A 489,558-nucleotide genomic window follows, 5' to 3' on the forward strand; every position below is an offset into this window, starting at 1 on the left:
TAGTAACGATAAACAAGAAACACAGAATAATTGTCCAGAAATTTGTTATCATAGATCTCAATTCTTTCCACTATTTAATAGCTAATCACCTGCTCGTATTCCATTCGCTGTATTCAGAAATTACTGCTAAGTCATTTATAAGAAATTATCAAATTAGGTTTGCAGAATTTATGCACATGACTTAATGAGGATACCAATGTTAAATTTACGTCATTGGAACATTAGACCATAAAGTACAGTACTGTGTGTTTTTGAAAAATATTTTGTTCAAAGGAAAGACTGAAAAAAAAAGCTTCACTGTATTTTCTTTGTTTCTGTATAATCTTCTTCGGAAGAAATTAAAAGATAAGACATAAATAATATCCTCTGTGAACTCTTGCTAGTTCTCTTTATTTGCTATCAAATATTTAAACATACTGTATGATTCAACCTGCGTGTTGAAACAACTATAATTCATTTATATTTTTCACAATTGCTTGGCTTTATAGTCATATTTCAGAGAGGTCGCTTTTAATTGAAAATACGTTTGCTTGTGAGAATTATTCTGTGGCGTCTGCTCGTATTTTTATTGTGAGCCATTTAATATGATTGATTTATGTAAGTATAATATTTAAGGGTTAAGATCACGTATTTTATCTTCTTAACTGAAAATACGATTACATTAATGTGATTAAAATACATAAGTATACTTAAAAAAAGTTGATCAGTGTTGTCACCTAATTGTACATGAATTGCACTAATTTAAGATGCAGTATGTTAGTTGAGATGACTTAATTAGTTATTAATTATATTATTTTAACTTGTAGTCGAAAAACATGAACAAAAGGCGTTCATTGTCATATCCACTAATGTCTAGTAAAGATAGTAAACGAGAAATAATTCACGGTGACCAAACGTTTGCGCGTCTTCTTGAATTCGTCTATTAATAATAATGTTCACTGTATTTAATCTTTTTTGTTGTTGTTGCTGTTGAAAGTAAAAATTTAAGTACAAATTGATTAGGGTGGAAGTGTTGGAAATTACTAATTTCGGTGGCACAGTTGTGCTTTCAGTTAGGCATTGGGAAGCTTTAGATGATTCATTTTATTTCGTCCCCTCACCCGTAATAATAGCTTTCAATGAGGTATTTGGAAAGTGAACCATGCAAACAGTATTCCCCTTCCAGCATTTCCCCCTCATCCCTTCACTGCGTGTGGTTTCGCATTAGTTACTACTGATTAATCTCTTAAAATATTAACTATATTAATGATTTTTTAAAGATAGCAAAATATATACACAATGTTTGTTATTAATGGATCAAAAGTTCAATATACAGGAAAGGCAAAGTTCATATATTTTGAATTAACAAAAACATATACAGTAACAGACATTAAATGCTAATAATAAATGCTGATTTTTATAGCAACTTGAAATGGAAAATTCGTTGAAGTAATTTAATTCAATTTTAAATTGAATTAAATTAAAATTAAACAAATTAAATTAAAATGGTAATATATGACTTGACATTGCCATTTGATGCCAGAGGACCGAAGAAAGGTTGCATGAAATTTTGTATCGCAGTTCCTGTAATTTCATGAGACTGAGGAAAGGCAGGAGTGTTTAACAAAAACAATATGAAGCCATGGATCATCATACTTAGCGACAGCAATACAAGGGATCCTAAGAAATATATTGTACGAGTATGTTGCATCCTATTTAAACATCTTGGACACTTTTAGCAGAATATTGCACCTGTCCGGGAATGGTTACAAGAGCGTGATAGTGAATTTAATGGATTTTCTCCTCTCCGCTTTAGTCACCGAATCCTAATCCAGATGATCATCTTCGAGATGTAGTGAAATGGGAACTCAAATCCAGAGAGCAAATAAAAATAATTTTGGACATGCAGCGAAATTCTTCACACCTCTGATGCCGTTGGGTCCAAGGTCAGCTCAGACAAGAAGGCACTATTGCTGACATCAAAAGGCGTTTGAAAATAATTCATACGGATGAATGAATTCTAAAAAAAAAAACATTTTTTTAAATGCCACCTCTTCTGAACTAAAACTCCCTTAATCACATAAACTTTAGAAGCACATCTCGGCTATTAAACTTTTCGTATGTGTCTTCTCACCCACGAAAAGCTGTAAACCTAGAATACTTTGGTACTGTGGGTGAAGTAAGGATTTTTTTATAGTTTTTTTTTTTACTTTTTTATTTAATTTATTTTTACGTATTTATCATTTATTTTTACATAGTCTGAAAACTTTGCTCTTGAGACCAAATACTGAACTTTTTCAAGCTACTTCAAGCCTCCAATAAGCGGATCTGTGGTCTCCCATAGACAATGAAATTCATCTCCCACTTAAATACAACCACAGCTGTTCATAGCTACGGGTTTGAGTCTCGCCCTGGGCTTACCAGGCCAGCGAGTTGTTTTCTGCTATTTAATATTACGATGATGTCAGAAATTATTATGCCATAATACATATCATATGTCATTTGCGTGGATAAAGGGACAGGAAACTATTTATAAATAATAATGCATTCATAATAACAATAAAATAAAAAAACAGATTAGTTTCTTTTATTGAGTGAAAAACTCGAAATTAGAGGAAGAAAGCATCTGCTACCATTACCTCCGTATGAGAGTAGGATAATTGACTTTTAGCTTTTATAAAGTTCCTTGCATTCCTGAAAAGGATTCGAACCGAGTATTTCCTACCAGAAGACATGTATCGGTCCTTTTGATTTCGCTATGGAAAACATGGTTGGAAAACAAATGAAAGTGGTTTTCCAACCATGTTCTCAAATTCGAATTATCCTCTGGACTAAGAACGATCCCAATTTGTGCAACAAGTAAGCGGAATTTTAGTACAGAAAGTTCTGGTCGAATGCCGAGGATAGATTTGAATAGTGAAAATATAGATTCAGTTTGCTTTTGCAAGAAAACATGCAATTTTTTTTCAGCATTTATGAAAATTTATGAGATTAATTTGTGATTGGAGTAAATTGTTTTACTCATTGCTGGAACGGACCGGAACGCACCTCAAGCTGATGACATTCCGTTGGATACTAGATAAATTTAGAAGCATTCTGGTTCTTCAAATATTAATAATTTTAGTATCTGTATCATACTTATGGTTGTAGAGCTCTCCTATTATGGAATTCTCCATTAGCTCAATCTATATAGTGATAGCCTTTAGCTGGAAAGGACTTGGTTCGAATTAAGGGACCTTTCAATTGAGCATGCATTAATCAGGCACATATGAAAGCAGCAGGGTTATTCCTCCCAAAAATTCACGTTTTTCATCCGTGAAAACAGACAAACCAGCTAGAAGAATACAAGCAATTAAGGCATAACACACCAGCCTCACAACCTTAGTTTCTTCGTTGTAAGTCCAAACAACCTTTTATTTCCCAAAAGGAGTAGGTGAAGTAGTTTGACCTTAATCAACTTTTGAAGATCGCAGAGGAGGAAAGCTAACTTCCACTGTTGCTAAGAGCTGGCCCAAGGCTATATGATTTCATTGACATTGGATAGGGGGAAGTGTGGAAGACAACTGCCACTATCTTCTGATCTCTTAACCCAACACTTGTATTATCATCTGTAATAGTGCGAGTCCCGATGTTGATTTTCTGAAGTTGCTGAGTTAAAACAGTTTCCGAGAGAGAAAAACTAATCGCATTTTACCAAAGATCGAATAATTCGAGAACCGACTGAAGAAAAGCCTAGAAAAATTTCCTCTGGCCGGCAACTGGAATTGAACTTGCAATGGTCTTTCTTCTGATAGTCTAGCTATATGCATGCAAACGCCATTTCCATAGGGCTATACTCTAAATTATAATTCATAAAAATAAATATATAATAATAGGTTACTATCTAGTGAGTCCTAAGACTAATATTGTGGGAAGCCAATCTATATGGCTAGTCCAACAACTCCATCTCACCAATTAAGTGCATTTTTGCCTGTTAAATATACGTGTTCTCCAGCCGGTGTTTGCATGTTTTGCGGAATGTAAAAAGTTTCTCTGTTTCTGGAAAGAAGAAAGTGCCTGAAATATTCCATTATTAGTATTTTTTAAGTTATTATTTTAAAAATAAAATAAATCAGCTTCCTAGGACTCCGGTTCGCTTAACATAATCTACCTGTTAAAGTTAGTGAAAGTAACCAATCTGTGGTTGAATTCAAAGAACCCATTTTTTCAAAACATTTTCTCTATTCGCGCCCGCTGTAAAATGACAGACCATTTCTGTGCGGTAGGAAAGTCAATCACACATTCACACAAAAATTAAAGTTTTGTGAGTGAAAATAGTTTTCGTATGACAGTTGTTTCAAAATTATTCGATAAGAAAATAGAATACTAACACAATAACACAATAAACCATCTCAGTGAAGCATGGCTTGGTTTTATTGGAGCAACCGAAAGTAAGTAAAGTTGTTGGATCAGTAAGTACTGTATATTGTTTGGTAATTGCATATGTTCATTAGCGTTTGCTAGTTTTGTGGGATGGAGAACTAGAGTTTCAGAAAAGAAAAATCCTACCACCTACCCATAAGACCCGCTAAATTACCTTCGGTTTAAAAACCTTATATAAAAGTTACTTAGTGTCCTAGATGAATTAGAACCTGGATCTTTCCAACCAGAGGACATCCTGAAACCGGCTTAGCTGCGGAGGCTTTCAAAGTATCACAGACGCTATTACAAATATCTCAGTAATATAAGTAAAAGATTTTTCTGTTTTTTTTTTAATTATATATACTACTACTACTCCTTGGCATTACAGTCAATTTAGGACCTGGGCCTGTCTCAGGATAGCCTTCCATTCTTCACGATTCTGTGCCTTGCTCCTCCAGTTTTTTACTCTCATTTTCTTTAAATTATCCTCCATATCGTCAAGCCATCTCCTTTTTGGTCGTCCTCTGGGCCTAGATCCACCTGGTCCAGACATGAAGACCTTTTTTACGGCTCTATCATCCCCCATTCGCTGAACATGTCCTAGCCATCTCAGTCTTCTCACCTTTATTTCAGTAATAATATCCACTTCATTGAATTTCTCCATTATTTCTTTGTTATTCCTCACTCTCCAAAGTCCATTCTCATTAAATGGGCCAAAGATCTTTCTTAATACCTTTCGTTCCCAAATTTGTAATCGGTTTGATCTCCCTGAATCATTGTCCATGTTTCGCAGCTGTACAAAAGCACAGATTTGAGGATTACTTTATATAGCTGGATTTTACTTTTTATCAAATCAAATTAGATTTTAATAATGGCTGAATACTATAATAAGTTCTATTTGCAACAGCTATTCTATAAGTAATGTCAACTGACATATCATTACTTTCTGTTATTACTGAACCCAAATATTTGAACTGCTGGACTCATTCAAAGATTTCTTCATCCACTGTGAAACTTGGGCTGTTTCCCAATTTTTCTTTATCTCTGGCAACAATTAAGTATTTAGTTTTAGTTTCGTTTGTTTGTTTGTAGTCCCATTTTCCTTACCTCCTCTCTCATTTGTCTATAACCTTCTCTAAGGCTTCTCTCAGTCCTTGCAATACAGTCCACATCGTTCGCAAAAGCCAAAAGCTGTAGACTTCTATTCATAATAGTTCCACCTCTGTTTCTAATTACATTTCTTATTACTCTTTCAAGGCATAAGTTGAAAAGCATTGTTGATAGTTGATCTCCTTGTCGTAATCCTTTGGTAATCCTGAACTCAGGTGTGAGTTCGCCCTGTATTTGCACTCTACCCATGGTATTTCTGAGTGTCATTTTAACTAATCTTATCAGTTTTGGTGTAATTTGGAATTCCTTCATGACTTTAAATAGCTTATCTCTATTGATGTTATCATAGGCTTGTTTAAAGTCCACAAACAAATGGTGCAGATTGATATTGAGCTTGTAGCATTTCTCCATTATTGTTCGTACTGTAAAGATCTGGTCTGTTGTTGATCTATCGTACCTAAAGCCACATTGGTAGTCACCCAGTGTTTTTTCTATAAAGGGTTCCAATCTAGTTGCCAGTATCCTTGCAAATATTTTGTAAATTACTGCTAACAGTGATATTCCTCTATAATTTTGGCACAGAGACTTGTCATTTTTCTTATGTATAGGAACGATAAAAGCAGTGTCCCATTCAGTAGGCATAGATTCAGTTTCCCATACCTCTGACAAACACTTATGTATTTTGATTAATAGTGATTGCCCACCGTTTTTAATAGCTCGAGTGGTATTCCATCTTTACCAGGTGCTTTATTATTTTTCATTCTCTTTAGGGCTAATTCCACCTCGTTTAATTCTGGTGCTTCCTCTCTCTCAGCTTATCCCATACTTACCAGAGGTTCGTTAAACTCGTCTTCTTCTGGAACGTTATTTTCCGAGCTTGTTTTGTCCTGAAGGAGATCTTGAAAATATTCTGCCCACCTTTTCAAAATGTCCTTCTTTCCACTGAGCAAGTTTCCCTCATGGTCTCTTCAGAAAGTTGTTCTGGGTTGAAATCCGCCTTTAATTTCCTTTATTTTATTATACATTTTCTTAATTTATCCTGTATTCTTCAAAATCTCAATTACATTTAGCCTTGCCTTTTTCCATTCACGTTTCTTCTATATGATTTCATTGACATTGGATGGGGGGAAGTGTGGAAGACAACTGCCACTATCTTCTGATCTCTTAACCCAACACTTGTATTATCATCTGTAATAGTGCGAGTCCCGATGTTGATTTTCTGAAGTTGCTGAGTTAAAACAGTTTCCGAGAGAGAAAAACTAATCGCATTTTACCAAAGATCGAATAATTCGAGAACCGACTGAAGAAAAGCCTAGAAAAATTTCCTCTGGCCGGCAACTGGAATTGAACTTGCAATGGTCTTTCTTCTGATAGTCTAGCTATATGCATGCAAACGCCATTTCCATAGGGCTATACTCTAAATTATAATTCATAAAAATAAATATATAATAATAGGTTACTATCTAGTGAGTCCTAAGACTAATATTGTGGGAAGCCAATCTATATGGCTAGTCCAACAACTCCATCTCACCAATTAAGTGCATTTTTGCCTGTTAAATATACGTGTTCTCCAGCCGGTGTTTGCATGTTTTGCGGAATGTAAAAAGTTTCTCTGTTTCTGGAAAGAAGAAAGTGCCTGAAATATTCCATTATTAGTATTTTTTAAGTTATTATTTTAAAAATAAAATAAATCAGCTTCCTAGGACTCCGGTTCGCTTAACATAATCTACCTGTTAAAGTTAGTGAAAGTAACCAATCTGTGGTTGAATTCAAAGAACCCATTTTTTCAAAACATTTTCTCTATTCGCGCCAGCTGTAAAATGACAGACCATTTCTGTGCGGTAGGAAAGTCAATCACACATTCACACAAAAATTAAAGTTTTGTGAGTGAAAATAGTTTTCGTATGACAGTTGTTTCAAAATTATTCGATAAGAAAATAGAATACTAACACATTAATAACACAATAAACCATCTCAGTGAAGCATGACTTGGTTTTATTGGAGCAACCGAAGTAAGTAAAGTTGTTGGATCAGTAAGTACTGTATATTGTTTGGTAATTGCATATGTTCATTAGCGTTTGCTAGTTTTGTGGGATGGAGAACTAGAGTTTCAGAAAAGAAAAATCCTACCGCCTACTCATAAGACCCGCTAAATTATCTTCGGTTTAAAAACCTTATATAAAAGTTACTTAGTGTCCTAGATGAATTTGAACCTAGATCTTTCCAACCAGAGGACATCCTGATACCGGCTAAGCTGCGGAGGCTCTCAAAGTATCACAGAAGCTATTACAAATATCTCAGTAATATAAGTAAAAAGATTTTTCTGTTTTTTTATTAATTATATATATATATATAGTCCGCGCGGTTAGCCTAGTGGGTTTGCGCTTCACAACCATATGCCTAGGGAAGGAGTGTCCTAGGTTCGATTCCCGTCGGTGACGTGAGGAGCTTAAGGATCTTCCTCAGCCATAGCCAAGTTAGCCGGTCTTGGGCAGCAAGGTTTTTTCCGCCAGTTTATCAGGGGAAAAAAGCACGGCAAGGAAGGCAACGGGAAACCACCTTGCTCATAATCATCTCTCCCTAGAATGGTAGCATTTAGCTACCCTCCCGCGGCCGTATGACAGATGGCAACCAGAAGAAGATATATATATATATATTAAAAAAAAGTGAAACGAAAATGTGCTTGTTATCAAGGTTTTCTTTATTTCTACTCTACAAAAGAATGAAAGCAGTAGCATTCATTCTTTTGGATTTCATTTCTGTGAGAAATATTGATATTGTGTTTGCTTGAGACAATAGGTTACGCAACCATTTTGTTCTCTTATTTAAATATGCATTAGTTGTCAATTTTTATATCTCCAAGTGGCCGTTGCTGGGTTCGCTTAATTGATGAACATCGTTAAGTTTTTTTTATTAATTTGCATATCACTAGATTAATTTCTTATTTGCATCATTGTAATGTTATCACAATCATGTTACTACCTAAAAAAATCAATGTAGTGATATGAGCAGTAGCAGTCGTATAACAGTGTGACAAATTGTGATATTAGCCCATAGGATGGTATTGTAAGCTGAATTCCCAGAATATTAGCAAGTACATTTCGTCTTGCATGCAGAGATAGACTGGCACAAAAGGCAAGGCGAAGAGGATGACTGATATTCCTAAAGGAACCAGCATCTTTCTTTGGTTGAACGTTTGGTTGAACTTTGGTTGAAATGGAATAGTAAAACACTATTCCATTTGAATATAATATTGACTATATATTTTTTTTTTCATTTATTTATTTTATTTATTTTTTGTGAATCCTCAAAATATAGAGATTAACTTCGGATGAATAGTCCAGAAGGAAAAAAGAAAATAGTGGATCGAATTTAAAAAAACTTTGACCAGTTTTAGAAAATAGTAAAGTGGTTTAATTACCAAACTATTTCCAGCAACGTCTTTTCATAAATATAAACAATATATTGCGGCGTGAGCTTGAAAATTCGGTTATTAAACTCACATTTTATATTATATCCTGAAATATCTCGGAGCAATTATCCAAGAAAACAAGGAGAAAAGAAACAAGGAAAACAAGACATCAAGGAAATAGATGGAGATTAAGATACCAGGAAAATGGAACATCACCACTGGGTGTTATGTATCAAATGACTCAGTGACGAAAAAGTAAAAATGACCTTTGTGGGAGGAATCAAATAAAATACCAGTGTGACTTTCAAAATTGATATATCTAAATTATGACAACTGACCAATTAAAACTGAAACAACTTGTGGACTTTTTATTTAAGTGTTACTAATTTTAAATATTATATATCAAAGATGTGTACAAGTATATAATTTTCATACAAGGTGCAGTAAGTAACAAATCAAATTATTTGATTTGTTTCTTTTCAAGTAACCACCATATAGTCTTAGTTGATGGAAGATCTTCTGTGCTGCGTTTACCATTTCTATTTACACGTCTGTCAATATGTCTAGATTAAGCCTAATTTGAATATTTTTAAAATATTGAGAAAAAAATTGAAATGTGTGACTAATGTGTATAATTTATTAAGCTTAAAAGATACAGCGTGATATTTATAATTTTCAGCAAAATCATTCTAGAAAATGACTGACTCAAGTAGTATGATGGAAGGAGCAGGAGATGCAGACACAGAAACCGTGACGAGTTTTATGCGATCGTCATCTGGAAGTTTACAACAAAAAGGGTAAAACTTATATTCAGTGGCTTTTTTTTTTTTTTTTCCAAAAGAGAGGTTTCTAAATTGTTTGGAGGGAATCTGTAAGATCGGGAGCTAAATGAATTGGTAAAAAATTATACATCGCCATTTGCGTTATTTAAACATTTCATTTCATTTCCCCAGAAAATGAAGTCAGATGAAAACTAAAAAATACGTTGAAACGTTTTTTTTTTTTTTTTTTTGGTTTCACATGTAGTGACTGGAGATAAGAAACAATCACGTTATGTGATATGTCTCGATACTTTGTATCTGAAATCCATAAGACTTAACAAAGTTGAGCCTTATGGATTTCCTTTTCGAAAAAAAAAAAAAATCGTTTTCATACCAAACATTTTGAAATTAAAATTAAACTCGTAAATTTTTCGGAGAAAGCTCGCAATCGTGTTTAGTAGGATATTAACCATATCCAAATTTCGCCAGTTGTTCATGACATTCATGTCGAAAGTTTTCGAGAAAAACTTGTAGGCTGCGGGTTTGAATCCCACCGCGGGCATGGATATTTGTGATTGTCTGTGAAAATACTAGTGGTGATGGGCAGTTGATGACGTTGGTGTAGATGATGCGATTCGCTGTAGTTGGTGGATTGAGTGATAGAGAGCTGTAGATAGGTGTCCTCCCTCGATGAGTCTTTAAACTCCCTGGAGGTGTCACGTAATAATAATAATAATAATAATAATAATAATATAATTACTGAACCAAATAATTACATGCTAACATTTTGCTATCATTATTCAGAACTCAAACTACGAACTCAAGTACACAAAATCGAAATGATGTAAAGAAAGCCAGGTGTTTGATGTTATATGTCTGAACATTCAACGAGATCGTTAGCAGAGGAAGGAAAACGTGTTGAAAAAATAAATTTCAGTAATTCCTCTCTTGCTGGATGAAATCTAATAAAATTTGCGATTTAGGAGGTACACAAGAAGATAATCATGTGGTTATTTTTATTGGCAAAATGATTAGAATGATATTAATAATTCCGCATTGGGGTGGAATTTAATGAGATTTGTGATATCTCTTAGAAATTATAGATTGTTTTAGTTCTAATTTCAATCAGGCCATTTGTTGTTTGTCAGATATAGACCGAAAAAAAAAATCCGTTGACGTATCATAAAGAAGAATGTGAGCAAGTGCAAACCATTCTCTTTAGGTTTGAGAATTTATGCAGCTAATTTACATGTTTCGGTTGTTGCCGCAGTAGTGTGTTACCCTGTATATGGCTCACTTGTTGATTATGCAGGCCTGTTGACCTAGTGGATAGCGTATCAATTCTCCAACCACTAGGTTATAGATTTGAATCGCACTTTGGGGATGGACGATGGTGTTTTTAGGTGGGAGATGAATTTCATCACCTAGTTAGACCATCATCATTCTTATTAGGGGCTCAAGTGGCTTGAAAAACTTCGCCAATCGCATACGAAAGTAGCGGGGATTCCCCCCTCCCACAAAAAAAAAAAAAAAAAAAATACAGGCTCTAGTACACACGCATTTACAGACACAGTGTACTAATATCAGTGGCGGGTACATTTGTGTAGTTAATAGATTGTGTGTAAATAATGAATTAAGTAGTGTAGAAGATGGGTTGTTGGAGGTGGAGTATCCTCCTATGATGAATCTTGGATTCCTAGGATGGAATTCGAATGCATTCCCTCTAGGACACGAAAAACTTTATAAAAACTTTTCAGATGACGCTGATTTAGTTGGTCTTGCACGGCATTAGCAGGGTTTTCCCCTCTAGGAAACTCAAAGAGTTGTTCATCCTGTAAAACAGGAAAACCGGCCAGGACATCGCACTTAATGGACATATGCTGGTCTCATAGCATTATTTGCTAAAGCCGTAATCCCTTGGCTAAATTCCTTGTATATGTTCTATTATATAAAGTACGCTTGAATGTTGGGTCATTTAAATATATCTTAATTGTGAAAGCTCTAATCAAAGAGCTTATTACATCCATAAATGCGTGAATTTGATAGATTAATATTATTATTATTATAGTTAGCCGGTCTTGGTCGCGGGCAGTAGGGTTTTTTCTGCCAGTTTATCTGGCGTTTTTCATCCATCCCGCAAGCAGGCAAACCGGCCCCGTGAACATACGCTTCTACAGCCAAAAATATACCCCCCACCCTCCAGCGGCAGACTAGGCGACAGGTCGGTTGGGAGTGGTACTAACAAGTAGTCGTATCTAAGTAACACGCGGACCCTGCATAGGAAACGGAAATAACGCGTAGTGAAAGAAGAGAAAAGATTATTATTATTATTATGTGACACCTCCATGGAGTCCAAAGACTCATCGAGGGAGAGTGTGCCAACACCATCGAACGATTGATTCCCTCTAACTGCTAACGGCGCTCAAACTTGCTTAAGTTTTTGCGAGTGATTAACAGCAGAGGCTCTACTAATTGACCAACCTCGCTGTTTAGTAGATTTTGTTGCTAATTTCCATTCTGTAAAACTGCATGAATAACTGATAGGAAAATTTTATAGACTATGAGTTTCCTTTACATTGGTAAACACAACTTTCTTACAGTATTTGAAGGATCATCCAACAAATAAAATTATTTTATAAGTTACTAATAATTTGATAATTACAAGTTACTAATAACTAATTACTTGATAACGCTGACCATTATTATCATGACATTACGTTTACAATTCAGTATATCATATATTCTATATACAGTATATTCCATGTGTTGATGAATTTCATCGCCTGACAAACCAATTAATGATTATCTTGGAAAAAGTACTATGCTTGGTGTGTCAAAAGGATTTTCGGATCCCTTAAGCCCACGTGTGGTACTAATACTAATCTGCTGTGCTAATGTGCTGGAGTAATAAAATTTTGGTAGGGGAGCAATAGGCAACAGTTAGCTTGCATTATAAATTACCATCCTGCAGAGATGTTAATTTATTACAAGCATATTACAAGTGCTTGTAATGTGGTCACACTACAAGCACTTGATATTGTCTTTCCTTCCAAGGTCCATTCCAGAAGCAGGACGTTTCCGTTCATTTTCTTTTCATGGAAGAAATTCTTCTCTTGCAGCCGCTTTATTAGCTGCAGGGCCATATGGCTTTACTTCTGGTGAACATCAGCAGAAGTAAAGTATAGGGGAGACTTTTCGTGATTAGTCTCTGGTCTTTTGTAATATTTGTTTAATTCTTATATGATGTACAGTAAAGAACAAATTAATCCAAACACTCGCAGTTTACCTAATATATATATATATATATATAAGCGTTTTTATGTCACGTTTTTTGTCAAGTTATTTGAAACGGTTTGAAACTCAGGGGCTACCCTGAGTGTCGAGTCTTCAAAATTCGAGTCATCGGCATTCAAGGAGAACCGGCTTGCCAGTGAGGAACTCGGATGGGGGGGGGGAACCCTTTCGAGTTTTCAAAATTCGAGTCATCAGAATTCAAGGAGAACCGGCCTACCAGTCCGGAACACGGGGGGGGGGGAGCCGTAGGCGCCAGGGGGAGGATCCCCTAGTATGTATATATATATATATATATATATATATATGCTCCTCTGTTCCTAATAACTTCATTAATTCACTTAGGCATGGATGACTCTACCAACGAAGAACACATTTTTATAATTTCTACATCTCGAAACCATGCTTTTATAATGGATTGTATTAAGTTATCTTTCCTCATATTTTAATTTTCCAAGTCTCTTTTTCACTATGGTCCACAAAGTTTCTATTGGGTTAATGTCAGGAGAGTCACCTTGCCACTGAAGCAATTAGATGTTGTGATTTTTGAGGAACTCTTTCACTGCTTTTTTTTTTTTTTTTGAAGTGTGGCATGGAGCGAAAGCCTGTTGAAAAATGAGTTCTCTATCTTTCTGGCTCTGTGGAACCATTCTTTTCAACAATATTTTTATGTATTGATCACTTTTCATCTTGTCAACAGACACAAGTGAACCTGGGCCGTCATGTGTAAAACAACCCCCGAACATCTTGTTAGCTGGGTGTTTAGGAGTTTGTTGAAGGTGAGCGGGACGTCTTCTCAACTGCTGATTTGTAAACATAGGATACTTGCTGTCCTTGGACAAAGAAATCGCTTCATCTGAGAATATGACTTTCCACTTCTCAACAGTCCAATCTTTCTACACCTTTGCCCACTGGAGCCTCTTTTTCTACATAGCATTCGTCAACAGTTGTTTCTTTTTTGGTCTGTGGGCAGTCCTCCCTGCTTCCAACAATCTGCGACGGACTGTCATGTTAGAAACATTGATCCCACTAGCTGCTAACTCCCTATTTAAGTCTACAGTACACAACTTGTATTCATTTTTAATGAACAATCTTAAGTAAGTGTATTTTCCTTTTCTGTCAGGAGAAAAGGTACCTGTCTCTCTAAATCTCTTTAAAATCTCATCAACAGTACTCAAACCTCACTCGTTGGCAATTTCTTTATGACTCATGAATGTCTGCTGAGAAAGAGTACATATTTTTGAATGCTTTCTTGGAGCTGTATCCATTTTATTGCTACACAGATTGAATAAGACACCACGAATGTCAACTTGTTTACATTACACTATTAAAGTATAGAATCCTTGGAATTTCCCTGGGGGACACATCTCTCTGTGACATCACATTGTGTGCTTTGGTTCGTGTATGGAATTCTGACAAGATTGAGATGTAGATAAGATAAGAATTAGAGAAGTGACGTCACGTTGTGTGTTTGGTTCGAGTGTGGACTTGTGGGTAATGGTCAGAGTATGGAATTCTGGGATGTGGTTGTGTTTGTCATTGACATGAGATGAATTATTTGTTTGCATGTGGCATTATGGGTAAGGATTAGAGATTGGAATTCTGGGAGGATATTTGGTCAAGTGTTGGGGTCTTTGGGGCGATTGTGGAAATGGGAGAGTATTTGTCAATATACCAGTAGACATTTTCTAAAATAATTAGTTACTGGATATCACTGCTGTCTTCCTCATCCCCCCTCAAACACACAAATATTTTTTTTCTTTCATATTTACATTTTCTAAAATAATTAATTACTGGACATCACTGGTATCCCCTCACTCCCCCCATCAAACACACACACACACATTTTTTTTTTCCTTTCATGTTCACATTTTCTAAAATAATCAACTACTGGAATCTCAGTTTTACTGCTTTTTTTTCTTTCACATTTTTCTTGTCAATAGGTTGTAGTTGACATATTCTATAATTAATTACAGGCTATTAGTGGTGTCCCCCAAACACACACATGCACACATTTTTTTTTTCTTTCATGTTCACATTTTCTAAAATAATTAGTTACTGGAATCTCAGTTTAACTGCTTCTATGTCATGTTTAAGATCTCGAAAACTTCATTACTTTTCTAATTAAATGTTACCTTAGAATAAATATTCTTAAATATGGAGAACACATGAACAACACCTTAATTGTTTACGAATACACATTTATTTGACTGAAATATCATTTACAAACAGGGCTTTTTTTCAGCCGGAACGGTCCAGAACGTGTTCTGGTAAACTTTTCTGAACCATTCCGGCTAAAAAAAAGCCTTGTATATATATATATGGAATATATTTTTTTTTCAGCCGAAAAGTGTTCCGTTAAACTTTTCCGGCCCATTCTGGCTGAAAAAAAGCCTTGTTTTCGAATATATTCACAATAAAAAATTCAAACATGTAATTACCTAGAAATATTTCACAAGATTTGTCTCTATTGCTATTTTCCTGAAGAAAGAAAAATTCCAAAGAGTTTTGGGTTTGCTCATTTTTTTTACAACACAATGCACACATAACGATCTGCAGCCTGAAAGAACTAATTGAAGTAAATGAACTGAAAATGCACTCGATTATTGTTCCTTAGAAGTTTCTCTCCAATGTGACATCATTGTGTTGAAGTGGAGATCGACGTTATTGTCATGGGTATGTGTGACTTCCTGGGTGTAGAACTCTGAGTGATGGTTAGAATATGGAATTCTGACAAGTGAGATGAGTTTTTTTTTTTGTTCGCGTGTGGCATTATGCTTTTTTTTCCATTCCCAGCATTAATTTCAAAGTAGTGATTTTTTTTAAAACTCATTTATTATGTTACGTATTTTTTCCAACACAAATAAATAATTATTTATTAATGAAATAAAGAGCCAAAAGGCTTCATACTAAGAATAGTGATACTCGCTTTATCCACCTTTACTACAAGTTTCCCAGTATTGTACTACTGCATTTCCCAGTATTTGCTTATGCTTGGACTCGCCGAACTTTTATAGCTTGCAATACTCGGCATAAAACTCTTTGATTTCTATCTTAGTTTCTTATTCGGCTTTGAAATAATGTGGACCATCATCATCAAACATCAATGTCGACCATCACAAAAAAATTGTAAAGAAAAAATTTTTACCTTCGAATAAATATTTATGATCATGGCAAACAAGAAATTCATCAGCATTTCAAAGTTTTGACATTCGCACCCATATTCTTTTCATCATTTGGAATACTGCAACCTGAAAATGCACATCACTCGATGCAGACTTTTGATATTTATTATTTTAGATTATTACTAGGAGACTCCATCCCCTGGCGCCTACAGTGCCCAATCCCCCGTGTTCTGGACCGGTAGGCCGGTTCTCCTTGAATTCTGATGACTCGAATTTCGAAGACTCGACACTCAGGGTAGCCCCTAAGTGTCGAGTCTTCAAAAGGGGGGGGGTTCTGGCGCCTATGGCGCCCAACCAACGATGGACTGGTAGGCAGGTTCTCCTTGAATTCTGATGACTCAAATTTTGAAAACTCGAAAGGGGTGTTCTGGCCCCCCCCCAGCACCTACGGCGCCCAACTCCTCCGAGTTCTGGACTGGTAAGCTGGTCTCCTTGAATTCTGATGACTCCAATTTTGAAAACTTGAAAGGGGGTTCTTTCCCCCCCCCCTGGCACGGCACCTACAGCCTCCTGCGAGTTCCAGACAGGTAGGCTGGTTCTCCTTGAATTCTGATTACTCGAATTTTGAAAACTCGAAAGGGGGTTCTGCCCCTGGTGCCTACGCCCCTCCCACCCCTGAGTTCCGGACTGGTAGGCTGGTTCTTGAATTCTGATGACTCGACACTCAGGGTAGCCCCTGAGTATCAAAACATTTCAAATAACTTGACAAAAAATGTGACACAAAAACATTACATAAAAAGGCTTATCATTTTATGTATATAGGGTAGATTTTAGAAGATACATATGTTGTGTTGTGGTTATTGAGAAGCACATGGGAGAATCTGCATCACCAGTGGAGTGATATCTTAGGATACTTGCAAAAAAGAGTAGAGTACGAATTGGACATTGGAGACTATTATATTATCAAATGCCAAGATGGTGAACTAATGATAGAGGAAACAGGAAACGGTATAAGTAAACTTCTCTCTATTACCTGCAAAGATGCTGAACGATTTTCACCAAAAATGTATGACATTGATAATAATTTACTATTTTTGGAAACTGAATTACCACCTATTCATATCATGGGAAGAATTATCACAACTCATTTAAATTCACTGATGATTAAATTAGACCATCAAGACTTTATTCAATTCGATAAAGATTCTTTATTTTGGGACATTTATGAACATTATGCAAAGACTACTTGTGTATATCTGGTGACAAAAGAATGCATGGAAAGTTTAAGGAGGCACGGTAGTCTTTGGACTCCCTGGAGGTGTCACATAATAATAATAATAATAATAATAATAATAATAATATCCAGGCTAACACATTATCAGATGTATGGAGCTGTGCTTCCTATGGTGTTCATTCTTAAGACTCTTTTGTGTGACCAGCTATTTTGATGCAATGTAAACAAGAAACAGTGAGTAATGAACGTATTCTTTATTGAACTCATTGTTTTTAGTGTTACACTAAATGTTAAGAGTGTAACATTCCAATGTAACATTTTCCAATGAGTTCAATAGAAAATGTTAAGAGAGTGTAAACTAAATCTTGTGAAATATTTCTAGGTAATTACATGTTCGAATTTTTCTTTGTGAATATACTTCAGCAAATAATATTTCAGCAAAATAAAATATACATTCGTAAACTTAAATGAACAAAGATTTGTGTTGCTGGTGTTTTTCCACAGAAATTTTTACTCAGTTATTCTGTTTCGAAGTTGATATTAGAAATTAAATCCATAACTTTATACCTTAATGTAATTCTGTTTAATTATTGTAAAAAAATGTTAACATTTCATTAGGAAAAAGTAATGAACTTTTAAAATCTGAAGATCTGGAAAATTACATCTATATGAAGACAATATGTGTAAAAATTGGTGATAAGCAGAGGAGGGGAGATATGATTGAGACATTCAAATTACTGAAGGGTTTCTATAAAATTAATTCAGAAGATATTTTTGAGAACAGGGCTGGTTGTGGGAGGTCTAGGGGACATCCATGGAAACTGGGCAAAAGTGTGGTTAGTAAGGGTGTTAGAGCTGGGTTCTTTACTTTTAGTGGTGAATGAGTGGAATGGGCTGCCAGAGTCTGTGGTGGATGCTGTGACAGTGAATGAGTTTAAGGCGAGGTATGATAGATACTGAATGAATGTCGAATAGTTGCGATGAATATGATTTGGGGCCTCCCTCGATGAGTCTAAGGACTCCCTGGAGTTGCCCGTAATAATAATAATAATAATAATAATAATAATGTGCTATACAGGTTTTTATCTTTCAGTACTGGGTTGTCATCCAAGTGTAAAATAAGTGGAAGAGAAAGTGCGACCAATGATTTCAATAAGATGCCAGTGACTATGATTATATTTAGGCACAAGGCTAGCGTTTCAGTATTACTTGTAACACAGCATCATGAACCAGGCTGACTTCTACATGGAACATTGTCATTTGAAGTATGATGTTTAGATGGATTTTGATTAAACTGGTAATGGCAACATTCACTAAAATTCATTTATTTCTAGCATAATTAACTAACGTTACTTTTCATATTTTTAGACTATTCATTTCCATTACAAGCTGTCATATATTGTACAGTAGTGAGTGGCCAGTTTATTAAAAATGCCTAAGTAGCAGCACATTGATCTCCGTGCCCTTCAGAAGAGTCTTGATATATTTCAAAAAATAGACGCAAAGTTCCAGAAATAATTCTCAAATATCCTGCTACAGACCAACATAGATTCTTGCAGTTTCATCGAATTTGCTGGTGGGCAGTCCCTGCTGTGAATATCTCATCCCACCACATGCTCTATGGAATTGATATCCAATGACTATAAGACCCAATCCATTATAGATAAGTCACTTCATGTTCCTGTGCCATTCCTGAATGACACATTTTGTGACATGATGCATTAAACTGTTGGAAGTGTCCATCACATGCAAGAAAAAGAGACAACTCAAGTGGATATATTTGGTCAAGAACGATGTTCAAGTAGCCCACATCATTCAGCTCTTTCTGTATTAGTATCAAGGGGGAGAGGTAAAGAGCATCAAGCAGATATTTCCCTGGCCAGTCGCTCCACAACTATTACTTTGCATTGATGTGATGTATTTTGACCAAGAATGATGGATTTATTATTATTATTATTATTATTCAGGCCTCCGTGGAGTCAAAAGACTCATCATTGGAGATCCTTACTAAAAAACACATCTATCAAGACTCATCGAGGGAGATCCCTCCTAGGAAACACAAAGTCTATCATACCACTCCTTAAATGCATTGACCTTTCTCACTCTCACCACTCCGTCAGCAATGTATTCCATTGTTCAACCACCCTCCATGCAAAGAAACCACTCCTCACCCTTTTCTCACAGTTTCCTTTCGTAACTTCCAGGGATGGCCCCTTGTCATGACTCCTTCCCGCTGTTCAACTAAGTGAAAGAACTCCCCAGTGTCAATCCTGTAACCACCTCTCAACAGTTTAAAAGTCTCAATCATTTCACCCCTCCTTCTTCTATCCACCAAACTCTGCAGTCCACACTCCCTCATAACTAACATTGTACAGTCCCAACACCATCTTTGTTATCTGCCTTTGTACCCTTTCCACAGTTAATTTATCCCCTTCAAATCCTGGAGACCAGATCTGAGAACAATAATCCAAGTGTGATCTGATCAGAGTCTTATACAACGGAATGATAACCATTTTATCTCTGCAGGTCAGTGTCCTTCTCATTATTGCAGCAATCCTTTGCGTTACCTTCACTACCTTTGCAATATATCCCCTAAATTTCAGGCTTCTATCAATCATCAAACCCAGATCTCTTGTCTCTCCTACTTCCTCCAGTTTAACTCCTCCCATAGAGTATGCAGTGTCCTATCGATGTGTCCCAAACCTCAAGACCTTACATTTTGCTGTATTAAAATGATATCCCCATTCATTTGCCCATCTATCTAGCTTATACAAATCCTCTTGCAGGGCTACCACATCTGCACTATTACTAATAACCTTTCCCAGCTTCGCATCATCCGCAAACAACCGAATATCCCCTTGCAATCCACTGACAATGTCATTGATATAAAGGTTAAACAATATAGGTCCAAGTACTGAGCCCTGTGGAACCCCACTTGTAACCTTCTGCCCCTTTGATATTGCTCCACCATACACAACTCTCTGATACTATCGGACAGCCAATCCTGAATCCAGTTGACCAATCTGACATCCAGACCCATGTGCTGCAACTTGAATATCAACTTATCATGTGGCACCCTGTCAAATGCCTTTGCTAAGTCTAGGAAAATGGCAGTATATGCCTTTCCCTTATCTAATGCTCTTGTAACTTTATCATAAAAGGCTAGCATATTGCTAAAACAAGAGCGCCCCTTCACAAATCCATGTTGACTCTCACTGATAACATTACCCTCATCTGACCAATGCTGTATATGGTCCCTCACTACTTTCCTCCAAGATCTTACAAACTACTGATGACAAACAAACTGGCCTATAATTAGACGCTTCTAGTCTGCTACCACCCTTATGCAATGGCATTTAATTGCCTTCTGTTGTTCTTATTGTTGACAATGAAATAACTGGAACTGGGATTTGTCACTCCATGCACTCTCCCTTTAGTTTTCTAGTGTACAATGCTGATGTTCCAGCCCCTCTGCTTTTTTTTTTTTTCTTGGACAAGTATATCCTTCTGTGAACATCTAATTTTACATCCTATTCAAGACATCGCATTTGATTGGAATAAAATTCAACTTCAGTTGTTTCAAGCTACACCTTTGACATTGACACATTTTCTGTTTATTTTCTACCTGAGATACTGTTGTACACGCAGCCATGCTAGTTGAAAAAAAAAAAAAGTTAGAGATACTGTTATTAACTGCCTGGCTCTCACTGTCATCTGTAATTTGAAGTCACCTAGATTGTGACCTTTACCACGCAAAAGACAAGTATGTGCTACCTTCCAGAGGTGCGCTATCTCCAATTATATATAGCCTTTGCATGTGTCGTAATCACATGTTACTTGTGGTGGACACCATTAGCTTAGGGAAGTCTCTAATAAAGAAGGATAAAGAATAAGGAAGTCTCAAAAAAAGACCAAAACTGGTGAGATCTTTCTGAGCAATAAATACAAAATGTTATATTCAGGCAATGACAATCAAGGAAAAGAAGGAGTAGCCATAGTATTCAACACAAAATACGAGGCTAATCTTCTTGAATGGCAGTCAGTCTCAAGTAGAGTAATGTGGGCAAATATGAGAATGGGGAACTGGACAATGAGACTTATTTGTGCCTATGGTCCCACAGAAGGTTCTACTAAGGTAGAAGTGGAGGAATTTTTTGAGGCTTTAGAAAAAGCAACTGACACAATGAAAAATAAAAGGTTGGTCCTTGTTGGGGATCTAAATAGTAGAGTAGGAAGTGATTGTCAGACATACAAAAATATTTTGGGAAAATTTGGAGAAAAGAGCAAAGCTAATAATAATGGCAAATATCTGTTGGATTTCTGCTCAGGACATGGACTGGTTATTACTAACACCATGTTCCAACATAAAAATGTGCACAAATTCACATGGAGAGAAGAGGCTAGGAATAAGAAAAGTCTCATTGACTATGTTATTGTTGATAGTGATGTTTTCTCCCTGGTGCAGGACACCAGAGTGTACAGAGGATTTGAAATTGGAAGTGATCACTATTTAGTCTTGAGCAGGATAAAATTGAATTTCATATTGAAAAGAATAACATGTAAGAAAGTTTTAAAGCGAATAAAAGTTGAGCAGCTCTCAGATGTGAACTGTAGACTAAAATACAGAAATATTATTGAAAAGAAAATGAAAGAGTTTGAGAACAGGAATCAAACCTTGGAGATTCAGTGGCAAACTCTGAAGGAAACATTGATTGATTCTGCCAGAGAGGCATGTGGTGAGGTTGTGTGCAAGGATAAAAAAATCAGAACTTCCTGGTGGACACAGGAAGTTAAAGAGGCAGTGAAGGAAAAGAAGAAAGCATATCAAAAGTTCCTGGCAAATAAGTCAGCTTTTACTCTTACAGAATACAGAGACAAATGTAAGAAAGCTAAACAGTGTGTAAAACTAGCTAAACAAAAGTCATGGTAGGACTTTAGCAAGAATATAGAAAATAAATATCAAGAAGGTGGCAAAATATTCTGGAGGTTGTTGAAGAAGCTTAGGAATGGAGGAAAGAGTGCAGTAAAAGGAATTAGAGATGATAAAGGTGAAATGAAAACAGGAGAAAAAGATATCCTTGAAGTATGGAGTAATTACTTTGAAAAACTGCTAAATGAAAAGCAGTGATGACAGCACAGTGATAAAAAACACTGACCTGGCATGCAGTCAAGAATACATATCCATACTTGAAGTAGAAAAAGCCATCAAAGGCTTGAAATGTGGAAAGGCAGCAGGAGAAGATGATATTCGACCAGAAATGCTGAAGTATGGTGGTATAAGAGTCTTACAGTGGCTGCACTGCATAGTTCAGAAAGCCTGGTCAGAGGGACGAATTCCCGATGATTGGAGTAGAGCTCTCATAGTACCCACATATAAAAAGGGAAATAAAACTGAATGTGAGAATTACAGAGGTATTTCCCTACTGAGTGTTCCTGGCAAGATCTATGCAAGTATACTTGAGAAACGGTTGAGAAGAATTGTGGAAGAAAAGCTTGGTGAAGAACAAGCTGGATTCAGGCCAAATAGAGGCTGTCAGGATCAGATCTTCACTTTACGACAAATAGTCGAGAAAACATGGGAATATAACAAAGATCTGTATTTAAGTTTTGTCGATTTGGAAAAGGCATATGACAAGGTGCCAAGAGAGAAGCTATTCAATACGCTGCAGTTATATGGTGTCAGTGGGGCATTATATCAAGCAATACTTAGTCTTTATTTGAGTTGTGAGTCAGCAGTTAGAATTGAAGGAAGTACAGGAAGATGGTTTAATGTTAAATCTGGTGTGAGACAAGGATGTACATTATCTCCTCTGTTATTCATTATCTATATGGATCACATTATGAAGGAATGTGCTATTAAACCTGATATCAAAATTGGAGATGTTAATGTCAGCTCTTTGCTTTATGCGGATGATGTTATACTTCTAAATAAATCCGCTACAAGTCTGCAAGATTCTCTGACTAAATTGAATAGCTGTTGTAATAGATATGGTATGAAGGTCAGCAATAAAAAGACAAAGACAATGAAAATAGGCAGAATCATTGAAAATGTCAACTGTGTTGTGAATGGAGAACCTGTGGAACAAGTAAACCATTTCAGCTACTTAGGCACAATTTTTACTGAAGATGGTAAACTAAATATAGAAATAGACAACAGAATCAGCAAAGCTGGTATGGTGGGAAGTCAATTGAATAAATTCATATGGAATAAGAAAGAAATTAGTCGGAACACTAAATTAGCTGTATACAAGACTGTGTTCAAACCAATTTTAACTTATGGATTTGAGAGCTGGGTCAGAAGTAAAACACTTGACCAAAGACTAGAGACCGCAGATATGAGAGTCCTGAGAAAGATTAGAGGCGTGAAGAGATGGCATCAATGGCAATATCATATTAAAAATGAGGATATTAGGAAAGAACTTGACATTGTCAGCAGCCAGGAATGCGTTAGCAGAGCTAATCTCAGATGGTATGGTCACTTAAATAGAATGGGAGAGGAAAGATTAGCAAAACAAGTGTTCTCTGCCAGGTTGGCAGGAAAACGACCCAGAGGAAGACCAAGATATAGGTGGATTGATACGGTACAAAGTGCCTTAGACGATAGAAATATAAGATCTGATAATGTTGGAGTCTTGACAAGTAACAGACTAATTTGGAGGAAAATTGTAGATAGGAAGTTAGTAATGATGTAATTTTTTTCATGTAGTACTGTCAATCCTGTACACCCCTTGAGGGTACATGGCAGGAATTTGATGATGATGATGATGATGATGAAGTCTCTAATAATTTGGACAATTTACACACACACACACACACACACACACACACACACACACACACACACACACACACACACACAAAGAGAGAGAGAGAGTTCAACATCAACGATGCACACCTGATAACTTTATACTAACCATGTTTTCTTTATACTAAACCATTATTACATGATTTGCCAGTGAAAACTGATACTGTATTAATAAAATTTAACAAAATATCTTCAACAAAGATACATCAAAAATAAATATATGTTACATATATTCCGATTTTTGTTCAAAATTTCTATTCATGCAAAAATTATGCTACCTTGTCAGCGTATTCGCATTTTATTACCTAATCCATGAAATTAAATAAACAAAAAATAGCTTGCAGGATATTTACATATTCTACTCCTTCTGTGCTAAAATCTTGATGTTTTTCTAATATTTTGGATTTTTTTTTTTTTTTTTTGATAAACTGCTTCAAGGAAGATACTTTTCTTAAACAGATTAGGATCGAACTCAGTTTCCAGAGGTGACTCACCAGCTGAAGGCTTTAAATTTCACGGATCAGAAACAACTTCAGGGGAGCTGTCAGGTTATAAAACTAAGGAACAGTTATCACTGCAAGCCGAAGAGTTGATTGAGCAAATAAATGTGAAAAGAAAGAGAGATGCAAAACTGCTATCAGATTTTAAGAAAGGACAAGAAATACAGGTATATTACAGTTTATAACAGTCCTAATAAATTATTTTAATTTAAATATCTTATTTGTGATTTTTGTAATTAAATTAATTAAAATGGTCCACTAAAGGGCTGCTGATACCCCCACACAAAGCCTCCCCCAACAAACGAACAATACTTTTTAGCTTGACAATGGGCAGATCATTATTATGTTCATCAGATCTGTTAGATATTAGAAAATGCTAAACCTAGAATCCCCCCTCTTTTTTTATCTACTCTGGCACAAAAGTTTCTTACTGCATTTTATAGCATTCATTTGCTATCTTTATCTCTCTCAAAATCTGTAACACTAACCACTTTGATAGGCTTCTTTGTATTCCTAAAGTTCAATTTTCTGCAGTCCAAATACCTAGACACTACCGATCATCCTCGAAGGGAAGTCTAATATCTGTTGTTCTTCTTCAGCCTCTTTCTATCCACTGGTCTCTATTGACTGCTGGATATAAGCTTTCCACAAAAATTTCCAGTTATCTCTGTTCAAAGCTAATATCCATCATCTTATGTCAAACCATTATAGATGATCCTTCCATTTTGTTCTCTGTTTACCTTTCTTTATTTTCCTTCTCTTGGTATCCTACTCAGGATTTAATTATATTATTATTATTATTGCGTGAAATAGTGAAAGCCAGAGATAAGGCCTCGAAAGACATAACATCAGTCAAGCAGATAAAGGATGCCTCAGGAGTAGTATTACAAGACGAGGACAAAATCAGAGGAAGATGGAAAGAATATTTCCGAAAACTACTAAATGAGGAGAATCCAAGAGAGAGGTGCGAGGATGGAGAGGTAAATGAGAGACCGGTGCAAGACATAAGTAGAGAGGAAGTGGTTTGGGTACTGAGAAAAATGAAGAATGGAAAGGCTGTGGAAGCAGACCAGATACCTGGGGAAGTGTGGAAAAGTTTGGGCAGTGAGGGCATGGATATGTTATGGGTAAAAATAGCCCAACAGGAAAAGATACCAGAGGAATGGAGGAAAAGTATTCTCGTCCCAATGTACAAAGGAAGAGGAGATGTTCAAGACTGTGGCAACTATAGAGGAATCAAGCTAATGTCACACACATTAAAAATATGGGAAAGAGTAATTGAAGCAAGGTTACGGCAGGAAACGAAAATTGGTGAGGAGCAGTTTGGATTTATGCCAGGAAGAGGGACAACGGATGCAATATTTGCGCTAAGGCGATTGATGGAGAAATATAGAGAGATGCAAGTGGATCTGCACATGGTGTTTATAGACCTGGAAAAGGCATACAACAGAGTGGCCAGGCAGGAGGTATGGAGGTATATGAGGAAGAAGGGGGGGTGTCGGAGAAGTACGTGAGGTTGGTGAAGGAGATGTATGAGGGAACAGAAACTCAGGTCAGGTCTAGTGTCGGCATGACAGAAGGGTTCCCTATTGTCGTAGGGCTACACCAAGAGTCAACTCTGAGCCCCTACCTCTTTGACCTGGTCATGGATGTACTAGTGGAGGATGTCAAGAAGGAGGCACCATGGAGCATGCTGTTTGCCGATGACATTGTTCTATGCGAATCATCCCGAGAGAAGCTTGAAAATACCCTGGAAGAGTGGAGAAAGGCATTGGAGGAGAGTAGCATGAGAATTAACCAGGTGAAGACTGAATATATGTCAATGGGAAGTGACGAGGATATCGTCATACGACTCCAGGGTGAAAGGCTAATTTCAGGGAAGAAATTCAAGTACCTTGGGTTGGTTGTCAAGAGGAATAGTGACCTGGATGAGGAAATACAGCACCGAATAACATGCGGTTGGATGAATTGGAGGAAGATGAGCGGGGTCCTGTGCGACAAGAGAGTGAGTTGTAAGAGGAAAGGAAAGCTCTATAAGATGGTGGTGAGGCCGGCAATGCTCCATGGTGCAGAGACATGGCCTATAACCAAGGCACAGGAGAGGAAGATGGAGGTAGCGAAGATGCGGATGTTGAGATGGATGAGTGGTGTGACAAAGAAGGACAGGATAAGGAATGACTACATCAGAGGGACGGTTAAGGTGGGACCAATTGGCAAGAAGATACAAGAAAGTAGGCTGAGGTGGTTTGGACATGTTGAGAGGAAGGGTGAGGAGTATGTTAGTAAACGAGTGGAGTATATGGAGTTGGAAGGAAGGAGGAAAAGAGGCAGGCCCAAGCTCAGGTGGAGGGATAAGATGACAGAGGATCTTAGGGAGAAAAGATGGAGTCCGAAGGATGCTCTGGACCGGAGAACTTGGAAGAGGAAGGTTAAAGATTGGTGCACCGATCCCGTTTAACATGGGATAAGGCAGAGTGAAAGAAGAAGAAGAAGAAGATTATTATTATTACGTGACACCTTCAGGGAGTCTACAGACTCATCGAGGGAGGGCACCGACTCTACATCTCTCTCTCTCTCTCTGTACCTCAATCCACCAACTACAGCTAACTGCAACTACACCAACGGCATCTACCATCCACCACCAGCACTAGTATTTCCAATCACAAACATCTATGCCCACGACGGGATTCGAACCCACAGCCTTTTGGCTGGAGAGCGGATATGCTAACCACTCGGCCAACCAGGCCGGAAAAAATTACTATTATTATTACTGCTACCACCACTACAACTACTAGTATGTGACACCTCCATTGATTCAAGGATTCATCGCAGGAAGGTACTCCATATCACATATCCATCTCTTAATATGTCCCAATCCATTTCAATTTACATGTACAATATTTTTGTCATCTCTCTCTCTCTCTCACTCACTCTAATTCTATTATTTCTGATTCTGTCCCATCTGGTTATGTGGAGCATTCTTCTCTACAAGGTTCTTCAGCCATTTGCAACCTGTCTTCCCGTTTTTTAAGTTGATGTATATTCCTCACTCCCATATGTAAACATTAAAATAATGCACATATTAAATGGCTTTCTTGTTATAGATATAGGTAAATCTCCCAACAGATAATTTTTATACAACTAGCACAATTTGTGTCCTGTGTAATATTTCTATTTATCTTTTTTTTTTTTCGTATAAGCTGATTGCTCAACATAAATATAGTCATCTACAATTTCAATAATCTCCTAACTTTAGTTTTAGTTGATCTGAATTTGTCACTAATTTTGTTTTAGTTATATTTTAAATATTTTTTTATCCCTGATTACTCTGTCAAAGTCATTTAGCATTTTCTGGGCTTCTTTATTTTTTCTCTATCAAAACAGTATCATCTGCAAAATATGTAAATGATTTGGATTTCTTCTACTGCTGTTAATTCCATACTTTTTCTGTGATTTATTCTAACTTCATGCTGGTGGTGTTGACATATGATGTTAGAATAAAATGACAACCCTAACCTTTTAATTTTAACAGGAATTTTGAGCTTTGCTTTTTTTTATGTAATATATTTTTTGTCAATACACTTCCAAAGTTTTTTTTTTTTTTTTTTTTTTTTTTTTGAAACCCAGTATTTTAGCCATCAAGATTCATGTTTGAAGTGATATACGATTGGCAAAAAAAAAAAAAAAAAAAAAGTAACACTTGCTTCACCTTTAAGGAGGATAACAAAAATAAGGCAGGAAGATTGAACCCAAATCTAATTAATTCAATCTTCCTGCATTTTTGCTATTAGGCAAAGTAATTATGACCTAGTATGAGTTACAGCAATTAAGAACCAGGAAAGTCATTTAAAAAAAAAAAACTAATATTCTGTCACATATAAGCATGAGTAACATAATATGATTTATGGAAAAAATAATAGAACTGTTGATGTACTTTTGGTGTTGGAATTATGGGGGGAAGAGGAAGTTAACTTTGCAAAAGAGATTTAAAAAAAAAAAAAAGAATCATTGATGAGAATATCTTGGAGAGGCAGCTTCTTGGGCAGTTTAGAACTTTTAGTCAAATATGACCAAAACTGCCGGCATGGCTGGCCAAGTGGATAATGTCTTCAGCCAGTATGTTGTGGGTTTGATTCTCACTACAGGTGTAGATATTTTTGAATATCTTTAGGTGCGAGATGAATTTCTTCACCTGGTGTGAGACCACCACCCCTTTTCTTACTGGAATGGCTTGAAAAAGTTACAAGTTTAGTCTCTACAGCAGAGTTTCCATATCTTTTATTACTTTTTATTTTATTATTTTATTTTATTACCCTAAAAAATACTTTTTTTACATAAGTAAAAAAAGCAGTAATTGAAAGAAAACTTAGCCTGCCCAAGAGTGCTAATATGCTATAAAAGTACTGCCAAAATTATTTCATTCATATAAAAAAAAACAGGGTTTTTTATCGAAGCCTGAAAATTCAAAATGAAACATTGCATCATAAATAAATACGTAAAACAGAGAGAGAGAGAGAGAGAGATCATAACCGAAATTCAAGGAGCTGAATTTTATTTAATAATTTTGGATTCTTCTTAAGATATCACGAAACATGCAATTTACATTCCTTTCTAATTTACCAGTTCAGTTAATTGAATCTATTCGTAGTTCAGATTCTGAAGGCTTGGTATCAGAAATCACGAAATCCATAAAGAAAAAAAGGAAATGCAGGACAAACATATGACAGTGCAAGTGTTATGAGTGGCCTGTAATTAGGGTGTATGTTGTTCACTAAAGTGAATAGGAAAATTATTATTATTACAGGATATCTATAAGGAGTCATTGGGAGAGAGCCCTCTATTCCACTACGTACATCTCGTCCTCTCTCCTGCTTAATTCTCAAGTTACATACTACTACTACTGCCATGAACACACACATGCACCATCCACCACCAACAATCATATTTTTTCTCAGTAAATTGCGGATGTTGAGATGGATGCAGATTTTTTCTCAGTAAATTGCGGATGTTGAGATGGATGAGTGTGTGTGTCTGTGTGTGGTGAATTGTTTCAAAATATATCAAAGAAAGAATAGTTGCAAGAGAACTACTACTGTCTAATAGGGACGATCCTTAAGCCATGATACTACATCACTGTTCATTTTCGCTAGACTTTAAGCATTTTCTGACATCTAAAATCCATCTGTTCAATGGACATCCACAGATGCGGTATCGTCACTCATATGTTCAGTGATGTGCTGCACCAGTCCTTGCCATGTAGTGCTGTTGTATGCTTTTCTGGAGGATTCAACTCTTTGAAGATCATATCACTCTAGACACACCATCCATCAATCTCATTGATGGTCTACCCATCCTCTTTTTTCAGGACCTTTACCTTCTATTACTGTTCTGAGAAGTTCTTCTTCCATTGAAAGGACACTTTGTAATCCAAAGTATTTCAATTTTCTTCTGTTATCCTTAAGGAGCCATAAAGTTCTACTGATCCTTTCTAATACCTATCCATTTGTCTGCCTTTCAGTATATAATATCCTCAACAGCCTTCTGTAACACCACATTCGAAAGCAGCTATCTTTTTCCTGTCTTACTTCTTTAGGTTCCACGTCTCACATCCATAAGTTGCTGTTGGAAAAACAGCTGCATCCAAATTCCTCAACTTTGTTCCTCTAGAGATAGATCCATCCTTCTAGATTTTAGACGAGTTTCTGACTGTTGTTTTAGCCATTCCAAATGACCTTCTAATGTCTTCTGAACAGCAATTCTTCACATTAATAATGGATCCCAGGTACTCGAACTTGCTGACTTCCTCAATTCTTTCTCCATTAAGGTACACTTGTTTCTCAGGAGTTTCCCTGTCTGTATTTCCTTTGAGAACCATAATCTTTGTCTTGCTAGGATTGAGCCGAAGTCCTCTGTTATTTCTGATATTGCTAATTTTATCAAGAATTTGTCCTGGTTCTTTGTCATTACAAAGGAGTACTATATCATCAACATATGCCTGCTTATATAGTTCAGATTACCAATCAATCTACCACCTATCCTAATTCCTGTCTTGAGCTCATCCAATGCTTCATGCATGATGCAACACCTTTTTTTACAGTAGTTTCTTGCTCCCTGTACAAGTTAGCTATCATCATGCTATCATCTTGATAGCATGTTGAGGAAAACTCATTATTTTCATTACTTCCCACAGTTTCACATGCTAAACACAGTCAAATGCTTTAGAGTAATCTAAGAAACACATCTATGATCTAAGGCAAAGGATCTGATCTCTGGTGCCCTTACCTTTCTTAAAACCTGCTTGTTCCTCGGCCATCTTTGCCTCGACTTTGGGCCTCAATCTTATTTAGAATAATCTTTAATAAAATCTTGCTTGCATGAGATATTAGACTAATAGTTCTATAGTTCTTGCAATCCTTCATATTTCTCTTCTTATGTAGTGGCATGGAAACTGACTACTTCCAGTCTCTAGGCCATGATCCTGTCTCCCATATCCTTGTAATCAGTCTATGAAACACTCTTATCCCTCCATCCCCCTGTAGCCTTAATTATCTCTGCTGGGATTGCATTTGCATTGGGGCCTTATTGTTATTAAGCTGTTTAACTGCTCTTTCAACTTCATGCCTAAGTGGAATATGTTCCAAATCAAAATTTTCCTGGTGATAGGGCTCCAAACAGTGAGGGACTGTACAATAATATACACTCTCATTGTTTTTTTTCCATATGTTTTTGATTTCCAGTTCTTCTGTTAGTAGTGCTCCATTCCTTTCATTGATGACTTTGAATTCGGGACTTAAACTTATGCTTTAGGTCACGAACTAAACGAAACATCCTTTTATGATTGTGCCTCCTCATCTGGAACTATCTCTTCACATTTATTAGTATCTGTGGGTGATAGTGGATAAGGATCTAAAATTTAGGGGACACATTGCCAAAATTGTGAAGACAACACAATGGCTTCTGGGAATGATGCGGAGGACACTGACGTGTAGAAATAGGGAGATTCTTGTTCCGTTGTATAAGGCATTGATTAGGTCACACATGGACTACTGTGCCCAGATTTGGTCACCGGGTTTTCAGATGTTGGAAAGGGTCCAAAGGCGACTGACTAAGGTAGTTTCTGACCTCTGGAATGTCGAGTATGAGGAAAGATTGAGATTTAATTTGCAGAGTCTGGTGGACAGGAGGAAGAGGGGAGATATGATAGAGACCTACAAGTTGGTAAGGGATTGTTATAGGATCAATGGTGGAGAAGTTCTACAGAGAATAGTGGGAGATCAGGGGAGAACCAGAGGTCATCCCTGGAAACCTTATAAAGAAGATGTGAGTAGGGGAGTGAGAGGCATGTTTTTTTCGTGCAGAGTTGCGAATGCTTGAAATGCCTTGCCTGAGAGTGTGGTGTCTGCAAGGAGTTTGAGTGTGTTTAAGACATGGTATGATGAGATGTGTGTGTGATAAAAGGACCTCCCAGAAGAGTCTTTGACTCCTTGAGGTCTTGGGGTAATAATAATAATGATAAAAACTATTCTTTGTCCTGCCTGATAGCTCTTCTGACTTCTCTATGTAAGCTCTTATATTCTTTAGTCCCTTTGTCTCTTTATTTTTCCAACTACCTTTTGATTAGATCTCACATTGAATCCGATATCCACGCAGCGGCATAGCTAGGGAGGGGGGGGAGTCTGCCCTGAGGGGGCACTTTTCACCTAAGACAATTTTATTTTTCGATGATTCTTTTATTTATGTTAACTTAGTAATTTTTATTACTTAATTAATAATTAGTTTTTAACAACTATACTTACAACTAAAATAAACATAAATGTAGTGTTTTACTTTATTTCCCTATACGTCATTTTGACTTTTTGTAGTATTTTTGGTGCGTATTGAGAGTGGCAGCAGACTCACGAACCGCCCCAGGTGGAAAAAGCTGTAGCTATGCCACTGTATCCACAGGTCTCTTAGTCTTCTTATTGTGCTGAGATACTTCTTGTCTGTATCCTGTATTATAACCTTGACTCCTTTCCAAAGGATTTTTGGTGAGTTCTCACTAGTCTCCAAAAAATTGTCCAATGGAGTTAGTGTTTCGTCTGTGAACCCACCAGGAATTACTCTGACACCCAATCTAGTGGGTCGTTTCTGACTTGGAAGCTTTTGGTGTCTTATTTGGCTCTTACTAGCTGATGAGTTGCACCACAGTGTGCTCCAAGACAAGTATACACATCACAGATGCTTATCTTCTGCCTTGGAGAGCCAGAATGTAATCAATCTGGTGCATTGACCTATCATCAGAGGCGTAGCTAGGGAGGGGTGGAGGGGGACGGTCCACTCTGGGTGACACTTTGAACTTTTTTGAATTTTTGCAGTTAATTCTCAAATACAGTCTCGAGAACTCATTTCCAAACATTGTAATACTACTGCGAATTTTCCTCACAATTGCTGTAAGTGTTGCTAGTTGTGAGAAGAGTTTTTTTAAATAAAATTGATTAAGAATTACCTACATTACTATGATATAGATTTTGCAAACAGAAAAGCAAGAAAAATAACATTTTAGAATGTTGAAATTAAAGTTTTACTTCAAAAATAAACTTAGTATTTTAATTTATTTCCCTATACGTTGTTTTCACTTCTTGTAGTATTTTTGGTGTGTGTATTGAGAGGGGCAGCAAAAGCTCTAGCTACACCACTGCCTATCAATGTATGAAGCGACAATAATCAGATAAATATGGAAACGTTTGAGTTTAATACAATTATCTAGTCAACAATTCTAGATGTGCAAATGATTTACAACTAGATTTGTCCTCAGTATCCCAACATTAACTTGCTAAAAGCTACAGAAATCTTAAGAAATGTGCTAAAACATTTTGAGCTTATCTCAAACAAAAACATCTTTGAGATAAGTTGTATAAGAAACATGCAAGACTAATTCAAATTAGTGGTGTTACACCATTTTTCTACTTTATATATGGAAACATGACTTCTGCCACTGAATTAGCTATCAGTATGTCTATGGATCTGGCCCACAGTGATGAGTTCTTAATAAAAGTAGAAACTAGTTTATGATTGGGGGGGGGGGGGGGGAGTGAAACGTTCTGATAAACACCTAAAACAAAAAGGACATTAAAGTAATTGATATAACCACAAGAAAGAACATATCTTAAAACCCTTTAATCTCCATGTTTCATCAAATTGTAATAATTTGTTCTTTTTCTTTTAGGATATATATAAGAAGACATGTCAGAGCTTTTGAAGAAATTCGAAGACACAGAGGTGTGGGCCATCATCAAGTTTTTTGTGCTGCAAGAAAAGTACTCAACTGAGATTCACAAAACTTTGTGTGAGACTTTATGGGCCTGTACCAGCATATCCAGCAGTTACCAAGTTTAAAACTGGGCATCCTGAGATAACAGATGCCCCCAGATCAGGAAGATTTTCCACAGCGATCAATCTGAAAATGAAACAGTGCATGCCATGATCCTTGATTATAGATGAATATCATTGAAAAAACATTGCAAAGATTCCTGGGATATCCAGGAATTATCCACCAGCATCTGGCATGCAGAAGCTCACAGTGAAGTGAGTCCCTAAATGTTTGGATACTGACCAAAACAGAGAACGTGATCATCTCAAGGGATTTTCGGTCATTTTGCAAAATCAGGTGCAAATTTTTTGGTTCGTATTGTGACCATTGATGAAACATGGCTTACTTACTATGACCCAGAGACTAAACAACAATCAATGGAGTGGAGACACAAAGGTCCTAGCCATTGTCTTTTGGGATATGGATGGTGTAATCCTTATCAAGTACCTCAAAAAAGGTGAAACTGTTACAGCAGCAGTTTATTCAACAGCTCTGAAGGAGGTACTGAGAGAAAAATACTACAGGAAACTTAGCAGAGGGGTGTTGCTTTTGCATGACAATGCACTTGCTCACACTGCTCATGAAATCCAAGCACAGCTTGGGCTTTCAGTGTCTGCCTAACCCACCCTATTTGCCAGTTCTGGCACCATCTGACTATCATGTCTGCAGCTCAGGACAGGTTTGTGCAACAAGGGAAAGACTTTTTCCTCAGAGGATTGCAAATGATGTAGCAGCAATGTGACAAGTGGATAACACTTTGTGGGTAATATGTAGAATAATGTGTAAGTTACATGGTTCTACCTTAATGCCTTCATGGTGATTATCACACCCTCGTAGTATAGTGACTCATAGCAATGCAAGGCCGTTATACATGTCGAAGAAGGGATTGTGCCATGCATTATGGGGTACATAAATAAACAGCAACTTGATGTGAATTCAACTGTTCTCTATATTCAAAATGGCCTCTGTTGCTAGCCTTGCCATTGGCAACCTCAAGCAATCAAAAGTTCCTGTCTGCTGTCTGATGGCAGTGCATACATGCTTCTGCAGCTGATCAACATTCCCCATTAAGATGTAATACACCAATGATTTCAAATGGCCTTCCTCTTAAATAAAAATCTACAAGTTTTTAGATCAGATGACCCAGAAAGTCATTTAATCTAAAAATCTTAGGAAAGATTTTTCATGCATTTTTCAGATATTTTCCACTATAAGATAAATTGGTCAAAGTGGACCAATTCACCTCTCAGAGCCTTTGATCAGGATACAGGAACGTCGTCAATCATTCTATGGAAGATGATGTTCAAAAAAAAAAAAAAAAAAAAAATCAGCTAACACCTTTTTTATTCCCTTATAAGGAGTAGGTGAGACCGTTTTAGCCCTATCTAACTTTTGGAGACTGAGTGGGCAGTTCAATCTCCACTGGCCAATCAGAGATAGCTGACCCAAGGCTATCACTAATTAAGCAGCACGCAATGAAGACAGCTAAACAAGTGCCACCATGATGTGGTCCCTAACCCTAACACAATATATTTAATGTTTGAAATAATATGGGTTCTACGGTCGATTTTCTTGAGTTTATGGAAGGAAAAACCAGCTTTCCCATGCCAGAGGTCGACTAACTCGGGAATCAGTTGAAAAAAAAGCTTAGAAAAATTTCCTCTAGTCGCCGACTTGATTCAAAAACAATTCTTCCTTTGTGCGGTCAAGCACACGAAGCATAGTCAGTGGATGTGTGCAAATGCCACATCCACTGACTACATAGATTCTAGGAAGAAAGATGATGTTTTCTATAGATTTTACAAGTCATGCTAAAGTTTTATAAGAGTGTGGATCATATATTTTGGCAAAACATAGATACTGCCTTATATGCAAAGATATCTGCTCATATGTTAATGGAGAATTCCTGTCTCACTGAATAACTGCATGTAGATTTTAATGGATCCTCATGTGATTGTTATGGTAACTAAAAATACCCTCTCGAGTGAATACGCCTTATCTGTGAAAAGCATGCAAGATATAAATCACTGGTCTTGCGTAAGCTTTTTTTTAAAAAAAAAAACTGCCATATCAGTTGATAATGATAATCATCTGTCAAATATTGTTGAATCCTCCATAAATGAGATCAAAATTTTCATGCAGAACCATCTAATTACAACTCCTGGGGGACACTCTCTTCTTCTGCAGTTCAGCTTGTGTTAGTGGATGGATTCTGTTCCACTTAATAGTGTTTTCCTCAGTTTCCTGTATCCTTATTCTCCCTTCCCCTCATTTCATGGTGCAGAAACTGTCCACGAAAGCTGTGATGAAGATGAGTCAGTACCGTCGATAGGGTGTAGCACAGAGGCAGCCTGCCTCACGATGCAGCTTAATAATGGCACTCATTCAGCCAAGTGCTGAAAGAAGTTTCCCCAAGCTTAAAGTGATTAAAAATTATTTTAATCAGTTTAAGCTTAATTAATTCAAACAGCAATGACCCAAGAAAGATTGGTTGGTCTAGCAACTATATCGATAGAGGTGGACATAGCTTATAATTTAAATTTAGAAAAGTTTATAAACAATTTTATTGTGTGATATCCCCATAGAGCAAACATTAAATTAATATTATTATGTAATCATTTTGCATTAATGTTTCTCTTGTAATAAGAACAAAATAGCATTGGAGATTTTCTTATATTTTTGTTTTGCCTCAGGATGCGATCTAATCTGGCGACAGCCCTGAGATGAGTGAACGTTCCATGGAAATGATAAAGCCAACGTGCTTCATGTGCATTTTGATGGCACGTCCGTAATAAAAGTGTATATCAGCCAATTCAGTAAACATGAACTTGCATTGCAAATTACCTCTGTATGACTTAGAAACAAATGGAAAACTGCCAAATTGGCAGGCATGCCGCTCATGTGCTCTGATCATTTATAATCGGGCAATTCATCCAGTTGCGTCTTTGATTTGTTTTTGGCATTCATGCTGCTTCTTGAACTGGCTATATCTGACATAAAAGATTTCCAGACCCATGCTTATTGGGACCTTTTCGTTAGTTCTGAGGTGTAAAATACCCCTTTCCAATTTATTACAGAAGTGTGAAATCACTTTTAATGGGATTCATGAAGATGAAGGTGTGAATTTCACTAGTACTGAGGGAAAAGTTTGCTTTTCTCTCAAAGAATTAAGTTTCTTGGAAAGTCAAAATTACTAAACAACTTTTTTTTTTTCAGATTAATAAAGCATATACCACAATAGAGAAGTCCATGTACAGAATGTATGATAAAACAGGTCAGCAGGTGGAAGGAAAATTACAAGAGTTATTCAAAATTCTGGAAAGAATAGCAAAACTTGAGTCTGAGCTGGAAGAATTCAAAGGTGCCTTGGGTATTTTTTACCAAGATCTGACGCATCCAAGTGAAAGAGGTCATTCTGCAATCAAATAATGTTTTGCAATCAATCAATTTTTCTTTAATGAAATGGCTCACTAATCCAAACGACTTATTAATGAAGGTATTCTTTCAGTATACATTTTGCCATGTTTACTCAGCTTATTAGATATTTTTGCTAAACCGTAATGTTTAAAAAATAAAATTTAATAACTGTATTTTACATTGACCTGAAGTATGCCACTTTTGAGGTATTTTATAATTTTTTCAGTACTAATCATTCACTTTACGTTATGGATTTAATTCGTTAAAGTAATTAAAAACTGTTCAACAACATGGTGTCATAATTTCCTTGCCCTTAAATTACTCACAAATAACTAACTTCGGTAAAAGTGATAAATAAAATGTACTTTGTTTACCAAGAGCAGAACCACTCATATTCCAGGGGAAAGGCATTCGCTAACATGTCCCCAATAGAAGCCACGCTGGAAAACACCAACCCCCTGATACTCAAAATGCTCTCCTAATGTATTATTATTATTATTATGGGCAACTCCAAGGAGTCCTTAGACTCAGCGAGGGAGGCCATAAACATCATGTCAAGAACTATCCAGCATTTGCACAGTATCTATCATACTTTGGTTTGAACTCATTTACAGTCATGGCACCCAAAACAGACTCTGGCAGCTTATTCCACTCATTCACTACTCTCCAAGCAAAAAATCTAGTTCTAACTTCCTTGCTAACTATGCTCTTACTCAGTTTTCATGGATGGTCCCTAGTTCTCCCACCACCTGACCTGTTCTGAAAAAATTTCCTCTGAATTAATCTTGTAAAAACCCCTCAGTAATTTGTATATCTCAATCATATCACCCCTTTTCCGCCTATCAACCAATTTCTATAATCCACAGATCTTCAACCTGTTCTCGTAAGGTTCATTCCATAGACCAGCTACCATCTTGGTCACTCACCTCTGGATCCTCTCTACCTCCTCCCCATCAAGAAGAAACCCTGGCACCCAGATCTGCGCCAGGGTTTCTTCTCAAGGCTCGATAAAGAGGAACAATAACCTGCTTGTCTCTGCTCGTCAAAGTATTCTTCAGTAACCAAGTGATCTGATTTAGCCAATTTTGCTGTGTACCTCCTAAACTTCAACTCTCTATCCACCAACACTCCCAAAAAAACTCTGGCTTTGTCAATTTTCTGGAGTTCCATTCAGTGGCACACTCAGGATTTAATTTGGGGGGGGGGGGTTGAGCAGCAATTTGAGAATTCGCACTAGACATCGCATATGACCTATGAATGAGCATCTGCAGTGATCGCCAGTGCATGATACCCGTGATCTCCTCTGGCCTGCTCGGGCAAATGAAGTAGCGCTAGCCCAAGCACAACTTTGGATATTTCCGCCTTATGTGACTGCTAATTCATAAGTAGTATAGAAATAGAAGACACAACACAACACAACACAATAAATAAATAAAAAAATGAATTTTAACTAGGAAAAGATTTTTGGAAAATTTTCTAGTGATTTTTTCCTTTTTCTTTTTTTTTTTGGGGGGGGGGGGTGAGCTGGTAATCTTTTCATCCCAAAATGCATAACCTTACACTTTACCACATTAAAATGACATCCATTCTCCTTAGTCCAATCTGCCAATCTATCCAAATCATCCTGCAAAATGTTGACATTATGTGTATTCACTATTGCTCTACCCAACTTTGCATCATTGGCAAATAAATGGTTTCTCTCAGATCCTTTCCTATACCATTAATGAACAAATTAAATAGCAATGTATAAGTAAAGAGCTTCTCTAAAAATTAGATGATCCCCCTGACCACTCCTTATGGACTGAAGGATCGTCCAACTCAGTGTTGGTTCCACTCAGTGACAGGCTCACTTACAGAACCCTTAAAAGAATAGAAACTCACATTCAGAACTAAGGAACTTGAAATGTCAGAGAAGTGTATTTTTCGTAAGCAAGCTCTTGGTCAGTGCATAAAATAATTACTCAAAAGAGCCAAATGGTTTCAGTTCGGTGATGCAAAATTACATAAGCAAAGTGGATATTAGATCAACATTATTTCAAAGCCGAATATAGAAACTATGAAGGTTTCCTAAGTTAACCAGAGAGCTTGTGAGAATATTTATTTTATTTTAGTAATTACTTTTACGCACCAACTGAGAGTTTGCTTAGGAAAAATACATTTTTCTGACATTTTAAGTTCTTATTACTGAATGAGAGTTTGTACTCTTCTAAGGTTTCTGCCTGGTCTCTGAAGAGAACCAACCAGTTCGAAACAGCTGTTAGGCTAGTGAAACCTTATCAAACGGACTAGTAAAGAGCTTCTCTAAAAAGAGGCAAATATATAGATGCTTAGGCAGTGCCTAAGTCTTTTAAGTAGTCCACACTAAGGCAACTCGGGGATGTCGAGATATGTATTTCCGCAAGCTCTCTGGTCAACTTATGAAACTTTCATGATTTCTACATTCAGCTTTGAAATAATGCTGGATCTAATAACCACTTTGCTTATGTAATTTTGCATTGCTAATCTGAAGCCTTTTGGCTCTTTATTTTAGTAATTAAAAAAAAAATGAAGTTAGTGACTGGTAGAAATTTATTTGTTATATAACAAACTGTGGCTCAGATAAAAATAGTACACACTAAACAAACTGAATCAATTCAGAAGAAACCAACTGATACATAAAATCTAATTTTTTTTTTATAGATTGGATAAGAAATATTCATTAGCATCATCTTACAATGCCAATTGTTGCTATCGCATCCTACATTGAACATATATCAGAAAATGATGTAACATTACGAATGAAACACGCTTAGATTTACATATCTTAATTATGTATCTGTGTTTGATACAAAAAAAAAGTCTCTTTCGCAATGTGCGAGATGAAGTGATGTTACTTGCAAAAAGAATTAGTATCATTTACTAAACCCACTTGCGAAAAGAATCAGTATCATTTACTAAACCCAGTAGTTTTTGACTTTTTAAGCTGAAATTATTTCTGAATCATACGTGGTACTGCAGTCCAGAATTCGTGGAATGCTGTTCTATATCAATATATTATAATTTTTGGCTCTCCTTTAAGGCATCTATCTCCATCCAATAATGTTAGAAACATCTTATATTGCATTTTTTAAATTTATTTATTTATTTTTACTGGTGATAATTGCTGATTCATATTTAATATTTTTGAGTAAATAAAATCAAAACACAAAATAATAATAATGAAATTATCATAATCAGTTCATTAGCTTACCAAGTTATAGGTAAAGTAATAAAACTGATTTCCGATGCAAATTATCAGAAATATATCTTGTCATTAGTTTAAATTCACTAAAATATTTAAGCTTTATCTCATGATAATGAACTTATCTATTCTATTTTAAAGTCTCGCTCTCAGTTATCTAATTACCGACAGAGTTCATTATATACCAGTGTACATATATATGAATCTTAAAAACAAATAAGGATAAAATATAACAAATATAACTTTTGCCAGGCATATATGAAGATATCATAATCAGTTCATTAGCTTACCAAGTTATAGGTAAAGTAATAAAACTGATTTCCGATGCAAATTATCAGAAATATATCTTGTCATTAGTTTAAATTCACTAAAATATTTAAGCTTTATCTCATGATAATGAACTTATCTATTCTATTTTAAAGTCTCGCTCTCAGTTATCTAATTACCGACAGAGTTCATTATATACCAGTGTACATATATATGAATCTTAAAAACAAATAAGGATAAAATATAACAAATATAACTTTTGCCAGGCATATATGAAGATATATGTCTGGCAAAAATTTGGTGTTTTGTGTCTCACTCGTTTAGTATTTAATTTTAAAATAATTAAGTTTTAACCAAACTTCATTTAACCTGAACTCTATTTGTTTGTTGATCACCTTGATGAATAAAAATGCCCTTTATGACTGTGAAATGATTGCTAGATGAGACAAGAAAGAAAAAATGAGAGTGAAAGTTGTTAGTCTGTTTCTGAGGTATGACAATACTGACTTACAGAGGCTTATGATAGCCTTTTGAAAAATAAAATTTCCTAGGTGTAGACACTATATGAGTAAGTGAGAATGAAGTGAAGAAACAAAGCAGCAAAAAAAAAAAAAAATTGTATAAAGTCCTAAAATATGCTGCCTAAACAAGCTTGTGGATGCTCTTGGTCTGAAGTTGAGTGTTTCCCAGATACAGAGTTATTATATATTCAAATTTATCAACGTCAGGATAGCTTTAAAGGCAAAGATGTATTCACGGAAGAGTCTTTGATGCTTATATTTATTTTATGAATTAAGGTAACCTTTTTCCAGCATATTCTATGATAGATATCCAAAGCATGGTCTGCAAGTCTTTTGTGGTCATAGTAAATGGATGTAACATTTATGTTCAGAGATTCTGATGTTGGCTTTTTTTTTTTTTATTCCTGTAGCTCCCAACTATGCAGATTTTTTTTTTAATAAACCTACCATACATTTGTACCATGGGTGGGCTAAGGATGATTTTATCTCTTTTTAGTCATTTTAAGCTACAGAAATGCTTAAGAAAAAGAAATAGAACAAGTTGGATAGAAAAACAAACATCACAGTCAGACAAGAATTATTGTATAAAAAGACAATAGAAAAAAATTAGAAAACAACAACTGAGATGGTTTGGTCACACTGTACACATGGACGCAGACAGACTTCCTAACGTCCTAATCAATACTTTTCCAACTGAAAAAAGAAGACCCGGAAGACCAAGAATTACCTGGCTGAAATTAATAAAGAACATCTCGGGATGCAGAACATATAAGGAACTTTTTGGAACAGCAAGGAATAGAGAAGACTGGAAGATCCTACTCAAGAGAAGACTCAACCCGTCTTAGACGGAAGAGAAGAAGATTAATTTTATATATTTATTTGTATTTTTATTTATTTATTACATAGTCCCAAAACCCTGCTCTAGAGACAAACTTGTTTCAAGCTACTTCAGACTGCCAGTGAGTGGACAATGGTCTCACGCCAGGCAGTGAGGTTCATCTCCTACCTAAAAATCATAATAAGTTGGATTACAGCTACAGAATACTTGATAAATACCATAAGGATTGCAACTGATCTTTTTTAAAAATTGGAGAAAGGGATATCAATTTTGCCATCTTTTCAGAAATTCCTCAAGCTTGGGATTATTATTATATGAGGTATCTCTACTAGAGTCAGAAGGCTCATCGCAGGAGATCCAAACTAACCTTTATGCACACAGCACCTATCATGTCACTCCTTAAATTTATTCGCTGTCAGGGCACTCGCAACTAATTCTAACAAACCATTCCAACTTCACTCTCCAAACAAAAAATCTAGTCCTTGCACACTTACCTAACTTCCAAGGGTAATCAATAGTATTCTGTCCAATGTTTTTGCAAAGTCCAGCACCACGGCAGAGCCATTTCCTTTATCTAAGTCCACCATCACTCTATTGTAAAATGTGAATAAATTACTAAGGCAGGAACTACCCTTCACAAAGCCATGGCTTGTTTGGATTAATTTGTTCATTACTGTATCATCAGCAACACACCATCTCCTGTCCTATTCTCCCTAAAAATACAATACTCTTTACATTCTATCTCTGAAACGATATTTTCTGTCAACCAGGTCTCACTGAAGCCTATAATTTTTGGCCAAGTTGAGCTGACCAATGCCAAAAACTCCTCTCCTTTTTTTGATACTTTACTTCTGGCATTCATGTACATGTATTTCAACATCCTCTTCGATTCACAATTCTTCTTATGTAATATTACCAACCCATTCAGATTTGAAACCTGTGAAATTGCATTTGGCATTGCACATTCATTTCTATATGCACACTCATTTGTCTCAGTTGGCTGAAGTCACACTTGATTGCATTCCCCTTTCAATACTTCTAGGTTTCCTGATTTTGCACTTCCAACCTCTCATTGAAGAATGCTTTCTCCAAACAACTCAACTCCAAAACCATTCAAATGAAATTCATCAGGTATATGCAAATCCTTTCGTCCATCAAATTCTCTCCATGCATCTTTAAAATGTACACCATTTCTCTTGCACAATGATATATTACATATCATTATAATTAATGATATATTAATTATACTTATGATATATATATGTAATTACATATATATATATATCATAAGTTTATTATTATATACTTATGATATATACATATATTACTTATAATATATGTAATATATCATACACAATGATATATTACATATATTATCTAAATCTGGACAGGTGGACATGTGGGTACTGGATATCAGTATTTTTTCAATCCAATGGGGGAAATGTAGTCAGTGGCTAAGAAGATGGCATGTTTGTCGTTAATCTGAACTGCGAGGACTTATGAGAAAAAGTTAATTTTGCTCTGTTAGAGTTTTATATTATATTGTCATGATAAGGCAGTGTGACTCTCAGTGGACATACCTACCTGTGTGTTGGTTTTCTGCATATAGTGAAAGACAAGGATTCATCAAGTTGATGTGGTAAGCTATCTAGGAAGGCAGATTGTTATTGTTTTCTTGGCATCATTTATCTGTTCTCCTAAAGCTCAGCTGTAAAGTATAGATATGCCAAGCATTTAACATGCGTCCTGTTAGCAATGATCTAGTTTACTATTCACCATGCTTTGGATACCTGTCAGGCTGTGCTATCAACTGTACAAGGGAAGAAAAAAAAACTCATTTCATGGAAAAAGTACAAAAACTCTTCCTTAATCTACCCTAACATCAAGAAATTTAGAAGCACAAAGCTGCCTCACATCTTGGAAACTCTCATTCTCAGCTCATCAATCAAGAGTATCCAGTCAGTCAGCATTCACATATCCTTACATGTTACACATGTATTGTTCCCTATGTAACAGAATTTCATGCCAGGCTGGTGCATCCCCTTGTTAAACAAGGCCCCTGTTGTTTCTGCCAGGGTAAACAGCGAAAAGTCGGCTACTAGACAAATCTTGAAACACATTGCAACTCAACATCAGAGTTCAAGATGAGTACTATCAACATAAGAAGCCTGAATAGCAAAGAAATGAACTAGCAGAAGAATTGGATAAGTACCAGATCGGCACAATAGGGGTGACTGACACAAAAAAGACAAAAACTGGCAAAATCGTTCTAAGCAATAAATACAAAATGCTATATTCAGGCAATAACAATCAGGGCAAATAAGTTGTAGCTACAGTTCAACACTAAATATGAGGCTAATCTTGAATGGCAGGCAATATCAAGTAGTGTTGTGGGCAAATAGAATGGGAAACTTGACAATGAGGCTTATTTGTGCCTATGGTCCCACAGTTTTACTAAGGTAGAAGTAGAGGAACTTTTTGAGGCTTTAGAGAAAGCAACTGACATGATGAAAAAGGAAAAGTTGGCCCTTGTGGAGATCTAAATAGCAGAGTAGGAAATAATTGTCAGACATATCTGTTGGATTTCTGCTTAGGACATGGACTGGTTATTACTAACACAATATTCCAACATAAAAATGTGCATAAATTCACATGGAGAGAAGAAGCAAGGAATAAGAAAGGTATCATTGACTATGTTATTGTTGATAGTGTTGTTTTCTCACTTGTGCAGGACACTAGAGTGTACAGAGGATTTGAAATTGGAAGCGATTACCATTTAGTCTTGAGTAGGATAAAATTGAATTTCACGCTGAAAAGAAAGTTTTAAAGTGAATAAAAGTTGAGCAGCTCTCAGATGTGAGCTGTAGACTAAAATACACAAACTATTATTCAAGTAAAAAGGAAAGAGTTTGGGAACAGAAACCAAACCTCGGAGATTCGATGGCAAATCCTGAAGAAAACATTGATTGATTCATCCAGAAAGGTATACAGTGAGGTTGTCTGCAAGGATAGAAAAATCAGATCTCTATGGTGGACACAGGAAGTTAAAGAGGCAGTGAAGGAAAAGAAGAAAACATATCAAAAGTTCCTGGCAAATAAATCAGTTTGTGCTCTTAGATAATACAGACAAATATAAGAAAGCTAAACACTGTAAAACATGTTTAGCTAAACAAGTCATGGGAAGACTTTGATAAGAACATAAATAAATATCAAGAAGTGGCAAAATATTCTGGAGGCTGTTGAAAAAGCTCAGAAATGGAGGAAAGAGTGCTGTAAAAGGAATTAGAGATGATAAATCTGACATGAAAACTGAAGAAAAAGATATCCTTCATGTATGGAGTAATTATTTCAAAAAATTGCTAAATGAAACAAGCAGTGACAGCACAGTAGTAAAAAACACTCAAGTCTTGCAGTAGCTGCACTGTATAGTTTAGAAGACCTGGACAGAGGGACGAATTCCAGGTGATTAGAGTAGAGTTCTCATAATACCCATATTACAGAGGTATTTCCCTACTGAGTGTTCCTGGCAAGATTTATGCAAGTGTACTTGAGAAACAGGTGAGGATTGTGAAAGGAAAGCTTGGTGAAGAACAAGCTGGATTCACAGGCCAAATATGACAGCCTCGTCAGGATCAGATTTCCACTTTACAAATAGTTGAGAAATCATGGGAACATAACAAAGATCTGTTGAAAGTTTATTTTTCACTTGGTTAGAGTATAATAAAATTAGTTTAATCCTTTATCCAAGTGTGAGCAAACAAAGTTTGCGCCTGAAAGTATCTTCAGGACTGAGTTAAGGTGGTACAACACCAGGGCAACTCGTTGTAAAGGTGGAGCAAGCTACCAACACTCCTATCTCAGTATCTCCTATAATGCAAAACACATCTCCTTGCAGATATGTCTAATGTTATGCATTAAGGGAAGGGCCACTACCCAGACTAGTTTCGACCTTTATTGAGGTCTCTTCAGTGGGAGCCAGGCCCAAGTAGAGATACCTGGCAGAAGCATTAGCAGGTCATCTCTACCTATAGGAGTTGCCAAGATACTTTCAGGTGCAAACTTTGTTTGCTCACACTTGGATAAAGGATTAAACTAATTTTATTAAACAAAGACCTGTATTTAATTTTTGTAGACCTGCAAAAGGCATATGACAATGTACTAAGAGAAAAGCTATTCAAAACTTTACAGTTATATGGTGTCAGTAGGGCATTATATCAAACAATACGTATTAAGTTGTAAGTCAGCAGTTAGAATTGAAGGAGGTACAGGAAGATGGTTTGATGTTAAATCTGGTGTCAGACAAGGATGTACATTATCCCCTCGTTAATTCATTATCTGTATGGATCACATTATGAAGGAAAGTGGTATTAAACATGATATCAAAATTGGAGATGTTAATTTCAGCTGTTTTACTTTATGCAGATGATATTATACTTTTAAATAAATTGAATACAAATATGCAAGATTCCCTTACTAAACTGAATAGCTGCTGTAATAAATTTGTTATGAAAATCATCAATAACAAGACAAAGACATTGGAAATAGACAAAAAAAATTGAAAATATCAACTGCATTGTGAAGATGGTAAATTAAATATGGAAATATACAACAGAATCAACAAACCTGGCACAAATACCTTGGATAGGAGAGATGCATATACAGTAGTGTACTTGGATTTTGCAAAAGCTTTTGAGACTGCCACAGCAGCTGGTAAATAAATTGAAACAGATGGGATTGCATAAATAGCTAAAACATTTCAGCTATTTAGGCACAATTTTTAATGAAGATAAAATAAATATGGAAATAGACAACAGAATCAACAAACCTGGTATGGCAGGAAGTCAACTGAATAAATTTATATGGAATAAGAGAGAAATTAGTCAAAACACTAAATTAGCTGTATACAAGACAGTGTTCAAACCAATTTTAACTTATGGATCTGAGAGCCGGGTTAGAAATAAAACACTTCACCAAAGACTAGAGACCACAGATAAGTCCTGAGAAAGATCAATGGCAATAACATATTAAAAATGAAGATATTAGGAAAGAAGTTAACATTGTTAGCATCCAGGAATGTGTCAGCAGAGCTAATTTCAGATGGTATGGTCACTTAAACAGAATGGGAGAGGAAAAATTAGCAATACAAGTGTTCTCTGCTAGGTTTGGCAAAAGATCCAGAGGGAGTCCAAGATATAGGTGGATTGTTAAAAGTGCCTTAGAAGACAGAATAAGATCTGATAATGTTGGAGTCATGACAAATAACAGATTATTTGGAGGAAAATTGTTGATAAGAAGTTAGTAAAGATATAAGTTTTTCATGTAGTACTATTATAATACCCTGTACACACCTTGAGGATACATGTCAAGAATTTGATGATGATAAATCATTGTGTGATATGAAATAATTGTTAAATCATACTCAAAAACTAGACGTCGTTCTCGAACAATATGACAATGATAAATGATGCACAGAATTTATAATGTATTCCTGATACAAATAGAAATAAAATTATCACTAAGGAAAAAAGTATTCAGTTCTTTAGTATATTGATTGGTTCTGCTGACAAATCGATACCTTATCACCACTGCATAAAGGTTGTGATAAGGCTGTAGTTTCAAGCTATAGGCCAGTCTATATATCTGGAATTGTGGTGAAGGTACTGGAGAGATTGGTGAGAAGTAGAATACAGAAATGGGTTGATGACAGCAGAATTCTCTGTGGTTATCAGCATGGGTTTGTTAAGGGGAGATCATGTTTCACTAACTTATGTACTACACAAGGTGACAAATACCTTGGATAGGTAAGATGCATATACAGTGGTGTACTTGGATTTTGCAAATCTTTTGATAGACTGCCACACAAGCTGGTAAATAAATTGAAACAGATGGGATTGGATAACAGACTTCTGAGTTGGATCGGTGACTGGCTGTCAGATAGGTATCAGAAAGTTGTATATGGAGGTGTGGTATCCCAAAAAAAGAGAGGTCACTTGTGGTGTATCAGGGGTCAGTTTTGGGACCATTGTTGTTCAGTTTGTATGTTAATGATATTGGGATGGGTTTGACTAGTGATATGAAGCTGTTTGCAGATGATGCAAAACTGGGGAGAACAATGCAGAGTCAAACGGATATTATGGCCATAAAAGAGGACTTGAATAGATTGCATGAATGGACAGGTAAGTGGAACTGTCAGTTCAACGTGGTAAAGTGTAAGGCTTTGAAATTTGGTAAGCAACGATGGGATGCAAAGTATACACTTGGTGGGAAAACATTTAACAAAGCAAAGGAGATGAGAGATCTAGGAGTGATGGTGGACAAGAACCTGAAATTCAGGGGCCACATTGCACAAGTTGTGAAGATGTCACATCAGATAATGCCAATGATGCAGAGTACCCTGACATACAGAAATAGAGGTTATGATGCCATTATATAATGTCTCGGATTATTGTGCAGAGATTTGGTTGCTGGGTTTTCATGGTGATGAGGATATGTTAGAAAGGGTCCAGAAAAGATTCAAAGGTGATCAGTGGTCTTTGGAATGTGGAGCACGAGGACAGATTGAGAGAATGTAAGTTGCAGAGCCTTGTGAATAGGAGGAAGAGGGGGGGGGGAATAGGATTGAGACACAAGCTAGTCAGGGATTGTTATCAGGTTGAAATGGAAGAGATTTTCCATAGAATGGGAGAGGGAGGTAGAATAAGAGGCCATCACTGGAAACTGTATAAGGAGGATGTGAGCAGAGGAGTGAGGAGAAGGTTCTTTGCATGGAGAGTGGAATGCATTGCTCGAGTATGTTCTGAAGACACATTGAATCAGTTTAAAGCATGGTTGGATGAGCATTGTGTACAAAAGTATGCACTTTCCAGGATGAGTCTCTGACTCCAAGGAGATCAGATGTTAATAGTAATAATAATAAATTCTGACATGGTTAGAGCTGTTGGTAGTATTGAGAGCAGAGCTGTAAGCATGCTAGGCATTATTTCAAAAAGGACTTGCAACAAAAATGAAGTGGAAACATCTGATTTTTGTACATTGTATAGCTGATAAATTATAACTGTGTATGCTGAAATCTGTGAAAGATGTTCCTTACATATCAACTGTAAATGATACTCTTATCAGCTTTTTTTTTTATTATTATTTTACAGATGATCTCCAAAAAAAGGCAACAGGAACTTCAAAATTTTTCTAAACTTCTGTGAGTGAAACTTTTCAAATTCTAACATATTTCAAGTTTGATGGATCACTAAGCAAAACTAGAGCTCTTAAATCACTTCATGTTGACTGAAAGTCATGTGTCATCCATATCCCTAATCACTTGAAAAATTCCACTGCTTTTCCCTTCAACCTTCTAACAGACCATAGGAACATATCCCTCATGCAATCAGGAAACACAGTTGAAACTGACCAGTACAAGTTATTTCTGAAAATGTATAAAAATTTCAGGTCCTTACTGATAGTAGATTTCTTAATGGATTTCCTTCAGATTTTCAATATGTTGGCACCAATATTTTAGAGAGAAAATCTTATACCAAGACATGTCAAATTGTATGTGGAAGGTGCATTACAATAATTGGAAAATTTTAAAAATAGTGTAGGAGAGATAGAGAAATTATTTCTTGATAATACGACAATGTCTGGAAAATTTCAAGAATTTAAATTATGGAATATCAGCAGGATAGAATTAAGCTGGTATATATAAACTTTACATGACAGATTTTTAGATAAAAATAATAGCAAAGTATCTGGTGCATGCTCTATATTTGATGCTATTTCTTGGCTGTCAAGCTTTGACTTAAGAAATTATGTGAAATCAAAATGCTCTTTAGCTATTTTCATCAGCTAATATCTCTTATTCATTTGAAAATGTTTAAAAGAATGATACAAAGTAACTAAGGTACTATGCAAGCATCTGTAGCTTAATTATATTCCTAAATTAACGAATCAAATGATAATTTCTATTTTTCTTCAGATTAAATATTAATATTAGCATTTAATTCCTACCTCATAAAGAAAGAGCTGTGAACTTAGCCTATTTAATTGTTATAACCATAATAAAGAATTCTCAGAAAATCAAAATCTTTGGATTGACAGTTCATGTTAGTTTATGCTCCCAGATGGTGCAGTTCACATGAGGATGCAATGAAAAACAACAAACAACTGTGGCCACAAAATTCCGTGCAATATCCCAGTAACATATGCATTAATTGTGGATAAGGCCCGTCTCCCCCTCCCAACACGCACGCACACACACACACAGAATCTGAGGAGCCATCGCTTGCAGACTCAATTCCACCTTTTTTCATTCAATTAAAATTACAAAATTAAGGTTGCAGGGATAGCTGCAAATACTAATATAGAGGAGTTGCAAGAATTTCCAGTGAATATCAACCACACTGCAGATGAAAATTAATACATAGTGTTTTCTATTTAATTTCTTGGGCTAAAATAGATGATAAGGTAATTCAGGAAAGGAAGTTTTGTAGACAGATAAGTATCTTTTTATGTCACTTCTTAGTAATATAAAAAGATACTTATCTTTTTATCTTTATTTACGTATCTAGCAAGATGATTAGCCCTGCTTTGGGGTGATATAGTCATTTAAACAGTATATTGTTGTAGTTGTAGTGAAATAAAATATTAGTAAAACAGTATTTGGAGGAAAAAAAATAGTCATTAAAAATAGTTTGGTTTTTAATTTGATCAATCTTCCAAAATAAGGAAGACTGATCAAATTAAAAACCAAAGAAAGCAATTTTGAGAAAACTGCTAATAAAAAATAGTAGTGATTCCATCTCATTTCCCACTGTGTGTTAAGCTCAGTGGCCTGTCACTGCCAAGCAATTTGGCTTCTTTGGTTGTCAACTGCATATGTTCTGGCCAGTTTGCATGTTTTGCAGGATTAAAAAACCTCACTTTTCAGAGAGAAAAACTCTACCACCTCTGTATGAGACTGGCTAACTCACCTTCCAGGTCTTTCCACAACCAATGGACATCACCAAAACCAAATGAGCTACCAGTGCATGAACCTAAATATATCTAGTCTGATTAGTCATAATTAATCATACTGACATATCTCGCACTTCCTTGAAATACAGATATGAATGTGGAAATGACAATGATACATTTTTTTTTTTTCCAAAAATATGCATAAAATGGAGTGGGGCTATGCTGTCCTTTAGAATATTTTGAACCTGGGATAAATGGATTCTCTTAAAAATCAAAATTACACAACAATTATTGTGTAAACAACACCAAAATGAATTTTCAAAACAAATTCACAGGAAGCTAATGATAACATAAGACAAAGAACTGTGTTTTGCAGGAACATTCTGTTGTTAAAAATTGCAGATAGCTAATATCATTTAGTAATGTAACATTTTAAGAAGTGCAAAGCAAAAATGTTCCATGATATGATATGCAAGGTAAGTTAAAAAACTTAACAGTTTTAGGAAATATGATTTATAAAAATACAACAGTAATATAATTTAATAATTTTATTACAAACATGATTTCATCATGTCAAAATCTTACACATCATTTTGCAAAAGTACAGGACACACAAGTATGAGATAAATTAAGAAATATTTGAAGAGATATTCTTTTTACACACGAAAGTTTAAATTACATATATACCACAAATTGCAAACAGTTTAAAATAAACTGTAGACTAGCTAAAGAAACAGATGTGTAACTGTAACATAGCAACGTATATGCTGAAATTGTTATAATAAAATTTATGTCAATGTACATTTGTGAGTTTACATGGATAATTGTATTAAAAACAAAAACAGACTAAACAATTTGTGACTAAAATTCCTGCATAGCTTACGCTCCATTAAAACATTCCAACTCATAATTCATCTGAAAATTATTGAATTTATTAAATAAACTATTAACAATATCCATTTAATGGCACTAACAAACTTCGTTACCATGGTTTATTTTAAATTATTACATAAATATTCAGAGAAATTTATACAAAAATAAAAACAAAATACGGAGTTCTGTATATTTCAACAAGGAAACAAAAACACTTATCTGGAAAAACATCAAAATTTCAGAAGCGATTTCTATGAACAAAATAGTCATTTCAAGAGGGAAAGAAAGGACGTAAAAAATTTCATTACAGGTCCTTATGATGTATTAAATCAGAAATGGATATTTTTGCATACACATTAAAGAAAAAAAAAACGCAAATGCATACAACTTTGTGATAAATCTTTACACCGTTTTTATTTCAATGTTTTTTAGGAAATTCATTGTAGAAGATGACCATCTGGAAGTTTAGTCTGTAGCCTCTTTACATGATTATAGATTTTAAGTGCAGGTCCAAGTTTTATTGATAAGCCAGTCAATACATCACTCCGTTTCATCAATAACAGTGACTTTCCATCAATTTCCTAAAAATAAAAAGTAAATTAAAAAATTAAAACCAAAATTAAAAGTAAAATTAAAACTAAAAATTTTTCTTAATCAGAAATGAAGATCGAAATATTTGGTCTATTTTTCATTAGCAAAATCCAGCAGCAAAGCCTAAGCATGTGATATATTAATATGCACTGTGCTGATATAAGTAATGAAACAACTTCTGTTTTTGAATTGAAGGCAACAGTGCTATAGCCATCTTGCTTAATAATGCAAAGGCCATGAGTTCAATTCCCTCAACCACCAACATAAGATAGTACACAAGCCAAAATATTATAACCATCCAGCCTGTTTCTGGCCAACCAGATGGCACGACCTTCAGGAAACGGGCCAGTGGTAGTATCCTGTTATGGGGATTGTTCTCATGGACATCAATAAGTCTTCTCATCTACACTGAATACACCATGACCACAAATTCTTACCTTGGGAATGTTTTTGAACCAGGTACTGCCCTTCAGAGTGACAATGTGCCCTGATGGATCTGCACTCTTCCAGCAACACCATTCCACATCTCAGAAGTCTTGCCTTGTGCAAGCATGGTTTGAAGACCAGCAAACTCCCCTTCACCTGAAAAGCCTTGATAAAGGTCCTTTGCAACCAAAGGGCATCATTGATAATGAATAAGCTCTGGAGACTCTTAGGAGTTTTATTGCAGCACAATACAATAAAACAATGTTTTAACAAACTATTTTGAAATAACTAATAAGGGAGGTTTATTCTAAGATCTCACATCCTAATCTTCCATTCTTTTATCCCAAAAAAGAAAGGACTTTAGTTTTTAATGTATGCAAATTGAAAGAGGCTAGCAAGATGATATGATGTCTAACCCAGTGTAATAAAAACCAAGGCCTGATATTAAATAAACTCTGGACGGCATACATAAATCAACGCACTGATGAATTAGGCTATATTAGACAAAATATACTCAGATATATATCAAAATATACGATATCATGAACATGGGTCATGGCATGACCCATGTTCATGATATCGTATCCCTACATTCAATTCTGTCATGTATTAAATGAGTAAATAAAATGACTGTTTGTTATTAAGAAATATCCATGTTTATACCTGAAACATAAATGTGTTTATTTGTGTTTCAAACTGAAGAAATACACATGAAATTGTATGAAATTAGTTATTGATTTATTAATAACTAATAATAGTTATTATTAGTTATTTACATTTTTTTTTTTGTCAGTATTAAGTCAAAATTATGAATACTACAAGCCACGAGAATATTATTGTTATGTGACACCTCCAAAGACTCATCGTGGAAGGGGGCACATTATTCCACTAGAACTCACCATCTCTCTTACTTAATACAACACCACTAACATCAACACAGCATGCACCATCTGCTGCCCACCACCACTACCAGTATACACTGTCTGTAAATGGTACGTTCTCATGGCCAATTTGCCTGTATGCAGGATGAAAAACCTGAGTTTCCAAGAGAAAAAACCCTGCTACCTCCTTATCAGATCAGCTAACTCACTTTCAATTGAAAAGGCCCATATATACATATTCCTCTTGTCATGACAAGAATCAAACTCTGTTCTTTCCAATTGAAGGGTGCAATGTACCGTCGTTCTTCCAACTGTGCTATGGAGGCACTAACCAGAGAGGATAGAGTACAATGAGGTGGGGGGGGGGGTAATTCCAGCCAAAAAAAAAAAAAAAAAATAGGAGGCAATTGGGCAGATGGCAGTTCTTTTGAAGCAATCTGATGTGAGAGTAAGGCCAATAGGACGAAATGTAAAATTAGTTGCTGCTATAAGCCACGGATGACATGGAAGAAATGCATCAGCACATTAGTGCAATGAGCACAGGTTGAGTTGATAGTTGTAAGATCACATGGCAGGAAGGAGATGGAATTTGTACGCTTATTGAAAGATAATAACTTGAAGCAGCAGGTGACAGAGAGGCCTTGGGGTATGAGAGTGTTGGATCTAGTTATAGGACATTGCCTTAAATTGGAGAGGGTGATGGGCAGTAAGCGAAACGTAAAATTTTCAGTTATGAAGGAGCATGCATGGAACTACAAGGCAGGTAATTATGACAAGCTTAGGAGACAACTTGAAGTATTGCCATGGCATAAAAATCTGCAAAGGAAAGGATGTTCAAAGTGCATGGGAGGGTTAGTCAAGGGATATCTGGAGAAAGTAATATCAGACTGTATACCCAAAGGTTAAGAGGATAAACTAGGTAGGAGTTACATGGATGAGTAGTATCATTTAGCATGAGCTGAAAAGAAAATATTGTGGAGGGTATACAAGGGGAAAGGTGACCAGCTAACTAATGAACAGTAGAAGGATCAGCAAGAAAGGTGACTGTGCTGGTCACCTTCCTTTCTGATGGAAATCTCACACAGTTCTTTTGTCATGTAGCAAGTAGTAGGAAGAATGACTATGGAAGGATAACTGTAATGAGTGCTGATGGTAGAGAGGTGACAGAGGCAGATGAAATATTTGAGCTACTGTGCAACCACTGCACAAGTATATATATATCATCCAAGTGAGGATATTGCTATGGCATAGGTGGCAGGGACTGAGGTGAAAACAGAAGTTGATGAGTTGGAGATACTCAGAATACTGCAAAATCTCAATGCAAATACAGCTGTAGGATTAGATGTCATATCAGCTGGTGTGTCGCAAGAATGTGTAAAGGAACTGCCAATGCCTTTGACCAGGCTGTTTAATTTAAGTCTCAGCTCTGATAAAGTTCTAAAGGAGTGGAAGGAGGACAAAGTGATTCTTCTGCATAAAGGAGGATCTAAGTTTGTGGTAACAAATTATAGACTAATTAGTATCTCAGGAGTGGTGGTAAAAGTAATGAAAAAGTTGGTCAAAAGGATTCAGAAACGGATAGATAAGAATGTGATAGTCTATGGGGGGGGGGGGGGCAGCATGGCTCTGTGAAGGGTCGGTCATGCCTTAGTAATCTATTAACATTTTATAATAGAGTGACAGCTGAGCTGGATAAAGAAAATGGCTACATGATGATTCTGCTGAATTTCGCAAAAAACATTTGACAGAATACCACATGGAACTCTGTTATGCAATTCAGAACAAATGAGGATGGATATGACACTTATATGGATAAGAGGGGGCTGCAGGACAGATATCAAAAAGTGGTGTATGGAGGAACAGAATCCAAGAGAAAGTAAGTGACTAGTGGTGTGCTGTAAAACTCTCTGCTTAGACCACTTCTGTTTAATTTGTACATAAATGATATAGGAAATAATTTGAAGGGAGAGAGCCTGCAGGATGATTTAAACAGGCTGACAGTATGCACAAAACATAATGGATGCCAATTTAATATGGAAATGTGTAAAGCTATGCAGTTTGGGATAAAAAGATTACACACTGTGTACCACACTGAGTACTACAAGAAATTGATAAAGCTGGGGTTTTGTGGGTAGATAGAGAATTGAAGATAGAGTTTTGTAGTAGATAGAGAATTGAAGTTTAGAGGGGCATATTGCTAAGGTAGCCAGAACAGCTCACAAGACTACTTGGTTATGGTATAACACACTAACAAGCAGAGATTAGGAAATTACCATTCCTCTTTTTAAAGCCTTGATATGACCACAGCTGGATTACTGTGCTCAAATCTGGTTGCCTGGGGATGAGGAAGTGGTGGAGGAACAAGAGGTGAGTGACCAAGGTCATGAGTAATCTGTGGAATGCTCCATATGAAGACAGATTGAGGGTTTGTGGTTGCAAAAGTTAGTTGATAGCAAAAAAAGAGAGAATATGATAGACTTTGTAACTCAAGCATTTAAGTTACTTAATGGATTTTATAGGATTAATACAAAGGCAATATTTCACCACTTAAACTAGAGGGTGGAGCAAGACAAGAAGTCATCTCTGGAAATTGAGTAAGAGTGTAAGGACTAGACTTTTCACTTTGAGTGATAAATTAATGGAATGGGTTGCCAGAATCAGTTTTGAGCACTGTGTCTGTTAATGAATTCAAGGCAAGCAAGACAGATATTGTGTGGATAGTTTGTGTCTTCCATGATGAGTCTTCAGACTCAATGGAGGTGCCCATGGAATAATAATAATAATAATATAATTTTTTAAAGTCTAAACAACTCAATCTATCACACTCATAAAAAACAAGAAACAAATTAACTTATTATTAATTAAAATTTCAATAAAAAATTAATCATCTTTCTGTCTAATGCTAAACAGATATCAAATATTCTCCTCTTGTTATGCATATCAATTTTTAACATTTCTGTCAGATAATTTCACACATTTTCAGTATTTCTTATCACTAAAGTAAAACATTTCAGCTACTTAGGCACAATTTTTAGTGAAGATGGTAAACTAAATATGGAAATAGACAACAGAATCAACAAAGCTGGTATGGTAGGAAGTCAACTAAATAAATTTATATGGAATAAGAGAGAAATTAGTCAAAACACTAAATTAGCTGTATACAAGACAGTGCACAAGTCAATTTTAACTTATGGATCTGAGAGATGAGTTAGAAATAAAACATTGACCAAAGACTAGAGACCGCAGATATGAGAGTCCTGAAAAAGATTAGGGGAGTGAACAGATGGCATCAATGGCAATCTCATATTAAAAATGAGGATATTAGGAAAGAACTTGGCATTGTTAGCAGAGCTAATCTCAGTTGGTATGGTCACTTAAACAGAATGGGAGAGGAAAGATTAGCAAAACAAGTGTTCTCTGCCAGGTTGGCAGGAAAAAGACCCAAAGAAAGACCAAGATAGGTGGATTGATACAGTAAAAAGTGCCTTAGAAGACAGAAATATAAGATCTAATAATGTTGGATTCTTGATAGGTAACAGATTAATAATACTATCATATCCTGTACATCCCTTGAGAGTATACATGTCAGAATTTGATGATGATGATAAATCATTGTGTGACATGAAATAATTGTTAAATCATACTTGAAAACTGGACGTCAATGTTCTCGAGCAATATGACAATGATAAATGATGCACAGAATTTATACAATGTATTGCTGAAACAAATAGAAATAAAATGATCACTTATCCATACATGAACCTTATAAAATTTATAAGGTTCATGTATAGAAACAGTTTAACAATTTGCCATATACAATGAAAATAAGCAAGAAAATGAAGGAAAAATTAATGACTATTGTCATTTATGTAAGACAATATTTCAGTTAATAATGTAAGACAATATCTCAGTTTAGTATTAGCACTTAGTATTATCAAAGTATTAGCACTTTATTAACTGCTGACAGTTCCATTGTTGAAAACAGAAAAAAAAAATGTGTGGGTTCTTTGGGTTTATTTATTGGTCTTGTTGACTGAGTGAACCTTTGATCTCTAACCAACAGGCTGTAAGTTTCAGTCCCACTATGACATGGATATTTGTGAATATCATTAGGTAGAAGATGAGTTTCACTGCATATTGTGCAGCCACCATTCCTCTGTTATTACAAGGCTGAAGTGGCTTAAAAAGTTCCAGGTCTGGTTCAGAGACAGAGTTCCTGGATTATTTAATCCTTAGCCCAACCGTATGGCACTAATGTGCAACAGGTTTGTTTTCAACACACCCTTGTAAATAAATTAAAATAATAATAATAATAAATAGAAGACTGTATACATTTGCTAACAGTACTGCCAACAAAGCATTTGAAATCTTCTGTTATGCCAGCAAAGGCTCAAGCATTTTCTTTGAATGTTTTCAATTCTATGAAACCTTTCTTTCAGAATTTCATTTGACTTCAGTAAAAGCCACAAAATAATTTGGAACTTGACATTCCAACTTTTGAGAAAAAAAATTTTTAGAATAAAATTGATTAAACCAGATTTCTCACTTTTTTTTTCTGAAATATATCAAATCTACAAAAAGAGGTTGCGAAACCTATGATACAACAGTGCAGTGTGTGTGTGTGTGTGTGTGTGTGTGTGTGTATGTGTGTGTGTGTGTGTGTGTGTGTGTGTGTGTGTGTGGACAAGCGTTAAGAAGCCTGCTATTGCATTTCTTGAAGAGCCAGAGCTTATATTCCTTAGAGAAAAACAGTATGAAGAAGGCCCTTCCAAAGAACAAAAGTAGACAGAAAAAAAGAAGAGGATGAGAAATTGATCTGATAGCATAAAGCTGAAAATGTATTTCAATTCGTTTATTTTAACATAAATGTTGAAAGAAGCTACTTGCATTTTTAGAGACAAAACAGCATTTTTAATGTGATTCCCACACAGGAAAGGATATAATCCCATGATGCATGAGTGTTATGAATGGGCTAAGGATTTTTTTGTTCATGGTTTGTACATTTTTAATGATTTTCATGGCCAAGAAACCTTGCTCTAAAGACCAAACAGGACTTTTTCAAGCCACTTCAAATCTTCAATATGCAAGGTGATGATCTCACACTGGGCAACAAAATCCATCTCTCACTTAAAGATAACACAAACATCTATGTCCATGGCAGAATTCAAACTTTCAGCTTGCTGAATGGAAAGCAGATATGCTAGCCACTTGGCCAACAAGGCCAGTCCATCCATTGGATATCCACAGATGCCATATGGTCACTCAGATACTCAGTGATGTGCCACACCAGTTCTCATCATGTGGTCCTGTTGTATGTGCTTCTGGAGGCTTCAACTCTCCAAAGATCAGTCACTCCAGACACCGTCCATCTCATTGATGGTCTACCCCCTTCCTCTTTTTCTAGGGAATTTACCTTCTATTACTGTTCTGAGAAGTCCTTCTTCTATCCTTTCAATGTGTCCAAAGTATTTCAACTTTCTTCTGTCAATATCCTTAAGGAGCCTTTAAAGTTCTACTGATCCTTTCTAGCACCATCCATTTGTCCACCTTTCAGTATAATGATATCCTCAACAGCATTCTGTAACACCACATCTCAAAAGCAGCTATCCTTTATCTATCAAACTTTTTCAGGTTCCAGGTCTCATATTCATAAGTCACTGTTGGAAAAACAGTTACATCCACAATCTTCAACTTTGCTCCCATGGAGATAGATCCATCCTTCCAGAAGTCTGAGTGTTTTTAGCCATTCTAATCTTTTTCTAATGTCTTCTGAACAGCAATTCTTCACATTAATAATGGATCCCAGGTACTCGAACTTGCCAACTTCCTCAATTCCTTCTCCATTAAGGTACACTTGTTTCTAAGGAGCTTCCCTCTATTTTCTTTGAGAACCATAATCTTGCTAGGATTGAGCTGAAGTCCTCTGTTATTACTGATCTTCGTTAATTTTGTCAAGAATTTGACATTGCAGAGGAGTACTGTATTATCAGCATCACTCAGATTACTGATCGGTCTATCAACTATCCTAATTCTTGTCTTAAGCTCATCCAATGCTACACGCATGATGTCCTCAGCATAGATACTAAACAGGTGAGGAGAAAGTAGGCATCCTTGCCAACCTGAAGCCAATCAGTGCAATACATGTTCTTACTGTGGCTTCTTCCTCCCTGTACAGGTTAGCTATCAGCCTGATAGCGTGTTGAGGAAAACTCATTCCTTTCATTACTTCCCACAGTTTCACATGCTAAACACAGTCAAAAACCTGAGAATAGTCTATGAAACATATTACCATAGGGAGTCTAAATTCTTTATACTTTTCTATAATATGTCTAAGGCAAAGGATCTGAACTCTGGTATCCTTACCTTTCCTAAAACCTGCTTGTTCCTCAGGCATTTCTGCCTCAACTTTGACAATCCTATTTAGAATACTTAATAAAATAACTCAATAAAATCTTGCTTGCATGAAATATTAAGCTAATCGTTCTATAGTTCTTGCAAGCCTTCATATCTCCCTTCTTATGTAGTGGTATGAAAACTGACTTCTTCCAGTCTCTAAACCATGATCCTGTCTCCCATATCCTTGTAATCAAGTCCATGAAGTACTCTCATCCCTCCATCCTTAATTAACTCTGCCGGGATTCCATCTGCACCCAGATCCTTATTGCTATTAAGCAGTTTAACTGCTCTTTCAATCTCATGCTTAAGTGGAGGAGGTTTCAAATCTAAACTTTCTTGGTGATAGAGCTCCTCTAAGTTTTCTTTATGCATTCTGTTGTACAGTTCCTCACAGTATTCTTTCCATCTGTTTTTGATTTCCATTTCTGTTATTAGTGTTCCATTCCTGACTTTGATGATATTCAATTTGGGCTTAAACTTGTGCTTTAGGTCACAAACTAAATGAAGCATCCCTTTATAATCATGCCTCCTCATCTGGAACTCTATCTCTTCACATTTATTAGTATAAAACTTTTCCTTGTCCTGCCTGATGGCTCTTCTGACTTCTCTATGTAATCTCTTATATTCTTCAGTCCCTGTGTCTCTTTGTTTTTCCAACCACCTTCTTTCAATGAGTTCCCACATTGAACTGATACCTATGGGTCTCTTTATCTTCTTATTGGGTCGAGGTACTTCTCAGCCGTATACTGTATTATAACTTTGAATCCTTCCCAAAGCATTTCTGGTGATTTCTCCTCAGTAGTTTCCAAAAAATCACCCAAACAAGTTGATGTTTCTGCTGTGAATCCACTTGGAATTACTCTAATATCCAGTCTAGTGAGATGTGCCTGACTTGGAAGGCCAGTGCTTATAAGAATACCTCGAGATAACAAATAATAACTAAAGATGTAAATATCTTCAATGAAAATGCTGTGTGAAGTGGCAAGTTGTCATGGCAAAGAATTCATTCAATGAACTGAAATTCTTCCCCATTTTCATGTATAGAATCTCTTAATCAGTACAGAATTTGCAAATGATAATTATCTGACCAACAAGATAATAATAATAATACCATACATTAATAATAATATAAAGTGAAGGGAATTGTGCTTTTGTTACTTGAACACTGTCTGAGTGTTATCCTAGAACCAGGCTTAAGTTTTAGGGAAGGAGAGGTGTGTAAGTTGGAGGAATTAAGACATTCTTAATTTGGTTGGTTAAATATTTCATATGCTATAATTTTTTATTTATAAAACTGCAGTTTTAACTGCTATTATAATTTTTAAAAAACTTAGTATAATATATTTACATGTATATAGAGTTTAGATATTTATATAGTTTTCATTTTTAAAATTTGCTTTTTCTTCCATTCTGCATGATTTGAAGGCAAGACTTTAGTAAATCTTAAATCCACACTACTAGGAACATCATTCTTCAATCTTCTTCCTCTGCGTGTTCTCCTGCTTCCAATGCAGGGTCTGTGTATTACGTTGATGCGACTTTTTGTTAGTACAACTGCCAACAGCCTGTCGCCGAGCTTGACGCTGTGTGTGTGTGTGTGGGGGGGTATTTTTGACTGTAACCTGTGTGTTCACGGGGCCAGTTTGCCTGCTTGCGGGATGAAAAACCCCAGATAAACTGGAAAAACCCTGCTGCCCATGTTCTAGACTTACATGGGAAGATCAATTCCAGTTTTCTTGCTGCTTTTGTTAACTTGCCACAATTTGTGGCAATGTCTTTATAAAAAACTTTCCTCACAATTCGCCCAAAGATATGAATAATATGCACCTTAAATCTAAGTGGCCATAATGTTGCCAAAACAATTTTTTTTTTAAATTTTATATTCATATACAGTTGTTTTTTTTTTTTTAAAAAGTTAACAGCTAAATACCAATAGATAAGATAGAGGATTTTCAGCATGGTATACGAACCTGCACAATACAAAATATAAATAAAACTTTACCTGATCTTTAAAGGCTGGAGCTTGTTCGGGAAACCCAATTGATGCAAAGAACTTTTCAACTTCACCAATACTCCAATTTTTAGCATCTGGAACAATTCTGGGATATCTTTCCACACTAGAATTAAATATATATAGACAAATAATAAATAAATGTTAATAAATAAACAAATAATAAATGTTAACTAACATTTATTAATTATGAATTATCATAGAAATTAATTTACCTATAGAGCCTCAGTAACTCAGTCGGTATAGACTAAGTCCTTTGGTTGGAAAGACCTGTGTACAAATATTCATGTGAGGAATTTATCTGGCCACTTTTGACTAAAGGTGAGTTAATAGTTCTCATATGGAAATAGAGAGTTTCCTCCTAACTGGAAACTCTGATTTTTTGTTTCTCAGAACAGCCAAACTGGTCCCGTGAACACACATGGATCTACAGTCCTGAATACTTGTCCTTAGGAGATGCAACAGTGAAGTGATGAGCCGGCTGCATTAATTTGTCGCAAATCCCTCATTAGGGGGACTCTATCTGTACACAATAAATAACGGAAAAAACTCACGTAGAAAGATTATTTATTGGTATAATTTTCGCCTGTGTGACACACAGGCCAAAATTATACTAATAAATAATCTTTCTACGCGAGTTTTTTCCGTTATTTATTGTGTACCGATATGTCTACTCATGGTTTACTTCTTTTAAAACTTATTGGGACTCTATCCGTCCTAAGTGACAGATGAGAAGGAATTTATCTACTTCATATGAGAAGAAGGAATTTATCTACTTCACAAGAACATACTTAACTACTTTCTTGTGAAGTAGGTAAATTTCCAGAAACAAGTTTCTTGTCAAGTACGAAACTTTAATAGTTAGAAACAAATGTTTCTGGATATGAGCACATCAATGTATATGTAACTTGATCTACTGTTACCACAAAGTTATTATTCAGTGGAATAATGTTCCATTGAAAAGATCCAATCCAATGAATTAGATTTTAGTCTTTTTTAATTAATGTTATTTTTTAATTAAAAATTAACGATTAAAATATTAAGTAAATTCAAATTTACTTAATATTTTATATTAAGTAAATAAAACAGATCTGAGAGCTGGGTCAGAAGTAAAACACTTGACCAAAGACTAGAGACCACAGATATGAGAGTCCTGAGAAAGATTATAGGCAATATCATATTAAAAACGAGGATATTAGGAAAGAACTTGACATTGTCAGCATCCAGGAATGCGTTAGCAGAGCTAATCTCGGGTGGTATGGTCACCTAAACAGAATGGGCGAAGAAAGATTAGCAAAACAAGTGTTCTCAGCCAGGTTGGCAGCAAAACGACCCAGAGGTAGACCAAGATATAGGTGGATTGATACGGTACAAAGTGCCTTAGACGATAGAAATATAAGATCTGATAATGTTGGAGTCTTGACAAGTAACAGACTGATTTGGAAGAAAATTGTAGATAGGAAGTTAGTAATAATGTAATTTTTTTCATGTAGTACTATCATATCCTGTACATGACAGGAATTTGATGATGATGAGTAAATTCAAAAAAAAAATTAAGTAAATTGATGGCCTGGTTGGCCAAGTGGATAGCATATCTACTCTCCAACCAACAGGCTGCAGATTCGAATCCCACTGTGGACATGGATGTTTGTGATTGTCTTTAGATGGGAGAACTTTATTGCTTTATCCACTGCCTTCCTTACAGGAGGCCTGAAGTGGCTAAAAAAGTTCATATTTGATCTCTAGAGCAGCATTTCTGGTCCATGTCAAAAAAAAAAAGATGAAAACAGAAAAAGAAATCCTTTGTTCATCCACAGTACTAAAATATTATAGGTTTAGAACCTTCCTAGTTGGAAATTACATTTAAAAAAAGTAACTTTAAGACTGGGGTGGAAGGGGTGGTGAAGTGCAATACATAGCCTCTCCCACTCAAATGTCAACCTCACCTTCCCGTGGTCCATCCTGTTCTAAAAGTACAAATGAGGCACTGCCGACCGAGTATGGGCGGTAAAACCTTAACACCCTAACAGAGTAAATGCTGTTAGATCTGCCTGTCCAGAGGCGTTAGGTAGCAGCCCTACCACTGGACTTACCCAGCGACAGGTTAGTAACCTGCCCTGGGGAAATTCAAAATACTTTCAAGTTTCATGCAAAGAAAAGCTGGACGGACTGTCAGGGAAAAGACCACAACCCAGGAAACGGTAAACGAAATTGGAAAAAGGAACACATAATGAAGATTGCAACATGGAATGTGAGAAGCATTGCACACAAAGAAGAAGAACTTGATAAACATCTAAACCAAGCTAACATAAAGATATGTATAGTAACAGAAACAAAGAAAAAACAAAAAGGTACAAAAGAAACAAACAACTATATACAAATCTACAGTGGGGTAAAAAAAGAAGAAAGAGCAAAAGCAGGTATAATGATTATGGTACATAAATCCCTAAAGAACAATATTGTATATTACAACTATTTGAATGAAAGACTAATAGAAATTAGACTCAAGACATTAAGAGGCCACATAACAATAATTGGTGCATATGCACCAGAAGAGGGAAAAGAAGAAGACAGTAATATATTTTATAAAGAATTTGTTTTATCTATGGCATTCTGCCATAGATAAAACAAACAAAACTGACTATTTACTGCTAGCAGGAGATTTAAATGCCAGAATAGGAAACAAAAAATACAAAACAAACATAGGTAAATTTGGCGAAGATACATGTAATCAAAATGGTCGGAGATTGCGCGATTTTGTCATTTATAATAATATGAGAATAATGAATTCAATGTTTAAACACAAGGAAATACATAAATATACTTGGTCAGCCAGAGGATACAAATCAGTAATCGACTACGTTATCACAAATTTTAAATTAGCGGAGTTAATTTTAGATGTAAGAGCATATCGAGGCTTTGAATTAAACTCTGATCTTTATATGGTATCAGCAAAAATTCGTTTTAAACCAAAGTGGCTAAAAACACATAGAATTGAAAATTCTTACCAGCCAAGCTACAAAATTTCTTCATTACAGGATCCTCAAGTTAGACTACAATATCAAAAATGCACAAACTTAAAAACAGAAACCACACATGAATCAAGGGACATAGAAGATGAATGGGAAAATTTGAAACAAATTCTCACAAAAGCAGCAACAGAAACCTTAGGAATAAAGCACAAATGGATTAGAAAAAGAGGACTACGAGACTGGAACAAAGAAATAGAAAATACAATAAAAACCAAAAAGGACAGTTACCAGAAATGGCTAAATTCCAAAACAATAGAAGCAGAAATAGAGTATAAAAGAAATAGTGCAATTGCAAAATGAGAAGTAAGGAAAAAACATAGAGAAAGATGGAACAATTTCGTAACAGAACTAGAAAAGGATTTATTTAAGCCACAACCCAAAACCTATAAAGTAATAAAATACATGAATAAAGAAATAAAAGAAAAGATAAAAATACAAACAATAGATTTAGAAAAATGGGTGACCTATTTCCAAAATCTCTGGACAGATGAGAACAATGAATTAAAATTTTATAAGACAAAGAATGACCTAATAGAAAATATCACAATGTTAGAACTGAAAAATATAATAAAGAAGATGAAAAATAGGAAAACGTCAGGAGAAGACAATATAAATATAGAACTCTACAAAAATGCAGGTGAAAAATTTAATGAAAGACTTTTGAAATTTTTTAATATGGTTTGGATGTCCGGAAAAACCCCTAACTCTTGGAAAAAAGCACTGGTCATCCCAATCTATAAAAAAGGAAATAAAGACAATTGCAATAATTATAGGGGAATTAGCCTGCTGAATACAGGATATAAAATATATGCAGGAATATTAAAAGAGAAACTAAGCAGCATTGTAGAAAACAAATTACTAGAAGAACAAAATGGCTTCCGAAAAGGACGATCCTGCATAGATCCAATTTTTACTTTAAAATTATTAATAGAAAAGAGAAGAGAATTTCAAAAAGAAACACATGTGGCGTTTATTGATTATGAAAAAGCTTTTGACAAAATTAGTCGACAAAAATTGTTTAAAATATTAACCAAACCAACTTTTACAATCTATTCAAGAAATATATACAGGAAATAAAATAGCAGTTAAATTAGAACACACCTCAGAATGGAAAGATATATCAAGAGGAGTACGGCAAGGATGTACCCTGTCACCTCTGCTTTTCAATATATATATAAATGAAATATTAACAATCTGGAAACAGCATAACCCATTTGGTATACAAATGACCCCACAAATGAAGATAGATACACTACTATTTGCAGATGATCAAATAGTATTAGCTACATCAGAAGATGACTTACAAAGATCATTAAAATCATTAAATGATATCTCAAAGCAATATAATATGACAATATCCAAAGAAAAAACAAAAATAATGGCATTCAAAGGAGAAAACCCAATAAGAAGTAAAATAGTGATAGATAATAAAATACTAGAACAAGTAAACACTTTCAGATACTTGGGATGTGATCTATCATACGAAGAAGAAAAAGACAGACACTAAAATATCAAACTTTGTCAAAGTAAATAGCATAATAAACAGTATATTTAAGCCATCCCTGGTACAAAAACACACTAGAATCAGACTATATAATGTCTTGTCAAAACCAACTCTACTATACGGGAGCGAAACATGGACCATGAAAAGGAAAGATGAAAAACGAATTCAAACAGCAGAAATGAAGTTCCTCAGAAAAACAGCTGGATATACCAAGTGTGACCACAAAACAAATGAAGAAATCTTACAATCCCTAAAAATCAAACCAATTAATTACTACATAAGACAGTATAAACAAAAATGGCTAGAACATTTAAATCGAATGGACAACAGCAGACTACCAAAAATATTATACAGATACAAAATAAGTGGAAAAAGAAGAATCGGAAGACCAAGAAAGAGATGGCATGAGACCGGAACAGGCCACATGGCCTATATTCCATGTTAGGAAGAAGAAGAAGAAGAAGAACTTTAAGACTATATGAAAGAGGACAAATATACTAAGTACTGTTCATAGACATTACTATTGTTTTTTTATATCAATCCCAGGCACACAAGAGGTAGAAGAATTTACAACACATTAGTGCAGTGTGTGTGTGGGATGCAGATCAGAGTTAATAAAAAGAAGAAATCTATTGACATTTTTCGTGAAGAGCTGGAGGATGTAGCTGTTGGGAACACTCCATGAGGAAAGCTGCTCCAGAGGACAGAGATAGAGGAAATAAAAGAGGAAGAGGAAAAGCAGGTCCAGTGTGTTTGCAGCTGTACAAAAAAGGAATGTTGACTGCCTGTTCCTATTTTAAAAAGGCTCAACAGAAAGTGAAGAAATGATATTGCTAGTTCGGTGAAGCAGTATCCACAGAAATACTTGTAGAAAAGCCACAGAGCTGAAACTCTGCATTCCAGATGTACTCTTTCAACTCTGTGTAGTGAGAGAGAGAGAGAGAAATCATCTATCAGCTGAATCATTCACCTCTGGACAGCATCAAGGCTTGTGAGGTCTAGAACAAAAAGAATGCCTAGAAGCTGAGGAAGTTATGTGATGTGTTTATTCCAGGAGAGGTTGGAGGTAAATGCCAGTCCAAAAAAGAGAGAGAAAGATCTGTTCTAGATCTCTCTCCTTGGTGATTTGTGCATTTAATGGTGGCATTAAAGGTGACCAGGTTATTCTCACCTCACTGAAGGATGGTATGAAGATCAGCATCTAAGGCACTGGTCACAGATAATCTTTCAGCACTGCATGGTTTGTCAAATGAATAGGATGGATGGAGTGCACTACTGTCAGCAAAACTGTTAGGTAGTAATGGATTTGATGACTGGGATTTGGTACTGTATGACCACAGATGTAAGATCCCTCGACGCTTCTGTGCATGACAGAAGGTGAATCCATTTCCAGAATAGGGTAATCGATGCATTTTGTAGGATGAACATTTATTATTATACATCAAAAAATTAGGTTTTCTTTTATGAAAATTCTAGTTTTTAAAGTGGTAACTATTTTGCTTGTACAACAGTTGGAAAATTTTACGTATACAGCACTTGATTACACGTGTTGGTGATGAATTCATACATCGTCTTATTCCTTTCTCCCCTTCAACATGAATTGACTCTTTCTGGCAATCACCCAGCAATGGCTCTCGCTTCTGTGGTCAGACAGTAATTAGGAGAAAGAAAGAAGGAAAGTTTGGATTGAAGTGAAGCTAAAAGAGAGACGCCATCCACCATGACATGACATGAAGTGAATTACAAGAGAGAAAGCTTAGCTTGCTATTCAATTGCAGAGGACAGCAGGTAGACTTAGAAATGGCAAATCACTGGGCGGCTTCCATGCCAGACACAATCAAATACTCTGGAAACATCAACAGCGACAGCTGCATCTTGTTTCTCTAAACCTTCCACTGGCATATGTCCAATAGTAGGTGATGTCAGCTGTGGTTCTAGATTAATGGAATCCTGCCAGTTAATCAACAAAAACTACCAGTATGAATTAGTCAACTTCACCACTAGGTAGTGGAGAAGTTGACTGCTAATGGCTTCCTCCATTCTTGTGGAGAGAGGACTGAAGTGATGGGAATAGATGGCAGTTTGACAGAACACTTTTATCTCCCTCTTTTGGAATAGGCTGGATATCAATCCATTGGGATGAGATTGTAGAGAAGATAAAAGATTGCTTGAAACTGATTTCAGGCTATTTTGAGTGAAGATGGTTTATTTTAAGCTACTCTAACACACTTTTTTTTTTTAAATGAAGCTTTTCTTAGATTAATTAGTATATTTATAAATATATTATTGTGGTGTTTACTGGATTCGTTCACTTATGTTGATGTTTAATAAAGAAAATGCATATCTAAAAATAATAACTAACTACATTATAAGCTAATATTCTGCCTATGTCACCAAGGCAGCTTCATAAGCACAAAGGAAAACTTAGCACATGCATGCATGAATGCCAACAGGAAGGCAAAATTTCAGATTTCAAAAGGTTGGCTCACCAGCTTTTTGAAACCTGTGGTTTTTATCATTGCAGTATAGTGTAAGCTAAATGAAAATGTGGAGTTTTTAATATGGGCTATTTGAATGTATGTTGAATTTTTGTCCTGGCCTACTTTGGTACATATGCTGCAAAACTAGGGCTGAGATAGGTATTTTGAATAGAGTGGGAATAAAGACACTTATTCCAGCAAAAATAATTTCAGTTATTTGATTAGACCAAATGCTCGAATCAGGAATAGAAACAATAATCAGACCTTGGAAAAGAGATATAGAAATCCCAAAAGTCAGCCCAATTAGCACCACTGTAGTGCCATGAGACTGGCTGGGAGAAGGGTTGTCGATAGGTGGGGGAAAGAAGTTATGGTCAGAACTGCAAAGAGGAGAGCTAATATGAACTGTGTATTTGGAGAGTGAACTGGTTAAGAAAAGGTCCAGGGTGTTGAAATAATGATGAGGATTATCTGGTGGGTTGATGAACAGTTTGTGTTAGATCACTGCTAATAGAAAACAATTCAGCTTCTCTTCCAGCTTGGTCTGTGAAGTTACAGAAGGTGAATTATGAACACTGAAATCTTCATGGAAAATTATCTCACTCTTTGGGTAATTTAGACTCTATATAATCAACTTTCAAAAATAAATAATCAAAAAAGCTGCATAGCCATGAGAATTACATTAAAATCTGCAAATAAAGAAACAAAATGAGGGAAGGAAATTCTTGACTCAAAACAGATCATATGGGATTCCAGGTCTCTTAATGTTTGACAAGGGATGTGTTCTATCCTTCTTAAGGAAGACATCATCATGCATGATGTAACGTGAAACTTGATCTGTTATTCATCAGTGAATCCCAACTAGGATGCTAGTTGGGATTCACTGATGAATAACAGATCAGATTTAGATATTTGTAAGAGGTGGTGCATGCTGTTGGTATCGAGCTGCAGATGTTAGTAAACAGAAAACAATTCAGCTTCTCTTCCAGCTTGGTCTATGAAGTTAGAGAAGGTGAATTATGAACTGAATATATATGATATAAAAGTGGGGTTTTTCTACATGGGATTTTGTTGTTTTGTTCCATTTTTTTGGTGTTGTAAGTTTTTCCACTTGGTTATATAAATTAAAGATGCCAAGAAATTATATTCTTGGTTTAAGCCTTTATCCAAGTGTAACTTGGATATGTGCCTTGCATTGTGGGATACTAAGGTGATGTGAAGTCATATACGAGTTGCCCTGTTCTGAAAATACTTCAGGTGCAAACTCTGTTTACTTACACTTGGATAAAGGATTAAAACCAAGAATATAATTTCTTGGCATCTTTAATTTTTTGGGTGTTGTACTAATTTTTTTGTGGGAGATTTTTTAAGCACAGTGATACACTGAGAAAATTTCTAGAGCAGAGGCAGGCAACATGGAATGAAGGACTTATTAGACATGACTCCCACAAAGAGAGTGCCAGACTCCAATCTAAGCATGATCTCAGGCTCCTTGCAAACTGCTATACTTGACTCCCACAAAGACGACCTGGCAGAGTAAGCAGCAACAGGATTATACATCAACTGACTGGAAAGCTTTCCAAAGCATTAACAACATATTCAGTCCCATGTACTATCTAGCAACTGGCCTGTGGAAGCCACTTTACTGTTGTGCCCTTGAATGGAAGAGGTGCTGGCTCTCTAATTAATTATACTATAGAGTACATACTCATCACCTGTACCCCTGTGTATGAAGAAAGGGAGGGGACAGAAACTCTGAAATGAAACATGGCACCACTTTGTAGCTTCAATAAGCAGGGCAATGTTTCATCGTGTAATATGAAGATTGTCTACTACATAGAGATCTAGCTGGCATTTCTTCTATCTAGGGAAAATATGCTTTTAAGAAGGCAATATCTGCCTTACCAGAACTTTTGGAAAGAGACAATTATGGTCTATTTAAATTCCTGTGTTATACAGGAATTTAAGGTTGACTTGCTTGGAAAAGGCTATATATTGCCTTTAATCAGCCCATTAATGAACTGAAAACGAAACCATCTAAATAGGACCATACGCATCAGTGTTGTCAAATGTTATTGTTTTTGTGCTAGTTTGTCTGTTTTGGGAGAAATGTCTCCAGGATAAAGAACCCATCTCTCTCTCTCTCTCTCTGAGAACAACTAATTCAACCTAAAAGCTTAACATGTGACCATAATGGTATTCTAACCTTTTAGAATACCGATTTAGTCTTTCATGCCAAATAGCATTCATTCATCTTAACAACTGTAGGTATCATGAAGAAAGGCATTAGAGTCATTTATAAATAAATGATGGCAAGTAAGTAATGGAATTCACTGTAAAAGTTCCTTATGACAAATCCAATCCACTAAATGGCTTTAATCTAAACCTAACAACCATATATATAGACAGACACTGACTTATACAAGAGTTATGTTCTACAAACTTTATGTAACACAAATTTTACTCAAACCACCTATTTTACTCATACCACCAATAAACAAGGTATTGCTTATGCGTTTACAGTACATGTATATAGTACATTAAACATGTTTTAAAGGTTATTTTCTGTTAGTTTCTTTCAGAGAATACACACAAATTATATTTAAATATGTAATTATTAATGCAAAGTAATATAATACAGTATAAATAGGATGAGGAAACAGAATTTAAAAAAAAAAAAAAAAAGAATTTAATTTGTCCGTTCAACCTTCCTTATGAAATTATCAAAAGGGCCAACCATTACTTGCCAAAAAGGACTGAGAACCATCTGAATATTTTGAATTTATGTCTTCCAAAAGACTAGCCTTCATCAGAATCATTATTAAACTTAAAGGAATGCCCTTTTGGATTTGGCCTTCATTCCACATAGCTAACAATACTTTTATATCGTAAATAACACCAGAATGCTTCTTTTGTCATCATTGCGAACTTTAAAGAGAAATCCTTCACAATTGTATTCACTGCTGATGCCGAAAAACAGACATATCCTATGGCCTTTAAGCTTTCTCCACCTTCATACTTCTTTAGTTTCTTTATATTTTCATCTAGATCAATTTCGGTGCATTTTCACATGGGCTCACTTTCTTCATTTCTGTCCTTTTTTCTAATCATGATTGTGCTAACATTGAACATTATTAGATTGTATGAACACAGTAAACAAAATTAGACAAAGGTTGTCTGACTTTGGATGACTGCTGTTAGATGACATGTGAGTAGCATGTTAAGTAAAATTTTATACTCAAATTTTTTCCATGGCCACTACAGGATAATTTGTGTAAGTCTAATTTACATTAGTCAGGAAGTGCCTGTAATGGAACAGATTAGCCTCCTGAAATGAGAAATTTATAAAAGGAGAGGAATAATAATAATACTAATAGAGAAAAAAAAATCAATTAGCATACCATTCTTCAAGGATTTGTGTACCATTTTCAGTTCCATCGAAATCCCTATTGATATCCTCTGAAACTGGAGAATCACATGGGGTAGGTAATCCCATCGCAGTGTCCAGTGCTAAAACATAAAAAGCAATGTGAGATAACACAGTTTATATAAGCACAAAGGCCTTACTCCTTGAACATATGTTGAATTCAATTAATAAAGAAATTAAAAAAAGAAAAATAGAGTTGTAAATGTCATCAGTAATATTCCACATGCAAAAAGCATGAACGGGTATAAAATTGATTCCAAATGTGATCATAATTGTTTTACATGAAGCACATACATAAGTGGATATGATACTCATTAAGAGTAGAGATTGAATTAATTCTGACTGTATCCTATTAAAAGTAGATCCATCTTCTCTGTTTAGATATTCTGATTATGAAGTCAGTCCCAATAATTCCAATCTATTTATTATTCAAATGTTGACAGCTGTGGTTGTCATGATGATTGCCACTGAGCAATTATAGTAGTTGCCTCCATGCGGTGCAAAGCTAAGAACAGTAAATAGTTTGGCATCCAATGCTGTACACTATTTTCAAAGATCTCTTGGAAAATATACAAAGTGAGAGTAAGGAATCACATGAAAATATGTGAAACATTAGCAGAAATTGCACTTCTCCAGGTCAAATAACAAGGTATATACGACCTACAGCAAGTAGTGTTTCATTATAAATGAAATTATATCAAATCTACAGAAGTTATGAATGAAACTCCATTTTTTAAAGCATGTATGCAATATTGTTGATTGTATCTCTTAAAAAAAAAAGAAAAAAGAACATGAAACAGTATAATACACACACAGCTTACTGGAACAACCTGGAGAGCACCACTAGAAACTCTTAACAAACCTTGAAACCGTGTGGATTCTGTCACAGAATAATATACAACAGTATGAATGAACAGCACAAATACAGCAAAAGTCAATAGACATCTAAATACAACTATGAGACTTGTAATAGGAACAGTTAAGCAGCTAAATTCAGTTTAATTATTGTTTAACTGTTCATTTAACAGGACCAGTTAAACTGACAATGGCTGGCAGTCTTGGCACTTGCTTAAATTTAGCCTCCAAAAACTATACCACCTAATAAATACCAATGATCAAACCAACAAACCCATCTAACTTTCCCCACCACATATGGTGCAAACTAAATATCATGAGATTTGTTCTGTCATGTTTCTGTCTCTCATTTTATGGAGACAAAAACATGTGTCAGAGCAGGTACTTTACTCAAAACTAAGAAAAATAACACTCAACATTCCGACCTCTATATCAAGGTCACCATCAGGAATACAAATACATATGTGAACACACATATCACAATATACATAAGCAAGCTAACATAACTGTTTTGTTAACTGTTTGCACTAGTCTGACTCTAGTGAGGGAAAGAGCAAAATTTTCGAATTAAAAAAATAATAAAATAAAATAATAACAATAATATTAAAAAGTGGAACTACACCACTGCAATGCTACTGTCTTGTTATCCTTAAGTTCCATTTATTGATTAGGTTTTCTTGTGTTGTGGTTTATTCTGCATCATGTTCTTATGCACAGTTTCCCAAAATTTTTCTATGACAGAACACCTTGGTTAGAGTCGAGTATCATTGGTCTCATATTAAATGTAAAGCTCAGCACACACACTATCGCCGAAGCAGGCTGTATCGCATCACAAAAATGCGACAGCACACACTACAGGTGTGCCAGGCCTGGCCGCATCGCATCAACTTTGCTTGTGACTGCACATTTCCTAGAATAGATACCTCCGTACTTCACTCGAGCTCGGAGGTGTTGGCAACTGCAGGCAGCTGTCAGCCAGTGGCTGAGTGAAGGTCAGCACACGCTGGCCTTAATAACACAATCCACATGCAAAATGAGGAGCACCTGATTTTCAAACGCGTTTAAACTCGTCGCAGCATTTAAAAGTATTCCAGGCTCATATTAATTTCGATAATTTTTCACGGAATACATTTTGGGAACCCCTGTTCTTATGAATGCTATGGATTGCAGATGGGTCTACCAGACTCTTGGAATTGCTAATCCATCATTCTTATTGAGATTAGGATGATGAACCAGCATCTCACAAGCTTCTTTGACTTTTCTTTCAAACTAAGTTTTGGTGTGGTGTAGGAACTTGGTACCTTTCCACTTAATTCTGTGACACATTTGGACTGCTGTGGTCATATACCAATCAGAATCTGACCACAACACATACTATACCAATTGGTTAACAACAATCCTACAAATGCATCAAAGAAGAAAACAACAGAATTAAGTCAGTGACAATGTGGCGAGTAGAAACTTAAAAAGCTGTTACTGCATTATGACTGCACTCCCAGAATTTACAGTCTGCCAAAAATACAAAAAACAAATGCACTGCTGTAACCAATAGTTGAAGGAAATGACAGCCTTAATTATCACTTGGCCAAGAAACTAGCAGCAACACTCAAGGAGCTGGTAGGTCATTCTCTGTCCTACATAAAAAAAAAATACATGACACTTCGTAACAAAATTAAAAACATCGCATTCAACAAATATCAGCTTTGATATAACTTTCCTTTTTCGTGAATGGCCTGATCAATTCTCCTACAGAACAGCCTCTACATCTACAATCTAAGCCTTCTTTGCCCACCTACTTCCCTCCAGGTATTTCGTATGGCAAAATAATTTCTACCTACAAAAAGAAGGCATGGCTGCCTAGATTCAGCAAGTCTAAAGCCCAAAGTTTGGCTCCGATATATCGACAATACATTTGTCATTTGACCCCCACAGCTGCCAAACGTTAAATACGTTCCTATGCCACCTAAATAAACAACACAAACATATTATAACATAATCATTACTTAATAACTGTTCCTTTTCTAGAGACATTTGTCACACATCTTCCCTCCATAGTCTGCCATAAACCTACACGCACACACAAAGATTCATACCACCATCCAACACCAAACCTAGGGATCATCAGCATCCTTACACATAGCGCTCTAACAATTTGCTCAATGAGCAGGTGCTGAAGAATGAATATGAAATTATTATCCAAACCTTATAAAGAATAGCTACAACAGCAAAAGCATTCCCAAATATATTTCAAAATAATACTAGGAAAGATTTAAAAAAATAAAATTAAATTAAATTAAATTTAAAAAAAAAGCCATAGCCATACATATGTAGGCTGTTCAATAAATAATAAGACTATATTTATACAGAAAACAGATTACCTTTAATCGTCATCATTTACACGGTCTTTTTCGAAGTAACTACCGTGAGATGCAATGCATTTGTCCCAACGTTGTGTCCACTTATTAAACACATGTGAGAGTTCTTTCAAAATGGTGGCCTCTTAGCAGTTTCTTGAGCTGAGGAAACAGCCAGAAATCGCACAGTGCGAGATCAGGAATGTATGGAGGGTATGGTAGGATATCTGTGTTGTTCTTCTGCAAAACGTCCACTACACAACCAGCAATATGTGGCCTTGCATTATCATGGTGCAATAAGAAGCCATTCTTCAGCAATGGATGCTTCCTTTTGACGTGTTTGATGATAATTGCTGCTGTGTTGATCATTGTCTCTGTGATGGACGTTGAAGGTCTTCCTAACGTTCAAGTACCACATTTTTCCTTCCTTCCTTAAAAGTTTTATGCCAGTGAAAAACACTTGTCCTCGACATTGCATCATCATGGAAAGCTTCGCAAATCATGTTAAAAGTGTCCGATGCCGATTTTTGCAACGCACACAAAATTTAATCGCATAACGCTGTTCCAAGGATGCTTCCATTTCAAAGACTGATCGTGCCTCGTAGGCACACCGATGAGCACTTGTGTTTAGTCACGTGACACTCTGGCACATCAGCCCGTATGCGCCATCTATCAATCTCTTTTGTTAATACAGACAGCAACATTTCTTTATTCCACAGAAATTAATATTGTGATGAATGGTTTCGCCACAGTAAAATTAGTCTTATTACTTATTGAACAGTCCACGTACATTAGGATAATATCAGAAAAACAGATAGAACACTGCATAAATACAATATTAAGGCAACATTCAAATCTCCTACAAAATTAAAAAGCATACTTAACTCATCCAATGATCCCTTTCCCTACCATGCCCACCTGGGTTTACAAAATCCAGTGCACCTGCAACTTACCCTGCATAAGGGGAAACAGGATGCACAATTCCAATAAGAAAAGATGAACACAAATGGCACATTAAATTCTTTCACTCTAGTAAAATTAGAGTTTCTGACTATGCACTCCAAATGTATCCCATAATACTGAAAAGGCAACAACAAGACACTGCATCAAAACTTTGTTCGAAGAAAATTCAAAGTGGCTTATGAGATGCTGGTTCATCATTCTCAATCTCAATAAGAATGATGAATTAGCAATTCCAATAGTCTGAAAGACCCATCGGCAACCCATATAGCATTCAGAAGAACATGATGCAGAATTCCAACACAAGTAAACTGATCAGTAGACAAAACCTAAGGGTAACAAGACTGTAGAGTTGCAAATTTATTTTATTATACTTTTCATTAAAAATAACTTTGTTATATATAATTTTTTTTATTTTATCATTTATTTTTTTAAATTTTACTCTTTCCTTCCCTAATCAGGGGGAAATGGTTGCCAAAGTAGTTATATTATACTATAGCTTACTTGTGTGTATTGTGATGTAGTTTATATTCTGTTCCTATATATGAGTTCATGATGACAATCATCTTCCAATTCTTACTTCTGTGGACAGAAGTAAGAATTGGTCATAGAAGATGTGCTAATTTTATATATTACTAGAGCTAACTGAGTCTACAACTGTGGTTCATCATGCCAAACTATCATTCATATTGTTACTGTCTGCCCATTAACAGCATAGGATTAATAAATGACATTTTAGAAGCTACATTGGGATGGCTAAATAGTCTTGATATATTACTATTAGTCATAAGATGCAAAATTATATTTGTTATATATATAGTAAGTAAATAATAATAATAATAATAATAATAGCTAACCCAAAGAACATAAATCACAGCTGCATGATGAATTTTGCTTAACCTATCTGAATAAAGATGAACAGCAAATATGAATAGCAAAGGCCTTAATTATGTCAAATGTCCTAATTCCATCATGATCTGCGATACTGAAAAAGGCATCAGATTGCATCTCATTGCCCCAAATGATAAAATTCAACTGGAAATGACCAATATTTGAAAAAAACTAAGCCTCCAACCAGCAATTCAAAGAAGAAAAACAAACAAGTTGTTGGTTTACATTCATGTTGCACTTTACTGGTATTCAGGGTGCCCCTCATAGGACTTTAGTCTTTATTTTACCTCATTTCTTCCACTTATTGTTTCTTGTGTATGTTATTACAATTTTAACATTGTATTGACTGAGATGAAATATTAAAATAGATTAAGCTTTCTCTTTGTGCTGTGAATTATTCCATTAAAGGGCAACATGAAAACAATCAAGTCTAAAGTCCACTAATGATAATCTTTATAAAAGCTGATAAAAGGAATAAAACAGTGGTCCTTGACTAAGAAAAAAATGAGGTATCTAAGCAGACACCAGCACATATTGATCCGTCAACCAGTTCTATAACACATACCCAAAGAGAAAACTAATGACTTACTTGAGAAAGATACCATCTGATCTACAGAGACTATAAAAAATATTTCTTCGACACTGATATTATTTTAAAATATATAGATTACTCAAAATACAAAAAATGATATTCCATTTCAGATGGCTGTGGACAGAGGTGACAGTACCACCTACTATTCAGCAAAAAAAAATTAGCCACTTTCATAGTTAATAAGTCTTGTTAATTAAGTATTATATACTTAAATGTATGTTTAATATAAACATTTAAGTACATTAAACATACATTTAATAATAATAATAAAAAAATCAGACAAGCAAATAAATGTATACATTCTGTATACATATAGAGAAGTAGTGTGTGTATGCTTCAATAACAAGATATCACCATTCAGTGAATGGCGTTTTGGTCAGTTTTCATCTCTGTTTTTTTTCCACTAATGTGCCAATCAGATGCTGTCATTCTTCTTCTATTGACAAAATTTTGGCATGATATCACTGTTCTCTTTGCTTGCTCATTAGTGAGGATAGCTTGTCTGACAAAATAAATTTTGCTTCAGAAAGAGAGTACGAGCTCTCCACTTCCCTGATTAATGATTGCACAATATGCTGCTGAATCTGATGTAAATGTTCCAAAGAAATGAATACAGTCAATGAATTCTTAAAGGTATTCAAACTGATTTTAGCAGTTCCATGTACAGATCTCACTAAATCTGTTCTAATATCCAAAGAAAAATGGCATAATTTGTCTCTTCTGTCTCAGTAAGACAGAAGAGACAAGTTACCTCTAAGAAAATGTAAAGAGGATGAAATTTTTCTAATAAAAGTTTGGAATTGTATTTTCTGAAACACCTGGATTTTTTTTTCTCTTTCCAAAAATTTCTTTTGATATAACAAATTTTGTGAAAAGATTTAACAAGTTCAAATGCTAAAAAGGTTTTAATAAACAGAATATTATAACCAGAGTGGTCCTCAATTATAGCATCATCATGTACACTATGAATTCAGATATAATTTGAAACATTACTCTTTGAAACACTGAGTTTTTTTAAAAAAATCTATATCTTAACAAAAAAAAAAGTTGTGTTTTTTTTTTTAAATCAGTTTTATATAAACTTAAAACATCATATTGTTTATTATTTTAACGGTATAATAGAACACAGAAACTAAGTAAATAATTAATTTATTAACTTGATGCTGATATTTCGCTGGTATTATAACCAGCATCTTCAGAGCACAAAAACACTATTTGTCACAATACGCAAGACTAAAACAACATGATGTTTTAGTCTTGCGCAAGACTAAAACAAAATTTCATGTTGTTTTAGTCTTGCGTATTGTGACAAATAGTGTTTTTGTGCTCTGAAGATGCTGGTTATAATACCAGCGAAATATCAGCATCAAGTTAATAAATTAATTATTTACTTAGTTTCTGTGTTCTATTATACCGTTAAAATAATAAACAACATGTTCGACGAACACATAAGTCTGTCCACACGTTTAAAACATCATATGCATACTGTGATATACATTCATCTTTAACAGGATGAAAAGCTTTAACTTTTTAAAAAATATTTTATAGTATTTAATATTAATTTCATGATACTTATAATGTTCTTGTAATGTTATTCCCATGCTAAAATAGACATGCAGTATTTATATATAAAATTTACAGTATTTATCTTTATTCTTATTATTATGTGACACCTCCAAGGAGTCCAAAGACTCACTGAGAGAGGGCACCTACTTCAGCAACTCTCCATCTCCACCACTTAATTCACAAACAATACCGAACCGCCACTACCATCATCATCATCTACTGCCCACTGCCAATTACTAGTATTTTTTTTTTTGTCTGTAAATTGCATGTGTTCTCAAGGCCAATTTGTCTGTATCCAGGTTGAAAAACTTGTTTTTTTCTGGGAGAAAAACCTTGCTACATCCGTATGAGATCGACTAACTCACCTTCAACTGAAAAAGCCCATATGAAGTCCATATTTATATGCTAATATTTTTTATTTATGTATGTTATGCGCAACTTCAGTATATTTATAGTTAGTGGTAACAATGTACTTTAAGTAAAAATTAAGAACTGCAAATAAAATTAGCAATTAGGCCTCTTTTCTACCATGCTGAAAGTGTTATAACAGCCATTTGCAGGTCTTCTCACACCTATACCAATAAGCAGCAACCACTGTATTATAAATTCAAGGAGTAAAATCATAAATAAGCTAACTAATTCACTCTGTTCTTTTTTCTTTTTAATTAAAAACTCCATCTGTAGCATGTTCATTTTGTATAAAATTTAAACATGAAAAATTTTTTTCATAATTCTCTAATTACGAAAATCAGACAAGCAACAACCTAGAAATTAACAAAGGAATCTACTGTTGATTATTTTTGCACATTGCCTGATATTTTTCTATATTTAATATGAATACAATTTGAAAATGCATTTTAGAACTTAGAGAAAGACAGCATAACATTAAATTACATATATATGCAGATAAATTTAAGCTAGCATTACCCATTCTTTGATGTCCAGTATGAATATCATCTGCTACACCATACTGGTAGCTATATGCACCACCATTTGTGTTAACTTTTTTATCTTGTGAACACTGCCAGCAAACCCATTTACCTGGGAAGATCAGTCATATTATCAAATAAGCAAACAGAAAAAAATTATGGCAATAAATGTTCATATATAAAAATATACATTAACTGTAAACAAAATAAAAATTGGCAACTTTGTATTCATCAGCAAAACAATTGAATATCCACTCTCAAACAAAATGAAATACTATTAAAAAATAAGATGAACCATTAATGCCCAAGAACACAACTGTGACATGCACTTGTTAGCTTCTTTTGAGTTAATTGTAATGTCTCTCAAAATTTTGCTAAAATGCTAATTACCAAGCAAGTCACAATAATATTACCGTATTATACATTACCATATTTATCAGATGTCCATTTATCTTTATTCCATCCTTCAGATCTTCCAAGGCCTCCCTTACCATCCATTCACATATAGACATTAAAAAGTAGTGGGGACATCCCACACCCTTTTCTGATCTTATTTTCTAGTTCAAGCTGAACTAGAAAATAAGATCAGCAGTATTGATACTAGACCCCTAGAAGATCTGGACTGATCTAAGAGAGAAAATCAAGGAATGTGCTAAAGGTCTTCTGGGTGAGGCAGAGAGGAGAGGAAAGAAGTCCTGGATTACTGAGGAGGTGATAGAAAAAAATGGACAAAAGAAGAAAATGGAAGAATAAGAACAGCAATGAAGCCCAAGTCAGGTATAAAGAGATCAATAAACAAGTAAAAATTCTGGCTAAAAAGGCAAAGGAAGACTGGCTCAATCAGGTTTGCAAGGAAATAGAGGAAAATGATACAGCAAAGGATATGAGAAAGATCTATGAAGGCTTGAACTTGATTTCAGGGAAGACGAGAAGGATAAAAAGCAGTGCTTTGAAGGATGAAAGAGGAAAGATTTTGATAGAAAAAAATGATAAGATGGAAGAAGTATGTTACAGACTTTATGGAGATGAAGATAATCTGGAATGTGATCAGATAGAAAATGATGATGCCCCAGAAATTAAGGAATGGAAAACTGAAGCAGCCATTAAAAGAATAAAGGATAGGAAAGTTCCAGGAGTGGATGATATTCAAGGAGAATTACTGAAGGCATTGGGAAAGGAAGGAATAAAACTTCTATCCATCATCTTTAATAGAAGTCTGGAGGAGGATAGAATACCTAAAGACTTGGTAAGATCTATTTTTATTCCTATTCACAAGACTACAGGAACGATGGATTGCAGCAAGCACAGAACTATCAGCTTGTTAGCCATGTTGCAAAAGTCCTAATCAACATAATATATAGAACAATGGAACAGATGATAGAGAGAGAATTAAAAGAAGCACAGTTTGGTTTCAGGAGAAACAGGGGAACCAGGAAAGCTATCACAACACTACGGATATTGGGGGAAAGAATGATCGAGTGCAATAAAGATTTATATCTATGCTTTGTGGACTATGAAAAAGCTTTCGATAACATTAATCACTCTGTTATATTTGATATTTTGCATAAAATAGGAATAGATAAAAATGTCATGAGAATTTTGTTCAGAATACACAAAACTCAAGAAGCCAGGGTCAAATTTGAAGAAGAGGATGCTGAATGGATCCCCATAAGAAAGGGTGTGAGGCAAGGGTGTGGGATGTCCCCACTCCTTTTTAATGTCTATAGTGAATGGATGATAAGAGAGGCCTTGGAAGAAAGGAAGGATGGAATAAAGATAAATGGACATCTGATAAATGATATAAGATATGCAGATGACATTGTACTTATGAGCAAAACAGAGGAAGGCTTGCAAAGAATTTTGAACAGACTGAACAGGATTGGAAATGAGAGATATAAAATGAAAATAAACATTCAGAAGACAAAAGTGATGAAGATTTCAAGGAAAGGAAATGATGGGATGGAAATCACTTTGAACAGACAAAGAATAGAAAATGTAAAAAGTTTTGAATACCTTGAGAGTTGGATAACAGAAGACAATAGATCTGATTATGAAATAAAGAACAGAATTAAAAGAGCAAAAGCAGCATTTTTCCAAATATACCACATATTAGGAAACATAAATCTGAACAAACAGTTAAAAGTAAGAATCTCAAGACAATGATCTGGAGCGTGGGGACATATGGATGCAAGTCCTGGATGACCAATAAGAAGATGAATGACCAATTGAATGCATTTGAAATGTGGTGCTTGAGAAAAATGGATCGTATCAGCTGGACTGAAAGAGTGAGCAATGAAGAAGTTCTTAAAAGATTCAAAATGAAAAGAGACTATATGGCTAGTATCCAAAGAAGAAAAATAGCATTTGCAAGACATCTGAGGGGGTTCTTCTGGAGAGCTTCCCAGAATAGTATTGCAGGGGATGGTGGAGGTAAGGAGAGAAAGAGGAAGACCCCCCCCCCCCCCCTAACTGCAATGGAAAGACAACATCAAAGACTGAAGAGTCTTACAGAAGCAAGAGATAGAGAGGCATGGAAGCAGACTGTTCATCGGCTGCAACCCTCTTAAAGAGGAGGCCACAGTATTAGACTAGATACATTGGGATCCTATTCTTTAAAAAAGGTTTTAAAAAAAATTTTTTTTTTTTTTTTCCACAGGGTCTTTTAAAATCAGGGCCATTGTATCACAAGCATTTTATTTAAAAAATTTTAAAAATTCTCTAGACAATATTACTACTTACTTATAATTTAGTAAGAGTGTTTTAACAGGATTTTTAACGTTATTCATTTATCCCAACTGCAATAATAATGCTTTATGAGATACTAACTGCATTTTTTTCACATTTTTCATAGCTATGTGAGAAGGTGTTGTCATTACTGTGTATGTTGAAAACCATACAATTTGCATGTACACTGGATATAATTTTCTCTTATAAACTGTTTGCTAAACAGTTTCGGTTTACACAATAATTAAATATTTGGCAAATTTATTCTAAGTGACTCTCACCCATGAAACGTTTTCGTAAAAGTTAGGTATATCATGAATGCATAAAATATATGTAGGTAATAGTCTATTTTATCATTTACTACCATAAAATATATACAAATCTATTATAAAAAATTAAAATTTATCAAAACTTATGCACACAAACACTTACAGAGTGGCACCATTCGCAGTTGAGAGAAATGTAAACAAATGTAAAGATGCAGTATTAAATCATAACTGCTTAAAATCAACTGTTATTAATTAATTAGTTAAATTTAATTAATTAGCACAAAAAAATTAAAATTTTATAATGATTCATTCATTAGTGCATAGGCTAGGCTACTGTGAAGCAATCATATCATACTACACTACCATAAAGCAGTCATATTGCTGCTGCTTCATTATCAATGCATGAATCATTTTACCTGTAAATAAATATGAATTTCTTTTTCACAAAAAAAAAAAAGTTGTGATATATTTACAACTTGCAGTTTATGGTACTTAATTTATACATTACAATTTTAGAATTAAGGTTTCAAATTCTCACTTGCATATCCTCTGGAAAATTTTAAATTTAAATATATTTAATTTTACACTGCAAATTATGAGATTACAGTACTTTGTGCCTCTTCTTCTAATCCACACTAGTATAGATTGGTCTGGCTTGATTTATATAGATTTACAGTGTATACTAGCATAAATTCATCCCTGGGAGAGTACCTTACAGTTTGGAAAACGCTGGCTAAATAATGCATACAAGGATCTAAAGTTGAATTAATTGTATAATTTTCAGAAACAAAACAATTAATCAGTTTGCATTACTTATACTGACTGCATTATAAAGTTTTGTTTGGTCAAATTAAAATTACCACTCTAATTACTTCTAATTTAATCATATATGGTCATGCATACTTAAAGTGTATAACATATTATAATATACTTTAAGTATTGAAATGCCATCCACAAATGAAGTTAAATGTATTCATTTAAAGTTAAAGCCAACCTGGCTGGCTTAGTGGACCTGCTCTCCAACAGATTATGGGTTCAAATTCTGGCATGAGCCAGAATGTTTCCAAATATCTTTAGATGTGAATGAATTTCATTATTCAACATAAGACCACCTTGCTTACTGAAATCCTTAAGTCATTTGAAAAAATTCTATATTTGGTCTCAAGAGCAGGATTTCCAGATTAACTAATCCACAGCCTGCCTACAATACTATAGGCACATAACGTTTTTGGGTGGGATTCACATAAAAATAAATAAAACTGTCAATGCTAATTATATAACAACTATATAATGCACTGGAAATTACATATAACTAAGGATGTGTATATATTCAGGGAAGAATATTCATGGTGTGCTAAGTGTGCTGTGCTCATCCACCAAATAGAACCATCACAGATATTATATTTTTGCACCCATTAAAAACTCCCCTAATTGTTTCCATACTTCGTGTGATTCCTAAAAGTAAACACAATATACTAATACTTCATGAAGAGGTTAATGATGCATAAACATTGGATCACATTTGCACTAATAGCCTAGGTGTGCGTTCAAAATATATACACCTTTGAGCACAGCAGGTCAAATTCTTAGTGTTCTAATAATTTTTAACTGCTCAGAAGGCAAGGAAGGGTGAGCTCTGAGACAATAGCACCTAGAGGCTGAGATTGGTTATATATCCAACTGAATATTGTCATCTGTCATCAGTTGCTGTTTCTGTTTTCTGAGTTTCATCTATTTTGCGTGATTGAAGTGTTAACTAACGTGGTACTCAAGTTTTTATATATAATATAGACAAGATTTTAATATATAATTATTGATAAATTTATAACTTTTTTGTCCACATTTACAATGGGAAACAGTATTGTAGTTGAAGAAGGTAAGCCTCATCCTCTTCCAAATTTTACACATTTGAGTACTAATTCAAATATGCCAATCAAATATAGCATTCTCCTTCATTATTGTTTTCTAATATACAGTATCTTAAACACATTGTCCCTCAATCTGTGCAGATCTAGTTAAAATTAATTGATAAATTAAAGTATTCAAAGCTATCTTATAATTAATTGCATTAGACCAATTAAGATGAGCAATGATAGGCTATACGCTCTTACAACTTTTGTACGTCGATAAAAATGCAATTATATGGTCAAATTGATGCGAATTTTGTCATGGATTGCATAAACTATGACAGCATACCCAACCAAAATGGGCACACGATGCCATTGATATGGTAAGTATGACAAGCTTAGGAGATTGATTGGTTCAGTGCAATGGCATGTACAACTGCAAGGGCTAGAAGTTGTTAGTGCATGGGAGGCGGTTAAGAAGTGTTTGCATGAAGCAATGGTTGACTGTATAACTAGAGTCCGAATAATAAATCAAGTAGGGGTTAAATGGATGAATAACACCATTAAGCTTGAGCTGCAAAAAAAGAAACAACTACGGAGGGAATTTAAGGAGAAAGGTGACCAACAGGGCACATGAACAGTATAAAGCGCAGGCCAGAAGGGTAACAAGTGTGGTAAGAAAAACAAAAAAGGATTACGAAAGAACATTAGCCATGCAGGCTAAAGAGAATCCTAAACAGTTTTTTCGATATGTTGCAAGTAAAAGCAAAATATATGGCAGAATGATTTTAAAGAATGCCGATGGTAGGGAGGTAACCGAATCAGTTGATATAGTTGAATTACTGAGCGAGCACTTTGCAAGAACATATCTTCCAGGTGGTGACATTGCAGAGATGAATAAACCAATAGATTATACAGGAATTGTGGTAAATGAAGTGCAGGTGAGTAGTCTATTGCAAAACCTCAATTTCAATACATCTGTGGGACTGGATGGTATACCAGCTCATGTTGTACGTGAAGCGGCTAAAGAATTGTCAGTACCCTTGACCATTTTGTTTAATTTGAGTCTCGGGTCTGGGTTAGTCCAGAAGGGGTGGAAAGAGGGGAAAATAGTTCCACTGCATAAAGGAGGTTCCAAGACTGCTGTTGTAAATTACCGACCGATTAGCATATCAGTAATCGTTGTCACGGTCTTAGAGAAATTAGTCAAGAAAAGGATACAGGATTGGATGGATGACAATGGGATACTGTATGGGGGACAACATGGTTTTGTGAAGGGTAGATCATGCCTCAGTAACTTGCTCACATTTTATAACACAGTGACGGCTGAACTGGATAGGGGTAATGGGTTTACAGTAATACTACTGGACCTTGCCAAGGCTTTTGATAGGATACCACATAGAACCCTAATCAGTAAACTGGAGCGGATGCGGATGGATATAGGGTTGGTGAGATGGATAGGAGGGTGGTTGATGGAGAGATACCAGAGAGTGGTTTATTCAGGAGTGGAATCCAAAAGAATGCTTGTGACTAGTGGTGTGCCGCAGGGTTCTGTTCTTGGACCACTACTTTTCAATTTGTTCATTAGCGTGTGGAAATACTTTTACTGGGATTATATTGATCAAGTGCATATAACAACAACTAAGTTATACCAACTAGTTTCACCAACTAAGTCTGTTGGCATCTTCAGGGTACATAACTGATGTACAGCACTAAAAAGTAAAAAAACTGTTACAAACTATAATCAACCGATTCCAATTATATTAAACAAATAACAGAGCACGTACAATACATTCATAGAGCGTGGATGATATCACTTGTTATTTAGGAACGTTCTATAGTTGGCACTGTAATTCAGTTCTGGCGAGTTGAAGGATCTGATAAGGGTCTTCCAGATCACGGGCAAGATTAGTCCTTGGTTCCTGTTAAGGTTTTGTATACAGCGGGCAACTGTTGTGGCCTCTTTAAAAATTCGGGAGCGGAGGTCCTCCTCCATGTAAGGAATTGTGCTTCTATCCCACTCTATGGTATGGTTCGTTCTTGAGAAATGAAAAGCTAATCCAGATTTTTCTTCTCTGTTATTATTGACGTCACCTATGTGTTCTTTTTGCCTAATTTCAAGGCTCCTTGAAGTTTGGCCGATGTAATTCAAGCCGCACGAGCATGGTATGTTATAAACTCCAGCATATTGAAGGAGGACTTCCGCTCCCGAATTTTTAAAGAGGCCACAACAGTTGCCCGCTGTATACAAAACCTTAACAGGAACCAAGGACTAATCTTGCCCATGATCTGGAAGACCCTTATCAGATCCTTCAACTCGCCAGAACTGAATTACAGTGCCAACTATAGAACGTTCCTAAATAACAAGTGATATCATCCACGCTCTATGAATGTATTGTACGCGCTCTGTTCTTTGTTTAATATAATTGAAATCGGTTGATTATAGTTTGTAACAGTTTTTTTACTTTTTAGTGCCGTACATCAGTTATGTACCCTGAAGATGCCAACAGACTTAGTTGGTGAAACTAGTTGGTATAACTTAGTTGTTGTTATATGCACTTGATCAATATAATCCCAATAAAAGTATTTCCAGAGCTTTTTGGTCAAGAAAATTAAATGTTTTTTTTGTTCATTAACGATATAGGAAAGGATCTGAGAGTAACTGTTCATTTGTTTGCTGATGATACAAAGTTGGGTAGAGCAATAGTGAATGCACGTGATGTCAAAATTTTGCAGGATGATTTGGATTGGAGGACTGGGCTAAGGAGAATGGATGTTGTCGCGACGACTCCTTTCTGTCGTGTTCTAATTCTATCTAGTTTCAAGTCACTTTTATGAATAATACAACTAATTACGAAATGATCACCGATCCAAAAGTAGGGAAATTTATATTTATACTGCGCCACCCTATTCTTAGATTAGTCTATATAAATAGTAGGATCAGTTCTAAATTAAGTTAACAGTCATCTCATTAGGCCGAATCATCTATTATCATTTTTACTTGGGGTTCCCGCAAGATTCGAATATTTATGAACGGTGCAATAATAAGGAATTCAGGCAAACACAATATTTAGATCAACAAAATAAAACATTTAATATATGATATGGTCAACAAATACAAGAACTCTATTTTAAAATGGAACTATACAATTAACTTAACACATCTTCTTAGGTCACTGATGCTAATTCAATGTTCTAACTTTCATATACTATTCACAGTCTCAAAAAACACAAATCTTCTTATCTCAAGTTAATATAACAATTTCACATTTTATTCAGTCTTCACAAATCTATCAGCTCAATGTTTATATTCACAGCAGGCAATAAACTACGTAAGCTATATTCCAAGCAAATATATTCCCGGACCTTGAGCATCGGAGGTATATTACAGTTAATGCTAGAATAGAGAAACTTATACAACTACTCTTACCAGACAAATTCTTCAATACATCAAATTATTGAGAGAGCACTTATGAATTAACTTAATTAACATTAGCGGAACACACATAACAAATATTCTCCATAGTTTAAACTGTATTACTGTAAGTCGCACTTCACTATTCCAAACAACAGTAATTAGGTACTAATATCTTTTCCTGTTCACTCTTCTCCAAGTAACCAATATAACCTTTTTCTAGGGCAACATAGAATTTAATCGTAATCCAGATTAACTAGAACTAATCAGAATTTTCGCATTTACTGTCCAGTTTCCTTTTATCTGATTACGGTATCAACCTTTCTTCATAACAACAGCAGATTTCGCTTATAACATTAAACTTTGTGTTTCACTACTTATAGGTTCACTTTCGAACACTATACTCATAAATCTCTGCCCTGAGGATTATATAATCTTGGTTCCGCAAAACTCTCTCCTCACTCCTTAATAATAATTCTTCTCTCTCCTTTCTTATCTAATCTATGACCTTCACTCTTCTCTATATATCTATTTATCTGACCTTCACTCCCACCTTACGTTCGAACGCCACGCTCTACTCCACTCGTGGTTGTTTACGCGTGCGTCTCCATGACAACAGACTGCACGTAAACATTTCGCTAATGTAATGTATGGTCTATTATTATTCATGAGTGATTACATAACATTAAATATTTCACAAATAAAAACAACAGAATATTTAAGCTACTTCTTTAACTTTTTGATTACGTATACAGTTAAATATAAATTAACACTTTACGTTACACCATATATATTTAGTTATACAAAATTCTAAACATATCATTATTTTATAAGTTAATAGCAGATCAGATTTTGAGTAAATATTTAATTAGTAATTCTTAATTAAGGAATAATAAACAATTTTATATGAGCCATGATTAATATTTAAATAGGCAATGTTAAATGTGAATGAAAAATAATAAATTACATAACATGGCTTCATTCACAATTTAACAATGTCAATTTAATGTGGCAAAGTATAAGGTTATGCATTTTGAGGTGAAAAGAGTAGCAGCAGTATACCACATTGGTGGAACTGTCCTCCAGGAGTCTTTTTCTTGTGTAGAGGCTTAAGTGCTGTGAGGACATTATGTTGGAGGTTTAATGGACTTTTTACAGCACTCACAAAGAATTAAAATAGAATTTAATACTTCCTATATTTCGTCCTAGTCACTAGGACATCTACGGGGATTACAAAGACAATTAATGTAACATGCACACAAAAACTTACAATACTAAGCCCAACCACGTGGGTGACAATAAAGTCCTATCTAGGTGGAGCGCCCTCTAAGGGCAGTTGTAGGTGGCCTGGAATGTAAGGTGGGACCTCTGGCGATGACTGTTTCCCAAATCTTCGGAAGCTTAATGCAACCGTATTTGTTAAGATTTGGTTGGTTTTTGAGAGCTGCTGCTGCTTCTAAGAAAAGTCTCTCTTTCTTGAATTTGCTGTGGTGGAGCATGGTGGTTTTTTTCCATGATACTCTGTGGGTGGTGTCCAAAACATGGTCAGCCAAGCCTGAATGGCCATAGTTGTGTTTAACGATGTACGACTTGTGTTCCTCTAGGCGGATGGATGCTGATCTGCCTGTCTGTCCAAAGTACGCAAGCTTACAGGAACAGGGTACTTTGTAAACTCCAGGCAGAGAGAGAGGAGGGAGCTGATCTTTCGTAGAACGGATAAGGGTAGCCAGTTTGCGGTAGGGCTTATATGCTGTGTGTAGGTTATACTTTTTTAGTATCTTAGCTATTTTTTCCGAAGTGCCACGGATGTAGGGTATGGTGATGGCATTTTTAAATTCTTGTTGATGAGAGGGACGGGGAATGGGGGAGGAATTGATTATTTTTTTGATACTGTGTTCACTGTAGCCATTGGAGAGGAAAGTTCTGTGTATGTGGTTAAGCTCAGTAGTGAGGGCGGTTCCACTGGAACAAAGATTGTGGGCTCTCTTGGTAAGGGTTTTAATGATGCCATATTGTTGTGAGGGGTGGTGGTGGGAGAGTTTGTGAATGTATCTGCCTGTGTGTGTGGGTTTTCTGTATACAGTGAAGGCAAGTGTATCATTAGGCAGGCGCGTGACTAAGGTGTCTAGGAAGGGTAAACAATTGTTCTTTTCCTTTTCCATAGTAAACTGGATTCTTGGATGTAGGCTATTGAGATGACCAAGGAAGGAATCTAACGTGTCTGGGCCATGAGGCCAAATAGAGAACACATCATCTACATATCTTAGCCAGATAGAAGGTTTGAGTGGGGCTGAGTCATAGACTCAGCGAAAAAAAACGAGCCATAGACTCAGCCCCACTCAAACCTTCTATCTGGCTAAGATATGTAGATGATGTGTTCTCTATTTGGCCTCATGGCCCAGACACGTTAGATTCCTTCCTTGGTCATCTCAATAGCCTACATCCAAGAATCCAGTTTACTATGGAAAAGGAAAAGAACAATTGTTTACCCTTCCTAGACACCTTACTCACGCGCCTGCCTAATGATACACTTGCCTTCACTGTATACAGAAAACCCACACACACAGGCAGATACATTCACAAACTCTCCCACCACCACCCCTCACAACAATATGGCATCATTAAAACCCTTACCAAGAGAGCCCACAATCTTTGTTCCAGTGGAACCGCCCTCACTACTGAGCTTAACCACATACACAGAACTTTCCTCTCCAATGGCTACAGTGAACACAGTATCAAAAAAATAATCAATTCCTCCCCCATTCCCCGTCCCTCTCATCAACAAGAATTTAAAAATGCCATCACCATACCCTACATCCGTGGCACTTCGGAAAAAATAGCTAAGATACTAAAAAAGTATAACCTACACACAGCATATAAGCCCTACCGCAAACTGGCTACCCTTATCCGTTCTACGAAAGATCAGCTCCCTCCTCTCTCTCTGCCTGGAGTTTACAAAGTACCCTGTTCCTGTAAGCTTGCGTACTTTAGACAGACAGGCAGATCAGCATCCATCCGCCTAGAGGAACACAAGTCGTACATCGTTAAACACAACTATGGCCATTCAGGCTTGGCTGACCATGTTTTGGACACCACCCACAGAGTATCATGGAAAAAAACCACCATGCTCCACCACAGCAAATTCAAGAAAGAGAGACTTTTCTTAGAAGCAGCAGCAGCTCTCAAAAACCAACCAAATCTTAACAAATACGGTTGCATTAAGCTTCCGAAGATTTGGGAAACAGTCATCGCCAGAGGTCCCACCTTACATTCCAGGCCACCTACAACTGCCCTTAGAGGGCGCTCCACCTAGATAGGACTTTATTGTCACCCACGTGGTTGGGCTTAGTATTGTAAGTTTTTGTGTGCATGTTACATTAATTGTCTTTGTAATCCCCGTAGATGTCCTAGTGACTAGGACGAAATATAGGAAGTATTAAATTCTATTTTAATTCTTTGTGAGTGCTGTAAAAAGTCCATTAAACCTCCAACATAATGTCCTCCAGGAGATTGATGAGGCCAGGGATTTAGGAGTGTTGGCGGATAGGGAGTTGAAGTTTGGGGGGGGGGGGGGCACATTGCAAAAGTGGCTAAATCAGCTCATCAAATCACTTGGTTGCTGAAAAATACTTTAACAAGCAGAGACAAACAAGTTATTGTTCCTCTATATCGAGCCTTGATAAGACCCCATCTAGACTACTGTGCCCAGATATGGGTGCCAGAGTTTCTTCTTGATTTGGAGGAAGTGGAGAGGATCCAGAGACGAGTGACCAAGATGATAGTAGGTCTGTGGAATGAACCTTATGAGAACAGGTTGGAGATTTGTGGGTTGCAAAAATTGGTTGATAGGCGGAAAAGGGGTGATATGATTGAAGCATTCAAATTACTGAAGGGTTTCTATAGGATTAATCCGGAAGATATTTTTGAGAATAGGACTGGTGGTGGGATAACTAGGGGCCATACATGGAAGCTGGGCAAGAATGTGGTTAGCAAGGGTATTATAGCTAGATTTTTTACTTGTAGAGTCGTGAATGAGTGGAATAAGCTGCCATAGTCTGTTGTGGGTGTTATGACCGTGCATGAGTTCAAGGTGAGGTATGATAGATACTGTGTCAATGTCGAATAGTTGTTCTTGACATGATGTTAGGGCCTCCCTCGATGAGTCTCTCGACTCCTTGGAGTTGCCCGAAATAATAATATAAGTAAGAAGGTGTTCATAAATGTATATACAAGGGTGGTCTGAAAATTTCTTGGTCTAACAATGAAAAAACAAATTTATAATTTCAAAATTATTTTTATTTTTCAACATAATCTCCCTTAAGACTAATACATTAATTCCAGCAATGCTCGAATGCCATTATCCCTTCCCTGTAGTGGTTCTCGGTAAGATCTGCAAAATACCCTCTACAGCTGCAATCACCTCTTGATTCGAAGAAAAATGCTGACCAGCGAGGAAGAGTTTTAGTTTTGGGAAGAGATAGAAGTCAGAGGGAACCAAACCTGGGGAATAGGATGGATGTTCCAACAATTCATAGTGCAGATCCCTTAATTTTCCCATTGCCAAAACACCTTTGTGGGCAGATGCATTGTCCTAATGAAGGATGATTTTTTTTCCTTCGGCAAACTGGGCCTTTCTCCCGAATTTTTTCATCTAGTCTGGTTAAAAGATCAGAATAATATTCCCCAGTTATTGTTTTACCCTTTTCAAGATAATTAATAAACAAAATGCCTTTAGCATCCCAAAACACCGATGCCATGACCTTTCCTGCTGATGAAACAGACTTTGCCTTCTTTGGCACGGAACAACCGGTTTTGACTGCTGTTTGGATTCTATTGTGTAATGGTGAATCCAAGTCTCATCCACAGTAATAAATCGATGCACAAAATCAGTTTTATTCTTCAAACACTTTATTCTTTACACTCCAAGCACTGTTCAGAGATTTTAATGCAAGTACGCTTTTGATCTGCTGTGAGCAAGCGTGGCACCCATCTTGCGCAAAGCTATTTCATTTGCAATTCTTCATGCAAAATATATCCTACACATTCTTTTGAAATGCTTATAGTCTCAGCAATTTCATGCACTTTGACTCACCAGTCATTCAATACCATATTGTGCACTTGATCAATGATTTCTGGTGTTGTTACACTTTTTTGGATGTCCTTCACACGGATCATCTTCAAGGCTGGTACGGTCATATTTAAACTCAACAGTCCGTTTCTTAATTGTCGAAAACGAAGGAGAAGAGTGCCCATAAACTTTTATGCACTTTGAATGAATTTCTTTTGGCGTTAAATCTTCTTTTACAAAGAATTTTATAACTACACGATAATCAATTTTATCCACTTCAAGGGATACAGACAACATTTTTGCTTCAGACAGCTGTATAAAACAAACTAGTTGATAGAATGACTTGCAATTTCACATGGATGCTCATGACAGATGTACCAACTTAGAAAAAAAAATCTTGCCAACAGTGTTGCCATCTATGGTTGAGGCTAAGAACTTTTCAGACCACCCTTGTTTACATCATGTGTATGAAAAATAAAAGATAATATGATAACAACATTCCCATTAGGTTGGTATATTAAAACATTACCTATATTATATACTATATGCATGATATTAAATATATGTAATATAGTTAATGAGACCACCACTGGCAATGACAATGAATTTGTTTTCTTCATTTATATTTTGGTGAATAAAATGAACATGCAGCATGTTAATGCTCTACATTCTCTTAATATTCCAGAATATTTAAAAAACTAAATATACAGAGTATCTGCAAGGCTGTTATAAATGGTAGTTTTTTGCTTTCATTGAAATACATTTCAACTTATTGGTTATTTTTGGAGTTAAGTTAGTTTCTTTTCATGGATAAAAGCCTTAAGTATATTCAGTAAGAATCAGAGTTGGTTTCTTTAGTTAGTGACAGCTGAAAAATAATTTCTATAATACTTGTTTAGAGGTTTTTTAAAACACACACACACACACACACACACGCATGCACGCAAAAGGAATATCTGGAATGAGATGTCTTGATTCACTGATCTGAGAAATAACAAACTGCGAATAACAAAATGTAAATGATACAGTCTATTATCATTTCTTTTCTGCATAACAAGCATAATAAAGAAAGATTGCATTATGCACTTTGCTACTGAACCGCAAAGTCTCATCCTCTAAAAGAGTGAAAATTTTGACATATGCTTCACTTGGAATGCAGTTCTTTAAGCATGGTATTACTACTACTTATTTATGTAATTTCATTGTTGTTTTTTTCCCTTTTTTGTGTTTACACAGTTATCTATACTGAGACTTGCTGCACTTGGAGTGCCTCTTTCTAAGCCATAATGCTAATTGTTGTGGAAGAGACAGTCAATCTCAGTTATAACAATTTTTTTTCTAATTTTTTATGACCATTTCTATATTATTACACAGTAACTAAATAATTCATATTTTAGTTACAGCAGAATCTGCTCAGAACAGATTTCTACACCATTCACTAATAGTAAATTTAGTTCTATGTTGTTTTTTAGATAAAATTACTACATATGGTTTCCAGCTGCTAAGGTGTGTCTGGGCTTCAAAATGAGTTGGTGATCACTTGTTTTGTATTCTTTATTATCAAGTGCTTGTATAAATATTGGGAATACTGGAATAAGCTGAAATAAACAAAACTCAATGTTCTATGCTTGCATAAATAGTGAGAGTAATGGAATGAAACAAGGTAGAAATGATACTATTACTAAAGCTAAAGTCAAATGTAAACTGCTGCTTATGAAGAAACAGTTGCCTTTCAGTTTGATATTGTGGATTCAATGTATCACATCTATTTATGAGAAAACCATACACTACCATATGTTGTTTATGTCAGTGGCATTTGTTAATGATGCAGCAAATAAAACAGAATAAGAGACAATTCAGGGCTTTTCAAGGCTCTGGAGAAAATAATATTAATGCACCTTGACACTACATTTCAATTTCCACTGAAATTAAAATTTTTTGAATATTACTTCTATTGAGCAGTCATTGAGGTCTGTACCAATCATGGCATCATAACTGACATATCTATAGTTTCGTCACATAATGAATGCAAAGTGTGTGTGTGCATGCGCACGTACAGAGTGCAAAGGCAACTACATGAATCATTTCACCTATCTGTTTATTGGACATCAACAGAGATGCTCGGTGATGTCCCATACCAGTCTTCAACATGTGGCCCTGTTGTATGCTTTTCTGGAGGCTTCAGCTCCCTGAAGATCAGTCACTCCAGACACACTATCCATCCATCTCAATGATTGTCTATCCATTCCTCTTTTTTCCAGGAACTTTACCTTCTATTACTGTTTTGAGAAGTTATCCTTCCAATATGTCCAAAGTATTTCAACTTTCTTCTGTCAATATCCTTAAGAAGTCTTAAAGTTCTACTGACCCTTTCTAGCAAACATCCATTTGTCCACCTTTCAGTCAGCTATCCTTTTCCTATCAGACTTCTTTAGGTTCCAAGTCTCACATCCATAAGTCACTGTTTGAAAAACAACTGCATCCAAAATCCTTAACTTTGTTTCCATGGAGATAGATCTATCCTTCCAGAAGTCTCTGACTGTTGTTTTAGCCATTCCTAATATTCTTCCGATGTCTTCTGAGCAGCAATTTTTCACATAGCCCAGGTACTCAAACTTGCTGACTTCCTCAATTCTTTCTCCATTAAGACACTATACAAGTTAGCTATCAGCCTGATAGATAACTTGTAATTGAGGAAAACTCATTATTTTCATTACTACCCACAGTCAAAAGCTTTAGAGTAGTCTATGAAACATATTACCATAGGAAGTCTAAATTCTTTGTACTTTTCTAAGGCAAAGGATCTGATCTCTGGTACCCTTACCTTTCCTAAAACCTGCTTGTTCCTTGGCCATCTCTGCCTCGACTTTGGGCCTCAATCTTATTTAGAATGATCTTTAATAAAATCTTGCTTGCATGAGATATTAAGCTAATAGTTCTATAGTTCTTGCAATCATTCATATCTTCCTTCTTATGTAGTGGTATGAAATCTGACTTCTTCCAGTCTCTAGGCCATGATCCTGTCTCCCATATCCTTGTAATCAGTCTATGAAACACTCTTATCCCTCCAACCCCTACAGCTTTAATTATCTCTGCTGGAATTCCATTTGTAACACGGAATAAGCTGTTTAACTGCTCTTTCAACCTCATTGCCTAAGTGGAGGAGGTTCCAAATCGAAACTTTCTTGGTGATAAATCCAAATTTTCTTTATCTACTCTGTTGTACAGTTCCTCACAGTATTCTTTCCATCTGTTTTTGATTTCCATTTCTGTTATTAGTTTCCATTCCTGACTTTGATGATATTCAATATGGGCTTAAACTTGGGCTTTAGGTCACAAACTAAATGAAGCATCCCTTTATAATTGTGCCTCCTCATCTGGAACTTTATCTCTTCACATTTATTAGTATAAAACTTTTCCTTTCAATAAGATCTCATGTTGAATCTGATATCCATGGATCTCTTGGTCTTCTTATTGGGTCAAATTACCTCTTGGCTGTATCCTGTATTATAACAGTGACTCCTTCCTAAAGCATTTCGAGTGAGTTCTCCTCCTAATCTCCAAAAAATTATCCACCAGAGTTAGTTTTCTTCTGTGAACACACTAGGAATTACTCTGACATCCAGTGTAGTGGATAGTTTCTGACTTGGAAAGTTTTGGAGTCTTAGTCTTATTCGACTCTTACTGGCTGATGGTTTGTACCACAGTGTGCTCCAGGAAAAGTATGCACATCTGCATCCTGGAGATGCCAGGATGCAGTGGCGTAGCTAGGGGGTGGGGGATCCACCCTGGGCAGCACTTTGAACCTTACCCTATACGTCATTTTGAATTTTTGTAATATTTTTGGTGTGTATTGAGAGGGGCGGCAAAAGCTCTAGCAACACTACTGCCAGGATGTAATCAATCTGATACCTTAACCTATCAATGCTAGATGTCCAAGTGTAAGTGAATCATGTTTGTTTCTGGAAGCAGGTATTGGTAATAATGGTAATAACTAATTAGAAGAAACACACGTATAAACCACAGTGAAAATTATTTAATTGTAAATATTTCATCCTAAGTATCTTAATACATCATCAGTACAGTATTTAAACAAAAATTAGGGATAACATACAGTTAGGGCGCATGATTACAATAGAGTCTCATGAAAACGTGCATAACGTGCTAAAGTAGTACAAAAAAAAAAAAAAAAAAACGTTAATTATTTAACACAGTTTTGTATGATAATTTCCCATACTTTAGGAATAGTAAGGACGTCGTTTCGGTTTAGGTTTGGTCTATGTAGTAGGGCTTCAGAACTTTCTTTGTATAAACGTTCATGTTTAAATATAAATCTATGTAAAAGTTTAGCCTTTTCCCAATGGATCCTATGGTTTGGATTTTCAATTCCGTGTTGAGAGAGGCCAGATTTCTGCGGTTTAAGAAGACGAATGTGGTCTTGATGTTCCGAGATGCGTTTCTGAACAGACCTACCTGTCTGTCCAAAGTAAGATAATTTGCATGAGCATGGAATCTCATAAACACCAGGTAACATCAAGGGTGAAAATTTGTCCTTAGGAGAAGGTAATAAGTTGTAAATTTGGTTGATAGGTTTGTAAGTAGTGGCAAAATTGTATTTCTTCATAATTTTAGAAAGACGTTCTGAGATGCCTTTAACGTAAGGTATGGGAATCCTATGCACTGCTTCCTGTCTGGTTTGATGTATGCAGAAGTGACTGATGATTTTTTGAGTTGTTTTGGGATTATATTCATTTAGGATGGCTGTATTTTTGATAACTTCTAATTCCTGGTTTAAAGATTCTTCAGAGGAGCCGAATTTGTGTGCTCTGGAAACTAGTGGTTTAATAATGCCAGATTTCTGAGATGGATGATGAGCAGAAGAATTGTGAATGTAGCGACCTGAGAATGTAGGCTTGCGAAAGACGGAAGTGGCGATGGAACCGTCTTCTTTTCTTTTGATGTGTAAATCCAAAAAAGAGATACCCTGTGGAGATTCTTTTTCTAACTTAAAATTGATGCAATGATGAAGAAGGTTAATTTTATCTAGAAACAGTTGTAATTCAGGTTTGGGATGATTCCATACTGCAAATATCATCGACATATCTTAGCCAAATTTCGATGACTTATTTGCAGTACTGTGTTAAATAATTAACTTTTTTTTTTTTTTTTTTTGTACTACTTTAGCACGTTATGCACGTTTTCATGAGATTCTATTGTAATCATGCGCCCTAACTGTATGTTATTCCTAATTTTTGTTTAAATACTGTACTGATGATGTCCTAAGATACTTAGGATGAAATATTTACAATTAAATAATTTTCACTGCGGTTCATACGTGTGTTTCTTCTAATTATGAACGCACCACAGGTTTCATTATAAAAAAAAAAAAAAAAAAAAAAACCGGTAATAACTAATCTGTTAGCATGGGAAAATCCAACAGTCTTTCATCACAGGTGTTACATTCATCTATACCAAACATGTCACACTCAGGCCTAACTCTCATACTCTTTTTCCATTTTTGCATTAAAGTCCCCTAAGATGTACCTTACATCTTAGGGGACATCCCTCCTTGTTAGGCAGTCCAAAAGAATCTGAGTTTTCAATGAATTCCTTCACTCTCTTCATCAGGCCTATCGGTGTGTGTGGTGCATAAACTATCACAACTGACATATTGGTAGGATGAGCCTTAAGTCTAATACAAAGTATCCTGTCATTAATGGGGTTATAACCAAGAAGAGTTCCTGCTTGTACTGTTTTCAGTATCGCAGCTACCCCATGATGCTTTGATTCACCTCCTGAATAACAACTAGTTTACTATCCTACCTTTCGAAGTGACCCTCTCCATTCTATCAGGTCTCTGTAATTTCCCATGATGCCAGTTTTATACCTCTCTATCTCTTTACAGACAATATCAAAGGAACCATCTGTAGACCCCACACATTCCATGTGCCTATGCAAAATTCCCCCTCTAAGATTAATCCTATACCTTCCATATTCCTCATTCAGAATATCACTGACTTTTGTTGGAGACTGTATATACTTCTGAAACAGGACCCTTTGCCTAAGTTGTGAATGTGGCTCTGATTTCTTTTGCACAACAACCAATGCAGCATGAGATGTATTATAAGGCACAAACATATTAGCATTTTGGATTGAAGTTATTGCAACCGAAAATGAAGTAGAGTTGCAGAGGCCATCTCTCCACATATCTGGGAAGTTTTGTTCCCCAATTCATCCTACTAGGGTGAATTGGGGAACAAACTAAGGCAGATTCCCACTGCATAAGGCAAAATGAAATAGCAAAACAGGAAAGATTCACCCCTAGCTCTTGAATACTCTAATAGCATTGATTGGAAGGAGCAAGAAGAAAAGAAAGAAAGGGGGGGGAACCAGTCTACAGATAATATACAGATGTATATTACATGAAGTAAGGCATGGTCCAGCATCAGGTACCTCAGGTTTGCCACTCCCATGCTCACTAAAGTGAGTCCTTGAGGGAGTCCATGAATCATTGGCAACATGATACATCTTACTCTCACTGGCAACTGGTATGAAGAAAAGAGGTCACAGCTCATAATAGCAGTTGCATGATTTCTTGTATGCTTTTGTTTCAATTCCTTGCTGCATTGAACTGTTTTAACTGACAGGAGATAAGAGACTTGACAGGAGAGATTGGCAACTGCTGAAGTGCAAGTCAGCAGTTGCCAATTTCAGATGCATCAGTCCAAGAAATGTAAAAGATGGATCTTCATTTGTTCCTTTAAATTTGGATTTTGCTACCCCCCCCCTTTTTGAATTTGCACAGCACTATTGACACAAATCTAAAAATACTGCATAACACATGGTTTACAGATGAAGCATATATTTATATGTAATGATGTCAGGAAAAAAAAAAAAATTCTGATTTTGGGTAACTGAAAAACTTCATCCAGTGCAAGGAACTTTTTCATGATGAAAAAATTACAATGTAGCTTTCTTTCTCTATCTTTTCTCATCTCCCAAATCATAAGATGATATGCAGATTTCTTGAAGAAAGTATGAACACAATGATATCTGAACATGCTGAAAAATGAAATTTCCACCTTATTTGTGGACAAAGGATTTAAACATGGATGCACAGTTGTTCATGCAAGATGGAAATCTATCATACATTGCCAGAAATATTTCTGACTTTCACTGTGAAACACTTTCAGATTGCATAATATGTTCATTCACGGTCACTTTCCAGTCCTCATTTAAACCTCCCTGATTTCTTTTATGGAGGTTTCTTAAGAACAAACTCTTCACCTACTAATCAAAATAGATGTAGCATAGAGAAAGAATTATGGAAATGTAGCATTAATGAGAACCTTTTCCACAAAATTGTTACCAATCTATATCACTTGCAAGCAGTGGAGAAACTCAAAAGCAGGCATGAAGTAAATCATAGTGTTACTGCAATTAATTAATAAAAACCTTCTTCAAATACTAACCCCAACAAAAATTATATAAGCAAACACAATATTCTAACCCAAAATATAAAAAATACCAAAAGCACTACCCAAAAAAAAAAAAAATCACTTTTACATCAGCATCTGTTGCATAAACACTAACATAAATGACATCACATACAGACACCTAGACTAGACCTTCTATTTTGGAAAGAAACCTAAACTGCAGTTACAACAACTTTAACTGTCCAAATTACATTCTGTATGATCTTTAGCACCACTAAGGTAGCACACCTATGCCTTTTTGAAATTCAATTATTCAAATAGTGCAGTCTTCTTGCTAGGTGATCTCAGTGTTGACAACACCAACTGGCTTCTCTTTTCTAATTCCACAGAGTAAGCTTGAAGAAATGTAGAAGTATCTGCTATAAAAAAAAACAACAATGCAAATCATATGTATACCAATTGTAATACCGATACTTCTCTCCCACTCCCCCTCACTCTCCCAATACCCTTGATTTTTTTTCTTAACTAGTAGTTTCTTGACTACTCTTCTCTCAGTAACTCAGACTATAATAACCTTGTGCGAGTTTCCTTTCCCACAACCCTCTCAAACTTCATGTCCTTGAATACTACAAGTGTGCTTAGTAGTATAGCATGTAGGAACTTCTTTTCTTTTCCATGGTCTGAATACTGCTTCCACTCTTCTGATCCAAACACTTGGATTTTCTGTGAGTTACAAAAATTCTGTTTTCATTGGCATAAAGGCTTTCATTCTCCACTCCAAAATTCCTACACACTTACAAAACCGCAGTTTAACAACAGGCATACCAATGCAAATCATGAAAAAAAATCAGTATACTGCAGATGGCCTAAAACAAGAATATCAGCTTCATGCTCACCCTACATCAAAGCACACAACTGATGCAAAACAACTATTTGCAAATCCAAATTAAACTTGGAAAAAAGCCAGCAGCAGTAGAAAACTCATCTCCTGTTCAAAAGGCAGTCGTCTTCTGGTCCCTTGCAGAAGCCTGTTGGCCTGTGTTTTCACTTGTTTCTCCCCTCCCCCTTTCAGCATCAATCTCCTACAACCCTATGCATAGATGACAAAGCAAATCACCCCTTATCCTACTGTTATAAAAAAAAAAGGGGGGTCAAAACTTAGTTTGAGCTGAGTAGTTAGGGAAACAGATCCGTTTCCTGTTTGATATAAAAAGGTTTTCTCTTTGGACAAATAGAAAAGCATGAGTGTAACCTTTGTTTAGACTTCAGAAAAAATTCAGTTTCTCTAAACAATACTATAATTTAATAATAACTAATATATATATGTTGCAGAAATGAATAATTATAGAATTACGATACTTAACAAAACACAACAACATTAGAAATTAGTAAATTCAACCTTAGAAAATAATAACTGTCTCAACCTTAAATTACTCGGCATTATTGACCTGGCTTTATACAACACAATATTCAGCACAGCTTCCCAGCAACTTCAGCATTCAACAATACAACATTAAGTGGTGTAGAGTGCATATGGTAATAATGTCACTGTGTTATAGATAGAGGATTAGAAAGTGTGGATGTAGAGAGCCCTCCTGCAATGAGTCTTTGGAGGTGTTACATAATAACAAGTATGATACTTGAGTAATTTAACAAGCAATGAAATTATGATTAACATGTCTTTACTGTAGCTAACAACCAAATGCTTGTCTAATGCATATGGTACATGCTTTTAAATTTTGATTACGACATAAGAATATAACCTACATCAGCATACAAAGTTTTTAATTCTGCTATACCATCTGTTCTTTTACACATGGAAAAAAAGAATAAAGAACACAAATGTATTATCACCTACCTAGTTTCAAACCTTGCATGACAAGGGAGGGAGTTCACTTAATCACTAACTGGCAAGTTCTTTGTTTCTTATGAGTTCTCAGTATCTACTTCAAATAAAAAGCAGCTGCTGGAATTAAACCAAAGGAAATTTCAATAACTGCCAGATTTTTTTTTGGCATATCCATATTAGTCACTCACGGCAATAATCATTGGGACTTTTTTGCCTGATAGAATGAGAAAAATTTCACAGTTTCTTCTTTCCATTTGATTTCTTCCCTTCTTCCAATTTTCTTCTCCCAAAGTTTCACACTCCTTTCTCCTTCCATGGTCCCTATCTTTTCCCTCTTTTCTCTTTCTCCCTTCTTTCCTTCCTCCTCTCCCTTTTAAGGTTGTGTGAAGTTAATATTTCCCTCTCTCTAACAATACACATGATAAATTGGGTACGATTTTTGTGCATGCTCCATTTGGTCCCTGTCATCATGACTGCATAAGTAGATTACTACTGCTGATTTACATATGGGTGTGCATGTTACGTGAAAGGCTGAAAGTAAGTCAATAGTTAAATATTTTGATTTATTTTCTTAATGCATTTTAAGCTTATACTCGAAACTGTAATCAGACTTTCCCTGAGATACACTTTCCAGTAGTGAACATTAATATGGGGGGGGGGGGGGGTCCACCCTTTGCTTCTATGACAGCTCTAACTCTGCCGGGGAGACATGCTACCTACCAGGTGTCAGAAAGTCTCTGGAGGAATGGCAGCCCATTTTTTCTGAAAAGTTGTAGCAAGAGCAGTTCGTGATATGGGTCGTTGGGGTCTGGAGCTTAAAGTTTTTAATTCTGCTATATGAGGTCAGCGTTCTAATTCATCCCAAAGGTGTTCTCTGGGATTCAGGTCATGGCTCTGGGCCCACCAGTCCATTTCTGATACTGTCAACAAACCATTTCCTCACAGACCTTGCTTTATGGCAGGTAGCACTGTCACATTGATACAGACAATAGTCATCACTGAATTGATCTTCTACCATAGACAGTATGCAACGGGTCAAAATGTCCTTGTATCCTTCCGCATTTAGATTTTCATGCAGTGTTACGAGAGAGCAAAGTCCATTCCATGAAAAACTTTGGAGGAGGTGGCATTACCACTGTAATGCCACCTCCTCCAAATTTAACTGCTGGCACTACACATGCTTGCAGGAATCGTTCTCCAGGCATTTGCCACACAGTAAAGCGTAATTCATCACTCAGAATCACATGTTTCCAGTTGTCATTGTAGTGGTGTCACTTAGAGTTCACAGGAGAAATGATTGGTTTATGGGCAGATGCTCGACCATGGAACCCCATTCCTCTTAACTCTCGACACACAGTCATGGTGCTGGCTGGACAGTTAGTAGCACTGTGTGTGGAACTCCCGGGCGATTGTTTCACTCGATGTCTGGCGATTTCCATGAACCACCTTCTTCGACGCTCAATGGTCCCTGTCTGTCATTAAATGTGACCTACCTGACCATGGTTTGTTGTGGTTATGTCTTCACATTTCCACTTCACAATCACGTCACCAACTGTTGACTTGGGCAACTTGAGGAGTGTTGAAATGTCTCCGACAGATTTCTTACTGATGTAACAACCAATAACTAGTCCACATTCAAAGTCACTGAGCTCCCTTAAGAATTATCAATGTGTTAGCACAAGAAGATTATTTAACATATTGCCAGATATTTCAGTTTGAAAATAAACTATCGTCAGTGGCTTGACAGGAAACAGTCTTTTACAAGGTAGAATACAAACAATTGATCATTCAAAATTAGAACGAGCCACGTGATGTAACATCGCTAATCACAATATCATTTCACTGAAGAAATGCAAACATAAAGAGTGCAGAAATAAATTACATGTATAAGTTTTACAAACAATAAAACAGCAGAAATGAAGTTCCTCGGAAAAACAGCTGGACATACCACGTGGGACCATGAAACAAATGAATAAATCTTACAATCCCTGAAAATAAAACCAATTAATTACTACGTAAGACAGTATAAACAAAAATGGCTAGAACATTTAAATCGAATGGACAACAGCAGACTACCAAAAATATTATACAGATACAAAATAAGTGGAAAAAAGAAGAATCAGAAGACCAAGAAAGAGATGGCATGAGACCGGAACAGGCCACTTGGCCTAAATTCCATGTTAGGAAGAAGAAGTTTCACAATGTCATACAAAAAGCTTAATTTATGAAATCATGTGAAAGATATAATTAGACAGATGTAGTATCTAGAAGGTATTAAAAAATATATATTAATGTGTTATTCGGATCAAACTTTCGCATATTTTTGACAAGGATATGTCATTTCAGTTCAAGTTAGGGTGCTGAAGTAAGGTCTCAGCACTCTCTTTGAATAGGTGTTCGAATTTATATTGGCATCTGCGTAGAAGACAAATTTTAGACAGTACAGAATGTTGTGGTTTGTCTCTATTCCGTGTTGGACCAATCCAGACTTATCAGATTTGTTGTGAAGAATATGAAATTGATGTTCTTGTATTCTTTTTTCTATAGAGCGTCCGGTTTGTCCAAAGTAAGAAAGATGGCAGTCACGTGGAACTTGGTATACACCAGGAAGAGACATAGTAGAGCGTTTATCTTTAGACGATGGGAAATAGGTGGATATTTTATTGATAGGAATATAAGTAGCTGTTAGATCATATTTCTTCAGAATTCTTGAAATTGGTTCTGAAATTCCAGAGATATATGTGATTGGAACTCAACGTATAGATTCTTTGTTGTTTTGGTTTGGCTTGTAGGATTCGAACAGATGTTGTGTGGTCCTTTCGGAGAAACCATTTAACTTCATGTAATTTTGATAGTAGAAAGTTCTTTCTGTAACTGCTGGGGAGTTGAACACTTAGTTCTAGCTCTCCGAATCAAATAAAAGTTGGCTAGAGCAGGGGAAAGTGGACTTCCCATGGCAGTTCCTTCTGTTTGTTTGTAGAATTTGTTTTGACACACGAAATATCCGGAGTGCATTATGAATCCGAATAATTTTACGATATCTTGTAGGAAGATGTCAGTAAGTAATTCTAAAGTCTTTTGGAGAGGTACATTTGTGAATAGAGATTCTACATCAAAGCTCACCATAAGATCAGTAGGTTGTACAGAGACATTTTTTATTTTATTTAAGAAATCGGAAGAGTTTTTCAAAATAGAGCGAGATTTGCCTATATATGATTTCAATAAGTTTGCTAGATATTTGGCTATGCAGTAAGTAGGTGAATCAATACAGTCTACAATAGGATGCAGAGGAATGCCTGTCTTGTAGATTTTTTGGTAGACCATAAAAAATAAGGAGGTCTTGCAAAATGAATTTTTAACTTTTCTATGGTGTCTGCATCTAAACTTGCAACTTCATCTAGAAGGAAATTTAATTTCTTCAGTTGCCTGTTAGTGGGGTCATGATCTAGTTCTTGATATGTTGAGCGATCTCATAGCAAAAGAGAAATTTTTCTTCTGTAATTTGAAGAATCCATAATTACTGTCGCTTTTCCCTTGTCTGCTTTAGTGATAACAAGGTGACTGTTGCTTCTTAGGGAATGTAGAGCTTTCTTTTCAGACGGAGATATGTTAGATGGGGGAAGCTTGGTTTTAAGTAGTGTGGATGCAACTTCTGGTCTACCAAAAATCCACAAGACAGACATTCCTCTGTATCCTATTGTAGACTGTATTGATTCACCTATTTACTACATAGCCAAATATCTAGCGAACTTATTGAAATCATATATAGGCAAATCTTGCTCTTTTTTTTGAAAACTCTTCCGATTTCTTAAATAAAATAAAAAATGTCTCCTTACAACCTACTGATCTTATGGTGAGCTTTGATGTAGAATCTCTATTCACAAATGTACCTCTCCAAGAGACTTTAGAATTACTTACTGACATCTTCTCACAAGATATCGTAACATCGGATTCGTAATGCACTCCAGATATTTCATGTGTCAAAACAAATTCTACAAGCAAATAGAAAACATCCTTTTTTCATCTATATATCCATCGTTCATTCTGGGTTAGATATATAGATTGCATTTTTACAGTGTGGCCTCACAACAGATTCCTTACCTTCATTTTTAGCCAAAATCGATACTTTACACCCTCATATCAAGTTCACCATGAAAATTGAAAAAGATAATAAATTATCCTTTTTAGACATCCTTCTCTTCTACTCAGCATCAGATAATTTAACTACATCTGTTTACAGAAAACCTACTTTTACTGGACATTACATTCTCAAGCAATCTGCTCATCATCCTTCTCAAAAGACAGGAATCATTAAACATTTAATTCGATGAGCAAGAACTAATTGTTCAACTCCCCAGCAGTTACAGAAAGAACTTTCTACTATCAAACATTACGTGAAGTTAAATAGTTTCTTCGAAAGGACCACATAACATCTGTTTGAATCCTACAAGCCAAACCAAAACAACAAAGAATCTATACGTCGAGTTCCAATCCCATATACCTCCGGAATTTCAGAACCAATTTCAAGAATTCTGAAGAAATATGATCTAACGGTTACTTATATTCCTATCAATAAAATATCCACCTATTTCCCATCATCTAAAGATAAATGCTTTACTATGTCTCTTCCTGATATATACCAGGTTCCACGTGACTGCCATCTTTCTTACTTTGGACAAACTGAATGCTCTATAAAAAAAAGAATACAAGAACATCAATTTCATATTCTTCACAACAAATCTGATAAGTCTGGATTGGTGCAACATGGAATAGAGACAAACCACAACATTCTCTAGTGTCTAAAACTTGCCTTCTACACAGATGCCGATATAAATTCGAACGCCTATTCTAAGAGAGTGCTGAGACCTTACTTCAATGTCCTAACTTTATTATATTAATTGTGTTATTCAGTTCAAACTTTCCCATATTTTTGACAAAGATATGCAGTCATTTCAGAAAGTTTGATCTGAATAACACATTAATATATATATTTTTTTAATACCTTCTAGATACTACATCTGTCTAATGATATCTTTAATATGATTTCATAAATTAAGTTTTTTGTATGACACTGTGCACTTATACATGTAATTTATTTCTGCACTCTTATGTTTATCATTTCACTGAAGAAATGTACCATGATTAGTGATGTAACTTCATGCAGCTCGTTCTAATTTTGAATGATCAATTGTTTGTATTCTACCTTGTAAAAGACCGTTTCCTGTCAAGCCACTGACAATAGTTTGTTATTTTCAAACTGAAATATCTGGCAATATATTAACCCTCAAACTGGCTATGACGTCTATAGACTTCCAGATAAATCTGGATACGAAGCTCTAAAACCCATTGAATAACATGGATAAGAAGTGCATTTTGGTGTCACTCTTTCATCCACATTGGCCGGTAGGGAGGTTAAATAAACTTCTTATGCTAATGTGTTGATAACTTCATGTCACAAGTTTCTTAAAAAACAGAACTGAGCTCCCTTGACCTACCTATTCTGCTCGTACTTTTTATCACTGAAAAACACACAGCTCCTTGCCTCCTTTCATACTGGTAAGCGATGTCATAGTGACATCTAGACGTCAGTTTATGAATTTCAGAGGGGTGTCTGAATACTTTTGATCAGATAGTGTACTTTTGAACACAAGAATCTTCTTATAAGAATTCGAGCATGGATAACCGAAGATGCTAAGCTTGAATTCTTACACCTACCATACATGCCATACAAGAAACAGTAAACCTGATGTCTTGAACAAACGATCAGAAGACTAGCTGCCTTTTTTTGGCAATAGATGCCAAAAAAGGCAGCTAGTCTTCTGATCGTGATGCTATCTCTCCTCTCCCCTTCCCAGTTGTACTTATAGATGTACTCCTGAACTAACACCTGTACTATACTCTTTTATACTACACTATTTTATACTTGCATTTATTCCAATACATGGAAATAAGCATGTATCTAACTTATTTCAAAAGAGAAAGATAAATTTAAGTCTGCCATCCTATACTTCAACCTTACCTCAGTCCTTTCCAAAATAATGGAGAATGTCTACAATGATCAACTTCATGATTAAGCAATGACCACCAGTCTGCCACTCTATATCAATGGCAGATCTCTCAGCTTACATTCCCCACTGGACACGTGCTATGGAAAGGTATGGAGAAACATGCTGGCTCCTGACATTTCCAGAGCATTAGATCATGTCTAGCATTGCAGAAGACTTTCAGTAAATTTCCATCCTTTGGTCTGCCCTCTGTAACTGAGCAGCCAGCTTTCTTTCTAGTTGCTCACTAATCATGATAGATGACTTTCTCTCTTTGAACTTCTCCAGTGTAGGAGAAGTTCAAAGAGAGAAAGGATTCTCCTATACATAAAGATAACTCCAAAATTTCAAACTTTACTTTGCAATTTTGGAGGGAGGTATCTTTTGTTAAACAATTTGATCTCAGCCACTTATTAACGGCATGCATATACAGTTGACTTTCAAAACAGCAAACACCATTATAACAAATTCACTCAAAGGCTACAATGGCAAACAATTAGATGCGCAAGTTGTGTAGAAAGAATGGTATATGCCTGAATGCATTTGGTATCAGAAGTCTAGAGAAGTTATTTATTAGTATGAGACCTAGTACGGAGAGTCGGGGTTAGGATGGGACGAAGGGTGAGAATGTGTGCATAAGAGAAATTGAGTCATATAACTATATTAATGATATGAATATGCTTAATAATAAAAGTGATTACAATGAAAAGATGATTGTGTGTTACTACAGTTTGGATTGGAGTGACACACAATATAAGTGAAGCATAATACAGATCTACAAACTTCTGAAAGGATCATATATGATACAAATAGATGGAATTTTTAATTTTATGGACAGTGGGAGAAGAGGATTAGAGGGCAGCATCCATGGAAGTTGTGAATGAATGCAGTCAAGAAAGAGATGAGAATTATCTCATAACTCTCATAGAGCAATCTATGATTGGAATGGATAACCTTTAGAAGTAGTGAGCACAGATAGCATGAATGAATTCAAGGAAAGGTATGACAGCTGGTGTGGGTGATGTGTGGCCTCTCCTGATGAGTCTACGATTTCTTGGAGATCTCTGGCAATATAATAATTGCCATCATTATTATTATTAGTCCTCCCTTTACTCCAAACTTTCCTGAATCACTTCTATATGACTGGGATTTATTTCCTAATCTGTTACTGTTTCCAACAAAAAATCAGCTTTTCCTTTACATTACCTGTACTCTCTAATGACCTGGAATATTTTCTAATATTTCCCTACTAGATGATCCTCCTATCTGAAGACCACTGTTCATTTTCCCAATTTGAATTGGCTCCACTCGAGACATTTTATCTTCATGTTTAATGTTGAATATATATTGCTATGTCCTTCTTGACCAATTTCTAATGATGGAATAAATCTTATATTCCACAAATTATTATTTATTATTTATAATAAATAATAAATATTTATTTATTATTTACAATTTATTATTTAGAAAATTTTGCCTGTTTTGATTATCTTAGTCTTGGTAATACATTATTTTTATTTGGCATTCTCTAATTCCCATTCCAGTAGTTGACTTTTGCTATTTACTGTGTGACCACAGATGCGAGACCCCTTGACACTTCTGCACATGGCAGAAGGCGAATCCATTCTGATAATAGGATAATCAATGCATTTTGTGGAATGAGTGTTTATTATTATACGTCAAAAAATTAGCTTTCCTTTAATGAAAATACTAGTTTATAAAGTGACAACTAATTTGCTTGTACAACAGTTGGAAAATTGTACATATAAAGCACGTGATTTTGTGTGTTGGTGACAAATTCGTACATGCCTTATTCCTTTCTTCTCCTTCAACATGAATTGACTCTTCTTGGCACATTGCCAGCCATGGGTCTCGCATCTGTGATTGGAAAGTACCTAAGATCCTTGTCAACTAGAATCATTCCTAAGTGACAAAATCTTCAATTGTGTTTTACCATCATAATATGTATGTAGTTTCAGCCAAAAAATAATATGATATAATTTGGTTGGTTCAGTCCTAAAACCAAAGTGATACCTAGTAATGGATAGTGATGAGAAGCACTGGATGCCAAGTCAGAAGCCACAATAAGGTCTCCACATTACTTACGAGCTACATGGAGGTCTCCTCCCATTATCTTTGATCCTTAAGTGAACTTCATCTAACTGTTAATTAGAATCTTTAAATACTGAATGCCTTACTTCTGGAGAGGGGAAGATTTTTCAAAGTACAGTCCCTTCACAATAATCATGATGGGTTAAATTAAAAAGTTCTTTCAAGCTATTCATAATATTAATTTTTGTGCTAGGAAATCACGATCTTTATCTGTTGAACACCCTTCTCTCCTTTCAGCTATATATTTTTGAGGTGACACAAGCAATGCTAAATTGGTAAAACAAGGCATATTTCAAAATTAATATTGCAAGAAATGTCTTACGCAAAAGCTATCATTGTGGTTGATATAATTCAGCAACAAACAAAAGTCCTTGTTTTGTATTTACTGTTTGCTATCTTGGAAAGAAATGTATTAATCAGCCATTAATACAACAGAGCATGAAGATTAAAATATCCTTCACCAATAACTCTTCGTAATGTAAAATGCACTAGAGTATCAATAAAACTTTCTCACACTTAGAAAAAAAACAAACAAAAAAAAAAACTGAGGTGTAACCATATATCTATCCATCCACGTTAATCACTGACAAATTACGACATCCTACCACTCATATATATTAAATTCCCAAAGCCAGCATATAATGCATAATAAAATCACATAAAATTTTATCTGATAAGTTTTGTTCTTGACTGAAAAGCAATCATTATGCCACCCATTTTTGTGAATTGTAAATATTAGCAAGGGCCTTCCTTGTTGGCAAGCAGTCAGCAACTAGTCAATCAACAGTTAAGTAGAATCTTATTATTTATATAAGAATGAACTTAGCTTATCACTATGAAAGAGGGATCACCTCCCTACATCATTTTCAATTTTTCAGTATTTCTATTAAATTAATATAATAAATAAAAATGAAGTTAAATGGAATTTAATTCTCTCAACAAACAATTTACCCATAACTGTATGCATAGAATTAACATATGAGAAAAAAGCAGAATTTTACCTGTTGGTTTCTTTGTTACTTGAGGAGTGTGACAACTCATGTGATATCCCTTATCACAGGCATCACAAAATAGCATGCAGTCCTAATAAAAATAAACAAAATAAGCAGTTCAGCTGATTATATGACATAGCACAATATAACATAACATGTGTATGTAATCAGTCCTTGACTTACAAGATTCTATTCTGACAATGATGTTGTAGGTTGTAAATCAGCCTTGTGGTTCATATATGAACCATAAAGCTGTTTTTGTTAACATCAGCCTTACAGCCATATGTAAACACTTAACATGCCCAAATGCAAGAATTTATTTTTTTGTTATGTTATATATTTTGTTTTGTTATATCTTTTTTTGCAATGTTTTAACTAATTTTACTCTTTATATATTGTATTATTTCACTATAAACAAATTTTTACATAAAATTATATACAGTACTGTGCTATAATAAATAATGAAACATGAATGTACAATGCTTCTGTGCACTTACCAGAGTAAAATAAAGCATGGAGCAAGAGTAATTCTTCAAAGTTGTTGCTTTATTAATTGAACAATTCATTAGAAGAGGCAGGGAAGGCTAGGTTATCAACAACAAATTCTTCAAATTCAGGAATTGTAATAAAGCATTCTGAGGATGATAAATTAAAGATACCAAGAAATTATATACTTGGTTTAATCCTTTATCCAAGTGTAAGCAAACAAAGTTTGCACCTGAATATATTTTCAGGACTGGGGCAACTCGTGAAATTATTTCAGGTGCAAACTTTGTTTGCTTACACTTGGATAAAGGATTAAACCAAGTACATAATTTCTTGATATCTTTAATTTATAGTATAACCAAGTGGAAAACCTTTCAACATCTAACCATTCCGAGGATGTTTCACCAGATGCATAAATTATGTAAGTCACATACATCACTAAAGTCTGAACTCATCTTCAAGGGATGAGGTGATATCAGGAGTGGACTTTTTAAAAGTTAGTACATTAGCAGAGTTTCTTTTCTGCATAAATTTCTCTGTGGCAAGCAATTACAGCTTGCATCATCCTGTATATGTTACTAAATTTCTCTATGTTGGGGTCCATTTACTCAAACAACCAAACTGCCTTATTAACAGAGGCAAATGCTCCTGCCAATTTTCTTCACTGTAAACTTTCTCAGGCTCGGCTTCTTGTTCTGCTGCTTTTGTCTCTCTCTCTCTCTCTCTCTCTTGCGTGTGCATGTGCACACACTTTGCTTCCCTCCCTGTTTGCAATTTTTTCTGCTTCTGGCTTTATAACATCTTCATTTAAGAGATCTGCTCCCACAGCTTTTATCAAATGCAATACATCTTCACATAAACTTCTTAGCTATCAGCAGTATCTTGTAAGACTGTTTTTGCTGAATCTTGTGAATGCATGACCATACATTTTCAACCCTTTTCAAATACACCATTCATACACTTTGTTGTTGCATTGCTTCATGCTACATCTACAATCTTTGTTCAAGATATATTCCTTACAAAGGTCTGAGAATTTTTCCATTAGCAGTAATAACAAAGGAAAAGTATTTCTTAAATAATATGTCTTGCAGGCAGCAAAATGACGCTTTGGTCCATGGGGTTACAGGAATGAGGTGGTGTTTAGTGGATGTGTTAATGGCATAGCTGTTGTAAGTGCAAGTAGTCATAAGTTGCATACATCACTAAGGATGACTGTGTGTGTGTGCGTGCGTTATAATATACATTCTGGTTTACACATAACAGAAGAGACTATTTACATTTAGAAAGAAAAAAAAAATCCTGAAAATTACTTTTTAAACAAAATTACTACTAAATGAAACAAGCAGTGACAACATGTCACTGCTTGAAAACAATGAACACCAGAGATAAAGATATTCTTAATGTATGGAGTAATTATTTCAACAGATAGTTAAATGAAACAAGCAGTGACATCATAGTGGTAGAAAAACCACTCAAGAGGCATACAATCAGGAATACATATGAATACTTGAAGTAGAAAAAAAAGCCATAAAAAAACCTAAAATGTGGAAAGGCAACGGGTGTAGATGATATTCAATCAAAAATTCTCAAGTATGGAGATATAAAAGTTTTACTGTGGCTGCACTGCATAATTCAGTTGGTCTCGACAGATGGTCGAATTCCAGATGATTGGAGTAGAGCTCCCATAGTACCCATTTATAAAAAGGGAAATAACAAATAGTTGAGAAATCATGGGAATATTACAAGGATCTGTATTTAACTTTCATAGATCTGGAAAAGGCATATGACACTAGCATCAAGTTACTAAAAAAAAAATGCTACAGTTATATGGTGTCAATGGGACATTATATCAAGCAATACTTTATTTGACTTGTAAGTCAGCAGTTAGAATTTGAAGGTGGTACAGGATTGATGTTAAATCAGATGCGAGACAAGGATGTACATTATCTCCATTTATTCATCAACTATATGGATCACATTATGAAGGAAAATGATATTAAACCCGATTTCAAAATTGGAGGTATTCAACTCAGCTTTTTATTTTATGTAGTTGATGATATCCTCCTAAATAAGTCTAGTACAAGTCTGCAGGATTCCCTGACTAAATTGAAGAACTGTTGTAATAAATTTTGTATGAAAATCAGCAATTAAAGGACAAAGACAATGAAAATAGGAAGAAGCACTGAAAACATCAATTAAAGATGCCAAGAAATTATGTTCTTGGTTTCATCCTTTATCCAAGCATAAGCAAACAAAGTTTGTGAATGAAGTCACTTCATGACTCAGCTACTTGTGTATACAGGCTAATGACTTCACATCAATTACCTTATTATCCCATAATGCATTGCACATATCCTTATGGACATGTATAATGCTTATGCATTATAGAAAGAGCCACTACCCAGACAGGTTTCAGCCTTTGAGGTCACATCAGCAGAAGCTAGACCCAGAAGTGATACCACTGTTGAAATAATGCAGAATCCCATAATGTCTCATCTCAACTTCCCTAACCACATTTTCTTTGATACCTTTTGCAAGAAGGGTGTTACCTGTGCTTTTTGTCAGGTCTGATATCCCACGCCAAAGGTTATCGAACCTTAAATCTCCTTTACATGATTTGCTCTGGCTCAAGATCTCCCTACCTCACTTTAATTGCTTTCATTTGATGCCTTTACTGTTCTCCAAACTCTGATGATTTCACTGACCTGTTTGACTACCTATCTCTGAAAGCTAATCACATACAATCTAACTAACCCAACAGTGAGATAATCATTGTTATCAGCAATGATCTAACCTAAATTGTCCATCAACCCACCAGAATTCCAGACAATCCTCTTCACTCTCCCAACATCTTGGATCTTTTCTTAATTAGCTCCTCCTCCAAATACACCACTGATGCTAATTTGGCAAGTCTGACCATAACCTTGTCCATGTCTCCTTTGCTACAGATTAGTCTTCTCCCAGTCATTCACAGTCTCATATCCTGTGACACTACAAGCCCCAAATGGGACTTTTACACATCGTTTCCATGGTCTGATTATTGCTGCTGATCTGATCTAATAATAGAATATCCCAGGATGAGTACTTTTATTCCCCACAATAATCAAAATTCTTAACCTTTATTCACACTCTGGTTTTCTCCAACAATAGTGCCAAAGCTGTACAAACAAAAAAATTCAACATATAGCCAATGGCTCCAGTGAAGAACTCCAGCCGCTCGCTAAGCCTACATTACAGATTGTAACAACTGAAAAAAAAAAAAAAATCAACAACTCCAAAGCAGACTTTGTAAGGGCCAAGTGCACTAAACTTATTTCCTGTCCTAATTGCAGTTGTGCCTTCTGGTCACTTGTCAAGGCTATGGGATGCAACTTCTGTCCTTCTGTGTTTCCACCTCTCTCACACATCTTGATGGTACAATGGCAAAATCTTCTAAAGAAAAACCTTCTGGCATCAGCTTTTTCTTCCAGCTCTCAAATAGACAACCAAGGAAGAACTCCTCCTACCATTCCACAAACTATTCACAGTATGTCTACTGTGAAGGACATCAGAAAAATTCTTGGTAGCCTTGTTACCAATAAGTGGCCCTGGTGGCATTCTTCCAGTTGTACTAAAAGCTTGTGCTCCAGAACTCACACCTATCCTGTATCATCTGGCATCTATCCCAACGAACCTGGAAGCAAGTTTTTGTTCATCATATTCCCAAAAAATAAAAACAAATAAAAAAAAAAAAGGAGATAGAATCAGCCAATAAACTATCGGCCCATTATTTTGACCTCAATATCTCAAAAAATAATAAAAAATATCAACGGCAAACTGCTTTACTAATTGGAAACCCACTAGCTATTTAATGATCATCAATTTAGATTCTGCAATTCTCATTCCACAATAGACCTCTTTGCTTATCTCACTCACCTTTGGAAGAAAGCCATGGGAAAGTTTAGAGAAACTCAAGTGGTTGCTCTTGAAATGTTCAAGGCATTTGATCAAGTCTGGCATCGTGTCCTTCCTTACGAAGCTACCATCCTATGGCATTTTTTGCTCCCTTTATGAATGGATTGCCAGTTTCTTCTCTGGCTGTTCACTATGAGTTATATTAGATAGTTTCCTTTCATCAGATTTCTTAACTAATGATGGTATACTCCAGGGTTCAGTACTGTCACCTAACATCTCCCTCCCATAGATTAATGATCTCTCCCTGACATCCTATTCATAGCTTTGCTGACAACAGTACTCTCCACTCCTCTTTTTCATTTTCAAAACCTTGTAGGGCTCAAGTAACTCATCTTCAAGATCTTCTTGATATTCTTTTTTTGTTCCAAACAGTACTTCTCTCCTGACACTTTATAAAACTCAAATCCACCCAACTTTAAAATACTGTTCCCACATTTGATGTGCTACACATAGAAGCAAACAGGTGCACTTAATTGATGACTCCTCCCTCCAGTCACTTTCCCATAATGTTCTGTCTGCATTATGTCTCTTCTACAGGTATTTTCATGGGCACTGCTCCTCTGAACTGGCCACTATAATCTCTCCATTTTCCTGTACCCATATATGAACATAAGCAGCTGCCAGCAAATACCCATTTACAGTTAAACTCCAAACTCATAACCTTCTCATCCTCTGCCTTCATTTCCTACACCTCTGCTCTTTGGAACAGTCTCTCCCACACTGTCTTCCCCAATGATTATAATCTTCAGGTTTTCAAAAACACATTTCTCTCTTCTATCTCTCACTTAATCACACATGGCACTATTATGTCAGAGGTCTTGAGACCTCTTGTGTTTGGGGATGATTATATATACAGTCATCCTTCATTATCCCCTATTTAATTTAATAAGGGATAACGAGGAGGAATTATTTAATTCCTCCTAACTGTAGACATACTGTTGGTCGCTGATGTCATTTAAAGGAAACAGAATGGGCAGAATTTCGGTGTCAGTTTTCATCCAACTGTTATGGAGATCAGAAGAGATTAAAAACTGTGAGAAAAACAACTGATTTTGAGACATTTCGAGACCTCTCAAATGAAGCCAAGCTAAGCACAAATTCATCTGAATTAGTAATACCCTATTCCTACTGCTTTCAGTCAGTACCCATTCGAGACATATGCCAGATAAGTTTTGCAAAGTGTTTGAGTCCTTCCCTATGTATATCTTCTGTTAAATAAATGTATTAATTTCATAAGTTTAATTTTATATTTTGACTAGGACAGATATTTTTTATTTTGTGTATCTACTGACCATTTTAATCTTTCAACAAATGTGATATATCCATTTTCCCTAAATTTTACTGTTTATAGTACATTTTCAAGTATTTTGTCCTATATAATCTGGCATAATCTGATTCATTCTCTCTTAAAAAAAAAAATAAAAAAAAAAAAGAAAAGATTTTTCTGCAGTCTGCAAAGTTAATGCCATTTTCTTTCATAATATAATCCATATCTGTATATGATGAATATGAGTGGAAATAATGTGACACGTGATTTTACATCAGACTATCTTCCTTCAGAGTTAACTACAGTGGGGGTCCTCGACATGCGTCATTTCGACTTTATGGCGGTAATCCCATAAATAATTTAAAAAATAAATTTTGACTTGAAGCAGCACAACGTAAAATTCAAACGTCGCGGATGAACTTGTTTGTGAGGGCGGCGGAAGAATACACCGTTACGCGCCGTTTGTTTAAGAGAGGTGGCATCCCTTGGGTCCCAGCATACACTCTTTGGGTACTGCATGCTTTGTTTACATCCGCTCTCTCACTTTTGTGTTTGTGTTTTTTTGCGAGTTTTTACCCTTCAATATGGCTCCCAAACATAAGGCAGACTCTTCCGATGGCAGTGTGTTGAAGAAAAGGAAAGCCATTACATTAGAAGTGAAATTGGACATTATTAAAAGGGCAAAAAAAAAGGGGAGAAACGGCAACAAACATTGGCCGCGCATTGAACTTAAGTCGTACCACAGTCGGGACTATTATCAAGGATAAAGTTTGCATCCTTGAACATGCGAAAGGATTGGCACCCATGAAATCGACTGTGATTACGAAAAAACGTTTAGTAGGCTCATGATTGAGATGGAAAGGCTTCTTGTTCTTTAGCTGGAAGATGGCCTAGTTCTGTTTCTTGATATATATACGTATGACTTTAGGGTGTTTTAGGTTAGGCTTACCTAAAATACCCTAAATTACTAAAATTACCATAGCCTAAGTAACTTAGGCTATGGTAATTCTGACTTGCATTGAAAATCGCCTTACGTCGGTCTGTATGAACAGATCTCCGACATAACTCGAGGAACCCCCCCCCCCCGTACTTACAACTTAAATATAGACTATGTATTGCCCTGTATAATATTCTATTTACACCATCCAACTATATTGTTTTGAAAAGCTTTTTCCTGAGCAGTGGTGAATGCAGCCCCTGGGTTGCAAAAGGTTGAAGGTCATTGCTCTAAAAGAATATAGAGAAAAATGTAAGAGCTAAATTATGAGTGAAAGTAACTAAACCAAAGTCATGGGACAACTTAGATAAATACCAGGAAGTTGGAAAAATTATTAATACCTTACCTCCATAGAATTAAAATCATCATCGGAGGCAGACACTGTTACACTCAAGCCCAGCAAACCGTGCTTTAAATACATTCAGTATATCTGCATTCACCACAATATCAGATGTTCTGGAAGCTATTTAAAGTAACTTAGAAATGGAGGAAAGAGTACTTTAAAAGGAATTAAACATGATAAAGATGACATGAAAACTGAAGATAAGGATATCCTAGATGTCTGGAGTAATTACTATGAAAGACTTAAATGAAACAAGAAGTAACAGAACTGTAGTATAAAATTTTCAAGAGAAATGCAAACAGGAGCACATTTCAATACTTGAGTTAGAAAATGCCATTAAATGCTTGAAATATGGAAGGGCAACTGGAGTAGATGATATCTGATCAGAAACATTCAAATATAGAGGTATAAAAGTTTTGCAGTAGCTACACTGCATAATTCAGAGGATCTGGTCAGAAGGTCGAATTCCAGATGATTGGAGTAGAGTCCTAATAGTTCCTTCCCATCTATAAAAAAAGGGAATGAAGCTGAATGCAAAAATTACAGAGGAATTTATCTACTAAATACTCCAGGTAAGATTTATGGAAGCATGCTTGAAAAGAGACTGAGAAAAATTGAGAAAGAGAAACTGGGAAAAGAACAAGCTGGATTCAGGCCAAATAAAGGTTGTCAGGATCAGATTTTCACTTTACAACAAATAGTTGAGAAACCATGGGAATAAGACAAGGATCTGTACTTAAGTTTTCTAGATCTGGAAAAGGCATAAGACAAGGTGCTCAGGAAAAAGCTTTTCAAAACAATACAGTTGGATGGCATAAATAGAATATTATACAGAGCAATACATCGTCTATATTTAAATTGTAAGTAGTTAACTCTGAAGGAAGATAGTCTGATGTAAAATCACGTGTCACATTATATCCACTCGTATTCATCATATATACAGTATATGGATCATATTATGAAAGAAAATTTCATTAAACTTAATATATTCTGATGATATTAGAAATGTATGTGCAAAGGCTTAAGTGCTGTGAGGACATCATATTGGAAGCTTAATGGATTGTATACAGCACTCAGAAAGGATTAAAACAGAATTCAATACTTCCTATATATTTCGTCTCAGTAAATGAGACATCTTCAGGGATTACAAAAAAATTAATGTAACATAAAAACAAATAACACACAATACTAAGCCCAACCACGTGGGTGACACTAAAGTCCTATCTAGGTGGAGGCTCTCTAAGGGCAGTTGTAGGTGGCCTGGAATGTAAAGTGGGACCTCTGGTGACAAGCGTTTCCCAAATCTTAGGAAGCTTAATGCAACCATATTTGTTGAGATTCGGTTGATTTCTGAGAGCTGCTGCTGATTCTAAGAATAGTCTCTTTCCATAAGATCCTGTGGGTTGTATCCAAGATATGGTCAGCCAGGCCTGACTGACCATAGTCATGTTTGCAGATGTATGACTTATGTTCCTCCAGGCAGATAGTGGCTGATCTGCCTGTCTGTCGAAAGTACGCCAGTTTACAGCAACAGGGTACTTTATAGACTTCAGGCACTGAGAGAGGAGGGAGCTGATCTTTTGTAGAGCAGATAAGGGTAGCAAGTTTGTGGTGGGGCTTAAATGCTGTGTGTGTGTAGGTTGTACTTTGCAATTAAATAGGCTGGCCTTTTCAAAAAGATGTCGGGATCAAGCTAAAGATCAACTTTCATTCCAAAAAAGCCCTCCGCATATATTACCACGCCAGCTTGTCACTTCTGACCGAACAAATCGACGCTACTCGTGCCACCCTCTACGCGACGAACACCGCCATTAGCTCCCTACAATCAGAGCTCTCCGCTGTACTTAACCCTGAACCTTGGTCTATTCTGTCTGGCATCTCTGAAACTTCCGCACAGAAAGAATTTCAAAAAATAAAAATATCAAGAAATTTAACAACCTGGTTAAAGCCAAACACCGCAACCGCAAATTCAACCACTCCAGACAGTAGTGAACTTATCATCCAAAAGGCTGAACGACGATGCCATCAGTTCCCTAAGTCTCTGCCACAATTTCGCGGTCGCTCCTAAAGAAGTGCCGGTGCTTGAGGTGATATACAATTTCAAACGTGGTATCTGTCGCTTAGTGCCGGAGATAGCAAATAACATCAGACTTGACATCGCCAACATCCTCGCCCAGTCTCCACCTCCAAAAAGTAATTTATCGTCTGCCCAACGCACTGCTCTCATGAAATTATGAAAAGAAAAAAGTATTGTCATCATCAGAGCAGATAAGGGTAATGCCACAGTCATTCTTAATAGGAATACAATCGGAAAATGGGGATTATCCTCCAAGATTGCTCTACCTACACCCCACTAGAACACAACCCCACAAAAACACAAGTCAAAAAATTAAAACACTTACTTAAAAAAAAGGGTCTTCCTGGCCCCTGGAAATCATGAAAAAACTCAAACCTTTCCGTTCCCGTCCCCCAAGAATATACGGTTTACCAGAAATCCACAAACCCAATTCCCCACCAAGACCTATAGTAGATGCCATTAACGCACCTTGCTACAAGTTGTCAAAACAGCTGGCCAGCTCTCTGACCCCCCCACTGGACTTTCCACGTCCTATATAAAAAACTCTACCCATTTTAAAATCCTCATAGAAAATTTAACCTTAAATAACACAGACATATTGGTAAGCTTTGACATCTCCTCATTGTTTACCAATATTCCCTTAATTGATACCTTAACACTCTTAAAAAACGTTTTTCCTTCTGACTTCTTAGAGCTCTTTTCCTTTGCCATCAATTCTGGTTATTTTTCTTGGAAGAACAAAATCTACAAAGCAGATAGAGGGAACCGCCATGGGTTCCCCCTCTCACCCCCCTCTTGCCAATTTTTATATGGAAGAATTTGAAAAACGAGCCATAGATTCAGCCCCTCTCAAACCTTCTATCTGGCTAAGATATGTAGATGATGTGTTCTCTATTTGGCCTCATGGCCCAGACACACTAGACTCTTTCCTCAGTCACCTCAACAGCCTGCATCCAAGAATCCAGTTTACAATGGAAAAGGAAAAGAACAATTGTTTACCTTTCCTAGACAGCTAGTTACACGCCTTCTCAACGGTACACTTTCCTTCACTGTATATAAAAAACCCACGCACACAGGCAGATACAGTCACAAACTCTCCCACCACCAACCCGCTCAACAATATGGCATTATTAAAACTCTTACCAAGAGAGCCCACAATCTTTGTTCCAGTGGAACTGCCCTTACAACTGAGCTTGACCACATACACAACACTTTCCTCTCCAATGGCTACAGCGATCACAGTATTAAAAAAATAATCAGGTCCTCCCCCTTTCCTTGGTCTTCTCTTCAGAAAGAGTTTAGAAATGCCATCACCATACCCTACATCCGCAAACATGACTATGGTCAGTCAGGCCTGGCTAATCATGTCTTGGATACAACCCACAGGATCTCATGGAAAAAAACCACCATGCTCCACTACAGAAAATTCAAAAAAGAGAGACTATTCTTAGAATCAGCAGCAGCTCTCAGAAATCAACCGAATCTCAACAAATATGGTTGCATTAAGCTTCCTAAGATTTCGGAAATGCTTGTCACCAGAGGTCCCACTTTACATTCCAGGCCACCTACAGCTGCCCTTAGAGGGCGCTCCACCTAGATAGGACTTTAGTGTCACCCAAGTGGTTGGGCTTAGTATTGTGTGTTATTTATTTTTATGTTACATTAGTTTTTTTTTTGTAATCCCTGAAGATGTCTCATTTACTAAGACAAAATATATAGGAAGTATTAAATTCTGTTTTAATCCTTCCTAAGTGCTGTATACAATCCATTAAGCCTCCAATATGATATTAGAAATGAAGATATCAAACTTAGCTCTTTGCAGATGATAATGTACTCCTAAGCACATCCAGTGCAAGTCTCCAAGATTCTCTGAATAAATTGAATGACAGCTGTAACATATTTGGCATGAAAATCAGCAGTAAAAAGGCTAAAATGATGAAAATTGGCAGGAACAAAGAAAATTTCAACTGCATTCTCAATGGAGATCCTACAGAACAAGTAAAATATTTAAACTATTTAGGTACAGTTTTTAATGAAGATGGCAAGTTAAATCTGAAAATAGACACCAGAATAAGCAAAGCTAGTATGGTGGGGAGTCAGCTGAATAAATTTATATAGAATAAGAGAGAGATTAGCCAAAACACTTAAACACTAAAAGTATACAAGACATCGTTCAAACCAGTTTTAAGTTATGGATCTGAAAGTTGGGTTAGAAATAAAGCACATGATCAAAGATTAGAAACCACAGATATGAAAGTTCTTAGAAAACTTAGGGGCTGAATAGATGGTATCAATGGCAGAATCATATTAAAAATGAAGACTTTAGGAAGTAACATGACAATGTTTGCATTTAAGAATGTGCAGAATGAGCAGAACAAATCTAAGATGGTATGGTCACTTTAACAGAATGGAAGAAGATAGGTTAGCAAAACTGGTGTCTCATGCCAAGATGGCAGGAAAAAGAGCCAGAGGAAGATCAAGGTCTAGATTGATTGATTGATTCAGTCAGAAGTGCCTTAGAACAAAATGTTAGATATGACAATATTGGAATGCTGACAAGTAACAGACTAATTTGGAGAAAAATTGTTAATTGGAGATTAGTAACAATGAAAACTTAATCATGAAGTGCTGTCATAGTAGCCTGAACACCTTGAGAGTACATAAGAGGAAATGGATGATGATGATAATAAATAACCACAAACAAGCAAAGCATTAAGAACAAACTGGAAAACATAAAATAAAATGGACACTATGACATACTGAAGAAATATAATCTTATCAGCAAAGAAAAGCATTTAATAAACATTTACAAGTCTAATAAGAGAAAAATAAGAAGAGTATAAAAGAAAAAGAAATGAATAAGCAAAATAAGATTTAAAATCAAAATATTGGGAAGGTTATGCCAAACAATTAGATATGACTTTTATGGAGTACAGAAACATATATGGAGGATGATGTGAAATCAATGAGATATGCAAAGACATTAAATATACCAGCTAGATAGAAAGACAATAGAAACTGAGGAAATAAAAATGTCAGAAATTTAAAAGCCAGAAAATACAAAATATAACAATTTCACAGAATCAGTATTCTCAAAAACAGGAGATCAACTGGAATTGACAGAATTTATAAATGTGCAGATAAAGAAACATGAGAAATGTAATTCAACTGTCAACAAATGGAAGATGATCATTACAACAGAATATTTATAAAGGGAATAAAATATGAACCCAAAAACTATTGAGGAATGAATTTTCTACATATTACCTTAAAAATATGCACAAAAAATTATCAAAAAAGAATTAGAATCATGACTAAATCATAATGCCAAACAACTAAGGTTCTGTAAGAGGAGATCATGTACAGAAGCAATGTTTGTTGTAATACAAATAATAAAAAACAATGGACAGAACATAACCAAACAATATTTATGCATTTCACTGATTTAGAAAAAAAAACTTTTGATAGAATTAGAATACAGGGCATTTTGAAGGCATTAGCATCAAGAAATATACCACTACAAATTACCGAAATGACTGAAGATCTCTCTTTCTCTCTCTCTCACACACACACACAATGAATGTATAATACAATATCACATAAAGACACAGAAAATCCCAATGATAAAAAGATTCAGAAAGCAATTCTTAAAGTCCATATTTACTTAATTTAATTATGGATGAAATAATAACATTATTTATTCCATTTAGGAATAAAAAATAAATTTGGTTGAATATGCAAATGATACAGTATTATTTATAGGAAACAAATATAGCCTTCCAAAGGTATTTAACTTACAAGCAGCAATTTTAAGGTTAACAAAGAAATGGAAATATTAACAAAGATAATGAAAGCAATAATTAACTGCAAAAGATCAATAAAATGTGAACTGGAACATAACAGAAAAATATTACAACAGTAATGGAATTTAAATATCTATGAATAACAATTAAAGGTGAAATTATAATAAACACACCCACACAGAAGAACAATCTCTCAAAGACAATATCAATATATTTAAATTCAGTTATATGAAAAATAAAGATCTACCACAAATAAGAATCTCTAAATTGAGGGAATGCAGTTTGCAAAGCTTTGTGAATAGGAGGAAAAAAGGGGATGTGATTGAGACATTTAAGTTGGTAAAGGATTGTTACCAGGTTAATGCGAAAGAAATTTTTCAGAGAATGAGGAAAGGAGAAAGAACAAGGGATTATACCTTGAAGTTGCATAAGGAGGGTGTAAGCAGGAGCCTAAAGAGTAGATTCATTGCATGGAGAGTGGTTGCTCAGCAGAATGCTTGGCCTGACATTGTGGTAAATACAGATAGATTAAATGAGTTTAAAGCATTATCCTGCCGAAATATGCTATCCTATCCCTGTTGAAACATTTTCCTCCTGTTAACCAAGTTTCAATGATATCAACTATCTTTGGAGCAACTGAGTAAATAAACCAATCAATGGCACATATTCATTCCCTTTATTCCTAATGCTCCTAACATTTGTATATAGAAAAACCAGTGAACTGTCAGTATTCATATAGCTATTACTCCCCACCTGGCTCTGCAATATAGCATACACCCTCATTTTTCAAGCCACTATCTCCACATGAGGCCATCCCTGCTGTATTCCACCTTTGCAATTGTAGTTTCCCTGCCCTGACACACACTCACTTGACAAGAAAGCAACAGTCTCTCTAAATACCTGCATCCTTCAGCATTCAAATGTAATACAACTCTTGCATACAGCTTTCATCTATCCTCAAATGTACTCCAGCATCCACATATTCTAAACTGCTCTTCTCCTCTACATTATCACACTGGGGCAATCCACTTACTATCATTCCTTGGACACATTTCTGCTGCACTCCCTAACATCAACCCTTAAATTTCACACTACTTTCATACCAACTATTACTATCATTTCCTCTATATTTCTGTCCCTCTTCACTGCCATTATCACACCCTCTATCATTCCATCCAGCAAGAACTCCTCTGGCACTGTACTTTGCACACCCCCAAATCATTGAATCTCCATACATGATACTCCAAACAAATGCATTCATCCTTCCCTCACCAACAATCCTCAACTCTTCCTGCTTCCAATCTCTCTTTTGACTTTCTCCAATTTCCTCTTTCCCCCCATCTCTCCTATTCTCTCTCTCAGTAGAATATTTATCTCTCCACACATTCTCCATTCAATTGACAATCTTACACACACACACACAGCGATCAGATAAACATACACAACACACTGCTGGTATTCACAAATTGGTATTCACCCCCCTTCCACACTATCAACACTACTGCTAAATCCTGAGAACAAAAATACTTGTGTCTCCAGCACTTCCCACTGTCCACATTTCATGCAGAAATTCCCATTCCTCACTTTCCAGCCACATATTTAAACTACAAGATGTATACATTCCACATATGTAGCAAGCTACGAAATCAACTATGCTTCAAATAACATAGCCTTTAAATGGTGGGGTGCTGGGCGATAACGTGTTACAAATGGCAGCTGCCATGTCAAACATGATCAATATAACTGGATACAATACTGAGAAAATAATATCCTAAGAAAAGACCACACCAATCACGAACACAAAAAAAAATGTCAATTTCAATAGTGCAAACTTAAAAACAAGTATTGGTAGCTAAATAAACACAATAAAATCCTTCCTTACTACTAACATTTATCTTTTTTTAACAGTTCATGTCTACCAACAGCATATGTCTTAATGTGGTCTGTCATACTGTCAAATATGGAAACAGACAACAGAATAAGCAAAGCTGGTACGGTGGGGAGCCAGTCAGTGGTGTAGCTAGAGCTTTTGCCACCCGGGACAGTCCCTGAGTTTGCCGCCCCTCTCAATACACACCAAAAATACTACAAAAAGTCAAAACGAGGTATAGGGAAATAAATTAAAATGTTATGTTTATTTTTTAAGTAAAACTTTAATTTCAACATTCTAAAATGTTATATTTTTTGCTTTTCTGTTAGCAAAATCATTGATGACATTGGAGAAGTCTATTTCATAGTAATATAGGTAATTCTTAATCAATTTTATTTAGAAAATCTCCTCTCACAACTAGCAACACTCACAGCAATCGTGAGGAAAATTCGCAGCAGTATTACAATATTTGGAACTGAGTTCTCGAGACTGTATTTTAGAATTAACTGCAAAAGTTCAAAAAGGTTCAAAGTGCTGCCCGGGGCAGACCGCCCTCCTATTGAATAAATTTATATAGAATAAGAGAGAAATTAGTCAAAGCACAAAACTAGCAGTACACGACAGTGTTTAAATCAGTTTCAAGTTATGGATATGAAAGTTGGGTTAGAAATAAAGCACTTGATCAAAGACTAAAATCTCACGAACTCTCGTAGCTATAGTCTCTGAACTATAGATATGAGAGTTTAGAGAAAAATTAGAGAATGAACAGATGGCATCAATTGCAGAATCATATTAAAAATGAAGATACTGGGGAGGAACTTTATCCATTAGCATTCAAGAATGTTAGCAGAGCTAATCTAAGATAGTATGGTCACTTAAACAGAAGGAGAGGAAAGGTAATATTTGATGCCAAGGTGGCAGGAAGAACAGGACCCCCCACACACACACACTTGAAAACCAAAATATTAGATATGACAATATTGGAGTGCTGACCAAGTAAAAGACTAATTTTGAGAAAAATTATTGAAGTAGTTAACTTGAAATTTCTTCAGAACTTAACATGCGCTTTTAAACTTTGCACATACTGATATGTCAAGCAGGTTAAATTTTATGTAAAGGTGCCAGACAAATTAGTAATCTTAGAATTCTGTTATTTATCCATTTAGGGGGGAGGGTGTTTCTACAGACCCAGGAGAATAGAGGGTGGGGACCAGGAAATGTTTAGACAGTTGAGTTTGGCAAGTGCAAGAAGAAAGATTGTTATGGGAGATTTTAACTACAGTATTATAAACTGGGGAGAGGAAGATGCATATAGCAATAAGGGAATGGAATTTCTAGAATTCTTGAGGGACAAATGTCTTAGGAAACATGTAATAGAGGGAACAAGAGGTTCAAGAATTTTTGATTTGGTTATAGCATCAGAAGAGTTGATAATAACTGAGATGACATCTCTCCCACCAGCTGGAGAGAGTGACCATATTGTTTTGACTTGGAAAATGAATAGTCATGCAGGAGTATCAAAGAGATGGGAACTTATGTGAAATTATAAAGCAGGTGATTATAATAGTCTAAGACGTCAACTTGGGGAAGTTTCATGGAGGGAGGAATTGGAAGGCCGGGATATCGTTAGTGCGTGGGAAATTGTGAAAGAATATTTGTTAGCAGCAATGGTAAGTTGTATACCACCAGTGAAGAAGAGGACACAATTTGGAGTAAAGTGGATGACAAACAATATTAAACAGGAATTGCATGCGAAAAAGAGGCTGTGGAAGAGATATAAGGAGACAGGAGAAGAAAAGGTGCATGAAGAGTATAAGACACAGGCCAGAAGAGTGACTAGTATGGTAAGGAAGACGAAACTGGAATATGAGAGGAGATTAGCCCTAAGATCCAAAGAAAATCCTAGGGAATTTTTTTTTTTTTAGATATGTGGCCAGTAGGAGAAGAAATGACTGTGGAAGAATGATATTGTGGGATAAAAGTGGGAATAGAGTGACTGATGCAGAGGACATAGTAGAATTGTTCAATGAATACTTTATTGGCGTGTTTAATCCTGGAGGAGTCAGTTTTAATGCTAGAGGGATAGGGCAAGTTCAAGGTTTAGAGGTACAGGAGAAGAGTGTGTTTCAAATACTGAGTATACTCCGGATGTCAGTAAAGCTGTGAGACTGGATGGTATTTCACCATGAGTTTTGAGAGAATGTGCTAGGGAACTGACAGTGCCTTTGACCTGGCTTTTCAATGAAATTCTGGCTGCTGGAAAGGTGCCCATGGAATGGAAGGTAGTGCCATTGCATAAGGGCAGTAGCAGACTGGAAGTGTCTAATTATAGACCAGTTTGTGTGTCATCAGTAGTTAGTAAGATCTTGGAGAAAGTAGTGAAGGACCGTATACAGCATTGAACAGACGAGGGTAATGTTATCTGTAGGAGTCAACATGGGTTTGTGAAGGGGGTGTTCTTGTTTTAGCAATATGCTAGCCTTTTATGATAAAGCTACAAGAGCATTAGATGAGGGAAAGGCATATACTGCCATTTTCTTAGACTTAGACAGGGTGCCACATGATAAGCTGATATTTAAGTTGCAGCACATGGGTCTGGATGTCAGATTGGTCAACTGGATTGAAGATTGGCTGTCTGATAGGTATCAGAGAGTTGTGTATGGTGGGGCAGTTTCAAAGAAGCAGAGGGTTACAAGTGGGGTCCCACAGGGCTCAGTACTGGGACCTATATTGTTTAACCTTTACATCAATGACATTATCAGTGAATTGCAAGGGGATATTCAGTTGTTTGCAGATGATGTGAAGCTGGGAAGGATTATTATAATAGTGCAGATGCGGCAGCCCTGCAAGAGGATTTGAATAAGCTAGATATATGGGCAAATGAAAGGGGATGTCGGTTTAATGCAGCAAAATGGAAGGTCTTGAGGTTTGGGAAAAATCAATGGGACACTGCATACTCTATGGAAGGAGTTATACTGGAGGAAGTAGGGGAGACAAGAGATCTGGGGTTGATGATTGATAGAAACCTGAAATTTAGGGGACATATTGCAAAGGTGGCAAAGGTAACACAGAGGATTGCTGCAATGATGAGAACACTGACCTGCAGAGATAAAACAGTTATCATTCTGTTGTATAAGACCCTGATCAGACCACACTTGGACTACTGTTCTCAGATTTGGTCGCCAGGATTTGAAGGGGATAAATTAACTGTGGAAACGGTACAAAGGCAGATAACAAAGATGGTTTCAGGACTGTACAATGACAGTTATGAGGATCGGCTGAGGAAATGTGGACTGCAGAATTTGGTGGATAGAAGGAGAGGTGATATGATTGAGACTTTTAAACTGTTGAGAGGTGGTTACATGGTTGACACTGGGGAGTTCTTTCGCTTGGTTGAACAGCTGGAAGGAGTGATGACAAGAGGCCATCCCTGGAAGTTACGAAAGGAAACTGTGAGCAAGAGGGTGAGGAGGGGTTTCTTTGCATGGAGGGTGGCTGAATCATGGAATGCATTGCCTGATGGAGTGGTGAGAGCGAGAATGGTCAATGAGCGGTATGATAGACTTTGTGTTTCTTAGGGGGAGGGGGGACCTCCCCTCGATGAGTCTTGATAGACTGTGTTTCTTAGGAAAGACCTCCCACAATGAGTCTTTTGACTCCATGGAGGCCTGAATAATAATAATAATAATAATATTATACTGCATTTTGCATACTCTATGGGAGGAGTTATACTGGAGGAAGTAGGAGAGACAAGAAAGTTGGGGTTGATGATTGATAGAAACTTGAAATTTAGGGGACATATTGCCTAAGCTTTGCTAAAAATAACATGAGTGTTTGTGCACCACTGAGTGAGAATCTAATGGGTCAAAGATCGATTGCCAGAGGCAATACATGTGCATCAGAGTTCGCGTTGACCGTGAAGGGAAGGCATGCAACTAACTCCCCACCACCACCAAAGTGATTACTAGGGGAGAATGTGGCACTAGTGAAAGGGGTTGTGCCTTGAAGTGAGCAAGGAAGGAAAAGGATATGACGTAGTTCAGAAGTGTAGGAGCACGTAATTTAAAAAGGCAACGCAGCACCGTACCGGGGCTTTTTCTGTTGTTCGTTGGATCTCCAGCCAGAGCCCCCTTGCAGGTCAGTCGTCTGCTCTTGCGGGAGCCATTCTCTCCGTGCCCCAATGTTCGTCCTGGTTTTGTGGGCGAAACGTCGAGCCACAAGCGAGGAAGGAATGCCGAGCAGTCCTTGAGAATCTGCCAATAGAAAATTCATTCAGCGGAGCTGAGGTACAGTATACAATACAGACAGTCGAGCTTTGCTTAATCCTGGTAACCAGTGAAAGGCAAGCACGTGTCTCCAGTGTCCAAGATTCATGTAACCCGAGTCTGACGAGAAGGAAACTACAGGTCGAATGGAACCAAAAATAAATCTGAAAGTGAAGCTGTATCGAGATATGCATGATTTTCCAGCAGTTCCCAACTGGGTGGTAATATAGAAACCTTTTCTTTGTTCAATGAAAGTGTGCAGAAAGAGTGAATGTAACCTTAATAGAACGTTTAAGACTAGAATATTGTGATTTCGCATAAGGACTCTAGAAACCTGGTTTAGAGAGAGACAGACTAAATTCCCAGACATGAATGTGAAAATTAGAGCATGACCTGAACGTCTGTGAGTTGCATAACCTTAGCAGTATTGTAACATTAATCTTTGTATTACCTTTGTTTGAAAGTTATGTGGACTTGATACCTATGCTTGTTTAAGATAGAAGTTAGAAAAATTGAGTGTACATATTTTATCTGAAATTAGTATTGAAGTCAAGGCATGACAGAGTTAATCTTAATAGTGTTGAGACATTAGCCTTTGTTTCACCTTTGTTTGAGTGCCATGTGGAATTGTTACCTAAGCTTGTTAAGAAAGAATTAGAAAGACTGAATGCCTATGATTTAACTGAAATTGATTTAGAAGTGAATATATGTCTGAATTATTCATGATTTGTAATTTGTCTAGTGCATAATTAAATGTTTTCTTTTGATTTAATAATTGCCTTGCCTGAAATCATCTTCTACTGCATCCCCCATTAAAATCGAACCACAGCAAGAGGTATTTTGGAAGGGAGGTCACGACTGCAGACTAAGATAGTGATAATTTTGAGACTTGAGTTATTTTATATAAGATTCATAAATTAAGGATATTGTTCAGAGCTTGGTACTGGTTCTGTGATTCTTCACTGGTTGAAAATCTAGAACTTAGGGTGGCACAGCTAAATAGAAATTTTCTCTGAGTTCGAACTAAGAACCTGCATTAGCTCAGAAACAAAGTAATTGCAATTGTCTGGTGGGAATCTCTTTGCTTTCAACCCATGAACCATATCCTTATAGTAAAATACAGCCCCAAGTTAAGAAGAAAATTTAGAATATAATAGAAGAGACGTAATTTAACCATAAAATAGACAATAACTATAGAAAGGTGGGGGGACGTAACACCAGGTAATTGATGATGATGATGACAGAAATGTAAAATATTTAATCCAAAAAAGAAGAATCATGTTACCCTTTAGAAATATCTTAAATTACCACCACCTCATAAGATAACTCAGGTCCATATTAATAATTCTCTGGTACAAAAACAATATTTTTTTTGGAAATATCAATACTTCCCAACTTCTCTTTGCATAAACATAGAACATCTATGGCTATCTCATCTGAAATACCTGACATGATTTACCAAATACAGATGTTGTTACTTGTCGACTCAAACAACTGCTTAATCTGATTTCTAAATCTGTCTAGTTATGGATTAAAATTGCTCACATTTGGGGCATCTCCTCAAGCCTCTTTCCAATAAAGAGCAATCAGAATAATTAATGACTCCTCCCAAAACTAAATTAATCCACTTACCATCGCACAAATTTTATTCATATGTTTATCTCAAGATCTAAGAGTTATGCTCCCACAAACTTTACATAACTCGAATTTTATGTAAGTCAGATTAACCCCCACCCATTAATCACAATATATTGCTTACATGTTTACAGTACATATATGAGGTAGTGCATTATTATCATGTTTTAAAGGTTATTTCTATCAGTTTCATTCACAGGATGCATACACAAATTAGATTCAGTATGCAACTATTAATGCAATTGTTGTAATTAATGTCTAATTATTAATTATATAATAAATTATAAATAGTATGATAAATAGAGGGAAAAAAAAGTTTAATTTGGCCAATTCAAACCTTCTGTGTGAAATGATCAAAAGATGACTGAAGTGTTTCTTTCTTTCTTCCTTCTCTTCATAAATCTCTTGATAGCAGGCTAAAAGAATCATTTATTTCTCTTTGGACTTAAAGTCCACAGAGGATCTATCCTCCAATTATGGAGGGCCTACTGGATCCATCCTCCCATTGCTTTGTGCACCTACATATTGATATTAAAAATATCTTTACCGGAATTATCCAGAAATCTGTCATGATAAAGAATTATGTTATGGAATCATTACATTACAAAACTGTCTCATTTAAGAGTGTGGTGGACACTCATAACAATGGGAACTTATGGTAAAGATGTTTTAAACACCTGCCACGATACAAAAATTACTACAAAAACTACTAAATAAGCAGCAGGACACATTATTTACCTGATACAGAATTTTTTAAAAGATATTTATCAGATAAGTACTAGAAATTTTTTTCCTTTAAAACTTATTTTCATATATGTTTACGCACGGGCTTACTTTTGTTCCTTTCTTCCGATCATTTTTTATACTTATCCCAGTGCATACAAACACCAAAATTTATGAAAGTATGAATTTTATTTATGAAATTTATGAATACATATACACAGAACATCCATGTTCAACAGTAAGGAAGTGCATGCATACACCCCATAGGCTGTCTACCTTGCAGACACGCTATCAGGCAGCATGTGACTAACACAATAACATTTTTATAATTAGTTTCCTTATAGCCCTTTGAAGATAATTTGCATAAGTCCAAATTTATGTAAGTCAGGGACTGTCTGTATATATAAACAAACTGCATAGTAAGATTTTCCATATCTTATTAATGCAGAATATGAAATTTTTACATTGCATCCTGATAACAACTGTTACTGGATGCACTGTATTCCATTAATTTTATAATGTAATTTTTTAAAATAATATAATGCTTACGGCTTTTAAGAATTTACTATAGCACTTCATCTTCCCCCACTCGCCTTCAATTATATATTTGAGACAATATTCACTTTAACTATGAATTATGCATATCATTTTCACGGTATGCAAGTGAGAACTATATGTTGTCTTTTGCTACTTTACATAAATACTACCAATGGTTTCAAACCCTCCCCCCCCCACACACACACCCCAACCTCTATATTTTTAGAGGCATGTGTGATCACATTAATATTTTGCTTAAAAAGACAAACAAAAATTAATTGCAGCTAAAATTAAGTTTATGAGAAAAACTGCGAAGTATACTCTATTCATTCACAAAAGAAATGAAGAAATTATGAAAGAATTAAACCAGGAATCAGTACTAGAAAAAAAATATAAACATAAATGGATGGAACATGTTGAAAGAATGAGAGTAAAAACAGAAAGATTACCAAAACAAATTTTAAATTACAAACAAGGAAAAAGAAAACCAGGACGATCTCTAAAGAGATTCAACGATAACTTCTAAAACCTTAACAGGCCACTCTAAGGCCTAAATCCTTGAAAAGCATGATGATGATGATATTATAAACATTTATTATTAATATGCAAAATAAATATTTTGCAAATATAAAATATGCAGTTTGATACAATCACCGCTGCATAAATCTCAAATAAATAACTCTGAGATTCCTTTATCCAATTTGTTTTCATTATCTTATAAAAAAATAACTAGGATGATCATATGATCATCCTAGTTATGTTTATGAACTAATTTTTTAAAACAATAACTATAAAGTGAAAAAAAAAACTTACCCCATCTCCTGAGTCTTCACAAACAGAACAGGTCTTACAGTCTATACACTGCCAAGGAGACATCCTTGAACGAGCAGCAAGTTCTGTACTATAATCCATACAGCTTGGGTGAGCTATTGAAGAGAAACAAAGTTTTTTATCATCTTATATTTTAATATATTTGCATTAGTACAGCTGATTCTTGCTACAGCAAATTCTGTTATAAAAAACTAATGAAAGTTCTGAACAAAGTCCTACAGCATAATGCAAACTGTAGAGAAAATTCACTATAGCAAACTATCCAATTATAACAAATCTAATCCTCTGGTCCCTATGATGAGATGAGTGAATACTCTACAGTGAAATCTTGATGTAATACTTATTGAAAGATGTCCAATGGTTATATATAATTATAATAGTCTAATTACTTAACATCAGACTAGTTGGGGAAACCCTATTTACTGGTTCTTTGTATTAGTGAGTCAATTTGCTCTATATGCTAGCAAGCTAGTTTTTCTAAGAGGAGCCTACCTGAACACTAAATATACTTAATAATTGAAGGTTTATTGTAAAGGCAAATAGACTCAGCTACTCAAAGAGTCCCATATCGAAATATGTGGGACTCTTTGGTTGTTATAGTATTCTTGATTTTCTTGCAATGATTGAGAGGTTTTACAACCAGAGAGCATTAATTCCCAATTATATATATTCTGGAAATGTTTTGATAAAAATGGGAAGAGTTAATTAATGTTCAACACGATATGAACTGTATAATAACTTAGGATGTACATAAATTTGACAATGTTTAACTCTTGATAGAATGATACAAATTTTCAATAACGTTTTTTTTTTTTTTTTTTCAAATTTATATCTGAGAAGGAACATTTCATTGTAATAGTCAAGAAAGATCACAGCAATCTGAATGAATAATAAATAAATCAGAATAAAATAACTTGAATTATTCTATGTTCAGCTTTTATGCCACCTTTATCATCTCTGAACAACCCTTTTTTTTTTTTTTTTTTTAAGTTGTTTCAATAGCCTCCAGAACAAATAGTTGCCTTCATGATATGATAATTATCTTCTATATTCTTCCAAAAGCATTCCCACAGCTTTGGTTAGATACAACATTTTCCAACATTTTCTTCTATTTTCTATAAGGGCATATGCTAAGTTACTTGTTAAGGATCTTCAATATATTTCTTTTTGACAGACTGCATCTTTAACTTTTTGTGTTTACCATTAAGTTCTGATTTTTCTATCCTTACAGAAACTTGTTTCTCTGAATTATTCAATACTTTCTTCAAAGTGTGCCACACTGTCAGGTTAAGGTTTTCTTTGCAGACTTTCACCCCCCCCCCCCCAACAAATGATATTTGTGTATCTGAGTCTACAGTTCAGCTGCTTGTTTTCTGTACCTTTCTTCCACATTTTTCTTTTTAATGTAATACTCATTTTTATCCTGCTCAAAACTGAATAGCAATCATTTCCTGTTTCCATTCCCTTGCATACTCTTGTATCCCAAACCAGTATGAAGATACCACTATCAAGAATAACACAATCAATAATACTTTTCTTTCTTCTCTATGTAGATGTATGCAACCCTGATGTGAAATGTACTGTTTATAATGATAAGTACATGTCCCGAACAGAAATTCAGCAGTTACTTACAACTATTAACTTTTTTTTTCCCTCCCCAGATTCAAACCTACCCAAAATATTTCCATATGTCTGGGATTTAGGTCTTCCAACAAGAATCAGCTTTATCCTTATGCCAGTTCTCCTCTCTAATTACTAAAAAAATTCCTCTACTTCTCTTTTAGAACCTTTGTGGGACATAGGCACGATTAAGATCATCAACACTGTTGAAGTTCCCATTCTGAAATATGTTCACATTACATTACATCAGCATTGTAGTGGGGCCAGGAGAGAGTTAGCACTCCAATTTTTTTTTTTTTTTAAATAATAATAGGTAAATTTCAAAATATTAACAATGCACAATTATGCTATAAAATTTAATTATAGATTTTTGTAGATCCAGATGTTGCTAAGAAAGGATAAGGAGAGGGAGTTAGCTGGGTGTGAAGCTGCATAATGCCTTGTAGTGCTCTAGCATTTTTTTATTTTGCATTACACTGCAGTTCTCCATGACCTGACATACAAGATGTTCATCTTTTGTTTAGTGTTGAACCCTATTGCTACACCTTCCTTTTTCTGATCACTATTAACTATGTTAACATGGTATTTCTGTATAGCAATCCCTCGTTTAGTGCACCTAATGTGTTCTTTAAAACAGACGCATTAATCAAAAACGCACTAATCGAATATAATAACCTATGGGAAAAAGTATATTTCGTTCCTCAAATTTCTTTTTTGAACCTTAATTTCTTTATAAAAGAATTAGGGTATGTCTCAGGGCCTAGTTAAAGGAAAACCATGAAGCTGAAAGACAATAAAACATTCAGAATATAAATTTTATAATTCTACTTCTTAACAAAGAATTGAGCTAACGTAGTTTGGAGGGCATTTTGTTTCTTTTTTTCATACAACCGACGGTATGGCCCTATTGCCTCTTCTACTCTTCTGCAAATTTTACTGTTTCTCTCTTCATCAGGGTCAGCCTCTAAGCATTGCTGCTTAAAAACTTCGATTGTATACCAATTTCAAATTGTTTCCGTGAAATCTCTTTTGGCTGGCTATTGGTTAAATTTTCTTCATATTCTTCGGGATCTTCCTGCTGTGCTTCTAAATTTAGCTGGTCAGAATCACTCAATTCTTCAGAATGAGATTTAATTAACTCTTAGATGTTATCATTGACAAAGAGAAAGAAATGAAGGGCGTACGAATTGGTTGCCAACACGTGAAATCACATGCTTTATAGATAAAATTTCCCAACTGTTATACAAGCAAAATAGTTACCACTTTAAAAACTACAATGATCATAAAAGAGAAGTTAATTTTCCGACGTGTAATATTAAACAACTCATCCCAGAAGATGGATTGATTACCCTATTATCGGAATGGATTCTCCTTTTTGTGAGATACGCAGAAGTGTCGAAAGGTCTCGAATCTGTGGGCGTACTATAGGCAGACGACATAAATTTTGGCGGTAAAAATTTGGAACATAGTATACACGGAAGTAATGTAGTATGCCATTAAAAATAACTTTGTAAAATGTTTTAAATTGGTAACTAAATTATTTCATTCTGGTGAGTGATTTTTTAAAATAGTTAGCCATAAAAATGTATAGATAGAAAATTTTTTAAATCTGTAACATTTATTTTTAAGATGTATATAGATGCACTAATCGAATTTTAGAGGCGCACTAATCAAATTTGGGTATCGAAAAAAATGACACACTAATCGGGGGTGCACTAATCGAGGGATTATTGTAATTGTTTTGCTAACTCTTCCATTCATGCTTCTAACAGTGATGATGATATCTTCAATTCTGCTGAATGTGAAATTGTTCCAGTAGATGGGTGCTGACTGTACATCCTAGTTCTCTGACAATGGGCCTTGTTTTCAGAAACACTTATTCAACAGTTAAATCAGGGTACAGGAAGTACTTGAACACTTTCTGTACCTGACTAGTCTTTTCTCCTTCCAAGATTGCTTACCCATATTCACAATTTCTACAGATATTTCAATGGGCACTGTTCAGCAGAACTAGCACATGTTCTCCATATCTGCTAAACCTACAGCAACATGAGTAACACCTGCCCAATATCTTTTTACAGTTAATCTGCTGACTCATGGAACCAACTCTCCCAATCATCTGTCATTCCATCTACCTCAGTTCTATGGATGAGCCTTTCCCATGAAATAACTCCCCAAGACTACAATACAGCCTCCAGCTCTTTTAAGTGGAATATCAAACAATTACTTTGCTCCTGGCCAAAGCCCACCCACGGCACTTATTTGCAATAGGTCTCGCAGCCTTTCATGTATGCGAGTAACATAAAAATATTAGCTGTGTGATAGGTATCAGCAGATTACCTATCCAACTAGCTAATCTGACTCCCTCTACCCCAATATGATTACAAACTTGTCATCTGGCATTCTATCAAAAAATTTTGGAAAATCTAAATATACTCCTATATATGTATCTCCAAGATCTGACAAATATGCTCACCCACTTGCCCATACGGAGTTGATTTTGCCAGCTGGCAAGTAGTTGCAAACTAAACGAAATAGAATTTTTTTTTTAAAATTTAATAAACAATAACTTTCTAAAGCAAAATCTTTTAGTGTTAAAAATCCTAGATACAGTACAATTGATAAGTTTATGGAACTCTTATTGAGGATTTGTAACATATCATTAAAAAAAATGGGGATCTTGCATACTTTGTTGAGACTTGTGCATCTCCTCTGTCCAATACATTTGGTATCCCATTGTAATATATAAGTAAACTGCTAAAATAAGACCTCCCCTAATAAATCCATGCCGAGCCTTATATAGAATCCTGATGTGATTCTATGCAAGGCAGAGAATTCTAAAAAATCAAAGATTCTCAAAAGATTTATGTGCTCTTTCTCATGTTTGTGCAGGTGTGTGTTACATACTGGCAAGAGTAGTTATCTCTCAAAAATTTGTTTGTGTTCATTTTTCTTGCTCCTACATGCCATCTCTTCATACCAATCTATATTATCATCAAATTCCTATATGTGCCCACAAGGAGATGTACAAGATATTATGATAGTACTACATGAAAAGATAGTATCATTGTTTGTTTGTCATATGGGGGTTTCCTCCCAATTTTCCTCACCCTTAGGAGCAGTTGAGATTGTGTCCTCCAATGAGGGACTTCTAAGTATATATTTTTGACTGTAGATCTGTGTGTGTTCATGGGCCAGTATGCCTGTTCTGAGGAATGAAAAATCTGAGTATCCGGGAGAAAAAAAAACAACTCTCTACCTCTGTATGAGACAGGTTTCTTCTTCTTCTAGCTTTAACAGCTCTTTATGAGTTGTAGCTTGCAAAACAATTTTTAGTAATTATTTTATTTTCTGTGCAATATTGTTCCAATTTCTTAACTTTTAACGTTGTAAGATCTTTTTATACATCCTCAATTCATATTTTTCTCGGTTTACCTTTCTTCTTTTTTCCTAATGGTTTCTATTTAAATATTTTTTAACTCCTCTATCTTTTTCCATTCTTTCTATATGCCCCAACCACACTATTCTTTGTGCCTTTATATATCTTACTATATCTTCACCATTAATTAGTTGTTCAAGTTCATTATTTGTTCTATTTCACCATATTCCATTTTCTTCTTTTATTGGTCCATATATTTCCCTTTCAAAGATTCTCAGCCTATCAATATCTTTTAGTGTTAATGGCTACATTTCATATCCATATGTTGTTACAGGTCTTATAATTGTTTTATAAAGTTCTAATTTAGAATTACGATTAGAATCTTATTACTCATTAAATTTTTTATAAATATTATAACACTTATTTCCAGCCATGATTCTACTATTAATTTCATCAGATATATTACTGTTTGTTGTTATTAATTAACATAAATATTTAAAATTATCTACAACCTCAAAACTATATTCACCTATATTACATCTTCTAATATTTTTATTTGTCTTTCCACATTGCACATATTTAATCCTCTGTTCATTAATTTGTAATCCAACTTCTTTAGAGTTTCTATTAAGTTCTTCAAATTTCTCTTCTAAATCTTTTCTCCTGCAACTTATTATTGCTATATAATCTGCATATGCATGTTTGTATTAATTTATTATTAATAAATCCTCTCATATTTAATTTTCTTATTATTGCTTCAAGTAGATCTCCTTGTCTTACTCCACAGTTTATTTCAAAGGGATCCGTTAATTCTCCTTGCATTTTAACTACTGCTTTGGATCCTTCTAATCTAATTTTAATTAATCTAATTAATTTTCCTGGTATTCCCAGTGTTTTTAAGCTATGTATCATTTCTTGTAATTTCTTTAATTTCTCAAATGCTTCATATAAGACAGGCTAACTCACATTTAGTCGAAAGAGATCAGATAAAGGTTCATCACGTGATACACGGGAATCGAACCAAGGTCTTTCCAACCAAAGGGCTTTGTCTATACTGATTACAGTATAGATTCTTATCAACAATTCCTATAAATTAACCTATTATTTGTCAGCACTCCAATACTGTCACATCTCATATATCAGTATTCTACAGCACTTCTTACTGTACCAATCCACCTAGATCTTGGTGTTGCTCTGGGTGTTTTTCTTGCAATCCTGTTGCAATCTGTTCACACATTCCTGAATGCTAACAATGTCAAGTTCCTTACTAATATATCCTCAGTTTTAATATGAGGCTACCACTTACGAGTGGTCTGAAAAGTTCTCGGCCTTGACCGTAGATGGCAACATTATCGACAAGATTTTTTTTTTTTAAAGTTGGTACATCAGTCATAAGCATCCATGTGAAATTGCAAGTGATTCTATCAAATAGTTTGTTTTATACAGCTGTTTGAAGCAAAAGTGTTGTCTATATCCCTTGAAATGGATAAAATTGAGTATCGTGCAGTTATAAAATTCTTTGTAAAAGAAGATTTAACGCCAAAAGAAATTCATTCGAAGTTCATAAAAATTTATGGGCACTCTTCTCCTTCATTTTCGACAATTAAGAAATGGGCTGCCGCGTAGAAATGTGGCCATACTAGCCTTGAAGATGATCCACATAAAGAACGTCCAAAAATGTGTAACAACACCAGAAATCATTGATCAAGTGCATGATATGGTATTGGATGATCAGCGAGTCAAAGTGCGTGAAATTGCTGAGACTATAGGCATTTCAAAAGAAAGTGTAGGATATATTTTGCATGAAGAATTGCAAATGAAAAAACTTTGTGCGAGATGGGTGGTGCACTTGCTCACAGCAGATCAAAAATGCACTCGCATGAAAATCTCTAAACAGTGTTTGGAGCATTTTAACAAGAATAAAACTGATTTTGTGCGTTGATTTATTACTATGGATGAGACATGGATTCACCATTACACATTTAATTATCTTGAAAAGGGTGAAACAATAACCAGGAAATATTATTCCGATCTTTTAACCAGACTAGACAAAAAAAAATTTGTGAGAAAAGACCCGGTTTGCAGAAGAAAAAAATCATCTTTCATCACGACAATGCATCTGCTGTTTTGGCAATGGGAAAATTAAGGGATCTGCACTATGAATTGTTGTAACATCCATCCTATTCCCCCCTAGATTTGGCTCCCTCTGACTTCTATCTCTTCCCAAAACTAAAAATCTTTCTCGCTGGTCAGTGTTTTTCCTTCGAATCAAGAGGTGATTGCAGCTGTAGAGGGGTATTTTGCAGATCTTATTGAGAACCACTACAGGGACGGGATAATGGCGTTGGAGCATCGCTGGCATAAATGTATTAGTCTTAAGGGAGATTATGTTGAAAAATAAAAATAATTTTGAAATTATAATTCGTTTTTTCATTATTAGGCCGAGACCTTTTCAGACCACCCTCATATGCCATCTGTTCACTCCCCCTAATCTTTCTAAGAACTCTCATATCTGTGGTCTCCAATCAAGTGTATTATTTTTAACCCAGCTCTCAGATCCATAAGTTAAATTGGTTTTAACATAGTCTTGTATACAACTAGTTTACAGTTTTGACTGATTTCTCTCTTATTCCTGATATATTTATTCAGTCGACTTCCTACCATACTAGCTTTGCTACTTAAGTTGTCTATATCCAACTTTAATTTGGTATTTTTACAAAAAACTGTGCCTAAATACCTGAGATTTTTACTTGTTCTATAGGTTCTCATTCTAGGATGCAGTTCATGTTTTCAATGCTCTGGCTTCCTTGCTGATTTTTATACCAAATTTATTACAATAGTTATTCAATTTAGTCAGAAAATCCTAGACTTGTAGTGGACTTATTTAGAAGTATAACATTATCTGTATAAAAGTAAAGCACTGAGTTGAAAACTTCCAATTTTGAAATCAGGTTTAATACCACTTTCCTTCATAATGTCATTCATATAATTGATGAATAAATGGAGATAATGTGCATCCTTGTCTCACACCTGATTTAACATCAAACCATCTTCCTGTACCTCTAACCACTGATTTAGTATTTTGAATGGCTTTTTTTTTTCCTTAGCTACTCCTCATATGCTTCTTTGAGCTCTACAAAATTTAACATAGATACTGGCTCTATTCCTATTATTTTTCAACTACACTGCTGTCCAAAATCTAAGGACAAACACCATCTCTGAAGATTACAACTGCAAATTGAGATGAATCAGCTTGTAGTAATTTGTATAACTGATGATTTTGAATAGAAAGCAGGTACACACATTGAAGTCTTTGAATTGCGTGCAAAGGGATCACGTGGTAGCACTTAATAGGATAAAAGGCAAAAGCTGCACTATGCGAATTGTGTTTGAAAGAAGCTCTTTTCATGAAGGAATAAAGTTGCAAACTTGGATGTCTTATAATATCTCAAAGTCACCATCTAGATTATTTCTCACATGGAGAATTATTGGAAAGATTGAAGAAGGCTACAGAATTACTGATATTGCAAGAATGGGAAATCTCATATAGCATTGTATCCAGGATCTGGGCAGCATTTCAATCAATGGAATATGTTCCAGACGTTTACTAAGAGGTCACCCTCATTCTACCATGGAGCACGAAGACAGATTTTTGGTTATAACAGCAAAACCTAATCAACGTACCATGGCAGGTCAGGTTGCAAGCAGACTCCATTCACGCACAGGCAGTGGTGAGCTATAAGGGGCTCGTGCGAGCCGGCCCCATATTCTTCTTGTTTACTTTTTTATTTTTTCAAAAAAAAAATTTTTTTTTAAACATATTAAGCGACAAACTCATATGGTAACCTAACAAAAATCAGTCTATTCGGCAGTGTATAGATTATTTGGAATTATTGTTTCAACTCCTCTATAACGAATGCGCCCATGTTTAAAAATAAAATAAGCGCATGCACTATCTTTACCCTTCTCCATTCTGGTAGCCAATCATATGGTAAAATGAGTAGCCAATCAAATGTTTTATAAAAGATTTCTAATGCTATTAGAGTATTCGAGGGGAATCTTTCCTATTTTGCTGTGTCATTTCATCTTGTGCTAAGAGGACATTATCAAACAGTGTAACATGATCAGGCCATCAAAAAATGTTCATACTGCATCGTCTGTCGCGTGGGTTACTAAGGGACGCGTTTGGGTTTTAGGCAGAGAGACCCGTTCGAAAAATATGTTACAGTCTCCCTTAGACACCACTCCTCAGCACTCTGCTAGAGGAAACTCCATCAATGGGCCCGCTACCCGTTTGGGGAGGTGTTTAGGGGCAGCGCAAAGAAAGGGTTCTGCAAAAGGACAGAAATGGCAACGACAACGGCACCAGACTATGGCTTTAGGCAACTGGAATATCTTCTCTCTGACAGGGAAGGAGTTGGAACTGGTCGAGGAAGCCAAGCACTACCGGCTAGACTTAGTCTGGCTTTCTTCAACCAAGAGGAGAGGCTCTGGAACTGTCGACCTGGATAAGGGGTGGAAGCTCTACTACTCTGGTGTGAGCCCGACAATGTCTGCTCAGGCAGGTGTGGGGATACAAACCCCCAGCTCTGTCAGACTGTGTTGCTGAGTGGATCCCACTGGAGGGGGGGGGGGGGTATGTGTGTTAAGGCTTCAGATGAAAAACTATGATTTGGCTGTGGTGCAAGCCTATGCACCTAATCTGGAGTCAGAATACTCTGCCTTCCTAGAAGAAGTGGATGTTGCTTTTGACAGGGTGGCAGACATGGAATCAGTCCTGCTAATGGGTGACTTCAATGCACATGTTGGAACATATGACCAGATATGGAGGGGTATGGTTGGGAGGAATAGCGCCCCTGACCTTAACGCAAATGGGTTGAAATTATTGGACTTCTGCTGTACTAACGGCTTGTCCATAATGAATACCTTCTTCCAGCACCGAGAAGTCCATAAGTATACCTGGTACAGGGATACACTAGAACAAAGGTCTCTGATTGACTTCTTTATAGTGTCAATCTATTTTCCTCAGTGTTGGACATTCGTGTGAGAAGAGGGGGGCAGAACTGTCAACTGACCACCACCTTGTTGTGTGCACTCTACAGCTTCAGAAAACAGATGCTACCATCAACGCTTGTAGGCCTAAGTAGCTATACCGCGTGAAATGGGAGGCATTGGAAAATGAGGCTGTGAGGAAGAATTTTGCAGATGACATGTCCTCCGGTTCAAAGAGATTCCCAAGCATACTGCAGATGTTGAGGAGGAGTGGAAGTTGTTCAGAACAGCTGTCACTGCCTCTGAACTCTCATGCTGTGGCAGAAAGCGGCTCGACATGGCAACGGGCAGTGAGAAAAGGACACCTTGGTAGAACCAAGTCCAAAAAACTGTCCAGGCAAAAAAAGGAGTCCCACCTAACATGGCTTAGGGTCAGGTCACCTGAGATGCGTTTGCGGTATGCTGAGGCACAAAAAGCTGCTATTGAGGCAGTAAACTTTCTCCAAAGGCTTGGGAATCCTTTGGAGAAAGATTAGACTCATCCTATGCAAATGCAAACAAAGTATTCTGGCAGACCATCCACCACCTTCGAGGGAGGAAATCGTGCACAGCAATGGCAATTAAGGCCTCTGATGGTGCACTTTTAACAACCGAGAAGGATATCCTCCACAGATGGAGGGAATACTTTGAGAGCCTTCTTAACCCGAGTGGCCCAGCAGTTATGGACATCCAAGAGGCGCAGATCGGGACAATGACTAGTCTCACAGCAGAAGAGGTCCATTCAGCAATAAAATCGCTAAAATCAGGCAAGGAAGCTGGCGATGATGAAATTCGGCCTGAAATGCTAAAAGCCTTAAATCGAGACGGTGTTCTCTGGCTGACTCGAGTGTGTCAAGCTGCTTGGATATCTGGGCGATCACCAAAGCAATGGCAGACAGGCATAATAATACCAGTCTTCAAGAAGGGAGACCAGAAGGATTGCAGTAACTATCGTGGGATCTCTCTGCTCAGCCTGCCTGGGAAAGTGTATGCTAGGTGCTTGGAAAGACGGTGCAGGAGCATAGTTGAGTCAAAGTTCCAAGAAGAACAATGTGGCTTTCGTCTTGGTAGAAGCACACTGACCAAATCTTCACTTTAAGGCAAGTCTTTGAGAAATCTTGGGAATATGCCAAGAATGTCTACACGTTTTATGGACTTGAAGAAGGCATATGACAGGGTTCCTCGGGATAAGCTTTGGCAAGTAGTATAGGAGTATGGAGTGGATGGCCAACTATTAGCTGCCATCAAGTCCCTGTATCGATACCCAGAGTTTTGTGTCAGGGTAAACAGCACAAAGTCTGAACCTTTCACAGTCTCCATTGGCCTCCGCCAAGGTGTTCTGTCACCCCTCCTTTTCATAATATTTATGGACTGGATTGATGGGCACAGCCGAGGCAGTGAGTGTATCAGAATTGGAAGATGAAGCATTGGACGTCTGCTTTTTGCAAATGACCTAGTTCTGCTTAGCTCTTCCACAGATTACCTCCAGCAGACCCTGGATAGGTTTGTAGCTGTCTGTGCAGACACCGGAATGAAGATCAGTGTGGCCAAAACTGAAACATTTGTGGTCTCAAGACAACCATCACAGTGCACTCTACATGTAAGTGGAGTCCCAATGAGGCAGGTGGAGAAGTTTAAATACCTTGGGTCCATATTCACGAATGATGGAAAATGGGACGTAGAGCTAGATACTCAAATTGGCTTAGCAAGCTCAATATTGTGGGAGCTTGGCCGTTCGGTAGTACTGAAGCAGGAATTAAGCCAGAAGGCAAAGCTGGCTGCCTTCAATACAGTCAATGTCCCCATCCTCACCTATGGTCATGAGAGTTGGGTAATGACCAAAAGAATGCGGACACAAATCCAAGCGGCTGAAATGAGGTTCCTTCGAGGGGTTGCGGGGCTGACAAGACTCGACAGTGTCAGAAGCTCTGCAATTCGGGAAATCCTCAATACTCAACCGCTGCTTCTCTGTGTTGAGAGATCACAGTTACGTTGGTACAAACACCTGGTCAGAATGCCACAAGAGAGGCTCCCTCAGCAGGCCCTCTTTGCCAAGCCAGAGAGTGGGAGGCCACGTGGAAGGCCAAGGACTCACTGGATAGATTATATCCAAAACCTTTTGTGGACACGTTTGGGAATCCCACCAGAACTTGGTGGCAGAGGATCGTGACCACTGGAAGTTCCTCTTGCAGCTGTTGCCCCCACAACCCAATTAGGAAAGGTGGGCCTTGAAGATGTATGTTTTTCTTATGTAAGAAAAATTAACACAGATGATTGTGTGCAAATATTTCATGTTTAGATCATGAAATATCTGTTTAACAATGATAGCCTTTAGAGGCTGATTGTCCTTTTTAATTGGAATTTCTACACAAGCTATATTAATAAAAGTTTGTGTGAAATATGGCTTTTTTTTTTTTTTTGCTCGACGATGCAAACAAAGGCGGGCCTTTTTGTTAAAATTTCCATAGCTCGCCACTGCGCACAGGTACACGGAAATCTTGACAAACTGTGGCAAGATGTCTGTGACAAATAGGTCGATATGCCTGAGTCACTTTATTAACAGCTCTTCGTAGAACAGATTTTCTGTGGTGTTGTATCCATAAAAACTGGACAAGACACCAATGGGCTAAAGTACTCTTACAGATGAGAGCCGTTTTAGTCTTTCCTTTGATTCTAGAAGACACTTGATCTGGTGTGAAAGTGGTACTAATTACCATCGTGCTTAATGGACACACTGAGCTACAAGTGCTGGAAAAAGGGACTATGACTGGTAAAAGATATTCTTCAATGTCATGTTTGTTTGCTTGTTTGTTCCGTGGTGAATTCATTCTTATGGATGACAATGCCACACCACATTGTACACAAGCAATGGAAATACTTCTGGGGACCAAGGATATTAATCGAATCGAGTGGCCAACATGTTCTCCAGATCTCAGCCTCATAGAGCACATTTGGAATGCAATAGGGAGATACATTGCTACATGAAATTTCCCTCCAGAAAACAAACAAGGCCTTAGGATTGAATCAATTGGTACTAAGCATGGTATGATGTGAAAGCTGCATCGCAGTTCGGGATGGGCATATTCCATTCTGAAATGTTTCTCCATAGTTTTCTATAAGCATACATTAATTCTTAACTATAGCCTTAGGAAATTTGTAACTATTGCCAAAAACATTACTGTATGAAATTTATAACATTTTTTGTTTTATATAAATACTTTAGTTGTAATATGTAATACTAATAAATTATGTCAACATTTTATTTGGCTGTAGTCATGAAAATCTTTTCATATTCTGGTAAAAATGTAGTTCTTCTGTAACTTTTGGACACCAGTGTATTTGTCTCAAAGTGAAAATCTGATCCTGACAACCTGCATTTGGCCTGAATGCAGTTTGTTCTCCTCCAAGTCTCCCTTCCAACTTTTATTCAACTTCAACTTTTATTAGCCTTTTCTGAAGTATGCTTGCATAAATCTTAAATGGAATAATCAGTTAAGTATATTTTTCTGTAATTATTTCATTGTGTTATTTCTCTTCTTATAGTTAAGTACTATAAGAGCAAAACTCCATCTAGGATTGAACCTTATGTTCACTCCATATGAATTATGCAGTGTAGCCACTGAAAACCTACTAGACTTCAATTTGACAATATAAGCTAGTGGATGTAATGGTTAAAATGGCATCAGGCAAGCAAAATCTTAATCAAAAGCACTAATAAAAGATGAACATAAGGTCTCATTATGTGGAGTTCATATCTCTTAACAAAAAAAACAAGGAAATTAACTGCCTTGTTAAAGATTGTATTCTCATAAGCTCTCTGATCAATTTTGAAACTTTTGTTTCAGAAGATTTTAATATCCATTCATTCATGATTGATTCAGGTACTAGGGATTCAATAAAAGCAAGGAAAGAAGTTATTGTATGCCAAACTAAAAACTAAAAACCAGAATTGACTTTCAAGTTGAACGATGTGGGAAATTTCCATGGTCCAGCAGCCTTAGTTACAGTCCCATGAAAAGTGGTATGAAAGAAGCAGAGGAATTTTTCAAGTAATTAGAAAATAAAGCTAGTTCTTTCATGATCAGCTGAGCAGGTAGAAAATCAATCATACATACAAAAATGTTTTCAAAAATTTAGAGGAAAAGATATGGCTAATAATAATGACAAGTACCTGCTAGATTTCTACTCAGAACACAGATCATTCTTTACTAAAACCATGTTCCAACATAAAAATGTCCATAATAGGGCCCGTAACACAAAATATACAGTTGGTTGTTGCAATAGACTAGGGAGTTCCACGAATGATCTGGAAGACATGGATCAACAAATTAGTACAATGAGTACAGGTCAAGTGATTATTATGGGGGAAATTCACTATGGAGATATAGACTGGAAGGAAGATCACATGGCAGGAAGGAAATGGAATTTATACACCTACTGAGGGATAATTACTTGAGACAGCATGTGATGGAGGGGAGGACTAGTGGAGTGAAAGTATTGGACCTGGTCATAGGATCAGAAGGGCTACCCATAACCAAGGTAGCCACACTGCCTCCGATTGGCAAAAGTGACCATGCAAGTCTCGACTTGAGAGATTGTAAAACATGAGGAATATTCTGTCAAGAAGGGGTATATGAGGAACTACAAGGAAGATGACTATTATAAGCTTAGGAGGAACCTTAAATCTGTGCCATGGCATAAAACACTGCAGGGCAAGGATGTTAGTACAGGGTCATCTAGATGAAGCAATATTAAATTGTTTACCTAAAGCAAGGAGGGTTAATCAGATAGGAGTTAGATGGATGAGTAATATCATTAAGCATGAGCTGCAGAAGAAGAAAACGCTGTGGAGGGTATATAAAGAAAAAGATGACCAAGCAAACTTATGAACAGTAAAAGGCTCAGGCAAAATCAGATTATTAGAAGAATCTAGCTGAGTAGGCTAAAGAAAATTCCAGAGTTCTTTCGTTACGTGGCAAGTAAGAGAAAGAATGACTAAAAGATTAATCTCAGTTATTAACATATAATAACATATAACATATAATTTAACATATGTCTTCTTCTTTCTTCGACTTGGTTGGTCCACTGCTGAACAAAGGCCTCTCCCTTTTTTGACCACTTCTTTCTATCTTTGGCAGTCTTCTTCCACTTCTTGTCAAAGTTTCCAAGGTCATCATCCCATCTAGTCCTTGGCTTTCCTATGTTTCTTCTTCTGGTTGCTATCCAATTTGTAATCTCCTTGGTCCAGCGTCCATCCTCTCTTCTCGTTACATGGCCTGCCCAATTCCAATTTTTTGTCTTAATATGAGTTAGAATGTCATTTATCTTGGTTTGCTCTCTAATCAAAAAGTTTCTTATTTAGAGTTTCTTTTAACATATGTGACAGGCATTAATGTGGGAACAGAGATGGATGAATTGGAGGTTCTTAGGATATTAAAGAAGCTCAATGTAAATACAGCTGTGGGATTAGATGGGATATCAGTTCAGGTTTTGTGAGAATGTGCAAGGGAGCTAGCAATGCCTCTGGCTTTTTAATTTAAATCTCAGCTCTGGTAGAGTTCCAAGGGGGTGGAAAGAGGACAAAATAATTCCCATAAGGGAAGTTTCTAAGATTGCAGTAGCAAATTATAGACCAATCAGTATCTCAGGTGTGGTGGTAAAAGTACTGGAAAAATTGGTCAAAAAGAGAATTCAAGAATGGGTGGATAAAAATATGATACTGTATGAGGGTCAACATGGCTTTGTACGGGATCAATCATGCCTTGGTAATTTACTAACTTTTTATAATAAAATAAGAGCTGAGTTGAATAAAGGAAATAGCTACACAATGATTCTGCTGAATTTTGCAAAAAGCATTTGACAGAATATCACATGGAACTCTGTTATGCAAATTAGAACAAATGGGGATGGATATAACACTGGTTGGATAAGATAGGATAAGAAGGCAACTGCCAGACAGATATCAAAAAGTGGCATATGGAGAGACAGAATCAAGAAAAAACAGGTGACCAGTGGTGTGCTGCAAGGTTTGGTGCTGGGACCACTACTGTTTATTTTGTATATAAATGATGTAGGAAATAATCTGAAAGGAAATATTCAGTTGTTTGCTGATCATGCAAAATTAGGTACAGTAATAGTTAATCCAGGTGATGTGGAGAGCTTGCAAAAATTTTAAATAGGCTGTTGGTATGGGCAAAAGATAATGAGTGTCAATTTAATGTGGGGAAATGTATAGTTATGCATTTCGGGATAAACAGATTACAAGCAGTGTACCACACTGATGGGACTGTACTCCAGGAAATAGATGAAGCTAGATTAAGGAGTGGTGGTAGGCAGAGCATTAAAGTTTAGAGGACATACTGCTAAGGCAGCCTGTAAGATTACTTGGCCATTGAAGAATACATTAACAAGTAGAGATAAGGAAGTTGTTATTCCTCTTTATAAGGCCTTGATATGTCCACACACCTGGTTTACTATGCTCAGATCTGATCTCCAAGGTTTCTTGGGGGATGGGGAAGCAGTGGAGAAGATTCAGAAGTGAGTGACCAAGATGGTGAGTGGTATGTTCCCTATGAGGAGAGACTGAGAGTGTGTGGATTGCAGAAGTTGGTTGATAGGAGAAAAAGAGAAGATATAATAGAAACATTTAAGTTACTTAGAGTTTTATGGGATTATTTTAACACTTGGCTAGAGGGGGGGGGGGAAGCCCGACCAAGGGTATCATCATTGGAATTGAATAAACATGTGGTTAGTAGGGTGTGAGGAATAGATTCTTTGCTTGGAGAACTGTGAATGAGTGGAAATAGGTTGCCAGAGTCAGTTGACTGCTTTGTCTATTAATGGATTCAAGGAAAGATATGATAGATTGTGTAGATAGTTTGGGTCTCCAGCAATGAGGCTTCGGACTCCATAGAGGTGCCTGCATAATTACAATAATAATAAACTTCCACGGAGAGAAAACACACACACACACACACACAAGCACAAACTGAAAAGGTGTTATTGTGCTTATTGAAACTGGTCTAAAATACAGGCGATATACTGAGGATTAAGAGAAAGCAACTATCAGCAACGACATGCTGAGCAGGATAAAAAAGGAGAATTTCTTTGAAAAGAAAAAAGCTAATAATAATGGTAGGTACCTGTTGGATTTCTACTTGGAACATGGGCTAGTTACTACTAACTATATTCCAATATAAAAAATGTGCACAAATTCACATGGAGAGAAGATGTAAGAAATAAGAAAAATCTCACTAACTATGTTATTGTTGAGAGCAATGCTTTTCCACTGGTTTAGAACACAAAAAAGTATACAGAGGATTTGAAATTGGAAGCAATCAACATTTAGTCTTGAGCAGGATAAAATTGAATTTCATATTCAAGTTGAAATTCATATAAAAGTTGGCGGAAGGTAAAATCCAACTTTTCCAGTCTGCAATTTACTTCCTCTATCTTGGAGCCACCTTTATGCAATGGTACTATCTTGCCATCTTTTCACTCCCTTGGAATACTGTCAGAGATGAGACTTAGATTAAACAATTTTGTCAGAGGCAATGCCACTTCTCTTGCACGTTCATATAGTACATGAGCTGATATGCCATTGAGTCCCACTGCTGTATTCACATTCATATTTTTTTTTATATGCTGAACATTCGTGCAGTTAGCCTAGTGGCTATGCACTTTGCAACCATATGCCTGGGGAAGGAGTGTCCTAGGTTCGATTCCTGTCGATGATGTGAGGAGCTTAAGGATCTATCTCAGCCATAGCCAAGTTAGCCGGTCTTGGGCATGGACAGCAGGATTTTTCTCCCAGATTATCTGGGATTTTTCATCCCACAAGCAGGCAAAACCAGCCCGGTGAACACACAGACTACAGTCATAAGATATAGTACTTAATCCCTCATTAGGAGGGGTCAACCAGTCTTAAGGAGTGGTCGAGAGAAGGTGGGGAGGGGGAACCCCACACGAATAAATAAATAAAAATATGCTGAACACTTCCTGTTCATCTATCTCAATGTTGATATGCATCTCTGTAACATCAGCAACTGCAAAATCACCATTTGGATGATACACCTTTACAAAATGATCACTCAGCAACTCAGCTATTTCTTTTGGTTCAGTCACCTTCCTATCATGAACATTGTTTAAAGTCATTCTAAAATAGTCATTTTTCCTCTTACTTGCTATATAATGAAAAAAACCCTCGGATTTACTTTGGCCTGTTTGGCTAATTCTCTCTCATAGTCTGCCTTGGCCTTCCTTACCATGCTAGTCACCCTTCTTGCTTGCACTTTGTACTGCTCATGAGTATGCCGATCACTTTTTTCTTTATATTTCCTCGACAATATTTTTTTATTTATTTATTATTTTTTTTTTTTGCAGCTCTTGCTTTATATCCTTACTCATCCACTTAATTCCAACTTGGTTTATCCTCCTGACCTTGGGTATGTAGCCTGATACTGCTACCCTCAAGCAGTCTCTGACCACTTTCTATGTACTACTGATTCTTTCCTTGGCTTCTCAAGCCATGGCACTGTTCCAAGATAACTCCTCCGTTTCTCATAATCACCAGCCTTATAACTGAACATAAACCCCTTAAGAGAGAACTCCACGTGTTTGGCAACTTCCAAGAATAAGACTGCATGGTCACCCCAGTTGGAGGTAGAGTGTCTAGCTTGATTGTAGATACATCTTTTGATGCTATTATCAGATCCAACACCCTCAAACCCCTTGTCCCCCTCTATAACATGTTTCATGTAATTATCTCTTAACAATTATATAAATCCCACTTCCATTTTGCTATGTCACTATCACTGATTCCAAGGCATCCAGAAAGAAGAGTATAAGCACATAACTGGTGCCATCTCACAGTCTATAGCACTGTATATTATTGGTTGAAATAGAGCAAGTTATATTAATTTTATTGAGTTGCTGAGTTAAGAACACAAATTTCCAAGCTATTCGTCCAAGCCAAAGATTGACTAACTTGGGAAAAAAAAAAAAAAAAAAAAGTTGGTGACTAGAATTGAACTTAGAATGATCTTTCTTCTAGTGGTCTAGTTCTGTGCAGCAATATATGCATGTGTATACACATATCAAAAAAATTATTTAATACAACACTTTTCCCAAACTTTTGGAATATAAAAACAGCTGTTATGATTTAAATTAGGCTGATAGAGTAAGGCTTCAGCACTTTTCTTTTTTGAAAAAAAAAAAAAAAAGTTCATATGTGTAAATGCAATTCTGCAAAATTTTGATATTTTTCAACTGGATCCAGTGGTTAGTGATGTCAATTCCATGTTGAAAAGACCAGATCAGATTATGAGGTTTGATAAGCTGGATATTACTTTGATATTCTAAAATGCAATTTTTAAATTGATCTTCCCATTTGACCAAAATAAGACAAGTTGTAAGAACATGGGAACTGGTAAACACCAGGCAGCAGCATTGATAGCAATTTGTTTTTTGGACAAGGAAAGAGATTGCAGATTTGGCTGATGGGTTTTAAGGTTGAGATGAGTTGAAATTTCTTTAAAATCTTTGTCACCCATTTCTGAATGGGTGACAAAGATTTTGACAAAGACTTTAATATAAGGAATAAGAGCTTTGCAGACAATCTCTTCCCTTAGACAATGTTGAGAGAAACTGTCAATGATTTTGTATAATTCTTTGTTTATAATGATTCATAGCATATAATTCCTGTTGAAGGAGCAAATATTATTTACACTAGATGCCAAGGATTTTATAACTCCATATTTTGAGATAGATGGTGTCCAGATGAAATATGAATCCATAAAACTTGGCTTACCATAGATTAAGTTTAAAGCAGTCCACCAGATTCTTGTTTAATTTATGGAACTAAAAAAAGAATTCCTCTTGATGATTCTTTCTCATCATCATCAAATTCCTGGCATGTACCCTCAGTGGGTGTACAAGATATTATGATAGTAGTACATGAAAAAAGTTACTTTGTTACTAACTTCCTATTAACAATTTTCCTTCAAATGAGTCTATTATCTGTCAACATTCCAATATTATTGGATATTATATTTCTGTCTTCTAAGACATTTTTTACTGTGTTGATCCACCTATATCTTGGTTTTCCTCTGGATCATTTTCCTTCCATCGTAGCAAGGAATGGTTATTTTGCTGATCTTTCCACTCCCATTTTATTTTAGTGGCCACCTGAGATTAGTTCTACCAACACATTAATGAATGCTAAAATATCCAGTTCTTTCCTAATATGCAAATTTTAAATATGATACTGAAATTGATGCCATCTATTCAGTCTCCTAATCTTTCTCAAAACTCTCATATTTGTGGTCTCCAGTCTTTGATCATGAGTTTTATTTCTAACCCAGCTCTCAGATCCATAAGTTAAAATTCGTTTTAAAACAGTCTTGTATACAGCTAGTTCACAGTTTGACTAATTTCCTTCTTATTCCTCATACATTTATTCAGCTGACATCTTACCACACCAGCTTTGCGAATTCTGTTGTCTATATCCCAATTTAATTTGCCATCTTCACTAAAAATTGTGTTTTTAGATTCACTGAGATTTTTACTTGTTCCATAGGATCTCCATTCAAAATGCAGCTGATGTTTTCAATGTTTCTGCCTATTTTCACTGTCTTTGTCATTTAATTGCTGATTTTCATACAAAATTTATTACAACAGTTATTCAATTTAGTCAGAGAATCTTGTAGACTTGTACCGGATTTATTTAGAAGTATAACATCATCTGCATAAAGTAAAGAGCTGAGATCAACATCTCTAATTTTGACATCAGGTTCAATACCACTTTCTTTTGTAATGTAATCTACAGTTGATGAACAACAGAAGAGATAATGTGCATCTTTGTCTAACACCAGATTTTTTAACATCAAACCAAATTCCTATACGTCCTTTAATTCTAACTACTGACTTACAACTCAAATAAAGAATAAAGACCGAGTATTGCTTGATATAATGCCCATTGACACCTATAACTGCAGCGTTCTGAATAACTTTTCTCTGAGCACCTTGTCATATGCCCTTTGCAGGTCTATAAAACTTAAATACAGATCTTTGTTATATTCCCATGATTTCTCAACTATTTGTCATAAAGGGAAAATCTGATCCTGACAGCCTCTATTTGGCCTGACACCAAGATTCCCTTTCAAAATTCTTTCTTAGCCATTTCTCAAGTATACCTGCATAAATCTTACCAGGAACACTCAGTAAGGCAATACCTCTATAAATCACACATTCATTGTTATTTCCCTTTTTATAGATGGGTACCATGGGAGATCTACTCCAGTCATCTGGAATTTGACCATCTGTCCAGGCTTTCCTTATGCAGTACAGCCACTGCAAAACTTTATACCTCCGTACTTGAGCATTTTTTGGTTGAATATCATCTACTCCAGCTGCCTTTCCACATTTCAGGTTTTAGATGGTTTTTAATACTTCAGGTATGAATATGTATTCCTGATTGCATGCCTATTGAGTGTTTTTTTTTTTTATCACTGTGCTGTCACTGTGATAAAAAATTTATCACAGTGACAGCACATTTAGCAATTTTTTGAAGTAATTACTCCATACATCAAGGATACCTTTTTCTTCAGTTTTCATGTCACCTTTATCATCTCTAATTCCTTTTACAGTACTATTTCCTACATTTTTAAGCGTTTTCAATAGCACCAATTTTGTCATCTTCCTGATAATTATTTTATATGTTCTTACCTGTTCTTACTGAAATTCTTTCATGACTTTTATTTAGCTAGTTACACTGCTTCACTTTCCTACATTTTTCTTTGTATTCTCAAAGAACACAAGCTGACTTATTTGCCAGGAACTTTTGATATGCTTTCTTCTTTTCCTTCACTGCCTCTTTAACTTCCTGTGTCCACCATGGAGTTCTGATTTTTCTATCTTTGCAGACAACCTCGCCACATGCCTCTTCGGCTGAATCAATCAATCAATGTTTTCTTTAGGGCTTACCAATGAATCTCCAAGGTTTTATTCCTGTTCTCAAACTCTTTCATTTTTTCTTCAATAATCTTTGTGTATTTTAGTCTACAGTTCACATCTGAGTGTTTCTAAATTTTTATTTGCTTTAAAACTGTCTTGCATTTTCGTCTTTTCAATATGAAATTCAATTTTATCCTGCTCAAGACTAAATGTGATCATTTCCAAATTCAAATTCTCTGTACACTCTAATGTCCTGCACCAGTGAGAAAACATCAGTATGAACAATAACATAGTCAGTGAGACTTTTCTTATTCTTTTCCTCTTCTCTCCATGTGAATTTGTGCACATTTTTATGTTGGAACATGGTGTTAGTAATAACCAGTCCATGTCCTGAGCAGAAATCCAACAGATATTTGCCATTATTATTAGCTTTGCTCTTTTCTCCAAATTTTCCCAAATATTTTTGTATGTCTCACAATCATTTCCTACTTTGCTATTTAGATCTCCCAATAAGGACCAACTTTTCCTTTTTCATAGTGTCAGTTGCTTTCTCTAAAGCCACAAAAAATTCCTCCACTTCTACCTTAGCAGAACCTTCTGTGGACCATAGGCACAAATAAGTCTCATTTTCCAGCTGCCCATTCTCATATTTGCCCACATCAATCTACTTGATATTGCCTGCCATTCAAGAAGATTAGCCTTGTATTTAGTTTTGAATGCTATAGCTACTTCTTCTTTTAGAATTCAAAACTAAAACCCTGAATGTAACATTTTACATTCATTGCTCAGAAAGATCTCACCAGTTTTTGTCTTTTTTTGTTTCAATTATACATATTATGTCAATCTGGTACTTAAGAAAGAAAGATGTATTCTAAAATGTTTGAACAACTGAAGTGCCTTTTTCAATCCAGCCTATTATAAAGCTAAATTCAATAAGCCATTTGCTGACTTCAAAAAATTCAGAGACCTAGTAGTAGAACAGTATCAAAATGACATGAAATGTAAAGAATTTGTCAGTTATTGCTGGTGTCATTAAAAAAATTAGTTAAAGAAATCATAGATGCCTGTAGTGAGTCTCTTCAGGCAAGGAAAAACTTATATATCATGAGATGCATACATAAAAATTGGAAGAGGCATTTTGTTTTCGTAATTCCTCTCCAAAACTCAGCTGCAGTGTATTTTGATAGATGAGAGAGTGAAATTAATAAGTTCTTGTAATGGACGACTGGTAATTGTTTAGGTAGTGGAACAAAAGTAGCATGTAGGGAAATAGACTACTGACTAGTGGCAAAATTAGAGAGACATGCCTGATCTTATGGATTCTTGCACATCATTTAAATTTGAGCGTTTTTAAATTCTGTTATACACACACACCTACCTTTTACCACAATTCATAATATGGGATGAGGAAAAAATTTTTCCTGACTAGTAGATTTAAGTGGCATTTCTGGAGATTCCTGTACATATATACAAGGGAAATCAAAATTAAACTATCCCTCTTTTAGGCATTGTGGAATACCACCTAGTGATCCAAATGCTGTGAAACTTTGCAAGAATACATTGTGCATCATGCAGAAGCGATATCTATTTGAGGAGAAAACAAATAGGTCCAGAATTCAAGTGGCATTGTAAACACCAAATGCATGAAATTTGCATATCAAGCAATTTGGCAGGTGCCAGGAGGATTTAAAAAAAGATGGACATGCGATTTTTCCCCCTTATGGTGTTAATACCATCCACAGTAATGGCACTAACTTTGTCCAAACATGCTTTCCTCATGAAGCTGTTCTACCTAAACAATTGCAATGCTGTTGCTGCACTCTGTGAATTTTGTTGCCTGAACAAATGTTGACGAGATCCACTAAGTCTCTGCGACTAATCATTAGTCGCAGAGACTTTTTGAAAAAATTAGATTGTTGGGAGTTAGACCTGGCAAATTAATGAAGTTGCTACTGCTGTTGTGCAGGCTATGAATAACTGCATTAGTTCCTGCACTGCACGTTCCATATCAAGACACATGGATATGCCTTACACAACTGTGGAAAATTCTACAGAAGATTCTACATTTTTACCCATTCAAGATAACTTTGACAGAGTAGTTGCACTCACAAGACTTTGAATATTGACTGGAATTCACTTTAACATTTCTTGCTCGAGTGTAGTAGGACACTGCATGGCCATGGATGATTTTGTGGGTAGTGAGGCTCACATTCATGTGAATGAAGCTGTGAATATCCACAATTGCCAGGTATGGGCTACACAAAACCTGCATGTAATCCAACAAATTCCTTTGCATTCACCCAAAGTTACTATCTGGTGCAGGTTTACAACTTGTTTATCATTGGACCATTCTTCTTTGAGGACATTCCCCAGTTGGGTCCTCTGTGACCTGCTCAGTCACGATCGAGAGGTATCTCAATATGATAACAATATTCTTGTGCCAGCTACAGCAACTCTTGTGCATGGATTCAGTCATTTTCATGAAGGATAGGGCCACTCCACACACACACACATGGGTCAATCCATACAAGAGATTCTTCAAGAACATTTCATGGAAACCAGAGTAATCAGCCGTGTATTTCTGACTGCATGGCCACCTCGTTCACCTGATCGGACTTCTGTGACCTTTAGCTCTTCGGATTTTTTAAAGACAAGGTTTATCTGGATTATCCTGATAACTTGCCAGTTCTGAAAGACAACACGTGCACAACATCAGTCCTTACCAACTGCATTCTGCCATTGAACACACTGTGCAAAGGATGCAATATGTGGCTACCAGGAAGGGGAGAACATAATGGAAGTAAATAAAAATGTGTTATGCTTATGTCACTGTTCTACTTCTTACACACACAAAGAAAAATTACTATCTACATTTGGCACATCATACAGCACCCCTGGTGGTAAATTTTGGAACTAACCCCCCATCAGATATCATTTCTGCATGATGCACAATGCATTACTGCAAAGTTTTGCAGCATTTGGATCACTGAGTGGCACTCCACATTGATACCTTAATTTTGAATCACCCTGTATATATTACGATAAATATAAGATTTTGCCTTTGCATTGTTGCTGGCATAATATTATTGATTCTTGTTACTGCAGTGTACACTAGCCATTGTTCTTTTCGTTTGTTTATATTCTGAGGTAGCCTCTATCTGTTCAAAATGTGAACCATTTGCAGTTAAGAATGATCCGTTCATTCACCATCTGGTTGATGCCAGTCTTGTGTGTGGTTCTTTGGTCAGATATCCTCTTTAAGACAGTTCCTCATGAAGTGATTGCAAGCCCAATGATTTTTCTAGTGACATTCAGCATCCTGAAGTTTGATAGTCATACACAGTTTTTGTAATCCTTTGATGCTTTTCTTGTTTGTTATAACCTGAAAACCAGTAAATCAGAGATTTAAAGGATTTCTGTGCATCCATTTCAGTGAAATTTAATTTTCATTCGAAACTATTATTATGGAAAACATTGTTCAATTTGCATACCAACAAAAATATATTTTGAGCACTTATCACTATGTTGAAAAGTCTTGAAAACATTTCATAGACTTTTTGCATAAGGGAGGAAGACTTGGGATTCTTTAATAGTGAGCATTGAGCATCATCTTTTCTGGGAATGAAGCCTTCTGTCTTCTCTTTTTTGGTCAATGTTTTATATAGATACTCCTTGCATGACTGTTTCATAAGCAAAGTAAACGAGTGATTTGGATGAAACTGCTCTGCATTCTAAGCAAAATTGTGATAATCTTCCAATTACTATACTTTTTTTTTTTAATGTAAATCCCAAACACGAAAAGTTACAAACCTATTGTTCATTAGATAATCTGAAAACTTTAATCTAGAGACCAAACATGAAACTTTTTCAAGCTTTCTGGCCTCTAGTAATCGGGATAGCAGTGGTCTCACACAATTCATCTACCACCTAAAGACAGCCAAATTCAAACCCGTGACCTATTAGTCAGAGCTTGTTTGCTCAGCTTGCTATTAATATTCCTTTTATTTGAGTGCCATCCTTTGGCTTAACTTCAGAGCTAATTGTGACATAGGTATCCAAGCTAATTAAGTTAACTTATGTTATCTTTTGCAATCAAATAAGGTGCTCTCAAATCCTTTGGCAAAGCTGGTTGGCTGAATGTAGAGTGCTTTTTCTACTCTCCAACCAATAATGCATAGGTTTGAATCCTGCTATGAACATGAATATTTGTGAATGCCTTTATGTGATAGATGAATTTCATCGCCTGGTGTAAAACCACAATCATTGCCCTGTTAATTGGAGGCTTGAAGTAGTCAAAAAAATTCATTGTTTAATCTTAACAGCAAGTTTTTTAGAATTAATCTTTAACTCATCTACAGTACTAATAATATGGAATTAACATAAAAAAAACATATCCTTCTATATGAGGGACATGTTGTCAAAAGTTTTCTTTATACTAGTGGAATATATTTTCAAGTATTGGAGATATTATTTCCTTTATGCAACGAAGATGGCTATTAAATTTAGACAAATCAGTAATTATATTCTGTTCATCAAGTTTGTGTACAAATCCTTATTCTTCCATTTATGTCCACACACGCAGAATCCTACATACTACAAACAGTGATTGTTTCTCGCTTCTTACCAGTTATTCATGTATCCTAAAAGGCAGCAAAGTCTGTTCTGGTCTTGATTCGAAACGTTTGACATATTTTGGACAAATTCAATTTACATGTATGTGGGTGATCTAAAAAGTTTTCAACCTAACAATGAAAAAACGAATTTATAATTTCAAATTATTTTTCAACATAATCTCCCTTAAGACTAATACATTTATTCCAGCAATGCTCCAGCACCATCATCCTGTCCCTGTAGTGGTGGTTCTCCGTAAGATCTGTAAAATACCCCTTCTACAGCTGCAATCACCTCTTGATTTGAAGAAAAAGGCTGACCAGCGAGGAAGAGTTTTAGTTTTGGAAAGAGTAGAAGTCAGAGGGAGTCAAATCTGGGGAACAGGGATGTTCCAACAATTCATTGTGCAGATGCCTTAATTTTCCCATTGCCAAAACACCTTTGTGGGCAGGTGCATTGTCCTGATGAAAGATCATTTTTTCTTTCGCAAAGCGGGTCTTTTCTCCCGAATTCATGACCTTTCCTGCTGATGGAACCGACTTTGTCTTCTTTGGTGCTGAACACTGGCTTCTGTCCACTGTTGGATTCAGGTGTGTAATAGTGAATCCAAGTCTCACCCACACTAATAAATCGATATACAAAATCAATTCTTCTTGTTAAAATGCTCCAAAAACTGTTCAGAGATTTCATGCCAGTGTGTTTTTGATCTGCGAAGCACCCATCTTGCGCAAAGCTTTTTCATTTGCAATTCTTGATGCAAAATGTATCCTACATGTTCTTTTGAAATGCCTATACTCTCAGCAATTTCAAGCATTTTGACTCACCGGTCATCCAATACCATATCGTGCACTGATCGATGATTTCTGGTGTTGTTACACTTTTTGGACATCCTTCACATGGATCATCTTCAAGGCTGGTATGGCCATGTTTATATTCATCAGCCTATTTCTTATTAGTCGAAAATGAAGGAGAAGAGTGCCCATAAACTTTTATGAACTTCAAATGAATTTTGTTTGGCATTAAACCTTCTTTTACAAAGACTTTTATAACCGGACGATACTCAATTTTATCCATTTCAAGGGATACAGACAAACTTTTGCTGTATAAAAAAAAAAAAACTACTTGATAGAATGACTTGCAATTTCACATCGATGCTTATGACAAATGTACCAACTTTAGAAAAAAAAAATCTTGCCAACTGTGTTGCCATTTATGGTTGAAGCCGAGAATTTTTCAGACCACCCATGTATGTAATTTGAATTTGAATGTTTGTATGTGTTGCTCTTGGCAAGAATGGAATTTGCAGTATTTAGTCCTTTCATTCATTACTTGTCTTTTTTTTTTTTGTCACCTTTAGGAATAGTTTTTCTTCCTGTGATGTAGTAAGAATGAAGTCTGAAGCTTTTTTTTGTGGGACACTGGCTTCATTGTAAATGGGACGTTATTCTGTTTTATTTTTGCTTTTCTTTAAATCGCTGAACAAAAGTTCAGCGATTTAAAGAAGATTGTAAGAAGGTATAATAGTCTTCAAGGTGCCTAGTGGTTCATGTCTGATTATAGGCAAACAGCATGTCCTGTTATTTAATTTATTCCATCAGATTTGCATTGCATATTATGTAGTATATGTTATTGCTCATTAAATTTCATTTTACTTTTATAAACTGGTGCTGTGATTTCACTACTATCTGCATGTGCACATAACATAAAATTGTCTGGCAAATTCACATAGCTGTGTCAGTGTCCTTACTCTACTTCACACACACACACACACACACACACACACACACACACACACACACACACACACACACACACACACACACACACACACAAAAGCAGATGAAATCATTGATTGTTTATGAATTCCAGGAGTATCATAAATAAGGGAGCTGAAATTGTTGCACTAATTGAGTTTATTCTCCTGAATTTTTTTTCTTGTATAAAGACACCAGTGGGATTTCCACATTTATATAAAACATGTAGGCCACAGTAAAGTAAATATTATTTATCATTGTTATGTGACCCCTCCATGGGGTTCAAGGACTCATCGCAGCAGGACAATCTACTTCGCTAAATACATCTCACCCCTCTCAATTATTATTTAATTCTCCTACTACCACACTACTATCATCAACTCCATCTGCCACCCTTCGTCACCAACAACAGTATTTTTTGTCTGTAAATTGCGTGTGTTCTGAAGTAAATTAGGGAAGTTCAAAAGGTAGTGAAGGAAAACAAAAAAGCACATCAAAAGTTCCTGGCAAATAAGTCAGCTTGTGCTCTTAGAGAATACAAATACAAATGTAAGGAAGCAGAGCAGTGTGTAAAACTAGCTAAACAAAAGTCCTGAAAAGAATTTCAGTAAGAACATATAAAATATTATACTGTAAAAAGGAATTAGAGATGATAAAGGTGACATGAAAACTGAAGAAAAAGATATCCTTGATGTATGGAGTAATTACTTCAAAAAATTGCTAAATGAAACAAGCAGTGACAGCACAGTGGTAAAAAACACTCAACAGGCATGCAATCAGGAATACATATCCATACTTGAAGTATTAAAAACCATCTAAAACCTGAAATGTGGAAAAGCAGCTGGAGTAGATGATATTCGATCAAAAAATGCTCAAGTATGGAGGTATAAAAGTTTTGCAGTGGCTGTACTGCATAAGGAAAGCCCGGAAAGATGGTCAAATTCCAGATGACTGGAGTAGATCTTCCACAGTATACCCATCTATAAAAAGGGAAATAACAATGAATGTGTGAATTACAGTGGTATTGCCCTACTGAGTGTTTCTAGTAAGATTTATGCAAGTATACTTGAGAAACAGCTAAGAGGATTGTCAAAGGGAAGCTTGGCGAAAAACAAACTAGATTCAGGCCAAATAGAGGCTGTCAAGATCAGATTTTAACTATACGACAAATAGTTGAGAAATCGTGGGAATATAACAAAGATCTGTATTTAAGTTTTGTAGACCTGCAAAAGGCATAAGACAAGGTGCTATATAAGACAAGAGAAAGCTATTCAAAACACTACAATTAATAGGTGTCAATGGATCATTATATCAAGCAATACTTGGTCTTTATTCTTTATTTGAGTTGTAAGTCAGCAGTTAGAACTGAAGGAAGGAAGTACAGGAAGATGGTTTGATGTTAAAAAATCTGGTATCAGACAAGAATGTACATTAGATTAGGGGTGTGAATAGATAGAATCAATGGCAATATCATATTAAAAATGAGGATATTAGGAAAGAACTTGAATTGTTAGCATCCAGGAAGGTGTTAGCAGAGCTAATTTCAGGTGGTATGGTAACTTAAACAGAATGGGAAAGGAAAAATTAGCAAAACAAGTGTTCTCTGCCAGGTTTGCAGGAAAAAGACCCAGAGGGAGAACCAAGATATAGGTGAATTGATACAGCAAAAAAAGTGCCTTAGAAGATAGACATATTTAAGATCTGATAATGTTGGAGTCATAACAAATAAAAGATTGATTTGAAGGAAAACTGTTGATAGAAAGTTAGTAATGATGCAAGTTTTTCATGTAGTACTATCATAATATCTCATACACAGCTTGAGAGTTAATGTTAGGAATTTGATGATGATCTTTCCTTGGAAAGCACCTTAAGGTGTGTTTTTTCTTGGATGATTTCTATTCAAGTCTATGCCATAGAATTTTTCATGAAACCTAAATCTCTTTCTTTAAAAAGAAAAAGTTTGTAGTAATCTAGTTGGTGTCCTACTAGGATATTTTTATGCATTATGAATGCAACTTCGTCTTTGAAGAACAATCACTTGAATTAATTCCTTAAGGTGGTCTTAAATGATGCTGTGACTGATGACATAAAAGAAGTCTTTCCTCAGTATTTCTATAATTAAATAGGAAAAACAAATAATAAAGGTGATGAAAATAACAGAAAATAGTCAACAAGAATTATGGAGCAATTTTTCATATATTGTGGGGTCAATAACACAATCCAGTTTTCAGCACATCTTTTTTTAAATAATACTATTAAAAAGCCTTTTCATCATGTATGTTCAAGTATATAATTATACTAAGCTAATTCATGTGAACTGTGAAAATAAGCTTGAACTTATATATATTACAAACTGCATACCTTCTTAAGGGTTAAAGAAGGTGTTGGGAGAATAACAATTGGCAGTTAAATAAATGAAAATTGACCTTTAAATTAATTTTAAGAATATCGCTGAATTTTAGAAGAATGGTGATGACAATGCAAGTTATGCAAAATAAAACATTTTTGAGAATACTTGCTTGTTGTAGTTATGTGCCATCCAGTCGTTTTTAACTATTGGTGATCTTGTGTGCAAAGGCTCTCCATTCCACTTAGCCTCATGTCCTTTCTTTCAGCAATTGTAAGTTCAAGTTGGTAAGTTCTTTTATGTTGTCCATCCAACTTTTTTGTAGTCTTCCTCTTCTTCTCATTCCCTCAACATAATTTTTTTTTTTTCAAATGATTCATCAGCTGGAAGTTGATGTACTTTGGACATTAACATGTCCAAAGTACATCAACTTCTGTTTAGTGACCATCGCCTCCAAGGAGCATTCTGTCTTTATACTCTCTAAAATCTTCTTAGATTTTTGCAGTCCATGGAATTCTTAATAGTCTCCTCCACACCCATAATTCAAATGAATCAATTCACCTTGTCTTTCTTCTTAATAATCCAGCTTTCACATCCATACATCACTACTGGAAATACCAACTGCTTTGACAATTTTAACTTTCATGTCTTTAACTCAGACCTCTATCTTTCATAATTTTTGTCAGGTTTAAAATAGCTTTTTTTCCCATGACTATCCTTCTTTTAATTTCATCTTCACATTTACCATCATTTCTGATTCTGGACCCCAACTTTCAACGATTTCTATTTTATCTCCCTCTATTATGTGGTAGATGGCATTGGTGTAGTTACAGTCCATTGGTGGATTGAGTGGTGGAGACAGTTGTAGAGTAAGTGCCCTCCCTCGATGAGTCTTTGGACTCCCTGGAGGTGTCAAATAATAATAATAATTATTATAAATTCACTTAAATTGCCAGAAGCCATCACTTTTGTTTTGCTGATGTTTAAATTAAGCCCAGTTTTGTTTACTTTCCCTCTTAACCAATAGAACCAACTGCTCCAGGTCTTCCTTACTTTCTGCTATGAGGGGTGTATCGTCAGCATATCTTAAATTATTTTCCTGCCACCAATCTTAATTCTAGCTGGATCTTTGTCTAAGTTAGCCATTCTCATAATACATTCACTATAAATATTAAAAAGATAGGACAGCAGTATACAACCCTGCTGCATCCCCTTTCCCCCTTGAACACCGTCTGTTTCCTCCAAAGACTTTTTTACTAAAGCTTCTTGATTGTCATACAACTCTCTTATCAAGAGGATTAGATATTCAGGCATTCCTATTGATCTCATTACAATTCACAGTCTCTTATGGCCCATGCAATCAAAAGCTTTCTTATAATCAATAAAACAGATGAATACTTCTTTCTGAAATTCTCTTGTTCTTTCCATAATCGCATCTCATGTTTGCCATTTAGTCTCTAGTTCCTCTACCTCTACTAAAGCCTGCCTGTTCTTTTGGCATTTCTCTATTCACATATGGCTCCAGCCTTTGTTGGATCACTTTCAGCATAACTTTACTTGCATATGAAATTAAAGCAATGGTTCCATAATTCTCACATTCTCTGGGATTTCCCAGATTTCCCAGATTCATCCCAATCCCCTCCCCCCCAAATGGGGGGGATTGGGATGAATACTGATGTTTTCCAATCTCTAGGCCAGTATATTTTCTTCCAAACCTGTTGACAAATTTGAGTCAATATATTCACTACTTCATCCCTAGCTGTTCTCAATAATTCCACTGACACTCCAACTCCAGGAGCTTTTCCTACTGGCAGCTATTCCATTGCTAATATCACTTTACTTTTCATTATCATGTGTTCCTCAACAAATTCTTGTCTCTCCATCAATATTATACTTACTGACTACTTATTTCAAAATTAATCTACAGATGCATGGTTTAGTTTATAACAGAAAGTGAAATATAAATAGTGAACCTATTGTCATAGATTGGAATTACTTCTCATTTCAGAAACAGAAGTAAGGTAACTTTGAGAGTATCTTCATGTAAACTAACTTTTGGCAGGAGCAAGTAGTCTATGAAGGAATTTTAACTTATTGAATTAATTACTTAAGATGCTATCTCCTGGTTGAAAATAAAACTTCTTTTTTTAGACACTATCTTTCTGAACTTTTTTCATGTTGCTCCTCTAGTACACAATCAATGTAATATAGTAAATGCTTATATTCTGAATGGATCCCAAGTATAGAAACACTGGTTTTTTCCTGTGATTTATATGAATAAAAACTAAAGCATAAATGACATTACATTTTTAAAGTATGTCTAAATATAACATAAATAAACTCATAAAGGAATAATAAATTATTCCTTTATAAGTTCCTTAATTTTTATTCCTTAAAAATGTGCCTTACGGTGCGAGTCATTTCAACTTAGGAAAGTCAAAATGTTTAATGTTCGACTTATGAAATGGCTCAAACACTGTAAGGCACATTTTTATTTGTATTTTGTTGATTCAATTTTTATGGAAGTCTGACCGAAGTATGTATTTTTCCTATATTTTTAATCTTTACTTTATTCTGGTAGAAAAAAAAAATTTCCATGCATTTTTCTTAATATCATTTATACTACAGTTTGGTTTTAAATCCCTCTTGTAATATATTATTCCTTTATGAGTTTGGTTTATGGTTCTATATTATTATTATTACGTGCCAACTCCAGGGAGTCCAAAGACTCATCGAGGGAGAGCACCTACTCCACAATTGTCCATCTCCACCACTCAAATTCACCTACTACAACAAACCACCACTACTTTCATCATCTACACCAGTGTTTCTCAACCTGTGGTTCGCAATGATGGGACAGGTGGTTCGCAGGCAGACTTAAATTAATTAAATAAATATATATTTTTTAATTATCCAAACAAAACAAATTAAAATTGATTTCAATAAAAAGTATTGAAATCAAATGACTTAAAAAAACCAACAAATAGCATCAGAATGTTCAAAGGCAGAAGCAATAAAACTATATTGTTGTTCACTTCACCCCTCTTTTATTATTCGTCATTCTGCCACTAAATTTGTAGCGGCAGAATGACGAATAATAAAAGAGAGGTGAAGTGAACAACAATATAGTTTTATTGCTTCCCCCTTCCCTTGCTGTTTTGTCAGATTTGAAGTGAACATGTGTTCCACATTTCAACCAATTGTTGTTTATTGATTATTATTATTGAAGGTTTCCCTCCTTCAACCCAGGCTCAGTATATCTTCAGAAGTGCTAAGTGATACTTGGACAAAGTGGGTTGTGAGTTAACCCCAGTATTTATATATTTTTTGGAAACGTTTTTTAATAATGAGAAAAGTGACTCAGAACTAGGACTGAAAGGAAGAACAAATGAAACATGTGATGCTAACCCTAATTGTGATACATGTGTTGTAACGGCGAGTAAATCTGATACTATTAAAGTAGAAGAAACAAGCAGTTCAAAGAAAACATATAGGAGGAAATATAACAGTTCATATTTGGAATTCAGGTTTACTTGGTGTGGAGATCAAAGTGAACAGAAACCTCAATGTGTTTGGTGGTTATGAAGTGTTGTCGAACGAGTGCATGAAACCTGCGAAACTACGACTACATTTAGAAACTAAACATTGTGATGTGAAAAATAAGCCTACTGAATTTTTTCAGCGACACTTAGGGACATTAAATCATGGGAAAGATACAGTTTCAGGCATGGGTTCCACTAATAGCAAGGCACTGGAAGCATCCTATCTCTTAAGCTTGCACATAGCAAAAACAGGGAAACCTCATTCTATCGGGGAAAATTTGCTACTTCCAGCTATAAAAGATGTGGCAAAAACTATGTTTGGCAACAAGTTACTAAAAGATGTTGATTTGATTCCTCTTTCAAATGGCACTGTCGGTCGCAGAATTAATGATATGGCAGGTAATGTAAATCTCACTTAATCGAAAGAGTTAAGAAGAGCCCTTATGCATTACAAAGAAATGAGACGACTGATATTATTATTATTATTTGACACCTCCAGGGAGTCCAAAGATTCATCGATGGAGAGTGTGCCAACAGCATTGAATGATTGATCCCTTCCAACTACTAACCACACTCAAACTTGCTTAACTTTTTGCGTGAGCCATTGCTACGTAAGATATGTGCACGATAACATTCTGTTTTGTAGAACTTTGCCATCCCGAACAACTGGAGAAGAAATATTTCACACTCTCAATAATTACATAATATACAAAGGGATCCAGTGGGAAAAATGTATAGGCTTCTGTTCAGATCGAGCTTGTGCCCTTACAGACAGGCATAGTGAGATTGTTTCTATGGTCAAAGAAGTAGCTCCTGATATGAATTGGGTACATTGTTTCATACATAGGGAAGAGTTAGTCTCCAAAGGAATGCCACCAGAATTTAAAACTGTGCTATACAACGCTGTAAAGCTAGTTAATTTTATTAAAGCTCGACTGTTAAATAACAGGTTATTTTCAGTACTTTGCAATGAAATGGGCAGTGAATATATACAACTTTTGCTTCATTTTTCAATTGTTTGTAAATTAACATAATTCTGATTTTGCATCACCCCTTGTTGACGAAGCATGGTTATCACCACTATCCTATCTTTCAGACATTTTTTCGAAATTAAATGAACTAAATCTGTCCTTTCAGGGAAATTCTTTAACTGTTCGATGCCTACAACAAAATAAAGGCATTCGAGAAAAAACTGGTTTTATGGATTAATTATGTAAAAGACAGACAATTTGCACCTTTTCCAACAATGGAATCCTTTTTAGTGGAAAATTATATTTTTATTGATTCTGAGTTTCTGGAAAGGGTTTGTGACCACCTCAAAACTCTGAAACAGAATTTTGAAACATATTTTCTGAATAAATTTTATAAGAAATTTCTGTGGGTTCGCTATCCATCTCTTACAGTCATGAGAACGACCTTTCATCATCGAAAAAAGAACAGTTAATTAACTTTCAAGTGACAGTAGTCTTGAAATACAATTCTGTGATCTTTGTTTGGCTCGATTCTCGATCTCACGTTCAATGAGAAGTGAATTTCCCGAATTATCTGAAGAAGCACTGAAAATAGTCATGCAGTTTTCTACAACCTGTCTTTGTGAGAAAGGATTTTCATTGCTCCTTCAAATAAAAACAAAATACAGAAATAGTCTTAGTGCGTGTGTGTGTGTGTGCCGATCTTCGACTGAAGTTGACCAACAGCAAGCCAGATATCCAGCAACTCTGAAAGTGCCGAGAAGCTCAACCATCTCATTAAAAGTAAGTAGTAACATAATTATATCGTATTATTTATTTGTTTAATAAAAATTAAAACTTTGTTCACTGATGATACACTTTTAGTCGTTTACTTCCAATTTAATTACTTATATTTCCATATGTATTCAAAACATGCTTTTAGATTTATTATGTTATAAATGGCACAGTTTTTCCAAAATGTTGGTAATTCCTACATAGGTTTTTAAAAAAAATTACAAAAAGTCAAAAAGACGTATAGGGAAATAAATTAAAAACACTATGTTTAATTTTGAAGTAATATTTTAATTCCAACATTCTAAAATGTTATTTTTCTTGCCTTTCTATTTGCAAAATCAATGACATTGTCGAAATCTATTTCATCACTCAGTTGCTGTTTTATAGATAGTTTGGCAAGATTTCTTAAACGGCAAAAAAAAAGTGCCACCATGGGCGGCACCCCCCCCCCCCCCCCGCAACTACACCTCTGTAACTTAGTGGTCCGTAAGATTATTTTAGGCATTTTACTGGTCCTTGGGCTTAGAAAGGTTGAGAAACGCTGATCTACACCAATGCCATCTACTGCCGACCACCACTAGTATTTTCACAGACAATCAAAAACATCCATGCCCATGGTAGGATTCGAATCCGCAGCCTATTGGCTGGAGAGTAGATACGTTAACCACTCGGCCAACCAGCCAGTTTCATCAAATTTATGTTCCAAAAATTTTAAAGTTAACAAGATAAGAACACAAAGAACTTCCCGAAAGTATGTCTAAATATATGTCATTTATGCTTTAGTCTTATTCATATAAACTAGTGTTTCTTTTTTTTTCTTGATCAAATAAATTGATAGTGGATGAGATTATGTTTTTCTTTTTTTTTTTTTAAAGTAAATTGCAAAGAGGCTGAAAATTCACTCTCCACTTTTTGATAACACATCTGTGATGAGTGGATTTCTGGGGTCCTGTATGTATATGTATATATTTTTAAGTTCACTGTGTTTAAGTAAACCAACTTATAGGTACAAGCACTCTATATACACTATGAGTATGCTAAAAGATGAAGCAGCATAATAAGATCAAGCAGTCATTTAGATAATGGATGAGGATTGCCAGCTTGATATATGGTCTAAATCTATAACATTTTCAATCCACATTAAATCCACTTTAAATTAGTAGACTTACACATAAATGAATACCTGTTATTTTGTGTTTTGAAAATGATGATTTAAAACATCGCAAAATATCAGTTGGTTTATTTAATATATCTGCTAGTTATTTTTCATCATGTGATAACATTAAGAATTTATTTGCATCAAATAAGCATTCAATTTGCTTGGGATACATGTAATTTCTTCAATCCAAAGATTGGTAATTATAGCAGCACATCACAACATCCTGTCTTGTGACCTATTTTTATCTCTTCATAACTCTTAGTGCCAGTTAGCATCATTATGTTATTTATATATGAAATTCTTGGTCTGCCTCGTGGCATCTTTCCTTCTACAATCCCCTCCATTATTTCTGCAATCATTCCCCCATGCTTCAAATGGTGTCCAATTAGGCTTTTTCTTCTCTTATTGATGTTTCATTAATGACCGCTCTTCATGAACTATATTTAGAACTTCTTAATTACTTTTCCTTTCTATCCAACTAATTTTCATCATCTTTCTCCAGCACCAAAGTTCAAATGCTTCCAACTTTTTCATGTCTTGTTAGAGTCCAGGCCTCACAACCACGTAATGCAATGCTCCATATGTATGTTTTCACTAGCCTTTTTTTGAGCTGGATGCTAAATCCTTTACTGGTAAAAATGTTTCTTCTATTATAGAATGCTTTTTTCGCTAGGATTTGTGTTTTAATATCTGATTGGTTTCTTCCATCTTCTGTGATAAGACTTCCAAGATATTTAAAAGAGGATACCTGTTGTATTAGGTTATTATTTATTTCCAGGTTTATTTTCATTGGATTTGCTTTACTTGTAATTAATAATTTTGTTTTCTTATAATTAATATTATAATGTTATTATATTAAATTTTATTCAATTAATAAAACATGTAATTTCATGATCTGTAATTTACTAATATGGCATAATAAAGAAGTGAAACAATTAAATAAATCTGCAACTACATAATAACAGTTATTACAAAATCTGTTGTAAATACAACAAATATTACAAGCTTTTTTTGAATATTCTGCTAAACAGCTGAACATTAAAAAAGTTGTGAAATTTGGGAAAGTTACAAATATGCTGAATTAAGAATGAAAGAAATGATGATTTTGTTGAGTCCAGACCTCACTTATTAAGGGGATTAAACAATGATATAAAATTTTAACATATTAATTTGTTAAAAGAAAATATTTATCCTCCCCCTCATAAGTACATCCCCTGGATTCAACACCAAATAAAAAATTATCTTAAACCATTTAATGAAAGCATGCCTTAATGCCTTACCCTTAGCATTGCAGTCCTTACACACTAATAAGTCTTCAGGTTCTCCATTACGATTAGCTTCTGATGTCAGAAGGCAGTAATCACAACGTAATCCATCCTTTGAATCAGAGGATGGAATACTTGATGTTTCAAGAAAGTCAGGTCCATGGGTCTTCTTAATTCTCTATAATGGTTGAAAATAAATGTGTTTTTTGTGGCAAATAAAATCTTCAAGTATTTGAAGATATTTACAAGCAATTTAAGCTATCAATGAAGGTAAAAATTTAAAAAAATAAAAGTTTCTTTCATTGAGTTTATTATATTTTACTTTAAAAAAATCCATGTTTTCTTTCTCATGTTCTGAAAACATCACATGCAAATAGCTTATCAATGCAATTAGCTTATCATATAAAATTTTTCAGTATAATAATCTTAACTAAATTCATGTTGGTCAATTTAAAAATTGCATACACTCGTGGTTCATAAAACATGTGAGAAAGTTATATGCAAAAAACAAATTCCACAGCAGACTCAAGAAGTTGTCTGAGAAAAGAATAAAGTATAGAGAAGTTATTGAAAATATAAAGAATATGAACAAAAATATAAGAAAGCTATGTTATCTGAAAAGAAGTTAAATGTGAGTCATTATTTTTGTTTTGTTTTCTGGGAGAGAATATGAACAAAATATTGTTATTGTTAAAGTGCCATTTTATTTGAAGGCTACTTGGGACAGGAAGAAAAAAAAAAGAAGGCATAACATTTTAACAGTGGTTTTATTACAGAATTCAAAAATCAGACGAGTCAAATCCCAGAAAGCTAAAGTAGTGATCTTATTATTCTGACCTTAAAAAAGGAAAATAAAAGAATATGAAACTTAAAAATTTCACTATTCACACTGTCTCATGTTATCTGACTTCCACCACCAGACCTCCAGAATCAAAAGACTCACTGCTTTTTTTCATAAAAAGTATACTTATGACAAAGTTTAAAAATTGATAAAAAGAATTTTTCTTATCTTTTTAACAAAGTAGCAAATAAGACAAATTTAGCGTAATTAGGGCAAGTCATATGACAACAATATTTGCTCCTGGAGATATGACATTTGATATATATATATTTAAGTTTAATCCTGAAAGAGCTTTTATAAACCCCACACGCTAAAGATTGCAAAACCTATACCACATCTGCACTGTGGGTGAACAAGATGTTAAGAAAAAGGAGAGATCTTTAGAAGTGCTTCTGAATGGCTGCAGGTTATAGTCTTTAGTAAAAAAACAATGAGAAAGCTGTTCTAAAGAACAGAAGTAAATGGATTAAAAGAGGAAGAGAAGTTCATTCAGCAAGTTTCGAAACCGGACAGTAACTAGTAGCTGCTTATGATGATAGAAACTGAATGAGTTATGGGAGAGAGAATCTGTGGGGAAAAAAATGAGGTATCAATCAGATTATCACCTCTTCTTGATAGTATCAAGTATTCTTGATGAAGTTTTAGGTCCACCATATGTGTGAACAGTAATTCAGGATTAGGTGGATCTAGGATTTTAGTGTCAGCAACTATACAGGTAAGAAATCATGTCTTCAGCACAAAGATATAGTTGGTTTTTTGGAGGCCGAAAAAGTTATGTCTAAGATGCATTTGTGCCAGAAAAGACTAGAGATGAAAGTCAGTTCAAAAGAGAGATCTGATCATGTTTGGGGATCTGGATATTATCCAAAGTAAGAAGAAAAGAAGGAAGAACTTTCATGCAAGAAATGAAGACAGGTAGCATATTTTGGTAGAATGAAGATCACGAGGTAATCCTCCCCCCCCCACTGACGAATAGAAAGGTCAGTGTTTAAGGCAATGATTTCAGACCTTGAAGTTTTAAGGTCTAAAACTTCAAGGTCTAAAGAGGCAAAATCAAGTTGGAAGTTTTAAATTAATGCACATTACAAGGTTTGTCAAATGATGAAGAGAAGTGGAGTATATTGTCATCAGTAAACTTTGTATCTCGAAGTTACAAGTTCTTGTATTTGCATATTATCTCATGCCTTATATACTAGTGGTGGTATGGTCACTTAAACAGAATGGGTGAGGAAAGATTAGCAAAACAAGTCTTCTCTGCCAAGTTAGCAGGAAAACGACGCAGAGGAAGACCAAGATATAGGTGGATTGATGCGGTACAAAGTGCCTTAGACGATAGATATATAAGATCTGGTAATGTTGGAGTCTTGACAAGTAACAGACTGATTTGGAGGAAAATTGTAGATGGGAAGTTAGTAATGATGTAAATTTTTCATGTAGTACTATCATATCCTGTACACCCCCTTGAGAGTACATGGCAGGAATTTGATAATGATAGTATATATGTATGGAAAACACTTAACTCATTTTTGTAAAACTTCTGAAGTCCTTTTTGAAAAGAGCAGTTCAAATATTGTGTAAGACAGGTAAACAGGGTATCAGTAACTGAATGGAAAAAATGTCAGCAATGCATTGGAATCTTTGAGTGCTTGAATGAGGCGGTATCTCAATGTATCCCTAGTGTTCTAAGAATAAATAGACTGGGAGTGAAATGGATGTGCAACCTTATTAAGCAAGAGATCCACAAGAAGAAGATGATGTGGAAAGAATATCATGAGAATAAGAGTGAGAGGAGTTGTGAAATATATAAAACTCAGGCCAGAAAAGTAACGAGTATTGTGAGGAAAGCTAAAACGGAGCATGAAAAGAAATTGGTCATGCAAACTAAAGACAATCCAAAAGAATTTTATCATTATGCTGCAAATAAAAGAAAGAATGAATGTGGAAGAATAACTTTATGCAATACACAAGTGTTGAAAGCTATGGAGATTGTTCAGTTAATGAGTGCTCACTTTGCTAAGATATATCAACCAGGTGTATGTAGCATAGTGCACAGTGCTACTGTTATGTTGGATGAAGAGTTAGAGGTTCATGAAAATGAGGCTGAAGAGCTCTTGCATAACCTGGATAAGAATTTGTCAATAGGGACAGATGGAATATCAGCCTGTTTGCTAAAGGAATGTTCAGCTGAATTGGCTAGGCCTTTTACACATTTGTATAACTTGAGTCTCGGATCAGGAATGATACCACAGGAATGGAAGGAATGTATGATAGTTCCATTGCACAAGGTTGGTGCAAAAACTAATGTGTCTAACTACCGACCTATTAGTATCTCTGGTGTGGTAGTGAAGATTTTAGAGAAGTTGGTAAGAACTCGCATACAGAAATGGGTAGACAGGCATTCTATACTCTGCAGAGAACAACATGGGTTTACTAAAGGAAGGTCATGTTTTAGCAATTTGCTCATATTTTATAACAATGTTATGGCTGAGTTGGATAAAAGGAATGGAGACACTATGATAATGTTGGATTTTTCTAAGGCATTTGATTGGATACCACACGAAAGGCTGTTGCGTAAACTGGAGAATATGGGATTGGAACATAATCTACCGACTTCGATCAGGGGATGGTTGACAGACAGATATCAAAAAGTGGCATACAGTGGGTGTGAATCTACCAGATTTAAGGTAACCAGTGGTATACTTCAGGGTTCAGTCCTTGGGCAATTATTGTTCAATCTATACATTAATGACATCAAGCAGGATCTATCATCAGATGGCAATTGTTTGCTAATGATGCAAAGATAGGCAGGGCAATCAGGAATGCTACTGATATTCAGCGATTACAAAATGATTTGAATAGACTGGAAATCTGGGCAAACGAAAATGGCTGTCAGTTTAATGTTAGTAAGTGTAAAGTTATGCACTTTGGTGTGATTAGAGTTCCAGCTGCGTATTATATTAGTGGGGTTATGCTACAAGAAAGTGAAAAGGTAAGGGATCTTGGTGTATTAGTGGATAAGAATTTAAAGTTCAAAGGTCACATAGCAAAAGTTGCAAATACAACTCAGAGGATAATTGCTACGTTGAAGCAAACCTTGACATGTAAGGATAAGGAAGTAATTTTGCTTCTTTAAGGCTTTGATAAGACCACACCTGGATTATTATGCACAGATTGGTCTTCCGGGTTCCAAAGAGATAAAGAAGCTATGGATATGGAATGGGTGCAAAGAAGAGTTACAAAGATTATATCCAGATTATGGGATTTAGATTATGAGGCCAGATTGCGAGTATGTAGATTGCAGACTCTGGTTAACAGGAGAAAGAGGGGGGTGATATGATTAAGGTCTATAAACTTTTGAATGGGTGTTATAGCATTTCGACGGATGAAATTTTTCGTTATATGGAAGACAGGGAGAGAACACGGGGGGGGGGGGGAGACACACAATCCATGGAAGTTAAGGTTGTTCACAGTCAAGAAAGGGGTAAGAGCTAGGTTTTTCTCACACAGAGAAGTGAGTGAGTGGAACAGTGGCGAATTCTCCATGCTTGCTGCACAAGCTCATTAATTGAGAAAGAAGTAATATTTATTTGTTAATAAATGCATGCATTTATTAGCATTCCATTTAGGCTTTTATTTTTGTAGACAGAAGACGTCTTAAGCTTGCGTGGAAATAATTGAGCTTTGCGTTGTGTAACGAAGCCGATGCTTGCTTTTCTAGTCAAAGCTACTTTGACTTGTTAGCTTGTAGGAGCTTACAGGTCTTTGCAGCGGCACTGTGATTTCATGCATGCGCATGGCCATTTCACACGTCTCACTCTGTTGCTTAAACCACAGGCCATAAGCAGTCAATGTAGCTCTAGCCAGTGAGTTTCAGCAGCCTTTACAAGTGTGCGTGTTGCTTGGGAAAATTAAGTTACAATCAACTTTTTATGACGATGTTATTGACCAGTTCATAAAGAACCGTAGGGTAGATTTTTTTTTTTTTAATTAGCAACATTTATTTGTAAGCCTCCTATAATAGTACAAAATGTTGAACAATCATATGTGTAACCTAAGAGCAACAGCTCATCCAGGTTAAGATATGCATAAAGTTACAAAAATTTATGTAATTCATTTTCATTATATACATATATAATGAAAATTATATATGTATATAAGACGTATGCATTCATATAATATACATATTACATATTATTTTAATATAATTACATAAAATCGCAGGAGACATGCTAATATGTACAGAGAAAGTTGCATAACAATTAATTAGGAACAAAATAAAGCAGTTAAATAGCATTAAAATTTTTATGATCTTTGAATGCAAATATGCTAAAAAACAATAATTTATACAATTCTTTTGAACAGAGATTTCTCATTTCTGTGGGAAAATAAATACTCTTTGATTGGAGTTTTGTATTTGTTTGGGTTAGTTTCATTTCTTATTGTTAAAGGTAGTGTGTTGAATACTTTTGACACTAAATAAGTACAATGTTTGTGTATTGCTTCTTTATTTGCTTTTGGAACTATATATTTTAGGCCTTTATGTCTACTAAGGAAAGCATCTTGTTTGATATTTACATATTCATTGTAGTTTTTTATTAATAATATTTTCCTATAGACGTATAAATATCTAAGGGATAGTATGTTTTGTATGGTGTATTTATTACACATTGCAGTATCCTTATATTTGTTTCTAGTTAAGATTTTAATTACTTTATGCTGAGTCGAGACTAAAGGTTTCAACATAGTGCGATAGATTCCTCCCCAACTTAATATACAATATTGTAGTGCACTTTGAATCCAGGCAGAATATAATATTTTTAGCATATTTAAATTTAAGAATCTGTTTAGGTAGTAAGTCTGTTTAACATAATCCTTACTTTATTTACGACATCGGTAATATGCGGTTTCCAGCTTAAACTACTATAAATTTTTAATCCCAAGTAAGTTTACACTGACTTTTTCTATTTTCTCGCAGTTGCAATTTGAATTTGTCCTGCAATTCCAATCATGCAAAATTAATTGCGCAGTGAAGTTCATTTTGCCAGTTGTATTTTGCAAGTTAAAATTTACGTATTTAGTTTTTGAAACATTCAGACCGAGTTTGTTTGACTGGAACCAATTAGTTACTTCCAAGCATTCACGATGGTTTTCATTTGTTCAGCTGTGTCTGTAGAGAAAATTAGTACTGTATCATCTGCAAAAGTATTTATTTTACTGTTTAGTTTAAGACTGCAGAAGCCACTGATATAAATATTAAATAAAATTGGTCCCAAGACAGATCCTTGTGGTACACTGCAGTCTACTGGAGCAGCCATAGCTGTTGCTTATTTTTAGAATTTGTGATCTGGCATTTCAGTAATTTTTGATCCAGTTTAGAGCAGCACCTCATATTCCTATTGTGTATATCTAGAAATAGTAAATTTGTATTCAAGTAGCTAAATTGAAAAATATAGAATATCATTTGTAAAACAAATGTTGTATTTGTATGATTAAATGTACATACATTTCTAAATATATAGTTTTAAATGGTCAGAACAGGTAACCCTCGTATAACGTGGTACTTATACAATGCGGTTTTGACAAAAACACAGTATAGAAATTGTTGTAACCCTTTATCTTTTCATATATTTTTCACTGCGCGTCTTAAAAATCAAATTTTATCTTCCTTAAATTTGTGTCTGCCCGTATCGTGCAGGTAGTTATAAGTAGTGAATTTATATTAGGGGAAACATCCTTTAGCACACATGTAAGTCAATTGTATACCGTAAAAAGTGTTTATTGTTGAAAATTATCTTCGTTTTCTGCCAGGAAAGCGCATTAAAAATCATAAGTGTGTTACCTCAAGCTGGGCACTTTATTTTCTGGTGGGTTACATACATAATAAATATGTAATGCTTTTTTACTATAAAAAAATTATTTTTGTAGTAATGGCCACAAATTGCATTGAAAGGGAAAAAAAATGAATATTGAAAACAAAAATTTATTTCGAAGAAAATTTCTCTTGAAAAAAAAAAAATTTAAATCATGGATCGGTTGAAAAATGGAGAGAAACCAGTTGTTGTAAGAACTTTGAATTTAAATGAATCAACAATTCAAACAATTAAACACAATGAACATAAAATCCAAGAAAGTGTTTATTGCTGGGTCAACAGTAAGTGCAAAGCTCGTTGCTCATGTATGCAATATTCTAAGAGAAAAATGAAGAAATCTCTAATGATTTGGAAAGAAGATACACTCAAAAGAAAATTCCTTTGGATGGAAATCTTATTAAACAAAAAAACTCTCAACGTTTATAAACATTTATAATGCAGACCAGGTGTTCAATGCTGATGAATCCGAGTTATATTGGAAATAAAAAAAAAAATGCCAAAACGCATCTATATTTCAAAAAATGAAAGATCAGCTCCTGGATTCAAAGTTTCCAAAGACAGAATTACTCTACTGTTTTGTAGTAATGCATCAGGTGATTACATGACAAAACTAATGTTTAATAACCGATCCTCAAATCCTCGTGCTATGAAAGATTAAAATATGCACTTATTTTTATTTTGCGTAAAACATTTATGCATTACGTGCAATGAAGCTTAATTACAATTTGTAATTTTTATAATTTTATACTATGTATTTGTTTCATAGTTTATATGTTTTCTTAACTTACATGAATTACCTGAATTAAATAAAAATATTTTTTGTTGGATATGTCATTGTTGTTTATATAATTTTTAAAAAAAAAACCGATTTCGGAACATAACCCTACTTTTTGTATGTGATCTGAGTCTTGCATAACGTGATCATATAACACCTGCGTTATATGAGGGTTACCTGCAATTCATTATTCCGATAATCAGATTTCAATCACATCTCTCACTCCCTGAATGATAACAAGAGCAAGCGTGAATTTCCAAGACCAGCATTCGTCCCTGGAGTGGAATAATTTGCACTGAGAGGTAGTGAGTGCATCTAGTGTAAATGAATGTAAGGGAAGGTATGATAACTGGTTTGGATGATTTATAGCCTCCCTCGATGAGTCCTCGACTCCCTGGAGGTCTCAGATAATAATAAACATTACCTACTATTATTTATATAGAGTGCATATTAAGGAGACATATATTTGATGTCAAAATAATGTTTAATTAATTCTTTATTTTATTATTATTATTATTCAGGCCTCCAAGGAGTCAAAAGACTCATCAAGGGAGATCCTTCCTAAGACATAAAGTCTGTCAAGACTCATCGAGGGGAGGTCCCCCCTGAGAAACACAAAGTCTATCATACCACTCTTTAAACTCACTGACCGTTCTCGCTCCCACCTCCCACCACTCCATCAGGCAATGCATTCCACGGCTCAACCACCCTCCACACAAAGAAACCACTCCTTACCCTCTTGCTCACAGTTTCCTTTCATAACTTCCAGGAAGTTAATGAGAAGAAAAAGAAAAAACCATAGATAACACACAAGAAGTAATCAACCTCATCAATGAAAGAAGAACATGGAAAAGAGGAGCAAATGAAGAAGAAAGATTAAGATATAAAACATTGGATAAAAGAATCAACCAATTATGCAGAAGAATGAAAGAAAACTGGATAAATAGGCAGCGCACCGAGATAGCAGAATTACAAAATTACCTGAATTAAATAAAAATATTTTTTGTTGGATAAGAACAAAACTGGAGAAGCATTCCTGAAAGTGAAAGTACTTAATGGAAAAGCAAAACATACACAGTCTAATAAAGTTAAACGTAACAACAGATACCACTCTACCGACAAGAAAGGAAATAGAACATGTAATTAAGAATCTTCTTAATAATAAATAACCTGGGTGCGATAATATCCTGATAATATAATGGAATCTATTCAGGACATCTATAAAACAATAGAATTACCTGCAGTTTTTACATCTATCTACATACCAATTCCAAAGAAAAATAATGCATAAAATTACGAGGATTACAGAACCGTGAACCTAATATCCCATGCATCTAAAATTATTTTAACCATTGTTAACAAACAAAGTGAAAGAACCTTAATCGGTGAATTGACTGAACAACAGAAAAGCTTCAGAAGAGGAACGGGAACCATTAATGCTATCCTGGAACTAAAAATACTAATAGAAAGAAATAGGAATATTTACATATGCTTCATAGGCTTTCAGAAGGCCTTTGACCAGGTAAAACATAATAAAATGTTCAATATATTAGATAAATTAGACCCAGAAGATCATGTACTTAAGATTATAAAAATGATTTATACCAAACAGGAAATGCAGCTGTTTAATCTGGGGCTTCTGTAGTGAAAATAAAAAGAGGAGTTAGACAAGGTTGTATCCTTTCATCAAATCTAATTAATATCTGTAGTGAGACAGTGATGAAAAAGATTGAAAAAGAAAAAATAGGAATTAGTATCAATGGTATAAAATACAACAATCCTAGATATGCTGATGATACCATTCTAATAGCAGAAAACAGAAACAAATTAATCAAATTACTGCAGCTACTAATAGAAGAAGGTAAAGAGTTTGGATTAGATATAAATGCAAAAAAGACCAAACTTATGAAAATCTCAAAAGAAAACAGATCCAAGCCAGAAACATTCATAAACAATATGAAAATTGAACATACAACAGAATACAAATATTTAGGCACCTACTTTACTGCAGATGGAAAGCAAGATAAAGAAATAAAAATAAGAACAGCCATAGCTAAAGATGCCTTCTGGAAAAATAAAGATCTGCTCAGAAGTTCTGTGGGTATCGAGACAAAGAAAAGAATGATAAGAACATTAGTGTGTGGCCAGTTTTCACATATGGAAGTGAGACCTGGATATTCAAGAAGAGAGTAAGGCAACAGATAATGGCCTTTGAAATGTGGTGCTATAGGACAGCTCTGAAAATCCTATGGACAGAACATATGACAAATACAAATGTCCTACAGAGAATGAGAACACAGAGATCTTTATTACAGGAAATGATCCAGAGAAAGATGAGATTGGCAGGACATGTACCGAGAGGTTCAGCAGGACAGAGGATACTAACAGTTTTAAAAGGAAAAATTATGGGAAAAGGATCAAGAGGCAAAAAACGAAGGACATGGCTTGAAGATATAAGATCATGGACAGGATCACATGGCTATGCAGAAACAAAAAGGAAAGCCACCAACAGAGAGAACTGGAAGGACATTATGCTGGACCCTCTTAATGAGGAAGCTACATGAAGAAGAAATCTCTTAAATAAATCAGTCATGTCTTCTGAACTAATATTACTATTATTATCAAATAATCAAATCTAGTTTTAACACTGAATCTTGTAACACAAGTAACATATTTTGGAAATAAAACAATCTTTAATGAAGGGGAAAAATTAAAATATGAAATATATTATTATTTATTTTCATATATAAATTATACAGAATAAAGAAAGTGGTACGACATGGAGATAATTGAATAAATTTATAATGCAAAATGAAAAAAATAGCATAAAATAAAAATCAGCAGTATCTCCTAAAATTTGTTCCATAACATGAACAAGAGCTATTTAAAAATAAATCAATGAGCAAAGACTCAAGACTACTAACATAGAATTCTGAGGAAACTTAAAGGAGTGATAAGATGGTATGAGGTAGAAGAACCATCCCAAGAATGAAACTGCATCAAAATATGAAAGAAAAATAAAAAACTGTATACACGAAGCCAGCATAATAAATCATAAGGCAATCTTATAGACCAAATGTAGAAGTGTTTTCACTTAGTTACAAAATAAATTATACTTCACAAATTCATATTTAATTCTTTAACCAAATGAAAGCAAACAAAGTTTGTGCATGAAGCAATGGCTAGGCTGCTTGTATACAGAGGCTGTTGACTTCACATCAGTTGCCTTAGTATCTCATCATAATGCAAAGATACCAATGGAATTAATATGAGTTACTAAGTCAACTGATGTGAAGTAAACAGCCTCTATATACAAGTAACCTAGTTGTGCTGAAACCTCGTGTACAAATTTTGTTTGCTTATACCACCTTGATAAAGGAATAAGCAAGAACAGACTTCTTGTTAAGTATAATTTGACTTTATGGAGGTATGGCATTATTATTAATAATAATAATTTGCTTTGTAACCAAGTGAAAATCTTTCCACAATTACATCTGATCTGGAATATTTTAATGATAAGGTGATACACCTTTTTTATTATTTGTATATGGAAAATATATGATTTCTGAATTAATCCAATAAAGGTCACAACTGATATGGATAGTGACTCTTCCCATAATTATTATTATTATTATTAAGAGAAACCTCCAGGAAGATACTACATGCACCAGCTGTCATACTTATTCTTGAATTCATTCACACTGCTTGCACTCACAACATCCAATGGCAATCCATTCCAATCACACACCACCCTATGAGAGAAAAATCTAGCCCTCACCCTCTTCTTAGCAGCATTCATTCTCAACTTCCAAGGACAATTATTTCTTGTCCTTTCCCCATCCTCCAAAAATTGAAAATGTCCATCAGTTGAAATCCTGTATGACCCTTTCAGAAGTTTATACATATCACTCCTCTTTCTCCTTTCTGCTAGTGTCTGCAGTCTACAAATTCTTAATCTGTCTTCAGAATCAGTTTTCCACACTCTTGATATCATTTTTAATACTCTCCTTTGCACTCTTTCCAATATATCAGATTCACAAAGGAAACCAGGAGACCAGACCTGTGCAGAATAGTACAAGTTAGGTCTTATCAAGGCCTTGTAAAGAAGCAAAATGACAGCCTTATCTTTACATGTGAGCATTCGTTTCAGCACTGCAACTATCTTTTGAGCTGTATTTGCAATCTTTGCTACATGGCCCCTGAACTTCAACTTCCTATCTACTAACACTCCAAGATCCCTAGCCTCATCAGTTTTTGCAAGCATAATCCCACCAATATAATACGACATTGGATATCTAATCACGCTGAAGTAAATGCCTTTACATTTACTGACATCCATTTTCCCATGCCCACAATTCCACAATTCAAATCATTCTGCAAGTACTGTATATCAGCAACATTCCTGATTACCCTATCTTTGCATCATCAGCAAATAGCTGTATGTCACTTGTCAAATCCTTCCCAATATCATTAATGTACAGATTGAATAACAGTGGACCAAGCACTGATCCTTGTGGTACATCACTTGTTACCTTAAATCTTGCAGACTCACATTCCCCATTTACCACTTTTTGATATCTGTCGGTCATCCATCCTCTTATCGACACTAATATTCTATAATCCAAACCCATATTCTCAAATTTATGCAACAGTCTACCATGCTGTATTCTGTCAAAAGCCTTAGCAAAATTCAAAAGTATCATGGTGAATCCATTCCCCTTGTCTAGTTCAATGGTAACATTGTTATAGGATGTGAACAAGTTGCTAAAACATGACCTTCCCTTAGTAAACCCATGTTGCTCATTGCATAGTAGAGATTCACTGTCAACCCATTTTTAAATGCGAGCCCTAACCACTTTATTCCAAAATCTTCACCACCACTTCTGAGATACTAACTGGTCAATAGTTGGATACATTGGTCTTTATACCACTCTTGTGGAATGGAATTATTGTACATTCTTTCCATTCCTGTGGAATCTTCCCTGTTCTGAGACTCATATTAAAAGCCTGGTCAAAGGAATAGCCATCAGCTGAACACTCTTTTAGTACGCGTGCTATATCCCATCAGTTCCTATTGCTGAATTCTTATTCAGTTTGTGCAACAGCTCTAATATCTCGTCCTCATACACACCTGAGTTTCTTCATCCAGTGAATATAATGCATAGCAATATACATGCCTGAAAGGAAGTGTGTTTTGCATTATAGGATACTAAGGCTATTAATGTGACATAAACTGCCTCTATATAAGAATTAAACAAGACTATAATTTCTTGTCAAGTATAATTTATTTGTAAATCACGTGTAAAATTACCATTAAGATTTATTAATAAAAAAAAACATGTCACAGCAACCTCAAAAACAAAAATAAACAATGAATGAAATGCAATATGTGATGTGAATATTTTTATATTTATCATCCACATCTATTTTTGTATATAATGAAATATAAATAACATAATTATATTCCAAAAACATTCATGCTGATATATACATATACTCTTTTTATTAATCACAGTAACCATATAAATAAAAAATTAATAATTATTCTTCTCTAAAGTTATTCAGTACAACATACTCACAGTCACATTCACTGTTAATTATACTGTTTTCAATATTTTTATTTGCCAAGAAATTATGTTAATTCCAGAGAAAATAAAACTATTTTATTGAAAAGCAATAATACAAGTTACATTGTTATCTATGCCTCCCAGGATTTTTAATTCCCTGAAGAATTTTAGGAGTAATGATGTCAGCAATAAATTAATGTCTGCTCCAACCATTTCCTCATTTTCAAGTTGTCTCACTCATATATGATATTGAAATGAATAAAATAGATGATAATCTATAGCCACTATATCTGAAGAATACAGAGGCTCTTCCTATCCTAAACCCCAAATCCCCTAATTTCTAATGCATCAAACATGCCATATAATGCATGCAATGTTGTGAGAAAAGTGATTCAGAAGATTTAAGTGAATCACTTCTCTCACATCCCACCAAATGCAAAGCATTATCTTCTGTGGACTCTTTTTTTTTTTTTTTTCTCAGAGGCTCACATTGGTGAGTATGGGCATGGCAAACCCGAGATAGACCCAATCTTACTTCCTACAATATACACTTGGTATGTCATATCAGTAGACTGGTCTTCTACTTTGTTTTCCTCTACTCTCTCTTACTTTTTAGCCCCAAGTGCTATTAGAGCAATTTGAGGGTGAGGGGGGGGTGACTCTTTCAAACTGTAGTTTCCACTATCTACTAAAAAAAAGGCAAGCCTAGTTGCCTTAAGGTGGCAGCCCCACCACTAGGATACCTATTGTCATGCTAGTAACTTGACATAGGGAAACACGTTACTTTCAAGTCTCAAAATCCGAGCTGGACAGAAAACATGGGAAAAGAGCACAAATTGGAAAAGGTTAAGAAACTTTAAAAAAAGAAAAAGGTGGTGAAATATGCTACATGTAACATTAGAAGCATAGCACATCAAGAAGAAGAATCAGATAAAATTTTAATGATGAAATAGAAATTGCAGTTCTTACAGAAACAAAAAAGAAACTTAAATTATATTACTAGAAAACTTAAAGGAACAAAAGAAACAACTAATTATCATATATAGTGGAGCAGACAAACAAATACATGCAAAAGCTCATGTAATGATTTGGATCCATAAGTCAATTAAAGCACAAATAACTCATTACACATATTGGAATGAAATAATATTAGAAGTGCAATTAAAATTAAATAAAGAAAGTTTAACAGTTGTTGAATTGTATGCCCCTGAAGAAGTAAAAGAAAAAGAAAATGATTATTTTTACAAACAGTTACAAGGAATATATGAAAAATTAAATAAAACAGACCATATAATTATAGCCAGAACAGGAATGAAAAAAATTAATAATAATATAGAAAAATTCGGAGCGCTAACAGTAAACAAAAATGGAAAGCAACCGATTGATTATATAATAATTTAAAAACAATTAATACATTCCACAAACATAAAAATAAATATACATGGTGTGCAAGAGGACAAAAAACAATCATAGACTACTTTATAGCAAATGAAAGCAGCAAACGTCTTCCAAGAATATTAAAGTCAGAAGCAATAGTAGAGGTCATCCTTACCTATAGGAGTTGCCAAAAGGTGTGCCACCTTATTATTAAATTATTCTGGATTTAGAGAAAGATGTTGAAAGTTTATTTTTCACTTCCTGAAGATATTTTCAGGTGCAAACTTTGTTTGCTACACTTGGATAAAGGATTAAACTAAATTTATTATAGTCTAACCAAGTGAAAAATAAACTTTCAACATCTTTCTCTAAATCCAGAGTAATTTAATAATAAGGTGGCACACCTTTTGGCAACTCCTATAGGTAAAGATGACCTCTACTATTGCTTCTGCCTTTGTATCTCCACTCTGGGCCTGGCTCCCACTGACGAGACCTCAATAAAGATCAAAACCGGTATGGGTAGTGCCTCCCCCCCCTTTAATGCATAGTAGTATACATGTCCGCAAGGAGATGTGCTGTGCATTATGGGAGATATCGAGACAAGGAGTTGAGAGCTTGATCCACTTTTGCTGCGAGTTTCCCAGTGTTGTACTACCTTACCTCAGTCCTGAAGATATTTTCAGGCATAAACTTTGTTTGTTCACACTTGGATAAAGGATTAAACTAAATTTATTATAGATAATCTTTGTTGTGAAGGGGGGGTTGTGTTTACTGGTTTTAGTATTTTTTTGATGTTTTTCTTTTTTTTTTTTTTTTTTTTTGGAGGAGGGGATCCATTGGCTGAGAAAGTGTTAAGGATGTGATTTAGTTCAGTGATTAGGGCTTTGTCATTTGAACAGATTAGTTTAGCCCTGTTGTATAGTGTCTTAATAACTCCATATTGTTGTGAGGAGGGGGGGAGATTGTTGGTGAATGTATCTGCCTGTATGGGTGAGTTTTCTATAAACTGAGAAAACCAATGTTCCATCAGGTTGGCGGGTGACTAGTGTGTCTAGGAAAGGGAGGCTATTGTTTTTCTCTTTTTTTCAGGGTGAACTTGATTCTGGGGTGTTGGTTGTTTAAGTGTGTTAAGAAAGAGAGGAGTGTATCCGAGCCATGTGGCCAAATAGGGAACACATCATCAACATAGTGAAGCCATATGGTAGGTTTTTGTGGGGCAGAGTTTAAGGCTTTCTCTTCAAAAGTCTCCATAAAGAAGTTGGCCATGGTGGGGAAAGTGGTGAACTCATTTCTACAATGGATGCAGCTTTTTGTCTAAAACTACTTATAGAAAAAAGAAGGGAATTTAATTTGGAAACTTATCTTTTGTTTATAGATTATGAAAGCATTTGACAAAGTAAAAATATATATATTGTTTGATATATTACAACGAATAAATATACCTAATATTTTACTACATGCAACATTGCATATATACAAAGATAATGAAATAAAAATAAATTTAAAAAAAATGTTTGAAAAGCAATCTATAAACCAAGGAGTAAGACAGGGATGTCCTCTGTCTCCAACACTTTTCAATATTTATATTAATGAAATATTAATACAGCAGAACACGTTAAACAATCCAGGTATAGAAGTTTCCCAGAATAACAAAATAAATATAAATACATCATTATTTGCAGATGATCAGGTAATAATATCAGATAAGGAAGATAATTTACAAAGATCAATATATAATTGAAATGTTATAGTAGAACAGTTTGGAATGAAAATATCCATAGATAAAACTAAAACAATGGCAGTTTGTGGACAAACTCCAGTTAGAAGTAAAATACTTAATAATAAAATAATAGAACAGATAAATACTTTGTTGTCTTGGTTGTGAAATATCATATGAAGGAGAAAAAGACATAAAATTAAAAACTTCAAATTTTTTTTTTTTTATAGATTATAGGCCTGATAAATATAACACTCAAACCAAATATAGTACAAAAAGAAACATGCTTGAAAATATGTAATACTTTAGCAGTGCCCACATTATTATATGGCAGTGAAATTTGAGCAATAAACAAACAAGATACACAAAGAATAAAAACAAGTCAAATGAGATTTATGAGAAGAACTACAAAATACACATTATTAGACCAAAAAAGGGACAAAGATATTTTAAACGAACTAAAAACAAAATCAACAGAAGAAAAACTAAACAATTATAAACACAAATGGACAGAGCATGTAAACTGAATGGCCAACACCCAATATCCTAAACAAGTAAAATATAAACCAACTGGAAAGAGAAGACCAGGTAGACCTCAAAAAAGGATATTAGATGGATAATATGACTAGAACAGACCAATATGGGCTATATCTGTAATTAGCATTATGATGATGATGACTGGTTTTTGTCCACTGTTACATAAAGAATCAAATTTCAATTTCCTATATCCAATTACAATTCATTCTAGAAACATTTTATGTGGATGTGGTATATATGAGGAAAGAAGAAGTAATGTGCATGTAGTTGGGATTTAGAGAAGGATTCGCATTATCTCATCAGAAATGGTCTGTTTTTGTAACTATTTCACAGATGTGTTAAGAGTAAGACTGTACAAGTATTTTTAAGATGCTGATGTCAATATATCAGTCAGAGGGTAAGGTCTCTAAGAATGAAATTTACTAGGGAAGATTTTATATGCATAAAGGCACAGATAGGCAAAAGTCAGTGTCCATTATTATTTATGTGCACATGCACATATTCCACCTAAATGGAGCCAGCATGTCATGTAATTCTTTTGATTGTGCTACATCACTGCTGATATTTGACAAGATCTGGAATATTTTCATAAATATATATTTTTAATAGAAATTTAAACAAGAATATGAACTACTTCCCAGAATGACAAACATAAATTATTCATTATACAAATGATCCACTTAACTAGTTACTCAGAGCAAATTTTAAAAGTTTAAGAGCAAAATTAAAACATTCCCAAACCTAGACAATCTGATCTATATATATATATATATCCCAAATGATGAACTATGTTAATTGAACACAATTAGAAATAATAATTATGTTTAAAAAAAAAAAAGCATTCATATTGAATCAGTTTATTATTTAATTTCTGGAAACTATAAATAAGTGAAATACTCATCAAATATCATTCCCTAACAAATAATACCTAGATGATTTTGCATTATATACACCTAAGACTTTTGTACTGCATGTATTAATCAATACATTACTCATCAGTATCAAAGTTGCTACACTTTATTCTATTAGAGTTCTATTCTTTGCTAGAACATATAACCAATAAGTATGTATGTGGCACATAACTCACAATGGACTAAAATGAAGACTAATTTTCTTCCTGTAATAATGTTTTTTTAAATAATGCTGTATATTCTATCTCTCATACTCAATTTTCTATATGAGAAAATAAATAAATGAAAATTTTCATGTAAATAAGGAAAAGAAAAGGAACTATCTAAATATTCATCTAGATAGAAGACATTCTAAAAGCACATTTAATCAGATTTTAAAGTGTCAACTATATGCTGGTATTCTTCTTATTATTAACAATACCTTATAATCAATGTAGACCCAATTCTCTGATAAATTATTTGTATGTCTGCTCTCCCCCACTCCCATATCCATTTTAATATTATAATAATGTCTATAGGTAACAAGGTATAAATGCAAGACATTTTCCTCAACATCATCTACATTTTAATCAAAATATCTCCTTTATGCCTACAATTGGAATTCTGAATCTTCACTCTTAGTCTTTATTCATATGAAGTTGGTGCTTCATAATATTAATATTTATACTATGACACCTCCGTCTCTCCACTATCCCCTCATCACTTTGAAATTAAGGAGCCAGGATCTAAGTTCCTTTTATTGAATTTCCACTTCCTCATTCATAGTGATGAGTGTCCTTCACCAGCTACAGTTACTTAAAACTATTAACACTTTTTATCATGTGGCTCCTATACTTTATCCAAAACACACCAACATCTTTTATCTCATTTGTTTTATTTAATAAAAACAAGTTATACTCTTCTAAGTCAATGGAATGGAATGTAGGATTTTTTTTTAAAAAAAATCTAATTTAAGAAATGGTTGCAAATACAGTCAGCTCTAAGTTCTGACCAAAATGCACAACTTCACACTGGACATATTAAAACCATGATGTTTGGATATTTTTCAAAGTGCTGAAGAAAGGGAGGAGATAAGTCTTCTGACTCCTTGGAGGTGTCACGAATAATAATAATAATAAGAGCAAGAGGCCACCTCTGGATGGTACTTATCTCTTCTCTTTCATTAGACTGTATAAACGTGCAAAAAGTGAGGCATATACATATATATATATATTTTTTTTTTTTTCCCCATGGAGAGTGATATAAGGTACATGAGTGGAATGCATTGCTGGATGAGTTGATGTGTGCAAATGATCAATTTTAAGACTAAGCATGACAGATACTGTGCATATCATACTACTTTTATCTCTTAGCTACATTTCATGATTTATAGTGACAAAAAAAAAAAAAAATCCTATTTCTGAGCTCTCAACCCATTTACATTCAAAGCAGTCCAAAATGCCACGAAAGTAACCTCACTTTTCACCACTTTTTGAATCTTCATCAACCTGCAAACAGATGCAGTCTTCTAACATTCCATTCATCATATCTTGCATATAGGGTTTAGATATAAATAAATTCAAAACTTCTCCTTGACAACCCACTAATCAATCTCATTCTATTAGAAATTAATAATTAAGTGAATGATTAATCAATCAACCAATCTGCCACCTCCTTCACCATTCAACAACTTCTTCAATCTAAAAATGAATTCTTTATTTGGTATCTTGTCAGGTGCCTTTTTTTAAATATGTTAAACCACATTATAACCAAATGCCATATTGAAACCATTATATTTCCATTCTAGTAAATGGATGAAACAAATCTTTATTAAGTTGTTGCATGTTCTGAAAACTGCCAATTCTAAAATGCCATGATGTTTATATTTTACATATACACACACACACACACACATATACCACCTAGGGAAAAGAAAGGTTTTTTTTTTTATTATTATTATTTGTGTTACTTCATATACATATTAGTGAAAAACCGATTCGTTCCTCCCTGAGGAACAACAAATTTCAATATCACAAAATATTCTTATTAATTTACAGCATCAAAAGATATTCTGATGTATACATAAGCATGATCATTAGCAGAAATTCTGACAGAGAAAGTGATTGCATTTATTCCAAGTAGGTAGGTCTCTCTCGTATGATCAAATGTATAGACAGTAAAGCATTTATGCTTTACTGTCAACTTAATGTAGTATTTTAACCAACTTGCAATTACATACACAACATATATATATATATACGCACACACAGATAACGAATTAATATCCTCACCGGCCACTGTTTTTTCCATCGTCATTAGTATTCTGGCTGCAGTATCAAAACCATTCATTATATATAACCTGCTAACCTGTACACATACGATATTGTGATCATCTAAAACAAATTAGCTTTCCAAATGGTGACGATTGTTATTTTCCATATATGTTACATATTAGAAATGATAGTATAACCAGCGGATGCGATTTCTCCCACTAAAGATTAATGTCGGAAAATTCAAATACACAGTCGCTAGGATACAAGTCCCCGTTTCCCACGCGCTTAAAATAAAATTTTGCGGTGGTTCATTTTTCAGAGGTCCATAAGATATGATTTTTAATATAAGTAAATTACTTTTAAACAAAACTGATACGAATAGAAATTGATGCGATTCATATTAAATATACGCATATAGCTCAAAACATAATGCGTAAAGTACACGCATGTGTGAATGAATATACACTTTCTTTGAAAATCGTATTGATAGCAGCCTTAAGTCATCTCATAAGCCTAATTCAAAAAATGCTGGTAAAGAGAATGTTTGTCATTCCAATCAAGGAAATGTGTTATGTACAACCTACTTCCTCATGCCATTGGGAATATCTGTGTTTGCAAAATAATTCCTTATTTTGCAAACATACACAAGAAAATTAACTGTTTTAGAAACCTAAAAGACTTATTGCGAATATTTTCTAATAGCGTAAATGCGATTACTCCCCATTTTCTTTTATTTCTTATTTTTTTATTTTTTTTTTATTATTCGTGTGACATACCAAACGAGAGCGGAGTCTGGTTGCTAAATAGCCTTTATCTTTCGTCGACTTCGAAACAGAAGGATGTGGCATGACGATGATGCACACGGTTTCTGAAGGTGATATATGTATATATGACAAATCACACCATTTGTTGGAGAAACCATTCAGTTGCTGCTCCAAGTATCACCTACACATTCTTCTCCATAAAATCACTTTTCCTATACATCTAAATCGAAGCTTCGTTTATAATTAAAATCCATCTAATGCTGAAATACAACTATTTGGTTCAGTGGGGAAAATATGCGAAACATTCCATTGTCGAAAATAAAAAGAAAACATGATGATCAGTATTATACATCCCATTTATATATGCTTAATATAAATATATAAATATAAAATGTTCTCTCGCTTTCTGGATGTAGATATGAACCTCACACAGTGTTAGTGCGCGCTACATTAGTAATAATTCAGTCTGCGGAGTAATACAATGACGTTCACAGATACACACCTACACAGATTGCATCAATACAATCTCTCAAACCATTACCAGCCAATAAGGATGTTATATAGCTGTTGATTATGTTTTGTTTGTGTGTGTACTCTGGATTATATTAGAAACAACATGAGGCTCTTACAACGCAATATATCAAAGCGGTAAGAATGCCAACCAAGGTTTGATAGAAATACATTCGTTAAAAGGAATTGTACAAATCGAAAGAGTTATCTGACTTGCGTGATTTGTAATCAGAATATTATCATTAATTCATTCCGCATGTATACTCACTTATGGAATACTTAATATTCAATTATTAAAAATGTCAATAATAAAACATATGATTCCAAAAAAAAAAAAAAAGTTAATTGTGATATTAAGTTTGCCGGATATTTTATAATTTTTAGTAATCTGTAAATAAACAGACATAAACAAAAACATTTTTCAGTTGTAATTTATCATCGTCACACAGTCTGTATTAATATTTAAAATAAATTCATAGAATCAAAAATTCATCATTAATTTTCTCTCTTTTTCAATTATTTTTCTATGACACCCACTCCATGAAATCCGACTGATGGAGTTTAAATGGGTACAAAAAATCGTAGGCACCACTGCCGATGTGCCAAATTTTGTAACTGAACATGACACACACACTCACGCACGCATATAGAAATTTATCATACTCAATAAATAGTGAAATATATATTACTACAATGTACAAAATCGAACTGATTCTATTATAGGCTACTGTGACAATTTTTTTTTTTTTCTATTGGGCGAAATTATGGAGTGAATAAATCAATTAATGTATCGTGCATTTTTGTCGTACAAGAACATGATTCATGTTGGCGCAAATGAATACATTGTGTAAACGTAAATGAACAAAATTTTATGCCATACGGTCAACAGTTGAGTCAAGTAATGGTGCAATACAGTAGCGCACTCAGTGTTTAATCTTGGGGGTGGGGTGGGGGGAGTTGAGTAGACGATTTGATAATACACACTACGCATCGCATATGACCTATGACCGGAAATCTGCAGTGATCGCTAATTCATAAGTAGTATAGAAATAGAAGACACGAAACAACATAAATTTTAAAAAAATGAATTTTATTAATTAGGAAAAAATTTTGGGAAATTTTTTTTTTAGAGTTTTTTCCTTTTTCTTTGGGGGGAAGAGCCCTCTCCCCCCCGGGTGCGCCACTGGTGCAATGAAAGACACGTTCGAATCCCTCGAAAGAAATTTGAACTATTTGAAGGCTATGACAGAAGCAAGTAAGGCTGTGAGGTCAGTGTATGAGAGTGGTCTGAAAAGTTCTCGGCCTCGACCATGGATGACAACACTATCGGAAAAATTTTTTTTTCTAAGTTGGTACATCTGTCATAAGCATCCATGTGAAATTGCAAGTCATTCTATCAAGTACTTTGTTTTATAGCTGTTTGAAGCAAAAGTGTTGTCTGTATCCCTTGAAATGGATAAAATTGAGTATCGCGCGGTTATAAAATTCTTTGTAAAAGGTTTAACGCCAAAAGAAATTCATTCGAAGTTTATGGGCACTCTTCTCCTTCGTTTTCGACAATTAAGAAATGGGCTGCCGATTTTAAACGTGGCCGTACCAGCCTTGAAGATGATCCACGTGAAGGACGTCCAAAAAGTGTAACACCAGAAATCACTGATCAAGTGCACGATATGGTATTGGATGACCGGCAAGTCAAAGTGCATGAAATTGCTGAGACTATAGGGATTTCAAAAGAACGTGTAGGATATATTTTGCATGAAGAATTGCCAATGAAAAAGCTTTGCGCAAGATGAGTGCCGCGCTTGCTCATAGCAGATCAAAAATGCACTTGCATGAAAATCTCTTAACAGTGTTTGGAGCATTTTAACAAGAATAAAAAACTGATTTCGTGCGTCGACTTATTACTATGGACAAGACTTGGATTCACCATTACACACCAGAATCCAAACAGTGGTCAAAACATTGGACAGAAGCCGGTTGTTCAGCGCCAAAGAAGACAAAGTCAGTTCCATCAGCAGGAAAGGTCATGGCATTGGTGTTTTGGGATGCTAAAAAAGGTATTTTGTTTATTAATTATCTTGAAAAGGATAAAATAATAACCGGTAAATATTATTCCGAACCAGACTAGACAAAAAAATTCCTGAGAAAAGACCCGGTTTGTAGAAGAAAAAAATCATCTTTTATCACGACAATGCACCTGCCCACAAAGGTGTTTTTGGCAATGGGAAAATTAAGGGATCTGCAGTATGAATTGTTGGAACATCCACCCTATTCCCCACATTTGGCTCCTTCTGACTTCTTTCTCTTCCCAAAACTAAAACTCTTCCTCGCTGGTCAGCGTTTTTCTTCGAATCAAGAGGTGATTGCAGCTGTAGAGGGGTATTTTGCAGATCTTACTGAGAACCACTACAGGGACGGGATAATGGTGCTGGAGCATCGCTGGAATAAATGTATTAGTCTTAAAGGAGATTATGTTGAAAAATAAAAATAATTTTGAAATCAAATTCGTTTTTTCATTGTTAGGCCGAGAACATTTCAGAAGCTCCTTGTTTGTCTGATTGCGCGTGTTCCTCAGGATCAAAAGCTTGTTCCGGGAGATGGAAAGGAGTTGTAGTTATGCAACTATGTTTTGTAATTTCATACAGGCCCAGTGATGAGGATAATAACAACTACTCATAAACACAGTATATTATATGTTTTCAGTCTGTGAACAACTGCTGTAAGTGAAAGCCTCCGTAGCCTAGTCGGTATAGACGATACCTTTTGGTTGGAAAGATCGGTTTCGTATCAAGTGTAGAACGCGAAGAACCTTTATAAGCAACTGAAAGTGAGCTAACCGGTCTCGTACGGAGCAGGGTTCACTCCTCTCGGAAACTGTTTTATTCCGAAGATAGGCGGAAGCCTTAGTTGCTTCGACCATAATCCCAAAACAAATGCATTAAGTTGCTCGCTTAGCGCTAATTCGATTTAACATTAAAACTGCAATCTTCGTTTCAGAGCTCATCAGCCTAGTTTAGCATCGTTGGTGGTACGACCAGAGGCGTAACTTGAGGGTGACGGTCCGCCTCGGGCAGCACTTTGAACATTTTTGAATTTTTGCAGTTAATTTTAAAATACAATCTCGAGAACTCAGTTCCAACTATCGTAATACTACTGCGAATTTTCCTCACACTTGCTGTAAGTGTTGCTAGTTGTGAGAGGAGTGTTTCTAAATAAAATTGATTAAGAATTACCTACATTACTATGAAATAGATTTCGCCAATGTCATCGACGATTTTACTAACAGAAAAACAAGAAAAATAACATTTTAGAATGTTGAAATTAAAGTTTTACTTCAAAAATAAACATAGTGTTTTAATTTATTTCCCTATACGTCGTTTTGACTTTTTATAGTATTTTTGGTGTGTATTGAGAGGGCGGCCAAAAGCTCTAGCTACACCACTGGGTACGACACTGTGTAACATTTGTTTAGATGTGTCTTATTTAGATGTGTTTCGAGATGTCAAATAACAATCATAGATTAGCGTCAATATGTATATCACGCCATTTTGACTATAAAACGTATTCTACTCATTATGCTTTATCTGCAGTAATATATTCAAGCAAGCCACGAAAACGGCCTCCAAAAGTGAAGGCGTAAAAGCCAGTTCGCATTGGGGGGGAGGGGGGGTGATACACGAACGCTAACACGAAAGAATTTAGCTTTGATCTGCTCTTAGACTTTAGACTGATGACGATCGAAGCAAATGACTGACAAACTAATTATGGAACTTGGAAGTTAAGCGAATCAATAGCTAGAACATTTAAGAATGCGGAAATGTTAAGTGTAAATTTTTCTTTAGTGCAGTTTAACCCACGAAGGATTATAAATCTATAGCACATCAGTACTACGGATGGAATAACTATTATATAACTCAGAAAGTCTGTTCAAAAGACAAACACGACTCAAGAGCCACTTCCGGCCTCCCATAAGCAATTTAATGGTCTCACACCAAACAATGAAAATTGTCTACCATCTTAACTAAGACCCCTGTAATGAAAATCCCAAATATGGGCTATATTTCAAATTTGTATGTGCGTGCGCGTTTAAGTCCGATGTAATGAACTGTCTATGTATAATGTCCGATGTAAATTAATTGATACGAACTGCAACGGGTTGCTGAATAACAAATGAAGTTGGCATGGAAGTAATTTCAACCTAGTTTACTACCCCTTAAATAGCGCTGGGCCAATCAATTTCTTGCTTTTTTCTTAGCAAAATCGTCGATGACATTGGCGAAGTCTATTTCATAGTAATGTAGGTAATTCTTAATCAATTTTTATTTAGAAAAAAACTCCTCTCACAACTAGCAACACTTACAGCAATTGTGAGGAAAATTCGCAGTAGTATTACAATATTTGGAAATGATTTCTCGAGACTGTATATTAGAATTAACTGCAAAAGTTCAAAAAGGTTCAAATTGCCGACGGGGCAGACCTTCGCCTACTCCCCCAGCTATGCCTCTGATGAGATGATAGAAACGGTGAATGGTAAGCACTTTTAAGAGGATTTTTCATAGAATTACGTCATACTGTGATCATGTGATTCGAGCCTAGAATGATGGTAGTCTTCGTGATAATTCGTGATATCATGGCAAACAACAGAATATAGGATCGAAAGTATCTTCAAACTGTTTTATCGTCAAAGTAAGCTCTGGGCAAATAAAAAAAAATTATTAATTAAATAGTACTAGTCCATATTAATTAGAAAAAGACTTTAAAAAAATGCGCCATTTTGCATCTATCCTTTATTTCCCGATTATAATATATTATCCCGATTTCTTTATTTCCCGATTATACAGATTATAATAACTGTAGTGAGTGGCTAAGAAAAAGCTAAACAAAGTGCATAATACAGCACTGCATTACTTCTACAAAAGACAGTTTGCAGTGGTAAAAAGATGTGATACGAGGCCGATGCAATATTTTAAAATAAAAAGATAATGAAATAAATAACAAGAAAATATTAGACTTTTGAAAAGAAAAGTCTAGACTTTTTTTTTTTTTTTTTAATGTCATAGTTATGCTTGCTAACTTGAACCGGCCTCAATATAATTTAATCTCTTTAAACAAAATATAAACTTTCTTAACTTGGGTAGTAGAGTAATTGTAGACTTCTTTGCTCCATTTTTATGATAAATTGCGGAAATATGTAAATAAAAAAATCCACAAAGTATAATTTCGACAGCACTACTGTACTTTCTTCTCTACCCCCCCCCCTCCCACCACCAATCAGCAGCATTACTTTAAATTGTGATATCTTTCACAATACGTGCATCATCTCTGTTCATACCAGAAATAATACACGAGGTGGGAAGGGGAAATTTTCATAGTTGTGAAAACTCCCTAATGCTAAGAAAAAAAAATGGCAGTTCACAAAACCTCTATTATAAGCATGCTTAACGCTTACACAATTCGATAGAATAAATGTTATGAGGCAGGACCTTGCTCTTGAAGCTTAAAAAGTAACTTCAAAAGTTTCTAAAAGAAAATTTAAACACTTTTGAAGTTACTTTTTTAAAAAATCGAAATTGACCACCATAAATATGCTTTTATTAGGAGTTTTATTTAAGAAAATTCCTAAAGCATATTTTGGTGTTTAATTTCGATTTTTTTTTTCTTGAGTATAACATTACGAAAATGAAGTTTATAAACTTTTACTATAAATTATTTCCTATCAATCATACTCTAAAGCAGGGACTCTCAACCTTTTCCAGTGGCGTACCACTATATTTAATTCAAGATATTAAATGTACCAGTAAGCAAATCTGTTTTCGTACCACCCGGCAGTGGCTCACGTACCACCAGTGGTGCGCGTACCATAGGTAGAGAATCCCTGCTCTTAAAGTATGAAAACTATTCGTAGCAATCACAAAAATATGCATTTTACAGCTGCATATTTTGTGAAAGTTTCATTACCATGGTGATGGTTATGAAGCTTTTAATAAAGATTGTGTGTTTGTGTGTTTTGCGCTTTCCTCCCTGCCAGGAGGTAATTTATTCCTACATGCTCCATTGCAATAGAATGCATATATTACATGTAGCCTCCAAGTACTGATTGACATTTACATTTCCAACTTTGTATCAATATTCATATTTTTTACATCTATATGTACATATCCCGACATTTACATCCATATTTATATTTTTATATATACATATTTACACTATATAATTCATACAATATCCGTAATTTATTTTTTATAAATTTGCCAATAAGATCAACTACCAGTCGGTGTAAAGTAAATCTTATTGGCAAATTTAATTAGTTCTGAGTATTGCTTTTCGATAAGCCTCTATTTTGACACTGGCCACTTGTCTCCAGAAGTAATGACGTATTGTATTAGGGGCATCCGAATGGATTCCGGTAGCTGACAGTCGTAAAGTATGTGGTCAACAGTCTGTTGAAGGTGTGAACTACAAATACATGATGGCGATTCCAGGATATGGAACCTGTGTAAGTAGTGTCTTAGTTTTCCATGTCCCATTAGTAGAGTAGTTAAACCTGGAGAAATGGCGTGTTTTTTCAACCGGAGTCTGCTTCTGATGCTAGAAAAGAATTATTTTGTTGTTGTTCCGTTTTTTGATGTTTTCCATTCTTCTTCCACAAATCTAGGCTTCTCTCTTCTGCAAGTGTTTTTATAGCAGATTTCGAGTACTTGTGGTAACCTGTTTCTAGCCAACTGATCCGCTCCCTCGTTTCCTACTACTCCCAGTATGCGCGTTCACCCAGTAGAATTTGATTTCCTATCCCGATAGAGTGAGATTCCAAACCAGCTTTCTTGTCCGTTCTATTAACGCTATATGGTTGTCCTGGTTTTTTATGCCGTCTATAGTGCTTCTACTGTCACTGTAAATTGCTGCTGTCTTTTGATGAGAGGTGTTGAGTTCTAATTCCTGGAGATATGTGAGTGACTGAACTATAGCAAGTTGTTCTGCTTGGTTGTTGGAACAGAGAGGATGCAGTCTAGAACAGCGTTCTTGTATAATGGACTGCCTGTTATATGCAACGAAAGAACAGCCGACATTCTCTCCGGTTTTACTTCCTTCAGTGTATATGTGGAAGTCTCACTTTCAGAGCTTTCCTTCTCCTTAATATTTGTTTTCTTAGCTGGGTGAGGCCACCTACTGCAGTGAAGCGGACATTCGTAGCAATTTGGATCGATGTTGGAATTTCCGTTATGTCTTCCGGAAGTGACTTCGTATATTAGAGATAATTCTTGTATTTTCAAGCAGATCGGTGTTAGAGCTGCAATAACGCAAGATGCCTCGAAAGATATTGTTCTGTATCCTTTGATTATGCGTATGGCTATAAGGCGTTGAACTCTGTTTAGTTTTTGTCGATTTTTCTTTGATTTTAGTGAATATTTCCAGGCAGGTGCAGCATAAGATATTAATGGTCGTATAGTTCCGGTATATATTGTTTTCAGCGCTCGTTGGCCTAATCCCTACCTAATCCAATCCTTGCCGACTTTGCTAGAAGGTTTACGATTTGTAAGCTTCTTTTCGGAAACATATGAGATGTGCTTGTTGAAGGTAAATCTTTCATCTATTATTACTCCTAGGTATTTTAGCTCACTAACCTCTCCGTTTAGGAAGACCGTAACAGGTTGTTCTGATTTTTTACGTGAGATGTGGAGTACTTTAGACTTGCTGCTATAGAATGTAACTTTCTTCTCGCGTGCCCACTCTGCAATTTTAAAGAGTTCTTCGTTGATCATTACTTCTAGTTGCAAGACCGTAACAGGTTGTTCTGATTTTTTACGTGAGATGTGGAGCACTTTAGACTTGCTGCTATAGAATGTAACTTTCTTCTCGCGTGCCCACTCTGCAATTTTAAAGAGTTCTTCGTTGATCATTACTTCTAGTTGCAAGTCGTCGCGTCGTGAATCCCGAATCATTATCATCGCATCATGGGCGAAAGCTATGACTTTTGTTTCAGTAGTGAAAGGAAGTCTTAACAGCGAGTCGTACTGGATGTTCCAGAAGCCTTGCAGGCAGACCCTCGTTTGACTTCTTTCGTTACAGCTGTGGTTTTAATGTCATGGTTGCTCTTTTGTCTGTAAATTAATTTTTCGTGAGATCGAGTAAGTTTTTTGGACATTTTAAATCTCTTAATTGATTGATTATAGCTGGCCACCACGCAGCAACGAAAGCTCCTTGTACGTCGAGTGAGATCAGTAGTACGTCTTTTTTTTTTTTTTTTTTTGCTGTAGACTGTCTTCTGTGAACGTTTTAAACTCCATAATTGCGTCTACTGTGCTTGATTGAGGTCTAAATGCGTATTGATTGCTGCTTAATAGGTTTCTTGAGTAGACATAGTGCATTTATTCGGTTTATCAGAAGTTTTTCTAGCACCTTACCAGCAACGTTTATGAGATTGATTGGCCTGTATTTGCTAATTTCGTCGGATGTTTCTTTTCCTGGTTTTATTATGCGTATAATTTTAGAGCGTTTCCATACTAAAGGGAATCGCCCTCTTTTTAGGCATTCGTTGTAAACTGTTGTTATGAATTCGGGGAATTCGACAAACGCACTTAAGAGTATATCGTTGGTTATGTGTGTGTCATTTACAACATACTTTTGCTTGGTAGGAACCACTGTGCCCTTAAAATGGTCTTATTTAAAACGAACGTGGAATGTGTTAGTCAAGATCCCAAATAGCGAACCAACAAAATCCACCCACAGCAGAGTTTCCGTGTGTGTGTGCGTGGAGGAGAATCAAATAGATGCTTAAGTATTTTTGCGAAACTCACTTAAAATACTCAACAAAAATTTCTAAAATATTGTCTAAAATAATATTTATCCGCCCTTTTGGAAAGAATAAATCTTGTACTGTATGTCACGTGTGTTTTGCATAACCAAGGTTATTTGATCGATTGTCTTCTCAGATGTGATTATCGAAGTAGGACTTTAAGAAGTAAGATACCCGGAAGACAGGATTCAAGACATTGCACAAGAACAGTGCGGACCAGAGTATCATTCACACGTGAATCAAGTTTGTCAATTTGGTCCTTATACTAAGCACTGGGATCGCAAATGAATTCAAGGACATTATCAAAATAAATGAGCACCTCTACTAACTTTGTCAGTGAAAAGGAAGTTATTTCAAGCTATATCGAGCATAGGAGGAACTCAATGAATTATACGAATAAGTTAAAAAAACAAATAAAAATATTCAATGTATACAATTTTTACTCACGTTTTATAGCCATCCTCGGTATGAAATGTCTAAAAACAAAAGTGCGAGCACACAACACCAGAAAATTCAAACACTGACACCAGTAGTTCAACAACAATGGTCAATAAAATTAGCAAAAAAAAAAAAAATAGCGAAAAATACCAGATAAAGTTGAAGAGATCTTTGCCACCAGAGGTATGAGAAGTTATTGGGTAAAAAAAACTTCTATGGAGACGACGCAAAGGAAAATAAGTCCCATTGAGTCATTTTATAGCCTCATCTAATTCGAAAAGAGAACCACGTGACCTTCCATTCATTTCTAGTGTAAGCAATTTGCAGAAAAATTTAAAAGTAAAACTCTGGACGGAAACCAGATTGCATACGAATTATGTCAAGAATTCCTCAAACGTCCTAAAATATAAACAATGCAGAAGAGTAAACTGCTGCAAGAAACCAAATCTAATAACCCAAGCTCAGCTCAATTCTTTCTTCGAAGTCATAACAACGTCAGAAGATGATGATGATGATTATCATGATGATAACGTTGTTTTTCTGATGAAGGTTCCTATCATTTGTATGGATTGTTAAAACAGCAAACCCACGAGCAGTATTTCAGTTAAGCCAAACACAGTTCAAAAATTAACCTGCCTTAGCAACAGATTTTGAGTATAACAAGGAACCAAACTTTCTGTATTTATCGAAAGTCAAATCGGAGTAGTAATTTTTTTTAAATATTTCTAAAAATAAGAAATATTGTTATATCTAGCAGTTGATAAAGCGCACAACACAATGCCTAGCACAACTCTGCGTTTAGTACTGTGACTTTTCAATTATATACTCGCAAGTGAATACTAATTATTAATTACATAGTAACTATTATTATTACATTATCAATTACAGACTTAGAGTATGTTTGTGAATTACATATTAAATTCGATCAAATCATCCCGGTTTTGTAACCACATTTTTATTATAAAAGACTGTTTTTTAAAACTAAACAAGTACCGTACTAAAAAACAAACCCGACAAGTTTCGTTAGTCGTCAGACTAACATCTTCAGGAGTAAAGATAACTAACAGTTTAACGCACAAACTATAAGAAATCACGAAAAAAACAAGTTCATTTATTGGTATTGAACATCAAAAAAGTTCGTTAAAAAACCGAATAACAGATCTATACAACCGTTAATACGTGTTAGCTGAACTGGGTAAATTTTTAATAAACGCCGACCAAACTTGATTTTAAATTAAGCCTTGATTTTTGTTGCATTTTGTAGGAATTTTAATCATATTTGCTGCCTCTTTGAATTTTCTTGTGAAACAGTTTTTATCAATGTACGACATGTTCGCCCAGAGTACATCATGACCGGTAGAGGTTGTGTGAAATGCCAATCCCGATTTATGTTCTCTCTTATTTTGTACGTCCTTTTGATGTTCGCTCATGCGGATTTCTCCCGATCTCCCCATCTGGCCCACATAGTAGATACCACAAGAACAGTGAATATTATAAACCCTTGGTTTTTTCATTGGGTGATGTGGAGGTTTCGGAGGATGAAGAGATTTTGATATCTTTTCAAGTGGTAGGAAAGTCACTTTTATGTTGAATTTGTAGAGAAGTTTGGCTAATTTCTCTGTTACATTCTTGATATAAGAGTGACTGCGTTCTTGAAGTCTTGTTTATTTAAGTTTCTTGTAGGTGCTGCATTGAGAATTTTCTTAATTGTCTTAGTTTTGAAACCATTCCGTTGTAGGATCTGTGTTAAGTATTGTATTTCTTCTTTCCGTTTTTCTTATGTACTGGGGATGTTGTATGCTTTATCCCTTAAGATTTTTATTAGGCCTATTTTTTTGCTTGGGGTGGTGATGTGAAGTAGATTACGATTAATACAGTGAACACCAAAAAATCAGCACACTGGGTGGGTGGGTGGGTGATTGGGGTAGCTTGCTCGTAGGCATTGAGGTTAAATGCTTATCGGTGAGGGTAGCCTCACTGCAAACCAATGAAGATGCCAAATTAACGAATTTTTGTTGTATTGCAAAATGCTATAAGATGAGTTTGGATATTAGCTGATCTTTCTTTGACATTACGTTTTTACTGAAAGAATATGAAAAACTGCATTGGCAATAAATGCCATTTATCGTCTTCCATCCACCTTTTCTTAAAATACTTCTGATATGTTTGACTCTCGGTAAAGAATCAAGAGAACTGACAGACTAGCCGAAATGCTAATGAACTTAGTATTTAACTCACTTAAACACGATTTCAAATGTAGAAAATAGCAGTAGTGCGGTATAAAGTAACATACGAGAAATGTAAATAAAATGGAACTACTATAACCGACTGCAGACTTCTTTTTTTTTTTTCAAGAACCAGTAAACTGCTAAGCAAAAAGGAAGCAGATCTGCCAAGAATACAGAACGTACAATTTAAGTGTGTAACGCTTATCAGGATCAAAAGTCGCCAACCGTTCATCACTCGTCAATAGTGTTGATCACGATAGGAAAAACAAAGGATCTGAGTTCGATAAAAGGCTTATTGTAGGTGCCCGTCTGGTTGCAGTACGATTTTGAAAACTACAGAGCTGACTAATTTCTCAAAAAGTGAAATATCCAGGATGTTTAATCAGTGGAAAAATAATCCACATTGTATGTCTAAGAAGCGGAACTGTGGTCATAAGTTTGTCAGAAACGAGATCACCGTCGTCTAACACACAGAACTCCCAGTGTGCAGAATTACGCATGCCTATACGTAAAATAAGTTTCTAAGAATACGACTGAAACCAGATCAACGAGAGGATGAACTGATTTCAATTTTGGTTTCTGTAAGTTACGAAGAACTTAAAAGACGAGGATTGTGTTGTGTGTAATTAAGCCATTATTTCATTGGCCGAGTAGCATCTGCTGTCCAGTCAACAGGCTGCGAGTTCAAATGCCTCTGCAAATTGAATGTTTTTGCGCGTCTTTAGGTGGTAGATGATTTTCATCACGCGGCGTGAGACGATAACACGCAATTAATGTTAACAAAAAGGAAAGAATTAGCAGAATAGAGACCAGGACTAGAACAAAAGTACAAATGCCTTAGTTTTCTATTTCCTTCCTTCCTTTACAATGACAAATGAGTCATAATCGATAGCGCAAGTACTGTCTATAAAAAATCTGTATGGAAGGGAAGATATATTACAAGTAGTTGTGGCTCCCTACGCGATTTCAGCGAAAATGATAACTAGAAGAAAGTAGCGCATATTTAATTGTTTTCTAATGAATACTCTCATTTATTTAAAACTTCATTTTCTTAAAATGAAAATATAAGAAAATGTTGCTAAGTAATTTTTACCAATTCAAAAATGCTGTCATCATACCACTCAAGTAGGGGATAAGTCTCGAAATTTGGAACATGTGCCGGTAAAAATACCGAGAACAACTCCAAAACTATCCAAATACTACCACTCAGCGTTTCACCAAGCATTAACTAGTTGAGTAGTTATGGAATTATTTGAGACGCTGGCGAATAATCTCACTACCAATGAATTGCTTTTATTTTTTTATTTTACATTTCAATTAAGTGTACTGATGGTATTATGAATAATCGTTCATAACGATCAACTGTCAACTCTGTTACCAGTTCGCTACCCACTTCTCCACGTTATAAGTGTTGGCTACAAAAACCATTCGCAGATTGGAAGTATATATATATACACACATATACATATACACACACATATACACATATAAATCATGTTATGCCAGAATGTGCTGCAACACGCTGTTCATTATGTACAACGATACATAAGTTTTGAAGTTATGCACCGCATAACTTCAAACCGCACAAAAAAGATACGCATAAAAAGAGATCCGAGTGTGTGTGTGTGTGTGTGTGTGTCAAAAAAAAAATCAACTAACGCCTTTTATTCCCTAATAGGGAGTAGGCGAGGCCTTTATACCCTATCTAGCTTTTGGAGACTGAGTGGGCAGTTCAATCTTCACCAGTAACCAATCAGAGATAGCTGGCCCATGTCTATCACTAATTATAGCAGCCACCGATGAAGAGGATGGCAAACAAGTGCTGCCATCTCTTGGTACCTAACCCTAACAAGATAGGTCACTGTCTGAAATAATGTGGGTACTACGGTCAATTTTCTTGAGTTTACGGGACGAAAAACCCGTTTGCCTGTGCCAGAGATCGACTAACTCGGGAACCGGTCGAAGATAGGCTTAGAAAAAGTTCCTCCAGTCAACGACTAGACTAGAATCTTGGTCTAACTTCAAGCGGCCAAGCGCAGAGGACGCAAGCGCCATTTCCACTGAGCTACACAGGCCTTCGAGAGTGTGTGTGTATCTTGAGAGTTAAGGCTTCTTTATCATGATGGAAGCAACTACTTAATCGATTACTTGTAGTGGATACTGTGGGTTTTAAAAAGGTCTGCATTAGATATTTAATTTCATGATTTAAATCTAAAAGATGTAGAAAATTAGATGCTGGGGAAAATATAAAATAAAAAGGAAGTTGAGGAGAATTAAATCAAAAGGAGAGCCATTCTGAATATTTCATTCGGTTTTTCTAGGAAGCCTTTGGTTGAAAAGACGAGTTTGAATCCCGTTTGACGCCAAAAACGTTTATCGGGATTTTCAACTGAGGGTGAGTTAGCCTGTCTCATGCGGAGATAGAAGTTTTTCCCTCTCGGAAACTGGATTTTTCATCCAGTAACCAAGCAAACCGGACAAAAGACACACAATTTAAACATAAAAATACATATTTATGCATAAATCCATCTTATTCCAAAAATTATGTATAAGAAAGCCAATCTAGGCAGTCAGGGACCATAAGGGGGCAGTAAGGACTGGAGATTATTATAAGGTAAAATGAAATATATTTTATTGTATTTCATTGTATTGTACAATACAATAAACTATACTAAAATTGATATAACATACTGAGATTCGAAAATCACAATGAAAAAAAATATTTATATAGGACGACCTGAATAAAATTCAATGATAATGCCCTAAGTTTACAACCAATCAGAATACATCTCAGACTCTGATGTTACCAATATAGCGAGTAACCGTGCTGGCTCATTCTTTTCTTCTGAGAAGTTTCCAACCGCATAGAAAATAATAAATACAATACATATATTCAGAAATTTCTAAAATTCTTGAATGAACTTCAGGGAGAAACTCATTTATCAGGCACCTACGTAACAGTCAAAATCATCCCCTAACATTTAGTCAGAACAGCTTCAATTACTCGGGACGTGGATTCCAAGGAGAACCAAAAGCTTTCTTACATGGATGCTGATGCAGATTTTCAGCTGGGTTGAGATCGAATGACTGGGCATACCAATGAGGAATAGTTAAGTTTACACGCATGCCCTGAAAACCATTCGAGAAGGATCAGTGGCCTGTGAATATGAAGCCATGTTTTCCTTATAGGTTTCAATAACCTATAAGAAAACAACGTAAGTATTCCTCTACATGTTATAGATGAAAGGCTGAATGAAATATCTTTCCATGGACAAATTAGATTTACTTCAATTTCCACTGTATAGTATAAAAAGAAAACTTTAAAACCCTGATTATTCTGGAAAGTATTGTTTTACTCTTCGTTTTTTTTTTTTTTTTTTTTTTTTACTTCTCAGTGAAGATTCTTAGTGGGATAAATCTGATGTCATTACTATCTGCTGTGAAACTGCGTGCTCCAGTTTGCCTGCTTTACGAGAGAGGAAAAAAATCCTACGTCTTCATTTAAACTAGGTAATTCAGCTTGCCTAAAATCTGATAAGACAGCTCCGTCACAAACATCATTTAAATCCAAGTCTCCTTCCGGCAAAGTAAAAGGCAAAAACCCACTCAGCCACTGTGGAGTCTATCTTTCCTTTTTCCATCATTGAAATATCACTTTTTCTTTCTGTGCATCTGAAAAAAGATCCACAAGCGGAAGAAATACGTCACTTGTTCATTTGCATAGCTGACAGAAAAATCATTTTATGGATATTTAATGTATCGAAAGAAAAAAAACATTTCTATTACCATTTAAATTGTAAGTACTCTGGTAGCAGCTAATACTTTTAAATAGATGCTCCTATTAATTTTGAAACGAAGACTTACATTAGCAATATTAAAATTGATCAAATAAGTCAAAGTGCACATGAAAAGAGAAGCTGTTGCATAGATTACGATAGCAATTTGTAATACAGCGATGAGCATAGCGAAGGTCTTATTTGACAGCATTTCTTTTTTTATTTATTTAAATGTGAGTGAGTTTAAAGCTGATGATTGATCTTGAAGAGTTTTTGTTACTTAAAGTAGGTCATAAGAATTTAAAGAATCCAATAAGAGACTGAATCTAATTAAAGGATCTCGGCCTGGTTGGTCGAGAAGACAGCGTCGCCACTCTCTAACGAGTATGGGTTGGAATACCGCTGTGGCACGGAATGCCACACAGTGGAATTCAACGCAATCTTTATCCCATCCACTTTACTAATTAATGTGCGGTAAGATTACAACCGCTGGTGGGTAAGTCAAAAAAAAAAAAAAAAAAAAAACGCAATCGGAAACACGCATCTTGCTGAAGGTAGTTCAATATAAATTACTCAATAAAATATAATAAGTCTTTTTCCCCAGTCCACATAAGAAAAAAAAAATAAAAATCTAAAAATAATAAAAAGAATGTAATGAAGAAAGCACTGGCGCATGTTTACGTATCTTAAATTACTATTTTTCTTAAATAGAACAGCGCTACTACAGGTTTATTAAAAGTTTCCGTGAATGTTCTGGTTAAATCTAATGAACATGCTGTATTTAATAGTGTATTTTAAAGAGCAGCAACACAGAAATCTTGCAAGCGGTTTTCGCTCATCACGCAACGTACAAGTTTCCATGACAACCAACACACCTGTTGCTGTTTGTAGCAGAGAATAATTAAGACAGGGAGAAATTCGCTAAAAATAAGTTTCAAAACTAGCTGCAAATCATTCACTGAACTTGAAAAAAGACATTTCTTTTAATATCGTATAAACCTACGATTATTTTACAGCCGATAAAGCTTTCATTCAGCAAAACAGCCGGCACAATTAGCATAGACAATAATACAATAGTCTGAGTCATAATTACATGGACCGTAATTACAACCAAACAAAACCTCGCATGCAAAAATTCTACTTAGTACGCTAACTTTCAATTGCATATCTTGAGCAACTGTTAAATAAGTTGCTAAAATACATTAAGATTACAAAAGAAATGGAACTGCGAATAACTAATTATTCAAATTAATATTTAAATATTATTTCTAAAATTAGAAATTTAAAATTCCGGTGCAATTTGATCACAAGAAAGGAATAATTATTCTCATCAATAACAAGTAAGGAAATTATCAGACAATCATAAATAATTATCTTTCTGCAAGAAATAGAAACGTGTTTAGATACACTGAAGTTGATCAGATGGTCTTCATATCTTTGAAGAATGGCACAGAGTTCAGTGTTTTAAGGCCTTGTTTGTAGAAGAGCTTGAAGGAGTATCATCTTAAAGGAAGTGTCTTTGGAGAATGAGAGATTCCAAAAGGAATCTCTCATCGTTTTGGAGTATGTTTCTCCGCTATGTTTCAACAATTGTTCCCAACGAATTCACACCATACACTTAACTAAGTGCTGGCATTTAAATTCGTTTAAACTGTTGTTTTTCAGCAGACCATATAAATGTTCTTCGGCAAATTTCTTAACCATCGAGGAAACGTCGCTTCATCGGGGAAGAAATTGGATCAACGTTTACGAGCATACGACTACAAAAGTTCATGAAGCGCTCATCATCGCCTCTTCGAGGTCCTATACTTATACTTTTTACTTAGCAACCTCCAAATGGTCGTTTTAGGAACTCCAAAAGGCGTGTGGATGCTTAGGACCTTAAATGAGAGTCCAGTTTTACACAAAAGTCGACTCGGAAAATCACCATCGATAGTATTCAACAACAGTTTTCGCACTCCCATGTCAAAAAAGTAAATGAAGTGGAGATTACCGTTCTTTTGAAAGCTTAACCAACATCTCCGGTAAAAGAACATGGTCAATCCAATAAATGACACAACGAAACACGTGTTCTGGATCTTTCTAACAGAACAAGCGTCAGACCATCCTCGCGACTGAGTTACGGAGGCTCTAATTATTAGAGCCTCCGTAATTAGACTCTAATAGACCACTAACGCCATAACTAATGCACAAAGCGTACATGTTATATAACAAATAAGCTCAGAACTAGTTTTGGTTTATGTGGACCAGGGGCGGCTCGTGCATATACGCACTACGGAACTGCAGTAACTCAAGTTTTCTCGATATATAAATATATTTATTAATTTATTTATATTTGCTTGTAATATTTAATTTCATCACCAACAATCCTATACGATTCTCTTATTTTGTACAAAAAATAATAAAAATCCATCTTGTAGCACTTAAGAGGGCGAAGGACGCTAGCAACACTGTCATTGCTACGAGCACAAGCTTAGTGAGATGCGAGCTATTAGCGTAATGCGAATTACACCAAACGGTATAATTTTATCGATAATAAACGATATTATTTCATGTTTAATTTTTTTTTTTAATTTTTACCATAATTTTCATATTTTATCCAAACACGTATACAATCCCACTCCCACGATTTCAAGCCACGAGCCGTCACTGATATGGACTGACTTATAACAGAAAAGTGTCATTTCGAATTTTGCCAAATATTGTAGATAACTGTTCAATTTCAAAAAAAAATCAAAACAGATAACTTGAAAAATTTTAGTATAATCCCTTAAGACCAAATTTAACTTTTTTGTTCATATAGAGCGGAGTGGCCTACAAAAGCATACATCTAGCGGAAGTTTTGGTACCACTGTGAAACGCACCTAATAAAAGAATCACGTAAATTCATCCGTCTCCCTGAAAATGATATGTTCAATCTCTTGTCACGGACAAATTAACTACTATCGCAACTAGTTCAGATATAACACTGTTTTGCCTTTTTGCATTAAAATGGCCCATTGAAACAGCATTTGTAAAGACTCCAAAGTTTAAGAGATCTTAAATGCCGATTTTCGTTAAATTCTATCCAGCTAGAGAAAAATTATTTCTGCAATTAAAAACAGATCAATTATAGTGTGTGTGTGTGTGTGTGTGGGAGGGGGGGGTATTCATTAACCAGGTCTTGAACCTAAAAAAGTTCAACCAGTTTTATACCAAGCAGTGAGAATTATTATACTGTAACATATGCAACAAATCAATCCGAACACTCGCATTTTAAAGAAAAATTTGAATTTAGCAAAAATATAAATACAAAAATTAAACTCCATCTTTATCTAATAATTTAGATGCGCTCCTCCCTTTCTCATAAGTTCATTAATTCACTTAGGCATGGATTCTACCAACATAAAACACATTTTTCTTATTTCTGCAACCCGAAACCATACTGCTATAATGGATTGTATTAAGTTATCCTTTGTATCACAATTTAATTTTCCAAGTCTTTTTTTTTTACTATGGCTCACAAATTTTTCATTTAGGTTAATATCAGGAGAGTCACCTTGCCACTGAAGCAATTAGATGTTGTTTTTAAGGAACCCTTTCACTTTTTTTGAAGTGTGCCATGGAGCGAGATCCTGTTGGAAGATGAGTTCTTTGTCTTTCTGGATCTGTATGACCACTCTTTTTTTTTCCAATATTTCGATTTCTTGGTCACTTTTCATCATGCAGACACGAACAAGTGATCCTGGACCGTCATGTGCAAAACAACTTCAGAATATCATTTTAGCTGGGAAGAGTTCGTTGAAGGTGGATGGGAGAAGTCTTCTCGGCAGCTGATTTGCGAACATAGAGTACTCGTTCTCTTTGGACAAAGAAATGACTCATCTGAGAATATGACCTTCTTCCACTTCTCAACAATCCAATCTTTGTACACTTTTGCTCACTGGAGCTTCTTTTTCTGCATAGCCTTCGTCAACACTTGTTTCTTTCTTGGTCTGTGGGCAATCCTCACTGCTTCCAACCATCTTCGACGGACTGTCATGTCAAAAACATTAATTCCACTAGCTGCCAAGTTTCTATTTTAGTCTACAGCAGACAATCTTGGATTCATTTTGCTTTTCATAACTAGTAAACGATCTTGAGTAAGTGTAGTCTTCTTTTTCCCCCACATTTTCGTTTTCTGTCAAGAAAAAAGGTACCCGTCTCCCTAAACCTCTTTAAAATCGCTTTAGCAGTAACTCAAACCAACATCACACTCATCGGCAATTTGTCTTTGAGTCATGGAGGTGTGCTGAGAAAGAGTACATATATTAGAACGCTTTCTTGGAGATGTATCCATTTTAAAGCTACACAAAATAAATAAAATGCTACGAATGTCAACTTGTTTACACAATTAAAAACGCAGGACACTATTAATAAAACACGTAGCACTCAATCAAAACCAAAATTGTCAACAGAAACAAAAAAAAACCAAAACCTTGGGTTTGGTATTAATTGTTAAGAGGCGAATATTGGATTGTCGATATGCTGTCGTATTCACGATATAACAAGCAATCTATGAAATGATGGTGCTAACATGTAAAGCACACAAATGAGTAAGCACCTAAATTATATAAATATAACTTTATTTATTTATTCATTCATTCATTCATTGTCGGTACGCACGTGCTCAAACAAGTTATTCGGGCACTCTGGCTCGATGAGTTTGGTTAAAAATTGGTATTTGGAATGCTTACAATTAAAGTAATGAAATTTACTATTCAAGAACGTTATTAAAATTTGTGATTTATTTTAATTTTGGTTTGAATCCCATATATTCGTAGTAGAAAGAATTATAAAATTATGTCTAGAGACAAAAACGAGATGACTTCGAAGAGGGGGGGGGCGCTATGACACACTCTTCAGATTTTTTCCAAAAAATAAAAATAAAATAACCGTCCTATTCAGTAGTTTAAGAAGGAAAAGTTGTCAGAGACATCATGGTAGTTCTACGAAGAGAACAGATTGACAATTAAAAATTAAACTCCGAAGCGTTTCAGATTGTATTTATATGTAACAATTATAATAACATACACATGAGCAGTGCGTTAATTTTCGCTTTTGAATCAATATTAAATTTTTTTTGTTGTTGTTAGTTTCGTTTTTATCAGAAAAAGTATTTCAAAATGACTCTTTCCCCACTTTTTTGCTTCTTCAGTTTCATTGGAAAAGATTCGAAATGATAAATGCTTCCTGGCTTGATCAAATTTGGTATTTAAGATAAAATAGTCAACTCGTTTCAATTGGTCCATTTCAGGCAGACATCCAATATGGCAGGAAGTAAGCAAGTGGTGGTAAGATAATTACAGAAAGGCGAGTACATGATCGTCTTCTTATATGACATCATTCATTATCGCAATAACTGAAGCCTTAAAAAATAAAAAGTAACACAAAATTGTTTGAAATATACATCAAGTTTCAGTGAGCAAATGTATACTTGCCCACTAAAAATACTAAAGATTACAAATACTTAATTTGAGTGAAATCGGCTCAAGCAGAGAATAAGTGGAATACGGGGGGGGACCAAATTGTTATACATGTGAAACACGCTTAAAAATGGCTCTGGGGAACTGTTGTGATAACGAACGGTTGCACTATATAGGAATGCTATTACGACATTTATCTCTTATTATTACTCTCTACAATCCTCTTGGTGCAATATTTTGTTATTTGTTTTGCGAGACCTGTATGCAATAATTTTCCGACTTGTGGGTTAATACACTGTAAACGTATAATTTTCTTTTGTCGCAATTATAAATGGTTCGACTGAAACTCTATTGACAGTTCCAAAAATGTTAATCGAGATCTTAAAATACCAGATATTTCATTAAAGTATATCTACCCAGGGCGGAATTATTAACATCAGCTTAAATTGTTTTTCCAATAAAAATAACCGGATTGAAACTAAAACTGAATGATGTGTAAATATTCTAGCATTCATCCCAAATAAATAACAAGTTCCATTAAAACATATTTAGCCAGTGCTCAATTACAATATAATTTCGAAACGTTTTTCTCCTTGTTTGTAAACTGTTCGATTGAAGGAGAAAGTGACATGACTCGATAAATGTGTATAGGAATTCCAAATACCGAATTACAATAAAATCCATCCTGCCAGATAATTGCGTGCAGACGAGAAATCAAATGAAACCTGATTGGTGCTTTATACATTTCGCAGCTCACAACAAAATTTTTTTTCGAGTATTACACTCGGAGTTGATAATAATAATGTAAAATTAAAAATTTACAAATTATCCATGGCGTACATACTTTTGAGTGATAAAACTTGGAAGAAATATGTTTTTAAAAAAAAAAATAATAATAATAAGTTACTGAAATGCAATGCCGACAATCTACAACAGTTTCCATAACTCATGGCAACATCATAAATAAGATATATAATTTAATTTGGCTAATCAGGCTATAATTCATAATCTCGTAAATAAAAACCATTTCAATCTTTTATAAGCTTGAGTACGTATAAACATATGATTCTTCGTTCATCTAAATTTTTCAAAGAACTATCCGACAATGCAGTATTTCGTTCGTATGTTTGTTTTTTCAGACAAGGTATAAACGTACGCTTTCCTGAGGCGCCATCTTCGTTCATAAAGCGGAATAACCACATCAAATAATTAACAACTCGAGTTTGTTTTAATATATTTCAAATGGTAAAATTATCAAATATCAAGTATTATTTTCTGTTCCAATAACCAGTATAATAAAACTTTCCGTTTTTTGTAATAATTTATTTCAAATTTTCTCGTCATTATCTGAATTTAGAGTTTTTAAGTTTCATGTTCAGAACGGTCACTGACATTGCGCCATCTATCGGAGTAAAGTGTAACCACAACTTAAAATTTCGGTAAAAGTGTTTTTCCTATAAACGTGCATTCATATTTAAACCACAGACGAGAAGTACTTAGTAACTGAATGAAAATGTATCGCACAAATTGTAAACAAAATGTCATCTGTAGATGAAAGTAACTTTTCGAACTCTGGGTCAACTTTTAGCAAGGGTCTGAAAATTTGAATCTCCGGAAGGTAAAATATTTGTGATAATTTATCGTACAAATATTTTGAATGTTTTGGTTTTACAAATCTGTTTTAGATAAATAATAAACGTTTTTCCAGTATATTTTTTCTTTTCATCTTGGAAAGTTCAGGGGGAGCTTCAAAATATAAATACAGAAATGAATTTACCTAAATTCTCCCAATTTTGCCAAATCTTTTTCTTCTATTCCCTCCAACACAGCTGAGGGTGGGGTGGGGGGGATTATAGTTCTTCGTATTTTTGGAGCTTCTGACACTTTCTAATTATATCATTATTTGATCCCAAAAAGCTATATGAAATAGTAAATTTACAAAAAAAAAAAAAAATGAAGACTCACATTTTTAAATTTTCGAATATTAACCTCGGATTAAATATAAATAAAATATGTAGTCTTAATAGATAAGATGAAGATTCATAAATCCCCGGATGAATTCAAGTTCAAGGTATAGAATTTTCAACTTCGTCGCTATAAAAACATGCACCAATACTGATTATAAATACATAACTAGGAATATTTTGGGTGACTTAGTTAAAAAGAGTATTACCATGGTTCTAATTAGTATATCAGGTCCGTGTTGCTAATACAATTAATTCTTTCTTTCAGAAACAGAAGAAATACTAACTTTTCCGGCCTGACAAGGGGTAGGCTTCCCGTGGTAAAATACAGAGGCAAAAAGTTTGATGTGGATGGTGCAATGATTTTTGGACCATCCACATGGGGGAGGGGATCATATCTTTGAATTTAAGCAGACTATACAGGAGTCGATAAATTATCACAGGGGTTAACATTTCGGGTTCAGAACATGGCTTGCGTCTTCTAACACTGAATTGGATGTCAGGCAAAGTTTTATTGGGATAGGTTCTTCCCGAGTTTTCGAAATAACTCAAGAGTTGTACTCCCCTCCCCAATTTTGAGTAATAATTCAAAAAGGGATTAAAATGTTCAGTTCAAACCAGCCTAAGATTTTACTTTTTAAGTCACATGGCCGAGGTTCCAACTGTTAATTTACTATTGCTGTATTTACTATTTTCTGTATACTGTATATATACAGTATACAGAAAAGTGTAAAATTTACATTAGTTTTATACGGTTGTGCAACAGCTACAGGCAGTATATGTGTCTAAATCATTTTTAAAATCAGCATGAAAAAACATTTAAAACTCTTTTGCTATACATTAAATGGTAGTGGGGTTTGGTATTATACGAATAACAAATAATAATAATACCATTAGGATAGGTACCCTCCCCCCTTAGAGGGTAATGAACAGGATTAAAAGTGGAAACCATCCTATGGTCTTAATAATGTGCAACAGAAAAATGTAGTTAAAAAAATTCACCCCTTTTGATTACATATATTCTCTCTCTCTCACCTCCCTCAATGAGTCTATGGACTCCCTGGAGGTGTCAAATAATAATAATAAAAATAATAATTTACTAATTATATGAAGAGCCAAAGGCTTCAATTCGGCGACATGAACTTATTTCAGTTAAGGGATATTACATCCCATATTGTTTCATAGCCGAATATAGAAACTATAGAAAGTTTGGCGATTCCAAGCCTAAGCAAATTCCTGGATAGTGCAACACTGAGGCAACTCATAGTAAGAGTGGAGCAAGCTCCGATTTATATATTTTTTTATTTTTATATTTATATATTTTTTTTATTTATATTTATATTTACCCATAATGTGAAACCTAGCTCCTAGGAGCTGTATTACTGTTCTACATTATGAGAGAAGGTCACCACCCAGACCGGTTTCAACCTTTATTGAGGTCTCATCAGTGAGTAGGTAGACCTAGTTAATACCAAGTTTGTAGCGAACAGAAGGAGCTAAGTTCACATTATGGGTAAATACCAAGAACAGTGATCGGAGCTTGCTCCACCCTTACTATGAGTTGCCTCAGTTTGCGCTACCAAATGGGTCAGGTGATGCACTATCCAGGTATTTGCTTACGCTTGGAATCGCCGAACTTTATATAGTTTCTTATTCGGCTATGAAACAATATGGGATGTAATATCCCTTAACTTAAATAAATAATAATAATAATAATAATAATATTCAAAACTGAAATTTGTACTATAAAACGAACTTAACAAAACTTATATAAAGAATGGTTGTTGTCCTTCCAGTATAATTTCATCCCCGACCTAACACTACCACCAAATCTAGCATGACTGTTCATTTCGCTATCCGGAAAACCGTGGACTAGGTTTGGATACTCGAAAACTCCTGAGTAACTGACATTATAACATTGCTATATCTGCAGGTTTCGTGCGATTTTGGTTTATACAACCGTTTCCCACAGTCTTTTTGGGGTTAATTTCTTCACGCAATAAAAGTTAAGCTAGAAAAAGTCTCCTAACTGTACAATCGTTTTCAAACACTATATCTTAAAAGCATAATTAACATTTTTTTTCCCGTGAAATCTGAAAAATTGCAGTAGAAATATGTTGAATTTACGAGACATTCTTCTTTTCGAATTATTAACTTCCATGTCACCAACCAAAAATCTATAATCAATATAAACAAACAGCCTTAATATTAAAACACGACTTCCAATTAAAGTTAAGTGAAGACCGATGGCAATAATTAAAACCAAGTCTTGTGAGAGAAGCTTTTAACGACATCCGAGGCTGGAAACTAATAAAACAATATTAGACAAACGTTATCCCACTGATTAGCAATAATACTTAATTCTATAGCCCAGTTTATTTTCTTCTTCTCATTACTATTACTTACAGTAGTACCAAAAAGGGCTTTGGTGGTTGATGGATAGCGTCTCTGCTTTGTTAGCCAATCAGGGATCGTAGGCTCGAATCTCGCAGTGGCCTGGATGTTTGTAGACGTATTCAAATGAAAGATGATTTGCATTACTTGGTCTAAGACCAATGCCTTGCTTACAGAAGAAGCACACGCACATATAGAAATATCTGTTAACAGCAGATTTCTCGACTTATAAAACCCTTATACTGTCCAAGTTACTAACTTGCTAAAAGTTTGATTGTTTTTTTTCTTCTTTTTTTCCATTGATGGAAATGACAAAATACACGAGATGTTGTTCAACCTATAACATATGCGTATATCCTCAATGGGCGGTTAGTCCAGAAGAAACTTGTTAACATTAGGAGAGAGTAGAAAGAACGAACAAGCAAGAAGAAAAATGTTCTTCGAGTTTTTTTTTTTTTTTTTTTTAAAAACATGCAACAGAAAAATTATATTTTAAATACGAAAAAAAAAAATATATATATATATATATATATATATATATATATATCTTTGTTTTAACAAAAGATGGGGGGGAGTAGAGATTAAGATTTGGAAACCTCCACCAAGTAAGAATTTTTGGACATCTAGAAATATGTTTATTTGGTGCAGGATATTTAATAGTATCCAACTATTTAAATATTGAAACTATATTTTCAAATAAATATACAGCAAGCTTGATGCAAACAGTAGTGAGTCTGGATGAGATGTTAAAAGAATGCACGCAAGCTAAAGGAATGCACCAGAGAATTAGCCAATCTGTAGCCTGATTTTTGAGTCACAACAAGGAAGACGATTCCTGATGAGTGGAAAGAGGACAAAATAATTCCACTCTACATAAGGGTGGAGCTAGAATTGATGCAGCCAACTACAGACCAATCTCTGGGAGTAGTTAAGATATTAAAGCGGCTGATGAGAAATCGCATCCAAAGATGGGTAGATGGCATTTTGATGTTTTATTGAGGATAGCACAGCTTTGTTAAAAAAAAAGGTACGTGCTTTTTACCAATCTACTCATGTTTTATAATCCATTCGAAGTTCATAAAAGTTTATGGGCACTCTTCTCTTTCGTTTTCGACAATTAAGAAATGGCCTGCCGAGTTTAAACGTGGTCGTACCAGCCTTGAAGATGATCCACATGAAGGGCATCCAAAAAGTGTAACAACGCTACCAAAAATCATTGATCAAGTGCACGATATGGTATTGGATGACCGGCGAGTCAAAGTGCGTGAAATTGATTAGACTATAGGCATTTCAAAAGAACGTAGGATATATTTTGCATGAAGAATTGCAAATGAAAAAACTTTGCGCAAGAAGGGTGTCACGCTGGCTCACAGAAGATCAAAAACGCACTCGCATGAAAATCTCTGAACAGTGCTTGGAGCATTTTAACGAGAATAAAACTGATTTTGTGCGTCGATTTATTACGGTGGATGAGACTTGGATTCACCATTACACACCAGAATGCAAACAACAGTCAAAACAGTGGACAGAAGTCAGTTGTTCAGCACCAAAGAAGACAAAGTCGGTTCCATCATCAGGAAAGGTCATGGCATCGGTGTTTTGGGATGTTAAAGGCATTTTGTTTATTAATTTTCTTGAAAAGGGTAAAACAATAACTGGAGAATATTATTCCGATCTTTTAACCAGACTAGACGAAAAAATTCGTGAGAAAAGACCCGGTTTGCAGAAGGAAAAAAAATTATCTTTCATCAAGACAATGCACCTGTCCACAAAGGTGTTTTGGCAATGGGAAAATTAAGGGATCTGCAGTATGAATTGTTGGAACATTCACCCTATTCCTCAGATTTGGCTCCCTCTGACTTCTCTCTCTTTCCAAAACTAAAACTCTTCTTTGCTGGTCAGTTTTTCTTCGAATCAAGAGGTGATTGCAGCTGTAGAGGAGTATTTTCCAGATCTTACAGAGAACTACTACAGGGATGCGATAATGGCGCTTTAGCATCGCTGGAATAAATGTATTAGTCTTAAGGGAGATTATGTTGAAAAATAAAAATAATTTTGAAATTATAAATTCGTTTTTTTATTGTTAGGCCAAGAACCTTTCAGATCACCCACGTATAAGCGAAACTGATACACTATGATTCCTCTAGATTTTGGCAAGGCGTTTGACAGAATTCCCCACAAGAGGTTTGTTACAAAAACTCAGAGATAAGAAAATATGCGGAAGACTTGTGACAGCGATCGGAGCGTGACTATCTGACAAGCATCAAGGAGAATCAGGGTAGCTAGTGAGCACCACAGCGTTCTGCCTCACTCCTTTTTAACTTGTATATTAATTACAGTGGGGATGATTGGGGAGGGAGCATTCAAATATAATGTTGCTAAGTGCAAGGTCTGAGAAATATATTAAAGGAATTTGTTGAAAGTGACTCATCAAACTAGAAACCTCTGGATGAATCTCATTACAAGGCATTTGAGTTTAGCGACCATACTGCTAGGATGATTAAGATAACTGCAATCTTGAAAAGAGCATGAAGTTGTAGGAAATAGGTTTCTCCTACTTCACAAGTCCTTGATAAGACCAATCTGGATTACTGTGCTCAGATATATGGTAACCTGTGTTTTATGGAGATGGGGAAACAGTAGAAAAAGGTCCAGAGCCGGTTAACCAAAATCATATCTGGCTTGGGAAACTTTGTATATGAAGACAGACTGAAAGGGTGGCCTTCAAAGTGAGAAATAGAAGGCGAGGAAATATAAAAACATACAAGCTAGTAAGGACATTCTTACAGTATAGATACAGGGGAAATTTTACAGCTTATAGCAGGTGGGGAAGAGAACTCGGGGTTATATTTGAAATCTGAGGCACAAGAGTGTAGTAAGGAGGTCCATCCAGGTTCTTTTCATGGCAAATGGTGATTGAACGGAACAAACTGTCAATGGACATTGTGAGTACGCCTTCGGCGAATATTTGCAAGGAAAAGCATGAGTATAGGTAACAGTTAATTACACATTCCAAGGACCTCTCCCTCGATGAATTCCTGGAGTGCTATGCATAACAATTTCTAAAATACCTTTCGCTTAAATGAATTAATACTGACATTTGCGAACTTTGTTATCCCATGAAACCGAACGGACCGGATGCCTCCGCCTTCAAATGCTCGATATGTCAAGACTAACCATACGAGGTTTTCCAAACATTTCCATGACTTATATCTAAAGGTGGGTAATATTAGTCAGGAGATTTGCTGTGAAGCGAGGGGAGAATTCGTATTAGTGATCAAAGAAAATGGCTGTCGACCTTCTGCGTTGTTTTCCAGAGAAGCGGAGTGAGCTTTTGGAAGCGGGAATAAAATAGGCAAGCCTGCTTCCATGCTGTCGGATAGATGTAAGCACTGGTAAAAGCTTCCATCGTATGCATAATCAATTTTAGAAGGGATGATTGGTTAGCAAATACTGTGAGGTTTATTATAGTGAGGCAGATTAAAACTAGATGAATTAGTTTTAATATGCTAGATTTTCACCTTGGCTTTTTATTCATCTATCGTTATTTTGAGAACTAATAATTAAATAAACGACACAATTTAAAGTGGAATAGTAAATATAGGTTTACGTGCTTGTAAGAACTATTTCCGCAATGCCATCAGAAAATATTTGGATAAGATAGAAGCAATAATTGAACCAACGACATTAAGAATAGAAATTATGATTATTCCACTTGGTGTTTTCGCAGTCAGATAACACCAGGTTGGGATTGACTGTGTGGACAGTGCTCCACCAGAGAAAGAGGACAAATACCAACCAAGCTGTGGCACGAGTCGTTCCTAGAGTTAAGTCAATTCCTGGTCCAGCACGTTAATTTTCTCGACCCCTCCCCCAAGAACTGCATACTTCCGATGTTTTCTCTTACAATAAATGTTTAAGCAAATGACTCGAGTTATGTGATAAATTCGGTATATAAAATAAAATTACGAATAGCAAAAAAAAAACAAAATCTGAAAAATGTTTTTAATAATGCTAAGAGCGTTCTCATGTTTTACTTTAGGAGTAACACAAAAAACACTTTCACACGCATCCTCCATAAGCGTGTTGTTTTAAGTGTAAGAAAAGGAGATTGTCAGCCGGGAAAATTCTTCGCAAGCAATATTTTCAATTTTTCCCCGGACAGTGGCCGCCTCCTGAAGATAGGAAATCAGTGGCGTTGAGGAAAACCAAAGCGCATATACGCAGTGTATTTAGGACTGTGGGTGTGAGACATACAGCGTTTAGAGAGTGGATTGGATTATCAGGTCTCAATCCCTAGGAATGTGAGGGTTCATATTCCTAGCAGAATATCTGATAATCCAGTTGATGGTGCGAGCAAATGCGTCTACATCTGTATGACGAGATCAATGCAGCTGGAAAAGGGAAATCAGTTGGAGTCGTGAACATTAAAATCTCTTAAGATGAATGGAGCAAATCGAAATTGCGATTATAAGGAACAAATAGTCTGTATTCTTTGTTAAGCTGCACACGTCACACGTAAAAAAATAAAAATAAAAAAAAAAATTCGCCCAGCTCCTTAACAAATTGGGGCGTCGGCATACCCTCCCCCCAAAAACACTCCCTCAAGTCACACATGGGAAAATAGCAGCAGAGAGATTATTCGCTAGCTGACCTGTTTCGCCTACTTAAAGCGTTACCATTAGCGTCCTGTCTGTAAGCCAACCGTTTCGTGCTTGTGCCGTCGAAAAGAAGAAACTGGACTCTTCATGATACCCTCAGAAGCCCCGAGGACATCATTTATTTTACAAACTGAAGTTTCTAAAACGCGTATAAATCATTTAATGCAAAGATCTTTAAAATTCAATTTCATAATTTATTCTACGTCTGAAAAACTAGCACATATATATATATACACATATACATATATAAATGGCCTTGAATTTAGAGACCTTGAGTTCTAAGACTAAACATTTGTAACAAATAAAATAATATAATTGGCTACTGTATAGTGGATGTTGTATGCGGTTTCAAATTAATAACAAAATAAGCAAAAGTTGTTAGCTAACTACAAATTTGTCTAATTTTTAATTTATTTTTCGTCACTAGAATCGCAACCGAATTTAGAACCCATTTTTAGAATTGTGAAATAAAATTTTGGAAAAAAAAAAAAGAAAAAAAGTTTGATTGCCATTGTATGACAAAATAAAAATAACGAAAAAGTTCAGCGAGTTTTTTTTTTGTTTTGTTTCCTGAAAGTATTTATTACATGACTGTTTAAAATCAGTTGCACGAAACTAAATAGTTAGTTCTTCAAAATTCTACGAAAATCAACTCCAGTCAAACTGGACTGAAATATCGCGTAATAATAATAATACAGTATTTTCAAAGTAATACGTGATTCAAATTAACTATTTACATCAACATCGACCATTCTAAAAGAATTACAGTTAGCGGTAGTAGCTGCTAACCTATTTTCACAGCGATTTTCCAAACAGTTGGCGATACTGCAACTTCCGATAATCCACAGATCAAGGAGATAAATCGGGAAGGCACATGTTTCCCATTCCTAGCTAAAAACACTATTATGTACTACGCTTAAAATAAGCCCATTTTATGCGAACCTTTATATTCAGTGAAAAGGTGGGATTGTTTATTGTATAGATATAAACAATACTTACATCCAGCTGGCAGAGAAGCATGTATGTCCGATGGCTACTGGAGATACCATATAAGGACCCAACCAGTCCTTATATTATCACCAACACACCGCGATCTACAGTTAGATGAATTGTCATTATACGTAAGGTTAACAAACAGCAGATGTTCTGGCCGTCTAGACATCTGCACAAAACTAAATTTAGGTAATAGTTGAAGTGGAGTTATAAAATTTTCAATTGAATTTAAAGCACTGGAGCCAGATGCCAGTTCATTAATGTTTAAACTGATTTTATATTATTATAAAAAAGAGGTTCAAATCACTAAATATATGAAGAGTCAAAGGCTTCAATTCGGCGACGTAAAATTATTTAAATTAAGGGATATTATATCCCTTAATTTAAATAATGAGGTTCAAATCAATTATAGTTGGGTACCGTAGAAAATTAATTCAGATGATATTCATTCCTTTTGCTTATAGTCAAATTTGTCGTCATGTTCCCTTCCCATCTTTATCCCTAGATTGTTTTTTCCTTGAACGATTAAACAGCATGAATTCCAAGAAGGAGAGAATCCCTCCCAAGCCGTTCTCATAATTTTATGCCAATGCATAAATACACCGACTCTGAGGACTCGACTCTCAACCCATCCCTTTTGCTCTTCCAAAAGATTATAAATCATTCCTAGGCAGTGGGATTCGATTTTGGTCATTAACATCCTGCCCATGTTCCTTTACTTTATGAAATGTTTCTGATAGGAGTCGATGTATCAAAGCATCGAAATGAAACAGCGGCTATTCCTCTTCTTACGCTAAATCCCACATTAATTTTCTATCGCTCTGGTATCTGTAAATAATAATACAAACATTCGCGTTCATAGCCAACTACTGCTTTCCGATTAGTGTAAATTAGTTATCCAAACTGATTTGCCATAAATCATCAAGCAACCTAACATCTTTTATTTGAATACCTGGGTTCACCGTTCCTATTCCATTCTGAGCTATAGATTTTGCGCGTTTCGACGTTACTGCCGTTGTCATGGTTACAATAGAAGGATAGCCAAGGCGGAACTCTAATCTTAAGAGCAATGGATGCATATGGCCCAACTACTGAAGGAGACAGTTTAAGGGATGCGAAAAGTGACTTTTCTCTAGGATGAAATGACGCGAAGGATAAACGGATCTATAGAACACAGCTTGCTAAACACTCGTTCGTGATTTCGTACACAATTATTTAAAAAAAAAAAAAAAAACGGGGGAGGGGCGATCAACAGATCAAGTAATAAATGAAAATTTTACGAATTAACCACAGATATTTAGCATCCAATAGAAAATAAACATTAACAGCAATTTTTTGACTCAACAGAATTCATTTTAGGACTCTTTCGCACGTATTCAAGAACAATAAATCGATGTCGGATATCAAGGAGTTCTTCCCAAACATAGAATTTACTGAAAAGACTATCGTTGATTATAAGAATCAAACATAAACTGATACGCCTAAAAGATATTTCAAAACGAAGGTTCCAATAAATTAATAATTTCCCGCACTGCAGACAGTGATGGCAGGCTGTTAGTCAAGGCCATTGCTCTTCGCGTCGAACATTTCACTATTTTGTCTCTGACATTCTCCTCGCGTATCCAAATTACTTTGGATGCTCTTTCTTGTATACGTATGATAAATATTATAATGAAATTACACGATTAGATTACGTAAATAATGGTCAACATAACTAAACTTGCAATGACTTATAACCTTTAAAAAATATTCTCTTCTACGCACCGACAACACTCATATTTTTGCTACCTTTATCGTGAAAAAAAAACAGCATTATATTAATCTATTAATGTTTCAAGAAAATTAGCATAACAATATAATTTTTTTTTAATAACTGAATCCATAAAAGTTTCTTAAATTTAAGCGCATTAAGAGTAGCATTCCTATAATCTCGGAATGCCACTCTAGAGAGGAAAATACTTTTGCAAGCTACTTGAACCTTCCTATAAGCACGGCGAGGATAGCATACCAAGAAACCTATTACCTAAGTGGTATAAGCCATCACCTCTCACAATACAGACCCGCCCGTTCTGAATGCTCGATCCAGCGGTGTACACGGTTTTCTATGCCTGCAGGAGGAGAGAAAAAATGTTGCCAATCAAGTCACTTATTACACCGCCTCCATCTTTTTGTCGCAAGAAAAATGGTCGCCTTACAAAAGTTTTGAGCGTCCCAAGTAGATATACTCCAATAGATCAAGGATCTGAGGTGGATACAGTCTCGCATCCTCCGTATTTTTTATGCGATTTCCACAAACACTTAAAATCCGATAACGTAATACTGTAGGTCAGCTAAGGGATGGTAATTATTTTTTAGGTTTTTATTTTTTTATAATCCGAAAACTACTCTAAAGAATAAACATGAAGTTTTTTTCAAGTCATTTCGGATCTTGAATATACAAGCTAGTCCTCATACAAAGCAACGAAACTCAATGTTTTAAAACAGTTTTGCGCATGCCCAGTCTGTGAATTGTTCAGAAATGTTAAGCACAAATTTCGTGGAGAAATTTTATTGTCGAAAACTTCACAGGCAAATTGTAGAAAATGTGTAGTTCGTTATACTAGTCATCAGCCACTTCCTGTGGTCGAGAGTACAGGCTTTTCAATTTTTTTCTTTTTTTTATTTCGATTTCTCATTAGTCGATGTGGATGGCCGCACTGATCGTTTTTCGTTAGCGCTTGTTTATCCATTTTTGAACAAGCTTTACTCGTATACGCATCCAGCCACTAAACACAGTTTCCATACTTGGCGATTTAAGTCTTACTTCGATGAATTTCTGCACATGTGAGCTCTTCAGCTCACAACAATCGCGGATACTTTCCGGTTTGCCTTCGTACATAATTATAGCAGATTCCCACAGACGTTTCAGTGTTCCTTTTAGTTCAGAAAGGCAAATGCAGGGTCACATTACGACGGTGCAATGCATAAATGATGAAAGTTCAAACTACCTAGCAAGTCAGGGCTTTCCCTGCCGGTGGCGTCGTAGTTTATTTTACACTGCGTTCATGCTAACAAAAGTGATTGGGACCCAAAGCCTGTTATAAAGGGTGGAACGTTAACCACTCGACTAACAGGATCGGCAAGTGTTAAGATAACAATTTTTAGCTAAAAAAATACTGTCAAAAAGAGTAGCTACACAATGAATAATTCTGAATTTGAATGATCGCTGTAACACACACACACACACGCGCGCGCGCGCGCGCGCGCACAATATATATGATTATTATTTTAATGCAGGTATGCTTGTTAGGACAGCGTTAGCTGTTCTATAAAACAGCTTGGGTCACCTTTTCCAGCAATTGTTTTTATGTGCACTACTTTAGAATGGATCATATCAAGCCTATTTCGTAGCTTCTAGAAAAGCTCGCCTTTGCTTGCTTTTAAATTCATTTTGTCCACTGTATTGACCTCCTTGAGTTACAAAGCGCTGGTGATGCCTGTGCTAGTAAGAGAACCATATATACTGGCTTTAAATTATGTTTTTTTCCCTCTTCTAAAGTGGATTTTTCATTCTATAAAACATGTCTAATGAGCAGAAAACAGAACATGCAATTTATAGTTACGTACTGAGCTGCTCAAGGTCTGAGTTTGTCATGTAACGAATACATTAGTCATTACGAAAAATGGCTCAAGAATTTTCTTCAATTAAATTTTCATTTTATTAATTCAAGAAATTTCTTCACCTTCGTGCATGCAAATATATAATATCCTGTTTTTAAGATAGTCCTACCAACGAAAGATTAAAACACCTACAGCACATTAATATCTACTATTAGGTAATCAGACCGCACGACTCAACGCAACCAACCATCTTGCACACCCATTTATGCCACAGATGGTCACGAGCCCACGTCTTGTAAGATGGAGAGCGGCGACGCTATTTCGCTGCCGACTTATACTTGAAATTAGCGGATACGCATAAAACAAAACAAATCTTGAGAAACCTATGGCTCCATATTGTAAATTCGCACTTCCATGCAGGAAACCGACAAGACAGTTGGGGGGGGGGGGGCTCGCGTGGCTTGTGTGATATCGCTGTGCAAAGTCCTGATATAGACAAGAATCTTGCGACTGCGCACGCATATAAATTCATATTTAAAAAATACTGACTATACGATTAATAACTTGAACGATAATCTTTACTTAAAAGTGCTGGTTAGTCACATGCTTGTGAATTCGACATCTTTTTTTCTTTCTGACATCCGTCAGCGTTTCCGCTGCTATTGTTCAACAGAACACAGGACAGTTTCTAGTTCCTCTTTCTCTAGTGAGTCAGTCTTTCCTCCCCTTTACAATGCTTGTACCCCACCGATGCAATATCAGGGAAACAGATGTTTCTTTTAATACACTACATGTCCGACTATTTGTGAGATTAATTTTATAAACGAAACTTTATCTAAGGTACTTGAGGAACTAGACTGCAGTAAGTGTTAATAAACACTTGTCCACCAGTCGTATCTATCTCAAAAAAAAAAAATAATAAATAAATAAATAATAATAAATAACACGCAGGTATTCGGGAGGCCCAAAAATTTATTTCCGGTTAAAAGTCTAGCTACCACATTCACATAAGTGACAATTTATTATTATTATATTTTTGTAAAATAATATTTTGAAAAGTCTTAATCATGTGGTTAGTTCAGCTTAACACTAATAAATGAAACGTGTAGCATGATGGTAAAAATGCATTGGGATCTTTTGAAAAACAAAATTAATAAAAAATTTGGTGGTGGAGAACATGTCAACAAAACTTCTATTTCAAAAGTGACTTATGTTCATGAGTTTTTCAAAAAATTGTATTTTTGTTTTTTTCGGTCTATTTTCTTACCGTCATTTCCTGTGATGCATCGTGAGGTTGATTTAAAAAAAAAAAAAGGTCGCAAAACGTATTTCATGTTGACTGCTGTGTGGGTAACAACACTGAACACGGCAGAACTAAATATAAGTTTCCTGCATCTAATACTAAGGCGGAGAAGAATATATAATAATACTGTTGCTGATTTTTGCGAAGTTTTAAAAATACTATAGTAACTACCGGATACCTCAAAACGATCTGCGGCAGAATACCTGAAGTACATCCTCGAAAAAAGTTAATCAATTGAAGATGCAATACTCCTGGCATATGTCCATGACAATGCTTCAAGTATCGGACGTACAATGCTGCACTGTGAAGCTATTTGATAACTTCGCTGTGTGCATAAACGAAAGGCCTTTTGTGGTCTCCCCCCCCCAAGCCTTATCATCAATACTGCAGCTGCCGACAGTCATTTAGGAGGACATTTTAAGCACACTTACAAAGCAACTGCTTCTTCCAAAATCGAACAGAAGTCTGTTTTCATAAACATGCATCCACTCAGAAATGTAATATAATACGCGAATACCGAGCTCGACAAGTTGTCACATTAGTGAGCACTGCTTAGTTGTATTAGGTTGTTTGGAAGGACGTCATATTAAACTGCTATAAATGGCACGTGTGTTGGAGATATCGAAATGACTGGAAAGTGATGGGAGATTGGTTAAAGCTTGAGACTCCAACATGTCGCTGTAACGAACATTTTCAGAAAGAAAGAAAGGGGAAAAAAAAATCAAATGGCTGTTCTCAGTTCTACTTATGACCTTGAACACAAACCATCTTTATTAATCAATGCTAAACACAGTCCCTTCGTTTATAATTTCAGAAAAGATTTTCTCCCGAGGTTTGATGTCGCTGTTCTTTCATCTCACATTACAATAACAACGCTGATAGAAAGCACACAAATATGTCTTCAATCCTTTTCATGAATGGATATCATTTTAGATCAAAGCTAAGAGGCATGACAAGTTTTCGAAAGGTGAAGACAACATAAAGAACAAGAAGAAAATGATGTGAAAACAAATGATTATCTTGTGTGTGAAGTACACAAGAAAAATCGTTGATACCAGTAGCTTTGCGCGTGCGTTCTTTCTCTAGAACAGTGGTTAACAACCTTTTAAACCCATTTCCATAAATTGTACCCCCTTTTTTTTTTTTTAAATACTGACACTTTTGTTCTGTGCCTATCTTAATGTAACGCACTTACTTATACTCGGTCAATAACTGAACTAATAACACGTACCACAGGTTGGAAACCGATGCTCTTGAGCAGTGTTTCTCAAACTTCAGACATCCGCGTACCCCCCTTCTTAAATTTTCATTATTACGAAGTATCCCCCTATCAAAATAATAATAAATAAAATATATTTCGTTGTAAATGTCTATTTGATTTGAATTTAAATGTACATGTAAACAAAAAATATGATTTATTTTTAATAGAACAAACTTTATAAAGATACTATACATTTTTACTTACTTGAAATAATTTATCATCAATGAGAGGAGTGAAATTGCTTATGGTGAGATAAAATTTCAGCAAAATTTGGTTCTATAGTTGTTAATTTCGATCTCAGATGCGGTTCGACATCTATAATGCGATTCCTCTTCTTCGTCTTAATATCTAGAAGGGCCGAAAATCCAACTTCGCACAGATATGAACTTGGAAACAGAAAAATGAACCTTAGAGCTTTATCTGTTAATTCAGGAAATTCATTCTGTATTTGTAGCTAAAATGATGATAACGTATTCTCACTGTATTTATTTTTTTAGGAAACTATCAGAAGCTAGTTTTAAAAGTTGTTCTTCTTCTATTGACGATAGACCCTTTGGCATAAGTTTGTTTTTATTGAAAGGGTATCTTATCCACTCAATATTAATGTCCAATTCAGGGAAATACTTTTCTAGATTCATTTGTAAGCTTTTTAAATGCTGCATGATAGTAATTTTCACATCATCATCAATTTGTTCATTTGAACTTGCGAACAATTCATGAAGCGATGGAAACGCGTCAAATTCTCCATTACCAACCCGCTTTTGCCATAACTTCATTTTTGCCAACGTGGCGTTCACTTTATCTTGGATACGAAATATAGAATTTCCTTGCCTTGTAAAGATAAATTAAGACTATTTAATACAGTAAATATATCTGCCAGGTATGCTAATTGACTGAGCCATTTCCAATTATGTAAATACTTTTTCAATTCAAACTTTTCATCAAGAAAAACTTGTAGTTCATTCCGAAGTTCAAATAAACGAGTAAGAACTTTTCCACGAGAAAGCCAACGAACATCGGTATGGAAAAGAAGTTGTGTATAGTTGCTTCCCATTTCTTTGCAAAGTTGAGAGAAAAGTCTGGCGTTTAGAGGACGGCCTTTAATATAATTTATGATTTTTACAGCTTCATCAAGAAGTTTTCTTAGGTCTGTAGACATCATATGTGTAGCCAAAGCCTCCCTGTGTATGCAGCAGTGTGTCGACTTTGCATCTGGTGCAACAGCTTGAATTCTTGAAAGAAGCCATTTTTTAGATCAGCCCATGGATTTCCCACCGCCCGTGCTTATTCCAACACAACTTTTCCAATTAAGCTTGTTTTGATGCATAAAGATATTTATACTGTTGAATATTTCTTCTTCTGTTGTGTGTTCTGGCAATATAAAAGGTCAATTTTATGAATTTTTTTGATTTTTTTCGTACCTAACGAACACTAGAAGATTTGAAAAATTTGTAATGTCGGTGGATTCATCTACCTGCAACGCATAATAACGACTCTTACGTATATCGGATAACAATGTTTGTTTTATATTTTCAGCCATTTCAGTGATTCTTCGAAGAACAGTACTATTTGAAAGCCAAATCCGATCAAAAGCTCTTTTTGCATTATCTCCGATCAGAATTTCTGCTATTAATTTTGCTGCGGGCTTGACCAAAGTTTCACCAATTGTTTCCGCTGCACCACTTTTTGCTATTAATAGCGACACACGATATGAAGCTTCTAAAGCCTTCATATTTTCAGCTCCTGACACGATCGACATTACTTTTTGAGATTCTTTTAAATTTTTTAGTTTATTTTGAAAACATTCGACAGGTTTGTCCTTGTATTCATTATATTTCGATTCAAAATGGCGATTTAAATTAGATGGTTTCATGCTTTCATTTTTTAAAGTTTCACCGCAAATTACACATAATGGAATAGGTTCCTCTTCATTTCTCGTCCATGAAAATCGAAATTTCAAGTCATTTATATCGTACTTACGAAGTTTTCTCATCTACTTCCTAGTTGGTTCTTTAGAGATGTCAGACGACACATACTTATCAATTTCACTTGATCCAGATACAACATCAACATTTTCTTGTTGCTGACAGCTACTTGTATCTGCCAAGTTCCTCTCTTTTGTGCATTTTAAAAACCCAGTCTTTAACCAATGATCCATAGTTAAGAATTTGAAAGCTAAAAAAATTACCGTATTTAACGAATAGTCCTTCAATAAATGGCTAGTGAAAGCAGAGCTCGAAACAGACAGCAATGTAGGCTAGTAGAGATAAAGCAGCTATGAAGACGTTCATATGATTGGTGCGGTATTAACAAAAGATCGCGCTACTAAATGACAAAGGCAAGCCGACAGTTGAGTTGAAATGCTAATTCTCTTCAACCGAATTCCTTATATAATATCTGAAACACATTCACTATATATTTCTTAGTTTTATCACGTTCACTCAAACAAAACTATATGTTGCCGGTGCAAGATATGATTTTGCTTGAGTCTGCTATACAGCATTTTATGTGGGAGGGGACATGCGATTCATTAGTAAGTGAATCCCAGTTGTCTCTAATTGCACTATTTGTTGAGAAACATTACACAGCCTGCAGATGTCTCTTTACCTTATTCAGTGATACAATAGGAACGTTTTTACGATCTCGAACTTCACGGATATATTAAATTTTATTCCATGCGTTAATGATGCATAGCCGAAAATTGCCACGGATCCCCCCCCCGAAGACCTTTCACGTACCCCTGGGGGTACGCGTACCACACTTTGAGAAACACTGCTCTGGAGGCTAAACATACTTTCAAGCCATTTCAGGCCTCCAATAAGCGTTTCCAATAATCCTTAATCTATCAACGGTGCTGGATGTCATGGATTTCCAACCTTTTGTGAGTGGGACTGTCCTAAATACTTTCAGACCAGCAACTGCAAGACTCGTGACAGAAAAACTTATAAGAGAGTCTAAACTATCCAAATAACATTTAACTAGTACAGCTTCTGTGATCTCAAAAACGCTATCGCAGAAAGAACGTCACTGATCAAATGTTTTATTTCGAACCACTCAGATCGATAAGTTAATCTGGTTTGAACAGTGTCTGGTATACTGCAAAGTTCAGTATACCAGACAATTCACCCCCTTATTTGTCTATTTTCATATTTAATTTACAATCTTCATTTTTTACCTAAATAGCTAAAATGTTTTAGTTGTTCTGTCGTTCTCCATTCAAGGCGCAGCTGATGTGTTCCTGTCTATTTTTACGATCTATTTATTGCTGATTTTCATATAAAAAATGTTACCGATTATCCAGTTTAGTCGAGAAATCCTGCAAATTTCTATTCGATTTATTTAGGAGCATAACAGAATTTTCAAAAAGAGTTGAGATTACAATCTCCAATTTCTTCATAATATGAGCCGTGCAGATGGTGAATAACAGTGGAATGGGCACCCTGATTTTAGACTTATTTGACATTAAACCATTTTCCTGCATTTCCAAGCCAGTGTGCTATATAATACCCACTTTTGGATCATACGATTGCAATATTTTTAACATCTTTTCTCTTGGTATCTTGCCATATAACTTTTCCCGATTTTCAAGACTTAAATACTGATCCTTGCAATGATTTCTCAACTATGTCTAAAAGTGAAAATTCGATCTTCACATCCTCTTATCAGGTCTGAATCCAGTTTGTTCTTCGAATTTCTCTGAAAACTATTCTTAGCCTCTTCTCAAGTATGTTCGGTAGGGAAATGCTAATTTTTACATTTTTTAAATTTCGCTTTACAGATGTGTACTATGAGAATTAACCAATGAACTATATATTTTAAGAAGTATTATGCGATTCAGGTGTTATGCCACTATTTTTTTTTTTGTTTTTACTTTTCGAGCCACAAATTATCACAACGGAAAGTTCAAATTTTGGGAATCTAGATCGAACGACACATTCGTTCAGCAACTTGACATAAGCGCTATGATAATCATTGTTTTCAAATGTGTTTTTTTTTTCCCATATTTTTAAGATGCATTTAAAAAAAATAAATTTTTGTTGTTACTACTGTTTTACAAATTTTGTATTATATAAGGCCTGCACGTCTAATTAAAATGTCTTGATCAAAACCGTTCGTTTGGTGACTCCAAATAAAATAAAATAAACTGATGGATTTAAACAATTCGTCTAACGCTCATTCAAAGTGAATGCATTTTCATCCACCTTCCTTTACAGTCGACCAAAAAAGAAGGGTGGAGAGATAGGGGGAAAAAAATGGCTCTTCGATCACAGTAACATCTGACGTGAAAACTGCTGCTTTTTTTTTAACCAGCATTGCGCAGCCGCTTCCCTGCGATGCGAAAAACAACAGATAGCGCAATTGCCAGAACTCCCTACCACACTTCTATTTGTAGACACGCATGCTCACTTGGTTCGATAGAGCAGAAGTTTGTACAAGCGGTAACGAAAAGTTTGTCGTTTGGTTTTCACTGGAAAACTATAGCAACATGAAATTTGAATTAGTGAAGGATGAGTATTTTAAGCGAGAGAAAAAAAAAAAACTGTTTTCATCATACGACACGTTTTTATACATTCTATTCATTAAATAACCTTCTGAACTAATAAAATTTGTTTAATGCGACAATATAAATTATTTCGATAATAATAATAATTGTGAATAGCGAAATTACAGCGAGGACGAATTAGATATTTTCTAGATAGGAACGATATATACTCACATGAAAGCATACATATTAGAAGAAACACTATCACCCAGCGATAAATGTCCCAACGTACATCCTAAAGTTTATCCAGCCAGTCAGACTTGAATAACTGACGTGAGTGAAGAGACAATATATGTGTAATGCATGCAATAAGCAACATATCGGCTCCGCTCAATAAGTAGATGATATTCCTTTATTTTGAATGGTTTTTTCCCCTCCTACTTCCAGGAAAGTTTTCCCATCATATTACCAAATTTTACTATTTAATGGTCATCCTTGTTCACTCAATATTAAGAGAGGCTTATAGATTGTATAATATAAATTCTGCAAGGCGTGATCGAAAAAAATATATTACTATTGATGGCTAGGGGGACAACTATCATATTGTAGTATATAATCTGACATTGTCTGTCTCTGTAGAAGGAAGGTTCATTTCCTTTTCCACCTTGTTCACGATGTCCTGTCATTTTCAGGATGTGCGATGGGGTCAAGGCGAAAGTGAAGCCTCCATTCATCATTAGCGCATCTAAATGGTGACGGTGTATATCTACACATTCACTTAAAATTAACACTGCACTGTTAATAGGTTTAATAATTACTCCTATCAAAGAAAGACATTAATCTCACCACTCAATTAAAATTACACAAGCGTATAAAGGAGTAACTACTTTACCACATCCAGGCGAAATCTGAACAACATCAGGAGCTAATTCCTTGAATGTTTTTAAGCAAAAAAAAAAAGAAGGTTTTTTTTGTTTATATATATATATATATATATATATATATATATATATATCTTTAACACCGATGTCTGCCGAAAACTGTATTACAATGTATCTAAATGTGACGTCAATCACTAAGTTCAAAATCATTCCAGCATCACAGTGCAAGTAGATGACAGACATTTTGAGCAAAAATTATAGAGCTTTATGCACGTTTTACAATAACTGATCTTCCAAATTAAGAATTAGTTTTAAGATTATATTTATAATTATAAATGACACTTTGTAACTTCTAAAATAAACGTTTAAAATGGTACATGTTGGCCGAGTGGTTTAACGTCCTCGCTCTCCAGCCAACAATCTACGGGTTCGAATTTGGCCTAATGTGTTCAAAATATGGCCCAAAATGTTCCATGTTTGGTCTATACAGAAGAATCTTCTGATTATTGCAAAGCGTAACTCGCAATAGGTCTGCTTCAATCTTTCCTAAGTGGGGTTTACATTTAAAAAATAATAACAATTTTAATCCCGATTGCGCAATTTATTGCAGTTATATAATTTCAACATGTTTTATTACTACTAAATGATCCGATTAAAACAAAAACTGCAATGATTACAAATTTAGTAAGGGGTTCTAAATCCCAAATTTTAATAAAATCTGTCCAGCCAGAGTCCTGCAATAAATTCCACAGCAGCGGGCAGATGGCCAAAAATCAATCTAACTGATGCTTAAGCAGTTTGCGAAAAGCACTTTTAATGAGAAGCAGACAAATACAACGACGTTGTCAGGTCTCGATAGAGATTATAAAATATTTTCCAAAGTAAAAATAATATATTATCGTATCAACGATCACCTAGAAAAATACGGCAGAGTAAACTGTTTCGTTAATTTTAATCACTTAAAACAGCAGTATTCACGAGAATAGATCAATACAAAAGAAATTCACAAAAGCCGATACATAAACTCTGCTAGAGAATCAAAGTTTGACTCAATAGCTAATTAAAGTAACTGAAGACTGCAATACATGCAACCATAAAATCTTTCAAACAACAGTACAAATAATAACGGTAAGACAAGAGAATGGCTAAGAATTCCATTTTAACCACACGTTAGCATTTACAGATGCAGTACTGACATACGATATTAAATATGGAGATCCGAGTCCATATTTAGGAAAAAATACTTTAAACTAATTTTACAATCCTATGTAAAGATAATGTCTTAACTATTTAGTTTATTTTAACTACGAAAGTCAGCCACCATCTTATTCGCCCAGAGAGTGCCTCAGGGTTAGCAGCCATTCACAGGTGTGAGAATTCTCATAAGATACATCTGGCTGTTCCGATAACAGTGCAAAGTGTTTTTGAGGCATGCATTTTACTAAAGTAGCTTTGCTAAATTATTACTCAAAAAGATCGAGCATTTATCCTACATTGACCAATGAAAACCAACAGATTTAACTATTTTTAAGGAGATTCACTAAACTTTGTAGTTTTTCTCGTACCAGATAGGAGAAAACAAATGTTGCCACCCATGCAGCAGCAGCAGGTGTAATCTCACGCAGGATTAATCCCATTCCACCAGTTTCACAACCTTCTCATATTTGAAAGACAGTAAAGTCGCGATTAACTGACATTCTGTTTTAACAGACTCGCAAACACTACAGATTTTTTTTTACTAGAAAGGGCAACACATTTTTTTTGTATTTGACATTTAAACCTCTTCGAAGGCATTTGCTTAGTGAGCATATAAGTCTCTGGACTAAGATATAACGAAAATAATAATGCCAAATATGCTACCAGTGACTGTAGTTGGAAAAAACTGGGTTCAAATCCCGTCAATTGTTTTTCTTTTTCCAAGAAAAACAATTGACGAATTTGTTTTTCTTCTTTCAAGGATCTTAGAATCCGAATCTTAGAATTTGGATCCCACATACAAGAAATGGGACAGAACACATGCAGTTTTACGCAGTACAGTGGCCTTACCTTAGTTATTTCGGCCTAACCACAAATTGTAATTTTATCAATTACAACAACCCATGATTGGACTGTAATAGTAAGTATGGATTGCTCTGCGTTTATCCTACAGGATAATTAAAAATCTGTCCTGAATTACACGAATTCGATTTATATTAATTTCTAATTAAGAATTTCATGCGAACACCGCTATAAACAAACACAGATGGGCAAAACATTTCCCATTCAGTTTTTCCCTCATTAATTACACGAATCCAAATCGGTTTATGGAATCAAGTGTACCCTGATCACGAACATATTTCCTGTCATGCAGATTCTTCACAAAACATCGTGAACAATTTTATATATTCAAAAAATTATATATTCCCTCAGCCGCACGGCTGGGGGGGGGGATAGCTATATGCTACCATGCTAGGGAGATGATTATGAGCAAGGTGGTTTCCCATTGCCTTTCTTGCCGAACTACCTATGACTGTAGCCGTGTGTGTTCACGGGATCGGTTTGCCTGTTTTGAGGGATGAAAAATCCGGGTTACCGGGGGGGAACCCTCCATCTCCGTATGAGACCGGTTAACTCATCTTTAGTCGAAAGAGACCAGATAAAGGTTCCTCACGTCACTGACGGGAATCGAACCCAGAATCGAACTTCGCGTCTATATCGACTGAGCTACGGAGGCTATAATGGCAATGCATTTTCGATTGTGCGACCTAAACTAAAACGCCATGCAAAAGACTGCTGTTTTGATCTACCCAATAACACTACGAACAGAAAGAACGTTTTCTATTATTCAAATCTTCTATCTGGCATAAGGCCTGTAACTCGGAAGCCTAGTCGCGTAATACAAACGTTTTAACTGATTGGGGATGTGATCCCGTCCTAATCTTCCACTGCCGAAAATTAGCACAGCGGAAGATGTTTAAAAGAGGGTATAGTAGTGCATCCGATAAGGAAAAAGACTATAATGCTGCCACCTAAAGAAATAAGAATGCTTTTCTTAAAAATTGCTTTTATATAGCCATTCATTCACTTCATATTCTTTTAAACAATGCATAGGTGATCATTATATTAGAATGGCAGAATTCTTTCATGAAATCAACTCTTTATTTTAATCATAAGTTATTCGAATGCAAACTTGATTTGACAACTTGCGATACGTAGATCCTCTTATTAGCCAAAACTTAATTTGTGCAACAAAAAACAAAACAAGAATTGGATTCGCAAAGAAAAATAGCGAATGATTTATTAAAGTTAACTGAATTTCATATATTTGAAGGAAAATTTAATGCGGAGAAACCAAAGGAGCAACAAAAATAACTGAAAATGAATAAAAATTTCGGACAAATTGCTAATTAAAATGTCATTAGTATAGGATCCCAGAGATATTTAAATGAGCATCAAATGCCGCACAGGGAGAGTTCAAAAAGTCAAAAGTTAGTAAGAGAACTGAAGAATGCTGAACAAAGAATATTAAAAGGAGTGAATCTGCTGTCTTTCGGTAACTTTCGTAAACGTGACCCAAACAGATCAATAGATGATGGTTCAGAATGTCGACTTTAAATTAAAAAAAAAAAATAAATAAATAAACAAAAATGCATGAATTCTAGTCGCCGTTTCATAACATAATACGTCAAAAATAATTGCTTAAAAAATCAAATCACATGTTCAGGTAAACAACTTTCGTTCACAATATCATTGCAACCCCCGGGAGGGGGGGGGGTGAGATTGAATTAAGTGATTCTGATCGAGTAGGAGTACCAGCATTTGCCTAAAACGAGAGATGCGCAAAAAGCAATTACAGCATCCTCCGCTGACTCTCTATTTCAATCAGGTCTTCCTACTTTTGGGCGAGGACGGCTTACAATATTTACTATAACAATCTTAAAGCTGTCTGAATTAGCAGGAAATTTCCCGATAAACAGGAAATATTTTTTTTATAATTGCTGAATTTCATGTGAAAGTCTATTGAGACCGTCAGGATGAACCAAATAGCCTCGTACATGGCTTTCTGGTCTGTTTCCGCAGTGATAGAACGCATAGAAGCAAGACGGTCGATGAGCGCTTTTGACGCTCCAAGAAATTGAAGCGTGTATTTATCGCCTTAGCGAGTTAGTAAACATGCATTTTAAACCAGAACAGTAATGTTCATTTCGAAAATTTTATCAAGAAATATCACCTGATGAGCAGCGTCGCTTTTTTTTAAAACGAAACAAATTATAAATCGATTTCTCTTCCATCCCCCCCCCCCCAAAAAAACTGTTAACACCGGAAAGCAACCACTTAAAGCAGAAACGATCTTCTTTATCTTTCGCTTATTTGTTGTACAAACCGTATCATTTTTTTTAAATCAAAAGTAGTGTGTGTGTGGGGGGGATCTTGGTCCACTTCGTAGGTAAATTCTAAAACTTACTAACAGCTTAATAAAGTTGCGCTGAACACAATTATATAGCGTCTGCATGTTCTACCGTTTTTGATATAACAATGTGATACTACGTACAGTAAATTCTGTAAGTTGCCCTTTCGACAGAGGGCGCCTTACACATTCACTAACATTCTCACACTGTCTGAATTAAGTTGCAAATATTACCAAATCATATCGAAAGAATCCCCCCTACACACACACACACTTTTCCCCCCCACTGTCAGTGTCAACATCCGCTTGACAGTGATGTCATTCACCTTGCCACTTCAAGGACGGCTACAAACGTCAATGCAGTCTGCGTTTTCCCTTCCACGTGCTGTTAGTATGCACTGTAGCTCTATGAACTTACACTATTCACTCGCAAGTTTCGTTCCCGACCATTTGTTATTGTGCAAAGGGGGGGGGGGGGGAGTTCTTTACACAAAGTTTAGAACCAAATTTTTAAGAGTGAAAATAACTATGAAATTAATGTATTGGTTGTATTGCAATTCTTTACTTTGTACACCGCGTGTACAAAAGATCCATTCACGTGCTGAAGTAAGAAATAATTACCATACAATGCTCGCGTTTATCTCTCTCACACACACACACACAAATTTTTAACTTAACTTATAATATGAAGTATTTCATATAAGCATATATAGACTGCCAATAAGTGATTTTTCAGGGGGTGGGAGTGCTGAAAACAAAATTAACTGTCCTATTTTGATTGCATACAAAACTACAGCGTATTTATTTACGTTATTTACTTAAATATCTCAAAACCTCGATCCTAATCTCAATCCAATTCATCTGGTAGTATTCAGAAATCAAAAGAAAAATATTTATTTTGTTGAAATAAATATAACCTCAACCTTAGGTTTCCGCCTGGTCTCTGATGAGCACCAAGCGGTTCGAAACAGCTCTCAGGCCAGTGAAACCTAATCGCACTAATAAAAGGTGAATATATGGGTTGAAACCAATTTATCTGTTCTACGCGAGGAAGAACCTTTCCGTATGAGGCAGGATAACTCACCTTCCGTTGAAAAGACCTTTATAAATGTGCCCAGCATCCTGGACGGGAATCGAACCCATGTCTTTCCAACCGAGGCAGTAAATACCGCATTCGCATGAACTGCGTTGTGAAGGTGCTCTTCTGGTAAGTTACGGATCGGTGAATGAGGGAAATCATTAAAATATGCCATATGCATATACAGCGAAACTCGTATGTAATGCTAGTCAATTACATTCAAAAAATAATAGAATCCTTATCGCGTATTAATCGTGGCTAAACATTCTTTAAATCCTGTAAATAGGAAACCTAAATTAGTAAGCATTGTTTGATATCTCGTCAAATGAACAGCAATTTCATCGTATGATCTGGTAGAATAATTTGCTGATTCACTTAATGTTCAGAATGCAGTCTTTAAGGCGAGTGTATGCATACACCGTCCAGCTTATTAGGCACACCCACTAAATAGGATATCAGCCCTCAGATCGGGAATGATCTCCACGAGGTTCTGAAAGTTATTCACCGAAATGTTGGCCAATGCAGGTGCAATCATCCCTCGGGTTAGACCACAGTAAAAGTCCAAGATGCAAACAGCTCATTTTATCTCATCCTTCAGCTGCACAAGCGGGGAAAATCATCCTATAGTTAGTCGATCTAGCCGAAGAATATATGCAATGAACAGTCAATGTATATCGACCTCGTGGTCATAGTTATTCGAACCAATACCTCACGGAATAAAAAGGCCATTAACATTTGTTATTCCATACTTATTTGGCAGCGGATGATCAAATGAACTCTGAATTAATATTCGGAATTCGGCGAGTTCATAATGTCCGCTTTCTCAACCATTCAAAATGGCTGAGATAGGTTATCTGTAGCTTGTGATTTCTAAGGTTATTTTATACCAAACAGATGCTTAACGATGTCCAGTTATTAGTCATTTTCTTGACTATCACAACTAATAGGCCACTATTATTACTTGTCAATTTCTATTATACATATTAGTTACAACGGCCAACTTAGTATTTAGTTTATATCAATATTAGTACTACGAGCAACAATTGACCAATGATGTTTACGTTAGCGATAATAGTGTCGTTAAAAACTTTCATGTTTAGCTCCCAATGCAAGCACATTTTGATTTATACAAGAACGAAACGCCTTTAAAAGAAGACGTCATCGAACTTGCTTCTAATTCTTCAAATAATTCCCTGACAAATCGCATCCAGTAAAGAGAAGCCAACCTCACGATGGAAACAACTGTTTCTCTTTTAAAAACACACTGCATCATTGCGATGGATCCTTTAAGGCATTTTCACAAGCACGTAAAAGTTATTAAAGAATGCAATGCCTTTTATCGGGTTTCTAATCGAAAATTGAAAACTTTTTATCCTATTGAAACTTATTGGCTGGAATTCGGTAAGATCATAAATGTGTCTTAAGCTTCTTCACTGAGGATCTTTAGCTGTAACTTCACAACAGCGACCGTCTCGAGGATAAGGTGGTTGGCCCTATGCCTCCAGGTGTGTCCTACGAGGAACTAATAAAAGGTTCCTCCGTCTTGGACGGGGATCGAGCCCAGGGCTTTCCGACCAAAGGGTTTCGGCTATACAGACTGAGCTACGGAGGCTCAAGATCATAACTAACAATTATTATTATACAAACACCTCCTGGAGTTAAAACTCATCAAGGAATAGATTTCTCTTTCTCCTATCATTTAAAATGGTTTTCAGAATTCCGTGTCATCGGAGAAATATTCAAAATATTGTACGTCCGCATTCGCTTATATGGAACAAAGTAATTCAAACAAACATTACTAAAAGATTAGAGAAATTTTGAAGACAAGATGCTTACATAAAGATCTTCTGCTATCCAAACTATTCACTTTTTCCCCAAATATAACGTATAACTTGTTTGTATTTAAAAAATGGCACTGCAAATATAAATGCAAAAGTAGGATCGAATATGGTGATACCAATGGATAAAGAATTCAAATCATTTCGATTATTGAAAGGACTGATTTCGCAGAACTGATCACTAACAAACAACATCCCTTGAAAACGTCACATGAGATTAACAACATCAAATATAAGGCGGTATTACGAAACCCCATGAAAAGCAACCAGAACCGAAATCTCATCATTCCTGTCTGAATCCCAAGATAAAACAAAAGTTGCCACTTTCCAGAGCAATAGTTTCAATGTATAATAGTTTCAAAATACATTAATAATAAATAAATAATACTTAGAATATCTAGCAGTTATTTTTTCATTATAATAACGACATGTGTTTTGATGGCCAGAAGTCAACCGCGAGAAAACGAAACATCTGCCCAATCATCCGGACATGGCTTCTGGCGATTTCTACTTGTGCTTAGATGATGGTACATCAACGTACGTACTGCTTGAACCAAATGGCTCGAAGAGCAAATTACAGACTTTTATTTCCAGTAATTACAAACCTTAAACAAATATTTCCCATTTTGTGAGTCTCAACAGTCGTAAGCATTTCAGGAAGGAGACGATGCAAAATAGAGTAAAATTTACACACAAATCCGATTAAATTGAGGCAGTGTTACGTGATATACATGCTAATTTATTCAAGAAATAGCTGTCGATATAATCTGAAAACAGCCGCTTGGAAAGACGAAGTTCATATCCCGTCTAGGGAGCGAAGAACCTTTATCAGGACTTTTCAATTGAAGGTGAGTTAGGCGGGTCATACGGAGGTAGCAAGGTTTTTCAGGCAGGAGAATCATGTAAAATATTTTACCCAAGTATGAATCCAGTGGACACTTGTGTGACTAAAAAAAAAAATTTTTTTTAGTCACACATAATAAAAATAATTATCAGCCATATTTGTGTTATCTTATAGCTCCATGGCAATAAAACATGATGAAATACTTGCGAATAGCAAATCTGTATGCTAAATTTAAAAAAAAATAATAATAAAAATCAGTTGTGAAATGATAACTAGTTAGGAAATAAAAGCACAACGACATTGAAGGCGAGTTGGCGATATTAAATGTTCTTATCTAACTTAGTTAATAAACTGAAACGCGAGATAAGCGCGAGATTGAGCTCAATGGCCACGATTTAACATCCCCACAGATCAATTGAAATCAGAGGCCCAGAAGAACAACTCGACTCGTTCACATCGCTCAGCTTAGTCAAGTTATTTGCGTCGCTGACGCAGTGCAGTTTGACAATTTTTTTTTTAATTTAAAACTTAAATATTAAACAAATTAAGTGGTTATTGAATCCAACATTATTTCAACGCCGAATAGAGAAACTACAAGAGTTTCGTGCCGAATATAGAAACTATAAAAGGTTTCGGCGGATCCAAGCGTAAGCAAACTTTTCATGAGAGAGGCAACTCGTAGTAAAGGTGGAGTAAGGACCGATCACTATCCTTAGTATTTAACATAATGAAAAGCATATCTCCTAGCGGAGATGTATGATGCTATACATTATGGAGGGGGGGGGGAATACAAACTTGAACTCGAAGGGCAGATCTTAAGAAATTCTATCTCGACAAAAGAGACGACAAAGATGCGTTCAACATTTATAGAACACAAAATTGGTGATTATGAAAGCTAATTGGTGGGGGAAATCTTAGAATGACGTTACACACACACGCAAAACATAAAATCATTTTAGGCTCTGTTTAAGATGAATTCGCTCACGACTGTACGAAATCTTGAAAATCAAAAAATTACCGGAGACAATCACTTTCAGAATGCAAACCAATTAACCTCTTTCGGGCATTGCGAAATTCCTGGGGTTTGTTAATGACTTGCCTGATTTAGTGCCGTTAAAAAGGAACAATTGGAGTTCACTGAAAATTGATTGTGTGTGAGAGAGCGAGGGGAGGCATAGTTCTAACGAGACACAACGCAGTGCGCAAAACCTCGTGTTTCCCCTGTTCTGGAAGCGCAAGAGTATAAAATTTAAAATTAATTAAGATTGATATGAGAATTAAATCGGACTAGAAACTATAGCTTTTCGATTAGTTTTCCTTTCTCTTCCTCCTGTTGCAATTTAACTTCATCGGTTAAGTACAATTAATAAAAACCGGTTCACCTTCACACTTAACAGACTTCATTTTTAACAAGATGCAAAAACCCTGCATGCTGAGTTTTTCATCAACAGAAGGAAAGTGTTGTCGCAAAATTCATCTTTTTATCCCCCCCCCCCTTTCCCCCCATTAAAAATAATGCTGAAATCATTTGCCATAAATCACGCTGAAGGTAATAATACTGACAGAATTAGTGCAGGTTTAACTACAGAATTAAAAAAAAAAAAGTCGTTAGTAAAGGCTCCGCTTGCATATTTCGTTGTCGAAAGCATACAATAAGCTCTTCAAGACTAAGAAATAACATTATTCTCTTACCTCCCCCCATTTTTATTAATTTTTTTCAGAATAAGATCGGACAGTAAAGAACAAAATTTATGCACCATGTTCCATACTGCAATCCTAATAGGAGACTTTTCTTTTTGGAAACTGAGCACCCCCCCCCTTTCCAAAAAAAATTCATCTTTATGCGTAAAGACCCAAGTAGAAAAAAATTCGGACACAACATAGCACCCTTTTTGTTCCCATATATTATTAGCATTGCTTTTACTGTAAATTCAAAATGAGGCAAGCATTCGATAATAGCAGGGGAAATTAAATAAACGAATAAGAAACCTATGCAGTCCCGTGGAAATGACGTTTGTTTCCCTAGTGAGGCCATCGAAAGAGAGATCATTTTAGGTTCGATTCTAGTCGTCGACTAGAAGTACTTTTTTCCCTAGGCCTTTCTTTGGCTGGCTTTTGTGTCAGATTTTAGCATTAGCAAGCAGGAACTCGGGTTTTTAACCCTACATCTCAAAAATCGATCTTAGAACGCATTACTATAGACGAGTAGAACGATTTATGGTCACGATGATTGCCTGTTATATTCCCCTCCCCAAAAGCCTTCATTCGCTGATGGTTTGAGCCCACTGCTAGTGAAAGGGGGAAAAAAGGTTCCAAGTGTGATTTAAATCCAAAATCTTCACACCTTCCCTTGGGTACCAGCGTAAATGTTTATATAAATATAATAAATTTATTCTAACTTGTTTCTTTCCGAGCACAACAATAGTAATCAGGTTTGAGTGCTCTATTGTTAAATTAATTCAGTCAAACATTTAGTGCAACGCTTGCAATAGGTTATCGTGCGATTGTGCATAATAGTTCCCCCGTTTGCAGTCCATAAAAGTATTTACAGGCAGTAGCGATGTTTTACACACACCTACATGCAATAGAAACTGCAAAAATGTCACCGAAAAAGCATGTTTTTTTTTCCTTTTTTTTAAAGGATTGGTTACGTATACAGAGAATACTTATCATTTTAATAAATAACTAGTCCACCGTATTCCTACCTCCTCTTCCCTCTTTTTTTCCCAGCACGCAAACAACTGCTTCCACCTAACAAATATCCTGCCCACTATGAAGGAAGGTTTCTTTATCTTACAGCTTCCTTTTAATCCCGTGACTAATCCTCGATCACGGAAATTAAACCCTTCATGAACGTGGGGAAATAAATGGCCAAAGAAGTATGTAATGAGAAAGACCAAGATATGTTTAGTTACAAGTGTAAAACTTTCTCACTGCTCTCAGGAGAGTTCAATTCGCGCGCAGTCTCTACGGCTAAATGTATCTTTATGTTTGGCAAATTTACTAAAATTAATCTACTAAATTCGATTTTGATTTAAACTGAACAATGACTTTCTGTTCGCCTGGTCCTGGTTTATTTATAAATGTCACATCCTCCTTTAGCATAACTGCCGAACAGCTAGTTCAGTTTGGGTATATTAATAAAAATTACATATCGTGCTTACAGAATCAAAATTAAATATTTTACTTTTTAAATAAATATAAAGTATGGTTACTTTATTCAGGAAACAAATCAAAATATAAAACATGAAGAGTAGGGACAACTAAGGATTTCCAAATAAGACTCGAACATATAGGATGAGCAAGAACAAATAACTTCGTGAGTTTATATCAAGTCTTGTTGAGTTCAAAATAAATAAATGAAAATAAGAGAGAGAGAGAGTGTGTGTGTGTGTTTTGGATCGAGCAGCTCATCCACCCCTACAGGCAAAAATCCATATGGTTTAGTCTAATTTGTTTGTGGACCCACCATGACCAATCCATCAATCATGGAAAGAATCATCGCAATGTATTTTCACTGCGAAAAAACGTGAAGAATCGTGATGTGAATCAAAATGTGAGCCATCGTGTTGGAAGCATATACTACCCCATTAATCAAAAGGTTTGTATCTTTAGCTGCCCCATTTAACAATAAAGATAATCCTTGTTGAAACAGTGCATAAATGTCACTGGTAAAACAGCCTTCGAAAACAAATGGATTCCTAAAGTGACCATAGGTTGCGAGTTTATTTTTATTTTTTTTTTATTTTAAAAGAAACCTATTGTTTTCAATAACGAAGAAATATTAAACATTACTTTCCACAAGTGGCACAAGGATTCGTTTCGGACAATACATATAAACTGCAAGCGTTGACGACTATGAACTGAACATCAGAAAACAAAACATGCAAAACTTAGCCAACTGCAAAACTGACAACTTCATATAATAAAGTTCCATCAAATTAGTGACCAGACATGGAACTTTTTTTTTTCAAGCCACCTCCAATAAGCAGAGTAGATGAATTTCACCGGTCGATGAAATTCAGCCACCAGCCAATCATTGAATAAATGCCGTACTGCTTATTCTTTACCATTGACAACTCCGCGGCCATTTTTATTCAAACAGCCATATATAACCATTCAGTATCGAACTCGGGTTAATATGAGGTTTTTTTTTCCAAAAACACTTCTATAAGCTTGTGAACATTCCCCTTGACTCGCCCTGTATATTTTAATCTTATTTATCGATATAATAAATTAAAGTATAATAACAAACAATGAAAAATAGATTTATAAAATAAAATCAGCCAGCGTTTTGTAACACAATTAGGAGGAACTGGAGTCATTTACACCAATTTACAATAGAGCAATCGATATAGTGATTCCGGGATTGTTTGGCATAATCAAATATAATGATTACAAATGAAGTAAAATCTATTTTGGAAATTATTTTATTCGAAATTTTGAAAAATGCGATTTCGCTAAATCGATGTAATGCCACAGTCTCTTTCAAGATAAAACAGATAAAACTCGATAACAGACCAATTCATGGAAATATGTAGTAAATATTACTAATCCAGCACTTTGCTCATCCCAAAGTTTTCCGACTTTGAGATAAGCCGATGCAGTGAACAAATCAATATTGAGAGTATATCCATGAATGCTATGTGCATGTTGAAATTGGAAACCACTGTTTCCGATTTTGTCTTTCACGGCTAAATTTCCTTGGTGAATTGCGTGCGAGCTTGAAGTATGCATAAACATTTGTTTATGCTCTGATAGGGGGAGTGAGGAACTGTTAGATTAAACTTTTGCAGAGAAGTTATATTGATTATGTAGGACTAAAAAGAGGTCATATTAAGGCAATACGGGGGGAAGGGGTATTCTTAACTATCTTTAGCCTAAATTAAAGCTGAATTATGCAAATTTCAGCTTAAATATCTAAAACAATCTAAAGTTGTTTGATTATATTTTCATTGATTTGGAAGTACTGAGTTATTGATAGTACGGGAAAATTTTCAGAACATAACTGAGCACACAAGAGGTGTAACATCAGAAAGAATCTTCTTTCCCAATCCCCCAAACTCATAGATATATCGGAATGCTGACTCTATAGTCCTTAATGGGTCACTCATGGCTGAGCCATGAATGTCTAATGGGCGGTGAATTAAGACAAATGGCGCCCATCTCCTCTTCTGTCTGTTCACGGGTCCGGTTTGCCTGCTTTGCGGGATGAAAAACTCCAGGATAAACCCTACTATCCACGCCCAAGACCGGCTAACTTGGCTATGGCTTAGGAAGATCCTTCAGCTCCTCACGTCTTCGACGAGAATCGAACCTAGGACACTCCTTCCCATATGCATATGGTTGCGAAGCGCACAGGCACTAGGCTAACCGCGCGGACATGCTGAATCTAATCAAAACTTATTTCTGTTCTAGCTTTGTTGTGAAACTTTACTTTAAACGTCCATTAAATTTAATTTGAATCTTAATGATAAATTAATCGCAATTACGTTACCTAAAACATAAGACTGTATTTCACAATTTAATTTTATTTAGATTTTCATAGGTTACGCTAATTTTAACTTATTTTCATTATTACTACCGTTTGCTTAATTTGAATATCCCGACCCTAATATATAAGCCCACTTAACGGATGCATAAATCCAACCATAAAATACAAAAATTAAATAAATAAAATATAAATTATTTCATCTACAAATGACGAAATGCATTCGTGAATTCCAACGACATTTCGTACCATCGCTTATATAACATTTGTAGATGAAATACAAATGATATATCAATAATACCAAAGAATTGTATTAATTCTTTTTTTTTTTTTTTTTTTTTCTACCGTTGTTCTCTATTTGCTTACAACAGTCAAATTTGCTGAGTATCCTGAACACTGTGTGCAAACACGCGACATTGCATGCGGCATATCACGTGATGCCCTTGATAACAATAATTTCTGCTAAACACAATCTAATTTCTTAACCTCGAGACCTTAATGAAAACATTCACATCCCCTCCATCAAGTCTGAAATCTATGACGAGACAGTTATCGTTATGAGGTCAAACTTAAGTTCAGGAAACCTTTAATTTAACTAAATACGATATTCTGTAATTGACATCCTGGATTTGCTTTTTTCCTGTTGGCAAGTGGTAACAACTGAACTACAATAATCGGAGTCGGAAGGAATTTGAATACTGTTAAATATTAACTTGAAGCACCAGCAGACTTCTGAAGACGAAATAAATAAATTCTACCGTATTTAGAATTGAAAACTTTAATAAAAGTTGAAATGAACTGATAAACAAGAGAAAGAGAAATTGTGAATATAATCTATATTTAATTAGAACAATTCCTTGGCAACACTAAGCATTAAAAAAAAAAAAAAAGGTTAAAACTCTCTACGAGTAACAAATAATTACAGTTAATCGAATTATGCAACGTATGCATCCCTACGATATAACTTTATAAATTTCCTCAGCGGAATGAAAATCAAAAATAAATATTTCTCGTAAACAACTGTTAATGGAATTTTTAATTACATTATAGTTGCTGAATGCGAATAATTTGCTTCCTACAAATAATTTTCAAGCATTCCTTATATTCGGCACAGTGAACACCAATCTAAAAATGCTATGCACTTGATTTGAAATTAAAGCTGAGTTTTATCAGCAACGCAGCATTCCAACTAAGCTGTAACCTCGTTGAAGCAATCGGCGACCCATTTTCCCAGAAATCTAATGACAAACTACTGCGTGTCTTGTATTTCTTGAGTTTAATCGCTGAAGAAAAGATGAGAATGTTTACAAGATTACAAATAATTGTTTTTCCTCGGAACGATGCTCATTATACAGTATAAAAACAATTATATAAGCAATCTTATAAATAATTTATTTATTTAAAACATTTCTAACTTTTCGTAATTTATTACGTCTTCTCACAATATTTTCACCAAGATGACAAATAACAGGTGCGCGCTCTCACACACACACACACACACACACAGAAAACGGACATCCAAATGATATGATAAATTTATTGTTAAAAAAAAAAAATGTTTTTCATGAAACAAAAAAAAGGGGGAAAACGTTACTTTAGTTTTTATGAGATGAACACGTGTACAAATATAATCATCGCTATTGTTCAAACACTACAATGAAATTAATTCAAAAAGACTGTAAATCACAAGGAACAACCCTTGTAACGATTTCTGTTGTTGCTTAAAGCAATGTCCAGATAACTTCAGCTTATTTCAGTTATTGATTCTGTCAGCAATTAACAAGGATAAAGTAAATTCTGGCAACGAAATCAGCTATTGGACGAATCTATTTCAATATTTATACAAACCTATATAAATGACTGAAATGGCTGTAATTTTAGCATTTCGTAGTTTAGCTCCATCTTCAAACGGGGGGATTCATCTCGCATACGGGCAAATCGGCCAAGGACACACGCGTGTGACAGACAAAAATACTATTAATGGGCGACAGATAGCGTAGTATATAGTTAGCGGATTGTTTGGTGTGTCGATAGAGGATTAAGCAGTATAAACGGTTTGTGTGGCGCAGAGTATCCTCCCGCGATGAGTCCTTGGCTAAATGGATGCGCATATAATTAATACTGTGTGTGTAAATTAAAGTACTGTATATTTATTAATATACTGCTTATTGAAGACCTGAAGTGGCTTGAAAAAAAAGTTCCATGTTTGGACTCTAAAGTAGGGTTTCCGAGATATGTAAAAATCAAATCACAAAATACAAAAATATATAAAACTGCTAAAATAGAAAAAAATCAGCCCAAGCACAATACAAATGTACTATGGGTTTACAAAATCATTTGGAACCACATACACACAACAGTTCTTGAAACATATTTCAAGAACTGTTGTCGATTGTAGGAAACTTTTACTCTGAACTTGAGGCAAACTGGCACACTCCTTCAGAAAGGATAAAGCCTTGTTTTCTGGAGGGGAATTTTGAGCAGCAATGCGTCTCCTTGTTGCATCCTAAATGTGTTCTATGGGGTTGAGATCCAGGTAGCGTGCTGGTCACTCGATTCGATTAATATCCTTGGTCTCCAGAAGTATCTCCACTGCTCATGTACGATGTGGCGTGGCATTGTCATCCATAAAAATGAATTCCTTGCCTACAGCACCACAGATCAAACGAACATGACGTTGAAGAACTTTGTTGCGATATCATTCACTCGTCATAGTCCCTTTTTTTCCAGCTTGTAGCTCGGTGCGTCCATTAAGCATAATGCCTCCCACACCGTGACCCAGCACCGTTGCATCTATCCCTTTCAATAACATATTTACAGTCAATACATGTGAAAAATATTGAGATCTCTTGAGGAAAGTCAGATATTCCTTCCATCCCCCTTAAACACTATAAATGTCACACCCCGTTCAAGAACAAGTGCAAATAAAACAGATTTGAGGTCAAAATTAGCTCTGAGTGTATATTGTACAATATCAAATTTTACTTAAAGTACTTTTGCAAAGAGTCGGCGAATTCAAATTTTAAAAATTTATTTGAAGTGTTTATAAAAACATAAATTATCTAAATATATGAAGAACCAAAGGCTTCAATTCGGCGACATAACTTATTTAAGTTAAAAGAAGCAACCAAAATCTATTAAAAATGTGTCTATATCTCGTTAAAAAAGTTTCATATTAACGGTACGCTCATCCCCCAAGAAACTATTGCATCCCCTATTTTGAGAACCTCTGGTGTAAGTATCTGAAGAGTAAAGTGTATATCTGTCCAGAGATTTGGATTAAAATAATGACCGACTTACTTCGCGACTGATTTTACATTTTCATTAATATGAAAAATTGTCTTTCAAGATGCCTATTATACAGGGTGTCCCAAAATTCACGCAAGATTTGAATTTAGCGCCATTTGTGCGATAAAGTGTTGTCAACGAGAAAAAAAAAGACAGCGTGACAGCTGACAGTTCAGGGTTATTAAAAATGGAGCGCTACACGAAAGAACAGCGCATTTTCATTGTTGAGCAATATTTTAAAAATAATGAAGGTTTGGCAGCTACAGTTCGCAATTTTCGTACAAAATATGGTCGGAATAGTGATTTAACTTCATCAACTGTAAAAAGATTAATTAAAAAATTCAAGGAAACTGGATCAATTAGTGATCTTAAACACTCTGGCCGTCCTTCAACAGAAAACGTCGAAGCAGTTTGTGAGCGTGTTGCTGAGAGTCCAGGAACATCAATTCGGCACCGTGGTCTTGAATTGAGCATTTCGAGAAGCTCACAGCGTATTCTCACAAAAGATTTGCATCTTTATGCTTACAAAGTTCAATTGACTCAAGAACTGAAGCCCACTGACCACACACAGCGAAGAGAGTTCGTTGAATGGATTATGGAACAAGTGGATGCTTATTTTTCGAACAAAATCATCTTCAGCGATGAGGCTCATTTTCATCTTGATGGCTTCGCTAATCGACAAAATTGTAGCATTTGGGGTTCAGAAAATCCACGAGTGATTGTTGAGAAACAAAATGCATCCACAACGTGTCACTGTTTGGTTCGGATTTTGGGCTGGAGGCATCATCGGTCCATTCTTCTTCGAAAATGCGGCTGGTAAGGCAATAACAGTTAATGGTGCTCGCTATCGCGACATGATAATCCAGTTTTTTGTGCCTAAATTTCAAGATATGGATGTGGACGACATGTGGTTTCAACAAGACGGTGCCACATGCCATACAGCCCGAGAAACAATTCAATTACTGCATGAGTCATTTCCTGGTCGTGTAATTTCCCGTTTTGGCGATCAGAATTGGCCGCCCAGATCATGTGACTTAAGGCCGTTGGACTTTTTTCTTTGGGGTTTATTGAAGTCTAAGGTTTATGCCAACAAGCCCACGACCACCCACGCCTTGAAGGAGGAAGTTGAGCGCTGTATCAACGAAATTCAGCCACATTAAAAAATTCATTAAGAAATTCAGCCACTATATATATATACATACACACATATACACACACACACACACACACACACACACACACACACACACACACACACACACACACACACACACACACACACACACACACACACACACACACACACATAATATATATACATATATACACACACACACACACACACTTTTTTGAAAATCAGAAAAATTAGAATCGGATTGCAGCATCCAGCAATAACAACAAACTTTAATATTAACAAAAGTAATATATAATTATCTCTGTAATACAAAAACATCAAACCCAACAAAAAACAAATCTCTTGGTCAAGCAGCGAAATATTTTCTTTTGAAGTCTACGAGTACTTCCATTCTGCAATGTACATCTTTCAATCAATTATATAATTCCAATGTATTAATTTATACTAACTGAAATGTAAATTCGGAACCAGAACAGAAAAAAAAAATTTAATTTCTCTCATTTGTAAAATGTGTTCGATATAATCATAAAAAAAAAAGCTGCCTTTTATAATTGTTTATTATCACAACAACTTAACAAAGTTTTTGACATGTACTTAGACAATTTTTTTTTCTAATAAAATGGCAGTAAAATGTCAAAATGAAACGAACTCAAAGAATTCTAATGTAATTTTTTATTTTTTTTTATTGTTTTTTGTAAATCCAACTCAAGAAAGCCTGAAAACATTTGTAATCCTGCAAGTCAGAAAAAACTACTTACGGCTCACATTATCTCGGGCAATATTATCAATTAGAATTACCAACACAAAATGGCGGCAGCTGGTCTCGTATCTACCTAACATTAAGTATGAAAATCGAATACAGTCATCCCTCGACTTAAGTCCGGGTTAGGTTCCATCCGGCAGAGGGTAAGTCCAATCGGACGTAAGTCGATACATTAAATCAGAGTTATAGAGGATTAGGAACTTAACCTTAATAAGTATACTGTCATTTTAATTTTTAACCTTATTATAAAACTGTACTGTGTGTTACTGCCACTATAAAACAGGAGCATAATCACCCAAATCTTCCTCCACAATCACATCTTCATTACCTTCCTTATGTGAAGGACCAGGCTCGGCTCTTCTGGTGTAATAACCTTTTGTTTTTTGATGAAAATGTCCAATGTGCTTTGCTTATTGCTCTTCTTCTTTTCATCATAAATTTGTTCATAGCAAGCAAACGCATCATGTACTTTCGTTTCTATATTAAGTAGTGTTCATCATTGGGGTCCATGTCTTCAGCCATTCTGAGAATATCGCTAACTTCAAAGAGCATTTCTGCAAGACCCTTCACTGTAAATTGTTTAACTACCTGTTCCTGTTTCTCTTTTCCCTCTTCCTTTTCTCGTTTTAACTCTTCTGCAACAGTCGTTCCTCCAGTTCGACCAATTCTTCGTTGGTCAACTCTTCAGGGGAACTTTCTATGAGTTGAATTATGGCGTCATCATTCACTTCAAGATTCAGTTGTTTGCTAGGCCCACTATTACAAACTTCCAAAATCATGCACAAACCCTTTTAATGTCTTTTTCCATATGCCACTCATACATTGAGGTCACTCTGTCCCAAGCCACAGCAATATTGTTAATAGCATGATAAATATTGAATGTTTCCCAGAATTGCATGAGAGTCTGGTCATTTCCTCCAGTAGCAAAATTGGCTTGTGAAAACGCTCTAGGTGCCTTAAACACTGCAAGAACTCCCTGGTCCAACCGATGGATCAATGAGGTAATGTTTGGAGGGAGAAACATGATTTGAACTTGGTGAAGATCACTGCTGTAAGGGGCATTATCTAGAATTAATAAAATTTTAAATTCTACATTTTCTTTCACACAATAGCTTTTTATTTCACTCGCATAACAGTTGATTAAGACATCCTCAAACAATTTTTGAGTCATCATCCACGACTTCTTATTGCTCTCCTAATGTTTCTCAAGATTCGTGGGTTCTCACTGCGCCATATCACAAATGGTTTCAGTTTATATCCAGCCACATTAACCGTAACAGAATCGTAATACGGGCATTAAGAGCTTTGCAACTAGGTATAGATTTTAGCTTTTTGTGGATGAATGTCCGCTCGGGCATTTTTTCCGAAACAAGGACGTTTCATCCATATTAAATATTTGCTGTGGCAAATGATTTTCCACCGTAATAATTTTATCCAATTTTTCCACAAACTCCTTGGCAGACTTCTCATCACTTGCAGATACATTTTCACATTATGTAGCGCAAAACGCTTCTTGAATCTCATGAACCAACCAGAAGAAGCGTTGAATTCGTTGTCGTAATCGGGTTCTGCTTTCTCCTTCAAATGTTTAAGAGATTTAGTGTCTTAGCGGTTATGGTCACAGTGCTAAGGGGTATGCGCTTTTGGTTCAGATCCTCTATGCATGATGCAAGTAGCTTTTCCATATCACCGACAGGACCTTGTCGTTGCTTCGTCACTATCGTCGATTTAATGGAAGAAGATCCTTTCACAGCCTCTACGATTTTATCCTGATTTTTCAAAATGGTCGTCACCGTAGAATGACACCATCCGAAGTCATGTGCGATCACATTGACGGGCTTACCACTTCATAACTTGCAACTTCGTTTCAAGATCAATTGCTCGCCTCTTTTTCTGTGATTCTTCACTAGGTTTTTTTATTGGGCGTGTAGGGAACCATGTTGCAGAAAATATCGCGAAATATTTAAGATAAATACACAATAACCCATTTCTCAAACACAAAATTAACAGAGAGACTGTTGAAGACACGTGCCGACTGCCAAAGATGGGTGCCGCTGAAAGCGCTGTTGCCACTGTGCAAGGTTTACCTTAAACTCGTTTGCGTCTTGTTGGAAAGTATAGCCGAAAATGTTATTTATTCCCTTATGGAATCACGGACGTATCTTCGAAAGGACGTAACTCGAACGGACGTAAGTCGAGGGATGACTGTATACTCAAGTACCGATTATTAGTAGTAATAGAATCTGGTCTACTAATGATTTTCTGTAGTTAGGATGAAGGAGTTCATCTGTTCCATTTAGGGCAATGAAAAAGAAGAGGATTGACTTCATTTAGTTCAAATTGCTTTTTCAAATTTTTACCTCTGATTTAAAAATCAGAAGTAAAAATTTCCAGTTTCCATGAGGGCAAAACACTGCTTGCCTGTGTTAAAAAATCGAATTACGGCTAAAAACAAGATGGAAAATAGTAAGCCTAGAAAGAGTTCTAGTCAGCTACTGAAATCGAACCTAAAGAGTTTCTTCTGCAAATCTAGCATCACGGAAGTTACTACGAAGCTACATACGTACACTTAATTTTTAACATACTCTGAAGAAGGGTGGGTGGGTGGGGTGTGGAGGAATTCATCGATCAGTCTCAAACTTAGAATTCTTGGACAACGAAAACTACTGCATATTCGTACATAACTTCGAATATTTCTGAATAAAAAATGGTCCAATTACGTGGCAAAAAAAGGAGAGGGAGAAATAAACGATACATATATTTCAATCTAGGTTGCCATTCGAAATAAAACTGTAATAAGCTAATCAAATTTATCAAGAGGCTTGAACAAAATTTTAACGAGAAAACAACTATCCTGCCCTCCACGCATCACAACAGTCACTTATAATGGCTTACAGAGAATGCAGATTGAAACTGTAATCAAATAAAATTTTGATTAAAACTAAAACATAAATTCCACTCAGCTAGTACGGAATTATTAATTTATTTCGGTAAAATTTACTTTGGATATAAAAATTTTGCCACTAAAAATGCGACAAATGAAATCAAAATTGAAACGCACAAACCCCATATGTGTATCATAAATCAAAAAATGTAATAATTTCATAAGCACCTCCGTAGCTTAATAAGTTTCGATGCCCTTCGGTTTGGAAAGACGTGGGTTCGAATCAGGGTCCGATTTATGCAAGAGCTAAACAACCTACGGCTTATGTTCTCACATTACAAAGGGCTTCTGTTTCAGTATAGATAACCTAAAAAATTACCAACTAGATGGGGGCCCTGTTAAAAGTTATAGCTTAGGATCTTTATCAGGGCTTGCCAACTGAAAGTGAAGGGCTTTCTTCGGAAACTCGGGTTTTTCATCGCAAACCTTCAGGAAAGCACGCACTTTACATACAAAACATACTTATACGCATAAGGCTAACTCCCTTATTCTAAAATGATGGTTACGAAATCCAAGGATAACTGGAAGACCATGGGATTTAACCACCACTGATTATGATTAAATTCCATGCAACTAAAGCGAAGTAATCACACACACTATAATTTCGACAGTGTCCATTCATGTACCTGCAAACAGCCCATAAACAAAACCTGCAATTTTTTTTATAAGAAATTTCCAAACACTAAATTCGAGTAGAATCCACCAAGCCAAATTCTCAAAATAATTCGCGTATGCAGAAAAACGACTCGAAGAAAACAAGGTGCACCATCATTACACTGTATACACCGATGTTCTTACAATGCATCGATCTCGAGCAGACTAAAAACTATATTTACTAACAATTAACAAGTTAGTATGAAATGTCAATTATCTCACATAAACACCGATATTCTCTGATTTAAAATTACATTTTTCCCCATATTATATCCTGTATCTATAGAATAAGAAAAATATACCTGGCATTCATTTCTCAAATCAAAAGAAATGTCACTAAATTCACACCTTACAGAACTGCTAAATGTCGTGATTGCAAAGGGATAACGCGATCCACAGAGCAGCGATCTCAGAGATATTTTTAGATAGGCTAATTTATGCAGACTGGGCCCGATGATCTGATGAGCAACACTAGAAATAGAAGTACGCAGTGATTGCAGCAGTGGGAAGCGCTGACATATTCCAGCATTAATACATTTCCCCTTTCATATGCCAGTCAAGTCACGGTAAATGTTAAACTAAGACAAGGTGTTGCACATTTCAGCTTGATTATCGAGATATAATTCTCGAAAGTAATAGAAATTAGTGAAGTAGAATGGGGGGGGGGGTTTCGAATAAATATTAGCAGTAAACGTGTTTTCCCACCCTGTTGCCTCAGTAACTTCATTGCTAAGCACACAGCATCTATTCCTTTCGTAATGTACCTACTGTTATAAAGCGAAGGTAATTGGTAGAAAACGTACGTTTTAGACATTTCGTATCTGTCGTGAAAAAAAAAATAAATAAAAAACATTTGCGTCACACGTTTCGTTCCTTCGAAAAGCTTCGCGAATTAAATCGCTAGCCAAATTTTGACTTAAATATTATTTTTATTTAAATATAACTCCTAAAATCAATTTTGATGCAAACTGGGCCATCTGATGTGTCACTAGTGCACAGTTTATATTTCTATATATTTTATTGGGCCACTAATGGGCCGATGGTGTGCCACATATATAGCTTCTTCGAGCCAATCGAAGCAACCCCTTCCTTCACGTAGTCGTATATAGCTTGTTTCCGCAAACTGCTTCCATAAATGCATACTTTCCCAGTTGGGGAAACCCAGCTAGACCTCGGGTTAGAAATCCGTCTGGTGAAAACGCCACTACCATGCTTGCTTACTGAGATTGGAAGTAATGTTGCTATGTTCTGCCACCAGAGCAGTCTCTACTTTCTTCCTCTCTCCCTTTTTGGTGCAGATGACCCACTGTAGGAACCTAGAACTATCCTCCATTGTAGGATACTGCAATAAAGTGACAGGTTGGCTGCTAGACACTACATAGGATGAAACCAAATGGCAATGCAGCAGGAAATTTCTTAACCAGTTAGTGAATAATGTTGCCAATACTCTACTAGATCATAACCGGAGTAGTGCGAGTATAGAGCGGTATGATGCTGGAGGGAGGGAGGGACTATCGAGGACACAATGGTCCCAACAGTTCTCCCCCACGTGGAAACTATGTTCGCATGTCTCATTCTCCGTACATTACATTCCCTCTATTCGAACTCTCCTCCAACAATGAAAGACATCACAAATATTTACTGTATCGAGAGAGAGTATATACACACACACACACAAATCTAAACAAAAACTACGTCCAATCAACAACTTTTGTGATTTTAACGTACATAATCACTTACAGATATCTAAATCCGACCTATTTCTGTCACAAGGGTGATTTACACATTGATCAAATGTGACATCGACCGTCAGAAAATACATAACTCGGAATCATGTTTTTTTTTTTTTAATTTGTATTACTTTTTTTTTCAATCTTCTCTGGCTCAAATTCCCTTGCATCATTCTGTTGCATTCATTGTCGACTTCTGTCGCCCAATTCTGACAATCATCATTCGAATCTCTTTTAATAGATTATTTCTGAAGTTCGATTTTTCTGCAGTCCAAATTCAAGCTGGAAGAAAGACCAAAGTACTGGATATTCGAGTGCTGACGTAACACGAACTTTCATCCATCAATCAAAACACTGGCTGATCCTCCCCATTTGTCCATCACGTGGTACGTTTTTTCTTTTATACCTTACTTCATACTTCTAATAAGCAAGGTGGCAGTCTTATACTACGCGATGAAATTCATCTCCCAACTAAAGACATTCGCAAACATCCATGCTCGCAACGGGATTCGAATCCACAGGCTGGTGTTGGTCGGAGGAGGGAGGAGTACGCTAACCACTCGACCAACTAGGCCAGCAAATTATGTGTTCTCGTACTTAAAAACCAAATAACAGGGGAAGATCTCTAAAGCTCTGAATAACAGAGGAGATCAAATGTTTTTCGAAAACAGTATGACATTTTTAACGATGAGTAATTTTCATTTATAAACGAGATGTGCATATAGTTATACCTAAAAGATAACTTATCAGGAGAAAAAAAAAGATAAACTAATGAGTCAGAAATAAAACAAAACTGGAGTGTCAAATTCTCTCCTTAATTTTCCCATAAAATTCGTGGTTTGAGAATATTTTAAGACATTAATATAATGTTATACGAATCATCTGTTAACAATATAACTAACACACGTTACTAGTATAATCATATATATATTAAAGTAACGTTAAACTTTATAGAAATTACGAAGGCTATTCTCACCCGCACCTCTCTCTCTGGCACGATTTGTTGCGAGGATAACAGATAGCTGTCGATTTTTTTTTTTTTTTTTTAAGGAAAAATAAAAGAATGTAAAAGTGATAAGAATATCACAAATGCGTGCACTTATGATATATGCCAAGAAATAGCATCGAAATGTGTACCAAAGTGAGGATACATAACTTGAAGGATTATCACAAGAATTACAAAAATACATTATGGATATTTCTCAAAAACTGCACTCATATAATGTGAGCTCACATCAGTGCCGTCGACAGGGTGCAGCATAGAGGCAGCCTGTCTCACGGCGCGGCTTAGTAAGGGTGCTCGTTCAGCCATATTGCGGTAGGCGCCGTCGCTACGCTAACAATTCCTTTTAGCGTAGCAAATGTGGAAAGAAGTTTTTCCAAGCTTAAACTGATAAAAGCAAATATTTAATTAATATTATTATATAATCGTTTTGCATTAATGTTTCTCTTGTAATAAAAACAAAATAGCAATTAGAGATTTTCTTATACTTTTTTTTTATAACCATCAGGGGTGATATTAAAATGTCTGCGTCTGGTCATGTCCTGAGGTGAGTGAAACCTTTAACAAATGTAATAAAAAGGCAAATATACGGACGCCTCGGCAGATTTTGGACACCTTCAAGGTTCTACATATATTCGGCTTCGAAATAAGATTGAATCTTTAGTATCCCTTATTTTTATTTGATTTACATAAATGTATTAGTGTGGTCCGTCAAGTTCTTGTCTGTCAGTAAATATTTGCCACCAGATGGCGCTAGTGTATTTGCTCTCTTAATATAGTACAAGAAGAGCCGAATGACGACTCAAGGTTCGGCCCACGAATGTAATCCTATGAGGACGTGGGAAAATTACAATTTCATATGCTTCCGGTTTTCAGCAAATGTTTTGGGGGTTTTATTTATAAAAGTGACGGATTTATTTATGGGTCTAGTAATTAAATCATTACTTTCGTCGTCGTCGTCCCCCAGCCACGCGCACACACTGCTCTTCCATTCCGATCGTCTTGCTTTTCTATCTTAAAATCATGTAATGTTATGTTAGTCCTGTAACCATCCATCAGGAAATATTTTGATCTTAGTGAGGAAAAGGAAAAAGTAACATGGATGGAAGAGAAATCCAAAATATACTCTAGGGAACTTTCTTAATAAGAAAGCTTGGATTTTATGGCTTCTCCAGGTTTCCCTGAGGACTACGACTTCCAGCTGTTCAAAAGAAACATAACAGGTTTCTTCTTGACTACTTGCCCCCCACACACACGAGAGAGATGGGCTATAAGTCTCGAATGTGGGATCGATAATACATACGTGTGAGTCAATTATGCTGTTGCTGATGCAGTAAGGGGGATTCAAGTTGATGTATCATGTCAGTGCTGCTATTTGCAATTAATCTAACCCGCTAAAAGGTATTTCCACACACGTTAGGTATGGACTACTGGTTTTTCCCTTTCAGTCGTTTCCGACAGTAGGTGACTTTGTAGGCATTGCTCACAAAGTATTCCTGGTGAGATTTTTACAGGTAGTTCACCGTTGCTTCCCCCCCCCCCCCCATTTTATCCGGGCTCGGGACCGGCGTATGACTGGGACATATTCATGATTGTAATCTATGTGTGTTCATGGGGCTGGTTTGCCTGTTCTGGGGGACGAAAACCCCCTAACTCCGTATGAGACCGGCTAACTCATCTTTAGTCGAAAGAGACTAGATAAAAGGGTTCCTCACTGACGGGAATCGAGCCCAGATCTTTCCGACCAAAGGCTTCGTGTATACTGACTGAGCTACGGAGAGAAATTCCTAATGTGCAGTAAAGCATACTCGACAATAATTGGATGGAAATGTTAGAGACTTATTACTTTTATGATCCACTGCTGAGAATGTGAGGAAATAATATTCTAATATAGATAAGATCATTACAAGAACTGTATACAGAATAACAAAACTGAACAAGGAAACAGTCTCCGTATTTAACAAATATACTAGTAAATTTTCTAGCTGAGATTTAGGAAGTTTTATAACTACCGACAATTTACAAATTCTGTATTTATTTATCTATTTTTTTTAAAAAATCGGGAATGATGAACGGAGTTTTGTTATCAAATATTGAATTTGACTAAGATCTTGCATTTCTTCTTTGTATTTAATTAAAATTCCATCGTTCTCGAGCAATATTTGATTATTACATTTTTTATTTTGTTGTTTCTTTTTAATATGAAACTTTTCTATAATTCTAACGTAATAAATTTCCGAAAGTAATTTTCTAGTATATAGTGACAGACTGCATAAAACAAAAAGTATCTGTGAATAAAGTGCATCTCCATTACTTGCCGAAAATGGCATCAATCCATACACTTCATATCACTGTGGAAATTTCTAAACTGTAAACTTAGGAGGGGTAAAAAAAAAAAAAAAAAAATCAAGGAAAACGTTGAACACTAAAAAAAGTGTTCACGCATGCGAACATGTTTTTATTTTACAATTATCTACGTCAATTAATAAACATGATTTGTTTATTCCAGAACAACAGTTATACCGTTACTTTGAAGTACAAAAAGATGTATTTCAACATCTAAAATCACTACGATATAGATTTTTTTTTTAAATCCAAACATAATGCCGTCATTGTTCAATAACGAGCTAAAGAAAACCAACCATACTGAACGGAAATAGTAGGAAAACATGTTTTCAGAGCAACAATTACACGCACCCTAGAAAAGTTTATGCTTAGCAACTCAGTAAGGTGGTTCTGGTTGACACTCGCCATAACTGGGAGCGTCCACCAGAACCACTGAGTCAGATACAGACGAAAGAAAATTATAGTGTCACGAAGCTGACTAGAGTGCACAGCCATTCAACCAACCTAACGTGTTTCGGCTATCGCGTACCTTTTTTGGGCCGAAAATTAGTTTCTCCTCTAGCTTCGAATATGTCTGCATGCATACTCCAGGCTATTGCTACAAACACTAATATGGTATGATGGTTCGTTCGCTGCATGAACATTCAAGTCTCCGTACAGCATCTTAAAAAAAATGAGAAGCCAAACACGTTAAAATTCTAAGAAATGTGTCTCCTGAATTGTGCAATTTTTGAAGGAAGTTCTACTTATTTTCTCAGCTTTCTTTATGGTTGACATTGACTTATTAAAGTATTTCAGTCACTCCTAGGAAAATAAAAAAACTCCATATGATAACGAAATTTGATGCGACAATATCTGAAATCCTACATTTATAGACTGAACAAGTATTTCATTTTTACGAAACAAACCCATGTAGTTGTAACTAAACTCCACCAATCATTACACTTTTGCATTTGAATTACGCAGAAGTAACAAGCTATAAGGTCGGTGTATTATGATTAGCAACTGTATTTGTTTTTCTACATCAAAAACACCCCAGTATGAGACTGGATAACTCATCTTTAGCTGGAAAAGTCTGTATTAAAAAGATTCCTAGCGTCCTGAACGAGATTCGAACTCGGGTCCTTTTCCAACTACATCATCAACACAAATGAAACTCCGTGGAGTATGCGGATTGCTAATCAAATACTTCTAGAATATTAATTGTGTAACACATTCGAAATTCAAGCCTACTGCCACCGATATTAACTATGAGCGCTATGCTGGAACAGTGCCAAAAACTGAAGGCACGAATTCAAAGATTTCATCTAATGACAAGCAGAAGCTTCTCCTCCAATACAAAGTGAGGCGTCGATCAGCGCACGAACTGCAAAAAATTTCGTCCTTGGTTTCACTGTTTTGAACCGACCCATTACACTGCCTAGCGCATTGGGAAGTAGGATGGATCTATGTCCGCCAAGACTTAGATCCATCTTACTTGCATCGTTTCCATAAACCACCATTTAAGAGGAACAATCACTGCCACGTTTATCAAGTCAAAACTGGTGATGAGGATCCGGTTCTGTCAAAAAGACATTCAACTTCAATCGTAACGTATTATGAAGTTACCAGAAGGTTAATAGATTGCAAAGGCTGAGAAATTATTGTATAAAATTGCTGAATAAAGTTCAAAGAAAATACCGTAATTAATTGCCATGGCATTCGAGAGCCAACATACCTGATTTATTGTGATTCGTGACATACATAATCTCAAGAAATATTCTAAAACACCTGGATGCCAAAGGATTAGATAATCTGGAAACCTTGCTCTAAAGATTAAACATGATACTATCATTTCAGGCTCCCAGTAGACGGGATGGTACTCTTAGTTATGAAACTCGCCTACAGTTGGATATATTTACAAGCATTCGTGCTAAAGCAGGATTCCAATCCAAACCTTTAGGATGAAAAACAGATGCTGATCCACCAACCGGTATGGTTGGCCGATTGGTTAGCGTACCACCAGACTGTGCATTCGAATCCAGATACGAGCATGGATTGTCGTTAGTTGGGAGATGGCCGTCATCGTCCGGTTTGAGACCACTGCCTTGCTTATTGGAGGCCTGAAAAAAGCTCTATGTTTGGTCTAGAGCAGGGTTTGGTTTCGGGACTATAAAAAATACATAAAAATATATAAAACTGATAAAAATAGAAAAAAAAAAAAAAACTTAGCCCATCCACGGTACAAAATGTACTATATTTGCAAATAACCTTTCGTGGGCGGGAAAATTTTACATTCCTCCAAGTTTATTGGCAATTTGTATTGTTCAGGCTGATTGGCACTAAAATGGTACGATTTCATTTTAAAAATGAAATGACGCAATAAATCTTAGAGATCCTAAATCTCAAATTTGGTTAAATTCTGGCCATGTAATCCAGTGTGGTGATTATATCATCTGGACACGTTTGGCACCTACATATAGTTCATTTAATCAAAGAAATCAAAATGTTGGTTTCATCTGGCAATTTTCGTACAGATACGAAATATCAAATTTTTATTTTAAAACTTGTACAACCAGAAAGCTCGTGCTAACAGATTAGTTATTACCAATACCTGCTTCCAGAAACATCCACGACGGACCTATACTTGGACATCCAACATTGATAGGTCAAGGCACCAGATTGATTACATTCTGGCTCTCCAGTGGTGGAAGACAAGCATCTCTGATGTGCATACTTGTCCTGGAGCAGATTGTGGTACAGACCATCAGCTGGTAAGAGCCAAAGTAAGACTAAGACTCCAAAAACTTCCAGGTCAGGCACATTCCACTAGATTGGATGTTAGAGTAATTCCTAGCGGATTCACAGAAGAAACATCAACTCGGCTGGATGATTTTTTGGAGACCAATGAGGAAATGTCACCAGAAATGCTTTGGGAAGTATTCAAGATGATAATACAGGATACAGCGAAGACGTATCTCAGCCCAATAAGAAAACCAAGAGACCCATGGATATCAGATTCAACATGGGAACTAATCAAAAGAAGGCGGTTGGAAAAACAAAGAGACACAGGGACCGAAGAATACAAGAGATTACATAGAGAAATCAGAAGAGCCATCAAGCAGGATAAGGAAAAGTTCTATACTAATAAATGTGAAGAAATAGAGTTCCAGATGAGAAGGCATAATTATAAGAGGATGTTTTATTTAGTTCGTGACTTAAAGCACAAGTTCAAGCCTAAATTGAATGTCATCAAAGAAAGACAGGAATGGATCATTACTAACAGAAGAGTTGGAAATCAAAAACAGGTGGAAAGAATGCTGTGAGGAACTGTACAGCAGAGTGGATAAAGAAAATGTGGAGTCCTCCCACCAAGAAAATTTTGATTTGGAACCTCCTCCATTAGGCATGAAGTTGAAAGAGCAGTTAAGCAGCTCAACAGCAATAAGGCCCCAGGTGCAGATGAAATCCCAGCAGAGTTGATTAAGGCAACAGGGGATGGAGGGATAAGAGTGTTTCATAGATTGATTATGGGAGACAGGATCATGGCCTAGAGACTGGAAGAAGTCAGTTTTCATACCACTACACAAAAGGTGATATGAAGGCATGCAAGAATTATAGAACTATTAGTTTGATATCTCATGCAAGCAAAATTTTATTAAAGATCATGCTAAATAGGATTGAGACCAAAGTTGAGGCAGAGATGCCCGAGGAACAAGCAGGTTTTAGGAAAGGTAGGGGCACCAGAGATCAGATCCTTTGCCTTAGACAGATCATAGAAAAATATAAAGAATTCAGACTCCCTCTGGTAATGTGTTTCTTAGACTACTCTAAAGCTTTTAACTGTGTTGAGCATGTGAAACTGTGGGAAGTAATGAAAAGAATGGGTTTTCCTCAACACACTATCAGGTTGATAGCCAACTTGTATAAGGAGCAAGAAGCGACAGTAAGAACAGGTGTTGGATTGACTGACTGGCTTCAAGTTGGAAAAGGAATTAGACAAGGAGTTTACTTTCTCCTCACTTGTTTAGTATATATGCAGAGGACATCATGCGTGAAGCATTGGATGAGCTTAGGACAGGAGGTAGATTGATCAGTAATCTGAGGTACGCTGATGATACAGTACTCCTTTGTAAGGACATGGAAGAACTAGGACTAATTCTTGACAAAGTTAACAAGATCAGTAATAACAGAGGCCTTCAACTCAATTCTAGCGAGACAAAGATCATGATTCTCAAAGGAAAAACAAACAGAGAAGCTCTTGAGAAACAAATGTATCTTAATAGAGAAAGAATTGAGGAAGTCAGCAAGTTTGAGTACCTGGGATCCATTATTAATGTGAAGAATTGCTGTTCAGAAGATGTCAGAAAAAGGTTAGCAATGGCTAAAACAACAGAGACCTGTCTAAAATTTGGAAGGATGGATCTATCTCCATGGGAACAAAGTTGAGGATTTTAGATGCAGTTGTTTTTCCAACAGCGACTTATGGATGCGAGACTTGGAACCTAAAGAAGTCAGATAAGAAACGGATATCTGCTTTTGAGATGTGGTGTTACAGAAGGCTGTTGAGGATATCATCACTGAAAAGCGTAAAAATGAATGGGTGTTAGAAAAGATTAGTAGAACTTTAAGGCTCTTTAAGGATATTGACAGAAGAAAGTTAAAATATTTTGGACACATAGAAAGGATGGAAGGAGGACTTCTCAGAACAGTAATAGAAGGTAAAGTTCCTGGAAAAATAGGCAGGGGTAGACTATCAATGCGATGGATGGATGGATGGCGTGTGTGGAGTGATCTTCAGAGAGTTGAGGCTGCCAGAAGGGCAAACAACAGGACTACATGGCGAAGCCTAGTGTGGAACATCATCGAGCATCGGAGTGACCATACGGCATCTGTAGATGCCCAGTGAACACAGACAGACAGACAAACCAGAAAGGAGTTAATGTATGCTTACAAAACAGCATACAATGGATGGATAGGGACAAAATGAATCTAGTAGGTGCTCCAGAATTTTGCGAAATGCACCTAAAAATGATGAAAACAAAATTATAAAACTGTCCTACAGGAGGATAAGAGGGATTTGATAGGTTTCTGTACATTAGTACCCAAAGTGTGGACTGCTTTTCTACAGGGAGCGCGAATGATAACTGAAATTTTCGAAAGAACAATTTCAGAGATGTAAGTGGTTTAAAGATTTTTCTTTCTGCAAAAATGGAGTTAGTTTCAGCGAAATATTGCACTGTGCTGCGATAGATTACAAAAGACTTCAAACGATGTGTAAAAATTCATACATTCGCTTGAATGATAATTGCTTTTGATGAAGACCTTCTGTCCAACTAAAAATGTCATCTTTGGTTTGTAATCTGATCTTTGCTTTTCCTTGCACACACGTCAAGGCAGTTATGCACATTTACAGTTATTTCCTTAATCATCAAAGTTCAAGATTTCTGTTTGCTTTTTTTTAATTGCAAACAAAGCTGAAGAATATCGGGGGTTTCACTAACACCTGTGGTGCTTCCACTTCTCTTTTCAAAGTCAAGAAAAAATTAGGTCACGTAACCTAAGGTTAATAACAATGGAGTGATCCTACAATTTCGAGCAGAGATTAAAAATCCTTACAAACTAATCCCTTGTCTACAGTTTGGAAGAAAGTCAAGGATGGGGTTCATAACTTAATCTTCTTAGCTTCGCTGAAATGGAACTAAGTGGATTAAGACATTAAAAGTAGGAATAATCTTGAGCAGGTTGCCACTACATGTATGAGCTTTCCTTCATCAGAATAACAGTATTTTAAAACATTGTGGATTATCCAAGTTCACGTTATTGAGAGGACATCTTACCTAAGTATTAACTGCTCATTTTAAATGCAAAACAATATACTAGCGCAGCCCTATTTAGGTCACTGCTTTTCCTCTCCCCTTCCAAACTCCGATATAAGATCCTCAAGAGGATCGATGTTTTCGTTGTATAGAATGTCAACACAAAACAGCATTTTATCTACACCCATTATTCCACAATAATGCATAACATGTAGCTTGCATCATTGTTCCAGCAAGAATTGAATTATCCAGAAGTAGTTTCGAAATGAGAAATATGATGGTGGTCTTACAATTGATCATAGGAGTTTCATTAAGAAAACGATATTTTTCTTAAATAATGCTGTTTTGCGAGGGGAAGAAGGAGAGATCCTACCATGAGATCGGATAACTGAGTAACTTAACTCACAAGGCCTAGAAAATCTTGCGTCCTTGAGAACTTGTTCCGAAAGTAATTTAAAGAGTTATCTCCGATGAATAAGCATGCGTGGAAATACTATAAGATGGATTAGCTGTGAAACCCGTTGGTGATTTGACAAAATTATCATTTAAAAATGACTGTTATCCAAGACGTGGCGAATAAAAACTCAAATCATATCAGATTTGATTTTTAAACGTAAAAGTAAATTTCGGCCACAGAAATTTGTTCTCAATGTGTAAAAATGTATGAAAGGAATGCTTTATATCTACACATTGTAACTGAGTGGTACGCAAATTTCGAAGAAAAGGCAGCAGCCACCAGGAAAAGTTCAAATATTTTTTAGCAGCCGATGAAAACACTGAACAAATCAAAATATTGTTAATCCTAATCGATTTTTCTAACCCCAAATAAACAGCTCAGGTTAAAGCAATTTAAAGTCGACTGTATTAAAGAAGCGGCTCTAAGAAACTCGTTAAAAATACGGAGGATTCCAGTGTACTCAACTGGTATCGAAAAGCTTGTCCCACATTATTATTATTGTTGTTGTAGGGACATCTCCGTGGAGTCCTAAGACTCATCGCGGGAGACGCAAACATCAACTCGATATCCATCATACCTCTCCTTGAAACCATTAACAGACAAGATCTCAACTGGCTCAGGCAACCCATTCCATTCATTCACCACTCTCCAAGCGAAAAATCTAGTTCTCACGTCTTTGCTAACCGCACTCTTACCCCAACTTTCAGAGAAGACTTTTTGTTCTGCTCCCTCTAGCCATGTGCTGAAACATTTCCCTTGCATCAATCGTATAAAAGCCTTTAAGTAACTTAAATGTTTCTATCATACCCCTCCCTCTTTTTCGCCTATTAACCAACTTTTGCAATCTACAAACCCTCAATCTATCCCCACAGTGAGTGTTCCACAGACCACTCACTTCTGGATCCTCTTTACCACTTCCTCGTTGCCAAGAAATCCAGGACAAGCGCTTGGATCTGGTAGGAAAATAATAAATTTCAAGTTGTTCAAAGTAAGACATTTTCAGACGCAAAATTGGTTAACCACGTACCTATATCAGTGGGTTGCTGGTCAGCTGATATGAGTACACGGGCAACAAGTTTCGCGGAATAGAATGTTTACTCTTTATTCCTTGTTTTTATGCCAAGCTATATAAAAGAAAAATATCCCCAGGACAGAGGACTAAAAGTTTCTCTCGTGATGGGGTTTTTAAGCAAAACTCTTTTCATGACGCACAACAGAACCACTAGCAACGCGTCACGTATTTTTTTTAATTATTTATATGGTGAATAAAAAAATACTACTAGGCAATGCGCAGAAAGATTGAAACCAAACCGTGCTGTTAGGTAGCGATTCCGAATGTTCATTTTCATCTCAAACCGGGAACATACGGCATCGCACACTCTTTTGCGCACATGAACAAAAAGCTGGTTAAGTCGTTTCACAATAGACAGCCCAATGGTATGTTCAAGAAATTAACTTCGTGACCTATTCTGCAGTAGACTGTGTGTCCATAATTTTCCATCCAAATTTGATATTAATTTAAGTTTTCACCATTTGCACCAATTTAAGTTGCACTCATCGCTAAAATTATCTGGTAGTTACAAGCTAACGGATTTGAGTCCAGTTGATGGCTTAGAAATGAGACGTGGTATCTGTTAAGACATCACATTCAACCAAAGAGGGATCATTGACCCACGGCTCAAGTTTCTAATAGAGCCTAAACGACTATAGCATAATAGGTCACCATTTTAGACCCCCCCCCTCCCCAAAGAAAAAAATACGATAGCCAATGGTTTATTTTCCAAGTATCGATGTCAATAGCTCCCAGCTTCACGTGCAGAAAAGAAAATAATAAAATTCTTTGGCATTCCACTAAGTTGCTTAACATTGGACCAAGTCTCTAGTCACATCCTGTTCCTAAACAGGTGTGATTAGAGACTTTGGCATATTTGCTATAAATTTGTATAAGATATCCGCAAATTTATCTCAAGCCATTTAAACGGCGAAAAATAATCTGATTAAAGAAATTCCATGTTGGCATTTACTTCGCAAAATGAATATATGGCTACAGTAAGTCTGATAAAAAAAAAATCTCGTTTTTGTATTTTTTTGTGGCTAAATCGAAAAACTACTATTGGATGCAAAACTCGTTAAGAGCAAACAATTTATCCATTTAGATAAATTGTACTCGTTTTGTATATTACGATCAATCTGTGTAGCTCTCCTCCTCCTTCTCTTATAGAAGTAATCAACATTTAAGCCTGATGTTCCTTCAAGAAATTTCACATTAAATATAAACTTCCCAACGGATTATCCTAAGTTTAAAATCAGCAATGATAATACAATAAAGCAGATTTTGGAAAAGCAAAATTTATTTGCATTAGAAAAAAAAACCCGTACATTTTTAAATAAATCGATATCGCTAATTTAATTATAATTTCGACAAAGGAAAAATCATGAGTTTTGCATCCTTGAGCTGAACGGATCATCACTAATAGATTCTTTAATTTGCAGGCTTTATTTCTATCCTTACCAGTCGATAGATTTGTCAGTAACCCTCTTGCCGAGTCTATAGTAAAATCGCTTAAAATTTTAATGCTAAATTTCAATATATTTCTGATGAGAATAACATGCGAGTCTGAAAGCTAGATTTAAAATGTTTTGAAAAACAAAGATTAAAAAAATCCAAGGAATTAAAAGAATTAAGAAAGAAATTGAAAAGGTATATAGAAGTGATGCTTCCTGTATAGCAGTTTAATCGTGCATGAGGCAATTGCCATTTATGAGAAAATGGCTGTATTAAATGTTGTTTACTGGGTTGGTGGAGTGGGTGTGTATAACAAAAGGTCGAAATAACTTTTTTTTTTTTTTGTTCACTCCCATGCACCCTCAACAACGGATGTCCTTTAAGAATATCAGAAGACTGTACGTAAAACTTCGAAGTTAAAAAACAAATTTGAATTTTTCTATCTGAGAAGCTATAAAAAAAACCTCAATACTTAAGTGAGAGATTTCCTCGGATGTTTTCTACAAAATAAAAAAAAATACTACAGAGAATCTCCAATTATAGACAAAAAAAAAAGTTATAAAACTATGTTTTAAACGATTTCGTTTTTTTTATTACTTCCTGATTAAAAAATGAGTTTTTTCCTCTCAGATTTTGTATGGCAAGAAATGTATAGACCGACTGTAATGTATGACAGAAAGTTTTGAAAGCGCTATTTTTTTTTTTTAATTCCTGGAACGCCTCGCTACTGTCCCTTAGAATTTATCATATTTCTGGATTTCAAAAACGACTACTAGAGGATGCTAGCGTCGTTAGGTAACACCATATCGAGAAATTATATTTCTGTGTCGGGGGCAGGGAGATATCACCGACATTACAAATAACGCACAAAAACATTTTATGTAGTTTATCCAAATGAAAAGTAGCATAAATCGACATCTGCCGGTACTGAATTACCGTATATAGTACTGAAGTAAAAAGCAAACTATATCAATTGTATCTTCAAAGATAAATACGCCACGTTCAAAATTACCACAGAATTTGTGATACCACGAGAATATTCTGTCTACAGCAATTCCTATATTTCACTGTTTTGTTTAAACACAGATTTAAATGTACAGTATAGATATATCGAAAAAATTAATACCAACAGAAGCAAATAATTTTATTACTTCCCGATTAAATGCCGCAAAGACTTTTGGTGTGAATATAACACATGAAAAAATTAGCGTCCCAATAAACATAAGATGTCATTCTGTTCATAATATGTTTGCCAATTATCTCAATTGTAATTTAGCAGGTGGTGAACATAGTTCTTTATTAGTGGAGAGCAAGAGTGATGATTGGACCGATGTTTACACGATTTGTTATGAAACAAGCCAATCGTGCGATCTGAGAGAAGAGTCGTGTAACGTCTAGAGATGAAATCATAGCAAATATATTGAACAGATGTTAGATTAAGCCAAAGCAGCTACTAGCAAGTGCGCTTTGCCAATAAATTGCCCACTTTTTTTTTCCTTTGGTAGTTCTGCATGTTGAGGAAGAAAACAGATTCCAGGAGGGGATCGGGCAACCTCACCTTAAAAAAAAACTCATACTACGGTAGGATTAGCACTGTTGTTCCCAGCTGCATTATGGGAGAACCAGGGTTGAGATATTCGAGACGGAACATTAATGTAAACGCAAATAAATCACCAATCTTATTGTGTAAGATGAGTGTAGATAGCAACTATGGATAAGGTCTTTATCGGCAACTTGCGACAGTGCGGTACACAGGCGAAGGCAGAGTGTCTATTCAGTAGCCCAAAGCATACTGGCAAATTAAGACTGAGGTTATGAACGGTCGTAAGCAGTGGCGCACTCAGGATTTAATCTTGGAGGGGGCCGAGCGCTCAGGATTTAACCTTGGAGGGGGGGCGAGTTGAGTAGACGTTTTGCGAATACACACTACACATCGCATACGACCTATAACTGAGCATCTGCAGTGATCGCTAATTCATAAGTAGCACACAACATAAATAAAAAAAAAAAAATGAATTTTAATTAGGAAAAGATTTTTGGAAATTTTTCTAGTGTTTTTTCCTTTTCTTTGGGGGGTGCCCGGTCCCCTTGCCCCCCCCCTGGGTGCGCCACTGGTCGTAAGTATTTCGTGTCACATGAAAATAAGTACACACAAGATTTTCGCTCGGTGTATGAAGATTACACATGTCCCGCAATGACTTGAGCTGAAGCAGCCAATAAATATGGAATAATCCCTTATCCGCCTTACCTCTCCACCCCCAAAAAATGTGCTTGTGATAGTCTTAAGTAAAATGAAAGTTCCCTAAAACAGGAATTTTCAGTACACCATTTACTGTTTCTTGCGAATATTCAGAAATGATGTACTACAAAAGGAACTTCCCAATTTGCCAGCGGGTTAACACAACGAACGGTAATTTATGGAAATAATGCATACATATTCATAATAATATCATAATAATGCATACCTAAAATAAATATCTTGTCAATACACTGCTCTTATGCTACAGTGTTTCTATCTTCAAGCACCCGTGTGTCTAATTTTGAGCTACTTTAAACTAAATTTGGTCCAACTAACACTCTTTCTATTTTACTGCAAACAATATCAATCCTTTAATATGCTTCAAAACAATATAAACTTTATAATCGTAGTTATGCTGGGGGTGGATAGAATTTGGGAACATGTCCATTGTAAATACTCTTGTGAAATATTTACTCATTCCATACCTTCGTTTAAAAATGATACTTATACCTTTAAATAAAATAAATGGTACATGTGTAGTATTTCACAGTCAGTGCCCCATGAATGTTACTAATTTATTAAACCAAGACCACAGTTCCCTCATTAATATGAATCCTTTGTTATCATCATACCTATGAAATGGAAATTCTCGTTTAGCCATAGGCAGAGCGGTTGACTGAGTAAAATATTCTCTCACTTGCTTCCCACATTATTTTAGAATGAATACTGTATGCTACTGAGTCTACAAAGTGTGGTTTCAAAGAGCCGAGATGTTTCTTAACGCGTGAATTAGCTTATTATTGTGATACATTCATTTGCAAAATAAACTAATTATCATACAGGCCTACATGGTTCATAATAAACTGAAAAAACTTGGGCTGTTAATTCAAGTACGAAAATGACAAGCAGTTATATCCTCTTCACTCAACTTATTCACAAATTATCACAGTCTATTACATATTCAAACACTTTTTTTTGTTTCACAGGTAAAGCAGAGATCCATGCATTATAGAATATTTCGCATCTGAGACTGAATATTCGAAAATTAATGAGAAGTACAAACAATAAGAATTAGTATATAAAGAGTCCGATGCTGCTTTGTTGAGACACGTCGTCTTTTATTTTTTCATTTTTGCTACATATATTTTATGTTAATCAGATAGTCATTCAGGCTATCGACACTGAAGTAGCGGGAACTAAATGGCCCAAAATGCAATTCTTGAGTGAGAGAGAATACCTTAGAATTTTGAAGTATGTGACAAAAAATATTGTGCAATACAAATGCCACAGTGTAAAAATTTGTTTCCATTGCTGCAATGCATGCTTCACATTCCAGGAAAAATAAATAAATACATTTTTTTTCGATTTATAGTTTTCTTCAACCTTAAAATTTCCAAACTATAAAAACTAAATCTAAAATTAGTAACCCTCTCAGAGCTCCTAGTTAAGAATGCCAGCCTGCTTGGCCGCGGAGCTAGCGTATCCTCTGTCCAACAAGTTGCAGGTTCGAATTCAGCGGACCTGTTTGTGATTGTCTTTACATGGAAGATGAATTTCATTGGGAGTGAAGTGACTTGAAAAAGTTCCATGTTTGGTCTCTAGAGCAGGTTTTTTTTTTTTTTTTACGGACTATATAAAAAAGAAACAAAAATACAATAAATGTGAAATATGAAAATGAATAAATAATAATATATTAAATATGAAATTTATACATATATTTATTTATGAACTTAATTCTATTAAGTTCATGAAACGAACAGATAATTCTTCCCCCCTCCCCCAACTAATCTCAAAGTTCGATCAAAGATTTTTAAAATGTTTTAGCACTCATTCCTTCTATATACATACTAGAGGAGATGACAATTAAGTTGTTGCATATAATTAGAAAAATTAACGCGTTTGAGGCTCTTTAAAAATACAAATTGTGCTATTAGTGTTTTCTACTGCTAATGTTATTTAGCAAAGAATAATTGAGAGATTCTTATTTAAAAAAAAATAAATAAGAATTTGGAAACTACATATACTGTATGCAAGGGTGGGGAGGAAAGCTAAATGACGTATAATTATTCATGCAAATCTACGTTCGTTTACTATTGAAATAGGAATGGAGGGGGGGGGCAGTTTCATAGACGTAAAAAATATACATTTGATCATGTTGTGAGTCAACTTGTCTCACATTAAAATAATCTCGCATGGCGCAACGAGTAAATAGTAAGAAATCGCAGTAAAGCATCAAAATTGATTTTTAGATGCAAAATTGACGCACAGATATTTTTAGAATCGAAAAATATAGCAGAAAGTAGCTCGCTCCCTGAAGCGTTAAGGGACACTACCAATACACTAATATGTAACTGTCTACCGCACGTGTAATGTTCTCTGTCCGTTTGTCAGGTGGGGAAATCGGAGCATAGCGGGAAAAAAAAGAAAAAAAGGAAAACACTTGAACGCACAGTCTAGCCTGCATAACTCTATATAGTGGATCCTTAGATAGATTTGTTTCATAATCGTCTTTGATAGGAACGTACACTGGTCCTCCCACACGAGTAGCGAAGTCGCCCAATCCTTGACTTCTATGGAGGTCGGATAGCGTGAGGAAGTCAGCTGAGAGCTGCCATCGGTAAAGGTCACCGTTTCTCGCGCCAATTTGTTTCAAGATAAGTGTTTTTTGTAAGATATAAAATTGCACACTTTACGTTCTCTCTGATAGGATTCGGTTTTGTGCAAATTTTTCAATGTGCCCAAACTTCATAATAAAGTATTTGATCATAACTTTTCCTGCTACCTTATGAAATTAAACATGTAAGAATAAAAAGATGCAGGTTTTCGAATGACCAGATCAAAGCGTATCTCAGCTATAAAAAGAAAGAAAAAAAAAAGAAAGAAAGAAAAAAAAAAGAAAGAAAGAAATTAAAATAGCTAAATAACTCAACAATCTTCAGTATCAAATTCAATAAATTTTAAAATCTATTTTTGCACATCTCATTACACGATAAATAAACTTCGGTATTAGCAAAGAAAGCTAATTAACCTGTCACACATTTTTACATCACAGCACACAAAGACAATTCGGATTACAAAAACAGATTGCAGAAAATAGTAAAATAGAAAATATTATGCAATGAATTTTTTTGCAGTTTATGCAACTAAATCCTTCAGTTCTTCTTGGTTTCAATCTCACATTTTTAATTCGGTAAAAATGTCCTTTCATTTTTTTTTCTCCTATATATCCCACAACAGTACTGCGTAGTTCAAATAATGGATTTGGTGTTGACATTAAAATATCAATAGAAATTTCACCTTTTCGTTGGCCTAACAAAGTATTTATGCAGACTAGTTTGAGCCCGATATAATGATTTTTGGTTAATAATTAACAAGATCTGCGTTGCATTACGGCACTGGACTAAACATTCCAGAGTTTAATGGAAATCATAGTTAAAATTCATCAATGGATAACCGAGTATTTCATGAAAGCCAGCACACATACTTAGATAACAATGGGGAAATACTGTAATTATAAAAATAAATAAAAAAAAGTTTGTATGGGTGTGAAATACACAATACAAATTCACAATTTCACGTCAGTCACTTTGGTTAGTTGCTATTATGTTAATATAACGTACGACTAAGTCTCACATTTTGTTCAGGAAATCAGCACAAACATAAATGTTTTTTTTTTTTTTTTTTTTTTTTTTTTTTTTTTTTTTTAATTTTGAGGGAAAAAATTCTTTAATACATCATAGTATAAGGATGGGAACGGGAAGACAGAATCCCAATGGAGTGCAATGCGATTACAATAGCAATGTTTGGGTTCAGCTGCAAAAAGCCGTTGTATACTGTAAGATATACTGTATATCCCATTGATATATTATAGAATGACATGTAAAGCTTTACTGGAAAATACAGCATCACGTAATTAATTCAGGCAAGGATTGAAGCCACCACTTGAAGAAATTTGCAATGACACCTTGAAAAACAAGGCATCTCCATACTTTTTCAAGGTATTTCCATTATGCAGTCGAGAGAATCATGGATCAAATGGATAAGCTCATGTGTGTTCTTTCCACTCTCTTTTACACCAGGAGGTCCATAATGTTGCATTTTATAATATGAAATATATGAAAAACATGTTTTTCCAATAATCGTTCTCCGTGACAATCTTATTATTATTGGATTTCACCTACTAAACATTGGAAATCTATCGTGCATTTCAGTACCGTGGATGATCTAGGGTTAGATCACCTTTTCAAACCATTTCAGGCCTCCAATAAACAGGGTGGTGATCGCACACCGGACCACAAAAATAGACCACTACAAAATGACATTCACAAGCATCCATTCACAGTTGGATTTGAGCAATAAAATATATGTCAAGCCGTTTGAAGTGTATTGGAACATTCAATACAACAAGAATCTCTCCCCATGTAACTTCCATATCACCGGCGCATGGTGGCCGAATTCATTGGAGGTGGTTGTTCACGACTGATTTAACCAGCAGCTTAAAGAATTCTTCAGACAAGTCAATCAACTCGTGATAAATCCATACGATGCATACCTCGAACTAGGCCAATCAGACTGGACTTTTCCACGTTTATATCCAAGCGCGGAAATCAAAGCAAAGTCTTTGATTTCCAATTTTTACTCAAACTTTAAATATTTATTAGTCCATTTATGCGGAAATTAAAAAAAAAAAAAATCTGAAGTTTGTAGCATGGAAATTTTTTATAGGACTTCAGAGTGCGTGATAGTTTTATTAACATCATATTTGGTAACGCAAACCGACTAAATTAAGATTACTTGTATCGTAGTATACCTAGTTTTCGCAATTGAAAATGTTGGATATTAAAAAATAATAAAAAAATAGCGCGATTTTATTAAAAATCTTTCCGCGCAAAAATTAATTATCAACAAAAATCAATTAAAAAAAACGCTCCAATAACAAGTTACTGCTTGATAAATTCAGCACGAATAATAACATACGACGGAAGGTATTGGTCCTGTTTTATTTTTAATCCCAGATGTTTAAAAATCCGTTTAACTGTCGGATTTTGAGGCTGAAATATCTTCCCAGATTGACTCAACAGCAGTTTAAGAAAATTGGGGAAAAAGTTCAGCTTGGCACCTTTTCTGATAACGCATACTGCTTGCTTTTATAACGAAAACAAACCAATCTTAGTCTCACTTCTTTAGCCATCAGCCATTTAAATTTTAATCAATATATTAATTTTAATTTCAATCTAAAACAGTTGTTTTGGTAATTACATAGTATATAACAACGTAAGTAATGGATTATAAAATTACAGTTTATAATTATTAATTCTGGATGACAAGCTTTTACTAGCTTGAATTTGAAATAAGGTGGAAAAATCCAACATATAAACTTGTCTCATCGCAAAGTAGCAATGAATCAGGATAATCCAGCATCATTTTCTGCTACAGGATATCACCAATTAGAATTGTGATTTTCCTAACTCTGATACGATGACATCAGGACTACAATGGTCGGCTGGATTTTTCATGGGATGAGGAAGTGGTGGAGAGAATTCAAAGGCGAGTGACTAAAATGGTGACAGGGGTTTGTGGAATGCTTGCAGTGAGGATAGACTGAAGGTCTTGCATATTGCATATTTTGATTAATAGAATGTGGTAGAAAAGAGGGCGTAAGACACAAAAATTTTTATAAGATAAATGCAGAAGAACTTTTTTTAATTTCGAGTTTCTGTTTGAAGAGTGGCGAGAGGATGGAAGAAGTTGCCTAAGGGTTAGCGTGGATTCAGTCCACGGCACTACATATAGATGCCCGGATAATGATAAAATTAAACTACTCTGCTTCAATATAAGTTTTAGTACGGCACACACACACCTTACTGAACCTAAGGTTCTCGTTTTTGCTAACTTTCTATATATCAACTTAGCAAGTTTATTTACACCATCTTCCCAAAACCCTATAGCAGCAATTTTGGATTTATTTCTCTGCTTCCCTTTCATCTTTTTGTATCACAAATATATAAATACATTTCAAGTAAATATATTAAATACTAACTCCGTAAGACAGACTTAATAGATGTGAGTGCAATAATAAAAAACTAAGATAATGCGAGTCTATTCGATCTCTTGGTTCTCCAAGTAATCAACGGATAAATCTAGAGCAACGCAGGAGTAGCAACTATTGATTAAGATACTTGATTTACTGCGTGATATCACCGATGCACAAAAAGGTTGCGCTACATGGACTACTGTACAGCAAGTTGAGGATGACTTGTATGGAGAGTTCTACTTTCGAATTTCTCACTCTATGGTCCACTTAACTAAATACAGCATGTATTTATAAACAAAGCTACCATTCTCACTTTGTATTAAACTGGTATTCATTCCATTTACATTTACTACTAAGAGATTGATTATTAATAGATTCTAAAACCGCATAAGCTAGAAAAGATACGACTGTTTAAAACAGACTAACCTTCTCTCGAGCCATTACTGATTACTCTTACGTTTCCTAGTTCAAATTCCATAGTAATACGAGTTACATTTATAAGGTTTTTTTCCAACTAAATGTGAGGTAGCCAGTCTCACATCAATGGCAGTGATTCTTGTTCCAGAATTTCGCATTCTCCTAAATAATACTCTAATTTCATTTGGAAAAAAAAAAAAAAAAAAGTTTGAAAATCGATATCGGTTCTCCACCGCTCATCATCGCCAAGTTGAGTGCATTCCCACGGTGTGTTAGATAAGAGCTATAATTTTAAATCTTAATTAGAATTCATTCATATGTACTTGTGTGATGTGCGTGTCTTTTGCTGAACTCTGGGATTAAAAATCCCCTCCTGCCAACCCAAAGATCGACGAACATTGAATCAGATCGACTTCGAAAAAGGGTATAGGAAAAGTTCTAGTCGGTGACTAACTAGAATCGAACATAACGGATTTTTTCAAGAAATCCTTTAAGAAGATGCCTAATCTTTATTTTTATATCCACACTGCCATATTTTACATTATGATAAAACAATAACTAGATTCAGTTTGCATGCATTTTCAATTCTGTTAAATTTATATCACATGGTGTCCTAAGACATTTTGGGGCCCCCTCCTCCTGCTAAGAAATTTGTATATTTCAAAGTAAATAAAATGCACGTAATATAGATCTCCATGTACTACATTATGCTCATATTTGCAAGGGTTTTTTGATTATTAGAATTCTTTTACAAGAATATCATCTTGCGCTTTGATCTGAGTATGTGTATCAATATGAATATTGAAATGACATTTCTCCCTACGTCTCAGTCAATTCAATATAAAGAAATAGCACATTGGCTTTAACACTGAGCCGAAGAAGCAAGCCTATGCCTAAATTCATATCAGTGTACATTTAATATTTAAAAAAAAAAACCTCAAAATTTTTCTAATCCTTAAAACTGTGATATTGCATTCTATATAGTGTATATGCTTTCCTCGTCCCGACAGAGTGCCAGATTTCCCTAAGCGCCCCCCCCCCTGCACACACACACTTCCCGCTAACGGTGTATCCTTTACATATAACCACTTGCATATTACCATTAAATAAAATGAATCTTTTCATTTTTAGCGTTGGTTGGTTTATTTTGAATTACCAGCGACGCATGACATGAAGATCAACGATTTCGTACCTGCCAATTGCGAGAAATTGAAACTTGTTTGTTTTGCTGACGGAAAATTCTTCAACATCGCCGTCTGAATCAGCTGACGTGACCTCACTTTTGCTAGACGTCTAGCAAAAGTTCATGTGCTTTTAAGGAGATCCAAGTCGAGAAGCGTCAATCAAGAAAAGAACCATTGCTTTTCTGATTGCATCACGGACGAGAAAGATTTTTAGCTCCACTGTAAATATAAATTCATAAAAAAAAAGAAGCCTCTCGCCTCCATGATTGCGTCTTCCAAGTTTGCTCATAACCAAAGGTTTAAACATCATCTTTCATTTAAAAAAGATCGCAGCAAAGTGCAATCTCTTTAAAAAAAAAAAAAAAAAAATTGATTGTTCGCAACAATAAAATATTTTCTCCAGCTAGTGATCTGTAAATGTGTTAAAACTGCAAATTAGTAGTGCAAAATTCAGTTAAGCAAGATGAAACACGGACGCCAGTTTAAATCGGCATAACGGTGGCATTTAAGAGCGTCATACTTAGAGCAAGGTTACGGTAACCGTAGCTACCAACAAGAAAAAGAGAGGGCGCTGCGATCATACGAATCGACAGAGAAAGAGCAGAATTTCTGGAAGTTTTTCAAATAAAAATGCGAGATGGGGAAATTTCATTTCATCTTTTACGCATCTTGAGTGATTTTATTTATTTCTGTTAATTTACTGTTTACAACAAAACAAACACGAAGTGAAAATGGCAACAGAGAATTAGATAAAAATATACTGTACAGAGCAGCAACGCAAAGACATCACAGAACGACAGCGTGCTTCGATATTTTAACGTCCATATCCGATCTGCGCTGCATATGAATCAATCTCTCTCTCTTGCTCATTTCTTCTTTGTTCCTTAATAATAATAATAAAATATGCAAACTATACTACAAAACACAAACATGTTTTATTTTAGCAATACATCCGTTCAGTCTGGGAAGTTAAATAGAACATCAATCCTTTCAATTTTTTTCCTGTCCAACCACATCTTCCTGCATGTCTTCTACATTAATCCTCTTCTGTTGACATCCTCTTATTCCATCCTGGCATCGACTTTTCTGACTCCCAAGGGATCACACGCTTTTATTTCTAATTTCCAAAACTGAAACCCTGCCCTCAACTCATTTCTTACGCAGTCCTTTTTTGTTTTAGCTAGTATTTTCCTTTTTAATTTCAATTCAGCCAACTGTACCTCAAATTCTTCTCGTTTTGAATTGCATTTGTAAGAATTATCGTTACAGTTGCTTTTATTTAGGTAGTATAACAGACGACGAAAGATTTAATGTATATTATGACTTATTTGCTTTGTTCTATGCGCGAGTTCATCTGTTTATGTTCCAATTTCATTTATTATACTTCGATATAGTATTACAAACATCGTGTTCTCTCAACTGCACAAATGGAGACAGTATATTTGTCCTTCGGCTGAAATATCAAGATTCTCAGTTTAATAGTGCTTACCAACTGAAAGAGAGTTAACTGATCTCATATGAATTTGGCATTCCCCCACCCCTTCTCTCTCTCTTGGAAAATCGGGTTTTCCCCAGTAGCTTATAGTACCATTTAAATATCTTAAATATTTATGGAGAACTGAAGTTATGTTCGAGTGGGTTATGCTAATTCTATTTTAATTCCGAGTGTAATAACTTGCTATGTTGTTTTACACATATATGGGAATTATCTTTTTCTTTTCTCTGATTACGTCACTTTGAAGGGTTGAAAAAGGATGCCTGTATGTATAGTGCGATGTTACGTAGAGAGAAGTCAACAAATTAAGAGGCCCTTTTACACACACGAGCCTTCTTTCCAGAATAAGGAGTCTTGACTCAGAGGATAGTCGTGCTGGTGCCTCCTTATGCAAACTAACTAAACGCTTCTGTATATTGATATAAAAACACCATTTGATAACGGACGACAAACCTATGTTGCCTTTTTTTTTAGCATCCACAATGGAGACCTGAAGTGGCTTGAATACTATGTATAGTAACTAGGACAAGGTTCCCACATTAATTAACTCAGCCTAGCCGCGGTAAGAAATGTTATAGATTTAACTTTTCGAAGGTGGGCTGCCATAAAAGAAATAATAATACATAAACAATGCAACCCTGGAAGATTGATAACTGTACACGTTAGAACTTATGGAATACATTCAGAACTTTTCTAGGGACTATGGCAATACATTTTCCAAGCTACTTCAAAAAAGCACGACATTCTTCCTTCGAGTAGAACTTTATAAGCAATTTTCAGCTGAAGATGAATTAGATCTCATATGGAGGTGGCAGGGTTAAGCATAGAAACTCGGGAATTTACTTTGTAAAAACAGATAAACCAGCCAGAGAATGCGCACAATTAATAGACCAGTAACAACTGTTTGCTGGCCTTAGCTGTCTCTGGAATAATACTAATTAATTGAAGACAACTCAGGCAATCAATAAGCGCGGTCTTACACACAGTAATGATATGTTTAAAGTATTCCAAATAAAAATATTTATAAGTTATTTAATATTACATATATAAGATCGCCGGTTGTCTAATTTTTGGTCCAGTTCATTGCATCGCGCTTTTTTTTTTCCATCCAAAATTTAATTGTTCTTGTTATCTCCATAATATGTATAAAAAGTTTAGATAAAACAATGAATATTTTTAAATCTTATATTTTTTGTATTAAATTTGGTTTTAAAATATTTTTTTTTTTATTCATTAAATTAAAAGAACGTTTTAAGTAAGATCTAAAAACGTAACAAGTAGTTTTCAATTCCCTCGCGCTTGAAAATTAGTCTGGATTTCTTAAGATGCAACCAACATTAACCAAAAAAGTGAATGAATGAAAGAAAGAGTGAATATAACATGACCTACTTAGGATATTTCAGAGCAGTCGCAATACCAATCGGTGATTTAAGCCTAGGAGAACTTTCATAAATTTCATACGGGGATTTATAATTCAAATTCCAAAAGGTAGTAGTTCTATATTTGGCCTCTAAAGCAGGTTTACCTATCTAATCATTAGTCCGCCCAATCGTGAGCGGGATCGTCGTTAAAAAGATTCACATAACGCTATAAAGGCAGAACTTCAACATACAAAACAAGCAGAAACATTTAAGATGTAATCAAAATATATTCAACTTTAGTTCCTGCTTATTTATTTAATATATAAGGTTTTTTTTTCCATTAAAGTAACAACAGCCACCAGTTTACCAATACAATTTTATTAGCCTCTTTCTAGGATCTGTTTATCGGTATTTAGTTCATAGTTACTTTTTTTTCCCCATTACACGTTGAATGCTTTTTGCAATTCAAATATTGAGGATGAGTATTCGTATTTTGAATTGTTTCAGAATCAATTCTTTTATGAATATTCTTTCAGCTCAATCATTCATGCTTAAAAACACTTTTGAATGTCCAAACAGGAGGCCATTTTTTTTTATCACAAACTATAAAACAGTGATGGAAAGTTTTTTTTTTTTTCAACATTTTTTTTTTTTTGACACAAGCTCAGATTCAACGAAGACAATTCTTATGCACGGAAGATTAATGTTATGATTAAAAATAAATAAAACAACACGACGGCCAGGTATTAGCCTTCCCAAGCAATACCTCAAAAAACAGACTTTGTGCACTTTGTTCTCGTAACGCTTTCCGCTTGAATGTAATCCGTGAATCAGTGTATTAATATGTGCGCATGCGCTTTGGACATGCGACGGAACTGTCGCTCGCGCTGGCAAGGTAAAACGTGATCCTCGACCTACAAGCTGTAATCTGGTATCAGCGTCCTTTATATCGGCCTTGAGTGTAGCTTAGAATGGATCCAGAAAAATATGAGGCCACATGATGCGGTGGTTTGCACTTCGCCAGTGATATACAATATCAGAACAAATTTCGAGACAGAATGAAAAAAAAATAAAAATAAAATTGAGTCAACTAACTTAATTATATACATCTACAATGCCCTAAGAATCCGTGAGTAAAAAGCCAATGACATTTAAACAGGGACACTCCTAAACAGAAGCAGGCAAAATAGCCATAAATGTAATAGTTTGTTTATGAGGAGTAACATGGGAGTTTTCCCAGAAATAATATCCATAATTATATACAGATTTGCGAAGTGTTGCGTTTACAGTATGTAATGCAAATAACATTCTGAACACAGAACACTAAACTGCTGCATTATGCTTTGGTACCTGCTCGATTATAAATATATACAATATTCTACTTTCGTTGGTATTTCCAACTCGACCTAGCGTTTTTTTTTTTTTTTGTTTTGTTTGCGTTCACTAATACTACTAGTTATGCGACCTAAACAAAGGAAAAATAGATAAACGCACGAATCTAAGCGAGAACGCACAACAGACTAAAAAGGTTGTTACAAAATTTTTACGGGAAAAAAAAATCATAAGGTGATGGGGATTTCGTAGGACAAAGTTTTTAAAATATAAAAACACATTGAGAGTTCTTTCCCACACCCCTAGAAAATCCCATGCCGCAGTACTCTACACTAAACATGAGAATCGGTGGTTTTTTTTTTTTTTTTAAGCTGGCGTTCACGTTTCACAAAGTCGATTCCAGTTCCATCGCGCACGTGCATTTCCAAAACACTCAAGGCTTCTTCACGTATTACTTCGTTCCCCCACATTCGCACAAAATAACGATTCTTTTTTTATTTACAAAAAAAAATATTACAATTTAATATATTTCCTTCGTTTTGCTGTAAAATGAAAATAGTAATGATATATTCAATTCTATATTTATATAAAATATTAACTTATACGATTATAAAGCAGGACAAAGTTTTAAAATTAGCATCAAAAGATAACATGCATATCGATTTCTACGGAGGTTACGTTAGTTGTTTATAGGAGCGCGGCGTATGCGTCCCATTAAGAGAACCTCTTAATCTCAAAACCATTTGAAATGGTTCTAAGAATTATTTCAGACTTGCGATTAAGCTGAAACATTTGGTTTTTCCGACAAATATACACTAATCCTATAAATAGGCGTATTAAAAAAATATATATTCATAGTATTATTGAACGTGTGACGTCAGAAGAGCAATGGCCCAGTGGGTGTTAGTCTCCACTGCCTGTGAATCATTTGCCATCTCAAAAGTTTCACTTGACTCACAATAACAACGCTGTAGGTAGCAATTAGCATCCTATGGGATTTCAGCATTAGCATTTCGGACAGCTAAGGACACGAGACACCTTAGTATTATGTCTTTTACGTTTTACGAAGAGAGGATAATAATAACGGGCGCATTCCAAGAATATACCACGCTCTTGTTTCTTCCTCAAGAACTATCCTTAAATGATACTATCGGTTACGGACTTACAGAATGCCTTCTCTGTGGTTTTTTCATAATCAATGACGGATAGACAAAAATATCAGTGGTTAAAGTCCCATATTGTTCGCGCTATTCAACTTTTGGTGACAACCGGACGAGCTCTATAGCCAACTTTAATTTCCAGATGAAACAGCTGTTGCGCGACTTGGCCTTCGTGTGAAAAGCAGAAGCCCTATAACGATATTACGCATGACACCCACCAATTATTTGCTAATTTAAATTCTTTTCACTGCCTTTCATTCTCACGAACTCCTTAAGATAAATATAACCGTGCATTTTAATTTGCTCATTAGCAAAGCCAATATTACATTATCAGAGTAATCTATTTAAATATAACTAGCGCAAATACTTCAAAAGCCAGAGGAAACCACTCCTGTGTGTAGATAAAACTTCGGAAGCAGCTCTTTTTTTCTTCAAAACAGATATTGAAAAGATGCCTCGTAAAACTCAAAAAACACGACTTAGAACCCTGCGAAGATGAAGATGGATACCTCACTACTGTGAGGTATCCGGATTATGCTTATTTCAATGTAAATCGCTCGCTCTTGATGACAGTAAAGAATATGTCTGTGCAGGTCTTAAGCAAGCTACTCAGATCGTAGATGTATAGCATTTGTCTGTGATATTGCGAGACAAATTTTGTTTCCTGGATGTACACGGGAGAATGTAGGCACTTGTCTGTATCTAATGTTGCTTTTAATTAGTAAAAGCACTAGTGAAAAATTGCGATAATTGTAAATAACATATAGAGATCTGACACGGAACCTACAAATCGTTTTGTTTCAATCGAAAGTGATCCGTAATTTGGACAATCATGAATCTCGAGATGCTATGATTGACAATTAATTGTACACTGCCTCAACAGACTCAATATTAGCTCGAGATCTGAATATGAAGCGCGTGTAATTGTGTGTGCTAAAGCAAGCCAGCCTTTGTGTGTTCGATGAATTTGACTCCGCGAGATTCTTTTTTTTTGTTCACAATCCAAAAGTTTCGAAAGGATACCGATTTGATGTCGTCGAGGTCATCGAACAAAATGCAATGAAGACACTTTTAGACATTCCGAAAGCGGATTTCAATAAATATCTCAAGAAAAAAAAAAAAAAAATGGTAGAGAAGATGGGCAAAGCTTGTTACTGCAGAATAGGCTTACTTTGAAGGAGACTGAACTCCGAATCTCATCGATCCGGATGTGTTTTTTTTTTTTTCTGTACACTTCGTATATTCGAAAATGTCATGTGTAACCTGCTTACTCTCTCTTTTGTTTATTTACAATCTCCTTTAACCCTGCGGAGGTCGCAGCTGATCTGACAGATACATGCAAATTGTTTATATAAATATTCTTACACATATCCAGTGTATAGCTTGGAGGTCATGAGTGAGTACCTGCGAATGCATACATTACTAGTGATATTCCACACTGTTTATGCGGTCAGTTTTGGTTTAACAAGTGTTATGTAAAGTGTGTGATATTTCATAGCAAATTGTATCTGAGAGATACCGCGACCTCCGATGTCAATATAGTATTGGTTTAGTTTTTCTTCTTTGTTCAATGATTTCTAGATTGTAACTGAAAATAAATAAACCATCATGTATTATATTTGCAGTATTTTTTCTTTAAGTTTTATCGCATTTTAGCACATACTAGTAATGAATGCATCTCTCACATACAAGCGACCTGCGCTGCAATTTTTTCGAGTGCGACCTCCGCAGGGTCAATGTATCCACCCTCATACATCCACTCTTTGTACAAACATAAATAATGTCATGATTCTGTACAGAATCGGTAACAACGAAACAAATGGATAAAAGTCTCACAACTGTATAAAATTTGCCTACTGACAAAGCGTCAGAAGTTTTTGAAACTTCGAGAAGTAAATCTCTTTTTATTTTGCTCTTGTAATTTCCATTAAGAGTATAAAGAAATGTTTAAAGAGTGTTTAAAAACCTCCCAGTCTCTCCTATACGCTATTCAATTTGGAGAGACTTTATTCCGAGCAAGTGGATAGAATTTTTTCTATCCGATTCGAAGTCAGGTGTTTCCAACCTAAGGGCATCGTCGATACCCACTGAACTACGAAGGCTCATTTTTTAAACTAGGATTCAGGTGTCATCTAATCCTCAACCCACTCGCGGTACTAAATGCAAGATAAGTTTACAACCTTCAAATGTAAGATTTGCGCAAAATACAGAGAATAGGATCCCACCTCTTGCCAGCTGCACACATAAGGAAAGCCTAAAAGTGACGACCTGCATTTATCGACTAATAAAAAAGTGTAAACCATTTTCATCTTCGATGAACCATTTCGGAAGCGTCTACTCGGTAATGTTCCTCAACCCTTCGTTTATTTTAAAATTCATTGAAGACAACTAAGGCCATGAGGTAAGTCATGGGCAGTAGTTGCCTTACATTCTCAATGTTCGCTAGGCCTCGTTCGGTCATGAGGCAAACCCAAGTTTCCATGGGTGGTGGGGGGTAACAACGGCTGTTCGTTCGACTGAAAAAAGAATTACAAAAATGTCCCCTTCTTAACGGAATTTGAAACCAATCAGAGGCGCGTGTTATTTTACCGAGTGCGCCAAGCAGACGCCATCAACGTTCACTAATAAGGAAGTAATATTATGCGTAGTACGATTATACGTTATATTGACAATAACAACAAAATAAAAGTCGATAAAACTAATCACGTTTTAAAAACATTTTACTTATTCCCGAATACAAAGAAGAAAATCTTTCGAAGAAAAAAAAAAAAAAAAAAAAAAAAAAAAAAAAAGTAGCTATGCTAACTATTCTGTACTTGGATGACATTAAATCTTAACCAACATCTCCAAAAGAGGGCGTCTGCTTAAAAATCTGGTTAGAATTTTTTTAAACAAATTATTAACCGAGTTGCAGAATATTTTCTCTGATTGATTATACACGTTTTCTGAAATACAAGTTTAAAATATATATATAAATATATACATACAAGTTCAGGGAAGGAGAAAAGTTGGTCAAGCAACAGGTGTGTTATTAGAAGTGGAGAAGGATCTCATGAGCTTTCATCGCTTTGGTAATAAGAGCATACGGTGGGGGTGTTCAAAAAACTAGGATCAAAGAAATTAATTATAATACAAAAATTTTTAAATATAAGATATAAATGAAAAATTGAATTATTTTTAAAGTTGCAATGTTCAGAAATGAAGAAACTGAACTAGTACCGTATTTAAAAATCCCAACACATGCCAATTCCAACAACAGCTTTTATTTATTTTTTTCTGTTAAGACATTACTGCGTTCATAACCATTGAAAAAAAAAAAACTTTTTACATGCAATACTATGTCCATGTAAATAAAATGCTCGCCATGTTGTGAAACCCTTCAAAACTTGTGAAATTAAATATGTAGTTCATCTTGCGGTTTATCGACTCAATGCGTAAGTCAAGAACACGGCCGAACGCTACTCTATGCCATGTTGGGAGGGGGGGGGGGGGGGAAATGCAAAAGGCCTCACTTTCGTACCAATTATCTAGCCTGCGGCCTCCTCGCTGCCACCGGTCTTTGTTGTTTGTGGCAGTCTTTTCGGTTTAAATTTAAAACACTGTCAAAATATTCGGTGGGTCGATAAGCAAGCGCTTAACATGCAAACACCAACGAATCTTCCGAGGACTCTGAACCAAAACGACACCCATTTTCCCCCCACCTCCTTCCCTATAGGAACGATAACATGTGCGACCCATATTTCCACATCCGTGTAACGAACTTTTCAATGTTCTGTTTCTGAACATGGAGCCTCTTACCAATACATCGCAGGGAGACTTTAGACATCACTTTAGTCTCAAGTTAGGGTTGCATTTTCATCCTTTTGCTATTTTTCGATAGGTTTCAGTTGCATTTGGCACACAATTGCGAACAGGTACAAATTCGAAACCAGCGGTGCTAAAGTCAGACCAGCTGGCAGCATAAGTGACGTCATAATCATACTTGGACAGTGAAAGCCTTAGAGAATTACATGATGTGTATTATTACGCCTTAAGACATGACGCATTGACATTCGATACCGATTACAAATTCACTGGTAGTATGTTCTTGGGCAACTAGTAGTTTTTAATGATACGAACGAATAAAATGACAAAAAAAAATGCAAAAAAAAAAAAAACACTCATACCGCTACATAAAAAAAAAAAAAAGAACGCTTGGGCAAGAAACGACCAATTCGTGTGAATTAAGCGGCCACTGTAAGGACATCTCTCTCTTTTCCAGAAGGTGATATGATCATCACGATTGTTGAGGAGTGACGTCATCGCACGCTGATCGTGAGGAAAACAAGCCAACGCCGATTGTGCGAAAACATGCAAGAAAGAAGAAGCTTGCGAAAAGCCAAAATGGAACTCCGCTAGTACATCCAGCATTTTACCTGTTAACAAAATCACAAACTAAACGATAACCGGAAAATCGATCCCAGCACAAGAAGCAGATTCCCAGCTTTTCATTGTACCACCGAAGTAAACTAAGTTAAAAAGTTTATTAGCAAACAGACTGCAAATTAACTCAATATTTATTTGAATAAGAAGGAATATATTTAATTCGCACTACACCCAGAATGTTACTTTAATTCGTTTATTTATTTACGAATAGCAGATCTGTAAAATCCATTTAGCTGTTGCAATACTTGAGGGGAAAAAATCTGGAATTCTGTTACAAATTACATGCCCCAATTCTAAACGACATTCAAGGCTGATGACGCCATATAAAAAATATATTAAAAAACGGGTCAAAATATGGGCATTCGTGTCAAAGCTGTTTACTCACAATGGAGAAAACGTATTATAAATTAAATAAATAAACACCCCTCTTTTATTCACTTTCCTTTTTCATTGAAGCTTAGTAAACTTAGTTACGTAAGTGCTTGTGGTGAAAATAATTCAATACCAAAAAGACGCATCCACTGGAATAAAAATTCTTGACGCGCGCATATGCGCGCGCACGTTATGCACACACCAGTGCGCATACTAAAGAACAATGATGTCCCCTCAGGAAAAATATTTATTAAAAAAAGCAAAATAATTTTTATTCGTATCCTAAAGATTTTTTTCCCTCTTTCTTCGTGTAAGAAATGGGGGGGGTAGGGCGGGGGAGGATTTACCCAGTTTTACTAAGCTTCTTCTCAAAGGTCATTAAGAACACATCGCCATGGATTCAAATGCACCATGCAGTCACCATGATTTGTACACCCATGGCCACTGAAGCGTAGGTAAACCTGGACTAACATGCTAAAAGAGAAAAGGTCGCCGTGTAGAGGTTTATTGACCTATTATGATGAGCAAACGGACTAAAAGCAACCATTAATAACTAAAATTAAATACTGTTTAAAAGGGGAAAAAGATATTAATTTTAGATTGTTTTCTCACAAAAAAATAGAAAAAAAGAAGAAGAAATAAACCGAACGTAAGGTCAGTGGATCAAGTTTAAAAATATATGCGACAAACTGAAAGTATTACATTTACTGGAAAAAAAAAAAAAAACGGTTCCGTAAAATAAAGACGCGCCAGGCATCACTTCCAGATGTGCATGTATCAGCATTCGCTTAGTCTTCTATAAACGACCGGTCATTGGCTGACCACTTAAAACATAAGCACAAAAAACCGCAAAAGTTCCAGAGCGTCTTGCATGCATTTCGACATGGACAATGACATGCCGCTTAAAGCGTGTTTCTATCGAATTCCACTTCATTCGGGCATTCTCAGTTACCCGAAACGCATCAGCAACTGCACAGATACAAATAAATTCACTTCCATTTCTCAAGTTAACCGCGTGCGTATATTAAAATGAGAAGACATTCAAACGAATATAATAAACCAACAGGGTAGGAAGTTAGGCCTACTTGCGCATGTTAATGCATACACGAAACGAACTTACAACTATGTAACAAACAATTTCAAAAATGATGTATATTGTACTAACCTTACGTTTGCTTGCAGGGCGACCTCTTTTCCCAGGCACGTGCTTCATGGACGCAGTTACCGTGATAAGAGACTGCTGCGGCGGCTGCTTCATTTTGGCTGGTTTTAACTCCGCATTTTTTTCTTCGGGCTCTTCCTGTGCGGGCACAACAACACATTCGGCCTGAAACTCCTCCTCCACGAAACAGTTGAGCGCATAATTCCCGTTCGATAATTTTTTGATGTTGCCAGCACAAACTTCCCTGTCGAGAGCTGCTTCTATCGCTTCGGATGTGAGTTTTAATGGCAAACCGCGGTCGAATAAATATTTCTCGATTTCCCGCGCTGAAATCCCTTGTTTTGCGATCTCAGCCCCGGCGCTGTTCGCTATAGTCATTAGAGTAGAAATGGCATCGATGAGGGCATTCGCTATGACCGTGTGTGTATTCAGAATATTGTTATTGATGTAACTCTTACTTCGAATCCATTTTGCAGCATTTCGATAGCTGGTGTTACCTTTGTAATCCACTTTAACGACTATACCCTCAAGAACAAGCCGCTGTAATTCGACTTGTACTGAAGTAGCATGTAGGCCGTGTCTCCGCTCCAACATGTGACATATCCGCTCTAGGTCAGGCCTTGCTTTTCTTTTGCGCAACTGGTCGATTGCATCCAAAATCAAATCTTTATATTTCGATTCGCCCATATTTCATAAAGAAGTACAATTTAATTAACTTTAAACGCCGAACTGCGAAGAGCGCTAATTGCCACAAGCAGCGCGCGGATTTACTCTATCCGTACCTTTACAGCGTACAAGGCTAGCGACAAGGGAGTTTCTTCCAACGGAGGAGAACTAGCACATGCGCAGACAATGGCGAGGTGCACTCTGGGATTGAACTACCCATGCATTGTGACAGTGAATAGTCTGGTGCGACTTACAAAACTGCAATTTTTTTTTTCTTTTCGCACTACGCAAGTATAGATTTGTTTCTGTTTACTTCAGTATTTCGAAATGAATTATCCTTTGCAGTAGCGCATTGTTATGTAAGCAGGTTAAATGGCTAAGTTTTAAAATCTGTTTCAGTGATGACTATGCTGTATTTAAAATTCCGTTAGTGTTTTCTTATCAAGTATGCGTTTTAAGTAATTGTTAATCTTAAAACGGCAATGTTAGTGATATTCTATATTTGCTTATTTGCTGTGGTATTAGTCTTAAATGAATAGCTGCCGGATTACGCAGAGATGTTGACAAGGCAGACGACAGCGATTTCCGGAAATGAACGATCACGTGATTAGCGCAAACTCTTTCAAATTCCAAGCTTGTATGCGCCGTTTAGATGAGAACTTTTAAGACGCGTTTGGAATATTATCGAAAATGTAAAATACAAGATTAAACCAAGTATTTTTTCGCTTTTTAGTTACAGATAAATTAAAACTCCGTGCGCTTGTAAATATTGACTTTGATAAAGCTATGCGTTTACCTCAAACTAGAATTATCTGTAGCCCTAACAATAGCCATAATTGCGCTCAATGAAGTCAGACTAGCGCAATACTTCAGTGCTTTACCAACCAGAGCAGACATGTCAAATATGCGGTCCGAACAACAACCTCATCGCCGCTAGCTGCGAAAGGCTATATTCTTCCTAGATAATATGATCCATGCCGCACATAACAAATTCACATGATAACTGTAAGTTTATAGTATTCGACTATTTCCACTGCGCATCTCATTTCCAAACCGTTTACAACGATGAGTTGGAGTATAGTTTTTAAAGTTAACGAAGAGGCAACATAAGGGGAGGGGCGTAACGGTCGCCCTCCACGGTACGGAAGCTAAACTACTCGCTTTGTAACGTTAGTAAGCAATGAGTTTATTTTGGTGTAGGAATGGGGAACTTAGTGCAAACTTTTGCGGGGAGGCTTTATGAGATTTTGCGTTAAGGCTTGTCCATTAATTACGTAATTCTCTTGGGGGAGGGGGAGAGTTGATTTTGTGACAATAGGGAGAAATTGGAGTTAATCTATTGGGGGGGAGGGGATTCAAAATCCAAAATTATTTGTTTTTCTTGTTTAATTTGTCATGAATTTTCAGGTTGTGTTCTAGATTTGAATTTTTAAACCTATGCTCCCGAAATACTTCCAGTTTAAAACTGGGCAATAGCAATATTCTATTATATTAATGAGAAAAAAAAAATTATTCTGACATAGTTAACGCGCTCTGAAATTTAGTAAATATAGGAAACATGTAGGACATATTCATTATGCCTATCTTGCTTAAAAGTCGCATCTTGGTTTCCTGAAATCCAGCCCAAAATTAAAGGGCAAGAAGATAAATAAATGATGGTAATTATTGCTCATGAGGAAGATGCAGATGCTATCACGAAGTTGAATTTGTAGCTCTGAATTCAGATGCATCCTTTCCAGTAATGTAATCAACGGATGACCTTAATCCTTTTTAATAGAAAAATCAATAAGATGTAATAAACTAATAATATTAAAATCATTATTATTAGAACAATATATGACAGCATGATTTAATGATAATGAATTAATAAATATTCTTGAATAAAATAATGTACTAAATTTCTATAATGAAACTTGGATTTAGAAATAACGTTATTTTTATTGTCATTTTTTTAGTGTGTGAAATTTATTCACGGGGGAATTGGGGGGGGGGGAGATCTTTTATTATGTGATATCTGTGTCTGATAGCTCGCAACGGAGGAAGAGGAGAGGGAATAGGGATCCTCTAAAATTCAACAAAATCGTGTAATGTAATTAATAGACGAGCTCTTGTCTCAGATGATGAAATAAAGTATTTCTTATTTCCCCTAACTCAATATATTTCTAAATAAAAAGCTTATTCTTTTATGACAAAAAAATGTATCTGAATTTGTTGCTATGCGTTCTTGAATATTATTAATTTTCATTTCTGGCACTGACGTAACAAGTTATATGGTCTTTTTCTTTTCTTCTTCTTCTTTTTTTTTTTTTCCCGATAAAATTTTCATTTTCACTCCCTCTTTCCTTTTTCCTCAAGCTTTACTACATTGCCAACATTTTTTGTTGTTACAGTATTAACAAAACGACTTAAATTATTTATTATATATAATAATATTGCTGCCCAATGAATACTTAGAGTCATTTTTTAAAAAATTCAAATAGCTGCAGACCGGACATACAATTACAATTTTTTTTAAAGAAATGGGATAAACTTTTAAAAGTGTTTGAAATATAACACAGTTTTGTTTTCAGAAGATAAATATTACACAAGATTGTTTCCCCTGTAACACGTAATAACTAGCCTGCAAAAATAATAATATATAATACAAAATGCTCAACTCGTTTTGTTTACCAATGGAATAGGGCAACTAAATTTCTAGGATGCCATTTTTTAAATTGATTAACTCTCTTACTGGAAATGTCTATACAGAATCCTGGTACTACCCAAACAGTGCAACTAAATTTTTAGGCTCCCGCTTTTAATTTTTTCTTAAAATTGAATTCTCCCTACATGAACTTTCTCGTTGAAGAAATTTCTATAAGGAGAAAGTTAGTGCAAAAGAAGAAATGGCTTTCTAAGAAAAGCGCAGAAAGAATTTTAAGTTGTAAAAGTAATGCATTTAAATATATATACATAATACAAGAGATTTAATACTTGTTAATTCAACAATTTTTTTATTTAAAATGGCGCTGAAATTATTTTTGCTGCAGGTACTATTAAGTTATAGGTTATAGTTTTGCTAAGACAGCAAAGGTTTTAGCCAAGCTGCTATCTCCCGAAATTCAGCTTTTCACCTTAACAAAACAGGAAAACCGGCCTGAAGAACAAACGCAATTTATAGACATTAAACCCCCATTACAGTTACTTCAGCTATAATTCAAAATAACATTCTCTCTCAGTAAAGTTGATTTTTTTCCCTAGCTACGAAATTTCCTTTTGCATCACCTTTTTTAAAAAAATACCACATCCAGCTAGAAACTTGCACACTTTTAAGATTTCATATACTGGATAGGTGGCATAACTAATGCTAAAAATTAATGAAAAAATATATATATATAAGCCGAAATTTAAAACGTTTTTATGTGACGTTTTTTGTCTCCGGCTTACCAGCCCGAAACTCGGGGAGAGGATCCCCCTCTAGAATATATATATATATATATATATATATATATATAGCGCGCATTTTACTTAATAAACAAAGAGAGAAGATTGTCGGCTTATTTTAATCCTTAGCTCAGCCGTAACGCTAATATTCAAGATGCAGTTAATATCCCAAAGGAAGGATTAAATTCAATGGAGCGCCAAAGGGTAAGTTATCCTTACCCTTTGGCGTGTGTCACTCGTTCAGCGAAGTCACTGAAAATTGCATTTTCGTCTTCAAGGAAAACAGCCGCTTAGGCTGTTTTAGGTCAAGTTGGGTGAATGGATAGGTCAAGTTGGGTGAATGGATAGCTTACCTTCTCACCAACCAAATGAAATAGTCTAGAGTTTGAATCCCACCTTGAGCGTGGATGTTTGTGAATGTTTTTGTCTTTATAAATAAAAAAAAGAAATTGCGAAATCCATTGACTCGTTTAAGTTCCTTGCGTAATACATTTAATACCCTTTCAAGTATCTAAAATAAATTTAAAAATGGATCTGCATCAATCCCTGAATACACCAAAAAAGGCTGCGTATCTTTGATCTGTTAGTACCGTGAAATTTTAAGTTTTCAGAAAAAGCAAAAATAATAATAATAATAATAATAATAATAATAAAATAATAATAAAAATAAATAATAATAATAAAATAAAATAAAAATAACAATAATAAAAAAATTTAAATAATAATTTCATCTCTTGGTGTGTGAGAATAACCGTCGTCTGAAGTGGCTTACAAAAAAAAAAAAAAAAAATACTGCTCGCCATGTTTAGTGTCTAGAGCAGTGGTTCAGAAATATATATAAATATAATAAACTTTTAAAAAAATGGAAAAAATCCTTAGCTCACTAACGGTATTCATGTACTATAAGTTTATAATTTTTCGTTGGTGGAAGTTATAAAATAAATAAAGTGCACTCCATAAACGACACTGATGTGCTTATAAGGTCCCTCGATTTCTAGTGTGTGGGATCAATATAGGTATATATAAACGCATTCATGTTTTACTTAGAAATTATTATCCATAATATTAGTTTTGAATAATTCACACTGCGGTCTAATCATGAATAAAATAAACTGATCATATAATGAGAGGAAATAAAAAGTTAAAAATATAAAGTCCAAAATATTTTAATACAGTAATATTATGAAGATATTTAATTTTATTCAACATGAAAAATAAATTGGTAACTAAAGATGGTTAACTTCTTCGGCTTTATATTTATTTATTTATTTATTTTTCGTATTTTCAAGAGAGGTAATTATTTATTTTTTATAATATGAAAGTGACAACTCCAGAAACATTCAGTAGTTTTCCATTTATTTATTTTTATTTTTTGTTCAAACTAAAAGTGATGCAATATGACAAGTTTGATCACTACCAATCGAAATGTAATTGCCATCGGTATAGCGAGATTTGAAAAGAAACGTCGTTTAGTTATTAAAAAAAAAAAACATTTTTTTTTTTCATATAACAAAAATCTGAGAGATAGACATTCATTCATTTAGTGTAATGGATGAAAGTCTGTATTTCACAACAACCTTAAAATGTGTCTGAGACCAAGGCGAATACCGTAAAATAGGCTGCGGAGGATCCCATCGCTCGCAGACTGATAATAGTCTGGTGCGTTAGACTGTATGATTAATGTCTCCAGATTGCAATGCGAAATTCCTGTATCCTTTTACGTGAAGCTGAGTGATTAATAACTTAAAATTTAATCCAAAAACGTTGTGTAGTAATTTAACCAATCATGGCGGTAACGGAAACAATCGAGGAAGCAAGCCCAGTAACGGTGCGCGGTAACAATGGATGGCTACTGCTCATGGCAACGCGTTGCTAAGACGAGAACACGCAGACGACTTTCAGATACAACTTTTTCACTTTAACTATGCTTGAAATATTCGTGCAAGTTTTTTTTTTTATTAGTATTTGAAAAGATTGCTCATAAAAGTTTTTAAGAGACGTCAGTATGAAAAATAAGTTTTGAAATTTAGAGCAATATTATTGTTCCTAAAAGATGATATTTTATTGTTATATATCAGCAGTGTTAAAACTTTTACATAGGAGATAGACTTTCCCACAACTTGCTTGGCGGCCGACAATTTACACAACAATAACAAAAGAAAATAAATATTAAAAGTATTTATTAAAAACGAAGTATACCAGTAAAATCAGGAATTTAAAATCATTACGATCACAGACTGTAAACGTTAAATATGTAGCCGCCATTTTGGATGGATTTAGAATTTCTATAAGATTAACAGAGCCTCCATAGCTCAGTTATTCCCGTCAGTTATAAGGTTTTACTCATCCCCACTGAAGAATAACAAAAGAGCGCACTGTCATCAGTAAAACTAAGGACAGAATTTGTGGTTAGTTAAGGAAAGAAGATCACTTCTATATATGAGGAAGGAAGATGAACGTACAGAGCTTTGGGTTACTGACACGTAGTGAATGACTACAGAACTGGCGATCTGCAAAAGGTGAATGGCTTACTATAACACGGTAATTTGGTAAGTAAGCCTTCATACCAGACGCGATCAAATGCGCTAGAAATGTCAGAAGCGACCCCATAAGTTTCTCCAAACTTTGCTATGGCATGCGTCCAAAGGCGGAAGGCAGTAAGATTTTGCAAATAAACTGAAGAATGCAAGAAGAGCCAATGACACTGCCACATCAAGCTTCGAGTCTAATGAAAGCGTTCAAAGCCTGTTGAAAATAATGGAGGTGTCAGTAATCGGAGTTTCTCAATGATAAAAGATGACTTGCATCACATATTTGAGACTGATCAGTCTTACACACAAGAGGTTGCAGAATCTCTCGGATTTTAATCATTTTAGGTGAGAGAAGAATTTCACTACCGACGCGAGACCACCGCATCGTTGAAACCCGTGGGTGCTAATTCTGTGTTTGACTAGTCAAAAGCAAAGCTTCCGAAAGGTATGAAAACAGAAACACTTCAAAAAATAAAGTAAATTATAAAATAATAAAAAACGTTAGCCTATCCGCAGTATTAATGTACTACTAGAATTTACAACCTTTCCAGGGAAGGGGGGGGGGGGGTAATCAGATTTTAAAAAAAAGTTAAACTAAAGTCCCAGCTCCGAAATTATATATTATTTTTATTTTTTTTATAGCATGATACTTCAGATCCTTCAAGAAATAAGGTAATATAGTATCTATCATATTCAGGCCAAGAGAAATCGCCTAAATGATACAGGTGAGTTCATGGCATTTAGTTCCATGAGATTAGGCTAATTTTAACAGAAGCAATATCGTCTGAACGTTACGTTTGCTTAAAGTTAATGCTAAAGTTGGATACGTTAAATTATTCACTTGTTTACCTTTTTGGTTGAGATGAGTGGGATTCTTCGATAGCTGCACTGTTTCTGATTTTCCTAGACTAATATTTGTGGGGTTATTTTGGACGTGAAAGGGGGGATTACTTGGACGGTTATGGGTTGTTCTATGTGCGCGTGAGGGGGGGGGGGGAGAGTGCAATCAGATCAGGTTTATCAATGAGAACGGTTCGCTTTACCCCACTCAGAATTATTGTATCGCTCCAAATTAAATGAAATGGTTTAATTCTAGCGGATGTATCCCATGTAATGATAGATAATATAAAAGATCTGCGTTTACAGAATTTATTTTTGGTTTTAAATGGTCGGGGTTTTCAGAAGAAACCGGCGATCACGGTGGGCTCATATATTTATAAACAGTGATGGCCTCTATTTCGTACCTTGTCTTTATGTACTAGGAGTTTGGGGGGGGGGGGGGGGGGGGGCTCAGAGTTGCAGAACCGTTGCGCTGTTCCAAAGGGGAAAACGTTCTCTGAGCAACCTGTCCTGTATATCACGTTATTATAGCTCCGAGAAAGTTTTCCCGAACTTGTTTGACGATATTTTTTGTATTATGAAATATCATTGTGCTGTCAATTAATATGAAAAATTCAATACAAGGAAGAAATTCGTTTAAAATGACAGTGATAAATAGAAGCACAGTTTGTCATTTTAGAGTACAGATATAAGCCTCCTTACGAGGAGGTAATGGCCAACATAACGAACTCTCCACTAAGGCAATGACGCACTTCAACTGGCAAAAAATGAATAATCAGTGGGAGAAGCGAGTAAGTTAGTGAGAAATGACCGTCTGTGATGAAGAGAAATTCTCAGTAAATGTCAAGCTATCGAATATTTAAGAATGAAACTAGTGTCCGTCAAGATCCAGAACACAGCCCAAAATGTACTGCAATTTTTGACCGAATGCGGTATCGCATGAGTCAGACATCCTCAGAATATGGCGCCGCGTGATTTTTTCTTTATTTTATTTTTAACCGGAAGGTGAGAGATTTGTTAAGTTGACACAAATGTCCTTCGTTCTGTGCCTGGTACCAACAAAACGAATTCTGTAAAAATGTCTGATTAATTTAGCAGCTTCTTCGTGTTGAACTCACAAAACATGAAACTAAATGATAAATTTAAATTAAAATATGAAGTTGCGACCAGATACTTGACGGCACCGCCAGAGAGATATGCGTACCATTAACTGCTACTTACATCCGTGGCTATTCATTAAATATATATTAATGTGGCCGTGTAATATTTCATCCATATTCCCAGTCGAATGAAAATTATTTGTGTTCGAAAGTTCTAGAACGCTGAACTGTATTCTCCTATCGAACATGTTTACAAAAAGTTCCCTTCTTTCGCAGCCAGTCGGCTCGCTTGCCATTCGCGCGCTGAGATGGTATCAAGGTCACTGCAGCCGTGACAAGAAATTATCGAGTAGAGGGATACGAAGGCAGGTAACTTTGGCTATCTCCGTCAGAGGGCTGTTAATTCATGATGAAACATCAAGTTAAGCGCTGCGGTGTTCTGATATGGATAAGGGATACCTACTTATCGCTCTTGTTTATCTTTCGTTTATCATTCATGTTTTTCACTTGATTTGGCTATCCAATGAAAATATTTCAAACCAACCTGCTTCACAAACTTGGCGGCTATCAAACTGAACAAAAATTACAAAAATTGCAGACAAGCAGAAATAATATAATAAAAGTGTAACATTAAAAATATTCAAATGTGGCACTGGAAATCTTCAAAAATTATACAATTTTTGAAGATTTACAAATATTCCGGTTTGATAAATACTTAAGACGTTCTCAAAAATTTAAAGATTGGGGGGGGGGGTAAGGGGGTTGGAAAAAGTGAAAAAAATGTATTCAAAGAAAACGGTTAATACAGAAAAGCAGTTATATTTGTGATTAAAATTACAAATGAACAAATGAAATTAGTAATAACTTAAACTACGATAATGATCGACCTTTATCTTACAAACATGGACAAAGTGAATTGAGATTCTACTGTTGTGTTGCCGATGGAGCTGAAAATATCAGTTGTCCTCAAACTGCGGATCTCCAAGAGAGAGATACAGAGAGACGAACTTTTAACTGGTAAAAATTAAATATTCATAAAGGAAATAAAGTAAATGTCTCCTAAAATATTAAGGAGTACAATAGAAACCCTGAGTAAAATAATAATAATAATTAAACTTCCAATAATAACTAATTAAACAACTGCTTATGATGCCCGATACTTTCTTCTATACGGACTATTTTTCTTCTCGCGCTATGGTTTATGGACACTTTACGCTATCAAGATGACCCATTTACTGCATTGGTTAGAACAAGTAAAGAGCGGCAATGGAACGTAATCATATTTGCTCTTTTGAATTGTCTCACCGGCATATATAAGATGACTCCTGCTTGCCTATATATTCCTAGGGACGCTGCATAAAGTCTGTTTATTATAAGTCCTCTGTCCTTTCCATTTCTTCTTCCCCCGACAAATTTAAAAACAGAATTTAACTCAGTTCATTAATGAAGCTTAGAGAACAAAATACATAACATATGTTTATATACAGTACTTTTTTAATGAGCTGACCTATGCGTAGTTTTTTTTTTTTTTTGATAGGCGTGAAAAAAAGAAAAGCTGCAAGTGATGAAACAAAGTAAGATTAAGAAAATATGATAATCCATATTGTGTTCGTTTTTTCAACTTAAGTGAGGAGGAACCACCGCGTGGTTATATGCTTTCATATCTTAGCAAATTCTAACAATCTCGGACGTCTCCTTTATTTCAAACATTTTCGAAGTTGAAGACGATAGTCTGTGGCTGTTTCTAATTGGTAATACCTGGAAGAATGCACACTGACAGTGTTCTCGTTCATTGAATGCTTCTGCATCGTAGGACCGTACAAGAGGGAATAATTAAAATGGTTTAATTATTATGAAAAAACTGACTAGCATGCACAGAATCTCAGTTCTGATAACAAACCTTCCGAACGATATGGATAATAGTGTGTCGAACAACACCACATCGAATGGTAGTCAAGATTTAGAGAGAAAATATCATTTCTATTATTAGTCGTATAGTCCCCGCAAGTTGGTTAGAAAAATATTTAGCAATATTACTGCCTCAATTTTCCCATATATGTATTTATCCTTTATATATACTATATTTAAAGAATACGATTCATACTGATTTCTAAATTCTAAAAGTCATTATGAAACTACAGCTGCGAAGATCTTCATATAATGGTAACTGTAATTAAAAAGAGAAAATAAAACAAAGCCGATGTGCTGTAACAGAAACTAGCTTAAATTGCATGCCTTCAAGCCGCTTATCGTTTTTACTTTTTATTAAGAACGTTCAGTGGCGTAGCTAGGGGGGGGGACACTTTCAACCTTACCCCTATACGTCATTTTGACTTTTTGTAGCATTTTTTTGGTATTGAGAGGGGCGGCAAATTCAGGGACCTCCCCGAGCAGCAAAAGCTTATATATATATATATATATATATTAAAGATACCAAGCTATTTTAAACCTGGTTGTACTCCATTTCCCAAGTAAGCAAACAGAACAAATAAGTCAAGTTTGCGCCTGCACGTAATGCAAGTCTAGCTGACCCTGCAGATAGTGCAAGACCAAGGTAACTCATGGTAAAAGTAGAATAAGCTCTGATCACTAATCTTAATATTTACCCATAATGCAAAGCACATCTCCTGGAGGAGATGTATGATGCTTTGTATTAAAGTCAAGGGGGCCACTACCCAGACCAGTTTCGACCTTTATTGAGGTGTATTTAAGTAAAAACCTCTCTAAAAATTAGGACGATCCCTAGACCACTCCATAGTGGCCGAAAGACCGTCCAACTCAGCGTTGTTCCACTCAGTGACAGGCTCACCCCGTCACCGAGAAGAAATTCTCCGCCCAGTGGCAGGCTCACCCCACCACCAGCCAGAGCCATAATCTCACCGGTGGCCCTACTCAGAGACAGGCAAAAACCTATCCCCAAGCAGAGCCTCTTCAAGCCAGCCCCCACCAGTTTCGACCCCTATCGGGGTCTCATCAGTGGGAGCCAGGCTAGAAATATCAAGATTTTAGTAATACAGCGCTTATAAGTATTTTACCAGAACAAGTTACCATAAGGTGTTTTAACCTCATTAAATAAAAATCTCAGGAGGAGATATAAATGTAGAAAGTATTTTACCTTGGGTATAATAAATATTAAAGATACCCAAGATATTTTAAACCTGGTTTTACTCCATTTCCCAAGTAAGCAATATTATAGGTAAAATACTTATAAGCTCTGTATTACTAAAATCTTGATATTTCTAGCCTGGCTCCCATGATGAGACCTCAATAAAGGTCGAAACCGGTCTGGGTAGTGGCCCCTTGCCTTTAATACAAAGCATCACACATCTCCTGGAGGAGATTAAAGAAATACATATACATACATATATATATATATATATATATATATATATATATATATATATATATATATATATGTATATATGTATATATATATATATATGTATATATGTATGTATATATGTATATATATATATATATGTATATATGTATATATATATATATATATATATATATGTATATATATATATATATATATATATATATATATATATATATATATGTATTTCTGCCTTATAAGAGTTTATAAGACAGAAAACCAAAATAAGATGTTAACATTTATTTTAATTAACAACACACGTCGTTTCATCCTAATTGCACAGGATTTCTTCAGGCGTAAACAAATAAACTAGACAAAACAGTGAAGACTAACAAAGGTGACAACCATTATGTAGTTATAGAAGAGACTGATATTCTTTAAAAATATTTCTAATTGTGTGTTTACGCATTCGCGTGCCCGTGTTTGGTTAATGATGGCTAGAATGTATTCAGACAAGTTGATATTTGGATTAATATTTAGGATCTAATGCTGTTGATAAAGACTCCCGGATTTTTCTCTCGGTTGTGTCATAGCAACTTGTAATAGTTCAGATTTATCCCATAACACTGGATGGCTCATTTGCAAAGAAGCGCCTTGTGGGTATTCAATATCTCTGACATGTTCTTCAATACGTTGTTATATATATATATATATATATATATATGAGAGAGAGAGAGAGAGAGAGAAAAAACAGTTTCAACAGCTCGGAAAAGCATCCCACAAATGTTTCAGACTGCATTGGTGCAGATTTCTGAACAAAAAGCTCGCTCCTCTCACACGCAAGCTCAACTGTGTGTTAAAATCAGGGTTGGCGTTTTCTATAAAGGGACCCGGGTGCAAGAAACCTTTTGGGATCCTAAAATATTTTTCAAAGGTAAAAATTAAAGGATTCGAAATAAACGTACTGTAAAAACCTCTTATCTGCAAATGATTTTGGCACAGGAAAACAAAAAAAAAAAAAAATTCGAAATATAACAGGTTAACATAACGTTTACTGAACACAAAACAAAAGTATTAAATAATTAAAATAAATAAATATTTAACACAAACAAAAGTAACCTGGCTCACCAACTAGCGCACAAAAACTATTTACAATTAATTATTGTTTAAAGTAATAAAAAAAATTAATTTAAGCACATAAAAAATAAATAGGTTTACTATTTAGGGGCCTAGTTTTACACGTATATTTCTTAATATGTATTTATTTAAATATGCGATTTTTTTTGCTATGTCATTAATCGTTTCCGAAATATTACAATTTTTGGCAATTTCCTTTTCGATGTTTAATATAGCAAGTGCATTTAAGCGTTCTTCGCACATGCTTGACCGAAGATAATTCTTTATCAATTTTAATATGCTAAAAGAACGCTCTGCACTTGCTATAGTAACTGGTAACGTAAAGAAAATTTTCAATACAGTTAGCACATTTGGAAATAGTTCATCATAACTATTATTTAATATATATATATCGCAATATGTCTTGCGCGTTATTTACATTTTTTTGGTCCAAGATCAATTCTCGTAACAAATCAATTTCCTGGATTAAGTCTCATTTACATCTTTACTATAATATTTTACAAAATCCCTTGAGCGGTTTTCTAGTTCATTTTTTCCTAATGTTTTTATATCAGTGATTAATTTAAAATAAGAAATAACATTGGGTATATTTTTAAATCTTTCATCTATTTGTACAATAACAGTATCAATCACAACGTTGAGTGACATCTAAATTCCTCTACCGGGTTTAGTAAAACTTCATCTTCTGCTAGTTCGGAAAATAATCTTTTTCTTTTTCGAATTCTATTTCCGGGAAGTCTTCGGAAATATTCAAGTTTCGTTGCTATAATTTTTGCGTCGTCTAAAAATGTGTTAAATTTTGATCTTAAATTTTGGATTTCATTTTTAATTTTATTCACTAAATTAAAAGCAGGGTCAAGAACAATTGTTTTTGCTTGAAATAGTTTGTTTGATACTATTAATTTTTAACAATATTGTAAACCATACTGATAAGCTTAAAATAAATGGCATTTCTTGTAATGAATCTAGTAGACTTTTAGCTTCGGATACAGTGGTGTTATCGTTAACTGCACCAACAAATTCTTCTAAGGCAGTATAAGTTTGTTCAAACTGTGTTACACTGCTTTGACTGCGTCTATTTTGGTTTCCCAAAGTAGAAACCTTCAAAATTCTTAACGAATACGTCTTAATGATGTTGTTTAGGTCCGGTTTTAACACAAAATAATCTAAATTTATCAGTTATAATATTTGGCCACAAACCTGGATCATTTATATTCACTTGATCACCATCGTTATTATTGTTTTCATCGTTATTTGCTGTATCCAAAACGTTTGTATAATCAGACGCGTCTTTTTCGACGAATCCCACAGTTTCCACATTTTCGTTGAAAAGTTGTGTAGCTTGGAGTTTTCTTCTTCAGTTGAAGTTTGAATCGCAACTGCTGAAGTCGTAGCAATTTCGTTGTCAGATTTATTTTGTAGCCATGAAAACAAATCGACTTGTGACTTTTTTTAGATTTTGCTTTTCTTCTTTTTTCTTTTCTGCTGATTTCCTTTTTTTACACCCAGAGGGATTTCTTTCTTTATTTACTTATGGGTTAGGCTTTGCCTGTCGAATAAGTAAATAATATTAAATATTTTTATCCCATGAATTAACAAAAAGTTAAATATGTACATACTTTTTACAATATTACAAAATTTTAGAAACACTCAAGGAATGTGTTTATTTACTTCAGTACATCAGTTTCATCCTTATCTATCACTATTAACTGAGTTGAAATTAACGTAGTTGAGATCTAATCACACTTCATAATCCTGAATATTGATAATACATTTCACATAGCTTTAAAAATAACTTGCCGTATTTACTGGAATATAACTGGTCCTCGCGTATAATTCGCACCCCTGATTTTACTTTGCGAAAAAAAAATTGAAAAGTTTCGCATAACCTTGCACAGAAAAAAAAAAAGTTTAATCACGTTCACCTCATGGCAATAGCGACTCGCTTCCCGTGGCAAACCACGTGCCCTCCATACTAGCCAATACGTCTGCAGACGCAAGTAAAAGCAGGTCGTTTTGTTATATCACTGAATAAGGTACAAACATTTGCAGTCTGTGTTTCTCAACAAATAGTGCAATTAGAAACAGCTGGGATAAAAATGGCACTAACTAATGAATCGTATGTCCCCCCCCCCAAAAAAAAAAACTATGCTGTTTATTCACAAGCAAAACCATATGCTGCAATGGCAAACACTAAAAACTAGATATGTGGGAGTCTGTCCCCCCCAGCTCAAATACAGCAACAATAAAAATCAACAGAAAGTGTTAAAATTCGTAAACGTGTTAAAGCTAGGAAATATATAGTGAATATTGTTATGTCACTTTCAGATACTGAACTTGGTTGAAGAAAATTAGCATTTCAATTCAAAAATTGTCTGCTGACTTTTATCTTTGACTCGCGCGATCTTTTGTTAATACCGCACCAATAAGTAAGGCCTCCACACTTTCTTTAAATAAACGTTCAAATTTGTAGCGACATCTGTGTGGGAGGAGAGTCTTGGACCAAAGGATGTTGTGGCTTGTTTCTAATCCAGATTTCTCAGGTTTGTTGTGTTGAATTGATGACTGATGCTCTTGAATTCTTTTTTCTATAGAACGTCCAATAAACAAGCCACAACATCCTTTGGTCCAAGACTCTTCTCCTACACAGATGTCGCTACAAATATGAACGTTTATTTAAAGAAAGTGTGGAGGTCTTACTTCAACGTCCTAACTTGAATCGTAATGACTGTATATCTATATCAAACATTTGGGAAAGTTTAATCAGGATAACACATTAATTTTTTTTATATCAGTCTAATGTTATTTAAGATTATTATATGAATGTCTGAATTAATATCTTTAATTATGTCTTTAAAAATGTTTACTCTTCTAATACTTAGCGATATGACATCACGCGGCTCGTTCTATGTATGAATGATCAATTGTTTGTATTCCACTTTGTTTTTCAAAGCTATTCCTATGTAGCCACTGAAGATGGTCTGCAATATTCAGACCGAAATATTTGGCAAATTAAACATTATTCTTGTGCTAACGTGTATATAGATTTCTGATCATTATGTCACAAGTATCGTTAAAAAATCATATTAATTGACAATAAATACTTCCAATCCGTATTTTAATAGTTTACGATTTAATAAAATACAAATACAAATACACTTTAGAAAACGGATACGTTCTTTGCGAAACATGAAAAGATATTTCAAATGATGGTAAAGGAGTCACGCCACGTCTGGATGCCTGACGAATAATGCAACAAATGAACTGGACAAAACTTGTACATCAGCATATCGCGGAGATATATCGATGGCTTGGAAATGTTTCTAATTTTCTTATTACTTATTATTATGAAACAGTTGTTTAATTAATTATTGCATTTTTATTTGATATAACTGTACTTAATAAAATTGTATTATATTAAGTTAAAATATGTGTCAGCGAAGATGTTTGAAATGTATTTTTTTATTTAATTATTTTTTAAGATGAGTCCTGGGTTGCGTGTGCCGGAAAAAAGTCATTGGCGTGCCACGTTTGGCAGGCATGTTAAGGGTTGTCCACCCCTGCTCTAGACTAACCATACATAAAGAATATAATAAATATTTTTTCAACGGTTTCGATAACGAGCCAAATGATATAAATGTGTAACAGTTTAGAAAAAACTAATGATGAATCAGGCATTTTAGGGTAAAAACGAAATCATGTTTTAATGATGAAAGGTTTTGCTTAACCCTTTCATCTTTAAAAGATGAAAGGGTTAAGCAAAAACTGTAATATAATAGAGAAACACAGAGATATTATTATTATTACCGGGGCCCCTAAAATCCTGTCGATGAAATCCCATTAGTTATAAGCAAAATTGGAAGAAAAATAAAATAAAAAATACGTTTCTGGAAATGTGTACCGACTGTGTCCACTCGATTGTGGGGCCCGGGTGCATTGCACCCATCGCACCCCCGAGATGGTCGGCCCTGGTTAAAATATAGTGACTGCGCAGGCCAATTAAGTATGGTAAAGTCATCTTCATATCCTCGAACCGTACTCGAAAGACATCTACTAAGTAAATATGTTCATGAAGGTTGTGGACTTCACGATTCACTCCACTAACCTTGGGGAACTAACATGTATCATTAACAGAACCAAAGTGCGGTGTTATGCCTAGTACGATGGTCCAAATAGTTCATATTAGACCAACTGGAACTCAGTTGGATTGGGGACGGTTCTGACATAATGTCTTTCACACACGCTTCATCCCTCAGCCTTGTTGGAACAGACATGTTCGAAGCAATGTATTTCATAAATATTAGGTGTACGTAATAACTTTTTCATTCATTGTATAGCAGCCATAAGTAAGCAACAATGTAGGATTTCTAAGTTAAAACGGTAAATACACTTCAAGGATTCCCTGTAAAGAATGCGAAGAAGTTTTGAGTTAGCTGAAACTAATTACCGACCTAAATGAACTATTAACTACTTTGGAACTATTCGTTTGAGATTTAAAAAAATCTCAACTTTGCAGTGCAAGTTATCGTTCTAAAGCTAGAATGACAACATCTTGTTGGCTTTTGTTTTAGAATATATTTTCTCTCATTTCTCAAATAGGAGATGTGTTAGTATAGACCTCTGTTTGCAAATAGTGTGACTTGTTTAGTAAACAGTTCTTGGGAGTGCTACGCCATAAGAAATACCAGGTGGACTAAGTGAACTAAACTTAAGAATGATCCTTTTAACCCTGTGGATCGCGGTCGAAAAAATTGCAGCGTAGGTCGCGTGTATCTGAGAGATACGTTCATTACTAGTATGTGATAAAATGCAATAAAACTTAAAAAAAAAACTGCAAATATAATACATGATGATTTATTTATTTTCAGTTACAATCTAGAAATTATTGAACAAAGAAACAAGGAAAAAAACAACGAAACCAATACTATATTGACATCGGAGGTCGCGGTATCTCTCAGATACAATTTACCATGAAATGTCACACACTTGACATAACACGTGTTAAACCAAAACTGACCGCATAAACAGTGTGGAATATCACTAGTAATGTATGCATTCGCAGGTACTCACTCATGACCTCCAAGCTATACACTGGATATGTGTAAGAATATTTATATAAACAATTTGTTTGTATCTGTCAGATCAGCCGCGACCTCTGCAGGGTTAAGACTGCAAACACTAGCTTGAATGAATTGACTATTCTTTTTGACCCGAGTGAGCTGTGAGCCTTCCCATTACTTCGGATGGTTTGGTTTGTGCCCCAATTGTTCAATCGTTGAATTCGTTTCCGGTACATGGTTAAATTTTTCTTATTGTATTTGTTCTTTTTAAGAGAAGGAGGAAGGGAAGATATCGCATTCCTCCCCATATCTTTCTAGCAATAGAAACAAAATATTTAACGTAGCTGAGGAGATTCGAAATTAATTCTTAATCATTTTGGTGATATATCTATATATAGTCCCAGACTATTATTAAGAATTAAGCAACGTGTAACTAAATCTACTGCTGAATACAAGTGTAGTATTGATTTTCAGGGGTGTCATTTAAATCATTAACAGCTGGCTTGATTCCTCTACAATCATTACTTGATTTGAGTCCAAAATAGCACTCAATCCTGGTCTTCACTTATAACATGCAGAGTTACATTAAGTAAACTGCTTGTCATTCCTCAATTCCACATTGCTCCTCTGGAGAGTGCGTTCCATATTTTGTGTCAACACTCTTTGCTCCCACCTCTATCGAAGAGTGTTAAAAGTATGTTTAATTCACTGCGAAAGGTCTTAAAAGTTTTAATTCCTTTCGTCCACTTTGAAAATGATAACATTATGTCACACTTCAGCTTTTTTTTTTTTTAAGTGTTTTTCTCTCTTTAATTCAGAGCGCCCCCCACAACAAATAGGAAGTATTTTTGCAACACCTCTCAGTGCAACACACTTCTTCCCTTTCCCGAAATTAGCGCACTCGCCTCTTCGACAAGGGTGAGGGAAGGGGGGACGCTCACAGAGTTACGGTTACGAAATGCGATTCCGACTGAAATTAAACCGCTCCTAGGAAGATCAAAGAACTTTTTTGTTCTTTGTAAAAACACTAAGACGAATTTGTTTTCAAAAATAAGGGGAAAATTCTTCTACGTGTTATCCACCCTGAATTTTTAAGCGGTTACGAGAAGGATTTTACCAAAAGACATCCACGAAGCGGACTTAAATGGCCCCATTACATCTCTTTACGAATGTCCCATTTAATATTTTCAAGATCTTTAGTTGTAACACGTGACTTTCCAAAAAATAAAAAATAAATAAAAAAAATGGAATCGAAATTGAAATTATGCGTACTTCGACTGGACAATTACGAATTTCCTATAACTTAAATCGTGCTACCGATATTAGCATTTAATTCAGAATTTAAAAATAATAGCAATAAATTAAATAAAAATGGCGCAGGCACCAGTATAATTGTCTACGTATGACTGTATCACTGAGAATGATATTTAACAGCTCTAAACTCAGTGTTGCTAGATTCATGTCTCATTTCGATTTCGCTAAAGGGAATTAAGGTTCCTTGGCACGTCCTTGTGCTCAACTGCGCAAACAAAGACTTAAGGTTGTTTTTGCGTGCCGTTTACAATGATAATAGCGCGCAATTAGCAGTATTTACGTCGCCATGTTACACAATACTTTTTCTTTCTTTTTTAAAACTTCTTCATAATTTTTAGATGGTTAAGAACTGTATTATGAAGCTCGTAAGGAATGTTTTTAAACTAATCAAAACGTTTTAAAAAATTCAAATAAAATCGAAATATATGGCAAATATTAATTGATATACTATGAAATGTGCCTCTCAGAAGCCAAATTAGACCAACTCCATAATATAAAATAAAAAATAGAAAAAAAAAATACGGAATTTTGAAAATTGGCAAAAATGATCATTATACAACATTAATTAATAAACTAAAACTTCTGAGAACAAGACTTGATCTCTTTTCACAGTCTTTGTGAAAATGGCATTCCCCCTATCCCAAATAACTCGTTTTTGATTGCTTCTACGATAGAAAAGTGTGGTTAAAAAAAAAATAAAAAAAAACCCTCCAAAGTCCGTTTTTTCTTCTTTATAAGAGTGATGATGTCCTAACAAAATGGAGTATATAAAGCAACTTGTTTTTGTTGTTTTTTTTTTTTATGTGAATACCACCAAGAATACCACTTTACATTTTCTATTCGTATTATAGCAGTAAAAAGTGTTACATATTGTGGTCTCGCTTGTAAGATCAAAAGAGGCGTAATCCCCTAATAATATCCTGTACTATTCAACTCCAGAATAAAGGAATTGAAAATTCATGCTCATTCTCAAGATACTCTCTTTGCGTGTGTCTTCGAGGATACGCAAACAGCGTATCTTGAAATTAGCCCGAGAAAAGCCAAAGTTTAGTAAGGCTATAACTTTGCTGGCACATATACACCTCTAATGGATACAGTTCGATTGGTAAATTTTGGTAGTATGATACGGTGTTCTTTTTGAAGTAGATGCACCAAGTCTTGGATTTCAGCAACTAGGCTGAAAACCAAGACAGATGGACGGTAGTAACTGGTGGTCCGGCATCTACAACTTGTACGTCGACAGCGACTGACCATCTCTTCTCTTTACAGTCAGGCTTACAATCCAATGTTAGTCCTCTGGGTGAGTGTCTACTGCTGTTATCTAACCTTTGTTTTTTAACCTATTCTCACTATTGCATCATATCTTCCGAACTCCATGTGTGCGATAACAACACTGAGCAACACGAGCTCAAGTTTCTATATGCTGACGGCTCTACAGTTCTTATCATCAATTCTTTCTTTTACGAGCTTGAGTTGGCAGTAGAGCCAGCTGGAGGTTTAGCGGAGCCTAGGGAAAAAGTTATTAGTGGGGCCCCAACATATTGGCGAAAAAAATTTTTTATCGAAAAATCGTATAATTTTATTAAACATAATTTACAAAAATTAAATACATATAGTTATATACTAAATTTTTCCCACATCAATACATCTCTGAAACATCAAAAGTTTCTAAGAGAATTTGAATTTTCTTAGAAATTTGGAATTGCGGAGCCCTATGAGCGTGGCGCACGAAAAACCGGCGTTTGAGCATGCCCTGGTCGGCAAAGAAGTGATTCTTGTCTTAGTTAAATCTATATATTCAATACTAGACAGGAGAGAGAGAGAGAGAGAGAGAGAGAGAGAGAGAGAGAGAGTCCCATCCTAGATCCATTGATGTTGAGAGGAACAATGATCCTATAGTACCTTAAGATTACTACAGTCTCTAATCCTAAGTGTTTCATTCTGAGTGTATGAAATTAACAAAAATACCATTTTTAAGTGACTCGAGACCATCGACAGGTTGTAAACGTATGGCATATTAGTACCGTGGGTGAAGTAGGAATTTTTATTTCATATATTTTTGTATTTTTTAATTATTTTTTCACCAACCAGAAATCCTTCTCTAGAGATCAAATATGAAACTTGTTCAAGCTACTAGAATCTGCTCCTCTCCTTGCTTTCACCATTTTTTTAACAGGGTATGTTCCTCCCATCCACAGGTTGTTAACCTATAGTACTTTAGTACCTTATAGGCTAATTATACATTTTTTTTTTTTTTCTTACACAGGCCGGAAACCATGCTCTATATGCTAAGAACAGGAATTTTTAAGCGCTTCAAACCCCCAATAAAATCCGCAGATTAGCACCCGCAAAATAATGTTTATGACTTTATGCGAAGCTGTGAAAATATTGGCCATCTCAAAAACGCTTTTGAAGCTCAATGTCATTAGCAAGGGACTCAACTATACTGAGTCCATAACATACGATGGGCTTGAACAAAGCGAGTTTTAACTTTTTCTCAAACGTTCACAGAAAATAAAGAGTGCAAAGGCTTCATACTTCTTCGCGCTATTTAGTTATGGTTATAATTTAAAAGAGCAAGAATGGATCGATCGGTATGATTGCATCACTGACTTTACTACCATTGTTTGCTGTAGTAAAGGAAGTGCTATCTCTTCAGCGTGATGTCATCGAAATTACTACCACTCATTGATTCCACTGAGTGTGTACCGACTGTGCGTCTTTGTGAAAGTGTCTGGAAGCATCGCCTGTAACTCTAGTTGCTACAGGGTATGATCTCGATGGCTTCAACAAAGGGGGACGGGCGAGTTGATTACCAATGCATCAGCCGCTTATTATCTGCATTTTTTCTATTCATATACGATATTTTTAACTCTACATGCTGATCAATAAAATGAATGGGCTGACCATGATATCCTTCAAAGCTTTGACAATGCATTTACTGCACACATTTTAGTCCACCGCATAGAATAAAGTATCTTCTGTCGATTTGCACCAGCAACTTTGTTTTAAACGTCTCAGTTCATTCATGTTCAAATTCACGTCAGTTCTTGTTCATACCAATCGAACTTTGGAAAATCTTTTGGTTCCATTTTTGATTTTGGGCATGCTGTTGTATAAACGTAAGTTACATCTTGAGTGTGGGAAAAAATTATCAACAGTTCTAGAATTATATGACACGGAATCTTCCAACTCGAATTAGTGAATTCAACTTGCAGTCCAGGTGAAGAAAGTAATTCAATTTTTCCCCTCTTCTTCTCCTTCGGCAACAGTTTAACGGATCGTTTAGATCTAATGCTGCCATTATTCTCCAGGTTTAGCTGTCTCTAACATATTTGCGTTCGGAATAAAGTGTTCATCCAGTTGTCTTAGGCCTTACTCGGAGTCAGGTCCGTTCTTCTCCATTGTATTTGTAATCATTCATAATGTCAAAAGAATACATCAATCTAATGGCAATTTACTGGATAAGGAACCACTTTTAGCGAACAGTTACCATATTACTCATCCTCAAGTTTTTTTGTTTTTTTTTTAAACTTAGAACTCTGGCCTGGAGACCGGCGCATATTTATGAAAAACTCTAGTTTCAATTTCCATGTTAAGTTATCCGCTATCCTTCTGCTAGAGCAGCGATTCCCAAACTTCACCTACGACGGAACACTTCACAAATCCTGAAATTTTCACGGAACACCTTGGTTATTTTGCAATGTATTAATAAATAATTAATTGTTAATTTAGCTGATTTTTATTATTAATTAATAATGAATTAAACATCAATTAAACATAAACATCATTAAATTAATTTGTGCTGATTTTCATTGACATATCCCATTCTGATCACCAAAAATTTATAATATTATTATAAGTACTTACGAGTGAAAGCAGACTTTTTCTTCTGTGTGCTGGTAGTTTTCCCCTTCTTTTGTACATCCTGGAAATCGCTTTGTAGGCTGGTGGTGGATGACTCACTATCTGTTCCGTTACAAATACCTTCAATAAGAGATTCTTTAATACCAAATTAAACAAAGTCCCTTGTCTTTTATTCATATTAAACTTTAAATCTGTAGGCCTATTACTTTTAAAAAATCATGGCACTACGGTTTCGAAACTTGCACCCTACAATACAAACTTGCGAAATAAGTATTCAGTATTACTAGATTTGAGAACCGGATACAGACTACCTTGATCTTCAATTTTAGTGGAAAAATTGTCTTTATACTTCCTTGTTGATTGGTCACTAACATTTGCAACACAGATGTTATTTCTTTCAGTTTTGAGAACAGAGGATACGCCGCCCATTGTTGTAATCGGCTTGCAGGCAATTTTTAAGATCGGTCATAAACAGCCGTATTCCCTTTCCCAAATGTTGAAAGGTTTCAATGTGTGAAAATTGACGATACACAGATGTTATCAGGCGTTCTGGGTCTGAGCTTTTCGACATATTCACGAATTTTATTCTCCTCAGAATATTTCCACTATAAAATATTTATTCATGAAAAATGCATAGAAAACTAAAATGACGAATTCCAGGAGAACTTCTTGCGGAACACTGGTATTCCGCGGAACACAGTTTGGGAAACCCTGTGGTAGAGTTTTCCAACGGATACATATATACAGGGTGTCCCAAAATTCACACAAGAAGTAATTTTGATAGAAAACACAAGTTTTTAATTAAAAATTGTAATTTCTTATTGATTCATAAAGTATACAGTATAGGGTTATGCACGGAATAGCATATCGGGTAAATGGCCTTCATGGCTTTGCTGGCACATACGCACTCTTTTGTCGAAATTTTCCATGACCGTTTTGCATAAATGTGGCTGAATTTCGTTGATACAGCGCTCAATTTCCTCCTTCAAGGCGTGGGTGGTCGTGGGCATAAACCTTAGACTTCAAAAAACCTCAAAGAAAAAAGTCCAACGGCGTTAAGTCACATGATCTGGGCGGCCAATTCTGATCACCAAAATGGGAAATTACACGACCAGGAAATGACTCATGCAGTAATTGAATTGTTTCTCGGGCTGTATGGCATGTGGCACCGTCTTGTTGAAACCACATGTCGTCCACATCCATATCTTGCAATTTAGGCACAAAAAACTGGATTATCATGTCGCGATAGCGAGCACCATTAACTGTTATTGCCTTACCAGCCGCATTTTCGAAGAAGAATGAACCGATCTCCAGCCCAAAATCCGCACCAAACAGTGACACGTTGTGGATGCATTTGTTTCTCAACAATCACTCGTGGATTTTCTGAACCCCAAATGCGACACATTTGTCGATTAACGAAGCCATCAAGATGAAAATGAGCCTCATCGCTGAAGATGATTTTGTTCGAAAAATAAGCATCCACTTCTTGTTGTTCCATAATCCATTCAACGAACTATCTTCGCTGTGGTGATCATTTTTAATAACCCTGAACTGTCAGCTGTCACGCTGTCTTTTTTTTTCTCGTTGGCAACACTTTACCGCACAAATGGCGCTAAATTTAAATCTTCCGTGAATTTTGGGACACCCTGTAGTATATCATACATCAGAAAAGCTGGGATATTTGGAAGAATTCAAAAACAATCAAAAATGGCTATGAGATCCAGTATATTATGTTTCTTAAACTGCATGTTTGGTCAAGTGTACGTGTTTTGCACAATGAAAAACTCTGTATAGTTCCATGTAAGACCGACTAGCTCTCCTTCAGTTCAAGGAAACTTATAAAAATTCCTCACGTCTTAGACAGAATTCAAACCAAGGTATATCCATAAAAGGCATTTGGGTTACTGACTGAACTAGATGCTTCCCATCAAATCAGTGCACCACGTACTGTAGACCTAATGAGCAGTTACGGTCTCAAGCCATCTCTTGACTGATTTAGAGACCGTAAGCCAGTCTGTTTTCCTATAAGGATGTATCGAAGAATCTTCCGAGGTATCCTGGTCCTGTTCGTTCTATTTGCATACTGTAATCCTTTTTAGTCTGTACTGATGATATACTTGTATTACACGTATCATACTTTGTTTTTCATCCGGTTTAGTAATGTATGCTCTGCAATTCTTATAAATTGCATTACAGTTGATTGAAGTCGTTGGTTCATCTTGTTTTCTGATGGTTCAGTCTGCACTCCCACAGGCAAGTAAGTGTTGGTCTTGCTAATGTCTTGCATGCTTTAATTCTGTACTTTTGTTGGATTAAAAACTTGATTAATTACTCGTAAGTGCTCTGCTGTACACTTTTGAATTTTATTATTAATATCATTGTCTTCTTTGTAATTCAGACTGTGACCAAGATAGTTAGCAGTTTACTTGCTCACGAATTGCATTTTCAATACATGTTTTATTTCGAATTCCCTTTCTTTGAAGGGTCATAATTTTTTTTTTTTTTTTATAGTCTTCATTACTTTATTTAGGAAATCTATATTAACACACTCTCCCAGCGGCAATCTACGGACTATTTATAATCGATGTTGTCAGACGGATCGCGTGATATTTGTCGATCTGTGATATTTTGGCCAATGATCAATTTTGCGACGATGGCATTGTTCCTGGTGAAGGAAAAATTCTGGATACCTTAAGTTTTTATTTATTTATTTTATTTTTACTTGCATTTTCCGAGAGACCGAATGCAAGTTATTTGCAAAAAAAAACAGCTTTTTTTTGTTTTTTGGAAAATAGATTTTTTTAAAACTCGGATCCTTTAGAAACTTTAGTGTTTTGATTTTGGTCGCATAACCAGCAACTCTACCAATCGTAAAAAAGCCCATGAATTATTACTAATGTTGTAATTAATTACCAAAAATTGCTACCAGAAAGTAGGCATGTACTGTTCGATGAATCAAAATTTCCTCCCAGAGCAAGAAATGTCCATAAGATTAATTTTAGGAGTCAAAAGAAGGCTCGATCAACATTTCGAAACATTATTAGCTACCAATCTACAATTACAAAATTTCTGAGTACAAGTATCTCCAGTACACTATATTGCAAAACTGAACCACTTTCATAAACCTTATACAGCATTAGCTCGTTTTAAGCCACGATTACAGATGACAGAATAGCCTTTCCACTACCAAAATTTAATCCACTTTCTATTGTGAAGTTGCAGGAATTAGGCAAGTCCTAGACAGATAATTATTCGTAAAGATTCTACAGAGTTTAGATCTGAACTCTATTCTGGCTAATTCTAACCTTTGAACTACAATTTCCTCGAACCATTTTCGACTGCAAAAACAAGACGAACCGGAAAATACACGCGAGGACATAATATATTAGTTTCATATCCTTCCGACGATCCAACCCAATTCTCCCACCATGTTGCAATCGCGCATGCACTAGGCTCATGTTTTCCAAACTCGAAAGTTTCCACTCATAGGAGAAGCCTAGTCGGCATTGCAGCTTAAGTTGCAATACACACCAAATTTGAAGCTTAGAATTACATACATTACTTGGAGTATTATAATTCCAAACTATAAGTGTACAAATTAAGTATTTACTTGTACAAAAAGTTAACAAATTATTCTTTTATTAATTAAACCCCTTATATCTAAAAGAGTAATAATGAAATAAAATATTTAAACACTAATAAAATAAGGATGTTGCATTTGCTGTTTTAAATAATTTTACTAATAGTTACCATTCTAATTAGGCACATTAACGTTAGTATTGTGTGTGTGAATTTGTCAGTAACAAATACATCGTCACGTCAGACATTTTGTGCCTAAAAAAAAAAAAAAAAAGCCAAAAACGAATATATTTGTATATGATATAAATAACAAATGCAACTCTTACAAATCTCATATTATTCGAAACACGTGATGCATTCTTTTTATCCACTTATTCTTTCTGTACTTAGCACTAAAGTGTATTAATTTATTATTATTGAAATTATTATTATTTATTATTATCAAAATAAAAAAATAGTTTGAGGTCTCTATTTTCTTTTCATAGACTGTTTCTCAATCCTCCCCTTTCAATTCATTTTAAAACGTCATCGCATAACAAGTTTTTCAAGGACGTCGTAGTAAAACTTCGGGTTATTTTAAGAACAATTTTCTCACTTAACTTTGACATGTTCGTCATTTTTAAAGTGAATATCCTTTTGTGTCCTCAATTTAGGAAATAACCAGCTGTCTGATGGAGACGTCTGTGGTGTAGGGAGGATGTCCCACAATTTCATTTACTTACGTGACTATCCAGGAGATCGTTGGAGTTGTGGTCATCTCCCTTACAGTCCGGACTTCATTCCATAGTTTCTTTTTTTATTTTTTCTATGTGATTCCCATCCAGTAAAAATTATAAACGTAAAGTACATTTGTCCCGTGTACTACGTTAATAATAATAGCAAGTTTTTTTTTATATTAATTTTATAAAGTTTCGTATTATATATATATAACATATCTCTTTTGGGTGGGGAGCTATCACAATGGAGGTGTTACCCTGGAAACTTCGTACGTTTTAGACACAAAATATTTATCTGGATAATTATTCGTAAAAATTATATAATGAAAAGAAAGGAGAAGGATATATGAGTGTGCTGCTACATAAATTTATTTAATTTCAAAGTTCAAATACACATCACAATTTTGTTTACTAAAAATGTATTGCAGTGTGTTCGAATTACCGTCTGGGGCAAAGAACCTTATAGAAGGCTTTCCAACTAATGAATTAGCGGCCTAATACGTCGGCGACGGGCTTTTTATTTCGGAAATGAGGTTTATCATACGACAAAACAGAAAAACCTAAACATAAACGGCACAATACACTGGTCTCATTTCCTTAGCTGATTCTGCCATCCAAACAACTTATAAATTAATTACTAATGTCTAAAGAAAGAAAATGGCTGCATGGATAAAACTTTAAAATTTATCAAGTAGAACCTGCTAACTAATCTGTACCGATTTACTTTGCTTGGTTTAGGGGTAAAAATCGTACGTTTTTCATAGTAATTATAGGGAAATAAAAAGCAGCGTCGCATAAACAAACTTTTCACCATGATAATCACTGAACAGGCAAATATCAATTGCATATGTAGTTACCTATCCACCTTTACAACGAATTTCCCGGTATTGTGCCAGCCAGGTGTTTGCTCACGCTTGGACTCGTCGAACTTTTATAGTTTGCTATATTCGGCATGAAACTCTGATTTCTATCTTAGAGTTTTCTTATTCGGCTTTGAAATAATGTGGGATAAAATATCCCCTTAATTTAAATACCTTCAAACGTTTTTGGATGTAACTACATAAATCACGAAGCTAAAGTAAAAAACATAGATAAAGATAGATGGAGTTTTGTCATTACACAATGGTGTGTAAGGTCCGTAAATGAAGCCTCCGTAGCGCCATCGGTGTCAATAATGCACTTTTGTTATGAAGACCTGGGTTCGCATTCCGTCTAAAACGCAAAGAGAAAGAACCTTTCAAGGCTCTTTCTCTTTTTTTTTTCTTCATTACACAGATCAGTGGTTAAATTCAGCCGGGGCTCTCCGGGGCCGGAACCCGGAACATTTTTCGGTTTGGTAAATTTTCTCCCTTTACGGTAATTAAGCCTAACGCGAAACAAACAGCAAAGGCAGGTTATTAAGACGTGCATATGATTGGTGCGGTATTAACAAAAGATCGCGCGATCGAAAGATAAAAGCATAGCCAACAATTGAGTTGAAATGCTAACTCTCTTCAACGAATTCCAATAATATGTGAAACTGTCATAACAACATTCACTATATATAGATTTCTTAGTTTTAACACATTTACGAATTTTAACACTTTCGGTTGAATTTTATTGCTGCCTTTGCGGCAGGCGAACTCGCACACATCTAATTAATAACAACAGTTTTTAGTTAGATACTGTGTTTGCCGGTGCAACATATGGTTTTGCTTGAGTCTATACAGCAGTTTCTGTATGAGGGGACATGTGATTCATCCACACGAGCTATTTTTCCGTTTAAAGAAGGTACCAATGTACTTATCCATAGTTAAAATACCGTATTTACTCGAATATAACTCGCACTCTGATTTTACTTTTCGAAAAAATAAATTAAAAACTTTCGCATATGTAGCGCAGTTGGAAGAACGACGGTACGTTGCACCCTTCGATTAGGAAAAGGCCTAAGTTCGATTCTCGTCATGACGGGAGGAATCATTATATGGACTTTTTCAATTGAAGGTAAATTAGCCGATCTCATACGGAGGTAGCAGGGTTTTTTTCTCCCGGAAACTCGGAGTTTTTAATCCGCATACAGACAAATCGGCTCTCTAGTACACGCAATTTATAGACAAAAATACTAGCTGTGGTGGTGGTTGTGGGCAGTAGCTGGCGTTGATGTAGGTGATTGGTAGTAGAGGTTCGGTGTAGTAGTGGAGACGGAGTGTTGTATAGTAGGTGTCCTCCCGCGATGAGTCTTCGGACTCCTTGGAGGTGTCACGAATAATAATAATAATAATAATAATAATAATAATAATAATAATAATAATAATTCGCACATGAAAAAAGGTTAAACACGTTCACTTCGGGGAGATAGTAACTTTCTCCCGCGGTAAAAAACACGCCCTCTTAACAGCCACTATACTGCAGAGGCAAGAAAAACAAGTACAGTACTTTTATTACGTCAGTGAATAAGGTATGAGCAATTTTTGTGTGTAGTTTCTGAACAGAGAGAGAGAGAGAAAGAGATGTAACGAATCCACAGAAACACAGAATTCCCATCAGTTGCAATGCGATAATATTAATACGCTTAACGAAAGGAAAGATTTGCTGAATTGGTGGACAAGCGACCAGTGGGTCGCATTTAAAGGTAAATATAATTGGTATAGGGCCCCGGAACTTATTCGTTTAGAATTGAACTACTGACACAGCTAAAGTGAACTTAGTTCGTCAGTCATCTTCAGGGGTAAAGAGAACTAAAAGTTTAAAGCACATATGCTTTAAACTTTTAGTTTAAAGCATATGTGCTTTAAACTAAAAGAACATATGCTTTACTTATTTGATATACAAATGATAGTACAGTACTTGCTAATAGCGCCAACAATGAAATCTTTTACATTTTTATAAGGCATTGCATATTTTCCTGCTGAGGTTTCTGTGGTTAAGAAGTTCATTATAATTATTCCGGTTTTGTGACCACATTTTTATTACAGAAAACTGTTTTTAAAACTAAACAAATACACATCAATCCTTCAGAAATATTAGTGAGTTTAGATGTAGTCAGCCTTTTCACAAAGATTCCAAGAAATGAAACAGTAAACATCCTAGAAAGTCGCTTTCTACCGGACATTGCACAGCTCTACAAACATTGCATAAAAAACACGTTCTTCCTTTACCAAGACAAACTCTGGGAACAAAAAAGAAGGACTAGCAATGGGTTCACCCCTCTCACCAGCTCTAGCAAACCTCTATATGGAAAATTTTGAAAATAAGGCTTTACAAAACTGGCACAAAAAAACCAAAAATATGGTTCCGCTATGTGGACGATATCTTCATTTGGCTAGGAACAGCACTAGAACTGACTGCATTTAAAGACTATTTTAATAACTTACAACCCAACATAAAATTCACTCTGGAACTAGAAGAAAATAAAAAACTTCCTTTCCTAGACATCCTTATAGAAATAAATGAAAGAAAAAATAGATTATCGTTCTCCATCTATAGAAAACCAACAAACGTAATAAGATTTCTGCATGCTACTTCACATCACCCTCCAAGCAAAAAATAGGCCTAATAAAAATCTTAAGGGATAAAGCATACAACATCCCCAGTACATAAGAAAAACGGAAAGAAGAAATACGATACTTAACACAGATCCTACAACTGAATGGTTTCAAAACTAAGACAATTAAGAAAATTCTCAATGCAGCACCTACAAGAAATTTAAATAAACAAGATTTGAAGAACGCAGTCACCCTTCCTTATCTCAAGAATGTAACAGAGAAATTAGCCAAACTTCTCTACAAATTAAACATAAAAGTGACTTTCCTACTACTTGAAAAAATATCAAGATCTCTTTCCTCCGAAACCTCCACATCACCCAATGAAAAAACCAAGGGTTTATAATATTCACTGTTCTTGTGGTATCTACTATGTGGGCCAGACGGGGAGATCGGGAGAAATCCGCATGAGCGAACATCAAAAGGACGTACAAAATAAGAGAGAACATAAATCGGGATTGGCATTTCACGCAACCTCTACCGGTCATGATGTACTCTGGGCGAACATGTCGTACATTGATAAAAACTGTTTCACAAGAAAATTCAAAGAGGCAGCAAATATGATTAAAATTCCTACGCAATGCAACAAAAACCAAGGTTTGATTTTAAATCAAGGTTGGTCATCGTTTATTAAAAATTTACCAATTTCAGACCTCGGACAGAGTGAGCGTGAACCACAAAACGTGACAACAAATAGCAAATGTCTCCAGCTAACACTCATTAACGGCTGTTATTCGGTTTTTTAACGAACTGTTTAGATGTTCACAATACCAACAAATGAACTAATTTTCGTAATTTCTAGTAGTTTGGGTTTGAAACTTTTCGTTCTCTTTACCCCTGAAGATGACTGACGAACTAACGAAACTTGTCGGGTGATGTTTTTAGTACCTGTTTAGTTTTAAAAACAGTTTTCTTTAATAAAAATGTGGTCACAAAACCAGAATAATTATAAAGGCATTACATAACCTATTTTTACGGTAACTTTTCTGCAGCGGAAAGCAAGCTTACTACGTGCTTAGTTGAGTATGAAGGAGGATTCTCTGATCGTTTCTTGGCATAGTGTTATTAGATTTAGACGACCTTCAGTTTAGTATCCTTCATTCTCGATAGATGGAGCTGAGGTTAAAACCACATCCATCTGATCGTCACTGGCAACTGAAAAATCTTTAGCTAACACCAACTTTAGCCAGTCCCCTCTTTACGTGTATAGAGGGAACTGGCTATATATATATATATAGGCAGCACTAGTGATAACGGTTTGCAAATGACAGGGTATCGGCTAATTCTCTTTCATTCATTTCATTCTATTAGTCGAGAGGTGCCTATGTTTACGACAGTTTTTATGTCGCGTGCATGTGTGTGTGTGTGTATACAGTATAAGAATTAGGCTTTATCTAAAAGCGATTAGAGTAATCATAATCCATTGTAACTCAAGTAAACTTGTAATCCATTGTAATCAACTAGCAGCAAACCTAAAGAGTTTATTTTACAATTAAGCTAATTGGCTTGCGACCAAACCATTTTATAAAATCTTCGACCACAGGGTAGAGCTCAACAACGAGCCTCAAATGGTCTTGAGAGAACAAAAATTGTGCACTTTGGATACACCAGATATGTGCAATCTAATGCGTGAATAAGTTTGGCATTCGGTCAATAGCAGATGGAGCAACCTTCTACGTGATCCTAAAATTCAATGGAAGTCTAAATGAATAAGGATTCCCCCTTGAACCTTTAATGGATGAAGCATTTCGCAATTTCATGGTGGTTTGGTACAAATCTGTAACTTCTGAAAAGAGAAAGAAACTTGAAATATGAAGGTGAATGAAAGCAACTTCATATGTCAGGGAATCCATTCCCATCCAATGCAGGAACAGCCCAAGAAGCACTTTAATTAGTCCGTTTATTGGAATTAGGTGCAACTAAAACTATGATGTGATGCCAGCGTATTATGTCTGAAAACTGTATGTTTTCTCCTAGTAAGTTTGTCTGTGATTACAGAATGAAAAAAAAAAAAGTTTTCGAAGGAAAAATCCTACCACCTCTGTCTGAGACAGGCCAAAATCTTGATATGTTCTTCGCGTTCTAGGTGGGATTCGCATCCGGACTTTTCACATAAAGGACAGAGTCGATATCGACTGCGCTACGGAAGTTTGGAGTGCTATGAAAACTGTGCATTAGGTCTGTTAAACACGCAAGCTGCATGCGCTCCGATAACCGAACATCTACGACCGTTGAGGAGATTTTAATGTTCAGTGTAATGAGACGCCCTTTGATCTCGTGCAAGTACACATACCAGCCACTGAATTAGAAACTTTTATTTTACGTATAGGCATGCGACTGCCAATACCGATCCTCTTTCTGAGCATAGTTCGGTGAGATTTGGGTACGGAACAGCCTTCATTAAATACTTCGGTCAAACAGAACTTCCTGCTGCACACAGGAAGTTCTGTTTGTCTGTACAAGCCTTCTCAGACGATGAAGATCTCGTTTCTGACAGATTGTCGTAGGAGCACAGCTACGCCTCTTAGACAAGCTATTTTTCCACTGATTAAACATCCGGGTAACTTACCTTTTGAGAAACCAGTCGGCTCTGCTGATTTCAAAATCGTGGCTCCAGCCAGACGGGTACCCACAATAAGCCCTTTATCGAACTCCAGAAGATCCTTTGTTTTTCCCTCTGTGATCAACGCTATTGACAATTACTAACGAGAAGTTTTCTTAAACAGTTGCCTAGAATACGTGTGACGCACGTGACCAGTATTTTGCATATACGCTGCGTTAAGTGACGTTTGCGTACATCTCCATAATTCAAATTCAGTGGTTGGTATGTGTAGGAATATGCTTCGGTTTGAATCCTTAAGTGATTTTAAGCAAAAAAACGTTTTCAATATCCAGCGTCTAATCCTTATGAAGAAAGAAGTATGTCAACTGTAAATAAAAATAAAAAACTAGAGACTATAATGTTAAACGATTATTTTGGAATTAGAAGTTACAAAATGGTACAATGTCACTTTAGAATAACTGTTAGCATGGAAAATTAATTGTTGTTCCTTATCTCTATCGTTGATTGGGTAGTCATTTCTACAGCAGTCTGCAGCGCCCAGATTCTTTCCCATGCACTGAAACGATATTAATAGCTAACCCTCGCCTGTACATTAGCGCTTTCGTATGACCTCAGACGTTGTAGTCGAAAGGACTGAAACAGATCTAGTTGACCACGGGACAGTTGGGACAGTGACATTCAAATAAACGGATACCTTATGGTCGAAATACGTAAGCTATCACGATTAAGAAACATACTTTTTGGGGGAAAAAAAGAAAAAAAAAAGATATGTTTCTCCACTGAGACAGTTGCCGAAAACGTAACGCTGGATTAGTTTGGTCCCAACAAATCCACATGATGCAGCCGTTGAAAATTCAACTGCTGCATGAGGATGTTCATTGCATTACGAGTAATATTCACTCTTCTCGAATATACGTCTCTTCATCGACGAAGGAAGTGTACTTGCGCATGCGCACACAAATAATGACAAATTTGCAAACTGATTATTACTAGTGCTATTATTACTACTACAACTAGAGCGGTTTCTTGTAGTAAAAAAAGTACAACTGCGCAAACTCGAGGAATAAAGTTCCTGAGTACTAGTTATAAGTTATACGCACAAATATTCACTTCAAAACTTAAATTATATGTAGAAGATAATATTGAACGTATAACTTTTAACCAGTATTCAGGAGACTTATGAACAAAATGGCCTTCCGAAAAGGACGATCATACATTGACCACGCTTTTACATTAAAAATCCTAATGGAGAAGCATTGTGAATTCAACATAGAAACACACATAGCATTTGTAGCTTACCAAAAAAGTCTCTGGTGAACTCTTAAGGAACAAACTGTGGAACTTACTCAAGAAGTTAAACAATCCAAACACAAGATTTTGGTAGGAAAAATCCTGCTACCTCTGTTCGATACGGTTAACTCGCCTTCAACCGGAAAAACGAAATTAACCAACCAAAGAGACGCATGTCGCGTCATTAACAGATGTAAATTCTCTTTATTCAGAGCCTCCTAAATATCTCAATAACTAACGTGTATCAAAACAACCAAATAGCTATAAGAATCAATGAAAAAAGTTACACAATGGAAATCAATAAACAGAGTCAGTCAAGGATGCCCAGTGTCGCCACTGTTATTTAATATCTGTGTGGATGAAATAGTAAAGAAATGGAACAAAAATATAAAACCAGATTTAAAATAGATCGTCGAACGATGAGCTCCAAAGATCAACATAATCCTTAAACATAATTGTTAAAAAATTTGGAATGCAAATATCAACATACAAAACAAAAATTAATATTTTTAAACCTAACCAAAAAGCAAAGAAGAATAACAGTTTACAAAATTTTTCTTAAATGTAAGGAAGTGAATTATGGAGCATAAAAGCGCTGCAAAAGAAAAAAAAAAAAAAAAAAAGAATAGAAACCAGAGAGATGAAATTCCTACGAGCAACAGCACACAATACTCTCTAACACGAGAAGGGGGGGGGGGAGGCACAGAAATATGTAAAGAAATAAAAGTAGAAAAAAATGCAATCAAAATGGATGTCAGTACTCGATAAAATATAGGAATATCGAAAGAAATGGAACGAACATATTGAAAGAATGAACAAGTTCAAGACTATCAAAAAGATACTCCGATGCACCTATTTGGAGGACATAGAAGTCAGGTGACGACCAAGGAAAAGATGCAATGAGAACGGAACAGGCCACTGGACCTAAATTCCCGAAATGATGATGATGACTGCTACAGTCCAGCGCTTCCCAAACTGTGGGCCGGCCCACAGTTTGGGAAGCGATAGCTTTTGTTGAGGGGGGGGGCCGTGAAATAATGAAAACAAATTGAAAATCTTTTAAGACTAAGTAGATTTTTTTTTATCTTAATAGAAAGGTATTTAATTTTTATTATTTATTATTTCTTTTTTGTTATTTTTTAATATTTCAATTGGTGCGGGTTCACAAATTTTGCTTCCTGCGTATTTCGGGCTTAATGAATATTAGTAAATATCTGCTTATTCATATAAGTTTCATTTCAAAGCAGAAATCTAAGAATTGCAGTTTGAAATATTTCACCAGATATTGGTGTAGCAGTATTGAAACACATCCATCACATTCAATTGTTATTACTTCTTTTATGTTTTTAATTCTTTCTTTATTACTAATCGTTTTACGTTTCATGTGCTTGCACTGCAAATGTACAATAACAATATATCTGTCTCTATAAAAATATGAGATAATGTGCCATGCGTATGTAATGCATTTTTAGCATCTTACATACGCATGTCAAATGCGTATGTAAGATGCTAAAAATGTAATATCTGCATTTGATTTTTGCAATATTCGGGAACTAAACTGAAAAGATGGAGAAAAGTACTGGAAGAGAGAAGTATGAGACTAAGCAGAAGTAAGACAGAGTATATATGTGTTGCACAGTGGGCGGCGGCCAGGAGACAGATCTGGAGCTCGAAGGAAATGTCATCAGGAAGGTGAGGGACTTTAGATACTTAGGTTCGACAGTGGAAGAAGATGGAGGAGTTGAGAAGGAAGTGGGATGCAGGATACAAGCGGGTTGGAGGAACTGGGGGGAGATAGTTGGAGTGTTATGCGATAAGAGGGTGCCGATCAATCTGAAAGGCAAAATCTATAGGACAGTAGTGAGGCCAGCTATGACGTATGCTATAGAAACTGTGGCCCTGAGGAAAAATAATATCAGCAGGATGGAAGTAGCCGAGATGAGAATGCTTAGGTGGATGTGCGGTATCACCAGAAAGGATCGCCTGAGAAATGACTATGTGAGGGGAACTGTGAAACTGTGCCTCCTGTATCTTCGCTCCTAAGCAAAGTTCAGATGGTTTGGTCATGTGATGAGGAGGGGAGGACGAATATGTGGGAAGAAGGGTCATGCAGATGGATGTGCAAGGAAGGAGGAAGCGTGGGCGGCCAAAGAAGAGATGGAGGGAGCTGGTAGAAGAGGACTTGAGGATGAAGAACTTGGATGTGGTGACAGCCCAAGACAGAGGATGTGGAGGAGACTCATCATCAACAGTGACTCCATTTAAGTGGGAGAAGCTGCAGAAGAAGAAGATTTTTGCAATATTCACTATGTATGTTTTGTATTGACTATAAATACAATAAATATTATAATAATATATGTCTATATTATCGAGGGGGCCGTGAAATATTTAAATTTTTCTAAAGGGGACCCTGACATCCAGAAATTTGGGAAGCACTGTGCTACACCACACAATTCCCCCCCCCCACACACACACATACACATGTATAAAAGCATTCCCCCCCCCCGTTAATTGTGGGTATTTGTTTTCTGGGAGATTGGCGTGTTTTTATGGTAGGAAAAATCCTGCTATCTCTGTTCGATACGGCTAACTCACCTTCAACCGGAAAAACGGAATTAACCAACCAAAGACGCATGTCACGTCATTAACAGATGTAAATTCTCTTTATTCAGAGCCTCCTAAACGGTCGTTTTAGGAACTTCCAAAGCATATTAATTAGAATACTTGCTCCAGAACTGCGCTGTACTACTTGAAGCACTTTGAACTTTGTGATTAATCACTTCAGATACGACATTAAATGATCAAGTTCCCTGCAAATGACGGTATAAATCAATAAACACTTCTTAATCAGAGATGTTCGAGAAATTGCTGTTGGTAATCCTCACCATCAATTCTCGTTTGCCATAACAAAACCTGTAAATGAAGTAGATGACAACTCAGCGTTCGAAAATGTTGCTCGCAAAAGTTTCGGTAAGAGAGGGAGTTAAATACGGTCAGTGCAAGATTCAGGTTGATAATTCTTTACTTCAAATCACCCAAGGAATCAATCAATGAACTCTGAAAAAATTCCACCTGGGATACCCTGTCGAATCGCCTTATCATCGCAAAGTAAGACTTTGATAAGATGCCCATATGTCTACGTTAAGGACTAGGATGATTCACGCATATTTGATTGTCACTCAATCCCTTGTCGAAATTTTAAATTTCATTTATTATTCATATGTGGTATTAGAAGACAAGAAAGAGTTCAGGATATACCGAATTCAAACCGCAAGCTGGTTTCGCAGTTTCTTAAATGATCTTGATTCTGATGTCCAGATATTGCTCAAAACTACTTCAAACCAAAACACAATTCTCACGAGTTTCAAACTTTTGCGATAATATTATCCTGTTATTATTAAAGTCTCCCCGCTCCCTCCCCCAAGAAAAACCGTAAAAAAAAAATATATCATTTAAGTGGGAAATATCTACATTCAGCCTTGAAGTAAAATCACCAAATCATCTTGAAAACTAGTAATCGGCTTCGCTTTTCTTCTTCATCTTGACGTCCAAAATATCTCTTTCGTTCAGGCATCTGGGATTCGCAAATCATTAAATGATGCGCACTTAGAAATCTTAGAAGTCGTACTTATTTATGCATAATCGTCAGCGTGTTTAATCTATTATTTTGTTATTTACTGCTCACCCTTCTTCCTCGCTGCTTCTATGAAATTGTGCACTTAAATGAGTCTACAAATCAACATAAAGCGAAGACAAATGATTACGCTGCTGACCTTTCATATGGTAAATGGAGAAGTCGTTTATAGCAGACAAATATAATGAAGCAACACTGCATCGTTGCAGCATCTAATTCTACAGTTTAAACTACTACAGTTTAAACATGGACACACTCTCAGCAGATTTGTTAAATTTCGAAAATTTATGCGAACCTGTTAAACGATTTAAGATTAAGTAATTAGGCTGCTAAATGCAGGGTACAAAATATATGCAGGAATCTTAAAATAGAAACTAAATGATATTGTAGAGAGCAAACTATTATTAAACTAAAATAGATTCCGAAAAGATCGACTTGCATAACTCAAATTTTGCTCTAAAATCATTACTCAAAAAGAGAAGAAAATTTCAAAAAGAAACACACGTGGCCTTCATTGATTAGTAGATAGTAAATAGTAGACAATTTTTTTTTTAAATACTGACCGATCCAAATATATCAAACCAGCTCTTACAGTCTATTCGAGAAATATATACAGGAAATAAAATAGCAGCTAAATTAGAACAAATGTCAGAATGGAAAGACATGACAAGTGGGAGCACGCAAGGATGCACCCTATAACCTCTACTTTTTAATAAATATATAAATAAAATTATAACAATCTGGAAATAACATAACCCATTTAGTATACAAATAAACCCACAAATAAAAATAGACACTATTATTTGCAGATGATCAAATTAGCTACATCAGAAGATGATTTACAAAGATCAGTAAAATCATTAACTGAAATTTCAGAACAATATAATATGAGAATATCTAAAATAAAGACAAAAATAATGTCTTTCAAAGGAGAAAACCAAATAAGAAGTAAAATAGTGACAGATAATAAAATATTAGAACAAGTAAATACCTTCAAATACCTGGGATGTGAAGAGGGAAACGATATACGAGACATTACAATATCAAATTTTGTTAAAGTAAACAGCATAATAAATCATGTTTCAGTCATTCCTGGTACAAAAACACACCAGAATCAGACTGCAGTCTATAATGGCCTGTCTAAACCAACTTTATTATAGGGAAGTGAAACCTGTATCATAAAAGAGAAGAATGAAACGTGGATTCAAACTGCACAAATGAAATTTCTCAGAAAAACAGATGAATATACCAAGTGGGACCATAAAACAAATGAAGAAATTTTACAATCCCTGAATATAAAACCAATTAGCTACTTTACACAGTCTTGCCATAAATATTGTTACAACTTACGCACACCTTCGGAATGCCCACAGAATTGCGCGAGCAGGTTCCGTTAGTAGCACTACGCATAGCCAACATTCGCGTGTTTATCGAGAGAGAGAGAGACAGAGTTATCTAGCTGTACGGGTTAACATGCAGTGGGGAGATTATGAGAACTATTTTGCTATAATAGCACTTCACGAGGTTGAAATGCAGCCACTTGTTATTTTCAACACGCTAGAAACACTCGGGATTAGTAGGATATTTGTATATCAGACTATTAATCGTTATAACAATACAGAAGGCGTATCTGACCACCAAAGAACATGTCGACCATGCAGCGCTAAGACGCAACAGCTTATGAAGGCTGCGAAGACACACCTCTGTAGTAATCCTGTGAGAACGCAGAAAGTGAAGTCGTGAGACATGCTACTGGACACTTCCTAACACGACAATTTATGTGGCAGAGGATGATAAAATCAAAGGCACTTCTCCGGCGGTACACGAACAGAGACAGAGATATCCTCTTCACAGATGAGAAGATTTTCGCCAATGAAGAGGTGTTTAACCACCAAAACGATCGAATATATGCCCCGGATGGTTGCACAGCAAGTGCCATAGCACCCAGGATTCAGACAGATCATCACCCCGAGTCAGTGATGGTTTGGCGGGGGGGGGGTAACGTATCAGGGGGTATCCGAGTTAAATTTCTGCGAGAAATGGATCAAAACTTCTGCCAAAGTATATCAAGACACCGTGCTGGAATATGTGGTACGGAACCTGAACAACAACTTGTTTCACAGTTGGTGGATCTTCCAACAAGACTCAGCCCTTGCACGCAAGGCGAGAACCACGAACAGTGGTTGGAAGCGAATGTGCCCAACCTCATATTACCATCTGATTGGCTGTCTGGAAGTCCCGATCGAAATCCGTTGGACTTCAAATTGTGGTCGGAGCTTGAGAGAGTAGCTTGCAAAAAACGACATCGCCGGCCTCAAGGTAGATTTGGAGCGAGAAGTGGAAGTCCGCTGGATGTTGTGCGTGCCGCCATCAATATGCGGACTCACAAACTTCGGGCGTGGGTGAAGGCAAAAGGGACATTGCGAACACTGAGTGCTGTTATATGTATGTTTATACATGTGGTTTGTATGTACTGAAAGCTGTAAATGATTTACTGATAGATTAAAGGTTTATGAGCTGTTGAAGTTGTAACAGTATTTATGGATAGACTAGGTATAAATAAATACGAACAAAATAAGAACATCTAAATCGAATGGACAACAGCAGACTGCCAAAAATGCTATGCGGATACAAAATAAATGGAAAAATAAGAATTGGGAGACCAAGAAAGTAATGGCATGAAACCGGAACAATACACTTGGCCTAAAATCCCTGATAGGAAGAAGGAATAATGCCCATTATTCACCTCTTAGTTCGCTGAGTCGTTTCTTGTCATTGAAAACAGCATCTAGGAGAATGTCTTATAATTCATAAAAGCACACAGGTTCCATAGTTATTATTTATCTAAAAATTCATTGATTTCCTTGAGGAAGTGGGGAGGGGGGGGTATGATTTTCTGATCTGGATTTTCTACTTTATCAATATTTACGGCTGTGGATGTTTAAGGAAACTCTAAGTGATAGCTAAACTCTAGTACTGCAACTAATAATTCGAACTAAGCCCCTTTTTTTTTTGTATCATAAAAATAACTGGATGGAAAGAGGCTAAAGAGGATGATGAAGAATTATATACTCCGATAAGTGAATCCCGCCCTGCTTTAGTCTGGAGTAGTGTTTCCCAACGTGTGGTACGCGTATCCCCAGAGGTACCTGAAGGGTCTTTAGGGGATATAAAAAACTTCTTTTTTTTTTTTTTTTTACTTTTATAATTTCGTCTCCGTTATTTACACAGATAAGTGCTGATCTATTTTACAGTTAATTTTTAAATAACTAAAAAATCTACAGAAGTTTTAAACGAAATGTGTCGCTTGGTATGTATCGACCGACCTTATTAAGGTTGTGTCTAGTGGACGACACGATCGAGTTCTGTTCTCGTGAATCGAACTGTTCGTATTAAAATTTTAAATTCAAATAGTTCGAACCATGTGGTCGAAACTCACCGTAAATTTTGGTATCTGAAACTGTAAATCTCAGCAGTTGTTTCACCACCTGCGCGTGCATCTATTGAATTTTCTGCGCATGTAGACCTTAAAAAAAAAGCTTTCCTAACGTGGTGGGCCCCCATCTACGACTTAAATAACAAATATAATTTCAGTAGTCTCATTAAATTGTTTCATTATTAAAAATTTTAGTTTTGTAATTTTTGTTTCTACTGCATGTTTATTGAATTCGTAAAACTGAACATGTATTTAATGATTAAAAAATTGTTTCAGTTTTTGAAAATTATTATAATAAATGTTAAAAAATAAATACCTTTATAATTATTCGTGTTTGAATGGAATATTATAACTTCCCCCACTCGCTGCAGCATGTTACAACCTGTTAATGGAACAGCAAAAGACGATCTATGCAGTTCGCCAACCAGCTTCCCAGATTATTATTATGTTTTTAATGTGGCTCCTACTTACGAAGGCTGGCAAGCTACAGAACATTAGTATCATAGGCTAATATTATTTTATATTTTTATTAATTATTTTATTATTTCTTAATTTTTAAAATGAAAAATTTTAACATTTTAATAAAATAATTTAATAAAAAATATTCTTATTAATTGTTTTATTTTATTTTACGTAATTTATTTTATTTTTTAAAGGAACGTCATTTATTTTATTTTTACAAAATTCCAGGCGGCAATACAAAATCCACCAGATTAACACGCGAGAAAAAAAAAATAATCCTCCGAAATTCAATTAATAACAGAAAGAAATGTAAAATAATCTAAAATTAAACGAGAACACAAGATAAAATTTTAAATGAACTATAAATTTTTAAAAGCATAATATATATAACGTGTTTAACATCAATTTAATTTAACAAAAAGGGAGGGGGGAGGGGGCTAAATGTGTAAGACAAAGCGCATGACAAATACTTTGTGAGCAGCTGTCGGTGAAAATTTTCAACTCCTAAAAAGTGTGCGTTTGTGTATTAAATTTAGGATTTGTGTGGTTCGATTCAAATGCCACGTGAGTGAAGATCAATATATGGAAGATCAGTGATTACAATTAGTATAGATATGTATAGTCTACGATATTTAATAATAATAATAATAATAATGAGGCTTTCATACAGTTTAGTACGATCTAAAAATTAAATAAGCCAAGCAAAACTTAAAACGGAATTTAAGAAAGCTGTGTATAACACACATTGTGTTCTCTTTGTTTTTATTTCATTAATGTTGCTATGCAACTAATACAACACGTGCAATCATATTTCATTATATTTAAAACTTGAACAATTTCTAACTGCGCAATTTAAAACCGGATTGTTAATGTTCTGCGCAGGTATTCGCATCATCAAAAAGCAGATCGATGCTGGGCATAATCGATGAAGAAAAAAAAAAAAAAAACTTTCCGTTTTCTGTTTCGGTTTGTAAGTAAGCACGGATTAATCATGCACGCCATCTAAATCGAATGAAATCAATCAATAACACTAAATGAAAATCACGGCAAGCAATAACCGCAGCTGACACGCGTGTCGAAGTTTCTACAGTTCAGCAAGCGAACACAGTTCGGGCTACTACGTTTCGCCGGTAAGGAAGCAAACGCAAACCTTCGCTTCCATGTGAAAATATTTATTCCGTATCCGTGACGTCAGTTCTCTTATTGTTGGCCTTGCCTAACGCCGGCTTCCGTACTTTGAGCGGCGTCGCACGAAAACGCGGCATAAAGGGAGGCTACTTTATGCTCCGGTCTAACTTCAAGAAGTTCAAAACCATTTTGTTGCAGTTGTTGACGTGGCACAATGGCGGACTTACCGTTAGGCGCATGAGGTATAGTTTTTTTTTGTTTTTTTTCCGAGAAAAGACGTCAAAGGGCTGCTAGTGATGCATATATTACGGTTGATTGTTTTAATGTTAAAAACAGTAATAAAAATATAGAATAAAGTTTGACAAAATTTTGTGCTATACTGTTATAGCATAATTGATACATACGAGGATAGACAGCCAAGTGCCACATGATTGACACAGGTTGTTCGGACAGTAATCTGTCATTCATAAGCCTCAATGCATAATCCCTATATCACTATAATAGCATTGTATATATTATTTCGTTCTTTTTAATTTTTAAGCGCGTAGGGAATTTGGATTCTGAAATTGTGCGGTTTAAACTTATACAGCTTTTTTCCTCCTGCTTATTTATTCTCTGACAAGTGCCAGACTTAGCCGAAGGTCTAACATCATGAGGGACTTTGAAAATGAACTCTCAAATTTTATCGCAACTGGATAACAATTAAATAATATATAAGGACAAGTGAATTCTCTACAAACTAAAAGAAGGGTTATGTGAATCGTGTAGCAAAAGTGACAAACTTAACTCAGTATTGCCTATTACCGTATATTGGCATATAGGATGATCGGCGTATAAGACGAGGCCTAAATTTTAGGCTATTTTTAGGTTTTAAGCTAATGTCGGTTGTATAAGACGACCCCCCAATTTCTTCTTCCTTGTATTAATGCAACATTAGGTATTGTTATATCCGTTATTTTTATATCTATGCATATCCGTTATTATTTTTTGCATAGCATAGATTTAGTATTTACGCGAATTACCCTAATTAAAAGTGATTAGCCGCAATTTTAATTGTGGCTTTATTAATTTTGTATTTTGCATTTTTTTTTTTAATTTTAGGATTATTAAAATTGTTATTTAAAATCATGGAACCAGCAACAAAACGAAGAAAGTATGAAGCTCGATTTAAAATAAGGGTAATTGAAATGGCAAAGCAAACTAATTTTTGCTTTGCCATTCGAAAGAAAGTTTGACATAACCGAGAAGATGGTAAGAGAAAGCAGGAAGAAAGAAGATATTTTAAAAAAATCGCCAAAGAAAAAATGTGCGATGAGAATTGAGTTGAGAGATGAAAATGTGCAGTTCATTAGCATGGGATATGTTTCGTACACATTTAACTGAGAATACTAAAAGTCTTATAGAAAAAAATAACACAAAAATTGGCTGTTATACCAGGTGGTTTAACTTCTATATTGCAACCACTAGACGTCTGCTTGAACAAACTATTTAAAGATCACATGCGAGAAGAGTGGAATAATTGGATGTTGACTGGTGAAAAATCATTTACAAACGGTGGATCTATGCGCGCTGATATGTTGTGCAATTTTGTGATTTTAATCATGCTTTAGCATGGAATAAAGTAAAAGTAGAGACTGTAACAAAATCATTTAAAAAGTGTGGTAGCTCTAATCTTATGGATGGTACGGAAGATGATCTGTTGTGGGACACTAATGACGATGAAAACGAAATCAATTCACCGGATTCCAACTGGGATCCATATGATGATCATTTAAACAATGAATCTGAGGAACTGTTTTCAATAGGTGATGAAGAAAATTAACATGAAAATTGAGGTTAATAATTATTTGTTTTTTAAGACTTACATCTATTGTAATATTTTAAATTAATCTGATTTGTTTATAAACACTGTCTATTTTCTTATATAAAATCATGTATTGTAACTAAGTAAATGTTCATCCGAGAAATTAAGCTTCCCTTTTTATACTCGCCGTATAAGACGCCCCATGATTTCGAGGGGTTTTCTGTAGTATTTAAAAGTCGTCTTATACGGTATTCGAAGATAGAAAAAAAAAAAAGCTGTTGATGTTATCTTAGAAGTATTGTGCATCTTATCTTTAGCTTTCCGCTGTCACCCTTGTGTAACGAATGCTAGTAAAATTACCTTCTAGTTCATCATTTTAATGGTCTTTTTGATGTAAAAATATGGTTAATAGAGAGAATAATAAATAATTCCGATGCTTCAAGTTTGGCATGACTCAGGATTTGAAGGTCAAAGTTCAACCCTAGCACTTGCTACGACTTGCTTATTCGCAAAGAAATTTTATTTCAAAGCGTCTCTGCCAAAAAAAAAAAAAAAAAAAAAAAAAAAAAAATCATTTTTTAAATAATAATTATTTAATTAATGAATTTAAAAAAAAGTAAGGCGTAACGATGAATGAGAGCCATCGCTACAAAAACTAGGGATAAAAATAACAGAAAAACTTCGTTTTTATAACCTTTCAACCTATTTTAACAGATTTTTTGAGTATTATTGTAAATAAAGGCGAAGTGGGGAACCTCGTGCGATTATTTAGTTTTGTGTGTGTGTTAAGTGTGAACAGTTCTGAGTTGGTATTAAGAAAACAGCCTGACACAGAGAATGAAGGATAAAAAAATGAGAGGAAAAAAAAACCCTCCAAGTAGCCCTCGCTCCCTTTATCTTCTTCGGCTAAACACGCACACGCACATACACACACACAATGGAAAACTTTAGAAATTATCAACAAATGTGGGTTAATTATAATTATACTAACGATATACCATTAGTATAATTATAATCAAGTGTAATAATATAATTATATACATTATAATTTAAATTATTTATAGCCGAGAAGTGTGTACTGCTAAAATGATGAAATATTTTTAACAACTAAATCACGTAATGGAGCTTAAAATATTGGAAAAATTGACAAAGAAACTGACTATAACATTTAAATTAATGGAAAAGCACATACGGACATTGCTGCAAGTTTTTTTCTATGTTTCTTTCCATCATAAATATGTGAATACATAAAAGAATCAACCGTTTTTTGATTAAACTGGAATACAAATCCCTTCAGAATATTTCTTTTATCGCAACTGATACGATTACTAAAATATTTCTGCGCTGTTGGCGAGTTTTTATCTTGAACAAAGAAGGTATCGACATCAAAATTGGGATTCACACGACGACATAGTAATCTGTATTAGAATTACGGATTTCACGTGCCATGGTGGTATTGAACAGCCCCTTTCGCATTGTGTTTTGCGAGAAAGTACAAAGCAATGGAGCTATGAAAACATCATTTACCTGACGACTGAAAACGAAACAACCTCCAGCTGAAGAGAACAAGACAAAAAAAAAAAAAACTTTCTGTCTGAGTTTATTCTTACCCAAGAAAGTAAGTCTGTTGAAACTGTTGATGTGAGTAAAGAAATTCTTTTTTACTTTCGGCCTGAACTATACTTTTGTAGCTCGCTCAAACTTTGTCGTTGCGTGACGATAACTATTCACTGTGCGTGCAATGTCGTGTCTCAACACGTCGCTGCTGATAAAGCCAATGTCATCAGTGGACTCTGCTTGTGGTCAGCACTGAAATGTTTTTATGATTTCGAGGAGTTTTGAAAACAACATACGTGAATTTCAGTTTGTCAAAATCGTTACTATGGCAACACAAATACATGCATCGTTTTAACCATGAAGGCTATTTACCATGCAAAACTTGAAGGATGGTTTCTCCATTTTAAATACGGTTGCTTTGCACGAATAAACTATAACTGGAATGAATGATTTAGTAATAAAATGATGGAAGACTGACAACTCAAGAAACATCTGACTTGGCAGATACTCAGCAGACTTACACCGAAGCAAAATTATATGTCTGAAGTATACAAGCACAAAAATGGGTCGACATTTCATGAAATGTTAAAACTTTTGACAGTGATTTTGTACAAACATACCAACACTCGATATAGTTCCCTGACTAACGTAACTCCCATCAGTATAGTTAATTTTTTTAAAAATATTTATATCTATATTTCTCTTTTGTGCACGTATGAATATGAGAAGTCCTTTGGCAGCACAGGACAAATTAACATTATTTTGCAAAGAGATATTCCGTTATTTTCTGGACATGTTAAATTGGAAGGGTAATTTTAGAAAACTCCGACGTGATATTATTACGAGAGAATTTCAAACAGGTATTGAAAAGACGAATAGGGATGCAACTAAACTGTAACCCCTGCACTTTGGCCAGAAATTGTATTTTAAGAATTTTGTTCCACGAAGTCCAGAAGGCGAGGGATATGGGGAGGATGGTGGATGGGGAGTATAGATCAAGGATTATATTGCAAAAGTTCTAAAGGTTACCCAGACAACTGCTGTCGTAATGAGAAAGATTCAAGTAGGGACAAGAAAGCGATAGTTCTACTGTATAAGGAATTAATCAAGCCACATCCGGATTTCTGTATACAGATCTGGTTACATGGATATCTATCTGATAAGGAAACGTTAATTAACTGATTCAAGGACTAGTTTCTCAGGCCCTGGGCCTGCTTCTTCAGGATTTTATTATATTTTTTAATTTTTATTTATTTATTTATTAAGGCGTTCATGTTCCGTATGTTTAACTTCTGTTAAGTGTTTTCCATACAAGTCTAATCCTGAGCTACACCTCGCCAAGTCTGCAAAACTAGTCGGTATACATATAAATTGATATACGAGTACTGTGAATATCATTTCGTACAATGCAAAGCAACCACGGAGGCTTACAGATGTCGTTCTTTATAAACATTTTGAAATTTTAATACAAACGTTGTATTTTTATTTTAATTTCACAATTTTAACTATTTTATATTTATTGATGACATGCCACAAAATTCTCAACTTCTGCGAGGGGCGTCAACTGAAAAACTTCGCGAGCATCTGAGTTTGCGTAATTTACACTATCTGTTTTACCTGTTTCTTGATAGATGGCAGCACAAATCGAGTTTTTAATTATATACAATTAGATTTGATTATTTTTAGTTACATTTTGGATAAATGAAAATAAATAAATACTGTAATCTGAATCTGAAAAACAGGAATAATGTATCGAGAATTTATAAGCAATTTGTTGGATAACTGCTCTAGATAATTAAACATGAAATTTATTTCTTCTTTTACATTTACCATAAAGATTTTTTTTTAATATGTGGTTCCCACCCACGAAAGATTATTAGCAAACCTAGAGTACATTTTCTACAGTGTGTGGAATAAGGATTTTTTTTTCGTAATTTTTTTATTTGATTTTTTTTTTCTTTCCGAACATGGAACTTTTTCAAGCCACTTCAGACCTCCAATAAGTGGGGAGGTAGTTTCACACCAGACGATGAAATTCATCTCCCACCTAAAAAGAAAGAAAGATAGAAGAAAGAAATAGTTTTTCAGTGCATTCTCACAAGAAACCTTTATAAGAACTTTTTCTTATAAAGTGAGGACAGTCAAGTTTCCATCGGGAATAGCGGGGGGTGGTGGTGGTGGTGGTAGGCGGTAGATGGCGTTGGTGCAATTATGGTTCGTGAGTTGGTGGATTGAGTGGCGGAGAGAGTTGCAGAGTAGGTACTCCCTCGATGAGTCTTTGGACTCCTTGGAAGTATCAGGTAATAATAATAACAATAATAATAGAAAAATGTTTCCCACAAAGAAACTGATCTGAGGGCATATGCAATTAACAGACAAATGTATTTCATATACAGCCTGTGTAGCTCAACAGCCTGTGTAGCTCAACAGCCTGTGTAGCTCAGTGGATGTGGCGTTTGCACACCACGGCGCTCGACCGCACGAAGGAAGACTTCGTTTCGAGTCTAGTCGGCGACTAGAGGAAATTTTTCTAAGCCTTTTTTCGACCGGTTCCCGAGTTAGTCGATCTCTGGCACGGGCAAGCAGGTTTTTCCTCCCGGAAACTCGGGTTTTTCGTCCTGTAAACTCAAGAAAATCGACCGTAGAACCCACATTATTTTTTCAGACATTAAATATATATTGTGTTAGGGTTAGGGACCACGAGATGGCGGCACATTTGAGCCGTCTCTCTTCACCGTGTACCGCTTAATTAGTGATAGCCTTGGGCCATCTGTCTCTGATTGGGTACCAGTGGAGATTGAACTGCCTACTCAGTCTCCAAAAGTTAGATAGGGCTAAATGGCCTCGCCTACTCCCGTATACGGGAATAAAAAGGCGTTAGCTGATTTTTTTTTTTTTTTTATGTATTTCATAGGTGGTGGTGATCTTCCCGAGAAGAGTCCCGGACCTCTACTTAAGTGCTATGTCATAAGAACCTGGGCATTGAGAGTTAACCCGAGCCTCAGAAGAAACGTTTGTTCCAGTTTCAGTTACATATAATTTCGCAACATTCAACTTGATTATAAAAATAATGGCGTTTATAATTTTATATCATTTAAAACTTAAGGAAGTACACTATTTGGCGACGGCTTTTGAGATACACCTAGTCCCGAAGCAAAACTCACTTCATTTCTCTTTCGTTTCTCGATACCCATGCTAATCATATTATACTGTATCACACAATACACGTTTTACCTGAGCAACTTCTTTTGATTATAGCTCTAACAGTGCATAATATGGAAAACTGCATCTTTAGTATCCCCGAAGCTCGCCATAATATTAAATATTTCTTAGGAGACAAAGTTTTGTTTTATAATAGAACCACGCACTCAGGTAAAAATGATGATTTTTTTAAATGTGCAGAAGAAAGGAAGAAAAAAAAAGAGGAAGTTTATTTAAAAATTAACTGTTTAAAAGTTACCAGCAGTCACGTAACTAGAATGTTTAGGCCAGCATGCAACAAGCTCGCGAGTTCTGTGGAGCTTCAGATGTTCCGTTTACAGCTTTTCTTGAGCACTGCCCTTTTCCTCATTACGGAGTTTCACGGTATAGTATTATATCACGGTAAGAAGAAGAAGAAGAATGTAATAATATTCTTCATGTTGGAGGAAGAAGAAGAAGAAGAAGAAGAATGTAATAATATTCTTCATGTTGGAGGAAGAAGAAGAAGAAGAAGAATGTTATTAGAGTCAAGGCAATCTTTTATTCAAAGAGATAAAGCGAGAATGCTTGGAGGACAGTGGCGCACCCAGAGGGGAGGCCAAGGGGCCCGGGCACCCCCCAAAGAAAAGGAAAAAACACTAGAAAAATTTCCAAAAATCTTTTCCTAATTACAATTCATTTTTTTTATTTATGTTGTGTGCTACTTATGAATTAGCGATCACTGCAGATGCTCAGTTATAGGTCGTATGCGATGTGTAGTGTGTATTCGCAAAACGTCTACTCAACTCGGCCCCCCCCCCCCCCAAAGGTTAAATCCTGAGGGCTCGGCCCCCTCCAAGATTAAACCCTGAGTGCGCCACTGTTGGAGGAAATACATCGCTGGAACAAACCTTGAACCGAGAACAAACCACAGTAAATTAAACTGGAATGGAAATAAATTGAAAGAACCGAAAACTTCCATAAGCATGACTTGTATCAAACACAGTCTAGCTGCAAGTGATGCCACCGTAACGACGACACTAGTAAAAGGCTCTTTTAGATTTCAACATTCTTTACCAGTGCTGTTTGAGAAGTCGCATAATAAACCTTAGAACATGCTGATAATGAATTTTATGGTTTTCTGTACATGGTTTAGCCAATATACCATGATGTTTATCGTTACTTTCTCTCTCTCTCTCTCTCTCTTTCTCTCTGTGTGTATGAGAGAGAGAGAGAGAGAGAGAGAGAGAGAGAGAGAGAGAGAGAGAGGCTAATGTAACGGAAGACAGCAGCAAACACTCGAAGAACAGATGACACAACCCTGTATATGTGTGAGTGTTATGAGAGAAGATGCAAGTCCAGCGCAACATAATAAACTCGCATCGTCTTGATAGGTTTAGAGAGAACTGTTAGCGCATGTGTAATACAGTCACACGATGAGCAGATACAATGAACATCGGATGCAAGTGTTTAAACATTACAAGGAGACTTCCGAAGAAAATATAATCATGAAGAACGGTATTCAAATGGCTTTCAGGACGCGGACGGATAGAACAGAAATTTTCTTGAGGATGTACAAAACGTGTAGGTCAATATAGCGCAACCCATGAAGACTAAGTACCTTAACTACCAATCGAGAAACCGTTTAATTCTGAGGCGGGTGCTTAGCGAACTACTCAATGATACTCTCAGGAAGCACCGACTGAAACTCACGAAAGACCCATTGCAAGTTTATTGCAGGGAGGGGGTGAAAAAATCGTGGTTGAGGTCACTGGGGGATAGAGTGCAGGTAATCGATCAAATGGAACGACAACAACCACAGAGAATATCTGCAATTAGCGAAAGTCGGAGAAAACCTGGCTAGCTGACCTAACAGAAAAACAAACAAAAACTGATTAACTTACTTCTAAAATAATGCAAGTAATCTTAAGTTTATTTTAGAAGGTATTATTCAGAAATTCGGGCTTTGCCTGATTGAAAACCTCCAAAAGAAAAAAAAAAAAAACTTTAGTAATCGTAACAGCAGCAACAAAAATAATTAATCAAATATTTTCAGCGCTAAACAGATAATTAGGAAAACAAAAGGCTATGCTAACACGCCACTGTATGACAGATGAATAAATTTAAGGAGAAGTGCCTTCTCTATGCGTAAACCGCAAAATCAGTGAATACTGCGATCAGATATTCATACCTTTTACCAGGTGATGTGTTCATTTTAGATATATTACGATTTTAACTTCGTTCACTATACGGTGATTATTCTGTACGTCCGCAAGTGATGTTTGTAACGATAATTGAACGTCACTGGGTAGTCGAACGACACGCCCAGCGAAGGTTAGTGTTAAAGGTTCTGGCTAGATGGATTGTGCCCGCGGCTCTTTATCCCTTCGTCGGATCTGCAAGACACTGTTCGGTTAGGGTTATCCATTGAGCACTTTGACTTGCCCATTGTAAGGCTACTGGCCCTGCGTTTGTAGCTTACCTGATCAGTACGGTTTGAGGATGATAGTCTTGAATGTTCTGTCTGTCGTAATCGACCGCTTGACGAATTAACGGGCTAGAGAGGCTGGCATTTGTTCTGAACAGCTTGCTAACGTGTAACTCCAAGCGGGCGAACAAAACTGGTTTGACCAACATCTCAGGATCTACTTGGATTCCGTACTTATTGGCCATGTCAGTTAAGTAACGAGCGTAGCTCTCCTATAAAAATAAGTATCTATGAGCGCAGGCGATTAAAATTCTACTTCCTAATCCTAATTTACGCTCACGCGTAGACCTACACATTTTACCGTGTAGGCATTCGGGACCGAAATCCTACGGAACAGGTTGGTTACTCCTTCTTCCTGAAAGTGTCCTATGTCTGTAGAAGCGTGTGTTCACAGGGCCAGTGTGCATGTTCTGGGGGGGGGGGGACCCGAGTTTAGGGGCGAAAAAATCCCCTACTTCCGTATGAGGACCAACTAACTCACGTTTAGTCGAAGGAGGCCAGATAAAGGTTCCTCATGTCACTGATGAGGATCGAACACGGGTCTTTCCGACCAAAGGGCTTCGTCTATACTGACTGAGCTACGGAGGCTGGAATTCTACTTACGGAATTTAATCGGGTCTATTGGAGGCCTGAAGTGGCTTGAAAATATGCCTTTTCCCTTTTCAACTAAAAATTTGAAAAATCACCCAATGTTTTGCATTATTTTGCATAATATTTTCAATAAAGACAAGATTTAATTTTAAAACGAAACTGAATTGGCAATAATTAAAATTAAACACAATAGCAAGCGTCAAATTTGAGGAAAAATTTTCAAATGGGAAAAAGGTTACTATTGCATGTAACAAACACACCTTAAAAAAAAAAAAAAAAAAAAACTATCACAGAGAAAACTGTGCCAAAACAGACACGACCAATTTCAAATAGAACGCAATATGCGAACGAGATTACATTCACTGAGGAGAAGATTAAAATCACGGGTTCCTCTACTGAACGAAGCTACAGTTTAGAATGTATTTATTCACCTTATTACTTTGCCAAATTCTAAGGAAGGTCTCGTTGGATGATGGTGGTCCGCAGAGCGTAATTTAAGAAACTGCTGTTAATAAACAGAAAATAAAAATAATAAAGATAATTTTTTTTTTATATGAATGCACAGGGCTGATCTTAGGATAAGGCATTCGCACGGCCTGTCGGTCTCCGCATTGCAACTGACTCAAAACGATAGCATCACAGAGTTGTTGTCACGCATGCGCCTTGGTCTCATAAACTTTAAGGCCGATTCTGCGAACACAACTGAATCTATTACTGTATGAAATTCATTTTGGGCAACCTTTTAGAGAAGTTTATAATATCAGCTTCTAGTACTGGCTTTAGATATCGGAATTCAGTTCTCTTGTTTAAGCAGCCTCTTGAAGACTACTAATATCTAAATTGCGTAATTCGTTTTCTTAAAGGCTCAAATGAGCAATAATAATGCAATATCGCTACGTGTACTTCATCAGGTTTAGAATGCTGCTTTCCACATTTTAATTTTCATTTCAAGGGAAAAATATGCGAACTTTTTTAATATGATAATCCCACCTCAAGAAGGTAAACATACAATACATGAATACAATGGATGGATTAAGGGTTAGGTAATCTTGCTCTAGAGACCAAACATGGTACGGACGAACATCAACTTATGGACAGAATAGATTCTTTAAAATGCGTCTGTCAGACGAATGTTCGTTTGTTGAATTTATTGTTTTCGTAAGACACACTGGTAAATTTGTTTAATATATTTCTGACGTAAATTAACTTTATACAAAGAAAGTAAAAAATGATTAATTCGAAAATCAATAATTGATTTCAAAAAGTTTATTGTAAAAATACATAATTCGGGAAGACATTTATTTGAAGAAAAAAAAAACATTACTGTAACTTTATTAAAAGTTACAGTAATGTTTTTTTTTTCAAAAATACCATGCAGTTAAACCCAGCAATGTGTTTATTTATGATGAAATTAAGGAATCAATAGGACATTATTTCTTCCGTCAGAAATAAGTAATAAACGTCTTAAAATAAACTCAAGCTGAAATGACAGGCATAATTAATAATTGATAACACAATTTCATTCACCATATCTATGGAATTATCACAATTAAAATAGACAAGATATTTTGCACTTCCCTTTTTATCCACAGTTTTTACATTCAAAAGAAGGAACACATAATAAGAAAACTCTACATTTTTAAAATACCGATGTCATCTGGTATGTGGTCTGGTCACCTTGGTTTCAGAGAGATATGCGAACGGCAGAGAAAGTGCAGATCATGTAATAAGATGACCACGGAATTCCATATATGACGATAAGGGAACTGTTCAAAGACGGAAAATAGGGTGTATGATAGGGAACTATAAGTCAGTGAAGGGATTTTATAAGGTAGAGTGAATACAGCGAAGACTTCTTTTTTTTTTTTAATACATACCAGGAGGGAAAAGAGTTGAATAAGAGTGCAGTCAGCAAGAGAGTGAGAAGTAATATTTTTGCTTATGGCCAGCAGTGAGTGCGTGAACTGGTATACAAAGACTCGTGTGTAAGCGGCTATCTCGGCCAAAGGAAGCCCAACACGCTTCCTTTGGCCGAGACTTAGGCGGCCAAAGAGCACGCAGAATGCTGCGATATACTCTTTCAATATGCTTGCACAATGCGAGCCTTGTGATTGCGAAGGGGGTGGGGGGGTCGATGATCTAGCTGGACGAGTCCACATACATCAGACCACATTGTCGTAGTGTAGGGCAACAGATATTCCGAAATAATCCCCAGGTAAAAGTTCTTGGTCTTCTCGTTCAGTGGGAACGAGAAGACCAAGCGATGCCCATGAGAACAATCTCCAGATCAGGATATCGCCATTACCGAAAACAAGTTGGATGGTCATAATGTTTTGGTTCGCCAGTGTATACACACCATCTGTCAAAAAAAAAACCGAACTTTTCGAAAATAGAAGAAACTAGTGGCACCACCTGTTCATCTTTTTGTTGTAGAAAGCGACAACCTTCATTAGTGTTGAGTCAACTGTTTATGACATTTGTTTCATTAGAAGCTGAGTTATAGTGTCAAGAGTGACAGTGTGTTTTGACGAACGGTCGGGAAATGAGTTTCAAACAGAGAGCTGCGATTGACTTTTGTGTTAAACTTGGTAAAAGTTTTACCGAAACGCATCAAATGCTTCAAAAAGCATACGGTGATGAATGCTTATTCCGTGCTCAAGTTTTACGAGTGGTTTAAGCGATTTCAAAGTGGTCGTGAGACGCTTGAGGACGACGAAAAGCTGGGCCGTCCAAAAACTGGACTGAGCGAAGTTAACATGCAAAAAGTGCGTGAATTCATCAAAGAAAACCCGAAATCGTCCGTGAGATTGATAGAAGATGAATTGGGGATTCCAAAATCAACTATGCACCACATTTTGACCGAGAGTTTGGGCCTTCGTAAATTGAATTCGCGATTTGTTCCCCACAAGTTGACCGACGACTAAAAAATGTATCGAATTGAACACTGCAAGGACCTCATTAAAACCGAGCGGTTTTAATGAGGTCCTTGAAACGATCGTTCTGGTGACGAAACGTGGTGTTTTGAGTATGAGCCCGAAACAAAGCGCCAGAATGCTGAGTGGAGACCACCAGAAGAGGGGCATCCGAAAAAAGTCGCTTGGAGAAGTCAAAAGTAAAGACAATGCTGATTTGTTTCCACGATTCCAAAGGCATTATCCACAAAGAATTCGTTCCGCCTGCCCAAACGGTCAATGGTGAGTTTTATCTCAAAGTTTTGAAGCGATTGATAGCGAGAAATCGTCGCGTACGGCATGAATATCGTGACGACCGATCGTTCGTCAAAACACACTGTCACTCTTGGCACTATAACTCGGCTTCTAATGAAACAAATGTCATAAACAGTTGACACAACACTAATGAAGGTTGCCGCTTTCGACAACAAAAAGATACAAGAGGTGGCGCCACTAGTTTCTTCTATTTTCGAAAAGTTCGGTTTCTTTTTGGACAAAGGGTGTATTTAGCATGGTTACAAAAGTCAAGGATATCTGGCAAGTGGTAGGCCTTTATTATTTAGATAGGATTAAATGGCGTCTCATGACAGTAATGAAGTTTATATGAAGCTAAGTTTCTTCGCTGTATTTTCAGCGAAAACTGACGTTGACTGGTACTCCTAATGGGTATACCTTTCACAACAAATACAAGACACATGAATAGTAAGATTCCACTCGTTTAGTTTATATAGCCTATTTATTCCCATTTCCATTTAATCTCCCTTTAAGTATTAGGCCTAATGGTCGGTGGACTCGAGGAACATTTCCAATCGCTTTTCAGCTGAATGTGAATCCTCGTGTCTCATACTGGGTGGGAGAGTTTTCATTCCACGTAAATTAGCGGAGAATTACCCAGTTAACAGACATAATACGCTGGCCTTAAGTTGCTTTGGCCATGATCCCAACGAAACCACATCAAACTACTATAACCATTGTCTGTTACCTTGCCAGTCTGTCTGTTTTGAGAAAGGGGAAAAGTTTCGAGAAGGAAAAATCCTACCGCCGTATGAGATTTAACACGTCACCTTCGGCCGAAACCCTCATAAGCGTTTCTTACATCCGTCCAGGACGCGTACAATTTACCGACTACACTACAAAGACAGCACTTATCCATTGCTGCCTTGACCATTGATTATACCGTAATCTCCCCTTGTCGGCGGGTTCGCTATCCGCAGTCAACCCCGGTCCGAAAATATTAAATGGAAAATTCCAGAAATAAACAATTTATAATTACATCGGCAAAGTGGATATTAAATCCAACGTTATTTCAAAGCCGAATGTTTGTAGAAACCATGAAAATTTCGTAAGTTGACCTGAGAGCGTACGAATAGCATACAATACAATACAATCCTTGGCATCCCCGAGTTGCCTTAGCTGCTTAAGTCAAGTAGGTAGTGTAAACCAGTCATTCTCAAAGTGTGGTACGCGTATCCCCAAGAGTACGTGAAAGGTCTTCAAGGGGGGGGGGGGGTACGTGGCAATTTTCAGCTATGCCTCATTAACGCATGGAATCATTATAAGGGAAAAAAATAATTATTTTAAGCGTATATATTTCTCAATAAATTATATATTATGTATGAATTCTCCTACTCAAATTGTGATAACTGCTTCATTTGAATAGTTTGCAAATTCGCAGGCGATCACTCGTGAATCTTCGTTCAGATTCGTATATGAACGTACATTGCGAGCCTGCAACAACGCAGTGATAAAAAAGTAATTATACGAATCACTAGTAGATGTAATTAAGACATTTAAGAAGATATTAATCAATGTGACTTCATTATTTGATCATATTACAAATTTGTTGTTAGTTAAAATAACGATTAATAGGTTTGTACTACTTTTACGGTGATATAATTGCTTTAATGATGTACGGAAGTTATAATACCTATAATAAATATTATAATTTTTTACAAATACAGAATGAATTTCCTGAATTAACAGATAAAGCTCTAAAGTTCAAATTTCTATTTCCAAGTTCATATTACACGGCCACAGATGCGAGACCCTTCGACACTTCTGCGCATGTCAAAAGAAGGAGAATCCATTCCGATATTAGGGTAATCAATGCGCTTCGTGGGATGAGTGTTTATTATTATACGTCGGAAAATTAGCTTTTCTTTTATAAAAATTCTAGTTCTTAAAGTGGTAATTATTTTGCTTGTACAACAGCTGGAAAATTTACCTGTAAAGCACGTGATTTCGCGTGTTGGGTGACCAATTCATACATCCTTTATTTGTTTCTCCCTTCAGCATGAATTGACTATTCTTGGCAATCTGCCAAACTAAGTTCTATGAAGTGTGGGCGTACAATGGCTGTGTGGAGTTGGATTTTCAGCCCTAATACAAGGGCTGAAATACAAGGGCCTTATATTAAGACGAAGAAGAGGATGTCAAACCGCATCTGAGATTGAAATTAATACCGTATATTCCGGCGTATAAGTCGATATTGGAATTTTTGAGTTTATTTGAGTTTTATAGTATACTCGTAGTATAAGTCGACTCGAAAAATTTCTTTAAAAATAAAAATTATGATAATTTTTAAGTAAAATTTTTATACAGGCATCAACCACTAGGATCATAATTGCCTTTTTAGTCCTCTCATTCTTTGTTTTAGCAAAAGATATAAAATACCTAGTTGACAAAAGAAATTTTATTTCGTATTGACCAGTTGACCAATAGTGAACTAAAGTGCAATGGATCCTTTTAAAAGAATGAAATATGACGCGAGTTTTAAGTGCAAAGTGATTAAATTTGCAAAAGAAAATACCGTGTTGCTGCACGTCAGTTCGAAGTAAACGAAAAATTAGTTCGCGATTGGAGAAAAAATGAAACTTTAATAATGAAAAATGCCAAAAAATAAGTGCGCGTTACGGAAAGGAATTTGTAAGTGGCCTATTCTGGAAAATAATGTTGCGGACTGGGTTCGAGAAAATCGCCAAAATGGACTCATTATAACGAGAAATAATATTCGTTTATTTGCTTTGAAGTGGGGTAAAGCAAATAAAAAGGACAGCGAAAACTCCAAAGCCACAGTGAGTTGGTGTAACCGGTTTATGGAAAGGAAAAATTTAGAGCTTCGACTAAAAACGAAAATCGCACAGAAGCTGCCAAAGGATTTGGATGATAAGTTATTAAGTTTTCAAAGATTTATAATTGCTAAAAAGAAAGCAAAAAAATTATTTATTGTCTCAAATCAAATAAATTGAGACTGAAGTCTCAATTTATTGTCTCATATTGCGAAAATATGGATGAAACGCCTGTTATGTTTGACATGATCGGGAATAGAACAGTAGAATTGAAAGGAAGTAAAACTATTTCTTTAAAAACAACTGGACATGAAAAAAGCCGTTTCACAGTTGTACTTGCTTGTATGGCTGATGGTACTAAATTAAAACTTATGATAATTTTTAAAAGTAAAACAATGCCAAAGATCAAAATTCCAAAAAACGTTTTTGTCCATGTTCATGAGAATGGTTGGATGGACGAAGCAGGAGTACACGACAAAATATTTGGAATACACAACAAGGTGTATTAAAAAATCCAAACAGTCTTTTAGCGTGGGACATGTTCAAATCCCATTTAACGGAGAGCACAAAATCTTTATTAAGAGAGAATAATACCAATATGGCAGTGATTCCAAGTGGGTTAACTTCACTAGTGCAACCGTTGGATGTTTGTATAAACAAGCCATTTAAAGACAGTTTAGGAAAACAGTGGAATGCGTGGATGCAAGAAAGAGAGAAAAGTTACACAAAAGGAGGACAAATGCGACATGCGTCTTTGGTAACTATGTGTGAATGGGTAGCGAAAGCATCGGATGAAATAAAACTAGATACAGTAATAAAATCTTTTAAAAAATGTGCTATATCTAACAAATTAGATGGCTAGGAAGATGATTTTTTTATAATGATCACGAAATTGATGCTAAATCTGATGGAGAAAACGAATACAATTTATATGACGATATACCGGAAGATTTTACAGAACCAGAGTACAATGAACTTTTCATACATTCAGACAGTGAAAATGAAATTTTAATTATATAGTTACCTACCTATTTTCTTTTGTAAATAAATAATTATATAACATGTAAATAATTTTTTCTGTAAATAAATTTGATATAAGTTGAAATATTTTTACTTATTTACCCTTTTTGTACATTGCTAATAAATTTAACAGAGTATGATACGTACTAGTTTTTTCTTGGAAAGCAATCAATTTTTGACTCGGCGTATAAGTCGACCTAAAAAATGTAGTACTTTTTTTAAATGCTGAAAAATTAACTTATACGCCAAAATATGCGGTAATTATAGAGCCAAATTTTGCTGAATTTTTATCCCACCATAAAAAATTTCACTCCTTTCATTGATGATAAATTATTTAAATTAAGTAAAAATTTATAGTACAGTATCTTTAAAAATTTTGTTCTATTAAAAAAAAATCATATTTTTTGTTTACATCTAAATTCAAATAAAACAGTCATTTACAATGAAATTTATTTATTTATTATTATTATTATTATTATTATTATTATTATTATTATTATTATTATTATTATTATTATTATTATTATTGTATAATTATCTAATTACAATCATAAAGAAAGAGAAGCAAAATTGGCTACACCACACTGAAAAAATGAATAACAATAGGATTCCTAAACTAGCATATAAACCCACAGGAAGAAGAGACCACAGACGGCCAGGATTAAGATGGAAAGATTAACCTCATCTGCAGAGCACGAACAAGACATAAAAAGCCTATACTTAGGTAAATTTGTTCAGATGACGAGCTAGTGCAAGCTAAGGCAACTCGAGGATTGTATTCTCGTAAGCTCTCAGGTCAACTTACGAAACTTTCATAGCTTCTACAAACATTCGCCTTTGAAATAATGTTGGATCTAATTATCCACTTTGTCTATAATTTTACATCGCCGAAATGAAGCCATATGGCTCTCATTTAGTAATAGACAGATCAGTTGATCCTAGAGGCAGTCCAACACCAGGCTCGTTGCAAATGTGGAGTAAGCTACATGCACCTTGCAGCCTTTCGGAAATCAGGAATTGCGCGCCGTTTTGAGTAGTCCTCGGTTATCAGATCGACTGTTGTGGTATCGCAGTGCTTATGTTCACCCTTATTTTACTTAATAATGACCCCCAAAGCGCAAGAGTAGCGATGCTGGCAATTCGGATATGCCAAAAAGAAGCCGTAAAGTGAAGTGAAAAAGGTTTAAGTTCTCGACTTAAACTACGACATAAGCTACGGTAGTTATGAGGTTCAAGTACTCTGTATGTTAATTGCGGGTCGGATAGAAAGATGGCCACCATCAGTTTAAAAGCCTCATAAGAGTTCAAGTCCAAGGCAGGATTCGAATCCAAGCATTTCCAAACAAAAAGCATGCCGTTCTTTCATGTGAGTTACGGAAATGCTACCCAGTCGTACACAACCGGAAACAGAGTATCATACATGATATTTTCGATACCAAATAAAATTAAGGACCTAGTCACTGATGTGAACAAGCAAAATTCTCTCAGCTCCTATACAGACAGCTACTAAATAATGTAAGAAGCAATGAGTATAAGCAAAAATAGTTTCTTAACATCCTACAACAAAATATCAAAACTATAACAAATCTTCCACGAGAACGGGTCTAATCCACAACTTAAAAACGCAGAATGTTGGTTAAACATTAGATGTATATTATGATCATATGCTGTACATAATAATATTAATGATTCATTAGTTTAAGAATCTTCAGAACGAAAATTCGAACTTTTTTTATTTTTAGATATGGCAAAATATACTCAAGATATACTCATAATTAACTGAAATGCAAAGCTCCTAATACTACAACATAATACAGTTGCCATAAATAGAACCTAACAGCTTATAGCAATATATAATCACTTAAAAATCTACTTATAGAATTATATTATTATATATTATTTTTAATTATATATTATATATATAATTATCTACTTATTATATATATATAATTATATATAATAAGTAGATAAAAATTCTACTTATTATATTATATCTATAATAAGTACATATAATAAAAATCTACTTATTATATGTTAAATGCACTTACCGCGCTTTATAATACGAAATTTCGTCACGTCTTGAACTAGATTAAACTACATTATTAAACAAATGAGAGGAAATTTACTTGCCTTCCCTAATACGTATAACTGTTTTAAAAAACGAGACAATACTGCAAATATCTTAAACCTCAATATTTAAATATTACACAAACAACACAATTGTACACATACAATAAACAACCTCTTATGGTGTCTAAATTACGATCACTTTGCAAATACATTTCCCCTTCAAGTAATTAACCCTTTTTACCGGAAGTTGGTGAAAACGCCCTCTCACAAATACCAATCACATAATATTTTTTTATTCTTCTTTATATTTATTAAGTGTAGTGTGTATATTATTATTATTATTCCTTTTTCCAGTCCAGCACTAAATTGCTGCATATTATTATTATTATTATTATTATTATTATTATTATTATTATTACCACGTGACATGTCCTGTTTTTATTCATTTGATTTATAATTTATAATTTTAATTAATTAAATTTAGTAATCAAGAAAATATTAATCAGATAAGAAGAGGAAAAAGAAGAAGAAAGGTGCTTGTTAGCCTCATAACAACGTTTCTGGTGTCATAATGCTAGACAGCCAGAAGAAATGCCGTTATAGGCCCGATTCCAGTTGTTGATTAGAGGAACTTTTTCTTTTTTTTTATAAGTCGGTTCTCAAGTCAGTTGATTTGATCGCTGGCAGAGACAATTAGGATTCCTCTTATCCCAGAAAGTCGGATTTTTAACCCCACATCTCACGTGGAAGTTGTATGCTTACTCGATTCCTCTAAAAAGCAATATGAGCTCAGCTACTGGTGACAACTAAAGGTGTAAACTGCCTTCTCTCCTGATTTCCAAAAGTAAGTTAGGTTGGGATAAATAGCTCGCATACTCTTTTCACGAAATTATAAATACATAAATACGTAGTTCATAATATAGTAATCATGATGTCAAAAAATGCATTAGTTTGGTAGCTTCACATTGTATTAGACAACTGGTTGTTCAAGTTGTTCTAAATTATAGGCGGCCATTCTGGACTGCATATAATTTAGGATAACATGAATTTAGAACATCTCAGGGAAGATTCTTATTTCCATATTTAGTTTTTGAAATATAATTTCTCAGTAGTCAAGTCTGCCTAATGATAATATCATGAGTTATAGCCACTGAAGAAAAACACATTATAGATAGATTTTTCTAAGCTTTTCTTCAGTTGACAGTAAGTCCATTTCCAGCGAGGGCAAATAAGTATATTATTTCTGGGAAAACTCCCATGTTACTCCTCATTATAAACTATTATAATACAGCTATATTGCCTGCTTCAGTTTAGGGGCACTCCTAAACTGAAGCAGGCAATATAGCTGTATTATAATAGGGCAAATAAGGTTTTTGTTACAGAAAGAAACTTGAATTTTTAATCCTGCAGCTTAGCAAAATCGACCACAGAATACACATAGAAGCACAAGTAAATAAATACTAGTCGGATTAGGAAATATTGCCTCTTACAGCATGCCATGATAAGGCACTCAACTTCAGCGATGATGGGAAGTGATGACCAGTGAACTGATTTCCAAAGAAAAACGTCATGGCTGGCATAATTTTTTTTAAATTTTATTTATACACTTCATCAATAAGCATTTAATCTCTTTGAAATCAGAATTCATTTCTAAGATATACAACGCTTTTTGATAATACTTTGTATGGCAAATTCCAAAGCTAATGCAAAATATATTGACATGGCATCAATATTAGCACAACACCAGCAACCAGCAAGGAGAATCTTGACTATAGAAGAGAATTTCATGCAAAGATGGAAAGCGATAGCGAAAGTATTATATAAATTAGGATTCAATTATTAATATCATTTCGTTAACAATGATTTCAGTTTATTTCTGTTTTCTAAATCACAAGCTGTAAACTATGAACTAATAGTAGAATAACTTCTTATTGGCCATAAGCATTAGCATTTGAAACTAATTTACATTAATAATTAAGCACAGCAATAATAATTACGAATGGTTTTATTTGAGATAAAAAAAAACAGACTAGTGCCCATTCTAAAAATAAAATGAGTCATCAGTTATGGTTAATCTCAAAGACCTTCATTTGCCTTAAATTTGAGATCTGGAAAAGATAGGTGAAGTACCCGTTAGTGTACTATCCAGTTTAAGAAATGAGAAACGATACTTCAATTACTTTTAAAAATTAGTATGGCACCAACAGTAGTATTTTAAAGTTTTTTGCTTAGCTCTGCGTTGAAGAATGGATGGATGGATGGATGGGTGAATGAATGTTCTTCCAAGATAAACTACATCAACGGTGCAGATGTGTTATGGAGAGAGAGAGAGAGAGAGAGAGAGAGAGAGAGAGAGAGAGAGAGAGAGCATCTACGTTACAGCAAACAATGGTTTCAGATTTCTGTTCATTAAATGCAAAAGTCTTGAGGAAGCAACTTAGGAATTTTGTAAGTGAATGATGTAGTTATGGTCATTCCTGACTTTGGAGTAGCCAGGTTTTATAAGACTATTTTTAATCAAAGAGCATTTTTGATATCTTGTCTGGACTGCTGTTCTTTCCAGTATAGTGACTATATCGAAGCGTAATCTTGATTTATCGAATAATGTTAATATGGTTTTTTTGTGCTTATGTACTTCCCCAGTAATTGGTCCGAAGCGAGGGGAGTGGAATAGCTTTCATAGAAAACACAGCATATGGAAAAAAGTTTTCTACGCTAGGTATATTTGCCTCTGCAGCATTGTAGTAATGCATTCATAACGCTAGTTTGTTAATAGAAAAACCTTTATACTTTTGATTCGTCTACACTTAAAAACTTTTCCGATACATTTTTTTCATCTGTTCACGAGTTTGTCGAACTTTGATACAGCCAATTAGGGTTTTTCCTTCCTTCCTAAATTTAAGATTTTTAACCCTTCAACTTATTAAAAAAGCAACCGTAAAAGGGTTAGAAATACAAGATCGTAGTAGTTGTCTACTGTAAGCCTTGAAATTCATCGGTAGCTATGAACTGAGTTACTGTGAGGATAATTAAGAGCAGAATCCGTCTGCCTAACGATTTTCCCTCCTTCCAAAAAAAAATAAAAATAAAAATAAATAAAAATAAAGAGAATCGCCTTATTGTTTTGTAGATAAGTAGGTATTAGCACATTTATTTTACTTTGTCTATATCTTTATTTATTCCTAGAGTGGCTTTGACATGGATCCCAGAAGGAAAACTGAAAAGGGGACTTAAATTAACTTTTCAGGAAATGACAGAAAAGGAAAGAAGAATGGGTGGCTGGTAGAGCTGGAGAGAAGCTGAACTTGTGGCTCAGGACAGCGGTATCTGGAAGAAACCAGTCTGCGCATTATGCGCCACGAGGCACGAAGAGGATGAGTAAGTAAATATATTTTTAATTATATTTAGTCGAATATAACTCGCACTTTTTTCCCAAAATTAAGGCTAAAAAATCGTGGTGCGAGACATATGCGGGGATTTTCGGAAACTAAAGTGTTCAGGAAAAAAACTGAAAATGGGTATGACTAACCAAGAATATCCAATTCGCTATCGCTACTTCCTGCCTCGAGAGCGGTTTCCTTGTGGCAAATTTTAACTCTCTCTCTGGATGGGAGAGAGTTAAAATTTGCCAAGAATTTAAAAACTCTTGGCAATTATTTCTGACGAAATCATTTCCCAAGCTCTCAAAATCCAGTTCCACAACTGTTCTAATGATGGTCTCTTAATCTTCCCTGTTGGAGTCACGTTGTAATCACCGGCTGCCATCCACTCCGTATAGAATTTTCGTATGTAGTCCTTGAATGGTTTGTTGACCAATACATCCAAGGGCTGTAGACAAGGTGTAAGACCACCAGGAATAATGACCACATCGGTCCTCGTATCCGAAAGTTGTTTTATTATTTCAGGTTCTGCGTGCCCACGGAAGCTATCCCACATGAGAGTGGAGCGTCGAAATAAGGACCCCTGGCCATTTGTCCAAAACTGTTCTAATCCGATCTCGAACCAATGTGGTGTCCATCCATCCTTTTTCCTGGACTCTTACATGAATTCAAGGAGAAATTTCGGCATTGTTTTCCTTTTGAATATTATGTAAGGAGACACTTTCTTCCATCGCGAGCATGATCATGCATCGCTGTTTTTCACTTCCAGTTATGCGTGTTATCACCCTTTTTTCACCGTTTTCTCTTATTGTTGTTTGGTGAGTCATGTCGAAATTGAGGGGTGTTTGATCGGCATTGGCTATTTGTGATAATATATAGTTATTGCTCTTCCTGAGTTGAATCACACAGTGATGAAAATCCATCAGTTTATCCTCTAAATATTTCGGCATTCTTTGGAGAAAGGATGGCCTTCGACGAAGGGAAAGACTTTTCCTCTTTATGAATCTTGTGATCCAACCTCAGCTCACTTTCAGGTCTGTGCAACTGATGCCTCGTTTTGTAGCTAACTCACGAGCTTTGAAATATAACATTTCGTGCGAAACACAACAACGATCTTTATGCAAACAAACATTCAAGTAACGCTTCCTCCAATTCAGGAAATGGAGGAAGCATTACTTGCCAAGTAACGCTTCCTCCATTTAGATCCTTAGAATGCTTTTCTTGACTTATTGGTGCTTTCTAATGTGAGTTTCTGTTTATGCAAATATTGCACGTTAAACTCAGTCACTGTAAACTCACTCGATTGCCATGTTTTTCTGCAAAATCAGTAATTTGAGTTTAAAACCAGCACTGTAACTTGAACGTTTCTCCATATTTCAAGTAAAAATTACCAGCAATTTACAAGATTTGAGATATGTAATGAACAATCCTTTACGAATGACTAATGAGAAGTGAAAACAGAGTGCAGAACAGACAGCAATGGTAGGCCAGTAGAGGTAGAGCAGCTATGAAGACGTGCATATGATTGGTGCAGTAATAACAAAAGATCTTGCGACCCAACAACAAAGGCAAGCCGACAATTGTTGAGTTGAAATGCTAATTCCCTTCAACTAAATTCCAAAATATCTGAAACTGCCATAACATTCACTATATATTTCTTAGTTTTAACACGTTCATGATGGGGTGGTGTTTTGCCCGTTTATCATTCCGACAGAACTTCTCATTACCGTTTGTGTACTATTTCCGTATCGAGCTGGCAGGCGGACTCACACAGACACACGCATTACATGGCATATTTAAATTCTTGGTAGAATATTATTTGAAGTTAGCTTTTGTGATCTGTCTTAATGACATCGAAAATTTCAAATGCAATCAAACAAACGCTTATATCATGTAATTCAAAAATTGCACAATAGTTTTTAGTTAGGTAGATACTGTTTGCTGGTGCAATATAGTTTTGCTTGAGTCTATACAGCATAGTTTCTGTGGGAAGGGACATGCCATTCAGACATGCCAGTCAGTGGCGTTTTTATCACAGTTATCTGTAATTACACTATTTGTTGAGAATAAACAGACTGCAAATGTCTCTGTACCTTATTCAGTGATACAATAAAACTACTTGTTTTTCTTGCATCTGCAGTATAGTGACTGTTGGGGAGAGCGTGCTGTTTACCGCGGGGAGCGAGTTACTATCGTCCCCGACGTGAACGTGTTTCAACTTTTTTTTCGTGTGCGAGGTATATGCGAAACTTTTTAATTTCTTTTTTTCTTAAAGTAAAATCAGGGGTGCTACTTATACGTGAAGGCGAGTTATATTAGAGTAAATACGGGATACACTTTATCTATATTTTTCTATATATTTTATCTGGTTTATCTATATGTTAATTTAAGCTGTAATACAATTTAACACGAAAGAAGGAATGCACTGAGTGAAAAAATTAAATAATTTCAACTTTTCATTCAGCATTAATACAATAATAAATGATAAAATCCTAATATGCCTTAATTGCCTTCTCAAAAACATAGATTTGAGCCCCTCAAGGTAGAGTCCTGCTATTTTTTTCCTTGTGATAGCTATTTTGCCAGGTTGTTTCGTGGTTTGAATTGAAATCGAATAAACTTTGAATTCAATACTGATTCTAATATTAGTATAAGGCTCTGTAATATTTTAAAGAGGAAATAGCTTGAGATCCTATTTTGTTTCGTTTACTGATCAGATCCGACGGCCATTACGATCACTTAAATCAGCTATTGTTAATCTAATGTTACTAATGGAGTCGTTCATTTGATCGAGATAGTCGGCTATGTCTATTAACTGTGTGGGTACTTTGGCAAGCTTGTCTGTTTTTACGAGTGAAGAAGTCTACATCGCGATGTGAGACTGCCAAACTGATGCTCAGTTGAAGACTTATAATGTTAATTATATTCTAAAAAGGGATACCATCTCTAATGTTACCAAATGCACGATAGACCCTCTCATTATATAAATTATTTTATTATATAACACAACGTAATTCTAAAATTTATGGACGTTTAAGTAACTTCTACCTTCTGTTTAAAAGGTCCATCATTACGTGCCCTGATATCAGAATTCTACGAGTCCATCAAAGCTCCGAAGAGGATCTATATAAAGATATTTAGTTTAAATATACGTTTTATAAATAACTATTAATAGATCAGCTATTAGGAAGCCCGAATAATTGCAAAAGGTTGTAAAATCCAAGATATTCTGAATTAGATAACGCTGAACTCCGGTCGTGTTCAATACCTTTGTTCTTCTTAATATTAAGTTTGTGCTCACTGCAGAAACCATTGGGGGGGGGTTAAATATCAATTAAACACACACACACACAACACACACGAGACTGCACAATCTACGTCACAGTAAGGAGCAAAATGTTAAGAAAGAAAAAAAAAATCTACTGATTTTTTCTTCTCCTATATTATGTTGCTAATAAGTTGCCTTTATTATATAATTTTTATAAATGATTTATATGCATGGTTTAATAGAGTTATTGGTCTAAATCTGTACATTCCTGAATATTCTTTCTGTTTCCGGTCATTAGAGATTTCTGCAGAAGTTAAGACTTGGTAATAACTGCCCTAAATAACTTTGTTGAAAGTTTTGCCATTTTTATTCCTCCATACTTCTAGGGGTATATCTAAATTTCATCATCACGTAAGGATTATTTGTTTTTATTTGCTTGATAGCAGCATCTATTTTCATTCTCAAAAATTTTAGGGTCGCCTCGCGTGTAGCAAATTTTTGTCATAATTTCCAATGTTGCCTTTTACAAAAATTTTGTCGAAAGTATGAAGTTTAAATTTCGAAATATATAAAACAACTTCATTATTCCAATTTTCTTTCCTTTTTTTTATGAATTTTGTATTATGATGAATAAACTACATTCTGATATGCATTTATTTTATTTTTTTGATGTATCTAATTTGATTTCGCCCCTTTACATTGATATGCGATTTCATTTGTTAACTGTATGTGGTTATCTTTGTAATTCGTATCTTTTTTTTTTTTCTTTACCGTAGAAGTCAATCGTTATTAGACCCTCTCTCTCTATCTATCTCCGTAACTTTTGTTTTCTTGACTTCAGCTTTGCATTTTTTCCTTTTCTTCATAAATTCTTTTGTGTTCTGAAAGAGGATTAGGCTCCTGTTTGTAGTTGTTTGTTTTGACACATATTTTGTGTATTCCAGTCTTTTAATTTTGAGGTATCGTGTCATGCGAGTTGTTATTGTTATTTTGAATGCAAGCTTTATTTCTGCTGATAAATTTCGGCATTACAATTGATATCTATTTTCTTTAAGGTTTGTACTTTTTGGAATGATATTTCAATTTTTCATTGACTAGGATAAAACCAATGAAGTTTTAGTTTTATTCTCAGTTAAGATTTAGGATCGTTTGTGCTTCTCTACGAGTTAAAAAAAAAAAAAAAACGTAGCAATCAATGTTTTCATTGTCTTAAAAATTCAAGGATTATATCGAGCCCTTCTTTTTTCTTTCATCAATTCAAAATTTTTCCATTACTTCCTTCATATCTTCAGAATACCTGCCTGTTTTTGCATTGAAATCCCTTCCATTACTAATCAACATGTCCATTAATAGTATCACTTCCTATCCATAGATCTGAGAGAAATTCCCGATATTCATCATCTCATGAGAGTACTCTGGTGAATAAATTTGAATTATCTAAATATATTTTAGTGTTGCTATTAATCTTAAGATATTAGGATCATTTCCGTAATTGAATTTAAAAGATGATTGCTGTTTCTTCTTTACGAACTCATTTTTCTTTCTGAATAAAATATTAGTACATTTTATTCTTCTTTTAGCAATTTAACTTTTCTGGTTTAAATAATATTCTGACATTGATTGTTGATATATTAGCAATGTTCTTCACTTATCATTTCTCATACATCTTATTTCCAATAAGTGGTCTCTGGAACGACGAGTAAGCTTAGTCAATGTTAGTGATACGAGGAGGGTTTTTTTTTATTGCAGATAAAAAAGTAGGTAAGGTTATGCTAACTTTGTTCAGAGTATGGAAAAGAGAAAAAAAGACACTTTTTGACCAGGATTCAGACTGTCGAATTGAGGAATATTTTAAGATTTCAAGTGTAAGAAATCTTAAATGCTCTCACTGTTAATTCAACAAATCGCAATGTATTAATAACTGGAAAAACCGATAGTAAAGAATTATTTAGCAAATAAATTAACTAAACTTTTGATGGCATACTGCATTTATATTATTGAACTTTCTGAGAATGCAAGGATTTTAAAAATATAAAGAATTGCTCCCTCAACATTTCCAGTCCAAGAAAGTATCCTCTTTATCCCTACTTAGAATCGATCCCTACTAGACTACATATTTGCATTCCAAGCAATAAATTACAGCGCCACTAATGGGGCCCCGGTGAAGCTCGGTATACAACATTTCCCAGTCAACTCCGTCTTCTCGTGGTGCTTCCCCTCTCCCCCAAAATGAAGCATAGCAAAAAAAAAAACAGCGGACATTCTCACTAAAAAGGATGTTTTCCTACTCGGAGGAAATAACAACTACGCCGTCTAGGTCAATGTGGTCCAAAATGTGTTCCAAGACTGGTACAGATGCATTGAAGAACCTTAACTGGTTCTCAGAAAATCTAAAAATTCAAAGACGGTTTGTGAACAGCCGATTGAGAAAAGCATGTTATAAACGTTTAAAAAAAAGTGAACACCACACTGTGTGACTACTACTTATTTCATTTGAAGAGCATGCGCTTACACACACATACACTCCTGGCTCTTACTTAACAGACATCAGATACTACCAAAAAATCTGGTATTATAGATCTTATTTATTTCAGCAAACTATATACATGCATATACATACGTATACGCATGTATATGGTTTAGACTGAAAACAATTAGAAAGAAATCGCTTCCTAGCTATGTAAATTTGGGAAACGCTACTTCTAAGTGGGAGCGTACCAGATCGAACCTAATGGTAAGGCTCTACGAGAATATTTATCATCTGGTGAATAACCTTGCTTCCACCTACTGCTGCTGCTTGTGCCCTAAAGGAAGGAAGAAAGAGAGAGAGAGAGAGAGAGAGAGAGAGAGAGAGAGAGAGAATGTGGGGAGGGCTTGCGAGGCCACATTTTTGGTACTGTGCCTGGAATTTCTTTCGCTGCGTAAATATCCATAAAGTTAACTTCCCCACACTCCACATCCCACCCTCAAATTTTTCATGAAATATAACCAAACCAAACCTGGACAGTAAATTTTATACGGATATAAAAAAGAAATTCCAACGAGAAACCCCCCCAAAAAAACAAATCAATAAAAAAATTTTTAAAAAATGCTCAAAATGAATTCTATTAGCTTCTTTGCCAGTCCATAACCTTACTTTTTCTCCTAACTGAATTCCAACTATCAGTTTCTTTATCAAATAACTACCTTACCTTTGCCATCTATATTCCCCATGATCTGTCCCTCTTGAAAGAAAAAAAAAAAAAAAAAAAGAACTTGTATTTATATATGCTCTGCTTATCTCCTGTATGAAGCTAATCGATTAACATTTTTTTTAATCTTCGCTTACTTCAGATTTCCTTAGAGAATTCTGTATGATCCATTGGCTGTCTCTAAATTCCTCTGAACTTTTATGATTTTCGTTTCTTCAAGGTATACTTTCTATAAAACAATTTCTCTAACAGAAAAAGCATCCCATAGAGACATTAACGTAAATCCCTTCGAATGAGTGAAATAGGAGTACTCCAATTTTATATATCCAGCTGGATAAAGACATATTTACACTCACCAACGATCTTGAATAAGTAGTACAAATACTGAGAAGAATTACTGATCATTTTATCTATTTCGGCAGAATTTTTTGTTTGTTTGATTGTTTCCTAATAAGCTATCCAAGTTTGTTTAACGCCACCTCCATCACTGACAGATCAGGTACAATCTCATACAGAACCTCTTCACCTACAACCCAAGTCATCCATGACTATTCATAGCTGCATACAGCATGGTTACAAAAATGCCAAAAAAGGACGATCTCGACAAATTTTTCGTTCTCGTTTTCCCTGGTTTGACTATTACTACCACTCTCAGGACTTTGACATGACATAAGTTCAGAATGCATTATAGAAATTATTCCTACTGGGAAGTTCTTTCATCCCTAACTTTGAATCTGTTATCCATTATCCAAGCAGCGGTACTTTTGGAGTTGCGTCAAAGCAATAGGAGAAATTAAGCATATCAGAATTGGTGGGAAATTAATTCCCCAGTCTAATTTTCTGCATATGTTGAAGTCCAAACTTCCTGGGAAAAAAAAGAAAAAAAAATCATAGACCAATATATAAATGAGACTTTCAAAAAGCTAAATGGGAAAAAATTGCCCTATTTTCAAATAGCAGTTGTTCCTTCGGGGTCTTCTGTAGAACTCGAAAAGCCACGTGTTGCCATAAGATTACTGCAATAAACTTATGGAGTGCAACACGAAATAATAATAAAAAAAAGTTTAAATTTATCCAAACTAATATTTCTATAATCATTATCTTCAAAGCTAACACAATGAATACAGAAACCATTATTTATTTATAGCGTATGATGATATAACGGCCGTGAGGCCTCTTTTACGGGGAAGTACGGCACCATCTCAATCCTCCCTAATTTTATCCGGACTCGGGACCGGCATACCTGATGAACCAGGCCTATGGCTGGGTCGTAAATATTCATGACTGTAATCCGTGTGTGTTCACGGGGCCGGTTTACCTGCTTGCGGGAGGAAAAACCCTGTTGTCCACGCCCAAGACCGGCTAACTTGGCTATGTCTGAGAAAGATCCTTAAGCTTCTCACGTCGGCGACGAGAATCGAACCCAGGACACTCCTTTTCCAGGCATATGGTTGCAAAGGCATAGCCACTAGTCTAACCGCGCAGACATAGAAACCATTAAGGAACAATAAAAGCAAATACACAATTGTAACTAAAATGTAAGCGACCTCTAACTCGGATTTTTCATCCCGCATACAGATAAATCGGCCTTCAGAACACACGCAATTTACAGACAAAAAATACTGTTGTTGGTGATGATGGACGGTAGATGACGTTGATGTAGGAGTGTCATAGTAGGAGAATTAAATAGTAGTGGAGAGGGTGAGATGTATTTAGCGAAGTAGAGTGCCCTCCAGCGATGAGTCGTTGGTCTCCATCGAGGTGTCACGTAATAAAAAAAAAAAAAAAAAAAAAAAAAATCAGCTAACGCCTTTTTATTCCCGTATATACGGGAGTAGGCGAGGCCATTTAGCCCTATCTAACTTTTGGAGACTGAGTGGGCAGTTCAATCTCCACTGGTACCAAATCAGAGACAGATGGCCCAAGGCTATCACTAATTAAGCGGTACGCAGTGAAGAGAGACGGCTCAAATGTGCCGCCATCTCGTGGTCTCTAACCCTAACACAATATATTTAATGTCTGAAATAATGTGGGTTCTACGGTCGATTTTCTTGAGTTTACAGGACGAAAAACCCGAGCTTCCGGGAGGAAAAACCTGCTTGCCCGTGCCAGAGATCGACTAACTCGGGAACCGGTCGAAAAAAGGCTTAGAAAAATTTCCTCTAGTCGCCGACTAGACTCGAAACCAAGTCTTCCTTCGTGCGGCCTAGCGCGGTGGTGTGCAAACGCCACATCCACTGAGCTACACAGGCTATAATAAATAAATAAATAATAATAATAATAATAATAATAATAATAATAATAATAATAATAATAATAATAATAATAATAATAATAATATATTTTTGTAAGAGAGAGGGGAGAGAAGAGGTCACTTTAATATAACAATCAATTTTAATTATTTTCAGTTGAACGTTACGACAATAATAATAATTTTTTTAAAATAATTTTTAATGTCGTTAAAAAATACTGGTAGCTTTCTTAAGATCTATTCTAATATTTCTCTGGTTAAAAATACTGGTTTAAATAATGATAACTTTGAGATAACTATGTTGTTTCTCTCATTCCAAGCCGTTGATTCGGTCGTTTTTTATGTGAATCCCACCCAAGAAATGCTGAAAATCTCCAGGATATTAGTAAGATCGATGGGTTTATCTATATGTAATATACCATTTAAGATGTTTAAAACTTTTTTAAAAAATCGCTGACATTTAAAGCTCATGTTTTTTTCAAGAAGAGCGCCATTCCAATTCGTTCCTAATTGCGTTGTGGAGGCAACTTAATAAATAAATTAAGACAACTTCAGATTTTACATTCATTCCTTAAGCAGAATTATCAATCTAACCAACGTTACTATGACAACGACCGTTCGTTTCATGGTAATGGTAATTTTTGACAATTGACATTTATGACTTTAGCGGTGAAGCAAGATGCTTTTCATATTCCGCGCTATCTGTTGAGGTTACAGTAAGGGTAAAATTTATGAGCAGATTGCTCGCCCTGAATGGCATGGAGATTATGCATCGCTATAGGAGGCTAATATAGCTTTTGGTCTTCTATATTTGAATATGTCCGTTGGATCGTATGCTGCAGCTTGCTGAACCAAATCGTTGGGATGTGTGGACGTCTTTAGGAAAAACTTGGTTGCTAAGGATTGTAGAAAAGAGAAAATATAGGGAATATCTGTGTCTCTGTGGAGTTGATTGTTTCTAACATACCACGGGGCGTTCAGAATCTTTCTCAAGCACTTGTTCTGCACTCGCTGTATTTTGATAATGTTAGCATTACAGGTGTGGCTCCAGGCGGAGAGGCATAGGTGATTATAGGACGAATCTGGTATAGCTGCAATTTGATTCTGTTACTGAGCTCGCTATTTCTGTTAATTAGCGGGTAGATCTGAGCTATGACTTTAGATGTCTTTGCGCACGTAGACTTGATGTGTTGGTTGAAAGATAGCTTTTTTGTCGAGAATTACACCCAGGTAATTTGTTTCTATCTGCCAGGGAATTTTAGTATTGAATAGTAACAGATCTCCTGCAGGAGACATTGGCCTTTTTGAGAAAAGAACGGCTGAGCTTTTCTGGGGGTTAACTTCCAATCTCCATTTGGAGAACCAACCCTCCAGCTTTAGAAGGTTTTCTTGAAGCTTTCTGGTAACGAAATGGGGTCGGAGAGATCTGGTTAGTATTGCTGTATCGTCCGCATATAAGTCCAAAATGGAAGACATCGGATTGTGCGGGATGTCCGACATGTATACAGAAAACAGCAATGGAGCCAGTAGGGATCCCTGCGGCACTCCAGCAAAGATATGGCGCTGGGACAAAGTAGAACCGTTGATTTTTACTTGCATTGATCTATTCTGAGGATATGAATGGATTAGATGAACCATTTTTAGTGAGGTACCGGCTGAGATAAGTGTGTGTAGGAGTCCAAAATGCCAGATTTTGTCAAATGCTTTGGGTAGGTCTAGGAAAACAGCTCCTGTGTACTGGCGCCAGTTATAGCTGGTGGTGATGTATTCCACAATTCTGTGGATTTGCAGGATAGTACTGTGGTGTTGCCGAAAACCAAACTGTTCTTTAGGAAGGATGTTTAGGCCATTTACTGAGGTTTGGAGTCGTGAGAGAATGACCTTCTCTGCAACCTTACCCAGATTAGAGATAAGACTGATTTGACGATAATTTTGCGTAGGTGTGGGTCTTTGCCTGGTTTATGTATAGGAATTACATCAGCCAGTTTCCAGGTAGAAGGGAAATAGTGAAATCTTAAGATTGCATTTATTATACTGGTCAGGTGCACTACAGCTTTCCGAGGTAGCAGCTTGATCACCCTGTTTGAGATGCCGTCTAGTCCAGGAGCTTTATGGTTCTTAAGTTTTTTAATAATATCATATAATTCAACAGGTGATGTGGGTGCAATATGGTCAGCACTGGTATCTGAGAGATTTAAAGCGTGTCTGATCCGTCTGTGGATTTTGTACAAGTGATTGAAATCTAAGTTGTTATAAGAGGGTTTGCACTGCTCATCAAGAGACTTTAGTATGGCTTCTGCCTTATATATGTGTGAACTAAGCCCTGGTTTGAGATTATGGGGGGACTCGTTTTATTTCTGATGTTTCTCAGTAACTCCCAGATAGAGTGATCAATAGGAGAGATAGAGGATAGCTTTTTATCCCACACTTGGTTTCTATGAGTTTTAAGTGCATCTCTAACTGCCCCATTTATCCTGTTTAGATTTGTTTTATCTTGTGGCGCACACGTGTTACGGAATCTTTTCCTAGCTCTGTTTTTGACTCTGATCAAGTTCATGATGTCTTCAGGCAAACAATCTGGCTTGCAGGCAGATTTGTAGGAGGTAGCTACCGTTATAGCAGAATTAATTTGTTGTGTGAGATTTGTAACTGCAGTTTCTACTTCTTCTTTTGTACGTATGTGAGGAACAGGTCCAATATAATCCTTGAGTGCTGTTGACAGTCTTTCCCATGCAATGTAAGAATGAGAAGGAGGACACAAGTATTCTTGATTCCAGCTGTAGTAGAATTGGATTGTGATCGGATGATAGTTTATCCATAGATATGATGCTGTATTGAAGTTTGATATCCTGCAGGATAGCTATATCCAGGATGTCAGCAGTGCCAAACGTACTGAGATCAGTTGGTTCGGTGGGGCCTGCTACAACAGCGTTGCTTGATCCTAATTACTTAGGATCAAGCAATTCCACGCAGGGTGCTTGGAATTCAGATCCCCGGATATAATGGTGGGCTCTCTGACGCATAAGATGGCATTTAGGTCAGAGTGAAGTAGAGATTTTTTGGGGAGGGGTGTAAGCTGAGTAGATTTTCAGTTTGCACGTGGAGCTGGTGGCAACTTCCATGCCTGTGATCTCAAAGTTAGTGGTTGAAGGATTGCTCACAGAGTGGTGCTTAATATTTTTAATGAAAATGGCAGTGCCTCCGCCTCTGTAGAGTAGTCTGTCATTTCTGTATAGCTGATAGCCCCTTATTGTAGGATTTTCTGATGGTCTTAAATGAGTTTCACTGATTAATATAACATCTGGTTGATATCTATATGTGAAATTTCGGAGTTCCAGAATTTTGTTTTTGTGGCCATTTGCGTTCCAAGCAACTATCTGAAGTGATGCTGGAATGAGTTTGTTACTATTCATTTATGAGTTTCACGAAGAAATCTTTTAGTGGAGGTTTCAGTAGGGTTTGATATGCTGAAATTTTGTAGCATGTTTGCTAGTGAGGCCGTAATAACAGCTGTTAAATTTTTAGGTGCTGTTGGTTGATTTTATTCTGGTATTGGTCTACTTATGCGGGTCACATCGGCATAACTTCTTGTTTGCTTTTGGGTGTCTCTATTTTTGGGGATCTCCGATTTTGACCGCTGAGTCTCCGGTTTTGATGCCTGGGCTTCTGGTGTTCTTGTACTGTAGGAGGAGGGCTGATTGACTGCCTCCATCCGTCTGTTCTTTGGGTGCTGAGTACATCCTTTGTAGTTCGCAGGATGAGGAATCTTTGCATATTTGGCCGAGGTGGTCCTCGGCTTTGTGCAGATATTGGTTGGTTGGGTGGCTGTCCCCACATTTTAAACATCTACATTCTGCTCTACGTAGATTCTGGGCATGGCCAAATTTCTGGCACCTGTGGCACTGCCCAGAAGATGATCTTTTCCGGAGTGGTTCTGGTGTGACGATGAGACCACAGACTGTTTTTAAGTTGTAGATATCCTTGTATATTTTATGAATCTCAACTAGGACTAATGACATGGGAGTCTTGTCTGCTTTGTACATTCTGCTGACCTTGACTGGAGGCAGATCTTGAGAATTCAGGTCAGCAGCTATTTCTGCTGTGTCAATGTCTTCACAGACACCACGAAGGACCACTTTTAAGCTTTTTTCGGAGCTGAGCGCAAAGATATGATACTGGATGCCTCTATCATCCAGTTCTTTGGACAACCTTCTATAGTCTGTCACTGTTGCTGGCTGGATCTCTATGCCTTCATCCATGTTTTTGGCCTTAATGAAGCCAATGTGCAGATTGGACATTGTGGATCTTAAAGCTGCCCGCTTCTGCTTTTCTCTAAGGATGATCGGAGGCACCTTTTCTTTGGAAGAAATAGCGGCGTCCGAACCCTATTCCATTTCATTATTGTCATTGTGCGGTTTTCTGTTGCCCTTCGCTTTTTGCGTGCACGCACTTCTACAAAGTCTGAAGGAGTAGAAGGCACCGATTCTAATTGATCTTCTACGACAACGTCTGTGACACTTTTTTATATACCTCTTCGAATATTGTCTCATTTAGCTGTTTTTCCATGATTATCAATGTGAAGTAAAAAAAAAAAAAAAAAAAAAAAAAAAAAAAAAAAAACGCTTACCGTGCAGTTGTAGTCTTACCGGCACTGCTACAGGACTTTGTACTGTTTTGGCAAGAGCACTGAATCAAAAATTGCATGATCTACAAGACACACAATGTAATAAAACGCACCACAATTCCAACAAAACTGACCAAGGACCCGCCAAACAAAAACTCAAGACTCCTAATGGTAATTTACAAACAGAAATTTTTCGGGTGGATATAACAAATAATGAAACATGAAAGGTGTTGGATATCTATTAAATATTATTTCAAAAGTTTTAGATTTTTTTCTCTTTTCTTACAAATATTCGAAACAACATATTATTTCTAATAAAATTTTATATGAGTTATATTTCAAAGCTACAAAAATAGTTTTCTGCAAACTAATTTCTTGTCCACCAAGATTGTTCTGTACTCTATATATGCTTGTATAGACTATAAAGAACATCTACGCTTTACTTGTCCTTTTAAGCCCTTTTTCAGTTAATTTTCATAGAATATTATATTTGAGATCTTGGCTAAAATGTGCTAAACAATTTCAATCCTGGTTTAAACTGGAAATTTGCAAAAGTTATAAAAGAAATGTACCTTTTTCTATGTTCGGACCATTTTCATAATATTTATAGTGCACAACTGAGTTTAATTAGGCTAAATGCAAACATGTACATCAAACTTTGTTTCGTTTCGATTAGGAAACAAAAGTTCGGTGTGGATTTTATTATATTACTAAGAAAAAGCCTCTTTCGAAAAAGATTTTTTTCTGTAATGTAGTTAACTGCTAGAGCCTATCATCATGCAAACAGACGCATGATAAGGCTTAGGTAGCATAAGCGTAGATCATTAGTGCCGGTGCTGTGGCTCAAATATCGATCCTTCTCGCATGTCGTTCCCCCCCCCCCCCCATCCTACTCCATATGTAGATGGGTGAGGAGGATAGACGAGTTTTTTTTTAGATTACTATCTGATTCGACTTTTTTTTTCTTTTGCAGAAATCTTAAGTTCTGCAAAATATTGTCTTATTATTGTACTGTGAAAAACATTTCTGCAAACCAGAAATTTTTTGAAGTTAAGGAGTCTACTTTTATTTTATTTTATTTATGTTTCTAATCTACTCTTTACTATTGGGCAGTAGCCATCACAGAGAACCCGAAATGGTTGACTTTCCTATATTAGTTAGCATTGCAGGAGAAATCAACCTCTAAACGTACAAGGACAACACAGTTTCCACAGGACTACACAAACTGGCTTCACCCTCAGTTTCCAAAAGTTAATTGTTAGGACTAAATGGCTTCGACTGCTTCCAATGGGAAATAAAAAGCATTAGCGGATTTATTTTCAAAAAAAGCTGACGCCTTTTATTCGCTTATAGGGAGTAGGCGAAGCCTTTTAACCTTATCTAGCTTTTTGGAGACTGAGGCAGTTCAATCTCCACTGGTAGCCAATCAGAGATAGCTGGCCCAAGATTATCACTGATTATAAGCGGCAACCGATGAAGAGACAGGCAAACAAGTGCTGTCATCTCTACGTACCTAACCCTAACAGGATGTTTTTATCTGAAATAATGTGGATTCTACGTCGATTTTCTTCAGTTTAACGAAAAACCCGAGTTTTGGGGAGAAAAAACGCTTGCCCGTGCCAGAGATCGACTAACTCGGGAACCGGTCGAAGAAGCTTAGAAAAAGTTCCTCCAGTCGGCGACTAGACTTGAACTTAAGTCTATCTTCGTGCTGCCTAGTGCAGAGAATGCAAGCACCACTTCCACTGAGACGAAATAATATTTCATCATCTCTTTAATACCTCAATGCTAAAAACTCTGGATCTAAAGGTGCGCACTTGAATTGTCTTTTTTTTTTTTTAAGTGAATCCCACTCACGAAAAAGTGTAAACAAACCTAATTTACATTGGACGTTTAAGCGGGCTAGGCGTTAATAACTGGGAAACTTCCTCTAGAACTCTTTTACACCCTTGAATAAACAGAGTGATAGCCTCACCATGCCAAGTGATGACATTCATCTACTACCTAAAGATGTCCATGTCTGCACGAGGATTCAAGCGTACGACTTATTGATTACAAAGCGGAAGTGCTAACCAATTGACTAGCCAGGTAATGAAAATTACTGATTTTTTTTTTTTTTTATTATATATATATCCCAGTTTAAATTTTGGCATGAGCATAGAGTGATACAGGGTATTTTTCCAACTTTACATATTAACTATTTCCTAAAATCATATCAAGATTTTCATTTCTTCTACTTGAAAATAAAATGCTGTTCATTATTTTAGATTTTATCTTTCTAAAATATAAAAAGTTTTTAAAATTCATTTAAAAATATTTTTTGATTTCAGTCTATTTTTTAAATGTTTATATACTTTGTATAACAAAACTTCGCAAATACGATTTACTTTAATTTCAGATTTATATTTTTAAGACTCTGTTAGACTATTTATCTATATTTCTTATATATAGTTTGAATGTGTTATCAGTCAACTATTTTTTCTGCTGATTAACTAAAATAAATTAATTTTTTAATGGTAAGACCAGTAGCGGCTCGTGGCTTGAAATCGTGGAGGTGCTGTAACTTTCGAAATACACATACACACTGTAAGTACAGTCATACGTGTTTGGATAAAATATCAAAATTATGGTAAAAATTTAAAAAAAATTATACATGAAAAAATATTGTTTATTATCGATAAAATTATATAGTTTAGTATAATTCAAAATTACTTAAAAATAAAATCTTAACAATATTTGGACATTACAATTAAATCATTTAATTGTAATGTCCAAATATTTAAAGAGACGGTGGGAGTAAACACGATAAGCACTACGAACACACTACTATATACTACTTGCGCAAACTGTATATAAACAACAGTGGAACTGCGCGATGGACAGAGCCGTATTAGGCTAATAGCTCGCATCTCACTATGAGGTGCATATGCTTGCGAGAGTAGCAATAAGACACTGTGCTGCTTGCGTCCTTCGCCCTCCTAAGTGCTACAAGATGAATTTTAGTTATTTTTTATACAAAATAAGAGAATTGTATAGGATTGTTGATGATAAAATTAAATATTACAAGCAAATATAAATAAATTAACAAATATATTTACATATCGAGAAAAATTGGAGGTGTTGCAGTTCTACAGTGCCTATGTATGAGCCACCCCTGGGTAAGACAGAAATAGATGTTTAATTTATTTATCTTACCTAAGATAAATTAAATACTGTGGCGACAACGTGATTCATTTAGTTTCATTAAATGAATCACATTTTCGGCTATATCTGGTCCTCTTGACTTGGTAGAAACCCTGTATTGACAAAGAATGGTAAAGGCCTATGACTAAAAATAATTAGGTAATGCCAAGCAAGAACTTGATTGGTTCACGTTGTTCATAATTTATTTAGAGATGCTAAATTCACTTCTGGTGTAATTATTGATGAACAGCAATCACGGAAACGTCCGTAGAAAATGCAAACAGCCGAAACTGAATATGTGTGAAAGTGAAGTGAGAGATGGGTCATCAATCAACTCTATAGAGTTGATTGATGGGTCATTTTATTTTTAGGAACCTATTAGAGGAGCTACCAATTGTGAGAACAGTATTCAAATGGTTGGACGGATTTGCGATTTTAGTTATTGGATTTTCGGAGGTTGAATAATGCCTTGAGCAGAAGGGAAGGCCTAATTTTTTGGATGTTGAGGAGATAATGGTAATATGTTTCTGATACGAATACTGAAAATTAGAGTTATTCCAATAAGAGATAAAGTGACCCATAAGCTGACCACCATAACAGTGATTCCACAAAGTCGATGGACGTAACCCTCGAGATTTTTCGTTTTTCGTTCTCATACTTCAAATTGTGCATATTTACTTGCATTAGTACAATCTGTTTGACATTTGTTCTCCTCCTTTATTATTATTATTTTAATTTTAGCATTATCAACATATTCATCTGCACACCGATTTTTTATATTGAGATCCTTATGAATACTAATCATGAATATATTAACTTATCAATAACATTATCAATATATTAATTTCTAATGATATGACTAATTATCCGTACAGTAGTTCATATTATTTGACTCCATCTGCGTTCATACGTTATCTAATTCATTTTAAAAATCTAACTTCTTCATACGCATTCTTTTGTTTATGGTCACTGTATATGTATTCTCAACAGTAACTGTATATAAATAATTAAACTCTCAATATGTTCTAACTTCTGCTTTCATTAACTTCTTATTATACTCCCTGACAGGACCCACTCAGTCAATTACGATAAAACCCGGTTATCGACTTTATACATTCCGTGAAATAGGCAACTAATATTCATTTCACAATAATGGTGGTGTTGTTGCTCTCCACGAATCAACTTCTTATCTATATTAACATTATCATTATAGGCCAATGGCTGATCTGACTAAGTTTATCTAACACAAAATAAAAGGCTATGACCGACCCTGAAAAGCAGTGGCCTAGCCGTTGAGATGTTTACGTCTCAAGGTTAACGGTTAAAACCCATGACCTGATTTGAAGAACTCAGCTGAGACATTACAAACAACCATGTCTCAAAGCCGATGTTTCCCACTACCAAAGATAATCGTAAGAGGTTCGTAAAGACAGTATATATATATATATATATGCTGTCTCTATGATTTACTAAGTAGCTTTTCTTGTTCACATTCTAGTCTAGACTATATACCTCATTCTGAGGACACGTGACAACCTAATATGTTAAAGAAAATAAGCATCAGATAGGTAGATAAAATATCAATGAAATGAATTCGAAGCAACATTAGATAATATTGAACGATTCAATATTAACTAATAAACACCCCTACATGAATAGAACTAGCCGTAAATAAAATGGTGTTATGCAAGAAGTATCACGTGCCTGTGATCTTCAAATTCCTTTAACTCCCTTTCCAATGTCATCTCTCATCGACGAAGGAATTTTTCAGATCGATTATGGGAATAAAAGTTGGGCGATGAGATGGCTGAATGTTGAGAGACAACTGGAAATAGCTTTCAACTATGATGTTTCTCAAGATACTGGGAGTCTAATGGCTCAAGCGACAACCACCAAGGTAGTTTAAACATTAGAATGGCATGGTTAAAGAATTCTATTATCTCTCAACGGACACCCCATGGGCAAAGTGCAGCATGCCATGTAACCAGTCACGTGTTTATAGCTGGTATAAATTGGCGGAATATGATGCACAGAAGTCAGTGTAACTGTGTCCGGGTGAAATGGCTAAGGGGACTGGCGGAGTTTGAAAGGGGCATTGTGATAGGATGCCATGTTGGAGACCTATCTGTTCGGCAAATTGGGTCATCTCAGGCGAACAGTCAGTGATACCATCTGAGATGGAGGCACAATGAGTGAACTGCAAGTGCTACCCACAGTGGACCACCCACCACACTCACCGAACGTGACCGTAGGATGTTACGAAGGATAATATGTAAAACCCGCCATTCGTTCCCTGACACATGGAATGCGAAGTTCCGGGCATCGACTGGAACTCTGCACAAAAACATTCAGAACCGAGGCTCACAACATGGGTTTCCATGATAGGATCATAATATGTAACCCCCAAGTTACCCGTCTTCAGTGGTGCAAAGAACGTGTACAGTTCCAAACTTCCACAGCTTTCCAAACGTGTGGAAGTTTGGAAAGCTGTGGTATGGAGCGACGACTCACGCTCCATCCTCTACCATGCAAACGGACGGCTGTGGGTGTGGTGGATGCCCTATGTACGTCTCTTACCAGAGTGCGTAACCCCAGGAGGTAACAGTGTGATGGTATGGTCCCGTTTTTCCTGGTTTGGCCTTGGACCTCTGTTTGTGGTACCACGAGCACTGAACTCCAAGAAGAATCTGGACATTCTGGACAATGGAATACTTCCCATTTTGTGGCATTTCTATGGAACTGACCATTGTCTCTTTCAGCAAGGCACTGCACCGTGTCATAAAACTGCTATAACTACGTAGGAGATGTTCAATAGGATTGAGATCAGAGCCCTGATCTCAATCCTATTGATCCTTGTCAACCTTCACAGTCATTGCAGTGAAAGGTCCTACATCTTATTAAGGTGAGCGCAATGGCTGTTTGTTCCTCACACTATGGTGTCTACTGACTTCTTTCCAAGCAGTGTGTATATCGCACCAGAAAGGATAGTTAGAGTAAGGTGTAAAAATCCTTCCTTTATTCTGTATTTATAAAGTAATAAAAATGATTTTACTGTTGACCCCACAAGTGTTAACAGACGAATCATTTTCGATTACGTTTTTGACGTTGCAGAACTAAATTCCCTTATTTGTTGTTTATTGATATATTTGATCCCTGAGCCAGCAGAAACCCCCCACAGTGGACTAATCTTTGGTCGCTATTTGCATATAATCATTATGATTCAATAACCACACGATAAAACATCTCAAGTAAAAATTTCCACACTTTCTTTTATTTTTTCCCCCCTTATTATTGTAACTGCATGTATTTGTCGAAAATAGGACTTACTGTTAAGTGCCTCCGTGGCGTTTCTATTGATAAAGATCCGATTTCGATTCTCGTCCTGACGAGAGGAATCTTTACAAGGACTTTTTCAACTGATAGTGAATTAGCCGATCTCATACGGAGGTAGCAGGATTTTTTCTCCGAAAAAAAAACAGGTTTTTCATCTCGCATACGGACAAATCGACCATGAGAACACACACAATTTAGAGTTGAAAATGCTATGGCCAATAGATGGCGTTGTTTTTTGACGGTGGTAGTGTCACTGTGCGTAGTTGGAGGATTAAGTAGGGAACAGGGGAAAAATTGTGTGTAGTAGAGTAGCGTGCCCTACCACGATTAGTGGTCTACCTTGGAATCGCTGGAGGTGCCACGTAATAAAATATCTTGGAGATAAAATTATGAGTTCCTAGAAGGATTCATAATTTTGGCATGAAGGACTTATAGCTTAAAAAGTACATCTCACTGGTATTCTAACATATTAGAATAATCTCATATTATTCCCCAAATGCTTCTGCAGACTTGTTGCAGATATCACACAGAAGAGTAGCTTCCGTTGCTCAGTCGGTATAGACGAAGCCCTTTGGTCGGAAAGACCTGGGTTCGATTCTCGTTAGTGACGTGAGGAACCTTTATCTGGTCTCTTTCGACGAAAGGTGAGAGCTAACCACCTTATCCTCGAGTTACAGTTGCGAAGTCCAAGAATACTTGAAAAGGTGCCTGTTGGGACTACTGATCGGATCACAAAAGAGTAAAATTAATTTTAAAAATTCATACGTTTAAGCTTCCGCTAACATGAGATTTAGCAACATAAAATGATTATTATTATTATTATTACAAGAGACTTCAAAGGTGTCAGGGACTCATCAAGGGAAGCACGTTATTTACACCCATGTCATACCTTCTGTTGAATTCACTATCTGCACTCATCACCTCCATAGGACAGCCGTTCCAATCATGCATGGCTCTATGGAAGAAAACTCTAGCACTTGACTGCATTCATTCTCACCTTCTACGGATGTTCCCTCGTCCTCTTCACAACTTTCCATAAAATGAAAAATTCCATCTACTGGTATCCTGTATGACCCATTCAGAAGTTTGTAGGTCTCATATCTGCTTGAATCTGAGTTTACAAATTGTCAATCTCTCCTCAAAATCTAAACTCCACATCAATCTAATTTTTAGCACCCTCTTTTGCACTCTTTCCATTGTATTTGTAACACCACAAAAAAGACCAGATCTGCGTACAAAAGTAATAGATGAGGTCGTATTAAAGCTTTGTAAAGAGGCAAAATGACTTATTCTTATATGTCAGTGTTCCTTTCAGCAATGTAATTATCCTTTGGATTGTATATTTGCAATCTTTGCTATATAGCTCCTGAACTTCAACATCTTATCTACTGAAAGCCATTGGATATCTCATTACACTAAAGTGGCTAACTTTTGCATTTGCTAATATTGAAATAACGACCATTTTCTCATGTTCATAATTATTCCAACTTATTCAACTTCATTCTACAAGTACGGTATCCGCTACATCCGTGATTACTCTGCCTATCTTCACATCTTGAAATAGCTATTTGTCTCCTATTAATACTTTGTCAATATCATCAACGTAAAGACTGAATAACAATAGACCAATGACTGGTTAGATCACTGGTAACCAGTGGCGGCTCGTGGCTTGAAATCGCGGGGGTGCTGCAACTTTTGAAATATACATACACACTGTAAGTACAGTGTATACATGTTTGGATAAAATATCAAAATTATGGTAAAAATTACAAAAAAAATTAAACATGAAAAAATATTGTTTATTATCGATAAAATTATACAGTTTAGTATAAATCAAAATTACTTAAAAATAAAATCCATTATTATAACCCCAATAATGTTCTAAAATAAAAACTATAACAAATGTTATGTCTTTAATTGTAATGTCCAAATATTTAAAGAGATGGAGTAAACATGATAAGCACTACGAACACTCTACTACTGGCGCAAACTGCATATAAACAACAGTGGAACTGCGCGCGTAGGACAGTGCCGCATTACGCTAATAGCTTGCATCTCACTATGACGTGCATATGCTTGCGCGCGTAGCAATATGACATTGTGGTAAACACAGTGCTGCTAGCGTCCTTCGCCCTCCTGAGTGCTACAAGATGGATTTTTATTAGTTTTTATACAAAATAAGAGAATTGTATAGGATTGTTGATGATAAAATTAAATATTACAAGCAAATATAAATAAATTAATAAATATATTTATGTATCGAGAAAAATTGGGGTGCTGCCTATGCACGAGCCTCCCCCGCTGGTAACATTAAAGCTTACAGATCTTGTAAAAATATTGTAAAAAGAGCATTGTAAAAATCTTCACCACCACTCCAGAGACATTGACAGAGGATAATTGTGCATATCAATCTTTGCACCACAACTGTATAGCGGGATTTTCATACATTCTTTCCACTCCTATGGTATCTTCCCTATGCTGAGACTCAAATTACACAGCCAATTCGGCGAAACACTCTTTTAGCATCCGAGCTGATATCCCATCATTCCCTATTGCTGAATTCTTATTAAGTTTGCGCAATACCTCCTCCTCATACACGTAAGTTTCTTCTGCCTGTTTCAAGGTGGAACTGAGCTCTATTTTGTATACACCAGGTTGATAACTTTTAGCCAAATATGCATTCATCAGTTGAATAATCTCTTCTGCATCTGCCACCCACATACCATAAGAATCGACTAGAGTTATTCTTTTGCATTCATTCTTTCTCTTACTTGCAACATAACCATAGAATTATTTTGGTTTGCCATTAGTTTGAGGAGCCACTTTCTTTTGATTCTTAAATGTAACTCTTCTGGCCTGCGCCTTTTAATTTTCGCAATTGACATCTTTATGTACTCAGTATTCCTTCCACATAATCTTTCGTCAAGAATCTGTGGCTTTTAAGACTGTTTATTCTTCGCACTCTAGGAACACATTCCGATATTGCAAAATTGATGTATTTTTTAAATACTTCCCATGCACTGACAATATATTTCCCATCTAGCAACCAATATCATGAAATTGAACATAATATTCTCCTCAGTTGATCATAATTTCCTCCTTTGCATTTCAGCATGCAATCTTTTTCTGAATGGAACATCCATAGACACTTCTCGGGTCAGTACAACGTGATTACTATCACCAACCGGAGGCATAACAGTCACATCTTTTACTGAAATCCTCTCTGACACTATAATGAGGTCTAATACTCTTTGATTTTGAGTTCCACATATATTGTCTCGCAACAGCTCAATAAATTCGGCTTCTTCGTTTTTATCAAGGAATTTCACTGCTACCTACTCAATGTTAGGATAATTAAAATCGCCCATAATGATTAGTCGTTTATATCCATTAAGTTTATTTGGCGATGCATTTCATCATCACTAGCAGCTGATCCACTAAGTCTGTAGCAATACCCTGCCATGTATTTGATCTTGTTAGATTCCACCTCACGCTTGATGGCTTCAAACTCACTCTGCTCCGTGGAAAATTGTTACTAATATTGAAATTACAGCCTTTCAACCCCCTACTGGACTCAAATCATCCGATATTATTAGCATATATATATATATATATATATATATATATATATACAGTATAATCACCTCTTCTATGGACATCCCCATGATTTAGTCTTCCGACATTTTGTTGAAATGATACGAAACACAAGCGAGACAATAATTAAAAAAAAAAAAAAAAAGATTTAGCTCTGTGGATATTTTAACAAACAGAATTTTACACAAATAAAAAAAAAAACATTGTAAAAAAACAAAAAAAGAAAGAAAGCACGTCTGTTTGTTTTAATGGTGGCACTAAGGAAGTTTTTCTACAGAATTTTGACACCCTGCTGCGAAATAGTAAAAAAATATAATAAACGCTTGTTTTAGCCTCATAGTTATGGCACACTCTACTTAAAATTAATTGCTCAATAGTCTCAGGATGGTGCAACTTTAATGTGTAAAAGTTCTCGGAACCCGACAACCTTAAATGCTGTACCGCATAATATTCTCTACCGCATTTGTGACACTACAAACACGCAACGTTATGTAGTAAGTTACAAATGCCATAGCTTGGATCTAAAAGCAGTACTCCAAACATTTTCATCCCCTTTGGTTTAAAATATTGCAGTAAACATATACTGGACATAATGCAAAGGCACGGATGTTGGGGTTCCATGAAGGAGAAGAGACAAAAAATGTAGAGCATGAGAAAGTATTGCTTAATTTCAGAGCTTTCTCCATTGCTATATTTGCATATTTCGCATTCCCCAAAAGAAAACGAATCGGATTACAAATAAAATAATAACAGGACGCGCATAGGACTCATTATATTTGGGACATAAAGAAGTATTATATTCTTTAAGTATAAATTTTTCTTTAATTTTCCACACTTTAAAAACGAATCTAAAGCAGCATCCCTTTCTGAACTTGAATGGTAATAATATTAGAAAACGAAATCATTTTGAAGGAGACTTGCTGAGAATAAAATTATATATGAAAGTATGAAATAATACTTTATTCTGTGTTTTAATTAATAATCATATGATGGATATTTGTTGATTATAATAAAATAGCATTTACGTTTTTGAAATATAAATGCTCCTTCATTTCCAAATACCATCTGGGGGGGGGGAATATCGAGGTTGATAAAAAAACTATGTTAATGGTAGTTTTATATAGGAGTTCACTAACCTTGAATAGCACAGCAGCACTATTTACGTTATCTAAACTGCTGCTGTGTTATTCATGTCCTAAATTCTGCAGATCTAAACGACAACACATCTACTACACAGAGACGCATCGGCGATCTTGTACCGATGCTATGATACCGAACAAATGCTACTAGAATCTATAGAATTAATACAAAACTTCCATTCAAACGCATTTAACAGTACAGTAGCTCCAGAATAGTTTCAAACAACAAGAATCCATGTTTGATGTAATGGAAGTTACCATATTTCTAATGTTTATTGTATATTTCGGTATTCTTTTTTTTTTCAACACACACACACACACATAGAACTCTTTGCTCTATTTTTAAGTAACCTTAGCCTTATTCATTGGTCATAAAAATTACACACACACACACACACACACACACACACACACACACGAGACTGGTGTCCAAAACCTAAGAATGAACACTATTTCTGAAGATTACAAATTCGGAATCAGCTTGTGGCAATTTGTATACCTGACGATTTCGAGTAGAAAGCGGGTATACATTCAGATTTTCGAATCGTGCGCAAAGGGATCACGTGGTAGCACTCAACAGGATAAAAGACAAAAGGCTGAGCTAAGCAAATTGTGTTTCAAGGAAGCCTCTGTTCGTGAAGGAATAAAGTTGCACACTTGGATGTTCTCTCTCTCTCTCTCTCAAAGACATCATCTATATATATATATAGGAGATCTATATATACATCTGTACCGTCGACAGTGTTGTATCCATAAAAATTGGACAAGACACCAGTGAGCTAATCTACTCTTTACACATGAGAGTCGTTTTAGTCTTTACTCCGATTTTAGACGATACTTGATCTGGCTTGAAAGTGGTACTGATTACGATTGAAGAATGTTCTTGTAAGATATAGATATGGTGAGGCTGAGGTCATGATATCGGGAGGTATTATGCATAATTGATGCACCGAGCTACAAGTGTTGGAAAAAGGGACTTCACTGGTGATCGATATTGCAACGAAGTTCTTCAATGTCATGTTTGATTGTTCTGTGGTGCTGTAGGTGAAGAATTCCGCATTATGGATGACAATGCCACACCACATCGTACACGAACAGTGGCGACACTTCTGGAGACTGATGATATTAATTGAATCGAGGGGCCAGCACGCTCTCCAGATCTCAACTTCATAGAATACGTTTGGGACGCAGTAGAGAGACGCATTGGTACTCGAAATTCCACTCCAGAAAAAAAAAATCAAGGCATTATCCTTGTTCTGAAGGAGTGGGCCAATTTGCCTCAAGAACTCCTGAATCACAGGTACGACGCAGCTCTCACATTGTGAGAGCTGCGTCGCAGTTTGAAGCGGACATGTCTCTTCGATTTTTTTCTGTAAGCACTGCATCAATTTCTTAATGTACAGTGCTGATTACACATTTTTTGTGTAAAAAAAAAAAAAAATCAGCTAACGCCTTTTTATTCCCGTATATTAGGAGTAGGCGAGGTCGTTTAGCCCTATCTAACTTTTGGAGACTGGGTGGGCAGTTCAATCTCCACTGGTACCCAATCACTGACAGCTGGCCCAAAGCTATCACTAATTAAGAGAGACGGCTCAATAAGTGCCGCCATCTCGTGGTCCCTAACACTCGTATTTAATGTCTGAAATAATGTGGGTTCTACGGTCGATTTTCTTGAGTTTACGGGAGGAAAAACCGGAGTTTCCGGGAGAAAAAACCCGCTTTCCCGTGCCAGAGATCGACTAACTCGGGAACCGGTCGAAAAAAAGGCTTAGAAAAATTTCTTCTAGTCGACGACTAGATTCGAAACCAAGATGTCTTCCTTCGTGCGGTCAAGCGCCGTGGTGTGCAAACGCCACATCCACTGAGTATATTTTTATTAACACTAAAGCATCTATGTACAATCAAAATAAATATATATACAATTATTTACAATATATACATTTGTACATAGAATGCTTATTCTAATTGACATTTTGATTTACATTTCGTGAGGCTACTTCTACTGAGTTATTTGTATCAACAACAGCAGCTGTGTACATTTAAAAATAAATATATATACAGCTATTTACAATTTGTACATAGGCTGCTAATTCTATTAGGCATTTTCATTTACTCGTTACAATATACTTATGACACTTGTTTTACAATCACTGTTTAAAGATACAACATCACATGCTCAATTTCTATTTTCCTTATTGTCCTATTGAATTGTTTGAGCTGTTATTTTTGTTGGTATATGTTACATAGTGATTTCAGTCTATTTATAAGTTCCATTATCAGATCAGTCTATTCTCGTTTATATATATACATATACATATATACACATACACATACATACACATATACATATATACACATACATACACATATACATATATACACACACATACACATATACATATATACACACACATACACATATACATATATACACACACATACACATATACATATATACACACACATACACATATACATATATACACACACATACACACACACACACACACATACACACACACACACACACACATATATATATATATATATATATATATATATATATATACATATACAGGGTGTTCGGGATAAATTTGACAGTTTCGTAAGGAAAAAGAAAATCTTCTTTGTATCTATTAAATTTAATGAATTGACAAAAAAACATTACAGGCAGAGTTAATTACAATACTATCAACAAGATTTACTCAAAATAACCACCATTAGCATTGATCACAGCTTCAATTCTGCTTCGGAACCTCGAACAAGCTGATGCTACAGTCTCCCTGGGAAGGGCCGCAAAAACTGTTTTAATTTTATCCATTAACTGGGCTTTTGTATTACTGGAAGTGCGATTGGTGTCTTTTTCAACTGCGCCCCATACAAAATAATCCATGGGGTTAAGGTCTGGGGAGTTTGGAGGCCAAACATTTGGACTGGTGAAGTCGTAGAAATTTTCAGACAACCATTTTTGACTTTTCCCAGAGGTGTGGCAAGGGGCCGAATCCTGCTGCCATACATACGGCCTACCATTGGCTACCCTTGTTATCCAGGGCTTGACTACAGTTAGCAACTCCACGAACAAAGCCCGAATTCCAATGCCAGGGTTCTTCAACACCTGTTCCTGCAGATTTGCGAGGAATTCTGCTGTACGAACGCAATCAGATCGTCTGCTAGGGATCTTTCTTCTTGCTACATCCTCGTAGTCACCATTGCAAGTCTCTAGTTCATGCCTGATTGTTTTTACTGTATTCAGGGAGCATTGGGCAGCAGTCGTAATATCCTTATTTTGATGGCGGGCACGAATCATCATGATACAAGTTATTCTCTTCCATGATTCAGGTGGGTTCCAGCTATCCATCCTTTCTGACATCTTGTATATGAATGAAGAAGGGTCCAAACTTTTAAATGAAGAGAAGTGTGTGTTAATACATGTAACTTACGGAAAAATATAATTAATTATAAATATGTCAAATTTATCCCGAACACCCTGTATATATATATATACACACATATATATATATACACACATATATATATACATATATACATACATCCACATACATATATATGTTAGCATTGACATTTTCCATATGTACAATTCGTTTTACATATATCTTCATTTTATATCTTTGTTCACATATTTTGGATGATTATTTTATTAACTTAATTTAAATGCACATCTTATTCTTAAAATACATACATTGCTTATGTTTTTATTTACATTTATATATGCATATATTTTGGTAGTATCTCTATATCTCATTGCAGATATTATTTTTTTGTAGGCACTCTTATTTTTACAAAAAAGAATTCCATCTTGCTTTAACATTATATTGTTTGCTTAACTTAAGAGGTAAATCTGTAATTTCTTACATACAAAGTTTTCTGAATTGCAGAATTAGTTACAGGTCTATAAATGGATAATATATCCTATTAACATTTTGGGTTATTATCATGTTATGAACTTATGTTATCTGCGTTTCTTACAATTGACATTTCTACCGTCCTTGTGTCTGTATATACAAGAACATATATATATTTGTGGTAATATATCTTAATCTACATATTTATTACTAGAGTAGTATTGACTTATCTTAAGGAGTAATTTGCTATTTACTTTTCTTTTTTTTCTTACACAATTAGATATACATATATATAACATTCTTATCCCTTATATATAGGCGTACCTATATATTATTTTTTTTAAACTTTTACTTATTTATTATTTTAATTATTATTTTATATACATATATACTTTTTTTTAATTAATTTATTTTTTTATTAGATTTGATATCTTGTTGTCATTATTCCTCTCATTGCTGTGTTGTTATGCTTTTGGTTTGTGTAATGTTTATGATAATTTCCTTTAAATAATTGTTAATTTTTGCTAGTATGTCTGGTCTGGTGTTTCTTCCGTGTATTTTGTCACATCTGTGGGACCATATTGCATACATTGAATGATATAATCACGTAATCACAAGAAAGATATTTATTTAACCAAATATTTCGGTCTGGAAATAGCAGACCATGCTATTTCCAGACCGAAATATTTGGTTAAATAAATATCTTTCTTGTGATTACGTGATTATATCATTCAGTCTTATGTCGCAAGTATCCTTAAAACAACATATTGCATACATTGTTATTATTATGATTATTAGTTCTGGTTTTTTTTTTCTTCATTTTTTGGTCTTCCAGCCAAAATAATGTGTTTTCAGAGAATGGTTGTGTCTTATGTAGGAATTTCTGTATGGTGTTCCATACTGTGGACGTTTTGCTACAGAACATCATAATATGATATATTGTTTCTGGGTCGGGACAGAAATGACACTTCGCTGGGCCTTGTAGTGGGATTTTTTTTGCTACACACCACATTTTTGTGGGGAGACAGGCATGATGTACTTTATAGAAGAATGTTTTGTATTTTGGTGATATTGGAAGTCGGAAAGCTTTGCTAAGCACCGGACTTAGCCTAATTTCTCCTTTTCTTATTTCCCTGTGTTGGGGAGGTGGGAATGTCACTTAACTTAATGTTTTATATAGTTTTCTTGGTTTGATTGTCAGTAAGGTTTCGGTATCTGAGTGTTTCATTATATATGTGTACCCTTCGGCTATTTCTTTGAACATTCTCGGGCTTGGTTTTTTTATATCTGGAAGTGAGCTTATAAACCTATGCGGCAAACACTTTTGTAAGAATGTTGCCGCATAGGCATGATAGGTTTGTGTGTGTGCTCGGGCTGCTGTTATTGCCCTGCCGATGAGAGTTTTCGGATGGATGTTTAGCAATGCTAAACCTCCAGCTTCAACTTCATGGAAGAGTGTTGATCTGCGCATGGGTTCATACTGAGAACCCCAGATGTATGCAGCACAGAGCCTGTGTATTTTTTCGGCCCACCTTCCGTGATACGGGGTGTTGTGTATCTTGTACCACAGGCGAGATGTTAGGTAGATGTTGCAAACCCGGGCCCTTCCTCTGACGGACAGCTGTCTAGGGCGCATTGCATTAATTTTCTTCTTTATGCAGTCATGGAGTTCTTTCCACTGTTCTTCGTGTGATTCTGAGCTTCCGATGTTGATGCCCAGAACCGGTATGTAATTATTCACCTGTATTCCTGAAGGAATCCTTGGTTGGTTTTCCCACTTTCCAATTATTTTGCAGTGGGATTTTGCCAGATTCACATTCAGTGCTGAGGCTTTGCTGAAGTCTTTTATTATTTTGAGTGTTGTGTCCAAAGATTTTTGTGTTCCTAGTGTTAAAGTGACGTCATCAGCATATGCCAAAATTTTGGCGTCATTTTCTCCGTGTATATGTGTTCCTTTGATATTGTTGTTTGTGTTAATGGCTATAATGAGTGGTTCTAGGGCTAGAACAAATAGAGCCATGGATAGTGGGTCTCCTTGCCGGATGGAACATTTTATTGGGAAAGAGGCTGAGAGATTTTTATTAATGATCAGCCTACTTTCCGCGTTTCTGTACAAAAGCTTAATCGTTTCTTTCCAGTTTACTCCAACTCCTATTCGGTCGTGTTTCAAACAGGTATTGGTGGCTAACTGTGTCAAATGCCTTTTGAATATCTAGACCCATTACAATACATGGATTTTCTGTGAGGCTGTAATAATCGCAAATGCATTGGAGGTGCATTATTGTGTCAAGAATATTTCTTCCTTTCACTGTACATGATTGTGCTGGTGAGATAAGTTTATGGAGGTGCTTTTGTATTCGGTTTGTAAGTATTTTAGATATTATTTTGTAATCAGTATTCAGTAGGGTTATACCTCTCCAGTTTTTTATGTCTTGTAACTTCTGCTGATCCCCCAACCTTTGGTAGTAGTACAATGTGTCCTGTGTTGAATTTTGCTGGCGTTGTCTGTGTTGTAATCATCGTGTTGATCATTTTAATAAAAATATGTTCAAATTTTGGGAAGTATTCTTTATAGAATTCGCCTGTTAGTCCATCTTCACCTGGTGATTTGTTATCCGGGAGCTGTTTCACTATAAGACGGCATTCTGCTACGGTGATTGGTGCGTCGATCTCCTCAGCCTCCTGCTGGGTGATTTTGGGGAGGAGTGAAAGGAATCTTTCTCTTTCTTCCTGACTGTTGGGTTTTCCTTGAAATAGTGAAGAAAAGTATTTTTAAACACCACGAATTATTTCGGAGTATTTATTTAGGGTTTGGCCTTCGTATGTTATTGTTTTTATTCTCTGTTTTGCGTTCCGTTGTTTCTCAAACAGCCATGCTGTCGAGGTCTTCCCTTCATCATTTTCAATTATTTTGAGACCAGCACGTAGCCACGCTCCTTCTATTTCCTGAAACTGTTTCGCTGTTATACGGTTTTTAATTTCTTCTATTTCTGTTCTGATGTTTTCATTATTTCTGTCATGGTGGTGATACAATTTTGATAATTTCTTCGTGTCAACGTTCTGTTTGTTCCTTTGTTGCTGCCTTTTTGATTGCTGTTTGTTTTGTCATGTGTTTAAATTTCTCCCAGGCTGTTACAGCATTTTCTATGGATTCTATTTCCTCAACTATTTTCTCTATGTTATTGTTGAATTTATCGTCATCTTTAAGGTGTTTATTAAATTTCCATAGGGGGAAATTTCTGTTTGTAAACTTATCAGCTGTTTCTGTTTGTTGATATTGTAGTTCAGCGATCACCATATGGTGATCGCTGAACATGACAGGTGTGTGTCGTACAGTTTTGACCTTTATATTTCTGAATGTTTGGATGTATATGCGGTCTATTCTAGAGGCGTTTCCGGGTGCAAAATATGTGAATTCCTTCTTTTGGGGATGCAAGATTCTGAAGGCATCTGATAGGCCACAGTGGGTGAAAACTCTTGTGAAATTTTTCTGCGGAAGTAAGTTTGGGTGTTCTTGATCCTTTTGTGGTTGTTCTGTAAAGTTCATATCTCCTGCTATTATTGGGTTATTTTTTTGTTGAATATAGTGTCGCACTTCCTCCCAGAAGGTGGTCTTATGATTATGCGTGGCTGGTCCATATATGTTAATTATGTTGTGTATTTTTTTCTGCCAAAGGAGCTCGACCTCCAGAACTCTATGCCTGATTACGACATTATGGGATAATATTTGGAGGTTACCCGATTTTTTTATTAGTGTAGTAACTCCACCTATTCCATTGGTCTGAGCCTCTTCGGCAACGATATGGTACATTGTTTGTAACTTGTATTTGAAGCTGTTTGATGGGTCAGTGTTGTTGTGTAGTCTAGTGTCTTGTATCATAAGTATATCGGGTCTGTGATGAAAGATTAAATTAACTGTTAGTTGAATCGATGTTTTATTATTTAGCCCGTGTACATTTAGTGTGATGATTTTTAGATTGTGAGTCATAGTTAGAAAGTTGAAAGTTTTCTAGAGCCTTTTCCTTTCCGGACTCTTAGCTATTTTTTTTTTCTTTGGGTTTTGACTTCAGGCTTTTGGTGATGTTAGGCCTAAACTTCATTTTTGCTCTCTTTACTGGGGTCTGTTTAGTATTCCATTCTGATTTCTCTACTTCGTTTTCTAAATCCGTTTTACTTTTTTCTGTAATTTGTGTTACCGAGATGGTTTGAATTATTTCAATGTTTGGAAGTTCTTCATCTTCAACTGGGCAATTGTTATTTAATTCTTCATTTGTGTTATTCGGAGTGATTTTTTTTTTCTCTGTAGTTTCAGGTTTTGTTACTTTTTCTGAATTTGAAACTGACCTTTGGCTGTTAGTCTCCTCGTCCGCCCAGATAATCCCTTCCTTTGCCTTTAGCGGAGAGTTATTCTCATTACATTCCTCGTGCCCGTAGGTGTTAAGCCCTGGGGTGCTGCTCTCATTGACCCGATTCTCTGCCTCATATTCAATACTTGAGGTTATTTCCTGGAAGTCTTCTGCTTTTTCAAGCTCATCGCATGTGTTCGATTGACTGCCCGAAGGGCGCGCAGCCAACATGGAGGCATATGTCTGCCCTGGACATTGTTTAATATCGTGTCCGATTCTCTTGCATTGCTCACATTTTGATGCTGTACATTCTCTTCTTAGATGACCTACCTGCCTGCATCTGAAGCATACAGGAGGTCTTCCTGGAATGATCACTAAGCCTGGCATTTTAGAAACTTTTATAATGTACGGGATATTTTCTATTCTGGCATCGTCATTCAATGTAATAGTTAATCTTTTTTTGTTAGATAATACATGTGCCCATTCTTTCTTTTATATTGGATACATTTTCAATACATTCTATTTTACCAAATGATTCAAAGTGCATGCCAACTAATCTATTAGATATTTGGGGGCTCAACCAATGAATTAAAATATCTAATTTTCTAGATCTCACAATGGGGTTAATTTCACATGTATGGTTATTAACATTAAGTGATTGTAATTTAGCAAATTTTTCTTTCAAAGAAACATGTTTAAATGAAATTATGAAACTATAACTGAACTTTAAGGAGCCAAGGTGCCATACATTGGAACCTCTTACCTTGCCTTTCAAACTTTCGATGATATCCAGTTCTGTATATGGGGTGCCAGAAGGATCACACTTTAGGATGCAGGCCTTGCTCCAATCTAGTTCATCTGGGAGATTCAATGATGAGAGAACATCTGAATTGAAATCCTTCGTTGTACTGGCAGCAGGTGACTGAAAGACGGTCGCTGATGCCTGTTCCATTGTGTTATGTAGATTTGTTACTGTAGAGACTGGGGATATATCCTTCAGAGATCCAGTAGCCTTGGTACTTGAAGAGGTATTGCCAGATGAAACATTTCCTTCTGGTAGTTGTTGAAAGCTAGTAGCCTTAATAGGTGAGCTTGTATTAGCAAGTGAAGATTTTTCCGCGATCGACGACATGCTGTATGAAAGCAGACGGTACGTTAAGGGAAACGTGCCTGCACTGGTAAAGGCTTAAGCAGCACTAATCCTCTTAACGCTCGAACACTAAGGAGCACACAAAAACACGTCTGCTCTGGTCTCAAGACACCAATTAATTTTGAGTCCAGCCACAAAAATTACGCCACATCCACTGAGCTACACAGGCTATTTTTGGTGTAATATAATTTATTAGTATGCTGGCAATAAATTTATGTCCATGTTCAGCTGCAGTCATAATTTTTTTTAATATTTATATATATATATTCAGGATACCAAGTAATTTTATATAAACTTGGTTTTAATCCTATTTCCCAACTAAGCAAACAGACAAGTAAATCAAGTTTGCGCCTGTACGTAGTGCAAATCTGAGGCAACTCGTGGTAAAGGTGGATTAAGCTCTGATCACTTTCCTTAGTATTTTTCCCTTAATGTAAAGCAGATACCCTTGCGGAGATGTATGAAGCTATGCATTAAAGGCAATGGTCACTACCCATACCGGTTTCGATCTTTATTGAAGTCTCGTCAGTGGGAGCCAGGCCTGAAAATGCTAAGGTTGAAGTAATGCAGAGCTTATGAATTTTACCTAAACAAGTTGCCACAAGGTGCTTTGACCTTATTAAATCAAATCTCAGGATGAGAGATAGATGTAGAAAGTTTTTTAACTTTGGTATATTATATATTCAAGACACCAAGTAATTTTATATAAACTTGGTTTTTAATCCTAGATTGGATTAAAAGTAGGATTAAAAACCAAGTTTATATAAAATTATTTGGTATCTTGAATATATAATATACCCAAGTTAAAAAACTTTCTACACACACACAAACACATATTGTAATACAGTCACTTTATATATATATATATATTGTAATACAGTGCTTCCCAAACTTCTGGATGTCAGGGCCCCCTTTGCAAAAATTAAAATATTTCACGGCCCCCCCTCGAAAAAAAAATCGTAATAGAGAGATATATTATTATAATATTTATTGTATTTATATTCAATACAAAACATACACAGCGAATATTGCAAAAATCAAATGCATATATTACATTTTTTGCCTCTTACCGTTTGGTTCTGAAGACGGTGTGGCTGTTCTATTAAAATATGAAATACTGTCCTTTTTTTTTAGTCTGTTTCTGCTTCTGATTGTTCGTGGGAATTTTTTTTTAATTTTTTATCAGCCACTTATTCATCTCAGGGTTAATTTTTTTAACGTAGAATAGATCAAATAATATCACCACTTACCGATACTGGCACACCACAGGCTGATAACATGAAATTAGTGAATATTACTGAATAAGGGAATCCCCAGACCAGGAACATTTTTCTCTTTTGCGACTTTTCTCCCTTTAAGGTAATTAATCCTAACGCGAAACAGACAGCAAAGGGAGGTTATTAAAACGTGCATATGATTGGTGCGGTATTAACAAAAGATCGCGCAACCGAAAGATAAAAGCATAGCTGACAATTGAGTTGAAATGCTAACTCTCTTCAACCGAATTCCATATGTGAAACTGCCATAACATTCATTATATATATATATATATATATATATTACTTAGTTTTAACACTTTTACGAATTTTAACACGTTCGGTTGAATTTTATTGCTGCCTTGGGAAATCGAACTCACACACATCTAATTAATAACAATAGTTTTTAGTTAGATACTGTGTTTGCCCATGCAACATATGGTTTTGTTTCAGTCTATACAGCATAGTTTCTGTATGAGGGGACATGTGATTCATTAATTAGTGTGTTTTTATCCCAGTTGTCTCTAATTGCATTATTTGTTGAGAAATATATTACACAGACGCCTCATACCTTATTCACTGGCATAATAAAAGTACTTGTTTTTATTGCCTCTGCAGTATAGTGGTTGTTAGGGAGGGGTGTTGTTTACCACTACAAGGGAGTTACTATCTCCCTGCATGAACTTGTTTAAGCTTTTTTTCATGTGTGAAGTATATGCGAAACTTTTATTGGTAACAGAAAACTAGCTGGGATGACAGTGATAATATAAAACGAGTTTTGATATGTATATAAAGTCAATATCAACAGTCCCTGATTAAGAAGCCTGATGAAAGGGACAGGAAGATTTGGAGCTTCCCTGGAGAGCATTCGAAGTAAATACAATTAACCACTGCTTTGAAATGAAACATATGAATAAACAATATTTACTAATATTCGATTCGTTAAGCGCCGAAATACGCAGGAAGCAAAGTTTGTGAACCAATGCCAATGTGTGAATTTTTGCATTAAAATATAAAAAATACCAAAAAATAAATAATAAATAATAATAGTTAAATACGTTTCTTTTAAAATAAAAAAAATCTACTTAGTCTTAAAACATTTTAAATTTGTTTCATTATTTCACGGCCCCCCCCTCAACAAAACCTACGGCCCCCAAGGGGGCCGCGGCCCACAGTTTGGGAAGCGCTGTTGTAATACATTCACTTTATATATATATATATATATATATTGTAATACATTCACTTTATATATATATATATACATATATATTATAATACATTCACTTTATATATATATATATATATATATATATATATACACATATATATTGTAATACATTCACTTTATATATATATATATATATACATATATATTGTAATACATTCACTTTATATATATATATATATATATATATATACATATATATTGTAATACATTCACTTTATATATATATATATACATATATATTGTAATACATTCACTTTATATATATATATATACATATATATTGTAATACATTCACTTTATATATATATATATATACATATATATTGTAATACATTCACTTTATATATATATATATATACATATATATTGTAATACATTCACTTTATATATATATATATATACATATATATTGTAATACATTCACTTTATATATATATATATATACATATATATTGTAATACATTCACTTTATATATATATATATATATATATATATACATATATATTGTAATACATTCACTTTATATATATATATATACATATATATTGTAATACATTCACTTTATATATATATATATACATATATATTGTAATACATTCACTTTATATATATATATATATATACATATATATTGTAATACATTCACTTTATATATATATATATATATATATATATATATGCAACATTATATTGTAATACATTCACTTTATATATATATATATATATATATATGCAACATTATATGCATTACAGCATATAATGTTATCTGCACCGTCGAGAGGGTGTAGCATAGAGGCAGCCTGCTTCACAGCGCCGCTTAATAAGGGCGCTCGTTCAGCCAAAATGCGGTGGGCGCCGTATTACGGCAACAAGATTTTTTACAAATATACGGCGTTTAGTTAAGTTTATGTGCTTATTATATTTTAATAATAAAAAAAAATTATAGTCACATATACTGATTACAAATAATTTGCAAACAGCAACGACCCAAGAAAGATTGGTTGGTCTAGCAACTATATCAATAGAGGCGGACATAGCTTATAATTTAAATTTAGAAGAGCTTATAAACAGTTTTATTGTGCGATATTCCTCTAGTGCAAACATTTAATTAATATTATTATGTAATTGTTTTGCATTAATGTTGCTCTTATAATAAAAACAAAATAGCAGTTGGAGATTTTCTTATATTTTTGTCTTATAATTATAAGATTGATTGATACCCCCCCTGATTGATTATAATCAATCAGGGGCGATATTTAATTGTTTGCCTCAGAGCGCGATCTAATCTGGAGACGGTCTTGACTGTTATAGACAATCATTTTTCTTAAATAAAAAATAGCATTGTACTTTTATTCTTTGAAATGAAACGAAAGATTGTCTTATTTCAGTTAAAATAATATCAAAACTCCAATCTCCAATGAGATATTAAAAGTATTTTATTTAACAAAAAATACTTTTTTTTTTGCATAAAGCTTCAATTTAAAACTTTATGCAAAAATCTGAATTTTCATTTATTTACACTGAAATATTTACCTTATAAATATATTTCACTTGATCATATAATAGTTTCTGAATAAATATATTAACAGGTAATCTATAAAACTGTATTTATTCTGTAAAACTGCGGACTGAAATTCATACGATCTAATTGTAACGTGATAAACACCAGCTGCTACCTACATCTAGCGGCGAAATTTGTAAATTCTTGTTTTCACGGCGATTTAATACTTTAACTGAAATCGATCTAAATGCCAATAAATGCAATTACTTTCTTGATAAAATAAATTTAAAAATTTGATAATTTTCATAATTAAATACAATTTATTAATAACATAAAATAATTTGTAATTTAACATTTTACTGTAATACAAAATAGGTGAAAGCAGCAAAACGGAGCAGAATTTCTGCCGGCTTGGTTGGCTGAGTGGTTTGGTTAGCGTATCCCTGTATCCTACTAAGCTTGGATATCGAAAAGGCATTTAACACCATAAGCCACGTATATATATTCAAAGTTGTAGAGGAAATGGGATTTGTGCCAAAATTTAGGAACTGGCTGCAAACTTTCTACGAGAATGCAGAAAGTCAAGTAATCGTGAACAGAAAGCTATCTGCATCTTTTAAAATGAAATGCTCAAGGAGATCCCCTCTCTATGGCCCCCTTTGTCCTTGCACTAGAACCAGTCATCAGAGCGATCAACTCCAACAAAGAAATCAAGGGAACAAACATTCACGGGGAGAGCCAAGCAAAAATATTGGCATTGCTGACGACATCACATTAACACTAGAGACGGAAACATCCATAGAAGAGTCAATGAAATTACTAGCCGCTTTTGCAAGAGCTTCTGCCCTGAAAGTAAACCTGAATAAATCTCACTGCATGCTAATAGGAAAATGGAAAAAGAACCCTGAGATTCCTCAAGGTATAACAACTCAGGAATACTTACCGGTTCTGGGAGTTAAAATAGGCGGCCCAGAAACGTATGAAGAACAGTGGAAAGAACTCCACACAGCTGTTGCGTGGAAAATAAATACCATGAGCCCAAGACAACTATCTATAAGAGGAAAAGCGTGAATACGCAACATATATTTATCCTCTCGCATCTGGTACAAAGTGAACAACATCCTGTACCATTGGCAATGGGCAGACAAGATCCACAGGCTGTGCACCACCTACATTTGGGGCTCTCGGTACGAACCGATGAGGGGAACAATGCTCTTTCACGAATTAAAAGCCGGAGGTCTAGGTCTACTTAATATCCACTTAAAAACAGTTATCAACAGAGCAAAGACTGCAGAAACAGCAAACACTAAGTCATACCACGGATATGCAATAGCATTCCTAGTGTATGTGGAAGGCATTTCCTACAGAAATGCCTTCCACACAGAATAATCAGCACAATGCCAGAGATTCACAGAAGAGTTCCCAGAATGTTTACAGAGATGGCGGAGAGATACGTATTTGTGACGGAGTGCATCAGCACTGAAACCTTAATAAGTCAAAAAAACAAAAGCAACATACCACAAACTAAGCAGAACAACCTTTCCCATACCACACCATTGAGAATTAAGAAGAGGACAAATCACACTCAGTCTGGTATTAAACAATGTCTTCAAGCTCCCAATACATCCAAGGTATAAAATCTTCTTCTTTAAAGTGCACTATGCCTGCTTACCAACCAAGATGTGGATAGTGGCTAAAGGTATACCTCTTGAAGGGCATGCAACATGTCAGTTTTGCCAGGAACCGGAAACACTATACCAACTAATGATATATTGCAAAGAAGCAGCAGTAACTTGGAAAGCTGTTAAGAGATGACTTCCTGAAATCAAATTAATCAATGAGGAAATATTATTCTGGCTAAAAGGAAAACATCAACCGGGTGCAAATAATTGTTTTAATGCTAACGATGTACACAATTTGGGCTCACAGGTGCGACCAAGCATATGGAAGAGAAGACAGTCCCGGTACCATATCGAAATTACATCACTATATGCAGGAGGAGATCACCAATTCAGTCCAGTCTAGAAGAATGACTACAGAAGAATGGGCACACTTAACCTTCAACCGACAACAGAACAACACCTTCATTACCCTAGTGGAACTGGGGCAAATCTGAAGTAAAATCAGAAGGATACTAGCTCTCCATCTCCATCAGAGGAAACAGCACCTGAGTCACTTGGAACAGATCTCTAACCACAGGAAAAAGAGTGCTCTCCTACTTCAATGCAAACAGCGAACTCAGTGTAACAAGTTTAACTGGAAAAAAAAAAAACCTATCAGGAAAATTACAAGATGCCGAATTTTATTGTAACATATGTGAAAGCTTTGTATATTATTATAACAGCCACAACAGCCACTTATAATATAATAGAAGAAATTCTGTAAATGATTGCATATGAATGTTATTTCACTGTACAGATGTATATATGATTTATCTTGTAGAATATATAGTTTGTTAAATATATAATAAGTGTGATATATATACATATATTAGGATAACCAAGTTATTTTACAAACTTGGTTATTTTAACTCCTAATCCCAAGTATGCAAACAATTAAGTTTGCGCCTGAAACAAAGTTCAAGTCTAAAGATGATACAACACCAGGGCAACTCATTGTAAAGGTGAGTAAAGGTCTGATCACTATTCTTAGAATTTTCCCATAATGTAAAGTCGATAATAAAGTTGTTTAAAATAAAAAAGAGTGGTTAGCATATCCGCTCTCCAGCCAATTTATTACATCTATATCTCCTCCAGAGATTTTTACTAAAAATAAAAACACCTTGTTGCAACTTCTATAGGTAAAGTTGATAAGGCTCCGTATTACTATAACCTTGGTATTTAGGGTCTAGCTACTCACTGAGGAGACCTCAAAAAAGGTTGAAACCGGTCTGGGTAGTGACCTCACCCATAATGCATTGCAGTATACAGCTTCTAGTGAGATGTGCTTTACATTATGGGAAAATACTAAGAATAGTGATCAGACCTTTACTCACTTTTACAATGAGTTGCCCTGGTGTTGTATCATCTTTAGACTTGAACTTTGTTTCAGGCGCAAACTTAATTGTTTGCATACTTGGGATTAGGAGTTAAAATAACCAAGTTTGTAAAATAACTTGGTTATCCTAATATACAATATCCCCAAGTTAAAAAATTTATTACATATATATATATATATATATATATATATATATATGGTATGTAAATATAATTTACTGTGTATTCCTTAAAGAAAAAAAAAGAGTATCTTAAACTCAACTGAGAGAGAGAGAAAAAAAAAAAAGCTAACAAAGCTGAAATATACCTTAATTGATGTAATAGAAAGTAGTAATGTACTGTATATGTAAATTCCAGTTATGAGATTCCCTATTCATAAGTGAAGGAAGTCAAAACACTTTAAGAGAACAGTAATGTAACAACTACATTATAACATAATGATATAATATAACATGAAAATTCGATTGAAATGATGGTATAACACTTGTATTTCGAATGTATATATTGTATATAATTCATTATGATGTAAATAATTGCAAAAGTCGATAATAAAGTTGTTTAAAATAAAAAAGAGTGGTTAGCATATCCGCTCTCCAGCCAAAAAGGCTGTGGGTTCGAATCCCGCCGTGGGCATGGATGTTTGTGATTGTCTGTGCAAATAATAGTGGTGATGGTGGACAGTTGATGGCGTTGGTGTAGATGAGGCGGTTTGTGGATGAGGTTGAGTGGTGGAGATGGAGAGATGTAGAATAGGTGTCCTCTCTTGATGAGTCTTAGGACTCCCTGGAGGTGTCAAATAAATAATAATAAGTATTCTTCAAGCAGTTATAATACTTAAAATGAATGATGATATTCCCATAATTCCCATCCCTTCGTTACAATAATATATAATTATTGTAACGAAGGGATGGGAATTATTGTAAATTATTGTAAATAATTATAATAATAAATATTAGAGTTTAAAAAATTCTAAAAGGTTTCAAAATACATTAATAATTTTAAAATATTAATTAACATACCTTTTGCTATTTCGTATGATGATTATGAAATAATAAAAGTTGATTACCTTAGAAATTCTCAAAAGTTGAGTGTGTGATGATACTATTTCATTTGTTTCTGTTATGTATGGTTCTTCCCAATTGAAACTATCACTATTTAAGGCATTGTGTTGTTGTTGAATAGCTTGGTTTAGTGGAGAATTTGGATCATCAAAAAGTGTTGAAATGGCATTTGGCTTCAGTTTCTTCACATTATCTGCTCGTTTTGACTCAAACTGGCTTTCTTCAAAATGGACCTAAATAAGGTAGAAATATATTTTTTAAGTTTCTTTTGTTTAATTTGTTTTATCATATTCTCAACTAAATGGAATATTTGTTCCCTGCATCATTAGTCTATTTGAAGTACTAACATATAATACGTTATCTTTCATGGGTGGGATTTGCATTAAAAATAAAAATGGGTGCAAGTGATGCAGTATGAGAATGTCATGTCTTTCTGTTGGCAAATTCACATCAAAGGATACTTTGATAATAAACTGTTAGAATCCCACAGTTAAGTCTGTCCTTAGAGTTGGTGTCCATGAAATGCTTACTGGCAGTCACTCATCAAGTTTGCTTTTGAAAAGTCATACATACTTATAAATGCACATTGTTACTTATATATATTTGGTGTATAAAATTTGCCATTCAACCATCATAATGAAGTCTGAATGGTAAAGAAAAACGACAAATTTAAAGTATTTGCAATCACCTTAATCTTCTGTCATTCTGTGAAACCTCTGTAGGAGTACTAGAAACTGACTGCTAGTTTACACAGTAAATAGATGACTGTTTGTAGGTAGTGACAGTTTCACTTAACAAAAAAAAAAAAAGAACATTCATTTTTGCCATCATAATTTTCATCACTACTTGGTGATTCATGGTTAGGATTGGTGATAGCATTCTGGCAGATCTTGGATTTATAATAGTCTGAGCAGTAGGGAAATAATGCTTTGAACAACAACAAAAAATCTTATGGAGGCTGTAGATATATACAGAATAAGCTAGATGTGAAAGTCAGCAGAAGAGAGAAGTGATCTTTTTGTGTGGCAAGCAGTATTATTAATAGTTAGGGAGGGAGGGTGAGACATAGTCTTTATTTCAAGAAATGAGCTTGGGCTATGTTTTATTTGCATTAAACATTACTAAGTTATCTTTATCCAACTTGAATGGCTCAGATCAATGTTTAATCTATTAGCTATAGAAGATCTTGAAGTCAGTCACCTGAGTACTAAGAGGTTTCATTAGTGACAGGCAATTTCTATAATGTCATCAGCAAAGATATTAATAATATTAAACATTAATGAGAGATCACTGTATATTTTTCTGATCTTCTGTCGGAAGATAAGAAGAGGCATATGAAGATGGTTTGAAATAGAAAGATTTGCCTTTCCCATCTAAAAGAGTTTGAGAAGACTGCCAGGAGGTGTGTTCCCCCCCCCTTAAGATGTTGCCATTATTTCATCAGGATGAGACATAATAGGGCAGAAGTTTGCCTAAAAGCCTTGGCAAGGAACCGGAACTTAACTATCATTTGAGCAGGAGGCAAGCTTATTACATTTGGTCTGTTCGACGTTGTAAGTTACAAGCCGTACTAAAAGGCTGGAGTGTTTAGCTTAATCTTAAGTCTATGCTACATTTTCAACTTGAACTGCAAAATTTAATGCATTTGTTGGTAAATGAAAGCTTATATAAGGGTCAAGGTTTTGAGTTGTATGGGGAATAAAGGCACTCATCCTGATAAGAATAATTTTCTATATCTGAGCAGGTGCTAGGATTAGGAGGGAAAGTAATAGCCAGACCCTGGAAAAGCATAGAAATCTTAAGTCATGCCACTGTAGTGCCATAGCATACAAGATTGAGATTGAATGGGAGTACAATCAGTCGGGTAAACAGAAAGTTATCGTCATTTGTTAGAAAATTAAGCTAATGTTAATGGTGCACTTGGATGGAGAGGATTAAGTGTTGGGAGGATGTGGAAAATCCACAATTAGGTTAACGCTTAGATCTTTACTGATAATTCAGCCTCTCTTCCAGCTTGGTCTGATAAGTCAAATTTGTGGATCTTAACCTTCAAGGAATATTATCTCACAGGTTGGGTGATCAGGCTGTATATGGTCAAGTTTGAGTTGGATAATCAGAGGTCATTATAATCATCAGATTATATGCTGACTTCTTTGATTATCCTGAATTTGGTGAGCAGCAAATGAAGATGACAAATTGATGCAAGGAAATTGAGCCAGGTATATAACTGGCTCAATTTCCTTGCATATTATTGAAATTAAAAGATTCCAAGTTTCGTAGCCTTTTGGAATGGGACATCAGACCTGACAAAGTTCATTTTTTAATGAAAGCATCGTACATGATATTGTAGAAAGGTTAGGTGAGCTACATATACTGGCCTCCAAATTAGAAGCATTTAATACAGTGTTGAACCTCCTTTAGTGACTGCCAATACTGATTCTATTCAATTCATTATGCATAGTTCAGCGAGATATGGATATTGTTACTTGAAAAATTGTATTATTTCTGAACATGGACTAACATTTTGATTTTTAAACAAGAGCAACAAGTTGCATTTCAAGATTTATTTAGGGAATATTTCATTTTATGTAATTTCTGAAATTAAAGGAGTATTTGTAATCAAAACATACATGGTTATACAGTATACTTATATACAGAGAAAACGTACTGCTAGCTCAATGAAAACTACCAATATAAATGAACTGACTGAATACATCAATTGTGAATATAATTGTAAGTGGTGGCTGGCTCATGTTCTCTCAGTCTCAGTCCCAGCCCTTAGTGTTTGTGAAAGTATTAAATTTCATATTTATTTTCTATTTACTTTGAACTTGTTTCTTTTTATTAATATGATATGTATGTTCATATTTTGTGATTTTTCTGTTTGTATGGTCGGATAAATAAATAAACATATAATATATATATCACATTATACTCTTCAGTATATATCACGACATACATGATATGATATATATCATTTCATTTTTAAGTCTGTTTATTAATCTTTGTAATGTAAAAAGTTAGTTTGTTATCATTTCATATATCTTGTATTATATACATCACATTAGATATCATTTTATATTATTATGGGCAACTCCAAAGAGTCCTTAGACTCATCGAGGGAGGCCCCAACAACAATCATGTCAAGAACAACTATTCAATATTCACACAGTATCTAACATACTTCACTTTGAACTCATTCACAGTCATGGCACCTACAACAGACTCTGGCAGCTTATTCCACTCATTCATTATTATTATTATTTTGATACCTCCAGGGAGTCCAAAGACTCATCGAGGGAGAGTGTGCCGACAGCATCGAACGATTGGTCCTCTTCCAACTACTAACCACGCTCAAACTTACTTAACTGAGCCATTAGTAGCAGAGGCTCTACCAATCAACCAACCTTCACCAGCAATTCACCACTCTCCAAGTAAAAAACCTAGCTCTAACACCCTTGCTAACCACACTCTTGCCCAGTTTCCATGGATGGCCCCTAGTCCTCCCACCACCAGTTGTGTTCTCAAAAATATCTTCTGAATTAATCTTATAGAAACACTTCAGTATTTTGAATGTCTCAACCATATCACCCTCTTCCGCCTATCAACCAATTTCTGCAACCCACAAATCTTCAACCTGTTCTCATAAGGTTCATTCCATAGACCTGCTATCATCTTCGTCACTCATCTCTGGATCCTCTCCATCAAGAAGAAACCCTGGCGCCCAAATCTGGGCACAATAGTCTAGATGGGATCTTATCAAGGCTCAATACAGAGGAACAATAACTGGCTTGTCTCTGCTCGTCAAGGTATTCTTCAGAAATCAAGTGATTTGTTGAGCTGATTTAGCCACTTTTGCAATGTGTCCCCTAAACTTCAATTCCATATCCACCAACAATCCCAAATCCCTCGCCACGTCAATCTCCTAGAGTACAGTTCCACCGATGTGGTATGCTGCTGCTAATCTTTTCACCCCAAATTGCATAACCTTACATTTTGCCACATTAAATTGCCATCCATTCTCCTTTGCCCAGTCCTCCAAACTATTCAAATCATCCTGCAAAATTTTGACATCCTGTGCATTCACTATTGCTCTACCCAACTTTGCATCATCAGCAAACAAATGAACAGTTCTTCTCAGATCCTTTCCTATATCGTTAATGAACAAATTAAACATTATATATTATATTTATCAATAGGATATCATATTAGGGTGTCCAGAAATCATTTCAGATAGTTTTGCTAGGGAGAACTATTTAATAATTAAGTATATAGAGACCACGTGTGTTTAAGTTTCCAATTGCAATCGAATCGAATTCATTTTTTTAAAATTAGTTAAACGATTGGATAATTATTAAACTATTTCATTTGATCACTAGGTTTATAATTCTCGTTATATGCTCACTTCACACAGTCTAGAACAATCTGTTGCCTTCCATCCATCACGACGACAATTCTGTAGCCATATTGCTCTTCTATCCGGATTTCTTGGAAATCGATAAAGACGAAATCCTTTAGAATGCCTGTTTGTACAATTTGGAGCCGAACAACCTCCCATTTCGCCATAAAGTCGAAAAAAATCAAGAGCTCAAACTAATGCGACTCCGGACACAAAATGGCGGCCAGTCGGCGTACCTGCTATTTAGAGTCTTACGGCGAAACTTGTAAACCTTTGTTTTCACGGTATTTTAATACTTTAACTAGAATCCAATAAATGCAATTACTTTCTTGATAAAATAAATTTAAAAATTTGATAATTTTCATAGATTAAATACAATTTATTAATAACATTAAAAAAATTGTAATTTAACACTTTACTGTAATACAAAATCGGTGAAAGCAGCAAAATGTAGCAGAATTTCTGCAGAATAAGTATTCTTCAAGCAGTCATAATATTTATAACTGCTTGAAGATACTGTAAAATGAATGATGATATCTAATTCCCATCACTTCGTTACAAATTATAATATAATAAATATTAGAAAGTTTAAAAAATTCTAAAATTTTTCGAAATGTATTAATAATTTTGAAATATTAATTAACATACCTTTTGCTATTTCATATGATGATTATGAAATAATAAAAGTTGATTACCTTTGAAATTCTCAAAAGCAGCGTTACCTTTAATTTATAAATAGCTTCTAGAAGGTAAAAAACAATATGAAATTACGAAAAATTAACGTCTCCAAAGCGATGTAAAATTATGAAAATGGACATAGGCGTTAATGATTATAGAAATTACCATACTCAATGTTCCTTTAATTTTAAATATAAATCAATTAATTAAATTTGAAAAATGATAGGACGTTGAATCAATTGATTGTAAAAGATTGTAAGATTCTGGTTATGACGTGTGGAATCTTTATATGGACTTTTTCAAATGAGGGCGAGTTAACCGATATGATACGGCGGTAGTAGTTTTTTTTTATTTTTTAAATCAGATAAATGTGTATATCTTTTGCAGTTGACTTCTACGTTGATTAAAGAAAAAGTATGAATACACTTAGCAAAATCGAAATTCTTTTTTGATCGTTATATGGCAGTTCAGATCATTATGTGGTAATGCAAAAATCTGATTTAAACCAAAGTAGCTAAAAATAATATATAAAATGGAAAACTCCCACAACAAAGTTACTAAAATGTTCCATTACGAGATTACAATATTTAAGCAGCAATATCGAATGTGTTGCTGAAAGAAAAAATAATAATAACTAAAATAAACCTCAGAGGAGTCAAATGACAGAGAAGGTATGAAAAATCTGAAATAAATTCCAGTAAAATGCAACAAGAAGAAATTTAGAAATAAAGAGTAAATGGAATAGAAAAGTGAACTACACAACTGGAATAGAGAAACAGAAAGTATCATTTAAAAAGAAAAGAAAAAGACGGTTACCAGAAAGAGGAAATTTATACTATAAATAAATAAATACTGTAAAAGAAAATCTAAAAATACAAACATAGCCCCTTAAAATTGAGCAAACCATTTTCATAATCTCTTGACTGGTGATAATAAATAAATAAAAATACATAAAAACACTGCTTGACCTATCGGAAAATATTAAAATGTCAGAACTTAAAAATATACAATGAATAAAATGAAAAATAGAAACACAATACGGAACTAGAAAACACAAATATGGAACTATAAAAAATGTGAAAAATTTAAAGAGAGAGTCTTGAAATTGTTTAATAAGGTTTGAATTACTGAAACTCCTATCTCAAGGGAAAAAAACATTGGCTATACTATTTATGAAAATAAAATAAAGAGGATTGCATTAACTACACGGGAATTTGTTAACTAAAAGAAGTTACAATATGTATGCGGGAATTAAAGGGAAGCTAAATATTGCAGACGACAAACTACTAGACAAAATGGATTTTGAAAAGGTCAATCTTCATAGACTCAATTTTTACTTTCAAATTATTAATTGAAATGAAAAGATAACATAAAAAAAGGAACACACGTGGCTTTTATTAATTAGACAAAAAAGTCTCGATAAAGTTAATAGAAAAAAGTTGAAAATATTGGCTCATTTAAACAGATGAAAAAAAACTCAGTCAGTTCAAAGCACATACAGTAGGTTAAAAAGCAGTCAGAACAATAATCAGAATGGAAAGACATACAATATCAAGGAACATGACAGGGATGTACTCTATCCCCTTCACTTCTCAATAAAACAATCAATAACCATTTAGCTACAGCAGAACCCATTTGGAACACAAATAAACCCACATACAAAAATGAATATCCTTTTAATTATTTGCAATCTACCAACCTGTATTAGCTACATCAAAAAATTATTTACAAAGACCAGTAAAATTATTAAATGATATCTAAGAACAATATAACACGAAATCCAAACAACATAAATAATTATATTCAAACGAGAAAACTTAGCGAGAAGTCAAATAATAATTATTATTATTATTATTCCTGATACCTCCAAGGAGTCCGAAGACTCATCGTGGGAGGACATCTACAATTCTCTCTACACCTAACCTCTGCCACGAATCATCTCCATCAACGCCATCTACCGCCCACTTCCAACACCACCACAACTAGTAATTTTTGTCTGTAAATTGCGTGTGTTCTGATGGGCCGATTTGTATGTATGCGGGATGAAAAACCCGAGTTTCCGGGAGAAAAAACCCTGCTACCTCCATATGAGATCGGCTAACTCACCTTCTAATAAATAAATAAATAATGTTTTATTTATTTACTTTCAGATACCTGGCATGTATACTGCCGTATGAGATGAAAAAGATATTAGACATTAAAATATTGAATTTTGTTAGAAGAAATGGCAAAATGAAACATACTTAGACTGTATATGTCCGATCTATCTATTATATTGCCACCGTAGCCAACTGGAAGAACAACAGGGCACGATCGGAAAAGACTTGAGTTCGATTTTCGCTTCCACATGGAGCAAAATTTAATGTAGAAGGTCGGTTGCAATTTGGAAGAGACTATTTCGTTTACACCAATGTTTTAATTGATGAGAATACAAATTCCAGCAACAACCATATCACTAATTATTAAAAACAATATCGATAAAGTACCTGCTTCTAAACTGCAGTACTACCTGGCTTACTTTCTTATGCATATATCGAATACTATAATGGGATTACATTTACAATAAACAAAGAGAAATAAATACTTGTGCAGTTTCTTCCTCAAAAGAAAATCAATTCATGTTTGACAAGGGTAAGTAGGTTCCCTCCCCCTGCAAAATGTTTTTAACCAGACAATTAAAAAAATGACTATAGAACTCACACTGTTTTCGGAGAATAATATATGCCTGTCAGGGTTTAAAAATACAAGGTGGCGGTAGTTGTCTACCGTACTCTTTCCTGATGCCTATGAAATCACTTTGATAGCCTTGAGCTCAACTATCAATGACCGCTAACTACGAGCCCAAATGCCGCCTGATTTCCTAAAGTTTTTAGGGCTTCTTTTGGGAATAAAAGGGGTTAGGAGATTTGTTTTCATTTACTGCGTTGTCTTTCAAAGTACCAACATTATTTTTAAACTACACTTTTTTTTTTTTTTTTTTTTTTAAAGTGGGTGGCTTATACCTAAAATAAATATTTATTACTTGAAGCTCAGTCTCACTACTAGATATTCCTGGTGAGACGATGCAGTAAGCTATTATCGGACATTATAATACTTTACCCTTGTGACAGTAAATCGTGGATTCCCGCGACTCATTTCTGTGGAAAATTTTTTTGCATTAGAATCTGTTCTGAATAATTAATTTTCTTAGTGAAAAAGTTTTGCTTTAATCTTCATTTTGATTTTTTACTATATTGCCAATAAATTTTTCCATAATGCCGATAACGCTCTCCTTTATGAAGCCAATAAATTTCCGCACATGTTATCGCTTCAGTCTAATGTTAGGCTCTTTTATCGTCTGTTTACAACGCTCTTCGTCTGTCGATTTGCACTCGCGCATCGAATAACTCAAGTCTGCTTTCATCTGTCGTTTCAGGTTTGCAGATTGGTTCATCCCTTGGCCTTTTGTTCAGATGAATCACTTTGTAGACATAATTTTATTTTCCTGCTTCTCTAACTCCCAAGTTAAAAGTTTTTTGTGGCATTATTCAACTGGAGCAAAGAGAATTATTAAGTAACCGAAGCCACAGAAACTACGTTTCTGTGGCTTCGGTTTTTTTTTTTTTTTTATGTTTTTTTTTCGGTTTTTTTTTCAAATTAAAATCACGAAAGACTGTTTACTTTCACTCCTCAGTTTTAAGAACTCACACTGATCATTCATATTTCGCATTTAAATATGTATGAACTGCATTCGATAACAAGTCTGTGTATTTAGTATTCCATATACCTATAAAAACGCCTCAACAAATTTGCCAGAGAATTCGCCATTTAGTGAAAGAAATACAGGTCCAATAATCTACACAACAAAAATGAATTATTACGATAAAGTTGGAATGAAAATTGAAACCATTTTAAAGGTAAGAGAATTACGACTGCCTTTTAAATAATTATTTTCGATACGTGATATGCATTCCCAAGATGCAAAATTCTTGAGAAATGTTGGGGAAAAAAAAAAAAAAAGGTCGTCAGTGGTAGTTCGATTTAAAAAAAAAAAGAAATAAAAGAAAAAGAAAGGTGTGACAGAAGGGGGGCTGCTCAGACCTCGAAGAGCTTTACGAGGTCGAAACACTCGAATAATGCCAAATTATCTGAGGAATGGTTCGGCCGCAAAGAAAAAGGAAATCTACACACACACACACACACACACATGTTATTCGAGAAACATTGTTTTTAAGACACTAAAATGCAGTGTTCCTATACCAGTGAATTATTCTTCTGGCAGTGACTGCATCCACTCATTGCCAACTATTGACAAATGTGTGTATTTGCAGTTTTTATGATCACCCAAATGTGCCTCTATTCAAGGGCTCTGAAAGCTGCAGGCAAGCAAGTCACCTATGGGCATGTGCGCGAGAAACAAAATTAGTCAAGCTATAAGTACTTTAATTTTGTCAATCATAGCGCCGGTTGTTAAGTTAATCTCCGCTTCGAAATTCGGGAGTCAGCCGATTTTTATTATTATTTGACACCTCCAGGGAGCCCAAGGACTCATCGAGGGAGGGCACCTGCTCTACAGGTCCGTCTCCACCATTCAATCACTAATTGACCGCAACTACACCAACGCCACCTGCCGCCGACCACCACTGGTATTTCCACAGATAATCACAAGCATCCATCCCCACGGCGGGATTCAAGCTCGCAGCCTTTTGGCTGGAGAGCGGATACGCTGTCCACTCGGCTATAAATAATTATTATTACAAATTATTATAACATGCCGTAACCTTTATTAGACTGTAAGAGCCAGTGAAAAAAAAAATCACATTTAGTTTCATTATTTTTTTAAATGTATATATATATATATATATATATATATATATATATATATATATATATATAATGACATTTTAAAGCCTACTGTAGTAACCTTGACACTGTATGTATTTAGCACTTCATTTACATGACAAACAACCGCAGCGATCCAAGAGTTCAAAAATTAAATGTAAGCGGTCAAAATCAAATGAAAGCGGTCACTATCAAAATAATGCGTTTTCGTGTCTGAAACGCTGTTTCGATTAATAATTTGAACTATGGTCAGGTACAGGCCCATTTCTACATTTTGCGGGGCCTTGTGCGAAATGGAAAAGCGGGGTCCCCTGAAAGTTAGTAACATTTATGGAAATTTTTAATGGAAGAATATCTTGTTAATTAATTAATTAAATAAATATGAAAAATATTTATGCACATAAATAAACAAGTATGCTCTTTACCATCAATTTAAGTAAAGGGAAAAAATTAGTTAAAAAATAAATGTGTTTGTATGTACATGATATATTATTTTATTATGTAAGTACGCATTATCATATAAATACTCCAGAACAATGATTTATTTAATAATATAAATAATAATATAAAAATAGATATAAAAAATATCTATTTTTACTATAAAGAATGAAATCTATGTATTACAACTTATACGATTTAAAAGAAATCTTAATATATTATATTAAATTTTATTTAACCTAATGCGCTTATCAATAAAATCATTTATAACGCTATCAAAATTCAAATTTTTTGCAATTTCATGCTCTATAGATATAGATATTATTGCCAGGGACAACAAACGTTCTCGAGACGTTTGAAGATCGCAAATAGGTTTTTATTAATTTTAATTTGGAAAATGACCTTTCTGCTAATGTGACCGTAACTGGAAGTAACATTTGAAATGTCGTAGTAAGATTTGGATAAATATCTGACAAATTATTTGCAATTATGAATTTTAAAATATTAATGGGTGCATCTTCTGGAACAATATGTCTAAAAATAATTAATTCATTGTAAAATTCAGATTCATCAATATCTGTATTTAATTTCTGATACAGCTGTTTGCAGCAAAATTTTAATTCATTTTCTGTAATTGTTCTTATTAATTTCATATCATAAAGAAATCCAAATGATTTTTCGTGAATTTCATACAATTCTAATCTTTTTTTTTTTTTTTGACAGATTGTAGAGCAGTATCTAAAATTACAAAAAATAAATTCATCTTAAAATTATCTTTCTTATCACCTATGTGTGAGTCATCAGGCGTTTCATAATCAAAAAATACTTTTCTTCGACGTACTCGACTTTCTTTAAATTTAATTTCTAATAGATTTGACAGTTCTTTAGCAATTTCAAAACAGCTATCAAATCGTGATATTCTCTGCTCTTCGAAGTACTGCACTAACTCTTTAATATGCTTAGTTGCTACGTCTATGGGAATTTTTGCATTTTGTAATACTTTACTTGCTAAATTAACTTTTGACAAAAGCTCATACTAAATTACAAGACTTAGTATCAACTCAAATGAAGCTATTTGTTCATATATTGAAACCACTTCTACTTTGATAGTGTTATCTAATGAAGTTTTACATAATTATTTTAGTGCATTGAAAAATTCTGGAATTTGAAAACGTACAGCTCTGATTCTAGTCTACATTCCCATCTTGTATCACATAACGGTTTTGGAGTTAATTGTTTAACAAATTTCTTCAATATGTCCCAACGTTGAGGCAGCAAATAATGTATATATATATTTGTTGAGGCAGCAAATAATGTATATATATTTTTTGTATAACATAAAAAATAATTTGCGATGATTTTGGGGCCCTGTGCCACCGCACAGTTTGCACACCCATGAGTACGGCCCTGGTCAGGTAGCTGCCCTTTTGTTCATATCACGACAGTATACATTTCACAAATCAGATCAACTATCAGCACTTGAGATAAGTTTATCTGCGCGAGTTTATTGTTTATTATTATAACAGCAAACTGTATAACGTACCGTGTATGGAGAACGCCTTCCTTAATAGAATGCCTTTCCGTTAGTTTCGAATTGGCTGTGAAACCGGTCCGATCAACAAAAAGTGTGCAACAAGAAATAGAGGAAAAAAAAAACGAAAACAATCTTACTGAACAAGGGCTTGTTAGCTAAGAACAACAGTGATAGCTGAACTTCTAGGTAGGCATGAATTTATTTAAAAATGGGCACTCAAAATATTAATTATAGTCTTTAAGGGCTGCAGTTATGCGCAAGTGTCACTTTTTTTCTTGCAATGTCATAGTTGTAATTTTCATATAATTTTATGAGTATTACGGTGTTACCAATTGTTTTCATGTCGGTAATCGTGGATTCACATCCCGCAGAGGGGAGGGAAAGGACGCAAACCAATTAATTTTATTTATTTATTTTTCGTATTTTTTTTTTCGATTAACAAAAACAACAATAAAAAAAATATACAAACTAAATAAACATTCCTTGTAAAAGTAGAATATATATATAAGATAAACATCGATTTATTTTTTTTTAAAACAAAGAAAACAAAATAATATTATTTATTAAGAGTAAATATTACATCTCATTTTTTAAAACTGTTTTTATTGTGATATTGAGCAGACTTTATGAATGCGATTTGTTCAAGTTGATTAAGATATTCCATGAATTCCTTGCATTCCATATTAAAGTTCACGCACGCGCACAGCTCTGCCTAACTAGCTCATTTCGCATGCAGTTCCAGCCGAAAAAATTTGGAGCCTAGTTAGGATCATTTTGGTGAAGTCTTGATTAAAAATATAATTAGATATAGGGAATATATGCTAGTTAACAATATATTTATTGATTATACTTTTACGAAAACAAAAAAAAAAAAGAAAAAAAAAGAGACTAATTATAAAGAAATTTTTTTTCCTTTTTGTTTAGCAAAATCTTCCCAAATTTTATCGAAGTTTAAAATTTTCGATTCATCACATAGTGTGGGCCCAGTTCGTCCAATCAGCTTAAAGCTCTAATGCTGTTTCTCTACAAATGCTTATGGGAATGCTCATGGCCTTTCCGACACTACCTATCTATTTAACTAACTTTTATCTATTATTATTTCCATTAACTTAAAAAATATATTTAACCATACATTTAATTTAATTTAATTTCGTCGACTATCGATTTAAAAAGAGTGACCCAGAACGTTTTTTGTTCTGTTCTGTTCAATACTGAAATTGAAAAGCATTCTTCAATTACACACACATCACAGAAAAACTAATAAAACCTTTTTGCCAAAAGATTTAATTGCTTGCGCGATTGAAGATAAACACTCAAAAGAAATTATTATCGTTCTTTTTTTTGCTCGATATCATGATCTCGAGGCATATTAAAGAATGTGCATTTTTGTGAAGACGAATTCGCAAACCCTTTAAAAATGCTATCCATTCTACACTATATTAGAATGAATCTAAATTATGTCGGTTTAGTAATATTACTCATATTTGTGTGATATATTTTTGAATCAACTACTCAAGGATTTTTATTATTTGGCATGTGGAATCCTTACAGCAGTTTTCCAGTTCCTTTATAAAAATAAAAAAAATAAATAAAAAATCACGCCGACCATTTTATGAGTATAAAGAGAAAATGTACCGAAATTATATAATTTAATAACTTTGCTCTGAATGAATGGAATTTAATAAAATTGGCGATTCAGGACACACACAAAGATGTCCATGTGGTTCAGTTTTAATTTAAATTCTATCACGTAGAAAAATTTGGTAAAACAATTTCAACTGATATTAACTGAATTTCGAGTGGCAAACTTGACACATCTGCACGAGACTGAATAAACTCACCCTCAATGGAGGGAAAAAAAAAAAAAAAAAAAACTTATAACAGTTTTTCGCGTCCTAAATGGAGTGATTTGAATTCTCGTCTTTCTAACCGAAAGACAAATATCGCGTCGTCCCCGAATATGTGCTATGAGAACGAGCTCATAAGGTGTGTTCACCAAAATCTCTAAAAAATAAAAAATAAAAATAAATAAATAAATAAATAAAAACAAGGGGAGTGGCGACAAAAATAGCAGTTACGCTTATGTCTTTTTTTTTTTTTCTTTTGCTAGCATGATAAATAACAGTCGTTACTGTTATTATATCGCAAGTGTTGAACACTAACGTGTTCTTTGAGACTAAAACGTATGTGTTCCTCCCAATAGTAGCACTACTAGGTGGTTTTTCTATATGTGTATGCAATGCATATATTACACGTATTTACATAAATTTAATTAATACGCACACAATCCATTACTCATGGTACTTCCTTACTAATACATTTATAATTTCGTTTTGAATTTAATTTCTGTTACATTGATTGAAAATCAGTCATATATTTGCAAATTTCTTTTCTCTCTCTCTCTCTCTTTCGATGAGTCTTTGCCTCCAGGAGAGTTGATGTTATAATAATAATAATAATAATAATAATAATAATAATAAACGAATTCAGGAAATTGATTCAATGCATTTGTGTAGGTAATAACTTTATTTTTCTATGTTCTGTTAGCATGGAGAAAAGGCGTCTGCTTTCAGCTGGAATCGCTTTTGACAGTTGTTAAATTTCATTTGTTATTGATCTTTTTAGGCTTTCTGCATTCTTCTTCCCAAAGAGTTTCACTTAGTTCTTCTAAGTGATTTTATGGTCTGATTTTGAATACTTTCCGTTCATCATAGCCGCTTCTTTAGTTAAATGATCTACTTTTTCATTTCCTGCTATTCCGGTACAGGGTAACCACCCAGCAAATATAACCACCCTGCACTAACTTATGTAGGAAAAAGGTACTAGATCTCAAATAAAAAAAAGTACTAAATTTTTATTTGCTTTCGTTTCACTCTATTTAGAGAATTTTACGATATGACTACCTTATTATCATAGATGAACTGAATGTAAAACTTTACATTGAGTTCATTCTATGATATTCCCCCTTAAATATATTAATATATTCCCCCTAGCCTGCCGTTGGGGGGATATATTTTTGACTGTAGATGCGTATGTTCACGGGGCAGGGGTCGCCAAAGTTATTTGCCCGTCGACCCCTTCAAGAGTTTCTTGACTTGTTATCGAACCCCTATATTTTACTATTACGTAATTATAATAGGACAAGCAAAAAAGACGCTTAAAACCGAATTAAATATTATCCATACAATGATGTCTTATATTTTTCTGTCGACCCCCCCAATCGACCCCTAACAATGTCATATCTACCCCAGGGGGATCGATATCGACCCCTTTGGCAACCACTGGCCTAGTGGCTTTGCGCTTCGCAACCATATGCCTGGGGAAGGAGTGTCCCAGGTTCGATTCCCGTCGAAGAGGTGAGGAACTTGAGGATCTTCCTCAGGCATAGCCTGCAAGCAGACAAACCGGCCCCGTGAACATACGTTTCTACAGTCAAAAATATATTTTCCCCAGCGGCAGGCTAGGCGACAGGTCGGCTGGGAGTGGTACCAACAAGAAGTCGCATCTAAGTAACACGCGGACCCTGCATAGGAAGCGGGAATAACGCGTAGTGAAAGAAGAAGAAGAATAACTCAATGTAAAACTGCTAAATTAACACATGTACAACAACTATTGAAAATACAAAAGTCACCTCACTGTAGTCATCTATGAGACCAAGAGCTGCAATTGTCAATCATCATAACAGAAGTTCCAATTGTAACGCTAGCACTTAACATGTATTAATTTACCATATAATTTTAGTTTCATTTTAGTATTTAAAATAATGTAACGTTAAATTTTCAGTTATTTAATATGCTATTTACATACCGCATTTGCCGGCGTATAAGACGCACTTTTTTTCTTTGAAGATAGGTCTGATACTCAGTTTTTTATTATTTTCATTTCTGGAAATTTTCTCTGTTCCGAGTTATGCGATTTCTTTATTGCTTCTTTGCGGTATGTGTGAGTACATTCCAGTTACGCAGAGCAGTGTTTCTCAAACCTCAGACATCCGCGTTCATATGATTGGTGCGGTATTAACAAAAGATCGCTCTACTAAATGACAAAGACAAGTCGACAGTTGATTCGAAATGCTAATTCCCTTCAACAGAATTCCTTATATAATATCTGAAACGCATTCACTATATATTTCTTCGTTTTAAAACGTTCACTCAAACAGAACCATATGTTGCACCGGCAACATGGTTTTGCTTGAGTCATACAGCATTTGGTTTCTAATTGCACTGTTTGTCGAGAAACATTGCACAGCCTGCAGTTGTCTCTGTACCTTATTAAGTGATACAATAGGAACGTTTTACGATCTCGAACTTCATGGATACATTGAATTTTATTTTATGCGTTAATGATGCATAGCCGAAAATTGCCACGGACCCCCTGAAGACCTTTCACTAGAAGAAAGGGGGAGAAGACTAGCTAACAGTGAGAGGGGTAGAAAAAAAGAGAAAGCATATTCTTGTGTCACTGAATGCGACATATGCAGAGGTGAGAGAAGAGAAAAATATTAAACTCATGTCTAACTCTCATGTTGTTGTTGTTGTTATTATTATTATTATTATTCGGAAGGAAAAAAATTACTAGATCTGTTGAACGTACTAGAACACTAAAAATTTATAAAAAGTACTAGATCTAGTACGAAAGTACTAGATCTAGTACGAAAGTACTAGATGTGGTCACCCTGTTCCAGTACAGTATATCCAAAAGAACTTAATTTCCCATCATCCTTAGCGTAAGCACCTTAATATATTTCTTGCTTTCTGTTTTGACTCTAGGTGGTTGGTCCGGTCCTTCATGCATCTATGTGTTGTATATCATACAAATAGATATACAACTAGATATCGACACACGCGCGCGCGCGTGTCGATAATAATCACGTCGTTTCTCAGAATGAAAGTGGTACACGAGAAGCAGACGAAAATAATTCGAAATAATTTCTAGTACAGGTAACCCTCGTATAATGCGGATGTTAGGTTCCACAAAAATGCCGCGTTATATATATAAATCGCGTTATGCGAGACTCAGATCACATAGAAAAAGAAGGGTTAGGTTCCGAAATCGTTTTTTTTTTTTTTTTAAGATTATATATAAACAATGACATATCTAACAAAAAAAAATATTTTTATTTAATTCAGGTAATTCATGTAAGTTAAGAAAACATAAACTCTGAAACAAATACGTAGTATATATACAATTATAAATTGTACGTAAACTTCATTGCACATAATGCATAAATGTTTTAGGCAAAATAAAATAAAGTGCATATTTTAATCATCACTCTCTTGAAAACTAACATTTCGTAGATGTTCTTTATTTACGAGTGGCAGGACGTCGTCATCACTTGAAATCTCTTGGATATCATTAGTATAATTCTCATTGCATACTTCGGTTGGTTTAGTTATCAAGAAGTCAGTAATAAGACCTTGCTTACCACTACGCTGCAATTTTTTATTAAATTCATAATACGGAGCTAAACAAATATCCAATTGTCTCGTGAATTTTCCCGAGCGCTCCATTGAGAGATCGTTATCCATAAAATAACTTTCTTGCCAAGTCCACTCCTTCTGCTAATTTCTTTAAACTGAATTCTTTAACGGATTCATCACAATCAGAATCTTCGCAGAACTTTCCCCGCAATTTGGTTCGACGTCATCTATTAATTGTACCAGTTCTTCCTCATTTCAATCTATTTCCCCATTAATTAATTCACTATTGAAGAGATTGGAGCACTTATGAAGTTCGCGAAGGATGAATCTCTTCTGCTGATCGAAACCGAATGTATCTTCAGTCTTGTTCAATTGTTACCTTGGCATTTTACAGTGGATGGGTTTATCCCTATTAATAAACGCGTATATCGCAGAAGCCCTCTAAGTGGCCATTACTATAAAAATATTTTTTTTTTACATAAAAAGCATTACATATTATATGTAACTAACCAAAAAATAAAGTGCTCAGCTTGAGATTAACACACTTATTTTTAATGCGCTTTCCTGGCAGAAAACGAAGACAACTTTATACCAGGGATTCTCAACCTATGGTACGCGAGCCATTGCCTTACTGGTACATCTAATATCTTGAATTAAATATAGTGGTACGTCACTGGAAAAGGTTGAGAACCCCTGCTTTATACGGTAAACAATTGACGTACATGCATGCTAAAGGGATGATTTTCCCTAATATAAATTCGCTACTTATAACTACATGCGTGATACGGGCAGACGGAAATTTAACGAAGATAAAATAAATTTGATTTTTAAGTCGCGCGTTGAAAAATATATGAAAAGATAAAGGGTTACTACAGTTTGTAGACCGTTTTATATCGAAACCGCGTTGTATAAGGACCGCGTTCAATAAGGGTTACCATTTGTAGACCGCGTTATATCGAAACCGCGTTATACGAGGGTTACCTGTATTTTCTTTATGTCATTCAAAGTTATTGGTAAATCAACTGATTAGAAATATTATTATTCTGATTATATAATTCTTCTTTTTATTATTTAACAGGATGATTGTTTTGGTCGCAATTACCAGTTTCAGTGTTAATTGATATTTTAATTTTAATAATAAACGCGAATATTTTATTTAACAACAAACAAATTTAGGGGCATCATGAATTTCAGCATAAATTTTTCATTTTTAATTTATTATTACTTGACTCTAGATAATACACGCACACGCATGCGCTGTGGGAGTCTTGAGATCTACTGGTTTACTAGTCGACTTTGAAAGATCCTGTTGTGAGTGCGGAGGAATTTAATAATTACTGTGAGTGTTTATGTTGCCTTCACTTTTGGATGAGGAGAATAACTAAAAATATTAGGGCTGTACTTATGCACAGGTGAACGAGGCTCAACTGAGGGGCCCCCGGAGCACTTAGCGCCTCTGGGAAAGTGTAGGTACGTCCCTGGCAATTGGTAATGTTTGTTGGAAATTATGATAGGGGCAACTTTAGGTCTCAGAGCTATGAGGGCCAGTTTATGAACTGTTAAATGAATGTGTGTAGGTGTGAAGAAACTCGAATTTTGAGGAGAAAAAATCCTGCTGGATCTATGATAGTAGTAGATCTTATTACTAAGTTTATTAGTCTTTGTAGTGCAGTCGAAAGAACAGCTGTGATCTCTGTTAGAAAGCCCTGGATTTGGATCCCGCCTGAGACACAAGGAATTATAAGAACCTCAAATTATTTGTTATCACATTTAATTTTGAATTGCTGCGCACACCGATAGTTTATGTTTCCTGAGAGATCTTTTGAATAATGCGGAAATAAAAATTCCACGCTAACTGAAACCACAAGCCTCAGAAGAGAAAGGCAAGGAAGCAGATTCATTGAATGGACGAATAATGCTATTCATAGATAGTTTACTTACACCGTGATGCCAGTATGAAGTTATCATCTAAATATTAGAAAAATATAATTAGTTATCAGAAATATTTCTTTTTTTCGTTTCATTCGAAATCAGTTGGCTGTTCTAAGTTATTCGTGTTAGCAGTATTAACACGAATTTCTTGTGGAATTTAAAAAACATGCGACCTTTTCAACCCGCTAACGTATGCGACAAGTGCACGTAACTGTACAGCTGACTTGCTTTATTAGTCACCTGTGATATGGGTGGATAGCTGCGAGGCCGCTGTTTCATGTTGGCGTGTTTATTAGCACAGGAAGTATCCCGTGTTTATTCGTAGTTAAAGAGAAATGAATATTAAGGAAGGAAGTGAAACGTGCTTATTAATAAGGCATAAATACAAAAAATCATCATATAAACATGATAATCGGCACGCATCTTTAATACACTTGTTTTTGCATTTGGTTTCGTACTAACATTTTTTAAAAACAGTTTCGCTTTTTTGTCGACAGCGAAGACTAGGGACAAGAGATTTAAATAATCGCAAAGCGCTTACAGTTTTTTAGGTGGCTTGATAAAGTGCCATATTTAGTCTCTAGAGCAGGGTTCTTGGATATGTAATCTTAGTCCATCCGCAGTGTGCTTTACTCAAGTGCTCATATTGTTACTGAAGGCGACTGTAATTTCTAACGTAAGCAAAACTTACCTTACTAATCCCACTGACACCTCGAATCGTGCTCAGCAATCTCAGGTTACATACATAACATAACATAACAAAATTTGATTTTTTTTATATCTAAGATTAATCCAGCACCTTTTTTTTTAAATCTGAATTCTTTTACGCTAGTATATATGTATGTATGGATGGGGAGGTTGAAAACTTTTTTTATCGAGTAACAAAAAACTATCAGGATTCTAAAATGATACAATTCAATATATTGTACTAGGTGTTTACGATCGTAGCAAACGACCTTCAAACTGCTAGAGAAATATCACCGCTCTGAAGCTATCAACTCTCAGACAACACGGTTACTTTATGATAAAACCACTGTCATTTTGTTTGCATAAACGAAATCAATATCATTTATAGAGAAAACAGTATTCAAATACAACAAACTGTTGGCTTTTCATGAACTAAAGCAGAAAATGTGAAAAGCTTCCTAAGAATTCAGCGGCAGCTGTGCCATACATGCACAGCTGCCAATATGAGATACTAATAAATATAAAACAACGATATGAGATACTAATAAATATAAAAGTGGAATATTCTTCGAAGAGAAAAATTTTTCCTCTTTGAAAAAAAATTTATTATCATGTGTAAGCAAAGAAAGTTTGCCTACACTTTAATCCGAAAGGGCAGGTTGTGAAGATAATTCACGGGCAGACTTCTTTAAGACTTCTTGGGTAAAGGATTAAAACAATAATATAATTTCTTGTCAAGTATAATTTATTTTTTAACCAAGGGAAAATTTTTCTAAATATCTCTCTCTAATCCATAGTATTTTATCACCTTTTTGCTACTTGTATATGGATAATATTATAACCTCAGCATCAATGCAATTTCTGAATGGTATATTTTTGAGTGGTATGTTTCTGAATCTAGCTCCCAACCAGTGGCACACCCAGAGGGGGACCAAGGGGCCCTGCTCCCCCCAAAGAAAAAGGAAAAAAAAAAAACTAGAAAATTTTCCAAAATTTTTTTCCTAATTAAAATTCATTTTTTTTAAAATTTATATTGTGTCGTATCTTCTAATTCTATACTACTTATGAATTAGCGATCATTGTAGATGCTCAATCATAGGTCGTATGCGATGCGACCTATTCTAAAATGTCTGTTCAAATGGTGTATTCTCAAATCGTCCGCTCAACTCCCCCCCCCCCCCAAAAAAAAAGATTAAATACTCAGTGCGCCACTGCTCCCAACGATACGGTTTTAATCAGAGCATTCTAATGGCTGCTTGCCTATGGCACAACTTCTAGTAACGTGGCCTTGAGCATGACCATTCAGTGGTTGCTTGTCTTAGGAAATGAGCGGTTAACCTCGGTGGTAAGTGTTTTTGCTCATCTTTGAGTGGAATCACCGATGAGCATGATGAGTTAAATTGATCCTTTATTACCCATTGAAGTTAGAGTGATCTGTAGGATCCAGTGGCGCACCCAGAGGGGGGTGGAGGGCACTCCCAAAGAAAAGGAAAAAACACTAGAAAAATTTCCAAAATTCTTTTCCTAATTAAAATTCATTTTTTTTTATTTATGTTGTGTCATGTCTTCTATTTCTATACTACTTATGAATTAGCGATCACTGCAGATGCTCAGTCATAGGTCGTATGCGATGCGTAGTGTGTATTTGCAAGTAGTCTACTCAACCCCCCCCCCCAAGGTTAAATCCTGAGCGTCCGGCCCCCTCCAAGATTAAATCCTGAGTGCGCCATTGGTAGGATCACTTGGTTTTTGGAAGAGATCCCATTGTTTACAAAATCGAAACCGATTTAAATAGCTAAGCCTTCAATAATGCTGAGCAATACACACATCCAAAAGGCAGTGTTCTTTGAATTACGGGCAGGGCAGGCTCTACCGACGATCAACACGTGCATTTGCAGGCGACAAGTTTTTTTGGTGCGGCAAAATTGCATTTACTCTGCGTTTGACGAATACTCGTCTTCGACTGATTTTAATCACCCATGCGGATGCACATTTTCAGAACATCCGCCGTTAAAGGGTTAATTGTGTCTCTCTTTCTGTAAAAAATATAGTTTATGATAATTTTTCATTAACTTATGAAGTTTCATTAGCTAATGCTACTATTTAGAATTTATGATTAGACATGCTGAAGCCTAACTTAAACATCATGGCTTTAAAGACGTCATTAAAAGTTTTTTTAGGGAGAAGGGGGCGAAAAATATGCTATTGCATCCGCAAAATACCTAGGGTCCGCCGAAATTATGGGATACTATAGCAATTGACGCAAAGTCAACAGTCTCTGTATACATGCACGTAACCTGGTCGTGGAGATACTTCACGCGCAAACTTTGCTTCCACTTGGATCGAGTTAAACAAAAATGCAATTTAATACTTTGCAAACAAGTGAAAAAAAATGTCTACGTTTCACATTTTTTACTCACTTCTATACACGAGAGACCCACCCTAAAATATAAAAAAAATAAATCCGCTAACACCTTTTACCAAGGGGGGGGATCTGCCCCCCCCCCCCAAAAGCAAAAGGAACAAACACTAGAAAATTTTCCAAAAATTTTTTCCTAATTAAAATTCATTTTTTTTTAATTTATGTTGTGTCGTGCCTTCTATTTCTATTACATAGGGCTAGCTACTCTCTTATGACAGTGAGTAGCTAGCGCTATGTAACTTTTGGAGACTAAAGAGGTAGTTCAATCTCCACCAGTAGCCAACCCAAGCCTATCGTTAATTATAAACGATGTCCAATGAAGAGAAGCGGACTAGTGCCGCTATTTTGCGATCCATAATCCTTAAACACACACTATTTCAGACACAGTATTCGGGTTATGGACCACGAGATGCTGCAATTCTACCATACTCTTCTCGATGGATGCCTATCAAAATTATATCGGACCAGCTATTTTTGGTTGGATGGAGTTTGGCTGCACACTGGTCTTGAAAGAAAAATGAGTTAGGACTAAATGGTTTCAACAGTTTTCTTCGGGAATAAAATATAAGCGGATTTATTTATTAAAAAAACGGAGATATAAATTTTAGTACCAGTAAGATCTTTAGAAAAATTTTATGATTGTGAAAATTTTTAAATTATATGACTTTGCAGCAACATTTTAAATAAATAAAATAAGTTACGTGTAATTTGGAATTGTTTTTATGTAATTATTCACAATTATTCATAATATTGTAAATAATTTCTAGCCGCGATTTATTTTTAAAACCAATCATGTTTGATTATATTCATCTTATTAAAGATGACACATTAATGTGCTATGTTTTGGTTTTGCAGATTTCTTTCTCTCACTCATATGTTTCGAGTATATATTACACACGCACACTCTCTTACAAACATATGTGTATAAGTTTTCTATTGCATGATACTTCCATAGTTGAAATACTCGCGCGAAGTTATTCTATATTGCAGACACTTCACCATTGCGTGAAACACTGTACTATCCCTTGTATTCAGTAGATCATCTATGCTACTAGATATAAAATGTATATTTTCCAGCGGATTTGCCTGTTTACAGGATGAAAAATTAAGTTTCCAGAAAAAAAAAAAAAAAGAGAGAAAAAACTCACGCACAAAAAAAAAGTAATAAAAAAACGAATAAAATAAAATTAATAATAAATAAATAAACTTCTACCTGTATATGAGATCCTTTTTACTTTCAGTTTGCTCTCTTCGTGATGAGAGCTGAAAGTGGGTTTTTTCCAATCAAAGAATGCATGTTGTGTTGTTCTTTTAACTGTACTATGGAGGCAATTTTCTGGAACTGTTTTATGTCGGATCAGGTTGCCTGAAGCAACTAAGGTTATGAGGTCAGTGTATTTTGTGTGTATATCTGTGTTCTTCTGGCCAGTTTGCTTGCTTTGCAGAACAAAAAAACTCGAGATTTCATGGAAGAAATTACCGTCTTCCCCATATGCGCTTGGCTAACTCATCTTTATGTTGGAATTATAGCCAATGCATATTTTATATGCTTTAAGATTATTAGCCTATTTAATGGAAGGGGTATGAAATTGCTTGAAAAATTTTTTTCCATGAGTGGACTTCAGAAGAGGGTTTGCAGATTATCTAACATTAATCCACCCACCTGATATGTTACTTCTAGTGTACTCTAGGTTAACCGCCTAATAAAATTTATCATCTAGCTAGACGAAAGTCCATTATAGGTTGTTCGATTATATTCGTTGACTAAGGCTAAATATAAAGAGGACAGTGTATTTTTGTGCAAACTGTGTGTTCTGGCTGGTTTGATTGTTTTTTTTTTCGATAAAAAGTTCCAAGTTTCTTTCTTTTCTAGGTTTTTTCCTTCCGAGTTGATCAATCTTTGGCACAGGAAAGCAGTGATTTTCTCCCTCCTAGAAACTGGAGTTTTAAAACCGAGGCTCAGAAAAAAAATCAACCATAAAATATGAAATGGAGTTTAAGATCACGAGATGGTGTCCTGATCTTTTCAAAATCATCAGTAGACATGATCTCTGGCTGCCTGGCAATTTCCATAATTTTGTTAATAATTTAATTAATTTAGTCACCGTTTCAAAAATAATATGAATTAAGGTTCAGGATCACGAGATGGCGTCAAGTCTGTCGTACTCTCCTCCCGATGCTATTAAAATTAAACATTTCTGGTTCCATAATAAAAAAACAAAAATGACTATTTAATAATTTGAATTATTTAAATAGTTGTCAAAAAAAATATTTGATGAGTAGAAGGGTATAAATATATATATCACGCAGCTCAGGAGAAATTTTGGTTCATAAGCTTTAGTTCAAACGCTCATTTTTTTATACATTTTGAAATTTCATACTTATCCGATGTATAAAAATTTAGAGCGTTTGAACTGTGAACTAAACACATAAAATTGCAAACTTTGCTACTAAGTTTTATTTTGGAAGGAAACTTATCAGTAGAGATCTTTAATAAAAGTATGAAATTTCCTGTGTTTATCTTAAATATATTTATTTAGAAATAGTGCGATCTGAAAATACCTAATTAATTTCACGTGCTGTTGACGGTATATGTAGCAAGCACGATCACGCTTTCCGTTTCGTTTTTGGAACTGCAGTTTTGCTTGATAAACAACTATAGCTATTTAATTCATAAAGTTGAATGTCATTGGACAGTATTTGCTTCCTCGCCTAATTATGATGTTGTTCTCAGTCAAGGTTATTAGAGTAGTAGAATAACCTTGATTGTAGTAATCGCTGTGTTACGCTGTTGCTTGGCGACAGTTCTGTCGACAAACCGGCAATGGTTACTATGTTGTACGGAGTGAAGTGTAAAGTACACAGGCGGCGGCGGTTGCTGCTTGTAGCACTGATAACAAAGTTTTACGGAATTGGCTTAAAAATTTGAAATTAATGAGTATATCAACAAAATAGGCACCTTTGGAATGACAGCGGTGAAAATACTACCAAGAATCATGGATGATAAGCTGTACTATTTATACATTGAAAAAGGTCAGTCTTTGAGCGCTACTTGCATTTTTCTCTCTCGATTATCTGCATATTTTCTCAGACTGTGGGATGGTAATTAATAAAAATTACCAGCTCATCAGCGTACGAAATGTAAATATTGAACAACAACAATAATAATAATGAAAGATATTAGAAAATGTTGATGACCTCCAAAATTCCTTTCTAGGAATACCAATAATTGTAATTGTTAGAAAATGCATATGCATTAAAAAAAAAAAATTTAAAAAAAATAAAATAAAGAAAAGTTTGGTGACTTAGAAAAAAGGCGAAATCGCCATGTTTGTTAATCAGTCACTATTCATTTGTTCTAGCAATTTCACAGGAAAGTAGTGGATTTTTATTGATTGGTTGTCAAGGAGATTATAGATTACGTATGTACTGTATGAACTTGATTCTACTCACACAAGCCCATTCTTAAAAGACAAACCCTTTGGTATGATCCCACAATCCTAACTGCTCAACAGATACAGTAAGGAAGGTAATTTTTATTGTTGGATTGATGGTCTCGTGAACATAGTCTCTCAAATTATTGGTAGCTCCGCTACTTTACATTCTCATCAACCTAAATAAACATGGCAGCTTAAACTATTAAAAATCTGAGAGAGCAGTATGGGACCATCACTCCAATAATTCATCTTTCTATGCTCAAAGAGGACGCCACTCAAGACAATAGATTACATGTCAGGCTATTGTTTTCCTTCTTCTGAGAACGTGCATGCGAAGATGCTTTGAGGACCGAAGCAAAATATTAATACAATAAATAAAATTTACTGAATTATTATCCCTAAGCATTTGTCTCTTTCTATTAAACAAAAGCATGAGTCACCTGTTACACTTCAGAATATATGTTTAGTTATTTATTTACAAAGTATTCCAAAGGTCAAAAGGCTAAATAAGGTATGAGTAAAAAGGATGGATGAAGATATTAAGCAATCTGGAACAAGAAGGAAGTAATATTGAGGCAAAAGAAGATGAATGTTGGTAATAATCAGTTGCATGAAGCATACAGAGAGAGAAAGCTAGGGATGCAACTTGGTGAAGACAGCAAAAGTGCAGAATGACCAGAAATTAGCCAATTCAGCAAGTTCTTTTGATATGTGGCAAGTAGCAGAAAGAATGACTATGGAAGGATGATGACGATAGTCAATGACAGTGGTAGATTGGTAACTGATGCAAAGGATATAGTTGAAGTATTCATGGTGGAAGAGTGACTGATGGTAAATAAGTAGGAGGTATATGATGAATTAAGTAAACTTGATGTTCATAAGGCAGTAGGACGTGACAGTATATCACCTTGTGTTTTGGAAGAAATGCTTTAGATCATTAATTCCTGGGACATCTGTTTATAAGTCACAGAGGAGTGGAAAATGTTAAAAATTGTTCTGTTTCACAAGGGGGGAGGGGACGAATAAGACAGGCTAGAAATTATAGGCCAATCTATGTATCTGGAATTCTTGTAAAGCCTCCTATGCCACTTTGATAGTTGGCATAGGAGTCTCCATAGCTCAGTTGGTATAGACAAGCCCTTTGGTTGGAAAGACCTGGATTCGAATCCCGTCTGTGATGAGAGGAACCTTTATCAGGTGTATCATTTTCAATCAAATGGTAAGTTAGCCAGTCTTATATGGAAGTGGAGGATTTTTCTCCTAGAAACTCAGGTTTTTCATCCCTTAAAACAGGCAAACTGATCCCATGAATACACATATCTACAGACATAGGATACTTAACTGTGAGATGGAAGAGATTAGAGCCTCGCCAACTTATCATTCTACTGCACATTATGGATCCTCAAGTAGAGATCCATAATAGTCAACCTCTTGGATGGGGATGACACTTGACAGGACAGTGAGCATGAGTTTGTTAGGGGAGGTCGTATTTTAGCAATCTGTTATGTACTACAACCAGTGACAAATTTACTTGGACTTTTCAAAGGCCTTCAATAGATTTCCACACGATAAGCTGACTAAATTGAAATGGTGGGAATGGATAAGAGACTAATGAGTTGGATAGGCTGTCAGATAAGTATCAGTGGGTTGTAATGGGGGAGGGGAGTGGTATCCTAAAAGAGGAATAGATCACTAGTGGTGTATCGGGGGGGGGGGTCTATCTTGGGTCCATTATTGTAACTTGTAATTGGGACAGGCCTAGCCTGGAAATATGTAGTTTTTGCTGATGCAAAGTTGGAAAGAACTGCGAGGAGCAGAACTGATGTTATGGCCTTGAAGGAGGATGTCAGTAGACTATGCAGAAGCAAAAAGGTTCTGGTTCTCTTGTATAAGGTTTTGACCAGGCTGGACTACTGCTTGCAGATTCAGTCACCTGGTTTTCAAAGGGATGAGGATATATTAGAGATGGTCCAGAGAAGGCTGACTAATTTCAGGTCTGTGGAAGTGGGATATGAAAACTGATTGAGGGAATGTGACTTGCAGGGTGAATAGGAGGAGGAGAGGGGACATGATTGAAACATATGTGAGGGATTATTACCAAATGTGGAGGAGATTTTACATAGGGTAGAGGGAGACAAGGATAAAATAGAAGAGGCTATACCTGAAAGCTGTATAAGGAAGGTATGAGCAAGGGAATGAGGAGCAGGTTCTTGGCATGGAGAGTGGTTGATGAGTGGAATGCATTGCCTGAAAGTATAGTAAGTGCGGCTGTGAGGGAATGCAATTTGCAGAGTGAATATAACATGGAGAGAGGATATGACTGAGATGATCATTGAATCATGCCTTAAACCTAAATGAGTTTAAAACATGATTTGATTATCTTTTTCATGAGGATGTGAACCTGTCACGATGAGTCTAACTCCATGGAGGCCCGATAATAATTTTTTTTAAAAATTTCAGCTTCTCCCATGAGAAAGGTTGTTGATCTATAGTACCATGAGAAGGCTAAGGATTAGATAAGAACACTCATTCTAGAGACCAAATATGGATGTAGTAGACTATCATCACTCCACTTATTGGCTTTAAGCCAATAAGTGGAGTGATCATAGTCTACCACCTAAGGCCTTCCACAAACATCCATGCCACAATGGGATTTGAACTCCACACTTTTGGTTAAAGAGTAGTACTATTCAAATTAGCCACCCAGTCTGATAAATAATGTAATGCTAACTGATTTATAATACTGCAGATATATAAGTTGATTTTTTCTTTCTACAATAGTGTAATATTGCACATAAATATAAGAAGGTATTTTTTTTTCTCTTTTTTTTTTTTAATAGATTCGCAGGAGATCTGATACCCAATAAAGTCATCAGCATAATGAAGACCTCACTGGCATTAAGCTCATTTCTAATTTTGTTACATTTTGGATTTTTATATGCAGATTGTTCTTTTACTGTCGATGATCATAGGAATTGTTTTCTAAAAGATGGTAAACCTTTTCGGTATATTTCTGGTTCCCTTCATTATTTTCGCATTCCACCAGCTTACTGGAAAGACAGGATGCTAAAGATGAAAGCAGCCGGACTGAATGCTATACAGACATATGTCGAATGGAGTGGCCATGAACCACAGCCAGGTGTTTATAACTTTGCTGATAACTATGATATTGTTTCATTTCTTAAGGCTGCAGCTCAGCTAGGTTTATTGGTTGTACTTCGTCCAGGTCCCTATATTTGTGCAGAGAGAGATTTTGGAGGTTTTCCTTACTGGCTGCTTAAAAAAAAACCATCCATAGTATTAAGATCAAGTGATCCAACATATCTAAAATATGTAGATAGATGGTTTAAGGTATTGTTACCGCTTGTTCGCCCACTGCTTTATGAAAATGGAGGACCAATCATAACAGTCCAAGTGGAAAATGAATATGGACAACATGGTTGTGATTTTGAATATATGACTCATTTAAGAGATTTGATTCGTTCTTTGCTTGGCCCTAATGTTGTTATTTTCAAAACTGATATTCCTAGTGTACCAGTTTATATGTGTGACAACATAGATGGTGTGCTGACAACTGCAGATTTTGGATCTGACCAAGATGTTCAACTAGCATTTGATACTGTTCGTTTATTTGAATACCGAGGGCCACTTATAGTTACTGAGTATTATCCTGGTTGGATGGACCATTGGGGACAACCACATGCAAATGTGAGTGCTGCAAAAATATGTGCAACTCTAGATAAAATATTGTCAACAAATGCTTCAGTTAATTTCTATATGTTCCATGGGGGAACTAATTTTGGATTTACCAATGGCGCCAATGAAATATACCTTCCGCAGCCAACTAGCTATGATTATGGAGCACCATTATCTGAAGCAGGTGATCCCACTCCTTTGTATACTGCCATACGTAAAGTAATAGCTAAATATGCACCACTCCCTCCTGGACCACCTCCTCATCCATCACCTAAATTGGCTACAGGTCCTCTTAAATTGAAATTTGTTTCATCCTTGCTTGATAGTCTTCCCTTTTTAGGAGGACCACCTCCAATTTTCTCAAAGTATCCAAAAACATTTGAAGCACTTAGCTTGGCATCTGGATTTTGTGCTTACTCAGTATTGATAGACTTTATTCCTACTGATCCAGCTGTTCTAAGTATTCCTGACCTTCATGACAGAGGTTATATTTTTGTGGACAAAGAATTTAGAGGCATTCTAAGTAGACCAGATATTCTTTCTATTCCTTTGTTATTAAACAGAGACCAGGTCATTACTATTTTAGTAGAGAACCAAGGACGTATCAACTCTGGAGCCAGTGATTTCAAGGTATTATAAAATTAATATCATGGATAAAGAAATTGCTTATATTATACATATATATATATATTCTGTATAATAGTTTATACATTACATTCAAGTTGTTACTTATATCAAGTCAATCTTTGGTTCAGTGTTGCGTATTTCATAGTAAAAAGAATTCAACTTTGGGTTTGAAGCATACCCACACAATATAACAGTTTCATTTTTGATATTTCATCAAGTATTCAGGTTACTCATTCAGAGAATAACCGTGGATAATTTTGGCAGCATGAAACAAGCTCGGCCATTGTTGTAGACATTTCAAATACTGTTTATGTTCGTCTAACATGGAGTCTAGCGCTTAGTATGCACTAGGATGTGATTCTAGTGCAATACTAATCCTAGCATGCACTCATATTATTGTTACAGTAATTTCCATGGAGTCAGTAGACTCACTGTAATAGACCTGCTTAACTAGCAACATGCCTATCATATTGACCTTGAAATCATTTTACACTTTCTGTATTCACGATGCATTCTAAAAATGTGTTCCACTCACCAACCACTCTCAATGTAAAAAATCTACTTCTTGTGCCCTTATTACATAACTTTCAGGGGAAATCAACATTTTTTCATCTGCTCTGCACAGCCAACATTCTAGAATGTTGATATCACTTTGGTCATTCATCTCTGGATCCTCTCTAATGTTTCCACATCACAATGAAAACTAGGTGACCAAACTTTGACAAGGGTATAGATTAGACATGCCTCAGTATAGCTTCCCTTCCGTAACCTGCTACTCAATGCCATAGACGACAGGCTATTGCACGGAAGCAAGTTTAGTGTGCAGAGGTGCAAAGTGTGCTGGGATCCACCAGACCCTACCTTACCAAAAGTGTGACTATATTTACTTCTGAAACATAAGTTGTTTTCATGTATATTCTACTAAAATATTATCATTACTGCTGTGTCCTCTATATTTTTACAAGCCAACTATAAGCAAATACGTTTTCGTAAATATTTAGAGGGCATTTTGAGAATAATATCTTTTTTTTTTTTTTTTTACCAGATGAGTTACTAGCAGGAAGAACAGAGGTTATGTCAACTTACAGATGACGCTAAAAGTAAAAATAAAGATGTTTAATTAGTTAAGTTTTTTTGGGTAATAAAAATTTAATTTTGTGGATCTGCATTTTTATTCTGTAAAATTACAGGACACTTAAACAATATGTAATCTAATATTGATTAAAAAGATATGGATTTCTATAATACACTACATTATTTGGGTGGGTCTGTGGGACCCCACCTTACTACTTTTGTTACATTTTCTCACCTCACCAGTGCCGAGTTAAAAAGACAAAGACAGTGAAAATAGGCAGAAACATTGAAAACATCAGCTGCATTTTGAGTGGAAAACCTATAGAACAAGTAAAAATCTCAGGTTATTTAAACACAGTTTTTAGTGAAAGTGGCAAATTAAGTTTGGATATAGACAACAGAATTAGCTAAGTTGGTGTGGTAGGATGTCAGCTGAATAAATGTATGAGGAATAAGAAAGAAATTAGTCAAAACTGTAAACGAGCTGTATACAAGACTGTTAAAACCAATTTTAAATTATGGATCTGAGAGCTGGGTTATTATTATTATTTGTGACCTCCAGGAAGTCCAAAGACTCATCGAGGGAGGGTACCTACTCTACAACTCTCCACCACTCAATCCACCAACTACAGCGAATCGCAACTACACCAATGCCATCTACTGCCCACCACTAATATTTTCACAGACAATCACAAACATCCATACCCATGGTGGGATTCGAACCCACAGCCTTTTGGCTGAAGATCGGATACGTTAACCACTTGGCCAAACAGACTGGTGAAATAAAATTCTTGATCAAAGACTAGAGACCACAGATATGAGTCCTAAGAAAAATTAGAAGACTGAACAAATGGCATCAGTTGCAGTATCATATTGAAATGAGCATATTAGGAAAGAACTGGATATTTTAGCATTCAGGAATGTGTTAGTAGAACTAATCTCAGGATGGTATGGCCACGTAAACAGAATGGGAGAGGAAAGATTAGCAAAACAAGTGTTCCTTGCCAGGATGGCAGGAAAACAACCCAGAGGAAGCCCAAGATGTTAGTGGATCAACACAATAAAAAGAAACAGAAACACAAAAGACAGAAACGTAAGATCTGATAATATTGGAATGTTGACAGATAACAGATTAATTTGGAGGAAAACTGTTGATAGGAAGTTAGTAATGAAGTAACTTTTTCATGTAGTATTATCATAATACCCCCTGAGGGTGTTATGTCAGGAATTTGATGATGGAAACTACAACTTCAAGCTGGAGTCTATTCAGGTCTTACTCTAGAGCATCAGTTCCCAACAGGTGGTATGCGTACCCCCGGGGGGTATGTGATGGGCCATTCAGGGGTACATGAAAATAATCAGTAATGGTGGAAAAACAAGTAAAGTAAACAATTTTACATTAAGATAGGCACTGAACAAAAATGTCAGTATTTAAAAACAGCTATTTTAAAAACAAGGGGTACAATTTATAGAAATGGGTTTAAAAGGGGTACACAAGTGGAAAAAGGTTGGGAACCACTCCTCTAGAGAATTAATATTGGCAGTACTCCTAATAATTCGGTCTAACTTTGCATTATTAGAAAACATTTGAAGATCCCCAGCCAATTCACATGCAATATTTATTTATTATTATTATTATTATTTCATGGCATCTCCAAGGGGTCCAAAGACTCATTGAGGGAGGGCACTATAACATGTCTCCACCACTTCCATCTGTCTCCATCATCTACACCAATGACTCTTTGTCTGTATGCAGGATGAAAAACCCGAGTTTCCAGGAGGGGAAAAAACCCTGCTACCTCCATATGAGATTGGCTAACTCACCTTCAATTGAAAAAAAAACACATACAAAGATTCCTCCCGTCACGACAAGAATTGAACTTAGGCCTTTTCCAATCGAAGGGTGCAACATACTGTCATTCTTCCAATTGTGCGACAGAGATGCAATATCATTAGCAAATATATGTTAAACAGTAGGGAGGACCCAATCACAGAATCCTGAAACATGCCATTGGTCATCTTCCTTTTCTAAGACACTGCTCCATCTTATCCAGGGATCTATAAATTATGCAAAATCTGCCACATAAAAAAAAAAAAAAAAAAAAAAAAAAAAAAAAAAAAAAAAAAAAGAGAGAGAGAGAGAGAGAAGTACTTGTTCCTCCTTTAACAATGATATGTTCCAATAAGTTATCATTGTTTGAGAATATTTCCTTTCTGTGATAACCATTCCAGTAAGGAGAACTCAATAAATAATAATAGGAAGAATAGTAAAAACAACATTGATTTTTTTTTGAAAAAAAAAATTACATTAATTTTTGTTATTAGAATGGTACTTTAAACTATGCGTATTCTTTTATGTTTTTTTTAAAGTTAAAAAAATGTAAGTTACTTTTTATGAAATAAAAAATATTTTATTTTGTCTGGTCTGCAGCTTCTTGCGAGCTGGCTAAATTGACCTGTCATTGGCTAGTTGGCGAGCATTTGTCGAGTCCTGTTTATACACAATTTGCTGATATCATTTAGAAAACCAATCTGCATCCAACCCAGTATTGTGCAGGTTATACCCCAATTTGTCATGTGGTAATATGACAAGTTGGGGCAATATTCTTGGACTTGGTATATGCCTTTACCAAGTCCAAGTATATTGCTGCATATGAATCTCCCTTATCCAACACATTTGTCACCTTATCATAAAATATAAGCAGAGTGCTAAAAAAATATCTGTCCTTCATGTCACAAACCCATGCTGATCTTCATAGAGAATCTTATACTCTCTATGATGTATTCTTGTATTCTATTCTATTCCTAATCAGTTTCCCTAATATCCTGACTACAACTGCAAATATACAGACTAGTCCATAATTGGAAACTTCTCCTAGAACAATGCTGGTTAACATATAACCCAAACAATGCTTGAAACACCTCTAATTCCTCTACTATTTGTCTCCCTTCTGCATATTGTGCAGCATTATTTACACCAGCATAATAATATATACATGGATAAAGTACTCATTAAAGAACTCCACTGTATCCTTGGCTATGGTTACTTTGTTACAATAACTATCTCCTAGTGTCACCTTCCACGATTATTCTTGTTTGCCACATAGCAGAAGAATCCCCTCAGATTATCTTTAACTTGACTGGCTAGTCTCCTACTGTACTTTTTTTATATTATGCTTGTTAACTTTGTGGCCTGCAGTTTATATTCTTCATGCACCTATTTACTATAAAATGTTTTGTGCCTCCATAACATCTTTTCTCACACTGCTTGCTTATTTCCTCTGTTCATCTATCTCGCTCCTAATCCATTTATTTACAGACCCATTGGATGTGTGAATAAGTTCATGGCTGATGTAAATCTACATGTACTCTTAGAGAATATATAGAGAAAAACATAGGAAAGGTAAATTGTTTTAAAAGCAGCATAACAAAAGAGGCAAGGAAAGAATTTAAAAAGAATACATAGAAAAAAATGTAGGAAAACTAAGATTAAAAGCAGCTTAACAAAAAGGATGGAGAGGAAAGGCTTGTAGAAGAATGTGAAATAAATATTTTTACATTAGAAAATAAGTTGGACAGTACGATGGCCAACGAACCAAATTCTGTGGCATGTCACTGTTATTACTTTTCTTTTCTGGAATATTTTTTTGCTCTTCCATACACAACTTGCTGGTAGTTATGAGATTAGATAGCCACTTGTATCCATATCATTGATTTCCTCATATTATTGACATTAGATCTCCATCAAGTCAAAAGACTCGTTGTGGGCAATTCTTATTATCACACAAAAAAGGTCATCAAACTGTACCTTAAACTCATTCAAATGTTTCCACACTTATCCCTTAGGCAATGCATTCCACTCACCAGCTACTTTCAATGCAAAGCGCCTGCTCTTCATCCCTTGGTTCAACCCTCTTTATACAGCTTCCAGAGATGATCTTGTTCTTCCCTTGCCTCCTTCCATTCTATGAAAATTCTCTTCCACAGTAATAATGTTACCAGTAGCGCACCCAGAGGGAGGGCCAAGGGGCCCGAGCACCACCCAAAGAAAAGGAAAAAACACTAGAAAAATTTCCAAAAATCTTTTCCTAATTAAAATTCATTTTTTTAATTTATGTTGTGTGCTACTTATGAATTAGCAATCACTGCAGATGCTCAGTTATAGGTAGTATGCGATGTGTAGTGTGTATTTGCAAAACGTCTACTCAACTCGGCCCCTCCAAGATTAAATCCTGAGTGTGCCACTGAATGTTACCATGTTACTCTTTTACAGTAGCATGGTAACAGTCCTTTATTAACTTACATGTCTCAAGCATATCTTCCCTCCCCCTTCCATTCCCATAATTGTCTCGCGATCAAGGCAGCTCGTCTGGCCTAGTGCAAAGAGCATGTGAACTGAACAATTGACCAGTGGAAAACGGTACTCTGGAGCAATGAATGAAGGTTCACCTGTTTCCAGTCTGATGGTAGGGTGTGGGTGTAGATGCAGCTAGGCTGCATCTACAACTAGTGTGTTGTACCCACAATAAAGTTGGTTGTGGAGGAGTTATGTGTAGGTGCATTCAGCTGATTTGTAGTGGGACAACTGATCATTGTCCATGGTTCCTTGATATTCTGGATAATCAGGTGCTGCCTACACTGTGGAGTTTTTATGGAACGGACCCATGTTACTATCAAGACGACACTGCCCCATGCCACAAAGCTGCAACTGTTATGGAATAGTATGAAGAGATGGGTGTTAAATGACTGCCCTGTCCTGCGTAGAGTCCTGACCTCAATCCCATAAAATACCTCTGGGATGAATTGGAGCGGCGATTGAGGTCTAGAGCAGCACGTCCTTGACCTGTCGCTGAACCCAGTACTTTGATGGAGGAATGGAGACAAATTCCACCTGATGTCTGCTGCACATTGGTGGGAAGCCTCTCTCAAAGGGTGCAGGAGGTGATCAAAGCTAAAGGTAGACACCTGATATTAGGGTTTGGCTGCTGGTAGTATCAATTGTAAATTGCTAAAGTGTTTGGATAATTATTGGTAGATAGTGTATATGTAGCATGATCAAAGCTTTATACACTGGATGCATAACTTAACTTCTACATATCAAGATCCTCTCATCATTACCATAATCTGTCGTAATGTATTCACAGTTTTAAAAATGTGATCCCTAAACTTTAGGTCCCTGTCCACCACCACTCTCATCTCCTCTGCCTTCTTCAAAATTCCTTCTTGCATGCTTTGTATCCCATCCTTGCATAGACTTTAGTTATCTACATAATAATCACTCTTATATAAAAATGACTCCAGTATCCTGTGGAGGTCAAGATTTGAATGCTGTGTCACATATTATCCAATATGTTCAATCTAGAACACCCTTAAGAAATAGTTTCATTTTTCTTTCTCTCTCTCTCTCTCTCTCTCAGTAGACCACCTGAGTAATCATTCGTTATCCTTACTCCAAGACTAGCTGTACTTTTATATTAAATTACATCAGTTATATTCAAGTCTATATACTGTTGCCATGAATATTGGCCACCAGAACACACACAATTTACAGACAAAAAATATTATTGTTGGTAGTGGTGATGGGTGGTAGATGGCGTTAATGTGGTAGTGGGAGAATTAATTAGTAGGTGAGATGTATTTGGCAGAGTGGAATAGAGTGCCCTCACACGATGAGTCTTTGGACTCCTTAGTTTATTGGTAAAGACTATGAGAGTACATTAGTCAAGCACAGTTATTAGTGTAAGAACTAAATTCTCTTAGTGACTTCTTTTAAGTTTTATTCCCAGCTAGTGAAACATTTCTTTTTATCATTTAATTCTATTCACTTTTCACTGAATGTTAATCCTCTAGTTCATGAATATTGGCATACTATCAGATAATAAATAAAAGCTAAGCTGAATATTATGGAGATCAGGATTATGGTGTTATTTAGATTAATTTAAAAAAAAAAAAAAAAAAAAAAACAGCTGAAAAATGATGTAAGATTGAGAAGACAGTGTGAAAGTGAAAACTAAATACATGAGTAATGATATATCAAAAGGTAGATATAAAACACATTTTGGAAACTAGCAAGCATTATGATGGTGTGTTGGCCCTTTTGGTGGATCACATTTACATAAAGAATATTAAAGCTAGTCATGAGCTTGCTGCATGGCATGCTCATGACTAACATATGTTGTGATGCCTTGTTTATTGGTAATGAGAATGCTAAACAAAAACTATTTCATTCTTTAAATACCTTTAGCCACAAATTACAATTCTCTATCGAATATGAAGATAAAAAAAATCCATAAATTTTTAAACTTGACTAACTAGATCATATCATCATAATACTACTCAAATAATTACCCACATTTCTCTTTTTATCATCCTTACTATATAAAAAAATTCATGACATGTACAAATATTCATCCAGACCCACTGCTTAAATCACATGCCTTAAAGATATCTTCCAATTTCTGGAAATATCCTTAACAGTTAAGATATTCTTAATTCATTTGGCCAAAAATTATGTGCCCTCAATTCCACAATAAAAAATCAAATATTTATGCCATCTGAAAATTCTTTTACATTCATAACACTTACTAAGCACTTGAAATATTCAAGATACAAAATGTCTTCACCACTGCTAATGAACTACAAAACTTACTAAAACATAAAACCACAGTAACATAGAGCGATGTACTATTATGTCATAATGTTGTTTACAAATTTAACTTCCAGCCTAGATGCAATACCTATTACGTTGAATCCACTATTCGTTTTTTTCCAGATTCCATCAGGTACAACATCGGAATCTGTCAATGCTTTCCATTGGTTCCTTATCCTTGCTATTGGTCTTAGTTCATCAGAACTCTTCTCACATTCTATTAAAGTTGATCTCCTCCATGTATTTTTAGGACGGCCACACTTTCTCTTGTCTTGTGGATTCCATTCCAGGGCTGCATGACAGATTTCTTTGTGATCTTTCCTGAGTGTATGTCCAATGCATCTAAATTTTTGTTTTCTGATTTCAAGGTTGACTTTTTGCTGATTTGTTCTTTTCCAGAGATCTTTGTTAGTAATAATTTGTGGCCACCAAATTCGAAGTATGTTATTCCGCAGACATCGGTTTATGAATGTTTGTAGTTTTCTTTGAAACCAGCCACGTTTTGCATCCATATAAAAGAACTGATTTAATACATGCATTAAATATTTTTAATTTTGTATCTGTGTGAATACTTTTCATTTTCCATCCTTTACTAAGTTTAGTATATGCACTTCTTGCCTTTTGAATCCTTATGTCAACATCTCTAGTTGCTGCTCCATCTGCAGATAAAATACTGCCAAGATATGTAAAATGTGAAACAGTTTCGATTTTTCCATTTTCAATTGTACTTGGTGCCTTGTTGTTCACATTGATTTTCATTTCTTTTGTTTTGTTTGTATTTATTTTCAAACCGACTTTCAGTGATTCTTGTAATGTGGTTAGTTTGTTTTGGATATCTGCATGTCTATGAGCAATTAGACATACATCATCTGCATAGTCTAGATCACCCAAAGTTTTATTTTCCATCATATTCCTTTGGCATGTTTCATTGTTGTCTGTTCTAGAACTTGATCTAGCATCAATATAAATAATAAGGGAGATAGCAAACATCCTTGTCGCACTCCAGATACAGTTTGAAAGGGTTATGACAAATATCCATCATGGACTTTGCTATATCCTTCCTGTATGAGATTTATTATTTTTTGTGGAATTCCTTTGTTTTGAAGTGCATTCCACACACAATTTCTGACAATGGAATCTAAGGTTTTTTTTCATATTCCACAAACAGCAAATATACAGGAGAGTTAAATTCACTTGACTGTTCAGTTATTATTCTTAAGGTGTTAATGTGGTCTATACATGATCTATTTGGCCTAAAACCAAACTGCTCTCATCTAAAATATTAAAGATTCTTGTAAGAATAATTTTGCTAATGACACATAGCAGGTTTATGCCCCTCCAATTATTACAGTTTCCTAAATCTCCTTTCTTCTTTCTTTGGTATTTTTTATTATTATTCCTGTATTCCAATCCTTAGAGAATGTCTCCTTTTCCCAGATATCTTGGAATAGTGGATAGAGCATATCTGTGATTGTTGTCGTGTTAGATTTTAGAACCTCTGTCAGTATACCATCATGTCCTCCCGCTTTCCAATTTTTCATTTCTTTAATAGCTTTTTTTTTTAAAATCTCCAATTTAGATAGATGGTGGGCTTGTATCAATTTTTAATTCATCTACCCATTTTTTTTTTATTTTTATTTCTGTTTGTATTCCATCACTGCTATTTTCAAGATTTGACTAAAATGTGTCTCCACCTTTCCATATGCCTCCTATAGTTTTTGGACAAAAATACATCAGAAAACTACTCAATAACTTGGATACTAAAAAGTTTTCTGGTCCTGATAACATCTATCCATTTGTTCTCAAACATTGTGCTTCAGAGCTAACATCCGTCCTGTATCATCTCTATAATTTATTATACATATCTGGTACTTATCCCAATGCATGAAAGCAATCTCATACCCATCCTCTTCCCAAAAAAGGGCAATAGAAGTCTGCTGTCAATCACTGACCAATTGCCATCATCTCTGTCTTCTCCAACATAATGTAGAAAGTGATGAATAGCCCACTCCTCCACGACCCCAATTAATCAACGACCACTAGTATAGATTCTGTCATTCAAGATCCATAGCTAACCTTTTAGTTTACATCACCCACTGTTGGATATGTAACATGGAAAGGTTCAGAGAAACTTGTACTATCATCCCTGACATTTCCAAAGCTTTTAACTATGTGTGTGTGTGTGTGTCTGGTCATTCTCTGTGAGTCATGACAGATGGCTTCCTCGCTTCAAACTTCACCATCAATGTTGGAGTGCCTGAAGGCTCTGTTTTATCATCTACTCTCTTTCTCCTGTACATAAATGACCTCCTCACAATGACCACTAATCTTATCCACATCTTTGCAAATGATAGTATTCTCCACTCATCCTACTCATTTGATAGATCATGCAGCACTCTGATATCCCAGGCTACAAGGTCATCTACAACTAGAGCCTTAAATATCGATCTACATACTATCTTTCAATGGGTGTAAAACAACATTGTCATGTTCAAAGCTATCAAAACACAGTCCTGCCTTTATTTGTATAGAGTTCACAGCACACCTACTCTTACTACTCTTCAGTAATACACAAATCACCAGATAAGATGAAATCTCTCTGCTTGGACTAATGTTTATCTTCACTCTTTCCTGGCATAAACACATCAATAGCCTCCTCAGCATTCAAGAATACAAGAAGATGTTAATACAAGAGCACATTTTACACCCAGCAAACTTTTCTGTATGTAAATCCCAAATCCACCCATGTTTAGAATGTTGCTCACATTTGGAGTGGTGTATCTGACACATCTCTTAAAATCCTTGATGTCATCCTGAGGTGAGCAGTTAGGCTCGTAGATGATCCCCTCTATCACAGAGGTGTAGTGTTTCAGCACTGTGTCTATTCTACTACTTCCATGGTCACTGCTCCAGTGAATTGGCAACCATCGTTCTTCCATTTTCTGTTGCACCTGTTAATACAAGAGCAGCTGTTGCTCAGTATCCCTTTATCCCTGACAGTATTGCAAGTTTAAGTTGTTTGGGAATACTTCATGAGGAAGGCTGTACCTTCCTCATGAAGTATTCCCAAACAGAGGTGGATGCAATTGCTTATATTCTTTGTATTTTATTCCATCCACCTCTGTTCTCTGCCTTCCTCATGAAGTATTCCCAAACAACTTAAACTTGCAAAACAAACACTGACTTTTATATATATTATAGTATATATATATAAAATTTTTGAATATATATATCATTTTTGAATAGCATTTTTGCTATTCAAAAATGATATTTTTAATTTGTAAATAAAGCTTTATTGTATAACACCGCCAGGATCAGAATTCAACAAACATGTAGCCTCCTTAGCGCAAATGGCAGAACAGTGGAACATTGCACCCTTTAATTGGAAAAGACCTGAGTTCACTTCTCGTCGTGATGAGCCGAATCCTTTTATGGGCTTTTTCAACTGAAGGTGAGTTACATTACATCACTGTTATTAGTGTACCTTTGACAGAGACTCTTGCTTATTTAGCCAGACTTCTCCTCTAACTTTTTTTTTGAATTATTCAAATTCTCCATTTCTTCTAGTTATTTTTCATGGAAAGGAAAAATATACAAACAGTTAGATGGGACTGCAATGGATTTCCTTCTACTTCCCTCCCACTAGCCAATTTCTTTATGGAGCATTTAGAAAACTAAGCATTCATGACAGCAACACAAATAGTTTGGCTATGCAGATGATATTTTTATTTGGTCTCATGGCTTAAGTATATTAGATACATTTTTAGCACATTTTAAACAGCCAACATCCAAAAGTACACTCCATGATAGAAAAATAAAGTAACAGTTATTTCTTCTTTCTAGACACACACTAATGATATGATTACCAAATAATTTGTTATCCTTTCATGTTTATAGAAAACCCACACACATACAGGAAATTATTTACATAAGCAATCACACCACTACCCAGCCTTCACTATGGCATCCTCAAAACTGCATACAGCTAGCACTATTTGTTCAAATGACACGGCCCTTGAAACTAAGTTCAGATACCTTGCAACACTTTTTGCCAGTAGTTAGAACTTTTATAAAATAGGGAAAATACTGTATCCCCCCCCAACACTCAACTCCTGCAACCAACACACACAAGATCACAGCAAAATCATTCCCACTCCTTATATTCAGGATACGTTGGACAATATACTGTATATGTTGGCGTATAAGACGAGACCAAAATTTTAGGCTATTTTTAGGTTTTAAGCTTATGTCGGTTGTATAAGATGACCCCCCAATTTCTTCTTATAATTATTATTATTGTTCCGGGAAACTCCAAGGAGTCGACAGACTCATCGAGGGAGGCCCTAACATCATGTCTGGAACAACTATTCAACATTCACACAGTATCTATCATATCTTGCCTTGAACTCATTGACGGTCGTAGCACCCACAACAGACTCTGGAAGCTTATTCCACTCATTCACCACTCTCCAAGTAAAAAACCTAGATCTAACACCCTTGTCAACCACGCTCTTGCCCAGCTTCCATGCATGGCCCCTAGTCCTCCCACCACCAGTCATATTTTCAAAAATATCTTCTGGATCAACCTTATAAAAACCCTTCAGTAATTTGAATGTCTCAATCATATCACCCCTCCTTCGCCTATCGTCCAATTTCTGCAACCCACAAATCTTCAACCTATTCTCATAAGGTTCATTCCACAGACCTGCTATCATCTTGGTCACTCGTCTCTGGACCCTCTCCACTTCCTCCCCATCACGAAGAAACCCTGGTGCCCATAACTGGGCACAGAAGTCCAGATGGGGTCTTATCAAGGTTCGATACAGAGGAACAACAACTTGTCTCTGCATGTTAAAGTATTTTTCAGAAGCCAAGTGATTTGGTGAGCTGTTTTAGTCACTTTTGCAATGTGCCCCCTAAACTTCAACTCCCTATCCACCAGCACTCCCAAATCGCTGGCCTTATCAATCTCCTGGAGTACGGTTCCACCAATGCGATATACTGCTGCTATTCTTTTCACCCCAAAGCGCATAACCTTACACTTTGCCACATTAAACTGACATCCATTTTTCCTAGCCCAGTCCTCCAAACTATCCAAATCATCCTGTAAAATTTTGACATCCTGTGCACTCACCATTGCTCTACCCAACTTTGCATCATCATCAGCAAACAAGTGAACACTTCCTCTCAAATCCTTTCCAATATCATTGATGAACAAATTGAAAAGCAGTGGTCCAAGTGGTCCAAGGGAGAGCCCTGCGGCACTCCACTAGTCACAAGACATCTTTTAGACTCCACTCCTGAATAAACCACTCTCTGGTATCTCTCCTTCAACCACCCTCCTATCCATCTCACCAACCCTATATCTATCGCCATCTGCTCCAGTTTACTGATTAGGGTTCCATGTGGTATCCTATCAAAGGCCTTGGCAAGGTCCAGCAGTATCACTGTAAACCCATTACCCCTATCCAGTTCAGCCGTCACTGTGTTATAAAACATGAGCAAGTTACTGAGGCATGATCTACCCTTCACAAAACCATGTTGTCCCCCATACAATATCCCATTTTCATCTATCCAATCCTGTATCCTTTTCTTGACTAATTTCTCTAAGACCTTGACAATGATTCCTGATATGCTAATTGGTTGGTAATTTACAACAGCAGTCTTGGAACCACCTTTATGCAGTGGAACTATTTTCCCCTCCTTCCACCCGCTCGGGACTAACCCAGACCCGAGACTCAAATTAAACAAAATGGTCAAGGGTACTGACAATTCTTTAGCTGCTTCTCATACTACACGAGCCGGTATACCATCCAATCCCACAGATGTATTGACATTGAGGTTATGCAATAGACTCACTTCCACTTCATTCACCACAATTCCCGTATAACCTACTGGTTTATTCGTTTCTGCAATGTCACCACCTGGATGATATATTCTTGCAAAGTGCTCACTCAGTAACTCAACTATCTCAACTGATTCAGTTACCTCCCTACCATCGGCATTCTTTAAAATCATTCTGCCATGTACATTTTTCCTTTTACTTGCTACATATCTAAAAAACTGTTTAGGATTCTCTTTAGCCTGCATGGCCAATGTTCTTTCGTAATCCTTTTTTGCTTTTCTTACCACACTCGTCACCCTTCCATTTAACCCCTACTTGATTTATTATTCGGACTCTAGATATACAGTCAGCCATTGCTTCATGCAAGCACTTCTTAACTACCTCCCATGCACTATCAACTTCTAGTCCTTGCAGTTGTACATGCCATGGCACTGAGCCAATCAAACTCCTAAGCTTGTCATACTTTCCAGCCTGATAATTCCACATGTACCCTGTCTTAATTGAAAATTCTACACCTTTAGCCACCTCCCAAGTCAAGACCCTATGATCACTCTCACCGATTGGTGGCAATGTGGTCATATTTGTTACAGCCAAATCCTCAGATGTAATTACTAGGTCAAGCACTCTCTGATCCCTAGTACTTTCCATTACATGCTGTCGCAGATAGTTATCCCTTAATAACTGCATAAAATCCATTTCCTTCCTCCCATGTGTCCTCTCCTCACTCCAATCAATGCGACCATAGTTGAAATCTCCCAAAATAATCACCCTCCTACCACTCCTTTCTTCTATTTGCTTGTGCATACTGTCACCACCATCTTTTCCATCACCTGGTCTATAGCAGCACCCAATTGTATATTTAGTTCTGCTAGCCACAATCTCACACCAAATGGCCTCAAATGTGCTCTTTTCTCTATCCTGCAATTCAACTTCTATTCTCCCTGGCTGTAGCTCATCAGCTATCATCAACAATACTCCTCCCCCCATTTTATTCTCTCTGTCATTCCTGAACACACTATACCCATCACATTCAATCCCACGAGCTATATCATCTACAGTCAGCCATGTTTCACTAATACCAATAACCTGTGGTCTGGAAGTGCCAACCATGGCCAAAAACTCTTCCTTCTTGTTCCTAATACTCCTAGTATTAGTGTACATGAATTTAAGACCCCTATTAGTCCCAACCCCTACCTTGATGCCTTATATTAACTATCCCACTCTGGTTTGTTGTCCTTATTTGCTCCAGTATATTATATTCATTCTTACAATCAACTGCCTCCCTAAGGACTGTATATCTACTCCCCCCCCCCCCTTAACAAATCTAGTTTCCCTGAATTTGCACATCCACTACATTCAGCAACACTTTCTCAAGTGTTCTTACACCGTAACCATTCAAATGCAAGCCATCCATCTTATATAGATCCTTTCGCTCATCAAACTCACTCCACACGTCCACAAATTCCACACCACTCGTCATACATAACCCACGCATAAAGTCATTCGCAATTATGGCCCTCCTTTTAAACATTTCACTGTCATACTGTGGCAAAACACTAATCATTCTAACTCTCTCACTCTTTTCTTTTGCTACCTCAAACAATTCATTCAGGTCTTCTATCATTTCCATTTTATCTCCTTTCAAATCATTCGTACCTGCCACAACAATCATTTCTTTCACCCTTTCCTTTTGCTCTGTAATAGACTCAGTTACATCCTTTATGGTCGCACCAGGTTGGTACGATTTTGTCAAATCCTCTACTAACACACCTCGTACTAACGAGTCACCATACAGCACTCTATCCTTCATTTTGTTCATGTTCACATTCATACGTCTATTTTTCCTGTCATACCTTTTATTATTGGTTGGTTCATTCAGTTGACTTTTGTTCATGCACTCTAGCTGCTGTTTTGCCCTTTCTATTGCACCATTCAACAACGCAATCTCACTCAATGCATCTATCTCATCTTTTTTATTCTCTGAGAAACCATTAATACTATCATTCACACTCTCATAATTCTCATGTACAACCTTGCCGTTTCTTGTCATATCGCTATTTTCTTCATTCTGAAGTTTGACAAAAATATCACACTCACGATCCGAAATACACTTCAATTCCTCATTCTCCCTACATTTTCTACACACATTCAATCCTTTATTATCATCTATCCACACTCCGACCGCACTCCGCAAAGCGTACATTTCACAGCTAATACACTGACGCATTTCTTTTATACTACCGTTCTTTGATAAAGATGGCGAACCATCATTACTGGCTGCCATTTTCCTTCGTACAGGTGCCATAATTATTGGCAACGTGTTTTATCAAATAATAAGTTATAACACACCAAAAACACACAAACAGACGCACTAAAATACGCAAGGCAAACAAAACTACGCAATATTAAGTAATTTTATCGTTGTCATATCTGTTATTTTTATATCTATGCATTATAAAATATATACACGTTTACACAAAAATAATATTTAATCCTTGAATAATACTTGGCAAATTAAATATTATTCTTGTGTAAACGTGTATATATTTTATAATCATTATGTCACAAGTATCGTTAAAGAATCAAACTAAATCTATGTATATCTGTTATTTTTTTTTGCGTAGCATAGATTTAGTATTTACGTGAATTACCCTAATTAAAAGTGATTATCTCCAATTTTAATTAATTATTTTTGCATTTTTTTAAATTTTAGGATTTTTAAAATTGTTATTTAAAATCATGGAACCAGCAACAAAATGAAGAAAGTATGAAGCTCGATTTATAAATAAGGATAATTGAAATGGCAAAACAAATTAATAACTGTGCTGCTGCAAGAAAGTTTGACATAACAGAGAAGATGGTAAGAGAATGGATGAAGAAAGAAGATATTTTAAAAAAATTGCCAAAGAAAAAATGTGCGATGAGAACGGGGATCACTTGATGGCTGAATGGAAAATCATTGGAATGGGTATTCGAACAAAGGCAGAATGGTTATCTTGTTACAAGAAATATGATTAGAGCATATGCACTAAAATGGTCAAGATTGAATCTGGATGAAAGTATAGAATTTCAAGCTACTTCAGGATAGTGTAATCGTTTAATGAACAGACAAAATCTGGTAATACGACAAAAAATGAAAATTGCTCAAAAACTACCAGCAGATCTTGACCACAAACTTACCAGTTTCCATAAATTTATTATTCAGTTGAGACAAGAACATAAATTTCTATTGTCAAATATTGGAAATATGAATGGAACTCTTATGAGCTTTGATATGATAAGCAATAAAACAGCGGCGTCTAAAGGTAGTAAGAGTTCGAAGTACAGATTATGAAAAAACAAGGTTTACGGTTGTGTTGTCATGTTTGGCAGATGGAACCAAGTTAAAACAAATGATCATCTTCAAACATAAAACTAAACGTAAGATAAAATTTCCTTCAGATGTTTTTGTACATTTCACGAAAAAGGATGGATGGACAAAAATGGTGTGAAATTATGGATAAATAATGTGTGGAACAAGCGACCAGGCAGTATAATGAAGAAACGCAGAAATATATTTCATAGTCATTTAACTGAGAATACTAAAAGTCTTCTAGAAAAAAATAACACAAAAATTGCTGTTATAACAGGTGGTTTAACTTCTATATTGCAACCACTAGATGTCTGCTTGAACAAACCATTTAAAGATCACATCCGAGAAGAGTGGAATAATTGGATGTTGAGTGGTGAAAAATCATTTACAAATGGTGGATCTATGAGCGCTGTGTCACTTGATATATTGTGCAATTTTGTGATTAAAGCATGGAATAAAGTAAAAGTAGAGACTGTAATAAAATCATTTAAAAAGTGTGGTATCTCTAATCTTATGGATGGTATAGAAGATGATCTGTTGTGGGATACTGATGACGTTGAAAACGAAATCAGTTCACTGGATTTGAACTGGGATCCATATGACGATCATTTAAACAATGAATCTGATGAACTATTTTCAACAGATGATGAAGAAAATTAACATGAAAATTGAGGTTAATAATTATTTGTTTTTTAAGACTTACATCTATTGTAATTTATGTAACAAAAAATTAATCTGATTTGTTTATAAACACTGCCTATTTTCTTATATAACAATGTATTGTAACTACCTAAATATTCATCCAAGAAATTAAGCTTTCCTTTTTATACTTTTTATAAGATGATCCATGATTTTGAGGTTTTTTTTGTAGTATTTGAGAGTTGTCTTATACGCCAACATATACAGTAACTAAAGTTCTCCAGAATACAATCCCCTTGCCATTTTCAAACCAAACATTCAGCTAACTATCTTCATCCATTCTCCTAAGGAACAACTTCATCCACTTGCATCCTGGAAGGTATAAAATATAATTTTTAAATAACGGCTTCACACATGCAAGAGAAAGCTAAATAGAATCTATTACTCCTATATATTTCACTCAGTATGCCACGAGCTTCATTCAGGAAGAAGAACCAGTAACAACATTTATATCTTGAATACAAGAACAAGTCATACAGCATGCATTAATATCACGTATCACAGCTGTACAAGTAGAAGGAAACGCTATTAGAGTTAAGAGAAATGAGTATATAAATGGATAATTAATTAAAAATAAGTGTATAAAGTTCCTTTACCTGCAGTTTAGCCTGCTTTAGACAGAATGGCAGATCTGTTAAGATCTGCCTTGAATAACACAAAATTTTTATCTGTATGTCAAGTTGGGACGGAAGACCATGCTCTGGATATTCCTTCACACAGGATTAAATGGAAGTAAACATCATGCTACACAGAAGCTGCTTTAGGTCTGAGACTATTTTTTAATCAGTATGAGCTGATATTGTATCAGTATTGGCTATGAACCTCCCTCCTCTCTACCTCAACAAGTACTGCATTAATTTGACGAAGATCTGGGAGACAGTCATTCTGAAACCATATATATATATATATGGTTTCAGAAAGAAACCATATATATATATGGTTTCTTTCTGAATATTACTCCTTTTCTGTCATAGACAGAAAAGGAGTAATATGATTGAGATGTACAAATTACTGAAAGGTTTTTAATTGATACTGAGGAAATTTTTCAGAAAGACCTTGTGGTGAGAGAACTAGGGATCATCCTTAAAAATTGAGCAAAAGTGTGGTTAGCAAGGATGTGAGGACTAGATTTTTTGCTCGGAGAGTGGTGAACAAGTGGAATAGGTTGTCAGAGTGTTCTGGGTACCATGACTGTGAATGAGTTCAAAGTGAAGTATGATAGATATTGTGCAAATATTGAATAGTGCTTGGCATAATGTTTAGGGCTTCTCTTGATGATGCTACGGACTCCATGGAGTTACCCATGTAATAATACTGTGTAAAACCCTGTTACAAACACTGGTGCAAATGGAGATGAAGCTGTGATATGGTTAAAAGGGTGGCTGATGGATAGATATGAAAGAGTTGTATATGAGAAAATTGAATCCAGGAGAGTGCAGGTGACTAGTGTGATTGCAGGGTTCTGTAATTGATCCACTGATATTTAATTTGTAGATCAATGATATAGGAAATTGATTAAAGAGAATAAATCTGTATGATGTTCTGTTGTTTACTGATAATGTAAAAAGTGGATAAAATGATAGAGTGGCAGGTAATATCGAGTAGTGATATGGACAAATATTCATTTCTTTCATGGAGAATCAGACAAGATATTTGTGCCTGTGGTCCCACAGAAGCTTCTACTGAGGAGGAGGAATTACAGAAGGTAGAATACTACAAAAATACAACCTTAATGCCACGTTTAAATCTTCTGCAAAATGAAAGAACTTAACTCAACTCATTCAAGGATCCACTTCTTCTGCTGGCGCACCCTGGAGTATACATATTTATTACACCTGTAATTTGCCCTATAGGCAAAACAGGACACACAATTCCTATCAAAAAAAAAAAAAAAAGAAACATAAATAGCACATTAAATTTAATAACTATGGTAAATCCGGCCTTTCTGATCCTGCCCCAAATACTCTACATAGAATTGATTGGAAAGGCACCTGTTATTTACATTCACACCAAAACGTGGTATGAATGTAAATTTAAGGTCTGTGAAATTTTTATCAATCACCCCAATCTTAACAATAATGATGATATAAAAATCCCAAGAATATGGAAGGCACGTATTCTACCCACATAGCCTTTTCATTAAAGAACTTACTCAACTCATTCAAGGATCCACTTCTTCTGCTGGCCCACCCTGGAGCATACATATTTATTGCACCTGTAATTTGCCCTATATAGACGAAACAGGACACACAATTCCTATCCAAAAAAAAAAAAAGGAACATAAATAGCACATTAAATTTAATAGCTATGGTAAATCCAGCCTTTCTGATCATGCCCCAAATACTCTACATAGAATTGACTGGACCTGTTATTTACATTCACACCAAAACGTGGTATGAATGTAAATTTAAGGTCTGTGAAATTCTTATCAACCACCCTAATCTTAACAATAATGATGATATAAAAATCCCAAGAATATGGAAGGCACGTATTCTACCCACATAGCCTTTTCGTCAAAGTTAATTATAAATAGGAGAATAAGTAATCCAGGATCTTAACTCTAATATAACAACTGCCATGTTAAATTAGGACACCACTTTCACTCTAATAAAACTATATGAATTTGTTCTCTGATAATGTTATAAATAGAATATAGCTTTTATGTAGTTTTTTTTTTTTTTCCCCACTAGAGTTTGGCCAGTAGAATAATGGTTGATCAAATCATTCTCTTGGCATACTGTTTGAAATGTAGTATAGCTTGTCTCTGTATATATGTGTACTCCAGATGATGACCTTAATATGAAGGTCAAAACACTGGGAAATTGAAGTAATTATTTCTAAGTCTCCATAATTTGTCTGAAATGAATGCTGATCACCATGTAACACTAAAGGAAAGGATGGTTAATTTAAAGATGTGCACAACTTCACATGGAGAGAAGATACAAGAAAAGTCTAATTGACTGTCATTACTGATAGCAATACCTTCATGCTGCGATCACCATTTAGATTTGAGCAGGATAAAATTGATATAATATCATACTGAAAAGAAACGTGTGTGAAAGTGTCAAAAAAATCAGTTGAGCAGCTTTCAGAGGTGAACTGTAGACTCAACTGCACAAATAATATTCAATTAAAAAATGAAAGCATATGAAAACAAGAACCTAACCATGGAGATTCATTGGCAGATAATGAAGAAAACATTGATTAGGTTAGCTAGTGAAGCACATGGGAAAAGTTGTCTGCAAGGATTGAAAAATCAGAACACTATGGTGGACAAAGGAAGTTAAAAATGCATTCAAGGAAAAGAAGAAAGTGTAATGAAAGCACCTGGTGAGTAAGAAGGCATGTGCCCCGAGAGAATATATAAAGACAAATGTATGAAAGCGAAGTAATGTGTAAACTAGTCAAGTCATGAGAATATTGCAGTAAGAACAAAAATACATATCAGGAATGTGGCAAAACATTCTGGAGACTATTAAAAAAGAAAAAAAGCTTAGAAATGGATAGAGACTCATATTATGGGTCTGAGCTGGGTTAGAAATAAAACACCTGATCAAAGACTGGAGACCACAGATATGAAAGTTCTGAGAAACAGAGGAGAAAACTGATGCCATCAATGCCAAAATCATATTACAAAGGAACTTGATATTAGCACACAGGATGTATCAGCAGAGCTAATAAGATGGTATGGTGATTTTTTCCTTGTTCCTGCCCAGATGGCGGGAACAAGATCTAAGTGGATTGATACAGTAAGAAGTGCCTTAGACCAGTGCTTCCCAAACTTATGGATGTAAAAGCCCCTTTTGTAAAAATTAAAATATTTGACTACCCCCCATCGGAAAAAGAAAACATAATAGACATATTATTATTATATTTATTGTATTTATATTCACGATTTTGCATTTGTAAGCTTTTTTGTGCTTCTTATCAATTACTAATATTCATTAAGCACACCGAAATATGCAGGAAGCAAAATTTGTGAACCAACACCAATGTATGATTTTTTTCCCATTAAAATATAAAAAATAACAAAAAAGAAATAATAAATAATAAAAATTAAATATGTTTCTTTTAAGATAAAAAAAAAAAACTACTTAGTCTTAAAATATTTTAAATTTGTTTTCATTATTTCACGGCCTCCCTCAACAAAACTTACAGCCCCCAGGGGAGCAGCTGCCCACAGTCTGGGAAGCGCTGCCTTAAACGATTGAAAACTGAAATATAACATCTGACAATTATTGTCAGATCTTATATTTCAGTTTTCTAAGGAGTCTCTTTAGTCCTGACAGAACAGATTAATTTGGAGAGAAATTGCCAATAGGAGGTTAACAATGATACAAAACTTTTCATCAAGTAGTATGATAATACTTCGTATATTCTTCGAAGATACATATTAGAAATTTGATGATAATATAAAGATCCTGCAGGATGATTTAAATAGACTGGTGGTATAGACTAAGGATAAATGTAAAGTATAAGGTCATACACATTGCAACAAAGATATCACAAGCTGGTACTTTGTTGGAACTGGGCTGCCAGTAAGTGATAAGGCCAGGGATTTAGGGCTAATTGTGAATAGTGAGTTGAGGTTTAGAGGACATACTGAGTTGGTTAAAATGGTTCATCAGATTACCTGGATGTTGAAGAACACTGCACACAAGAATAGGGATGCTATTATCGTTCTCTATGAAGATCACTTTTGGAATGTTGCATGCAAATATAGTTACTTGGATTCCTAGTAGGTGAAGTGATAGAGAGAATCTAGTGGCAAGTCATCAACATTGAGAGACGTCTATGGAATGCTTTCTGTGACAATAGATTGAACATCACTAGTCATAGTTGATCACAGAAAAGAGGGGATATGATAGGAACATTACTTATTAAAGGAGTTTTGTATGATTGATACAGAAGACTACAATGCATGTAGATAGGGAGAGAAAACCAGAGGGTGGGAGGGGATCACTTCTGGAACCTATTTAAGAGGATAGTTAGCAAGGATGTAAGGACTAGCTTTTTTGTAATGGCAATCTATTCCAGAAATGCACCACTTTTCAGGATGGTGAAATTCTGGAATAGATTGTTAGAGACAGTTGAGTGCTTTGTCAATGAATTTTAAGGAAAAGTATGATAGATATTGTATGAACAATGGTTAGTGCCAGCCTCCCATGACAAGTGTTTGACTCCATGGAAATATCTAAGTACGTAACATTTATAAGAATTTATATAATTTAACAAAATGATTTTGTAACCTTTTTTTTATTTTTATAATTAGAATATGCTAGTCAACTCAGATGCAGATGAGATTATTCATCTGAGTGCTCATTTTGTCAGAAGCTATCAACCTTCTGTATTCAATATAGAACTCAGTGCTACACTGGATGATAAAAACTCAAGTGCATGAGGAGGAGGAGCTGCTAGAGCTGAATATGAACCAAATGCATAAAATGAATATGAATTTGGCAATATCGACTGATGGGATATCAGCACAGTTGCTAAGTGTTCAGCTGACCTGGCTGTATAATTTAACTCTCGGTGACAGTTCCACAGGAATGAAAAGAATGTATGATAATTCCATTGTAACTGTCAACACGTCTGCAGTGGTAATGAGATTTTGGGCAAGTTAGTAGGAGATCACACTAAGAAATGCTTTGACAGAGAATCTATACTTTGTAATGAAGGTTTACTAACGAAAGGTCATTTTTGAGAAACTTGCTTACATTTTATAATAGCGCTCATGGTTGAGTTAGACAAGGGGAAATGGATACACTGTGATGCTTTTGGACTTTGCTAAAGCTTTTGACAGGATTCAGCATGGAACACTGTTGCATAAGTTGGAGGATATGAAACTGGATTATAAATAGTTTGGATAAGAGGATGGCCAACTGACATATCAAAAAGTGGTATGAGGGTTCTGCAAGATTTAATGTGACCAGTGATGTAACCACAGGGATTAGTCACTGGTCCATTGTTATTCAATCTTTGCATTAATGACATCGGGAAACATTTAACAGGAGACAAATAACTATTTTGCTGAAGATACAAAGATAGGCAGGGTAATCAGGAAAGCAACTGATATGCAGTACTTGCAAAATGATTGGAATAAGCTGGAATTGTAGACCAATGAAATGGCTATCTATTCACCGTTAGTAAATATATATATATATATATATATATATATATATATAAAGTTATGAACTTTGGTGTAGTGAGATTTCCAAAAGTATATTATACTGATGGGATTTTGCAAGACAACTGACCAGGCTAGGGTTCTTAGAATTTTAGTAGCTAGAAAGTTATGTTCAGGAGTTATACAGCAAAGATCGTAAATACAACTCACAGGATAATTGCAATGCTGAAACAAACATTCACATTTAAGAATAAGGAAGTGATTTTACTTTATGTTGCTCCCACTCATGAAAGGTTATTTGTAAACCTGTAATAAATTTTTGTACAGTGGGCACTTAAGGATTTTATTTCCTCCTTATTTTTATCATTTATGAGTCCCTGGAGGTGTCATACAATAATAATACAGTATATATATATTTTTTAACATAGTCTGGAAACCCTACTTTAGAGTTTCATTTAATGAAACTCTAAAGACTACCACCCTGCTTATTCAAGCCACTTGAATAAGCAGGGTGGTGGTAGTCTCACACTAGGCAATGAAATTCATCTTCTACTTAAAGACAATTACAAACATTCATACCCACGGTGGAATTAGAACCTGAAGCCTGTTGATTGGAGAGCAGATAACCACATAGCCAAACAGGCCAGCAATTTACACTCTACAAATTTACCTATTTATAAGTCTTTGATATGATCTGGACTACTGTGCAACACAGATCTGGTTTTGAGGTAATGCAGATACAATAGAGAGGTTGTAAAGGAGTGTTAAACATAATATTGGGACTGCAAAATTATGAGGACAGGTTGAGAATTTGTAGACTGCAGCTGTAGCAAACAAGAGAAAGATGGGGTAATGTGATAGAGATCTACAAACTGTTGAAAAAGGTTATACAGGATAACAGCAGATGACATTTTCATTTCAAGAAGAGAAGGGTAAAACATCCATGGAAGTTGAGAATAAATAGTCAAGAAAGGAGTGAGTGATCTCTCATAGAGCAGTGTGTGCAACTGGAATGGCTTGCCTCTAGAGGTTGTGAGTTCAGATAGTGTGAATGAATTCAAGGGAAGGTGTGAGTAATATGTGATCTCCCCCTAACGAGTCTGACTCCCTGGAGGTAGGTATCCTGTAATAATAATAATAATAAAACTACTAAAGTCTCAACCAATCTCTACAAGTACAGAGCTATGCTATAAAAAATTCTCTGCAACAAACTTGGAGGTGTCACATAATAATATTAATACATACAAGAGTGGGGGTGGAAGAAGCATTGAACTAACAGCTTTACAAATCCCACATTACTAATTTCTTAACTTTAATTTAACATATGATATCTGGATTTTAATACAGATATCCTGCATGTTTATGCTAACAGATATGCTTAGGTGTTGACAGTTATTCATGACTTATTTTTAATGGTATTAACACCAAATGAACTATTTTATGAAAAGATGTTTTATTAACTGCTTATATTTCACTGAATTTCAAATCAGCATCATCAGAGCACAACATAGCATGTATACGTGACACTGAGTAAGTGAAACAATACAGTTGTAATGGATGAAAGATCTAAAGTTCTATTTTGGCATAATGTTGCAAAAAAAAACAAAAAAAAACAGCTATGTGGGAGTTGCTCTTAAGATAACAGTCTCCCAAATTTTTGGCAAATTAATGCAACCATATTTGTTCAGGTTAGAATTCTTCATAGCCATGGCTGACTCAAAAAATAATATTTTGGATCTGTAATGACGTCTAAATATCACATTCATATTCTTCCATGTAATCCTGTGTGAAGGGGTGTCCAAAGCATGGTCTGCCAGTCCTGACATGCCATAATCATGGTAGCATATGTACTTTTTATGTTCCTCCTGGCTGATGTTAACAGATCTTTCTGTCTGCCCATAGTAGGCCAAGTCACAGGGAACATCATACGCTCCAGAGTGTGCTAGAGGGTGAAGTTTATCCTTAGGCGAGCGGATCAGAGTTGCTAATTTAACACGAGGTTTGAATGTGGTGCAAAGGCCATGTTTCATCAGTACCTTTGGTTACCTTTTCTGCTATATATGAAATAGAAATGGTAATGTTGTGTTCTTGTGTATTAGAGGAGGAAGGGGTAATGGGGCTATGTAGTATTTTATCTATTTTGTAGGAATTGTAGCAGTCGGCCAAGATATTTGAGTTCTGTGAACAGAGCTGTATCATCAGAACAAATGGCTCTGTGTGTTTTTAAAATGCCATGCTGTTGGAATGGATTATGATGCGATTGTTTATGTAGATATCTTCCTGTGTGTGTTGGTTTTCTGTAAATGGAAAAAGATAGTGGTAGCTAAACTACCAAAAAGTAACATACCACATAATGAAATAGCTGCCTTAACTATCTTTTTCCATTTACAGAAAACCAACACACACACAGGAAGATATCTACATAATCACATCATCATCTAGTCCAACAGTATGGCCTTTTAAAAACACTTATACACAGAGCCATTCGTTCTAACGATACAGCTCTGTTCACAGAACTCAAATATCTGTACCATACGTTCTTGGCCAACAGCTACAATTCCTACAAAATAGAAAAATACTACATAGCCCCATTACTCCTCCCTTCCCTAATACTCAAGAACACAACAATACCATCTCTATTCCTTATGTCAGGGTACAGCAGAAAAGATAGCCAACATATTGATGAAACATGGCCTTTGCACCACATTCAAAACTCATGTTAAATTAGCAACTCTGATTCACTCACCTAAGGATAAACTTCATCCTCTAGCACACCGAGTGTATGAAGTTCCCTGTGAACTGTGAGCTTGGCCTACTATGGGCAGACAGGAAGATCTGTTAATCAGCCTGGAAGAACATAAAAAATACATTTACATTCGCTACCATTATTATGGCAAATCAGGACTGGCAGACCATGCTTTGGATGCCCCTTCACACAGGATCCGAAAAAATCTTTTTTTGAGTCAGCCATGGCTACGAAAAATTCTCCTAACCCGAACAGATATGGTTGCATTAATTTGCCAAAAATTTGGGAGACTTATCTTAAGAGCAACTCCCACATAGCTGTTTTTTTTTTTTTTTTTTTTTTTTATAACATTAGGGTGCCAAAATAGGACTTGAGATCTTTTGTCCATTACAATTGTATTGTTTCACTTACTCACAGTTGCATATACATGCTGATATGAAATTCAGCAAAATATAAGCAGTTAATAAAACATCTTTTTATAAAATAACTTGTTTGGTGTTAATACTGTTAAAAATAAGTCATGGACAACATGTTTAAGCTTTTAATGATTTAAGGTAGTAGGGTTCCTGTAGTCTAAAAATTTTTTTCTGTGTGTGTGTGTGTGCTTTTTAACAAATACAGGTATCCCTTGATATATGCGGTTTTGATTAGTGCACAAAAAATTATTGTGACCATAAACTTGATATATGCAGTATCAAATTTGGTTAGTGCAGTCCAAAAAGTTTGAAAATAAGCAAAGCATTAGACTTGGTCAATGAAACAGAGCAGATCACGTGGTACGAGTTGTGCTGCAATGTTAGTAACTCTCTTAGCCTCAGTGCTTCAATTTATCAGCAGAGCATGGCGCGTACAGATGTATTATATGTATTACAGTGTACGTTTACGGCCTATCCGCATATCACGTAATTTTCAAATTATGTAAAGCATTACCCTTCGTAACCATGGCCTCAAAAAAGAGTAATAAACGAAAACTTATTACTTTGGATACTAAAATTGACATTATTAAACAGTTTTGATAACGGAGAAAGCAAAGCAAACATCGGAAGAGCTCTAGGCTTTGGTGAATCAACTATAGGAGCCATTTTAAATAAAGCGACTGAGTACCACAAACAAGGCAAAGTGGCATCTGCATCTTTGAGTATGCAGTATACTAGGAATAGAAGCCCATTAATGATCAAAATGGAAGACTTACTATTTCTTTGGCTAGAAGATTGTAATCAGAACCGTATTCCCATCGACAGCAATAATCTTAGGTGCAAGCATTAAGCTTTTTTTCTACACTTAAAGAAAACAAATATCAAGATGTGACTGCAACATTTTCTGCAAGCAAAGGCTGGTTAGAAAATTTCAAATCTCGACCCAGAATGAAAAAAGTAAAATTAACAGGCGAAGCAGCAAGTGCTGATAAAGATGTTGCAGCCAGATATTCAGCTGAATTAAAGAAAATATTCGAAGAAAATGGGTACGATGATCGTCAAATATGCAACGTAGACGAAACTGGCCTGTTTTGGAAGAAAATGCCAACAAAAACATTTTTAGCAAGAAAATAACAAACCACACTTGGTTATAAAGCATCCAAAGATCGCTTAACACTTTTACTTGGAGGTAATGCTGAAGATGATTTCAAATTAAAGCCAATGCTAATTTATCGAACAATGAACCCAAGGCTTTTAAAGGCTGTAACAAACAATCCCTTCCAGTAATATGGGAATCAAATAAAAAGGCATGACTTAGCAAACAGTTGTTTGAAGAATGGTTAACTTCGCATTTTTGTCCCGCAGTTGAAAAATACTGCAATGAAAATAATTTAGCTTTCAAAGTTCTTTTAGTATTGGATAATGCCCCTGGACATCCCACCTCACTTAATGATTTAAATAGTAATGTGCAGGTTGTATTTTTACCACAGAATACAGCATCTTTGATAGTCTATGGATCAGGGAGTCATTTCTGCATTCAAGGCTTACTATATTAGAAGAACTTTTGCCCAGGCAATTCAAGCTACAACTGGAGATGATCCAATCACTCTAGAGGAATTTTGGAAAAAATATGATATTAAACAAGCAGTTATAAACATTCACGAGTCTTGCGAAGAAGTGACAGCCAACTGTATGAGAGCAGTCTGGAAGAATCTTTTGCCTGAATCTGCAAATAATTTCGTAGTTCTATTAATCCCGTCAATGAAGTTATTGATAATATTGTTTTGATTGGAAGTTCTCTTGGCTTTGAGAATGTCAATTCAGATTATTTTTGGGAATTATTGGAATCACATTCAAAAGAACTAAGTAACGAAGATCTTCTTGGAATTGAACATCAACAGGCATACGAAGAAGAAAAGGAAACTGAAGAAATAGAAGATGTAAAGAAATCACTATCAAAGAACTTGAAGAATTTTTTAATATAATTGAGAAGGCAAAAGAACTTATACTAGAGATAGATCCAAATGTAGAGAGAAGCATGAACGTTAATCACGGTTTAGATAAACAAATTGATTGTTATTGCAAAATCATGGATGAGAAAAAAAAAGCTACCGCTATTCAATTTATGTTAGATAAGTTTTTATGTAACAAATATGTATAAATAATATATATAAATACATGTCACCTTAAAAAATAAATGATGTTTAAATTTTTATATTTTGCAGGATTCATTATAATTATTCCCATTAATTCTTAACCTTGAATAATGCGGTTTTGATATATGTGGTGTCCATCGAGGATTAATTATTATTATTATTGTTCCGGGAAACTCCAAGGAGTCGACAGACTCATCGAGGGAGGCCCTAACATCATGTCAAGAAAAACTATTCGACATTCACACAGTATCTATCATACCTTGCCTTGAACTCATTCATGGTCGTAGCACCCGCAACAGACTCTGGAAGCTTATTCCACTCATTCACCACTCTCCAAGTAAAAAACCTAGCTCTAACACCCTTGTTAACCATGCTCTTGCCCAGCTTCCATTCATGGCCCCTAGTCCTCCCACCACCAGTCATATTTTCAAAAATATCTTCTGGATCAATCTTATAGAAACCCTTCAGTAATTTGAATGTCTCAATCATATCACCCCTCCTTCGCCTATCGTCCAATCTCTGCAACCCACAAATCTTCAACCTATTCTCATAAGGTTCATTCCACAGACCTGCTATCATCTTGGTCACTCGTCTCTGGACCCTCTCCACTTCCTCCCCATCACGAAGAAACCCTGGTGCCCATAACTGGGCACAGAAGTCCAGATGGGGTCTTATCAAGGTTCGATACAGAAGAACAACTTGTTTGTCTCTGCATGTTAAAGTATTTTTCAGAAGCCAAGTGATTTGATGAGCTGATTTAGTCACTTTTGCAATGTGCCCCCTAAACTTCAATTCCCTATCCACCAACACTCCCAAATCCCTGGCCTCATCAATCTCCTGGAGTATGGTTCCACCAATGCAATATACTGCTGCTATTCTTTTCACCCCAAAGTGCATAACCTTACACTTTGCCACATTAAATTGACATCCATTTTTCTAGCCCAGTCCTCCAAACTATCCAAATCATCCTGTGCACTCACAATTGCTCTACCCAACTTTGCATCATCAGCAAACAAATTAACACTTCCTCTCAAATCCTTTCCTATATCATTGATGAACAAATTGAAAAGCAGTGGTCCAAGAACAAAGCTCTGCAGCACACCACTAGTCTCATGACATCTTTTAGACTCCACTCCTGCATAAACCACTGTCTGGTATCTCTCCTTCAACCACCCTCCTATCCATCTCACCAACCCTATATCTATCCCCATCTGCTCCAGTTTACTGATTAGGGTTCCATGTGGTATCCTGTCAAAGGCCTTGGCAAGGTCCAGTAGTATCACTGTAAACCCATTACCCCTATCCAGTTCAGCCGTCACTGTGTTATAAAACGTGAGCAAGTTACTGAGGCATGATCTACCCTTCACAAAACCATGTTGTACTCCATACAATATCCCATTTTCATCTATCCAATCCTGTATTCTTTTCTTGACTAATTTCTCTAAGACCTTGACAATGATTCCTGATATGCTAATCGGTCGGTAATTTACAACAGCAATCTTGGAACCACCTTTATGCAGTGGAACTATTTTCCCCTCTTTCCACCCCCTCGGGACTAACCCAGACCCGAGACTCAAATTAAACAAAATGGTCAAGGGTACTGACAATTCTTTAGCTGCTTCTCATACTACACGAGCCGGTATACCATCCAATCCCACAGATGTATTGACATTGAGGTTATGCAATAGACTACTCACTTCCACTTCATTCACCACAATTCCCGTATAATCTACTGGTTTATTCGTTTCTGCAGTGTCACCACCTGGATGATATATACTTGCAAAGTGCTCACTCCGTAACTCAACTATATCAACTGATTCAGTTACCTCCCTACCATCGGCATTCTTTAAAATCATTCTACCTTTTACTTTACATTTTTCCTTTTACTTGCTACATATCTAAAAAACTGTTTAGGATTCTCTTTAGCCTGCATGGCTAATGTTCTTTCGTAATCCTTTTTTGCTTTTCTTACCACACTCGTCACCCTTCTGGCCTGCGCTTTATACCGTTCATGTGCCTGCCGGTCACCTTTCTCCTTAAATTCCCTGTATAGTTGTTTCTTTTTTTGCAGCTCAAGCTTAATGGTTTTATTCATCCATTTAATCCCTACTTGATTTATTATTCAGACTCTAGGTATATAGTCAGCCATTGCCTCATGCAAACACTTCTTAACTGCCTCCCATGCACTACCAACTTCTACTCCTTGCAGTTGTACATACCATGGCACTGAACCAATCAAACTCCTAAGCTTGTCATACTTTCCAGCCCAATAATTCCACATGTACCCTGTCTTAATTGAAAGTTCCACACCTTTAGCCACTTCCCAAGTCAAGACCCTATGATCACTCTCACCAATTGGTGGCAATGTGATCATATTTGTTACAGCTAAATCCTCAGATGTAATTACTAGGTCAAGCACTCTCTGACCCCTAGTATTTTCCATTACATGCTGTTGCAGATAGTTATCCCTTAATAACTGCATAAAATCCAATTCCTTCCTCCTGTGTGTCCTCTCCTCACTCCAATCAATGCGACCATAGTTGAAATCTCCCATAATAATTACCCTCCTTCGACTCCTTTCTTCTATTTGCTTGTGCATACTGTCACCACCATTTTTTCCATCACCTGGTCTATAGCAGCACCCAATTGTATATTTAGTGCTAGCCACAATCTCACACCAAATGGCCTCAAATGTACTCTTTTCCTCTATCCTGCAATTCAACTTCTATTCTCTTTGGCTGTAGCTCATCAGCTATCATCAACAATACTCCTCCCCCCATTTTATTCTCCCTGTCATTCCTGAACACACTATACCCATCAATTCAATCCCACTAGCTATATCATTTACAGTCAGCATGATTCACTAATACCAATAACCTGTGGTCTGGAAGTGCCAAACATGGCCAAAAACTCTTCCTTTTTGTTCCTAATACTCCTAGCATTAGTGTACATGAATTTAAGACCCCCATTAGTCCCAACCCTACCTTGATGCCTTATATTAACTATCCCACTCTGATTTGTTGTCCTTATTCGCTCGGGCATATTATATCCATTCATACATTCAACTGCCTCCCTAAGGACTGTATATCTACTCCCCCCATCTCTTAATAAATCTAGTTTCCATGAATTTGCACATCCATTACATTCAGCATCATTTTCTCAAGTCTCTTTACACCGTAACCATTCAAATGCAAGCCATCCATCTTATATAGATCCTTTCGCCCATCGAACTCACTCCACACATCCACAAATTCCACACCACTTGTCATACATAACCCACGCATAAAGTCATTCGCAATTATGGCCCTCCTTTTAAACATTTCACTGTCATACCGTGGCAAAACACTAATCATTCTAACTCTCTCACTCTTTTCTTTTGCTACCTCAAACAATTCATTCAGGTCTTCTATCATTTCCATTTTATCTCCTTTCAAATCATTCGTACCTGCCACAACAATCATTTCTTTCACCCTTTCCTTTTGCTCTCTAATAGACTCAGTTACATCCTTTATGGTCGCACCAGGTTGGTACGATTTTGTCAAATCCTCTACTAACACACCTCGTACTAACGAGTCACCATACAGCACTCTATCCTTCATTTTGTTCATGTTCACATTCATACGTCTATTTTTCCTGTCATACCTTTTATTATTGGTTGGTTCATTCAGTCGACTTTTGTTCATGCACTCTAGCTGCTGTTTTGCCCTTTCTATCGCACCATTCAACAACGTGATCTCACTCATTGCATCTATCTCATCTTTTTTATTCTCTGTAAAACCATTAATACTATCATTCACACTTTCTACAGTCACAATCTCACAATTCTCTGGTACAACCTCGCTGTTTCTTGTCATATCCCTATTTTCTTCATTCTGAAGTTTGACAAAAATATCACACTCACGATCAGAAATACACTTCAATTCCTCATTCTCCCTACATTTTCTACACACATTCACTCCTTTATTATCATCTAACCACACTCCGCAAAGCGTACATTTCGCAGATAGTACACTGAATCATCTCCTTTACATTACCGGTCTTGAAAGAAGATGGCGAACCATCATTACTGGCCGCCATTTTTCCTTTATACTTGAGCCATACTTACTAGTAACGTATTTTATCAAATTATAAATTATAAACACCAAAAACACAAATAGACGCACTAAGGTATGCAAGGCAAACAAAACTACGCAATGTTAAAGTAAATTCATCAACGATAACTGAAAATAACTCTTATCTTATCTGGAGCTTTCACGAACACTACACACTACGAATCCCTCTAGTGGCGACTTCCCGACATAGATTATGTTATAAAACACTTTAGTACACTAACTACACTAATAAAACTACAATAATATACTAAAATTACACAATTAAATCTAACAAAATATTAATAAATCAACAAAAATCACAAATCTTTCAGGAGCTCTCCAACAGTATGTCCTTTCACCAGCTAGCCTCGACACCAGTTTCCTAATTAACCGCATATATCAAGGGATACCTGTATATATGGTTTATTTATAGTTTTATAACCTAAATTCACACATTTGTTATTTTTACTATACTATGCTACTAATTTTGAAATGAAAGTGTGCATGCATATTAATTTTTTTCCCATGTCCCTAATTTTCCCTCCAGTATACTAATTAGGTATATTGAATTTAAAATCTTCAATATGTAAATCACTATTTTATTAATGCCAATTTTATGATTTTAGGGACTTGTATCTAATGCCACCTTGGGTTCAACAGTCTTGACTAACTGGTTTATGCAACCAATTCCTGTTAACTGTTCTAAACATATTAATTACTTATCACAGAATATTGGTACTAAGTTTGCAGCTAATCCAGAAGTCCCAGGATTTTTTAGCGTATCTTTTACACTTCCTCGTGGTGTAATGCCTATGGATACTTTTCTAAATCCAGCAGGATGGCACAAAGGAGTGGCTTTTTTAAATGGATTCAACTTGGGACGCTACTGGCCAGTTATTGGACCTCAAGTGACTTTATATGTTCCTGGTTGCCTTATTTATCCTTTTCCAACACCAAATAATTTAACTTTGTTAGAATTAGAACATGCACCTTGTCTAACATCTTCAGAAACAAATTGTACAGCCCAATTTGTAGATAAACCTTATTTAGATGGTCCTACACCTTATGCTGATTGATATTACAGTATTGTTTGTTGCATATTAGTGTTCTAGTTTGGAAAATCTTTTATAAGTTTTGAATAATGGATGTATGCATATTCTGAACAGTATATTATTTATGCTGAATAAGAATGCAATGCAATAGTGTATATTCAGAAAATGCTAACATTTCTATGATTAATAATTATATGTCAATTATAAATTTATATACTATATATATGCTTATATATTATATTTAGTTTGGATGAAATTTTGTAACACTTTGAATGATTTTAATTTGAGACAGCTCAATGAATATTATTTCAGTAATTGTGTGCAGGATAATTGATAACACTTGATACTATAAGAATTGCCACAAGCTGAAATATCTGCTTCCTGCCTCATCAGTTATGAAATATGCCATTTAGCAGTATACTGCTGATGAAAAGTGATTAGTAGTAAGGCAAACATTTCCCTGTTTTGCGAAGTTCTGTACAACCGATCACATACAGTAAATATCTTAATACAGGCATTCTGAATGCCCATCAGAATTTGTTTATAAGAAAAGTGCACCAAAGTGATGGCTGAACAGATAATAGTACTGCCACTGAGTGAAGGAGGGAGTCATGTTTATCTGTATATTGTTTGGGAATAATTATTTTATTCATAATTATTAAGAAAAAAATACTGTGCTACTTTCCTGGAAGCATGTTGGAAAATATGAGACAGCTAGCTTCAGTCCATTCATGGTCCTGCTCTGAATATGAACTTTAACTGTTTCTTTATTTGCTAATTTTTTTCTCCCATTCTTTGTAACAGTCTTCATATACACTTATATACATAAAAAGTTACTCTACACATGCAAATCTAATGCTACGTATTTTTTTTTTCCCCTTACTTTCTAAATCCTCCATCCAGCATGACAGATTCAGTCACTTTGTTCAATTAGATGTAGAGCAGTAAACTTATTAAAAACTGTCTTAACATGCAAAAAAGAGTAGTATTTTGTGATCATTCTAATTTTTACCATTGTTATTTCACTGCTATAATTAGTTTTATTGCTCACATTTCCACCACTTAATTATAAAATGTCATACTCATTTTCAGTCCAGACCTGTTTTATATGTATAATGTGTAATGATTTTAAATTTAATGTAAAAATGATGCAAAAAAGTGTGAAATATTAATGTTAAATGTACAGTTAGTATACCATATTATTCAGATCCTTAAAAGTAATTTTCACAAAGATGTAATATATTGTTATTATGTATGAGCAATGTGGGATTTTTATTTTGTACTTTAAGCAAAAATCACTGCCAAAAAAAAATCACTATTTTTATAACAATATTTTAAAGCTTGGAAGCACTATCTAGTTCTGAATTTAGTTGTAATTTTTTTTTTATTTTAGCAATTAGAAAACCAGAAAAATCACCTGAAATACATAAATTTTAAAATTTATTTTTGTCTGTGCATTTTTTTTTTTGCTTTCATTTTGCTCTGATGACACACGCTATCATTAGTACATATTCTAAATTATAACTTATACAGTAACGAGCAGTTTGCTTGTAGAAGGATGAAACAACACAGTCTAGCACCCTAATGTCCAAACCCATTTTCACTAGTCATGTGGAGAAAAGGCCAAGGGTTTGTGGCAAATTGGTACTGCTACTGTTGCAAATCTGTTTATAAACATAAGAAAATTAAATTCTGCATAAAAAAAATTAATTTCTGAAACAATTTATAAAGTAATTTAATTGTATTAAAATTTAAATTATAATTTTACTGCAACAATTACACCTCTTAAAAAAAAAGAAATTTATATTTGATTATATGTGGCAAATACATTGAAAACTATTGTGGAAAATTTGTTAAGAAAGTTGGACACCACTGGTCTTGCAAGAGATTAATACAAAAAATAACTATTATAATAATGAAATAACTAATTGGATGAACAGTGAAATGTTTATTCTTTGCTGCAAACATAACAGAAGACTTGGATATATAAGGATTTGAAAATTAATGGCAAGTATAATCTTCCATATTCATATTGCCATTTCCTTCATGCCAGTAAACTGTATTGGTGAATATTCTAAACTAATATCTTGAAGCTTAATGATAAAAGATATGAGGGATACACATGCTTGAAATAATGTACGTATGGGATATCGAATTTCCATCTCAGTAGCATTTTGAAGAAAAAAACATCTTCCAAAATGTAGCTGGGCTGTCAACTTTTACATTGTTACCATGCATGTGTAAGTTTAGTGTTGTTGCAGTGTGATTAAATCAGCTAACTAAGTAACGCTCTTGGCTCTGAATATGACATGAATTTTTAATAACAAGAAAACAGTTCAAAAACAGCAGTAGTTCTACTAGGTTACCAAAAGTAGAAGCTGACACAGAAAAAAGAATTGTACCAGGTATCTAACAACCAGGCTGCATGTGCATGCAAAATACACACACTGTAATGGGGAAGCAGCAAAACTATCAATGAACAAAAGTATATATTCAAGTATAATGAGAAGTTAAACAGTATACACATACATATATACAGTAGTATCTCGCTAATCCGAACAAATAAAAACCGTGCTCGTTTGGATTAGCGAAAAGTTTGGATTAGTGAATTTTCGCCCAAGAGACAACAATAACTAGCGTTTAAGACAAAAGTAATCTGATTCTAATGGTACATCAATTTAATTCTGGAAATAAATGAAGTAACTCAGAAAAAAAAAAGCTACTGTACTGTAATGTAAAACTTAAAAAGTAATTACTTAAATTAAGGGGATATTAAATCCTGCATAGTTTTAAAACCGAATAAGAACCTCAAAGATCGGAATCAGAGAGTTTCTTGCCGAATATAGTAAACTATAAAGTATCGGCAACACTAGTGTTAGCCAATGCAAGTGATCCTAGTACGTAGTACAATACCAGGCAACTCATTGCAAAGGTGGAGGAAGTTCAGATCGCTATTCTTAGGTATTTTCCATAATGTAAAAACACATTTCCTAGGAAATGTATGCTGTTATTACATTATGGAGGGAGGTCACTACCCATACCGGTTTCAGCCTTTTTTGAGGCTTCATCAGTGAGTAGCTAGACCTAATACCAAAGTGTATAGCGAAAAGAACTATGTTTATTTTAGTAAAAAATTTAGTTTGTATATATCTTTATTGTTGAGGATTTTGATTTAATAAAATTGCATAGTTCAGTACATAACTTAATTTGCATAAAAAATATCACTTTCTTCTATACCACACACAAAACAAAGTTTCACAAAATAACACAAAAAAGTTTTTTTTTAATTTCTCTGTAAAAAAAGTCACCGATTTTCTTTTGCTTCTTGAAAGCAAAACTTTTTTCGAATGCTTCTTCTCGGAGCTGCATTAGCAATAAAACTTTGTGGAATGGCGTATCATTCTGATTAGCCCATTCTATATACATATTAAAACTGTCAACTGCCTCTTCATATTTAACTTTTTTTTCTTTGAATTCTTTATCACCATCACCGTCTGCTAATTCATTCTGTAGTATCATATTTATAATTTAAACATCTGATTGATTTCGAATTCAGTTTCGGTTCTACCTGTAATCCATTCCGTAACATCCGTTTGTGAAATTTCAACATTTGGATTTATATTTTTAACCAAATTATGCACATTTTGAATTTCTGCTTTTTTGTGTATCACCGTAGTTATCTTCGTAAATTCTAGAAGGCCACAGTTTTCTCCATGATACTCGAATTGCTTCAAGTATGAGGATTCCCAAGCAACATCAATTGAGAATGCTACATCCTTCAAATTTATATTTTTTATTGATGTGGTAACATCATAATTTTGGGAAATTATATTTAAAAACAGGTCTTTAAGATCTTTTAATTTAATGGATTGTATTATGCTCTGATCCATTGGTTGCAACAATGGAGTACAGTTTGCAGGCAAAATAATAGTATATAAAATAATAATATATAATAATAAATAAAATAAAAAAAAACTTTTTTTTTCTTTCAAACCACAGTTCGGATTACTGGAGGGTTCAGATTATAGAGGTTCGGATTAGCAAGATGCCACTGTATAACAATATATTTATAGCATTAGCAGATCACGATTAACAGTTTATTTCCTTCATTAATTGCTAAACAAAAACAGACAAATTTTCATAAACAGTGATTTGATTTTGTGATGTAACTAGGGAAGTCATAACGGTAAAAAACTAAAGCCTGCCCCCCCCTTTTTTTAGCCTAGTGTTTACTAGGAAAACTAATAAGTAAAATCATAAAAAATATAATAAAATATGAAGCAAAATTTTGTGACTAGTAAATATAATAAAATAGATTTGGTCAAATGGGGCTTTTCTTTTTTATATAATACCTAATAGGTATTATATAACTTACTATGCATTATTACATTGGCATTTCCATGGAGTGTACTCATGTGAGAGACCCACTAAACATTTTGCCAAGCACTAACCATCAATCATGCAATATTTTATTGCATGATTGATGTAATAAAATATTGTCATGCTTTGCTTTGAATGCATTCACTGATGAATCACTCAACACTCTGAAAGAGGATTTTCTTTCTCTAAAAAAAAATCTAGTTCTTTCATTAGTCATGTACTGAAAATTTCTTCTACATAAAACCTGTAAATCCTATAAAGTCCTTTAATAACTTCTATATCCCTATCATATCTTTTCATTACCAACCAATTTCTATAACCCACAAATCTTTGATCTATCCTCATAAGGAACATTTCATAGATCTGCCACCATCTTGGTTACTTACCTCTGGGTGATCATCTCTGTGACCAGAGATCTGTGCCCAGTAGTTCAGATGGGGGCCATATCAAAGGAATGTATGCAGATTTTAATATTAATTTTTGGGGAGTGGGTGGGGAGGATGAAAAAATCAAGGATACTTTGCAAACCAGGAATTTTACTTTATTTTAAACTAATTTGAGGCGAGTGAATCTCCAATTGTGCTTTTTTAAATTCTCTCTCTTTTTTAAAGCAAATCTTGTTCTAATTATTTCTGTGGTCTTCTTTTCTTCTAGGATATAGCAGTAATGTTTCTCATTTCAAATTTCAACAGCAATTTGCTATCATGTTAATGGTTTTAGCATTAACATGATACCTTCTTTCCTTATCTTTCATATCCTGGTGAAATCTTTCACTCTTTTCTTGATACATAAACATTCTTTGGGCATTGTTCTAAATGAGTGTTTAAGAAATGAACATCCAAGCTTATATAACAACTTCAATTTTCAAATTTCCTGAGCATATTTTCAATTTGCACTTTTGAAATGACCATTTTCTTATTACATTTTTGAAACCAATCCATATATATATACAGGGTGTTCGGGATAAATTTGACAGTTTCGTAAGGAAAAAGAAAATCTTCTTTGTATCTATTAAATTTAATGAATTGACAAAAAAACATTACAGGCAGAGTTAATTACAATACTATCAACAAGATTTACTCAAAATAACCACCATTAGCATCGATCACAGCTTCAATTCTGCTTCGGAACCTCGAACAAGCTGATGCTACAGTCTCCCTGGGAAGGGCCGCAAAAACTGTTTTAATTTTATCCATTAACTGGGCTTTTGTATTACTGGAAGTGCGATTGGTGTCTTTTTCAACTGCGCCCCATACAAAATAATCCATGGGGTTAAGGTCTGGGGAGTTTGGAGGCCAAACATTTGGACTGGTGAAGTCGTAGAAATTTTCAGACAACCATTTTTGACTTTTCCCAGAGGTGTGGCAAGGGGCCGAATCCTGCTGCCATACATACGGCCTACCATTGGCTACCCTTGTTATCCAGGGCTTGACTACAGTTAGCAACTCCACGAACAAAGCCCGAATTCCAATGCCAGGGTTCTTCAACACCTGTTCCTGCAGATTTGCGAGGAATTCTGCTGTACGAACGCAATCAGATCGTCTGCTAGGGATCTTTCTTCTTGCTACATCCTCGTAGTCACCATTGCAAGTCTCTAGTTCATGCCTGATTGTTTTTACTGTATTCAGGGAGCATTGGGCAGCAGTCGTAATATCCTTATTTTGATGGCGGGCACGAATCATCATGATACAAGTTATTCTCTTCCATGGTTCAGGTGGGTTCCAGCTATCCATCCTTTCTGACATCTTGTATATGAATGAAGAAGGGTCCAAACTTTTAAATGAAGAGAAGTGTGTGTTAATACATGTAACTTACGGAAAAATATAATTAATTATAAATATGTCAAATTTATCCCGAACACCCTGTATATATGGTCATAGTAATAGTCATTAAACTTATTTTATATATATATATATATATATATATATATACATACATACATACACACACATATTCTGTGGTCCCTATGAGTTTACTGTAGTGAATCAACTGTAATATGCAAGGCTGCCACTAAGATGTTAGTGCATATCCTCTGTCAATAATGCCTGTGGTTCATAGACCTAATCTATCCTCAGCACTGAAATCATTTATTATAACTGTTTCACCCAGTGTAGAATGTGATGTTAATAGACGTGAAGAAAGTCACTCTTACCAGCTTGAAACTAAAAATGAATGACAACAGTTTAAAGTAAAATAAATTGTCTGGTAAAAGGTTTAAAGATATCTTAGGATTCTGTATAAGATTATCCTAGGACTGAAACTCAAAGCCTGAAAACTTGCTGTATAGGTTAATTTCTTTTGGTACAGTTATAGTGAGGATGAATTTATACTGTATTTTTCACAGGAAAATTCCCTAGTATATTGGTAATGTTTTTGGACTTGTAGTTAGTTTAGATGCAGATCATACACCTCTTGGATCCAAGCCAGTTGGTCATATCCTTGACTCTTTTGGATGAATAAGGTGTTCTGCTACAAAATGACAATATTTTTGCTTCTATCACTTACTCTTTTCACATAAAAAGATACTTATGAAATTCTTGATAAAGAGAAATACAAAGAACATGAATGGTTATGCTTCAGAAATTTAAAGTGCACCATGGTTGCAATTTAGTTACAGAAAAAAAAGCAATGATTTCTTTGTAAATGGAAGGGTAAGTAGAGCTGATAATCAACACTGGATAAATGTAAAGCAGTACCAAAGAAATCTTCATTCTGAGTTCAACAGGTAACGAAACTGTTTAAGGCATTAACCACTCCATTAGACATGTTTATCTATCGTGTAAAACATGGATGCAAAAGGAAATATCGTTGAAATAGTCATTAAACTTATTTTATAATATTCCTACCGAGTAAAAATGAATTCTCCTAATATATATATATATATATATATATATATATATATATATATATATATATATATCCCGTGTGGGGGACCCTTGTAACCCCCATCGGGTGCGTCCCCTGGTGGCGGATTGGGGAAGGCTCATCATAGTTTACTATGAAGGGTAGGAGGGAAATAAAATACCTCCCGCGGACCAACAGGATAGCACTTCCCTCATAGGCCGGTCTGGGGGCCTCGAAGGTGGCAGCTGCACCACCAGACTCGGGTGCTGAAGGCTAATCCCCTGCACACCTTAAAATTTCACTCATTAAAAGAAATAACAAAGAGATAGCTGAACTGCCTAAATGGTTAACGACAAAGCGAGGAAAAAGGTACATGAGATACGGAACATGGAACGTTAAAAGCCTACACGGAAAGGAAAACGAATTAATAGATGAATTTAAAAAATCAAGATTGGATTTGCTAGCAATCACAGAAACAAAAAAGAAAGGTCAAGGCTGCCAGAAAATGAAAGATGGGTATATACTTTTCTATTCAGGGGTAAACCCAAGTGAATGGGGAAAACAAGGGGTAGCTTGCATAATTAAACAAGATCTCAAAGAATATATTACTAAATGGCAACTAATAAACGAAAGGTTGTTGACAATTACTATAGATTTTAAATCAGACAAACAAGTATTCACTGTAATTGTTGCATATGGCCCAAACGATAATGCCAATAAAGAAATTAAAGATGAATTCTTCGAACTCTTACAAAAAAACAATTGAAGAAGTTCAAGGGCATATCATCCTACTAGGAGACCTTAATGGCCGGGTAGGGAATCAAGTAGATGAAGAAACGAAACAAGTGTTGGGATCACAAGGAGAAACAAACCGGAATAATAATGGAGAAAGAATAATAAATCTTTGCCTTACAAATAATTTAGTAATAGCGAATACTATGTTCAAGCATAAAGAAATCCATAAGTTTACCAGGGAAGAGCCCAATAGAAACGAAAAATCTATAATCGACTACGCCATCATAAGCAGATCATACTGGAAGTATACAAAAAATGCAAGAGTTTACAGAGGTCCTGAAATAGGCAGTGACCACTACTTATTAGTATTGGAAACAATCCATAAAATAAAAGTTGAAAAATGTAGAAAAAGTAGCAAGGAAATAAATGTTAAGATAAAGAACTACAAACTAAAGAAAGAAGAAACAGCCATTGAGTATAAAAGTAAAATAGAAGAGAAGATGAAAGAAGTAGAAAAAGAGATATATGAAGACCAAGATGTAGAAAACCTATGGTACAGGTTCAAAACACTTCTTCTAGAAACAAGCAAAGAAATTTGTGGTGTATCATTAAATAATAAACAGAAGAAACATAAAACACCCTGGTGGACTGAAGAACTAAAAGAAGAAATTAAAAAGAAAAAGCAATTATGGAAGAGATATACAACATCAAAGCTGCAGGTTGATAGAGAACTATACAACAACCAAAGAAATAAAGTTAAAACCTTAGTGAAAGCAGAGAAAAGAAAATGCTGGGAAGACTTCGGACATACTTTAGAACAAAATTTTAAAGGAAACCAAAAACTCTTCTATAATGTTTTAAGAAGAATGAGGTCAAAGAAAGAATGCCCCATAAAGTTTATCAAAAATAAGGATGGAAAGTTACTCACAAATTCCGAAGACATCATGGAAAGATGGAAACAGTACTTTCAAGAATTATTGGAAGATGCAGGACACGGAAAAAATAGAACCCTAAGATCAAGACACACAAGCAAAATAGAAGATCAGAGTGAAGAAATTCATGCAAATGAACTGTTAGCAGCAATAAATAAAATAAAACTGGGCAAATCAGCAGGCCATGACCAAATAACACCAGAAATGGTAAAGAATTTAGGAACGAAAGCCATAAAATTTCTTTTACCCTATTCAATGTTGTATGGAAAAAGAAAATTATTCCCAAAGACTGGGAAGTAGCTATAATAATCCCTATATTTAAGAAAGGAGACAACCGCAAATGTGAAAACCATAGCGGAATTTCGCTTTTAAGCGTTCCAGGAAAATTATATACCCGCATTTTAGAAGCAAGGCTTAGGAATCAAATAGAGGACACACTGGATGAAATGCAATATGGCTTTCGAAAAAATAGAAGCACACAGGATCTTATCTTCAGTCTTAGACAAATATCAGAGAAAACATTGGAATATGGAAAAGAACTACATTCATGTTTTATAGATTTTGAAAAGGCCTTTGACCGAGTTCCCAGACACTTAATATGGCAAACATTAAAGAAAAACAAGATACAAGATAACTTAATAGCAGCCATACAAAGCCTCTACAAAAGTAATAGAAATTATGTAAGAACCAGTAATAATAGATCAAAAGAATTTGAAACAAATGTAGGAGTGAGGCAAGGCTGTATCCTCAGCCCTCTTCTCTTCATCGTAGTAATGGATGAAATTTTAAAGGCATGCCAAACAAAAACAAAAAAATTCCACTTAGGATACAGGAAACTGAAAGAAACCAGGATTTCACATATGGCTTTTGCAGATGATGTAGTGATTCTAGCAAATACAGCTGAAGATCTGCAGTACAATATCAACATTTGGTATGAAGAAACAAAGAAAAGGAATATGACCATAAAAATAAACAAAACTAAAACAATGATCATATCTAGAAACCAACAAAAACACATAATAAAAATAGAGAATCACCAACTGGAGCAAGTCCACTCCTTTAAATACTTGGGATCATATATACAAGAAGATGGTAGACTAGACACAGAAATTAACAACAGGATAACCGGGGGAACAAAGCTATTCTATGCAATGAAAGGCCCACTCCTAGATTAGAAAGAAGTCACCCAAAATACCAAAATGGCAGTGTACCGTTCAGTGTTTCTACCAACATTAACATGCAGTTGTGAGTCTTGGTGTTTAACAACAGGAAACAGAAATAAACTACAAACAATTGAAATGAAATCTCAGGAAAGTGGCACAAAAAACAAAACTAGACCGAATAAGAAATCAAACCATAAGAGACAGCCTTCAAGTTGCACCTCTGAATCAATTCATGACTCAAGCCCAAATGAGATGGTTTGGACATCTCAATCGAATGGAAGAAGGAAGAATAGCAAAAACTGTATACGAAAGCCAGAAAATAGGAAAAAGAAACATAGGCAGACCCAGGAAAGGTTGGCAAAAGGAAATTAAAGAAAAATTGGAAAAGAAGGGAATTAACTGGAAAGAAGCAAAACAACAAACCCTGGACAGGACGGCATGGAAATCTCTTTGGCAAAATCTCGACGCTTAAAAGCATAAGAGATCATAGACGAAGAAGAAGAAGATATATATATATACACACACAGTCGGGTCTCTTTTTATGCAGTAGATACGTTCCACAGAAAACCACATATAAAAATTGCACAAAAAAGACTTAACTTACATTGAAAAATCAGGGATACGTTCCATAATTTTCTAAAACAGCATAAAACCGAAGCAGTGAATTAAAATAAACCTAAAATCACATAAAAATAGTTTATGAAAATTCAGGAAAATAAGAATGCCTAAGTTTGTTTTAAAGCTTTATTCATTTAATTTTATTCAAAAGTAATCTGGGAAGCGGAAGTAGACTGCTCCAATTGCTTCATCTGTTTATAAAACCGAAGAGCTCCTTGTTTAATTAAATAACCACTTATAGGAATTCTTTGAGTTAATTCTTCAATCCAAATTACGAGTGCTCGTTCCGTGATAAAGCATCTCTTGAGTATGATGATAATTTGGCACTTAGTTTTGTGCTAGAAATGACAGATTTTTTTATTGCGACTTTATTCTTTTTAATTGCTCTTATAGTAGATTCGCCTAAATTAAAATGTTTACCAATTACCATATATTCCCCTCCTTTTGTTAAACGATCTAAAATTGCAATTTCCATTTCCAAAGAAAAGCAGTTTCTTTGGTGCTTTTTTCCTCCATTGGCCCAAATTTAATTAATTATTAATGATCAATTATTAATTAATAATAAAAAATCAACTAAATTAACAATTAATTATTAATGAATACATTACAAAATAACCAAGGTGTTCCATGAAAATTTCAGGATTTGTGAAGTGTTCCAATCGTAGGAAAAGTTTGGGAAACTCTGAATTACCCTATTATCGGAATGGATTCTCCTTCTGTTGACATGCGCAAAAGTGTCGAAAGGTCTCATATCTGTGGGCGTGCACTGCATAACTTCAAATCCGCATAAAAAGAGACCCGAGTGTGTGTGTGTGTATATAGCATAACACTAACTCTAAAACTTTGAGACTATTCAGTAGTTTGTTATAGCCTTGTTTGCTATAATGAGAGTTGACCATAATAAAGCAAAAATAGTCAATTCTCTCTACGGTGTTTAGCTCACACATCAGAATATCAAATGGAAAAAAACTTACCTTAATTCAACATGTGTAGTAAATAAACACTATATGATGACCATGGTTTGATACCCAGATCTCTCAAGAATACAAAATCCATTTTTGGCAAATTGTAATGTTTTCTAAGAGCCTCCGTAGCTCAGCCAGTATAGACGAAGCCCTTAGGTCAGAACTGTAGCTCAGTCAGTATAGATGAAGCCCTTAGGTCAGAAAGACCAGAGTTTGATTCCCGTCAGTGATGTGAGGAACCTTTATCTGGTCTCTTTCAATGAAAAATGAGTTAGCCAGTCTCAAAAGGAGGTAGGAGTTTTTTTCATCCAGAACAGGCAAGTCGGCCCCATGAACACATGCTTCTACAGACATAGATCACCTCCAAGAATAAGGAGTAACCAACCTATTCCATACGATTTCAATTCCAAATACCTACATGGTAGAATGTGTAGGTCTAACCTGTGAGCATAAATTAGGATAGGATAGGAATGTTTTCTATCATCATTTCCCTATAAAAACTACCAAAAAAAAAAAAAAAAAATGTGACTGAACTATTTGTGCAAGCCATTGATGAAATAATGGCTAACTGAAAACAGTACTCCAAATAATACATTTAAGCAATGCTCCAATGTTTTTTTTTTTTTTAACTTTAGAACATTCTATTGTAACTAAGCTAGGTGCATTGATAATAATCGTTCTAGACTGTTACCACAAGAAAAAAATAAAATATTTTAATAAATTTATTTGAATATATAAGAGCTTAATATCATTTTATAAATAATCTGTATATATTATACAAAAAAGTATTTTTATACTTGACTTTATTTGAATCCTTTTTGAAATGAAACCTTTTTCACCTGAAACTATAAAAAAATATTTTTATTTGAATATATACAGGGTGTTCGGGATAAATTTGACAGTTTCGTAAGGAAAAAGAAAATCTTCTTTGTATCTATTAAATTTAATGAATTGACAAAAAAACATTACAGGCAGAGTTAATTACAATACTATCAACAAGATTTACTCAAAATAACCACCATTAGCATCGATCACAGCTTCAATTCTGCTTCGGAACCTCGAACAAGCTGATGCTACAGTCTCCCTGGGAAGGGCCGCAAAAACTGTTTTAATTTTATCCATTAACTGGGCTTTTGTATTACTGGAAGTGCGATTGGTGTCTTTTTCAACTGCGCCCCATACAAAATAATCCATGGGGTTAAGGTCTGGGGAGTTTGGAGGCCAAACATTTGGACTGGTGAAGTCGTAGAAATTTTCAGACAACCATTTTTGACTTTTCCCAGAGGTGTGGCAAGGGGCCGAATCCTGCTGCCATACATACGGCCTACCATTGGCTGCCCTTGTTATCCAGGGCTTGACTACAGTTAGCAACTCCACGAACAAAGCCCGAATTCCAATGCCAGGGTTCTTCAACACCTGTTCCTGCAGATTTGCGAGGAATTCTGCTGTACGAACGCAATCAGATCGTCTGCTAGGGATCTTTCTTCTTGCTACATCCTCGTAGTCACCATTGCAAGTCTCTAGTTCATGCCTGATTGTTTTTACTGTATTCAGGGAGCATTGGGCAGCAGTCGTAATATCCTTATTTTGATGGCGGGCACGAATCATCATGATACAAGTTATTCTCTTCCATGATTCAGGTGGGTTCCAGCTATCCATCCTTTCTGACATCTTGTATATGAATGAAGAAGGGTCCAAACTTTTAAATGAAGAGAAGTGTGTGTTAATACATGTAACTTACGGAAAAATATAATTAATTATAAATATGTCAAATTTATCCCGAACACCCTGTATAAAAGCCTAACACATAAATCTGTACATTATAAAGTTTATTCTTGGCTTCATTTGAATTACAATGAAACCTTTTCCAACACCAGAAACCATGAAAAAAAAATAAAACATTTTAATAATTTTATTTGAATATATAAAAGAGCCTAATACTATTTTATAAATAATCTTGTGCATTATAAAAATATATTTTTTAATGTTTGGCTTCATATGGATTACAACGAAACTTTTTCCAGCATTAGAAACCATATAGGTCCATGTAACCCATAAAGCATGCTGTATTTATATATTATATTAGACAAGTGGTTGGCATACCCACTTTCCAACCAACAGGCTGTGGGTTGAAATCTCACCATGGGTAGGAGGTTTGCGATCGTCTTTAGGTGGGAGAAGAATATCATCTTCCGGTGTAAGACCACTTTCCCTGCTTATTGGAGGCCTGAAGTGGCTTGAAAAAGTTCCATGTTTGGTGTCTAGACTATGTAAAAAAAAAAAAAAAAAAAAAAATACACACACACACACAGTTGACCCTTGAACAAAATGGGGATTAGGATGCTGAATCCCCACGCAGTCGAAAATCTTCATGTAACTTTTGACTCCCCAAAAACTTAACTACTAATAGCCTACTGTTGACCAGAAGTCTTACTGACCACAAAAACAATCAATGAACACATATTTTATATGTTATATGTATTATATACTATATTCTTACGATAAAGTAAGCTAGAGAAAAGAAAATACGTTTAGAGTAATGTATTTATCGATACCGTAAATTAATGTCATCTGTATACAAGATGAATCATCTGTCTGTCAGTACAGTGGTATCTCACTAATAAAAACCGTGCTCGTTCGGATTAGCGAATTTCCCCCCAAGAGACAACAATAACTAGCGTTTAAGACAAAAATAATCAGATTCTAATGGTAAATCAATTTAATTCTGTAAATAAATGAAGTAACTGATAGGAAAAAAGCTACTGTACTCTAATGTAAAACTTAAAAAATAATACAGTACACAAGTTTATTTTAGTAAAAACTGTAGTTTTGTATGTACCTGTATTGTTGAGAATTCTGATTTAATAAAATTGCATAGTTCAGTACATAACTTAATTTACATAAAAAATATAACTTTCTTGTACACAACACAAAAAAAAAAGTTTCACAAAATAACACACAAAAAAAGTTTTTTTTTATTTCTTTGTAGAAATAAAAAAACTGATTTTCTTTTGCTTCTTGGAAGCTAAACTTTTTTCAAATGCTTCTTCTCGGAGCTGCATTAACAATAAAATTTTGTGGAATGGTGTATCGTTCTGCTTAGCCCATTCTATACACATATTAAAACTGTTAACTGTCTCTTCATGTTTTACTTTTTTTCTTTGAGTTCTTTATCATCATCATCTAATTCATTCTGTAGCATCATATTTATAATTTCACAATCTGATTTGATTTCGAATTCGGTGATTCATGCCTACAATACAGTACATACTGTACAGTATAAAAAAGCAAAGGTGAACACACACAAATCAAAATAGGCCTACAATATAACTGTACAATAGAAACTATGAAAAATACTGTTCTGTAATAATAAAATAAATGATAATAGTTATAATAGTTAAATAATAATTATTAAATAAAAATAATAGTGCACAAAATAATAATACGTAATAAATAAAACTTTTTTTTCTTTCAAACCGCAGATCGGATTACTGGAGGGTTCGGACTAGCAAGATACCACTGTACCTACATCAATATTGTCTTATACAATGCAAAACACTTGTACATGTTATACGTATTACTAACACTAGACATCAAAAATGAAAAAATAATGTGAAAAAACAAATTCATATTTATTTACAGGTATAATGATTCATACATTGATAATGAAGCACAGCAATATGATTGCTTTATGGTAGCCTAGCCAAATACACTAATGAATGAATCATAAATTTTTTATTTTATGATTAATTTAATTTATCATTGGTAATTAATTAAATTAAATAAGTTAATTTTATGCAGTTATGATTTAATACCGCATCTTTACATTTGTTTACATTTCTCTTGACTGTGAATGGCACCAGTCTGTAAGTGTGTGCATAACTTTGGATAAATTTTAACTTTTTTTATAATAGATTTGTGTTTTTTTTTGGTATAAAAGATAAAATAGACCTAGTATCTACATATATTTTATGCATTCATGACATGCCTAACCTTTTATTAATTTTTTTTTTTTAGATATTTCTAAGCCAAGCAGTTTGTCTGCGAGTTTTTACAAATTGTCGCAAATCTCAAAAAATTTTCCAATATTTTTATTGAAAAAAAAAATCATGCATAAGTGGACCTGCACAGTTCAAACGTATTGTTCAAGGGTCAACTGTATATATAAAATTGATAAAATTAGAAAAAAACATCCTTAGCCCACCCACAATACAAAATATACTGTAGGTTTACAAATAACCTTTCGTGGGTGGCAGCAGCATAAAAAACTTTGCTGCTACCACCAATGAAAAAAATCTGCTATAGAACAAAATGGATTTGCAAGTGAACAAGCAGTGTAATATTAAACCTTAGAATGATATATGATAGATCAATTACTGTATGCAAGTGTTTTTCACTTATCTTTCATGATAAATTTATATTGATCTTAGAAAACAATGGACTGGTCTCAAAAAGAGTTTAAGGATAATGAAACATATGTACTGAAGTTAACAATTTGCAATAAAAATAAACACACATGGTTTGTACCACACCCATTGACGTGGCACGAAGTCGGTGTCAAAAGAAAAGAATGTTCTCCAACATCATTTATTACCATTTTCCAGCAGGATACATTTGGAACAGCAGATAGCTAAAGCCAGTTTAGTACAATTATTAACTGTGTGTGTGTGTATTCTTCAGCTGGTTTGCCTATTTGTAGGATGAAAGACTGTCGCCTCTAAATAAACACCAAACATATATCTAAGCAACACATTCAGTTTAAAAGTCCTTATAAAAGATAATATCTAGGTAGTTTTTAGATTGATTTCATATGCTTGCAGTCATGAGTGACACTTCTTCCAGCTCTCTTAGTCACTTTTTTTTTTTTTTTTTTAGGAAGGAGTGAATAATAATTAAAAAACAGTTTCAACTTAACATTTACTTTTTTAAATAACTTTAAAACTTTTTTTTTCAGAAATTCCTGTCAAGATAAAATCCTCTATGCTAGAAAATTAAGCATATGTTTCTTAATTTGAGATCATATGATCTGTCCAGATTTTACTTTAATTTAAAAACAAAGGAAAATAATGTTGGCAGCTCTGTGTTCTTACAATCCAAATATGCTTATTTATACACTTGTTTAAATATAAAAGATACACTTATGATCAAAGATCTTTAGTCATAAGTGTATAAATAAGGTTATGTTCTTTAGCATAAGTGCTAACGAACATCATCACATTATGACTGCAAGTTGCAGAGCTACTATCATTTACTTTGTTTTTGCATTTAAGTTACTGGATGTACTTGTAGATAATATGACCTGATATAAAATACGTTAAACATAACAAAACTTGTTTTATTGAAAATATCAAATAATTAATCAGGATTACAGTGAGTTTCATAACATCCAATCCGATTATGGCTTAGTTCTGCCTCTAACATACAATTATTTAAATTAACCCCCCTTAGCAGGAGATCATGTGGCAAATGTCATGCAAAAAAAAGCACCTTATGTATGCTCATAATAGTTATATAAATATACATTTTTTAAAAATTATAATAAATTTGCTCTTCATAATAATGGACCATGAAAATAATACTAGAGAAAATGCAGGGATCATGATACAAAAAACAAACAGTGAAGCGATTCTCAGCAAGAAATTTTGAATATACAGTAAATTCTCAACTTATGATAGGAGTTCAATTCTGACAATCCCACTATAAGTCGACAACATTACAGTCATCCCTCGACTTACGTCCGTGATCCCATAAGGGAATAAATAACATTTTTGACTATACTTTCGAACAAGGATGCAAGCAAGCATAAAGTAAAGTAAAAAGGTTTCTATTTAGCAACAATGCATTATGCGCAGTGGCAACCTCCCTCGGCATGTGTCTTCAAAAGTTTCTCAACAGTTGAGTTTGTGTTTGAGAAATAGGTTATTTGCGTATTTATCGTTAAATATTTAGCAATGTTCTGTGCAAGATGGCATCTACATGCACAATCAAAAAATTTAGTGAAGAATCACAGAAAAAGAGGCGAGCAATTAATTTCAAATTGAAGTTGTAAGTTATAAAGCAACATGAAGCCAGTAAGCCCATCAATGTGATCGCACGTGACTTCGGATGGTCTCATTCTACAGTGATGACCATATTGAAAAACATGAATAAAATCGTAGAGGCTGTGAAAGGATCTGCTTCCATTAAAACGATGATAGTGACGAAGCAATGTCAAGGTCCTGTCGGTGAAAGGCAAAAGCTACTTGCATCATGGATGGAGGACCTGAACCAAAAGCACTTCCGGTTGATTCACGAGATTCAAGCAGCATTTTGCACTGCATAATGTGAAAATGTATGGCAAACCTGCAAGTGGCGATGAAAAGGCTGCCAAGGAGTTTGTTGGAGAAAATTATTTGTCACAGCAAATATTTAATATGGTTGAGACCTCTTTGTTTTGGAAAAAAAAATGCCCAAGTGGACATTCATCCACAACAAGTTAAAATCAATGCCTGGGTTCAAAGCACTTAAATACCGTATTACAGTTCTGTTAGGGTGTAATGCGGCTGGATGTAAACTGAAACCATTTGTGATATGGTGCAGTGAGGAATTCATGAGCCTTCAAAAACATTAGGAAGCATACTCTTCCAGTTCATTATTGGAGAATTAAGAAATAGCTCAAAAATTGTTTGAGGATGCCTTAATCAACTGTTATGCAAGTGAAATGGAAAGCTATTGTGTGAAAGAAAATGTAGAATTTAAAATTTTATTAATTCTAGATAATGCTTCACGTTATCCACCTTACACTGGTGATCTTCACCCCAAGATCATGTCATGTTTCTCCCTTCAAACACTTCATTGATCCAGCCGATTGATCAGGGAGTTCTTTCAGTGTTTAAGGCTTATTATCTATGGAGAACCTTTTCACAAGCCATTTCTACCACTGAAGGAAAAAATGATCAGGCTCTCATGCAATTCTGGAAAGCATTTAATAATTATTATGCTATTAAAAATATTGCTGTGGCTTGGGATGAAATGATCTCAGTGTATGAGTAGCATATGGAAAAAGACATTAAAAAGGTCTGTGCATGATTTCGGAAGCTTCAAAAAAAATGAAGACCTTTGTAAATTGAGTGAAGAAATAGTAGGCCTAGCAGACAATCTGAATCTCGAAGTGAATGATGACGACATAGTTCAACTCATAAAGAGAGAGAGTGCACCTAAAGAGTTGACCAACGAAGAGTTGGTCGAACTGGAAGAACAAGAAAAGAAAGAGCGAAAAGAGAAACAAGAGGAGGTAGTTAAACAATTCACAGTGAAGGGTACTGCAGAAATGTTCTCTTCAGTTAGCGATATTCTCAAAATGGCTGAAGACATGGACCCCAACGTTGAATGCTACTTACTAGTAGAAACGGAAGTATATGATGCGTTTGCTTGCTATAAGCAAATTTATGATGAAAAGAAGAAGAGAAATAAGCAAAGCACATTGGACATTTTCAATGTGCTTTGCTTATTCCAAAAGAGCCGCAGCCTGATCCTTCACTTAGGGAAGGTAATGAAGATGTGATTATTCTCCTGTTTTATAGTGGCAGTAATGCACAGTACAATTTTATAAGGTTTAAAAATTAAAATGACAGTATACTTATTATGGTTATGTCCCTAACCCCTATAACTCTGTTGATTTAATGTATCGACTTATGTCCTGCTGGATGGAATGGAAGCCTGACATAAGTTGAGGGTTGACTGTATATGAATCATAAGGATGTGTTAATAATTAATATGCCTCAGTGCTGAAATTTGTAAGTTTGTTTTGTTATTTTTTTAATTGATTTTACTCTGTGTGTTGTGAAATAATAGGATGTACAAATTTTAACAAAATTATATAGTACTACATAAACATAAGCATATAATTACTTATAGTAAAATAATCAGCTGGAAATACAACAGCTCTTGCTTTATTAATTCGATGATTCAGAGTCAGCAGGAAAGGCTAGTTCATTAACAACAAATTCTTCAAATTCAGTAACTGCAACAAAGCATTTCACAGATGGTTAATCATATATATTGTGAAGGTTTGGGCTAATCTTCCCGGGTGGCAGGAATGGGTTTCTTTAGAAAATTGTACACTATATTCAATTTAGTCTGCACAGTGAGTTTGCCTTTTCTTTTCTGCATAACATATCTTTGTAGCACATCATTTGTAGAATTTGCTAAATCTCTGCATGTTGGGATCAATTTCCTCAAACAACCAAATTGCCTTATATTAACAGAGATAAATATCCCCCCCCCTTTCCCTATAAACATTTTTGGGAGACCATGTTTTCCTGCTTTTGTTTTCCCTCTCTTCTTCTTCTGCAACTTTCTGTGCTTGTAGCTCTATAAGGTCTTCATTTGCCATTTCTTCTTCTTCCAAAGCTTCCAACAGATGCTGCTCTACATCTTCAGTGTCAATCTCCAGCTCTTTGGCTAGCATCACCAACCTGTTATATCTTTGTTCTTGAATCCTATGAATGTACAAACATATATTTAAACAGCTTCTTCCAAACACCATTATACACTGTTGTCATCTCATTCCATGCTATACCTACATTTTTTGTATAATGCAATTATATTCCTTCCAGAAATCTCTGAGAGATTTCTTCTTCTCCATAGCAGCAATAGCTAAGACATTATTTTAAAAACATTTCTTAAAATATGTCTCAAAGGCAGAAATAACATCCTAGTCTATGGGTTGCAGGATGGAGATGGCATTCTGTGGACGTGCTAATACTGTTGTAAGTTGAGAACTGACTGTATTTTGGTCAATAATTAAAAAAAAATCATGGAAAATTTAATTAAAAAAATAGCATGTACGATTCTAGAAACTATGAAATATTCATAGAATACCGTAATGGAAGTAGAGTGTTAGAAATTATAAAGATTGCAAAATTTCTTTGCCATTTTGTTGTGAATTTATACTTTTTTAATTTATATATATATTTTTAATTAGAACACAAAACCCATTATAGATACTGTTTCTCTTTCAAAATTCTAATGATCTTTCAATTATCTGACTTATAAATAATCAAATCTCCAGTTAACCTATCTTCAAACAGGTTAGCATGTCAACTGGTTCCTGAAATAGTTCTACTGCATTAACTACAACATTTCATTTAATCATACTCTTAATTGACCATAAAATCAATTTCCCAAAATGACCGGCTAATTAAGTATGAGTCTGACAGTCAAATGCAAGTATACTGTTGTTTCCACAAAAATGATTTTTAATTGATCTGTTCATACATATGCAAATATTTTTTACATTACATTTTAATTACATTTTAAAATTCCACAAGTGGATTATTATGTATTCATAAAATGTAACAATTTTATTATAGAAAACTATGCCCAGCCCAGCGACAATGCGCTCCACTATGAGTTGCTCCAAATACCTGCTATACCAGGGTTTCCCAAATTGTGTTCCATGGAACACTGGTATTCTGCAGAAAGTGAATAAGTGTTCTGTGAAAAATTATAAAAATTAATATTAATATGAGCCTGGAATAGTTTTAAATGCTGCAACTCTAACCAAGGTGTTACGTTAAAATTTCAGGATTGAAGTGTTCCATCGTAGGAAAAATTTGGGAAATGTTGTGCTATACATTCCTTCTACAAACATATCAGCTAACTGTTATGTTTGTGAACTAATTATAAGTCCTGCAATAACATTCTAAATGATTTTTATACCTCCCCTTCCACAAATACACACACAGTGCAAATGCATGTGGCAATTCCAGTGCAACAATTACTTTGCAATGTTTTTTCCATTATGTTATGGAAAATTTTGCTAAACTAGTTCTTAAGGTTTCAGTATAATGCATAAAGTATCAGATATATACTATGCATCAATGAGAAGCCTAATGAAATATAACTGCTTCTACATTTGCAATATATAACTGTTTTCGTTACCAGAAGCTTGGAGCGAGACAATTTAATGCCTGAAAACGGAGTCTTTAGTACTTGGAATTAGTGTTAAAAATTACTGTAATAAATGGTGAATGCAAACTTTTTTCTTGATAAATATCTACACTATTAAATTGTCAAACTAGAAATGGTTCTCTAATTCTTTTCATGCATATATCTTCTGAATCCTGTCCTCCAACAGGGTTCAAATAACCTCATTAATTTCAATGCTAGCAAATTCCAGTTCTGCCTTATTTCTTACAAAAAAGAACCACTTTCTCCCAGTAACATCTTTGACAACACTCAAATTTCCAGACAAGATGAGATTTCTCTATTTGGAGTCATTCTGACATAAACATATCACAACAATTGTTTTCTCAGATTCTAAAAAACTAGGATTTCTCTTTTGCTTAAGACTTCACTTAGTTGACAGTATTTCGTATTTTCCCTGAATTTATTTGTATCCTCCCTGTAAATACAATATATTTTCTGGGAGGAGAGAGAGAGAACAGAAATGGCAGAGGGCCATTGCTAATGATTGCAAAAGTGAAGTTCAATAGGAAGGTAGCAGTGAGGAAGGCAATGCATTTGAAATTACATGCTGCGAATAAAAGCCAACGAGACTAAATATATAGTTGGTTGTTGGTTATAGGTCAGGGGAGCAAAAGAAGATGTGGATGGCATGCATCAGCAAATTAGCTCAATGAACATCAGACAAATAATTATTATGAGAGACTTCATGTACAGTGACAAAGTAGGAGGAGGAAAGGAGAAAGAAATGGATCTGGATACAAAGAAATAAACTAAGCACGTGCACACAGGCACGCTAGCAGTAAGGCAGACACAGACAATAGGCTACTACAATACTAACTAGATAACTCCTACGATGCAGGATTTCTACATCACTTTTATTTACTATTGCTCTCTCCAGTTTGGCATCATTGGACATTTCCTCCCAAATAATTCCGATCATCGTGGTGTTAGTATCATATTATATGGAGGAGTCATCCAGTTAGGAGCCATATTTTGAAAGTAGACAAAATATCTCAAAAGATCACTTGGATATTAAGAAACACACCTATTCAGAGATAAGGAAGTGGTAGCGAGAATTTCAAAGGTGAGTGAGCAAAATAGTGATTGGTCACTCCCAACCAGGAAAGGTCTTTTTTTTGTGTAAACTTTTGTGCATTAGTAACATGGGTGGCCTAAGGATTTATTTTTCCTGTTTATATATATATATATATATATATATATATATTGTATTTTTTATTGATTTTTTTACATAGTCTGGAAATCCTGCTCTAGAAAACAAACATGGAACTTTTTCAAACCACTTTACGCCTCT

The 489,558-nt window shown here is 35.3% G+C and overlaps 2 protein-coding genes across 4 annotated transcripts; one reads left to right on the forward strand and one right to left on the reverse strand.

Moving 5' to 3' along the window:
- Positions 1-51,718: 51,718 nt before the first annotated feature.
- Positions 51,719-295,503, reverse strand: LOC150095567 (histone acetyltransferase KAT6B-like). Of its 2 annotated transcripts, none has more exons than XM_090409990.1 (8): positions 294,684-295,503; positions 173,912-174,074; positions 135,474-135,586; positions 112,713-112,794; positions 80,946-81,059; positions 72,775-72,883; positions 62,349-62,463; positions 51,719-52,633 (listed from the first exon to the last, which is right to left on the reverse strand). In XM_090409990.1, the coding sequence occupies exons 1-8, from the start codon at positions 295,365-295,367 to the stop codon at positions 52,490-52,492; spliced, it is 1,524 nt and encodes a 507-aa protein (XP_090266116.1). In that variant the 5' UTR covers positions 295,368-295,503; the 3' UTR covers positions 51,719-52,489. The 2 variants fall into 2 exon arrangements, with proteins under 2 accessions (XP_090266116.1, XP_090266117.1); XM_090409991.1 differs by lacking the exon at positions 294,684-295,503 and adding an exon at positions 194,520-194,926.
- Positions 295,504-414,248: 118,745 nt separating this feature from the next.
- Positions 414,249-468,101, forward strand: LOC150095568 (beta-galactosidase-like). 2 transcript variants are annotated; one of them, XM_090410753.1, is made up of 3 exons: positions 414,249-414,416; positions 430,969-432,454; positions 466,233-468,101. In XM_090410753.1, exons 2-3 carry the CDS (start codon positions 431,009-431,011, stop codon positions 466,680-466,682), a joined length of 1,896 nt encoding a protein of 631 aa, XP_090266879.1. In that variant the 5' UTR covers positions 414,249-414,416; positions 430,969-431,008; the 3' UTR covers positions 466,683-468,101. The 2 variants fall into 2 exon arrangements, with proteins under 2 accessions (XP_090266879.1, XP_090266880.1); XM_090410754.1 differs by lacking the exon at positions 414,249-414,416 and adding an exon at positions 427,503-427,724.
- Positions 468,102-489,558: the final 21,457 nt, after the last annotated feature.

The sequence above is a fragment of the Typopeltis vanoorti genome, chromosome 20 (genome assembly GCF_054136105.1).
Source record: "Typopeltis vanoorti isolate ZY-2024b chromosome 20, IOZ_Tvanoo_1.0, whole genome shotgun sequence".
Lineage (NCBI taxonomy): Eukaryota > Metazoa > Arthropoda > Arachnida > Uropygi > Thelyphonidae > Typopeltis > Typopeltis vanoorti.

Bases quoted from the DNA above. Each gene is read 5' to 3' on its own strand.
- LOC150095567 (XM_090409990.1), bottom strand. From the start codon at position 295,367: ATGGGCGAATCGAAATATAAAGATTTGATTTTGGATGCAATCGACCAG. The intron at 174,075-294,683 runs GTTAGTACAATA...CAACCATTATAG, and splicing joins GCCCTGCAAGCAAACGTAAG to AGAATTAAGAAGACCCATGG. The intron at 81,060-112,712 runs GTAAAATTCTGC...TGATCTTCCCAG, and splicing joins AGTAACAAAGAAACCAACAG to GTAAATGGGTTTGCTGGCAG.
- LOC150095568 (XM_090410753.1), top strand. From the start codon at position 431,009: ATGAAGACCTCACTGGCATTAAGCTCATTTCTAATTTTGTTACATTTT. The intron at 432,455-466,232 runs GTATTATAAAAT...TTATGATTTTAG, and splicing joins CTGGAGCCAGTGATTTCAAG to GGACTTGTATCTAATGCCAC.